This window comes from Pezoporus flaviventris, unplaced genomic scaffold (assembly GCF_033815535.1).
Source record: "Pezoporus flaviventris isolate CSIRO_AGI_PZ_B2104156 unplaced genomic scaffold, CSIRO_AGI_Pfla_v1 ptg000029l, whole genome shotgun sequence".
NCBI classification, from domain to species: domain Eukaryota; kingdom Metazoa; phylum Chordata; class Aves; order Psittaciformes; family Psittacidae; genus Pezoporus; species Pezoporus flaviventris.
In genome coordinates, this window is record NW_026892577.1 from 13,305,329 (window position 1) to 13,792,363 (window position 487,035).

At 38.6% G+C, this 487,035-nt stretch overlaps 8 protein-coding genes and 2 long non-coding RNA genes across 42 annotated transcripts; 7 read left to right on the plus strand and 3 right to left on the minus strand.

Moving 5' to 3' along the window:
• Nucleotides 1-13,086: 13,086 nt before the first annotated feature.
• Nucleotides 13,087-106,271, minus strand: CPEB3 (cytoplasmic polyadenylation element binding protein 3). Of its 12 annotated transcripts, none has more exons than XM_061459141.1 (11): nucleotides 106,138-106,271; nucleotides 97,330-98,237; nucleotides 74,010-74,169; nucleotides 61,955-62,011; nucleotides 51,015-51,038; nucleotides 46,305-46,472; nucleotides 44,395-44,484; nucleotides 25,862-25,980; nucleotides 24,447-24,561; nucleotides 21,572-21,753; nucleotides 13,087-18,842 (listed from the first exon to the last, which is right to left on the minus strand). In XM_061459141.1, the coding sequence occupies exons 2-11, from the start codon at nucleotides 98,224-98,226 to the stop codon at nucleotides 18,615-18,617; spliced, it is 2,040 nt and encodes a 679-aa protein (XP_061315125.1). In that variant the 5' UTR covers nucleotides 98,227-98,237; nucleotides 106,138-106,271; the 3' UTR covers nucleotides 13,087-18,614. The 12 variants fall into 12 exon arrangements, with proteins under 12 accessions (XP_061315125.1, XP_061315126.1, XP_061315124.1 ...); XM_061459142.1 differs by lacking the exon at nucleotides 106,138-106,271 and adding an exon at nucleotides 106,022-106,101; XM_061459140.1 differs by lacking the exon at nucleotides 106,138-106,271 and adding an exon at nucleotides 105,913-106,045.
• On the plus strand, nucleotides 98,933-100,920 carry LOC133272235 (uncharacterized). Its single transcript, XR_009744374.1, has 3 exons — nucleotides 98,933-99,064; nucleotides 100,433-100,597; nucleotides 100,779-100,920. It is a non-coding gene; the product is annotated as an uncharacterized LOC133272235 (long non-coding RNA).
• Nucleotides 106,129-137,016, plus strand: MARCHF5 (membrane associated ring-CH-type finger 5). The gene is made up of 6 exons (XM_061459159.1): nucleotides 106,129-106,456; nucleotides 124,852-125,054; nucleotides 129,619-129,749; nucleotides 132,765-132,948; nucleotides 133,367-133,533; nucleotides 134,712-137,016. Exons 1-6 carry the CDS (start codon nucleotides 106,413-106,415, stop codon nucleotides 134,826-134,828), a joined length of 846 nt encoding a protein of 281 aa, XP_061315143.1. The 5' UTR covers nucleotides 106,129-106,412; the 3' UTR covers nucleotides 134,829-137,016.
• LOC133272236 (uncharacterized) lies at nucleotides 126,091-472,673 on the minus strand. Of its 2 annotated transcripts, XR_009744376.1 has the most exons (3): nucleotides 472,664-472,673; nucleotides 127,881-128,358; nucleotides 126,091-126,401 (listed from the first exon to the last, which is right to left on the minus strand). It is a non-coding gene; the product is annotated as an uncharacterized LOC133272236 (long non-coding RNA). The 2 variants fall into 2 exon arrangements; XR_009744375.1 differs by lacking the exon at nucleotides 472,664-472,673 and having other exon boundaries at nucleotides 127,881-128,393.
• Nucleotides 150,424-230,947, minus strand: IDE (insulin degrading enzyme). 6 transcript variants are annotated; one of them, XM_061459134.1, is made up of 25 exons: nucleotides 230,837-230,947; nucleotides 214,348-214,532; nucleotides 212,755-212,962; nucleotides 211,446-211,615; nucleotides 208,010-208,132; nucleotides 203,070-203,182; nucleotides 202,495-202,657; nucleotides 201,817-201,909; nucleotides 201,192-201,283; nucleotides 199,557-199,637; nucleotides 195,177-195,280; nucleotides 185,257-185,359; nucleotides 184,165-184,287; nucleotides 181,684-181,766; nucleotides 177,434-177,578; nucleotides 174,597-174,707; nucleotides 172,444-172,564; nucleotides 170,054-170,145; nucleotides 167,707-167,818; nucleotides 166,467-166,634; nucleotides 163,851-164,123; nucleotides 161,803-161,864; nucleotides 160,129-160,201; nucleotides 158,167-158,234; nucleotides 150,424-157,069 (listed from the first exon to the last, which is right to left on the minus strand). In XM_061459134.1, exons 2-25 carry the CDS (start codon nucleotides 214,505-214,507, stop codon nucleotides 156,974-156,976), a joined length of 2,937 nt encoding a protein of 978 aa, XP_061315118.1. In that variant the 5' UTR covers nucleotides 214,508-214,532; nucleotides 230,837-230,947; the 3' UTR covers nucleotides 150,424-156,973. The 6 variants fall into 6 exon arrangements, with proteins under 6 accessions (XP_061315118.1, XP_061315115.1, XP_061315116.1 ...); XM_061459131.1 differs by lacking the exon at nucleotides 230,837-230,947 and adding an exon at nucleotides 225,032-225,232; XM_061459132.1 differs by lacking the exon at nucleotides 230,837-230,947 and adding an exon at nucleotides 224,557-224,580.
• On the plus strand, nucleotides 228,638-247,209 carry KIF11 (kinesin family member 11). 2 transcript variants are annotated; one of them, XM_061459127.1, is made up of 22 exons: nucleotides 228,638-229,136; nucleotides 234,056-234,188; nucleotides 234,316-234,413; nucleotides 234,500-234,578; nucleotides 234,915-235,100; nucleotides 235,193-235,317; nucleotides 236,527-236,617; nucleotides 236,904-237,146; nucleotides 237,262-237,357; nucleotides 237,995-238,083; nucleotides 238,612-238,699; nucleotides 239,438-239,626; nucleotides 240,730-240,937; nucleotides 241,188-241,360; nucleotides 241,678-241,800; nucleotides 242,447-242,605; nucleotides 242,994-243,133; nucleotides 243,771-244,050; nucleotides 245,093-245,315; nucleotides 245,564-245,715; nucleotides 246,019-246,135; nucleotides 246,878-247,209. In XM_061459127.1, the coding sequence occupies exons 2-22, from the start codon at nucleotides 234,186-234,188 to the stop codon at nucleotides 246,998-247,000; spliced, it is 2,985 nt and encodes a 994-aa protein (XP_061315111.1). In that variant the 5' UTR covers nucleotides 228,638-229,136; nucleotides 234,056-234,185; the 3' UTR covers nucleotides 247,001-247,209. The 2 variants fall into 2 exon arrangements, with proteins under 2 accessions (XP_061315111.1, XP_061315110.1); XM_061459126.1 differs by lacking the exon at nucleotides 228,638-229,136 and adding an exon at nucleotides 231,329-231,512.
• Nucleotides 267,729-273,175, plus strand: HHEX (hematopoietically expressed homeobox). Its single transcript, XM_061459096.1, has 4 exons — nucleotides 267,729-268,272; nucleotides 269,852-270,030; nucleotides 270,257-270,307; nucleotides 271,919-273,175. The coding sequence occupies exons 1-4, from the start codon at nucleotides 267,894-267,896 to the stop codon at nucleotides 272,150-272,152; spliced, it is 843 nt and encodes a 280-aa protein (XP_061315080.1). The 5' UTR covers nucleotides 267,729-267,893; the 3' UTR covers nucleotides 272,153-273,175.
• On the plus strand, nucleotides 323,019-415,863 carry EXOC6 (exocyst complex component 6). 15 transcript variants are annotated; one of them, XM_061459099.1, is made up of 25 exons: nucleotides 323,020-323,195; nucleotides 342,478-342,649; nucleotides 343,938-343,985; nucleotides 344,103-344,193; nucleotides 345,151-345,196; nucleotides 353,492-353,696; nucleotides 354,869-355,024; nucleotides 355,701-355,769; nucleotides 357,443-357,526; nucleotides 357,616-357,662; nucleotides 358,034-358,154; nucleotides 360,066-360,137; nucleotides 360,812-360,909; nucleotides 362,111-362,216; nucleotides 364,223-364,252; nucleotides 365,732-365,841; nucleotides 366,649-366,760; nucleotides 368,182-368,316; nucleotides 373,525-373,704; nucleotides 376,729-376,758; nucleotides 382,537-382,678; nucleotides 389,995-390,068; nucleotides 413,786-413,898; nucleotides 414,734-414,846; nucleotides 415,606-415,863. In XM_061459099.1, exons 1-25 carry the CDS (start codon nucleotides 323,074-323,076, stop codon nucleotides 415,620-415,622), a joined length of 2,493 nt encoding a protein of 830 aa, XP_061315083.1. In that variant the 5' UTR covers nucleotides 323,020-323,073; the 3' UTR covers nucleotides 415,623-415,863. The 15 variants fall into 15 exon arrangements, 14 of the variants coding, with proteins under 14 accessions (XP_061315083.1, XP_061315081.1, XP_061315082.1 ...); XM_061459097.1 differs by adding an exon at nucleotides 414,269-414,280 and having other exon boundaries at nucleotides 323,021-323,195; nucleotides 414,734-415,863; XM_061459108.1 differs by lacking the exon at nucleotides 323,020-323,195 and adding exons at nucleotides 325,029-325,272; nucleotides 414,269-414,280 and having other exon boundaries at nucleotides 414,734-415,863.
• LOC133272221 (cytochrome P450 26C1) lies at nucleotides 416,345-424,586 on the plus strand. The gene is made up of 6 exons (XM_061459112.1): nucleotides 416,345-416,854; nucleotides 416,929-417,153; nucleotides 417,283-417,558; nucleotides 419,213-419,368; nucleotides 421,157-421,663; nucleotides 421,945-424,586. The coding sequence occupies exons 1-6, from the start codon at nucleotides 416,663-416,665 to the stop codon at nucleotides 422,305-422,307; spliced, it is 1,719 nt and encodes a 572-aa protein (XP_061315096.1). The 5' UTR covers nucleotides 416,345-416,662; the 3' UTR covers nucleotides 422,308-424,586.
• LOC133272232 (cytochrome P450 26A1) lies at nucleotides 425,663-429,305 on the plus strand. Its single transcript, XM_061459156.1, has 7 exons — nucleotides 425,663-426,308; nucleotides 426,490-426,714; nucleotides 426,812-427,099; nucleotides 427,218-427,367; nucleotides 427,680-427,814; nucleotides 428,015-428,167; nucleotides 428,353-429,305. The coding sequence occupies exons 1-7, from the start codon at nucleotides 426,120-426,122 to the stop codon at nucleotides 428,692-428,694; spliced, it is 1,482 nt and encodes a 493-aa protein (XP_061315140.1). The 5' UTR covers nucleotides 425,663-426,119; the 3' UTR covers nucleotides 428,695-429,305.
• Nucleotides 472,674-487,035: the final 14,362 nt, after the last annotated feature.

Here is a 487,035-nt window from a genome sequence, read left to right on the forward strand (position 1 = left end):
AAATAATAATAGTAAAAAAACTTAGGAGTGGGACTTGGGGAGTTTGTTGGGAAGGTAGGTAACCAAGTTACTCAGTTCTAATTCAAAATACAGCTAGACAAAGTGTGATAGTGAGAAAAGACAGTCAGGAGCAGCAGTGTTGACCACTCACTCACAAGCCTGTATCTTGCCCTTTGGCTAGAGATGAGGGCAAAAGTCCAAAACCTGTAAGCTAACATCAGCTACGAAATGCTGGCAGAGGTCCCTCATTATGCCAACTTTGGTGTTTCTGAGCATCTAATTTCTGCTTTCTCATATGCCTGTAACTTTTCTGAGCAGTTCTGTTATTTTTGTCTTGCCTTAACCAAAGCTAGATTCAGAAATAAGTGCTCCTCCTCCTTGTTGCATAACAGGACACAAATACCTGGTAACAGCTGCTATTCTTCTCTTTTGAGACTGCAGCTGGAGCACCAGGGGGAAATAGCAGTGCTGGTCTCCCTATTTTTCTTTTTACTGACTTCAGTGCTTGTTCAGCAATGTTAACATAAAGGCAAGCAACTCACTAGTGTAAGAGTAGATCCATGTGGGATTCCTTTCTACGCTGGAACTCTGCCACAATGCAAAACAAATTCAAGTATCATAAGAGGCTGAGAGTGTGTAGGGATCTCAGACTGCTCTCTGTAGTCTGGCATTTTATGTGCTTCTCGGGGAGAGACTATAGTTGTGTCTCTGCATCATGGACTGTTCGGTTTCAGCACATTAAGCAAAGCTAAAAAAGTTCTGATTGTGCAACTGCTGCTTACCTGTAGTTACTTAAAAAATCTCCTGACTGTCTAGTGGATACAGAAACAAAACAAACATAAGGAAGTTTGTTTCCTCCAAAGTACATCACATCACTCAAATTTCTATTAAGCTTCTTTTCAGTGTAAATTAAGAATATTTCTATGTTTCAAAAAGATGATGGCATCGTACTCAGTGGGCCAAAGAAATTATAATGCCTCTTACAGCCATTTGGCCTGCAATGAGGAAATCAGTCTTGTTAACTCTCCTGCTAAGAATAAAGCAAGACAAAAAACACAGGGGGCAGAGTTACATCCTGTAGAATGTAATTCATCAAACATACTAATAAAAACACCACTTTGTTATCATGTTATCATATCGTTAATATACTGGTTGGATCAAAGAAGCTTGAAGAATAGGAACAATCTCACCATATTGACCCTAGGACTTGGCAAGATAAAGAGAAGCTGAGAGGTACTTAAACAGCCTTCATCGCTGAACTCGGCCTGCCCCACCATAAAACCTCTCATGAGCCGGAAGCTGAAGGTAGTCTCTTTGTGAGCACCACCAGCAGGGGGGATTGTCTCCTACAGCTCTAGCAGCAGTGCGGTGCAAGAGGCAGACAAAGGCAATACTATTATTCATGCTTTATTTGCTACAAACAATGCATTTTAATCTGCCCACCAGAAATCAAGCCAGACTGAGTCATAACTTGTGAAGCTGGATGCCTGAATTGTTCCTAATGTCTGAGCAAGCCTTTTTTCCTGCTTCTGCCAGTCTGATTTGCAATCCAAAGGGGTTCATAGTGTCAACGTAAGTACATTGAATAGGTTTTGACTAATTCAGTCTCAGTTGAAAATGAGCGTGTATGTAAGGGGATATTTCTGAGAAGAAGCCTGTGGTGGTGTTCTCTTCTGAGTACAAGGTTTGTTTGAATGCTGTCATAGTCTTTATTGGACATCATAGCTTTGTCTTTGAACCATTGTCCTAATAAAATCTAGTGCTGGGGGTTGCGAGCCAGTTAAATGTGAAACAAGCATAACCTCTTTACCCAACCCAAGTGATTATTACAAGTGAGACCAGCACATTCCTGACTTGCTGAATGATCTCAGACAAGTCATTTATTTTTGGTCCTTCAGTTCCTTCTGTGTGCTCTGTTTGTTTTGCCTTCTTAGACTGAAAACACTTAAGGACAGAATCTGACTCTCTGCTTTATGTGATGCCAGACCCAACAAAGCTCTGTTTTACTCTGAGGCCTTCAGACACTGATGAAATTTGAATACTTCGAAAGACAATTAGCTTTGAATGGGAAGTCATAGCTTGGCCTGAAAAGGAGGAAATTTTACTGCTCTTCCCTATCTGCTGATTAATACTGTCTTGGAAAGGAGGAGAATGGGAATTTTTCAAACATTGTAAAAGTTCAATATACTTATAAAGTTGTGGCAGACTCTGAAAAAGGGGGATTGTGAGTGGTTAGTTTGCATTTGGCTGAAAATCAAATTAGCTTCATTGATACCTGTATGCCTCAATAACAGAAAAAGCCCAGGAGCAGTTTAATAAAATTTAAAGAACCCTCTGCCCTAAACAGATGCTCAGGATTACTTGTAAAATTTAACCATCAAGTGCCTCAAGGGAGAGGAGTGGTAATACTTAGGCTGTAAACCAACTAATCAAATCAAAATAGGCTTTACTCATTCATTCCTTCCTTTATATTTTTGGTTTTGTTTGGTTTTTTTTCTTCACAATAGCACCTGAGAGTCCCAGTCAGCATAAAGGTCAAGGTACAACCCTGCCACAAAAAGACTGTTGTTCCTCCAAAAAGTAGTTGATCTCAGGGCACAGTGAGAGGGGCAAATTATGTGTTTTAGAGATGCCTGGCCTGACTACAGGTTCAAACCTTTTTGTCTCCCAAAGTTCTTGTTATCTCAGTTCTGCCAGTTGATCTACCTTTTTAATTTATTTATTTATTTTTAAACTTGACTCTTTTAAAAGAGTCAGGTGCCTTCTGTAGTAGTTAGATGAATAGCTGAGATGGGTGGAACTCGGGCAGAGATGTGGGGTTAAGTATCCAGGGAGTGGAAGCCTCTCAACGTGATCAGCAGCAGAAGACACAGCAAATGAACATGCACTGATTAAGTCAGCCATGATCTCACGGGCATGGAAAATAAATGCAGTCAAAAATTCCTTCTCACTGATTTGGTGCCAGGCTGTGATGAGGAGGAGCACCTGCAAAGATAGTCACTGTTGAGATTATGTTGGCCTTTAATTTCTTTTAAAAGCTAAAGGAAGTCCCACCAAAATTATTTTAATTAACAGAGTGACTGATGTAATCACAGAAGGGCACTTTTAAGTGCTTCATCCCACTTGTGGTGTACAAGGAGCTTTTAATGTAGGTGATGCCACTAATTATTCCACAGATGCAACACAAAAGTTGTGTGTGTGTTTTTGTTCAGAAGATTTGTGCCTGCCAAAATGTCCTCCATAAGCAGAAAATATTCCTGTCATGGGAGTGGTCCAGGTGTAGATAACCTGTTGGTATCATCATGGTGGATTGTTGTAATTCACCTTCTAGTTCGCTAACAGGTGTTCCTAGTAATTATAATTATTTCAGAAATAGTACCAGATCACTAGACCTCCTGATCTTCAAGGCAGGCTCGCTGTTCACTTGCCTAGAGTAGAGGACCTTTGAAGGTCACTTCCAACCCAAACTGTTCTATGATTCTGTGTAGATGAAGGTAATACCTCATAAATCCAGTAAGTTAGGTGGATGTTAAGTAGGCTGTTAGATACATGTTAGATAGTTGGAGAATCCTGAACCTGTACAGTGTCAAGGGCAGTTAGATGCTTTCATACTTTGCAATGCAGCTTCACTAGAGCTAACTAGCAAGTGGAGAGCACACTCCTGAGATCTTGCCCTTCTTTAGCCTGTGAGGGTATCACTTGGAATTCACACTTGTGTGTCCTTGCAATCATATATTTTTTTTTCTTTTTTCCTAAATACATCTATGTAACTGAAGCTTTTCTTACGAACTGTGAGAAGAGGCAGAAGGTGCAGCTTCTGGGTTGGTGGAGTGAAATGAAAGTGTGCAGAGGAGGTCTACAAAAGGACTTGCTCTTTGGATTTTGTTACTGTTAAAGCAGGTACTATATACTGACCTGCTCTGCTTTGCCAGGACAGGTAATTCTGGGTTTGTGCAGAGGCAGCTTTAGGAAACTTGGCTAGAGAGTGCAGACAGCTTCAAGGTTATGCAGCAGCTGAGTAGGAGTTTTCAAGAACAGTTTTGGACTTTAATTTTTAATTACATTCTTTTTTATTTTTTTTCAGTTTGGCCCTACAGTGAAATTTGATTAAGGCAGTATTAAAGGTTTTCCACACCAACAATTTCACCTTCAAAGGCATTTGCAGTTGTGACCTCAGACACTGTCTCTGTGTTTCACTTATTTTTCCTTTGCTGACGGAAGGAGGAATTCATGTTCGCTGTTCATAAATAGGATCATGCCAGAGAACATCCTGATTCTTTGTGCAGTCTCTCTACCTGCAGTCTGTCTGCTTGATCTGCCAACCCTGCATTTTCACCTACCCACATGATTTGATAAGGGGCAGGTTCTAGATTTCTTTCTGAAATTAACTACTGAATTAACAACTCTCTCTTTTAAGCACCACAAATGGAAATGAAGGGCTAATTCCCTGTGTTGTGGTGCTCAGACCTGATTTATGTGGCAGGCACTCTAAGTAATGTACATGATATTCTTAGAAACCATTTTGATGAGGTGCCACTGCATCAGCCAGGAGCAAATGCAGATGAAAAAGCTCAACAGATAACAAACTAGAATTCCCTTCAGTCTGAGGTTCATGTCCTTATTCAGGAGTTAGATTTGGAATTTGCTTGTCCTGGGTATCATCAGAGCATATTTTGAAAGCATGGACACAGCTGTCAAGAAAATCTGAAAGGATTGCTGGCCAGTGCCTATATCCAGGTCAACAAATGCCTAGTTTAATATTTAGCACTAGGTCCTTGATAGCCTCTCAGTCAGGGCCTTCAGTTGCATCTTAATGGTACAGGTCTTTGTGCAGGTTCAGTAGCAGAAACATTGGTACATAGTGGGGTAGGGACTCTTTCTGGCTCACCATGTCAGATATAGCCATTGGCCCCAGTTTGGCAATTACTTCAGTGTGCATGTAATTTTAAGCACATAAGTAATTCCAGTCAGTCAGCCTTGTGTTTAAAAGTTCATTGCTGACTGGGGAATCGCTGGCTCCTATTGCTCTTCAGATCTTGGCTCCCAGGAGTCTTCCTCCAGATGTAACAGCATTTCTGCTTTACTCTCTTGTGGTAGAAAACTGGTAGCCTGCTCCTCTGTCAGCACAGACAGTGAATCTGCTTTAGCTACCATCCTGTGAGGATCTATCATTCACGCATTGAACAGATAACTTGATGGGAATAAACACCCTATGGTTAATTTTGAGAGGCTAAGCAATATGTATTGCTAAAGCTGATGCGCTTTAGCTAGTGTGCTTGAAAGTGCACCTTAGCCAATTGGCAAAAATTTTACACAAGCATTTTTGGGAGCTTACTCTGCAAAGTTCAGAAGTTTACAGAACCTAAATAGGACAGTACAGAATGAGAACCAAGAGACATGTTAGAAATGGAATTCTCTTATGCTGAGCTTGGGAAAGAAATGTGTAAGCTCCTTTGAACTAGTTGAACCAGAACATGAAGCTACATCACCTCCATGCTATATATGACATAAATATTGTTTAAGGCTGTAAAGGAGAAGCTATAGCAGAAGATACAGCAGCTTAACTCTTTGGGGAGAGGAATGACTTTTGGGGGCATTTGTAGGGAAGGGACATTTATTTAAAGCTATCTTGCTATTCCTTGTCCTGATCAAAAATATAAATAAATAAAATAATGGATCATTCACTTTACCCTAACCTAGATGAATGAGGGAGTTTCTCCTTTCCTCTGGGCAGCGATGTGTCAATCTTTTTTTTTTGTACTCACTTGTACTAGGAAATGTCACCAGGCTTTCTGCCACTGGCAATTATCTGAGATGGGATGTGAAATAACGATGCTTATTGGCTGTACAGGCAGCTCCTAAGCTCCTGCAGTACTGCCTGTGCCTTTCAGTTGTTTGTAACTACAGAAGGCAACTTCACATTAGAGGTGGTCTGGCTAGATTGAGCACCAACCTCCCCACTAGGTTTTAGCTTCAGCTCTTCCTCCAGGCACTCGGAAACACCACAAGTAGCTGGGGAGTTGTGGCAGCTGTAGCTAGTGTCTTCTCTGCCAGAAAATCCAGACCTGTTCCCAGGTGGAGCCCAAATATCTCCAAGCAAAGCAGGAAGCAGTGGGGAGCAGTTTATGATAGTGTTTTCATGGCTTCTGGTTGGACTCGATGATCTTAAAGGTCTTTTCTAACCTAGTTGATTCTGTGATTGATTGCAAAATGAGAGCATGTAGCTCTAAGGGTTGCATCGTACTGGTATTGCTCTCTCGTTTCCTCAGCTGTGCAGTCCTGCAGTTGAGGCTTCTGTTCACATGTAAGAGTGAGGATGGTCTGAGGAGACATGTGTGCAAGGGTCTATAGCATAGCTGGGAATGCGCTCACAGGGAGAGAACTGACAGATGATTTTGATCACCTTCTGATGCCTCAGAAGGGATATCATGTTCTTCAGATCCAGAGAGAAGCGTAGTCTTCACTGATTGCCTTGTCCCACTGCCAGGATGAGGCTATAACAAGTAAATGGCTTGGTAACAGGAGGAGTTGAAGAAGGGCCCCAGGAGTCCAAGCAGGTGGTACAGCTGGTGATGACAGGCTTAGTCTGTGGGAACAGTATGTGTGCTTGTGCTGGAGATAGCCAAGGAGAGCTCATTTTAGCAGGAGCCAGGTAGACTGACAGTCACATGGGCCCTGGCTCAGCTGTACAGCCCAAGCCTTAGGAAGCTGAGAGGGCAAAGTTTTCAGAACTTGCATATTACAGCTGAGTGACTCTACAGCACACTGACTCCCTTTCCTATGGGGTCTGTGGTGTTCTTCTCACAGCCCTATTTCTGAAAGGATCAAAAAAAAGGAGGACAAAACCCACCAAAACTTATAATCTGACAGTGTATTTGTAATTGGTTCAGGAATTGGGCAATGATTCAGTTTGAGTATTTGATATGAAGTGTTCACTTCTGGCTAATGCTATTTCTGTTACATCCTTTCTTCAGAGCTTGATTTTGGAGGACTCTGATAGAAAGGCACTGGCACTTGCTGACTTTGCATTAGCTCCTCCAGGATTTTGAATGCAGCTTAATTCCCCTGTGAAAAGGACTGACACAAACAATCCCCATGAACTCTTCACGCTTCACAGAAACACAAGTGAAGAGATTGATCCATAATAATTAGGAAATTGGGATCAAAAGCAGCCAGGCTTAGCCCAAACTGGTTTGCTCAAAGGCGATACTGCAGCTTCTAATACACAACTTAATTACTAGAGAACATCATTTCTGCAAGTGAAGACAGTTTCCAGGGTGGAAAAGCTGCTATAAATACAATTCTAAATTCTACTCAAATTAGGTTAGCAGACCATGAGTTTGGATACTATTTAAAAGAGCGAAATGAGAATCTCATGTAATGATCTCCTATTTCAGGCATCACTCCTCTGTGGAAAGGCCATTGTGACCTTTCTGGCCTCATATGTCATTTAGAAACAAGAAATCAAGAACAAGACAGAAATGGTTTTCCTTAAACTCATTTCCCAAACAGAAATCATGGTGTTACCTTAGAGCAGTGGCAGGCATCTTCACCTCAGAGCTAAGGTTGCTCTGTCAAAGGCATGCTGAACTATGCTTTCTATAAACAGTTATTTTTATGCCTTAGATACTGTGTTAACAAAAGGCTAAACTGCAAGACAGATTCATCCTCTTCCACACTTTGCCACTTTTACTCTTCATACACTTAACCTACACTCTGTGTATTCTGTACAGGGGAGCTCAATCTCATAGGATGGATGTGACTTTAAGATTTAGGGGGTTTATATATTCTATGGGAATGGTCTGACAAATGCAGAGCATTCCATGTATCTTAGCATTTGTTTTCCTTTGTCTCTTACAGCCCCTTGCTTCACTGGGGATTAGCTATCAACAGCCATTACACAGCACTGAGTTAGATGGGTTAGAAGGGTTACTGAGTTATATAATGGTGTAAAGATTTGCAGACTCAGTAAGTCATATCTCCTCATGACTAGGGATTTTTTTTTTTTTTTTGGCCTTCTGGCTATATAGTCTATATTAAACTTTTTTTAGGGCAGTGATTGAAGTAGTATTGCTGAAGGAATTATTTTAGCACTGAAATTTCCTGGTACCTTAGAGAATTTTCCGGAACTAAACATTACCAAATTGCTGGCTGATCATTGGGAAAGTGTGTCCCAGAATCGCAACTGTGGGCTTTTACTTTGTTTTAACCAGAGAGAAAGAGACCATTACAGTTTGTCATGTTTATGTCCTGTGTGCTGGGGGGGGTAGTGCTTTCATTACATGGATGAAAAGTAATAGTAATTCTCTGCCTCTGAACTCTATTGGCAGAAAAGAACATTCTAGCTCTGGATTTGCCTTTTATTTCTTGTTCTTTTCAGGGTTGTGTGTGTGGTTTTCATTATCACTTGTTTCATATTTTACCTCATAGAATGCAAGTTCCTCAGCAGGTTGAGGCTTTACTGTCATTTTCCTCTGCATGGCAGGTATTTTTTCAGTGCTGCTTGGAGTATATTTTTTCTGCTGTGGTCAAGCATCAATACTTAGCATCTTTGACTAGAACAATATAAGCACCTCAATGGAGAAGAGAAAAAAAGGGTCAAGGTCACAAAGCCAAATCCACAGTTACATTGGTGGTGTGAATTTGAGCATCACTGGGTCTAATTGTTTAGTTTGTAGTGGCCAGAGCACTTGAGTTAGGCACTTGTACAGTGATTGTGATGTAGAGGTACCCCAGGTGCTTCAGCATCGGCTAATGAAGTTGCTTTTCAGGGTGCACTATCATGCAGAGCATTTCATGCTCATGACAGTAAAGCTAGCTTGTGTTATGCTGCCTGAAGCTGAAGGAAGGCTATTGCTTTCTGTTGTTCCACTTTGTATAGAACAAATCAAGACTCTCTGGGCTGAGGGTGAAGCAAAGGAATGGCTTGCTAATTGAAAGGCTTGAACACTCAGTTGGGAGGGAGGAGTTCCTTTCTACCCTAATTCTGAGTAGATGTCATCATGGGTATCATATACTTGTACTTATTTCTGCCTGAGTCACTGACTTCTTTCTAGGTAAAACATTAATTAAAGTACAGATAAAATTAACCGTTTAACCTTTCCCCATTCCCCTTCACCTCACTTTCGCTAGTGTGCACTTGCAGGTCAGCAGGTTCAGTTAAGTAAGTGATTTCTTAAGCTAGAACATGTTTAGATAGCCTGTAACACAAGAAACTGGCCAGAGTAACATTAATGTTTTGTCTAAAGCTGGAATCTAAGAGAACCAGGTGAAAGTTGAAACATCTTCTTGTGAAGTGGTATCCCACTGAAGTCTGTAAGACAGAATTCCATCTTCAAATGAATGGGAACAATATTCTATCCCTGATCTTATATGAATTCTTTTGGCCTTTGGTGTTGCATACCATTTTGATGAGCAACTGATTTCACATCAATGTGTTCGGCATATATAGGGATTTGTTATACATAGGTAACCTTGGTTGGATGTTGTCTAAAAGTATTTTTTGTAACATACAGCAAGTTCTTAGGGGAGGGAAATGCTTTTGGTTTTGTTCATTCATGGTTGATATTTTCCTTTTGTCATTGCAAGCAGCAGATGAAGGGATGTAAATGTACATGTTCAGAGGTGAAACTGTCCAGGTCTGAGCTGTGAAAAATAATGACAAAAGGTAGTGATCAGGGGGCACACTCCCTCCCCCCCAGCCAGCAACAATCCACAACCTAGAATATGCATCACGGTAGCACCATCTTTTAAATGAGAATTTAGTTGCCTTCTAGAGTAAGTTATAGCTATGCTGAATTTTATCCCTTATGAATGATTGCTTTAGGCAGAATACTCCCCTTTGTGCAACATTATCCTAACTAACATTCCAGTATTACTTTGGTGCTCTGTGGTAGGTTAAACCTTGAGGAAATGGCTCAAAAAAATGTTACTATTGCTTTTCATCCGTTCATAAACTGGTGACAATTGATGAAATTGGAGGAAAACCCAAACGACAGCATGCAATCTAGTCAGGAGTAAGAAAAGTAGAGGCAGAATGAGTAGCAGGATGTTTCTGGCATGTGTGTATGCTCTGATTTTGTGATGTGGGCTCTGACTACAATAATATGCACAAGGGACAGTCAGAGGGATTAGTTACATTATGAACGAGATTTTGCCCATCTATCTCTTAGAATTGCATGTATTTTTTATTTGATTCAAACTGTGCTGTGTAGTCTGACAATGAGATTAGAGATCTGTTTGTAACTTTGAAAGAAAACGTTGCAGGAAAGATGAGGTCATGAGTTGTATCTTTGCTGTAGTTTCTGTCAGTGTTTTGCAGAATTATTTTGCATATGAACTGTACCAACTCTCTCTTACAAACTTTTGTATTCAAGGAGCCTGTAGTACATGCTGAAGCTGGCAAGGAAGTCAAGAAGGTGTATCAGAGGGCACTATGTTCTTACATGTAATTGTATGAACTACTATTCTGATTATTTATCTTACTGGTGATACTTACGCTGTTGCAGAGACCAAAGTATGTGTCACAAAATAGTTAGAGTAGTTGCTGCAACAATGAAAAAGGTTTAGTCCTTGCTCCATAGTGCAGGAAATTTGGAAAAAGGAAATTGTAAAAATAAAAAAAAAACATCCTCAAGTGTTTTAACTACTCAGGCTATTGGATAGAGGAGAAATACACCTCTACACCTCTGATTCCTCTATGTGAAACCTGGCCCAACAAATATGTTTGCAAGTGCTTTCTGTGTTTAGGCTTGCAGGTGAAAAAAATTTGCAGGGAACTACCCAGAGAATCTTGGGTTAGCGAACAATTCAGAAGTGTTAAGACAAACAGTTTTGCATATTCCTGCTCACAAAACATAGGCCCAAGCAATGCTAAGCAGAAGCTCAAAGGGCATTTTAGGAAGTTGGTAGCAAATAAATATCACTCAGACACCTAAAAGTAGCAAATGGATGCCTGGGTTTACTGATTCAGCCCCAAGTGCCTACAGTGCCATAGTTGGCTTGGCCACACTGGGAAGTGCTACTGTGCCATGAGTGAGGCAGCAGGCGACATGCGTTCTGGCTTAACTAACTGTTGCCAAGGGTCTGCCATATGACTTTATACTTGCTGATAGTTCTATTTCTCCTTCCAAAACAGGAAAAGGGAGAAACTGGACTTTTATCATGTTTTCTTCTCAAATTACTCTAGGTACAGTTTGTTATCCCAAAGTAAACTTTGCGAAACCTTGCTTGCCACTGGGGAGAGAGAGAGAATTCATTTGAACAAGCGTAGTTTGTGTGTCTGGTGCATGGAACTTTGTCCTACATTTGTGATAGAACTGTGTGGCATAAGGGGTTTTTGCAAGTCACTAGTATTGTTTTTAGGAAAACAGATTAAATATGCTGCTTGTTTTAAACCTCATTCTCTTGTTGATTCCTAAGAGAGAATGAAGCATTTCTTCCCCTGTGCTCATGCCATTTAGCTTTTGCCAGACACAAGGAAAACAGACTGTGGCTTTTAAGAGCTAATCTTTGGCTTTTCTGCAGGTCTGTATGAGAGGTGACATGTTGTTTGTGTGCCTTGAGTACAAAACAGTTTAGCTTAGCAGCATAGAAGCCTAAATAGATTTAATACACAAGCTTCAGTAGTCATATAGGTAGGTATTTTCATTCATTTTAAGCCTAGCAAAAACTACACATACAAAGCAGAAGCAAAAGAGGTCATGCAGCTTTTTGTACTTAAGTGCATTGGTCTAAATTAAATTGGTGCAACCTTTTCTTTAATGCAAGCAATGGCTGAGTTAAATGCTGCTGTCAGCTGTAAAAGGCAAATTCTCAGTATCAGCATCCTACAAGTGGCATAGCTTACTTTATCCGTAATGTAGTAATGGAAGGATTTTGGATTAGCAGTTCCAGCTTCCTCGCACAATTGTTCTCTGGTACAGAGGATGTGGGTAAATCCGGACTGAACTTGTCCAGATGGACCTGAACCATTGTATGGCGAGAGGCTACAATAAGCAGTGTGACATTCATTAATGGAAGGTGTTTATAAGAAGTCCCTTCTCAAATTTAACTCTGAAGTAACCAGAAGCCTACAAGTTCTCATATAGAGATCCTTGTCTTGGAAAACCACTTATCCAGGAAGAACAGTCAGTGGACCATTCTCCTAAGAGTTACTGTTCTTCACTAGCAGTGGCATCAATCTTTCTTGCACAGGGTAATGTTAGGATAAAGTAGCATAACACAAGCCACAGGGCTCTTCTGCACACTAGGAAAGCATGCACACTACTTGGCACACAGCCTCATCAGCTTTTCATATTCTTTCCGAAGGGCATTTAATTTCTTCTAGCATAATACTGGGCAGTTCCTGTTTAAGTGAAACATGCACATTGAAGTCAGCCTGTAATTTCAAGTGCTGACAGTTCCAGCAGGGTCATTGAGCTGCATTTATGTAGCCACTGAAAGCAAGCAGCGATGTACAACATGCGCTGTTCCTGTGGTCTTCACTTGCCCTGACAGGGCAGAAGTCACATTTTTCAAGGAAGCATTCTGTAGAGTTCTGAACAGCTGTAACACTGAGCTTTGTCTCCTATTCTGAAACTAGGAACCATTAGAAACCAGTGCTGCAGTGCTTTTTTCTTTTTTAGCTGCTCAGTCTAATCTGTAGCCTGCAGCCATTGCTGAGCTGCTAATAAAAAAGTACAGCCTAAGTTAGACAGCAATTTTTCTTAAATTCAGAGAAAGTGATGTAACAGCTCCTTTTGTTCAAGGCACATGATGCTGCATTTGGTGGGGGAAACCACATTCTCAGAAATATTTCTACAGTATATATTTTTGTATTTGCCTTTGGCTTAGCATAATGAACTCTTCATTTTAGCATAATGAACGATTTGCATTTTAGAAAACTTAAGTGGCCCATATAGTTGTATTCTAAAATAACTAGAAAAGACAGGTAGTGTGCATGTAAGGTGTGCATTTGCTTAACCTAAATCTAGTGCAGACAGTTTTCCAGTAGGAGATATGGGGGGGGGGGTTGTAGTTTGTTTACATTCCCGTAAGGCATATCCCAAGATTTCCTTAGCATGTGCAAAGGATGACAAATATCAGTACTTCATACAACTATATTTAATAAGTTATTACAGAAAAAAATAAAGTCCAAACTACAAAGTTTAAGCAGTTGTAAGCAATAGCAGCATTGAGCTCCATGTTTAGTCACAGTACTGCAGTTCCATACAAGCATTAGTCCAAGCCAAAAAGGAAGAAGCCTTGTTAGAGTTACTAGCAAAAACAATCTAAGAGAACATGTAATAAAAGATACAGTACATTTAAAATTAGTTGAAAAACAAATACAGATATCTTAGCTGTGAATGCTCTAAAAGTTATGTCCATTATTTTGACAGTAAAATTACAAATATCTAATACTTTATACCCCAACAGAACTATGTCCAGGAAAAAAAGAAAATAAAACAAACAAAAAAAAAGCCCAAATTACCTCCTGTTAGCACCCTGGTTTTCTACTTACTGCTAAACGTTTGCTCCTGAAAATTTAAGTGTGCCAGAATTGTGTGACCAATGTGATTTCTGACCAGCTACCCATTTGGGGTATAGAGTAGTCACTAACATGAATATAAAATACTCTGTGGTATGATAGAACACTATAGCAGCAGAGATGAAGAAGTTTGTCTGGTTTAAAAAAAGAAAGGAAGGCAGGAAAAGAAAAAGGGGTTAGCTGACATCATACAAACTAGCATAAAAGCAACTACGTACAAGCCAGGTTAAACAAAAGAGACATTTCTACAAATCCGTGACTAATCTTTCACTCATACCTTGCAAGTAGAGATGTCACAATACTGAAATAGTAACATGGGAGCTTTTCCCACTTAAGCGCCTTTTTTTTTTCTTTTTTTCTTTTTTTTTTTTTTTTTAACTACTCTAACAGATAGTGAAATCAGCAAAGTTATTTGCTAACTGCAGAGTTGCAATACAATTTGTTTTAGCCCATGCCTTGCTAGCAGGCTATAAAATACAAGCATGTAGGCAGAAATATAAGCATAAACTTTGTACCACTTAGCAGGAATTTTTTATTCCCTTTTCATTCCTTAATCTCCTTTGTTTGCAATTTGTGTACATTCCAACCAGTAGTACCTAATTTGAGTCTAAATTTTACTTCACTATTTGATCTAGTCTATACATTACTTACAGAACTGAACACACAGAGGATACACAATAGACCAACTCTGGACACATTTCCGCAAGTTACAGATGAGCCACTCTAACACTCTAGCATATGTTGGTCTAAAAGGTCATCGATAACTTGTCCAAGTAATTGTTTTGTCTAGAGAAAGTCATTGTATGCCCTGTTTACGCAACACCAGTTTTAGTCTGGATTGTTCAAGGTGCCAGAACAGAGAGTTGCTGGCTTCAGGAAGGGGTTTCTGCTGGCTGCATAGGGAAACAAAGGTGATGTAAATGGAAGTGAAGTGAAAGGTGTTTCCATACTGGCATACTTGGTGTTGCCAGCACAAAAGAAAAATAAAGGACGAAGACACAAGAGAGGCAGAGAAGAACGGAGAAAGACAAAGAAGCTGAACAGATGTTCAGAAGTGGTGGCAATATGGGTTACTGCATTGCTACCAGGGAATGGCCATACTGTATTTTGCATTGAGTGGGCAGCTACCGACACGATGTGGTAACTTCCTTACAAAATGATGTGGGTACCTACAGCCTGCTCCATGCTGCCACCGATAAACATATGCAGGAACGAAGTTGTGCAGGAAAGGGTCAATTCAATAAATAACATGGTGGCAAAATACAATGAAGAATATATATTTTAGGAGGTTCAATCTAAGACTATTGAAAAGAGAGTCTATCAAGTTCATGACAAGAAAAGAAATGGAGCATTATGCTGAATGGGCAGGGTCAAAACCCCGTTGTTTCAATAGATTTAGTTCCTTATAACGGCAATAGTATTTCATCAACACTGGTGGTGTATAAATCTAGACAGCGAACTGGTACTGTGACATCCCTATTATCTCCTTAAATCATTTTGATAAAGGAAAAGGCTTTTCAAAATATCACGTTTTTTTCTGCTTCATTCTGTCATTTTATTGCCCAATTCTTTGTTACAATTTTCCAATCACTTTACATAACCAACCATTTTCATCATTGCCACACTATTGTAAACCACATCAGCAAGTTAATACATAAAGCTTTGCATTTCAAAAAACTAGACACTTTAGTAACAATATTACAAAGATTTTAGCTTCAAAAATAACTGAAAATGAAAAAAATAAACTTTTAAAGAATTAGCATCATAAAATTAATTTATTCCAAGTAAAAATACAAAATAATATTAATGACATTGACCAGATATGAAAGTCTCTCCCAGAAACAACTATATTAATGGTTGAGAAAGCACTCCTTAAAGAAAATACGAAATAAAAATGAAAAATATGTAAATATGTTTAATTTTTTTCTTAGCAAAAAATCTTTCTAAAAATAACAATGAAAATTTGTCTCAGTACAAAGGCTACATTACTATTGAAAAAATACCAGCATGAAGAAAAGGTACATATTTGACAGTAGAAAAATGATTTTAGTGAATCACAATGTCTAAAGTCTGCAATGAAAATAAATCTGCAATAAAGATTTATGCCATTTTTCTTTTCATTTTTCTTTTTTTTTTATACAAACAGTACAAACAGTATTGCACATAACAACAAATAGTCGAGGTTAGGTTAGCCTTCAAAAAAATCGACTAGTTCAAGTCTCACATCAGAAAAGGCCACAATAGGACCTGTTGTACCCAGGGGCTTCTTAGTCAAGTTGCAGTTCAGAACTCCATATTTTAAAAAATAACTTTTTTTTGAAGGACCCTCTTTTAATATAACATATTAACAACTTGGGGGCACATTCATTTACAAAAGAAAAGGGAGCATGTCATAATTTAATAAACTAAAAAAAGTTCTCTTTAAAAAAATACAAACAGAAGAACTCTCACAATTCTGGTCAGTCGTGCATAATCACACTTGATTATAAATATACAAATTAAGGGAAAATAGTTTTTCACCTTCTATTCACAACTTTCAGCACCAAATGGAGTTTGTGTTTACACCTGTTCTTTATGATGATTTTGTTTAGATTTAATCCAACATTATGGTATATTCTACATTTTCCAGCTTCTCTCTCTCTCTCTTTCTCTCTGGGGGTATTTTTCTACATGAAAGAGGGGAATTTCTTCAAAAAGGTTTAGTTCTTTCACATAATTAGGTAGATTTCTGTAGGTTAGCTATGATCTTTAATATTACAGTTATAAAGCTCTAACTTCTTCATTTTCAAAAAAACTCAAATAAGCATGAAAAAAATAAAGTTACCCATCTGTTAAATCATTTTTCTTGCAGAATTAAATTAATATATATTTTTCTGAATAAACTTACTTAGAAAATATCATTTTCTTTCCTATATTTCAAAATTGAGGTATTGCAAAAGATCATGTCAGTCAGAAAGCATGCCTTTTTCTTTAAAAAAAAAAATCATCAGCCGACTGTTGAAAACTGTCTAGATACAAAAAGTAGTGCATAACAAAATGTCTTGTACAGATGAAAAAAAAAACAACAGAAAAGACACCTGGGCTGGGAAAAGCAATATCACAAAACCGCCCAGAAGTAACTTCAAAAGGGATAATTATAATAAGCATTTTAAACCAGTAAAAAACTATTTTTTCTTTTTTTTTCCTTTTTTTTTTCCAAAAACAGAAAAAATCCTTTCAAAGCCAATACTCGCAACTAAACATTGGGAAAAACAAATTACTGAATTAGACACAAACAAGGACATCACAACAAACAAAACCCAGAACATATAAATCTACTATGCGGTGTCATATCCAGTCAGATTGTCCCCAGAACTGCAAAACCAAAGGAGGAAAAAGAAAGTAATAGTGTACACATTCTCACAATCATTAGTATATACCAAGTGTGTTTGTAGTTTTATGCTATCTGCAGCCCCATAGTTCATGCTAAAAAAATGTCCACTGTGTTAGCAGGTCTTAATTGTGTTCAAGCTTCACAGGATACATCCAGGGATTAGAGAGAGAACGCCACATCCACAGAGCAGACATCTCGTGTTACTTTTATATGCAGACATTTCTTTAGCACCACTTTGTTTCCTAACTTTCTTAAATGTGCCTAGTTTATTAGTTTGACAGACTATATAATCGGTAGTGTATGTACGCTAGCATGAGCTCTTTGGTTTTCTGGACAAGGTCTGCAGCTACGTAAATGATGCAAGCATTAGGACAGAGATTGTAACTAAGAGCTCATTTCTGTTTATGTACCTGTTATGAACTGTCAAAAACATGTTAATGTTGGATACAGAGGCTTTAACAGTTAAGTTTGATCACAGTACTAGACATAATCACTTTACTATATAAAATAAATTGCACGATATATAACAGAGCACCGCAAAGTACTTCATCTACCATCCACAAATTTGTTTTAAGAATATCCTACAGCTAGTTTTATATTGGTTGTAATATAGGTCATTCTGTAATGGGCTGATCCTAATTTCAGAAGCATTACATTTACTGAGGCATGCCTTCCTCCAGTCAGTAATCAATTCGTTTTGTTACTGAGCATTTTGTAGCCTACGTAAATTCATAATTTGTGCATTGTGGGCAAGTTTTACGTTAGACATATATAAAATTTATTGCATGCAGCAACCTGATTAAGTAAACATGCAGTCAAAAAATATTGACCTTCCTTGGAAGCTTTTCTGTATGCTATACTGATCTCCTTTCAGCAGCCATCACTATTTTAATCACATATTCATTTTTTAATTGATACCCTATAGCCTGAATAGAGTATTATGGTATTAGTAATACCATTTTAATAGCAGCAAAAGCTATTGCAGCATACATTTACATAACACTAAAAGACCTAACAAAAAAAAAAAACCAAAACAAAACCAAAACAAAAAACCCCCAACAAAACAAAAACAAACAAACAAAAAACCCTCAGCAAAACAAAAGAAAAAAGTCTGATCCAGCTTATGAGGTATCATCCTTACAAGTCAAAATGGAGAGCAACTAAAGGCTTATTTTCTTTAAGGGTTATTACTATTCTAAATGACCCAAACTAATGATTGCTGAATATCTGTTTAAGTTTTTGCTACATCTGCCACCTACTTGTGAATATTAACTTTGGTAAGTCATCTGCTAGGGGCAAGTCTAAATTTCTGAAAATAAGTGCATGCTCCAGTTTAAAAATAAAAATAATTATAATAAAAAAAAATCTTCATCATATACACATCAGCCCAGTGAAGGCTGATGAGAATGGCAGTCTACGTAATGTCACTAGTGACAAGTCTTGTGTAGGAAATTAAGGTACCAAGCAGATGTTTGTGTGAATCAAAGTGCAAAATCAGTACAGTTACACTCTGCCGGTTTGTATTATACTGGACACTGAGTTCAGTAATGTGACTGTAAATAATAATAATAGTAATAGTAATAAAAAGACCCATATCTTCATTAAAGTCGCGGACGAATGCACAGATTTCCAGAACACTAAGCCCTGAGGCAGCGCTCTCTTTTCACACAATTTTATCTACTCCAGTACTTGTTGCTGGGGGAGGCCTGGGGTTCAGCTCCAGCGGAACGGGACATGGCGGGGCCGGTCACCTCCCTCCTTTACCAGTGGTTTGTGGAACTCACGCCCAGCACGAGAGTGTATGCTTGCCCAGCAGTATTCACAGTAATACTGCAAACAGGTAACGTTGGCACAAAAGAACGGAGCAAATTTTCCACCACAGCGAGTGCCCTGGCATTCATCACACATCTGATCATCCAGCACGTATGGCTTCACTTCCACCTGCACCAGGAAGAAGAAGAGCTGTCAGAAGATTACAGAGTTTTGCCAAGCATGAAAAGAAGGAATGGTATTTTAATTCATTTGACTTTTTTGACATCAGTTGAAGGTTTTCAGCTGATGCTGGATTAACCCAAAGACTTTGGTTGTTAAATTTTCATACCACTTTACTTGTATGAAAACCTCAAGAAAGAAGGATGTGTTTTGGTAACCATTCAACATTTCTTGGAAAATTTAGGTATGCGAAAGTACTGAGATGGAAGTACAGTAAAAACAGCATCTCTAAAGATTTTGCTGCTGTCTAAGAAACCTCGAGGAATGTGAATACAGTTGTTACGGGGGCAGGGTGTGAGAGAGAAAATTTAAGAGAGAAAAATGATAAAGAACAAAATGACACTTATAAAGTTCAGCTGTCTGGTGAGTTTCAGAGGCTTTTTCCAGAGAGTGTTTAGGTGGCTTTTTCCTCCCTTTTTTTTCCTTCTTATGAACTGCACAATCTGGGACAAGACTAATAAATGAAGATTCAATTTAAACAAGGTTAAATGTACTTGTATTAAATACGCTGCCTTATGCTAACAAAAATCCACCTGTGGCATTGCCACCGATTATAAATAGACTGGAGAGCTGCTGACTTTTGTCCTACACTCAGTTGTAAACATCTTAGGACTGGAATTTTTCTTGTTTTTAAAGTGCTTGTGCCAAATCCAGAAGTAGTCTGATACTTGACTCGGCATTTGAAATAGTACTATTACAGAACTTGACAACATATGAGTTCTCTGCTATGTGCCTGCTCCTAAGAATCAAGCCTACACATACAAATTGAGCATTTATTCATTCTGGGGAAATCATTGGTTTATGCATGTGTAATTCTTATGCTATTAAGGAAAAACAGAATATTAAGTTGAAAAACAAGAAACATATTATACAAAAAAGGTTTATGCTGAATTTTACTTCATCATATCCTGACCACATTTCAGTAAATGTAACTCATTTGAAGTAAAGCTTATAGAGGGAATTCTATTTCTTGCCTGTGGAACAGCTAGAATCACTACTTCATTTTATATGTTACTTTACGTTATTTTATTTTAATTTTTGTTAAATTACACTATACCACTATTGCTGCTTGGAGCAAGTCTGAGTAATTGCCATTTTGCATATCAGATGCCATACCACTAAAATTAGAAGCATCACATAAAGTAAGACGGCACTGTCTCAAATGAAATTGGAAGAAAGCAGGTCCAACGTCCAGCACATCTCTGGATCTCCACCTACTCACATTTCCAAAGCATGAATTGTGAAGGTCTGAAATAGATTCTCTTTCTCACACTTTTTCTTGTTTTGGTTACTAGTGACACGATTTTAAGAAAGTATGCTGTACAGCTCAGGGTTTTCGATCTATTGGATTTAAAAATTAATATTTAAGGACTGATTAAGGGATTTCATGCTTCTTCAAACTCACAGATAAGCCTGTTTTCAATATAGATAAAAAGATAATGAAACAAATTATCAATCAGTAACTGGGAAAAGTACTGATGGATGGAAAAAACCTACCAGCTAGCATCATTTGTGGCTCTACCCCTAAAGCTTAGAAAAAGCCCTAAGTTTTTAAGCATGGCTGATATATAAATCTCAAAGGGTTCAACACCGTGATTAAGATTCCAAAATTAATCTTCTTAGTCTCTCTGTAAATTTTTTTTCAGAATCTAAAAGACGAGAAATACTTCAAAACAGCCTTGTCTTAGTTACAGTCATGATGTAGAGTAGCACCATGGAAAACAGTTTGAGGACTTAAAAGTCATGATTTTTAAAGAGAAAGTAAAAATAGCTCAGACTTTACAGCTGTGTGATTTTATCTGTACACTGCACATAACAGACACAGCCAATACCTGCCAATATTATTTTTAAGAGTTTTCTATCAGATTAAGCAGAAAACAAGCCACCTCTGTTGTAAAAATCCATAGCAGCAGTGCATGCTGTGTGTTCTTTGAATAATTCTAAATGCCGAGTCCCCCAAATCATAGGTGTTTTCTGTACAAGTAATTGAAAGATGAAGAAAGAAGGTCTAATGGAAAAAGTATCTTGGAAATTAAGGAGTGTTTTCTTCTAATGTCTTCAATTCGGATTTCAGTAAATTTCACTTGGTACTTGAAAAGCCCTTTAGAAACCAGGATTTCACACTGAACAATCCCTTCTTATTTCCTCCCCTTTTACCTATTAAGCATCTCTTGGCATTTGGGTTTGGTTAAATAATTCTCAAGACTTTTGAGGTCAGCATTACCTATTCTATGTATGATAAAGCTGTGATTTAGGCACCTCGAGTGTAGATGTACATTGTTGAGAAAAATGTTGCCTAATAACAGCAGAAGTGCCAGAAGCTATGTAAGTAGCCACTAAGTAAAAGCTGTTGATGTACAGTCAGCAAACATCCAAAGGAGGAGGAGAAAAAGCTGGGAAATTCTATGGCATTTCACCTTCAGAATTCAAAACAAAATGAGAATAAATGAGCTTACAACCAAATATTTTCCGGTTTTAGGGCTCAACGTTACTTCAGATGTTTAAGGTGCATTTTTTCACTCTGCTTTAGCTGCTTAAATAAGCTTCTAAGTAATTAGCAAATGTCATCTGAAGAACAGAGATCAGTGTTCTCCAACACAATATTAATGTAAAGATGTTTTTCATTTCTGTACAGTTTTGTGAGTAACAACCGTTCTGTTCCATGCTAGTTTACTTACCCGTTTATCAATGTCATTATGTTGGAGCTGGACAAAGCGAGCGCTGATAGCAGCAATATAGCTCTGCTGATTGGAGAAAGCCACTCTGCCAGCACCTTTTGGATACTTCAGCTCTGGGTCTGTATCAATGCCAGCATAGCAGACACCTCCATATAAACGGTCCATGATCATTGCCAATTCAACTGCAAGAAGTCAAGTGTTAAATAGTATAGATTTTAACATAAATAATAGTATTGCATTTGCTTTGTTGCATAAAAAAAAACCAAACAAACACTGTTTGCCTTAGCTACTTGTCTTCCAAAATGTAAAACAGTACATCCAAACCCTGGTTCTAACAGAATGAACCAATCCTACACAAGCTACAGTAAAATATAAAAGCAAAAAGCAGAATCTGTAAAAAGAAACTTGGTATGACTGAAGTGTGGGGAAAAAATGCAGAGTTACATTGTTAAAGTAAGTATCAGGTCAACTGTTTTAGAATTTATCATACTGTAAATTAAAACTCTGGTATCTGAGATTAGATATTCAGGATGTCCCCAAGCTTCAGCCAGGCTTGTTAATGCTAGTTTACATATAAGATCACTTAAAGATATTCCTCTATTTAGAACCTGGTACACTGCCCTAGCTACTAAGATTGAAAAGACATTAGGGAAGTGTTTTACATTTGCAACAAAAAGCAAGCCTACATTTTAGGTGCAACTTAGTGTTTTTTAGAACATTAATTTGATGGTGGATCTTTTAAAAGGGTTTGGTGCTTTTTCTGACACTTAAGAATAACTCCAAAGAAGTTATAATTCAGAAAATAAGACAGGCTGAATGCATGGCCGAGAGAACATACAGGAGGAAAGTTAAGGGAAAAAAAATGAAGGAAGTGGAGAAGAGGCAGGTAAACTATGCCAAGATGTGTGATCACCATACCAAGTTCTCTATAAAATTTGACAGGCAAACAAATTTGACAGATGGATGAGGGACGGACCCTCACAAAGCAAAGACCTGGCTGGGACCTGTACAGGCTCTGCCAAGTCAGCCTTATGCCAGTGTGTGAAAACATTCAGTAGCAAGTAAAAATTGAGCTATCTGAGATAAAATGAAAAGGATATACTAAAAATTTAAATCCCTGCAGTTCTCACAGAATTCTCACTAGTTCACTATATATAGAATAGAGACAATTTTTAAATAGAGTATGTATGTGTGTTTGTATAAATGTGTGTGTCACATTAAGGGAAGAACATATGCTCATTTGTCCATTTGCAACAAGCAAACAAATGTCTAACTCATCCTACCAAACTAGGTAATATTCTTGCTCTAACCAGGAAGGGAAAACTATCAGCATAATGTAGTGACTAGTAGATTCTTCTACTTTCTAATGAATTGAAGTCATACTTTAGGTAGCGATCTCAAAAAGTGACAGGAATAAATATCAGGAACATTTAAACACCTGGTAGTTCCGGTAAGTCACTCTTGCCAATAGACGAAGACTGTACATGATTCCAGGGCAAGGAAACCATGTAGTGTTCAGACATCTTAGGAAAAACTTGTGTGTCAGGTCTTTAAAGTTGCAAACAAGAAAAGCTGGAAACCATTTGTCTGATTTGGAGAACTAAAGACATCATTTATCAAATATGATGCATTTCAAATGTAATCTATGATGGGCCAAATGAAATACAGTTTTATAAAGACTATAATTAGAAATGAACTAATGTTTAATTGCTACTATTTACATAATTACTGTCTTATAATTATGCCTTATTTTAACATGGTGAAGAAAGTGGAGGCTGCCAAGAAACCTGGGCTGGGAGAAATCTTACTGACAGCAGTGGCTGGGGGACCCTGTGCACAGCTTTCCAAAAGGATCTGAATTAGGAGAAACATCAAGTGAGGAGCTGAAGTCCTAGTGGGGTGAAAAGTGGCTACCAAAGGAAAGAGAGCTACTGGCAAATCCAATCCAGAAGTCTTTCTTCCAGACAATGACTGAGGGGCCTTGTCTACTACAGCCCTGAAAAGATAGGATTAGATTTGAGAGGATGAAAAAGAGAAACCATGCGGCTGACTTGGAGTGAGGATGGAGAGGTACTACTAACAACTGTCGGCTGCTAAAGGATGGAGCTAGGAGATATGTTTCAACTTGCTCCATGATCTTGTCATTGGCTCACCAAGAATATAAAGGTTAGGAAGAAAGAGTGTTGGGAGCGGTACTGAAAAGGGGACTTCAAAACAAACTGGGGGCTGCCAGGACATCTGGACTGGGATAAATCTTTCCTCTGGCCAAAAGCTAACGGGTCTTGTCTCTGGCTCTGCAAAAGCAGAGTGAATAAAAAAACCTTAAGGGTGAAGAAAAAAAGATACAGAAAAAGAACTACATCTGGAGTGGGTCTGGAAAGTGGTCTTCAGAAGAGCGGGGCCACCAAGAGGCAGGGGCTGGGAGAAATTTTTCTCTGGAGAGTGGCTGAGAGGCCTTACTTGTAGCTCCAAGGGAAAATTAGGCTTAGGGTTGAATAAAAGGGAAAGAGAAATCATAGAACTGCCACTGAAATTGGACTGGAATGGGGCTAGGAGAAGTTTGTCTTGTATTCAAACAAAAGGGGGACTTGTCTGCATCTCAGCAAATCAATCAGATTTAGGATTAAGATGGTATATGTTACAAAACCACAGCCAAGTTCTCGGCTATTATGCAAACTCAGGAAACTGTATCTACTGGAAATCCTAATTAGTAACCTATCTTAAAGATAAAAATTGTTCACAGCTTGTATTTTGTAGACAGGAGACTTAGCAAATGATAAATATTTGGAAGAAACATACAGCATGTACCTTTTCTCATCTTTTCTGCTTAGCCTGGAACTCCCTGCTACATGCCCTATGTTTTCCTTCTACTCACCAGCTCGGAGGGGCCGTGGAACTCCTCCAACAAAGATAGTTTTTCTTGGATCCAAAGGCTGAGACCCATCCATCACAAAGTCACTGTCACTTAGGTTCCAAGGTCGAATTTGCACCTGTATTAAGGACTGGTTTTAGTAGAGGAATTTGGCAACTCCATTAAAATGAAAAAAACAACTGCCAAATCTTTCTATGGTTAAAGACAGAATTTTAAATTAGCAAAAGCAGTAAATCAGTGGTATAGGCACCAAATTAAATTTGAGAACATAGCATATCTGACGTGTTTGAAACAAAGTGACAATTCATTTATCACCTCTAGAGGCCAGACTTGAGTTAAATCTCATCACTACAAACTCCTACCTCATTAATTCCCTGCCCTTGATCGCCATTATAATAAGAGATCTGTGAAAGGACTTTCAGAACATTTTACTGTGTATGTGTAATTGCAGTTTGGGCTTCCGGCTTTCCTGACATCACATACAGTGATCCACAAATTTTAAAGTACTGACAGAAGTGGAGATAAAATTAATTTCTGTGCTTGGATACAAAAGGAGTTCTTATAATGTGTGAATGCTCACTTCTGTTAAGCAGCAACACAGTTGATAAGAAATGTTTAGATTACAGAGAAAAAATACGTTCGTAAGTTATTGAGATAAAGCTGTTCATCCATCCATTTTTTGATCCTAGAAATCATATAAGCATGCTCACTGTGCTATAATATTGGGTTGTTCATTTATCTGAACTAGCTTTGTAATAGTGTTTTTAAAAGGCAGCATTTTCTTATCTAATCATATTTCTCTGTAGTTTTCATCTAATCTGATGTATTCATAGCCACAAAAAAGACCAGCATTAAAGAGTGTTAGAGATGGTAATCTAGTGTTTCTACTGTTCCCATGTCTTCTATTCTGCTATAGCTGTCTGCATTACTTGTTTCTATGCTGCAGTTTATCTAAGGTAAATGAGACCTAAATTATAATTTGATTAGCTATTGCATGCAGCAAAAATACTAATTAAGAAAACTAAAGATGTACAGGGGTATTTGAAGCTAGCTGGATTTTAACTGGGGGAGCAGGGGAGTTCCTTAGTTTCACTGCATAAGGCTTTCTTTTCTTTCAAATAATATAGAGGAAAAAATGATAATCCAATTGTTTTACAGCTAATATTTTAAAAGGATGCATGTTCCTGTGAGATACCAGAAGTATCAAATATAAATGTTAATTGAATATGACATTTCTCAGAGAGTAGCAAATGTTAAAACCATGTTATGCTGATGTAGAAAGTCCAATGAATGTAACAGCAAGGACAGCAACAGGAAATGGACAAGTCAATTAACTGTAAGTATTTCTTTATTAACTGAGAAGACTAACAGCAAATGGGTTAGCAAGCAGCGTAAGTGCCATGGCATGAGCTACTTACGGGTTTATCCTTGATTGTGGGACTTGACACACACAGGTAAAGTTTCCCATCTTCTTCCAGGCAGGCATCTATCAGAGCTTGTACAGAGCTTTCTTCCTGGAACAGCAGAAAGGCATAACCTTGGAAAGGATAAAGGCACAAGAAAGAAAATAATTTAGCAAGCTTTTTTTTAAATAAAGAAAACCCCAAGAACTGAATAAGATACACAAATTACAAATGACTGGTAAGGCTGTTAGTTTGTTTTCATAAATTAAATGCAGTGAGTACCCACATACAGTATTGATTTCAGAATGGAGCCAAAAATGTTTGCAGCATTAAAGTGTGTTTATTTAATTAATTAAGGATTTTGAGCAGTGAGAATATAGGCTAGTGAATAAAGGGTTCTTATTATCCAGGAACTGCATCTGAGCTGCTTATCAGCAGTATCTGCTAGTATCAGTGATTATCATCTTACAATGGAGGCACCAAGTTTCTGGTCATTCTATACAATGAATAAATATTAAAAGAAAGTGGACAGGTAAACAGAAAAATAAACTTCTATGCTTACATACTTAATTATGAAAAAAATGTTTACCTAAAACAGTAAGCATGAGCAAAAAACAATGGCATGCATTGCGTTTTATTATGTGCTTTTTATTTAAAAATAAATAGCAACGTGCTGTTGCTATTTCTATTTAAATAAAGCAGTTCAAAAGGAAGAAAGTCCAGTAAAAATTACCCTTAGTGACTCAGAATTTTAGGACTTTAAATTAGTAAGATTGTATGTGGCATTCAGTGTTCTTTTGAATGCAGCTGGCAAAAAAGCTTGCTTCACTTTTACTTAATGTTGTTAAGTTTGAATGAAGATTTGACCCAAGCAGTCCATGCTTTTGCTACCTCAGAAATGAAACTAATACAGCACACTCTATATACTAAGCAGAGCCATCTAAAGACTGGCTGCTAGACTTGGATACAGCTGCAGAGTTAAGAGGGCTTTCTGTTGAGCATGCATTGATTGTTCTTTTGCCCCATAATCAGTACAACTCAGTTTTCTCACTGAATGTGAACATGTTGGCTTTGACCTTTATAATTTGGCATTTGGGTGTTTTACAGGCTACTTCTTTTCCGAAAACCTGCAGCAATTAGAGGCAGCTGGGTTTTGAGCAGGGACTGCTAGACTTCCTTTGCTTGATAGACTTTCTCTGCCTCAGACTCTTGACACAAACAGTGCCTACATGATGATACACGGTATTTAAATCATGACAAACTTTGATATAGCTTTACACAGTCTATTTGCTGTTATTATTGTAGTGACTTACCCTAATTTTTCAGAATATTGAGTGAATACTATTTTACATGTCCTTTTTAGATAAACACTACACAGCCATGATTTATGAAAAAAAAATTAAAATTAAGATAGACACTGAAAAAGCCATTTTCCTCTGTTTTTATCTACCAAATTACCCCTTCCCCTGCTATCTCTAGTCCTGTGTAACTTCTCAAAGAATATTAAATTCTATGCAGCTGTTTTCAGAGACAAGGAAAGGTTTCCGTTAACAACACAGGCATAGCCCAGAACACTTCTAGAAAGGCTTGCCCAAGAAAACAGAATAGTGTGATCATCACTCTTGCTAGCAAACAAGGAACCTGCATACCTAGAGCTGGAGTGAGTTAAAGACGTTAGTCCAAATAAAAAGTGACTTTTCAAGTAAAACCATTGGTTCCCCCTCTAGCAGATGTATCTTAAAACAGTCCCTAAAGATATAAACACACTTCAACATTTTAGTTTTAGATTTTACAAAGCTAACTACATTAATTGAGTATGAAAAGAATTAGCTCACAGTCACTATTACTTTTAGCGTTATTTTATTTTCCATCTAGGCACTTGTTACTCCTCACTCCGTACTGTCCCTTCTGATTACATTCAAGAACAAGAGCAAAAAACTTTACACGAATTAAAGTAGCTTAGCAGTTTTTTCAGCCTTATAAAATGCTTCCGTCTGAAAACTAGGTACTTGGAAAAGACTATCATGGCAACTACACCTCCAAAGCCAACCGATCACACTTCATGGTTCAGACCAATCCGTGCTTTGTATTTTATATAAAAATGCCTTGTAAGACATATTCCCAGAAGATGCAGTGCAGATGTATGAATAAGAGTATATGTACATTCATGAATACTTTCAAAGAATGTTTTACAATACATTTAAATGAATTTAAACATTTCAGATTTATCTTCTGACCAGACCATAAGATCTGAACTCTAAAAAACCTGAATTTTGTCTCTTTCAGACTTTTATAATCTTAAAACAGCAAAATACTGGAAATCTCTTTAGCAAAATGAAAATTGAAAAATGCTTATTGTGTCTTAATGACTTAGCAAAAATCTGGGCAACCGCTTGGGATGCTTGTTTCTTCTGTGAAGCTTTTTCATGTTTTTCTGGGTCATGCTAAGAGGTTACATCTGTGGAAACTGGAGTTGACAGTCATTTGAGGGTACAGTAAATGGTATGATTGTAATTTCCCAAACCAGTTAAAACTAACTGCTAGATTACAGGAGCAGTCCGTGTTAGTAAGAATTCAGTTTTCTAACCTGGAGCTAGTGCCTACCATGAAGTTTAATAAGTGAACACTTCCTCAATTCTCTAGACCTCAGTGGCTGTAATACGTTCTCCTCCCTGCTATGGAGTCTGGTGTGGCCCCTCCAAAGACACACGGGTAAGCAATTTACAGCAGCAGTCTTCAATTAATCTAGACAAGTAAGGAGGCTGGACTAGTACAACATGATGTCTAGCATTAATTCAAAACCTGGTGACTACACATCTCTCAGTTATTCAAGAACTTTTGATACTCAAGATTAATGAAGATTACACTGAAATAAAAAATAAGTAACAGAAGCTCTGATAATATAAGGATCATGTAGAAGCTGATATTGACATGAAAGATATCTGCCAAAGTTAAAGGCATCTTTACTCATCTTCTAGAAGCATACAGGGATGCAAAAACCTCAAATTCAGAAAGGTACTCTGAACTCAGATTCTAGTATAAAAAATGAAATTGGAAAATACCAAGGTCAGAACTGACACTGCATAAAGAATTACCTCACACTAGATACAATGTAATAATGAAATAACTTTTCTGCACAAAACCAAAACACTATTTTTAGTATCTTCAGCCACAAATTAAAGAAAAACCAGCACATTAATCTGTGAATTAACAGTAATTCATTTTATTTTTCTGTCGGTTATGTTTAAATGCTCTGTTTGGCTGTAACTTAATAAAGCTCTAAGAGTATTCCTTCTTGAAGAGATTCTCAAAAATGTCTACTTTAGTCATTATATCCTGTTCTAACTGGTATTTCTATTCCTATTTGTCCTACAATATGAGATGAGCCTAATTCCCCAATCTAATCCCCAAAGTTTTACCAAAACCAGTTCACTTCCACCATTCAGAATACTGGAGAATTATAAGGGCATCTAGGTTTGAAAGAAAGTTAATCCATGTTTAAAGACAGTAGGTGAGGTAGCATTAGTAAGATAATCAGTTTCCAAACAAAAAATGTATTAATTCAATTAAGTTCAATTATTTAGCAGAGAGTTGCTTCAAATTCCTCAGCACTGTATGCTTCAGCACATTGTCCTCTCTGTGCATCACAGGTATCATGTGACTTAAAACATGCTTTTCTTTCCAAGAAGTAAAGACAGTTTGACGAACTTTAAAGCTTTAATCCTCTGCAGCAGAGTCTTGGTAGCATGCAGTGGCAGTATGCTGCAGACAAACTTCAGCTGTGATCCCTTCTTACCTGACTAGGTATTTTAAAGATTGGAGGGCTCAAAAGACTGGTCCTGACTTAGATTCCACAAAGTAAAACAGGTGAGGTAATTAAAGCCCCAGAAAATAGCAAGGTACCTGACAACAGCTGACCATTCTATATACACACAAATACAGCCTCTTGGCAGAGCAAAGGCAATGCAGCTCCCTCTCGGCTGCTGGTACATCACAGTAGTGCTGACAATAAACACTGCACTTGTAATTTACTGGAAAATGGCAACAACTTACTTTGCTGTAAGAAAAGTCACCACATCTTTTTAAAAGGGAAAGTGAGAAGAAGATTAATCTCCCTGTATTCTGAAAGTGCAGGAGCTCCTCAACCTTGAGCTCAAGGATTCATTATTGGATGGAAAGCAGTACAAGAACTAAACTCCTTTGTACACATCTCATTTTGACATCTAAACAGTGACACAATTTCCATATGAAAGGATAATTTAGCCCGGTTAGTCTAACTTCACTTAATCTTGCTGAGAACAAACCAGGCATACAGACTGTGTCCCACGAGCTTCTAGCAAGGTTGTCACCTGAAATTCAAGATACACTCAGAACTACCATATAATGTTGCTATAATCTGGAAAGTACATTTTTGCCAGCCTAAACTGTCTGGAAGATCTCCAATCCAATTCAACATAGGCCTACCTTCCCTAAGGATGGGACCTTTCTGTATTACTGAAAGCCTATTTTGTAATAAGGCTTCAGTGACCTCTGAAAAAAAACATGCTAGATGGAAAGTTTATATAGGTACCTGTACTGCTTGTTATTACAATAGCAGAATCTTGATATTCATACTTTTGTTAAAACCTGGCATGTTAGTACAAATTACAGACAATCACAGAATAGTTAGGGTTGGAAAGGACCTTAAGACCATTTAGTTCTAACCCCCCTGCCATGGGCAGGGACATACTGGAGTTCTGGCCGTAAGTGCATCATGCATGTGTTCTACCCATTCTTCCTCAACATAATTAAAGCAAAAACTACTTGTGAACCTTTATTAGGGCAGAATGCGTATTAAGTCTATCAGGCAAGGGAGAAAATTAACTTATAGGCCTTGTAGACACCATTCAACTTAGCAAGACATACTGAGAGAATTTATAACAGAAGACTACCTCTTGTCTAGACCAAAATACTTCTCAAGAGTTAAAGATGACCCAACTTCATGCTTTTCATGGCTCACCAGCATTTCAGAGCATTCATGAATAAAAGATTGGGGGGCGGGGTTGGGGGATGAAGTAGGAGATTAAAAAAAGGTTTTATTCTGTTAAACCTGATAACACCTTCCTTGTACAGCTTCATTGTTAGGCACAAAGTTTGGGGGTGTGAAATATAATCATTGACTGTTCTGTAACCCATGGGAGAAGGTAGAAGTTTGATATACCAGAATTTTTGCACTACTTTCAGTTGAAGTGATTAATTACTGACCTTACAAATGCTAATGTTGTCTGAACAGTCTGTGGTACTCAGTGGTACAGGAGTATTTCAGAAAGGTGCTAATGGAGTAGCCGCACAGATCTCTCCCTTAATGAAGTCCAGAGTGGACTGAATTCAATCAGAAGTTTTTCTTAGAAGTTTCAGTTAACTGTGAATTAGTTCCATCTCTTTATAGTAACTGAAGTTAATGTTCATTTTATGCTCAACTGGTGAATACTAGAAGTAATTCATAAGATCTTGCATATGTACTGCTCTTCAGCAATACATAAACTGCTGTTGAAATACATCCATCATGAGCTGTACCTTCTGGTACAAAGCCAGCATTTTGGCATTCAAATGTTATATAATCAGTAGGGAAAGATTAACCTATTTCTGGCTCTTAGAAGAGCTACTTAGAGGGGCTACTTTTTAAATAAAGAAAAAAATGTAGTGAAGAATTATATACAAAATCTAAGCTTATTTGAATATTTATGTCAGAAGTCTGCATAGCATCTATTATTTCTTATGTAATTGACCTCAAATCCGTAATTCCAAAAATTCCCATAAACGTACTTACAAAACCAGATACAGGAATCATATTCTAAGGGTCATGTGTTTTCAGTCTGCAAGCACTGATGTTGGGTGGCAGAACTAGGAGAATGAAGAGGACTTTCTCTTCTCTTTACGTACTGCATAGCAGGTCAGAACAGTCTTTGAGTCATCGCACATACCCATTTCATATGCAAAATGGAAGAATTACTTGAAAAAATTTAAACTACCTTTGAAGCACATTTTCTTTCATTCTTTTTAAAGTTTAGACAGTGTCTTCTCTGATGTTTTTATAGGCTCAAAGGTTACAATAAAATCTACCATCCACCTAAGTTCTCCTGTGAAAATATTTCTCTCCCTCTCTCTATATATATATCTACTTCATATTATTATGTAACAAACAAGATGGAGTTAAACTGGCAAAGAAGATGAATGTTCTAATCTCATGTTATTGGGTTTATTGTTAGATGGCTGAGATCACTACCTCCAAAAAGTAGAGTTAAACAGACTTAATTTTTTCCATGAAATAGAAGTAGCGCTTCCCCCCCCCCCCCATTTTTAAAAATAGTTTTGTATTTAATTGTGGTTGTATTTACTAGAACTTTTAGAATAAATTTGTTTTAGAAGCACTCAACCAAAGGAACATTTAGAAACAGTGTGAACCAGATTTCTAAATCAGTTAATGTGATGACACAAGGTCATTGCTCACAGTTGCCCTTAGTAATCTTATTAGAAGATGCTTTGAATATGAATAAAACGCATTTATAAACCTGAAGATGAAACAACTATTAAAAATGAAACTCATTTTTGAAAAATAAAAAAAAAATCTGAAGTGTTAAAAAATGCAGACTTTCTTTTAAACACTGCAGTGACATGACTGGAGTCTCAAAAACATCAAAGGCTTTAAATACTTTAGAAACCTCAAAATAGAAAGGGCTGTAATCTCACTTAGCTACTGCAGAAGAGTGAAATTATGTATTAGTCAGGGCTGCAAAGATTAATTTCTTTTAGTCAGTCTAATTTTAAATAGCAGTGTATGCCCCTGTCAGCTGATTCCTTTCTCTAAAAATCAAAAGGTGTATAAAAAATTTGAACAGTTTCACATCTGCACTGAGACTCCTATTCATTTTTATGCGTTTTCTCACGAGTACCAGACTAAGTAGTCCAAAATGTAAGAAATTCTCCATATGCCACATTAAAGACTGGTTTGCTTTTAATTAAAGGTATGTACCATATATCCTCAGTCCCATTGAAAAATAATGGAGATCATATGGAAGAGTTGAATGAAAACTGAGGTTCTCAGGTTATCAGTAGCGTCTGTAAAATAAACTGCATGTCTTCATAATCTCCATTTTACCATTAAATAGCCCCCTCAATGAGAATACTAGAAGAATGGAAATTAACATTTAACTCTTACTACTAATGATCTTACCATATTACAAATAACAGAGAAGTCAAAAACTTCCTAACATTGTCATAAATATTACGAAGAATTTTCCCCCACATCTTCAATTTAAATGAAACAAACAAACTAAAAAAATCCACAACACAACTCCCCACCACAGAATGTCTGCTGCCTCCATGAGGATGCCTGCTCTACAACAACATGGCATTATTTCTGGGACATGGGAGAGGTGCCCCAGTGTTTCCTCTGCACTTCTCTGCTGCATAGAAAGGACAACATTTTGATAGTGCTGTCGTGAATACATACAGCTAAAGATTCATGAAGTTCTTTCGATTCCAAAACATGTCAAGAAGCAGAAAGGATTTGCTTGTCATCTCTACTTCACGTCTTTCTCTGCTTATGGGGAAAAACCAGTATACACACACCATCTCAGTCTGTCCTGTAGTAAAAATATTCCTACACACCTGTATTGAAAACATTGAAATGCTTTTCCCCCTCCCCACTAAAAGAATATTCAAAAAGTGTACAAAAGCTTCTCTTTTCTATCCAGCATTCTACTTCTACACTACTGTGAAACGCTGCAACAGTAAATTTATAGGGTTGTCTCCTCTTTCAAAGGTCACAGGAATTTAAAACTTAAGACTGCAACATGATCTATAGTAGCTATAAGCCAGAATTAAAGGGTATAAAAACATAAAAGAACGGCTGTAACATATAATTTGGTTTACTGTAGTTATAAGAGTAGTCACATGAATTAATCATATGACAAAGACTAAATTTCTGATGAGGCAAGAGCTATCTTTGTCTCTGGGTCAGCATGTGAATGAATGTTGTTATAAATGTGAATACACGTTTTTCATGTATTCACATTCATAACAAAAAAAACCAACTAAATTCAGAATTTATTTTTTCAATTCTTGTTTTCAAGGGCAATAGGAAATGGTGACTGCTCTGGGCAGAGCAGTCTGTCATCTGGAGGAGGTCAGGTCTGCTGCTGCTTTTTACATTGCAGATGGCTGAAAAGAGATCCATCTCCAAGTTTGAACAAAACCTGTTACTCTTCTTCACAAATAAGCCACTTGCCAATTCTACTCCAAGCATCCTAGAGAAATTCTAGGTAACTATAAATCTTCCACTTGATTCCAGCTTCTGTCATGCATAGTGTCAGCATAAGGTAAAATAAATTCAACACAAAGATTGGGAAAAAGCAAAGGTCCAAACATCAAGGCTACATTTTAGCTGAAATCAGTTAGTTTTAGTTAATAAAATTGGATTTGGGGGCTGCAATACCAATGGTTTTAATTTTAAATGATAACTTTTTAAAATTCTTTTTAAAGAAGAAAGGAAACAGCACTTACTAGAGCTGTGATGCACAAAACACTTGGGACTGTTGACAAGAGCTTCATTCAAAGGACTTCACTAAGAAAGAGAAGCTATCCAATGTCATTTACATAGACCAAGGCAGGAACTTATTTTCTTATTTTGTATGATTCTAACTATCCTATGAGCAGATAAATAATCTGCGCTTCACAGTGAGTGACCCATGCCCAGAGAGGAACTGTAGTTGCAAGACATTTTGTAAAACCAAATGCAGAGCTTCTGCACTAGGCTGTGACTTTCCTTTCAGTCAAGTAGTCAGTTTGTCAGTTGCTGCTGTGATGCATTTATGGTTAATAGCTTAATCACCAGGTTAAGTTTTCAGGTTCTAGTTGCTCATGTTTCTTTGTTGACTATATAGAAAAGATGTAGCGTGAAAAGCCTGCCTTAATAATGGGAGGGGTTTTCAAAGCTGGATTGTTCATAGCTACAGAACAAACTTCTCTGCCTCAAAACAAAAAGAAGTTTCTGGTTAGTGAGAGTATGCATTTTCCTGGGAGAGCAGAATTAAAAACATCACAACAACAAAAAACGAATTACTGGACTTATCAAATCCTCTAAGACATTATGGTTTTCACTTTTTACAATGAAAACAGCACAACCACCATTGGTATACAGCAGGCTACTGATAATACTCTATCAGTATAATCAGTGGTATAACCACACCAGTGGTACCAAAACTAGGTAGAATTTTTGCATGATATAATATAGATAAAAACTGCCAACCACAGAACCGAGACATCTGAGAGATACCAGTTCTTCACTGCTCCCAGGTTTTGGAATCGGAAAGAGGTATATACACTGCCTTGGGCAGAGGTATCCACAGCATCATGCTAGTACCCGATGCATTCCCACTGCCAGTCCTAACCTCTGATTTGAGAGAAGACAGATATAATTTGGGATATTGCATTCATTAAATTGCTGATTTATATATTCAGATGATTTCACACTGATTTTATATTACTGTATCATTATTTTAGGAGTAGAATTGTGTGATCACTGCAGTGATCCTAAGAATGGAATATTTTAAATTTGAAGAAGAATTTGGTGCTTCATTAGTTATTAGCATAACAAGACAGAGCACAAGCTATTAGCAAAGCACAAAATATTCTCAAGTCCTAGTTAGCACTATTGAAAGCACTGCTTTTATCCTGGAGCCTCACAGATCAATTCATACATTTCAATTCACAAAATGGAAGAAAATACAACATTTAATGAAGTTAGTATTTAGATGGGGGGAGGGGGGACAGACATAAACCACAGTAAAATCTCCTTGGCTTTAAAAGTGCTTCCATCTGACAGCAGTGGGCCGGATGCATCGTATAGGTAAGTGATGGAAAGCTTTTTCTGTACTTCAATATGTTCAAATTCCAGGTAATGCTTTCACTGCTGCCTTAAACCTCTTTTTTTTTTAGTTTCTTAGGCATTAGTGGGTTTTGAAAGAAAACTTAGCTAGATATTGTGAACTGACAGTCATTCAAATGAAAATTAGCAGCATTTTCTTAATTTGTGTACTATGAAGTGACAATAATAAAAGGACATATTTTCAGTGTGTTGAAGTCTTTTAGTCATCATCCAATACGAAATTCAGTATAAACGGTAGCTATATGGAATTATTTAATATACTTCCTTTTAGCTTAAATACCCATTCACTGTTTAAATGTATCATTAATAAGAGACTTCAATATCAGAATTTGTATTTTCTTCCCCATAGAAACATTTCAGAGTAGCTACAAATCCAACGGGAATCCATGCCAGACCATATTTTTACCTTCTGAGTAGGTCATGCAAGATGTATATTATAATGCTTATATCGAACTGTCGCACTGATTAGCTTCCACAAGTACGTTCAATTAGTATAGCATTTATCAGACTAATATATTTCTTTACCATCCACAGAAATGAGAGAGATGCACATCCCTAAAAATGCATGATTCAGTACTCTTATTTAGGAAATGTGATGAAGTCAGTCATCAAGCTCTATGAGCTTGTTTCACTAAGTATTTTGTGAAACTAAGCTTTCCTTAAAGCATCTGCATCTCCTGAAGAGCTAAAACAGTTAACAGTTTGAACGTGACCCTGTTCCTGATTTAGATAGCTGGTGATTTGCAAGATTCGTCTTCGATAAGATAAATTCATAGGGTTCCCCATTTCTCTTTGAGATCATCTTTAAGACCATTAAGATTTAAAACCTGTGATCACAACCAAGTCCAGCTTTATTAAAATTAATTGCCTAATAAATAAAAAATTCAATTTGATGTAAGTCAGTGTCAGTTACCTACATACTACAGAATACCCAAGATATACTCCTGAAATGCATCCTTTTATGAATTCAAAATATGATGTCCAAAAGAGGCATTGGTAAATTTATCTGACATGGGTTTGGGTTTTCTTTGGCCAGCATTAGTTCATCAGATGACTGCATCATTGAAGCAAACACTTGTATAGTTTCCATTTAAGCCAGAGGTATATTTAGGCTAAGTAAGTCAGAATTTCAGGAAGTTTTGCAGCTGCTAACAGCTGCACAACAATGAAGAAAAACCCATGGGCACTATACACAGGTAAGTCACAGTGACACATCCCAGTCAATTATTTCAGCATCTGCCCAAGCAAATTTACTGCAACAGGTAGTCCAGGAAGTGGATGCTTGGAACTGCTATTTAGACAGAACCTACTGAATTAGGCATTTGATAGAAAGCCTGCGATGATGAACAGTGATTAGCAGATGCATGAACCAGACTCTAATCAACTGTTTTTAGATTTTGGAAGCATTGAGAGAAGCCTTAAATATCAACTGTGACTTAACTCAATGTACCCTTAATAACATAGATAGTTTGTGTGAAATGTAAGAAATTCCACTGCAATCTTAATGCTTCCAGGCAATGAGAGAAACCAGCCTGCCTTGTTGGCATATAACCAACAGAAAAGCATATAGCTGATTTATGGAAACACTGTTCTGGAAAAAGAGTATTATGCAACTCCATCATGTGGCCTGCTGCCTAGAGTCAGGAGGCTTATAAAAAAAACCCCACCTATCAGCAGGTAGAGATGTAATGCATATAAGCTTCAAAACTGGCCTTTCTGGAAGCAATGGATGTTGCCCAAGTATCTCTCCTCATGTAACATACTACCTAGCACATCAGACCACACAAAACTGAGAGACATTAGATACAATTTAATAGAAAAGGGATACATAATACTGCAGGCCAGGATAGGGGCTCCCAAAGTGCACCTTCTTTAATTGCCACCAGACAGCCAATTGGGTCTTTTAGAAACCTGTATTTTTTATGTGGGAAATTCAAGGCCTTTTGCTGAGACTGCTGACTGAGTTATGAGACACCCCATCTTTTTCCAGTGATCACAGAGTCCAGCAGAAGAATCTAGAATGTAATAATGTAATATAGCAGAACAACCTTCTGTATTGACTTCTGGCTGCCTCTATCAAAAACTTCTGAACAGCCTCTGAACAGTTACAACTACAAAACTCTTCTAGCAATTCATTACTAATGCTGTAAAATGAAGATGCATGGTTAATTGCAGTCAACCCCCTGATTAGATAAAACACTTTCCAATACTGTCGGCTAAGAATGAGGTTCCCTGACAGACCCCAGACACATAAAGGCTGAATTTGAAAACATCACACAGGATTGTCTTCACAGTTTTTTTTCTGGAAACTCTGGGGACTAGCACATTAGTGAGGAATACTGTAAAAACAAGTTGTTTCTCTAGCAAATTGGAAGTGCAGCCATGAGAAACTAGACTTCCTCTTCAGATACCAAATACTCTTCATTTCATGTGGCTAACAAGCAAGTCTGACAGTAAAATTAATCATATAAGTAAACTTTATCATATTAGCACTGGTAAAGCTACTCTAGGACTATCACAAGCTGTGAACTCTCAACTTTTGAGCAACAGAACTTTTCCTACTTAATAATCTACTTGAGCAATACTGGAATGTAGGTGATGGAGAGCTACTGAAATTATTTCCTGTATGACACATCGGCCCCAAATGTGTATTACTTGTTCAAAAACCCAGACAAGTCAGTATTTTATTTATCGTACACATACAACATCATACAGTACACAGACATCGTATTATCCATTGCGATTTAACTGTTCATCCTAAAAATGTTATTCATCTGAACAACAGAACTACCAAAAATGGTGGGACGCTGGTGGATGAGTGTCCTGTAGACTAAAAGTCAACTTGAGGATAACTAAAAAAAACCCCACACTTAAGAGAGGGATAAGTTTCTTGATAGGACAGAGATCTAAATCTGGACAACAGCTGCCTTTTGTGTTGTAGCCAGAAAATAATTTGCTTTGGGCCTTACATAAAATCTCACAAGTGACTATTCCACTTAGGAGAATGTTTACCTCTAGAAAAAGAAATTGCATACAGCATAGTTTTAGGGACAAAGATTCTCTTACATGAAGCAACATAAGAAAATTCTATGCAAAACCAACCGGCCTTACGTTGCACAGCCACAGAAGAGCAGATCAGCATGTACTGCATTTTGCTACCGTAACCTTTCGTGAACTGCACTGATTTGAGATTGTACTACCCTACTGTGGGAACACACAGGGACTACAGATTAGAAACACAGCCCCAGATGTCAATGGGTGAAAGACTGATATTGCACACATGCGTGTTGGAAAATACGTAAACAAAGCTTAAAAACTATCTTGCATCACTATTTGCCACACAATTTATTTCTGGAAAAGGAATATCAGTTTCCACTCTTGCAAATGTTTTGTATGGTTTTTACCATACAAAAATTGGCTAAGCATTTTATGCTGGACTTTGGTGGTAAATTAAGTCAAAGCAGTTAGTTTCACTGCAATAGACTGCGGCGTTTGGACAAACCGCATGCCTTCTTGTTAACATGGCTGATGAAATTAGAATTACGACTCCATGCTCCTGTTGCCACTGCAGTGGCAATGGAATTAACAATGCAAATGGTCCTCATCCATGAAATCAACATCAGTCAGAAGACTACCAGCAATGGTGTTCCCATCTAGTGTTCCCTTACAGATCATCAAGAAGGCTCATGAAGTTTGTCCCACCAGCTGTTTTAAAGTATGAGAATCATTTCATAATGTTACTCTGTGAAACTCTGCATACACTATTCTCTTCTTGTGATTCTGTTCACCTTTACTGTCCCCTGGAGCAATAGGGACAGGAGTGCTTATTTTTATCAAATAGCAGGGTAACTAACCAGAGAACACAGGAAACACACAAGGATCAGACTGCTGCACCACACATCTAAATCAACTGCAAGGCCAAAGCATTCCTCCTGCTCCAAATCCATCCTATCTCCAAGCTCTGCCACGCTTCATTTTCTCACTCTAAATCTCATGTTTATCCAAACATCAGTCCTCCTAAATTCAAAGGAACAGTGAGAGACTTTTGCATAATTTTTGTCATTTTAAAATACATTGTGCAGCTTTTAGTGATTGCTAGAAAAATCAGTTACCACAAAGCAAAATCAGTAAAGACTTTTTTAAAGTCATTGTTAAAAAAAATTAAAAGAATGGTTTTGAAACAGTTGGCACCATTTGTTTAATAAAAAAGAGGAAAAAAATGACTGCAGTTAGCATAAGCATTGCTTAACTCAGACAAGCAAATAAGTAAAAACCCCATCAATTTCTGTTTCAGTAAAATATGGTTTTTCTGGATTTTGCCAGAGAGAAGTAAGACTGTGCCATGGTAATGTGTAACTCCATTTGATAACATTCTTTACTGCATATTTCATTATTTCTCAACATCTCATAGGTACTCAAAAAATACTTAGCCACAAACCACATTTAATTTCCAAGCCCGTATGTTGAAAGCCAAGTAAACACATCACAAACTGGGCACCTGCTTATCCAAGACCAACACATGGCATTTATAATTTTACCAGTTCCATTACTAACATATCCAAACAGATGCCAAAGGTAGTAATCCAAAGACTTTTCAGGCAATGGGAATGAACTGGCTTTTTCAGAATCAAAGCATTAAAATCACCGCATGGATGATACCAACAGAAAAACATAGTGCTAAACTTTACAATGCATTGCAGGGGGTGGGGGATACAGGAGTTGGGGGGTGGTAAATAATAAATGTTAAGGCAATAATACAGATGCTCAGAAACAGAAATAAGAACTCTTATACACATTGTCAGCTGTTATCAGCTGCTCTTGCCCAAGTGCATAATATACACTTTCAGTGACAAAACAGCTGGGTACCACCAGTCCTTCTTCTCCCAGCAACCTAAATACTGAACTCTCTGGCAACCAGTGCATCCTGTAAGGACTGCCTGATCTATCAGGTGATTTTGGTTTTGTTATTATAATAACCAAAACTCAACCACTGACCAAGCCAGAGCATTTTCCCAAACATGCTCACGGTGTCAGGCAAGATTCAATAAGGGTAACAAAAACCTAGAGTATCTGGGAAAACAGGAAAACATAATACAGACAGTACAGACATGTTTGAGGGATATGGTTTGGACACATCCATGTTGGTCTGTGAACCCCCAGGGTCCAAAATCATAATGCTGGCACTGCACTGAAATAAGCCTTGGTGTATCTCACCATGCCAGAGATTACAGTTCCATGTATTTCACACACAACTGTACGTCCTTCAGGTCAAGCACTAGATCTGAGGTAATGTGCCTAAACACAATCTCAGGTGACACCATCCTGCTCAGGATGTTAAACGGTAAATCCAGGAAAACCTTTGTTCAATCTCAACACTGCAGGAATGTTTCTGGACTCCAGCTAGTCCTGAAAACAGGTTACATGTGCTGCACCTAAGGAAATCAACCACACCAACTAATGAATTAGCTAAAGCAGCTTGCTAGAAATCACTACACATCTGTGGCCTAACTTACTGAACTAGATAAAGACCCTGGTGGGGTGACAGTGGTGGGGAAGGTCTCTAGACTGTAAGCAACATTTTAACCTTTCAGATTTCATTCTTGATCAGATTAGCCACAGCTAATAGCTCCTGCAGCTTTTTGTTCCTAGCCCTAAGAATATCAACAAAGTGCTCCTAATATAGGGTGACTATAAGGGAATTCAGATATTGCACCAACACAGTAAACATTCCACAAATACAATAAAATAAACCAGTAAGTGGAAACTGCAAGTCTGCATTAATGCACTCAGGACTGTGAGGGATGTCATCACCTGGACGTAACTATGAAAAGAGAAAGACATGATGTAAAATGGCTCCAGTGTAAAACTTAGCTGACTATGCTGACTCTTGGCAGCAGCTACTGATGCTGGCCTCTCCAAACCTCTTTCCGAATGCTTATCAAAGCAAACAAACAAGAAAATATTGAACTTTGCTGTAAGTGCAGACACTGTCCACTGGCTTGATCCTACAGACATGAAGGGGTAATGAAACAGGCTGTCCATCAAAAGGGCACAAGAAGTCTGTCTGGAGGTGATGGCATACTTTCAGAAAGAGCAGGGTTCACTTTTATTGCCAGTGAGCACATCCAAGTAAGTGCAAGAAGCCTTGAAGGCCAGGCTTTATTAATGTGTAAACAAAGATTAGCCTCCCCATAATCTTCCCTACATTCCAACAATCCATTTTTTCTCATTTTCCTTTGAGATTGCTAGCGCACAAAAAACAACTCATTCTGTCCTCTATAATTTGTCTTTTTTGGGGGGTCATATTTTCCACTTGAATCATATTCAAAATGTCAGCAAATTTACAGACTAGCAATGCAACATGGAAACAAAGGTATCTAGAAAAAGGTAGGGAGAAAACATTTGAATTCAAGAGTATTTGACAGCTGAATAAGTCATGTCACTGAATTTTGCACCAAGCATAATTTCAGGTATCTCTTTTCATTTCATTCTGTTTTTTTAATACATGCCTGATAATGTATCAAACCAGCTTAAAATAAAAAAGGTTGTTTTGTTTGGTTGGGTTTGCTTTTTTTTTTCCTAAAGACAATTTTAGTTCTAAAGTAACTTCTAATGAAAACCAGCAGTGGAGACATTTTATTGTGGTGCTTCTGTCAACGACTATGTAACAGCTTTGGAAAATAAGTGGTCCTTAAAAATAGAAAATAGACCAAAGTGCTGTGAAAAAAATATAACACATTCAAACTTTACTCTTTGACTGCTGGTCAAAGACATTGTCTTCTACAGAGATGCTGCCTCTTTGGGATCAGAGTAAATCAAGTACATTTGACCTCCCGAGCTTAACTCGACTGTAAGTGAATCTCAAAGACAGGAATGCAGGACGTATGATGCTGCAGCCCCGACTGATAACTAAGAAGTAAGTTATAAATAAATCTGGAACAGTTGGGATTGACTGATGTTTAGCACTTTCAGACAGACGTTCAGGACAACTGGCAGGGGCTTTGAAGGCTGTTTCCTATATTAGAATCATGACAAAAATAGATGTGAGGCTGCTTTCCCTTGTCTTCTGCTAAAATAGATCTTGCTCAAACACATTTTTACATGTTTGGAGAGGTATAACTAGTCTCCTGTCAGATACAGAACTAGATCATAACTGTAAGTCCCATGTTGACCTACCATGAATATTTAATTATTGAATTAATAAGAAAAAAAGTGGAGATTACTAGGAGATATTAGGGACAAGAAGAAGCTGGGTTTACTGTTTTGGTTAGGTTTTTTTAACTTTTAAGTGCAGGTACAATCCAAACTCATGAGTCAGGAAGACTCTAAAGACCTCTAAAATTAAAAGGGAAAATAATGTATTTTACCAATTTTACTTAGGATTATATGTGGTTTTTTTTGAAGTCTGGGGTGTTTTCTTGCTGGTTTGGGTTTCTTTTTGCTTCTTCTGTTTTTAAATTCAAGAAGAGATTATGCATAATAACTACTCTCAGCAAGGCTGAGCTGTGAGAACAGAACAGGAAAGAGGCAGCGTGGATGCGGTTTTGTTCTGGTTTTAAGTGCCTCAAATACTGTTTGTAGGGCAAGAGTTTGTCACAGTTATCTTGCCTCCAGCCCTCCAGTTTCCAGATAAATTAAGCTGGCTTTTGTGTGGTTTTTACAGTCAAAATACATCATTAAAATACTGTAGTATTAGCTAGTTCACTAACTGAACAGGCCACTGTTCTGCCAAAATAAGCAGTGTCCTTAATGAGCAATCTGGAGCTTTCAGGGTCAGAGAGAACAGAAAATATTAACATATATATCACAAATGCTGATTAACTTCATGTCACAGTTTCAGATCACAAGTGAACTCCCAAACTATATGCAAGAGGCATGTGTGACTGAGAATAGAACGTCTACAGTGTAATACAAAATCATACGAGAGACTAGGATACAGTAAGAACAATCTGATCTTGCATATATCATGATCTCCCAAACAGGTTTCCCATAAACTGTTCTTTCTCAACCAGAACAAGTCTGTATAGTGTTTTGCTGACGCATGCGAAATTGCCTCACCTGTACACACACTCTAAACCACCCTGAAACAAATCAGCTCCAACCTACAAACTCTGCAACTGTGGTGCACGATGCCATCTCTCTCAGCAGAGTTCCTTGCTGCAGTTCAGCTCTCTGTGAGCCCTGCTGCAGACTTTGTGATTCTGAGCAGCATCACAGCTTCTTGGGCTGGAGCACATACAAGGTGGATTCATACTTCTCTACAAAATACTGCATACCCAATTCACCAGTGACTTCCAGCTACTATGCCTATAGTTTCTACAGGATGCAACCTGCAACAGAATCTGCACTAAGAAATTTGTGCAACTTGCCTTCTAAAGTAAGCCTAATGTAAGTTAAGGCATGATTCAAAGACCGCAGGCTTGCTGAAAAGTACACACACAGGACCACATTTCACTGAATTGTGTTTTTTCCACCATTACAACTGCCGAAAACATGCTTACTGAAAGAGACAAAATTCGTCATGAAGAGTCAAACATTTTCTTCGTAATGGATTGCCACATTGCAGACATTGTTCCCTTTCACCAGAAGAGCCTGCATAAATGTATTTTAAACTAATTACCTTTAGGTGGAAAATATGACTTGCTTTCAGCTTTGTGAGGCCAGTCCACCACAAGAGGTCCAAACCTACGAAAGCTGGCAGTGATCTCATCTACAAAAAACAAATGAGGCACCTTAGAGAATCTGAAGACTGACAGTGGCAAGTAAAAATTCTTACTTTCAAAAATTCCCAAAACCAAACAAGCTATTTTCTACACCTATGAAGAAAAGTAAGAACTGCAGTAGTGCACACAGAGGATTACCTAAATATTCTTCCCTCTTCATGCTATACACAGCTGCTTAAAAAAAGTAATCTTACATTCCACTAATGCAAGTTTGCAACAGGATTAAATGCAAACATGATCTATCAGAAGTGAATATGCTTCAGCTGCAATCTATTTCTAATTATAGCCACAAAGCAGGGTCAGATGCAGCCACATGAGACTGACAGAGGAGCTACACGTCAGCATGGCCACTCCTTGCAGCATGCCCTAGAAAGCAGACTGTGTCAGGTCATGTGACTGTGTGGACTTCCCCTTTCTCATCCCCTCTGGAAATCTGCCTTGAATTACCAAGTTATTTCTTTGCTTTTTAAACATCAATTTAGTAACACTGAGGGACACACATCTCAAACTATCCTGTAGGGCAATTCTGTTCTACATGCAAATGCTTTAGAAACAAGTGTTTGATGTTCTTTTTTAAAAATCTTTTTTTTTTTCCATCAATGCATTTCTTTATGTACTTTAAAGAAAGAATTACTTTAAAACTGTCTCTAATGTGATGCTAGAGAGATCAGAGCAACAATCTGTCAGAAGAGTTTGAAGACTAAGGCAATGGTTTTCTAATTGTTTGCTTGCTGTTTGGGATGTGTTCAGTTTATCTCACCCCATGAGCTGTTCACCAGATTTTCCAAGTGATTACAGCCACAAAACACATATTGCGTAACGCAGGAGCTGAAGGAAAAAAGGTGTTATTGCTCCCAGGAGCCCATGTAACTTCCTCACAGGGTAGGCTGGGCATGTATTTTTATTCGGAGTGACCCAGCAACATTCACATCAATTGTACCTGTTGGCCTCCTGCTTCTTACAGCTGGGGATCCAGATTACCCAGCAGTCCCTGTATCAACAGTCCTGTAACTCACCATGTGACAGGGGAACTGTACTTGAGCTGTTTGTAAACCACTGACTGGCAACTCATATAATTTATTTATGAAAACTGCATGTCACTTAGGCCTCAATTTCATAGATCAGATTCAGAGATCCCTCTCTTCATTATAAGGCCTCCTCAAATTCCCTATATAAGCCAGTTGAAGCCAGATAATGGTGTACTCCAGCTGTATTATGAAAAATACAACAAAACCTGTCATTTTGGTCTGGGAGTCAGTGTGGGTGAGGGCACACATAAATAGAGCAGAAATTGACTGGGATGGAGAAAAAAACTGACCATACCTACTAAGCTCGTTATTATTTTGTAACCATATTAAGTGCATTACATTTGTCAACTGAACACTGCATATATGCTGGATATAAGAGCTGATTAAAACCTGGTTTATTTTGGTAAGGACTGTATTAACAAAGTCCTTAAAGTCAAACACATCTTTTTAAAAAAACTGGTAAACACTACAGAGTGACAGTAACCAAAAAGTTCCCTTTTTCAGCTTTCCCACTTTACATACATGGGAAAGCTTGCTGCTATTGCAGATTAAATGACCTGCTATGAAGGCATTTCTGTCCCCATCTCCTCTGATCTACAGCAGAAAAGAATGTCAGTTAAATTCTGAGGTGCTGCAGGTGGTGGCTTTAAATAATGCCAGGAGCACTACAAGCAACATACCTGTGAAAACACATTTCATTTTAGGAAAATTGGACCTTTTTAAAGTAACTGTATGAAAGCCAATTCCCACACCTCACCAATGTAACTTGTTCACAGTACCTTCATCAATGTCAGGAGGAAGACCTCCAACAAACACCTTTCTAGAATAGCGTTCCACTCTTTCACCATTCTGACATCGTGTTGGAGAGCTGAGACCCGATGATAAAGACTGATCACCATGACTGTCATCTAGGAAGCCATCTTCAAAAGGAAAGAGTGAAGACCGACCTGTAACAGATTTTGTAGTATCTATAGTTAACGCTGTTTCCTGGAGAATTAAATATTTCAGTAAAAATTGTTATTCTTTTACTTCTAACGTTTTGCTTTAACAGAATTTACATAAAGGGGCCCAGCTAAGTGGTCCAGTTATCCAAATGATGTTCGTTAGTTTTGCTTCTATTTTTCCAAGACCATATTATTCTTACAAGACAATAAACCTAATATAGCTTTAAAACAAACACTTGCAAATGACTAGCAGTGAAAACCAGCCAGTTATCTGATGTAATTGTGTGTCATAACTATGGAAACAACTTTTGTAAGATTTAAATTTAAAAATAGTTCTTATGGATTTAAATCTTCCATAAAAAATCTTGAAGGAATGATCTTTAAGTGCACGACAATTTCCTTCAGAGTGCTTTACAGGGTCCTAGCCGCAAGGGCTGCATCACTTCCCCCTTGAGTGAATAGAGGACCAGTCTGAGTAGGGGGGGAAATGGCAAAATAAACGTAGAAGAGCCTTGTGTTGTGGATATTAAACATGTAGGTGAAGCAAGATGGTTATCTAACAAGAAAAAAAAAAATCTTTAAAATCTTATTAAATAAATTGCACTTGAAGATGAAAGTTGTTATCTAGGGCAGCCTGTCAAGTGTTAAAACACCCTTTCAGTAATGAATTAATAAAAAGCAATTTAAATGGCTGCTATTCAGTTTGTTAATGAAAATTAATTTAATTTGTGATCATCTGATGCAATTAACTTGTTGCTTGCTACCAAAGTACACATACGTTACCTTAAGAACAGATTTATTAACCAGAAGATTAAGAAATATTCAAAGTTTCTATATAAGCAACACTAGAACATGCCAACTTCAGAATGCAATAATTCCTTATAGCAGAGTTGAAAATTAAATCCTGCAATGTACACAGATGTCTAAATGGGAACCCCATCTCAGCTCTGAGAATGCCAACTGTCCCCTCATGTCATGGAGGATTGCTCTCAGGGATGGAATTATAATTACTTGATACAAACAGTTTATAGGGGCACATAATTTAATTCAAAGGTAATGGATCACATGAAACTGACTTCCAGCAAGACCTAAGAAAGAACTAACGCCATACTCCTATCAACAGCAAGGGGCATGAAGAAAAATCAAAACATGCAAAGGGACACTATTCAGAAAAATTTATACATTGAAAATATCAGTAATAGTCTCCAGCAGCAAAGGACAGATTACAGAAAAGCAGCAGCAATCCACCATATGGAAAAGAAGCTAACAAACAAAAACAAGCAAAAATGTGATTGACACAAAACATCAGTCTGATTTTTTCTAAGCACCAAGCACTGGGAAAGTCCTGATTAGAAAGAGTATATAAAATGCACAACACTGAGAGAGATCCCGGATACAAAATTCCACTGAAACAAAAAAAAAACTACTGTGCCTTTAAGCACCGACATTAAAAAAAAGGTAAATGCCACAATCAGAGAAGGATCCACATTTTAAAGTCTAGTATAATTAGTTGTAAAAAATGGTGGGATTAGAGCATAAACCAGGAAAGACTATTTGATGAATATCCCATTAATGGACAAACAGGTCATGCACATTTATAAACATGAGCACTTCAGCTTAAAAGAGAACACATGCGTGAGAGAAATAATAATTAGGAAGGCTAAAACTGCATAAAAATATTGACTCAGAAAACACACTGAAAAATAAGAAATGAGAAAACATCCATAAAAGACTGACATTACTAAGAAGCTAAATAATCTTTTAATTCCCACACACCCCCCAACCTACTTTCTTGTAAAAAATAAAACAAACATGAGCCATTAGTGGAAGCTGACACATGAAATTAACAGATGCTAGAACAATGTGTTCAACTAAAACACAGGTGCACAGAGGAGGCTGAAGGAAATAATAAAAATGCACAGCAGCTTAAAAACCAAAATTTCTCCTCTTATGCCAAATGACTGACAGCCTGCAAGCACTGTACTTAAGTAAATGCAAAAGATGACCTAAAAACGTATAATAACATGTATGAAGTATATATTTAAAATAATGGAAAACATACAGACAAGGGAATAGAGAATAACTGTTCACTGTCTCTTCCAGTAAGTGGAAAACAAAGTGCAGTGGATACAATCAACACGTGGCAAGACTGAAAGCAAGTCAAGCTGTGGAACCCACTGCCACAGACTTCTTAGGATGCTGGAAAGTTTATGTAAGTTCAAAAAGTGAATGAGCAAGAACATTAGAAAAACCCATTCTGAAGCGATTAATATTGAGAAGAAATTTGCCTCAAGAAACCCTCAGAGGCAAATCTCTGGGAGAGTACTATGGGAAAACCACTAGATGCCTTATGTTTTAGTTGTGTGCCCTTGTCAGTGCAGCAGAATAGATTTTGCGTTGATTTCCCATAGCTGTGCTGATATCTATACCTGAGAAACTGGTTGTAAAAGTTAAAAACCAGGTACCTAAAGCAACATGACTCAACAGCTCTAACCACGATACCTACAAGGAAATGCTCACCTCTACTCAAAGAAAACTGGGGATCAAGCAAAGAACTGATAGATTATGGCAAGTCCCAAGAAATTTCTGACGAAACCTTCCCACTGAAGATGCTTAGTCACAGTGACATAATTAAATGCTAAATACAATATCCACATATAATAAACATGACTCCCTGCACAGATTTGCCTGAGTACTTTGCATATTGCAACAATGCAAATGGAAAAAAACAATAGTAGAGAGAGATATATGAGAATATTTGATATACAATGAATCATGTTTTTAATAGACTGTTGTAGAATTTCATGTTTCTTAACGTTAAGAAAGCTCAAAACAGCACTCTAAAATTCAAGGTAATGAAAAAGCATGAGTATCACAGACTTTCATATTGTACAAATAAGGCAAGTCACAAAACCCCTAACATTAATGACAAGACACACACACACACATAAATCTATTTATTGCTACAGAAAAGCCTGACTTTCACACAGGAAAATTATGGAGTGAAACATGCTTTTTGGTAGAGAAAAAAAAATAAATATCTGAAAGCCCAGCACATTCAGAACTTGTTTGCCCTGTTTTGTCATCACTGTAATTTCTATAAAACAGCCTACACTGTATTCATCACAGTTACTGCCACACCACTGTATTTCACTTCTACAAGTAAACATGTGCTGCAAGCAGGTAATAAATGTCCCACTGATTCCCACCTCCTTCCCTACTTTGGTGCCATTTGATTAACCTGGAAAAGCTTGCCAAACCTTAAAATCAAATTAAACTGCTTACATGCACAGGGAGTATACAATATTATATACTCCACTTACTTGCCAATTTGTTTCAGTACCATAAGAGCACTGAAAAAGTAGGAGTATTAGGATGCTTTCAACATCGAATCTGTTATCATCGACGTCAGCATCTGTTAACAATAGCCTGTTCTATTGAGGCAGGGAAAAACAGGAAGGTAAGTTTGTGGGGAAAAACTATTTCCTTTTTGTTTAGCTGTCAAACACTAAAACCAGCTTTGACCAAAACCACCTCAAATTCTATATTATTATCTGTGCTAGTGTAGCTTTTATAGCCTACTACCATCCATACAGATGTATGAACTAAAAGATACTCGTATGCTATTGGTTTGCTTGTACAGCTAGGTTTGTCTCTAGGTTTCTTCACAAACCTGGTGCAAATTGTACATTTTAAAAAGGCAGCAATGTCATACGCACAGCTATCACAGAATACACATGAAAAAAGACAATAAAATGAAGTTTAATGCCAAAGTACCCCAGACAGATGGCACTGCCCAACTCTGATTGTTAGAAGCTGCAATCTTCACTGCTATTTTCTCAATTAAAAACCTGCTTGTGTAACCAGTGGCACATAAATGTAAGCTACATTTGTAGCTTTCTTGGTAGTCAGCAAGTTTGCTATTGTCCATGTTCATTAATCTCTCAGAATAAACTTTTATGCAGCGCTGAACATTTGTAAATATTTTCAGTCTGCTTTTATTTTTTAAGGCTTATCTATGATAAAGTTAAAATGTGCTCAAATGTTGTGTCTTTTATTACCATCAGCATTAGTATTCACTCTTGAGGACAGTTATTAGTATTGGTATTCACAATGTTGTATCTAAGGCTGATTCTACCTCCAATATAATACTCAAGTGTGATATTCAGTGAAAGATGTTCCATCTAAAAAGTATTTTTGAAACGTTCAATGCACTAGTTAAACATTGCACTTACACCAAAAATACAAAGCTGAAAATAATCTTTTTGATTACTACGCATTTCAAGTCATAAATGTGTGTCATGAAAGAGTTTTTACATTCAGTCATCCTCCAGTTCACTAGTAATAGTAACACACTTGAAGTTATTAGCTCAAGATCACCATTGCTTTAAGCTGCTATTAAAAGGGAGATGTTTTGCAAATGAAAAACATAAGATTGATTTATACAACTGATCAAATAATGTTAAAATCAGTAACATCATAAGAGAACTAAATATTTATTTCTCCCACTATTCAGCAAACAAAACATTTAGTAAATACTTTTACCTCTTCTCCGCCCATAGCTCCTGGCTGCATGTAAACACAGAAGAAAATTGTCGGTACAGCTGTCATTAGATTTAGCTCCAAAAGCAAAGAAAATGTAGCTTCTACCTCTTCTCTTTTCCCCTCCCACCATAAAGAAGGAAAAGACATTCAAGAAGTGCAAGATGAAATTCAAACAACCCAAGACAAGAGAAAAAGTCTGAAGATGACACAGCCAGGGGGGAAGAAAAAAAAGAAAAAGGGAACATACCTGCTGGGCAAGTTTTCTACATAGCAAAGGTATTTAAAAAAATCAGGCATATCAGGCTTACAGTACTATAAAATAGTAATTTAGGATTATGGTTTTAAGAAGCAATAAACATAATAAACAGTAATCCTAATTAGAAAAATTCATTTTGCATTTTATTAATTAGTTGTGGAGAGTATATCTTTTGATTATGTTTCAATTTAATTAATTAACAATCTGTAAATATCAAAATCCTACCAAAGCAATATGAACTCAATAGTCACAGTGTTCAGACAAGTAAAAACAGATTGACAAAACATCTTTGTCACTACCAGAGTTAATACAGCATTTCAATGAAACATGCATTAATGGCAAAGTCCACAGTGTTGTCATAAGTGCAGAAGCTATTTTGTAGTTCCATGGGAAAAGAAAAAAAAAAGCATTTTTTATCTGAAATTTCAGAATACTAAAAAATAATCTGTAAAACTGTTGTCTTCTACACAAGGACCTTGATCTGTTACAAAAGGTATCTGTGGCCTTCCAAGGTAATCAAATGTGGAAGGTTAAGGATCAGGTAGAGTTTTTCAACAGAAAGTGGTCTGAGGCAATAAGTAACAACAGAGCCTTGGTTTCTTTCTTCCTCTTTTCACTGCAGTACTATTTGCGTGCTCCTCTTTCCCAACCCCATCTCTTACTTACAAAACTAACACCATGCCTTCTGGTCTTGCGCAGGTTTTAGGTGCGATTCCTTCAGCTCTCCCTATAATCCCCCTTAGTCCCCTTCATCTCATTCCTGCTCCCTCCTTCTATATCCTAAGTGTTCTTTACCATGAAACTTTCCATTTTTCTACATCCATCTTCAAAACCATGTCTTGTGGTGTCCCACCATACCCCTCCCCTCAGCTTTCCCTACCCACTCTTCTTTGGCAAGCAATTACATGATGGAGCAATTGGAGATAGTTGAGAACTACTCATTTGCTGACTGGAACCCTGGCTGTCACTGCTGAGTGGCCTCGGGGCGACCCAGAGCAAAGCTGACTCTCCTTCAGCACAAGCATTAGTAACCTCTCGTCCACCCAAGCAGCTTCATCTTCAAGCCCTGAAGAAACGAAATGCTGGCTCACATGCCATACACCTGCATCTTTTTATCCCACCACTGAAAGAGCAAATACATGAGTATCTCATTAAAAACTTTCAATGGCTATTGTGTTAAACATGATGCAGTAGAAGCTGTTCGTGTGAACAACTGTTCAGCCACACTGAAGTAGTTCGCAAGTCCTGAAACAGACTCTGACTCTTGCACAGCAAGCAGTAGGGAGAATTAGTACTAGAGTTGGCATTGCACCAAGAATAAAACAATCCTTCTCCTTTACAGTCACTGCTAAAGCCGTATTATTTATTATGATGGCAAAGAATCACTGTCAGGCATCATACAGCAAGTCCTTGTCTTGATGACTGCCCATACACCAAAACACAAGCACATATCAAGGTACAGCTATCAGCATGTTTTGAGAGTAATTTATTTGAAGGAGATCTCTCAAACAGAATGCTACCAATATAAAAATCAAATATAGACGCATTACTTCAGTATGAAGATGACTTCTGTGTTTCTGTTTAAGAAAAGGAAACTATATGCTGAATGTAAACATTCAGGTCTGAACAAGATAACAGTACATGATGGCAGAAATCTACCATGGCCTTCTGTAAATTTTAGAATAAACTGTTGCCATTGATGTATTATAACACCTCTATGTTATACTGCACTGCATAATATCACTTTTATCTTAGGCACTCACACACATAACCTTTATGTCCATAAAAAAAGTTTTACTGAAGGTATATTTACAAGTGCCTGTAAATTCTAGAGGGAAAATATTGCAATCCACTGAAGTAGGAAAACAGCCTAGTTGCAGCTTTTCCTGATTTAAAAAGACATCACATTTAAACACCAAAAGAAGGTGAGGTTTCACTACTGTTAATTAGAATTTTTACACATATATACCTATATACAGACACACACATATTTTGAACTCTATTTTACCTGGTGTTTACATTAAAATGTTATTTTTTCCAAAAGCTGACAGTTATTCAGCACAGCAACTGAAGAATGTCAACACACACTTATTATGTTGCTTACACAGGATGCAAAATAACAGTGTGTCATTTGGGGCAAGTTAATAAAAAAATATCCACTGTGCTCATAAGCCAAAGTTCAGAGCACAAGAGATTTAAGAGAAGGAATGGTTCCTCAGGTAAATTTCATAACTCCTCCATTTTATTTTAGAAAAATAAATAATTTAGCCATTATTCTTGAATTAAGACATTTGGGAGCCAATAAGAAAACTATTGCACATTACAAACAATGAAATTACCAGTGTTATTATATCTGAAGTTACCTTCTCTCTTGCGTAATTCCAACAGAAGACAAAAGAAAAGAGACTGAGAGGTCCCAAAATTATACTGCCTCAAATGACGCTACTCCCATATGCTGGCATTGGTGCTGAATATGAATGTGATTTTCACAGCAAACCGTCCCCTGAAATGTTTAGAAACCTAACATAAAAGTGATTCCTTCCTATACCTCACAGGGCACGATGGTATTAATGAAAACGAAGCTGCTGTAAGAAGCGATATGCACATTTTCCCATGTAAGCTGTGAAATTGCTGCTAGCAGGCACAGATCAGTTGTGCAACTCCCAGGAGGGTCACCACCCTGTTAGTGTTTCTCCACCCCTATGCAACTTTCTTCAACTGACAGGTAGAAAGTTACATAACCAATGTCCGAAATTGCATGTACTCAAATACAAAGGAACAATACATTCTTTTCTACCCTCTGATAACTCTCCCGGAACTATTAACTCATTTCATCCCAGAGACTGAGTTGACTTTTACGAACAAGCAAAAAAGCCGCCCCAAACCCCAAATCTTGCAACGCAATTAAGTAAATTTACTGCTAATGTTACTGGAATTCCCAAAAGCCTGCATCTATGATTACCCATTTTTTGCAGTAAATCAAAACGCACTCAACTGCAATGCTCACATTTTAACTGTGTCTCAAAGTTATGTGAAACTGATGAAATTTTTCCTTTTTTTAAATTGCCTTTTTTAATGCTTTATTATAATATGGGATTGGATTTGAACATTGTATATGAGTCAAATAGCATTTCAAGGAAAAATTAAATTTATTTCCATGTCATAGCTAAAAGTGAATCTGATCAGGGAATTTCAAATACAGAAATAAGGGACACCCCTTATTTGTATTATCACATTTTATGGAAGGCTTAATAGAAAGCATTTTGAGATTTTAAAAAACATTCTTTCTTCACTGATAGTACTTATCTTGTTCATGCAATAATGAGCCCACAATATAAAGTACACACATTTCAAGGAAATCTTAAAGACACATCTTAAATTGACTTAAAATAGCATTAGATTTGCAATTTTGGAGCTAGAATGGCTAAACAAAAGTTTGTTTGACAAGACTGAGAACCACCTTGATTTATGAGGTACCAGAATCTTATTTCTAACTTGGAAACGTCATTTGTAATCCCGAAGCAATCAACAGTTCAGAACAATACTTGCTTTAGGACACTGAGTTGTCCAATTATTTTCTAAGATCAAAAAGGAAAATATGTCAAGCTTTTTCTTTTGAATAGTGGGTCTCTGAAATTTTTAAGAGATCTGGAAGTTTACAAGTGAACTGCAATGCCAGTGAAAATGAATTAATGAACTGAAAGGTGATAAAATCAAATATAACTATGCAATGTATCTTTGCTGTAACAGTATTTCTGTAGCACACACTTTGAACTCACCAAAGAACTCTTTTGCTAAAGTAATGAATAGGGAATTACCAGAATAAACTAGGAACTCTTTTTATATCATTAAAGTACATTGACTGACACCAGGTATTCATGTGCATACAGCAAGAAACACAAACACAGTAACTGCACGCAACACGATGGGAATTTTTATCGACTGACTTGAAGATTTCCTTTGGGTCTTAACAAAATTTTGAGATGAGACATAGGAATATCGTATCTTTGTAAAGTACTTGATTGCTTTTAAACTCTGGGCCACATATTCAAAGTTCCTTTAGGAAACATTCTTTACTTTGTTCATTTCAGTCAACTCATCTGCTATAATGTACATAAAGTTTATTTACATCTTTATGATTTTATAAGTACCTACCATTCACCAAGTTGTCTCACAGTACCTATGTGGAAGAATTAGAATTGCAATTCCAGCAAAACAAATCAAAAGGTTTATCTTTGATCACACGGTCAGTCCACGCTACTCTGTCTAAATGGTCAAGGTTATCTGACAAACTGTCAAAACTTGGTGGAGGTGAGAAAAATCACTGAATAACAACTAGGTAAAGAAAATTCTCTTCAAAAAGTGGCTTTTCGTAGTTGGAGGTATATGAAAGGAAGTAGCTAAAGCAGAAGCAGTTTGAGTAACTGAATTTGTAGCAGTCAATGTAAAAATTATGTGCACATTACAATAAATCCAACATTTTTACTAATTAAATAAACTAAGAATTAAGCTTGACAATAACTGCTTGCATACAAACATGAGGCCAACGTTTGAACCAGCATGAATTTACTGCATATAAAATACTATTTATTGAATAACAATTTCTGGATTTATCTACATAAGAGGCAAACTGATAAATGAACATGATATGCTAAAACTCATTAATTCATGTGCACACAAGTATGGGGAAAATTAAGAACTATCTTTGGGAGAATAAAGAATTAAACTTGGTTCACTATGTTAACTTTTGGGTTCCTTGCCATGGTATGTATGTACTGAGATTTATGTGCACAGAAATCCATTTGCTTCTGAAGAAAGTTTTCTATATATTAATCAATTGTTTGCAGAATATTAACCCCCCTTTTTCAGGGTTTCAGCATATTTCAGCATTTGAGATTTGAGGGGCTATTTTTCATGATGAGCAGTGCAACAGAATAGCTTAAGAAAACGCTCTTTCTTCCCCATTTTCTGCAGCTAGAAAAGCTGTACACAAAGAACAAGACTTCTGTTCTCCAGTCTTTTTAAAGAGATCTTAGAAAGAAAACATATAATCTAATAATTTGGATTGGGATGAATTATTGCTCATCTAAGAGTGGCTGAAAAGGTGGTTCTCAATTTCCACTGATTGAAGGGCCCTGTGATAACTTGGTGATATTAGCCTCAACAGTCCTTTCTGGTTCACCTTTTTTTTCAATGTTAGCAATGCTTTACAACAATCTCCCTGATAACATATGCTGACATACATATACAAGTGAATCATCATCAGAAAAATCTACATGCAAGCTGTATGCAGTTAAGGCCTGGACTTAACCTCACTGGACCTCAAAACTCTTGATCAAACATGTGAATTGCATTCAATACTCAAAACTATTGTTTAAACACCTCAGGCCTTCCTTCCTTAGGCATACTGAGCACGCAAGCATCTGTGCAGGAGGAAAGGCTTATCTATTTTCATTTTTATGTTTTAGTCTAAAAAACAATTAAAGATAACAGATTTCTAACAGCCAGGTCGATAGGAACTACCTTCATATTGCTTCCCATCTACCAAACCTAATTCTGGATTGCTGCCTCATCTCTTCCAGCACCATATATAATGCTTGTGGAACAGCCTGGCAAATCTTGTTCTTAAAATTCTGCAGAAACAGATGGCACTCAGCCACAATAGAGAGCATCACATAAATGAAAGGAAAGCACATTCACTGGTGAGGTTATGAAGCAGAAAAAGTGGTGGCAAAAAAAAAAACATAAACAAAACCAACAAACAAGAAGGTAATACAAAGATTAAAAGGAAGACAATTTAAGAAATCTTGCTCTGTTAGAAAAAGACTTCACCAGTGACTGATAAGAGATACTGTTACTTAAGGTAACATTCAGATGTTACCTCAGAAAGTGCAGGCACTTGGATAAAAAAACTGAAGGGAGGAAAAAGCATGTTTTATTGCCCCTCTGCCTCCCTCCCCTCCCCTTTATTTTAATTAAACAGGTATAGAAGGGACTCTGTGATATCAGCTAGCCTGCTTCACAGTCCCCAAGGCAGCACCAATCCTAACTGCTTGTACAGCTGGCTCTGAAAAACTTAACAAGGTTATGTGTGAAGCGACAGTTCACACATGCCGAGACTCTCATGAACACAGCTGCCTTTGCTATGTCATGCTTTACATAATTTTTTCCCTCCAGTTAAATACTCTGATCTCTTCACAATTAAATGAGGTGTAGTTTTGCAAGCTTTATTAGCTCTCTCAGTGCCTTTTATTCCTTTCTGATACTCCTTATATATTAATAAGCTAGTAATACATTAGCCCAATTCCTAAATTGTTTTGTTAAAGAGCTCATCAAGTTTCTATAGGCAGGTACCAAATTATATGAAGATACTGATGCCTCTTTAAATTTAGCCACTCCTTTTCCCAGAATATTACCACTTTTATTGGCTTTTATTAGCTATTAAACTGCCAGCCCAAGATTTTGCAAGACAAAAATAATTTAATAAACCTTCTACTTGGAGCAGTTCATTTCAAGGTATAACAACAGCACTGGCAAAAATTTAACTATAAAATGCTACGTCAGCAGCTTCATTATATCTAAACACTGTATGTGTTTGAAAGCAATATATCAGAATACAGGAAGAGTCAAGTACAATCACTCATAAGAAGACAAGGCAATTTTAAGACAAACAGAAGCATGAAAATAAAAAATTAAATTGTTTGGCTGCAACTGCCTTTTCCATCATGGCATAATGACTTCCCCGCATAATTATTAACTCTATTACTAAAACAAAACCAAAATGTCTACACAAACATCTAACAAGGCGCCCCAAACCCTTGTCTTAATGTATTTTTCAAATTATTTTACCCAGAACAAACAGAACTGAATCAAAAGGAACGTGACCAGCAGGTTGAAGGAGGTCATCCTACCCATCTGCTCTCGCGAGACCTCACTTGGAGTATTGTGTGCAGTTCTGGTGTCCTCAACATCAAAAGGACATGGAACTGTTGGAACAAGTCCAGAGGAGGGCCATGAGGATGATCAGGGGACTGGAGCACCTCCCGTATGAAGACAGGCTGAGGAAGTTGGGGCTGTTCAGCCTGGAGAAGAGAAGGCTGCGTGGAGACCTCATAGCAGCCTTCCAGTATCTGAAGGGGGGCTATAAGGATGCTGGGGAAGGACTCTTCATTAGGGACTGTAGTGATAGGACAAGGGGTAATGGGTTAAAACTTAAACAGGGGAAGTTTAGATTGGACATAAGGAGGAAATTCTTTACTGTAAGGGTGGTGAGGCACTGGAATGGGTTGCCCAAGGAAGTTGTGAACGCTCCATCCCTGGTAGTGTTCAAGGCCAGGTTTGACAGAGCCTTGGGTGACAGTTTAGTGTGAGGTGTCCCTGCCCATGGCAGGGGGGGTGGAACTACATGATCTTAAGGTCCTTTCCAACCCTAACTATTCTATGATACTAACGAAAAGACAGATGGTGCGCAAATAGTACCAGACCTCACAGATGACACCATTTTCATGTGAGAAAAGAATGAGCATTGGAAGTAGATGGAACATTTGAAGCCAAACAGCAGTGCAAAGTCACGATACAGAGAAGCTTTAGGAAAAACAAAACTCCAGCATTTCACAAAGGGTTTTTTTTTTCCTCATTTGTTGGTTTAACTACCTTTAGACTAAAATATTTTTTTCACAAGTTTGTTTTACAATCCCAGCACTACGGTTCAGCACTTTCTTAGATCACACACCCTGGTTTATTCCCTATTTTTTCACCTGCTATAATTCTCTCCCACTGAAGTTTATAATTGATTTTCTGGAGTTCACAAGAAGCATTAACAATAACCCACAACCTAGCACATATGTCACTGTCTTCATTCTGATCATTTCATCCTCTTCATATAGCTAATTAAAAAGGAACACATATTAACTCAAGACAGCATCCAGTGTTCCTCAAACAGAAGCAACAGCTGTAAGAATATATGACTGCAAATACAAGTCAATACTAGTAAGACAAAACGATGGACACCTTTGCATTAATTTTGGCAAGCAAATTATTTTATTTTCAGGTTTTGCTTAGTATTGTGAATATAACTTCTAATTTGTACTGCAAACCTCTACTAAAAGCATCATCAATAAGCTGGCTTCTCTTTAAGTTCAGACCTGAATTTGCATAAACAAAATCAATAGTTCAATTTATGCCACATTTCCCTAGAAATTACAGTCTTGGTTGTATTTAGTAAGGTGCTGTAGATAAAAAATTATAAAATTCTTCTACTGTTTAGCTCAGTATGAACAGCATTATTAAAAAGTTAAAACTGATGTTGACAGAACATGCTATTTCAATTAGAGAAATTTCTATTAGAGGTAATACAGATAAAAGCTATAGATTTTGTCCTTTGCACAGTGTTTCAAATCTAAGTATTTGCATCTTCCTTCTGCTTAAATGCTCTTTAGGATTATGCTCAGATCTCTCTGAGTATTTTAATATTGCATTCCTCAGTAGAATGCCTAATTCTGACAGAGAACTTCAAATGCCTCTATAACAGAAACATGCTTATACACATGTGCAACAGTTTGCATATGCACACAAGCATAATGCCATTAATGGCAAGAAGAGGCTCATGATAATATGCATTTTAAAGTAATCTCAATGGATCACACAGGAATTATGTAGTTCTAAATTCCTCACTTTTAGGTATACAAAAGAGGATTTAAATCACAGAAAGTAATTTTTAAGCTTATGTACTTGAATACTTGCTTTAACTCTCAAATCTTCAAAGATTTAAGAGCAAAATCTAACAGGTTTCACAGTATAATAATTCTAGCTTCTGGGCTCTTAGTAATGGCCAAAAATGGTGTGGCTTCATCTAGTAAGCATGGGGGGAATAAGAGATGCAAGAAAGGGAAAATACATGGGAACTTATCTAAGGCTTTTGGTTTATGCTGAATTTCATTCAAAAGAAAAATAAGTACTATATTCTGCTTATGCCCCTCATAAAGCTATGCTAGTACTTTAGTCATGACCAGGACTATAAGTGCAAAGAATCATTATTTTTTCTTAACAACTGGATTACATAACTGTGCAAAAATTTTAAAGGAATTAGGAAGAAATATCTTCTGGGATTTTATTTCCATTAAAAAGGCAACTTTTTTTTTTTTCCTTAGGTTTATCTAGCAACGACAGCAATCAGAATAGAATATATTCCTCTATTTAGGACAAAAGTGAGTTGCCCCAACATGAAGCAACTCTGATTTGATATCGTGCGATATACATACGTAGCATTGCTTTTTGGATCACTTTTTGTCTTTCAAATATCTTGGTAAGACTTTGTAAGAAGTATTCCTGTATCTTCCACAGTAACTGTCAATTTTTAAAAATAACTCAAAATTCAATCATAATCTCCCACCTTCACAATCATATTACTATTACAATCAGCTTATTGAGCTCCCCAGTTTAGAACAATAAATACATTCAGAGAACAGAATTCATGTCAAACAGCAAGAGACTGTACTGTGTAGATCTTATTTACACACACGCACGCTCACATGAACACATAAAGTCTTTAACTGAAAGGAACACTTCTCCCAGTTGATTACATATTTCCCATAATCTCATGTACCCAATAAGAAAATGGGGTATATACGCTTTACTGTCACAACATACTCTGCAAAATATCTCCTCATTAAGTGTATAACTAAGAAAAAGAGCACAAGCAAAGTCTCATGGGTTCCAAAAGGGGGCATCTAAAGCCAAATGTTAAAACCCTTGCATCCTGCCTATTACAAGGTTTCAGTTCTTCATATTTATAAATTATCTTTTAATTCTGTTTGGTACTACACAAAGGAATGTAGTTTTCAACTACAGGCAGTATAATTTATATAGACGGTGCAAAGGCAAAAAATTGAGGTTAGACAATTAATCCTATCACCTCTAATACAACACTGCAAGCAAAACCAGACATTTCAAAATAGTTCGCATTTTTTAGGATTAGATGGACAAAAACTATGCTTTGATTTGCAGAGTTCACTTCTACATTATGCTGGTGATGCCTAACACCCACCCCTGCCCTCTACATGCTACAAGGCTGTCTCTAGACCTTTCAGAACCATTCTGTCAGGTTTTCTGAATCTGCATATTCATGGCTAGATTTTTCATTTATTTTCCAACACAAACAAAACCAATAATCTTTCAGTGAAATTCAGCCCCACACTTAATTTCTCGTTACTTAGATGTCTACACATTCTGCCCAGTGATGTCTACATAAAGTTTTAGGGAAACCAACAAAGTAAACTCCATCAGTCAGTGTAATTGTATGCAAAACTTGCAACAACTCATCCCATCAAGAAGAAATACCTCTGGAGAGATATAAAAAAATCAAAGTTACAGATTTAACATACATGCATGCCCACAAAAGAGAGAACAGAGACTGCTTTGCAATGTTATCTATAGCAGGCATTATGAAGCTTCCAGTGGAATGCAAAACTATTATAAAGTTGATATAAAGAATTACAAATGTGACGAATACAATCAGAGATTTTGATTTATGAAAATAATTTTGAGAGCGTACATAAACTTCTATGCAAATATTACTACATATTTATGTTGGCTGCATGGCTACATAATAAGTCTAAAATAATATTCAACATTACAATATTAGTCATCAGTTATTAATATTAGTCATTAGATATTAACTACTTACTATTAAGAGCCATGATATTGTCTGTTCCTGGATGATGGAAGTTTATTCCCATACGCCCTGCAATGTAAATAAAAGGTATTTTCAATGTTTTTCTTTCAAAATGGAAATCCAGCAATACAAAAAAATTGCTAAAGGGGATGAACAGTCAGGATAGCTCAATCTTCCATCTACTGAAGACAACTTTCCAAAAAATACACATTTACAATATTTAACATTGCAGTACCTTTATTATTATGTACTTAAGATATTGAAAATCACAAAATGAACTATGAAAATTATTATTTAATACAACCCTTTGCTTTGTATTAGGAAAGCATTACGCTTACCCTTTCAAAACAAGGCCTCAAAGTTCAGCCTTGCTGCAGTTATGCCATTTATAGTACGCTTCAAATAACAAAATACAGTATTTTAAAACATCCACTTAATTGGTAAAAATAAATCACTGTTTTCCATACTACCTGTGATACTAGGAGCTCCCAAGTTAATGGATCGATTGAGACAGAGTGCTTACACTGGTTTTGTATTATTTCCCTAAGAATGCGCTATGGCTTACTGTTTGAGGTAAGACACTGGGTTGGAGGGACCATTGTCACAGACTACATTCACATGTACTTTGAAAAATACTGATTCTTGACCCATAATATGGGACTATCATATACAGAAGGTCCACCATGACATCCAAATAAATTCTGCCTGTGCCAGTTTCCAGGAAGCTGGAGAGATGCAAAATAGCACTTATTTTCTCAAGTGAGATCTAACAATGGAAAAGATGGCTTAACAAGATCTCTGATGACTTCGGGAACTAGAAGTAGGAACAAATTCACACATGGTTACTTTGATTCAAAGAAGACAGTCCCCAGAAATCTACTTTTACCATCAAGCCAAGAAATGAGACAACTATATTAACTGTTCAGATTGGTTTTAGATAGTATTTAGCTGAGCTGAACTATTAAAAACTTTACCTAAAGAAACTTCATAACAGGACTCATAACACCCTCACCCCCCCACAAACCAATCTGAAATCTTTAACTGGTGTTAGTCCTTGTTTCAAAAAAGATACACAAGGATCATTATAGCCACATAAAAATGATTTCAATTAAGTAAAGTAAGTAACTTAAGTTACTTACAAATGTTGTAAGCCATTTCATATGCTGTCTGTATCTCTAGATTTGCGGCTAAGTTTCGGATCTAAGGAAGAAGGCAGTTTACATTGGCACTCAAATATAGGAGGTCAAGACCCCCAAACTATACTGAAGAACCAATATGTAAGTTAAGTTCCTGTACTTCTGCAAAACCCTGTTTTAGCAAAAAAGCTTCTGGAAAGCAGAACTAAAGCCAATCTTCTCAAATTAGTTCCTATCAATAAGTTAAAGCCTTCTATTTCCAGTCACAGAGACTGCTGTGCTGCAGTTAATATTCTTTCTGAACAGATTCAACATGAAGTTTCAGTACAATTGTGGAACTAAGTCACAAGCAGTTTAAGAAAAACATATGCATTTTCTTCACATTATAGTTTTCTCATTCTTTTAGAAAAAAGTGCCACCACAGTAAGACTATGAAGCAAACAGCACCTTCAGAAAGAAGTGGGGGCAGAACAAGGTAAATAAAACCTGGATTTTTACTTTCCAGTTCCTTGAGCAAAGCTTTTTAAAGACATCTTCATTAATTACTTCAGATTTCCTAATGATAGGCAAAATTCTCCTATACACGTTTTCACATTAATCTGGCAGAAACATTAAAGCTGCTATCATTTCAGTTTATATAAGCTTATGCTAAAATATCTCCAAAATCTTGCCAGATGGACATTAATTCCCTTTTCCTTAATAGCATATTAAAAAACATAAGGTTACAGGTATTACTTGTACAGAGAAAAGGTGTATATATAATAATCTATACTTGTAACTAATACTTGTAAAAGGAAAAAAGGAACTGCTATAAAAAAAAATAGAGCAAAATTTGAATGCCTAATGCTTGGATGGGCTCTTCTGTTTTCCTTTGCTGAAGCTGAAATTCTGCTGTTTGACCAGCTTCAGAAATAGAATCATATCTGTGACATCTGGGTTTGTTTTTTTCATCTCCCTCCAGGCTGTCACTGGACCAGGTGCTGCTTATGTGACATTTTGTCACCTGCCCTTGGCCTGCTATTTTTAAACAGTTCTTGTCAGCTCTCTTTTAAGAGGAGCAGAAAATACAGAGCAGCACAAGCAGAAGGACATGTTGCCACACTGAGCTAAGCAACAGTGTGGGATAATTCTGTGCATCTTCAGAGGTTCCCCAATGCAATTACATAGAAACAAATTAACGGAATGCTTTCAAAACACACCTGCATTAAAAGCATTCAAAACAGACTGGTAATGCACCAATCATATGACATTTAGTTACCAATAATTATATAGCCTTTCATATTAGCTACATTTTAATATCTTGGTGTTTGAAGCAAATTCTTCCATTGAAAAAGAGGCCATATGCAGATTACAGAAGTGCATAATTATCTAAGGAACAACAAGAGAGCACAAAAAGGAAATTATGAATTTATTAATTTAGAGTTGCAATGTAAAACTGTGAAATATAATTAAGAATATGAACTTTCAAGGACATATTTGGGCTAAAACCAGTAATTATTATCAGAAAACAATTTTAAGAAAAGCGCATGTATGTTACCTGGACCTTTACAAAGTCTATATAAGCACATATTTCTAATTACAGTTTTAAAATGGAATCTCTGCATAAAATTTCTGCTTTTTAAGAACCTTAAGACACAATAAGCAGAAACACAGAGAGAGCACGGAAGTTACGGACTCCAGCACTTCACTGAAGTCATAAATAGGAACTCTTCCAGTAACAACATCCCAGTACTTGTATTCAGTGTACATCTGCCATTTTCAGTTTGTTATCTTGGTTTCATAACTAACTACTGACTATATTTTCAATTATGTGCTTTGACAAGACACACTGATATTACTGCAGTTGGGCTGCAATAACAATCACTACCTTACTTTATGTCTTCTCAATTCCCAATTAAAAAAAATAATTAATCCAGTTCTATAATTCGTGATCTTTAAACGTTTCAGAATATAAATAAGAGCTTAACGATTCTTGTATAGACCAAGCTGCTCTTTTGCATATCTCATGTCATTAAATTCCTTAAATTCTCTCTCGTAGCAGCATTTGGAGAGACTTTTCTCACTGGGCTGCCTAAGTGCTCTGCTGCATGTCCAACATCATGCTTGCCATGGCTGAGAGCCCAGTTCTACTTCCTAGAGCACATGTCAAACATGTGCATCTTCTTCTCTGTATTATACTGGAAATACAATGATGTTAAATGGAATTTAACTTCACCTCATTCATTGCAGAAGAAAGTAATGATTTTGAAACAATTCTGAAAGCTTTCCAATAACTTTAGGACGTACACCCTTTCCACATAAGAATCTCTTTATTACATCTTTTACAAATAGATAACCTGATTTCTTCTAATTGCTTAGATAATTTCAAGTTCCATGAACACTTCTGAGAAAGAATGTTATTCCAGAAACAACAAACCTGGATATCAGCACACTTCTACCACTATTCAGTTTCTTAACAATATCTAGAGCTGGGCTTGTCTATAGTGGTCCCCCTAGTCGCTACTTTAAAATCCACTATTTTTAGCAGATCTTGACCCTTATGTGCACAATCTGTTTACACCTAAATATAAAACCTATCTTTGATTTCATCTTTCTATATGTATGCTGGTATTACCATTATTTTCCCATGTCTGAAACAAACACCAGTGATTAATCAGTTATATCTATAACTAGTGCTTTTGCTTTCAGAGATTTCTCAATTAATTTTCTCTTTTTATTAATTTTCTCAAATGCTCTACAGTTTGTTGAAATCAAACTTGTGAAACCCTAATCAGCTCCTGGACATGAACACTCAGTGAAGGATTTTTAAGATTACAGTTACCTATTCTCATCATTTTCATGTCACAATCAACATTCCAAGAAACAATGTTCCTTGGTTATATATTGAGTAAAACTTCTTGCACTGTTATACCTCATGCCTTTCTCAAAGACAAACCACTCACCAATTCAGCAACTGGTATTTGGCATGAGATTTGCTAGAAAATGTCCTGAACATAGTTGGAATGAGAACTTCCTCTCACATATTCCTTAAGATCATTGTTGGTATCAATTACAAGTTATGACTACAGACTCCAGTGGCAAGGTCAAATGAAACTGCTAACAGGACTAGATCTGCTATTCTTCCCTAGTAATAATATCTTATCATTCTTATCTAGCTAATTATTTCAAAATTGGTGCCAACAAAATGCATTACAAAACAGCGACAGTTATTTGGATGGATAGGTAGCAAGTGGGGTAGTGCAAAGACCAGACAACCAAAAATGTGCAAGTATCCAAGGAAGACCAATATTCCCTCAAATATCTGAAACAAGATGATTATTTTGACCCATATGTATTTGGGGGTCTAGTTCACAGCACAACCTAACAGCTCCCCACACATAAACCCATACCCCAAACCATGAGTCTTGGCTCCATGATTCACAAATGGCACAAGATTCAGAAGCATGAAGCATGTGTGTGTATATGCATGGATATGTGTATACACAAATTTTAACCACTTTTACATGACTAGACCTCAGACCATTCTCTCTCCTATCCTTTCAAAAATAGACAGCTGAAAGTGATGCTACATTAACTCAACATAAATACCCATACTTCTCAAAACATTTGAAAAGCAAGAACTGTGTAAGCAAGTGTCTGCATAAAGAATTATAGAAATAAAAGGTAACTCCCTGAAGAACCTTGTTAGTTCCCTCCCTCCCTGCTTATTTTTAAGTCTATCTGCTATATGATCATATCCATAATTTAAACACCTACTTGGGACTTAAATACCTTACCATACTCAGCAGAACAAACATACTATTGTTTGCCAGAAAGGAAATACAAAGCACTATTACTGTGTTTACACATACATATTTTTACTGTGCAAGCACATATTGCGACAATGCGAACTAAAGTGTATAATCATCAGCTAGAATAACAGCTGATAGTAATAAAGCTTGCTGATACTTCTTCCTATCAGTGACTAAACAAATATATGCCATCAGTAGAGAAAATAACCGATAAAACGTAACAACAAATACACTATGAAATGCACTCTTCATAATTACATTGCTCCAATAAAATACAAAGTTCTTGCATATATTTCAGTAGTGCAAACATTTCCAGCTTGAAAACAGTTACATTTCCAAAACATTAGTACTTTAAATGCAACACGTGATGAACATGAAAAGAAAATTGGCTTTACTTGTAAGGGGTAGACAACCATATGTACACATATTTCCATACTACAGATAGTTCTTAATCTTTATTCAAAAGTGGTATTCTTATTGGCCAGTTTGGGGGGAATAAACCAACCCAATATGATAGAGCCTTTCATTAGCAATCCGTTCTAAAACACACAAACCCTCAAACAGTAGAGAAGTGAGAAGGAAGAAGTATATAAATACATGGAAAAAAAAAAAAAAAAAAGAAAAAAAAACCCTGGAAATAAGGAGAAAGAAAACTTGATATCTGCTACCACCACTCCTTAAACTAAACAAAGCAAACACAAATCCCCCACCAATCTTGTCCAAACGAGATTCAGCAGGTCAAAGACAAGGACAAGCTGGGTGCCCGCAGCAAATTAGTAAGTATGATCATACTATGTGATCACAGAAGAAAGCACTTAATTTAAGAAATACGAACTATTTAATGGCCATTTTGTACTGAATCAAGAAAAAACAAAAAACATACACCACCAAAAACCCAAACAAACAAAAACCCCCCAAAAACTAAAGAGGATTTTCTTAAATAAGCCGTTTCAAATTGATAGAAAACAGAATACATTTCCTGTAAAAGGATTAGCTTGAGTGGCCTAATTTAGCACACAGAGATGTGCAGACACATCTGTCTGCTCATGCTGGTTTTCATGTGCATTTACAGAAAGGTGTCTGATGAGCACTGAGATCCTCAGAAATGCTGTCACAATGCACTTTTTCTAATGACAGTGTTGCAAAAAGCTCTGACTGGGGAGCACCATTTCTAGGACTGAGATGACAACATTTTTTCTATTTGCACGACCTTTGTGTTCAGCTGCTGACTGCAAATACAAATACAACCTGTTCACCTTCACTTTCCTCAGGTCATATCGCAAACCTACTGCTTTGCTTATGAATAGCTTATGAACAATTAGAGCTGAACAAAATCCGTTGGCATACACTGAAGTTAACTGAAGACAAAAAGTTCCATTCTATATGTATTATATGTATTGTATGTATCTATAGGTATTATAATATTGTCTAAACTGCATACAATCTTCAAACACTGCTGTCAAACCTCATAAACAATACAGTTAAGTTAAAGGTAAACAGGACATATTAAATTTTACTTAGTTTTCATATGACCTGATACAGTCTTTACGACAGTTAAAAAGTAGTAACCCCAGTAACCTCAGTTTCCTGCTGTGCAAATATATGGGTGTCCTTCATATTAAGTATTGAAAATTTAGATTAAAAAGTTTCCCCACAGATGCTGTTTCCACTGCCGAACTGCTGTATATTTATATTCAAAGTCTCCAACAATCTCAGAATAACAAATACTTATATAGTCATAGAGTATGTACTTTCTACTGAAATGACATAATTAACATATATTTTATGTATCCTTCTACAGTAAAACATCCATTAGTTTTAATAAAGCCTGCTTCTGAAATTCTTGTACCTGTGTTGTCTCCAAATATTCATACTTGAAGACCTGTCACATTGATACTTTCTGAAAACCTCAGATTTTATTGTTAGTTGGGGATTTGCACATTATGAAGTTTGTTTCGATTCCGATTTAGAATAAACCCCAAATATTTGTTACCTTCTGTAACAGTAAATTTAAAATAAATATTTCAAAGGGACATGATTTCTCTAGTCAATTTAATTTCAATTCAGTTTCATGACCTATCAGTAGCACATGTGCATAGCATATGATCTAACACAGCTGAAATATTTTATTTGATTATTTAAAAATAGAAGAAAGGCAGCTGCTAGTTACTACTGATAAAAATATTTTTTATAGATCAGAATGCCTCTGTTTGTGTTGTAATGCAATACTTTGACATGGATAAACATATTGCAACAGTGACATATTACACCATAGACAGGAGACACTTTGATGTAGGAAAGAAATGTTTTAGTCAGTAATAAGTAGCATCTACCCAAAGTTATCCTGATAATTCAGTTCTGCCCTACAGCATTAGGTAGAAGTAGTACATACACACAAACAAGTTACAAAAGACACCCTTTCCTTGCTAAAGCAAAACCCTCTCCCATGTTTTTGTAGCGTATGATATATATTACTGGCAACTCAGAAAATAAATAAAACAGTTCAGGAAAACATCTCAGAAGACACTGCACTGTTCTGTCACATAGGCCTGGTTATGTGACAGGGAACACAGGGAAGAATCGGATACCCTTCGCCACATACAGTAATTTGCCTTTAATGAGAAGTTTAACAATTCCCTTACTGCACTTTTTCCCTCCTTCTGAAAGGAGAAAGGGATTTATGAGTATAGCCTCAAGGAAAAGAAAGATGTTGAAGCTGGTCTTGATGGCAGAGAACGCAGGTAAAGAAGTCTGCCTAACTGTCTTGGGAGAAAAGAAAATGAGGCTTCCTTTTTAATGGGTTTACATTCTTTAGATCTCAAAGAATGAAAATGGCAAACAGTTTATAAAGTTACACAGTTCCCTGACTACAAGGACAGAAAGATGGAAACCTACAGCAGGGTACCCCTATCTTGCAGAAAAAGACGAGGGAAAAAAAAAACAGTTTTAGACAAACAAAATAAGAGCTGACACTGAACAGCTTCTCCCAAGATGGGACTCAAGATAAAATGCAACATGGATGGATAAGCTCGTAATTTATCATAGTCCAGAAGCCCCAGAGCTAGGTATCAAATCTCTCTTACTGCAAGAAACACCCAAAAAAACCTAGGTGACCCTAGCTTTCCTAGCTGGAGAGCACCACGCCAGCCTGCCAATCAGACTGAGTTAGCACTCACTCAATATAAGTAATTCAATATTGCAAGACGGAGGATCAGTTAGTTTCTGCTGCACTAACAATCCTTCAGCCTTTCTCTTGTTCCACACTTGAAAGTAACACCCCCAAAAAAGTTGCTTAATCACATGCCCTCTCAAGGCCAAGTGGATCATGCATTAAAAAAAGTGACCTACTCTGGTGACCTTGAAATAAACTGAATTTCCATAGCCTTCAGGACAAAGTCTGATCACACCTCAGATCCAGAGAAAGTGTGAAGCTTCAACTACTGTGAACAAGAGGATAGACTCTTCCTCACCCCGAGCTTCTTCACTACCTCCACTGAACAATGCAGAGCATGAGGAACTTATATCCCACAATCAGATGAAACACATCACAGAAACATTTTAATTTGGTCTTCACATTAGAATCTGTTACTGTTAACCCCCATCCACATTCTAATCTGAAGCCGTTGTTCTATATCCAAGATAGTTACTTTTTGTTTCAAATATCTGCCGAGATGTGAGTAGGCACATATGCCAAGAGGGACTATGTTCCAAGCAAAGTTTCAACCTTCAGATAAACCACCTGCAATATTTTACTAATGAATACATATATGCCAGTACTTCTAAAAATACTCATTTGCTGAAGACTTTGTTGCCAGCAGCAGGCTGAAATGATCCTGAAATAGCTCCACCGGCTTTGTAACATGCATGGGAGGATCCAAAACATGTATAGATTTTCTACAATTAAACCTTCCTGTGTTTTTAAGATCAGAGGTTTTTCATACTGATCTTTTAACCCCTTTTGCTTAAAAATCTGGAGAGTAAATACAAGGCCAACTGACATGCAAGTGTTGTTAGCTAAAATTGTTTGACAAAACAAGGCTTGTTTACCAAAAGGTGAACAATTTAAAAGGTCATTTGAAAGCCATCTCATTTTGTCTGATCACTTGTTAAACCAGGGCTTTTGTGGTTCTTTTACTTTCCATCTATGCAAGAAAAAGCTGCCCCTGAGAGACAGTCACAGATGTCAGCAGAAGGAAAGATTTAAAGGGAAAAAAACCCCATACCTAGTTTACTATGAAAGACAAAGAAGGTTAAATGAGGAGGAAGTGGCTCTGAGAGTTGGTTAAGTTAGTATGATTCCAGAAAGAAGAGCTGAAATTTTGCACAAGGTGCATCCACACAGGAATGTCTAGAAGGAACTGAAAAGCAAAAAATCAAGCTGAAGTACATAACAATGACTTAAGAAACAAGCAAAAGCAAGCAGGGCAATAACTTACTTTCACAAGGTGATTGCAAACTAAAATGTGCTACTACTCTAAGGAGGAGAGACAGAGGAGAGTGGGATAAGTAAGAAAAAAAGCAAGAGAGCTTAGAAGACAAGATTAAGTGAAATCTGAGGAAGGTACAGAGAAGGACAGTAGTTGAAAACCTTCTGCATCTTTAGCAGAGAAAATTGGAGCTACGGGTGAAGAGTCAAGACCAATTTTCATGGAAAACGCAATAATAAAATGCAAAAGGAAAACAATTGGACAAGTGTATCAATGTTTGCAGAAAAAATAGGTTTTTCTGAAAAGGATTCTTTTGAAATACTAATACTGTTTAATACAGAGGAAGACAACACATCTTGGAAGGGAGAATTAATATCCTGGAACAGTCACTGCTATGAACGTTAGCAGTCATGCTGCATAGTGTGAAAACAGGAGAGGAAAGTGCACAGTATGTCAAGGCAAAGCTGGAGGTTAGCAAAGTAAGCTGTCTAGTCAGAGAGGAGGAAAAGAAAGCAAGAGAGAGAATTAACTACATCAACAGGAAAAAATACAGCTGGGGCGAAACAGACAGAGGTAACTAACAGCAAACATTATTTCTCCAACAGTTACTGGACTGGAAGCTGAAGAAGAACTAAGTAACAAGGCCAGGCGGCCAAACAGGTGAGCAGCACTGAGTGAGAAAATGAGATAGTTTAAAAAAAAGCACATCCAGTAAGTGACAGAAATGTTTGTTAGAGCAAAAACAGAGCTAACAGTTCCACTGGCAAATGGAACAAGTAAACTCAAACTTTCAATTAATAGCCAACTCTTTGGTTTTACTTTCTGAGCACAGACAAACAGTTCCTACTGCTCTCAAATATCCATTTAAGGTAGACTGTTTCCTACATAAATTGTTAACCTAGTAGAGATGAAAATATTAAGTTTGCTTTGAAAAGTATACTTTTTTCAAAAAGTAAGAAAATACTTTATGAAACTAAGAATTTCATTTCTACCTCATGCAAAACACCAACATTAAATAGCATTATGACCCACAGGTGCAGCTGTGGAATATGCCACTTGCAACACTTACACAGGTTAGCTTAGCTGAGTACTGGAAAGTATTCTTGATAGAATGACCCAACAACATAGAAGAATTAAATATTTTCACGCACTATTATTTTATGTGCTAATATTTCTATTAAAAAAAATGAATTGTTTTAAGGAAACAAAATTGCACTTATATGATGTTAAAATCTTTTTCTAGAGTCCTACTTTTCTAACCCTATCCTTCTCATTTTCTTCCACATCCAGGTTCATATGGAAATTCATTCTTAAAAAAAAATAGTCTCTATTAGTATATTTAAATAAATACCAATTTAAAAACAACATGGGAGTTTTAGGTAGAATTAACAGGATACAATAAGTGCTTATATCTACTTACTAGAAATTGGGATTTATTCCTGTTTTTTTTGTTTGTTTTTTAAATACCAGCTATATGAAATATATCCAGCAGAAATCTCAGTTTTGGTTTTTGTATATTTCAGGTAAACATTATTTTGGAGAACTAAGGTCAGAATAGACATGAGACAGCATTTCTTGCCATTTTAGACATCTGAATAATGGCTAAAGACAGATGAAGCATACAGCACAGCAAATTTCAAGGTAACAGTGGAGAGCACCACCTTAAAAGAACTGAGAGCACAGAATCCAGTTTGGTATGGTTGTAGAAAAAACACCACAAAAAATCTGTATCCAGAAAGACAGTGAAAAAGGCACAAAACCTCAGACCAAGAAAAAGTGTTTTTCTATGTAATATGTAAATAGAGAGGGAAGCAAATGAGGCAATCATGACATTGGGAAAGTGTGTATATAAGTATTAGCATGGCCACACACAACTGGATTTCTTCTCTATCAATTCCAGTGTCCTGACTTCTCAGTGTTTCGTAATCATATTTCCTTTGTGTACAGCTTAGTATTAGCTACCATCTTCAAAGTGAGCAAGAATGCATGTAAGCAAGAATGTCTGCCTATTTTTAAACTTAACCAATGAAAGAATAAGAAGAGGAGTGTGCAGGTCAATCAGGAATATTTGTTCATTGAAATGTTGCCACCACCTTTCATTATTCAGTATCAGCTGAGTATTAGAAATGGTTTGTTTCATCTCCAATGCCACAGCTGGTAGAACAAACACAGTTTAGTAGCATAAATAATCAAAACTCTCCCGCCATTTAACAACATCCTAATAGCTTTTGGTTCCCCTAACAGTTTGAGATCCAAATTAAGATACTTAAAAAAAAAACAAACCCTAAAAAAAACCCCAACAAAACCTGAAACATCTGTAGAGTGATTGTTTTAGAACCCTGTATACTACCTGATGATCCCAAAATAAGTCACATTAACTTTGAATAAGATATTGAAGAAACAATTGGACTTCAGTTTCACTACACCTTTTCTGAACTGAGTGACTGCAGCAGGAGACACAACTGTGCTATTTGCTGTTACACAAAACCAACTTTCAGAAATGCCAGTTAGTTTTTACAACGCTTGTGCACTCACAAGAAATGTATGCAGATTTTACCTGATCTTCCTATAGTACAGATGATTATCTTAAGATGTGAAAACAGAAGCTTTTCATAACTGACAACTCATTCATTAGCAAAAAGTTTATAGCGAAACTGAAAAGCTGATTTTTGTTTAAACACCAAGCAAGCATGGACATATGAATATTCCTAACCTGTAAAATGATTCCTCCACATTATATCAGCGAAACTCATTGGTGGGCCACTGGGAGGGTAGTGTTTACCTTTCAGAGGCTCATGATCAGTCCTTATCATATCCATTAAGGAATTTTCCAAAGAGTGCAAGTTAAAAGTGTCATAGGGCCTATTCCGGTCCTAGAAGAGAAAGGAAAAAAAAGGAACAAAAAGAAAAGAAACTGTTTTAGAAAAAATCATTTTCTAACACAGGCTCATTTCTTATTTTAGAAAACTTCAGCATCCAATTCTACATTTCTTCTGGATAGAACTTTTTATATTACAAAAATAATTGATAAATACAAGCTTACAGTTGTTAAACTGATACCCTTTCATTTTGCAATTTTCACTAGTACAGCTATGCAGGAGGCTTTTTAATATCTTCAAAGTACACATACAAACATTAGTTAATTCTAAACATCATTTAAACAGGAACTTAGACATAAAGCAACAGTAATGTTTACATTTGAGAAGTTAAACTGTTTCAGAGTTCAGAGATTTTTGTTTTGCAGCTTCATCATCTGCATCACAGTGCTACCTCCACATCAGAGCAAAAGCAAGCAATGCTCAAGATGCCAGCAGGCACATTTATTCCAGAAAGTACCAAGCAATTTTTCAGACATCTAAAATGAATCTCACAGAGTTGAGGAAAGTACACCAGATGCAAAACAAAACAAAAAGCAACACTTTCATAAGGGCACTCAAAAACCTGAGCAAGATTTTTTTAAAATCTCTCATTTTAAATTCACTGTAGTTCTGTTTCTAGTTTTCAAGAAAAAGCAAAACAGAAAAAACAAAACACCCTAACAAAACACAACAGACAAACCCAAAACCCACCAACAAACAAACAAAAAGAAACAAACCACCGACCCACAACCAACCTTTAGCAGGCCTATGAAAATAACCAGTTTCAAAGGTCAGGAACAACGTTATAGAGGGAGTAATCTCTTCATGCCCATGTACCCACAGTACGGTACACAATGGGGGAGCATAAGAGAACAGCCCCTTGTAGTCAGACAGTTTCTAAAAAACATTAACTATCTTATTCTTATCACTACTACTAAAAAACAGTAAAGAACAAGTATCTAAAAGAGCAGTTTTCTTTGTACATTGTAGTAGGCTACAATTAATCAAGAGTGGTATAACATTCTAGTGTGCAAAATGAAACCTTCATTGTAAAATGCTCCCAAAATTATGGAAAAATGTTTTCCACATACTGGTTTCTTCAAGATAATCTTCCTGCTTTAAAGAATACAATTTAAAAATCCTCTGACAAAAAGCAGCAGCATCCACTGAAAGTGTAACAAAATTTTTCTCTTAGTATAATTTCTCTTGAACTCTCTTTCTTAGGTTGTCTTTAAATAAAACTAAAGAAGATAATAAGTTCACTGGTATAATTCAGCTTTCTTTTAATACTCCTGTTCTGGAATTCAAATAAATGCACATGTTATTAAGTTAGCTGCTACAGAAAGCTCCAAAATACAGATCATCTTACCGCAAAAATCTCATATTCCCACAGTCTGCCTACTTTAAACTGAAGATTCAGCTTCCCTTCTCCAACATGTCAATTTTCTATAAGTGAACTAGCACTGTACTCTTCACACATATCATCTATTATAGCATTTTTTTGGCAGTCAAATATGATGTACAAAGAATAATACTTGATTTCTGTTAGAAGCTATACTGAGCATTAAAGTTGAAATGAGTTCACCGATTCTCAATTTCATTGTTGACGATTTTTAAGTTTTCTTCAGCTGCTTAGAATGCCAGCATTTGGATGCTGTATTTAAAAGTGTACTTGTTCATCTATCCAAGTGCATCAATACATACCGAATATAAAGTCAAACTGATGCCCAGGAAATCTAAAACAGATATTGAGGAAAGAGCCCTCCAAAAGAAAACAAAGCAATGTGTAGTACAAGGGTTTATTTCATATTCACTTCCTTAACAAAAATGCAAGGGTAGATAGAAAAGAAAAAGTATAACTTAAATGTAAAAACATGCCATTCTTGTGCTATATTAGTGACTTGATCAAATAGGTTCTGTATTACTCCCTCAAAGCAAGAATTTGAGTTGTCTTTTTCTATTTGTTTTTTACAAATACATTTTATATACCTATACTGTGAATACAGGTCAGGTGTTACAGTACTGAAGTAGGGCACATTTCTGAAGAAAAAGCATGAAAGCAAATACACAGTTTATATCATAAATAGGGGTGGGGAAGTATTTTTCAGTTAGATCAGTCCCCTGATCTGGTTTACTATACAGCTGTAGCAGAGCTGAGCTGGCAAAACCAACACTTGCTGGAGAGCAAAAGGGCAGGATTGCTGCTTTTGCCACAATGATAGTTTGTTCCAGCGTCAAACATTCCAGAAATTACAGTCTTAGAGGTCAGAAGGAGTGAGTTCAGAAGAGGACACAGCCTGCAAATTGAATGTAACTGTCCTTTTATTAACATACATATGCTATATTTTAAGTATGCCACTATAGCAGCAAATGCCTGGGACATCCTACTTTGTTTTAAAGCTTCCAATAGAACTGTGCACATGGACATGTGAAAAAAGGGACAAAAAAAGCATAGCAATGAAGGCAAGGCTATACTGGATGGGTTTGCTAGAATGCAGGATCTTTCTAACCTTGTAAGAGTCATACAAACCTGCAACATTATTAAATTAGACCCACATTGGACACAGGAAGATCAACTGAATCAACCCCCTTTACTTAGGCAACTGGAACACTTCCCACTATAGTACTTGAGCAAATAAGTACATAAATTTAGTAAACGAAAAGAAATTTAATAAAAGAAACTCAGTAAACGAATTTAAACAAGAAATTTAGACACAACAGATTTTTACAAATTTGTTGTGGCACATGCAAGTATAATGCATGCTGACTACAGATTTTGTAGTGTGGATGACAAAATGAACAAGTCGGAACTAACATTCTAGCTCCTAAGTAAAAGGGCTACTACAATTAGTAGCTTTCATTTCAGTAGGAACTCATTTGTACTTGGCAGATTTCAAGCTTGTTTCCTAAATTCTGCAATTTCTTCCAAGAAGGTTGGTGCTTCAGCACACACATGCACAGGATGATGCTTCCTTATTTGTCCACATGAACAGGTTCTCCTGGTTTTGTGAACTGATACTGTTCCTTTTCCCAGATCTGCCTTTTGCATTGTTTCCACAGGTTACCGATATACTGCCAAACAATCCCAACAACAGAAACGATTCATAAGAGTCCTTAGTAGCACATGAGAACTTTGCAAGGAAGTTCTTCAACTAGGACCATGAATGAAAATAAAAATATAAAATAAAGGATGATAAAGCAGAACAAAAAACCTTGGGAAGAAGTTTCAAAATCCAGCAAGTCTGGAAAATCTGCTGGGATCATCTAGATAAGACCAAGATCCTAAGACCTACTTAGATAAACTACATTATGGATAAAAGACGTTTCCAGCTGCAAGGCACTGCCTTTGGCTACACAGCAATCACTAAATTAGCAAGAGATTAAGCCCAGTCCATCCATGTTGAACTGTGCATAGACAACAGCTCCTTCCTTGTTAGCTGCTAGTGTATATGGCAACATATTTTAGTTCTTATGATACTCTAGTCTTGAAAAACAGCTTAGTAATAATAACTCTTAGAGAATATACGGGTCCCAGAACTTTAAATCCCAGGCCTTTGGCTGTTACCTGTATGCTCATCCATGACACAGACTTCGTCAAAGTGCATAGCGCAAAGTTAAGCATAGCGAAAAATTGCAAATGCATATGCAGGATCAGATTTTTGAAGGATCACAAAACAAAATGGAGCTTTAGTTGAAGTTTATCTTTAAATACGTTACTTGTAAAAATGTCACAAAAGACAGTGTCTATAATCTGTCTTTTAACTTAAAAACTCCCAAACAGTAATTCTGCCAAAAAAGTTTAGAGTCAATATGCTAAAGTACAATGAGAAAATACAGCAATTTGCATTTTACACTTTTCTGCATATGTATTATGCAAGGCTTTAATTACACAACCATAATAATTTTTCAGAGGTCTTCAATCTCCATCCAATACACATAATGAAGCAGCTCCAGGAAGGAATCAAAACAGTGCTTTGAAGAGGCCTGTTTATCTCTAGGCTTATTCCAGGAGACAGCTGAGGTGTAATCAGTGTGTCAGCAAATCCCAGGAGGAGAAAAGACATTCTTAAAGTTATCTTACTTATGAAACAAAGATTACTTAGCAGTACCTTAAGTATGTAATTGACATGTATGTGTATCATCTGAAATCAAAAGAACTTTTTCCCTTTTTCATACCCTGTAATGTGGTGTGCTTTGTCCTGCCCCCTTTAGACTCATAGCATGAGCATGTAAGGGCAAGGCATACCTAGCATTACCTCAGTTGCCTCCCAGTAGATACCAGTAAAGACATGGTTTGTGTAAGAGAGACAGGTAAAGAATGAGAAAATAATATCACTACATTATGAATGACAAAGCCAAGACCAGATCTATAACTAGAGCCATAAAAGGTATTAAATGGACCTTAATACAGCCTGCATTCCTCACTACTTTTTTTTCAGCTTGAACAGGTAGCCCAAAGTAACTGGAGTTTATGAACTAAAACAGGAAATGACCAACATATCCCATAGCAGAGACATCAGAGAACATGCACCTTGTTCTAAAAACTGAAGCTGTGTATTTGTGTTTTGTCTCTGCAGAGGACTATGGCAGCAGAGACATCTGACCATTCATTAATTTAGCTACAGTTACGAAGTGAAAAGTCTTACTCTGAGAAGGCATGTCAGGAATCTAACACATGTTGCCCAAGCCTAGTTACTGCCCATATTCAAAATCCTTAACCACGTATTTTTGAAAGCACTGAATCTTTGTTAGCATGGTCATCTGCATCTGAAGCATAAAATAGACATTGAGCTGAGATACACCTGATCTACCTATTTTTCAGTGTGCATACTGACCCTTCCATAAGTTACATTTTCCTGTGTCTATGTATTTCAGTCCATCTGCTGACTTCCTATTAACTTTCCAAGCAACCTACATTCTTAACAATATCTCAGTTTCAGTAATTTATTCCAGTGCTCTAGATTTTCATGCTGCCCTACATTTAAGCTTCCTGCACCAGTGTGTGGCACAACACAACCCAACTCTGCGAAGCAACAAGATGGCCTCCACTCACTGAATATTAACTGTTTCCAGCAGGATAACAAAAACTCCAGTTAGGCTCACAGACACCTCAGGTGTTTTTTTTTTTTACTTACTAGGTTCTAGGATATTTTAAGTAGCATTTCAACCTGAAGGAAGAGATGACATCCTGGGGAACAGTTAAAATTCTTACGGCTTAAACAACTTTCCTATGACTGCAAACTTCTTCACTGTGGTCACTGCTGTTTTTCATTCTTCTGGGCCTCACATAAGCCTGGATTTAGCTGCACAGGACTGCTAAGCATTGCCAACTAAAGCTGAAGTCAACAGAAGCACAGCTTTGAATAAATAGAAGGTAAAATGCCAGCACTGTTTCAAACTGGGCTCACTCACTCTGTTCTAGCACCTGCAGCACGGGTCAGCACTAAGAACACAAGGAAAACCAGTTTGTCTTGCTCCAACACCCCAATCCAAAGCAGTAAAAACAGCAACTGCAAGAAAAGTATTATGGAAGTTCCACTTGGGACATGCTCAATCTGCCATGATGGTGCACATGAATGACTATACATAGCAAGCTCTAAATACTCCCTGAGCAGCCTTGAGCTCCTAGCACCTTTAGTAATCTCACTTGCGTTCTCAGTAAATTATGAAAAAAAATCTGTAAAAAAATAAGAAATCTGAGGAGTATGGTCACATGGTAAAGTAAAACTATTACTTTGCAAAAGAACTGAAAACCTGTAAATAGCAAGCATTACTTCCTTTGCAGCTTGGAGCTGGAATGCTGCCAACAGCAACATGACTGACAACACAGACACATGCAGAACTAGAATAACCAGAAATTTCAGTAATTTTTTCTTTGCATTGGACTTCATAAAAATATAAAATAAAATTACACGAATAAGAAGGCATAAAATGCAGATAGGAGAGAAAAAACAGTGAATTCGTCTATGCCCATGATAATGATTATCACAGCAGAGTTACTGTCTTAATGGAATTTTAATTCCACTTTCTTTTTTGATCTTTCCAGTTACTTTGGGATAGTATTAAAACTAAGCTGGATTTATTATGTTCCTTTACTGGAACAAAAAGGGGAATGTTTTCTCATGTTCTTATTGCTCTTGGAATGCCCACAGAAGAAATACATCAACTTTTCACAGATTTGTCCCTCCTCACTACTGACTGTAGCACATTTTACTTTCACAGGTGTTCGCAAGCTCACTGGGCAAAAAGGGAATTATTTTAACCTTGTCCAAAGAGAGCTCTTAAGAAAAACAAGGAAATCTAATATAAATATAAAACAATATCTGATTGTGTATGGAAGAGTACAGAAGCATTATAATTTGAAGAATAACATTTCAGAACTCTAGTTAACAATATTTAATAATCTTTTCTGTGCTAGAAGATCTTTTACAGCTAACATGCAAGAACTCAGATTGAATCCAAAAGCCTTGAAAATTACCTACTCAAGCAATTTTTTCCACAAAGAAAGGTAAAGGTTGAATTCAAACTTCACCTCCTTATGAACTCTGATTTCTAAAATGTTAAAGAAAACTAAAATCTTTCAGAGAAAAGTTTGCAATTTTTATTTCCAAATGAACTAAAAAGCATCGAAATAGGAAGAGAGACAACAGGCTTTGTAATTCTATATATTATTCAGTTTATGGTTGTTTTACTTTGCAATTAAAGATGAGATTCCCTTTTTGTACACACTTAATATACGCTCCAAATCTTAATATATGCTCCAAATCTAAAAATGCTAAGGATTTATAGCCTTAAGATTTGGCATCGTAACTGCTTAAACAGAATATCCTGACTAGTTACTGAATATTCAATATTTGATGGCAAACTGTGGCAAAGAAAGTAATAGAATTTGCATTGCCTCTTCCTAAATAAAGGAGGTAGCTACATGGCAGACTGAGCGGAAGACATTAACTTTTTCCCTGATATAGGCAATTCATGTTTCGGAGTTGCAGAGACCAAACCACAATATGGCCCTAATGGATATAAAATTAATGCAAAAAAAAAAAAAAAGAAGAAGAAATGTATATGAATTTCTGTATTATATTGTTCATTTCTTTCATGAGAGCCTTACTGAACAATATCCAACTTACTGTGTTCTTTGAAACACCCACAGCTGTTCTTCCAATACAGACTTTTGTAATATGCCAAGCATTCCCCTTACATGATCATTAGTGTTCTTTCTCCACTTCAGATTCAAAGAAGCACCTAGTCAAATGCTTAAACCTCCTAACCTAATGCTCAAATAGGGAATGCTGTTTATTACCAGCAAAGAAAAATATAATATTTCAAACATCTTCCTTATGCCATCAAAACAATTAGACAATGTGTTTAGAAAAACCCTCAACAAACAAAAACTCCACAACAACCAGAAAGTCAAAAGAAACTGCAAAACAGCTATTATTCTTGCACCTATTACACTACTGTAGGGAATGAACAGATGACATTACAACTGACTGAGCACTCAATGACAGGATTTATGTTTAGTCATATTTTGTACAATGTGATGCTCTAGATAAAAATCTGCTCATCAGTCCTGCTGCTGAATGCATCTCAAAAAGCTGATGTATCCACTTTCTATTATAGTTACTGATTCCAACAATAAATTATTCTAACACTTGTAAAATACAGGATTAAAGTAGTTACACCCAAGATGATCATCAATTCACAAAAACAAGCAAGTGGAAAAAAAAAATATGTCAGCAGCAGAATTTACAAGGCCATTCATTATACCCTTCAGCTATTACAATGACATAATTTAACTGGCTCATCGGCCTGCTGTGCAAGAGTTCAACACTGGTAAGTTACCTTTGGGCTTCTACCACTCTGTTCAGTAGAATGATGCCCATGTTCCATAGCAAGGAAAAACTGACATTGGCCTAAGAACACCTCACCAGCTAAATCAGCCTGAGTTAAGGGCAAACCTCAAATCACAAGATGAAAGCACTACAAAAATGCAAAGACTGCAGAGAGGAGAAGGGAGCATTGGGGACACTAGAGCACAAAAGGGTCTGAATGATTATGCTTTGCACTCTGAACGACATAATGTAAAAGACGGTAGAGACATACTGTATAAGGTAGCTACTGTCTCAGAAAGATTTACAATAGGAGCAGTCTGTCTCATAATATTACAGGACAATGAGACAAAATGGGAGATAGAAGAGAATACAACTAATAAGTGTCAAATAGATGCCTGAGCACCACTGTCTGCTGTCATTTACTATAGCCACCACAGTGAAGGAATCTCAAGGATTTATCTGAAACAGAAACAGCGATTTTGTGTACATCGGGATTTTACTGTACATCGGGGACACAGGATATATTGGTAAGCTTACAAAAAGTGTCACAGGAATGTTCAAGCCTTATGACAAACAAAATACTGTCCTGCTCCCAAACTCACTGTGCTTTCAAGAACAATGTGACCAAAATAATACCTAACTGGCATATTTCAAGTCAGGCTCCTGTTCCATTTCTGTTGGGCTCAGGAAATAGTGCCTTCTCAGAAAAAACAACTTGTAGGTGCCAGAAATCCAAATACATATTTCAACAGAAAAGGGGTAAAACATTTCATCTGTTAATACAGGAGCTTCACCTATTGGTTTGGAGAACTACCCTCAGAAAGGACAGTAATTTTGCCATTTCAATGCCAATACAACCCTTTACTTTTAAAAGGAAATCAAGATAATGTATAGTGGGAATAGTTGTTCAGTAAGGGGGGGAGGCAAGATGAAAAGTAGGGTCCTTTACCAGTATCTACATACATCCCTAAATCAGGCCACAAGCACTCAATGAAAAACAGCTCCCAGAGAAGACAAGGTAACCTTTTCAATGTAATGTCACTTGGCATCCAGCAGGATTTAAAGAAAATGTTTAACATATTAGCTGTCATATACTTTTAATTACTAAAATTACTAAGTTGTCCAAGTCATAACTTTACATTATTACAGAATTATTAATACGCATGACAAATTGTGGCACAAGAACTGTACCTTTAAAGAGGTACACATAAAATTGCACTCTGACACCTTCTTCCTAATGGGGATTGAGAACAGTTACGCAGCAAACGTTCTGCATCCTGAGACTTTACCAAGAACCTAATCTATCATAGAATCCCAAGCATTATAAGAGCTAAACTGATTAGCACAGAGCAAATTTAGTAAAGATTGCTCCAGACATGAAAAATGTCTGGAGAGAAAAGCCTGCCTAACTTGCAATAGAATTTTCCTCTTCTGCACAAGATAATAAATATATATAGGCACCTTAAGAAATGCTGCGAGAAGGAAAGAACCAGGATGATCAGCTGCTTAGAGTACATTCAGGAAAACCGTAAGAAGTCAGCACAAATATGTTCAACAATGAACGTCCAGGGAAAAGTCTATCACGTGGGATAAAAACAAACAAAAACATATTGGAAGCCAGGAAAAATAATGTAGCCTCCATAATCACTCTTCACACTGGGGAAAATCAGGTAAACAGGGGTAAATAGTAAAGACAGGCAAACAGTAAGAGACAAAGCAGTATCACCTATCCAATTCAATAATATCGGGTACATTTGAAGCCTGTAATCAAAAGCAGCCAGAGTCAGTAAGGCACAGTCAGTGGAACAACTAAAGCTAGTCCAAGAATGTCAGTACTGTGTATATCTGACCACCAAAACCAAAACAAAACTAGAACTGCAATAACTGAAGCAGGATATGGAACTACATATGACAAACACTGTTTCTAGTTTTTATTACTGAAATTCAGGGACTGCTTCTCTAAGAAATACATAGCTGAGATAATGCATCATTTATGATGCAATACACTGGATTTCTGGTTCTTGAAAGAATACGATACAGTTGCTTTAACAAGGACTTCAAATACAGCATTTCACAGTGCTACAAACAAACTACATAAATGGGTAAAAATGTTAATGAGTGCAACTCAGGTAAGGAAAACGACAAAAAGGGAAAGAACTGATAGCGCTAAATGAGAAATCTGCTGAAGAAAAATTACTAATGGAGTTTGCCTTTAGGCAAATCATAAGACCAACTTTATCAGTAAGGCTGGTTAATAAAGTAGGAACATTAATAATATTTACAACATACGTAACATCAATGCAGAGCAGATCAGCTCATCATACAGAAAGAACTGAATTAATCTGAAGAACTGCAGCAAAGCAGGATGATACTTAATAGCAATGACTACAAGGTCATGACCTCAAGGACTCAATTTTCACTACAAACTGGGACCTCATTAACCAGAAAGAAAAAAAAAAGGCAAAACACACAGAAAGAAGACAGACAAGAATTAGTTAATATCTGGAAAATTAATAAACCACAAGCATAAATGTTAGGTGTGAAAAAGTAAACAAAATTGCAGGTCGTGCGAAACCTGATACTTCTGTTTGGGGGACTTTAGCATCTATCTACATCCATATTCATTTTAAAAACAAACAAACACAACAACAACAAAAACCTCACACCAACTATTTTCATTATATTTATTCTTTTAAATTATTCTCCTTCCTCTACATGCCCAATAGAGCCAAGGACCGAGAGAGCTGTATTTTGAAACATTGGCCAGTTCAATTTTATATTCAAACAAGGTTGTTACGCAAGCAAAATAGCAAGAAAATTTCCCACTTTCTCTAGAAAGTGAAGCCTTCCAAACAAACTGTAAAATCTACTACAATCCACTTTCAAATCACAGGTACAGCTTCATTTATTACCACGCAAAAGTAACAGGAACCACCAAGCTGGGGACCCTTACTGCCAAAAAGTCAAACCCATCCTAAAGTTCACAAGATTTTATTTGCAGAAATTCTCATCCACAGAAAGTCAATGGGCATATTGTCATCTTCGATTGCCGCATATGAAAATGCCACAGCTTCATCCCACTTTTTCCTATCCCAGACTTTTTCCTCCACCCTCTCGTTCTGCTTTAGTCTTCCTACTGCTGCTACTTAGGGTTTTGTGTATTTTAGGAAAAGCCTTTGCAGTTACCGTGAGAGGTTTCACTGTTTGGGAGGATTTTGTTGTTTGGTAATTTCTGTTGCTGGTGGTTTTGGTTTCGTTTGTTTGTATTTTTTGTTTGGTTGGTTTGTCCGGTTTTGTTTCTTTCTTTGTTTTAAGTGTGGCAGGAAGAAATAATATGATCCCAGAAAGAATATGTGAGTAAGAGAATTATTGAGTGAGATGAAATATTAGGTCGGACTGTTATGGCAATCATAATTTAAAGCTAAAAGGTATCTTTATGAGTAGATGAAAGAAAATTTAAAACCCACAAAGTATGTTATAAACATTTGACAGACTTGGTTATTATACATCTTAATGGTTACTAAGCATATCAATAGATGGCACTAGATTTGGTTATAAGCCATCTGTTAATGTGCTGGACCCCAACAGTCAGTTTATACATTAATCATTTATTAACTCTTTACAAATGTATAGTTACTGTAAAGGTCACATAGTAAATGGTAGTAACAATAGCTACCTGCATGTGTAATTCATTAATGCTTTTAACAAATCTCCAAAAAAAGTAAAAATATGTATTAAGGATACACCTAAAAAAGCTCTAGTACTACTCTGGAAAACACTTCCTTGGGAGACCAGAGGGAACACGGGAATTTAGCAGATTTAAGGTTTCTGAAGTATGATAGGTTGTCTGCTGTAAGGTCATATAACATTTCATGACTGTCTGTCACATGCTGCTAACTCTCTACCTAGTTTCCAGCTGCTTAACACATGCTTAACCTGACAAGTTCAGATCTCTTTTAAATTCTAGGTATCTGCCTGAAAAACTAAGCAGATAAAAGCTCCCTTGGACCTCAATCAATGTGCTACCAGTAAATATATAAACAGGAATTGCTCAGAGCAATTCAAGAAGACCTTGTCACACCTCCATATGAGATTAAAAAACAAATATATTACACAACATGAGAAAAAATGTGTTACTCAAACTAAAGCACAAGTACTTTCTTATAAATAAGGGTTAAATTTTCCAGTAAAATTATCTTCATCTTAGCACTGCCTTTTTAATACTTAATTTTATGGTCTGAAAAGATTGATTTATATCTTTTTTTAGGTTAATAGGAAAGAAGTAGCAAAATTTGAAAGTTAGAAATAGAACAGAGAAAAAGAATGACTGGATAATCTTGGTCATGTCAGCCTTAAGGTGAGGCTTGAAAAACAGATTATCTAAAATTTCATGAAGCATCTTGCAAAAGCACTGTTCTTGGATACTCTAATTTAACAGAATGAATTTGTAAGCCAAACTAAATGTATTTTTTAATACTGTCCTAAATATCATCAGAAAAAGCAATTGTAAAATAGAGCATAAAGAAATAAAACTAAAATTCCATAAAACACCATCCTGGGGGAAAGTAAAAATATCTCTATAAAGGATAACACTCGGCATAGCTGAGCTGAGAAGATGGTCCAACAATACCTAGCACAAGCTCCAAAACTATTCACTCATTCCATGCCTTTTTTTTTTTTTGTTGTTGTTGTTTAACAGTCTAAATGCTTTCATGGTAAGAACTGTTTGATATATACAATGTCTGTGATGTAACTAAAATGGCATTTCACAGTTAGATACCAGTGAGGTTTTAATAAAAAATGATTACTGAATTTACCAGCAAAGCAAAAGAACTGTCAACTTGGGTTTAACTTTTTATTTATTATTATCTGGGGTTAGTTAAAGAGAGAAGCATGATAAGTTTAAGGCTGAAGAAACATCCAGGAGACCTTTTAGGAGGTTAAGACTTTGTAAGAAGTAAAAACCCTACAATTCACATTTTAACACATACCCACCATTGTATCAAGAACTTAGAACATACACAAAAATACATAAAAATTGCATTTTTTCACTATAACCATGTAAAAGAATAAGCATAAACACTAAGACCTTTGAAAATTAAAGAAATAACTGGGAGGAGAGACACACACTAATTTAAAAAATAATAAAAAATTGGAAGAAAATTAGTTTGGTGGTTCTACTTCCTGGTTGCTAAATTTAGTTTATCTACACATACAGTGTAAGCAAACTAGTCAGTAGTGATAATGTAGTACTACTGATGGTATAGTGATGCTTTAAACTTTATCCTTCAAAATCAAGCCAAAATCACTGGGTTGGCCTTTTTAAGATTTATCAGATAGGAATGACATAATTGTTCAAGAACATATGGCAAGTCCCTTTATTTTTTCCCTTGCTGATAACTACCAGACAAAAGCAGTAACAGCCTAAAACATTTCCACTGCTTCAAGCAGAATGAAGCAACTACTTCCAGCAAGAAATTATGACCTTTAATTTAATCCAAGTATTTTAGCATTAAATATATTTTCTTTAAATAAATGTTTGCTGTGTTTTATTTTTACCAAATTTCCTAAGAAGCTATAATTCCTTTAGAAAATAAACCTTACTCACAAAAAGAAAAAACAAACATTTGCCACTTGGAGAACAAAACAAGAATGCTTCAATGGGTGATTTTCTTTGTTTTGAAGAGGCATTCCTCTATATAGAAGAGATTAATTCCGAAATGTAATGCATTACAGATAGTATCACTTTCTCAGGTTGCCTGACATTTCTTATTAAAAGGTCAGCTTTAAGTTGCTTACAGTGCTGCCAAAAATAACTTTTTAGGGTGAATTTTTTTAAGATGAACACCCTCACAGTAATTCTTCCATGTAGGAATGATGAATTTCACTGGAACATCCACTTAACAATTATGACATAAAAGAAAATTACATATATGCAAAATGTCCACATTAATGACATAATGCTTTTCTCATGTTATGTCAGAAATGGTTTTCTGTCAACCCACGTGAAAATCCATCCCAAGTCATACATTTTGAAAGCAGGGTGTGGGGATGGGGAAAGAAAGTCGGTTCAGCATGTTCAGACTAAGTTATCACATGGTTAAAATTCCTAAATTTTAGAAATGTATAACTTCTAGATAATATTTCTGACAACTTCATTCTCCCTGAATTTATTTAAACCTACTTAAAACCCCTAATGCTCTTAAGTTTGCCCAGAAGTAATTCCCACAGAGTAAGTAAACACGATTCAGCTGATGACTACAGGGGTTTATTGGGCCTTCCCCTGTAACCTGAAGCTTTGGGACAGGAAGCAGAATAGGGAAGGCCAACTCAAATGGGAAGCCTCAGTAAAAAAGGGGATCGAGAAGCAGGAACAGAAAGAACTAGAAGGGAAGTTTGAAAGGAGTGGAACTGAACAGCTCAAGACTGGACAAAACAAACAAACAAAAGGAGCCATGCCCACAAAATAATGCTTCACCCACACCTGAAACCCATTGACAGTATGTGCTCTGTACATACTACTTTCATTAACTTTGTTAAATCAAGAACAATCTGTAGAGCTGATTAAAAGAATCCAACTTGGCTGATGAATCATGTGAAGGTCATCACCCTAACATGTAATAGAATCTGTGGTTTTGCTTAAGTATTTTCCTTAAGGTCTTTGAATTCATAAGAAAGCAACAATTCTTGCAAGCTTTGCAAAGCCATGCAGGAAAAGAAAAGTTAGGAAGTGCAGAAGTAAGACTGCCTGTGCAATTTAAATTCTACCATATGCTCGAGTGAATCCAGAGGAGAGCCATGAATATGACCATAGGACTGGAGCACTTCTCCAGAGAAATTGTGGATGCCTCATCCCCGGCAGGTTTCAAGATAAGAGCTTTTATGAGCAACCTGGTCTAGTGGAAAGTGTCCCTGCCCATAGCAGGAGGTCAGAACTGGATGCTGCTATTGAGACCAGCTGGAACTGGTCTCTCCAACCCAAACCATTCTATGATTCTACAAATATAACTATAGCTGTCTAAGTTTCAAACCCATTTTCCTGACAAAACCCTATCTCATCCAGTGCCTATCAGTGATGTTTTTGAACAATTAAGATGTTGTTTGTTACAGAAGTTCTACCTTGTTTCTTGCAGGATTTGGAAGATGTACACAGAACACCACAGTTGAAAGAAGTCTTGGTCTCAATTAAGGAAATAAAATATTTTGCTTATTTTACCTGATGAAAAGTTCTTAATTCCTGAATAATTGGCACATAACTTGAACTAAAACTTTTCACGAGTGAAAATTTGTTTTCTTCACTTTTTGGTGCCTAATTTGAGATCCACACAAACAGCAAACTTAAGAGACAGCCAATGGATGTTCTGTTTTCAAAGAGCTATCTATGAATGCTAAATATTTCATAAAAACCCCAACTTTTTAGTCTTCTCAGACTGAACATTGAGAAGAAAATGAATTCTTGAAGCTTCATGCCTCATTATTTACATTCATAGGATGGAGACCATAGCACCTTCTCCTAACACCGTTGTAACAAAGCAGATCAGTATCTACCACAATAAGCACAATGTTTCTCTTCTACATGATCTTAGAAAAATTGCCCATTTTATCTCTGAGATGAGTCTGAAAAGTAAAGAGACAAAGCCCCATTAAATGATGGAGAAAAGAAAGGTTTCAATTAGCTGTGTTTTATAAATGCTACTGGGAACTTGCAGGAAAAGACAATCATATAACTGAAACTTAAGAAAATGAAAATGTGGACCAAGTTTCTGTGACATTTCAGAACTTGTATTTTTAAAATTCTAAAATTTACAATAATAAAAAGATTACACAAGTGAAGACCTGTTTCTAGACGCAAAAATAGTACAGTTATCTGACTGCTGAGACACCTGCTTATTATTATCAGTATCTATAATATTCTAATAGTTGATTAAAAGCAGTGCTTTGGCATGTCTCAGATTTTCTAGTTAATGAAAGAAGGAAGAATTAAATAAAGAATAAAGACTGAAATAAAACATGGTACCCTAAATTTAGTTACAGTATGCATAAAATGTCACAATAGCATAAAAACTGTGAAGTCTAAACATACTGTTAGAAAAGGAGAATGGAAAACTATTAGATTTCAACTCACAGAGCTGCTGACAAAATAGGTTTAGCTGAAGTGTGGTAAAAAGGCAAATAATCTTAAATTATCTCAACAGCAGCCAAAGCTACTTTGTCAAGTTAGTTCTAAAGCAGGTGTTACAGTTAATTACAATTCTTTCCTGAAGAAAAACTGCTTATAGATATAGATTATAAATGTACATACCTAATTTGGCTTTATATTCAAAATGCTACTATTACTAGGAATGGATAATTTGCCTACAGTTTTGAAATATGCATAGTTTATTTCTCTCATACTACATGTTTTATTCCCTCTTGCTGCTGACTAGTGGAGGAAAAAAAAAAAAAATCTCTAAACACATCTGAACACTTAGGAAAAGTTAGCTGACCTTATACTGAGTAAACAGAAATTAGAAAACTTTGTTTCCTGCCCTTTCTGAAATTTTATTTCCACCTCACCATACCAAACAAGCAGGTTGAGATGAGAAATTGTAAGAACTACTTCACGCAGCATCTTGCTAAATTAAGCATTTAACTGGGTTTGCAACAGGTTAGAAGAGCACACCACCTCTGAGAGAAGGCAGTAACTTCCACCTACTTCTATTGTTCCTCCCATTTGAAGATCATACAGAATTTCTTTACCTACTTTTGAAACCTTCTGACAACAAAACATGATTTTCCTGAAAATATGGAATATGAGTAAACAGCCCTCATTTATACGTAAAGAATACAGTGTTCCATTTTCAGCAATTAATTGCAACCAACAATTATACACAAAAAGCTTTCAATATTGATTTCTGAAAGTTAAGAAAACAAAGTTGGGAGAAATAAGGAAAATAAAGAGAAAGGAGATACTTCTATCTAGAAATTCTGCTAACTGCCATTATGCTAATGGTCATGAACAGATCCTTGTCCTTAAATAACATGTTACTATGATAAAAAATATGATGGGAAAAACAGTGAAGTTTGTAAAGGCCTCTATTTCTTGTGTGAGTTTATGCAATAATATGGAATAATGTTTTGAGTAAATTTCTATAAGCATCTTTTATTTATTAATAATATATTCAAATTTACAACACTATCTCAAGTGATCAGTAGGAAAAAGTAAAACAAAGACCAGAGAGCCTTAGGGCCTCTCTTAAAGGTCATCACTGGATAGTTTTGGTATGATGTTTTGCTTTTCAGAATAATTTAGAAGGTTTTTAAAGCAGAGTCTTCTTAAAGACTCTACCCAGTCCAAGCAAAAATCAGATAAAACATACACATTTTAAGATCACTACATAACTTTAAATGAAGCAGTGCTATGTTTTATCTTCCCCTTGGTATGCTTCAGCCAGGAATCACTCATAAGTGATGTTAATGAAAGGAGAGCTATTTTATAAACTTCTAAGAAATGGAAATGTCCACCATCCATTCAGCAAATGCATATTTTCCACTTGAAAATCACCTGGAACAGGAAAACAACACTTTTCCAGGTCTCTCTTCCTCTTACATTTAGTAATGACCCTAGGCAAAAAAAAAAATTAAAAATGAGAAAGATGATCCAAGGAGGGAAATATTAAAATAAATTGCCATGCCCTTCATCTTCTCTTCATCCTTACCTCCCACAGGCAGATAATTACTTTACCAAATCTTTAAGAAAAATTAGTTTGTTGTTCTATATTAATACATTTAATGTTTTTAAGGAAGTTCTGCCTATATATGGCATTGCTCAGAATACCAACTGCATACTAAACTTACACCTTAGCTCTACCTTCACTGCTTTTGAGGGCTTATCTATGATTCAGTATAGTGGTAGGACAACGGGTAATGGCTTTACTCTGAGAAAAGGTAGATTTAGCTTAGCTATTAGCAAGAAGTCCATTACTGTGAGGGAGCTGAGACACTGGAGCAGGTTGCACAGAGAAGCTGTGGCTGCCCTGTGCCTGGAAGTGCTCAAGGGCAGGTTGGACAGGGCTTGGAGCAGTCAGGTATAGTGGAATGTGTTCCTGCCCATGACAAAGGGGTTGGAACTAGATGTTTTTTAAGGTCTCTTCCAACCCAAACCATTCTATGATTCTATGGTTACTTAAAATCAAGACAATAATCAATAAGTAACTGGTGCTCAAAGTACCATATTTTAAATATGAAAGTTGTATGCTTTTTCTTCTGTACTGTTACTGTATTTTCATTAATTTGAAAATACAAATATTTAGAAGTTCAAACACAAACTGTAAAATACTTCACAACCCCTAAGGCTAGAACATCATGTATTGCTTGTATCTGCTATACTGCATGACTACTGAGATACCATGACATGCATTCTCATGTTACTATTAACTATCACAATAAGTAGCAAGAGAAGCATGTAAGAAAGAATAAGGAAAATAAGCAGACTAAGAGCAGACTAAATTATTTCTGTAACAACCAGGTTCTTTTTTGTTGTTTTTGTTCATAAACTTGCAGGCTGCCAATACTTGTGTGTCACCATGTAAGAAAAATTAAGATTAAGCTACACATTATGAAACAATTTTCAAGATACCAGTAATGATACTAAGCATGGTCACCTGCTGAACTATTAAGAAGCCAGAGCCCAGAATGGCAAATTTAGACTGAGGAAATATAGTGCTTTAAAAAAAAATTAAAAAATTCAAAAAAATCTTCAAATATTTCATATAACTACTTCTGGTTGAAGAAAAAACAAAAATCTAAAATTAAACACAGGTTTTGAAATGACAGTCACCAGAGTGTATTAGCCAGTAAAACTCCTTTACTCATAAATCTAAAACCATATATTATGCTTGTGAATGTTCCAGTACTTGAACTCATTCTAATTCTGTCATCATTTTTAATAAACACATACATATATATGAGATACCCTAACATGCATTTCAGGTTACTGCAGTGTTAAGAAACAGGACTATGACAAATAAGCTCCAGCCAATTCATTGCCTATGAAGAAATGTATATATTCATCATTATGTGCATGGATGCACATAATATGAGTATCAATCTGTATTAGCATGGAGCAAGCTAAGTATGGACTAGTATCACAGGCCTGAAGAACTTCAAAGGTTTAAAGAAAGCAGCTTCTTAAGGTAAGAAGCTGTCTGTTAATCATCAACCAAAAGTCACACTGGAATTATAAATACAGTGGCCATTCCCTTGCCCTTCATTTCACTCAAAAAACAACACAGTGTGCTTAGTACAACACTTAGTACTTTGTGTCTGCTAATGTGTATCTATAGCTAAGTGCATAAATATATATTCGTACAAACATGTATTTATGCATATATACTTACACACAAACACACTGTGTTTTTGGGTTTGCATTTTGTTTATGGATGAAATATTGAAGTTACATATAATTTCTAAATTTAGCTTGTAATTTTACCTGGGCCCAGACTAATTCTATTGAAATCAATGAGAAAAAAAAACAACACCAAAACACCTCCCTGCAAATGACAGCATGTTAAAACTGTATTTATACACAATAAATACCATCTTATTTATTTCTGCTAAAGAATTATCAGTAAAGCTGCCAAGAATGACTTGATGTACGCCAGAATCTTCAGAGCACCAAAATGCTATTCTTTTTTAATAAAAAACTCGCAATTGTGCATTTTTTTCCCTGTTTCTAAGGAATGTTACTCAGAAAGCAGCAAAATTTCAAACAATTTCTGGGAAATTGTTATAGTGTTATTACTATTAAAAATCCTCAGGGTGGGCTTTCTTAATTAGCAAACTGGTATCCAAACATTTAATTCCTTTTTATCTTCTCCACCATTAAGAGAATTTCTCATCCATGCTTCCAAGTGTCTACTTCAGGCACTATGAATCCTCCTAACCCCAGTATCTTCACATGGCCAGAAGAAACACACTATATACCTGAGACAAGTGAAGGGGAAAGAATTCTGGGAGCACCTCAGAAGCACAAAATAATGGCTCTCTTCAAGCCCCACCACTCTGCTGTAAAAAAAGAGCTGAACCATTGCCCAGGTCCCAGGGACAACCAGGTTGTACCACTCAACCTCAAACGCCAGAAATGAGGATCACCTAGCATAATGGCATAGCACTACTGCTTGTCACATGACAGTCGCAACAGAGGACCTTCACCTGAACCACTCAGAAGCTGAAGAATGTTAAGAACAATGAACTGGCCACGCTTCTGTATTTCATATCTGGCCTTACTCCATATCTATTTCTGAGATCTTTTCTCCAGCTCTTACCTGTTACACTACATTTCATTCCAGGCTGATTGTTTCTTTTCTATTTCCTTTCAATCATCAGCTTTGTATCTTCATTTAGTGCTATTTTCCTAAGTATATGAAAAACGTCTCCTTCAAAGCATTTTTAGTTGCCTTTCAACACCAATCACAAGGCAGATGCCAACAGAATTTCCATCAATTTATATTTTAAATGTTCTGCTATGTTCTGCAGGACAGCTCCTTGGGAGAGCTGCCGAGTGGGCTTGACATGCAAGGTACACTAATGTATTACACAAATTCAGGGAAGAAGCCATGCAGCATACTGCTTTATGTGCATGCTCTAATATGAAACATTTTTCCAATTCAACATTCTTTCCTAGAACTAGATCTATCAGTAGGTGAGTATCAGCTGTCTTCAATTATTACTTACTCAGATAACAAATTTTGATTATACAATTTTTCTGCTTAAAATTTTTTATCACTGCAAAGACCTGAATTAAAAAAATCAGTATCGCTGATGTTAATTCAACCAGTGAACATACTAATATTTTATTTAGAACATCTTGAGCTTCCTATCTTCTTAATGAATTAATTAAATATAAAACAATTTTTTAAAGTCTTATAATCGCAACATAAAGGAATGGGTTAACACAAAGAATTCACTGATGACTTGCTAGCCAGTTTGAGAGGTATTTCTGAAGCAGATCAAAAATGCTCAGTTATGAAGGGTGGCAGATGTACACGGATAAACCTGCCAGAATTTCTTGATAGTGCTGACAAACAGAAGTTACTGTGTCAACATATTGCCCAATATCTGAAGGGAAAGGACTGGGGGGAGGAGGGGAAGGAGAGATTTAAAAAGAAGGAGAAAAAAAAAAAAAGGCAGCCAGAAGCCAGGCAGCACTAATGCCTGATATGAATTTGAATTTCATTTTTATCAATGTAACTAAACAATTGCCTCTTGATAGTAGAGTTTCAAGACTTCTTTGGCAATTTGTTAAGTATACAAGCAATCAACATCACCATATTATAACCCTGTGTGCAAAATTCAGCAGCTTACATTAAAAACAGCCTAATAGGAAAAAAATCACAAATTTTCAGAGTGGCTGAAAGCAGACTCTTATTCCAGCTGGTGCTGAGAGTAGTCTAAGTATTTGATTTCAGTTGAACAGGGAAATACCTGGTTAAATTCACAGAGAAGAAAACAAGTTTCTGGATGTACATGTTGGCTAATACCTTAGCTTTTCAAAACCTTAGTTTTAAACTCAAAAGAACTTTAAAAACATTTATCTATTATTTTTTCCCTAGTGATAAGTATCCACTAGTTGAATTTGCGACAATTTAGTCACAATAATAAAGTTGTGTATTCCTTAAAGATGCACCTCACCAAGCAAACCACAGAAGTAAGTCCATTTACTGTTGTTTTCCCTACTAATTCAATTCTATCAGAATTTGTAATGTCTTACATGTAGACAATTTAAATAAAAGAATAATTGTAAACTGAAACACATTTCCAACTCCTAAAAAATGACTGGGAGCTATATTAATTAGCTTTTGTGTTGCTATGCAGCATAGCAGCTTTACCAGGCATACTGTGTCTAAAGTATAATCTTTCTCCAGACTCCAGTGCTTCAGAGACATTGACCAGCAGTTCACCAGAAGCCACTCCGCCTTCATTTAAGGTAGCCAATAAAAAATCAGCAACTCTCCCTTTAACCAGAATGAAGCAGCAAAATGAAATTTCAAGGCTGACTATAAGGTGCCCTCTTTGAATGGGACTGGAAAGTGCACAGGAATGCATATATTTTATTTCAACAATCTCATAAAGTGAGGTGGGGGTGGTGTTTGATTTTTATTTTCTTTGCTTCTAATACTGTCAACCTAGATGCTGTTCTTAGCATATTGATAAGTTGAAAATGTTTGAGTTAATACTTTGTTGAGAAAGTGGTTACCTAAAGAGAAAGCATACAGAAATGATTTCACTACATTTCAAAACAGAAAATTTTGACCTGAGACTAAAAATACTAATCTAGAAGAAATTCGATATTCCCTTCACCTTGTATAGGTAGAACTGCAAGTGCATGCTCTGCTTATTTCAACTTAAAATGGATTTCACTCCATGACAGGTTTCATTCTGCATTAAAATTGCAAATCTTCTATGTGGCCCAGTTTCAGCTGCAATTGATCTGCTTTGTCGTCATAGATAAAAACAGCGAAGGACACTGCAGCTTTAAATATTTCAGAGCTATGTAGCTAGTAAATAGACTCCATTGCAATATGGCTCTGAAGGTCGTGTCCTATTGTCTCTTTTCTGTGCAAATATTTTGAACAGCATAAAATGCTTTATTTTATACAATACCTCCCTGCTGTTTCTAAATCATGTCAATTGTATTAGGCATTTCCTCACTGGAAAGGACAGATACGCCACTCTTTCCATACACACCCACGCTCCTTCTAGATGTATTCAAAACCTCCACTGTGAATATAACAGCAGAGTGTACATATCAGACATATACAGCTTTTCATATGTATACCTTATCCTACCAGACTCCCCATTAAATCCCACCACAACATAAGGACAACTAGTTTTTTCAATGGTGGTAAAATAATTAACTGGATTTCAGGTAAAGAAGCATCTTTAGTGAAAAATAACAGGTCTGTTAGAAAACCAAAGCTAGCAATTTTAGTATCTCCTGTTTCTCACCTATGGGAGAATATGAAAAAAAGAAAAAAAAAGGCACATAGCACCAAGAGAATGTAGTCTGCCAAACGCGGTTTTCACAAAGGAAGGCTACTACCAAACAAAAAGACACCCAAAAAAAACAAAAGCCCTGTCATATTTAAGTTACAAGAAAAACAAGACTAAACCTTAAGCCAGCATTTGGAATCTTTGTGCATCCACTCCCTAGGATCAAACCCACTTCCTTCATATAAGGTTATTATCTGATGCAAATATGAGTTATGGAGATGCCTCTCAGAACATGAAATACACCCCTGTAAAAAATACAACTTTGCGATAGCTGTCGCCATTGTAGAAGGTGCATGTGGTCATTTACCTGAAAGGGCAACAGATTGTTGCCATTGTCCGTCCTGAACGCGTTGTCTTCCATCCAGGATTTGGGGGTTAAGGGTGCAGCCCGTGGGAACTTCGGAGGGGCAATGACATTGCTGGAGAATGGTTTTTTAAGGGGTGAAATGGGATTGAGGGGAGAGGGTACACCGACCCCCACTCCCACGCCAACCCCCACTCCAACTGCCCTTCGAGGGTCCCTACCAGCCTGCAGCCCACCCCAAGGATTGGAAGGTGTACTCCAAGCCGCATTTTGATGGTTATTCCAGCTGGAGGAAGAAGAAGAGGAGACAGAGGAGGAAGACGGTTTGCTGGTCATGATGGGCTGATGGCTGTAAGCAGCATTTCTCTGGGCGAAAGGTGCCTGATTAGGGCTTACAGGTGACCTCCGCTGCTGCTGCTGCTGAGCTTGCTGCTGCTGCTGCTGATGTTGGTGGTGTTGAGTCTGAGCTAGGCCAATTTGAGGTGAGAAAGTGCCACCGAATACAGGGTTGACATGGTGTGGAAAATTCTGGAAAAGCATTGTCCCATTGACTGGAGTAATCCCTTGGAAAAAGCTATCATCCACCGTGTTTGTGGTCCCTGTAGACCAGGTGCTGCCGAAGGAGGGAGACAAGGAGGTGCCGGCTGCAGGTTCTTGTTGAGGCTGGTGAAAGCTTAAGCCAGGCAAAATGGGAGACTCCATCTGCATCTTCTCCTTGCTATTTTGTGAAGGAGCTGATGTGCCGATACTAGTCACTGAACTGCTGTCTTCTGGTTTCGGCGTCTCCGACGAGATGGGTGTAGAGGGGGCTTCTGCTGAGTTTGGATCTTGCTGCTGCTGCTGCCGCTGCTGCTGCTGGGGCTGGGCTTTGCTTTTGTCCATCAGTAAATCATCCTGCATGGTTTGCGCAGCTGAAACAGTAGGGGAAAAAACCACAAAGACAGATTATTAACGTTGTCATTCATACCACAAACCAGGCTGTCTTAATCATTTGCCAGCCAAAAATCTCGTCCTATTGCTAGCGCTATGCTACGGCAAATTACAAGGCAAACCCGTAATCTTCCCCCTCCCCCAATTAGGAATATGTAACCTTTGATGGTGCTAGATTGCCTTTAAAATATTTTTTAAGATGCTTCACCCTTTTTGATGCCTTGTTTCCCTTCAGTCTAAATGAGATGTGCTTATAGGGCAGAGATATACAGCAATTTCGCCACGTCTCTTTTCTCTTACACCGGAACTCAGAGCTCTCACCCTGCAATGAGAAACTGATTCTGGTTCCTGTTTTTCCAAGCACCCTCCTCCTCCTCCACCTCCTCCCCCTGGTTATTTGCATACGTCAATAAATACTGCTGCGTCCTTCAGCAAGGTTAAAAAGACACCAGTCTTCAGTCTTCTCCACCCCCTTTTCTATTAAGGGACCTTTAAAGGAGCCGGGTACCGATTTTCCCTAATTAACAAACAAGCTTTCAGTTACTGAAATTTATCAGAGAGAAAGCACACACGAAATCTCGCACTGATGCTGGAGCGGTTCTGAGCTGCACAATCGTTTTCCGGCCTATTTCTGCCGCACAGCTCGCTGCCTGCTTTAGGGCATGAGAAGCGATCACAACGGCGGGGAGGAGGTTGGGGGTGGGGGGAGAGACTCTTCATGTACAAAGCCACCGACGGGTGTTACATTTGCTTTCAGCGACCTTACGATCTTCCCATATAAAACATCAAAGCACTCCTTTGCTTAAAGGTATTTCTACTCGCTGTACTTCTACATATATTAAATTATTAGTGATTCGTTCATTGGAAAAAAAGAAAAGGTCCAAATGCACAGATATTGGAGGTATTATCATACTATCCTGTTTCTGATGCTTTCACAATGAAAAATAAAAATGGGGCAAATTGAAATACTTAAAATACAGACATGCCACATTTTAAAAGCCATCTTTATATGCACAAGACAAACACTAGTGATGCAAATTATTTGCTAAATCAATACATAAGTTTAAACTCTAAAAAAAATAAATGCATGTAGAATGGTTGAGTTGTATCTGCTAGAACAGGGGCTTCGTATGAAATAGAACATCATATTTGATTTTTGAAACACAGTGATACTAATGCATGCGTAGACAGCAGTGAACAATTGTATAAACTAGAATGGGAACCTCCACATTTTGAAAACTTTTAGTCAATTGAAGAGATCATTTTCAATCTCATAAGTATTCTAAATGAGACCAAAATTACTTCAATTAACTATGTCAAAAATAGTAATTGCTGCATACCTAATTGCATTTGAGTTAATCATATGACATGTACATTCCTAAGATTGCCTTATTTTAGGGTTGTTGTTTTACAAAGTAAAGCTAAATCAATTAACTGTTTAATAAAGGTGGCAAAGACTGAAATCATCAACCCTCTCCCTTCTCACATCAACAGTTTTCAGATGGTTCATGTGTACCTTTAACATTTTATTTTTTTTTCTTTTAAATCTCCTGAGCCCTATACACACTTTCTAGTTAAAATGAGTGTCAGGACAGGTTTCTGCTATTAATTAAGTTACTGCTCACTTTCCTTCTTATTTACCTGTTCAATATGTAAACTGAACAGCAAGGGATCATGAACAGACTACACAGTGAGACAACATGAAGGCAAGTTCCTATGCAGAATGGAGCAAACTATTGCATCTGTAACAAGAAGCTCTGCTGGTGCTGGGGGTGCAGAAAACCTTGCAAGGCAGTTTAAAGCAGTACTGCAGTAAGCCATAATATACCAAGCTCTGTGTAACTTTCCGTTAGCTTCATTTCTATCAAAATCACTATTACTCTTAAGGTTACATAAAATTACTGATGATTCCACATATGAGAGAGAGAAAAAGATTATATGTATCTGTTCCCTGGTTCTGAGCTATCAGTATAAAAATATATTTAGCAAGAAAAGCATAGCAGCTGGAATGAAAAAATCTGTTGTCAATAAAGTATATTTAAATCAGTTAGTCACCAGGTTATCTATAGTGGCTAGCACAGCACTAGTTTCAAACATGTACCTTGCCTTAACTAGCTGGTTCTGAACTTTATCCTAAGGATTGTAACCCACATTATTTTCATATTACCTCTTAAAGGTAAAAATCACTGCACAACTCAACCCTCTTGTCAAGGTCAAGACCTACCTTTAATGAATGAAGCCAGTCTGAATGGAAAAACACTGGATAATAAATGACTTTGAAAGACAGGCCAGCCAATGTCTAATGTTGGACTAACGCAGTACCTCCTGATTATTTGCTGGTGTAAGTATTTGTACAAATTTAAAACCCAGTACAGGAAATCCCTATCCCCATAACAATAGCAGCTCCGTTTGCATGCAGTAACCCATGCAGTCAACACAAAAATTTGTAAGGAATGTTTACCTTTGGATTTTCTGTACTTAAAGATCAACAAAATGACAGTATATTTATTTTCTTCTTTCAGGTTTGGTATATGACAAATAGTCGACCACACTGGCAAGAGCACTTTGACAACTGGAAGCTTTCAGCGCATGCTCTCCCAAGGAATCCTGGGGGTTGAAGTCTTAGCTATAGATGGCATTTCACTGCTGCCTATCCTGAAAGGAAGAGGGCTCTAAGGGGAAAAAAGTACGCAAACACTCTCTCTTTCCATGGAAAATTGCTGCAGTCTGAATCACCAGCTCCAAGAAAATAAATATCTGTCAGATTGAGCTGAACCCAAGCAACTAAATAAGAGCTTTTAACAGTTTAATTTATTAACCCTGATCAAATAGCTACCTATTTGGAAGAGCAATAGCTACACAAGAAATAGTAGTAGTATTTCCAAACTTCCAGTATAAGAAGTTAATTATAACCTCATACCAGAGATTGCATCATGTTGCTTAGCTGAAGAAAATATTAAACAATAACCTGCCGTAATACAATTCCTAACAATATTCTGAAACTCAAACATTAATAGGTAGAGCATGAAAATTTAAACCAAATCAAAATCAGCACACAGCCAAAATGTTGTATTATTTGAATAATTTCCAATTTCCAAATTACCACTTTTTCATTACTGAGTTACTGTTACCACACTGAAAACTCTACCAAAAAAAAAAAAAGTGGAAAAAAAAAAGGAAGGTGCAAATTTTACTATTTAACATTCCATCTGCTCTGTCCACTGTTCCACATTTCACCTACCTCCCCTCCAGTACCCACATATGTCCAACCTCCACATCAATACACAGCATGACAGGCATTCCTCTCGTATTAATATTTTGATGATTAATATAGGTCAGGTAAAGTTTTCAGAATTCCATTTACTGGCATTTGTGTTCTGTCTTGTACTGTTGCATGAATTATTTTGGATATTTATTATGGATAATTATTCATAATACTAATATGCAGGAGTAAATACTAATGCTTGTATAGAAATTATATAGTTGAAATCAGAAGTGTGAAAATATCAATATTTAATAAAAGTGCAAGCTGATTGTTTAAATGATGAAATACACTTAGCTTTATCGGTGAAAAGACATGACTAAAGCTAACAAAGGTACATTAGGGCAGTTGAAAATGGGCTGTTAAACACTTACACTTTACTTTCTAGCTTCTGTTTATGTTGGACTGTTATGGTCTACCTGCCCTAAGTCAATGCTGTAATTAAGCGTTTCTCAACACTTGCTCTAACCTGTTTGTGCTACTCTGAATCATTATGAGAAGGAAAACTGCTTTATTACAGCAGTTGAAAAAACCTCATTTGTTGAAATATCCCAGCTATCACAGAAGTAGCTCTAGGCATTCCATACCCCCCCTTTACATTCCTATTTACTTCTGGGTTATTGCTTTTCAGATGATTTGAAGATTCATGTGGAAGGGACCACACCCTTACTGTCAGTTTTCCCCAGGAGACAGCTTCACTTTATAGATCAATGGGTAAAATAAGGAAAGTACTTCTTACGATATTGACAAATGGAGCAGCGCTCCATAAGCGAAGAATATCAGAACATAAATACAGGTTTTGATCAATTGGCCACTAGAAGAAACTGTTTTTTGTTTCTACCAGGCAATTCTTTCATAACTGGAAGTTAAAAAATAGTAACAACAGCTGTATCAGAACACAGGAGCTTAATTCTATCTGCTATCTGCGTTACTTGACCTGGGCCAGTTCCAAAGAAACAACTGTAAAAAAGGCCCAAGTAAGCCTAGCTAACTCAGTTAACATTGCATTGAGTGTGTTTTTATTTTATCAAATTCATTATTAAGTAATTTAAGCCCACTCTAACAGACCATGATGGTGTTCTTGCCAGAAATTAATATTCCAACTAGCTTGAAGATTAAAATTAAGTATTATGTTACTGAAAAAAAAGAGTTTTATTGTAGAAACATTTTCCTCAGTTTAGACTTGTTTCATTTTAGTTTAATTGAGGGCTCCTTTTTTTTTTTTAAGGTGGAATCAGCTAGATAAAAAATGCCTAACCAATCTTGTAATTTAATTTTACACATTACTATCATAGCAGTTAAAAATGCAGTTTTGCCAAAATAGAATATCCATATTGCCAGGGTACTTAGCTTTATTGAAAACAGTGAATAATTCTTGTCAACTTCTTTCTTAAGTTTAAATCTCTATAAATTTGTTAGGAAATGATTTAGTATTTTCAATGTTGATATTTTGACATAAATCTGATAGCCAAATTTAGGACTCAATCTTAAACCTTAAATAGCTGATACTGGTTTTGGTGATTTTCATTAAGATCTATACTTGCCTCCAGACATGCAGTTTTATTCAATCCAAAATGTCTGCCACCTCCAGTTAGCATCAGTGAAGCTGAGCCTTGTCAAATCTCAATTAATAGCAACCCTTTTACCTCACTTTGCATTGGAAAAAGGGAGCATTCCCAGGAGAGTTCACTCCGGGCTCAAATGCAGCTACCATCAGGTGAAGGTAAGAGAGGACAGAGTAAGACAGTGCAATTAACATCATGGATACGGAAGGAACAAAGAAGGATCTATTAAGGGATGATATGGGAAACAATAGTTTTTTAAAAATGAAAAAACTGCCAGAAGCAACATGAAATTTATAGTGGAAATTGCCAATGCAAAAAAAGGAAGCATAAAGAACAGAAAGTGGAAAGAAAAAGAAAACACAAAGGGGATGAGGGAGAGTGAACTGAAGGAGGTGATTATTAGGGAGAATAAACCAGGTATTTGAATAAAGCAGCTGCATATCTGGTCTTGTTAAGGGGAAGAGATGAGGATGGAATGACAACTCATGCTCCGTCAGGGAATAAGGATTTTTTTTCCTTAGATTTAGAAATGGTTATATATGTATTTTAGGACTTTGATTCTGAGAAGAGCAAACAAATGGAGGACATACACACCAAGCTGTCCAACAGGCACAAATCAGTTTGTAGATTTCAGGATCTTTAAGCTTTTTATGGAATGATAAGAGGTTTGCCATTACAGGGTCACAGAATTACAGAATCTGTGGGTTGGAAGGGACTGTTAGAGGTCGTCTAAGTCCAAGCCCACTGCAATAAGCAGGGATATCTTCAACTAGATCGGGTTGCTCAGAACCCTGTCCACCCTGACCGTTAATATTTTCAGGGATGGCGCACCTACCACCTCTCTGGGCAACCTGTTCCAGGTTTTCATCACCCCCACAGTAAAAAATGTCTTCCTTATCCAGTTTAAATCCACCTTCTATTTGTTTAAAACCATTACCCCTTCTCATGTCACATAAACCTAAGGATAAAACCAGATTCCCTATTTCCATTTGTAACATTTTAGAACAAATATATAAAACCTAAGCATTTGGCCAGTCTAGCTGATCAGTGCTCTGGCCAATAGACAATGCACTTATTCCAGACCAAGATTAGGAGCCAGAAACTCTGGTATATAATATTGCTCTTACATTTTGCAAACAGCTGTAATTGGGACAGTGTGTATTAGGCTGTCTTCCAGGAAATCATGACCACATGGTTTACTCAAGCCACTGTACATCCAAGACTTCTTAGCAGTACAAGCAAAACTGAATTTTACAGTCCTAAGAATAAGAACTTAATAAGTTTTCTGGGACAGGATGTCAGCATGACACCTTCTTCCTACTTGCTTCTATACATACTTCTTGTATGGAGCATTTACATCACTGTAATTACTTTAGCATTCCTATTTATGATATTTGTAGCAACTAGAAAATAAAATAACACCCTCCCTACTCCATAGGTATAATATAGCCATTAAGACCAAGTCCTGATACTCACACACATTTTTACAATACATTTCTCTCAGTAAAGACTCTGAAAACCAGACTGATTTTTGCCTAAGGCAGCACAGCCAAAGAATCCAGTATATTCATTAAAGTCTCCTTTCTATTCTACCTGATCTCTATAGTCATGTATATCCACCATGCAAATACTACTTGTCCTAAGCAAGAACAGATGTAGGTTGATGCAGTTGCACAGTTGTGGGGTTGGCCCTGTAAATTACTACCTTGTACAGTAACTACAGCACAACAAAGTTGCAATTTACACGAGGTATCCAGGACTAGTCACATGCAACAAAAATTATTACAAGAACTATTAAAAAATACTTTTATGTATATCACATGAAAAGGAAAATTCAAAGTTGACCTTCATTAATCAGCCTTCCCAAGAATCTGGAATGTCACAAATACCTTTGAAAAGTAAGGTATCAGCCTTTGCTAGGGGAACGTGACATTATACAGAACCTTTACATGCAAGCATACACTCAGACTGAAAAGTAAGAGCAGGAGACAGACACCCAGAATGGAAATAAACAGAAAGGCAACTTCTCTCCAGGTCCTATCCACCTCTTCTATAAAGAATTTTCAGCTTCTAAATTTCCAAGACTCATGGACTGATGGGATGTTCTAACTTCAGAACGTACAGTAAATTTTAAAAGCACTTCAAAAGGATTTTTTTTCCATTAGGAAGCACGCCTACAAACCAAAGTGAGAGCAGCGTCATTACCACCAGCCGTCCCACGCCTCACCCCACTTGCGTACAGAAGCTAGTAGCCACCAGGCCTCCACCGAGCACGACGGGCCACTTACAAGGGCGCCGGGTGCTTGTGCCTGTCATTACCAGCAAGCCCACAAAACCGGATTAATTTCCCTGCCGAAGTGCCAGCCCCCGCCTCTCTCGGCAGCCAACTAGGGCAGGCACCTGGCAGAGTCACCTCTTCCCCCGGGCCTCTCCGCCCCAAGGACAGGTCCCGGGAGGCCGGCCGGCCAAGCAGGGGGCTGGAGCTGCCTGGCACCTGCTCGGGAGGCGAAGGAATGGCGAGGGTGCTGCTCCTGCCCCGTAAGCGTCCCCCGACGGCACAGAGGAGGCGGCGGCCCGGCCTTTCTCCACTTCCCTCCTCCCATGAGGCGGGACCCGTGCTGCGCCTCTCGCCTCACCCGCCGCCGAGGGCAACGGTCGCTGCGCGAGAAGGGCGATGGCCGCTCCCACTGCTCCGTCCCTTCAGGCCCCCAGAAGGGCCGGGGCGGCGGCGAGCACTGTGTGTTCGGGAGTGGCAGCCACCACAAGCGGGAGCGGGGCCAGGTGCTGACCTTCCACCGCGTACCCCCGCTACCCTGCCCCGTTCCCTACCTGCCCGCGCGCAGTGCCGGGCAGCGACTATACGGCAGCAGCAAAGAGAGACATAAGGCAGGGAGCGGTACCGCGGGAGGAAGAGAAAGCGGAGCGTGCCCACCCGCACCTTTAAACTCCCGGCGGCGGCAGAACTACACTTCCCGGCGTGTCGCGGGGCGGCCGCCCGTTCCCTGGCGCAGGCGTGTTGTGGTGGGTGGGCGGTGGTGACGGGCTGGCGCTTACCTCACAGAGGCTGCGCTGCATGTCTTGCCCCGCCAGCGCGGCGGCCTGGAACGCGCAGCTTCTGTGGACGGCCCCGTGCTGCCTCGGCGATCGGCTGTCCGCTTCGTCCCCGCCTGCGGAAGGAGGGGCAGCCCCGCAGGACGGTGGTTTCGCTGCCCTTCCTCTTGCTCCCCTTTCTCCACCTCCACGCGTGTGACGTGCGGCTTTGTCGTCGTCAGGGCCGCCTTTGTCAGGCTCCGGGCCTTCTGCTAGGCCCGCTCTTTCTCCCGGGAGCCATGTCCGAGCAGACAGGCTTGGCCCTGCCGCAGTCCATGGACAGGTACGGGGAGGGTTCAGCGGGAGGAACCTTCGGGGTAGGTGCGTGAGCCACTTGCGTCTCCTGGGCTGCGGGGGGCTTGGGGTGGGCCTCTTGGGCGCGGGGCTCCCGCAGCTGCCCTGGCGGGGGTCCGAGTCGTGATGGCAGCGGGACAGGGCCTGGGCCAGTGGCGCTTGTCCGGGTTCACTTTGTGTTCTTTGGGAAGTTTGGTGGTTGGGGGGAAGTCGTGCAAGCTCTTTCGTGAAGTGACGTAAGGTGCCGCGGTCTCCGGCGTGCTCTCCGCTGGGTATGCTCCCCGGGGTTTGTTCAGGAGGAGGTGTGTCTGGGCTGAAGTGGGTTCTGGGGAGAATGGTGGAGGTCTACAGAGGGCTGTCCTGTTTCTGTGGGCCTGGGAGATACTGCGGGTATGGAAAGCACAGACATGTACGTAAAATAAAGCAGCAAAAGACGACCAAAGCTTAACAGGCCCTGACTGTTTTGTTGCTGATCTTACGGTTAATGGGGAAAGGCTGTAATTGCTTTTTGGAGTGGTGTTAAAAAGTGCAACCTAAAAACTATTTTGACTGGAATGTAGGGGAGGAAAGACGACTGTTAACTCTTATTTTTATCTTTATGCGTTAGTTTGAATACGTAGCACTTTCACCCTGTTCTGCTGAGAGTTTAAAATACTTAGCTATAATTTTGAGTCATGCAGAAAGTCCTTAAGACCTGTCCCTATAAACAACAAAAACAGGTAGCCTGTTATTGCTGCATTTGTGATAGGTTGGTATCTCCGATGGTGCGTGGGCACCCAAACAGAATCAGGCTCCTGTTGATGAACCTGTCATGCTTTTATCATACAGAAGAAAAAACAAAAACCAACCAACCAACACCCCCCCCCCCCCGAACAAATCAACAACAAAAAAAAACACAAACCAGCAACAACAACCAAACAATCAACACCCACTCCTGAAACCCTGGTGGTTTTCTTTCCATGTCACCAGGAAAGAGGGTTTAGTGAAATACAGGCTGTCATCAGGGGCAGAGCTTGTGCAGCCTGGAAGGTGAGGATGAGAAAGTTAAGCTTGATGTAGAAAGAGGATAAAAGTGAGTTGGGGAAGGAATGAAATAAAGTTGTGTCTGTTTAAAAAAAAAACAACCTGAAGAAGTAAGAGATGACAAGGGCGTGATTTAGGTTATAATTTACAATGATGCCTGTCAAGGAGGCTAGCAGCCAGGAACCATTAGTGCATTTCCAAGAAGTAACAGGAAGGAGGTAGGCTTTTGGAAATACTATCAGGAAAGTAATTCAGTTTGATACGCTTCCTGTGAATGTAGGGAATAAAAGGGAAGAGTTAAGGAAGACAAAAGGAGTTGGGAGAAGGATGACAGGACTAATGAGGGGATGGAAAAGACCTGGAAGAGTGTTAAAGATTCAACTCTTCTGAAACTAAAAATAGAAAAAAAAAATCTGCATCATGACATTTGTAGTCCAGTAATATGTAATATTTTGTTTTGGAGTTCTAGGAAACCTTGATATTCAGAGCAAATTCTCCGCTCTCTGTGGCTGTTATAGCATGAAGTCCTAGTTCATCCTTTTTGGGAGATCGCTGTAAAGTTCTTTCTATAATCTGCGTTGTGAACAACTGTTAAATTAAACAGTTAATTAAAAAAAGGGAAATAACTACTGCTCAAACCAGTTTACTGTTCTGCAGTTGTTATGTGTAATGGATATGTGGGTTTGATGTACCCTTAATATTCTTATATCCTTGAAGCTTTGTGAAATTGTAATTTGTATCTCTGGCCCTTCTAAAAGACTTTTTTTTCAGTACCAGAGTTGATACAATTTAGACAATTGGAAAGTGTTCCTGACTTAGTTAATAACAAGGGATGGTGGGGGGGGAAGTTTTAAGTAGCTAGGTAGTGTAAAATGAGGTATGAAGAAAGACTGTGGCTTTTATGTAAGAATTTACAGGGCTTAATATAGGAAACTTTAGCAACAGTAGCGTGAGAAGTGGTGAATGGAGTGGTAAGAAGGAGCCAAGTATTTAGGATCTCAGTTTAATTCAGAGTGTAGTACAATACCAATAGAAGGATCCTGGGAGTAACTGAGCCCTCAGAACGCAGTCGGTGTAAATAATTTTTCTGTTACATATTAGGTTTACAGAGCAGTGTTACACTGGAAGGAATTAATTTTCATTCAGCTGGTATTTCTGAATCTTATACATAACTATTTTCATGTTGTATGTACTGATGATCAAAATAAACTTTCGCTGTTTCACCTTAAGGAACGCAACCCATGGATGAATCATCTGTAGAGATTCTGAGGGGTTGAAATGGCTCTTCTACCCTGTTATCTTTATTGCTAATGACAGATGGTTGTTTTCCTAGGTAAGAGGAAAAATACGCAAAGCATAAGAGTAGCTGTTAATACATTATAACTTAACAAAAAGCGCATACTTTGAAATCAAGTTTGGATTGTTTAGTGAAAGATGAGAATTGATTCTAATAGGTAAAAAGGGGGGAAAAATAGGGTTGTGTGTTTTGTTGGGGTTTTTTGTTTGTTTCTGATACCTAGATGGTCACACAGAGAGTGGTGGTGTAGTTGTTACTTGTTTCTACCAGGAGTAGAACCAGGTTCTGCCAGGTGCAGATCTGAATGTATGCACTGTTCTGTATACAAGAGTCAGAGCTCTTACAGAAAGTTCTTTAGTTTTGTATTTGTGAGAAAGAACAGTTGACTGCTTCTCTTGACTCTTGCATTCTACATCTTTATGGCTCACAGTTGTTGTTTTTTTTTTTATTTCCCTTAATAAAGCAATTTGGATTTCTCCAGTGTAAGGAGTGGCTTGATAGGACCTTGTCATCGTTGCTTGGGGTTAATATTTCTTTTGTACATTTTGAGCTTTATCATCCTTTATTTTCCCTGCATAATTTCAGACTGGAAGGTAACCATGCATTTGTAACAAAGAAGGTAAATAGCTGTTAAGGTATTTTAGAAGTTTGTAGTTTGATTTTTCTAGCTAAGGTTTTTATACTTGCCTGAAGGACTGGCTACAGCATAAAGAAGCATGAGAAGTAGCTGTGACCATGAAATGACACTACATTCTGGATTTCTCTTGTTGGCACCATTTAGGAAACTAATCCAGATTATTATAATGATCCTTTCTGGCCTCAAAACTGGAACTGAAATTGAAATTTGAATTTCCATCCCTCTTGTAATTTTTTTCTTCCAGCTCATGTTTAAATAACAGCCCTAGATAACAGTCATAAGGACTTTTCTGCATGCAGAATTCTTTGCAGTTTCTCGTAAAGGGCCATATTCCTGGACTAATGTCTGCATTTGAAGGCAGTGGTTAGTGGTCAAAGTAGTGAGGTTTTATTATTTTTAATCCCTTAATTTCTGTTGGCTTAATGTATAAGTGACGCAATGATAGGAATTTCCATTTTTAAAAAAATGAATTTTTTTTGTGTTTTTTTTAATTTACTGTTAATGAATGTAAACTAATTTTTCAGGATTTATTTAAATAAAATTGCCAAATTATGTGAAAATATTTTGAAATTATAGCAATTACAGTATTGAGTGCACAGGGCAAAATTTACTTGAAAGTCAATCCTAATGCATTTGTTGAATTTTAACAGGCAGAGGCCATTTGATATGCTATACATACTTTCAGTGTAAAAGCATTTTTTAAGGAAATACTCAGAAATATTCTGAATGGTATTAGGATGTTGAACCTTTACAGTGAAAGTCTTGTGCTTACTATGGCAGGACAGTGAACTGAGTCAGTCCTCCCTGTAATTTCAGGTATCATTTTGGAGATGCACAAAAACCCCTCAAGCCTTTTGTGGGCTTTCTTGTTTTCTATTCAATTAGGTCCTATAACTTTTCTGTCTCAGAGCTCTTTGACAATAGTACTTCCAATTGAACATGTTTCATCTAACTACCCTGTGTACCACCTGCTATGAAAGGTATTCTGGCCTCTTAAAAAAATTTTCAAACGTTTTCATTCTTCTGGGTAACTTTCATAGCATGTTTTGGGTCGGAAGGGATCATCTAGTTCCAACCCCACTGCCACAGGCAGGGACACCTTACACTAGAGCAGGTTGCTCCAAGCCCCATCCAGCCTGGCCTTAAACACTGCCAGGGGTGGGGCAGCCACAAGTACTTTGTGCAACCCGGGCTGGGTCTTCATCATAGTACAGATTTTTTTTCTCATATCTAAATCTACCCTCTGTCAGTTTAAAGCCATTCCCCCTTATCACTATATGTCCTTGTCGCTCTCCAGATTTCTCATAGACCCCCTTTAGGTACTGAAATGCTGCTCTAAGGTCTCTCTGGGGCCTACCATTACTCAGGCTGAACAAGCCCAGCTCTCCTGCTTCCATGGGAGAGGTTTGAGCTCTGCTAATTTTTGTGGCCTCCTCTGAACTTGTTCCTCCAGGTGTGTGTCCCTCTTGTGTTGGGGACCCCTGACCTGAGTACAGTACTCCAGGTGGGGACTGAGGATAGTAGAGTAAAGGGGGAGAATCACCTCCCTTGACCTGCTGGTTATGTCCCTTTTGATGCAGCCTATGTATAGTTACCTTCCTGGACTGCAAGCACACATTAGCGGGTCATGTTGAGCTTCTCATCAGCACCACCACCAAATCCTTCTCTAAAGGCTCTTCTTAATCCAGTTTCCACTCAGCCTGTATTTGTGCTTTGGATTGCCCCAGCCCAGGTGCAAGACCTTGCACTTGAACTTTCTAGCATTTCTTGGTGCTGTACTTGATAAAAAAATTAATCCTTTAAATACTGACTTTTTCTGGTGTCATTTGCTTGTCAAGTACAATTTGACTTCCATTTTTTTATAGTTATGTTTTTAAGCGAACTAATGTGTAAATTTAGTTTGGTTTTAAGTTATGTCTATAGGTATGTCTTACCAGTTTGCTATTTTATAAGTTTATGTAATAGCCTGTATGTTGTTGCCAAGACATCAGCTGGCTGTGATCCTGTACAACTAACCCTTCTTACAGAAAGAACACTTAAATGGGTCTTGCCAGAGTTGCTGTTAGAATACATATGAGAAAACAAAACTAGTAACTGTTTATTTTACTATGCAGTCTTTTTGCTGTGTTGCTTGAGCAGTTGCTTTCTGAAGTGGTAAGATTTTTGAAGAGTAGTTACAAGAGTACTTGCCATAGTGAAGTCAGTGGCAAGCCCATATTGATAGAAAACCCAGATAATGTAAATATTTGATTAAAAAAAATCTTCAGTGTGGTCAGTTTGAAGATATTTTATTTGTTTGTAAAGATAATCTGTTCAGTGTGCTGTTTTCAAATAAATGCTTAGCTACACACTAGCTTTTTGCTAGTTGTGTCACCTTAACGTGAGCTGGAAAATGTATTTGTATTTTTAAGCTATATTCTCTTGACTTTAGCTGGATTTTGTGCAGATTGCTCTTGCAATTGCTTATGCTAAGGCTTCAGAATGGTGGGTTTTGTTTTGTAGGGTTTTCTAAATGCATGTTCTGTGGTAGTAATCTGTGGTAATCCGTTTACTATCTAAATTAAAACCAACTCCTGCTCCTTCCATCCCATTTATTTGCCAGCTGACCAGACTGTGGTCACTTTTGCCTTCTGTTTTTTCAAGTATACAAAGATGCTAGTCAAGTCAGAATGTGATATATAATCTGATAAAGGCTTGTGCAGGTACATGCTGACGAACCAGTGTAGTGGCAGTTTTAGTATGGTTTAGGTTTTGAATTGGCATGTTTGGTTTTCTGAATGGATAGTAGTTGGTTCAACTGTGGTTGATATGCACCCCCCCTTGATAGAAACTAGAGGAATGTCATGTGACTGTTTTGTACCTTGCCATTCCTTATTTAAAGGAGACAATAGAGCTGAAATTGCAGGTAGACTTAAAAAGCAATTAGAAGATAAAATGCAGAATTGTATTTGTCTTAACAAATTACTTACTCCATCAAGAGTAGAATTTTCTTACAAAAAATACTCTCTTTGCCAGAGCACTGGTTTGTCAGAAAAATGGTAGCAGTTAAGGGTCAGAAGTTGCAAAATAGCAAATATGTAGGCTATTTCAATTTTCTGAACTGTCATCTAACTATTATCTGGTAATTTTCTTTTTTGTTTTTAAAGAAAAAAGCATATGCAGTGCTTTTGTACCTCATTTTTAGTTGTTATTTTCATTCCAGTTAGCATGTGTGGTGGTGTTTGTGTTGGTATGAATCTTTTCCCTCTTTGGAAGTGTGGGCACTGGTTTAGGTCTGTTCTCACAATTAACTGTTGCTACTTCAGTAACCAGACATCATTTCAGATTAAGACCTTACTGCTACAACCTGGACAACTCAATTAGTGCAGTGAGGTCCTTGATTAAAGACCTTTGTCCTGAACTACTTAAATTTGTGCTGGATATTGTGTGCTGTGAATAATCTCACTGACTAAAGTTGACACAAGTACGTCTTTGTAGGAGTGGAGTGAACTACTTAAAATATGCAGAGTAATAAACAACATAAAACACTTCACAGGATTTATGTAGTATTTTTACTTTTCACAAGCTGTTTACTATCTTTGCAGTTACTCACTCTGTTCTACTTGTGCTGATTAATTACACCTTTCTTCATTGCCATACCTGAAGGAATTGTTTTCTTTATTTCTTAAACACAGTTAAACTCTTTTGAAAGAGGACTTTCCCTGACCTGTGGTTGAAGTCGATAGGCAACTGGAAGTATCTGGCTTACTGTTGTTCCTCTAGAGTAGGATAAGCATTCTTAGAAGAGAGTATTAGAATAAAGAATAGGCTGTGATGACTTAAACTCTACTAGGAAGGAAAAAAGGTGTGTTCCCTGTTCTTCCCAACTGATTGGAAGCTGATGTTGATACAGGACAGAAAAAACAAAGTTACGTATATCTTGGACTGGGTTTTAAGAATAAAAGTTTGAAACAGGAGTAACTTTACAGGAGTAACTTTCTAATAGCTAGACTTTTTCATTATTGCTTCATCCCGGGTACATCCCTTGCTATTTTGGTTCTCTTTATGCTGAAGGACCTGCATAGATTTCTTCCTGTGTTTTATCAGTAGAAGTGATTAGTGGAGATTACTGCAGATCTACAGAATGCCCATTTGTAGTATAAAAGTGTCAGCATGTTATTTATAAACCTTTGACCATCATCTTCCGTGCACTGTATTTACATTTTTGACGCCTACTTTGATATGCTCAGGAACAAACATACATGCTTTAATTGCTGCTTAACTGTTAACGTCTGTCTGCAGACATGAGGCAGTTATTCCTCCTGCTTAAGTGTGGGGAAATTGCTGAGAGATATTTATCATTTTTACACTAAGTATCTTGTTATTCCATGTATTATCAAGGAATTCAAAGAATATTTTCAGCCATTGTATCTGTTTCATCTAAAAAAAAAACTATACAAAAACCTGTTCATTGATATCTGAAACATAAAAGTGCTCAGACCTCTGTAGTAGTGCTTAACTGTGATTGTTTCCTGTGGCATGGTGCCTCCAGTGCTTGCTGAAGTTAAAACTTCTGACAATTAACGCAAATGACTTGAAGAATTATATGCATAGTTTACAGAGCAAGATCAGTTAAAATGTTCAGGTGTTAATTTTGGAACATCTTTTTAAGTAATACTTCAAGTGGTAATGAACATGCCAGCTGTTTAGGATTTGTTTGCTTGGTGCTTCTGACAACCTGCTTTTGGACTTACTGTTCTGCAGAGTGGGTGGGAAGTTCTTTGTGTGAAAGTGTAAGAGATTTTTGATGCATCTTACTATCCTCTCAGTAACAAAATGACTTGGGTACTAGCTTGTTACAGGATGTAATGCCTATCTTTATCGAAAGTGTGCATGACTTGCTAATTTTTTAATGGTACATGTGGTTTACACGAGTAGCAAATCCAGTTTTAGTGCAGAAGAATAAGACCCAATCTGAAGTGGTTTGGTTAAATTCTTTAAAGCAAACTGCTTCTGGCTAATCTTTCTAAATGAAATTGATGTTATGGTTGCAGAGAGAAGATGGTCAAGGAGCTGGAGCCCATGACTTGCTAGGAAAAGTGAGATGGAACTGGGCCTGCTTAGCCTGAAGAGATGGCTTGGGGAAGACCTAATAACCTTCTAGTACCTACCAAGGAGGTTATTCAAAAGGCAGTCTGACTCTTTTTGGAGGTTGTTAGCAGGATGATGAGAAACAATAACTGTAAAAATGAACAGAAGGTTTCTGCATGTGGGGATGGAGAGCGATGTAATTAAGCTTTAGAACGTTTGCCCAGGGCAGCTGTGGACCTCTGTCCATGGGACTTTTCAACACCCAGCTGGAGAAAGCTCTGACAGTCTGGTCTGAATTCAGTGTTGCTTTCGCCTTGTTCAGGAGGTCTGACTAGAGATCTGTGGTCCCTTCCAACCCAAATAATTTTACGATACCAGGTCTAGATGCAATCCCAATTTAAATAGCACACTGGTAAGGATTTATTCACTGCATGATGAACATGCTGTGATGGAGGTGCCAGTACAGGAGGTATGGTCCATTAATATCTTCTGGCAAATCTGTACTTAGCCTTTTTTAGCATCAGTTCCAAAATCTGTACCTAAAAGTTAAGATGAATTCTTTTCAAGTTGGACTAGGATCTTATTTTTTCATTTTCTCAGAAATCTTTTTCTTTCCTGTTATATTAATGCTACTATTAGTGCTTTTTTTCAATAGCTTTCTGCTGTTCAGTGGAAGTGCTTAGGCTCAGGATTTTTGTGTCAGTGATTCTGGGGCAAGGATTATACACCTCCTGCCTAACACTAATACAGGATAAGAAAAATTCCAATCAAAAGCTCTACTTCTGAATGTTTGTGCTGAAGTTGTGTTATATCTGGGACTAGTTGTTCATTTGTTTGTAACTTTAAATCTTAATTATCTAACTATGATAAAAATAAAAAATTGGCCTGTTTATATGAGTTTCCTGATAATAAGCAAATTCCAATTGATTTAAGGGCCAACCATGGAATCTTTGCATATTTTTGGAAACAAACTTTTTGGTTAAGTGTAAGTTAGTGCTTCTAGTCTTTAAGGTGATTGTTGATGAGTGTTCTCAGTTTATGTATCTGTGCCTGTTTCTCCCTTTGGTGATGCGTCTTTTGAAGGTGTATGTATTAAAAGAAAGTATTACCACAGTGTGAAGATAGTGAGTAATAGTGATTGTAGACAAGAGGAGCTGGCATCCAGTAATTTATCTATTTTTAACAGCCATTTTATTATAGTAGACATTTCTTCACAGTCTTGCTAGAAAAATGGTTAGACCCTCTATTTTAAAGCTGCAGTGTTGTCTTTATATACTTTCCTGGTCTCCCCTCATTTGTTTCTCCTGTTATAAGTGTCTTCTCCTGGGATCTAAGTACTGCTGTTTAGATGTGGTTATTTTATATTGGACTAGAACATGCCTTCTGTGAAGGCTATAATTACAGCAGGCCATGTGCTGGGTGCTTGTGACTGTTCTGGTGAGTCATGCTGTCAGTTCTAGAGTGCTGAGGAGAGTTAATGTCATCAGACACCTTGGAGTTTTGTTTACATTCATTCAGAGTAAAGACATTTCCAAATCTGCAATGTCTGCCGCATTTGAGGGGTTGGTTTTTGTTGCTGAGGTATTAACGTCCCAAGAATGTATCTGCTTGGCACTTAATTTTTGGGGGGGGGGTAGTTTTTAGGGTTCAAATTGTTCCAGTTTTATTATGTATATTAGGAGGATACAAGATGACTGACTTCAGCAGAGCTTTTTGGTTTGCTCTCTTTATACTGTAAATTATCTGTTAAAAATAGAAGATATAAACTGAAAATAACTTGAGTAATAGTGTCTGTTATATAAACTCTTGAGTTCAAAGCAATTTGCTTGCTTTGGAGTCTTCCTGCCAATTTTTGCAGCTTTAGGATTACACTTTGTATTTTTCTTCTCTCTTGGAATAGCAACAAAAAAAATGCTTACCCTATATGGTCAGTTTAACTCTGAAACTCTCTATGCACACATACAAAAGTTGAACTTTTATTTCACAGTTACCTTGCCTGTTAATGGAATGTGAAGTAAGTAGCCATAACTTTGGTTTCTAACAGATTTAAGTCTATGTTAGCATACATACACTTTTGTGACTAAAGACATGGTGTCTAAAGATTAACTTGTATTTTTATATTACCTGGATATGATACTGGAAAATTGCTGCAGGAGATGGAGTGAATCTCTGTGAATGGAACATAATTTTGCATTTCTTTTATCTTTTGTTTGTCACAGTAACCATTTAATGTCAAGATAGTTACAGTTTTAGACAAGTCAAAGTTGGTCTATTCTATATGTATGTTGCTCCTGATATTTGTGACATCTGTCATCTACTCTCTACACATACCACAAATACCAGTACTGCTATTTTTCTGATGCAGTTCTCTTTGTATTTCCTCCAGTGCAAAATAACATTGTTTCATCTTCTTTTTGAGACTGGGTATTGTATTTCAACATTCCAGTTTAAAACGGCAGATTAGAAACATCTTGATACCAATCTTTGAAAACACAGATATGGTTAGTGTTTGATTAAGGAAGCTAGTAAGTACGTGTTAATCTTCTGCTATAGAAAAGTAAATCTTCCAGGAGATATGAAGGACTAATAGTGCTTGCTTTGGAACTCGAAGGATTTGAAGGTTAAAGCTGAATTCCTTTAAGTCAACCAAACACTTTCGCCTTGGTTGATAGAGGAAAAATGGATGTAGTTTTGCTCATCAAATGGCACAGCTAATTACAGAATTCCTGACAAAGCACTAAATCAGTTGTGCAGCAGTTCCTAATCTTGATCCATGGGCAGCATTTTCAAGCAGGCAGTATGCTGTAACCAGAATTGGTCTGATGTCAACGTTAGCCTCCATACTAGTATTTTTAAATTCTTAAATAATGTTGGGAAGTTGTTTTCTGAGAACATTGACTGAGGAATCTTTTGTATATGTAACTAAACTATCCCATACTTTGAGTCTCTTTTTACTAAGAAGCAACCTGCTGTTTTCTAGAGCTTTGGATCAATTTGCTGATGCCTGAATTGATACTTTTCACAACTCTTCTATCCTCTATGTAACTGTCATCATTTAACAATATGCTGGAGAGCCAAATAAATAATTTTCTGTGCACAGTTCTTGATTAAATGTTTTTGGTTTGTTGCTTTCTGGTTTATTTCCACCAGCATTTTGTATGCTTGGGTTTAATTTAAGTGTCCCTCTTAACTGGAGAGGGTATTGACAGAGCTACTAAAAAGTGCGCTTGCATCATTGTTCTTCTTTCCCAAAGGAGTAAAGTTCTGGTTGCAGTGACTGAGATCAAAGGTATAGTTGAAGACACTTTTTCCAGGAGGCCTCAAATGACTCAAGTTTTATACTTCTGTTGTCTGGCAAGTAAATCTGATGTATTAGAAACCATGGAGACACACAAACCCCAAAGTTTAGCACATGGTGAAATGTGTAATATCCCTAGGGAGTGAGGACTGCTGTAAGGATTTAATACAATAGATTGCAAATGAATTACAGCAAGAGGTTTGAAGCTGTCTTCCTTTGCTGAAGCTGGCAGTGTTGAGAGAACTAGGACAATTTTTTTAGCCTCAACTAATAATCCATTCTCCTTTACATTTTATTTGTGTATAAATCAGTTCAGTTTGTCAGTAGCTGGATGTCCTACGACTAGGTCGTGTTACCTCTTAGGGAAGGCTGTGTATGGTCTTCTTGCCATCTAGAGTTCTTGCAGATAGTTCAGTTTGTCAGTAGCTGAATGTCCTACAACTAGGTTGTGTTATCTCTTAGGGAAGGCTGTGTATGGTCTTCTCGCCAGCTAGAGTTCTTGTGCTATCTTGGAACATGCTAGCAGCTTTTCTTTCTTCAGCCAGTGTAAATATTAGTATATGAATTCTAACTAATTGAGCCGTAGTTATAACTTCAGTTATACCTTGACCTTATGCTCCTTTGCAATTGGATATTGAGAGAAGCTAAGCCTTAAAGGAATTTCTTCTTGTTTTCATCCTCCTCATCAGGAGGAACTTTCAGACACCCTGCTATATATACAATTTCATGAGTATTGTAAGCAATTAATATGTTTAACATGTGTAAAGAAACATTCAAGGAAGTAACTTTAAATAGCCTCTAAAATAAAATTTGCTAGTTGCTTTTTATCTGTTGCTTTCTATGTTTGTGATTATTGACAGCTTTGTCAAAAAATGTTTCCCCTGTACAGTATACTAGCTGCATTATAAAAAAAATTATGAAATCTTTAAGGCATTAACTTAATGCTATTAGAGTTCTTCAGTGTCTGTTTTGTATGTATATACTCGACTACTTGTTCAACTGTCCTTTTCAAATCATGTTGTTCAAGGTATAATTCTGTTTTGGAAGTAAACTGTGTGTGTATGGGGTTCTTGCTTCTGTTGTTTGTTTGGTTTTTCTTTTTCTGCTTGATTTTTAGTCACTTCTATTTTTTTCCTAAACATGATGGTAAGAATCGGTGGTAGTGCCCCCTAGGAGGCACTTGGTAGATGAAATGGTTACTTACAATTGTATGCCAGGCTGCTAATACAGAACAGCAGTTCAATTAGCAAAATGTGTCATGTTTTTACAACATGGTGCTTATTGTATGTGTAATCATTTTACCTGACTTGTCCTTTGCACATTTTTAGGAGGACTCTGTTTTCCCTCCCTTAAGAAACAAAACAGATGTTTGTAATAGCAGAGGGTTTTTTTATATTTGCAGGCTTACAGGAAGGCCACTGAGCCTTGGTGACTTTCAGATTCTCCTTTTGAAAAAGTGTGAGTATGGTAATATTAAACAAAGCCTTTAAGAGAACAAAATTTATAAGTCTTTTGCAAAAAGGATATTCCTGAATAACTGGTTGAAACAATTTAATTTGTGCAGAACGAAAGGCAGATCTGTAACTAGTTACAAATGAGAAAGCTAAACCCAGGGAAGGATTTCTTATTTTAAGTTGGATAGAGCAAAGGCCATGGCAGCCTTGTAAGGCACAACTCAGCACCACAATAGGTGGTGGCTGGCAGTCAAAGTTTTCATTTTATCCATAAGCTAGAAAGTTGCCAGCAGGATTCTGAGAACTGCCCTTTACTCATATGTCTGCCTCTATATAGTGTGGTTAACTCAAGTGTAAAGTATTTCTCCTTCATTGGAGCTATAACTGAGAATATATAAATAAATTTAAGTTTTAGTAATGGCTGGATCTTTCTGGTACACATTCTAATTCATTATGTTTTGTTTCAATTTATTTGCTAATTGGGTTTTAGTCATCCATGGGCTTTCATTGAAAGCTTTTTTAAACAGTTTGAACAATGCTGTCCTGTGGTTAGAGGAAGTCAGAACCTATGTATAGATAACGTGTGTGGCTGTATGGTCACACCAATTAAATTGATAATCCTTTTAACCTTTCCCTGTTGTTTTTAATAAAATCACTACTTCTCTAGTAAAGTCTAGTTACTCTTGTTTCTAGAGTCTCATTAACTTCTTGTCAGCATTGGACCCCATCCTTGATGACTGGGCAGAGCAGGATTGGGTATTAGGTTAGGTGACTTTCAGGACTTCCTTTGAATATTTTGGACTTTGAGGTGACAGCGTGTTTTCTAGTTGATCACTGCAGTCTGGCACAGGGCTGCTGTGCCATGCTGCCTTAAAAAGGATCTCCAGAAACCATGACGGGACATCTAAGAGTACCGTTTTGCACTGCTATCACTGTTCCTCACTCTGTGTCTATTTTTTTTCCCTTTAGGATAGTGTAAGGACTTTTTCAATTTGGTAGGCAGAGCTTGGGTTGAAGACAGAAGTATTTTCTGCTGTGTGTGATAGCCAGGAAAATACTGGGGGAGGAGTGGTGCTCCCTCTATATAATCCTGTTGCAGTCTTCCCCTGCTAACACACTTCCACCATTGTGGTAGATTGGTCTGTATGCATTCTGCTGTTGAAGTCTTTATGATGCTTTAGGCTTTGCTATTGCATTCACCTCTTCTAGTACTAAACCTCCTCTGTGAAGCATGACAGAAGCTAGCATTTCTTGGGTTATGTGGTATTTGCCTCTTTGTAACTTTTACCAGGGATATGTAGGCTGGGCTTGCCTTCTGTTGTGACCGGGTGGCGGCCCTCTAGCATGAGGATCTTATTTCTGCTGGTTCCTTCAGATTCAGGAAAAGGAAGTGCTTGGCAGTAGTATTTGCAGTGTGTGGCTTCTCATGCTTCTTGAGAGAACACATTGTTGTGCTCCTCTACTAAAATCCTAGCCAGCTCCAAAGCAGCCCACCTGTTGTATGCTGCTAGGTAACCCCCTTGACTTTCCCTACATCCTAGTCTTCCCACTTAAACATGATCTTACAGTATTTGAAGTGTAGTTGGCAGGTTTAATGGAAGCTTATTACAATTCTTTTTCAAAGATATTTTATCTGTCAGTATAGATTATGCATAAAAATGTTACAGAAGCTTATGAAAAATTGCCTCTTCCAGACAGCAGACTTGTGGGTCATCCTTTGGAACAGTGCCTTTTCACAGCCAGTTATTGGAGTGATTTCAGTCATTTCTTCCAAGACATGTTTTCACCCCTTGCTGCGTTGGCTCTCTGTGCTATTGTTGCTATCAGTTATGTGTCAGCCTTTTAACTGTTTCTTTTTGGATGTGAAATTCAATTGCAGTAAGCCACCTAGTTACTTACTGCCCAGCAGAACAAGGATGCTTTACTCAGATAGGAAGATGTCAGCAAATTCCTGCTGATTTGAGGGAAAGTGGTGTGCTGTGATATGGGAGAAATGCAGAAAAGTTTTCTTAAAAAGATTTTGCGGAAGGGAGTGATGGCTTTAGAGCATGTCATGCATGTTCAAATTTGCATTTACCATGGTAAGGGTTAGGTCCTGCTAAAAGCTAGCTGCTGGGGAACTGAATTGAGAAGGCATTTGTAACCCTATATTCAAAGCCGAAATAATGATACTGGTCTGGGTTTTGTGTATGTTTTGTTTGTTGGTTTGTTGTTTGTTTTTTTTTCCAGCCAAGGAAGTGTGGAAAAATACATTAGTGTTATTGATTTGGCTCTCTAGAAAGTCATCAAGGAAAAAGGTTTGAGTTTCTATCAGAAACAATGCTTTGTTCTACCTTGTCAGCCTTTTCTCTTTCAAGCTATCTGAGCAGCAGTCTGATTCAGTGGTAAGAATCAAGGTCATATTTTATTCAGTACAAGAAGATGGAAATTCTGGCAAGAGCCAAGATACTTGTTTTGAAATGGTTTTATTTAGCCCTTTCTGCTACAGCTGCTGTCAGTGGAAAGAGATAAAGCTGATGACAGACTACAAGGAATTTATTGTTCATTATTCATGACTTGATAAAGGTTTAAGTCTGAAAAGATTTTTGTTTATTTTTTTCATGGGTCTTTCAGGTTTTCAGATATGAATACCTGGCAAAAAATTGGATGAAGCAGTTAAAGAAAAGATGCGTGTTTTTCTTGACTTATTAACCTTAACAGAAAACTTGAACAGAATTTAATCCACGGAGATTACATGGGGAAAAAAACACTAATTAAAACTGCTGTGCAGCAAGATTATGCTTATGCTTAAATCAGTTGTTACTTGAATAAGCTTTAGACTTCTGTGGCGTGGTGGCATCTGACCTTACTGGCTCCCACAGGCCTAACTAGCTCTATTGTGAAGCCTTTACTTGAAAAATAAAAATCTAAGTCACAAAGCTAGAGCAGTTCTAGACCATGCAGGTAGTCAGGAATTGCTCTAAATTTGTAACTTGGACTTTTGTTTTCCAACTAAAGGCTTCACAATAGAGCTAGTTGGGATGTGGAATGACTGTTTACCTTTAATGCAGCAAAACAAATTATCAAAGAGAAACAATTATCAGTAGTGCCGTTTGTTCTTACAGTGAATTTGGGGTTTCTTGATGTGAATTATAAAATGGTTTGTGTTGGAAGGGACCTTAAAGATGATCTAGTTCCAACCTTCCTGCCATGGCAGAGATGCCTTTACTAGACCAGGTTGCTCAAAGCCCCATCCAGCCTCGCCTTGAATGCTTGAAAAAAGAGAATAGAATTTTAATAAACATTGCAAGAACTTGTGTTCCTTAAGAGCGCCTTGATACTAAGTGTGGTCAATCAAAATGTCTGCCATACTCTAATACTTTCAAATCTTTGTGGTGGTCTCAGCATTTTTATCTATATTCTACTAACTTGTGGCTTGGCTGTCTTTCCTCTTCCTCCTCCTGCTTAGGAAGGTTAATGTGTCCTTTCATTTAGGACTGCTACAGGTGCATAGCAGGAATATGAAGGTGATAAGAGGGATGGTGTTACAGGAATGCATAACATGACCATTCTGATTTGAACAGGTGTTGTGGGGAAGGACAGAAATAAGCAAAGTCTGACTTTGCTATTACCTTGCCTTTAAGGTAAATGGAAGAAACTGCAGTTCTTATTCAAGGTATCAGTCTTCTTAAGTGCAACTGATGCAGTTCTAGTTCTAGAGCACCAATGCTAAAAATTTTAGTGAGGCCTTTAAAGGAAGATGTGAGACAACAATAGTTTTCATTACTTCGAGCCTGAGCATGACAAAATTCAAGTTTCCCATGGTAGGTTTACCTCCCTTTTTCCTCATAAGGGGGTTTACAAACAAAACCAAACCAGACCCCCCAACCTGTTTGCAGGTGACATGCTAGGGAGAAAATACTGACCTTTTAAAGGAATAATTGTGGCTTTGCCGCCTTGAAAGCGGCTCTAGTAAGTTGGCCCTTGGTGTGCATATAATTCTCTTCTAAATTTTGCCTGATGAGCTTTCATTAGTTACAGCTGTTGGGGGGGGGGGGGGGTTGGTGGCTTTTCTTTTTTTTTGTGGGTTTGTTTTTGTGTTTGTTGTTTGTTTTTTGCGTTTGGTTTGGGTTTCTTTTTATGGATGCAAAGGAAAGATGTTCAGTATGTGTATGTTCAAGTATAAACTTGTCAAGATCTCTGACAGCTATTTAGTACTGATTTCCATAGGAGATTGAGGGGACTTCTAAACTGCAATTTCTCTGTTTGTCTGAGAGAGGGGAGATGAGGAGTAGTTGAGAAGCTAAAACAAGGAAAAACTTTGATTGAAGAGTATAAAAGGCAAGGAAGAAGGTGTTTTTTTTATGCAAACATCAGAAGCTAGAGGAGGGAGAGGAAAAGCGTTGTGAACCCCTGTAACATCCCCATGCAGAGACTGAAGTTGTGATTCTTGAATCTTAATGTTGTTTAGCAGTGCCAGAGCATTTCTTGGCTTTTTACTATCTCAGTTACTGTTGGTTACCTGTAAGAAGCCTTTTACTGTTTCATCTTAAAGTTGTTACTAAATTTAAGAGAACAGAATTTACGGATCAAAATAGTGCTGCTTAGTGTACAGTCTCTAATTCGGTTGTGTTTTGATAGGTAAATTACAGGGAGGCCGTTGCCATACACTCTTAAAAGTTTAACTATCACTGCAGTGTTTTGTAAAATATTTCTTAAAAAAAAATACATCAAACCAGGTTGTAGTTGCAGTAAGATCCTTATTTCGTTAGATTCTGGTTTATAAGCTAAACTTCAGTATCTTCATTATGGGAATTAGGAAATGGTTTCACAGCAAAGCCTAAATTAATGGGCCAACTGTATTTTAGTATCTCTTGCATGTTGTAAGGTGACCAAGGGGTCCGGCCTAATCATCAGATCCCAGATCCCATCATCTGGGAATTACAAGATGTGTGCTCTCTTCAGGTCAGGTCCTGTGGCCTGTTAGTCTTGTATTTTCTCCTTACAGAATTAATATTTGAATTTTATATATCCAGAAAATTCTTCAGTGCAGAAATTTCCTCCTCTGCTGTGGTACTTTGTAAAATCCACTGACCTGCATGAAGCACTTTCCCTTTTCAAAGAAAGGGAATGAGTTTAATTATTTACAGTTTGTTTTGTAATATGTTGTATTATTTGTGTTATTTTGTCATTTAAGTATGTTGGAGTTAGTTTCCCACGTAGCAGACTGCTGTATTGATCTTACATTCTTCATGTTAAAAACTTACAGCAATCTCTGCTGTAGGAGAGAGAACACGTTTAAAAATATATGGAGTTTTCACATGTTGAATTACTCAGAAGTTGAACTATAGCCTCAGTGATTTTTTTTTTTTTTGTAGTTCATAGATTATCTAAAAGTTAAATTAGTAATCAGAATGTGTTGAAGGCAGTTCTTTAGCTGTCTGTAGTATTACGTTAGTACCAGAACAACACTGTGATACAAACTACTTACATTTTTGATGATTAAGAATGAAGCAGCAAGCATCGTCTCCTCTAGGCACGTGTTTTCTGAAAGTAACACGTTTTCACATGGTTTATTTTTAAGCATGTAAAAGTAGCAAAAAATATCATCTTCTTGTCATTACAGAAGCTGCTGGGTTTGTTTTGCTACTGATGAAGATGATCGGACAGCAGAGTGGGTGAGACCTTGCAGGTGCAGGGGCTCCACGAAATGGGTTCATCAGACTTGTCTGCAGCGCTGGGTGGATGAAAAGCAAAGAGGAAACAGTACTGCTAGAGTTGCTTGTCCTCAGTGCAATGCAGAATATTTAATAGTATTTCCAAAGCTAGGTAAGATACATCATTTAAATTTTAAACACAATATAACGGATTGGTTTTTTTTATATTGTTTCCATTTCCTTTTCCATGCTTGGAGCATCAGTTCTGTTGAGAACTTGTCTATTCCCTTTTCCAGACGTTAAAAAATAGCTTTATATTCTGCTCGGATTTTATTTGGTGGCATAGTTAAATACCTTCTGATAATTTTGGATGTGTTCCACTTGGGTATATTGATAACTCTTATAAGTGATTAACCTGTAATTAATTCATGGTTAATGTGTTGTTTTGGTTTTTTTTTTCCAGTTGAGCAGAGGGTGACTTGTCTTGGCAATTGCCAGCTATCAGAACATAAACACATCCTTTATTTTTAACTCATCTTGCAGAGAAACTCATCAAAGGAAATTCAGAGAAAAGAACCTGAGTAACCTGTTGCGTTAGCTGAAAAATACATTTTTACTTTGTTTTGGAGCTATTCATGAATTAATATTGCCCTGTATTCAAAAGGCAGAATATCTGTGGCTGTAGGGCACTGCTGTAGTTCTAGTTGTCAAGGTGAAAGAAAAAAGTTGGAGATGGTCTTCCATAGTCTAGTCTAGAGTAGCTGAGTGGGACACTGCACAGTCTGTTGCACATATTTAAATTAGCAGTGGATGCTGTTATTCCATCCCTTATTTGCCTCTATGTTCTATGGGGTATATTAAGTAGGACAAGCAAATGAAATGTTGCCATGGAAACTTAAATTTTGTTTAAAGGTAAAACTGCTTGTTAAAAAAATGCTGATACAGCATGGGAGTACAGGAATTTGGAGCATCTTAAGATTTTTTTTTTTTAAGTATCTGATTTCTGTAATGAAACAGCTGAAAATAACATGCTGTCAGTTCTTTGGGACAGGACCTCTTTTCCATTAGTATAAGGGCTGACAAAATCAGGGTGTGAAGGGAATTTTATATAGGTGATGATGTATTTCCATGGTACTCCACTGAGTAGTGGGAAAGAAAATATGGACTAATGTATTGTTGATATTGGTAAAAAAACACAAACCAGCATGGAACTTACTACCAAGTTATTTATGTTATCAACCACAGTTCAGCTTTGCTATAAGGATAAAGTAGAAGGGAATCTTAATCTCCATTACAAGGAGGGCATCAAACTGTAACATTTAGCATTGGCTTTGCGAGAAGAAATTGGTTTGATATCTGGACACTTATAATGTGCCACAAAACTTAAAGCTTAAAATCATTACCTGTGTCTTGAATGATAAAATTGCAATGTGAGCTGCATTTGCATTTTATTTTGGCAATGGGGAAAAAGGGGAAGTAACTATAGTTTGGAGAAGATAACGCATATAAACAACAGGTACTTTCATTTGCTCCTGCAGTGTGTGGCACCTTTATTTGAAAGCTAAGATTCCTAAATTCCAACGTTCTTAGGTTCTGAAACTGGCCTAAAATTCTTGCATGAGATTGTTCAGCTCTTGCATGCAAGAATATTCTGATATATTTTCCCTCACATTACTATCTTTTTCTATTTTTAAGCATGAGAAGGGTATAAAAATTCAGAGTGAGTAAGAGTACACAAGAGCAGGGCAATGAATTTGGCTCCATCAAACACCAGTCATGAGCTTATAGTGCCTTAAACTAGTGAGACAGTCTTGCCCTTTTGTAGCTCTTGTTGTAGAACAGTTTTGGGTACTAGAAAAACTCAACTGTAAGTCAGTCAAGGGCACACCAAGCAGAGTGAGGACAGGAAGATGTTTTCAAGTAGTTTTGCCAGTAGCCCCATCATTGCTGCAGCAGCAGCTGTCTTTTGAAGACATTACTAGTCATACCATTCAAGAACTAAAATTACCTGAGCAGGGAAGAAATAGCAATTGTCATTTCCCTGAGGTATCACAGTTCAGAAACTGCTTTACATTAAAACTTCGCTAATGTACTGCTGGAAACTTTTTTTCTAAAACCAGACATCTGGGAAAGGGCATTCCCTACACAACTTTTTATTTAGTTATAGTTCTGAAGTAATATCAACTTGAGGAGATAATCAACAAATAGCTTTATAAGTAACAGAGGGGGTCTTTGAATATATTTGCCATCCAGAGCAGCCTCCCTAGTGATGTTTCTTCTTAAAATGATAACTCTACTTCAAATTTGACAGTGCATCTCAGTTTTAAATGATCACTAGTAACTATATTCTTACTAGTGTTTTTCTCTGAGGTTTTTTTTATTTTTACTAAATAGAAAAATATTATTACCACTTTGAAAGTAACTGAAATCTCTTTTAGGTTATTCCAGTTTAATGAATAGAAAATGGAGTTTAGCAGAAAAAGCTGTTAAAGCATGACAGCCTTTACAAAACGAAAACTATTTTGTTTCCCACTTTGTGTGTCAAACAGTTACATTTACTTCCTGAAGGTCTAATAAATAAAAAAAAACAAACCCAAACTGAAATTGTTTTTCTAGTCTTGTCTCGAGATTCTACACCTAATTCTGTAGCTTCCTTTTTGTAATGATTATTATTAGTAGATGCAATTTGCTAGTACATTGAGTGTTAGACTTCTGTTGTGGTATCACCTTGCCAAGATGTAGCAGGCAAGCTTCAGAGCTGTGTGTTGGCTTTAGGACTCACCAAATAGAACATTTTTTGAGTCTCTTGTCTTCACCTTCTTTGAACAAATGTAAGTTTTCAAAATGGTAGAACTGAACAACTTTTCCAGTGACTCTGGGGGAACAGTTAAGATATGTAAAGTACTGTGCATTTAGTACTTGCAGTTATGAATTTGTTGATATTTGCAGCACACTAATAAACATCCCAGCACTTTAAGTCTGTCCTGGAAAGTTAAACATAATACAGTTAAACTGCTTGTTCCAGTTTGTATTTGGAGTAGAGTGTTCCTTCTTCAGAAACCCTTTAATTCTGGTACCTAATCAATAATAGGATACTCAACTTGAGAATAAATTAACTCCATAGTTATGCTTTGTCAGTTACTTAGGCACTAGTATGTATCTGTTGGTGTATTTGAAGCAGGGTGCTGGTGAGGTGTTCACTCTCTTACAAGTTACATAGGAAGATATTTCCTGCTGTTAAAAGTAGAGCTCATTACTAAAACAGAGAATGCATGCTAGAAGATGCACACAAAGATGGCTAATTTGAAGTATGTGAGTAGTAGGTGAAGAACTAGATGCTCCAGCAGAGCTACTGTAGAGAGTACATTAAGCAATATTCTGCCCAAGTTGCTTAGGGCTGCCCACAAGTCTGATACATAACTTGGCAATATTTACAGTGACATCTGTTAAGGCTGCATATAAGCTAAGAGAGAATGCTAAGTGGAGAATTAATTACTTGACGAATGTGTGCAGAAATCATAGAATAGTTAGGGTTGGAAACGACCTTAAGATCATCCAGTTCCAACCCTGCTGCCATGGGCAGGGACACCTCACACTAGACCATGTCACCCAAGGTTCTGTCCAACCTGGCCTTGAACACTGCTAGGGATGGAGCATTCACAACGTCCTTGGGCAACCCATACTAGTGCCTCACCACCCTCACAGGAAAGAACTTCTTCCTTATATCTAACCTGAACTTCCCCTGTTTAAGTTTGAACATACTACTCCTAGTCCTATCACTACAGTCCCTAATGAAGAGTCCCTCTCCAGCATCCTTGTAGGCCCCCTTAACTTTAATATTTGCACTGATTTTGGTAGGAGAAAGTAGTAGGAAGCTAACAATAATATTCATGCATATGAGCTGCAGGAGGACAGTCTGTGTAGAATTTGTTGACAAATACAAAAGTAACCTTCAATCTGACCATGGTGATGACATTTTTCACTTCAGGACATGTATTTCGGACTTCAGCTTCTGGCTTTTGTTTTGCTGGTGCTCTTGCAGTATCACTAAGAAAAGATGCAAGCATGCCCTTGTTTACCTCATCAGAGCAGGGTGATGTCTTGCTCTGTGTAAGTCTGGAAAGTGCAGTTGTTCTTTGAACAATGAAACTATTAATGTATTGTTGCCAAAGGCACTAAATAGCCTGAGTAGGAGGGGGTTTTCCTCCAACATTAGAGAGGTAATTAATCTCTAATACTGAATGTATCTTTTTCCAGTGAGTGAAAAGAATTTTTCACACTGACTGTGCTACATTTTATTGTAGAGCAGGATAGTTTAGTGACAGAATCCTCAGGTGGAGCTATCAAAGGTAAGCACATAAAGTCCATTACAACTTTTCTTTTAAAAACTGATATATTTTAACAGATAAAAAAGTCACTAATCCTAAAATTCAGATCCAACGCAAATGAAGCTAGTCAACTTTAGTGGGTAAATTAGTCAGTGCTCTAACCAGTATATTAATCTCTCAGAAAGACATTGTCGTGAATGAAAAGGTAGATAGAAGTAAGCTACAAGCTTAGCTTGGGAGCTTTTTAATAGTATGTTCTCACTTAAATAGCATGTGTGGGATGACAGACATGTATTTTGCCAAGTTCTTTCCTTCTTATCAGTGATAGATGCTGACAGCTTTCTTCAGTATGCTTATATATATATATATATATATGTATCTTGAAACCTTACTTTTCCTTTATCATAGGTCCAGTTGTTTACGTTTTGGATCTTGCAGATCGACTGATCTCAAAGGCATGTCCATTTGCTGCAGCTGGAATAATGGTGGGCTCTATATACTGGACAGCTGTTACATATGGAGCTGTGACAGTGATGCAGGTACACATGTATTTCTTCCTCTTACCAGCTTTTGCAGCAAGTCTTTTAAAGAAAAAAAGTCAAGCAATTAAGACTCCTCTTTAGCTGGCTTAAAACATGCTTTTGCTGCTTTCAGCACTTCCAGGGTAGCTAACGAATGAATTCAAGATGGGTGGATAGAAAGGTTTTTCCTTTTAACTGATCATACTGCATAAACTCAAGTATGCTTGTTCAAACGTGATTCAGTCTGCAGCTAATAAAATTCCCTACTATGCTAGGTGGCTACCCTTTCTCTGGCAGGCTGGTGAACCCACTTCTGTTGTTACAGAAAAGGTACTACGACCACCTAACTACTAATAATAGATAGTCTAATTCTTCAGAAAAGACTTGAGACTTTTCTGAATCTCTTCTTTTACTTAGAGATAGATTTTGCTGGTAACATTCAGAGGGTTGAGGCACTGTGAATTTTTCAGTCCTACCACTTTTTATTGTATAAAGGAAAACGCATGCTCTGAATGGTGCAATTCATTCATAAACAAGTGCAGAACACTGCAAATTTATTGTATTTTTTTTTTAATTACTTCAGACTGTGTGGTTAATTGAAAGGGGGGAAAATACTTATTTTTCCTACTTCTGTTCTTGTAAGCTTGCTGTTTAAATACAGAAATACTGTTGACAGGTGGTAGACTTAACTGTGGAAAGAATTGTTCATTGCTGGGCAACTGAGACAAGAGTTTTCATAGAAAATTCAACTAGAAGAACCTCTGTTAATATTTGTTGTTGATTCCTGTATCAAGTCCATAACCTTTGTTTTGCTTGAAAGCATGAAGTATTTCTGATGCTAATTCAGTTCTAGACAGAATTAACAAATCTGTATGCTAGTAAGTATTCCTCCACAGTTGTTATATAAACATGCAGTCTAGTCCTTATCCATGTCAGGCATATGGCACTACTTTTTCTTCACTTGTGTGGTACTGCCTTCAGTTCTACAAGTCACACCAGCTCCTGTTCTAGTTCTGTTTGTACATGCGTGGAAATGTATGTGACAGCTGCTTGAAGTAAGGCGCACATGGGCAGATGCAGTCTCCCTGGTACCAGTATGGCCAGGGTGAAGTGGCTCCATAGGTGATGTGTAATGAGTTTCAATACCTCCTCCAGTCCAGTGGATAGTTCTGTTTATTACAGAATGTTACACTTGAGCATTTCTTTATCTGCTATTTTGTGTGGCCCTTACAGGAATGTTGCAACCTCGTGTAATACTATGACTAGACTTCATGAAATGTACCAGTCCTTAGCTCCTTGCTCACTGCTACACTGAGCCTTTTCCTGTAAGAACTTGTGTGCTTTTTAGCTTCTTTAGAACTACATAACCAAATGGAAAAATAAATGTTCCTTTCTGTAGTTGTTTCACTTTTGAAGTGAACCTATCTAAACATATAGTTTAGGCAGCTAGTCAAATCCTAGGTATGAAGAATTAGCTATTTTCCTCTCATTTAATGGGGGTTTTAATCATATGGATTGCATACTGGATAAGAGAATAATTATTTTTGCTTGTAATAGAGGTGATTAAACTGGGAGTGGATGGAAATGTTCCATTCCTTTTGCCACCCAGATTTGCTAGGTTTAATACAACTTGTTTCCTGTTGCATTTCAGACTCCTTCAGTTGAAAGGCCAGAGAAGCACAAAAGCTATTTTTAAAGGTTAAGCTTCAGATGGAGAAAAATAATACAGAATTGACATTGTGACTCTAGAGGTAGCTAAGTCAGTAACAAATCATGTAAGGTTACTGAAAACAGACAGAAACCATAATACAAAGCAGAAGACAAGATAGGCTTTTTTTAATGGACAGGGACTGTAAGGAAAAAAAGGATAGTATCAGACATCACAATTTGGGTGGAAGATAGTGAAGAAGCTGGAAGACAAATGCTGAATTATTTTTTTTTCAGGAATAATCTTTTGGTGACAACAATATTAGTTGTTTATTTTTTGAGGCTGTAGCATATAACATAACTTCCTGTTCTAGAAGAATAAAAGGGAATGGTTTTCAAAGCAAGGCTAAAAAGTACAATTTACTGTTGTGGTACATTAACACAGCTTCTTCCCTGTGTCCTACCTAGTCCAGAAGTACTGGGTTTTGTTGGTCTGTGTGTGTGTGTGTTGTGTTTTAATTTTGCTATGGCTGCATGTTCTTACCACTCAATTCTAAGGTTTGTGCAATTGAAAACTAGGTAGCTGTTGCATTTGTGGGGAAAACAAGAAGTCAGGGAAAACACATGAGAAAATCCAGTGCCTGACAAGCAAAATAACAGTGGTTTTAGTCTTCCTGGCTTGTTACGAACATCACAGACATTTTATAAACTGCAAAGTCTGATTGTTTTTTATGTGCCAGTAGAAAGATTTAGGCACATTAGTAATGACTGTCCTTTTACATCATAGCACTTGCCACATTTAAAAATAAGGTGCAATTGAAGAAATGCTATTTCCACTACAGTTGAAAATAATGCACCTCTTCCTGCATTGACTAGAGAAGCAATACTTCTTAATACTGTCATCTCTGTTGCATAAGGTATTCCTAAATAACAGAAAACTTTGATTAAAATATCCTGTGAGATACTTGCTATCAATTTATCCTTTAAAGAATAGTATCTAATCAGTTTCTGAATGTGGAATTAATGATGCTGAAGTTGTAAGTTCTATGCATTTTGAAAGCATGCTGTTTTGATGTTTCAGATGTTTAGGCTTTTACTTCCACAGAACCGTATGAAACTTTTCTTGAGATGGTAAGGAATTGTGTTACAGCTCTCTGCAGGATTTATGACTTGCAAAATAGGGCTGGTAGCTTGCCTGCATTACCCTTGATAAGCAATCAAGGATGCAAAGGGAAAACCAAGCATGTTAGGGTACAACAGTATTCTTTTTTCTCCTTTAATTTAAAATGTGTGGGCAGCCCCAGACAAACTAGACTTTTAAAAAGTTATATTCTGTGTTCAGTTGTGGCCTTTGCTATGTTTGCCAACTGTATACATATTTACCAGGTTGTGGGTCACAAAGAAGGTCTTGATGTCATGGAGAGAGCTGATCCTTTATTTCTTTTGATTGGACTTCCCACTATCCCAGTCATGCTAATACTGGGCAAGATGATTCGTTGGGAGGACTATGTGCTCAGACTGTGGCGCAAATACTCTAATAAGCTACAAATTTTGAACAGCATATTTCCAGGTAACGTGATAACATTTAAAAGGAGTTATCAAGCTTGAATTTGTGCCTGTAGGAGATGGGGATAGGCAAGTAGTTTTTGCCTTATTAAGTAAAGGTGGTTACTGTCTGTGTATTTTATGTTCCATCTATTTAGATTGTGTTTGTATAGTACGTGATAAGAACGGTGGGACAAGAGGAGCAGGAGCATGGTTTCAGTTAAGGCCTTGGTAACAGAACAATCATGGGTCTTATTTGCAAGTAAAAATGAATACAGTCATTTAATGGAAACAGAGTATTCACTGAGAAGGGAGTTCTCAAAAAAGTAGTTGGGTTATAGAATTGCAATGGAGTGGGGGTGGGCACTAATGACTGATGTGCTTTCTATGCTCCTTTTGAGCTAGTGGCTGTGTAACCTTTTCTTCCAACACTGTCCCTTCAGGCATTGGATGTCCTGTTCCTCGTATTCCAGCAGAGGCCAACCCTTTGGCAGATCATGTGTCTGCTACACGTATTCTATGTGGAGCTCTAGTTTTCCCTACTATTGCCACAATAGTCGGCAAGCTGATGTTCAGCAGCGTTAACTCAAATTTACAAAGGACAATCTTGGTAAGATTCAGTATTGCTTGTGTCATAAATGATCATAAAATGTGAATATGAAGTGCTGTGGGGGAGGGAAGGAAAGTAAAAAGAACATTAATTGATCTAGTCCTTGGGAGTGGCATTTGGTAAGGGAAAGGGTTTTTTTAAGGTTGCCTATCTTGGCAGTGCACAAGCATCAGGTGTGTGAGACATCCCTGTGACTGAAACTAACCTCAGTTCAAGGCAAGCCTGAACATTTTACAGTGATAGGCAGAGCTCAGCATTAATTAAGGGTGATAAAGATGATGAGGAACTAGCATCTTCTAAGAATGCTCTCTGTAAGGGAAGGATAGTGTTTATATTATGGGCCTTTTCATATTAGCTTCTGTTCTTTGAGATAATCCCTTTGTTACTTATTTTAATAAGGAGATAAAAATAAATTCTCCATAGAAGTTGAATGGAGGGGGGAGGGCAAAGTGAGGAGACATTTGTGAGTAACCTCTCTGGCTTGCAGCCTTTCAAGGGGAATCACACTGAGTTTAGTAGGATGGTGTCCCTAGTCATCTGTTACTTCAGCCCCTCTTTTCAATTCCAACATGTTTATGCATCCCTCTCTTCCATGTGCAGGAAACAGTGATATTGCAGCTGTTCACGCAGACTAAAGGCTTAGTGTCTCTTATTTGAATAAATTCTGAAGACTTGAGATAAACATATCGTAAAAGTTCTGAAAAGGAAAAAAATGTTGGTTTTACAAAACCCAAATTTTATTCCACCACTGTGAAAAAGTGGCCTTTCTCACAGCCTGATAATGCTAATGGCAACTGGCATTATTCCTTGGGCCATATATAGAGCATATTCAGAGAAGGGACGAAAGCAGATGCATATCTACATTTTGCTTTGTTCTTTAAATAAGATGTATTTTAATTTTATTAGAATATTTGTCAGACTTCCAAGCAAATAAAAGCTTTCAAAGGGTTTTACAGATCCAGTCTGTAATCTCTTTAAGTAACATTAACCCCTGTAATAGTGCATTGTGACAGAAAACCTTGAGATACTCATTTGGATTGTCCTAATTAGCTAAACTTCAAAAGAAAGTGCTGTGTAATTGGAAAAATATCTTCTTTGACCAGAAACTTTTAAAAAGAACATTTGCAATGCTGTGACACTGAACTGTGTGGGGCTTTCAAAATATCTTTTTATTTCAGGGTGGAATTGCCTTTGTTGCTATAAAAGGAGCTTTTAAGGTTTACTTCAAACAGCAGCAGTATCTGCGTCAAGCTCACCGCAAAATTTTGAATTACCCTGAGCAAGAAGGAGCATAAGGCTTGATCTCTGGAGCTTGGACAGTCTCACCAAACAGGTTTCCATGTTGTGTTGGTTCCATCTTACTGCACACTACTGGAGAATTGTGATAACTTGCTGCTCCTGGTTTGTTTTTTTTTCTTTAATAAAGCACTGTCTTGTGGCAGGGTAAATTCTTTCAGCAACCATTGAACCTAAGAATGTGACCTGGGTTTCATTATTTTGGGGTATTTCTGTTGGGCAACAGGCTTCTGAATTACTTTGAGCCAATATGCTGAATGGAAAAAGCATCAACTACAGAACAGTTTAAGTTGTGTAGTTAATGTAGTCTATTTTCAAATGCCTTTTCTCTACGTGTGTGCTCATACCCACGCTACCATCCAGTTCAGCATTTCACACAACAAAGGGATATTTTTTTATTTTTTTTTTTAGAAAGGAAATGTGAGTCATTACCAAGGAGAAGTAATTGAGGGACATCAGTCAATAAAGATTTCCTTGGGTTTTGCTGGTAGCAAACAAGGAGTGTAAAATGTTCAAATGACCGGTCAGAAAGCAGAAGACAGATCGCTCTCTCCAGGACTTGCGTGTCAGCTTTAGGCACTGGAGTAGTAGGTGTTGAAATCAGGATGGTTTCCAGGTGACTGCTTTATTACTGGTAATTTTTACTGTCCTGTTGTATCTTCTGCAGTGCCTAGTGTTACTTTCTTATGGCTCTTTTACTGTTTTGTGACTGGTGCCGGATAGCATTTTTTTTTTCCCTCCACAATAAACTAATTACATGGGGGGAAGTAAATTTCAGTTGCTTATTCTGTAGCTAAGTATTTGAGCACTTGTTTAGTTTTCATGTCCCTTTTGATTATGTAAATATCCATACAATACAAAGAGCAGAAGTGTGAGGAAACAACATTGGACACTAAAGCTACATTTAAACTGACAGATTAGAACATCCTTCTGAACTTCCAGACCTGGGTGTGTAACTCAGCTCTGTACTAGGACTGGGTTCTCTTCTGCCCACACTGGCCCCAGTGGAAGGACTGGCTGGAAGGGGTGACACTACACTTTGGGTACCTCATCTGAGCATGAGACACACCAGTGAGCTCGACACTCTCAAGACACCTTGGCTCTCATCTGTAAAGAACTAAAGGATAAATCTTCAATGTATAATAAACTAAGTTTATTTATAAAGTAAGCTTTATTGTTACAGTATGTTCCAAGTAGCCAGCTGAGGGAGACACTAGCACTTCAGTTATCTGATGTATTTATAAACTTAATTCCAACAGAAGTTTTGTGAAGTTATATTTCGACAAATGTAATACACCCAGTTAATATTCATACCAGACCTAACCTAGCTTTAGTGCTTGAAGATTTTTCTTAACAACAGTTTGTTTTTTTCAACGTTGGTTGTTGTTAAGGGTTTTTTCTTTTTTCCTTGCTCATATTAGTACATCAAATGCATGGAGAAAGGATTAAAAAAAATCATTTAGTGGAAGTATTCATAAGTAAATATTTCTTTTCATCACAAATGAAGTAAATACAGAATGAATTTTGTATTTGACTGCAATAACGTATGTAAGGGAAATTCAAAATATGGTACCTTTTCTATAGTATCTTTATCTTAATTACTGAGATGTAATATTTTAGAACTGTACAGACATGTATATATTGGCCAACTAGTACTCAAAAACTCTACAGGTATTGAAAAGTATACATTCAGTCAATACCAAATACTTTTGAGGTTCTTGCTGTAGCTAAAGAACTACTATAATCTTTTAAGTCTGCTGATTATATTTGAGTGGGCTCACTTTTATATAAAACTCTAAATAGAGTCACAACTTCTCATGGTTGCTGCTTTCTGTAAGATAGTCTGAAACAATGTAATATGTGTTTCTTACAGAATTCCTCCTTTCGAGAAAACAACTTTTCGGTGGTCTTCACTGTATATATTTCCAACCAATTTATTACTGTTTTTTAAAGTTTCATTAGTTGAATGATGCAAATTAGCGGATTTGAAACTTGTTCCATGGGAAAGCTCAATGTCTCCTTGGGAAGTTTAAGCTCTTGTAAAAATGCAATTATAAAAATGTTGTATGGACTATAAAATTATTTCACCTGAGTGCCAGAAGGTCGTTATTCTGTTGTAAATCTTGTTTTTAAGTTTTGCAGATTATAGTTACGTTGAATTAGGTTGAATAAATATTTTTTACAGTCCTTGGTGTATTTTGTCAGTTGAACTAAAGGCCTGTAGCAAAACTTCTGAGTGAAAAATGTTTTGTTTTCATGCCTATCTAAGGATTTTTAGATAAGAAATTTAGGGTGATAGCATAAAGAAATACCTTTGGGATGAAGGAGGAATTATTATAAGACTTTAAACTTATATTTACTTTCTCTGCCCCCCCTCAGTAGTGATCAATAAATGTAGGGGAATGCATTTCTCAAACACATAAAGTAAAGGAATTACTGCAACATGACCAGCTGCTGGTTACAGAATCGGGGTTGGGAATTACTGTGTATCTCTGGGGTTGGCTGATGTGCAGCCTTTATTTGGGGAATACACAGATCCGTTTTCATTGAGAAAGATAATACTAGCTGTAGGAAGTATTTTTTTCCCCATTAATGGCCAATTTACATCCCATTGCTTTCAGAACAAGAAATATGGAATATTATCTAGCATTTCTCAGCATACTTTCTTAATCAGCAACTTGGTTTCTCTTACCCTTCTGTTACACCAACAAAAAGGCTTAAATCTGAGCCCTGATTATGAAATACAAAGGACACACTTCTCCCATTCTTTCTCCCTGCCTATCTTAAAGATTTAGATGGAGCCCTACTACACTTTTCACTATTTTTTTTTTTTTTTCACTGAATGGTGGTTCGTTCTTCATCCTCTTTCCCCTGTAAAAGGTTTTGTTTGTAACAATTTACATGAGTTGCCTAGTTTGAAGTGTATTAACTCCCTCCTCACCTGGAGTTGTTTTTCAAAGGTTAGCCATCTCCTGTGGTTATCAGAGCAGGATCCAACCATGCTGCTATTTAAAGCCCCTCCAGCATTTAGAGCAGTTCTGTGCTTGTGAGAAAAAATATGCTTAGCTGTTGTGACTGCAGTCAGAATTACCTATTTTAACTGAGGCCACAATTTTTACTTCAATTTCAGCTGCAAAATGTTTATCGCGGCAGCTGTTAGGATTCCCCCTTTTTAAAGGCATACTCTGGAACTTGGACAAGTTTATGGAGTAGGTGTTTTGAGGGTTGTTTGGAGCAGCTTTCTTACTAGCTGCTTCTTGCAAAAGTTTCTAACCACTGACAAGTATGTCTGTTCGCATAGTGGTTTTTACTGATGGAGAGAACTGGGATAAGTTGAACTACGAAGGTCATGGACCCATTGCTGTTGCAGCAGTCATCTTGCTTGTGGAGCCCTCTATTTAATGTGCCACGTCTGTGAGTTTCTCTTTGTGTATGTTTTCTGTTCTCATAAGAAATGCTGTGCTAACAATTCCTGCTTCCCATTTTAAAGTGCAGATGCCAGTTTCACTAAGAAGTCTGCTTTTGGAATTCTTTTCTACTAGGCAGCTGCCTCTGAAACTTGTGTTGATCTGAGGTTTGGCTGTTGGTTTTGTTTTCGTGTTTGTTTTTTTTTGTTGTTTCCTTTGTGCTTTGGGTTTTTTTTTAAGCATGCTGGACTGGAGGTTGGTAGAAGGAAGCATGAGATAGGATCACATCTAGGAAATTCTGATAAACAGTCTCACCACTTGTCCTCTCGTTAACAGGCCCCTTCCTCTGCACCCTTGCAGAGTCAAAGGGTCAGCACTCTGTTGTACATGGTGCGAAATAGAACTCATGCCCCCCATACCTCAAGAAGGCTTGAAGATCTGTGGCCTCTTTGTCCATTCTTGCCTGTTGGTTACTTACATGCTCTGGATATCCAATTGATTTTGCACCTCTGCATTATTGCAAACATAAACCTGTTGTTTCTGGTTTACTGTACTAAGTGGTTCAGTAGACAAGTTCCATTCCAGCACCACTGAAAGCAAATAGCAGACATGACTCGAAACTGCCTCAACCTAAACAGCTGAGCAGCACCTGTCAAAACATATCATGCAGGCACCTCATTTAATGCTGGATGACTAAGCCATGGAAAAGCAGTTGCTGAAGCAGTGGGCCTCCATGGGAAGTCTTATGCTTATTTAAAAAAAAATTGTTCCAACTTCCTTCTACCTTCAGAGCACTCAGTGACACAGTATGCACAGCTTTGTAATGCTTTGTGTTTTACAATTGCTCCTCTACTCTTAACTACACCTCGGTAACACCTGGCTGGAGCTAGTGGGAGCTGATGAAGGAGCACACCGATCGGAGTATTTACTGCATGTCAAAGGACTATTTGGTGAGTCACTGTCGTTTCTCTGACATGAATCATTACAAGAAGCTAATGCTCTTACTAACTCTGGAAGAGCCTCTCTCTACCAATTGCCCCAGTACTTCCCATGCGCTAAAGATAGAATATGTAAGAGAGCACAGAATCGGAAAGTTTTTATTTAGATTAAAAGCAAGTGTGTGGTATGTTCTGCAGCAAAATGGTAGCTGGTTCAGAGGACTAGATAGAAGAAAGTCTCTACCACCTTATCTCCCCTGCATAGTTCTCGGTTAAGGTCCCATGTGTAGTTCTGAGTTTACCAGTCACAGTTTGCAGCATTACTCTGTTTCAAACAAGCCCCCCCAGTGCAGGAGGACAAAGAGGACAGTCCTTCTCCAGTACCCCTGTGTGCTAGTTTCAGGGATTTATTTTTTTTTAATTTTTAATCCAAGACAGCCGGTGGTGCAAGATACATAATGTTATTGTACCTCCCCTGGGTGAGAAGCACTGCAGAAGCTTTATGGAATTCAAGTTATGCAATGAAAGCTTTTTGGAAAGAGGGGATTGAAGGAATAAAAACTCTAATGAAAATCATTTCAGAGGTAGAAAAAAGTGCCATTATGACAGACTCAATCTGAGACTTGGACCAAATTCCCTCAGTACCAGGCTTGGAAAGGCTAGTGGGATTTCTCATAACCACCACAGTAGCAGTTCTTCTGACTGCTGGGAGGGGCACAGAAAATTGTTGCTAAGGTACACTGATAACTCGGCCTGAACTTTGTTAAACAAAAGTTTTTTCTCTTAAAATCTTTGGTACCTTTTAAATGCAAAGCGATGGGTTCTTTCGTTCTGCTGATGGTTTCTTTTGAAAAAGCAATGTTCTCTCTAACTGCAGGGTTCTCTACCCCAGTGTGGTTAAATTTCAAGGTACTGCAAGAATGAAAGTGCTTTTCACTTAGCATCAGTTAAATGTCCTGCAATGCAACTGACCTTCCCACAGTACCAAGCCCTGTGTCACAGACAGAATTGTGATATGTTTTTAAGTTGCATAGCACCTTACTGGGATCTAGGCTGCTTTTTCTATCTCATTTCAAGGATGAACAAAAATGAAAATTAACTTGGGGAGTAAGTTCACAAGTGATTTCATAAGTACAGGTGCTTACATTTCTTTGTTTGGTTCCAGCTGCTTGATAAACAGAGTTCTATTTATAAAGGGGCTCAAAAGTGAAAGCTCATTTGGTCAGTAGGTGGTAAGACTCCTTACATAAATTTACTATTTGAAATACTTTTATAACATTTACGTATAGCTACTTATATGCTTGATGTCAGAAAATCGGTGTCTGTTCCTGAGCCTTCGGGTCTTAAGCTCTTTTGGATAGAGTCAGGGTAGGTGATCACAGGCAGTCCATCATATTCTCTCAGCATCTCCTGCCCAAAGCATTTCAGTTCTTGCTGAGCTAAATTACATACACTGTGTATTGGAATCCCTGTATGTAACAATTTACAGAGTAGAGTCCTTAGCAGCCCACAGAAATGTTTTTACCTGATCTACAGATTAAGAACAAGAAAAACAAAAAACAGCTTTACTAGTGGCATCTGTGGAGACATTTTGGAGATGATTCCAGCAATACAACCATGGAAATTGTCCCAGGTGTCAGAGGTCATCTTGTCTCCTCAAAAATCTGAGCATCATGGGGCCTTTCTTGACCAAGCATGAATCCTGAGTACATTCTCTGCAAAGGTCAATACTATGTGGCTTATAGCACTGAGCTGTCTGTGCCTCAGCCGTTTTTTAACTAAGTACCAAGATGGGAAAAAAATCTCTGTATGGAAAACTGCAATTGCAGATAGTGTAATTATAGGGGGTTGTTAGAATAGAGAAACAATCCTGCCTGCACCTCCCAGAACTTCATGAGATTCATGTACTAACTTTACTAGCTTCTTACTGTCAAAAAGGTGGCCAAAGTCTGTCCTTAACTGCAGCTGGCATTCAGTTACGTAAGTTAACTATTTGCAAACCTGCAGCTGACCAGCAGAATGCATCTTCCATAGCTATTGTATTTGTCCTTGTTGCCACATTAATTAAATCCCATAAACCTCCCTCTCTTAATTGAGGAATGCAGCCACATATGAAGAGCTTAAAGAAAGTCAAAACAAATCATTCTGTATAATAAGCTGGACACCTTCAAAAGTCTGTTAGTCAGTTTTAGGAACCTCATTACAGGGTAATTAGCTGTGTCTGGATAGTCCTAAGAAGCAAATTAACAGTGTTTTAAAAAGCAGTGCACAAGACTCCAAGTCATCCCTTTTGGCAGCTGCATAATCACCATGTAAGATTGCCATAAAATCCTTTTCTTGCACCTTAAACATGTTCTCATGACTGGCAGCCACTGAGCCCATGTTAAAACATATCTGCATACATATGAACATGACTAAGAGAAACTTGAGTATTTATGCATCAGCCACCCCGTGCAGCAGTTTGTTTTGGTGCTATTCTGTTTTTAAAAGAACAAAGCTTGTGATAACTGTGCACCATGGGAAAGGCATAAAAGGCATAAGCAAGCCGAATTGAGCATGTGGCAGTTCTTCTCCTGTCTGAAAGCAAATAAATACACTGAAACGTAATTAGGGTAAATTAAATATGCACGATAATTACATGGCACATGGTAAGCAGGCTCCAAAAGTGAGTGTATTTTTACATCCTCACATTTCCTGTATTTTCAAAGCAGATTCTTTCCTTATTATTGCGTTTTTGAGATGTAATTAGATGGTCTCAAAATATCTTTTTTCTGTAACGACCCTTTTTTGAAAGTCAAGTCTCTGTCTTTACTAATTGACTTGCAGAGGAACTGCACAGTAACATCATCAAAAACCAGTCGGGACTTAATATTCCCTGTCTGATGGGTAAGGAAGCAGAAAGATGGGGAGAGTGTACCATGAAGTTAAATTCTGGTACTATTCACTACTACTATAACTTGGCGCTATGCCTGGAATAATACATTTTGTCTGTTAAAATATATTAGCATTAAAAAAGGAAACATCTAATCAGTTTATACCACCCCCTCATGCGCAGAAAACCAAATTTGCCTTTTTTGCTCAATACTGATGCCAAAACAAAAGTGAGATACTAGGGTGGCAGCCTATGGTTTTGGCCATCCTGTTCTCTTCATCCTGTGCTGGGGCCTCACCTGGCTGGAGATAGCACTGCATGCTGAAAAGCTAGAAGATACGAAGAATTACTTGATGAAACAAAACCACCCAATGACTGAAGTGTGATGGATGCTACAGGCAATGACCACAGGGTCATTTTTTATCTTCATGACCTGATTTTTCAGTTCCAGAAGTCCTGTGAAGAAATTCACTTTTCCATCTATAGAAACACAGCAACCACTTGACAACACAAGCTGTCAATCCCAATGGAGGACTGGGGTTTCTCAAGCATTATTTGACAAATCTGTCACAGCTGGATATTCTTGCAGATCAAACTTCAACGGGTTTAAGGTCCAGTTACACAGCTCAGGTACCTGCAGTCCACAGCAGATGCCCCTGTCCTGGCTCCGAGCAGCACTGGTATAAAGACTACTGGGAGAAAGATCAGAGCTGGGCTGAGACCCTCCTTCCCTTACTCTTATTTAATGATACATACAAAAAAGACCTGAGATGGTGCCAACTTACTGCATACCTGCACCCTGTGACCAAGACAAGGCTCTATCTTGGGACACAGAGCTTTTGGCTGACCTGAAAGGCATTACTTTGTTTTGGAGCCAGGCTGGCAGAATAGTACCTCTCTCTTCCTCTGGGAGGGAAGCCAAGCCCAGTTCTAGAACATGTGAAAGGCCCATGAGTCAAAGGCATAAAGGGCACTGTGTGCCTTGTGCCATCACTGTACAGTGAAGGCACAGCTAAATGAAGCCAGCTGAGTTAGCTGTTCCTTGCTTCAAGAAAGGATGGGGTTGAGATTACTCTGCTCTGCTGAACCAGATTCGTGCACTTTTTCCTCCCCAGCAGGTACAATATTTTTATTTAATAATCCTCTAGTGGTGCATTATAAGGCTCTGACACAAAAATGCAGACAGATCACAGTACAACAACTTTCCAGAGGCCAGGTCAGCCTCAGAGTCTGCAAAATAAGGTATTGTGGCAGGATTCGGGAACCACACCAACTGCTGGGAGAAGAGAGGTACAGATTTCCTGTCATGTCTAGAACAAGATCATCCCTCTTTACCGCTGCTGTAGTTGCAATATAAGCCTAGAGCAAATGCTGGAATTCTAAAATTGTGCATTATCTGAAAACAGATGTAGGCCCCGGCAGATAAAATACTGGGGCTTGACAGCACTTTGTTTTCTTCCTGCTTCTGCTGTTCCTACCAGTACATGCAGTGGTACTGAAAAATTTCTTTTACAGGTCACAGATAAAGATAGTTGTATTTGAGAAGATGATCAGATCTCATCTTCTGGTTTGGTCCTTTTATAGTTAATCTCCCCACTTTACAACTGTGTCAGAATTGTAGATTTTGGCTAATCTGTTTGTCTCTGGTGGTTGGAGCTTTTTCCATTGACAGCAGTTCATCAGTACAGCTAAACAGAATCACTGTGAACTGTCAAACAGATGAAAAATGAGAGCTTACAAAATAGAATACTCGCTGAACTGAGAGAAAACTTCCAGCACCAACAACGATGATGGCAGGGGAACAGAGACTATCTGGTTTTAATTGCCAATTTACACACAGCTGAGCCTCTACTTATCTGAATTAGTACTTCTGCTAAATTCATGATGGTTTTGTCCTGTGCTAAGCCTTGATGTTAGCAGACACAATGCAAATGCAGTGTTCCAGGGATAACTCCTCTCTCAAACACCAGCAGGTGGTGGTTAGTCTGAGGACTGACTCCTCAGGGAAGATTGCTTTTTCCCTCATGTGGGCAACTCCTGCTGCGCTGAGAATTTTTTGACCCTGCCTGCAATCATCAAGGTGATGAGCATGCAGTCATTTTTTCAGTAGATGTTTGTGATTATTCTCAATTCCAGGCTTCCTCTTTTTTTCTAAGCCCAAAATATAAATTAACTTTCCTTTTTATTGAAAGCTTGCTTCAATTGCTCTTGAAGTTCTGTCTAGATAACAGCTTATCTTTGTATTGTACCTCAGAAAACCAGCATTCCATTTTATCATGAAGTGGCTGCCACCAAACACTGGTGAATAACTGTCAATACATGCCTTATTCTGTCAAGGATAGGTGATTTGTGGGAGATAATTCCTGTTTAGCCTGTTGATTTGCTCTCTTATCAAAAGATGTTTCAAGTAAATGAACAGCATATAAAATGATATATAAAAATATGTGAGAACCATTTGTCTGAAATAAATTTTGTTCCAATGCAGTGAAATGCAGACAAGACTGCAGTAACAAATGCTCTTGCCCTTTTAAATGAAAACCAGTGTATCAGGGGGATTTATACACCACCAGTAACTCTCTCATAATCTAAAAATAATCACCAACTATAACATTAGGCATAGGCAGTCCAAGTAAAAAAAGAGCATGTTTAGTGTACCGATGGTCAAGGGCATGACTTTAACGGAGCCAATATAATGGCTCGTACTGCCCTTCCTGTTAGGAGTTGTTTCAGTTCCCTGCTCCCAGCTCCTGACAGGGGCCCAGCAGTGTAAGGTGGGTGGCTGTGAAGGAGGATGGAGATAGATAACATACCTGCTCCTTTCCAGCCAGCCATGAGACTGATGCGAACACCTCATAAAACTCACCTTCACACTCACCTCCACTTGACTACATGAATTCACCTTTTTCTTTGCTGCTAGATTTAGATTTATATTTATTACAGCACTACATATGTGAATCTGAGCTGATCTCCATGAATGACTGTAGCAGAGGGGGTCAGAAGAAGAGGGCTTAGCAAGGAAGCTCCAGCTTCCTCAGTCTTGCTCTTTAATGTGCAAGTAACATCACTTCAGACTTGCAACACAGTGGTTAGTAGGCATAAGTAGGTCTAAGGCCATTCAAGCTGACAAATCTGTGACTCATCTCTCCTCTGTATCGGCGTAATATGCTTTCTGCATTAGCTGAGGTCTTTGAAATAAAAAACTGACAATGGAAAGACAAAAGGAAACTTAACCAAATGTCATAATTAATTCAACAACATTTTAAATCACCAACTGCAATGTTATTAAATTTTGCTGAATGGGAAATTAAATAATTCAAACCATTTCAAATCTCACAGAGCAATTCTTCAATTGAAAGCTCAAAAGTTCAGATCAGTCTTCAGAGGGGTTAATTTCTAATGGACAGGACTTCTCTGAAGCCAAGAGCATGCATTATCTCTGCAATGTTCTTTTCAAGCTTACAGCTCTGCAGAGTACAATTTATTCATCTGTCAGACTTTATGCACTTCTTGCCAGGGAATCATTTATATATTATTTCTCCAAACCATAAAATGAAAATATTTTTTAGAAAGAGAACAACCAGAATAAAGCCTTTAAATAAAAATCAGCTGATTCAGAGTCCCTTCTCCATTTTCTGTCTCCTTCAACCACATTGCCTTGTTATTTACCCTTAAGTTAAATCAGTCGGATGAGCTTTTGCTCTCTGTGACATTATTACAGAAAACAGGATAAGCAGTTTATCCTTTCAATGTGCAAACCTGGCATCTCTTCCAAGCAGATGCATTAGCAAGCCACCACAGCAGGTGCAGCCCAGGGGTGCTCACACCCAGCAGTAAGCCTGACTCAGGGGGAAGGGAAGCTCCTGCTGTACAGCAAAGAACAGAGAAAAGGGCAGACAATTCCTGTATTGCTGTGTAATTATGGTCTTCATCCACTGTGCAAAGTATGCAGTTCATGAGTTACCTACTGCTGCCAAAGCAGTTTCTCTTGTTCTCTGTAACGAAGGCTCACGCTGCTCTTCTTTCCCCAGCACTCAGGTGCCTTCACATACCCCCACCTGAAAGTCTAGGGACAAGGGGAGACTATCAGAAGTCCTGGAAGGCTAATACGCATGATCCTCTCTGTTCAAGGATATGCCAGCCTTAAGTTACAAAGCTCTGCAAGGAAATGTTTCTTCCTCCTCCATTCCTACGTGACACAGGAAGGCTGCTACCGCCACCAGGTTGCCTGATACTTCAGTAAGACCGTGTTTCCAATTTCTAAGAACCTTATCAAGTTTTAAGCACCATGCTATGTTCACCACACTGAGTAACTATGGAAGATTTCTTCCGTGTTAAGTTCGGTCACTTAATGGGAAATTGCAACAAGTCTCCGACAGTCTCAAAGTTTGAAGCAGGGAACTGAAAATCAGATGGACCTCAGGTGGTTGAGGTGGTGGCTTTTATGATTCGTATAAAGAATCCTCATAAACACCTTGAAAATTTGAAGGTTGAAGCTGCTTAGTTGGGATTTGATTAAGCTGAACTGGAATTTCCCATAGGTTTTTTCATGCAAGGGCCATGTTAAGTGAAGAAATGGGTCTTGGCACCTCGTGGCTACCTGCAGTACTGTAAAACCAGGCCTAAAACCAGAAAGCCTGTCCTCCAGAGCTCTCAATTTCCATGCTTAGCCTATCCTGTTCAAAGGCAAAAAGGTAAAATGTGGATTCAGCGATAGGTGTAGTGAATGAAGGACAAGGAGGTTGGGGACTGAGTGGTCACTGAGAAAAATGGGTAAGAGACTGTGGCATTAATCTGTGACACACAGCGCAGGAGCTGCAGAAGGGCTGGGGGTGCAGGGGGCTGTGGGTCACAGATTGGGTGAAGGCATCAGGTGACAATGGGTGACGAGATGAGGACTGAGACTGGCCAGGGGAGAAGGATGTGGATCCAGAGACAGGAGGTCAGGAAGAAGGTCTGTCACCATCAGAGGCTAGAGCAGAGTGTGTGTCGGCTCCTTCCTAGCTCTCCAGCACCTGGAAATGCCAGTGATGGGGCTTATCGCACAGACACACATGTCCTCACTGCTAGTACATCGAACATGTGACAGATCTGGTGGCTCTACCGCACGAGATAATGCGTGCCCATGTCACTAAGGTGACACATACAGACAGCTGCCCTGCTCCCCTTGTTTTCCCTTGTGTTTGCATGCTTGTCCATTACACCCCAAGTCTGCGCTATCAGCACTTCACTGTCAAAGCCCTCCATTGTGTCAAATGCTAGAAATACCAGAACTACAGTGACCTATGCAACCTTATTTCTTCCCTCTTTTGTGAAAGGATCTGTCTGTGATGAGACCATTCACTCCCCGAGGCTCCTGCATGACACTTTCTCTGAACCTTGCTCCAAAGGCAAAATTGCCATTTTCCCGAGTTTCCCTGTGGTGCCTGTTGTTACAGCGCCAAGCACACCACAAGTACAGCCTTCCCCACGGCTGGGTGGGAAATGGGCAGCGCCAGGAGCCTACAGTGCTGATGGATTTAGATCACCTCACGCGTGATGCCTGTGACCTGATACGTGTAATCTTTTTCCTCAGAGTAAGAAGGAACGCATCAATCACAGGTGCCATGGACAGCTCGGTGCTGCTGCAGATTAACCCCGTTAATTCATGGACACGACCCCCTTAATAAAAACAAACAAACCCTCACAACAAACCAAACCAAAAGGGGCTGCTGTGAGGTAACGTGGAGCCTGCGGCGCCCACCGCCCGCAGGGGCCCTGCCAGAGGCCGCCCGGCTGCCCCGCCGCCATATTGCCTGGCTGTCCCCACCTCCACGGAAGCAGGGCAGGCGGCACTCCCGGCCGTGGCCCCCGTACGGGCCCCAGCAGCGGGATACAGGTTCCGACATTCGTTCTCATCTCCCTCCCTTCACCGAGCTCTCTCATCACTCTCCGCCGACCCGCTGCCTGTCCCCCCGCGGCACACGCCGGACCCCGCACGCCGCCTCACGGTGCCTCGGCTCGGCGGCACCTCCCCGCGGCCGTCGGCGCCGCGTTCACGGCCCCGGGGTAACCCTGGTCAGGAAAGCCTGGGAAAGCCGTCGGTTTTGGGACGCAGCCCACCTAACGATACCGAACTTGCAAAGACCGCATGCAGTCTTGTTCCTTATAAAACACACACCCAGGCCACTCCAGCGATCTAAAAGTCATTTATTTTCTCCGATTGAGCATTTAAAGTCTTCCTTATTATCTGTAGAATCGTACAGACACGATTTTCCTCAGAACTTAGAAAATCTTTTTCATGCATAAAGATGGGGTGCACAACTCTTCACATTGTTATAGGGAATACACAGCAAATGTTGTCTTATATAGCACCAAGAGGAACTTTAATTACAACGTGAAGGAAAGACACCACAAAAGCTGCTTTTTTTTTGTGGTGAATCGTTTTAAGCTGACATTTTTATTCTTAAGTAGATGGTGTTTTCCAAGCAATGAAAATTAAGTTTTACATTAAAAAATAAACTATACCTGTTTGTTTAAAAAAATTCACACTCCTACAACTTAAACTATGAAATTTATTTTCTTGCATAGCAAATTCTCTTTCAAACTTTGAAACAGATAAAAAACGAAACAAAAATGCAGTGCTTCCTTTCCTGGTCTTCCCTTACCTCAACCTGGTCAAACAGTAGGAAGTAATCACTGAATATGCATGACTACATCATGAACCTGAACATTCCTCTGCAAATTAAACGTACAGTCCTACTCTTAAATTTATTATGTAGAAATGGCACTAAAGAGTTGGCACTAAAGACTTCAATATTTATTGCAATTAAGTCACTTCTACTTGACTTTCCAGATAAGAAACTATTTTGGTAAGTGCCAGCTCTAAATACTCAACAAGGGACCCTAAATCACCATAAATATTCATTCCAAGATGAGGGACTAGATGTGATGGGTAATCTCAGATACATATGCATATCCATTAACTGGAGGCCCAGGTAAATGGTTGGAAACAGCACTGATTAGCATAGTATAAATACTACAAAAGAGGAGATGTAATCGAACTCCCTTTCTTACATGGAAAAGATGATAGTAACATTTAGTGTTAAAACCAAAGGAAAGATCAGTTGAGTAAGCAAATATGATTGATGTAGCTGCTTTCAAGAACAGAACTTCACTGTTTGCCCAAGGCATCCAAGAATTCAAGGGGCCAACAAAGACAGGACCACTCTCCTTTCCCAATGCTTTTTAGCCATGCTTTCAGGGCCCGGAAGAAACATTACAAATTCAGCTTTTAATATTGCCGAGCTGCTGCTGGTGTGTGGATACTGCAGTGCCATCCATTCTCACTGTATCCCTCAAATTGTGCAGTCTCTCTCCTCCACCACCAGCATACCACAACTGTGACGTTGTTGCCTATACATTTCTGGTTTACCTCAGTATGTTCAATGAGCCAGAAATTACCAACAGAATAAGTAAAAGAGTTTTTAACCTTACTAATTGCGCTATCCTGTATAGTCTTATTTAATCATACATACAAATTTAAGCTCAGTTTTGTTTTGCAGTCCATTTTCTGCACAACTGCCTCTTCCCAAGCTGCTGGACAACCACACATACTAAATCTTTCCACAGAGTTTTGAGAAGGTATACTCTTTACTTCAGATTTAAAAAAGTATCAGATTAATTACAATGCAAATGCATACTTTACAAATGCAGATATCCATTATCTTGGGGTTTATCTTTTTGCTTGCATGGTGTATGAGGACTTCAGGTAAACACTGAGGCAGCTCTTCCAGCACCTTTGTAACAGATCTCTCTCACAAAAGATCTCTGTAACACCATTGCTAAATTAAAGCTCAATCTAACCAGCTATGAAACTACAGGACTCTGTTTATTTCTATACAAGACTAAGACCCTATATCGATCTCAAATCAAAGACAAAACATGAATGTTACAAGACTTTCAAGGCCTATGAAGCTATTCCAATAGTATTTAAGATTATTTTAAATAACTAGTCAGAATTTATGCCAAAACCATTAAGATGTATGTTTTATAATCTGGGGCTATCAATAATTCTACAAGGCAACACATTTACTCCAGAAGTCAGGCCAGGTTAAGTATTTAGTTAATTATCTCAAATGCCTTTTTTTGTGTCCATTTAGTAAAGAACACAGAGGTAATAAAATTCATGAGACATTCTGCTACTTTATGATGTTGCTTTCAATACTCAAAGAAACCTAGACTGTTCAGACACTACAAGATGTCTGAAACTGAGGTCTTATATTCACTCTTTATTACTCACAATTCAACATTTAAAAAAGCCTAACATATTATTAGCTATACAGCACCACAGTTGTGCATTGGAAGTTTACAGACATAACACATCACCCTTTTTCACAGGAATTTATACACAATGACACAACAGATAGGACATGATTACCAGACAAGAAGTGCAAAATGACATATAACTAGTTGGTTTCAACTCATATGCATTATCTTCCACTTCCACATTATTGTTAAGTGGCTCATGAGCACCCCAGCTCACACTTACACTGAGCTTAATACAATCTTCTGTAGTTTCACATTCATAACATCTTTAAACTAATGATTACTGACATTTAAATTCAAGTGTAAAATCCAAACTACAAGCATTCTTTGTATACGCATTCTTCAAGTTACACAAAACCTACAAGCTATTCTGCTCTTACATATACCTACTTCCAGGAAAAAGCTGCGTAAGGTACATTTTTATTAGATTATTCACAGCAATAAAATCATATTGTGCATACAACAGCAGATCAGTCTCCTGCTGCAGTTCAGGAGCACCTGTTTTTAAATTATTTCTGAAATACTTCTACTTGCTTAAATCTCCCCCTGGGCTGAGCCTCAGCAGCAGTCCAGTGTGGCTGTCCAGACTTAGCCATACTGCAGATGCCATTTTGTTTAATTTTACGGATACAGCTCAGCATGATTAGAAGGTAAATTCTAATCACAAAAAAAAAATAAATCCTAGAACATCCAGTGCTAAAGGGACATCAGTGACACTTCTGGCTGATGTGACAATGGGAGCTACGTGGTCATCTCACTTTGGAAACAGAGACACAATGCAATGCGAGATGAACAGTGGGTGACTCTGCCCTTGAAGATGACATGTACCAGAACTAAACAATCAGCTTGTGGAGATGCCAGATCCAGTTATACATACAGATTCCTGCATTTCTAGAATACACTTTGATGCTGCAGAATCATCACAGTTTCTTTCTCTTCCTACAATTTGATCTGGAAATGAGGATTAATCAAATCTGTGAACAGAATTATCTTCGTATACCTTTTTTTCAGATTCCTGAAGCTTCATCCTTAACAGGTTTGTGCCAGTAAATGACACTGGTATCTTGCAGTCAAAACACAGAACTTCAGTTGCAGTAAATGGTCCTAAGAAACAATTCCGCTCCCTACCCAGCCACCCCCCCTTTCAGGGTACTGCAGAAGGTTTGGAATGCACAAGTATTAGCAGGCTAAAAGTTATGGTAATGACAGAGAAAGCGGGGAAATGTTGAACTGTTTGACAGCTTACTGACTTTACAGCACTGATGGGCACTAAGCTGTGAACTTCCCTGGCTTTTACACACATATGCAAATAATCATTTGGGTTGAAACCTGTCCTGCTAAACTTACTTCCTTCCAAAGCAAGCTGGAAAGTTTGAAAAATACCAACTGAACTCATTTTTGAGCACTACTGCTGTGAAGTGTTTATGTATTTCTGGTGGTTTAGACTAGCTCCAACACTGCCTTATCAAATGCACCACTTTTAATACTATTCAGCACATTTTTAAGACCCCTGTCCACTAAAATCATCACATCCAAGATCTAGATCATCAAAGTCTCAGCCTCAGCTTTCACTAACATTTGTACACACCCACATTTTCTACATACCATCTTTGTGCCTGCTCTGAAATGACTCAGCCTTAACCATGACGAATGCATTAATATTGATCTGCATCTCCCTGGAATTCACAAGCAGGTTGTTTTTTAGCTCTCCCATCACAGGAGTTCATCCTTCACAGCAGACTTCACATAAAAAGCGTGTTTTCCTATGCCACAACTCAGTGTTTAGTGCAAGTTATCAAAAAATCAGCTTCATTTCCATCTCCTCTTAGAATTCCTTTACCCTATTTTTCTCACTTACCAGGAGGTCTGTAACGTAGGTGGGGACCTCCCTGTTCCCTTCTGTTGAAGGTGTTCTTATTTTGTCGAATTTAAGCTTAAAATTCTGATTTTAAGCATTCACCACCAGAACACGTGCATGTATGAGCCCATATGTACCACGGGACAGGGTTGAGGAGGGTGGGAAGGGGGTCCCGAGTTCCAGCTGCTTTCCCATGGAAAATTTTCTAGTAACTGCCAAAGATATGTAAAGTACTACGATTCCTTACTCTCCTTCCCGAAATGGAAGCTGAGCAGGCAGTGAAAAGCTGTAATGGAATCTGAAGCAGAAGAAAGCACAACTAACCCAGAGTAAGGTGGAGGTAAATCCTTAGAAAAATGGAGGATTTAAACTTGGATGCCTCGCACTAGTTTCCTACTAGCTAAGCCTAGTCACTTCCTCGCTCAGTGCAACAGTAACCTGAAGTCCACTCAGAGCTGTGTAGCTTCTCTTATCCACTGCACAAACAGTCCAGAATTTAATCCAGAATTTTTCACTGCATCACTGAAAAGGGAGTCCTGAAAGTTAACAGCAGCAAAAGCTCAGCAGTGTCGTGTCCACATCTTTTAATGCTGCACTTAGAGTTAACAGCCTTAGGGTGGCTTTGAAATAATAATTTAAGAATCCATAAATATTTTCTATCTTAAATTCCCTTTAGATGCTAGAGTTCAAGTAAGTGGATTTAATTGTGACATCTCCCATTCTGCTGAGCCTTTGCCCTTACACACTTTCTTCCTTTGAACTGCAATTCAGATTTCACATACCATTAGCATTTATATTCTACCAACAGCACATACTGTAACTTATGGGTATATTCTTTGAATGGTAAATAGCAACTGAAATGTTTCAGATAGAAACCTCTCAGCAGAGTCTACATAGGCCAAGCTTCTTTTGATACTACGTGAAAGGTAAGAAAGGTGCCTGACTTTCTGATCTCTTCTGCTTTTAAAATAGCACAGAGGTGCCTTGTATTGTGCAGCATGAAGCAACAATATTAAAATCTCACTTGAAATTAAAGTATTTCAGAATTGGATTTGAGTATCAAATTAGGGATTAGCTCAAGAGAAGGGCCCAGGTGTCACTGCAAATGACCGTATCAGTTCAGTGGTCAGCTACTGAAAAAATACGGAAGAAAAAAAAACCTGCATGAAGAAAGGTATAGAAGATAACTGTTTTTCACTTTACAGCACACCTGTAGCAAAAGCATTCTAACCAGAAATGGCAGAGAGAAAACAAAGATTCTGCTGACCTTGTGTTAAAACAAGAGCTAGAAAATAATACATGAAGTTAAAAAGGTGTGTAATGCTTTCTCCACACATTACAATTACCCCGTGGAACACATTATGGGTAAGAGCTGTTCATGTCCAAGTGTCTAAATAATGTTCTGAAAAAAGCTCTAACAATAATAATTTTATTCAGAGAGCTTGATTTTTTTGATAAAAACCAATAAAGCCAGTTTATCAAGATTTACACCGATCCCTAATTATTGGGAGCGGAGAAAGAGAGCCCTGATGTTGGGGACAAATAATTTTCCAGGTGGGTTGCAGGCATTTTGTTTCTTTGCTCAGAGTACCAATCAGTGTTCACAATGCCAAGGACAAAACCTGTCTCTTCTAACACTGCTAACTGCCAGATAATTACTTCAAGGAGCAGAAGCCCCTGCTGACATATCTTTACACTGTCAGAGTTCAGAACTCACACTATTTACTGTTCTAACAATCAATCACACTTAATTCCTAACCTTTAGAAATGTAATCTTTTGGCGTGCATAAAACAAAGAAAATGGCCAAGGAAAGCAATTTCTCAGAAGCAACACTGTAAAGCTGCACTATGCATGATTCAGTCTGGCTGCAGTGATGCTTCTGAATTTACAGTTTCAGATTTGGTAATTAAAATTCTGTCTTGTGCAAGTATTCCTACCTTTCTATTATTTAGTTTTCGAGAGCAACAGGGGTGGATCTACCTATATTGGATACGACATGGGGAAATCCTGGGAAACTTGCCCAGAAGTGACTGGGAACACTTCTCCAGCAGCAATGCTATTCAGCCTAACTAGTCCAAGCAACTGGCTACCAGAAAAATCACAATCAACATATAATAAAACACATGCACAGACTGATAGATGTAACATTACCAGTATGCAAAAAAATTAAAATGAAACAAATTAAGAACTCCAAACATTAAATTCAGATTGTTTATTGTAAACAGAATAACTCTAGCACTCTGTCATACTGGCTGTGTCACATGCACCCATTTCCACATCAATTGCTTAAAATAGCACTTGCAAAAATTACAGTTATGTAATAATAATTTATGGTTTCTTACATAAACTAGTTAACAAGCACTAAAATTGAATTACAGTGTATTCTAGGTAGTTTTTTATTGCTTGTAGACACTGCAGCTTTGGATCCATTATAACGAACCCATTAGTATGCCTGAGTTTATCAAAATTTACTGCTATATCAAACTCAGAAACTGTAAAATGCTGGAGAACACTTAAAAGTAATTAAGAGTTGCTGGAGAACTACATGGGTTTCCACATCCAGTCACAGAACTTTGAAATTCTACATTTTTTCCCCTGGAAAGCATGATTTGTGAGCTAGTGTTAAATACACTGCTATTCCAATTTATGTATAGAATTTAAGAGTCAATAGTACTTCCATGAATATATATATATCTATTTATTTTTACACACAATAAAAGCCGTTTCATTTTATTCACTGTAAGAGTGGTATGTTTAAATATTAAATCCCAAAATATATATTTTATAATATGTTGTCAAAAATTTAATATATATATAATACAAATATTTTGACTAAAGAAAAACTATAAACAAAAGCAAAATGCAAGAGGGTTAGAAAGCCCATTTTATGTAATGGATCCATGAGATATGTGGTGAACACAGACACCTTAATTGGTTTTGCTTATGTTTAATATTTTTTTCTGAGACTACAAAAAAAAAAATGCTAGTGGCCTTCCCTGGCAACAGGTTACATCACAAGCTACAATCAAATTTATTAAAAAGGTGTTGACACGTACTGATAACCTTTATAATAACTTTTAAATACACTGTAATTATTCAGTTAAAAGAGACTCTCAGATAAACACAACTTAAGGCCCTTACCCTGTCAAGCATTCATATAATTTGGCTTCAAAGCCAGTGTAAGAAAAAAACATTACTTCAATTACAAAAACACTCCTATCAAATATACCTGGATTCTGACACGTGACAACACCCATGTCACATCAGGGCCTTAACTTCGGGTTCTTTTAAGAGGAACCAAATTCTCAGTAACACCCCTGATGAGCAGATTTTATATCTTCAGTGCTTTGCATACTCCATACTGTCTGAAAAATTGCAATCAATTTTATGCATTAAACAGGCAGAACTTAGTAGGATGCTCCCTTACCTCCTTCTGTCTTGGGGCTGTACCAAGCAAAAGACCACTCTGCAGAAGTCAGTATACGTGGTGAAGATTAGACACCATATATTATTGTTTTGCTGTTCTACTAAATTATGGAATATATATACATACATATGTATATATAATTTCAGCACAACTCTTCCTCCTTCTAGGTTCTGTGCAGCCTTCTTAAAGAAGTAGGAAGAAACATTTTGTGATGTAACCTGAACCACCCCCTGGTTCTATGCCAGTACTGCACTGTCCCAGATGCCTTTCTGAAGGAACAAGAAGGACCCCCACAGATGTATCAGAACTATAATGTGTCTGATTGGTTACAGGGCCCCTATCTGACATTCACCTGCTCTTGAGTCAAGAACTAACATGTGCTTAAAGTTAGTTGCACTATTAAGTGCTTTGCTGGACTGAGACCTAACATAACACATGAGGCAAAACAGACTGAGTTCTCCCTCAGTACATACGCAACTGAAAACAAAAAAATTACAGCAAATAACGTGTTTTATACGCCAAACGGAAACAATTCACAGTAACCCTAAAAAACTGAATGCAGTGTTGACAGTATCAACAGACTGGGACAACACTTTTGATAACAAAAATAAGATGCACTATTAAAGTGTTTCCAGCATTTTACTAGTTTTAATATAAAATGTCCCCCAATTTGTATAGAAAGATTAAAATCATGCCCATATCTTCAATTATTCTCATTAAGACAATTCTCACTTACTACCATGTTGTCAAATTTCCTTTTCTTCACCCCCCACTGGTCTTCATAAAACTTAAATAGAAAATATGTTGGTTGCGTTAAGGATCAATTTAAAAAGTATCATTCAACACATCCCTTCAAAAAAATGTGAAAGTCTCTATTTGTAAGAAAAATTGTTGCCCACATCCCAAAAAGGACCTTCTTTTCCTCACCCCCTCCAGTCTCCAATAAGGTAAATTATTGGGATACTAATGGTGGTTTTCAGGAGTAACAAGGATATTTCAAGCAATTTTGTCTGGAGGGTTATTTTATCAAAATGAAATTTTGGAGGGATATACTATTTTAAAAATATACTGCATCTACAAGTTTTTTATTATTATTGTTTCAGTTGATTTTGGTTTTCAACAGGTTGTCTGTAATATAAATGACACATGACCACAACTGATTTTTATATACTCTCTATCCCTAACACACAGCTAATGTCAAATGAACCAAGAAGGAATTCAGGACTTTCATAACGGACAGAACCATTTATCCTAATGATCTTTAATCATTTTGTTCATCATGAAGTCCCCTGAAACCATGTCAGTACTCATCATTTGCATTTCTTCACTGGGGTTCTTCACAGTTTTGCAGCCATGAAATTGATATGTGGTTTCACCAGTGGGAAGAGTGGCAGACTGCGCTTGAATTCTGTCATATTTTCTATCACACTCGGCTGCAAAGAAGCATATGCAAAAAACAGCCTGCTCAGCATCTTTAATCACAAAAGTGAGAAATTCCTCGCTTCTAACTTTTACTACAGCTACATATAAACACATCTTTCTCTTTTCTAAAATATCAGTGATTCACACTTCTTTATTACAGGATCCCCCAAAGTACAGTGTTATTTTTCGTGAAATAAATGGTTTCATGTTTCCTCTATATAATTTGAAACAGTAGCTATAATGCAGTAATTACGTTACTAATAATGGCAGAAACTTCAGTAAATGCAGAGCTTGTCTTTTCATTTACAAATTCTACTTCAGAACATCCCACCTATCCTTTCAATATCAGAGGTAAGATTATAAAAACAATAGCAATTCAATAAGTTACTACTTTTAGCAGCAGTAGCAAAGTACATTTTTAGTATTTCAGTCACAATGGCTAATACATCAACATATAATTCATACAGATGTTTCCACCATGGCGATTAGTTCACCTATAAGGGCTGAATAAGAACATAGATCTACTTCTGCACTATGAACAGTTACTTATCTACTGGGACAAACACTACCATCCTACTTCAAGAAAACTCATTTAAGGGCTAGCCCTGTGCTATGATACTTAACCACACAGTGAAATATGTAATACTTGTATGAAGGGAATTCAACAAATCGCATCCTCCACAGGTTACACTTTGATGGTAACGCTCATTGATATTTTAGGCTTTAAGATACTGACCAGATAGTTGGTTTTCTTTGGGTGTTTTTTCTGGGTTTTGTTTGTTTTAAACAAAGTTGATAAATTTGTCAATGCCTATTCATCTTTCTCTTGACACTTGATAAATCTGATCATATACAATCAGTACTTTCAGACAACTATAATCTGTATTGACTCCACAGTGCAGGTATTCAGTAAAAAGAAAACAAACAAGCAAAAAATAATCAGGAAAAATCCCTGTTGTTATTGAGGACGACAGGGCATGTAGAAGAGAGCTGAAATGTCAGCCCCACAACAGGATGAATTTCAGCAAGTTTGCTTCTCCCTATAAATTTATACTAGATTTCCATATTAAGAATACAGCCTGGATTTTTTTGTGTTGTTTCTTTTTACCTGTGGTAGGGGTGGTGCTGGTGCCAGGTTCACATCATTTTGGCATGGAAATTCTCCAACAACAGGGCCTATTTAACATCATCAAAATTAATTCAGGACCATAATTTAATCAGTAACTTTCACATAAGAAAACTGTTTTCTCTTAAAAGACAGGAACAAGTATCTATATGAAAAAGAGGTTATTAATTTTGAAGTAGCTCTAAATAAGATTTTTTGAACATTTGTCTTTAGAATTACAAAGAGCTTAATCCATTATTTAATATGAGAACATATGCTGAGGCAGTGGCTTTTATTCATTTTACTTACACATAAACAGAAGGTAGAAATAAGAAGTGCTAACCTTCTGGTCAATGAATACTTCAAACTGTTTTTCAATACAAATTATGAGAACAGTAGTACATGCCAGTGATACATACAATAAGAGCAGTGCAACACATTTCATCTTTTAGTAATGACATGCTTATGGAGGCGTGGGGGTTACTCCATGTACCAAAGTTCTGGATAGCAAATCTGCCTGTCCCCATCCATTCCCTACTCTAGTCCCCCCCAAAACTTTCTGCATCCAATCCTCTTGTCCATAAGAACTTCTTGTCTTAAAAACCTTAAACCTCCCTTCTACCTCCATACTTAAATTTCAACCTAACCTTCATGCTAGGAGTTCAAGTGCTTCACTCTCTGAAAATTCTTCTAAAATCTCTACTGCTTCTGATTCTTTTCCACTATCAGAGAAAATTATGTGACTCCAGGAGGATGGGTTCCCTCTGGGAACCTTTTTAGTCTTCCTGCACTTGGCAGAATGCTCATTTGGACTCATGGGAAATGCATTAAAGTCCCAATTTCTCCTTCATGGCAGAAGAGAGGCCACATGCCAGATCAAACTGTTTAGGAATGGAGTGTATGCAGAGATAATACCTTGCTATAATCTCTGTAAGAATAACCACTTGTGAAGTTGTCTCCCATGCTCACCTTTAAGATGATACCATTTCAAGCAAATAATAAACCACTCTGGCAATGTTACCGCACTTGAAAAAGTTTTCTCTTGATAAGAAGTATTAGAGCTGTTTCTATTTAGTAATGATTAGTCATGAAAACTGAAAAGATTCTTTGAAGCAAGTCTTCTTTACTCAGCTGCAGTTACAATTTCCACAGTACCATAAAAATCAATCATTCTGAGACTGGAAGGAATTTCATGACAGGCATACAGCTATCTGCTTCTTTCTGTTCTATAGAAAGCCTTTAATGTCCTTGATTTTGCAACCAGTTATATGCTGGAATTTAAGTCCATTATAAACTGGTGAGAAACCCACACAAAACACCACAAAAGTTTTTAATCTCAGTTTAGTTATATTAAGCAGAAACACTTTAGACCTTTTTCCCTCTTGAATTCTAAAAATGTAACAAAACAGTTTACAATGCACAGCTAATAACAATTTGAAAAAAAAACCTAAATGAACTTAGACTTTCTCAAGTTTAAGTATGTTTGACATTCCCAGAGGGTTGGGGCTTTTTGTTTGTCTGGTGGTTGTTTTGTTTTTTCCCCTTTGAGTGTGCTTGAATAAAACTGTGGACATTCATTGCCTGTCAGGTGAAAAAAACAGCCACCACATAGTACTGATAGCTGCAAATCTTAATTTCATTTTCCCTGTAGGGCTCTTACAAAGTTTTATGTTTGTTTTAAAATATCCCATTGGAAACATGACTGCTACTTTAAGATACGCTGTTTTAATATCAATATACTTCAAAATGGACGTGTACTTCACAATGAATTTTGTGACCAGAAGAACTTGGTTTGAAGCACGCATGTAAAGAAAACCTGTCAAAGCAGTTTCTCCTCTGAAAGGTATACAACCTCCAAAGCTGAGTTTTTCTTATAGTGCATTTATATCATATAACATGGTTATCTTTAACTATGACTTGCTTGAGCAGGAACTGATGAAGTACTATATTCAGCACAATACTTACAGGAATCCATTTCCCTTGCGAGGACATGTACTGATACCTTATGTCTTCTGGGAGCATCTATTGCCAACAGCACCTACAGTATAAAACATCGAGTCCTTCAGGTGTGGGAAGTGTCACTCACATTATAAAACAGTAAAAGAATGAAAGCATTTACATTTTAGTTTAAGCTTTATAATGAAGGATGAATTCTGGCATATCACCGAATCACTGAATGCTCTGGGTTGGAAGAAACCTTGAAGATCCTGTAGTTCCAGCTTCCCTGCCATGCGCAAGGACACCTCCCACTAGACCAGGTTGCTCAAAACCTGTCCAGCTCAGCCTTGAAAACTTCCAAGGATGGGGCAGCCACAACTTCTCTGGGCAACCTGTTGCACCACCCTCATAGTGAAGAATTTTTTCCTAATACCTAATCTAAATCTCCCCTCTGTAAGCTTAAAGCCCTTCAGATATTATTAGAGGTCATCCACACAGTATTTTGAATTATTTCACAATCAAGAAATTAATGCACTGTTTCAGACTTAGAAAATCTGGAAGTAATAGGAACTCGGCCATTAACTATCACAGTATCAGGAACCTAAATCTCTGCAGAATTTCTAATCCCTAGCAGCCTTCTGGAAGCAGATCACCCTGAACACAATTATTAAACTCAGCTGGGCTAGCTCACTCATCTAACCAATTATTTCTCCTTTGAAATACCAGATGATGATCAAAATAGTACAGATTCCTACATAAACAGAATGCGGATACTTGATCAAGTTATCATTTATTAAACAACAGCTACTGAAATTCCATTTACTACATTTGTACTTGCTGCATATCTTCACCCATGCATTAAAAAAAAACAAAGAGAAATAAAGAACACAGATACACACATATGCATGGTTCTTCATGGGCAGAACTTTTTCCATCCAATAGCAAGTCCCTAAGACACATCTTCATTACTTTTCAAAGTATTCCCATAGCTGTTAGCTGCTCCTTGAGTAATACAACACTGCATACACTTTGTAGTATAGCGAATTATCATTGCCTATGAAATTTGTTACAAACCAGAAGGAATGAAGCCAAGTTTATTGGGGGGAAGGGAGAGGACCCTTATTATTACAATTGCTTACATTAGATATCTAACAACTTCATGCTGATCTGCAATGTATAATTATTGCATCATTATACTGTTCCTTTGTTCTGCCTAACTATGAGAGAAGGAAAAAAGCACTGATTTACAGTGAATGAAGCTTTAAAAATATCCATTTCATTCACAATTCATACACACAAAATAAGCTAAATCATTTATTATAATTTATTAGTTGAAGAAAAAAAATAAAAGAATAAATTTGCAATTTTAGCCAAATTTGGTCATAGAGCAGCACATTTTTTTAATTCATAAAGGATGGATAAATGAGACAAGAGAAGTGTTAAGAGCTGGTAAGAACAGAAAAAAACAACCCACCAACCAAAAAAAACACACAAGAAAACCCAATCCTTTCCCGCAATTTTTACAGTGTGCTAGTTGCCATTAAACTAAGTAAGGTTCAGGAAACAGAATTAAGGTATCTGCATCAATCATATCATCTACCTAAAACAGGCATAAGTATATGCTTTCATATCTATCCAGATCACATCCAGTTTTAGCTACATCTCCTTCCACGTAACACTTCAACTACATGACTGACTTACCTTGTAGAACTGTATAATATCATCCTTGGTCAGAGTCTTTAGATAAGCCACTTCAATGTTATCTGCACAACAATAGTAAAAATTAGAACAAGTCTGCAAATCATAGCTCATTATTAGCACACTACTTATTCAAAGTACATTTCTTTCAAATTCAGATGCTATAATTGACTGCAAATGATATGCTTTTCATTGTTAACTTTCAAGCTAATACTTGCATGACTAAAAGTGTCATTGGAAGCTTGACAGAAAAATTATACTTCAGTAAGTCCATTTGATTGGACTTACTAAAAAAATGCATGTTTGAAGAATACTGATTGCACTTTATGTTATTCAGTAGCTGAAAAAGATATGCCTACTTCTGTATATTATCTTCAAATCAATGTTACACATTTCTAATGCAGACTGATTAACGATGGCTTTTATTCACAGTTAGGAAACAGGATGGTAGGATGTACTTTGGCAGGATGTACTTATATTAATAAATGTAAGGAACAGTGCCTACATCACACCTGTTAGGGAATAATTACCTTTAAGATATCTGGGGACAATGTGTCTTAGTAGCTACACTGCTTCATATAAATTTAATCATAAGGTAGTATCACTTCTGCATAAGCAGGAACATTTTTTGTTGTAGGCATGCTTGCTTTTCTTAGGGTTAGCAGGAAGAATAAAAAATAAATGCGTGCAAAAGAACGAATACACAGCTAAGAAGTCTGTGAGGCAGGCTGTAAGTAATTTATGTGAAGATATGAAGTTTGACACAGTTTGGAAAATTACAAGACATTTGGGAGAAAATTTTTAAGTGAAGTAAAATTATTATAATGATAAAAATGTAAAAACCTGAAAAAAACCTTTCACTTCTTAAGGCTAGAATATGAATTTCTGGTTTTGACAATTCTAGCCCTATTAGAATCATTCATGAAATAAGATTAACAGTGGGTAGAGGGGAATTAAAGATATAAATGTCAATGGAAATAATGAGTAGGATTCAGATGTTGAAGATATGGCTACAGCTAGCAGTAAGAAATTCCAGAGAGACAGTATAGATCCAAGTATGGTAAAAAAACAAAACACTGAAGGCAGAGAAAAATTAAACTGTTTCATCAAACACAAAAGAAGTACTTGAAGGGTAAGTTTCCTTGCAACTCCATATACTCAGGCATGAAACCTTGTCAATAGCTCTCATTCTCTCGAGACCAAGATAGATGACAACTCAAAACTCTTCATTATTGAAACAGTTCAGTTTCTGTCGACCAGAAAGCCTGTATTTGTTATTGTTACTCTGGAAAGCCAATATTGTGCATGTAAAGCAGGAAAGTCTCAGGACACAGACTTTTATGTAAGTGTCAGCCCATTTTCAATAATAACACTTGAACTTGGATCTTATTTGATCTTCTGCAAGTTTATATCTTCACAGTATTGTGGATGAATTAAAAATGAGCAGTGTTTCTTCAGGCCTACTCTGAGCTGAGACAGGTCACATGTTAGATGAGATACCTGCTATTGCCTCTGCCATTGCTCCCCCTAAAGAACTGTGCAACGGGAAAAGGAATCTGGTTCATATGAATGTGTGCACCATCAGGAATGTCAAATTGCATTTGAATGCATCTCAGTCAAGCATGAGGCACATATGTAATACAGACATCTGAATATCACAGAAAGAAATTTGAGCTTATGTGAGATTAATATTTGAATTCAAACCACTTCCAGTCTTTGACATACACTATGTCTCACTGAGCCTTAAGGGAAAGAACAGAAGGGCAAGGCATCATTCACCAACCCCCATCATCTGGGGAACATCACAGAACACATTTATCCTTGTATTACTAACAGCTCCCGCAACAGTGAGTGCGCAGGCTCCACAAATGAGTTGTTTTCTCAAGGCAGAAGGAAGAAATAGAACTTACAGAACACGATCACAAAAAATATATTAAATTATGCACAGGCTATGTGAAAGTTTAGGTTGTTTCCAAATGAATTTGACACAGCAATTACAAGTGCAGCCAAACAACAGCATTCAGTTTTAAAGGAACTGTAATTTCTCTTACCTCTGTCAAAGTTATACTGCTGGGAAATGATTTCACCCCAGTATTTAGCACATTCTGCAGACAGCTTCTTTGGTTTGTCTAGACGACGAATTGCTAAAGCTTGTATGTGTTTTTGGAAGGCCTCTTCTGTCATATCCTCTATGCATTTCTCCATAGTTTTTAAGAATGCTTCAACTCTGCTTTCTAAATAGTGTGGTGGCTTTTCAGATTGTATAATAAATCGCAGTCCTTGTATGCCATTTGCCCGACGTGGACCACTGAACACAATGTAACCTTGGCAAAACAAGAACAGTCAGAAATTAAAATTATTTAAAATTAAAATTATATCATTTATAATACAGAATTAAACTTAGCATAAAATTGCATTCCTGTCAAACATGACATGTTTGCTGTCAAACATCGTTAAGTTTAATTTGGTATTATAAATGAAATAATACATGTTTCCAAAATAGGCCACCGTTATTTTACAGATTTCTTGGATGCTCATGTTAAAAGTTCACACAGTATTTCAAAGTCCTTACATGAACAATACTATTGTGTGTGCATCTTGGAAGTTCCCATTATAAACGGCAAGTGTATCCCAGTGTTATACACAGCAGCATGATACTGATAATTTATGTTCTACTTCTGATCCACTGTAACCTGTAGATTGTTTTCTACACAAGTGTTACCTAGCCAGTTGCTTCCTAGCTTGTATCTGTGCCATTGATTATTCCTGCCAAACTGTTCCTACCAAACTGCATCTTACTCGTGTTTCTAAAATGTCAAATTTTGAATTCTAATTCTACCTTCCCACACACTTGCAGCCTCTCCCAGCTTCGTATTATCTGAAGATTTAGTAAGTATAGTCACTCTTCTATAATCCAGAGTTTTGATGAAAATACTAAATAACACTGGATCACAATAGAGCTCTGTAGAACACCACAAACAAACTATTCTTGTTTATTCCAGTCATGACTTTCCAAACAGTTTTGTGTAGCACTTCTACCTAGATGCTATTTAGCTTCTTTGAGAATATTATGCACCTTTCCTACTAGCAAGAGGAGACATACGACATCATCACTTCCATTCATACAGCCAACTCTATTTGCATAAAAAAGTTAGGTGTAGTTTGACCCGAGTTTGTCCAGTAATAGTTTCTGAGTTACTTTCTGTGAATTCGGAACTGGTTTGAGAAAACCTGTGTTTTACAGGATTAGAATTAAGCTGACTAATCTGTAGTTTCTCTGCTCCTCTTTTTCCTTTTTTAAGGAAACATTTACCTGCGTTTATTTTTCCAGTACCTCACCTATCATCCACAAATTCTTACTTATAAGACTTCTAATTCCAAGATTTCATAATATTTTTTTATGTAATGTACAGTTCATCATGCCTGAACTTTTTAAAAGCTTTTAATTTGCATGAACAACCTTTAATCTGTTATTTTCCAGTTCAAAGGTAAGGGTTGGACTTTAATCACTGGTATTTATTTTCAAAATCACCTGGTTACAGTTGACATTTTAAGTGAAACTAAACAAAGCCATCCAAAACTATTTTGACTTCTTTCTTCCACAACTAACTACTCTTCCTCTTTCTTATCCTGGTAAATCATTTATTGAATGAACTCCTGGTACTACTTTTACTGTTTAGCAAACTGCTCAACTTCTTTTCCCCCTTATCTTTCCAGGAATCTTACTAACAGTTCCATCAAGTTTACTGAATTTTGCTGGTATTTCTATTGTCTTACTTCCTAAGTCTTGTGAACTCTACCATTTGGCAGCTATGCAGTGCTGGACATGCTCACATAGTTCTTCTCACTGGTTCTCCCCCTCCTCTTTAATTGTTACCTCCAATCTATCAAAACCTGCCAAACCACATTCCAAAAACCTGCTAAATAAGCTGGGTCCTGCCTATTTTCAACAGCTATCTAGTTAAAAGCCCTATGATATGGCTGATTCTGCTAGTTGCTCACAAAACATCTAATCTTGCCTGATATCCCTGGTATTTCATAGTCATCACACTGAGATGTGTTGTGTGAGATGTGTTTGCTTGTCTCTCGCCTTTGGGAAATACTATCCTCCTCATCAGTACTTCAGTTATGCAAAGTCTTTGTCTATCCTTGTTATCCTGTTTGGAACAACCTTACCAGTTCTCAGTCTTACTGGTTCAGGTAACAAATACTGGTACTTATTGATACTTACCCATAGAGCAGTATTCTTAAAATAGGGCTTATGATTCAATCAAGTGCACCCGAAAGTAGGATCACAAGCAGGAAAGAACATACTACTGCTGATTCTTTAAAATGATCTAAAATTTAGGAAACTGATCTAATCTCCTTTTTGTAAAAATTCTAGATATGAAATTTTCTGTACAGTGATCAAACTGTATCTTAAGCCAGAGTTGGTTTCAGATATTTCAGACTTATCTTAAAAATCATGCTTGCTTCTTCTTAATTTAGAGTCCATGTATGGTAACACTCCTTTGAGTCACCAGCAGTTAAAATGATTTACATTTACCCAACGCCCTTTAAATGGCATTCACTAAGCAGAGAAAGAACACCTCATCATGTCTCATGTAAATGTGTGTGTATGCGTGCATGTGTGTACACAGACACATAATCACTATGGGGACACTTACCTAATTGTTCCTTGGTGCGCAGAGTATTGAAGCATGGTTCTGAGATTATTTGACAAAAGAGCTCCAGAAACATATTCTCAGAAGTGCTCTGCATGTCTGTCTGGTAATATATTTCAATGCCACAATTATTATGAACTTCATTTCTCTGTTGATATACAAACCAACCTCCTAAAAGACAAAGTTAAAACACTGATGTTCATAAAAATGTACATTCTTATTATCCACAATTAAAATGATAATGGTCAATCATTTGTGGAATGGAAATAGTAACAAATGGTTTAGGACTGTTAAAGCAGAATTTCCACTAACAGCATACTTTTCACAAAACAAGTAAAGAAAAGATTATTTTAACACATCGAAATGTCACAGCTTGAGCATTATCAGCAAGTAAATTGAAACTGGCTGCTTCTCCTCAAGCAATTATTTTTGGAACTGGAATGGAATTCTGCATTGCCTCTACTGTGTAAATAGCTTCTAAAGACAATTTGTCAGAAACATTTATGAACATTAAAAATAATCCAGCATTTAATATCAATAGCTTCTTTGGTATACGGTAGTTTCCACAGGCTGATTATCAGCTGTGGGTGACTTGCTTTACATCTATTGTCACTCCTGTACAACTCTCAGCAATTCCTTGAATCTCCTTTCTTACACATAATATGTATTTTGTTTTGCATAATAGAAGTAAAATCATATACAAACACCATGAGACCAAAAGAATTTGTAATGAGAAAAAAAGAAGTTACCTGCATAACAGCTTTTAGTTTTCTCAAAAAATAGGAGTCATTTAGGATAATCTGTCAATGAATGATCAATTAATTCTCAATAGTGCTCAAGAACAGTGCTTATTCAAATGTGCATATTAAGTGTTGTAAAGAGTGGGATAGGGCTCTTATTTCCACAAATCATATTGAGTGAATTAGCACTGGATCATTAAATGGTTTAGGTTGGAAGGGACCATTAAGATCTTCCACTTCCAATCCCCAAGAGGTCCAATTACATTCACAGATTAAAAATGAAACCAAATTCATTTTCAAGTATACCAGAAAGATGATTATTAGTGTATAACTGTATTAACAAAACCAGACCCTAATTTTATTTTAAATTTAAAGGTTAAAATAATTTGTAGTCTGATTTTGAAACAAACTCCTAGCAACAAAGTAGTTATAAAATGCCAGTAGCAAACAGAGAATCTCAATGTAATGTATGTTAAAAAACTGAAATCAATCATTTAACTTACTGTCAGGAAGTTGCACTTCTCTGTATCTCACTAGTTGACTGGGAAGGAGTGGCTTTGTATGAGCGTGCTCAATCAGAGTGTCCTCAACCATCTGCATAATTCCTAATGCAGCCTGGAAGAGGAAACGCAAGAGGATTTTTAACAATAATTGGTCATTCTGTACCTAACAGCAAAAATAAGACTTTTCAATTACTGATGGTGATGTGAGAGAAAAGAAAAATCAGGCATAAAAGTAGGGATACTGTAATTTAATAAAAAAACAGCAGAAGTTAAGCAGATCGGAGAAAGCGAGGGCTTCAGGAGCAAGGGTTTTGTGGGCATTTTCTATGTTTATCTTGTCTATATGTTCAACTACTACTGCTCCTCCCCAACACTTGTGAAATTGAAAGTTCAATGGCCTTCTATTTTTAACTTTACCACTTTGATGAACTCATCTTTCAAAGTTTGAAAACAAGATACCTACGATACATCTCAGCAGGTGGAATTTTAAGAAAACAAATTTAAATTCAAACATGCATTTCATTGATGTGCTGGCAGTATTAGGACTCATTGCCCAGATACTTTCTTTTATTTGACGGATTAAAATAATAATAATTTAAAAATCATAAATAGTGAAAAAAATCATTTGTTTCATTCAGGGACTTAATTTTAAAAGCTTTACCTGTTAAGGGTTATGTATTCTTGTAGCCTACATATTGGAAATTACAGCAACTTGCTACAAAGCAGTTTTGGCTGAAAGCCAGAATCTCTTAGTCTGCGCTGCCACAAACAAGTGATCTTATAAAAAGCATGGAAAGTGCTGAAAACTTAATAAACACACAGCCCTTCAAACACCCACACCCAACATCAAAGACAAAAAGACTGATGTCTAACAAAAGCCAGTTTGAAGGGATAGAGAAAAATACCACTACATAGTCTTCCAATCAAGTCACTATATTAAAACAAAATATTTACAAGACTGTTCAGACAGATGTTCTGAACAGGATTAGTTTATTATTCATCCACTTGCAGCAAACAAATAAAACAAACAGTAAAAAAGCAAATATCAAAATGAAATTAATTCCAGAAGAAATGGGAATTTTAAGCAGCTAGATAGGTCTAATTTTTCAAAAATCACAGACTTGCTAAAAAATTTTTCAGTATTGAAAAGTGTCATAAGATTATATACATTTTTATTTAATTTTAGTTGGAAAAAATTTAGATCCAGGTTAAAATTTCCGAGATTTGTCAGTGTTGACGACAGAAGCTTTCCTACCTGCATCTATTCAGAGAGGTTTGCAAATCATCTCTAAACATTATATTGCTATGGGCAAAACAGTACAACTTTTCCAATTCTGTGGCTGTAGGACTCTTCAATAGTCACCCATAATGCCAAACTAAAGAATGCATCTCAGTGCTATGACTGCATCAGCATGGAAATCTATAAACTCTGATCATTCAGTTTCACTTCAGAAGGAAATGACTTCCAGACACAGATGTGTAAGAAATACGGAAGGTTATGAAGTGAGCATATTTTTCACATTTCTCCAAATGAAAAATAGACTAAAAAATTATTGAAAGATGAACAAGAAAACTATGCTTCCAGTGTTACTGGCTCCTTCGTCTTTTTATTTTTCCCCTTCTTACTAATTAACTTTTTTCTCTATACATTAAGCAGTCACTAGCAGTGTTTAGAACATCCACTAATAAAGTATCACAGAGCTGGTATAACACAGAAATAATGCTATGCCAGCCCTACAAAAAAACAAAACAAAACAGAATGAAAACACGTACAAGAAAAGTATTACATTTTGTATTGTTCAAATATTCAAATATTTGGTTATGTTTCCTATGCAAATACAAACTGTTACTGTTTTAATGGAAGACAGAACAAATGCTTTCTGATTTTTATTCCCCAAACGACAGAACTGACACTTTTTTTTTATGGCCCGCCGGTCCTCTCTAGCTTTCTGCAAAGAGCTTCATTTGGAAGGATCTTGAATTCTTAAATCATTGCTAGTTAGCCTGAAGCTTTTAAATGCAAAAGCAGGATCTGCAGCATATCATTCCTTGAGCAGCTTGATCACATCACAGGAATGATATGCAACACAGATTTTAAAATATTTAGATCATAAGTTGTTTTTTATTAAATTTCCAAGAGCAATACAAGGGCATCACTTAGCCTAATAAATCTGAAGTAGAAAAAGTGACACCGTGATACTCCCATAAAGATAAAAATGTACGAAGTCAAATTATGAAATCACCTTTGGCAAAACTGCTTTAAGATCTGAAGAGATTAAACTAGTCTTCCATTTTTTATGCTGCTTTTAAATAATAATTGTTTTATTAAAGAAGGTATCACACCAACCTGTTTTGTTATATTGCCATGGAGAAGTGCTTCAATGTGTAACCGTGACAACAGTTGAGCTATAAAGGCCTTGAGGCGGGGAAGAGTGACATCTAGAATAGATATTTAGACAGTTAAATCACATGTATTTTTACATTAAGTACCACCTAATTCATCATTAGGTACTGTGCAATGCACAGGAGGAGAAACTCATCATCATGAAAAAGTGAATCTCCTTAAAAATGCAACATTGGCAAGTTCCCAGGTCTAAATAGCAGCACTCATCATATAGTTTATTTCACTTAGAATTCACATGCAGTCTGACCCAGATTCCAAAAAGAAGAAAAAAGCTTCCTTTCTAATCATGCTGAACAAACATTCATTCTCCAGAGAAAACAGCTGCAATCATTCAGGTGGTGTTCCAAGATAAAGCCATAGCTATTAACTAAACAAGCAGCATGTAGTTTATAATGCTCAAGAAACACACTGTGCATTTAACCATCTAGACTGAAAAAAGAACCTCAACTCAAATATGGTGTTTTGATAGTATCTTTGTAACAAACAATACACAAGAAAAATATTTTTGCAATATATCCCAGAATACACACACATATTCTATGCTAGCTTGTCTTAGCAAAGTAGTTTGCATATATAATGCAAAGTACAGTTTAGTATACTGAATCGACAGAATAGGAGGGAAAGAATGGCTGAATGGGTGGGGTGTTCATCCCAAAGTGAACATCTCCATTCTTAATTCCCTGACACTACCAAGAATACCCACACTATATCACCAAATCTATTAATTTCTCATTTTGTCACTTTCTCAACTAAAATAAAACCTAAAAATACTCATGTATTTCACAGAAGTTTTGAAAAGACAAATGCAATTAAGATTTTGAGGTCTCTCAGTTATTCAGTGGGGGACACACATATCTAAAAGATTTGTTAGCTGTATTAGAAAAACCAATACCATGCTTATCAGTCTTTCCCTCTCTTATGAGGGGTAACTGACCACCAGTAAAAAAGTTAATTTCCACATTTTTCTCTGATTCCAAATCAACTTTTCATTGTTGTATAATCCTAATTTAATTTTTACCTCTGGAACTGCTTTTTAATAGTGCAAAAGATTATGGTCACACTGAGTGTGAGAGAGGAAAACAAAAAAATTAAAATCATGCATAAACTCCCTGAATTTCAAGCAGATTTCCAGCAGTGCTAAGTAGACAGCATTCCTCGAGAGCATTCAATTTTCAGCCATTCTTATGCTGAATACAGTAGTATTAACCTTATAAAATACAACTTACACATGGAACCAAAAATCAGGAGTCATTCAAAAAGCAATGACCTACATAAAGCTGAACCCACTGACATGAACATCAGTGTTAATTTTGTCATTGACTTCACAGGCAGCATTAGCACCACTGCTAATCTCAGAGATACCTGCAATAATTCACGAAGCTACACAACTAAGCATTTATAATTCTACTCTGGAACAATCCTGCAGAAAAAACACACACCCTTGTGCAGCTGGGTCAGGGCATCTGTAGAGTGCGTCTTAATGAAGCAGTTTTCAACATTCCAACTTCAAACAATTCATTCTGAATCCACCCCCTCAAATATATACAAAAAACAGGTGTTCTTCTTGAAAATAATGTCTCAGTGTATTCTAAGAAGATATTACAAGATATTTTGCAAACTGTCCCAGTAACTACCTTTTGTTATAACACAGTCAGACAGAGGTAGGGAAGAAATCTTCAGATAATACTAAAATAAATTACAATCTCTTAATTTGAAATTTCTTCTTCCTGCAAGGCACTTGCTCTTTGTTAAGAGCCACAATGTTCTGGAACTGTAAAACTATTGTTATTGCCTACAAAATGTATATAAAATATATTACCTACAGAAACAGGAGTTAAGATTCCCTGATAATGGAAAAAACAAAATAGTGTGCACATTGGGAAGTACAATGCAGGAATATTCAATGCTCTGCAAGATGTCAACTAAAGCCAAATGATTTTAGCGGTGTTGGTTAAGCACTGGATTCATCATACCCAGAAAATTATTTTAGCAGCATTGGTTCAGCACTGGATTTGCCATACCCAGGCTCATAGCCATAAAGCCATGCAAGATTTGCTTCAAGTTTTACCTGCAAGTTTAGCCACTTAAGGCCTTTACCTGAACTACTACTACATAGAAACTGGAAGAAAAATGCAAAGGAATGGACATCCACCTGCATCAGCTCAGGTCTGACACTGCAGGGACTTCATTTGAATAACGGGCAAAGTTGAAAATAGGTACCTTCAGTGGTTTAGTAAAGAGATATTTTCCATAAGGAAAAAAGTGAAAAAAAAACCAAACCAAAACAAAACAAAAAAAAAAAAAGAAAAAGTTTAAAACTGGCAGAACATTACCATCTAGAGCTTCTTTTAATTCATCTTTGGTCCAAGCAACTTCTGTCATCAGGAGTCGGAGATAATACATTGCATGCTGGTGAGGCTGCTCAGCTCTGAAGTTGTTCAGTGATCTCATGTACTAAAACAAAATAATGAAGTTCCAGTTATAGAACTCCATTTCTAAACATAAAATATTAACCTTGTACTCAACAGATTAATGTACCATTGAACCAATATATTTCAAATGTTAAGAACATTCTCTTGCTTGTTAGACCTGTTAAAAAATTGTTTAATTACCTTAGTAATAATGTGGGCCTCTTAAGCCTACAGATTAAGAAGTAACCATTAAGATAGTTGAATGAGCATGAAATCAAACTTCTCAATAAAATTAACGACTGGAATTAATGACCTAAATAAATCTCTAGATCAAGTTGCTCTACCCAGGAAATACGCATTCTGTGACAACTGTCCAGGGATGGGGAAATATCGCTAACAGAAAATGTGTTTTTCTCCTAGTTGCTTCACTGTGCTAACTCGGTTAGAAAAATACACGAGAACCTGGGAAATTCTCTGCATTCTTTGCCTGGATAAAGCAAGTACAAGAGAAGAATCAGTGAGTTTCTCCAAAGAAATTCCTTTGTAGTCCAGCTGCACCTTTACAAAATAAGCAAAATCTTTTTCCTCTACCAGAGGAACTGGAAAGTACAAACTAATAGTTTTGTCAAGTTGGAATCACTTCCAGTACAGGAGAAGAGTAACTTATTTCAGGGCACGTGAGTGAGAAACAGCAAGCATGCTTTTTCTCACAATATGCAATCTTTTATCTGTTCCAAACAGAAGCTGGTATCTCCCTTATCAGTTAGGTATAGACATGAGGGGAGAAACTGCAGTCTCCCCATCCTATTTGACTTTTTTGTATTTTGCCAGTATTTTACGTACACAAAAGGCCTATGCAACAGAAGTCTGTAAAATTACAAAACATGCGTAATACTAAGTTCTTGCAAACCATAAAGACAACAGGGAAACATCTTAAACTAAAAGAGAATAATCCAAAATGAGTCATTCAGAGACCTGTGGGTTGGGGTTTTTTACCTTGACGTTTGTCACACCCAGATAAAACTTTCCAAACAATTAGTGTATGTCAGGTACACAGAGCCCTAAATAAAGTTCTGTCACAATAAATCTACCTTGTGTTTGATGTCCACCTGCTCAGATTTTCCTACTGAATACTAGCGAACTAAAGATGGCCCTAGCATCTGTCTAGACCAGTCACCTGTTCAAAAGTCACCAGCAGCAGAGGATTAAGTAAGGTTATAGAAAGCGTGGAGTGATATTCCCTGTAGCCCTCACTCTCTCATCTACTGCAGACTATTTGCAAGCTTTCTGGGACAAAAGTCAGCCTGTTCCCTAACATCAGTCTAACCCTTGTGCCCTCACTTATACCCCCCCAAAAAACTCATTGCTATGAGTGCCAATATCCAATTTCTTAATTTCCTTTGTCCAGCCTCTGTTGTGCTCTCAATAAAGGACCAGAACAATTATGTATTTTGTTTGGCTTAATAATTGTTCATAATTTACTTCAGGAGAAAAAAAATAAATAAATCCAATTAATCTAATGTACATTCCATATATTTAGATCAGTCATTAAATTTAGGAAGTGAGGCTTAAGAAGTCAGCATGTATTTAGCCAGCTGGGGTTACTTCTGCACAGAAAGATTTTGGCCCAGGAGCAAAGCTCCTCTTCCTATCTGTGAAGAAGAAATGTTGCAAATCTTCTCAACATTTCCTTTCCCCTTTCATCCATTTCACCCTTCTATTGCTAGATCCCACTGAGGCCTTTCCAAAATGTAAAACAGGATATAAAGTTAAGACTTCCACTCCTGTCCCCCTTTTTAGATTCCTACAACTATCAAAGCAAGCTGCAATCCCTTGATCAATCCTTAGAAAGACTGACTTACAGAACATTCCAGGGCCATTTATATTTAACCAAAGAATATAATATAAACACTCCAGGGAACTCGGGGCCACAAAAAAAGACGAAATAAAGAAAATTCTGCTGTCCCACTGAGGAACAATTTCACTCTCTGTTCCTATAGATAATCAGATTTCATTTCAAGACAATGCACTCAATTTTAAATTACTCCAAAATGCAAGTTTCTCACGTAGCTTACCGCTTCCTTGATAATCTCAAATCGTTTTTCATCGATCTCAAAAGTAGCCATTTTCTCAATGATCTTCTTGAGCAAGATATGTTGCTTGTCATTATAACCTTTTACAGAAAGCTATGGAAAAAGTGCATAATTTACTTTAAATGTGGAAGATAGAAAAATAAAAAAATTACCAAGCCTTGTATAATTCAAGGAACAATACACTCTTCAACACTTAGTCTGAATTCACCACTATTCAACATTAATTCATACTGAAAATAAAATCCGTTTACCCATCAAAAAATAACTCACAACAGAATACTGCATACTTTCCCAGGGGTTATGAAAGCAAAGAATTAATGTAATTTCACACTGATGTAAGCAAACTGTACTCAGAATACAGACTTTGAATGACTACAAGTATTAAATCTAGTCAGTAAACTGTACATTTGAAATACTGAAATGGTTTTACACTAGGGTTCTTCTCTTGGTAATGAAATCTAGATTAACAGCCTTCTTAAATATTCTCTCCAATTTACTTTTTACCTTGGTTTATGTTTATCTTGTTGCTCAAAAAAAAATTTTCTGTAAGTGAAAGTAAGCAGTATTGCAAAAAAGGGGTACTGTCAACAGCGAGACAATTCATAACCAGGATGGTGGTGGGCTGAAATATCTTCTAATGACTTTTTTCACTAGATGAAGTTTCCGTAGCTTGATGTAATCATACAGTAATTTTTAAGTTTCTATGTTGTGCTTTAGTGTTTTGTTTTTTTTTTTTTAATGACTGATTTCGTGTACACTTTCAAAAGAAAATGTGTATGATCAGGTCAATATCTCTGGAAAAAGGAATTAAATTGGACTTCTGCAGTTTAATTATTAAGGGTAAAACTAAATTTTAGGACACAAACCAACATTCAGGGGAATTCCTGCTTTCCAGTGGAAAGAATCTTTTTCTTCTATGGCTGCTGAAACATACCTGAACCACAAATTTGAAAGAAACAAAAGCCATCATAAATGGATTTATAACAAAGGCTGATATCCTAAATCAGCATAAGAACCCAAACTGTTCAAAAAACATCACGGGTGATTGTTTCCAGTGTGACATCTGTCCTTCCTTTAAGTATCGACATTGTATAGTTACACCTATTAGCTATAAAACTTCTCACAATATAGAAAAGAATATTAGGAGTTCTCAGACATCAAAACAGAGTAAACTGATTTTAATGCGTGAAAATTTACTGTGGAAGAATATAAAGACCCTATAAAAACCTTATATTTGAAATAACTTTATAGACTCTGACTAAAAATTAAGAAAACTACCCACACACTCCCCCCCCTCCTTTTTTTTTAAAAGGAATTAACTCTGACCATGGAAACACCAGCAAGCTTTGAAACTAAGAATAGATAACTATGTTTGCAGTAAGTTAAGTGAATGCTACCAGAAAATGAGATTTGCACTGGATTAGAAAAACCCAGAAACTGCAGCACTCACTCTCATATAGAAAACATAGACAATATGCATTATGTTCTCTTACTAAGATACTTTGGAAAGTAACGGTTCTACAAGAAATTTCAAAACACATTTCGGTACAAAATGATGGTTAATATAAGCTTTTAACAGAACTTCAAGAGAGACTATTAAAATCTACCATGAATCTCATAGGAAGCTGAGTAAGAAATATTTATGATAAATTGTTATCAAGCAAGTACTGCCAGCTCTTTAAAACAAATTATAAAACATATCACTACAGAAAAGCCATAAATATCCAGCACTGCATTCTAATAAACACATGCACAATCCATTTCCATAACTCACTACACCAGAATTAGGAAATTATAACGAAATCTCTAAAGTTGAGATTCATTCAACAAAGGTTAATTACATAGAAAAATCAGCAACAATACTCTCAAGATTACCATGCAAGTAAGTAAAAATGTGAACCAGAATGCAACAACTGCACTGCACACAATGCTTACAAGACACTGCAATCTAAACAGGTCACTCACTACTGATTAAAATACAGTTTTGCTTTGCCTTTAATTCATGAGATATGCAAGGGGAAAAAAAAGCATTAACTATCTCATTTGGAAATGCAGAAGTCAAATGTTTTCTCCAAGCTCAACAACTCCCAAGCTGTTTCATTTCCTCCTGCATTTTTTTCTTACTTACAAGTATTGCATTCATTCCTGATGCAATGCCATAGATCAAACCTGAGAGGCGTGCTGCATATGTATACTCTTTTAAATCATCCTTCAATAACCTGATAAACAGGTATGTCATGTTGCAATGGAGAGGATCAGCATAAATGTAGCGACTAACAAAAAGAAAAACAAAAGAAATGCTTTGATACCTCAAGCAGTGACAAAGTAATGGATGAAGAAATATGACTGAAGAGTATGTATATGCAGCCTCATGATCAGTAGTTCTTGAAAAGGGAAGTTGAAGCATACCATTGATTTAATAGCATGAAAAGGGGATCTTCTACCCCATCAGTCAGAAACTTTTTAGTAGCTATCTGACAAACTGAAATAAATATGTAAGCTTGGATTAAGGTTGCTTTTTTCTTTCTCTTGTTTTTTTTTTTAATGGAGGAACAAATTTTACAACTAATTAATTTCATGAATGATATAAAAATAAAAAAAAATTGTTTAATATGAATGGAAAGACTGTTGGAAGACTCTGAACAAAATTCAACTTAAAATTCAAATTAAAGAAAGGATGGTTAATAATCAAGATCAAAATGAGTAACAGCCTTAGATCCATTTTTTAAATGAAAGTCCTTCCATCAAATCAATATAAAAATGTTGATGAGTGGAAGTAGTTTTAAGGCTCTAAGCTCTTCCTTGATTTGGGTACTTACATACATCCCATAGATGGTATTTTGGAGATCATAGTTCAAGCCAGCTAGTTCTGCTGCATATGCATACTCGTTGAGGGAGTCTTTGAGTAGCTCAAGGTACAAATAGGCCATGTTACAATGCAAGGGATCCACGTAAGCAAATGGGCTGGAAGAAAATGTTGAAAGTAAAATATGCAGTTTAAAATGATTTTTCAGTTTCTTTTGGCCTTTTAAGTTTGACCTGAAGGAAGCAGTATTCTCTGTGAGTATGGTGATGGATCCCATTATGAAGGATTCCTATTTTGAAGCCAAGAATGAACATACCTGAAAATAATTATTTAGCTTGCTTATGGTTTAAGCAAGGCCTAAATATAGTGAAGATTCCAGAGATATTCTCTTAATTTGTCCTTCTAAATCAAGACACCTTATATTTACTTTGCTGAATAGTCAGAATTCACCAGGAATAATATAAACTAAACACAACCTGAATAACCAATATAATTTAATAGACTGAAATGAAAGCCCACATGCTGACCATTAATTTAATTAATACTTCTTTTTACTAATTTAATCAGAAAACAATGTAGTGTCTATTCTAAAAATTAAAAGATTAGCAATTTGTAATTTGAAAAATAAGCAGCAGATGCTAAGTTCAGCACAGGAAAGACGTCTGGCCTATCCATTACCATATCACCGTAATTTTTGTGTTATCTTTTCAATGCAAACGACTATCCAAGCTCTAGGTTTGCATTAGAAGCATCTGATCACATACAACAAGGTCACAAATTTCTCAAAGAGGAATGCAATTCAGACTCAAACTGTGTTTCAACTGCACTAATTGTTAAGTATCTGTGTGTTTTTAAGATTTGCAAAGTCAAGACAAGTTATCTGTCCTATGACTGAGGATTTATTCCCTGAAGTTCCTGAAATGATGTGAAGTCAGTATCAATTTTACAGAAATAATCAGCAGCATCTAAAACAATTTCCTGTCACGATACGGCTTACAATTCAAACCCACACCATTTTCATTTATTTTCCCTAAGCAGCAGCAATGGTCATATTCAGAGACACGTCAATATATATGTTTATGCCTACACAGGATGGTACTTCATAGTGTATACCAACATTAATGTAGTAGAACAAAGATCACATTGCCACAACACACACACTGGTAACATTAAAAAAGGTATTTTTAAGAAGGTTCCTAGGCCTTGACTTCTCCTTCCTTCTAGATAGGAAAGGAAGCATGGGAAGAGATTAAAAAAAAAATAAAATCTATTAGACAAGTAGAGCCTGCTATAGTCTGAAATCTTAGCCAAGGATATGCTTTTTTATTATCACTGGGATAATTAGGCTGGGGTCGGACTGTTCTATTTGCATTTCTCTCTACAATGAGAATTTCCCAAAACTGAGCGACTTCAATATGCCCAGTGATGCAAATCCAATTAATACTGAATTTTTTAATTAAGACTGAATTCAAAGCAAGATGTAGGTCAATCCTATGTTATCATAAACCTTCCTCCAAACTCATTATATTCTTTTCCACTTTGATACTAGAACAGAGACTTAATCAGTTTGAATGATTACTGTATTTGTATTGGTTATAAGTTCTCTATACTCATTATCTGGCAAATGCCAACAGGGAGTTTTGAAGACTACTACACCATTAATCCTCAAGTAAAAAATAACAGAAAACAATTATGATAACACTGTTCTGGGAGCTGCATTCTATTACTGGCAGCTTTGTAAATAAACGCTTGTTTCTAGTCTTCCTTTTTTTTCACTAGATTTGAAGAAGCAAAACAACTTGATCACTGACAGTGTATTTGAAAAAAATCTTAGAAGTCTAGCTTCTTCCCCTTTCAAACAGAGCTAGAAGTGACATAGTTGAAATCAACACTGAAGTCTTGATCCTGGGTTACCTTATGAACAACTCGTAACTCAAGTTGGTTGAAATATTTCTTAGACTGGAGGGTAACAAGTATCCAGTTAAAAATAATTAGCATTTTATCCTTAACACCCATCTCACTAAACCTTGGGAAACTTCAAGTTCAGCGTTTATAACCACCTTTAGATGATTTTCAAAAAAAACACATCATGTTGTTTTGCTTCCTTTTAAAAAATAGTATGTGTTGAGTTCTGAAGTCATAATTCATACAAAAGCAAAAGCTTAATCATCATCCTTTAGGCTGCATGATAAATCCTGTGTCAGAGGTTTTTACTGTGGGGTTTCTTTAATACATGTGCCATGTAAGAATTTTCAGGTTTGGAACAAGGGGACTCCAGAAGGTTCGCAGACCCAGATTGTTCCTACTGGATTTGTATGTTTGAGGGAGAAACCACCCTTATCAACTTCCTCTTAATTTATCAACACAGTAGTTGCTGCTATAACTTCTGGGTTAGGAATTCTTCTAATGATTTGTGATGATCAGGGCTACAGGCAGAAGAAATCCTCCTGTTTTTTTCTGTCTTTGAAAGTGGTCTGTAATGTGAACAAATTCTTGTAATCAAAGCAGCACAGTCATCACATTCCGATCTAGAATTGAGGCTAAAACTTTTTATGAAAACTCATGTTATTAAGAGGGCTTTTTTAACTTATTCACTCAGCCACAAGAGTTATGGGTAATTTCATCAAGTCTCTTGACTAAACACTGAACATTTCACTATTTCCTCCAATAAACATCAGCATGACCCATCTTGAAAGAGAGAGAGATTCAATAAGAATTTTTTTTAAATATCAAAACTAGACAAACCTGCTTACAACTTCTTTTGGAGATGAGGTACCCAATATTGTCAACGTCTCTTCACATCTGTTCATATACAATTAACTGTCGTCTTTTAAAATAAAAGGGAAGAACCCTCACACCCAATCCCAAGAAAAAAAGCCAGCATTCCCCCTGCAACTATCCCTAGGAGGAAACAGGCAAATCATTCCATCAGATTAGCTGGCAAAGCTCAAGTACTTCTGGCTTTTTAAAAGGGCTCACTGAGATGAATGTACAGATTTAACTGGGAAAGATTATCACCACATAACTAGTTCAAGATGTCCCTGCTCACTGCAGGAGGGTTGAACTACATGACATTTAATAGTCCCTTCCAACCCATTCCATGACATCATCCATATGTGCACAGAGTTATTATACTTTCGTGAGTTCTATATAAAATCAATTATTATCTTTTAATCATTCACAAACTGGTATCGAGATTGTATCACACACAGTTAATCTGGAATTGATTAAAAAACCAAAGCAAAACACGTAACTGTATGACAAACTCAGTATCCATCAATAAAATCCTATTTTGGCCAAACATAGTACAAGGGAAAGCCACCAGATGCATACAAAATATTGCAGTTGTTGTTTCTGAATAAGAGATTTCAATCTTCTACTTCCTGACATGTCAAAGCTGTAACAATTGTAATGTTTGCCCTGTGGTTTTAAAAAGCAAAAAGAAGAAATGCCCAGGCAACCTATTTTCCCCAGCTAGTACCAACATCAATACCAAGATCCAACACTATTAAAAAAACCTCCATCCAAAATTCTTCCAGGAAAAATTTCAAGTTGTCACTCAAAAGAAGGACTCAATGTACATTATGAAGTTACATCATTGTCATGCTCACTTAAAAAAAAACAGATAATTTTCCTGTGATTAAAATAATGCAAGACCAGAATTAACATTACAGCACTTTATCATGCATCCTGAGGTGAGAATTGCACATGCATTGATTATACAGACAATGTTCTTGTAAAATAAAAATAATCAGTTGTTGGTGTCAGTTAAATAAAACCCCACAATTTTAAGCACTTAGGATTTTATACTGGCTTGCATTATGCAAATTAAAACAGAACTTTAACCTAATATTATTATCAGAATACCATTTTATAAAGAAAACACTATCTAAAAATGGTCGCAATTTAATTATTAATTTAAAATAATACCCACTTTTAAAGAGGTGTTTTGCAATATACAGTAGGTATTATTGGCAGGCATATCTTAAGTACAGCAAATAAAACATAGAAGAAACCTGTTTTCAAAACATTTTTAGATTATTTTTTCCTGTTAACGTAGATGGAGCACTTCAAACTGCTTGCCACTCAACTACTGCATAACTTACATGAGTCTTCCTGCTATCTGTACCTTACTGCAGATTCCCAGGACAAAGGTTTTAAAGCCTCAAAACACACAAGAAAGTTTTTGCCATAGAAGTGCACATTCCAACAAACAAGAAATTTCTGGAGAGCAATTTCTGCAATATACTTAACACTGCATACCTGAAAAATTCAAAGTTGAGACAAGCTTTTGGCAAAAAAAATTTGTCATCTTGCTTGAACCACAGTTTGCTCATAGCAGTGTCCTGTGTCAAGAAAAGAGGTTTTGTTAAGTCACCTTTTAACTGTAATATGTTAATGCCATTTAAAAAGTCTCCACCGCTTCAAAACTCAGTTTAGTATTGTCTCCTTACATCCACAACCTTGTGACTGTGTGCATACCTGTCTATCCTTATGGAGACTCTCTTCTCACCATAGATCACCTTTAACAAGCAATTAAATAGCTGCAGCACTGTGAATGAGCTTATGATCAAAATGGGAACTACTTTTCTAGAGCAGGAGTGATCAAAGACAAATAATAGTTAGCTGCACAAAACACCCCGCTAAAGCTAACATTAAAAGATGTGCCATTATGCAGCACTACATCAGCATATAGTTACATTTTCAGACTAAGAATATAATTGCACATGTAATGCTTTTAGTAAAAAATATTAATGCACTGTACGTTGTTTTAAAGTAACATTGCAAACATGACACATTTAGAAAAAGTATTAAAACCAGTTGAAAATGAGTTCAAAGAACTGTCACCAAATTTTTCTAGAATAATCTCCTAGTATGAGAAGGATTCCAAACAACCTCCCATATTGCTTTTTCTCCTATGAAAACTGTGAAATAGATACTCTTTCTCTGTTCCAACTCTAGTTAACTTTATCCCAACATCTTTTCTTTGAATTGCTATAGATCAGAAGAGAGAACTTTTAGCTGTAAAATTATATCTCTTTCTCATGTTTTTGAGCAGAGGTTCTTTGCTTTTCAGGGATCTGGTGTGGCGCATGGTATTCTCTTCCTCCTCTTTACATAAAAGAAATAATTCTTTCTCTTACAGCACACCTTCCTTTACACAACATTTGACTCATACTAAAAAGCCTTTTTACAGCTTCTCTCCAAGACAACAAAATTTTTCTTCTGTTAAATTGCTACTATGCAGTTTAGAATACACCTTACACCAGGGACAGTGTGATAAACAGTAGAGGCTGTGTGTAGTACTGGAGACCCAGCCCGGTAGCTGGAGACTGCTAGCTGCAGTCCATAGCATACTGGCCCTCAAGCCAAAGCCTGTATCTTCATTGCCCTCTTTCCCAAGGGTTTTTCAGAGGAAGATGTGCCATTACAACAGAGGTGACACAGTAACATGCTGCCAGTGAAAATGGCCATTCTGTTCGTGTACTTATGTTCTGGTTTGTCCCTTTCTCCACAACACTGGTCCAGTCCACAGTAAGCTCATGCAGACATATAAAATGCAGAAAAAATTGTTTTGGTTTGGTTTTTTTTGTATAGGTAATCTTTGTTAACTTAGTTCTTGCAATGTTTTGCTGTGGACAAATGCCGGGGCCCACAAAAAGAAAAATGGCACAGGCATACAGATGGAGAGAAAATAAATGAGATACAGGCAAAACAGGTAATGTCTATTTCATCAAGTACAAAAGATTAAAAATATTTTCCCTCAGAAAACATATTTTAGGGGGAAAGGCAAAACTAAAACCAAATACATTTCTAAATCAGTGATGCATTAAAGCATAGCTTTTGTGTGGATCAATTGCCTAGTTGCTACAGACACTGAAAGACCATCAAGTTTCTGTAGTAAACCAATTAGTGTTACTTACTAGAGCTGTAATATGTGTCCCTGCTGAGGTTTACAATTTCAGTTCAGGATGAATATAAACCTGCTCAAAGTCCTCCTATGTTAATAATACTGCTTGAAGTACGTATCTAAAATGCCCTGTGCAAACAAGTATGTTTTTCTGATGGATGTCTTTGCACTGAAGTAGACATATTAATCTAGTGTGCAAAAAGTATTCCTGAATTGAGTATTCAATGTAAGTGCAGAAGACTCTTCCTATTTGTCTTCCACTAGGCCTAGAACAGAGATGAGCATTACCAAAGATAACGATGCTTTAGCAGTGAACAATACTTTTTAGTAAATTTTAGGTACTTGGAAAACTGAGATTTGCTAAATGCACTGAGATCATTAAATGGTGCTGCCAGAAGACTGGAGAATGATGTTTATTTACATGCTTTTATCTCTCTCCTTTTTTCCATGCAATCACAAGCTTTACCCATACACAGTTACAAAAGAATAGCCTTGTCTACACCCTTGATTTACTGAACACAGCTCAAAAAAATATGAGTAGCAGTCACCCTTCTGCTGAGTAAACAGCTTTAATACTATTTCTATCAACTCTTAACACACTTTCAAAAGGGAAAAAAGAGTTCAAGCTGTTTGTAGATTCTTTTTTGTGGGAACCCAGTCATAATCCAGAGTTCAGCAAGAATGAACTTTCTACTGTCTTTCTAGCAATATCTTTAAATTTTGTACACTTTTGTTATTATACTTTAGAATATGACAGATCTGTATTTAAAATAACACACAGGAATTAACTATGAACTTCCCAGAAGTTTAGCTAGCACACGGAAATGGCTTACCTTTACAAGGGCAGGGTACTGTGTCGCATCTTTTTCCAATGGCAAAATCTCAAAGTTAGTAGGAATGAATTCGTTCTTCATTGGAAGCTTGAATTTCCCATTCAGGTCAGCATTTTGCCATTTCTACACAAACAGGAGAAATAAGGAGGCTAAGGAGAATGTCTGCTTAATCAATGGTTATAGACTTATTTCTCTTATACTGTAACAAAAGTTTTAAAAATGTGTTCCACTAGCTTATGTGTAAAATACCATTAAGATAATAGGGAAATGAAGATAATAGGGAAAGAGAGAAGTATCTGGCAAAACAAGTTGGAGTAGGCTATGAGCAGCATGAAGTGCTCCAAGGAGGAAGACAAAAAGATAAAAACTAATTTTGAAAAGTTTACAGTAGAGTGGAAGCTCAATGTCTTACCTTTTCTGCTACTGTGAACTCTATAGGAAGGTATTAAACTAAATACATAAGCAAGAATTCTACTCAGGAACACAGGTAAGGATAAACTAAAGGAAATGAAGTGTTCCTGTGCAATGTCTTTCAAAGCATGCTCAGCAGGTCCAGTTTAACTCTAAGCCATCTCTTCTTAGAAGAATAGATCAATAACAAATTTCGATAAGTATTTGTCTATCTCCTTTGCTGTAGTTTTGATTTTTAGAAGCTCATGTAATTGGTAAAATATACTCATTTTCTAAATTGCAAATACCAGTTTCAGAAACAGTTACATATAGCACTTGTAAAAAGATTCCTTTCTTAAGAACAGATTAGTTCATTACCATTTAATAAAGACTTCAACTTTGAGAAGTTAATGCTTACATTTTTAAGGAGACATTGCATATTTTGGATCTGTTGCAGTAAAAATGGCATAACATTCCCTTCACTTAACCATTAAAATGTATCTGTCTGGTGTAATAAATATTTGAAATCTGAAGACTAAAATAAAATCTTCTCATAATATTCAACAGTCTCATTGTACAATTTTAATGCTATGTGCAGCAGCAAATTTAAGTTCTTCCTTCAATTAAATGGAAAATCTGACAGAGAATTTACCACTGTCTTTTGCTTGCAGAGATTAGGATATATTGTAAGTTTTAACATGCCTTAATAACTTCATCAGAAATTGCTTCTTGCTTGTACTGTGTTCCATACCAGTCTTCTGTTCGATCAGTTTTTCCTTCAAAAGACTTGGAAACTATTGCAACTCTGAAAACAAAGAGACAAAGCACTTTGGCATGAATGTGTCTGAGAAAAGATTGTGAGAAATTATTCACACTGTTCCATCACCAGAAAGCACTGATTTCTGGAAATGGTCCCTGAACAATTACAGAGTGTATCTGGACAGCAAGCATACATATATTGAACTACAGAATAAGGCTAACCACGAAATCAGATTATTGGCATCATTTAATTTTACCGATTTTCTAATGTGGTACAACCTAAAGTTACATGCAATCATTGTTGCACTCAATTTCGATTTTTTAGATTTTGTCATTGTTCCAGAAAACACAGAAAGCCACACTTGAGATCTTCTATGAAATTACTGAAGTGACTACATTTTTCATACAACCTATACCAGCACTGAGGTATGTGAAAATACTAACTACAGAAATTTTATTCCAGACCTAGTGTTTTAGATGATGTTATTGCAGTTTCACTCTCGCATTCATAATCTGATAGTAAAAGTTTCTTCATTTTGTATACATGGTCATTTCAGATTAATACCCGTTTCTTTCCCACCCCCTCCACCCCCACCCCTTATTTTTGTTGTTGTTGATTTGGGGCTTTTTGAGGAGAAGGCAAGAAAAGCAGGAAGATTAACATCTTTTACAGTCAATACAACAGAACTATAACCAATTAGAAACCTCAGTCATAGAATCACAGAATATCTTAAGTTGGAAAGGACCCATAAGGATCATCCAAGTTCAATTCCCTGCTTCTTGCAGGACTGCCTAAAACTAAACCATATAACTAAAAGCATCGTCAAGATGCTCCTGGAACTAAAGAATACAGCTAAATAAGAGGAAATCCAGAATAAAGAAAGTTACAAACGTCACAGTATTTTTTCAGTAGTCTTCATAATAGGTATCAAGAAAACTCCTTTAATTAGTTTTAACACCCAACAAGATGAAAGAGTATTCAATGGAAATAAGTAGCTAGCTCTACGAGTAAATAGATGTTTACAAGAATTTTGAAATGGTCAAAAAAGGTAGCACTATTACCTCCTGCATGTATTTAACAATCCCTGGATGCTGAATAGCACAGCAATGAACTCTGTCAAATCTTGTGCAGATGGCTAAAATGCACATTGAAACATCAAAATATATGCAATTTTTCTTTTTTAATACAATATCTTCAGGCCAGGAACATTCTGTTTTGTATTTCTAATGTGCATGGCAAAGTGGGGCTTTAATCAAAACAGCCATATGGACGTGCCTCAAACTATAGTCTTTTACTTTACAAATACTTTACTGGAGAATGTCCTTGGGATGAGTTTTTGAATATATTTTAAAAACACCAAAATTAAATAAGTGGACTATTAATATTTTAGATGCTGATGTCCTTATCCCTCCTTTTTCCTCTAATGTTTACACATAAATGACTAAATGATCCAAGAATGCTGAAAAAAAAACAGGATTCTGCTATACTCGGTTCTAGATTGTCCTATTATGAATATTTTCAAATTATTAATAATTTGATCTGTGCATTGTATTTCAAATAGCAGGAGAACAGTGGGGTGAACTGCTAGCATTAGATGCATTTAAACAAATTACAAGTGCATCTCAGTCACATCGGACTGTAAAGATACATTCTCAAGCATGATTTAAAAATTGAAGCAGGATTTGACCACACTTTGAGACAGTATTTTAAATCATACACACTAAAGAGGAGCAATCAAATCTCATGGTTGAGGGATGCAGACTTCCTCGGGGTTGTGGAAGAAATTTTTACTTCTCAGCCTTGAAAGAACCATGCGTAGCATGAACACACACATGCATGCACAAAACAACCCCCGCTCCACTGCAAAAGTTATGCAATATTCAAACCAGCATGAGAAGAGTAATCTTGAAGAGATACATTATTTCATCTCTCATTGCAAATGGCAATAGAAATGGTTAACATTTTTATTGTGACTCCTTATAAAATGGTTTCATGCCTGTTTGCCTGTTACATCTATTTAATTTTTTATATAGAAGAAACAACACTAAATAAATATTCAACAAAGAACTGAGCACTTTAATGCTAAAGAATATTTATTCTTGCAACACAGCAGACACTAGCTTGGTCAACAAGGTAAAATCTATTACAGACTGTTGTTTGCATTAAAATGAGTCATAGCAGTATTCTATTATGTTTTGCATTTTAACTCAAGACAGTTGATGAGCAAAAGCTTTATCATGTACAGATGAAGTTGCTAAGAGACTATAAAAAAACATAAAATTATTAGAATTTCAGTGCAAACTATCAGGCCTTTTCAAGCATTAAATAAAAAATAAAATAGAAAAAATGGAAAAAGAAGAAAAAAAAAGATGTCTTAAACAAAATTATTATCCTGATGAAATTCCAATAATCACGCAGTCTGAGAGCAAGAGAAAGGTGTTTTATAGTATAATATACAAATGTCTGTTATTTTCTGTTATTGGATATCCCTCCTTCTACCCTCTCCAATTCACCAATGCTCAAGCAGTATTGACAATCCAAGCACCCAAACAGTTGCTACAGGAGCATATCAAAATTAAATAGCTAAAAATAATTCTATCTGCTCAACATATACAAAATGAAATTGTGGAAAACAGCAATTCTTCAAGCAGTTTGCTTCAAGAGATCCTCCTGCCCGTTCTAAACTTAAAATCACCACTGGAATGGTAACTTACATTTAGAACTCCTGGAAACATACTCACAGCAACATGAAACAGACTACAAGACATTCATTCTGCCTGAGACTTACAACCTAAAACAAGATACAAGCACCAACAGCAATGAACACCAGGACAAGAAAAGAAGAGGGGAAAAGAAGCACCACAGGTAGAAATACAATGTTATGCAGTTACTTAAATGTATTGTGATGCATATTTAAAATTCCCAGTTACGTAATGTTGCTTCTGCTTTTCATTTCTGTGCTGTGCAGCACTATGAATATCCATATGGTTTAAGACAGAATTGAAATGCACTGGAAAAGTAAGACAGGCAATCAGGCAAATTATGATGATCTGCTTAAAACATATTTAAATTCAACCAATGCAGTTTGACTTCTGAGCCATTCATGAACACAGAATACAGCTGGAACTATAAATGCAATTTATTTCTATGTGTATATTCTTGTACATGCAAACTGTTTCAGCCCTCAGTTACGGTCAGTTTTCAAAAAAGAAACACAATTTCTGTGATGTGATACCTGTTTACTAGAGCCTATTTATTTATTTATTTAATATCTTCCTGAAATCTAAAACGAAGCTACAAGTCACAGATCCACAGAAGGGTGTTATTTGGGAAGATAACCTGTGCTTTAAAATCAATGTACTTCCAGGAAAGATAATCAACTATTATAGTCTACATTTACGTAACAAAACTCTAGCTTCAAAGGGTGAAGAAGTAATAGGCTTTGAGACCACAGTAGTTGTGATACTAGTAACAGACATGACAAAGCAAATTTGTTGCAAAAAAATTAAATTATACTTAAGAAGGAACAATTGCTGATTTTAACTAACTTAAACTTTGTCTTCCAAAACATGCTATTGTCAAACAAGTGAAAAAATTACACATATCTATTCAAATGAATAAAATGATCGAGACAGAACCAACAAAAGCCTAGCTTTATTTATAACTTCCACCAAAATGATCAGTAAAACTGATGCGAGGCAATATAGGCTGTATGAAGCCAGGTCCACACAACTGTTATTAGGAAATAGAGTAAGAGGGGAAACTACATGCAGAGAGATGTTGCTGGGGTTTAGCATTCCAATCATCCTTCAGAAGCACAAATTATTTCTTAGAGTTCAATCAAACTAAGTCTCTACAAACACAACAGTTTATGGGGGTGGAAAAATGTGAACAAATTGTGATTTTCAACATCTTTACTCAGATACAATGCAATTAAAAATAAATATATACATTCCAAAATTGTAACATGCTTAGCATCAGAGATGAGCATCAGCAGCTGCATTAACTGTTTGCTCATTATCTGTGAAATTCCAGCCTTCAGAAATTTCTGTATCAATGTTTCTGGCATTCATTTTATTTTTCTTCCTTCTAGGATAGTACTAGTGATACACTTCAGATACCAAGAGAGGAAAAAAGTCCATTTACTACCCAGGGGAAAATATTCCTTGGTTGCTTAATTTGATGAGTCACTAGCTTCTTAAATTTTAATAAGAGCATTTATTCTGCAGATGGGGGGGGGGGAACTATTGGAAATTACATTTTTCAGCTAAGACTGCAACACATGCCAAGTCCATTCCCTTGTCTTCACAGATGGTTGGCAAAACCCAGCACAGTTTGAACGAGTAAAAATGATACATCTTAAAAAGGTTTCTCTCTCAGGGAAATTAAGCCACTAAATGCAACAAGTAGTGTTTGGGGGTGGGATGGGGGAGAATAATATCAAAACTTCCTGTTATGGCTCGGTCAAATAGAAGCACATATGGATACTTGCTACCATCTGGGAATAAGTATATTTTTCCATACTTTCAATAAAGACAGTTTGTTAAGAAAATAACAGTTGAAAAGCTAAACTTTTTAAAAAGACACTGAACAAAAGCCTCTCACTGTGAATGCAGCTACCCCCATACAGATATATAAGCAATTACAAATAAAACCATTATACAAAGGAAAAATTCAAAATCATTGAATCATACTGTGGTTTGGCTTGGAAAGGACCTTAAAAATCATCTATTTTCAACTCTCCTGCCATGGGAAGGGAAACCCACCCCTAGACCAGGCTGCTCAAAGCCCCGTCCAACCTGGCCTTGAACACTTCCATGGATGGGGCATGGGGCCACTGTAAGAAACAAATTACACAAAGCATAAAAAGAAAAACAAAAGAAAAGGGACACCCCCCCCCCCCAACAAAACAGACAAATAACAACAGCAGAGTTGGAATGATGTGGCACATATGAACTCTTTCATTAAAAGGGATAATAGAAAAGTGAGTATGAACATAAATACCAGTAAATGGTGCGCAACCAGAACATATATAGATACTTAAAAGCACATGTCCACAGTATTTTATTAGTCTGTAGAATTCGCTCAAAGACAAAATAAGAAAACAACCTACTGGATTGCTAGATGCACATAGATACAGATGTAATAAAAAAAGTAAACCACAAGGGGATCTTTTTATTAGCATTTATAATCTCAACTCATTCTTTCAGGAGAGCCTTGAATCTTTGTATCATACCATGGAATCACAGAATCATAGAATAGTTAGGGTTGGAAAGGACCTTAAGATCTTCTAGTTCCAACCCCCCTGCCATGGGCAGGGACACCTCACAATAAACCATCTCACCCAAGGCTCTGTCCAACCTGGCCTTGAACACTGCCAGGGATGGAGCATTCACAGCTTCCTTAGGCAACCCACTCCAGTGCCTCACCACCCTCACAGTAAAGAATTTCCTTCTTATATCCAATCTAAACTTCCCCTGTTTAAGTTTTAACCTGTTACCCCTTGTCCTGTCACTACAGTCCCTAATGAAGAGTCCTTCCCCAGCATCCTTATAGGCCCCCTTCAGATACTGGAAGGCTGCTATCTGGAAGGCTGCTATGAGGTCTCCACGCAGCCTTCTCTTCTCCAGGCTGAACAGTCCCAACTTTCTCAGCCTGTCTTCATACGGGAGGCGCTCCAGCCTCCTGATCATCCTTGTGGATGATAACACTTTTAGTAATATTTAATATTGCCAGGGGTTTTGTTCCCCCAAGATATTTTACCTTGCCAGCAATTTAAAATAAAAGATACTCTAAAATTATATCTCATTATATTTTACTACACTCTGAAGTATTTTAAGATAAAAAAAATCCTAGTTCATTACATTCTACTTTTAATTCAAAGTACTTAAAATGTTTCTAGAAGTAATACAGTATTATATACTAGTATTTTGCTTTAGTCACATGAAAATAGAAAAGCCTGATTAGTTCAGATCTTTAAACACCTGATGCCCTGAATATAAACATTTAATTCCCACTAAAATGGAAAGAACTTAAGACTTTTATACCTGAGAAAAAACAGCTTGAATTATTATCATAGAAGCTACACAGAAGCACAACTTCTGAGTGTACACTGAAAAAATGTATCACTTAGAGAAATAGGAAAAAGCAACATGACACAATCTTAAATTTTGATTATTTGGGTTTATTTTGTTATAGTTTTGGAGAAGATAAATAGTCTGAACAAAAAGAGAACTAAGATGTAAATTTATAGCTGTTATGGCGATAGCAAACACTGGCGTGGTTTTAGTCTACACATTATAAACAATACATGTATCATTACTCTGACCATATACCATTCAAACTCAGAGTATGCCTGCTGCTACATCATTACAGGCCTCCTCCAGGCCTCATTCCATCCATGTTAGAATATCAGTGCTTTGTTGAATTCCACTGTTCAAACTGCATTTAATCAGTCTTTGGTTCCTCTCTAGTTTGCATGTATTTATACTTAAGCTTTAACAGGACAGCTGTAGGCATAGCTGTACCTATTTAAGCTTCAGAAAACTAACCTGCTCATACTTACTATCTTTAAGCCCTACTAAAATCTATGCAACAAAAAGAAGCTACAATTTCTTTAACAATACACTGAAGAGCCCATAAAACCAGATATATTCCAGTTTTGAAAGTCTCTTTATATCCCAATATTTAGCTTTCTTAATTCAAATGCTTACAACTACATAATCATTATAATCTATTTTTTATGCCAGGTAAAGTGAAGAGGCAATGTGGTTAGTCCTAAGGGAAGATTAAACACAATGTATTTCTTCCAGTAGCCAGAAAGAAAGCACAGTAACAGAAAGCTAGAAGAAAGCAGGGTGAGACCCAAGACATTTAAAGCCCAAGAATACATGGAAACCCACGTACACAGAAGTTACTAGATGATCATCCCTCTCTGATGATATGCTTTATCCAGTCACCAAACCACCATCACTCTTTTGAAGTTTTCCTGTATAGAAAAGCATACCTATTCTATCAAATTTAGCTTCCAAAACACCCCCACCACTATGCCTCTCCAGTCTAAACATACTACACTTCGCTACTTAAAAAGTCATATACAAATTTGAAAAGCTGAGATGAAAACACTATCTCCATTATCTGAAAGATCAATGCTTCCCAGTTCAAATACTAAAGCTGATCATCTTCAGTTGGCATTTGCTCTAGATGTGTCCCATCTTGAAAGGAATCCTTTTATTTAAAACTGAACCACAACTACCAAGCTTAAATATATTCCCAGCAAGTCACTTTGACAAATGAGAGAAAACTGATGTAACCCTACAAAATTACTAGAAATAAAGATAGTAAACAATTATTTTCTTTGGTTACTAATGTTTCAAGTAACAGCTAAATTCCATATATTTTTTTTCTCTCTCTCTCTGATAACATTCTTGCTCATCTTACTCTTCCCCCTCACCCCATTTTTTTTAAATCAAGGACAAAGAGGAATGCAAGATTGCAACTGCAAATGAAAATACGGGCTTATATTAACTAAAGAACATTATGAAACTACTACATATTTGAAAAAAAACACAGTGTGTAACATATTAAATTTTTCTAAAACATGTCACCACTATTCCTGTGCTTCTGACCACATTCTGTAGACCTGAATTTTCTCCCTCTGCCTGCATTCTCTACACTTTCCTTTGTCACATTAGTAACTTTTGAACAAGGTTAATTATGGCTACTTTATGCTCAAGTACTGCCAGCTGGAAGGGAGGGTGAAAAGGCTGGCAAAGCCAGAAACAGGAGTAACAGAAACCTGATGAGTGGTCTCTGACATCCAGCAGCTTCTGATAACCTTAAAGAGTGTATGAATGTATTGGCATATATTAATTTCCTCTAGCAATTTTTGAAAAGCAAGCAGATGCTTTGGAAGTTCTCTGGCTAATAACAAAGACCAAATTTAATTATGAAAGGTATTCTACCCTAAGTCAATATTGACTGTTTTCTTGCAAAGTTAAGAGCCACATTTTATGTGAAGCTGTAATAAACATCACATCTGATTAAGCACCTGTAGCTTGTTTACTAAATCAGTATTAAAATCAGGATTAAAACAATGGTTTACATATTTCTTGTGAGCAATTCTAAAACCAGTTACAAGCTCAAATTTATGTGGAATTTGGTTAGGCTTTCTTCAGAGAAGAAGTAATTATATATTCTCTCTTTAGTTACTAAAACCAGTCTTTGTGTTAAAGGTAAGCTCTTGTACCAAATTTCCAGGAAGTTGGGGAGTAGATCAACATGAAAATGCATTCAAAATAGACGTATTTAACACAAAAGGAAAGAGAATCTGGAAATTTTTTTAAAGTAGTGTTTGTTCAAAATATGGTCTGGAAATATTCAAGCTTCAGCTGCAGTATCCCACACACATTACACATGAGATGCACACCCACACACAAGGATATAGGCTCTTCTTTAAAGGGCATTAATTACTATGGAAACTACTGTGACTGACATAGGCAGGTTCACTTACTTTATCATTACTTGTATACCCACAGAAACACCAGAACCCCATGACATTTATAAATACAGTTCCACTTTTATCCACTTTATCCAGTATTGGAAATATACCATCTTTTGAAAATGAAGTTACACGCATCTTAAATTAAATGAATATACAAACAGATCTTGCCATGCAAACACAGTGAAGATTCGTGCCCAAACTTTTAAGTAATTCACAGTAATTTCAGAAGGCTGAAATATAAACTCCAGAAATACACGAATGCATGCCTCACTGTCTTTCTATAGCCGACGCTGACTGAATACTTCAGTTTGGAACACAGTCAGAAACACACACACACCACCAAATCATTATTTTTCTGTACCATATACCTGGCTTACAACACGCTGTCTTCAGATACAGCAAGACTGATACAGAATCACAAGCAAGAGCTTGTTTCTGTGTTTTCATCCATTTTAATAATCTCTCTATGCCACTGATTTAATATTACAATATACAAAAAAGATACATCAAAAGAACCAAGTGGCAGGAAAAAAAAAAAATCAGGCCAGAAAGTACTAGTAGAACTGTTACCCATGCAACATTCTAGTAATTGACTGTGCCACATTATATATGCAAATACATACATACACCAATTTACATACTGTTCTACTCAACCTCTGCCCGGTTCAGTGCACAGAACAATTAAGAAACACTTATTCAGTATTTTACATATTTAGTTGAGTGCATGACCTGACTTCTCTCTTCCAATATTCACCTCTTTTTCTAAATAAACAATTACTAAAATGTCTCTCACACAATACTCTGTGTTACAGGAACTAATTTCATATTTTAAAATATCCCAAGAGACATTATTTTCATAGCTAGGAAGGTAAACTTCCATTTCTTTGCCCTTTGTAGGCTTTACTGCATTTAAGCCTGCAGAAGTTTTGCTGCTTAGCTCCTTCAGGTTTGGTCCCATCAGTTCTGCTGCTGTCCTACCACAGGCTCTTTGACTCAAACCTCTTCTCTTTGTTTCTTCTGTTTGCCCCATTTCCATGATTCAGGACTCTCAATTGTATATCCTTGCTAAGCCTGACATAATCTTCCCTTCTTACCTCCAATCTGCCTCCTAGTCTGAGGAAGACATGGTGCATAGAAAGGACTGAAAGGACATTTCTGTCTGAACAGGAAGAGCTGCATGCACTCTTATTAGAGTGCTTATTTTCAATGTGGAGCAGAGACATTAACATAGAACAAGCTTTTTTTCAGCAACATTTACTTTGGAGTTGTAAGAAACACCTAAGGACTTGTGTTTCCATTAGTTCATCTGCTTTCTTATAATGTTTGGTTTAAAATACCAGTTATTGCAGTTTAACTTACCGAACATTTTCTGGTCTCAATTTATCCAGTACCATCTCTATTAAATCAGGTCTAAATTCTTCGAGCAAATATTCAGCAGCCAATACTTCTTCTATAGGGTAATACTAAAAAAAAAAAAAATATAAACAAGCCCAGAAGCATGTAGACAAATTAAACAAAAACTAAGCATGAAAGAAATACTGTTTTGTAAAGGAAATAAAAGCATATGTTTCTGGTCACAAGATCTGTATTAGCATTGTCATTTAAAGTTAGAAGTGTACAGATGTCTTAAAATCTTTCTCTTAAAACTAAACAAGATGAAGAAGTAGTGAAACTACGCAATCATTTCTCCTCCATTAGGTAATTTTATATACAACATATTACCATTCTCTTGAAAAATCTTATGTCCCAATACAAGAAGTCACCCACCTTTAAACACTGTTTTGAAATAACTGAAGTAAAAAGAACATAGCGAATGCTGACCCCTGGAGGATATTTTCAAAGATACCAAAACACAAAGTACTCATTAAAGTGCATTTCAGAAAAACGAAACATAACCAAAACAGAACAAACAAAACAATAAACCAAACTGCAAACAAAACAAACAAAACCCATCACCATTATAAAAAAACAAAACCCACCACAAAAACAAAACCAACAAACCACTAAGGGTTTTTTTAGCATTCTCTAAGAATTCAAAATTTTGTTTACAGTAATTGAAAGTATATTTCAGTTATCTGACAGCATAACACAAATTTAGACATACATAATTCCAGTGGGTTTTTTTAGGATCAAACTGCGAATCTCATGCAATAAGTCACAATTGAAGAAAAAAAAAAACAGTTCCTAGTTCCTCCAAAAATTCTTAGTACAATTGATAGGAAAACTTTATTAGATCAGTCAGTTTCACCTCTGTGCCTGGCAAAATCTTGGAGCAGATTCTCCTGGAAGGCATGCTAAGGCACATGAAAATCAACAAGGTGCTTGGTGACAGCCAGCATGGCTTCACTAAGGGGAAATCCTGCCTGACCAATTTCGTAGCCTTCTGTGATGGGGCTACGGAACTGATGGACAGGGGTAGAGCAGCTGATGTCATCTACCTGGACTTGTGCAAAGCGTTCTACACTGTCCCACACAACATCCTTGTCTCTAAATTGGAGAAACATCAATTTGATGGATGGACCATTCGGTGGATGAAGAACTGTCTGGATGGCCACACGCAGAGTTGTGGTCAATGGCTCAATGCCCAGCTGGAGACCAGTAACGAGTGGTGTCCATCAGGGATCGGTGTTGGGACTCGTCTTCAACATCTTCGTCGCTGACATGGGCAGTGGGATTGAGTGCGCCCTCAGCAAGTTTGCCGATGACCCCAATCTGTGTGATTCGGTTGATATGCTGGAGGGAAGGAATGCCATCCAGAGGGACCTTGACACGCTTGTGAGGTGGGCTGATGCCAACCTCATGAAGTTTAACCATGCCAAGTGCAAGGTCCTACACCTGAGTTGGAGCACAGTTACAGGTTGGGCAGAGAACAGATTCAGAGCTGCCCTGTGGAGAAGGACTTGGGGGTCCTGGTCGATGGGAAAATGAACATGAGCCGGCTTCAGTGTGTGCTTGCAGCCCAGAAAGCCAACTGTATCCTGGGCTGCATCAAAAGGAGCGTGACCAGCAGGTTGAAGGAGGTGATCCTGCCCCTCTATTCTGCTCTCATGAGACCTCACCTCGAGAACTGTGTGCAGTTCTGGTGTCCTCAACATAAAAAGGACATGGAACTGTTGGAACAAGGCCAGAGAAGGGCCATGAGGATGACCAGGGGAATGGAGCACCTCCCGTATGAAGACAGGCTGAGAAAGTTGGGGCTGTTCAGCCTGGAGAAGAGAAGGCTGCGTGGAGACCTCATGGCAGCCTTCCAGTATCTGAAGGGGGCCTATAGGGATGCTGGAGAGGGACTCTTCATTAGGGACTGTAGTGACAGGACAAGGGGTAATGGGTTAAAACTTAAACAGGAGAAGTTTAGATTGGATATAACGAGGAAATTCTTTCCTGTTAGGGTGGTGAGGCACTGGAATAGGTTGCCAAGGGAGGCTGTGAATGCTCCATCCCTGGCAGTGTTCAAGACCAGGTTGGACAAAGCCTTGGGTGATATGGTTTATTGTGAGGTGTCCCTGCCCATGGCAGGGGGGTTGGAACTAGATGATCTTAAGGTCCTTTCAAACCCTAACCATTCTATGATTCTATAAATGTTTAGCATGGAAAAACCACTAGATGACCTAAGCACTGAGTACCTGCAGTTTGCCATACAGTTGTACTTTTGACCAGAATTATTATAAAATGGCTTTCTGAATTACATACATTATACAAACAACTACAGTGGAATGACTTCCAGAACACAGTATAACACACAGAAAATTTTGGAAAAGAGAAAGGGCTGTGGGAAGGTGTGGAGACCAAGGGCAATGTACCAAACCTGTGTTACAAAAAATTCAAATGCGAATGCTAAAGATCCAGAATTTGAAAGGTCTATCCTAAAAGATTAATTGTACACTGATGAATTCTCATTTAACTACATTCTGCATAAACAGCTAAGCAGACTGAGCAATTTGAAGGGGAGATGTTAAATAATCTCTTCTAACACTCTTCTAATCTGAAATTATCAGGACAATAGAGATTTAGAGACCTGAAATCTACACTTTATTTCTTTTACAGACAAATGCCACTGTCTGCTCACCAAGTGGAATTGAACATAAATTTTCTTTGGTTACTTTATTTCTGCATTGCATGAGCAAGAGGATTGGACAAGATAACCTCCAGAGGCCCAGTCTCAACTATTCTATGATTACTTTTCAGCAAGGTCAGAGCATAATGTAAGTAAACCAAAACAGACTAAAACCATCTAGATATGACAATCAGATTGAAATAAATTTTTTAAAATTACACAACTAAGGAGACAAAACACAACAAAAGAAAGAGCACTGCAGACCAGGGAACAATTACCTGGAAAGCATCAAGCCTACACATGACAAATATGAAATATAATTTTGACAGCAAGACCTTTGTGGCGACTCCTTAGACCAGCACAAAAGTGCTTTAAAGATGAACTTCTGCTTTGTCGAGTAAAAAGGTTTTGTAAAGCTTTTTGGTAAATACGTAACAACCTATGACATTCCGTTTACTCATGCTAACTTACACAGATGTTCTTGTCCAAGTTATGAAAAAACAGTGAGTATTCATAAGCGCGGGAAATCACCAAACAATAATTCTAGCTCAATTAATTCTAAGTATAGACTTAGTATGATTTTGAGGCAATAAAGAGAACTAGAAAAGTTCTTTTTCCATTAGTGTTTAAGCAACTAACAGCAGAATCGGAATTACCATTCATACTGCAAAGCACAGCAAACAAAAGGCAGTGAAAAAAAACCCTCCTGAATCAATACCCTGCTCTTTAGAACACTGCTGGCAACTTCCTGGCCTCATTTTTGGAGACAACAATTGTAATCGCGAATGATCCAACAAATACAGACCACTGAAAGACTGTTTCAGAAGTCCATTTGTTAAAGAGATTTTATGTATTTCACAACAAAAGCAAGAGACAAATCAGAGCTCCTTTAAATACCCATTTAAATTATTACAGTTGTCTAATGCTTTTTAGTAAACAGCAAGACAATATCAAAGTTTAAGATCGTTATTTTAGACTTCACAAATCAAAGGTGTAGGAGCATTAACAAGAATTTTGGCCAGGAAAGCAAAAATGCCTCTGAGAAGATGTAGACATTAGCTGTGCAATGAAGAATGGCTGCAATGCACAGAAGTTGTAAGAATTTAACTAGACAAAAAGCCCTGCCTAAATCTTCCTTTAGTGCAAAATGAGGGAACTGAATTTTGCAAGAAGTACAAAAATTAAGTATAAGCTACGTGATTCTTTCCGTACCAGTACATGATCACATTAGTAAGAGTCAAACATTTCTAATTTCCTCTTAAAATGAATGTTTATGCTTACTGCAGTATTTCAACATTGTTAACTATAGAAACATTTAGAAACATAGTGCTTGTACTGATGATAAAATCTTAGTTTTCTAATATTTTCCTAGAGAATATTTAGCTATCAGGTAGACACAGAATGACATGGCACATATGTCTTAAGAAACACTGAAACAGATCAAATGGCAACTCCAGTCACTGTAAAATCAGTTCTACCAAGCACAGAAGTATAAAATAGTAGAGACTGAAAGGAAATCTCACTTATTGACTGCCAAAACTAAGATTTGTGCAGCATAATATTGACTTCCTAAGCTCCAGGAGTATATGGGACCTTTACAAACACCTGCATTTACTAAAAGTATAATCAAACATAGCACTAGATGATTATTGTATTGTAAACAAACACCAAAAACAATCACTTACATGCAACATTCCTCCAAGCTTTGATGTATAACCTCGTGGTCGCTCCTTATCTTTAAACCTGAATGCCACAGCATTTAGGTCCTAGGAAAAAATGTAGGAAATGGTTGAAAAGTGTATATTAAGGATGATTTTAAGAATAATTATTGGTACTTAATTGCTTTTTATAAAGTAAAAAAAAATAATGAGTTTTGTTGTAGCCACTTCATAGTAATCAGACAGGTATCTAACACAAAAGTTCTCACTAATATTCAAGTTGCACAATACTCAGAAACAATGTGAAGTGTTACACAAGTCCTGTACGTCCTGTTCATAGTAGAGATCTGTCTCAAAGCTCAGATATTTAAATTTCCCAATAATTTGAAAACACACCAACTTTGATACAACCAATGCATAGTGTTCCAGTGCAATTACTGTTGTTATGTTAATGAAGCCTTTCCCTCTTCCTTTTTTGTTCCTTTTGTCAGCCAACCAAAAGGTACATTTAGAGACAGAATTGTATTTCTTTATGCTGTCTTAGCCACAGAACACATCATTCTTAGAATTCAATGGCAAGAGTGAATTAAAGAGATCTAGGACTACAAAGCAAATGAAAAGGACAGTCCATCCTTCTCTGAAACCATGCTGTGAAACTCATTCAACAATTCAGCTGAAAATAAATTCAAAAGATTATTTTCTGACTGTTTTGCTAGCTCTTGCTGACTCACCTCACAGCCTCAGGAATATCTGGACTGTTACAAGAGGAGCAAGGGAAAAACACCGCGATGAGACAGGAGGATGAAACTGCCTCTTTAAAATCCTGTATTTGCTTACAATGGCAGTGAAAAAATTCCTTTGGGACTTTTAGCAGAGGGTAATGAGACTTCTTTTACAGGTATACAGTGTCAAAATGCAAGAAAAGTTAAGGCATCTGCAGAATTTCCTATGCTTGGAACATACTCAACAGTTTTCACCAAATAAAGCTAAAATGGATCAAGAACTCTTTAACCAAGTATTTGTAGTGAAATAACAAGTCTATACGTAAAAATGACACTTTCACACTGTCATTGAGGAGTGTAGTAACAGGATACTTTACATGTTTTGCTCTGCGCACACAGAACCACACAGACTCAAAAGAAACACGAACAGTTCTGCAAAGACTGAAGTGTACAGCCAAAGTACCCCATGAAAAGTTTTAATTCACCTCTCAAAAAGGTGAAAGAACAAAGAGCAGATCGATGTCCTACTGCCTTTACAGTCTCAACTATATGATTTGACATGTGGAAGAAGACAGGGGTAGAACAACAGAATTTCCAGTTCAGTGTTACCCTCCACAGCAAATGTTTCTCCCTCTCCACTTTCAGTGAAAACTAAGGAAGGTTATGTAGAGTCCCTGTGGACAGATTAAGATTTTTCTTTCTCTACCTCCACTATGCTATTTTAAAACATCAGCTCACAGCTCTGTAAGAGCATTCCACAACTACATTAAGACAGTATGTTCTGAATGTACTTGTCATTTGTGTCATGTTGCACCTCTAAAATTAATAAACTTTACCATGCAATTATTAAAGATTATTTCCACAGCCAAGGAATCTCTTAATACTTATAATCCAAAACTCTAAAAATACAAACACGTATTTCAAGTACCAATCACTCTACCTTGCACTCTTGGAAAACCCATTCCTGAGGTCCTTCTGTACGTAGCTTTTGAATGTACTGAAACATGTGCAAAATAATATCTTCAACATGCACTGGAAAGAAAAAGACTTGCTTAGTAATTCACTCAGCTCTGCACTAAGAAAGAATTCTGATGAACACAAACATGCAATCTTATATTTTTAATTACACCCCAACACATCAAGACACTCAAGTACATATGCAATCCCACTAGGCAAAGTTAAACACTTTTTCCTCAGACATGCACTTGTTCCCAGCTAATTCTGAAAACTGTAGTAAACATGTCTTACATTAAGATACTGATGTATAATACAATTTAACCCAGGTCTAATTAGCATGAATAAGTAGCACACACAGGTATTAACAGCTTTTACAACCCATTTACTTTAAAATACTTAATGAAATATTTTAATAGAACCTCAACTAAGTTGGTTTCTTATGTTAGATGAAGCGTGCTAGCATACTCAGAGATCTAAACACAGAGTAACAACAAGTTAATTAAAATGAACTGGCTTTCAAGCTATAAACACATTTAGTCTCTCTGGATACAAACACAAACCCATCAGATCAGGAATAACAAGGAATGCCGACATAGTGCTTCACTTACAAAGTCCTTCTTCTGTTAAGTCCACATTAATGATGAAAAACATGAAACCTCTCGCACCTTCCTTCTGTCCTCCAACAAGAGTATTTACCCATCCTACGAAATAAAGTAGAAAACATATTACATAAAGAAATCTGTAACAATATAGGCTACATTTTCTTCCTTTTTCTTTTTTACATTTTGACTACTTTACACGTTCTCCTCTTCCTTAACTCCTATAGCAATGATTCAAGTTAAACATCAGACCTGTCTGATTTTCTGCTCAGAGTGACATGAGAAACTCAAGATAACTTGATTACTGGCTAATTTATTGCTATTTGCAAACAGCAATATGAAGAAAACTAGGAAACACACACTCTTCTTTTCCAGACATTAAGGGACCTGACAGTATTCTCTAAGTCAGTGACAGAATAGGGCCAAGATCATTATGCCAAAGTTCATATAACCCTCTAGACAAGGGCAGATAAAGAGGAGTGCAAGAAATAATAGCTACAGTAGTCAGAGTGCCTGTTAGTTATTCTTACCCACAACAGAACAAAAATACAGCGCAAAACTACTTACAACCCAAACTACTCAAACAGTTGGAAGCTCTAACATAGGGAGGTCAATTTTAAGTGAACTGTAGCTTCAGAAAAATGTGTAATAAACTAATTTTTAATTTTTTACCTTCAAAGGCCTTACCTTTGGCTTTAAGCTCTGATAAAAGACTCCCCGGGCCTTCATGCCCAATCAGATGACCAAGGTAATGGCCAGGGTTTGATTTATAGTACTTCTGAAGGTCTGGTATAGGAAATGTGACATAAAGATTTCTAATGTCCTTAATGGGTACCACTTTGTAAAGTTGCTGAGGGGGAAATAAACAAGGAGATCCATAAACAAAAGGGAACTCTCATTATTTTATTCATCTCAGGAGCACATATGTTCCCTTCACACATGCACAGATACATTATTACAAACATATCAACAAAATCTGGAAAGTAAAACTTAGGGCAATACTTAAGTCATTCATGATGCAAACACAAAAAAAGAATTATCTCAGTTACTTACAGCTGCAACCAAATATACAACCTTTACTATAAACTACATAACACTGTACTCAGCATGGAAAGAAAGGTAGGTGGAAAATTAATAAATAAATATGGAACTTAACAGGGACATTGATATGAAAGTAATGAAGTGCACAGTGCACTACTGAAACATGAAAAACCATCATTTAAGATATACACTCCTGACAGAAGATATATCTCTGTACATACCCGGAGGTGTTCTTCTTGGAAAGGATGTTCAGGAAACTCTGGTATAGGAACATTTTTATTCTCTACTTCAGAAAATAACTTTACTACTAAGCAAGTCAGCTCATCCAAGGATTCTAGAATACAGAAACATTAGAAAAAGCATAATCATTATTTGAAGAGTCTGGCAAATTTGAATTTTGTATATTCTTTGGGGGAGACATGAATTCTATAGAAAACTAGTTTTAACGGTATGATGATTATTAATTTCAAAAAGGAAACCTATATTTAATACTTGAACTCTGAACTATAACATGCTTTAAGGACCGTGGTTATTAAAGGAAGGCTTCAACCCTGATTAAAATAAATCCAGTAACCAGAAAAAACATATCTAAATTTTACTGACGAAGCTAAGCTGAGACCAAAGAAAAGACACATCAGATATTGCACATTTACAAAATATAAATATTCCACAAAAAGGTTAACAGACATGGTATCACAGCTGCAAATTTTCCAGAGTGAAAGCACCTTTGCCAAAACTTGGATTTTCTTCAGCCACAGTTCACTTCCAGTACTTCACGTACCCTGTGAGCCAGGGTCATCTGTCCTCAGTGCCGTAAAATTTCACACACATCTGTGACCTGTTTAAGCACTTCAACTTTAAAATCCACTCTACTTCCAGTCCTACTCTCCAAAAAGAACGGGTAGTCCATTTGCAGACAGACAGAATTTGATGTTCTGCATGAATTCACCTAAATTGACCTGTACCATTTATGTTGAAACACTGCCTTCAAAATAGCTATCTGCTTAAATAAATGCATTTTGGAGCCCTTCTCAAAGTGAGAATAAAATAAGAAAGACACATTCGTCAAATTTTTTAGCACACGCCTTTCAAGGGTGGGCGTTTCTTGGATTGCTCAAAGTACCTTAATCCTTGAAAAATTTAAAAAAACAGTCACCTTGTTCGATTTAGAATCCCAGTTGGATTTAGAAGGCAGAATCTTTCCTACCCAACACATGTATGCTCCTGCACTTAGAGAACAGCTCAGAGAAAAAAAAAACCTAAGAAGTAAAACACAACCCCCAAAAAACAATGCAAACTGAGGTGAGTCACTGTGCAATAAAGCTTTCTGAATGGCATGTACATCTACTAAGAGACCATTATTCTTATCCACACCTGCAAAATACAGTGAGTTCGATACTGTCGCCCATGACATCCTTGTCTCTAAATTGGAGAGACATCAATTTGATAGGTGGACCACTCGGTGGATAAAGAACTGGCTGGATGGCCACACGCGAAGAGTTGTAGTCAATGGCTCAATGTCCAGCTGGAGACCAGTAACGAGCGGTGTCCATCAGGGACTGGTGTTGGGACTGGTCTTGTTCAACATCTTCATTGCTGACATGGACAGTGGGATTGAGTGCGCCCTCAGCAAGTCTGCCTATGACACCAAGCCGCATGGTTCAGTTGATAAGCTGGAGGGAAGGAATGCCATCCAGAGGAACCTTGATACACTTGTGAGGTGGGCTGATGGCAACCTTATGAAGTTTAACCATAACAAGTGCAAGGTCCTACACCTGTGTCGGAGCAATCCCAGGCACAGCTACAGGTTGGGCAGAGAAGAGATTCAGAGCACCCTGCAGGTTAGGACGTGGGGGTGTTGATCAATGAGAACAAGACCTGGCAGTGTGCGCTCGCAGCCCAGAAAGCCAACCATACCCTAGGCTGCATCAAAAGGAGCGTGATCAGCAGGTCAAAGGAGGTGACCCTGCCCCTCTACTCTGCTCTCCTGAGACCACACTTGGAGTATTGTGTGCAGTTCTGGTGTCCTCAGCATAAAAAGGACATGGAACTGTTGGAACAAGTCCAGAGGAAGGGCACAAGGATGATCAGGGGACTGGAGCACCTCCCTTATGAAGACAGGCTGAGAAAGTTGGGGCTGTTCAGCCTGGAGAAGAGAAGGCTGCGTGGAGACCTCATAGCAGCCTTCCAGTATCTGAAGGGGGCCTATAAGGATGCTGGGGAGGGACTCTTCATTAGGGACTGTAGTGATAGGACAAGGGGTAATGGGTTAAAACTTAAACAGGGGAAGTTTAGATTGGACATAAGGAAGTTCTTTAAGGGAGGTGAGGCACTGGAATGGGTTGCCCAAGGAAGTTGTGAATGCTCCGTTCCTGGTGGTGTTCAAAACCAGGCTGGACAGAGCCTCGGGTAACACGGTTTAGTGTGAGGTGTCCCTGACCGTGGCAGAGGGGCTGGAACTAGATGATCTTAAGGTCCTTTCCAGCCCTAACTATTTATGATTCTATGTTCATTTATGCTTTACAACAACAGTGAGGGTTCTCTTTAGGTCAGATTTCCAGTTGCCACGGTGCTTCTTACTGAAAAAGTTTCCACTTAGAATTCTGTATGTAAACTGCCATGCTAAAGCTGTTCTATGATTACTCAGTGAATTTTGCTTTTGATAGCTAAAAATAAGTAACTGAATTCCATTATTTAACTTTTAGCAAGCTTTTGAATATCTAATACTATTTGCTACAGAAATTGTATTTTGGTTCCCCCACCACTTTTTACTGACACTGGTATATTTTTATTTGTTTTACATTATATATATATAGTGCTGGGAAAACAAGAGAACTATATAGGCTGCGCACAACTTTAGACATCCATTTATTTCAGAATGCCCAGGAGTGAAGAGAGACAGATCATGGGGGACTTGCAGTGTGCAACTCAACCTATTTTTGTTACAGGACTTCTAACTATCTATGTATTAATCAGCAGTACCGCTACATTGATAGCGACATATTTCAGCAAAGAATTTATGGAATAATGCTAATGAGGTATGTTTTCTACAGTTTGCTTTCTGTGGGTGAAGCTCCCTGAAAATAATTTTTAAATACTTGTAAATTTTCAAATTTGATGCTAGAGGCAAGCCCTCAAATAGCCAAAGCAGTCACGAACATAAAGCCTTCCAGAAAGTAACTGCATAACTCTCTTGCTTGAACAAATAACAGTGTCTTCTCAGGGAAAATAACATGCAATTTTTGTCCAAATAGCACTTCACTATTACAGTAACAACCACCTAAATACAACAAATAAGGGCAGTTGTACAGCATTTTGTATATAGGCAGACAAACAACCCAAGTTACCTTTCAAAAAATTCTTTTATGAGATTGAGAGGAAAAGTCCCAAAGATTGTTTCAAAGGCTCTATTTTTTCTAAATATTAAACTATTTACAAGGACAACACAAACAGAATTTGACTGTGAAAAATGACTAGTAAAACCACTTAAATTCAAGAGTTTAATGATTTTTGTATTTTGCATTTAAAAAAAACATATGTGCAAACGGCAGAAATGTTTGAAAGGAACAGATTTTAAGACTATTTTTTATACTTTATTGACATTTGAAATGCAAATCTTGTCTGTCCTGGAATATTGCCTGTCCAGTAAACAACTAGTTGAAAAAAAGATGCCTTGAAACCTTCAAAACAGAACTGTTAAATGAGGAAGAGAATTTTAATTCAATTATTTTAAACTCTGATCACTATCTACTTACCTTCAATTAATAAATATTTTTATAGAAACTTTTTTTATTTTGCTCAGATAAAACAAACAAGAAAAACCTGAGAAGGGGGAAGCACTCTTTTAAATAGCAATAAAAATAAAATCACTATATTGAAAAATATTTACAAGCTATCTTCATCGGTATTACTGTGTTTACTTGAAGATTTCCACTACTACCAAAAGGTTTTTTAACACGACATACATTATGCCCTATTGGTATTGCCTGCATACCTACCAGTAACACGACTGATACCCCACCTTTAAAAAAAATAAAAAATACATATAGCACAACAGCTTGCAACATATAGCTTGCAACAGTGAAAAAAAACCTTCACCATAGTCAAATCAATGTGTGATGTTACAGCAGGTGAGATGTAATAATAAATAGATTTGAAAGGAATTAAGGAGCCTGGAACTGATCTGTAGTGAGTATATGCACAAAACTTGGATTCAGTTAACAAACAGAATGCTCACTGTGTCTGCACACCTCAAAAATCTACAATAAAAAACAATTCAGGTATATGCTATGATTGAAATTAAACAGGTACATTTTGTTAATCAACTTCATACCCAGCATTCTGTAAACAGAGAGTAGTAAAGGCAGATTTCACTTTGCTAATGAATTTTACTTCACTCACACTCATCATCCGAGCATTATTGTAAACCACCATGCAAATACTAGTCTGACAGCGTATTTTCAAAACGCAAACACTTTTCAACACTGTTATTAAGCTTCTGGCAAGCCTATGTAAAATATCAACTCAACTGTGGAAAATTTTAAGCAGCTGGAACCTCTGTTAAGTTAGTTCAGAAGCAGAATCAGAATGGCTTGGGTTGGAAAGGACCTTAGGATTATCTAGTTCCAACCCCCCTGCCATGGGCAGGTATGCCTCACACTAGACCATATTGCCCAAGGCCCTGTCCAACCTGGCCTTGAACACTGCCAGAGATGGAGCATTTACCACTTCTTTGGGCAACTGTAAAAAGTAAACTGAAGTAAAGCCTTTTTATCTGAACGTTAGGTCAGATTTATCCTTTGATAATACAGAAAATTTTGTAGTGGAAATATAAGTCTAAAATATGAAAACAGTATGGAAAGCCCTCTCAACATCAGAAACCAGACAGGTGCCAGTCTTCACAAGACAAACATACAAAGACAGGAACTGGTGACTCGATAATAGATTTAAAATTTTCAGTTCATGTTTCCTGCAGTACACTTACAAACATGAAAATTCATACATTGCAAGTTACTTCACTAAACATAAAATTACGTTTGGTCAGCCTGTACAAGTTTTACTTTCTTCCCTTCTGTAGGTTTTCCAACACTTACATTTGCTTATATTTTCTTCAAACATAAATACACGTAAAGTCTTACTCAACCAGCAGAATAAAACTCACCTCTTCCTAAGACACAAATAGCCATTAAATTTGATGAATAATAAGTAGAATGGAACTTCAATAGCTCTTGTCTTACATCTATTCCTTCTTTGGTTGGTCTAGTTTCCAGAGTGAGTTTGTTCCCTGTAATTTAAAAAGAAGTTAACTACATTTGATGTTTATGAATTTAAAAATGAAAAATATAAATTAGTAAGTCTGCTTTCCTACAGATGGATAGTAATTTGAAAAACAAACAACAACAAACCATGTATAATAAGTAAATTGGATCAGTGCTGTCTCAGCATATCAGAGACAATAAATACTTCCACTCTCAATCTGCACATTCCTAAAGAACCAAAGACGGTTTAGTCTCCCAAATTAATCGTTTTAATTTAAATGGGTTACTTAAAAGCATGTAAGGCCAGGCTCTACTTCAGAGGTTTTTAATTTAGTACATTTACAGCAGGTTTTTGCTCCAATATACATACTCCTATCACAGGAATCACTGTGTGAAATTACTTGTAGCATTGTGTGACACAAGTTATATTAAATATATATTTACTAATTTACAAATAGTAATTATAAATTCTGACTGTTCTGCTTCAAAAACAGCTAAGCTGTTGCTGCAGTAGGGGAATAGGACTAGAGAGGAAGAAAACTACAACTCTTCCTGAATAAGCCCAAAAGCAGGAGATACCAAACTTTCTCCATTAAATTATTCTCCTGTTATTTAGTGCAATTTTTACATCAAGATTTCAATGATTTATTCTAAGGACACACTCCACATTTATAATCAAAACAGAACTCATGTTTAGTAAAGGTTAAGAAGAAAATCAGAGTCTACACTGGATTTTAATTGACTCCACTTCTCACTACTACGTGGACACACAAAATGGTCAACAGAATCTACAGATCAGATGTGCAAATACTCTGTTAACTCTTGTGAACCCTTAAGCCACAATCAGACCAGGTACAGAAGAGAGCAAGGGATGCAGAAGAAAAATAAGGCAAGAAAGTGTAGCAGAAAAGTTGACTTTTGTACATACAGGAAAAAAACAGCAAGAGTGAGAAGACAAGAGAGCATGCCTGCCATGCATGTATGCCCTGTGCACAAATCCTACAATCACAATGTAAGTGAATACGAATCAATGAGGCAAAATGAGCTACATAAATAATATATGACAGGTATATTGTCCAGATGTTTGGTGATTAGATACAAGTCTAATTAGAATTGCAACAGTCAACAAATCATCATGAAGAGCAATACATTCCTTTAATTTTCAAAAATCACATATATGGTGAAAGCAAAGATTCTTAATTACACCTAAAAAGCATAATTAGGGTATTATGTTTAAAATATTTTTGTCTGTATTCCTCACTATCTGCAGACAAATGAAACGTAGGTTTTCTTACCCACAGGATCAACACATAGGTTGAAACAAAATACAAACAGAATAAAATACAACAAAAATAAGCCAAAGCTTTAGCTCAGAAACTGCACTGTTACAATACTGGAGTGCATTAAGAGGCAAGAGTCTTGTAGATGTAAAATGGACTCTAGACAATGCAAAATACCTAGGAAAGTACTTAACACTGGTGAAGGTACTGACAGAGAAGAATTACCATCATAGGCATCAACTCAGGGAGATGGATGAAGGGTATGTGGGACAAAATGCACATCCTAACAAGAAAACTGGAAGATTAAGCTGAATTTGTTTCTCTGGACAGACAAAGAGTAATAGAAGGTTTGCTGGAAAACAGGCTGCTACGAGGAGTGACCTGAAGCTTCAAAAGAAGTCATTCTCATATTCTGCTAGACTAACATTTCAACCAGACAAAAGGGAACAGTAAGAAGGATGCCACCCACACTTGTCATGAAAACCCTACCACAGCTGTCATCTCTAAGTAAATAAAAAACATCAAAGCTGGGCTCTACATCTGCAAAGTCAAATCTACAGGAAGGCTACACGCTATAATTTAATTTCAGAATCAGAGCCTAATGTAAGAAGAGGTGAGTATGACTACTGCTATTGAATTTGAGCACGTCAGGTATTCTCCCCGTGAAAACATTTCACTTGTATCAGCTATAAAACCTTTAATTGCAGAAAAACATTCTGCAACTTTCACTTCCATTTTCTGAGTGCTATAGAAAAATTAAATAATCTCTTCTGTAGCAGAGATTACAGAATGTACTTTAGATGTTTGCCTGCCCACATTTTCAAATTCACCTCTTTGGAGAATGTAGTTACAGTTTCCCCATTTCAGACAGCCTGTCTCTCTTGGTGAACAGAGCAAACACGCTCCTGCAGCAGCTGGCTACCAGCTCCTCAACTATGACCTACATCAACAGGTGCAAAAATACTCTTTCTTGAGACAGAGGAAGAAACTAACTAACTCTTTAAGCCCATTATCTGCCCTTTCATCATCCTACTGTACCAAATATTTTCATCAACTATTCATTCAGCAAACCAACCCAGCCACAAAATGCATTCATGCTCAAGGATCGAACAGTGCAGTGCATGAATTAATAGCCCTCTCACTTTGACAGCTTCAAAACCAAATTCATGTAGAAAATAACTTTGATTAAAAAAAAATAAAATTGAAACTTCTGCCAACACATCTAACTTTTGTGGTTTTGACCATAAATACAGCATCTTACTTTAATGCTTTATAAATCGAGGTTTTGGGGTGTTTAAATTGTTACTAAGCATTCTGTGAATAATAAAGCCAGAAAAAACCCTACAACCATAAGATCAGGATTTGTCCAAGACCTTTTTATCTGTCCATCTACTACTGTTGTGTTCTGTGCTTACGATTTTGAGTTTTATATTCTTACTTTGAGTTTTATATTCTTACTATAAAACTTGAGTTTTATATTCTTACTTTAAAACTTGAGTTTCATATTCTTACTATAAAACTTGAGTTTTATATTTACTATTCTTACATTTTGAGTTTTATATTCTTACTATAAGAATATAAATTTTCACATTAACTTGCTCATCTTTGAGCAAGTTAATATTTTCACATTAACTTGCTCATCTTTGCAACTTGACCTAGACACTGTCATGTGGTCCTAATGCAATACTAGCTAGCAAAACCAGCATGTGACTAACAACTATTTAAACACAGTTCATTCACTTTGTTATGCACAAAGACTTAACAGTACCAAATTATGACAAATCCAGTAAGAGGAAAACAGCATTCACTACAGTAATTATCAGAATGATAAAGGATGCTTCATCACTGTACTGCAAGTCTTGGATCACTCTGTTTCTTATGTTTTTGTCTAGCTCTGTTTGGTCTACGATGTGGAAAATATGATAAAGCACCATAATAAACTTGTATAGAAAGGGGGATGAAGGCAATTGTTTCAGTCTGCCTTTAACAATTTTATATAAACAATGCTACTGTGTGTTACACAGAACTCCAATGGATGGACAATTATATTCTGACAAACCTGTTCCAAATTTACTGAAGGGATGATTGGGATTCCCAGTAGCCTTCTCTAATTGGAACAACCTCCAGGCATCATTCATCAGGTTCTTCTCATGCTCAGAATCAACAGCATTCACTTCCCTGTCTTTGCAGCTTTCATCGAACAAAGGGCACAGGAAAAACTGGGCAAATCTAAACAGAAAAATTTAAATTAAAGGCAAAAGTACTGTACATAAACAGTAACAGAAAACTATGAAGTTTATGTACCTCCTGTAAGCACACTAATATATTATTTCTGTAATGCAAAAGTTATAAATTATGTAACAGTTCTGACACTGATTCACAAATTGTATTTCTCAGTTTCTTTATTTATAAATGCAGACAACAATATATTCATCATATAAGGTACTATGACGATCAAGGACCTTACATCATAATTAATACACTGAACATTTCTACTGTTTTGAAGTTTAGCTGCAAGAGACTCTTTTAATCTCACAAATCAAGTCAGTCTAGTCAGACATTAAGGGAAAATCCAAAGGGGAAAAAAAAAACCACTCTTTACCTCACTGACTACACATCTTTCAATTTCTGTCCCCTCCCGCAAAAGGCAGAGATTTCAGTGAGTTCCCTTTACTAAAGGCATCCTAATGTATTTCTAGACTTCATCCTTCTTTTGCTATCAATGAAATAAGAATCCTACAGGAAGCATAGTATTTGATTGTAAGTGGGAGGCCAGGCACGCACTCGGCAGTGCGGGGCAAGCCGCCCGTTGGTGAAATACCACTACTCTGATAGTTTTTTCACTTACCCGGTGAGGTGGGAGGGAGAGCCCCAAGAGGGGCTCTTGCTTCTGGCACCAAGCAGCCGGCGAGTGCTGGGCATGACCCTCCCCAGGGACAGCAGCAGGTGGGGAGTTTGACTGGGGCGGTACACCTGTCAAAGCGTAACAGGTGTCCTAAGGCGAGCTCAGGGAGGCTGGAAACCTCCCGTGGAGCAGAAGGGCAAAAGCTTGCTTGATCCTGATTATACAATCAGAGTATTTGCACAATGCAGAAGCCCATAATCATATTCTGTGTCCCATATGGACGGAAATATGAATATTTCCAGAAACATTCAGTGTAAACACAAACTTTGAACTTCAAAAATACTGCCTCAGCAAAGAACTCTGCTAGCTGAAAAAACCTGAGCAACTTTTGTACTGAAAAATACCTGGTATCAGTTTTAACAAAAGATGGCACCTTCAAACATTTAATATTATAACAAACAAAAAAAACCCACAAACTTTTACACAATTTCAAAGTGCACCCATATCACAAAAATCTATTTACCTGTCTAGTGCACCTTCCAGATGTTCATGTGATACATCAAAGTAATAGTTGGTATGTTCTCCACTTGTGAAAGCATTTGAGCTCCCGGCATGCTCACTAAGAAATTGGCTATACTCATTCTCTTTTGGATACTTCTTGGTTCCCAGAAACAACATATGCTCACAAAAGTGACTAAGCCCAGCAATGTTGGGGGGATCAGACAAAGATCCTGCAGGATGAAAAATTCCATGTAACCATTCAGAAAATAGTATTAAATTGTTAAGTCTTTTAAAGTGCTTTATATTACAGTGTGTTGCCTCAGGCAATTATACCAATTCTGTAAATGTAAGCAGACACTTGAGCAGCTACAGTCAACTAAATTCAATCTTAAAAATAAAATAAAGACTTAGTAACTGAACCAATTAGTGTCTCAAATTGCCTCTCCAAATCAGTCTGTACTGCCTTACAAAGGCAATTTTTTCGTTGAAGTCTATGACTCATATAATCGGTAAAGAGCTGGCAGATCAGTGTTCTGACTTCTATACCTTGACTTTAATAATTGCACTGTGTAAAGGGCAGCAATTGCCAACCACAATTAAGGAGGTATTTATCCTGTGGTTTATAGGATGACTGATAACCTGTAATTGCCTGAACGCAAGCAGCTACTGATGACCCACTAGTAATTATGAAGGCGGATGGATTAAGAGACAATAATGATGTGCAAGAATGGAAGCCAGAAATGTGGAAGTTAGAGTGACCTGCTTTGGAGTATGCAATGATGTGCAATGGGAGAAATGAAGGCAACAGATACATCTCCTTCAGTACATGTGCAGGAACTGGATGCTGCAGTTGGCTATTACTGTCACAGCACCTAACAAAATCACATTTGGCATCCTCTGAGTGAGATAATGACTTGTGACAGCTATTTCCATAATAAAAAAGGCCAGAAATTTTCAAAGCTGCTCTACTATTTCTGTCCAAACACCAACGGCCAGAATTCCCAACTACAAACACAGCAAGAGGATCCTTATGTAATGTGTGCGCCCATCATACTTTCCAAGCAACTGAGAAACTACACAAGCTTGAGAAATACCTCAGATCTAAGAAAGGCTTCCATTGTTCCAAGGAATCAAAGTAACTACCTTCCCTTCTATTTCCAGTGTTTCTATTTGCACACCTAAGCATCACTGGAGTTAGGGAGTGCCCTTCCAACTCTTCCAGCACTACAGCATTTTCTCACCTCTACACATCAACAACTTAACATGAAGGAAAAAAAAAAAGTCTGACATAACAGATGGAGATGTCTGAAATAATTGCACTCACACCCGCCCCTTTTCTGCTTACAAAAGATCTTTCATAACATGAAACTTAATGGTTAAAAGAAGTCTTTCTACTGACTGAGCTACACTTGAGTAAACAGAGAGTACAGTGAGAGTATTTAATTAACTCTAATAATTTTCAACTTTATGTGTCAAAGAATTAAACAAACTCTAAATGACAATAAAAGGTGAAGCTGCCAACTGGATACCATGCCTGCCAGTTTATTTCAATTAAGATACCAAAACTTGAAGCAATTTTATTAATGCCGTAATGAACACAACATGCATTAAATACCTATGTGTACATCAAGTGCTGCTGAAGATTTATCTGTGGTGGGGTCACTAATGAGAAGAGCTTTAATGCCATTTGCCAGTTCCAGTCCACGATACTCTCGTTTATCCTCAGGTGATTTGATAATTTCATTTGTTATTCGCTTTATAGCTGGATTGTTCATTTTGTTGTTTGTCTCTGTCTGAAACCTAGAAGAAAGCAGAAGAAATGTCACTTACTATTTTTACATAGGCCCTGATAATATTTTAATATTATGATAAAGAATTCTGGGCAATATTGACATCAAGAAATTGAGTTCTGAACAAAATTCATAGAACTGGACTAAAAGTTTAGTTCAGATCCTGAAAGATATTGCTGCTAGAACAAAAACACAAAACATCAAACCAAAAACCAAGCAACATTATACATCTGTAGACCATGCAATTGAATGTTTCAAGTTTCATACTAACAGTAATTTAAGAAAGAAATTTCATCCCCTTATTCAATTATGATAAAAACTGAATTAAATGAAGCATACACTGCTCTCTCAGGTGTACTTTCAGGCTTCAGAAAAGTATTTAATATGTCTGAATTGGTGGTTATGTTATAAATGTTGTAACTTTGTAACTGTCAGATAAACAAAATTTTAGTAAACCACTGGATTTGCACACTCCAGCATGAAAGGGTGACACCATTTACCATAAAAATACAAACACACTGTAATGTTGCCCTGAAAAGCAGGAACAGATTCACATGTTTGAACTTCTACTATTAGTTTAACAGACATACTATGAGACATGCTTCTTTAGTGGCATAATTTTGAAATTCTAAGAAACTAAGAGTGAATCTGAAATTATAAACTCTGGTTATTCTTTTTTTTTAAATGCCAAGTGAAAAGGTGAGCCATTCAGATTTGGATATTTGGGAAGCTCGAGTAGAACCATTTGGCTGCAAGTTAAAAATAAGCAAGCAAATAAAAACCACACCAACACACACAGAGGGGAAAACAAAACAAAACACAAAGACACACACACACAAAAATATAAGCAAATCCCAGAAACAAGAAATCAAAGAGCTATGCTCTAAACCAACCATGTGGTTTATTCCAGCATGTAAGAGCTACTGAATTCTAACCCTGTTTTCTCAGAAGGGTTTTAGAACAGGGCCTGTTATGTGGTACCAGCCAAACTCAAATCTCTTCTTGTGATGAAATGTTGCTTGCTATATTGCCAAGTAACTTACTACATAAGCTTCATTAGTCACTGGTGAACTAATTTCACTTACAAAGAAAACCTGATCTGAGTCTAATTGTACCACAACACAGACAGAGGCATGAGAAATTCTGCATGATCTTGTTGGTATCACATAGATAACAAGGAGTTGTACAGTATTTACTTTTCCATTTTCAGGTTGTACAGTTCAAGGAACTTTACCCAAGTTTTAAGACTACACACAAGCTTTAAGACCGCATGACATGTGGAACATGAAGGACTGCACAGACCACAATATATTTACTGTTTCAGATCTTCAGTCATAACATTTTTACTAACTCTCTAGCTAGCAAACCAACCACACACTCAGTGTTACCAGGTAACAAAAAACTTTGTTTGGAAAAGAAAAACTGTTTACATATTTTATTTACAGCTTAAAAGTAAAAATTAAAATGGGAGTCAGTTAATAAAATCTCCTTCCTAAAATTCTCTATCATTCTCAAAACGGGAAAGAGTCCTGAGAGGTCCTGTCCCTCTGTATTATCTCCTTTCCATTTATTCATGTGATTCTACAGTATAAAAACACCAGCCAACTTGAAGTCAGCAGATGCAGAATCATCAGTGTTGCTGTTATATATTACAAAGAGGCTAATAAAGAGCTCATTATTAAGAGCATGTTAAGGACAAAAAAGTTTATGAACATAATGTCTACAGCATAATCAGTGAAAAACAGTGTTTCGCATACAGAAAAATTAGATTTTATCCGTAGCAGAGTGAAAGTTTGTGTAAGACTGTATTTATGCTTGAGGAAGGAAATGCAAAGTGGAAAAGATATTATTGTGAAAAAAAAGCAGTAAAGTAAGCATTAGATCTCTGAATGCTTTTCAAAGAAGTAAAAAAAAAAAAAATTTACTTTGGAACTTTTAAATAAACTTTAGTTCTAACATGAAAGAAATAGTAAGAAAGCAGGCAAAATTACAAGCAGGAATTATAATCCAAATTAAAAAAAAAAAACAAAACAAAACACAGAAGTGCTGAACACAGCATCGATGAATAATCAGAATTTGAGTGTCTCTGAGCAAGTAACTTTAAAATGTGCAACTCAACACATTTCAGAAGGAACATGGTTCTCACACTCTGAACTACTTCAAAAACCAGTGCAATCAAACATAACCACTAAACAGTAACCAAAATGCTAAATTGCAATGTAAATATCTACACTCTCATTTAAACCTGTTATTTATCCACTAGTTTAACCCTGTACTTAGAATAAGCCTGCCTGGAGCACCTACAGACTTTCTTTCTTCCTATGCAGAAATGCAGAAACCATTCAAAACCAAAGGATACTCCAAGCACAGCAACATTCCCATTTCTCTGCATCAACAGCACTGATATAATCCATGCCTATGATTTAAAAAATGCCTCCTTGTTCAAAGTTAAATAGAAATACTCTACTAAACTTAAGATACTGTGTAAAATTTATTTAGAGAGACTAGATACCACTTTCCATAGATGAAAATCAGTAACTAAACTGTTCTTAACTGCATTTCACTTGCATACAATTCTACTGGATTGACCAATAAAAGCATGCAGGATACCAAGGAGGTCTCAACCTCCTGACTTCACTTAAGTAAGGAGCACCTCATTAAGACACTAGCTGCTTATCATAAGATGCATATATACTATAAAATTCTCAAGGCGTTGTTTTTTTTTTAAATGTTAAACAATTTCCTCATCCTCTCGTATCTCTTTGTTATTTCTACACCACATCATTAAGTCACAGAACTTTACTGTTTCTTCAGATGACTCATCTTTCCAATGTGATTCATCAAATTACGCAGCTTCTATGAAATCTTATGAGATTTCAATTGATGTCTTGTGAAGCTGTACACCTCCATTTTATTATCATTCCCTACCTCTGCCTCCTTTCTAGGCTACTTCCAGCTGGCAGTCAAATTTCAGTACAGGAAAAAACTATAATTTTCAAAAAGGTCAAAACTGGCAATTAAGCTTTCAAACCAAGGACTTAAACTTGTGTCTCTATCTTTGGTGTTATTTCAATGGGCATTGTGAATACAACCTTCTCTTCAACTTCAAATGGGTTTGCAAGGTTAACTCACAATTATTTCCCTTCTAAACTGCAGTACCAGACAACTCAAAGCAAAGCAAAAGCAGATCAACTATGAAATATTCCTGAAGGGCAATGTGTCAAAAGAACAAAACCAATACCTTCCTGCTCAAGTGCCATTCCTCCTGGTGCTACAATACAAAAGGTAGAGAAGAAAATTTCACTTATTTACAGAGTGATTTTTTCTTAAGGAGTAAATTGTAAGATACAATATTGTACAAATGACTGCTTTTACGTGCAACTTCTAAGCTGTCTATGTACAATTGCTTTATAACAATACTACATTCCATTCTTTCACAAGGATCCTAAAACCCCTACAAACCGCTTTTTGACAACAGACTGCTTTTGATCATAGCAAAAAAAAAAAAAAAGTAATGGAAAGAAAGAATTCTGTATTTCTTGTAGTTTCTTGAAAAAATAGCTTAATTCCTGAAGTCATGTTCAGATGCTGTCCTGAAATGTAAGAGCTCTATCTACTTGCTCTGTCATCACGATGAGTATTGGGTGCTGATGGTCAGTAGTAGTAAATTAATCCACAAACTAGATTCTATATTTATTGCAGAGCTAATATCCTAACAAAAAATGTCATGAGAAGAAATACTGTCCTACTACTTTCACAACACAGAAGCAACAGAGAAAGACCCAGTAAAACAAAGGAGGGAAGAACAAATACAAAGCATTACTGTGGCACTAGTAATTTTTCCACTGGCCAAAAATTACAGGTGGCAACATCATAGAGCTAGACAGAAACAGAGAAAAGAACAGGGATGTTGGAACTGAGAGCAGTGCCCCTATTCAATGACTACGAAATGTTAAGACAATCTTCCTCATCAAAATTACTTCACTTGTATGAGCAAAGTATCAACTAAAACAGATGCTGAATTATAAGCTACATCTACTTGAAATAAATTATATTCTACTCTTTGAGGCCACATTTTTTAATGATTTCCAATCAGGCAGTCTCTTCGAACCAGCAAGGTTTCACCTGCAAACGTATTACAGCGTGGGACTGTGATACATGATTCTGCCTAACTATTTTAATCTTTCAAAGTTATTTCAGGAAACTTACTTTAATTAAAAATTAGCCAGTGTAGTCAAAACTAAGTTCAATGTTTGAACAATTAAAGGACCATATTTGAAAACCAATTAACAGAAACTCCTGAGGGTTGCTTCAACGCAAAAATGTAACTAGCTAATAAAAATATGACCCCCAAAGCACAAATGCCAAAGTGCTTTCCTAGATTCTTTTGCCATGACAGACTCCATGTATTTAAGCCAAATGTGGGTACACAGGTCTGAGCCAGATGAATGGCTATAAACATCAGCTTGAAGTAACCAAGATGAATGGCAACAGTTACCATTTTGATCCTTGCTTTAAATTTTTATCAGTTGCCTTAAAATTGGGGTTTGCTTAAAGCTTTTATGCAACTGAACCCAAATTACTTCTCAGGGCATTACAATGTACTCACTTTAAGCTTACACTTCTGTACACTAGGATCTGAACTGCTCCTCATGTTTAGCAACTCATGTTTCATGTCTTTTGCATACACTTGGTTTGTTACACTACTGTAGTACAACTGTCAAAGCTCTAGCAGTGTCTTTGAAACTATACAAAGACCACAGTAATGTTGTTCAATCTCACATTTTGCACCTGTCCCAAGTTCTGTATTTTATTTATATCCATTTCCTTTTACTTCCTTCCCCATCCCACCCCCTCCACTTAATTGCCTACCATTTACCAGGGTGAAGTGAAACCTCTGTGGAGCCAAAACCCTTCCCTGCTCTGCCCTGCAACTGAACTACTACTGGTAACTGTGCTCACTGTATTATTTACTGATCTATCTTGGTTTACAGCTCTTAGTAACTCATGTAATGATTTCTTCAGCTGCAAATGCATGGAGTGAAAGAAGCGTTGTGTGCTTCGGCAGGAGGCCCAGTGCTGCGAAATCACCAGCCAGTTTCCTTACCTCTCTTACCAGGAAAACAGCACTGAATTGAGCCCTCTGGAAAAGTCCACGAACTTCTTCATTTGCAAGCTCGTGGCTTTGCAACAATAAAATAAGCCTCCATTTTTCTACAGATCTTCATTCCTCCTCTTCACCTCTTGCAACTGCCTCTCCTCACAACAGCAGTAGAATTCAATGGCATTGTGACATCCTTGTATGTGTAACAAGTGACGTCATCAGTAAGTCACCTCCTCTCGATTCAGTAGTATACCATAATTAAAAATTATTTTTTAGACTAAACTATATGCAGTACAAGTCAGAGGAATGTTTTTACTAAGTTCTGTTACCAAGAATGTAATAAAAAAATGGAGTAGAGAAAGAGTCATCTCAAAAAAAAAAACCCAAAATTAAATCAACTCCGGCGACCATTACCATAAAGGCTATTTCAGGAGACTATACATAACTTTTTCAGGTTACAGGTTCATCAGTAGACAAACCTAGCAATCTTTCTTTTACACATTTAGAGATTAAACAGTTCACATTATTCAATATCCATAAAGCATCAATCTTCTGTAAATCTACTTGTCACGAAGCTAGAGAATATGTAAGATCCCAACACATTCCTGATGCTGATCTAAATAAATCTGACTGCATACACAGACAGACAGACTGCATAAGTAGATAAACCGCTCAAAACGTTATCATGTTTTATCACTTTCAAACTCCTTATGAATTCAGCGTATTACTCCATACATAATAGCTCCAACTACAAAGGCCCACAATGATTTAATCAGGGCTACCAAGTTATTAAGAACAACTAATCATGCCAAATTAGGCAAGTTTGAAGATGATGAATATTTATAAGGTTTTGTTATGGAGTTTCTTTTGAAGAAATCCTGAAGCTTGCTACAATTAAAGCATTTTCAGAACCTCAGTGTGCTGCTTTTTGCCAAGTCTGTAACTGACTTGGAAAATTCCCTCTTAATGATGGTGGCCAGGGCAGAAGCCTGCCTTTCTCTCATTCCCAGAAGGGTCCAGCTTCTACAGCTTCTAGATCACAGCAGCAAAACTTGGTCTGTCACAGCTTCACTACCAACACGGCAGTAGAAATACTGGTGTTACATGCCAGTGTACAGGAATTATGAGTAGCATTAATGAGACAATACCATGTGTGAACTTGGCCCTGGCAGCTTCATATGTAAAATCAGCCCCCGGCTGAATAACTAGTAAAATAATGCGTGTGGCTCATGTTAGTCCAAAAAGATGGGATATACACTCAAGACACCAAAATGGCAATTTACTGCCCTGAAGCTACATTTCTTTACTTGACCATTCCACAGTTTCCAAAGCACTAGGTAAAATGTCAAATACAAAGGCAGGATTTTATACAGTCAGATTTCAGAAACAGCAATAAAGCATATACAGTTTTTAAAAATTTCTACATTATTTCAGCTTACTTTTCCTATTTCTTCAAAACTTGCCCCAAACAACTAATCAAAACACACCCTCCATGGTAAACAAGTTTTATCTAGGCTCATTAGAAATAGAAAACAATTAAAATTACTCTTTCCCTACTGCTTCTTCATTCTTTTTACAAGATTGCTGAAAATAGCAAAATTCCAAAAGGGTTTTGAAGCCTTTCATTACATGAAAGATTAGGTCTCTATTAAATATACATAAAATTATCTGGTTTTGATCTTTAGACAATATAGGATCTTCAGAATGACTTCACAAATCTGTCATAGTATTTTGGCTTGCATTATTTTCATCAGTCTGCTGCATGCTAAGAACAACACTGACAAGACTAGTTTGTAACACAACTAGCTGCTTGGAAGCGTATTTTACATATTTCCTTCAGAAATGTACTCATTAATCCAATTAACTGCTTTATGCATTGAAGACTCACAAGCCAGTGCTTCTTACTCTTCCTCCCTCCCTGACGTTTTTCCTCCACCACCCTAGAGCTGCAGGACTTTGTCCACAACCACAGTGCAGCAGTGGTGTCTAGCACATGGCCCTGCACACACTAGGAAACAAAACTGGATGTTACAGGGAAGACCTCTGTGGTTTATTCTACTGTATTTTGATGTGCATTTTAAACATTTTATCTCCAAGTAGCACATCAGATTGCCCAACACTCTTTGTAAAGCCAACTCACTTAACACTTTATGCTACCATCTGTTTCTTACCCTCAAAAAGAAAACTTGTGAGGTCTGAATTAAAAACTTTAGTTATACTGCATAACAACAAGAAATACACAGAAAGATGAGAGAACTGGCAAGAAAATCTGATCTACCAACAAACACAGAAAGAACTTTAGGATTCTGAATCATGACAACTGCTGTAATCCTACATTAAAAGCAATTGCTTATCTAATACTAGCACTTTAATCAACTGACCTATAACAAGCAGCAGTGATGTGTTGCAACAAAGGAAGTCCTGGCTATTTACCTCTTCTGTTTTCTAGTTATTATGATTTTGAACAATTCTATCTCTACTGTTAACACTGTAGGTAAACTCTCAGTTCTACAGCATTTTTTTTTTCATCTGAATTTCTCAGGCAAGCTATAGTTCTGACTCATTCCAAAAACAAGCTGCAGAAGGTGAGATCTAAACAGAAAGCTACAGTGAAGCAACTTTCAATCAAACTCCATCAAAAATCACCTTATTACATATACACAGTGCTATTTCATATTGTATCAACTTATGAACATCATGAAAGCTGAAAACATATTCACTGACACACCTGCATATACAAATGCATAACTGGACACAAATCCAATTAAATTCCTCCACAGACATTTATTACTACAAACTTTCTGATTCTTACCTTGTTAAAACTATTATGAAAGAATCTAATACAATAGAATTAATATATCTAAAATATCAACTTGTGATCTCTCAAATGGTCTGACAGTATTTTTAGTAAATGACTTCTACAATAACCTACAATGACCCCCAGCTAGGAGCCTAACACCTTCCAGTTCAGTGAAGCACTGGAGGTAAAGAACTTTTTTGTCCCTTCCCGCTTTCTTCTTCTAGATCTAACAGGGTAGGGAACTACTTCATGTGCAAAATAAGCTGTATCCTTCACACTCTGATCAAAGTCCCAAAGGTAGGGTTTCATCTAAGGGACTAAACCGCAGCCTTACAAGCGACTGAAGGCAGAAAGGGAGCAAAAAAACATGCAAACATGAACCTTGTAGGGACATCCTAACTAGAACAGGGGCGATAAGAAGTTCTGAGAAATTATCTGAGAAATATTATCTGAGAATATTATCCGAGAAATACTGGACATGCACATGAAGGTTAAAAATTCTATGAGAAGAAAAAGGTAAAGCTGAAAAAAGGTGAGGAATAAACAAAATTCAGAAACGGAAACAGGGCACATGTAATTAAAGAAAAGGTTATTCATTTTCACGTTTTCATCTTCAAAAATATGTGAAAGCACTACACCTGCTCTCATATCATTATTGTTTATGAAAATCCTAATTCACAATTAAACAGATGATTAAATCATGGCTGTAGGCAGTATGAAAACACAACAGGCCTACTCACACACAAAGTTAAGTCCAAATACTGCATATTTGCACAAGCTTAAAGACAAGTAATCTAGCAGGACAACCTAGAGCCCAAGAAAAGCATTAGCTCCAAACATACACTGTGGATCACCCTTACAATACCGGAGCATTCGCTGCAATTATGAACAATAACGGTACATCCAAATTTTGACACACAAGCATTGACAGCATGAATCATCGTACCCCCCCCCCCCCCGAAAGATGTTACTCTTGATATGTCTTGCTTTTGCAGTGTTAAATATAGGTTTTGCTATTAAAATAACAGATACGGTGCTAAAGAAAGAAAGAAAACAACTTTGCCTCTTTCCCCTACCCAGCTCCCTTCCTGGAAAAACTTTACCGAGTTGTTACGCAGATTAATTTGCCCCTAAAGCGAACCATGCCAAGCCTCCCGCCGCTCCTCCCTCCATCGAGGTTACTTAGTGTCTCCACTGGAACTAGTAACACACACACAAAAACAAGACACACACAGTGCCAGTACTGGACAGCTTGACACATACTGAAGAGACCAGTGCCATCAACCCTGGGTAACTCTCATAACAGTTTCTTTGCAAAGAACTTTTTTTTTTTTTTTTTTTACCATTTATGGCTCAGGAAGACATGGCAAGTTAAGCAACATGCAAATTCCGGGGTCTTTTTTTTGGGGGGGGGGGGGGGGGGGGGGAGGAGGACAAACATAACAAAGCGAGCACACCGGACAGCTAACGCCGCGCCATAGCCATGAGGCTGATGACCAAGCCTGCTTTGCCAGCCGAGGTGCTGCTAAAGACACACAGGACACCGGGCTCGGGCAGGGCAGCGCAGGACACAGGCCTCCTCGGCACACACGGGCCCGCCGCCCCAGCTCCCTCATCACTCCCGCCCGAGCCCCGCGTTTCCGCTGCCCTGGTTGCCCCCCTGCCCGCGCAAGGTGCCCCGGCCGCTCCGCCACCTCTTACACAACGCAGTGGGGGACAGGAAGGGGTCTCCGACCTCACAGTGCGGGGACCCGGGGGCCGGCCCCAACTCACCCGTCCCACCCCCCGCCAAACACGCACCGTACCCGAGAAAGCTGCGCCGCCGGCACTGAGGGAAAACCTGGGAGGCCGGGACGGCGCAGGGGCGCGCTAAGCCCAGGAGAGCCCGCCTCAGCACAGGAAGCAGCCGCTGCCGCATATCCCGGCCCCACCGTCAGCGCCCGGCCTCTCCCCGCCGCCCGCCCCGGCCCGGCTCCGCTCGCCTCAGCACGCGCCGCTCCTCGGCGCCATCTTCTCCGCCCGCCTCCCCTCGCAGCCTGGCCAATCCCTCCCCGGCGCCCTCGGGGTCCCGTCCGCCCTCCGCGCCCGGCGGGGCCGCCACCACCACGCCAGGCCTAGCGGGGCCTGTACCTGGGGGTGCTAGAGACTGTCCCTGCTGCCTGGAGGGCCGGGGCTGCTGCTGGGGAGGGGGCAGGGGGCCTATGGGAGGAGGCGGAGGGGGTGGAGGGGGTGGATGGCTGGGCGGAGAGCCGGGGCGACAGTAGTCGTGGCGGGGCAGGGGGGCGGTGGGAAGTAGCGTCCGGCGGAGGCGGACGGGGCTGCGGCGGGAAGGACAGCGGGGCGACCCCGTTGCTGCTGCTGCTGTCTTCGCGGGGCTGGGCTAGCGCCCGCGAAGAAACCGTGTTGCGGCCCGGCGCCGAGGGAGCGGCCCGTCCGCTTCCTGGCGGCCGGGCTCTGCGTTCCTGCCGGCGAAAGCCAAGACAAAAGGTAATTAGGCGCCTCGTAATTTGAGTACAGTGGGTGCGGTGCCGTCCTGAGTGGCAGAGATTTCAGATCTCCCCGTGCAGCGGGTGTCAGTCTTCCGTTCTCCGGGGAGAGAATTTACCTTGTGGGAGCTCTGCTTCGGGAGCCTTCTGTCTGCTGCTCCCCTGCTGCGGAAGGTCTGCGGAATCGCGGCTCACCCTGCTCCGAGCACGGGGCTCTCTATGCAGGATGGGCCGGAGAGATGGAAATGCTGGATACGGTTGAACTTCTGTTAGAACTCCATGTATTTGGTTTTCTGGGGAGCTTTTTTTTTTTTTTCTTTCTCGGTAGATTTCCCTGTGGGAAAGTTGTGGTTGTGGCAGCCTGCTTTAATTCCCTTCTTGAAAAAAAAAACCCAACCAACCAAAGCAAAAAAAACACTCCAGAAAACCCCACTGTTTGCAGTTCTAGTAATGTTTTCTTCAGATGTATGTATTTTCCTATTTCTTATTTATCAAAGAGAAAGAAAAAAATCTTCATGTGCTACATTTAATGCCTGATTTTAGCTTCCCCACTGCTTGCCTTTATTACAGGTGGTATCTCATAGCTAGAAGCTCCTCCTCCTGTTATAAAAAGGTAAAAAGATGTGGCCTGACGAGTTAACTAAGGTTAGTTCTGCATCCAGAGGTGGGACTGAAGATGTATTTGCCGTATTAAACTAGTCAGCTTTGGTCAAATAAGATGTTAGAGAAGTGGCAACACACTACTTCGTATGGTCAACAAAATCTGTCAGGGGATTTGGGTAGACATTCAGCTGCTGGTTTCTACTGAGGTCTGTGCTGCTATAGAGACGCTCTTACCAGTACCTGCGCTACCCAGTTTAAAACGTCTGTGTCTACATCAAGTACACCCACACTTCGGGCCTCAGTTTAGACACAGAATGGTCTCTCAAGTTACACTAATGGTTGGAGCAAGACGGTAGTTTTCACCTAAATTAACTGGATTTAGAACTGTGTGGGAGCCTAATTATAACACAATATGTTAACTCCTGTGAAAATTAAGGATATCTTTGGTCCTCATGGGATTCTAGTTTGAGGCAGTCTGGGTTTTTTTCCATTTGCTAGTGTATGCAGAAGTGAAGATGAGGCCACAGAGAAAGAGGACAGGAGAAATGGTGAAATCTTAAATCTGTCTGTTGCCATTGCATCAGAGAGGGTAATACCACTGTGGCAGAAAGCACACTGCCAGGTGAGTGCCTCTTCATGATCTGTCTCCTCCCTCTCTGGAGCAATTGGGGACAAGAAGGTGAATTAGAGTTGCTTTCTTAAATTGGATGTATAGTAGGAATGCTTCTGCCCTTACTGTTAACGCAAGTTGAAGTATGTTCTATCAGTTATTACGTAGGGGTGAAAGCTATAGAAGTATACAGAGTTTCAGGCAGTTTATTCCTTTTCAGGTTCTGACAGAGATTTTGCTAGCCTGATGTAGCCATACTTCCATATTCAGCCAATGCTGGCCTGATGTATGTTTAGCTGCTCTGGTAAATCCTGCCTTTCACTATAGATCTTGCCTAGGGCATACACAGGGGCAATCCTGGGAAAGCAGACTGCACCAGCAAAGCTGTGGTGGTCTGCTAATAGTAGCATCTGCAGCCAGCACTTCTGCTTCTGTACCTGTGGTGATGAAAGAGCACACCTCCTCATGCAGCTAACATAACTACTGCAGCAGATGTTACACCTACTGTACTTTATACCTATTCTATCCACAGTAAACTTATTTTGTGGGTATTCAATGGCACTGATTGTGTTCTTATAATCTAATCCCTCTCTTGTTTCAGTTTCTACTAGACAAAATTACACTCATCCACTATTTTGGATCTTTTCCATGTTTCAAAGATATTTTTACCTTTTGATGACACCATCAGCAAAAGTAAAGAGGACTTTCAGTAAAATTCCTTTCTCAATGTAGTCCAGCAACTAAGATTCCTTCCCTGCAAAATTTTAACTGTTCATAGACAACTGGTGCTTTCAGTTCTCCCTTCTTCATCTGTCCTAGTGTTTTTCTAGTGGAAAAGAGGTGCTGTCCAAAAGATCAAATGAACCTAAGTATGATCTAGCATAAGTGTGGAAATTATTCAGAAATTCCCATGAAGAAGCCCTATGGAGTAGCAGTGTGGAGACCCCTCTTCAGGTTATGTGACATAACAGTACAGTGCAGGGAAACAGATCCTCAAAGCAGGAAGATTACAAATAATTTAGAACAAAACTGATATCTTATATTCCTCTTGAAGGCTAAGAGGCAGCAAGTATAGAACTCTTAAGTCTTGATGTGCTTTTAATGGAAGCATATTTTTCCACCTAGCTCACATTCTGGATTAAATTCAAATTGTAATTGTATATAAAAGGGCTTTGTAGAAAACTGGCCTCAGGCTGAAAAAAAACACATATCTTATGGTTGTTTCCACTCCAAAATAAATAATGGCAATTTCATGACAAGGCATGTATGAAAAAATATTGTCTGTTGATTGCTCTCAGTTCAGAAATAGTGAATGAATTAAATTTTAAAATATTAAAGTCAAAATATAATGAGAAGCCAAGGAGACATTTCCTGTTGACTTCAGTTGGTATTGTCAAGTCTGTAAGTTTCTAATCTTCCCGTTCAGTGTTTCCTTTTATGTAAAGGATGCCATTTCCTTAACTGAAAACAGGTAAATGTGTAGAAAACTATAAGCTTGACTCTAACCTAATTACACAAATGCATATACCCCACTATGTGTGCTGTTAATTTTTTATTATGGTGAATAAAACTATAAATTAATAAAACTATGTAAAAGTTCTTATGTGTCTGTGTCAGTGATGTGGCATACATGCAGAAAAAGGAGATCCTTTATTCTGTGTAGTTTCCCTGGTTAGTTGAAACCGATACTGGTTTTAATCATTTTATACATGCATCAGTCCTTAATGTTTAACAAGAGTTATTGCATTGCATCTTTAACAGTGAAATAATTATCCTGTTACTTTGAAGGAGAACTCTGTCCTCAGCTGAGAAAATACCAGTACAGCATCTGTGTGTAAGTCCTGATTGTTTAACTTTCTGTATGTGGACAACATAGAGGTTACAGTATTACTGGCCAATCAGGCTGTTCAGAGGCTAGAAATTGCTTTATGTTTATCATAAAGCTGTAGGTAATCTCCCCTTTAATGTGAATATGCAATTTATCAGTAAATTTTTCCTATGTCACTGATAGCATTAAACTCTCCACTTGGTTCAGTACGGCTCATAACACTGTGTAGCACGTTGGCAATCAAAACAGGTGTTACTAAGCCTTGAAGAAGTCTCACTCAGACTTATAATTTGTATTAATTATCTTAAGTCTTTCCATTATTATAACCTTTCTTAATTCTTAGCTAATTGTGTTTAGGTGTTCAGTGTCAATAGTTTTATTACTGGTTAGGCCTCCATACCTATGATTACCCAGGTCATCTGATACGAATCCTAGGAAAACACTGATCTGTTTTTTTGTTTTGATACATGCATTGTCTATGTTGCTATAATACAGTGACTTCTTGGCAAGCTTTAGTGAAAAGTTGTCCTTTTTGATGAGTAAATGGGGATTAGTAACCTCTGCTGAAGTCATTTCACTGGAAATTGTGTGCATTATTATATAATTTTCTGTAATTTATTTCCTGTCTTTAAAAACAACACAAAACCCCCATATTTGTCACAGATGATGTACATGCCTTTTTAGAGGTCATTCTCCCCATCACTGTTAGGACTAGCCTAAGTATTTTTGTTTCTTTTGTTCTCATATTTATTGCTTGTGAAAAGCTAGCTCCCTATTACTCAGTTTTTGTTTATAGGGTAGTGGTATCGTTAGGCTCTACCTAGTCTAAGAAAATGTATGCTATAAATTGACCTTGTAAAACAGAGCTGCATCTATTAAACTGTATGCGTTCTTTAAGCTAACCTAATTACCAGAAATACATATTTTCCATTTACCACAGCTGTGGCAAAGGTAGCTATCAGCCAGATTGAACTCCCAATAATTAAATAGATTACTCTTGTTTAAATGCAGGTTTGAATGATCTCTTCTTCTGTGGTTGCGAGAGATATATTTTGAGCAAGATTCTGACTAATGCAAGTTAACGCTTTCATACTAGAAAAGAACAGGCAGAAATGGGAAGACTTCTTGTATTCCAGTGCTGCCTTCATTTGTATGATGCATATGAAGTAGTGTAGAGTAGAAGGTAACAATTCAGTATATTTGCATACATTTGACTTTTCAGTCTAACAGTAGCCTCTACACAATTGTCTGTATGAATTATTTTTGCTCTTAGCATGTATGGAATACAAAAAAGCAAGTAGAAATAAGGGCAGTTTTGATTTGTTTGCAATGGATATTGCTTTTTTCTTAATTTTCCCACTTGGTTAAATCTTGGCATAACTGAAAAAACGTTATTGTGATTCTTAGTGTTTCATTAGAGGGAAAAAAATTAGCATCCAATTAGCACCAAACTCCTTTTGGTTAGAAAGTTAAGCTCTAGGACCGTTCAAAAATACAGGTCCTTAGTTGTCTGCATATTAATTTTAAGTGTTTTGTTACAAACTTTTTCTGCAGAATCATTGCCTTTTTTTTGGGTTTGAGGCCAATTAAAAAATTATGTTGAAGGGCAATAATGCATCTGGCAGTTACTAACTTCTGAGTGTCTGTCCTTGAAAAGCAGTTTTCATATATTTATGTGCTATACTTTAACGTTGTATTGTTTTCAGTGGCATGCAAGCAGTAAAGTCTTACATGCTCAGAAAAACTGAAAATTAAAATTGTTACTAATCACTGTAAAGATTTCATGGCTCTTGTCCTATCTCATCATCAGTCAGTATTTAAAATGACAGACAAATTTGTTGAATGTTAATGTTTTCTGAATGGATTTCTGCTCTTAGCAGACCAGGAATCCAACACTTCATGTCATCTGTAAAAATAATGTGTGTATTTCTCAGATCCTGTTTTTCCTGCCTAGTATAAGATTGATTGGCTCTGACATTGTTCTAATTTTGGAGAGAAATGGTAGAGGACCATAATCTGATGCTGCTTCATGTCACTGTCAGAAAAATTACCACAAGCCTTGTGGGTTAGGATTCATTTGTTACTAACTCCAAGAACTCATGGAGGAGGCGTAAGTTTCAAAGTAGCCAATTAAGGGGGGGGGGGGGGGAAGAAGGGTATAAATGTGTAATCAAAATTTTAGCAACTGGGAAAGCCCTAGAACAACAGCAGCAAAACACTGTAGCACTGTAGACCATAACAGGCGGATGACAGTCTAGGAGCCAGAACAGATTTGTTGAAAACAAAGCACATCAGACCAGTTAAATCTTCTCTAACACCTGCTTCTTCCTGTCTGCCCACAAGACCTGTTACCCTGTCATAGATCTCCACCTAGCAAAGCTTTTAATACCCTCTCAAAGGAAGCTCTTGCAAGAAGTGACATGAACAGCTGGTGAGAGGATACAAACTTGTACTTCGCGTGGTTCACGTGATCTAGTTTCAAAATAAAAGACTGATGTGGTGCATGCACGGTGCTTTATTTTGAACCTTTAGCAATTTATTTTAATCCTAATGTAGGACTTTCCCACTTAACTGAGCAGGCAACATCAACCTGTAAACATGTTGAAAGGTGTTACGTGTAGAATTCATTGTGACATTGCTGAATTGCTCTGGAGACAAGCTCAGGGAGCCCTGCTGTGAATTGTGAACGCTGCGCCCCGATGGGTAAATAGAAAGGTAATCCTTTGTCAAAGCAGGCAAAGTAATGCTTCCACTCCACGAACACTGTCTCGGTGGTGGTTCCTGATTTTGAACGTGACGTTTAAAGGAAACGTGGCCTAACTGGAGAGCAGTGAGGACAGAAGGATGGATAGCCAGTGGGCTTGGCCTGTGAGGGAAAGTTACCTGGACGATGCGCATCTTGAAGAACGGTAACGCTGGTGAGAAATTTGGGTGCTCTTAAATCCACGGATGTGGAGCGGCAGCTGCCAAGGAGGCCGCGCGTTTCCCGGCTGCTCTCTCGTGAGCGCCCGCAGTAGCGGTGCCAAGAAATAGCTTCGAGGTGGACATCAGGTGAAACATCACGGCGGGGCGGGCTGCGAGCTCGGCAGCACCAGGACTTAAGGAGCCAGGTCAAATCCGCATTCCTCTGCCGTGAGCGGGGTGCCGCTCCCCACCCCGCTCGGTCACGTGGTGACAACGGACCGGGCACTACAGCTCCCAGCATGCAGCGCGCTCACGACGGGGCAAGCGCGTGCGTCACCACCAGGATTTAAAAATTGGTCCCATGGTGCCCCGCGCGCTCCCGCTGATTGGCTGGGCCGTGGGGCGGTGCGTGGTTCAAAGTAACCGGCAGAGCGCGCGCCCCAGCCGAAGTGCGGTAGCGGTTGAGGCGGGTGGTTGGCAGCATCCTCAACGGTCCCGGTGCATCGCCCTCAGCGCTTCGCATCGCTTTCCCCCCGCCACGCTTGGCGCCGAGGCCTGCCATGGCTTCTTTCGGCTTCCAGGGAGGCGGCAGCAGCAGCAGCAGCTCTAAGAAGGAGGAAAAGGGCAAGAACATCCAAGTGGTGGTGCGGTGCAGGTAGGCGCGGCGGCCCCCCGACCCGGGCGAGCGTTGAGGACCTGCCAGCAGCACGGGTAAACGGGCAGCCGGTGAGGCCCCTCCGGAACCTCGGCCTGGAGTGTACGCTGCACAGCCTCTCGGGGGACCCGCTGTGCTCGGCGGGCCGAGGCCGTCTTCCTGTGAGGGGCTGTAGAGGTGCCGCGCTGCCTGCGGCCCTGACTCCTGCTGCTCAGTGGCCCCTAAGAGAGAGCTGCGGGATGTAGTTTTGACGTGACTTGCTCACTGATACTGGCTCTTAAAGGTTCTTAAAGTATTGCTTGTTAAAAGTGTAATGCTGATAATTGCTTAAGAACAGTGCTCAAAATACTTCTGGAAGTTTTTCCTTTTTTTGTGTGGTTTGTTTAGGGTTGGGGGGGGATGGGGCGGGGAGTGGTAAAGGGTTTGTTTTCCTCTTTTTTGAGCCAGAGCTGCAGATGTTGGCTTATTGTTGTTAATGCCTTTTGCAATTATCTTCAAGCTTGGACTTTCTATTTTTACAGATACACAATGATAATAGAAATGAAAAGCGATTTTATCTTATTTTTGAAATACTACTAAAAAGCTGCTGAAACCAATGCTATCGAATGGGTGAAAGTGTTGATGTAAATCATTGCAGTTGCAAAAGAAGAATAACGTTATTGAAGCAACTGAGTGTGAAATGCTGTCAGGAGTGATCATTTTCTTTTTCATCTGATTAGTCAGTTCTTCTGGAATAGCCTCACTAAGTATCAGTGCATATTTGAACTAAATACAGTGTATTTTAATTAAATATAATGCTCAATATGTCAGTAGCATCAGGATTGTCCTTGGTATAGTGTTTTGCTTTTGTTGCAACTTGTAGACTGTGTCAACATTCAGTTCTTAACCCTTAAGAACTTTCTAACTCGCCTTTGCTCTTGCCTGTTGTACAGCTTTTCTTTTTTAATAGAGCTTCAATGTGTTTGCACTAGTACATGTTCCTCTCACTTTGCCTTTTTGGTTTCTTTCCTTCACCAGTCAGGTTCTCTTTACCTTACAAATTGGTAGATAGATGCAATTCTATTAATTTTATTTCAGATTTGCTTCTAAAACCTTATGTGTCAGAGCTTTTCAATAATACAATCATAGAATGGTTAGGTTTGGAAAGGATCTTGGGATCATAGAGTTCAAAGCCCCCTGCCGTGGGCAGGGACACCTCACACTAAACCATGTTGCCTAAGGCTCTGTCCAGCCCAGCTAGAACACTGCCAAGGATGAAGCATTCGCAGCTCCCTTGGGCAACCCCAGTGCCTCACAACACTCACAGTAAAGATCTTCTTAGAATCATAGAATAGTTAGGGTTGGAAAGGACCTTAAGATCATCTAGTTCCAACCCCCTGCCATGGGCAGGGACACCTTACACTAAATCATATCACCCAAGGCCTCGTCCAGCCTGTTCTTGAACACTGCCTTATAGCCCCCCTTCAGTTACTGGAAGGTTGCTATGAGGTCTCCATGCAGCCTTCTCTTCTCCAGGCTGAACAGCCCCAACTTTCTCAGCCTGTCTTCATAAGGGAGGTGCTCCAGTCCCTGATCATCCTGCTGGTCACGCTCCTTTTGATGCAGGTTGTGGTTTAGCATATCGTTAAGATGCCTGCATTTGTTTCACTGATGTATATAATTATAGAGCAGAATATATTCATTGTTCAGTCTCCTGTAAATTTAAAAGTCACAAAACCAAAGCTGTAACTTGGCTCTGTGAGTGTGTTTTTAGTGATCATCTGTTGCCACCAGTCTTGCAGTAAAGTGTCTAGTGGTAAGTCTAAAATCTAACGCTTTGGCCTCGGTGCTATGTTGGGGAAGAAATCTTAGCCACAAGAGTCAGGAAACTCGAGATGCTGTGCAATTGTGGTATTTTTTTTTTTTTAACATTATTATTTAAAGAAACAGCATCTGAAGTGCCTCTACTGTCAAAATATTTTAAAGGTTACTAAGGTACTAAGGTTCTGGTATTGCTTACTGTTCTACAATTAGCAGGCCCTATTGGTATTTCTGGTGCTTTGAAGTATTGTCATCAGTGTGAGATGCAGGCTTCTTGCTTGTGTAAATGAAAAAGGAAATTTAAAAATGTAATCAATTGAATTTGCTACTGCCTTAACTTTCATGTGCAACTTTTGCCTTTTTTGAAGGCTCTTGTTTATACAACTATTTGGTATGTTTGATCTTCTACCCCTCCTGCAATTGAACAACATTTTCTAGTGGAAGTTAGCTGTGTAGGCATGTAAATGATCTTAAAAGTATTTATGGACTTGTTGAAAAATATATATGTAAACAAACTAAAAGCTGTAGATTCTTGAGTTGTTCCACAGTGGGTGGAAGAGAAGCAAGGTCTGGAAACTGCCCAATTGCAGCAGTTTTTCCTTAATTATTAAACAAATTAAGTTAAAAGCTTTATGTCCCTTTTACTCAATTACACTATTCTGGATCTTTAAACTGGGTGGCATTACTGCTTTGTCAGTTTATGTTCTTGTTAGCAATCTATATTCTTAACTCCTGTCTTTTAGGCCTTTTAATGCTTCAGAACGTAAAGCAGGCTCCTATCCTGTTGTAGACTGTGATCAAGCAAGAAAGGAAGTTAGTGTCCGCACTGGAGGAGTGACAGATAAGACATCAAGAAAGACTTACACATTTGATATGGTAACTGTTTGTCAAGTTGGGGACTTGTAGAAACAAGTCAATACATTTCTCTGTTATGGTCTGATTACTGTGTGATGCTCTACATTACTGTAAAGATAAATGGGATGGGTTTTCTTTGTCTCAATAGATTTTTGGAGCTCAGGCAAAGCAAATTGATGTATACCGGAGTGTTGTGTGTCCCATTTTGGATGAAGTTATTATGGGCTACAACTGTACAGTGTTTGCGTAAGTAAGCCAATAATAATTATTATAAAGAAATTTTCTTTTAATTTTAGTTTATTGATTACACTTTAACTTTTTTATTCTCACAGTTATGGCCAAACTGGTACCGGTAAGACCTTCACAATGGAAGGGGAACGGTCACCCAATGAGGAATATACTTGGGAAGAGGTATATTTTTGTTCCTGAGACTTCTCTTGTTTATACATTAGTTCAAATATTAGAAACTATAGAAGGATAAGGAAAACCAGAAATTGATGCCTTGCAAATCCTGAAGTTGACTTTCCTGAAATATTTGTAAATTAATAAACGGTCTCATTCATTTATATGAGAATCAAACCTTTACATTTTTAATGCATGTACGCAAGTCTTGGTGATCTTTATATGGAAGATTATCTTTGTCCAAGGCATTTTTGCTTATAACAAATTGTGACTATTTAGCTGTAATTCCACCCCCACCCTCAAATCTCTCTCAGTAGATTTATGTATTAAATATTTAACTTACAGGATCCACTGGCAGGTATAATACCCCGTACATTGCATCAAATATTCGAAAAACTGACGGAGAATGGTTCTGAATTTTCTGTGAAAGTCTCTCTTTTGGAAATCTATAATGAGGAGCTTTTTGATCTTCTGAATCCTACTCCTGATGTCGGAGAAAGACTGCAGATGTTTGATGATCCTCGAAACAAGGTTAGTTCTGTCTTCCAAAATTTGTTATCGTAAAGCTTTCAGGATTGTTGAGTTTGAGAGATGTATAATAAGCTTGTATTATTTTCTGACAGCGGGGTGTAATTATTAAAGGCTTGGAAGAAATAACTGTACACAACAAAAATGAAGTCTACCAAATCCTGGAAAGGGGTGCAGCAAAAAGAACTACTGCAGCTACTTACATGAATGCATATTCCAGGTACAAATCCTCACAGTTTCAGAAACTTTTTGTTCTTGTTTTATTAAACAGGATCTTGCTGAAGGAGTAAATGATGTTGAAGCTAGTGCAAACCTGGCATGATCTTGAGATTCTGTATCACAGTTTAGATTGTCAAATGTGCATCAGAAAGCCATATTTACAACTCCCTTATCACATCCTGTAGGGCAATTCTAATAGGTGTGTGAAGGGGCATTATAAAATCTGAATGCTTCTCATCTTAAAAATAGGCAAGCTATTTCTCTCTGTGATTTTCTACACAAGCTTCCTCTTGTTCACAGTTTGCATGCTTTGTTACGAATATGTCCCATGTTAATATGCAGTAGGCAGTAGCCCTGGCATTCCACCTAACTCTAGCTGAGATATAAGTAGCAGAATGTTCTTAATCTGGCATCTAGAATATTGAAATTTAATTAAACCTCAAAGTTAACTCTTTCAAGGCTTTCTATGCCTATGGAAACAAAAAGAACTCTGACATACTTGTAAGTGATATACATTGTATGTTGTATCATGCAATTAATATTCTCTGCAGTAGATACTGTACATCTTCAAAAAGAATGCTGTAGTCCGCTCGAAGTTTGGAAGATATTTAGCTGGCATACCTGTATTGCAGAGATGGGTTGACTTTGTTTTAGCTGTTATAGGTGGCTGGGTTTGTTTGTGGGTTTTTTTTTTGCCAATCCTGTTTACTAAATAAAAACTTGTTGACAGCATTTGGGACTCTTGCACCACAATTCTGGAAGTTGGACATAAGATTGAAGAGGGTAATGTAGCAATGCAGGCTACTTAATATGATTGCAGTTCATTCAGAATCTAGTAGAGACATCTTGGTCAAAAATATCATCGTGTATTACTAATTTGTCATTCTTAAACTGCAGATGTGATAGCTATGTCACTGAGCAAATAGTCATCCAGTGTTGTAATAAGCAAGGAACACCCTGCCCAAGTCATCATTCTATTTTAAAATAAGCTGAGCACATCTGTGTACTAGTGCAGGGGAATGGGTATTTGGTTACCACAGATTAGAACACAGAACTAATTAAATCTGAAATTACAGGGAATTTAGATAACTTATTCTGCCTGAACTGGTTTTATGCATGGTCAAACTGGTATAATTTCATGTTTGTGTCTTTCTATATGTCAGCTTCTTATTGTAAAAGCATATTAAAGGAAAACTGAATTCTTTTATAGCCGTTCCCACTCTGTATTTTCTATTACCATCCACATGAAAGAAACAACAATAGATGGAGAAGAACTTGTTAAAATTGGAAAGCTAAACTTGGTAAGAATTTGAACTAAATGTTGTTGATGACATTCTTAAAATAATCAACTAGAATAATCTGACCTCATTCCCTTGATCTAAGGTGGGCTATGGTCTGTTTTCCAATAAGGGGGAGAAATCATTTTCTGTAATAAGATATGGACTAGTCACTTTGAAAAACATTAGTCCCATTTGACATCCTTCACAACTCATAAGCTGGTTTGTGTGTTGCATTCTGTAACACTGTGGGGTGAGCATTCTTCAGGGTCATTTGAGACAGAAGGATGTCCTTCCTCTTGTCTTTCAGGTTGATCTTGCAGGAAGTGAAAACATTGGTCGATCTGGGGCAGTTGACAAAAGAGCTCGTGAAGCTGGAAATATCAACCAGTCTCTCCTGACTCTAGGAAGAGTTATTACTGCTCTAGTAGAAAGAGCCCCACATATTCCATACAGGGAATCTAAACTCACAAGAATCCTCCAAGATTCTCTTGGAGGACGAACAAAAACATCAATAATTGCCACAGTTTCTCCTGCATCTGTAAATCTTGAGGTAAATATAAGCCTGAAAATCCATTTCTAAAATAGATATTATAGTTTGCTAATGATACAAAAATATTGGTGAACTCCTCATCTTGATATACTGTTACTACATCTGTTTATCACAGGAAACCCTGAGTACGCTAGAATATGCCCACAGAGCAAAGAATATAATGAACAAGCCTGAAGTTAATCAGAAGCTAACAAAAAAAGCTCTTATTAAGGTAAGCTACACATGTATTTCAATCTACAGGTTAGGTTTGATTCTGTTAACATAGATTTTGCTATGAAGGAATAATAGAATTGTGGAGAAGCTGTAACTAGTAGTGGTGCTTTTCTGAGGTAATTTTAATCACTGAACTCCTGTTTTCAAACTGGTATAGCATTAGTCACTTTGCATACACCGAAACTGTTGCAAAGAGTAAAACTGGATAGAGAGGGCTATTACTACTAGCCATGACTCTTGTGTATGGATTATCTATTTACAAGTCAGTGGAGAGCCAGTAAATGGCACTGGATGTTTATTTGTGGGCTTACTGTATTAGCAGCTTCATTCCCTACAGAATGCCTGAATTAAAGTGAAATTGTTAGTAAATATGAATATAAAGTAGTTGACTACTAAAGAAGCAAGGATTCTTATTGTAGGCTGTTATATGTGACCAAGTATGATTGAAGTGGGATGTTTCAATATCTAAATCTATCCAGTGTTATGAATTTAAATGGTGCTATACTGAACTTATTTGTAACAGAAGTGCTTATGCAAAACAGCTACACAGCATTCTTTGTAAAGTATCTTTTAAGATAAATCTTGAAAGCAAAGTAGGAATTCAGACATTTACAAGTGATTGTTCCTTTATGCAGGAATACACTGAAGAGATTGAGCGTCTGAGGCGAGACCTTGCTGCTGCACGAGAAAAAAATGGAGTCTATATTTCTCTTGAAAATTATGAGTATGTCCTTACAATTTCTATAAAGTCTCTAACAACAAATCTCGGATACTGGTACCTATTGTTACACAAATACGCTTTTGGATCTACTTTCACACCAGAAAATTGAAGATAGTAAGGAGAATTTAGCCAACTGGTTTCTTAGAAATTAGTTATTATACAGATAGAAGCCTAAAGAGTAGGCTTGCACTAAGGATTTTATTTGTTGCACATATTTTATATGTGTAACTTCCAGTAAGCATAGCTGTGATGCAGCTTTACCCCATGGAGCCATTCTTTCAGTGGAAGCTCATATAGAAGAGTAAACTAGACATAATTTACTTCACTTTGTAAGATGGCTAGCTCACACAGAAAATTTACAATGGAAAATCATTTCAAATCCTTTTTGCATTAGGTGAAAATTACCTGCTTTTCATACAGAAGTTAGCAATACATTTTGAAGTTGCTAAATATGTATTATAAAAACCAGTAGATAAACTTGAAATCAGCTTACTTGACTAATTTGTTTATTTGTTTTAATCCTTGCTTGAGAGCCCTTAATGGAAAGCTAACAGTTCAGGAAGAACAAATTGCAGAGTATATTGACAAAATCAGTGTCATGGAGGAAGAAGTGAAAAGAGTAAGTGACATTTCTCAACTGTGGATTAAATCTGTCAAAAAAGGAAAGAAACCTTTTGGGGAACGAAGGAAAAGGTTGGAGCAAAGAACTTCCTGAAAAGTTTTTGTTCTTAAAGTTCTCTAAATAATCAAGAGTGGAAGCTTCCTAATTCTTTATGTTGGGAAGTTGAAGTATCAAATGCTAGTCGCAGGATGCAATATTTTTATTAAAAAAAAAAACAATGCTCTTTTAATGTCTAGCACTTTAATTTGCTCGGTTGGGTTTTTGGCAAAATATCTGCCTGTAAAAATGGTGTCTCAATTGACGGGTATTTGCTTAAGAGCAAAGAATAAGGGAGAGAGGAGAAGGTGATGAGTTCCCACTAACAAATTACACAGAAAATGAGAGCTTTCTCTTTAAAAGAAATGCAGCTGTTAATTTGCTGAAATACATAACTACTCTGTGTAATCAGCTTTACTAACTCTCTTATTCTAAAGTTTGGTTAGTGGGATTTCTTTTTTTCTCTTACTGTGTTGTAACAACTGCTTGGTATTGTGTTTTGAGTGGGGAAGCAAGAGATTATTACAATGAATATGGTGTTGGTTTGTGCTATCTGTTGTCTAAGACCTCTGAGCCTTATAGCTGAAACTACATTGCTAGATGAAATTTGCCTTCTGGTATTTTGGTGTAATTTGAGAGATAGTTCTGTTGACCTTACAAAACGAGTGTTTCCCTATTGATTTTTGTCTTCTGCTTTAGATCACTGAATTATTCACAGTTAATAAAAATGAGCTCGAACAATGTAAAACAGATCTGCAAATCAAGGAGAAAGAACTGGAAGAAACCCAGAAAGATCTGCAAGAAACAAAGATTCATCTGGCTGAAGAAGAATATGTGGTTTCAGTTTTGGAAAACACTGAACAAAAACTTCATGGCACAGCTAGCAAGGTTGTCACAGTTTGCACCTAACTGTAACAGTAGCTTCCTATGTTTGGGAGATTCGTAGGCTGTTCAAGGAAATAATTTTTGCTAAATCATGATGAGAAAGTGACAAAACCTGAATTTAAGATAGGACAAGTAGGATTAGCTCTCTCTATAAATTATATTATGATGAAAATCTACTTTAGATTGCAGGACTTTGTGGTAATATTGACAGTTGACTGCTAAACACACTGGTTGGTCTGGAGCTAATCTTTCCTTCAGGCCAGGTTGTCATGAGAGTTCCAGTGCTTTGCACTATCTATGTCATGAGCTGTTTTGTGGAATAAGTAGCTTGCTTTACTAGGAACTTATGGCTGGCCCTACAAAAGAGTGAGTTATATATAATCGGGGTAGAAAAACAGCAAAAAGCTTTGCAGAGATGTGTGCAGTAATTTACACTCACTAAATAATGGAAACTGTTGTTTTGTTATGCCTGTATTTTAGGGTATCTACATTTTGATGTTTGTAGATTGCTTGTAATTATCAAAACAGACTTGATGTGGGGAGAGAATGTCCTGCTATTTAAACTGCAAAGTGATAAAACTTTGTATCTTTAGTCAACATGAAAATATCTTTCTACTCCGACTCCTGTAAGGATGGGAGGGGATGCATAGTGTTTTTCATGTGGGTTGTGAGTGTGTAAGAGAAATAGGTACAGAAGTCATTTATGCTGACTATAAAACCAAGAAGCCACTATGTGTTCAAATTCTCAATTATTTATCACAGAATAGTACTGGAAGCCTCTTGCTTGAGTACTATTAAGGAATATATTTACTGTCAAATCTTTCAGAAAAAGTTGAAGTGGTGAGGATTTTTTTTTTTTTTACTATTCTGGGATAAATGGTATCTTAAAGGACATACTTAGTATTTAAGAAGCTGTTAATGCTTTAATTTCAAAGAACAAATGGCCTTTACAGGTAACTTCCTTCTGTGTTCTAAGACTACGAATGACGTTAACACCAGGATTTAGAAAGGAAATACCTGTCTTTGTAGGGAAATAACTTCTTTAACTTTCTTATATAATATATACTTCTTGTTTAAAGACTGACCAAAATAACTTGAAATTGTAGTTACTTAGTACAGTTCAAGAAACTACAGAAGATGTATCTGGCCTCCATGCAAAACTGGACCGTAAGAAGGTTGTTGATCAACACAATGCTATCGTCCAAAATACATTTGCAGGACAAATGAATGATTTGTTCAACAAAATACAAGATTTAGTTACTGAAAACAGTTTGAAGCAGCAGCAGATGTTGACATCTTACACAAATTTTATAGGTAAGTGCAGTATCTGTATCACTGAGTTTTTGCAACAATAGTCCCAAAGACCATTTCCTAAAATAGATCTGTTTTAGTAAGTGGAAGAGGCTTTATTTTAAGCAATGTAATGATAACAGTTGCATTAGTAATGTAGATTAACAGCCTTTCTGTGCTGTAAGAGTCAATAAGGTGATGAGCAATAAAAGGAATTTGTCCGATGGTGGAGCTTATAAAAAATACTTGTAACACTTCTTGATTTCTTTTGTAGGTAACCTCCTGTCTACCAGTTCTTCAGCAGCTAATAGTCTTGCATCAGTTGTATCGGCATCTTTTGCCTCTGTTAAAGAATTGGTGTCTACTGAAGTTTCTCACGTGTCCAAAAAAATAATACAACATGAGAATCTGTCGCTTGATTGTAAAGCTGAACTGCTGAGATTAATTGTTAGTAAATATACATACTCATATATTACTTAAATAGATTAAACTGTTCTCAGTCAAAAGGGGTTCTGTAAATATTGTATAGGGGTTTTTTCTCATGTCCTCTGCCTGTCTCTGCTTCAGTTCTTGGCCATGATTATGTCCTTCCCCATTTCCCCTTGCATGTCACCCCCACAAGCTCCAATGTACTTGTACAGCAAATGCTGTCATAGCAGAGTACATGGATATGTATATGAATAGCTTCTTACAAATGTAGATGAAGGAACAGTCATATCATGCCATACTTTTTTTTTGTTTTTCCTTCCCCCTGCTGCTCCTAGGAGGAACATACATCTGGATTAGGAAGAGCATTAAATAGCTTGACACCAATGTTAGAATTTGTCTTGGGGCTAAACTGTCAGTTTCAGAATAACATGAAGAAATACTCTGTTGTGGTTGACAAGGTAATGTATATATGTTATCTCTTGTCCTCTTATTTTATTTAATTTGCAGATAACAGTGGTTTTTCTGCAGCGTGTCAGAGTGTTTCCAGTTCTGGTCTGGCTTTTGTCGTTTTATCCTGTCCCATGAGTCCTGCCTTTTACCTCTTTCTTTCAGGCTTCTTTTCCACTTCTACATGTGGTGTATTTGTTTATTACCTATATTGGCAGAACTGCTCATCTAAATGCCACGTAAGAATGGTAACATGGATGCCTAAAACTATATGTAACAAATACCTTTAATATAGTCTCTCCTGTGTTTTAGAAGTCTAAAATAACCAACTCAGAAAAGTTTTAACTCTTATAACCCAATCTCTTCAACAAATAGTGCATGGCTTACCAGCTCTTGCTTCTTGTTCTTGTCTTAACAAGTACCTTGTCTGCGTCTTCCTATTTTTTTTTCTATCTCACATGCCAAATTTTGTGTTTGGAAAAGCCCATACCAAGTTCCAGTATGTCACTTCAGATTGTTCTAAGTGTTACTTTCCACCTTTTATGCACAATATTTTATTAGTGCCTTTAACAATTTCTGTATAAACTATGCTAGGGAAAAGTATCCAGTTCCCACCAACAGACAAATATCTAACTTTAATAAAACCTTCTTTCAAAGATGGAGGGTCATAAAAAGGAAATTGATACCTTCTTTGAAGATCTTTCTCTCACTTTGAAAGAATTACGGGAAGAAACAGCCAGTGTTTTTCTTCAGCTTCAGAATGATTGTGAGAATTTAAAAGAAGAAGTGGAAATGACGAGGTTGGCACATACAAAGGTATCCTTGGAGTTAAAAGAAATTCTAACACCAAATGTGATTGCTTGTTTTGATTTTAAACTCGTTGTAGCAGTAAACTGTTGTACTTGTTTCAGGAGAACTGTTAGGATAGTAAGTTGATGATCTAACTCTTTTCAGCCTTTGATGGGCTGCTTTAAGAAGCTTGTATAGGAAGGTAACAAAAAAAAACATACCATTGCTCTAAGCATGTCCAGTGTATGTGTTTACATGTATTTCCAAAAGCAAAGTGTCTGTATCTTCTCTACAAAAATTGTAAAACAACAAAGCTTTTTATTTGCTGCATTTTTAATAAAGGCATTCAAGTACCTTTTAAGAATGTTGAAAAGTACAGAATAACAGTGAAATGTCTGACACTTTTTTTCATTAGAATGCAGCTCAGTTGATGCTCTTACTGCAAAGCCAGCTTGACGTTTTTGCTCAGGAGACTCAGAAGAACTTAACTAATGTACTTGCAAAAAATGGAAGCTTGAAGACCACCATCTCCATTGTACAAGAAAATGTTCACCTGTAAGGAGCAGATTACTTCTCATGTATACTGATGTGAGATAAAACTATGTATGAAGAGGACTGCAAAATTAGATGCTCTTCATACCTATATGTTTATAAACTCTTCCGGACAAGACCTCTATGTTAGACCTGAGTTCTGCCACAGAATATAGATCATAGTTCACCTTTCCCCAGAGTAAAAGGTAGCCCTACAAGGCTTTTCCTGAAACTTGTCTCTTGAGTATATTGCAGATAAGAGACCGTGGTTTGGGGAGCAATATGCTAATGAACTGCCCTTGGTATGGCTGGGATCCAGAACTCAGTACCATAAAGGGTTAGCTTGAAGTATAATAGTGTATCTATTACAGCATGCTTCATTCAGTTTCAGGCTGAGTAACTAAGGCCTTGCTGAAATTGTTTTTAGTTTGTGGTTGGGTTTTCTGGGTTTTTGGGTGGGCTTTTCTTAGGGGATTTAACAAACCTACTGCTCAAAGTGCTGCAATTTGTAAATCTGCTAAATAGAGCAACAACATTATAATTAACTGGTTTGATAGAGCTGTGCTACTTCACTGCTGCTGGTCTCAAATATTTCTAAATACAGAAAGTACTAAAATCCACCTTTCAAAATCTCTGAACTCTTACAAACATGTTGTTGCAGGAAAACTACAGACCTTGTCAGCAGTGCAACTTCCAATCACAGCAAATTTATTGCATCTCTGGATAATTTCTCTCAAGACCTCAGGACCATAAATGCTGAAAACAAGATGATGCTGGAAAAATCCACTGACTACTGTTGTCAGCTTCTCACCAATCTCAAAAATGTGTCTCAGGATACTGATAAATGGGGTGAATTTATGACTGCTCAGATAGTCGACCTTACCAATCGGCAGCTATTGCGCTTCAGTGATGAGAACCAGCAACTTGAGTGTTTACAAAAGGTACATATAGTCATTTGTAGCCTAATACAACATTCTGGGAAAAAACTTCTATAGTAGAATTTGTAGGGGGAATGTTTTCACTTATAGGCAGAAAGAAAATGGCAGTGGTGTTTTTTTGGTCACAGCAGATTTATGTTAATTGGTTTAAATAGAGAAATCAGAAGCTTAACTTAAGACTTTGAACTTAAAATGCAAGTAACTTCATAAAATGGTGTTTTGATTAATCCATGTAGCTAACTTCTGCTTGTAATTTGGGAGAGTTTTTACATCTTTTTGGTAGTGCACATCTCTCAATTCTAAAGCTTTATCTACCAATAGTGTCCCTGAAAGATTTGCACAGTTATCAAATACAGATTGTATTCTGGAGGATGCAAATGATTTTATTAGTCAGATGGATTAACATTATGGCAGAAAGCATTCCTTTTAAGTATTTACTAGTTCTGGCCTCTTATCTGAGAGTTTTTCTCTCTCCTTTTTTTATTTTTTAATTTCCATCACAAACTTCACTTACTCTACCTGATTGTTCTAATGGGTACTGAAATAGGCAAATCCAACTTTTTGCTAACTTTCAGAAAGAAAAGCTTGCTTGTTAAAAGTATTTGCAGTCTTAAGACACTCCTGTATCCGTTACACCTACAGAACACTTCAGGCATTTCATTCCAGTGGGAACAGCTGAAAATATGTTTTGCCTTACAAATGCATAAAGCTTCTAGTGCTTGTAGGATTTTCGGTTTCACTTGAATATCCTAATCCTGTGCAGGGTTGTACATAGAAGCATGAGAAATCTGATCTGAACCAAATGGCATCATCTTTATTCTTATGAGTAGCTCTCTAAAATGATCATACTTTCTAAGAAACTGAATCTCTTCTGAAGATAGTTCTCAAAATGAGTGTGTAAAACTAGCACTGAAACTTCTCAGTTTGAGGTCTCAGTTGTTTTCGTTTCAAGTCATGTCTTTAATCGTGTACCACATCTTAGAAAAGAGGCCATAACTTTACTGTTAACTTGGTATTACTAGTTGTGCTTTTGACTTGTTTGCAGAAAAATGAAGACAGCTGTGATACAGCCATAGCTGAAATTGACAACTGCATTGGTAGACAAAAAGCTGCTGACCAGAAGGTACTGAATGGCTTTCTGGAGCAGATAAAGGTTGACCAGGAAATATTTCTGAAGGAGAAGCTGGCACTTTATGAGGAAGCAGAGCGTGGACTGACTCAGGTTAATGATTTCCTGCAAGAGGATCTTAAAGTGGATGTTCCAACAGGTATTTAAAGTAGGTTGGGGACAGGATGGTCTTACAGAAAGCAATTTGAGTTGCAGAATTTGTAAGAGAAGGCCAATGGGAGCATACTATTGCTAGCAGCCTGACACCTTTTTTAAGGTGCATGCAAAGAATGATGACTGAACAAAGCATGACTTTGTTAAGTTAATGTAAAATTCAGGAGCTGTAATTAAAGCAGATGCTGAAAGTGTTTAATAGTACCTTTCATTAGTGTACAATCTTCATTAAAGGGGCAACTCCACAGAGAAAAGACTACATCTATCCAGTCACACTTGTGAGAACAGAACCCCGGGAACTTCTGCTGGAGCAATTAAGGCAAAGACAACTAAAGCTTGATGCTGTCCTGGACAGTGTGACAGAGGTGGAGGATAATGTAGATCAGGTATGTGTGTGAAGGGTAAATAAAGCTCTTCAGTGAGTATTTCACATCTTTAGGATTTTTTTCATGCTGTTGTGGAGAGTTGACTTTGAACCCCAGAGCTGTTGCAGCACTTGTATTTTGCAGGGTACTTGGAGCTACATGTGCTGAGCTTTTTGACAAAAGCAGCATCTTGAAAAATAAGGGGAAACATTAATAATTTAGAGACTTTCATTTCCGTTTTTCAAAAACGGAAGTGCCATGACTTTAATAGGTCTGATCATGCTTAGTACATTAAATACACTTTTCTGAAAACTTCTGCTTTAGGACCTGTTGGAAGAAGAGGAAGGGTTGCAAGAAGCAAGTGAAAGCCTTGCTAGTGACAAATCCTCAGTGGATGCAAACATGTGCTGCCAAGCAAATGGTGGCATTCCCTTTTTCCAGGTAACTTCTACAGATACTCCAAACAGCTGTATTTAAGAATGAAGGAAAATTATCGTTCCATAATAGTGTTGTAATCTAAAGTCACCTACTATAATTTAGTGTACACTAACAACGTCTCTAAATCCTGTAGAGTTTGCTTTGTTAAACTTGAGATGAAATAACAGATTCTGGTAACAGTTAACACCAGATAAAATAATGCAAGTTTCTGGCAAGCTGGACAGACAGTACTGAGCTGCTCAGCAGATAATCCTGCATGAAAAACACTGTCATAATTTACTAGATATAAACACGTGTGTTAATAGAAAAGTTGAAATTAGATGTGGAGCCTTTTCTTAAAGGCCAGACAGAAATGCTAGCTTTCTTGCTTCTTCTGGGTTTTGAGGGTGGTAGTGATTTTTTTTTTTGGGGTGGTAGTGTTTGTTTGGCAGGTTGTGGTTTTCTTTTGTTTTTACCTTCTTTCCTTTTTGAGCCTCTTACTTTACCATTGTAACTGTCTATAGCCCTTCTATGTTTGCTTGAGGTGTGTGTGGCGTATTTACTTGTCTTGGATCCCTTAAAAGAACCTGCTGAACTTCCAGATGTCTACAATACATCTCTTCAGTAAATCTAATATTAGGGATATTTTTCAGGAGTTTTACTAACTTGTTTTCTCAGAACACTATGTAATGCAGTGTACATGAATAAGTAGTCCTTAGGGTTTTCTTGTATTCTCTTAACATTGGACGTTTTGTTTAAATCCCAGCGCAAAAGGAGTCACAGAAAGGATAAAGAGAACAGATCTGCAGCTGCAGTGGAGAGCAAGGTAGAAGATACGACAGAACAGTTTCTTCCCAAATTTAAGCCTCCTTTAAGATCACTGAACTAAGATATACCCACTGCAGATCCCTCTTTTGAAATACTTCATTCTCTATTGAGCCATAACTTTGGTTATTCTCGGTCTCTGTATATAGTGATATATTGATGCAAAGTTGGATCAAAAGATTGACCTGTCAGATGTCCTGCTTTTGTCCCATTTTTATATGCTATAGCTTACAAAGTATTAACAGACTTTTTTTAAAAAACAGGGAAAAGAAATGTGGTGCTGTATGTTAAATAGACTTTTATGTTCTCAAGTAAGGTATCCTTTTCTCAGATTTGAAACAGTAGAAAGGGATGAGGTAAAATGCTTTGTCAGCATTACCAGCTACCATTTTATATTTTGATTAACTGTAAATAGTGTTTTGGTTTTGTACCTGCTTTCTAGTTTGATTCCTGTTTTTATGAAGTAGCTGATTTTGCCTGGGATACCTCAAATAAATCATTGATACATGGAAAACAAATGTCATAAGCGCCTTCCTCAGAATAAAACAAGCTTACATGACTTTCATTTTATATTACCATGTTTAATTTAGTGAAAACATTAGCATCTATGTCATACATCGTGCACTGTCAAACAAGGATGGTTCTTTCCTCTGTTTCATAATGGACAATAGCTCTGTTTCAGTGCTTTTTCAGTATATGGAAGTCTCACTGCTAGGTTTGGGGGGTTTTTATTTTCATTTATTTTGAACCCCACTGTTATTATTTTCATCTTAACCTGCAGCTGTGATGGTTGCCTTGCATATGATGTCAACCACAGCTTGTGTATTGTAAACTGGCAGGATTTCTTTTAAGAATTGGATGCTTACAAGAATACATGCAAACTTGGTTACAAATGCAGGTCCTATGTTGTGTAACAGTGAATTTCCAGTAATTGACAGTAACGTCTGACCAGCTGTTCTCATTCTGCTTACCTGAGGATTTGAAAAAGCTTCAAGCTACTGTGTACTAAAAAAAATGCAAATAGGATAATTATGGGAGTGGGGAGAGACACTGGATGGCAGACTTAATTTAAATTGAAGCACCATTCTTAGTTGCCAAATATGATTTAGGAGACTGTAAATTTTTCCATATCTAGCTTGCAGGCTTAGGTTGATGTTTCTTTATGTGGGTGGTCTGTGTGTCTATTTGAGCAGGTATGTCAACCAGCTAGACACTTTGGACACCATGCAGACAGAGCACTGCAGTCCTGTGCTGTCTGAATCTTGCAAATTTAAGAATCAGTTCAAGGGCATACTCCAAGGATCATTTAGAGTATGACCTTGTACTAATTCTCCAAACTGCAGCATGAGATAGACCATTCATCAGTCTGATGCACCCTCATACCTCCTACTATTGTTTCTTTTGCCTCTGTGGGTGAAGTTGATTGTTTTTTCTTAACAGCCTGATACAAGGAGGGGAAAGCATTCATTTCCTTTCAAACTAATAAGAAACACAGAATTTTGGGGGGGTTGGGTATGGTATCTTGGCAAGTAGTTTATATAATAAGTCCTTCTGTCATCGCAAGGGATGTGAAACACTGGAAGCTGTCTCCTTCAGAGATTGTTTGGTATATTGTAAAATTCTGGCACCAGAAATTTAACAGACCTAAGAACTCTCCAGGGCCTAGGATACATTTTCTTCACCACATACTTTTGAACACTAGCTATTACTATGATCTTCCAAGATGCTTCAAGAAATCATTTGGGTAACTAAAATTTAACCAGAAATGTTGATCCCACAGTTGTATTGAAGGGCCTAAGCCAAACAGGAGAGGCTTGTCATCCTTTTATCCTGCTACTCCATTTTCCCTATGGGCTTTCACAGAATCAGTATGAATAAACTGGAACAGCCAGTAACCAGGGAGAGTCATACCCATAAAATCGTGCCAGAATTTGTGCTTCCTAGCTTTAACATCTTTAAGACTGTCTCCTCTACCCTAGCTGTTTGGTTTCCTCTGGTACAGGCACAAGTTGTTTTCCTGATAACCTGGAGACTTAACACCTGTGTGAATTTAATGGCCTGCTTGCATACTTTCTCTTTTTTTCTAAATACCCCTCAGAGTCATGTTTTCTTTCTTTTGCAATACTGGCCAAAAAAAAAAAGGCAGATGGTTGTTTCACTGGTTATGGTGTCACACCAGCAGGAAGAATAGAATGAAAAATCCGGATGCAGAACTCGTCTCAGCTCTGTGTCTCTTCGCCCACTAGATGGCTCTAACACTAAAGCATTAGCCCACGGCTCAAGTACTGGCCTTTAATTGTGACTTGGAAATAAGCATTTTGCCAAGCTTTTTGTCAAGCACCTGTTAAAAGAGCGTGTTTCAAAAGCTAATATTGAATTTATGTTTCCACAAAGATAATTCCTTGTTCAAGCTTGGGCAAGGTATTGTTTTATGAAGAGCAACATTTAACAAAAAGATGATCGACCTACCTCTTGAGCTTTGCTGCAGTGCTAATAGAGGCTTTCAGTAACTAAACTGTTATCCTAATGTGTTCTCTAGGTTCCCCACTCTGTGGGCATTGCCCAGAGTAGAAAGCAATGCCTATTTGTTTTGATATACTGTATGGTGTATGACTGAGAAAAGAAGGTCAGAAAAAGCAAGAGCTATTTCTTGTATATAGCCACTGGATTCAGAGGTCTAATCCAGAGGGAAGAAATGGCATAGTTTGAATTTGTCTGGTTATAAGGCATCCTTTATAAGAGTAGGAAGCCATTTCCACAGAACAAATAACAAGGTTGTACCCTGACTGAATTAGCATAAGAGAGAGCTGTGGTGGCTGGGGCTGTAGTATGTGGGTGTGTTCTGATGAGTGTTTTCAGATTCTGGATTAGTGGCCAAGTTGGACAGCTCTTGATTTAACAAAAAGCCTGGCTAGGATGAATGTGATGTGGAGAAATGAAATGAGGAAGAACGGGAATTTAAATGTATGTAAAGGGGGAAATGCAAAGAGGGCAATAAAAGGGCCACAGTAAGCATGGATAAGCAAAGCCACCAGCTTGCTTTTCAAGTGATAAATGAGCAGTTAGGAGGAAATAAGGGAAAGGAAACTTCCTGCTTCCTCCTGGAAATCAGGTTGCTGTGACACTTGCTGTATCAGAGTGGCTGGGGGATGCAATGTTTATTTGACGAGAGAAGACTGGGCTGACTGTCTGCTGTTGATGACTGCTTTTATTTTGGGTATCAGAAGTAATTGTGTGGGACAAGGAGAAGGTGCATAGTTGCTAGGCTCCACATTTCTTTTTTCTGTTAGGTGTCAGTCACCATTGCACTCATCTGTTAAATGGGTAGAGGAAACGAAGCCTGTAACTCTTTGTGGTGATAAAAAAAGTATAAGGAACTGGACAAATAAAGGTTAACATTCCTTTTCCTTAAAAAAGAGGTTGAAGGAGGAAAAAAGAAAGTCTTAATGTTTCAGAGCATTAAAAACAGTAGAAAAATAAAATTTTAGATATACGATTGGTAAGTATATCCTTTTAAAACAAGTGTTTGCGACCATTTGACTACTCTTTTTTTCTTTCCCTATTAGAACTTACATTTTATGGGGGAGGGCAATGCTCTGTAAATTGCACGCCCACCCACACAGTTACTTTATAAAGTTAAATAATAATAAATCATGATAGGCTTTGCATTAGTAGGCTTTAAGTAATGTAGTATTATAGGTGAGATGTAGACCACCTAGTAGTGTAGGCTGTTCTTATAGGTTGAACACAAACTATCTACAGCAGTATTGCTATGCTCAACCTTGAAAATGTTAAAGGTATGAACAGTGAAGTGAATGTTTAAATCCCAGTGTTCAGAACACTTATAAAATAATTTTTGGTTCCTAGTAAAGGGTCTAGCTACCAGAAGGAGGGCACATTATAGCTACACAAGTACTCTTCAGGTAAAAAGTCTCTTGTCAGTGAAGAAGTTAGAAACAAGCTACCATTTTTATGAGTTCTGAAAATTGTTCCAGATTTCTCAGATTTTATGAGAAGATTATCAGTTTTCAGGTGGCACAAAGTTAGGGTTTGTAAAATACTGATAATTAATGGGATTTTTTCTTTTTTTTCTACAAAATATTAGATCTGTATAAGAGTTAACTTTCTTAATTATACTTCAAATGTTCTTGTGACTCTTGGTCTGTTCGTAACCTAAACATTGTAAATCAAATAATAAGACACAATGACTGAAACTTTGCATTTTCTTTATTAAAAAATAAAAAAGTAGAAAATAAACAGAAATTTTATGTAAAAGCATATTAGATTTTTCTGATCTTTCCAGATGTAATCATCTATAATTTTTTATTACGTATATATACGTATATATATATGAGGGTTTGACTCATTTTATTCTGGCAGTGTCCAGAGCACTGAAGCTAATAGGTGAAGATTTGTTTTCATGGGATAAGGAATTGTATTTTCATTGGAAGAAGTTAATTTTTAAAAATACCTCCTTTTTTTTTTCTTTTTCCCCTAATTAGCAGTTTTGCACAGTGACAAATAATTAGTGGGAAAGAAAATTTGCTTTTTTTAGCATTTATGACAAATGCTAAACCAAACAAATGAAATGCATAGTAAGATGCTTCTCCCTTGCTATTCAGGTAATAGTAATGAATGCTGGTTCTCAGAGCACAGATATCCTCACTACACAAGTCCTGTCTTACAAGGGGCTAATTCTCTCTCAGTCACTTTAGTATAAATCAAGTAATAAGGTGAAGGATCACATTTGCTGTTGAGTTGATAATGATGCTTAAAACCCAAAAAATAATGTAAGGCCCCATTTGGTCTCTGTGGCCAAAAGATTTCATGGCATTTAGAAGGGTTTGTCTAGGCAGGCCTGGAAGTTGTTTTCATCCCTAATTCTGTATGTTCTTTCACAGGTGCTTCAAGCACACCTACTTCCCCCACTTTGTAAAATGACTTTTGGGTGTTTTGGGATAGGTATGATGTTGTTCTGCTGTTAAAAGACTAGATCCTATGTCAGCTGAAGCTGGCACTGATTTCAGTGGCCGCTGTATGATGCCACTTTCCTGAAGCATAATGTTTATCATAGGAAGAGGAACCTTTTAAATCTCCCAAAGATGGCACAGATACCCCCTGCATTCTGGAACATAACTTCATGCTGTCTCTGAGCACCACTACTATTTGGAAATAGAAACTTATAAGCATGTTTCTGAGGGAGTAAATTCCTTGGTGTTTTGTGTGCTTTTTTTGTTGTTTTTTGTTTGATTGGTTGGTTGGTTTTGTTGGTTTGGGTTTGTTGGTTTTTTTTGGCAGAGCAGAGCTTAAGTAATCCCTGTCATATGTAAAGACTGGTTGGGGAAATTGTTTTTTCACATTTCAATTAGCTTCCCCTAACACTCAAACCTAAACATAAGCAGCATTATCATTATGTTCAGAAGGTAAAGGAAACAACAAAGTAAATCACTTATCACTTGTTGCAGCCACCATCTTGTATGGCTTAATTAAATATGACATTACTTTCAAAACCATTCAGCTATAGATATATATTTAAATGGTTATAACATAATAATGATAGGCACCAAAATCTTGCTCATTCACTGTAACAGTTTATTTTAGGAAGCTCAGTCTAGCAGCTTGAACCTTGGATATACAGATTAATGCAAGAAAGGAAATTTTATGATGTCTGTTAGTTAATACAGAAGCCAATCTTATTAATCAGGGATTTACAGAGGGCTGTTTTATTAGATGTTAACCATAGCTTATGTTGACAATTGATTTTCATTGTAGGACAACTAAATTTATTATTTGTAATAAGATAAAGATAATTAAATTGACTTTATGAAGGTTACTATCATAAATGTTAGTACCTGTGAATAGCAAACATAAACCTGCTTTAGCAGCAAAAAATGAGTTCAAGCGTAGGTGCTTTCTTTCCCTTACATTTAATAGTCCCTGGACATTTTTAGCCTGCATTTTATTTTCCAGAGTTTATACCCATTCCTGTGAAAAACTCTTTGGGTTGAAGCCTCGCTTTCAGGTTTGTTTTTTGTATTTTTTTCCAATAAAACAGAATTAAAACATTTTTAAAGTTATAAAAGTAAAAACAAAATAAAGCACTAAGTGCAAGTGCATTATCTGATGGAGTTTTGCCCTGTCATTTCTCAAATTTGTTATTAAATTATTAAGAATAATGTTAAATATATTGGATCTGTAATAAAAAGTGACTTTTGGGAGTGGTATTAAAAATAGTAATTATTGAGGAAGGTTAATTTGGACCTTGCAAAAATGAGAGTACTTGAAATTCATTTAGTCTTTTTTAATCATGTTGTTTTTATAATGTGTATCTCTCCATCCCTTAATACTATCCATCCATCTCAGTGTAAGTTTTTGAAAATATGAAGGAGTACTGCAAATGTTAGAGACCTTGGAAAGGCACCTGAAGTGTCAAACCTACTATGTTCCTGAGCTTTGACGATGGGGGAACTATCCAGTACAAAACTAATTCAATTAGAATAGGAAGTCGTTCTTGTGTGGACACTTCTGATGTTCTGACCCTAGAGCTCCTTGCTGCTTGCTCCGGGGGTAAGGACAGGTATTGCACTGCCAGCATTCAAGTATTACAGAGATATTTGTTATTTCTGTGGCATTCCTGCTCTGTGAACAGCCACAAAAATCTGGTCATAAGTACATGAAAACAAGACAGGTGCTAACACGTGGGTGCTGGAAATTCATGCTGCCATGTTTTGAGGGCTGACTACCACTACTGGTTATCTGCCATGCCAACAAAAGCTGATGTGTCAGAACACAGCCTGTGTATCTCTTCCTACACCACCACGGTATGGAGCTGCAGTTACTTCTGCTTGCATTTTCTGTGCAGAGGGGCCCAATCTCAAACCCAGCTGGAACTCGGTGTGGCAGGAGAAGGGATTTCAGTCCTCACCATCTTTTCAGCAGCTGTGGTTTATTTTGGTGGCGCTCAGAAGTCCAGGTGAAGCTTCAGTGGAGATTGTCATCTTATGCTCAAGCCACCTGTCCTGGTTTCAACTGCAACAGAGTTGATTTTTAACTAGTAGCTGGTGCAGTGCTGTGTTTTGGCTTTAGTCTGAGAATAATGTAGCCATGACACCACCTCTTGGCCCTAGGTTTTCCACCCAAAGCAAAGCATGGCCTGGATTCATCCTACCTATATTTGCTCAGGTGCCTAAATGGAGGTACCCAAGTGAGATGTTCTCACTGTCATACCATGCTCTCTCCAGAGTCAGGGAATAGAGATGGGAACCTCAGAGGATGATTCCTTGCTAGGTGCTCTGCTTGTTTCTCTCCCTCAAATACATGGGAACCTAAGGAGGTAATGATTCTAACTTGGATGCTACAAGTGTATAGATGAATCTGGGATAAGCATCTTCAGATTTCCTACTGTGTTTTTTTTTAATTTGCTGAAATATAAAATACACATGGTTTAGCAAAATTTTGACTCTTCACAACTACCTCACACCCCACCGTTAGCCACCTTCTGGTCACTATAAATAGCACTTTCTGACTGTCCCTATGTGCACTTGTAATGAAGGTGTTGAAGCCATAGCAAGAACCTGATATTGCCTGGTTTTAATACATTACTTAAACTACTCAGGACTAAGCTAAAGCAGACTCATTCTTCAAGCAGTTTCAATTTTTATGTAGTATTTACTTTAAATGAAAGGCCATGGTCCTGTTCAAAGACATGATTTCCCCCTCTCTCCCCTGCTGTCATTAGAGTCAGATAACAGGAAGAGACAGTAAGATAACTGCCACTTATTTGGATTTCACTGAAGCTTTCAAGCAGAAATGGGGACGCCAGCCAGAGCCAAATCAATTCATTTGAATGATTTGCTGATTATCTGTGTTAGTTATTCCCTGATTATCTTGCTTGGTGTCCAGGACTAGCTCTATGCTTTTGGGCTTGGGTTGGCTGTTTATTTTAACCTATTATTTCTAGGGAATATTCTGCATCATGAGCAGCACACCCCAGTCTGTAGAGACAAGAATATTTGGCACTGGAAAAAATGAGGACTGGTATGTTAATAACTGATTGACACAAAAAAGCTGGAGGCATCTTAGTGAAACAGGGCTAATAAAGTAGCCTTTGATAGCTTCTTTCAAGACTATAGCTTGAACATTTGGATCACTGCTTTTGTGTCATAATTAATATTTAAATTATGGATATTCCAAGAGCTCCCTGCCAAGATACACTGAACAGGACACTACTTGGATCATCCTGAAGAAGAATTTAGCCTAAAAGACCAGTCAGGGAGCAGGTAAACAGGCACAGGCAGGAGTGGATGCAGTGACCTGAGCTCCAGAAGCAGCATGCCAGGGCAAAGGCAGGTGTTCAGGTCCACAGTTTGTCCAGAGTCTCTGGGCCACTAGACCAGAGGTCTTCTCCTTCCCCTGGCTGGCAGCACAGTGCTACTGTAGTCACTGCTACATCCCTCACTGCAAGTTCATGTTCTCCATCCCAGCAGCACTCAGACAAAAGAAAACAAAGAATCACTGTTGCTGCTAATGCTGGAATTGAATGTAGGATTTCCTTCCATAGAGCCTACCATCATACAGGACAAGGAACTATAGCAACGTATAGGAAGTTTGGGTTAGTACTGAGATGCTAAAGTACTGTGTGATAGAGCTGGCATTGCAGACTGGCTAATTTGGTCAGACTGTGCAGTCCGACCTTCTCTTTCCTGCAACCAAAGGGTCTGAAAAATTCAAAATCAAAGGAAACATCCTGTACTTTGGGGCTTCTGGTGGCAAAGAGAAAATGAAGCCTCTGAATTTATCCTCCTTCCCAGTGAGGAAGGCCTTCAGCCAGCAGAGAGTTTTCTGGCTTTTAACATGTGCATTTTAGCAATGTAATGTAGATAAGCATTATACAGCTTTCTCCACAGTAGAAATAAATCACTTGATTCTATTCATTACCTTGCCTGAGTGAAATTGTCTGCAGTATTTAAGGGAGCTAGCACGTGGTCTGAGCTAACGCAGAAGTGGGGAAACAGAACTGTAACCAAAATGAGATTCTCCCATTCTGAATGATGCAGAAAGAAACCTCAATGACAAAGCAATACAGATGATATCAGCCTACATGTTTTCCAGCCAAACACCCAGAATAAGAAATGAGAACAACTCTTGATGCTATCAAAATTATGGGCCAGCTTTTCTTCCCTCCTGGACTGGAGCAACTGGTGCAGCCTGTGAGGTGAGGCTCCCTGGCCAGGTGAGAGCAAGAGCTGTGGCCACAGGGCCAGGGATGGCTCCCTGCCTCGCCAGTCTGCTGTTCTCCTCTTCCTCACTCTGCGTGTGCATGTAAGGCTCTGCTTGTTTTGCTCATCAGTCAAGACAAATTGAGAAGTCTGAGGAAAGACTGATAAACCAGCAATTATGGAGCAGAGTCAACAAGAAGAGATGGCACCATGTTGGCCAGTGGGAGCGTTTGTTCAGGGAGGGGAGAGTGCTCCAGGAACAGATACAACTATCACAGCAAGCTAACAGGTTTCCTCTTGACATCAGTCCCCAGTGAAGTCGATCCAACCTGTAATATCTGCAAAATCTAACTTTTGGCTGGGCTAACAAATCTAGCCATCCTGAAGCTTTACAATATCCCATTTCAATTGTATGTTGTGCTGTAAACTTCATGTATTAATGTCAGCTGAATCAGATCTAATGAAAATGTTCAAAGGGAAATTCAGAAGTGTCAGAGAGTCAATTTTCATTTTAAATATTTTTTTTTTTAAACTTAGAGGCATCTGTTGACCTCTGTGTCTCATAAAGAGAGAAACATTAGAGCTGCTCTACTAAGACGGCCCATTACCTCCAATGTCTTCTTCCTGCCAGTGACCAGAAGAGGCTTCTGAGGGGAACTGTGTGAGAAATGGTCACTGATAGAGAAATTCTTTCCTGCCTTCATCAAACAACAGCTTAAGGGCTTCCTGAGCCAAACAGTGTGAACAAGCTATGTTTAATGCTCATCAATGTACCCATCCTCTATTAATTTGTCTTCTCCTTTTCTAAACCCATTTGTACTTTTGGCATTCAGTGCTTCCCATGGCAATAAGTTCCACAGTTTAATTATGCGTTGTGTGAAAAAGTACTTCCTTTTGTTTGTTTTAAACCTACTAAAACAGAATTACAGGATGCACAACAGAATTGCATGGGCAGACTTAAATGGGAAGGTAATGTAGAACAACAATGGAAAATCAGTTTCAGCGCAGAGAACTGGAAACCGGCTTTGTTTTTGCTTTATTCTGACCACCAGTACATGGTTAGTTAGTACTTCCTATCGTTCCTCTCCCTGTCATAAATAAGCCAATTTACCCGATTAGTGCAAAGAGTTAGAAAACAATCTGAGCTCCATACAAAAATGGCAATGTTTGTCAGAAAGGCGAGGTCCACGGTCTTCCTTTTCTCTTAGGGAGGAAGAGATGTGCTGACAGGTGTGTAGGGCAAGGAGAGCCTCTGAGTTTGCATTTGAATCTGCTAGGTGGTGTGGCGGTTAAAAATGTCAGTGTGATTTGGGGCTTGTGGAAACACACCACAGGGAAAGGGCGAGCAAGCCTCTCTTCTTGGAACTGCCACGTGATGCATCTGGGAAAGGTGAGTGCAGTTCTCCACATCTCATTACCAGGAAGACAAGCTGGAGGAAGTTCAGAGAAGGAGAGCCAACTGTAGCTATGTGCTTGGAAAAACTGGCTGGTGAGACGCACAAAGAGCTGACAGCATGGAGTTCACTAACCAACACTTAGGGAGTAAGATGACATAATAACTGTTAACTAATGTTTTTTAAGTGTGAACCTGCAGGAATGAGAGGAACTAGGTTAGTGTGGGACAAGAGAGTACCGTAGTAATGACAGACTTAACAGAAAAAGAATGTAATAACAATACTTCATCATCCCTGGCCTTGCCACATGTCTGGGTTTGACCTGGACATTCCAGGTCTCAGTGTGTAACATTTAACAGGAGCACACAGGTTACGATGCTCTCACTCAGCAGGGAGAAGTGAGGGCACAAAGCTGTCAGCGCCATTGCTCACACTGTAAAGAGGGGCTTGAGCCACCTGCTCCTGGCCCAGCAGAAAGGCCCACCTGGTGCCATTGGAGTTGTTGCTCTTCATGTCCCAAAGCAGACAGAAGCACTGTTCATGTCCCATTTGCTCTCCTACCTGTGGAAATGCCAGCAGGACTTTGACCTTGGTTCAGGTATTCTCTGAGGAATGGGTCAAAGTTAGGGTATTAGGCAGATATGGAAAAATTAATCCTGTTTGGGCTTTATCCATAGGTCTATGTGCAGTCCTAAGAAGCTATTCATGTCGTGAAACCCATGGACAGGGAGACTGATGTGTCCTAAATATAAAGAAACTGTAGAAAATGCAACTGCAACATGGAATGAAAACACAACAGATTGCAACAGGCCTGGCCACCATGGCTTCCTTTCTGTGATTTTTATGGTTATCTGGAGCATCCTGACTCTTTAGGAATTCACTCTTCAGTGATAGAGACAGAAGCTTTGACAGGCTCTGATGCTCTCTCCCAAACAAACCTGTTTATCTGTAGAGCACACTTATCCTGGCTGACTTTAACATACGTTCTTACAGCTTAATATTTTACAGGTGTGCTATGAAGGCTACATAAAGTCTCCCAATAGATTCAGTCCTGAGGTGAAATGTAACATCATTTATCATTTCAAAAAGACAAAAACAATAGAAAAGCAGCTTCAGAAGCCACAGAAATAAAATGATGCAATAAGGGCTTGGTTTAGTCACATTGTAAAATTAAATTGTTTGTTTACCTTTAAAGGTAGGTGGTTCTGAACTGATTCTGTAATCATCGTCCAACTAAGCCTGCCTTTTTCAGGTTTTCAGTACATCTGAGACTGCAGAAGACCTCCTTTTTTCACAAACAAATCTCCTAGAAGGTAATAGAATGGCTGAAGTCAGGCAGGGTCCACCCAGTTCCTCCCAGGCTGTCAGATGTTCTTCACAGACTAAACGTGAGCTACCTCTTTCTTCAGTTTAAAATGGTTATGTCATGTTAATTCATCCTGAAACTTTAATTTGCATTACTTTTTTTTAAGAAATTTTAAGTACTTTTTTTTAAAAAAGTACTGAAATTGTATATATTTCCTAAAGTCAGATCACACAAATTTAAAACACACAGCTGCACAGAGGGCAGTGTAGAATCTGTTCTTCTAAAAGCAGTCTATTTCTAGTACATGTCAATAATATCACACGAGGAACTGTTTCCATCTATTCTGATTCTGCACTTGGTGGGTCTCTCCCACAACCTACTGTGTCTCTGAAGTCTCTGTCCTGGTGAGCAGACTGCTTTCTGCATCTCCTCCCCAGATGTTCTACATATCCAGTGAGTCTGAACAGGTTTTTAGAATCCCATCTCTGTTCACATGCTGATTATATCTATGGCTGTACCTTAACGTGTGAAGAACTGCATGGATTGGCTCGTGACCTATACATAACCTTTATCATGGTTTGAATGACCCCCACAAACTGCACTCCAAGTTCCTGCCTTGGAGTCCTTGGAAGTCAACATGTATTTGAATGGTGGGATTTGCTGGCTGTGCTGAGGAAGGGGAGCCCCAATGCGGTGTTCGTTCTCCAGGCATTTCCTGCATGTGCCTGCTCCAGCAGATGTAGGTGCAGAAGTTTGGGTTGTAGAGCTGCCTCTGAATTACTCTGCTAATTCAGCAGCCATGCTGAACAGTGTAAAAGCATATATGAGGATGCGGCACTAAGCTCTAAATTGAAGTTCAACTGCCTCTTCTCAGCAGCGACGCACTATCTGTCTGGCTGCTGAGGACATTATTCAGACACCTATTTACATCTTTTTATAGTAGTTTTGCCGTAGTGTTTTAAAGCAAGCATTTTAAAATAAAAAAGGTATGGTCAGAGACCAAGACTTGGATTAGCATCTGCATCAGGTTTGGTTCTGATGTCACGGTTTGTCTTCAAGGTTTGTCTTCACTAAAACTCGTATGTCTGCACCTACAATTTCAGGCCCCATTACTGGCATGAGGTAAGATTATGAGATGGTCAAACTAAGGAAGGACTGAGAAAGAGCAGCTGCTCTGAAAAGTTAGTCAAAACTAATCCTCAAAGTGCTAGGGAAGAACTGTAATATTTTGAACACAGATTTTATATTGGCATATTTATTTTCATGACAAGCATGATGTATTTTTGTTTGACTTTTACCAGAACTGTTATGCGTACATGTTGTGGATATTGCCATTCCAGCATGCACTGCTGTCCTGGTTTTCAGGAGAATTCAGAAGTAATTAAATTTGGTACAAAGCACCTTGCTATCAACCTGACCTCACGCCTACCAGGAGAGCTGTACTTTCAGCTGCACAAGCATTTCAGCAGCTTTCCATGACCAGCACTGCTGACACAGAGAAGCAAAGCACAGAAACGTGATAGCTCAACCAAGAAATGTTTCCCAACCAGGCTCCAAGGAAGAAAACTTAAAAAATCCTAAAAAGCTATGAAATAAACTCAAGGAGCATGGGAAAGCCTGCAGCTTTCCAAAAGCATTCCCCCTATTTTCAGAGTCTGAAGGGACTTGAACAGTGATTTGTCTGACTGGTGATTACTGCTGAAGAGGGTGAACGAAACCAGACATGGCAAACACCCACTCAGGATGCTCACCTTCACCTTCCTTTCAGCCAGCTTGAGCTCACATCATTTAGACAGCCAACAGTGAATACAGAGCTGAAGCAAGGCTCTGTCTATTAAATGATGCATGCTTTCAGAACAGTAAAAATAAAATAACTTTTCAGGTTGGATGTCAATTGCTTCTATATCCCACAGGTTGAATGGAAGCCTTTACCTTCCACTAGTGGAAAGAATCCTGGTTTTTCTTTATCTCCCAAATCTTGTGGGTTTCTTCTCTGCTACATGATAGTATCATCAGGGGCCAAACCAGAGCTGTTGGCAGAGCTGAATAATTCAGAAGTTGGTCCTTCCTGATTCTGCATGTGGGGTGGGCAAAATGTGTAAAAGCCAGCTAGCTGAGCTTCCAGAAGATGTGGCATCTTCCTGAGTCCCCATCACAAAGCAGAAACCCCTGTTGCTGGGTGCCAAATATTCTCTGTGTAGCTGAAAGTGCCACTGGTACTCTGGGATGCTGAGATTTTCCCACTATCTGGAAACTCTGTAGTGTCATCAGACATAGCAGTAACTCTCCTGCCACCTCTGGTGTGAACAAACAGAGTATAATTGGCACAATAAAGTCCTCTGTGCTCAGGGACTCAAGGCTGGGCACCATCTGCAAAATCAGTCAGTTCTGGGCTGTGCAGTTTTCAGTACAGGGAAACCTCAGCTGAGGGGCACGGCCTTATCTGCCTTAGGGAAAATGATTCTTCCTTTAATTTTTGCCATTTAATATTGTACTTTATAAGATATTGTACTTTATAAGATATTTCCATGTGCAACCATCAGGGCATATTCTGTCATTCTGTTATGAAAAAATACATGATTTGCCTATGAAAATCATCAGCTTCAGTGGACTCCAAATGCTTTACTCAAGTTCTGAATTTTCTCTAACGCAAGTCCTGCTTTAGCCTTTTAGTGCCAGATCTAGCCAAGTATTTTGGCCCCTACCCATAGAAATGAAGCCTTTGAAGAGTTTCTGCACCTGAGAGTCTAGCAATCTATTTTTCAGATGAGGACAGATTTCAGATCCATCCTTCTAACTCTGCCGTTAAACAGCCATTAATAGTTAGCTAGATTGTTATTGTAAGCTTATATATTTGACTATTAACAGCAACTGTGTGTGCGCATCAGCTCCAGATAAAACAAACCTACCTGGGGATTGATTTTGTGATGCCAAAATGATAAAGTTTGTTAAAAAATGTAGAGTGAATGTGTAAGCTCTGGAAAACATTAACAAAAATAACTAAGTAACACTCCCTATTCATACCTAATTCCTACTGACATCAAATTTAGCTATGTGTACTTTGGACCCATTGGAACTGTTACAGTGAAAAATCACACTGCCCAAGTCCTCTCTGAAATGTACAATACTTTGTATCCTGATTACTCTGTAGAAGAAATAGATGTTTTGTCATCACTGTAGTTTAGGCAGATTCTCCATTGTCTGCTATCTTGTTATAGTCATTTATATCAACACAGAGTGGGTGTATGGTAGCCAGCAGTCTGTGTTCACAGCATTTTATATTCAGTTTGCACTTACGTAAATGATTGTGCAAGATGTGAGAGACAATCTAGCCCCTGGGAATTATATGTGTTTCTGGGTGTAATCTTTCTGTATGCAGCCAACACATAAGAATATAGAGAAGTTTTAACATGTTACAGTTACCATCACCCCAAATAAATATAATTAACCAAGCAGCTTTCTGTTGCACTTATAGGCAGGATCCAAAAGAGCTCATGGTTTCTGGTGGCAGATATATAGGAAATATGAGCCTGTAAGGAATAATATATTGCTTTGTTTTTCATAGCATTGTTCACAACATTCTCATAATGGTCAGGTAAGAAATTTCAGGCCAAGGAAGGGTTAGGAAAGTGCGTTCCAAAAACCGTTAAAGCCTCCATAGTTTCATAGGATACCTCTTTGCAATTCAGAATAAAACTCTGGTGAATTATGTCACACTTCAGCTGTATTAAAATTCTGGTTTAGAGAAGCTGGTATCACAGTAATCAGTAGGACAGCCCAGTCCAGAAAGAAAGTATTAAGCTGCATTTATAACATGGGGCCATGTGTTCCTTCTTTTTACCAGAGAGCCATAAATGTTGCATATCCCACTTTGCAAGTCAAGGTGTCCCAGAAGAGATATTAACAATACTGGGGGCTAGAGGAAATGGAAGCACCTTACCAATGTGCTCCCCTGAGGGTCTGGCATGTGTTGGCTTGGAAATCCTTGACAAGACTCGAAAGTACCATTAAAGCATTTTTGTAGCCTTTCTTTTTTTCCCTCCTTCCTCAGAGCTGATGACAGCATATAGGCAAAAGGCACTTGCTGGTGGCAGCACATGTCACCCACAAATATTCAGTGCCAAGAAAGAAGAGCTCTTCAAGTCATCAGAGAGCCATGTGAGGCCATGGGTGGCGTAAACATTCCCAAAGTGTCCATGTCTCTCTGCAGAAGTTTGGGATCTTTATTTTGCCCAACTGTAAACCACAGTCCCAAGTGTAAGAGCAAAGGAAGAACTGAAGAGGCAGCCCTTGGCTGACTTTTTGCTGGACGCTTTCATCTCCTGAAGTTTCCCCTGTGGTGGGGCACCATAGGTTTTTGATACAAGGCAAGGATGTCTAAATGCCAGCGAAAAAATCTGCTTTCCTCAAACCCAGTGTTCGAAACAGCTGAACCAGTTTTGCTGAAAACTTAAACATACTCAGCATAAGGCAGATTCCCTCAGAATAGAATTTTTTCCACTTGGATGATTTAAATTTGGCAAAATCATAATCACATGAATATAAGGATGTAGGATGGAAAATTATAAGCTTCTGCCAGCTCTGCCTAGAATAATAGTTCATACGTTGTCCACCCCTTTTTAGACCAAGATTTGTCTTGTTCAGCTGCTTCTAATGAATGCCTTGAAGATTGACCTATCTTGATGTTTATTACAGTTGTAAGTCATTTAGTAAATCAAATCATGACGGTGAGGAGGAGGAAGATGTGAGAAGCAAATATCTAACAGATGAGTTATCTGGAAGACGGCAACACCAACTGACATCACCCCACAACAAGTAGTGCCTCTGTCTGGAGCAGTCTGGCTTCCATGCGCTAGGAAAATCAGAGAGGTGAACTGCCTTCTATTTCCTCCTTGGAATGTGTTCAAGGCTGTGGCCTCACCTCTCTTGAAAGAGGCATGAAATATTTTCACTAATGGGAACGGGTGGAATGGCTGCGGGCTGGATCCTCTTGGAAAGCGCCCTGTAGCATCAGGGGAGGACGCTGCTGGTAGCCTGCTCCGGCTGTTGAAAGATGGACTTTGCTGGATTGCTCACTAATTCTGTATAGCCAAACGCACTTATTGCAGCTAGGAATGATTCACCTCTGGTGTAACTCTCCCGAAGCCTGAAGTGTCATAGAGGTGCTACTATAGGAGAAACTCCCATTTTTTGAGGGCAGAAACCAGGCAGGTACACATTGGTGGCAGGAGAACCTGCGAGGCAAAGGAAGAGTTCCGACCTTCGAGACTCATTTCACTTATAAACCACGATCTAGTTTATGTATTCCTCAGAATAAGCTCCCTAGGAACCAGAAATCCTCCGTGGGGCATTTATCGCAGGTTATCAGGGGTGGGGTGGAAATGCCGCCTGGCATTTGCCACTGGTTTCGGAAGCGTTCATCACCTCATTTCCCGACATTGGGGGTGGGTGGTTTGATTTTTTAGGTTTAGTTTTATTTTAACGCCTTTTCCTGACAACAGACCGGCGCAGCCCCGCGCCCCTCCGCCGCTCCAGCCCCCCCCCCCCCGCCGTGCGCACCCGCGGTGCCGCCGTCCAGGTGTTTCACGTTATCGCCGCTCTGTAAATCCCGCTCACTAACACGGTAACACATAAACGCTAAATTAAGGCGGTGCTGCTCCCCCCGCCCCGGGGCTGGGGGCGAGAAGCACCCAGCCACCCGCAGCCGGGAGGCCGAGCCGGGCTCGGATGCCGCCTCCACGGCAGCACCAAGGGGAGAGGCAGCGGCAGCGGCGGAAGGCTCCACAGCCCCACCGCAGCCCGTGAGCTGCCTGCTTCCCCCTTCGACACCCGAGGCACCTGTGGGGCGCCGACTGTGGAGAGAAAGCTGCTCCGGGCTCCACGCAGCATGGGGTCTGGGAAAGGAGGGCTCAAGGCTGCTGAAGAGCGTGGTTGGTCCAGGCTTAGAGCACAGTCCGGGGGCACCGCATTGGCCACATCACTCTGGGAGCATTCTGCCGCTTCCCCTGGGGAGCTTGTCTACCCTCGTTCCCCACAGCTCCCTGTCCAGGGGACGGACGAAGCAGCTTGTTTGCACTGGGGTCAGCTGCTTGTCTGTCCGCCCCGCGGGGAGCACGTCCCGGGCGACTGCGGGGCAGGCGGGCGGCCTCCGTAGGGGCTGGCAGCGGGGCCGCCAGGAGCAAGTGGGGTCCCTGATTTGTATTAAAATTATTTCCCCTCCACTGAGCTCAGGACTCCTCGGAGGGGGGGATTTCACAGAAAGTGAAGGGGAGGACAAGGCCCCGAAGTTATTACACCAAATAATGAGTTCTCCAGCCGCTCCCTTCGGGCTGAGCCGGTGCCAGTGCGAGGATGCACACATCTCGCCCGCCACCCCCCCGAAATCCCCAGATTAGCACGAAAACTTGGGGGTGTTTCAAGCGCATTCCAATAAAATTAATGGGAAGGGTTTATTTTAATCGGGAAAGGAGTGTATTTTATCGCTCGCTCGGTCCCCCGAGGCTGTTCAGATAAATTGGAGTGCTTTCCAGAGGGCACCTGGAGAAGAAATAATAGAAATATTAAAGCACTGTCTTGGTCGCGCTGATCTCGTGGTATCTACAGCACCTTACTTCAAATGCCCGCTAGAATGTAAAATCCAGTCAAAACTGTATTCATGGCAGCGATAGTGGTAATACTGTATTTTACCCGAAGCTGCATTATCTCCCTCACAACAGAAACTACAAACAAAACGTAGGTTCCAAAAGAAAGGGAAAAGGTTTTATTTAATCCAGAAAATAATTAAAATCTCATGTATTTTTATTGGTTTTAGTATCCAGCAGAGTGAAAATATTGAAACTTCGAGACCCCTTGCATTAAAAAGTCACAACTGTTCTATTTTATTAGTTCTGACTGTGTGAAAAAAATTATAAGGACAACATTGAAAAAATCCGGGTTTTAGAGCCCCGAATGGCCGTAAAAACAATAAAATCGACTATAAAACCTGCACTAGTGATATTAAAAAATTATGTAGTTCAATAAATGTGACATTTCATGAATGCGGATTTAATAGCCTCCAACCCGTGGAAGGAGGAAGGCTGAGGTCTAACAATTGAATTTGAAAGGGGCGGTGCTGTAGAACTGCAAAATTAAGTGCTTCATTTTTCTTGTTAGGGATTATGCAGTGGTAGTGGAATGTAATAACTGCGCCATTAAAACTTCCTTTTAACAAGGCCTATTGCTTGTATAAAAGTCAGAAAAGAATAATCTCTTCCTCTATTTATTTGTTTTCCAATAATACAGCAAAACAGGTTGTGTTTTTTCTTTTTCTTTTTTTTTTTTCCCCCTATCACTTAAACTTGTTCTCAGGATTTTGAATCGACAGCTTTTAAAATATTTTGGGAGCCCTCCCTACTGCTGCCTCGTATCGTGCACGTCGTTATTCCAGAGGGCAACGGGTCATCGGTTTACCGTGCATTTATTAAGTAAATCAAGCTGCAAATCCAACACTTCCAGATGAAAACATTAGCTAAACCCCTTGGAAAGAGCAATGCCTTGGAGACCGAGCACACAGAGAAAAAATAATCAAAACTGTCAGCTCGCTTTACGTGTACCTGATATTTACAAGACACAAGACCACACTTTAAAGGTGAGTTTGGCATTTGCTAACAATGTAAAGAAAGGAAAAAAACCAGCCTCCCTATATTATTAAAAAAATATATATTTCCATTCCACCAAGACCCTTTCGTCTTGCTCTGAGCCTCTCAGTTATTAAGATCTTCATGGGTTTGAACTGGAGACCTTTCTCTTTCCTTTTTTTAAAGAAAGCTAAGCCAGCACCTGCTATTCCTTAACAGCTCTCCGTGCTCCTGTCAGCTTGGGGCGGCTGAGGGAAAAGGGGGATGGGCGCCCCAGCGGGTCCACAGACACGGGGGGGGCACCTGCAGCCTCCGTTCCCACGGAAGAGGGGGGAGAAGGCGACGCCACCCGCTGCCGTCGGGACAAGTCCCGAGTGGGTGACGGGGCGAGGGGAGAGCGGAGGTCTCAGTCCTGCGGGAGCGGAGCCGGACCATGGGCAGCCCCGTCGGGGCGCCGGGAGCGGGATCCGCCGGAGCCCGGACGGAGCCCGCGTCCCTCCCTCCCCGGGGCGGCGGGGCAGGAGGAAACACACGGCGGGTTTTTAAAATGAAGCCGGCGGTGCCCAGGTGGCGCTGCTCGGGCCTCCGGACCTTCTGTGTGCCTCCCAGTGCTGCCCGGCGGGCCAAGGAACGGGAACCAGCGCCGCGCTGCTCCGCACTCAGCCAGGCTGTCTGCCCGTCCTGGGAGAACGGGGAGGAATCTAAGCGGCCCCCGCTCCGCGGCCGCTCTCTCCCGTCCCTTTCCCGGTCCGCGCAGCCAGGCAGAGCGCCAGCGGCCCATTTTCCTAAGCCCGCAGAGCACTGAGAGCTCGGTGTGTGTGTGTGTGTGTGTGTGTGTGTGTGTGTGTGTGTGTGTGTGTGTGTGTTGCCCCTCCTCACTCAGTCCGGGGCCGAGCCACGCTACGGGGCATCACCGCTTTCCCCCGGGGGGAAGCCCGAAATCCGAGTGCTGCGGGTAGAGGAGAGGGAGCCGGTGTTGTCAACGCCGGGAACCATGCCCGGTGCTGTCCGATTCTCGCTCCGTACCTACGCTCCCCCTCGCGGTGCTGCCATGCCCACCCAAAGCTCGGTGCCGTCGGGGCCCGGTCGGGGGGGATCGCGCCCCACTGCCCGGGCACCCCTGGGCTCCGGCGGCCGTTGATTGGCGCCGCGGGGAGTTTACTCGGGGGAGGCGGGGGGAGTGTTCGCCGGCGGGGGGTGGTTTCCCCCTTCCCTGGCCGGGCTCATTGGCTAGACGGAGCCGTGGCAGGAAGGGGACAGAGACCACGCGGGCTCCGCCCCGCGCCAATAGAAGCCTATCGAAGGGTAACCCGAGCCCAGAGAAACCCGCGGCGGCGGTGCCAGCACCCGTTCGCCGCGGTCGGGGCCGGCTCTCCGCAGGGGCGGCCGGGGGCGCGGGGGGTGCGCGGGCGGCAGCCGGGTCATGCAGTACCAGCCGCCGGGCGCGGCGCCGGCGGCCCTGGGCGTCGGTGTCCCGCTGTACGCGCCCACGCCGCTGCTCCAGCCCGCGCACCCCACGCCCTTCTACATCGAGGACATTCTGGGCCGCGGCTCCGCCGCCGCCCCGGCCCCCCACTCCTTGCCAGCCCCGCCACCGCCGACGCTGCCGTCGCCCAACTCCTCCTTCACCAGCCTGGTGTCCCCGTACCGGACTCCCATCTACGAGCCGACCCCCATCCACCCGGCCTTTTCCCACCACCTCGCCGCCACCTACGGCACCGGCGCCTACGCCGGACCCCTCTACTCTTTCCCCCGCGCCGTCGGCGACTACGCGCACGCCCTGATCCGGCAGGACCCCCTAGGTAAGCCAAACCCTCCCCGCCCTCCCCTGCTGCCGCCGCTCCGCTCCCATCGCGCCCCGTTCCCGTCCCGCCGTCAGGGGCTGAGAGGGGAATGGGAAGTGAGTGAAAACTCCCCCTCCTCCCTCCTGCCCCGCCGGCTCTCTGCGCTCCCCTGGTCTCCCTCCGGCCCCCGGCTGATTTACAGTAAATTAAAGACGCGCCGCGCTCCGGCGCTGGCAGCGAGACCGCAGTGCGCGGCCGCGGTGACTCAGATTTGTTTTCCTTCAACCAAGTGACTCTGAGAGTGTCCTTAGTAATGTCGCGTGTGGTTTTGGTGGGGAGTTTTAATTGTGCTGAGAGATCGCATGGCAGATCTCAACCTTTTCCTGCGGATGACTTGAAAAACAGGCGGGAGGCCGGCTCCGCTCGCCGCGGCCCCCGCGGCTCCCCGACGGGCCGGATCGGTCGGGCCGGGCCGGGTGGGGAGGGCCGGGCCCTGGCGGCCGCTGTCGCTCCCGGCCGGGGAAAACGTCCCCGCTGCGGGGCTGAGTCCCGCGCTCGGGCTGCAGCACTTGTTCTTCGTGATTGCAAAACTGGACCTGAGTCACCGCATTTGTGCAGTGAAAGAGGCTGACCCTTTCCGTTCATACAGGAAACCTTGAGCTCTCGATAGGAGTAAATCTGGTTTCAGAAGCTGTTAAGTGTTTTCCTGGCCGCCTGAAGCAGGCTCTTCCCCGGGAGTCGTGCACATTGCTGATTACTTTATCGACATCCTCAATACAGACAAATTCAGGAAACACTCGACTTCTGATAGCTGGGATCCGTTTTTCTGATATTGTTCATTTCCTCTGTGTGGGATGTGACTTTATGACAGCTAAAATAACCAGTTGCTTCCTATTTTTTTTTTGAGCCTGTTTTGCACAAGAATTACTAAAGCCTGACGCAAGCAAAATCTTCAAAAACAATGCAGCAAATTTCAAAGGGTGCAGGCAGCAAGACTGAAAGACAAACAGAGTGACTCAGTGGCACTGGCCAGAGCCTCCGGCCGCGGCTGCCGCTCCGCACGGGGCTGGCTCACGGCATGTCGCTGCCTGCACCGCCTCGCCCCGCACCGCTGCCCCGGACACGGGCGAGCGAGCCCCGGGCCAGGGGTGCAGGGCCTGAGGTGGTTCTTGCCCGGAAATAGTGGGGGCCCCGTGCCCTCGGGTTGGCGCAACCCCCCCGCCCAGCCCCGCAGTGTCCCCCCGCTCTCCATGGGTGCAGCGAAAGGGAAACGGTTTCTTTGGGCCATCGCAGTGCAAGAGCAGAAGGAAGCAAAGGTCTTTTTTTTTTCTTTCTCTCTTTGCGAGATAGACCAACAGGAAACACATTGACGGAAATGTTGCCAAAGCCCGTAGAGTGGCTTACACTGGTCTCTCTGAGGTGAAAAATCAGAGGAGGCAAAAGATCAGGCTAGGATCTGGGGGAAGTCAAAGTAGGCGAAGGAAATCAGCGGGTCCTGGACCAGGCGCATCTCCAGGCCCGGGCTCAGGCCGGGACTCCCCGGGCACGCGTGTCCGCGGCCGGCTGTTGACACTCGGCACTGTTCCTCTCTTTGAAGGGAAACCGCTGCTGTGGAGCCCCTTCATCCAGCGGCCCCTGCACAAGAGGAAAGGGGGGCAGGTCCGCTTCTCCAACGACCAGACCATCGAGCTGGAGAAAAAGTTCGAGACGCAGAAATATCTGTCCCCGCCAGAGAGAAAACGCCTGGCCAAGATGCTGCAGCTCAGCGAGAGGCAGGTGAGGCCTTGCCCGCTCCCAGGGGAACGCCCCCTCATCCCCGGGCAGTCTCCGGCCCCACTCCAGCCCCTGCCGTGCCGCTGTCGGCTCCCGGGGACGCGGTCGGCCCGGCCCGTAGGGACAGGGGGACGGGCTGGCTCTCACTTTTTGTTTGTGGCTCGGTAAGGCTCCTGGCGCTTACTGGCTTCGAGACTACCCTGCGCCTTCTCTCGTTGTCATTGTTCAGGTCAAAACGTGGTTTCAGAATCGCAGAGCCAAATGGAGGCGTCTAAAGCAGGTACGGGGATGTTTCCGTTTCTATAGAAATAAGTATTTTAATTGTCTTATCTTACGCTGTGCTCGCCTATTCCAGGTTGTATGCAGAAGTCATCTGAAAGGCTGTTTAACCTCTTCACCTTGATTAAAAAGACAAATAGTCATGCTGGAAACCACGAGGGCTCGTTCAGGCAGCACTAACGTTAAAAGCTCCTAATGTAGTTCCTATATCAATTATACCCGGCTTTCACACACCACCTATTAAAACTCCACACTAATTGTTTTGTAAACCCATATGTTGTTTAACCAATTAACGTGGAGAAGATAAGTAATTGTCAGCAAATTACTCGGGCAGTTGTTTTGGAGAAGAATATTTACCGGTCTTTTAAATCGCCTTCTCTTAATAAACACAAGTCGATCTATTCTGCAAATGTAAGGAGAGGCAGGGACGCACGCCCTGTTTGTTTTGAGGAGCCGCATGGGAAATTGAGTAGCTTTTACTTTTCCCTTACAAATAGTTACAGTGTATGAGGCGGAGAGGTTGAAGCGGTTTCCCTTCCCGCAGAAATTGTGCTCACAGGCAGATAATTTTTTTTTAAGGGCCCGGAGGGCCCGATCCTGCCCGGCTCAGCCAGATCGAGGCCCCTGGGCTCAAAGACTTGTGAAAAATCCATTGTGGCCTGAGCCTGGCTCCAGTAAGTGTGACACACACGGCCGAGTTTTACCGGTAAAGCAGCCTTTAATATGAATAATAATAAAACTAATCACAGTGCTACGCTTTCGATGTATTTGTTCTGTGACCTTCCCTCGGGTTTAACCCGTGCTTTAGTTGAATTTTTAATCAAGTCCCTTTACTCTGGAGAGAGGCAGGCTGCATCCCCCGTGCCTCCTTGATGGACCCCGACCCGCGCCTCGGTGTCCGGAGAGGTAGCTTGGGATCTCGGCCATTTTAAGTCATTTCCTCCTTTTCATTCAGTCACATCCATTTCTCCGAGCCCATACAGTTATATCGTGGGTACATGTCTCTGCCTGCTATCCCTCAAGAGTATCATTTCATGCCCCCTTAGGGGTAGTGGGTTCCCCAGACAGCTGCCGACCCAAGGCTACTCCTGCCTCCAGAAACTGGATTTGGTTTTGGTTTGGTTTTAATTAAATACTGAGGTTTAGCTTAATTAGTAAATTTTTCCCATTTGTTTTAGGGCCAGTGATGGATTTGGCCTCCCTCCTTTTGCTGTTGGGTATAATTAAAGAAAGATCAGGGCAGGAGGAAGCTGTGTGTCGGTGTTTGTAGACTCATAATAAACATTTGCTTTGCTAAAGACAAAAGTTCAGAGGTTCCTGGGCTCCGGCAGCTCCTGACTCTTTTGAAGTGGCTGTGATAACCATCGCTGAGGAGCCTTATTCTCAGCAGAGGCCTCTCTGGCTGCTGGGGAGCGGGACCAGAGCTGAGGATCTCACCCAGCCCTGGCCCACTCAGGCAGGTTTATAGGCAGGAGGTCCAGTGAGTAGTGGGACACCTGCCTTTTCCTCCAAGAAACCCAAGGTGGTTTTCCCACCTAGCACAGCTGAAATTCCCAGGCCTCCTGGCTCTGTGGCCTGTTTTTCTGTGTAAAGCAGGCTCCTTTCATTGCAGGAGAACCCTCAGGCCACCAAAAAAGAAGAAGTGGAAGGTGCTGACAATCACAGTGACCAAAGGCCGGAGAACTGCCGGACCCCAGAGCAGAAGGGTAAGGAGGTGTCCCTGGATGGCTCACAGTACATCCCGTCGCCCGCCTCACAGGAAGACCTGGAGTCAGATGTCTCCGAGGATTCTGATCAAGAAGTGGACATTGAAGGCGATAAAAGCTATTACAATCCTAACCACTAATGGCCCCACACAGAAAGTGGACCCTAACTTGGCTTGCACTTTACCAGGGTCTGGTTTGGAAGAATATTATGCTAGAGGAGGAGAAAACTTTCGCCATTCCACTGAAAGCCAAAAAAACCCCACCCAACACCAAATAGACTCATTTTATAATAAGCAGAGAAAGAAAGATGTATTTTCAGCAAATGGTCATTTTTTTTCAGATCTCTAATTTGGTTAAAGGAACATGGTTTGTATTTAATTATTTGTAAGATATATTTGTACATTAATCAATGTTCTAACTGGAATATAATACTGCACCCTGTCCTTATTTGTGGAGGGTCTGAATCAACTACTGTGGGTGATCAGGCAAAACTCCTCTCTAACTAGTATGGAAGTGAGTATGGATTGCAGGCCTAAGCCCTTTCTATGTGTAAACAAATGTAGTTTAAATAGGTTAATTTAAACACCCTTTGCAAGCAGGGAAGCACATTCTGTGAAGTAGGGAGGGATTTGACCATCCCAACAAGTGCCTTTTGTTCACACCTTTTACCTGCCATGGTGCTCTCTACTGAGACATCCCTCTGTTCATCAGGTAGAGTCTTTGGACAGATTTTTCCTCTTGCATGAGATGAAATGTGCCTTCCAGATTTTCAAGGACTTTGCCTCCCGATCTGGATGTTTCCATTTGCAGGGAGACAAAAAAAAAAAAAAGCAAACATTTTTCTTCTTGAAAAATCTCTAGCACTGTTTTTACAGATTTCATTTTTGAGAAGAAAATGCGGGGAGTGATAGGGCCCTGTTGTGTGAGAGTAACTGGCATCAGCTGTGAGGATCAGTGAGGCACAAAGCCCTGGGAAGATAATGACCATTGTATACATATCTGCTTCTGTACATACTCGTTTTCTTTAAAAGTCTTGCGGTTTTATACCTCACGTTGTTCATATTTTGTACATATTTGTTCAGTGTCAAAAAAAAAAAAAAGGCAAGCCCTTGTATTTAATTTTTGATGGACTTGTTCGTGAAATAAAACTAAACTCTGCACCACCTGCCACGCTGGCAGTCCAGTTACTGACGGGAGAATTCCAAAACCTTCCCCTCCCCCCCCCCAGCAGTGCCTCAGGCATGTTGTAATCGGGCTTTTCCCTCCGGTCCCATTATTTAACGGTTTTGCTGTTTTCCAGCGGGCCACCCCGCGTCTCGGTTTCGCCCGTACCCGTGCGCGCATGGGAAAAAGGCTGCTCGGCGGGAGGAGGAGTAAAGCCAGCTCCGCGTGTCCCGGCTGGAAGCGCAGGTGTTTACCCCCGAGTCGCCCCGACCCTGGAGGGCCGGGAGGGTGCGGGCCGGAGGAGGAGCGGGACCTGCTCGGGGCCGGGCATCGACCCCATCCGGGGCAGCCGCTGACCGCATGAGTCAACAGTGGTTATTCATCGGCCTTTCTCCGAAACTGTGCCAGCCCGGGGAGGTGCGGAAGGAGCGTGGCACCCGGGGTGCGGGGAAAATGACCTCCCTAACCGGGCATCCCGGTGTGGGCACTCCGCGTTTCAGTCCGCACTGTCCGGGGCTTCGGACCCAACCCGGGCACGTCAGGGAGCAGCCGGGGACAGGGAGGTGCCCGGCCGGGGGCTTTTAGAGCCAGGAAAGGATTTTAGAGAGCACCAAGTCACTCTTCTGACTGGCAAGGGGAAGAAGGCAGGGCATCAGGGGTGTCGTGTTTGAGCGGGTAAATGCTTCAAGAAGTAGTTGAGTTTTCTGAATAATTGGCTTTAGCTTTAGTTTATTCTTTTTAAACTGCTTTCATGAATGGGGTCCGAAAGCATGAAAGTAAACCGGGAGGTTGCCGCTTGCTCGTGCACGCTGGGAAACGGCAGAAGCCCCTGGCCGACCCCTCTCACATGGCAGTCCCGGTGACCTGGGCACAAGGCCCATGGTGGTTTAAGGCCACCCGTGACAAAGGAACCCTCGGGATGCACCAGGCCCGTCCCTGGGAGTTTCTCCACCTTTGGGCAGATATCGAATCCCAGCGCGGTGCTTGCGAGGCGTGGAAATCGCCGTCGGGAGCAGAAAGCAGGCTCCACTGAGAAGGAAAACACTTTTCCTTGCTTCGCCTTTTCCCTCGCTAGGTGTTTCTGTCGCGGGTCTCAGCCCGGGTCCCGTAGGGGACGGGAACAGCCTGCCAACAGTCTCCCTTCGGGTCTGAGCTGCGGGGTGGGATGGAAGGAGCCGGGCCTCGGGAGGGCTCCGGTAAACCCTGTTGCTACTCGGAGCGATACCGGTACCCCCTTGTCGGGGCAAGCCGGCAGCCAGCCCCTTTTAAAGACTTGCAGGGCCCGATGCAATGGTAGGGGAGGTGGAGGAGAGACGGGGGTTGCCCTCTTTAGAGCCAAGCGCTTTCCAGGGCTGGCGTGGGATTCGGCGGCTCCCTGCAGGTGGGGAGCGCAAATGCATCGTCTGCAGCAGCCGGGCGGGGGATGTGGATTTCCAGGGTGTCGGGACAGGTGACAACAGCGCTGTCACCCAGGCTCGGCTGTGGAAATGCCCCTGCTGCTCCCTCCATTCCCGCGGAGGGGGCTCACCCAGGCGGAACACAGCGGAGGGGACTGTTGAGCTGCCGGCCAGAACTACCCTCAGTGACACCCAGATCCCCTTTCCACAGTGAGGAAGACCCGCGTGGGGATGCCCACGGCTCTCCCCGGGTAGTTTCTTCTTCTTGGCCGGACAAAAACAGACAAAACACTTTACACAGTTCGGTAAAACCTTCGAACCCGTTCCGTGCCACCCTGGTTTTCCCTATTTGTTTGCCTGTTGGCTATTTCATGCCGAACTAGCACGTATGACCTTTCCAGAACAACTCCCGTCTTGTTTTCGACTTTTTTATCAGCCGATTCAACTTGAAAATGGTTATCATTTAGCAGAAAAACAAACAGAAAAGCACATTTTTGTAAGCAAAACGTTAATGATTGGAAGAATTGCACCAATTTCAGCCTGACAGTGTGTGATTAATCCTCCGGGTCAGGTACTTATATTTTTAGTCATTAGGTTCGTCGGCCTTTGATATGCAGAGCTGTTTCTATCCTCGTAGGATATCGACCCGGCCACCTATGTACTTTGACTCCTTTACACAGCACCGGGCACGGCTGCCAGCCCGCAGGATGCACGGAGCCCCTGGGCGGGGGGATTCCGTTCCAAAGGCAGCGGTCAGAGTCACGCTGGGAAGCGGGCGGGGGTCCCCTTGTTCCGCGGAGGCCACCAGGAGAGAGCGGGGCAAGGCGAGTCCAGCCCCGCGGCCGGCTCACGCACGGTGCAGCTCGCCGAGGGCGCCTCGAGTGCTCCCGCCGTGTGTGCCCGGGGGGAGGAAAGTGGTTGTACCATGTTTGCAATCCTGGGCGCTTTAAACCTTCACACCGAAACGGCCAGTGCCTCTTGTGTAATAATAGAAAACAATAACTTAAGGTTCTTAATTGTTTGCTTTCACTGAAAAGCACTTTCCTTTGGTCATATCAGATAAATGGAGGGTTTACCACTCAGTTTAGTGGATAACAATAAATTGTGTTAGGCCGCGAAGAAATCTGCTCTTGGATGTTTTCTCAAAGGATGAAAGATCAAGACAGCCAAAAAAAAAAAACCAACCAAACCCTGTGCATGAGTATTGCTGTCTTTCAGCTATATAAATATGTATATATAAAGCTTAGATTTTAAAGGCACTCAGCGCATGAGAAAGTTTCAAGATAGACAGTGCTGAAAAGCTGAAGTAAGCATCAGCAGCAGGTCAGAGCATTCTAACGTTTCGGTTAAACTAACGTTTAATGGTGGTTTGGCCTTAGCAAGGACAGAAAGATTTTGTCCAGGTTTGTAGGTGACAGCAACTGCTTACCGAAGAGCCTTTGCTGACTGTCAAGTCTGTGTCTTATTCTGAATCATGGACTTCGTTGGCTGTAGGCCTCATGTGCGTAGGAGATTTGTTGTATTCCTATTTATTCAAAACAGGAAATCAATGTGTATTTCTAAAGTATTTCAGATGGTACTCAGCAAGGCCAAAAAACCTTGACAGGATCCTGAAAAAGCATGAACTCATGGTAACTTAAGTGTTGCCAGTTCACAGCTCCATTGTTTAAGAGCTATTGACAAATGACTACTAAATCCAGGGAATCTCAAGCAAGTCCAGACTGTGTTATCTTGGTCACTTGAAATAACACCAGCAAATTGTTATTTGGTGGATTCTTTCAATTGAACTGGTGACTTGTGAGTTTTCCTGTGAATGTCAGATACCCACCCATGTCATGGAGGGGTAATCTCTATTAGGATTAATTGAGGTGCAGGTTTTATTCCTGAGACTGATACCGACCTCTTCATAAAAAAAGGCCTGACATTAAATGGTCAGAGAGGCTGGGCTTATGCTTGTTCTTCAGTTGTGGTACTGATTTCCCTGCATACTCCCCTTTTTTCTTTCTTTCCTGAAAGTATTAAGATGTCAAAGATGCTAGTACAATTCTGGGAAACAGTTATTCTGAATTGTTTATTCTCCAATCAGCTTGGTAGAAGCAAACCCATGTAAGGGTATGTATTGATGACTTAAGAATTTATCTGCTGACTTTGTAGAAGACCATTATTACAATGAGTATATGAGCAGGCATGCGGGCTAGACATTTTCAAGTAGCTGTTTAAAGGGATAGATTAGATCAAGGGTTTTGAGTACATTTCAGTAAAAACGAAGTCAAAGTTAAAACGAATTGCTGTCTGGAGGCCTGTAGGAAATGAGCTGGTGCTCACAGTCAGCTAGAAATACTAATGCTAAAGACCGGATGAATTTTGTGTTTGGTTAGGCAAATGATTTGAGTTAAAAGATTGAATGGAAAATGAGCTGCCATCTCATCAGCCTTGGGGAAGGGGCAATTTCCAGAATACCTAATTTAATCAAGCTTATTTAAGGACTAAAAATCCCATCTGAGAAACACATAGATCTCAATACCTTTAACATGATTTTAGCTGTCTGAGTTAGACAGCCAGGAGCCCGGACTATGACCTGCTAAAACTGAGCAGAAGGTGATTTGAGTAGACTTTTAGTAGGGTTTGCATTTGGAAAAAAGAGGGCTTGATTGAAATAAATCTACTAAAAAAAAAAAAAAAAAATCTTTTCTCCTGTCTAGACAAGGCCTTCAGGTTTTCCCCATGTGACAATTTGTGCCATTGCTTTGAAGACCTATGTGGAGAAACTTCTTATTGTTTCCCATACTATAATTCTCCTTGGCTGTTGCAGTGGGACTTCCCATGAGTGTTTTAAAAAGTATTCTGTCATTGTCTAGGCAGGTAAAAAAAATGTATTTTTAGAATGACTTTGCAAACACTTTTTAACACCTTTTAGCATTTGACTTGTTCTATCTAGTCAAGGTTTCAGAACACGTTAAGCTGCATTAGACAATATCTCTAAAAACCAACTTTTATCCTAGCCTAGACATACTGAAAGAGAGTACTTGTCCTGGGGCACACACACATCGGGGTTCAGCATTTGAAAATGAGTCAGGACTGTCCACTACCATGCAATTGTACCTCAATGACTTACTACAGCTATCAGGGTAAAGATCACAGGTTAAAAGGGGAAGAAGCAACTTTGCTTTATACACATCCGTTCTTCCACTTCCTTCTCTATGTAAGAAGGAAACCTTTCACCCAGCCAAAAACCTAACCTAGCACAGAGTCAGTCAGAAAGCAGCTCAGACCTGTTGTACACCTAAGTTAGACCCAGTTCTGCAAAAGGCTGGGGCAGTGGCTGGGGTTACTCTCCAGTGATTTGTCCTCCTGGTTGTCACCAGACCCCTTTGGTTCTGCCTTTTCCAGACCTACATTGAATGAAAATAGCCAAAGTTAGTGCAAACGGTTTAAAGGATGGTAACACTCCAAAGAAAAAGCCTGCACTACATTGGTTCATTTTGGCTGAAGGGTGTCGGAGGTCTGCTGGCACATCGGAGAAAGTTTTGCTAATTGATGGATTTTAGTTGGTTGCTTTGGGGCTCCTTGCTAGTAGAGCACCGGATTAAGTTTGGCTCTGAGCATTCAGCGCTAGTTAGATGTGGACAGGAACTGTGAATGGCTTGTTCTGTGGTCTGAAAACAATCACAAAGCGGTATAATGGAGGGTGGGAACAGTGAAGGAGGAGCTGTCCTATGAGTATAAGAGGCCTCAGGGGCTCAGAGGCAAAAAAACAGGGCTGGATGATGGCTCTGAAGCCCTAACAACATCCTGGTGCAGGCAGGGGAGCAAACCAAGAATTTCTCCTGAAGTTTGTTAAATGACAAAGACAAATCTGCCAAATTATGATTTTGGGTAAAGTGCAGAGACTGCCCTGGCAGTCTGGCAAAGACCAGCCTGTAGCTTTTGGCAAGATTTGGGGATAATTTAGTGGTCAGCCCATCTGCCTAGGAGATGGGTGGTGTCTGCCCTGCCAAGCTAATCCCACTTCTTTGGCTTTGGCCCTGGGGGCTGACTCAGGCAGTTGGATCCGTCCGTGGTGTTGCACCTGGAACAATATTGTCTCCTTGGTGCGATAATCCGCCCCCCCCCCCCCCCCCCCCCAGCTTTATGAGCATCTTACCCCAAGTTAAGTGCCTGATTTTATTCAGGGAGGCAGCAGTGACAGTGGCAGCAGCAGAGATGGCCACTCTTGGCAGGTTCTGCCCCCTGGATCTCACCTCTGTGAGCAGGCAGGAGATGGGCAGCACTTCCCTCAAATCCCACCCCTTTACAATAACTCTTTTTGGGAAGCTGAAGATTGAACCCAATCAGATCATTAGTCGCTTCTTGAAAATCTTGGTCAGAACCGCATGCAGGTAGTCTTCATCTTGTTCACCGTTTCTCATGCTGTGATATGAGAAGACAATACTGACGCTGCAATAGCTGAACAGAAGACACCTATTTTCTGCCAGTGCTGCTCTCATAATGAATGTTGTTCATTTTTGTCACTGGTTTGCTTTGCCAGCTACCTCCCCTTGCCCCAGATCTTTGGGAGTGTCTAGGTAGTCAGGGCATACTTGCAGGAAGTGAAGGTGGTGAATATCAGTGTATCTTAGAATATATTTATGCCTTAAAAACCAAAACAAACAGAACACCTTACACTGGAAAGTCACTAATTTACCTATTAACATCTCCATATTGCACTGCAGTTTTTCTGTCTTTTTCAACAAATATTTTATTTTTATCTGTAACAAAATATATTCCCCCTGCAAATGGAAACAAACGATTCTACTAGAGGGAAGAATTATTCTATGGGTACCTGTGGGTGACAGGACACCAGAACTCCTCTGAATGTAATGTGTGGTGTCATACAACTGCTCAATTTCAGAGCATTTTGCAAGACAGAAGTTACCTCTGCTTCAAGTAATAAATATAATTCAGTCATAGTTGCAGTTTGGGAGGGCAGTTTATATTGATTCACCATCAATCACTCCAAAATGAGATTGCTGTGTTGTAATATAGCACTTGGAAGGGCTTTCCTGACACAATTATTTGACCTTCTTGTGCTTTTTTTTTTTTTCCCAGAGATGATACTTTTACCTTGTGATTGTCTCCTGAACTATTAATTGCATGGTTCATTAACACAACCTGTACAATCTTATTTCCTATATATAATCAATACATCTAACACTTCCAAGAAGCACTGCCTGAAGCGCACTGGATGGTGTTTTCAGATGGAGAGTACATGTTATTTGTTGGTTGCACTAGAACAAGCGTAGGATAAATAATGCCATTAAATAACAAATGAATTAAGGCCTTATTTTTCCTTAGCTGCTTATGGAATCTGCATTACTACATATTTTCCATTATTTGCAAATTACACCAGACTGACTGAATAAATGCTTTAAAATGGGTCCTGAACACTGGTTTAGAAGCACAGAGGAAGTGGTTTCTTAGACAACTGCTACCCCATATTGATTTGATAACAGAGAGGTGGAGGGAAGAAAATGATTGTGTTGATGTACGGAGCTGTTGATTGTTTAATTGAAGGTAAAATTTTTAGCTTCACTAGTCAATTACCTGATCTCATTAAGTTCTTAAAAATCACTAAAATACCATTCTGGCTGAACCAGTTGCACTTTGCTACTATATTGTCTAAAGCATTAGGAAAATAATTTGCTAATGGTGACTTACAAGTGTAAACATATGATATTTTTAGGATCTGAATAAGCTTTCTCCATGTGAGAGATCTTGAATGACTACCAGGCACCAGGTATGTAAAGACAAAGAAGGATATGTAATGTATTTTTATGTTTGCTCAAATGAACTGTATACTTCTAAGTATTTTAAGGCTTTGTCTGAATATTCAAACCTTGTCAATGGAGTGGACAATGGAAGAAGAAAATCATGATTTCTTGACATTAAAACCTTTTCAAATAGAAATGTAAGAAGTTGTTCAGTGCGTGCACAAAACAGAGGCTGTTTCAAGGATAAATGTAAGCTAAGACAGCATTTGGCATCTCTGCAGTGGATGAGAATAAGACAACATCATTTTATGTTTTTCAGACTGTGAAACTACTCAGGGTCTGGTTTTTGGTTGTTTTGTGGGTTTTTTTAGGCTGTGGGGAGGTGGATGTTTTAGTCCTGCACCTCTCTGCATTGACTGTAAAATTGGGCAGAAAGAGTAGGAGCTGTGTAGAGCTACTCTGTGACTCACTCATGCTGTCAAGCCAGCTGAATCTGTAATGCCAGTGTTACTGTGGTCAACCTGTCTTGTCCAAGATGGTACTGAAATGTTTCTCAGGTTCAAATAGCACAAACCCATTTTTGGAAGGAGTAGGGCCAGTATAACTTAGTTTACCATTGCAATTTCTGGAATGATAGCAAATTTGGCTGTGATTTGTTTGCAGGAACAATTAAGCCATTTTAAACACTGATTCAAAGGCATTTCTTGGTGATAGCTGCTATCAAGAGTGGGTTGACTTCCTTCTTGGTAAGCAGGCCAGGAGAGCCATCCTGGTGGAAATGGGCCCTGGGAGCTCTCCTCTGAGCAGAGCCCTGTACATAGGAAGCCCTGCAGTGAGAAGCTATGAGAATAGCCAAGCCTAGGAATGTGCACAGGGCCAAGTATTTGCAGAACTGCTCTGAACTATCATTCTGCTTAAGGTCTCTGTGGTTTTGAGATAAGAAACTGAGGAAACTGAATAAAAGCAACTACCCACCAAAAGAGTAAGTTGTATAAGAATATCACTTTCGTGTGCAATCTCCTCCCCTTACAGGCTCTGAAGGAGGTTGCCTCACTGCTGTTGTTAAACAACTTTTGCGGTGTTTGACTGGCATTAAAGTTCATGCATCTTCTTAAATGCCAAGTATCTCTTAACCTGCACCCTGAAGGACACATGCTGATACATGGCTACCCATTTACAAGACTCCTTTGCAGAACAGAATTCTGAAGAAGAACCAAGGTGTAATTTTCTTGAATATTTAAGTATTTAATTCTGAAGTCCATCTTTTTAAGGTCTCCTTAGTTTTTGTTTGTTTTTCTTTTGTGTTTATTTTCAGTGATATTCCCCTTTATTTTCAGAGTATGAAAAACTATTTATTTGATAGCATGAGCTATACCAAATCCCACAGTTTGCATTAAGTATTGTTTTATGTGGCAGACCTAGCTAGGAGTGTCAGTCCAGACAGTCCTTATTCCTAATCAATAAATAGGCATTTCCTAAAATGGTGTTAGGTGACCACTTATTTTGTGTCTTTCTTTCCTTTTTCATTTGAGTTGAGCTCATGCTCCCTTACACAGCACTGGATTGTATTTAAGCTTTCTAAAGCATGCTCTCTAGAAAAAGAACCATTACAGTGCAGTGCATTTTGAAACTACAGAGTCTGAAGTCATTGTATGTGACAATAAAACACATTTCTCAAACTACTGTCTTCCAAGAATCAGCTAAAGCATAATGCTGGGAATATAATGAATAATGAATAAAGATATTTCAGTGATTTGTGAGGATTTCTCTCATTCTGTTTCTAGATGAATAGGTAATTAGCTAACCTATAAATATATATACATTTAAAAGCAGAATTTCCTCATGCCCATTAAGATCAGTAACACAATACAAACAACTGTTTTATCTCAGCAATAATATTTTCTCTAATTAAGTACATCTTATTCCCAAGATAATAAACTTTCTGAAAAGCCTTTTCATATGATCACTCACAAATATTAAGGCTTTTAATTGTCCTATCATTCAAAGCTTATATTGCCTAGACAACGTTTACTGTGAATCTATTAATGTCCTGCTTTTAATTCCTAATGATACTAAAATTAAATTAGCTATGTGCTCTCTTAAAACGTCTGTCGCCAGATCTAGAAGACTGTTTATACAATCAATCAGGGAAGTTAGCTGTTCACTGGCAGGGCAAGTGTCTGCAAATAGTCTCTGCAATAACATATTAGCTACTGCAAATGGAGGAATATGAATTAAGCATATAGATTTTGCACTTGTTTCCCTTGCGCCTTCCCCCTTTCTTTGTCATGTTTACTAATACATTTGTAATGTCAGAAACAGCTTTGAATGCTGAGCATTAATTAGACATGGGAACTGGAGCATAAAATAACATCTACGTTTTATCCTTTTTAATCAAGAGGAAATGCTCTAATGTGGGATTTAGATTTAATGCAAAACTAAATATTTGACTCACTATATATTATGTCAGTAGATTAACTGATATTTATCACAGTTTTGAAAACTAGGGCTTTAATGCCTCATTTGACATGATTTTGTCAGCCCTGGCAGAAAGCTGATGAACTGTCTGTTTATGCTATTACAGCTGCCTCTTGTAACACTATGCTGCTATGGAGAGGGGTCAGTTGTCATTTCCTTAAAACCTTTGTTCTTGGTCATTTTATAACAGGTTGATCTTGTACTGTATTACAGTAGATAAGTTCCAGACTATAAATCAGGTTTTGATCATATAAAAATAGCAAATTGACTGTGTGGCCAAAAGTTATCTAAATACTGCACTCTTTTTGTCAAGGTAGCTGAAGGCGGACTTAAAACTACTGCTGGACTTCTTAATTTCAGTTTTTTCTCTGTAGGGAATTTTTTTCCCCCTTTCCTTGTATTTTTTTTTTTTTGTTGTTGTTTTTTTCTTTCTTTTTTTTTTTTTTTTGTGGACAAGCAAGAAAAAAGGTTTTCTGCACAAAGTGGCAAAGCTGAAATGAACTAAATTATATGGCATCTGCTGACCAGATAAGATGATTCCAGAAGGTCCTCTATCTTTAAAACCCTCTCCATGTGTGTGTGCTCTTGCCCAGACAGGGTTGTGGGAATGTTACCCTGCACCCCAGGTCTTACAGGCTATGTAGATATGCCAGTGCCAAGTACCCTAGTCTCAGAAGATCTGCATTGGGAATGTCATTAGTCCTACTGACTTCTATTGTATTACTTGCCTTTTCCCCTGGTAAGAGCTGATATACTCTATAGATGTGTTTATAGCCAACTATAGATGTGTTTGAGACAATGAAAGTCACCTATGTTGTCTGAGACGATGGAAGCCCAACTATGAAATGGCTTTAGCCATTCTTCTGGAACAGGGCAGATTCTCAAGTTATACAAATGCTGTACTACATTCCTCTTGTAAAGTCCAGATTACATCAAGTCTTGTTATAAACGCGGCAAAATCCTTCTAATTCATCTCCTTTCTTCTTCTTGATTTTAGAAGTACATACGGTACCACTGACCCACTGATGAGGCTGTGGTACTGCTAGGATAGCTGTGACAGCCTAAGGAGCTAAAAAATAGCTGGGGATTTCTGTTTCTCCTCTGATATCTTTCACTTCATCAGGCTCTGCTTACAGAAAGAGAGCTTTACTGGTTTTCTCAAAATCGATAAAATAGTAATAAAAAGACAAATGCAATACCAGCAAGAAGGGCTACTCAAGCATGCAATGCTTGGGCCCCTCACCCATGCTGGCAGATGAAGGGCTTCCTGCAGGACTGGCTGAAGCTCTGTTGGATAATTAGTGAGGTTAGTTGCACAACAGACGGTGTTCAGCGTAGTAACTCCATTTGAAATATGAAATGTGTGCCTATTTAGGAAGTTTGGCACATTTTTTGCAATTATCTAAATGAAATGAATTATAGAATTTCAAGTCGAACTTTGCCCTGTCTCCAGAAGGAAGATCAAGGAGCTGACTTGGAAAGAGCACAACTCATCCTGCCCTTTCCCCTTCCTTTTTTTTTTTCCTTATCGACATTGAAGCCAATGTCAGCATCTGCATGAGTAAAATGATCATTTACCTTTGGTGACTGGCTTTTGGTAGGGAAAGTATGTGAAAAATCAGCCCCTCAGAAGACTTAAAGCAATGCTTTTCATTTTGCAGACATAAAAAATAATTTCCCCCATGGAAACAGAAGGAAACATAGTTCCAGCACTGACAGCTTATATTCTGTGGAGATGTCCAAAACCTGAGGATGCAGTCTGTTTTAAGAACTTCAGTTGCCACTTATCTCTTTCCTGGCCAGTCCTGTCCTTGCTGATAGTGTTTAGCCATCACCAGCCCATGGGGTATGATAATCCTTCACTGCGACCAGTGGCGATTTCAGCAACAGGGCTTTAATTTCTCCCTCTGCTTTGGGGAGAGCAGAAGATGGGGAAATAAAACAATTTCCCCAGCAAGACCCATTGGAAGGTGGGAGGAAAATCATACATATTTGTGTGTACTTGCATTCCACCCACTGCTTCCTTCCCTGGGCCCACCCTTCCGCCCTCTCTGCTGTCCCTAGGGGCACAGAGGCTCTGCTGTAGCTGGATGTGGTGGCAGCAGTGGAGAGGTGGGGGTGGCAAAGAACTCTTCATCCCTGCAGGGCCTGGGAGGAGGAGAAAAGATGCTCGGGGGGCACTGAGCCGTCCTGTAGTCTTCCTCCAGCTAGGAAAAGGAGTTGTGTGTGCACCTAAAATCAATAGAGTTTTCCTCCTACCTACGCCAACTTGCGTGGTATGTGCTTGACAAGTCGAGGTAGCTGCCTTGTTCTTGTGCCCCAGATCTGCCAGCTGGAGCTACCAATTCACTAATATAACTCATGTTGCTGGGTTTTTATAAAAGCAAGATTACCTGTGTAGTGAGTTGAGGTTAGCACTTGTGCTAGAGATTAATGTTCTCATGGGAACCTGAAGAGATGGCTTTGGCCCCTGGGACCCCTGGAACAGCACCTTTAGTTTGCTGACCTGGTGTGAAGGCAGCTTTTCTGTGCTCAGCAGTGCCAGTCAGCGGAGGCCTCCAAGCTTGTGTTATCAGCACTTTATTCACATGAAAGACCTGACGCCTTTGATTCAGTACTTCTGTCTTTCCAGGATGATGACACCGAAGCAAAGGTCTGTGATCTCACTGTCTCAGCAGCTTTCATGTGTGAGGTTGGTTCACATAGAGTTGCCCCTCTGGCATCTATTTACTCAGTGGAAAGGGAGCAAAGAAGCACACACTTGCCCAGGGTCGCACCACGGAGGTGTTGCTGACTCTTCATAGTACACTCTTTACTGTGCCAGGTTTTAGAAGCAATTCTGAGCCAGGGTTCTTGCTGTTGTATGGTAATCTGAGCTCTCATTAAAAAAAATAAACAAATCCAAAGACCCTGTAAATGTGACATTGTCAAAGAAAAATTAGAAAATGTTCAGATAAGGGACTAAAAGAATCAGAATGAAAATAAGAACCTATGTGATGTGTAGAACAAGTTCAATTCTTCTCTCAATTTTATGACTTTTCTGGAGCGGGGGTACTCATAGCTTTAAAGTTGTTAATGGAGGTGCTGGAGTTTGTGCTTTGAAGCTCTCTAACTTGCTGAAGATGCTCTTGTTCACATGCACAATTCTCAGGGTTGCCCTGGCCACAGCTTTAATGGGACAATGGTGTGGGTGGAGGCTTGGTTAGAAAACCCTTAAACCAAGAGCAGGAAGAACTTTCCTAACTCATCAAATCTAGTCTTCTGTTCTCACAGGCATCACAGTCTCCTTATATAGATTACTGGAGGGGGTAAAAGGAACTGCACTGAAGTCACATAGCTTGTTTTTCCACTGCTTGTCCCCTTTCATTTCCCACACAGCCCCTGCTGCTGCTGGCATACTTATTAGATGATGGGCCAGCATGTTGGTTGGCTAGCGTACTACCTATGCAACTGCCATTTATATTGGGCAAATGCAGTACCAAAGCCCAAATCTCTATGTACTCAGTATGTACTCACCTAAAAAAATAACCAACACACCAAACAGGAGCATGAAACATCCTGGAGGAAGATGAAATACTGAGTAGGATAAGATTTTCGGAAGTATTTGCTGTTGACCTAACTGCATCCACTGAATTTCATAATAAAATCCCTCCCTGCCTCAGTGGTGGATAAAGCCATCATGGGCTGCTCCTGGAGATGTTATTTTCAGTGATGTCTCATCTCTGGCATAACACAAATCAGTCTTCCTATCAGAAAATGAAAGGAAGAGTCATTCTTACTTAAGATTTACATTAAAGTTATAAACCGACATTAAGGTTGTAATCCTAGGCATACTCAGAGTAAAGAAACAGATCTGTTCAAACTTTAAAGCAAATCTGTTTAGTGCAGAACAGTTATTTTTACTTTGCTTTTCTAATTAAACACTGAGAGACACTGCCTCACTCTTATAAATGTTTGCTGTTAATCCAGGCAGGTGGAAGGACTGAATAAGGACTGATACGATTATGTCCTTGACGTCTTAGGTTGAAATGAATGAAACAGCCAAAACACATTGGTTTTGTTATACGGTGAAGTCTAGTATGGTCCTCTGATATGGCATCAGCTACCTCAAAACACTTCAGATTGAAATCTGCAGGTCTAATTTCTGATGTATTTAATTTTTTAAATGATAGAATCATAGAATAGTTAGGGTTGGAAAGGACTTCAAGATCATCCAGGTCCAACCCCCCTGCCATGGACAGGCACACCTCACAATAAACCATCTCACCCAAGGCTCTGTCCAGTCTGGCCTTGAACACTGCCAGGGATGGAGCATTCACAGCTTTCTTGGGCAACCCATTCCGGTGCCTCACCACCCTTACAGTAAAGAACTTCTTCCTTATATCCAATCTAAACTTCCCCTGTTTAAGTTTTAACTGTTTACCTCTTATCCTGTCACTACAGTCCCTAATGAAGAGTCCCTCTCCAGCATCCTTATAGGCCCCCTTCAGATACTGGAAGGCTGCTATGAGGTCTCCACGCAGCCTTCTCTTCTCCAGGCTGAACAGCCCCAACTTTCTCAGCCTGTCTTCATATGGGAGGTGCTCCACTCCCCTGATCATCCTCGTGGCCCTTCTCTGGACTTGTTCCAACAGTTCCATGTCCTTTTTATGTTGAGGACACCAGAACTGCACACAGTACTCCAGGTGAGGTCTCACAAGAGCAGAGTAGAGGGGCAGGATCACCTCCTTCGATCTGCTGGTCATGCTCCTTTTGATGCAGCCCAGGATATGGTTGGCTTTCTGGGCTGCGAGCACACACTGCCGGCCCATGTTCATTTTCTCCTTGACCAACACCCCCAAGTTCTTCCCTGCAGGGCTGCTCTGAATCTCTTCTCTGCCCAGCCTGTAGCTGTGCCTGGGATTGCTCCGATCCAGGTGTAGGACCAGATGCTACTAATTCAGAACTAGAATCTGTGTGAATAATGAAGAGAGGTGTGCAGAGTGATGGGGATTAAGATCTTTGTACTTGAAATCTGTCATGTCTAATACAAGATGTCAAAGACTTTTAACCTTGTAAGCCAGAGCAGAAATAAATCTTCTACTACAGGGGAAAAAATAGGCTTAATTTTAAATACTACATATATACACAAAAATTCTAGCAAAGCAATGAGAATGTTTTTTTTCCATACAGTGTCAGGCTCAATCTTGTTCAGAAGTGCTGGATAATGACGTTAAGCACTGACGTGGGGAGAGGAAAAAGCTGTGGGGTTTTCCCACATTATGTAGTATCGCAACTGTCAACCTTGTATTGATTTAAAATTAGAGAAGTGCAATGATAGCACTTTGCATTATTATGTGCAAGGTCATAACCATGTAAGCTAGAAAGAAAAATTGCTAAAAGTACAGTGCAGGTGAAGTATGAAAATCTAATAATTGCTTCATATTCCAGCACAGAGAAAGGAAAAGCTTAGCTTAATTAAGTTACAAACCCCATGATTTCTTAGAAATCATGGTGTGAATTCTGCCTCAGGAAATGACAAGCCTACCTACCATGAACACAAATAAGAAACACCTGTTTCTTATTTGTATTTTTGTTCTTAGTTTACTTCCTGTGACTCAGTTGACTCCCTTGTCTGCCTTCTGGAGACCTGGAGCAGTGGTTAGACCCTTTCTATCCTTCAGTATTTCTGATGGAATAAAGAGGTAAGCATATACAGGTGTAAGAGGCTGTTTCAGCTTATTCTGGTTTTTATTTATTATTTTGTTCTTGCTCTCTTCCCTAATTATCCAGCACAGTAGGTAAGTGAAGGATACTCACTTACATGGACTTTTAGGCTGACCTAATACAGGCATTTTTATGCTCCCAAGTTATTAGTGTCTTACAAAAGTATGAAGTCTAATCACTTGGGGAAACTTCACTTGTATTTCTTGTCATCTTGCTGTGCCAGATATATTCCTCAGAAGCTTATCTTCTTTTTATGGTTGGGTCAAACAAATCATGTAGATCCTCTGTAATTTTAGGAGCAGGAAAATCAAAGCCCTTGTGTCTTCAGTCCTGTGACTGTTTCAGCTGATGGCACACTGGCTTTCTTTGAAAAAGCTGTTCAAGGTTATGCAATAAAAAGGTGAAAGTTCTGTCCACTCATCATCATCTTCTTTTTTTTTTTTTTTTTTTTTGATAATTCAACATTACATTTGGAATTACACACACTTCCTTTTAGGACACAACTGGCTTAAGAAAAATGGAGCTAGTATGTATCTGTTTGTCCCTTCTGTCTGGGAAAATCCACCTGATTTGCCTGCCTTTCATTTTTCAAAGCGAGCTTTCACGCATCATAGTGCACTCTTTACAATTATTTCAAAGTTACTATAATTGTGTAAAACTATGTACCCTCTAGGCACCAAGAACAAAAGCTTCTATATGCGCTAAATATTGTTTCATTCAGGAAGTTATTCTTATGTGTATGTTTCCACAACTATTATCAGTAGAATTGAAAGGCAGCAGCAATATCCACAAGTTGTCTGATTTCCTTCCCACACTACCAAAGTTTGAAACAACAAAGATGAAAATGTTGGGGGAAATGTCTGTGACTATGACATAAATTGCTTTCCAGAAAAGATTTAAGGAAGTTGCCTTTAAGATACTGTTTATGGTACAAAGGAGGCACTCCTGCCTGAGTTTGGTTGTGCTGGATCTTCTAAGCGTTCCCCAAGTCTGACCTCAGGATAATCTTCAGTGGGTTATATTCTGCTCTTGGTCACGGTCAGGGAAGCACAGAGCTCCTCCATTGTTTATTCAGAATTAGTGCTAATGCATCGAAACCAAGTGGTAGCAAATATATGTAAAAATTCCAGTTCAACCAACTGCAGAAAGTTCAGAGGATAAAATTACATAGGAAATTCATACTCTTACAGTGTTTATATTTCATAAGGTTCCATGATTAATACTTTAATTTTATTATTATTTTATTATTGTTACTTGTCTTGCAATGTTAGCTAGTGCCTGTGCCTGCAAGCATATGCAGTAGGAAGATTAAAGAATGGGAGCAGCTACTAAACCCTGTGGCACTGATGAGATGTTGGAGCCTACATTTCCAGCTCCTGTTCCTGTCTGGGAAAAGCCCTCTTAACACACGTCACTTCCAATGGAATCTGTGCCCAGTGAATGGTTTTAACATTGCTTAGCTCCCTTTTATGGCCTTATTTTGTCTAAATGTCATGGGTCAGTTTCATGCATGTCCTGGTATAGGAATGAAGAGGAAGCGCTTGGCATGGCAGCTGGTTGGGGAAGGCTGTCTAGCATTAAAATCAGACATCCAGATGCTTCCTTGATTACAATCTCCAGACTGGTATTCCCCTGGAGTCTGGGAAGCGGTGAAGCACTGAACTGGTGTCTGTCCAGGACACACATTACCCTTCTTCAAAAAAACTTCTCTCCCGTCCTTGCCACTACTCCCAGTCCAGGGCTTCTGCTGAGGCAGAGCAAGAACAACCACAGAGATGTGTGTTCACCGCAAGCCCCTGTGAATGCGCTGAAACTGCTTCAGCAGAGCCCACAGGTCTGTCATGCAGCAGTGCTCCTGTCCTCTGCAGCTGCTGGCATTACTGTTCTGCTGCCTCGTCCTTGCAGCCAAAATACCTCATTCTCATGAGTCTTTTAGTTTCCTGGCTCAATAAAACACCTCTTTTGTTGGTGTTTAGAAACGATTCCGGGGAGGTAAAAAGAGAAAGTATGCCCTTGTATAGCATCAGCTAGCCAGCTGGTGAGACCAGATACCTAAGATATGTTGAGGTGGTCACATTGAGGAAGGCCTGCCCACTCCTACGCCAGGAAAATTAACGCTGCCCCCAGTGTTAGGGGAAGGTGCTGGACTACACACTTTTAGATTTAGATGCCTCAGTTCTGCCCAAGTCTTTCTTGTACATGGTATTTTTCAAAAATGAAGTGTCCAAAGTCTCGCAGAATGAAACCTGGCTTAGTTGGAGCTTGCTGGAGGAAGAGTTTGGACCTTCATTAGAATTAAGGGTTTTTTTATAACAGGATCATCAGATGGATTTTTTTGAGAGGTGAAAACAGGATTTAGTACACTCTAGGTGAGGATGATTTTTCCAAACTCAACTGTAAGCACCATTATTAATACTTAAGAAAATTAGGTGAAAATGAGTCAGTGCACACCAAACCTTACTTGTTGAATCCTGCTGCTTTGTGCTCATCAGTTCTTACTATGTCTCTGATGCTACCTCAAAGGCCCATGTTAACCCTGCAATTTTCATGGTTTCAAGGGCAGAGGTATCTTTTCACTTGTTGTAGTGAAGGCCATAAAACCACAAGATAAAAATACTTAACAGCCAAGTAGCAACTGCCTTTTGAACAGGTGAGACCTGAATATCCATTACTTCACAGTGTGTGCCATCATTCATGTCAATACAAAGTGGTGTAAAAGAAATTCAGAAATGCAAAGTCAGAAGCTATGCTAAATTGGGTGTTAATCTGTTTTTTTACTACTTTATGCAGTGAAGTAAAGCTTTGCTTTTCCCATAAGGCTCAAAGGAGCACGAGTCTGAAATACATATTTTTGCATGGCTTCATACAGGTTCTGAAGTGACAACAAAATTTTTTCTACCCTTTTGTAATGTGCTTTTTAAAATGGAATAAAAGAAAATAACTCCTCCTTCGATAGCATTATAGCTGGGGTTGTTTTTTTTTGTTTGTTTTCCTAGCTGGGAGTGATATAACTTAACAACAGGCATACAGGGCTATGCACATTCTTGTTGATTTGTTAGGGATGACAAAACAGTGGTTCCTTCCTATATCTCATGACCAGGAAGATCCTGTGCAGGGTTGCAGAGCCCCACCAAGGACAGGCCAGAGTCAAGACCATCCAACACCTTGCACTTCAAGAACCTGCTGATGAAAGCTGAAACTTTTCTATCCACACCTAAATCCTACCTTGTGTTTGTTTCCTGGGTTGCCTACCCTTGTTTGCTGTCGCCAGACTTACAGGTCACCTTCTCTGGCAGATAGCACAGCCCCGTGGGTGCTGGTCTTGTGTGCTCTGCTGTTCTCTGCCTGTGCAGCCAAGCAAGTAGTGGTGTGGCTACACAGCTGCTCATTTGCCTAACATGCTAGCAAGTGCTCAGGGGGCATTTCTTAATGTTCTGCATGTTGGTCACAATTGATTCATTAATTAATGTAGTGGTGGGAATCAAAGATCAGTGGTTTTGTCTCCCACTGTCTTCCACTACCTTGCTTTTTGCTTCAGGCAAATGATCCAAGCCCTGTCCACATCCTCATTCCTGTAAAACAGGAGTGATAATACCTACCAAGGAGCTGTTTATGAGCCATGCTAAGCTCTTTAGCGTCCTCAGCAGAAGGCAGAAGCATACGGCCAGCATACTGTTTCAAAACAACCCAGTTTTAAATCGTTGTAAAAAACCTCTTGCTAGCTCCGTGGTAGCTCACAGTCCTGTCCTGGTGGTTCCACCACCGCTTTAAGGAGTTGCAACCAAAAAGGATTTTCTGGCCCTTCTCTCCCCAGTCACTGTTCCCATACACTTTGTGAAATCTCACGCTAGTGAAAACTAACCACTTTATTTGTATTTTTTCAGGTTAATTTTCAGCAGTTCTCTGACCTGACTGGTCACAGAGTTTTATGACTGCTCATGCTCAGAAAAGAGGTGCAGTAAGAACATGCATCTAAGTAGGGGCAGGGCTGCCTTTTTCAGTCACAGCATGCATTTAGATTACCTTAAATTTATTGGGAAACGCATGTTTTAGTAAGCTTCTCCAGGTAAGCTCAGCAAGCTCTTTGAGGCACGTAACCTCACAATGTTTCAGTTAACTGTGCCTTTTAACCTTTACCACAGATGACAATTTGGTGTTATGGGTTAGCTGAAATTCAGTGACACATTATTTTGAGGAAACAGTGATTTACAGAAATCATATAGTCATTCTTTTCCTGGCTCTCTGGCTAGAGGTAGTGGAAGGGAAGCACGTCTAGCTTGTGCTCTGACACAATCATCTTTGTACTCCTGCCTGAGCTGTGACCTTCCAGGGGAGCTGGTATCACAGCCATGTGCTCTGCATAAGCTCATTAAAAGCTACAACTCAGCTGAGATCTTCTGTAATCCCCAGGTGAAATGGAAGATAAATGGGATATATAAGTTTGTGAAAGCCACAGAGTTAAGGAACTTCTCTGGGATAGTGACAGACTTCACTTAACACCTTGGAGACATGGTAAAGTAAGTTAAACAGAGTATCAAGAATGTCTCACATACTTTTCTCTGCTGTTGTGGAACACACTCACAGATAACAGGGTAATATAAGCTAAGTACTTGTATCAGCATTCCTGGCTGCTAGACTGAAAATCTAGTAATAGTGCTCATTACAGGAAGTCATATTTCTGTCATAAAAGATGGGAAGAGCATTGTATAGTCTTTATTACTGAAGTATCTTATGCTTTCAGATTTTTTTAAAGTATATATCACAACAGCAATAGGCAATCTGCATCATAAAGTAATGCACCATTAAGCATATGTAAATGTGGAGAAAAAATGCAAATGCAAAGAGATTTCTGAAAATGAAATTGATATGATGTATATAATAAGAGTCCTAATCCAAATAAAATGTTAATGAACATTCTTTCGTAAAGTGAATGCTAAGAGGGTTTTTGTTCCATGTAAGCTGTGTATCATTTAGGTGTCTGTTTATGTGGTGCGTACTAGGTTTTGTTTTTTATTTAGCATACAGCTCTGAATACAGCTACCTACAATAATGAGAGCTGGAAAGAAACTGTTCCATACTGGATTCCACATCACTGCCGATGCTGTTCCTGCTAAAACAGTTCCTGGGTAGCCATGAATGTTTTTTTTTCATAGTTAAGTGTGCACATTACTGTGCATAAGGAACTGCTAAAAGCATTCAATTACATTGTTGAGGGACTAACCTCCTGTGATGTGACTAATGTGGTGCTTGACCAAGAATTGATTTACCTCAGGTTTTCTTTAGGCTTCAAAAAAAGAAGTAAAAAGTACTAGAAGATAACTCTTATAGCAACAGTTGGTAGCTTTTCACTGAACTTTAAAGAAATTACACTTGACTGATCAATGTCCAGAGAATCCCAGAACTTTTCAAGTACGCATTAGAAACAAACCCTGTTGCCACCTCTGGCTTTACCAGAGTAAGTCTGTAATAACGTTATGAAAGTAACTGCTTAGGAAGTGTAGACAAATTCATCAGTTTTGGAGTATGGTTTTCCACTGTGTTGAATAGTTCTCCAGGACCACTGGAATTACATGGTTCCAGATGTCTTGCTTACCTCAAGGAAAATGTTAAAAAATTGTCTTTTACTTTGTAGTTATCAGGAGATCCTGTTGTGTCTCCTGAAGTTACGTAAATCTGACTCAAACTTAAATTCATAATATTTTGTTCTGTTTTCTGTACATATCTGATGCGAATAAAGTGCACCAAGCTCAAAGGTCATCTTAAAATGACTTTTGACAAAGTGTAAGATGCTCTTGTTTCTTTGGTATGATATAATTAGGTTAGGTTTTAGTTCTGAATGAAGATAATGGAGAGCCAGGCTACAGCACAGTTGTTTGCATTATTCTTTTACTTTCTTGATGGCTTGCTTTCTTGATTAGGAAATAATGTCTCCCCTGGGAGCTGCAGACAGAAAGTGCTTTGATGGAAAAATACACTAAATTCTGTAGATGGTTGTTCTTTTGCACAGGTAAAAATGTGTGGAGAGTCGAATCACTAGAATAGCTTGTGATTTCTTATTTCATATTAACTCGTACAGAAGAGACAGGTTTTCTGCCTTTTTTTTTAAAGCAGCTTATTCAACTGTGAAGATTTGGGGTTGCTGTTTAATTAGCTGTTTAGAATTGTATACTTTGCATGATCACTATTTGACTGCACTCAGAAAAAAGGAAGTTCAGTCTATGTGTTACTCAACTAAAACAATCTAAAAGGCAAATCATACTTTCCAATTTCTCTTCATTGCGCTGATGTTTTGAGGTAACTACTTCTTCCAGGGAAGATGCTGTGACTTCTGCCTGATCAACTCTTAGTATTTCAGTCTTGTGAAGTCTTATCTTTAAAGTTGAATTGTATTTCCCATAGGTGGAAGTCAATATATTCCAAGATACTGGGACACAGATAGTTTGACTTGGGAGTGGTGGAAGCAGTAAGCTGCTCTGCAGTGTTAAATACAAAAAAACAAAATGCAAACTGATACGTAAGAATATATACAAGTTTTCATTTCCAAGATTTTCCTATGTGTGTAAATATATATACATAAACATACAAGTGTCTCTGTGTGTGTTTAAGTACATAAAAGCCTCTTAAAAACGGTTTGTACTGGTTAATTTTCACAGTGTAGTAGGATCTGAGCATGCTTGTCAAAGTTCTTATTCTATCGTACTAGAACAGAAAATGGAAAACATTTTTCCAGGAAGTTTTAAATACATACATCTATTTGGTAACTGATGGCATAACTAGCATTATGTTAGCATTTCTCCTGTATTCTCAGGGGCTCCAAAATGTTCAATCAAGATTAGTGAGAGAGATCTTGCAGTCCATTCTGAAATACTCTGTCAGATTTTATGTGAAGTATAAATGCTGACCAAAATGGTCTGTGCATAAGCCATGCATTTTTAAGACATATCCATACTCTCAGTCCTTCCACTTTCAGACTCATTCAGTGCCTCCTGCTCATCTCTTACCTCTTCCCAGATGGGCAGCAGTAGCAGGATTTGGGCCCGACTGCTCTCTGTTTTGCTCTCATTTAGGCTTCGTGTACTGGCACTTGCTGAAGACATGGACTGAGGGGGGACTTAGGAGCGATACTGGGGCACGAGCACTTCCAGGTGCTTGTAAAGTTAACATCAGTATTCCTGAATTCCTGTTTTGACTGTTGTCTGTAGATATTGATGAAAAGCTCCTTTCGTGACAAAGGCAGGAAGCTTTTAACATGAAAACGGTCAAACTGTTGTCACAATTCAAAGCAAATATGAGGCCTGGATAAAAACACAATATAAACATTCCCAGGAGAGCTTCTTGAGACTTGTTGTGCAGAATGAAGTTGGCACAGTGTCCCATTTGCAACGCTACAAATCAAATGTTTTTTTTCTTTTGTTTGTTATTTTTATAATATTTAAGTGACATTTCATTTGTTTCAAGACTCAGTTGCTGATGCACAGGACTTCTCTGTTCACTGATTCACATCAGATGAGCACTTTCTGTAATCACAAGTGTCTGCTTGGTAGACTTGTTTTTGCAATTGAAAAGTCAATAATTCATAGCCAAGATAAAGAAGTCAAGCCCATTACGAGATTAGTGCTTCTGTGAAGACTTTCAGTTGTACTCATACTAAAAGAGGAGGAGACTGAGAGTGTTTGCTACTTATAGTTTGGTCTACTACTTATTTTCATTTTTTCTAAGGTGCCTATCTCAGGGCTATCTTAGTAACAATAAACTAGTCACTCAAGTGTTATACTAAATATTGCTTTCAAGATAGCTTAGTATAATGAAAATGAAACTTGTTTTGACTATGATAAAAATGTTTGTTCAATAATTTCTACCATAACTCTCAAATTATGGCCCTTGAGTATGCCCTTGAGTTCATGAAGAAAATTAATTTCTTTAAATGTTATTCAATAACACCTTGCACTAGAAAAATACAAATCGCTAGCGGACTGATTATATTACTTCATCTGCAATGGGAATGCCTCTAGGGTAGGGAATGTACAAAAGCTCAGAATAAAATTAGCAAATGTGTAAGATTAAAAGGAAAGGAATCAGTTTTGAATTAGATTACAAATGAGCAAGTTTCTGTATTGACAATTTATTGCAGAAACAATAGAAATAGGGCAGAACTGACAAGCATTTGTGTATTTTATCGTTTGTTTTAAAACTTTTTACCTGTTGCAGCCACCATGGTAGTTACTGTCTCTTAAATCATAAGAAGCCTATAGACATCCACAGCATTTGGTTCTTTGTCAAGTATATGGCTAAGAGGCTATCAGAAAAATAATCGTTAGGCCCTGCTATGGTGAATATATTGAGTGGGTGAAAGACCACAGTTTTAGGCCTAGTATTTTCTGTCGCTTGTTACTGACTGCATTGTCATCAGCAATCACTGGGCTGTGTTTCAGTTCACAACTTTTTCAAAGTCAAATCTGATTCTCCTCCTTCCTGCCTGGCAGACAGATTATTGGTGAGGCTGTGCTTTAACGCAGCCTTCTGAAGTGATCCAATTAAAAAGGCTGATGAAAAGGTATTTTGGTTTTGGTTTTTTTTTTAATAAACAGATATTTCACAAGACTGAGAGCTCTTGGTACCTCCAGCTTAGTTTGCCTGGGTTCAGCACAGTTATGCTAATGCATTTTCAGCACTGCTCTGATCATAGATGGCTCAAGGAAAGGTTTTGGTCTAACCAGCAATGTGTGGGATCCAAAAGGGACTAGAAAAACACTGATCTTACGTCTCTCTATGTGTCAAGAAACACTGTACAGGGCAAATCTCTGGGAATATCACTACAGAAGTGTGATTAACTTAATCACTGTGTTTCCTCTATTACTTTACAAACCTGCAACACAAGCAGCAGCATTTTAAAACCCTTCCATGATAGGTAGCATTTGATTGTTTTTTAATGTACTTCAGTTGCTTCACTCCTGACTAATTACACAGTCTGAGCTTCTTAAAGAAAAAAACCCAAACCCAAAAACCCCACAAGACAAAGTATGAAAAGAAATATACATAAAGGCAAATATTAACAAAGACCCTTTCTATATGCCAGAACAGGTTGCAACGTTCTGAGTCCGGAGCCTTTCTGGTGTCTCAGAAGGATGACCTGATGCTGTGGCTGGTTCTAGAACGTCACCGTGTGAGGCTGGAGTAGGTATTTGCATACTAGGTGAGCTGTTATAGAAGTACCTGTGGAATTTCTTCCAGGTTTCAATAATTTTCCTGTGCTTTTGACAAAAAGTAAGTTTATTTTCCAAGTGTTACTCCCCCCATCTCCCCCCCCCGCCCCTAAACAGCCAGTGAATGGTTTATTATGAATTATTGATATTTTGCATTAGAAATTGCATGCACTTTGGATCTTTAGCTTCCATGGATGTTTATTTTGTGCTCCAGTAATTTTGTTTATGAAGAAATACCTCCATATTTCAAACATTTTTTAAAATCGTATAGGTGCATATTAAGTACTCACATTTGAAGCTCATTTCCCCCTCAATTTCCACTGTGAGGAAAACTTGGCTGCTCAAACATTAACAAAGTGAATTCAAAGTAGTTATAAATATATTAAATTTCTCGAGTTTGGGGTGATGTTAATGCAAAATTGAGAGGAAATTCCACGAGAAGGAATTAATCATGTTTCCTAAAGGATTTTTCCCATGCTGGAGACAATCTAGCCTTATTCTTTAAACAATCTCTCCTTATTCTTCCATTTAACTAAACTTTGTAGTTTAGCTTTCTTTAGAACTTTCTTTAAAATGTAAGTAAAAATATTAGCTGGGAGGCTTCCAAGTTGCAGGGCTCCAGCTGCAGCACAGGAGCTTTCAGGAGAGCACAGATCTGGAGCTAAGAATTAAGGGTAGTTCCTCAAAGAATCGTTTCAAAAACATGTGAGTAGAACCGCTTTGCAGCGTACCAGATCTTAGTCACTTGTGATTCGGCTTTTGCAATAGCCACGTGAAAAAGAAAGGGTTATTTATTAAGAGCAGAACAGTTCCCTTTTAGTTCTGTAGCAATCATGTCTCTTTTTTTCCAGTCCATGGAAAGTGTTATCTCAGGCAGCTTTGTGCAGGAAGTTCTGTTTATCACTTCCTCACAGTTGCAGTTTGTCTAGGACTTAAATATATGATATCAGATTGCATCAAAATGTGGGCCTTTGTGTGCTTAACTCATCAAAGGAGTGGACCCTCAGGACTTGATATCACTTCGCTGCATATGCAGTCATGTAGCAAAACAAAGTCTATCTAAACAGGACAGGACTATTTCTGTTGGTAGTGTAGCAAATCTAGCAGAATTGGTGTAGTTTCAGGTATCTGCGCTGTTTCACTTCTTGTTTTTAATTTTATCACTTTTTAAAAAGTGACATGGTTTGCCTGTTTTTACAATGTAAACTACAACCAAAAACCAAAATACTACTTGTACAGTCATAAAAACAGAAAAACAAACCCAGCTGGGATTTACTTGGGGTACACTGCTGTGGTGCCTGCTTACAGTACAAAAATACTTTTAAATTTCAAGTCGTTGATTAAAATTTTTGAATCCATGTGGTTTTGGCAGGTGATTGTTCCAGCAAATCTGAAATGGTAGATGATTATCTAGACAGCTGTGTGTCAAATAAGCTTAATGAGACTGTAACAAATAGCAGTTACGGTAGGAGGTTGGCTGTGGCTTATGAACCTGCTCTCCCACCTTTGTGGTTATGTTTCCCTTGATAAAGGAGTTCCCTCTTAAGCAGAGCAGGCTGCAGTGCCAGATGTTAGTTTTCTGGGCAGCCACAGGAAGCCTATTCAAACTGTGCAGCAATACTTCTGCTGTAAGTAACAGCTCCTCTACACTGGCTCTGGTTTTTAATACCACCCTCTCCCACGCCCCTTGCAGTATCTTACTTAACTGTATTGGCACTTTTACTCGACACAAGTTGGTTTCGTGATAGCTGATAAGTGTCCGGCCATAGCAAGTCTGATGCCCGCTTGCCAGTCTGGGGAAACTGCAGCTTTGGGTCCATTTCAGCTCCTTCTCGCATGCTTCTGGTGCGTGTTTTAACCACGTGGTAGATGCAAAACTGAGACTATGAAGTTAAGCTGGTATCCACCCTCAGATCCATGATGTAACGTGTTCTCTGTTTACTAAAATTTGCCAGTACTATGAAAAAAAAAAAAAGAAGTTTCAGTTACTCAGCAGTAAAAGACAAAGTAAAATTCTGCTGTACCTTGAGATCTCTTTTCTTTGTGAAAAAAAAAATAAATGTTACTAATAGAACATGGACTGAAACTGGTTGAGGTTTTGGCTTTGTTTTTGTTTTTAACCCCACTTCTTTTTCTCATTATCTGCTGTATGGGTTGATGAACACGATTACGAGATTACTCTAAATCCTGTCAGGCAACTGCTAGGGGAGGCAGTCATCAGTATGACCTGAGCAGAGCTACCCTACCTGAAGGAGGAGGCCCCAGAGCCCAAAACCCCTAGAGGTGACTTGAGCTTCTGGCAGACTCTTTTCTGTCAATTCTGTCAATCTGTCAAAACCAGGAGAGAGCTGGGAAATAATCCAGTTTTCTAATTCCACTGTTTTCCACTCTGCTTTTCTATGCCAAGGAAACCCTGAGAGGCACTTTATTGTATCTTCCTGCCTTCAATTGCTGCCTCCCACCACTTTTTCCACAGGACGGGTGGTGTGGGCTCTAGCAATCACTCAGTGGAGCTAAGGAAAGCTTTGACAAGTTTAGGACATGGTACTCTGTGCTGTAATTTTGAGCATTGTCAATCCTTTGAGGGGAAAGAACTCTCCCCGCTGGCTGGAAAACAGCAAAGTGCTTAAAAACAAGGATTTTTTTTTTTTAAAGATGAACTTTCCTCCTGATCTCTTTCAGTTTGATTATATAGCAAAAATGAAAGACAGGATCTCACCCCAAAAACTGTTCTGCTGCTCCAAAATAGTTTTACTTTAAAAATAACGACACTTCACAGGAAGCAAATGCATGCTGTTGCCTCGTGGTGAATGCTTCCATCTTCACTGTGGGGGGAAAACCCCTGCTTTTGTTAGTCAATATGGATAATCACTGCTGTGAATCAAATTTACAGGTACTAATCAGCCATATAGCTTTTTCACACACATGCATTTGCACAAGGAAAACTGAAAGTTTTGTGTAGCTCTGCTTTGTGGAACCTCACATCACCCTAAAACTGCACTCTACAACTCAACTGCTCTTTTTTGTTTTTGAGTGGAGTAGGAAGAAAGGAGGTTGACAATGAGGGGCTGGCAGTTACTGTCTTGATAATCTTGATCTCGTCTTGATGTTTGTAATTATAGATGCCGCTGTTGTCTATACTGATTAAGTCAATATTCTGTTTTTCCTGTATTTATAAAGTCTTAAACGTTCAGCTAGGTGATGGTACCCCACATGTCACTGAGGATGTCTAGAGGGTCCACCTTTCCTGACAGTGTACGATTTGTGGACTCCAATGGGCATGAAAGATCTAATCAACTGAATTCACTTTTGTAATGAAGGTGATGCTTTTAAATAGAAATCCTTCTGTTGGTTTTGTTTGTTTGCTTGATTGTTTTTTCTTCTTTGGTCCTGATTCAGGGCCCTTGTGTCTCTTCTCAGAAGAGCATGTAAGGTGGTGTCAACTTTAAAGTTCTGCTTAAATCCAACGGAGGTCAACCAGGATGAAGAAGCACTGGCTTAATGATGTCTTTGCTTGGGGCTGCTTCAGGACTCCCAGGGATGCTAATGCATGTTAATTTAAACTTCTTATCACTATACTAGCAAGAGCGTTCACACATTTTCCAGAGACACCACAGGATTTAGCTGTTCTCCTAATTGCTATTGTTTAGGCTGCCAGCTATTATATTTACCACAAGCTGTTTTCATCTTGTTGGGAACCTGGTGCTAAACTGAAAAAGCACCTATCTTAGCAATTTGTTGCCCTCTGGAAGCTGCAGCAATTACAGTGTACTATGCAGATGAGCTTCTATACTATGTATGTATATTTTTGGCTATGCTTTTGTTAGATGATAAACCTCAGTTGTGTTTGATTTGCACCAATCACTGTGTCAGAGATGGTTTTCTCTATCCCATAGAAATTTTAGGTGCTCAGAAGGCCACAGCATTTGCACAGTCATGGTGCAAATGGAAAAACCAGTCTGGAAAAACACTCAAGCAAGTAAGAGCAAAGGAGCGAAGCCCTTCTTCCTCTCAGTCCAAAAGCAATGGCTACCTTAATCTGTGACCAAATTTTCCTTACTCAACATGGTTTCTTGTTAGATTAGCTTTGCTGTGGCAGCTACCTGTTGCTGAAAAGCACAGTCCCACTTCTCTCCCTGTGTCATAGTTTTCTGCCCCTTGCACCAGGAACAATGGTTGTCTGACCTGGCAGTCAGGCAGTTAAGAGAGTGCAAACCCAGAAGAAAACTAATTCTATCAAGAAAATCAATTTGTTTTCTGCCATTCTCATTATTGGATCGAGGTTGTGGAAAGGTCAGCAAACTTGTATCCTGGGCAGCAGATCCAACCTGAAGAGGTATGTTTTCAGTAAGGTATTCATAAGACTATGCTCAACAGTGAGTTAAAATTGAACCTCAAATATCTGACTTTCTAAACTGCTTTATTTTCTCTTTCGTATTTTTAGCTACAGTTATTAACCTGCTTTAAAAAGCAAATTCAAATTACCAGAAATAGAATTTTATTTTGAGATTGATTTGCTTTGGAAAAAAAAAACCAAAAACCTAAGATTTGTCCTCAGCTTAAACCAAGTTTGAGGTTGCAAAGGAAATAATTGTTATGTTTGTATTTCTTTCATTCTTCACACTCTTCTTCACTTCTTTCTTTTGCTGAATACTTCCAGTCTCATCAGAACCTGGAAGTACCAGAAATAAGTCACATTATTTTGCAAAGCATGGGCTGTCTTGTGCGGAACATCCTGGGCTTGGATTTGGGAAATCTGGATTCAATTTTCTGCTTTGCCACTCGTTTGCAGTTTAAAGTTGGGTAAGTTATTTAGTAAAATCAGTCTGTACTTCAGACTGTGAAAGAGCTGATATCTTCATCCCTCAGAGGAGCACAGTAAGTTCATTTGTGTTTAGATGCTCCGATGCTGTGGCAATCGGAGCCACAGGAAAATGCTGTCACATTTAAATAAGCATAGGATTTATTTTTGTTTCCCAAATCATTAATTTAATCTTGTTTTAACCTGCTGGAGAACAAGCTGTTGTGTTTGTTTCTGGAGACATGTATTACCCCAGTCCTAAGCATCACTGCGTGTGTCTGTTGTGGCAGTAGCACTCCCATCCAGCTGACTTCTGATAGATGTGCTAGACATCTTCAGTGGGGCTCTTACAGGGAGTTATTGAGAGTTACCAAAGAAGTACTATTTTCAATAAGGTGTTAATCATTTTTTTATTTTCTTTTAAGACCTAAATGTTAGCAATTCTTGTGCAGCAAGCATATTCACTCTTATATTTAGGAGTACAACCTAATAGGATGTGCACGTATATATGTCTGGCTCCATATTTAAGCAGGGAAGAAAGTATTTGACCTTAAGCTTAGAGATCCTGGCTCTATAGATCAACTTAGCAACTCACATGCTCAGTTTCTGATGATCCACTCTGACTCTTCTGTGCATACAGAGCTGTATTCCCCGATATGCAAGACGATAGTGCATTTGGAAAGCAGGATATAAATTACTTTATCTGAAAGGTAACCAGAGGTCTAATCAACATTGGCTCCAGTTAATGATTTGTTAATGATCTGAAGACTACGCTTGTTAGGCTGTCGAATTGTGAATCAATTTACTTGCCAGTTCTAATAAAGAATTTTTGCTCTCTAGATCCTTTATTTACAAAACTGAATAGAGTAAGTGTAGCACAGAGACAGATGCTGACAAGGATTCTTCAGTACTACAAGAATCCACAGATACTACATTAAGTTTTATTATATGAAGTGTCACAGCCCTTCTTCAAAATGTTTTTCTTCAAAAACATTAGGAAGCAATGTTGTATCTTATCATATCATTATAGGAAGTAGGTATGAATAACAAATTACTAACACATTACCCCTCTTCATGACTTGAATATTCAACTTCACGTTGAATATACTGCAGGATTTCATGAGTCAAATTTCTGAAGGAGCTAAATAAGTGCAAAAATTAAAATACTTAATCCTGTATTTCGCACATGTGCCATTAGTTAGAAATGAAAACCATAGGAACAGAACTACTTGCAGCAATCTACTCTGCAAAATACATTGCAAAAAAAAAGCCTTAGAAGTAATTAGATTCCCAGGAAAACAATCATCACAGCTGCCTCAACAGCTGTCAGATGACAGTTCAAAAAAGGCAAGTATTAAAGTTTATTAAAACATTACTGAGTAATGATTTACATATTGGCTCTCCATTGTGCTTAACAGGAACCCACACTTTAAAAATTATTCTCAAGCAAATGACTAAGCTTTTTATAAAGTAGCTGCTGTACTCACTGAGAGATACTCATTTATCTTTGCCCTTACATGATGACTAAGCTGTCTTTTGAATCACAGCTATATACCCATGTAAATATGGTAACATGATACAGATACTATTTATTTTAATTTTTTCATAGTATTCTCTGCTTTTATATTCGAAGTGGTCTTTGAAGAGACTATCTACAATGAGAAAGAATATCTCTATGCACATATGAGTTTAGATAGAAAGCCTGAAATTGAACTCCAAGGCATTTTCATTGCGGTATGCTCTAATGATGAATAAAAGATTACTTTGAACTTAAAGTCAATTTGATATACAAAATGATTTGTGCAAACCTTGGAAATTTGAATTGCTGCTAGCTGCTTAAGAAGTACTAAGAAATCCAAAAGCTGAGTAAGTTAGAGTGAGAAGATGCAGCTTTCAGTGTTTGGTTGATTTATTGTTCATAGAATCATAGAATAGTTAGGGTTGGAAAGGACCTTAACATCATCTAGTTCCAACCCCCCTGCCATGGGCAGGGACACCTCACAATAAACCATCTCACCCAAGGCTCTGTCCAGCCTGGACCTGAACACTGCCAGGGATGGAGCATTCACAACTTCCTTGGGCAGCCCATTCCAGTGCCTCACCACCCTTACAGTAAAGAACTTCTTCCTTATATCCAATCTAAACTTCCCCTGCTTAAGTTTTAACCTGTTACCCCTTGTCCTGTCACTACAGTCCCTAATGAAGAGTCCCTCCCCAGCATCCCTATAGGCCCCCTTCAGATACTGGAAGGCTGCTATGAGGTCTCCACGCAGCCTTCTCTTCAGGCTGTACAGCCCCAACTTTCTCAGCCCGTCTTAATACGGGAGGTGCTCCAGTCCCCTGATCATCCTCATGGCCCTTCTCTGGACTTGTTCCAACAGTTCCATGTCCTTTTTATGTTGAGGACACCCGAACTGCACACAATACTCCAGGTGAGGTCTCATGAGAGCAGAGCAGAGTAGAGGGGCAGGATCACCTCCTTTGTTTGACCTGCTGGTCACGCTCCTTTTGATGCAGCCCAGGATATGGTTGGCTTTCTGGGTTGCGAGCACACACTGAAGCCAGCTCATATTCATTTTCTCATCAACCAACACCCCCAAGTCCTTCTCCACAGGGCTGCTCTGAATCTATTCTTTGCCCAACCTGTAGCTGTGCCTGGGATTGCTCTGACCCAGGTGTAGGACCTTGCACTTGGCCAGGTGTTCTAAGATGTTCTTAGATGAATGTTTGCCAAAGGCAGGTGTGGTTATTGATTACTGTGGTGTCATGACACAAGACTTTTGAAAAACACATGCAAGCTGGTTTGGGGCATGATTGGATATGTTATGTAGGCACAGTTTTCTGAAAAGTTGCATAGGATTAACAACATAGTAGATGAGATTCTAAGATTTAATTCAATATTGACTATAAACCACTTTTAAGGAGTTCCAAGTCAGTTGCACGGTTTTTGAGAGCTTGACAGTAGTCCTTACCTGATTAAGTCCTCATCTTTAAGTCCTTGCCTGGTGAACTGTGTATTTGTTTTAGATACGCCAGTTAACGTTTTAAAGGACTGATAGAAAGAAGGATACCTATGTCTATACGGTTGTACAGAATCTGGTTTATGAAAATATGGCGTTTATGTTAAATGAGAGTGCCTGTGGGTACCATACAAACATTATTCACACCAATCATTGTTTCAAAATCCTGTAAAGCTGATTTGGGAGACTGTGATGAGAGGTTCATTTGGTTTTTGAGAGTTCTTCTCACGTTGGAGTAGATCTCTCTACTTTCACTTTGTGAGTAGGATGCATCTGAATGTATAAAAGCCAGGATTCTGCTAAACATTCCCTTCTTTACAGACTATCTAAACCTCCAGAAATTGGGAGTGTCTAGTGACTTCTTAGCACTTTAACAACTGGTGGCTGAGTGTGTGTGTATAGGCTTTGGTTAACCACATAAATGCCATTGGAAAGACAACTCATGGTGCTCAACTCTGAATTCTTGGCATGAGTCAATGACTGATTGATTCCTAAATTAACCAGTACAATGAAGAGTATCTCACCAGATCTGCTGTACTCTGCCTTTAGCAGAAGGTAAATACAAGTGCAGCAGCCAGAATGACTATTTATCCTTTGCTATGCTTCATTATATTCAGTGTAGGACTTTCTTTTTTCCCTCCAGCTATGAGATACCAGCTGTGTTCCCTTACACAACTGTGCTCAAGCATGACATCAAAATAATCAAAATACAGTCTTGGGTTATCTGTAAGGAACTTGAACAGAGTGGAATAGTTCTGGCCATGTCTTAAAGGTGTCAGCTCCATGTACATACCCTAGCCTGTTTCCTAAGCTCCCCTGCATTCTAACCTGTACCGAGTTGAACATCATTATTTTTAATGACAGGTACTTAAATACATTTGAAATCATGTATAAACTCATTTTTGGAGTCTGTGATTCCATACACTGTGGTATATAGGGTAGGAAGAATTATGACTCCGTCTGCAGAAAGAATAATTTGATGAGTCCTGAAAAATAGGGGATGTGTTGGTATGATTTCATTGTTGCATAAATTTTTACAAGCGCATCACCAATGCAGGCACCATAATGCTAAGCACAACTAGTTTTTAAAAAGAATTGCTATACAAAAAATGTAGTTAAAATAAGTGAGAAATGGTATTTGATACCAGTTATTACTCATGCAATCTGAATGCTTTATCTTGAAATTACTTCTATATTTGCAAAATGGCCTGGATGAGCAATCATTCACTGGTTTTCAGAAAAGTCATTACATTGTTTTGTCAGAGAAGATAACAGTCTAATATAGTGGGAGTTCTCACAAAAGGGGATAGAGGGAGTGGAGATAAAAATATGACATTTCTACTTTCTTAACCAGGCTTTTCTGAATTTGACAAAATGCTTCTATGTTGCCATACTAACAAACTAAAAACCTAACATTAACAACATTAACAAGAATTAACTGAAACAGATCAGTGGCCTACAGATGTGAATTCCACTGTGTCAAAAGATTTAAGTTAAAGTAAGGGAGAAGTAGATAAACTAATTTTCCAAAAGAAGGGACAAATGATGAATACATTTTTTTGCCTTTTGGTCACTAACAACATTGATGAATTTGCACATTAACTTTTGGGAACATCAAACGTGAGAAGGCACATTTCCGCGGCACAGAAGTCATTTAGCAGCTTTCAGGCAGTCACACAAAATCAGAAGGCATACGTCATTGCTCCTCATGACAGAAATCAGAAGTGACCAAAAATTCTTTTTTTCAGTATGAAAAACTTGTACAAAGACTTGTACTACTGTAAAAAATAAAAACTTCTCTGAAGAGACCCAACAGGGAAGCACTTTGTCTATTGCCTATACCTGGAAAACCACACGATTCTCAAATCCAGCTCCACAGTATACCCTGCCCAGGCGGCAGCGATGTGTTTTGGGTGGCCGCCTTGGAGGTTTGCCTTTTCCACTGAGTGAGGAGGGGTTTGCACTTCTGCTGCAGCTTCCCTTTCCTGCCACTGCCTTTCAAATGTCTCTCACTGTTGGGTAGGGGGATTTTAAATACTGTTGGGCAAATCTTTCATTTATTTTTTTTATGTCTGAATTCTGCAATGTTTTTGATGGAGGGGGCCCAATTACTTTGTGCTGGGACACTGGGAAAGGTCTTGACCTTGTGGGATATTTAGGGCCAGGGGTTGTGAGGGTGCATCCTCAATGAATCCTTCCTGCTTCACCCTTTGGAAAATGGTGCCTGTTGGTGGATTTCTAAGCCTTTGAAAGTTTGTACTTGTGGAGGGATTGTGGTCACGCTACTATTCCAGCAGAAGTTGGTCTCAGGGTGGATCACAGAGCCTGTGGTCACATACCTGGCCACATCTGTATGGGTGAACCTCAGGCTAGGGCACATGTCTGTAATGTCTGCTTTGTTTTACTGGTGGCTGTCACCTGTAACAACCGTCTTTCCTCATTGCAATGCCTGGGCATATCTCAGGGCATGGCAGAAGCCACGACTTGGTTCCCAGTGGTCAGAAAGAATGGGACCATACAGTTATACAATGAGAGATTGTCCAGGCACCTGGATAGGACCTGTGCTGCGCCATTTGCCTACAGAACTACAGAAAAGGTCCCAACCTCAATTAGTTTCCTAGTGTAAGTGCAACCTTTGATGCCTTCCAGAAACAGAAGTCAGCTGTACAATGACAGCGAGGGAAGTCAAAGATTCAAAACCATGGTTCCATAATTCACTAGCCGAAGCCAGCAAATATTAAAACTGCACCAGATGTGTCTCCCCCTGTTAAATGTATATCTACCTAAATGGAAACTTTGTGCGGGGAATGCTCAGGTATGGTAAGTTCATCCTGCAAATGGTGCTGCAATGACCCCTGTAGCTAAGGAAGGAGAACTGAAAGGCTCAGTAGAAAACACTCCTGACACTATCTCAAAGATGCTGATAGCCTATGGCATGGGACTTTAAAAGATTCCAACAATAAGCAGTTCTGTCTTGTACTCGACTATTTAAAATTATATAAAATGCTTGCTATCTTGCAACCAGCAAGAATGAGGAAGTTACATGTGGGGAGCCTGCGTCTCCTATTTTTCTGGAAGTTTTGGAATTGTTTGGGCTCTGACAAAGCAAATTGTGAATCATGGGCATTCTTTTACCCTTCTTGAAAGGGCTCATCCTAAATCTGAGAGGTAGTCCTGTCTCTAGCTCTCTGCTAAGGTTTGCTGTGCTTCAGACCAGTGAAAAACAACCCAAAAACAAAACAAAAAGGAGTTTATCAGACTTCTTAGAAAAAAAACTAAATGTTCAAAAGACAATTTTAAACACTAAGATGGCTGGATTTGAACTAGTTACTTAGTGGCCAAGGTTTTGTTTTTTTTTTCTGTGTCATTTTTAATCCCATTTATGCCGAGTATTTTTAGTAGTACTGGTCTTACTTCTTATTAGAATATTAAGTAGTAATTTCTCTTCCTCTTCCCCCTCTTCACCTCATGCTTTGTATTTTCTGAGAACAGCAGGTAACAAGGCAAGCTTGGCATCTGACCAAAAAGGTTTTTTAGCTAAGGATTCATTAGTGTGTATAAAAATAACTAACCTTGTTTAAAGGCACTTCTTACACAACGAGAAAGGGGTTCAATTACCATATTTCATTTAAAGTGAAGATTAAACATCTTTACCAGGACAGTGCACTAATCCCATGAATCTTATTTATGTTGAAATGTAGTGCTATTGGCAATAAACAGCAATCTGAGAAGTCATAACCCAAGTAAAGAATTGTCAAGTGACTTTGGAGCTCCCTATAAATTTCCTCTTCATGACTTCAGCAGTAGTGTTCAACAACAGAGTTAAATATTTGTATTAGGTGATCCGGCCTTTAACAGAGTAATTAAAAGGATGGAATTCTTTGATTCTATCTCAAATCATTTTAGTTCTAATCTCTCTCAGGCAAAGTCAGCTCTATAAATTGAACTAAATGTATTTTTTCTTCTGAATAGAGACTTTACAGAAAGCAATAAATTCAACACTGGGAAAGTAAATGCAACTGAAGTACCCTTAATGATGCTATTGTGTAGTTGTTATGGTTATAATCCCATTACACAGACCTTTACCTTGAAGGCTATAAATTCTTTGAGAAATCATTCTAATGGGAAGGGACATTACTTAGAGCATTGTGCTTAAATATGATGAAAAAGGGCATGATTTAGGCTTGAAAAACCAACTCGAACAAACTGAAGTAGTAATAATAGAGGAATCAAATTTTTGCCTATCATGCAGACCTTCTAAATCTGTATTTCCTGAGAAACCACACACTGGAACCATCCGTCAGGGTGGTACTTCTTCTTTGCACCATGGGCATGCCATTAAGGATCAGGACGCCATTCTGCTCTATACCTGCAAACTTAAACCAGTGCCTGAATAAAGAATTGTCAGTCTAAAAACCTGACCCAAAGCCCAGTGAAGTCAATGGGCGACTTTCCATTGATTTTAATGATTTGTTTCAGGAGCTAAGTAAGTATTTCTAAGACAAAAATCAATAGTGTCCCACAGCGGTAATGTTTTCATATGCTTCTATTGATCCTTTTGTCATAGATTACAGGATACCTTGGCACTGTCAACACATGAGGTTTTAACAAACTGATTTAATTTATTAACACCGTTTGATTAACATCTGCAGTAGCAAGTATTTATCAAATGTGAGCAAACAAAAGTTCAGCAGAAGGATCACCACAAAACATGACTTGTTGCATAATGTGAGCTGAAGTTTAATAGGGACAGGCTTTCCTTAAAACCAATTTATGTCAGAGCCTTACATGATGTTCTCAGCATAAATTGGATATTGAGAAATATATATATATATTAACCAACTATACTGAAGTAAAGCTTTTACCTCTCCTGGAGTACCTTAAGTTACCTCCTTACATGATCATGGTGAAAAGAACATTGCCATGACAGTATGGGTATAAAAATGAAAAATTCTCAAATCAAATTGAACTTGTTTAATCTGTCAGTTATTCCTTATGATTTCATAATCTATCATTTTCTGAAGGATTGCAGTGGAATGCATTATTCTGTTTCAGAAATACTCTGCAGTGCCTTGTTGTGTTTATATCTGACTTACAAATGCAAGTCCCAGGACATCAGCAACAGGACTGCTTACGTTGGTAATATTTACAATGTGACTGTTCGGTTAACTGCCCTTTCATTTAGATTTGCCACTTTATAAACCAACTAAAAGCCTTCAGTCATTTCTTGAGAATGATTCTTTGAAGTCTGGGCCTCTAATTCAACTTGATTTTTGTATGGTTATTTGAGAAATAAAATAGTTCATGCAATTTAACAATTATATAGTAGTAGTCTAATGGTGTACAGCTTTTCTACTGCATTTCTATAATCTCCTCCATGTGGTATTGTTTCTCAGTTTACTAGGAGTCACTGGAAAAATTCCCAAGTTTAAAATAACATTTTCTTCTTTTGACAAGACCGTTTTCCCTGAAAGAGTATTTGAAACCTTGCAGAATTTTCCTGATCCAAACCCAAAACTACAAACTATATCTGACATAAACTGGGATGGGTTGCATTCATTCACATTTTCCAAACCAATGTAAAGCTTAATTTGTTAATCGAACTTGTAATCATTTATCACATAATGTTACAGTATGAATACCTCTAACAATTCAATCAATCATAACAAAAATGTGGATACTATGTAAATCTTATCAGGATCACAGAAATAATGGTGCTTTTGTTTACAAGGTGTCGATTGGTTTTAGAAGCTTTGATAATGACTCCAGACAGTCAATAAATACAGAGACTTTTGCATTGCCAGTAGGAGCCGAACTAAACTATCTAATCTTTTTAAAATGACAGACAACACAATGAACTCTGAACTTAATCCCCTCCAAACATTAAGGAGACAGTTTAGTGCTTAAAGTACTATTCAAACTCAACCCCTACATTTAGAGAAAAAAAAAGCACCCACCAACATTAAGCATCTGATTTACACAGGAGAATTCAGAGTTAGGGCTGGTTTTCCTTCCCATTGTGCCTAGGCAGTGGTCTGTGGTGGGCTCCAGGTCTGTCTGTAGCTTCTCTTGGGCAAGGAAAACACTTGTGTGCCTTTTGAAAGCAAGTCTGTAGTCAAAGCATTAAAAAAAAGCTGAAGCCCCAATTAATTTGTGTTTCTACTGATCAGATTTCCCCTAAGGCTTTCAAGACAATGTGGGGACAAAGTAATAACGCTACATTTTAGGTGACAGAATTTACACTGCCGGGCTCATAACCTCAGAAAATGACACATGGCCTTCAAGAGGAAAAGAGAAACATGAATGGAAAGCTTAAGTTAGACTGAAAGATGAGGGAGAAAGGTGGCAGGCAATGGCTGACCTGCAAGTTTTTTGTAGGACAGCATCTCCAGGTATAAGTAGTCACTGAGAAAATCATGGAAGGCACATATCTCCTTTACTCAAAATCTATGAAGCAAGGCATGAATTGTTTTATAAAGTGATACCCACCATAGTTAAACATCTCTGTAATTCCTGTTAATACAACGAAAAGATATATATACATTTGATAACTACCTAAAATTATAAATGTAATTATATAAAACTATGAGTATATAAATATCGCCCTTTATTGCAGCCTGATAATTTTTTAATAAACAATAGGACTATCTGACTGCAGGACTGTTTCTTCTACTAGTAATAAAGAGGAGAGAAAATAAAAATATACTTATCATTATAAATCCTTACAGAGAATTGCTTCCTTTTCAGCTTCTTTAGAATGGCTATGTGCATCACAAATCTAGATCCTTTCAATACTTGCGAAGGTTCAGTACTGCCCTGTTTTCCATGGATTGCATCTTGCATATCTCTTTAATAGGTTTGTCTTATAAATGTACCTCTCTGGTTAATGAATGGAAAAATTAAACCATTCTAACCTTTTCAGTGCATCCCTCTTCCTGTTTATTGTAAAGCCTGATGTGACAAATACTTTAGTTTCATTCTTAACATGACCCAGATATCTTTATTTTCTTTCCTGGGTAATTTGAGATAGGTTGTGTTAAATCTCTGTATTTGTCATTAATTCCACTGAATAGATAAAATTTCCTGAGATTTTATTGATGTCTCTCTATATTTCAGGTACATTGTTGTATGTAAAGGGGAAATAAAATTTAAATCATTGTTCGGACTTTAAATAGTAGATTTTTAGTTACCAAAATCTGTTTACATCGTTGAATTCAATTTGTTGACCTGCAGTTCGGTATCTGTTTTCCGTAAGGCATCCTCATTGTCTTGGTAAGTTATAACATTTGCACGTGAATGGATTCAATTATTTCACGTTATTAACAACTGATTCTCAAGTCAGGAATATCTGAGGTTCCCACTGTCTGTGTTTTGCCATGATTAATTATTTAAGCTTGTCTTTCCTGCAGTGCTGGTTGGGCAGCACTTGGTTGAGTTGTCACTCGATGAGCAACATTATCAGGACAACCTAAAGCTTGTAATGGATTGTTATTGAGAGATGTGATGCCTGTGTTCTCAGGATGAGATCAACATGAGAATGTAAGTATTTGTTCAGCACCAGTGTCTGGTATTTTAAACCATTTTCTGAAGTCTGTATTTACATTAACTGTACACAAGGGGTATCTTGATTTTGAATTCCAGCTAAGCATATTAGTTTTTCTGACTAATCACAACACTTCAAGATGCTATAATAAAAAAATCTCTAAATGCTTTCTTTAGAATCTTTTTTCAATAAGTTTGACTGACAGGATTGATTTTGACAATCACTACTTTCTCTGATTGTCTTTTGCGGTAAAATTAGTGGAATTTCACAGTACTTGATTTCATGGCACTTTTCCTCTGCAATAGTATTTTTCCATAGTTGCCTAATTAGTATTTTCTGAATCAGAGAAGAGCTATGTGTTTTATAATGAGGAAAGAAATACTGAAGCAAAACCTAGATAAGTGCAGTGCTGAACGAAAATCCACAACTGCTGATTTATTTGGATTATTTTTTTTTTTCCTTCTTAATTTATTTAAAACCTTTATTAGTCATTCTAATAGATTGCTTCCTAAATCTGTCCCTGTTAGTTACTACATGTTTAAGGGCAAGTACTGTAGAAAATCTTATAACAGGAAAATCTTGGTTGAAGAGCTACACAACTTTTCTCCACCACATGCTCCCAGATGCATTGTGTTTCAGGCAGTCCCATCACAGATCAAGTTATAACTAAGATTAGTTACAGGCATTTGTAATTATTTTGTCTGTTTGTACCATTTGTACAAATGGTAGAAATGAAAAAGTTTGAGAAAGTGAATGACCACTGCTGGCATTGTGGGCAAATCACCCCTAGCATGGGCCAGATGTCAGAGGGCTTGTGGGCTCACCATGTTCACCCACTGTGCAATATATATAATGCAACCCCATCAGCCCCTCCTCAACCTGAAAGAGTGGCAGGGACCTGCTAGTTTTGCTCGTTGTGTTCCTGTTGCAGCTGTCTTGCTCACAGAGCTAAGTTGACACTGTGCCTTGTTGTGTGCTCTGGGACTAGGCTGGTGGGCTTGGTGTCACCTGCCTCCTGGGGTGTTGGATCTCTCCTGTTGTGTTGGGTCTGCCAATGTGATTCAGTTTCAATTTCTGAAGCACTGAGCACCCCTATCATTTGTAACAGCTGTCCAGCATGAAGCTAGTCCCCAGTATCACTCAGCCTGGGACGTCCTGGTCTACTGAATGGAAACTAAGTACTGCTTTCTGGAGGAAATCCCAGCTGTGCCACCACCAGTGAACTTCCTACCAAGAAAGTAGATAAAGGCACAGACTTTTTTTCCTCCAAAAAGAATAGCAGTTACCATACCTGTAATTTGCAACTGGGCGGCAATTTCACAGGGAGTTCTTTCTAGCTTTCTGATTTTTTTAACTGATCAGACCCATCCCTTACTTTGCTAAACTGCATGTGTATTTATAGCCATGTAACACTAAACCACATCTGCCTTTGTTTTTGTGATTTATGTTTTTTTCTCTCAAACAGGAAAGCATTCATTATCAAATGTTGTGAGAACAATACAGTAACTGGAGGTTATTTTATATGAAAATATTGTTGATTGTTCCTCCCCTAGAAATCTCTCTTGGCAGCTCACTTCCTGCCAAATGAATCAGCAAAAGCTGCTCGTGAAAGTTGTTAATACATAATACAATCACCCAGCACCGCACTTGCCCCTTATCTATGAAGTTCTTTTGTGATCGATGATTCACATTGCCTTTTGATTATAGTCTCTGAGCACAGTTTCTTAATATAAATTAATGGCCTTGGAATTTCTAAATAAACATTCCCTTTTGTTTAGCATCATTTCCTATTTTCTTACAAAACCAGATTCTTATTGTAATTGTTCGGTTTTCACTGGAAAACGTGTTTGTGGACTGGAATGTTCTAAAAAAACCAAGTGGTTCCTTTCAGAGCTATTAGTGTTGATTTACAAGTTCTAACCTGCTATGTTAATTGAATGTCGCTAGGGAATATTACCAAAAAGCAGCTAGTAGAGTGTGAAACTGTGAGTAATGATTCCTGCATTCATTTACTGGAAAAAAAAATATTTTCTCTTTAAGTATAGTGCTATTTGGCTAATGGTTTGGGTGTGGTTTTTTTTTAATCTTTTACAGTAATAAACGCAGGTTATCTAAGTAGTCGATATTGTCAGGATACTTCCTCTAAATTTTCTTATTGCTATAACACTACTAAATAGTTAAGAACGGGCTCTTCGGCAAAACTAAAGATTTCCTCTGGTCAGGTCTGACTAGTAGGATAATTAAAATACCAACCATCATGCAGTGGTGAGCTAATGTTAATTATTCCCTCTCACAAGCTTCAGTGAAGCACAAGAGAAGAATGCAGCAGAAGCAGAAGCCTGACCTGCAGAGAACTGGTGCAAAAAGGTATTTGATAATATTCTTTTTTTTTTTTTTTTTTGTAGGACAGAGTTATTTCATTTGAGTGAATGAGGTGGAGTTCTAACTAAACTGAAATAAGAACCTGAGAGACTGAAGATGGTGATGGAGACATTTAGTTTAATTAATTGTTAGCTAAAGTGATCCAAGCTTATATCAAGGGATTTAGGTTTTGGGGTTTTTTTTTTAAGAATATGGGCCATGATAAAAATGATCAAACTTCTGAGTGGGTTGTTTGTGGTGACTTCATTTAAAGCATTTTGTTTTGCAGTGAGGACAGGCACAGAGCAGGCACAGTATCTGTCAGTCACTGGTCCACCAGACACTTTGCCCTGGTGTTCACCTATATGGACTCTCTTAATGTGGGGAGGAAGAAAGCCTTCCTGTCCCAGAAAAGTAATGTCCTCCAGAGGGATGTCTGTAATGCTGCTCTTCACTGCCTACAAGGAAGCAAAGCCCTCTGGCTCTTAGGGCACTCCTTGACTCAGGGTTTTAATTGACAATTGTTCCTTAACAGCACTAGTAAGCAGAGAGAAGGGTGGGGTTTTTTTATGTTCTGGAGAAGAGTAAAGAAGCTACTTTGTAAGCTCTTATCCAATATTATCAAGCAGTGTCTCCTTCAAATCTGAAAACCTAATGCTGTGTTGAAATATAGTGAGTGTATTTATTTAGTCTGAACTATTAATTCCTTCTTGCGTGTGCCCACAGCTGAGGCTGAGCACTATTTCATGGTCTGTATGTTGCAATGAAAATGAAATAGTACTCAATGGCACCAACTATTATATAAACATGTATGATGAGAGCGATTCTTCTCTCTCTGCTGCTGCTGTCAGACAGAAGTGCCTCTGTTCAGCCAGTAGTCTCGATGGCTTTATTGACTTTTACAAAGATAACATCAGCACCAGCTGAGGGTCTCTCCTGATATTTTTAGGCACTTGTAAGATGTCATTGAAATGTCAAAAGCAGTTAGTTACACGCTGCCCTCCTGATGGGAGAGATGCATGATGTTTTGAAAACTTTATTATAAAAATAATGTGTAGAATGTTATTTCATCAGTTTTTGGAGAAGATTGCTGTATACACTGTACAATCCTTAAATCCCATGTAATTAAACCAAAAAAGCAATGCATTTCAGATTTTGACTACAATTCAGGAAGCATAATTCACTTGAACACTTTGCAAAAACAATGTCATCTCCCTGCTGGTGCTGTGGAGTGACTGGGAAAGTCAGCAACCTTAGAACAATGTATTTTATCAGATGCTCACTAAAGAGATGTTTTAGTAGTAAGGCACTGTAGAGAGATTGCAGCAATTTAGTTCTGGAAAATTCAGATTTTTAGTCATGGCAGTGATTTGAGCACTAAACCAATTCCTAATATATTTCCCTTGGCTTACGGTGCATATGTGTGTATATAACACCTGACAGTAAATATTATTTTTAAATGCAAATAATAATTTTATATGCAATAACCTAAAATACAGTTTGTCCTGCAAACCCTTGTCATAATGAATTACATTTGGGACAATTAAAAAACATATTCATTTTCAGTAAATAGCTGTGAACTGTACACAGAACCCTTCCACCTCATCTGGGAAAGGTTATCTTATAGTTTCTAAAGGTTAGTATCAAATTTATTAATGTGTCCAAGGTGTATTTAACTGAAAAAAACTGTAGATTGTAAAGTTCAAAGCATTAGATGTAGGTAACCACTATATCTTTTATTATTATTGTTATTTTTTAGTTCCTATTGTTATTTTTTAGTTCCTATTTCAAACACAATTATATGGGTTTATCTCAAAAACCGAGATAAATAACTTTTTCTAATAAAGTCTAATAATAGACTTTTGGATTTGGAGAAGGCTGAGGTTCTTAATGACTTCCTTGCCTCAGTCTTCACTGGTAAATGCTCTGACCACACCACCTAAGTCTTGGAAGGCAGATGCAGGGACTGTGAGAATGAAGACCTTGGGCCCACTGTAGGAGAGGATCTGGTTCGAGACCATCTTAAGAACCTGAACGTACACAAGCCCATGGGACCTGATAAAATCCATCCGTGGGTCCTGAAGGAGCTGGCAAAAGAAGTTGCTAAGCCACTGGCCATCATATTTGAGAAATCATAGCAGTCAGGTAAAGTTCCTGACGACTGGAGAAAGAGAAATATAACCCCCATTTTCAAGAAGGGGAAAATGGATGACCCAGGGAATTACAGACCAGTCAGTCTCACCTCTGTGCCTGGCAAAATCTTGGAGCAGATTCTCCTGGAAGGCATGCTAAGGCACATGAAAAACAAGAAGATGCTTGGTGACAGCCAGCATGGCTTCACTAAGGGGAAATCCTGCCTGACCAATTTGGTGGCCTTCTATGATGGGGCTGTGGAACTGATGGACAGGGGTAGAGCAGTTGATGTCATCTACCTGGACTTGTGCAAAGTGTTTGACGCTGTCCTGCATAACATCCTTGTCTCTGAATTGGAGAGACATCAATTTGATGGATGGACCACTCAGTGGATAAAGAACTGGCTGGATGGCCGCACACAAAGAGTTGTGGTCAATGGCTCAATGTCCAGCTGGAGACCAGTAACGAGTGGTGTCCCTCAGGGACTGGTGTTGGGACCAGTCTTGTTCAAGATCTTTGTCAGTAACATGGACAGTGGGATTGAGTGCGCCCTCAGCAAGTTTGCTGAGATGACACCAAGCTGTGTGGTTCGGTTCATATGCTGGAGGGAAGGGATGCCATCCAGAGGGACCTGGACACGCTTGTGAGGTGGGCTGATGCCAACCTTATGATGTTTAACCATGCCAAGTGCAAGGTCCTACACCTGGGTCGGAGCAATCCTAGGCACAGCTACAGGTTGGGCAGAGAAGAGATTCAGAGCAGCCCTGCGGAGAAGGACTTGGGAGTGCTGGGTGATGAGAAAATGAACATGGGCTGGCTTCAGCGTGTGCTTGCAGTCCAGAAAGCCAACCATATCCTGGGCTGCATCAAAAGGAGCGTGACCAGCAGGATGATTGGGGACTGGAGCACCTCCCTTATGAAGACAGGCTGAGAAAGTTGGGGCTGTTCAGCCTGGAGAAGAGAAGGCTGCGTGGAGACCTCATAGCAGCCTTCCAGTATCTGAAGGGGGCCTATAGGGATGCTGGAGAGGGACTCTTCGTTAGGGACTGTAGTGATAGGACAAGGGGTAACGGGTTAAACCTTAAACAGGGGAAGTTTAGATTGGATATAATGAAGAAATTCTTTCCTGTTATGGTGGTGAGGCACTGGAATGGGTTGCTCAGGGAAACTGTGGATGCTTCATCTGTGGCGGTGTTCAAGACCAGGCTGGACAGAGCCTTGGGTGAGATGGTTTAGTGTGAGGTGTGCCTGTCCATGGCAGGGGGGTTGGAACTGGATGATGTTAAGGTCCTTTCCAACCCTAACTATTCTATGATTCTATAATGCTTTTTATGTATATAATAAATGAAGAGGCCTAAAAAGGTATCAGAAGTCCCTTTTTATAAATCAAAGATAGCTGTCTTTGGTGTGTTGCTGCCAGATCAAGCTGATACTCTCTAAGTACTCCATTTAGTTCAGCCTGTGTTGTACATAGGTTATTACTGCATAGGTTACACTGAGTTATCTGTTCCTGCATAACTACTCTTGCTATATGGGTAGCATAGCCTTGAGCATTGTATTAGTCTGAGCTTCCCATCCCAAACTTTCAATGTTATATTTGAGGAAAAATCATTTTGTTCTGATTATATGAGCCGGGCTGAGCTAGATGGACCTGTACTGTTGATGGTGAGGTACAGGTGAGTGCATGCTGATGATTAGTGATATTGGGGGGGGTGGGGTGGGGGTGATGTGTGTAGAGAAAGGAGTGAGAAACAAGTTAGTTTCCTTCTTCCTCCTGGTAAGTCCCTGATGGCAGCATGCATCACGAAGCTCAGGTGGCTATTCAGGTTACAGATGAAATAAGATTTCTCAAAGCACATCTGAACCAAAGCAGAAGACAGCGGGGGTAATTTCAGCAGCTCCCTATCTGCCTGTGCCTCCCAGGAACCATTTGACAGGGTTGTTGCCACCATGCTTCATCTGAGAGGCAGGCAGAAATGGGTCTGGCCACCAGAAAAGAAGCAGGCAGAAGAGGAATAAGAGCAGCTGGCACAGGTTATGTGGAGAATGAGCTGGTTTGCAAGGATCCAGTTTGGGGATGAGCCCAGGAAAGGAGGCAGCACCAGAGCAGGGAATGCCAGAGAAATGACTAATGCCATTGTTGTCTTTGTGGAGGGATGTAAAGAGGAGATATCTGGGCAATGGCCAGTGAAGTAATTTGTTATGGATGGCATTGCATGTGAAAATTATCTGTAGTAATTCCACTTGAGGGAGGACGTTTTCCCCCTTCCTTCTTTTCCATGAATCATTCAAAATGGATTCCAGTCCAACTGGGAAATAAAATTAAACAAACCTCTGATGATTTGATGCTGTTAATCTTGCATTGGTAATTTAAAAGAAAAAGTAATCTACGCTGGAAATACATACTCAGTAGGGACGAGTCTATACTACAGCACATGTTACTCTCTTTGTAATTGTCATGTGGGTAGAATGTGTCTTTAAAGCATTAACACTGGCAGGCTAGATTTAAACCAGCAGTTCTTGGCCTTCTGATATCCTGTTGACATGGGTGAAGAGTAGGAATTAGGGACAGAAAGGAAGAAAAGACATGGCAAAAGTGGTTTTGCTCTAGATAAACCTCTGCATCATGCTTCACAATCTTGTTGATATTTGCTTCGATTTCCCCTCTTGTCTATACAGAGTTGTGAATAGATTTTACACTTTCAGTAAAAAGTAGGTGCTTTGGCATATTTTTACAAAGGAAAATCTCAGGATGATTGGAAAGATGACAGCAGCTCTCTTTACAGCTCCTAGGCGTGGAGGTTTCTGCCTGTCCAGTCGATGGAATACCTCCTTCACAGAAACAGCAAGAATTTAATAAGCACAGAATGTTTCTTCCCTTTTTCTGTCAGGGACTTCTAGCAGATGAATAGTTTCTCAGGCTTCTTGACCTGAGAAACTAAATTCCATCTAGTACAAGTATGATGCCTCAGAAATTGATGATTCCTACTTTCCTTTTCAGCGTGGGGAATACCATAAATTAAAAAAAAAAAAATAAAATTAAACTTAACACTGTCTTTTCTGGTAGTCTACTTGCCAGAAACTGCAGAATGCATCGTCTTGTGTCATGTCACAATACTGAATTTGTCCTTTTGCCTTTTTGCAAAAAGGTTTTATTTCCTTGAACAAGGCTACTCCCTGAAGCCTTTTGGGAGAGGCCCTGAACTCAGTGGGAAAAGCTCAAGTATGACTGAAAGATTTAGACCTCTGGCATGTCCAATCTGCACCGGGATGGAAGAGGTGGGGTGGAGAAGACACAAATGGAGAGCAGGAGTTCAAATTGGACAGACAGCATGAGGGAGAAGCAGGATCATCTGCAGCAGAAAGGGCTTTTGGCAGGTGCTAACAGACTCCTGCTCACAGATCTGGGGTTCAGCTACAGATCCACCTCTATACGTTAGATCCTTCTCCACATGTCATGGTTTTACAGCAGGTTCAGTGTACTGTACATAACTCTAGAGAGCCAAGGAGTCAGGCCTGGTGTAATTTGGTCTAACCCTGAACATAGAACCAAGGTACCTCAACACCCACTTCCACAAATGAACAGACTGTAACACCTGCCTGTTTCTTGGCCATTTACTTTTGTGTTTGTTTGCTTCTTTTTACATTGTATTGCTTTGCTATTAAACATATTTATTTCCAGGTAGCTATGATATCTACAACAACATTTACACTACACATTAAGAGTACTGTTTATTTTGGTTCTTTTCTTCCTAAAGAAAGCTTCTGTGTGAGTTTCTGGGAAAGAAGGAAGAGGAAATTGTAACCAAAGTTTCTGTAAGTATCAAACTCATTTAGAATCACATAAAAAAATTCACAAACGCACTCTGTATAAAGCATCATGCTCCTATTGCTGAATCCTACTTTTCTTGCAAGCCACAGTGTTTGACAACTGGGTGTAGATGTCCAAGGTGTCTCCCATTTACCTGGCCTGCCTCTGCTCTGCCACAATGTCAGCAGATATACTTTCAGCTATCATATGAAAAAGCTTAAGTTACAGTTTATTCAGTGTAATAATTTTTTCAGTTTACTTGTATAGCGTCACCTCATAATTTATAAAATAGTACTGAATTAGGTGTCTGTAAAATTAGGATGAGTAGCTAAGATATCCTTTCGTCTGCATTTGTGTGACATCCAGTGGCTGGATGGGTCAATCACAGGCTCCCATTTCTTGTGAAAGGTGGAAAAAGGGCTCCCAATTCTGTCTAGAACAAGAAGGCTGGAAATGTGTTGAATATTAATGCTAGCAGAACAACTGCTAAATTTGATTTAGAAATAAACAGATGATTAAAGCAGCTTGTTCAAGGGAACATGTTACAAATTTGTACATACGTGTAACTCACCGTAGTCTTTAAGGCTCTTTCCCACCATGACTGATGTGAACTCATCTCCTCAGTGTTCCTGCTGGGTATGGAGAAGTGAAAAAACAATATATCACCCTGGTCAGAAATGACTAATTTCTCTTTTCCTGCATTTAACTGTTGACCACACCATGAGTGTCAAGAATCATCAATTTTGACAGAAGCAGTACTGAGATAGAAGCCAATTATTGATTAAAACCTTTGAAATATGCAAAATAACCAAATACAGTAAGTTTGACTATGACACATAATATTTAATTAGGCTTCTAAAAAGTTGTTTAAATCAAAAGATCTAGAACTCCAGTCTCTTCTTTCAAATGACTGCCTGAAATTAACTGGTGGCAGTTGTATGACTTATTTTCTTTGCCAACATGGTAATGACAATGACTCGATAGCCACACCACTCTTAGCATTTGTAGTTTACCCATTTTCTTTTTCTTCCAGATAGGTAATGAAGTAGTAACAGTTTTGCTTATTGCAAACTCACATAACCCCCACAGTTATCCCAGAACATTTTTTTGCACTTTGTTATTTTCAGCACCATCTACTAATTTTGAAAGGAAAAAGATGAGAACATAAAAGTTTCTCTCCTTTTCCAGTCTGCTTTAGAAGGTCCATAAACCTGCTTCATACACCAAGTTCATTTCTTGTGTGTGCAGGCTTTTTATACAGCAAAGGGAAAAATACAATATTTAAAACATTATTTTTAATCTCATAAAACTTAACAGAGAAATTGAGCATTGATGTCTAATGGTTGAAGTGACTTTAATGTGCTTTTAAGCTGACTGAAATTCAGGCTTAATATGTATTACTGATATTTCAAGGAGGTAAAAATATTACTTTGGCAGTAAATTTCCTGTTAACATAAATAAATTAGATGCATAGACAAAAAAGACTGTGCAGGCTGGGTACTGCATACGAGGCAAATGTTACCAGCAGTAAAAGGAAAACAGCAGCTGTGCACCATTCTTAGACACAAAGTCCTCAGGAGTCATGAGGTTAGATCAGGACCTGTTTTCTCATGCCTGGTTACAGAGTCATTTAGTGAATGATAATAATCACAATACAGTCCTCTCCTAAAGTTAGACTAGTTTTATGCTAAGCTATGGCAACAAAAAGCAGGTCAAATCTGTCAGAACTTTACCTAGAAGAAAACAAAGATCAGATATATGATAATGCCCTTGCTGAGATCCAGTCCTTTGAGCTGCCTCTTGGAACCACCCTCAGGTATGCATCTTTTAGATAATATTACAATGTTTGTGATGGATTTGTTCCATTCTATAGATGTTCTTTCAGTCAGTCCATTATATTAGAAACTTTGTTTTCCTGACCCTGAAATCTACAGGAAAGTTGAATTTAATTTCAGTATGCTTGACCCTAAATGGAAAAATACAAACCAAGGTCACCTACTGAGCTCTTTCTTTTCATTAGGACAAAGCTATCCGTTACTGAAGGCTGGCTGCAGCTTCTCTGTGAAGAAAGAAATTACTCTTAAACATGAAAACACAGGGAAATGTGCTTTTTTGTGTAGCAGTGTTCTTAGTTTGATGGTTTTATTATTTTAATTTTAATTAATATATTTATATTTAATATTATTTTTTTTAAATCACTAAAGATACAACAACTTAAGGTTTCATTGTTGATATTCCTAAATATCTGAATATTTAATATTTTTTTTCATTTGCAGTTTATGGAAGCTGTTTAATTGTGAAAGTGCAAATTAAAAAACGTTTCCTCCGTATACTCATCCCTACAAAAAAGTAAAAGATTATGATGTTGTATGTCCAAGCATATTGTCAGTGTCTGTAGAAGGGTTCTAAAAATAGCCTGCCTGGCACTGTAGGCATCAGGTTGCAGTGACTATCAGGCTAAAGAAAGAAAATTTAATTTACTCTGAAAAATAAATGTGTCAATCTATTACTTCAGTATTTGGTGAGGAGGAGAAAAAGGGAATGTGGGAAGATTGTTACTGCAGCTGAATGATTTCTTTAATGAAATACTATTGCACTGGTAGCCTGCAGGATTTTTCTTTCTGCAGCATGCACTTTGGAAAAGTCCTTGTTGATTTAATACAAGTCATCAATAAATTCATCTGAATCAACACTGAATATGATAAAGCCACAAGCACAGACAAGATGTGCACAGTCTTTGGTGCCATTTATTAACCAACGTCCAGGTGTAGCTGCACCAGGGCAGGAGAGAAGACAAGTTTGATTACAATAATTAGAAGGGTGCCAAACACAGTTGTAACTGGCCGGTATCTAGACTTTAATGCATTCACAGTTGTAAACTGCTGAGAGTTCCTCACTGGAAAAGTAGCCACATACCACCCTGAAGTTTTGCACTTCAGGCCTATTTCTTTTTGTTGGCTTCCCACTTGTACGCAGATAACTTTGCCCAGAAAGCAGGTGTATCCTGTCTCCTGAGCATGCAAAACCCAAGGACTAGCTCATCTTTGGCCACAAACCACAGAGTGTATAATTTAGATAGAAAATGGGCTACTCCTCCTTCATTGAAAAACAAAGCTTTGCTGTGCATACACTCGAGGGCACTAGGGAAAAATATGCCAGTTTCTAATGAAATACAGAAAGCTGATGAACAAAAAGGTGCACTTTTTGGCTGGTCTAGTTTTACTCTGACCTCAAATTTCTATCGCTTTCGCGGCAGGGGCCGGTGGCTAGAGGGGCCGCGGTGGAAGAGAGCAGGAGCAGCTAAAAGAAAAACAAAACAAAGTGAAAAACAAACAACCCACCCCAAGAAACAAACCAGAACTAGCCCAAAATAAAAGGCCGGTTTTGGCCCTAAAAGCCTTCAAGGCATCTCTGCAGCGCGGTGCGGAAAGGACATATGGTCCTTCCACAGCACATTAGGGAGCGGAGTCGGATTTTGGGTCTCTCTCTTCTGTCACAGGGCTCTCAGTGGCTCACCGCGGGTGGCTCCAGGCAGGGGTAGCTGCCCGCGGCCTCCACAAGACAGTAAGGCCCAGAGATGCCCAGGGGACAGAGGAGCTCTGCCGGGCTCCCGAATCAGCTCTCACCCTGACAAGGCTCGGTACGACCTGCTCCTCCTTGCCCGCTCCTTCCCCTCCCTCCTCACCCCCGCCCGAGCCGCCTCCTCGGCTGCTCCCGCTGCCCCCCGCCAGGCTCCGCGGTCGCCTCCGCCCTCGGTCCCTCCCCGCCGCTTCCAGCAGCGGCGCGGCCGCCGGGTCCCTCCCATCCAAGATGGCGGAGAGTCTCCCAGAGCATGATCGGATCCTGCAGGAGATCGAGAGCACTGACACAGCCTGCGTGGGACCCACCCTGAGGTGAGGGGCGGCGGGAGCCGTGGCTTTGACGGCGGGCGAGGGTTCTCCGACCCGTCCTGCCTGACCGACCGCCCGGGGAGCCCCGACCCGGCCCGGCCCGGCCGCGCTCTCTGACAGCTCGTCCCCAGAGACAGCACGGGGCCGCCCGCAGCGCCTCCGGCGGGAGCTACCCCGGAGGGGGCACGCAGCCCACGGGAGTGCTCCGCGGAAGCTCGACCGTCGTCTCCCGTCTCGGGTCCTTGGGTGGTGGAGGGAGAAGGGGCCACCGCGGTGCGGTACGGCCTCCTGTCACCCGCGGGCCGGCGGCGCTGACACGGAAAGACGGCCGAGAAGAGGCTGCAGCCGTGCTCTAGCCCGGGGTCGGTCTCGCTCTGTCATTGTCTGCCAGGGAAGCGGGGCGCTGCCTGGCTTCCGGCGGGGTGGGCGCGGCGGTGCAGGAGTGGGACTTCGGAACGGAGCACTAGGGCTGGGCCCCGCTGTAACCCGGTGCCGGCCTTTCCGTCGCCCGGGCAGGGAGGGCTCCTGCCCCGCACTTGTACACGGGGCGTCTCCCTCAGGTGTTCCGGTACCCCCAGGTCTAGGCTGAGGACGGGACCGAAACCGTATTGTGGGAGGGTGTTTGCATCAGTAACTGCAGGGCTGCTCTACGTATAGCCTTTCTAATGCAGTCTGAAATCTCCTGCCCTGGCCAGATTCCTTCTGGGAATGTGACAGTGTTCAGAGCATTTCTAAAATGCCATTACTTCAATGCTTCTATTCCCCCCCCCCCCCCCCAATTCTACATACTGCTTAGTTTTTCTTGTTGGAGAAAAATGTGTCAATGTCCTTCAGTTTAAGCTGTGGAGAGAAGGGCAGGGCATGGAGGGAGTGGATTGGGGTGTGGAGGAGGTGCAGAGGGAAAGGGGATCATCATTCTGGAATCCTGGAGCTGTGCTGATGCTTCCCTGATTAGACACGTCTGAAAGAAGTAAAAAAGCATGGATGTTAGCCAGACTGGAAGAGAGAACTGTGAATTCGCATGTTATCTCTTTGGGAAGACATGGAGAGCCTGTGCTCAGGGAACTGGAAAAGGCGGTTTGTGTGGCAGCATGCTGCAAGGCACTGCTGGCATTCCCTGGTTGCACTGTCTGGTACCCACTGGAGAGCATGAACAGGGCTGGGAAAGGATGAACATAGGGTACATGGGTGGAGAACCTGCTGTTGAGAACTGTCAGAAATGCTTGTTGCTCATGAAATGGTGCATTTTGCACTACGTAGAGAATGATTTTGTGCTGTGTCTGCAGTGGGCCCCCAGCACCAAGGCTGTGTAGAAGGTAGCAGTCTGGGCATTGTGCAAAGCTGGGGCTAAGCAGTCCTCAAGGAACCAAAATGGAGGCGTATGATAGGGTGGCCAGGCCCAGGCATCACACAGGGGCTGCATGTGGGGTCTTGGAGGTCAGCTCAGAGCAAACTGTGCTTTCATCTTCCCTTACAGTCCCTTAAACACAGCCAGTATGGGAATACAGTGTGGAGGTGCCAAAGCTGAGCATCACAAGGAGTGAGAGAGAAACCTGTGAGAGTTTGTGAGCTTTGGTTGAGAGAAAGTAGCTGACATGCTTTCAGACTTGAGCTGTCCCTGGAGACAGTTTAGCCATGTCTCAGCTAACAAGCCTAGGCAGGTTGGAGCTGAAGCCTGCAAAAAAGACACCAAAACAAACAAACAAAACATTAGCAAGAAAATATTAAATATAATTGAAGTTTTGCTACCATCTCCAGTGTAGAGCTTATACCAGAGGAACTTATGTAAAGGACATGCAGAGAATCAGTCTGCACAGTAGAAGGTGGTGGTTTTGAGAACCAGAGGAAAGGGACAATATGAATCGCTTATTCATATTAAGAATTTGAAATATGTCTAAATTTTTATAAATATGAACATTTCATTTCTTAATTTCTTGCATATTCCCGTCTTTTTCTATTTGTATCTCATCTGTCTTGCCTATCTTGTTATCTTGCTGACTTTTTAGAAGAGGAGTTTTGCATCACTAACTTTCAGAATCATTAGAAAAGAAGTGCAATGTTAGCCTGATTTAACCTCTAATGTTCATATACAAATAAAAAGCCCTGGCTAAATAATGGTTACATCTGCTGAGTCTTTGAAAGAAGTCCAGCCAGCCTTACAGAAATATGCTGCTAGCCTTACAGAAATACGCTGCTACTAAGAACAGCAATGTTTAAAATCAAAACTGTAGCTGTCTGTTCAGCTATGCCTGTTAAAATTTGTGAATTGCTGTGTGAAACTGAAGAGTGTAAAATCCCACATCTAATAATGATATCTATTTCAATGAACAAAAGTGTGAACATAAAATGGAACATTATTTTCTGCACAAGATCTAGGTTTCACTTGCTAAACAACATAAATCAAGGAAATGAGTTGTGCAATTCCATGTGCAGTTGCATAAGGCTGCAACGTAAAGTGATCCATCTTTGTCCAGTTGTGGAAGCCATTGATGCCAGTTGTCTCATGTAATGACTGAAATTCCATTAATTTCACTATGTGAAATTGAATGTTTTTGTAACCTATGGTCTGTAATGCTTGGAGAATGTTTATAGCATCATGACATGAGGTGAACTACCAATATTCCTTCTCAGGACAAAAGGGCATGAGGTGAGTGGTTTGGATAAGTAGTGTGAGGTAAGACTAAATGCTGAAGATCATAGGATATGCAAGATCTAACTTATCCTTAATTGTTCATATCAAGATCTGAATATCTTCCTAATGGATCCATTCTTCACATAGGAAGTGTAATTTTTTTTTGTGGGCTGTATGCAGATTCCATGGAAACATGTTTCTGCTCTTGGTTTTCTTCAGTGTATTGTTTGCTAGTTTAGTATAGCTATGTCTGCTAGGGTATTGTTTCCTACCCTGCTAGAAGAGTGGCAGCACTTGTGCATATGATATAAAAAAATGGTAGCATACATTAATATGTAATGTTTTGTGTAAAATTTATAGATAAGGAACAACATACAGACTGATCCTGCAGGTGATACTCTAGTGTGGAGATCCACCCATGTATAGGAATATGAAACACAGGTCCTTTATAGGAGGAATCAAGGTACAGCTAGTACAGTTGGGATTATTCACTATTTAGGAGAGCAATTTAGCTCCTAAAGATTGCTCTGCATCTTCAGAAATATGAAATGAAGAGACTGAGTTTGATTGATTAAATTCATTTATATTGTGTGTGATTAAATTAATTTTCTTTTTGAATTTTAAGTAGATGAGTTTATTGATTTAAAAATGATGGTATTTAACTTGCATCTCTAAATTTTGTGGCAAACACTATGTCATTATAAATGAGCCTTAAATTAACTGTATAACGTGCCTTTCATTAAATAGGCAGACTGTGTACAGCAGGCCAGGATTAATTTTTTTTTTCAGCAGACTCCATGAAACTTTTATCAACATCTTTCTAGCTTTAATGGCCAACTAAATGAGATTAATGACAGCACCTGTTAAAGGTTTGTCACTCTCACCTTCTTATATAATGTGTTAATATCTTATAATTCATGTCATATACATACTGTTGGGGTTTGCAAAAGCAGGGAGAGTTGTCAATGCATTTCTAATATTTATAAAGGAAAAGGACAAAAAGAAAGGCAATTCCCATATCACTCTCCAGAAAAAGAAACCAAACCCAACAACTTTCAGACTCTCACTGAACTCTGTATAAATACATATAAACAACATTTTTAGAGTCAATTTTTAAGAATGTCTTCACACTTCTTGAATACTCTGTTGGACATGCCAGGGTAATTAATAAGATAAATTCTATTCAGTAGAAAATAATTGACTTTATATGCTGGTTAGTTAGCTTTATTTGGTCAAAATACGTTGAAGTGGAGCTAAACAGAGTAGAAGATGTTTTTCTGCCAGTGTCCTGATATACTATACTTACAAGTCTCTTCAAAGTTGTGATAATGTGTGATATTTCAATGTTCTTAAAAAAACCCCAAAATATTTAACTCTTAAACTGTAGCTTGGTAATATATTGCATAAGTGTATGGTAGACTTTTTCTGAACACTTCTCATGAGTTTCACATCACTGAGTCTCCAGTGTTCTGTCATCCCCACACACAGCCTGTCAGAGGAGTACCTCCATGCCCACCCTCAGTTGACTAAACAACTAATACAAAAGTAAAATCAAATTTATAAATTATGGGGGAACTAATGATGACAATTTTGTAGCTAAGGTGCAGTTGATAAGAACATGCCTTGTCTGTTGATCTATCTGTAAGTGGAATGTGCTCCATGGCTTTGTCCCACAATTGCAGCTCAGAAGATGCTCCTTGAAAGTCAGTGTAAAAATGCTTTTAAGCAACTTCTCTGTTCCTCTACTCCTGAAATCTGTCATCACCAGGCTATTGCTTGGTATCTTCTAGGTTGCTGTAAGTTGTACTGGCCGTGAAATTTCTCTGCAGAGTTATTAGAGGGCCTCCTATGAAGACATTTAATTGGCATGTTGTCTTTGGCTACAGGAATCACACTGACAAGTGCCATTAGTTTGATGTGTTTCTGTCTGATGCCACAATATGCTGTGCTGACCTTCCACTGACCTAGCACTGTATTGCACTGGTAGATGCAGCACTGAGCCACCCACCTGCAAAGCAAAAATCACTTCTGCATGGTGCTGCTTTTTTTTCATTTAGGTTGAACAGAGTTTGGAGGTAGGATGTAGATTTGTTGTGAGTCTCAAATGTATAGGTAAAGTGTTAAGAAACGACTGATAACTCTTCATCCTGAACTTTTCTCCTTGTGTTGCAGAAAAGCTGAAGGTAAAGAGCACACTTCAGTTAGGCATCATTAGAGAAATAAACTGAGGAAGCAAAGGTAGAAATAGTGATCCAAAAAAGACTCTTTTGTCCTTTCCTGATCAAGGTTTCTAGGAAAATTCAGAGGGGGAAATATGGAATAAGAGTCTACCTGTGTTGCTTTTACTGAGCTGTGGCATACTTTGCATCTTCAGGTGCTTTGCCCAGGCTGGGGCTGTAATTGATATTTTGGAAATATTAATGTATCCACTGAGGGGGCCTGTCCAAACCCAAGTGAACAAAGAGCCCCAGATACCCTGTAGAGTATGACAGGGTGCCCTGAAGCCTCAATGTGACTTGTTTTATCAAAAGAATACACTATTATTACTAGCAGGCCTGATTTAGTCATATTATTCTCTATCTTTAGTGGGAAAATTGGTAAGGAGTAGCATATGCAGTGTGAATGACTTCTGTGTACATGGGAAGATAGTACAGCCCTGACAGTTGCAGGCTGGGAAATATTTTTTTCTGAGCACTTGCTTATGGGCTGTTGGGATTTGTGATGTGGTTATCCAGTGACAAAATGTGGTTGCCCTCATTTTTGTTCTGTGGTCTTACTTGTCAGGTATGATTGTCTAAAGGCTCTTTTCTGTGTTTTCATTATTTTGGTTTTGGAATATGAGCCAGCAATTCCCATTTTTGTCTATAGCTTAGCCTTGTTTTAAATATAGAGTAAATATAAGAGGACTCTGAGATCATAAATCAATGCTTTGAACCAAAATTGAAATGCTTGATTATGTATTTCAATTTGTAATAGCTTGATAATTTTTAAAATATCATGAGATGTTTTTATGGTTTGAAAAATCAGTAGTCTGTATCTTCATTAATGGTCTGTCTTCTAGCTCTGCTCAGTTTTCAAAATTATGTGTTTCATTCCTGGTTCCTTTTTAAATTGAAGTTACAAAGTAGCCTAAATAACTAGAATTCCGTATGTGTTAGCTGCAGTCTTGTTTGGGTCAGGTCACAGAGTATGCTTAGGTGTATGTTTATGTATCAGTTAATTATAATAGCTTATAATTATTTTGCAACTGAGTTGCCATAGAATAAGGGGAATGGCCTGCTCGCTGAGAACAGTGTATCCTGAAAAACTGGGGTTTGGCTTGCAGCGTTGGTTTCAAGTGTTGTTACTTGGTGCAGGATTTGATATTCTGAGTGCTTAAGGTGGAAGGCAGCCGTCAGATGAAGCGCCTATGAGAGCGGGTCTATCCTCAAGTGTATTTCTATGAAGGAGCAATACTTTTTTTTCATTGCTAGGCCATTACATACGGTCAGAACAGCATAAGAAGAGTGTGTGCTGTAGATTGATTAATTGAACACCGCAAGAAGAGTGTGTGCTGTACATTGATTAATCTGGCATTTTATATACTCAGCAGCAGAACTGCAGTTCTGATTTTTCTGTAGGCTAACCTGGTATTTCAGGCAGATTTGCCATTGGTTGCAAAAAATATTTTAGAAGAAGTTAAGGATTCACTTTCATTGCTGCAAGTTTCAACATCATACTTCTCTACGTTTTTACAAAGCCTGAAACTGCTTGTGGGTAGTCATATCTGCACTGCGTTTCTCTATTGTAGAAAAAATCCTTAGCTTTAATGCTGATTAAGTTTGTCATGAAATATGTCTGCAAATCAGGTTATCTTGATCTTTCTAAGTGTTCATTCATCAGCTTCTGACTCAGTTCTTGTGATGTTTTCCAAATGGGCAACTGCCAAATGAAGCTTTAACCTAACTGGTAACTTACACAAATAATACTTCTGAAATAGCTCTCTCCAATTTCACAAGTATTACCAAACAGTTTGAACTTGCTCCCATGTTTAGGAAGCATGTTTCAAAATACATTAAAGCTTTTAAAATAGGGATCATCTGCCAAGAGATCCAGAATAGTGGACTTTATAGGAGGTCCATTCAGTTTGTATTATTTATCATATGAACGGCTTGTTCACTGTTACATCCATTAAATTTAGGAAAACAAATTTTTATTCATGTCATTTCTTCATTGACTTATTCCTCAAGCTGATTTTAAATAGTGTCTGTTGACCCAGATTTTGGACGTGCCATATGCATAGGAAATGCATAATTTTACATCCTTCACAAATGCCAGTCTTGTGGGTACTTACTTTCTTGCAGGCTTTTTTTGGAGGAAGCCAACAGCATACACTGTGCTCTAGCTTTGTGTGCTGAACCATTGTTGTGAGACTTTGCAATTTCCTCAATACAGCTCTCTACCTGAGAAGCCTTAGCATAATTCAGTATAAGGCTGGTTTTGACATGTAAGTGCTAAAGTGTTGCACGTGAAAGGTTGAAATTGCAGGAACTCCAGCTCAGCAAGTTTTGTCATCTTGCATTTTATGTATTATGCTACTAAAATGGGCTCATAAAAATCTATGAGGATTGATATTTCTTAAATAGTGCTTCTAAGATAATGCCAGGAATGGGTTCGCAAATAGGAAACTATTTCTAAGTATATGGGTTGTAGTAAACGATTAAGTACTGGCTTGCTCAAAACCGTCAACCTAGCTTTACATCAGCATCAAGCAATCCCATTAGATTTTATCTTACTGAAGGACTTGCAATGGCTAGTTATAAAATCTAGCTGTTGCCAGTCTTTCTGGTGATGGTTGAAGTGCACAGACCTAATCCCTGCCACCACAGATCTGGGTATAACAATGCCATCATGTTCATTTTGATGTTGAGCTTTGAGTATGCTCAGCAACGCACCTCTCCCTCATTTTGTACATGTTTACTGAGCAATTATTTGTATGCCTGGCAAACTGTCCTGTGCAGGAAGGAGTTAACAGTCTCTCCTGGAGCCTGCCTGAAGCCCTTCCTGTACCTCAACCTTTGCCAGTAATACCAAACCAGTAGCAGACTTAATCACTGATGGAAGGTATTAAGAAGGAAATATGCAGGTTTTAGAGTGCATCAGCCTTTATGGCAAGACTTGGGGCTTGACAACAAGGGCCTAAAAGATGCCTTTGAACACTTTTGCACTAGGGACCAACGGAAAGTGCTGGGATTTTTTTATAGCATGAGAAAGGTGTTCAGCTCTAATATTGTGAATGGGATTTTCACTGTGTCTCAGAGAAAGTAATTTGCTTGCAAAACTGCAGTGAGTGTAACTGCAGTTCTCCCACGAATCAGAGTAATACAAAATTAATAATGCTTATACTGTAGCATGTACCTAGGGAGATAGTTTTGAGACATTTCAGCTTTAAAAAGAAGTGTTTAAAGTTTCAAGTATCATCTATGTCAATTTTAATATACTACTCTCATTTCTATTACAGGCATTCAGATATTTCTGTTGCTAGCAGCTCTCACTGGGACTTTTCGCAGTTTTCACACTTCCTTATGTGTAGAGTGACCTTCAGCAAGGCAACTTTTTCTTCCGAGTTTTGTTTTTAGTTAATTTCAACAAAAAAGTAACATAGTTGATATTGTTTCATACTATATATTTATTCTGTTTTGTTTCATAAACTTAGGAAACTGTAACAAAGTAGCCAATGTGTGATACCTCCCCTTGAAATGTGGACTTTCTATGTTCTGCCGGAGTGTCCCCTTTCCCTAAGGCATGAACAGAGTTTCTGCTGCTTAGTCTGTTTATCAACCAGGTAAAGGACTGGAGAAAGGTAACAAAGAGTAGTGGAAGTCAGTTGCTTCAACACTGTTATTTGCTTCCCAACAGAGAAACACTGTTAGTTTCAGTTGGGCTTTTAAGTTAAAATTAGACTTTTTTTTTTTTTTTTAAAGTCATCTTTCATTTTTTTTAGTGATCCTGGGAGATGTGCATATGCAAAGAATGTATAGAACAGGCTGTTAATTTGCATGAAGGCATGATGATTTTCTGTGTATTGTCTATGTGAGCTCATAGAGTTAACAAAAATTAATAATAAAAAAATATTGTAAAATATATGCTCTGGTTACATGTTTGCAGAGAAGTGTGACACATCAAAGAATTACCTGGTTTGATCTGTACTGAATGGAATATATTCTCAATCCTGTTGGTTTCAAAACTTTAATTATTGGATATTTAATTTTATCTTGAACTTCTTGATTTCTAAAATTACATATATTTACATCTGTGTAGTGTTGGTATTCAAAGCCTATTGAAGTAAGACCTAGATATTTGTGGCATTAAATATTCTGTTCTATTTCATGTCTTGTGAAGGCTCTACTGAAATGTTTGGTACATATTTATCTGGAAGAGTATGTCTAAAGTGCCCCAGACAAAGAAGACAGGTTATGTATAAGTTGTAAAAGATGGCTACTTACTTCTGGGACATGGGGGTAATGGAAATCTGTTCAATTCTTTAAAAAGAACTCAGAAGCTCACAATTTCATAGATGAATCCATTGCTTCTAAAATGGAACAATTTATATTTCAGTCTGTGGAAATATAAAGGGAAGATAAGAATATTGCTATGTGGACTTCAGTTTCTTAACATATTTTATATGAAATAATATGGGTTCCAACTATGTCCACTGTATCCATTTAGGTATATGAAACAGCTGGCCAAACTTGAAAGTTTATTACATGGTGATAGCTAGTGCCACAGTGAGTGAAACTGGCGCTTCTTTGCTTTTTTATCTGCTATTACAACACAAAATTAGAAAAAAAAAAAAGTACTGCAGCACTTGTTTTTCAGTTTCTTGCTTCATACATCAGTAAGTCGCACAAAGGCTTGGCAGGAAGAGGCATCTCCTTGGTCAGCAGTGTAAAAACAGGAAGGAGGAAGTCTATTGCAAATCTGGGTTTACTGATTATCAGTTCATGTTTCGCTGCAGAGGATGTCCATTAACAGCCATCAGCGTGATCCATTGCTTATCCAGCATGAACAATGACTGCTGTAGTGCTGCTGCTACAGAATATGGACCCTGCTTATAGGAAGTAATGTTAACTAACAAACTGTACTCGGCCCTTTCCTGCGCATAGAAACAGGATACTATTAGTGAGAACAATTCACAGAAATTGCACATCCAGGAAAACCAGGCAAGCAAAGCATAACAGCTAAATGAAGATTAATAAAATCTTTTCTCAGATTAGGCCTATGTTGAGTTCTGCATTGTTCTGGCAGGTAATGTGATCTTTTAAATACAGCAGTGAGGTGTAACTATGAAAAAGGATGGCAGAACTGGACCCTAGGTAGCGCCTGGCATAGAAAGGCTGTTTAGGTTTTAAGAAATGTGCTTATTACCATAACTCCAGTTGAATTGCAGGAAACACCTGGACAATATTTTATAAAGCCTTTTAGGGTGTATGCAGCAACCTATATGAAATTACTCCATGGAAAAATCCCTACAAAGTTTGGAGTTTGTGTAAACAGAAAATATCTTTGTATATTGTAGGGCAAAGGAAGTTTCTGCAGTATTTCCTGTGAAATTGCAGCTTAAATGGAGTTTGTGATACGGTATCATGGTTATAGTCACAATGACAGGTCTGTTTTATTGGGCAGAATCTTAATTTGCATGGTCAGTGTTGTTAGCTTGCATTGAGCCCACTGAAATTGTTATGCAAATTTGAATTGTAAACATTATTTTATTTCATAACTGTTTGGTGTGTTGTTTTTTTTTTTTATCAAATGAGAAATGGAGGGAGAGGACAAACATCTACTGGTCACTTCCTGCAATTTGTTTATGGGAGCTAATTGAGAGCATCTCTAGCCTCAGTACAAAATTGGTTTTGATAGCAAGATATTAATTCTAAAAACATGATTTTCCACAAGTAGTTTCTTCATTTGAGAATTGATTTGTTTATATGTGCTTTGTTTTAAGTATTACTTTGAAAAATGGAATAAAAATTGTATGTCCAAGCTGGTGGTTTTTTGTTGTTTTTTTTTTTTTTTGGTGACTTGGATCAAAATTATCAGTTAAAAATTAACTTTTCCCTCACAATTCTAAATCTGAATCTCTACAAATAAATCTTTTTTCTCTTGCATCCTTTGTAGTTCATAAACTGCATGGTCAGGCATATCAAACTTCTTCCATAACAAACTTGTACAACTGTTGTGCCAGATACGTGCAATTCTCATCATCATCACGGCATTCATGGAGATGTAACTGATTTGCGCTTACTAAGTGGTTATCAGTAGTCTGAGAGGAATGTGTGTATACAGTTTTTAATTGCTTCATATGTCTTGTGTAATCAGGAAATGAAAGACTTTGTGGCAATATAGGCAGGGGTGGGGAACCTGCAATTCGCCTTAGAAATGGGACAAACCAGGATGGTTTGGGGGTGTGTGAAAATGGTGAAAGGTAACAACTCATTAGTGAGGAGCTGCTTAGTCCTGTAAAGAGATCAGTATTTTTCCTTTATTTTCAGATTTTTTTTTTGTATTTTTTAAATAGCTGACCTGTTTTAAAATCTTTGCTGCTGTAGAGCTTAGTATGAATTATTACTAAGAAGAGAGGTGTTCATTCTAAAAATTTACAGTAATGCTCCATAAGCTCAGAGATGTTTCTCCTGAATATGTATTGCAGTGAAAAATCAAACCATTGCCCATTTAAAAAAATGACCATACACTAAAAAAAAAAAAAGCCCAAAGCCTTCATCAACTAATAGCTTTTTTTTAGAACCCAGAAGGGCTTTGTTATATATTATTCTTTTTCTTTATCTAATAGACCATTTTAGTAATGTTTTTTAATTGACATTTATCACCAACTACCAATTCATGTTATCTTCTGAATCATTATTTTGTTATGAAAATATGCAGCTTTTATTTGTAATAAAATAAACTCTTCAAGTTAATTTTTGTCTGAAGCCTGAGTACCTAAGCAGTTCTGCTTACCATTCAAAATTGTAGCTACTGCCATAGATAAAAGGGACGAAATTTCTTTAGTTCTTAATCTGGTTAGTCTTGCAATTCCCCCCCCCCCCTTTTTTTTTTTTTTGTGCAAAACTCCCACCAAGTACATTACAGTGGAAGTTATGTTCAGGTTTCTGATTATTCTGATTTTCTACTGGGGTATTTGCTGCACTCTCAAAATATTTTTAGGCACCTCTCCTTTTACACTTACTTGCACGCAGGCATTTAATGATACGTATGTATGGAGCTGTCATTACGGACTGGACCAGATGATTTGAGGAATATTGATTTCTTTTTTAATTATTATTAGTATTATTGGTTTTTGAAGGGTCGGGTGGAATTGATGGCAAGTTAGATTTTACCATTCTTGGCTGAATTTTAGCTCTCTGGAGATGAGCCTTTTTACTCTTAGCGGCTTGTATTTTTGTGTGTGGAATGGTGCCCTCTGGTGCTTCAGCAGATTTTTGCATGTGAACACGAGAATTGTCAGTCAAACCTATGAAATACGTATTTTTCATATTGTGTTTCAGTTTTGAAAATAAAAAAATTAAGGAGGTTCTTTATAGTATTAAAGTAAATTTGTTTTATTTTCTATTGGAAAATGGTTGCATATCTGAAAATTCTCTTTCATTTTTCATTGAGACCTGAATTGAGATCTGTTTATGCTTGTCTTTCTCCCTTCAGCCCAGGTGGAAGAAAAGATCAAGGTGAAAATATCCCTGTTGCAATAAAATTGAACCAGTGACTGAGATATCTTTCTCCTTTAGGTTAAGCTGTCTCTGACTATTTCGAATTAATTATTTTTCCTCTTTCAAGTGCTTTCTTCACTATCTTGTGTTTACCTAGGCTGATATTAATATGACTCATATTGTCCAGTTGTTGGGCTGAGTCAGAAAAAAAAAGTCTCTCTATATATACAGAGTCCTGGGAAATGTAGATAAGTAACCTTGCTACACATTACCTGAAAAATCCTTCGGCTCTGCTTGTGCTCTTCATGGGTGCCCTGCTTGCCACATCAATTAGGAACGGAAATAGTACCTGCCCTGTCACTAATATGCAGTGGTGATGTCTAACTAGTCACTCAAGTTAATGTTCTCTCATTCCAGATTGAAAATTAAAGTGGTATGTTATGTTTGGGTTTGTTTTGTTTGTTTGTTTTGTTGTTTGTTTTTTTTTTTTGATTGCCAAAACCAAATACAAACGTCTGTCTCCAACATCAGTGATCATCTCCTTTATTTTTTTCCAGTTTGAAGACTCATACTGAGAAAAAACTTGCTCTTAAAATTTTCATGGTATAAATCAACATCTAGTTGTCTATAGGTTCCTATATAGATAGATCACAGGTTGAAAGCAGTCTGTTCATGCCTTTCAGTTTGGCTCAGCTCAGGTTTGTGTTGTATTTCAGACCACCAGCGTCTACTTCAGGAGCCCATAAAGCTGAAGAGGATCCTTGGGGTTCTATATTCAGAAGTGTATGAGTGTAAACAGAAATTGAAAGAAGTAAATATTACACATGTAAAATTTCTCTTGATAGCCTAGGCATGTTTGCCTCTTTGTATGACACTTCCCACTGATGTATGTGAAGCAACTTAAAGTGAGACAGATTTTTGAGGGTAAATATATATATAAATGCATGTAATACTCATCTCCTGAAGAAATGCGTCTGGAAGGGTTATCACTTCCTCACTCTCTTCCCAACAGAATCCTCTGTGTGTGTGTTTGTGCATTGTAAGGTTTGTTATTTTTGTCTTGTAATTTAAAAGAATTAGATATAGGATGCCTTCAGGATATTGTGTCTCTCTCCAAGATACTACAGTATGATGATTTGTTTGCCTGATAGTTTAACACTGAAAAGTGCAGAATTGCTAGGAGCATTGCTTGCAGTGCCGTAATCTGTTGAAATGTACACCTTCAGATAATTGTTCAACACTAGCAATTTACTTTATTTAGTAAATAAATAAAATATTTAGTATAGGTAAACTTTGAAATATATGGGTGGAAAATAAGCTTCAGCATCAAAAATAAATCGTAGTCTACTATGTGTGGTGTTCTATAATAAGTAAATCAGGTATGCATCACCTCAGTTGTGTTTGCAATTTTGAGAAAAAGCCCAGTTTCTGTCCTTGGCCTGAGACGGCATGGCTCTCTTGAGTACACTTAAAGGCCAGTGCTTTAGGTCAGACTGCCTTCTGAAGCCTCTGAAATAGCATACCTTAAGGGCACAGCATCTTAAGGAAGTTGGTAAACTTGTTTAATTTATCATCTTACTTCTCATCTATATCAGAGTTGTCATACAAAGTGTGAATTTATTTTGCATAGTGTGATGGTTTATTTCTTTAAAAGTGAGCAGTTCTGTCTCAGGATTTTTTTCACTAGTGTGAAAATCACTTGTGTGAAATCGCTAGTGTGATTTGTTATTGCTCCCACAAGATGGAGCTGTCTACATATGAATGTTAAGGAGGTCTGTCAAAATACTGGTTTAGATCACAGATCACCATTTTATTAGTACATTCTCTGCAGAAAACAGTACAATGCAGAACATAAAATGGTAACTATTATCTTAATAAGGTGGGGTAATATTGTGGTTAAGGCAGCCTGTTGGGATGTACACAGTATTGATTTCTTCCCCCCAGTTTTAAACATTTATTCCCTGTATGATTTTGAATTTAATATTGTGAAAATACCCCTGATAGTTATCAGTCTGTATGGTTTTTATTATCATTAAACTGAAGTGTGAGTAGCTTTAATATTAAGAAAAAAATAAATATTGTGTTTTTTATAACAGTGAGTAATGTATTGCCTGTGCTACATAGTATGTGGGTCTGTAATTTCTGGCTATGTTGTCTGGAATTGTTTGATAACATTTTAAAGTGAAATCTCCTGATCACAAATTATTTCCTTCTGTCAGTATTTAACAGCATGTCTGCCAGTGTTGGCAGATCTGAAATCAATAAAAAGGTATAAAGACAATTATGCTGAACTGCAGCTACTGGATATCCTAAAATCATCAGTCAATGACTAAGTCCAAAAGGGCAATGCATTGCTACCACCAAAGAAAGTTTGGTCATACAAACTCAAGTGTGGAGTTCCTCTTGCACCATCTTTTTACATTCTTGTTCTCATTTGAGGTATATTTGGTCTACTGTGGTTTATTACTGTTTTTGCTTACGGTTATGTTACACAACTTACAGCAATAGATGGAAGTCTTCTATACTCTTAACTTTGTTATAGTGATACTTCTTTCTTACTTCCCTTTCAGAACATTGGAAGGAGAACTAAACATGAAGACTCCTTCTACCCTTAAATAAAAGGCTCAAGGAAGCAGTAATTTTTTTCTGGTTTTTACTTCAGTATTCAGTGCAGTATAGCTGGTAAGACCAGCCCATTCAGAGGAAGCTCATGCGTGCCTGATATCTGTGAATGCACTATCTGATGCCTCTGGTCCTCCTAATCCTTTTATTTCTTCTCAAGGAACTCTGGAGACAGGTGGATGGTGCTCTATGCTCACTCAGTGAGCTGACTATGTGTCCTGAACCCTTCTTTCCTCACAAGCCAGGTTGCTGTTTCTCCCTCCAGCCAGCACCATATTCTGGGTGCAGGTGTTTCCCACTGGCAGGTGTGGGACACTCATGGTCTTCCACCCCGGCCCTTTAAACTGCAGGAGGAGATACACATTTGTTCCTTCTAGCTTTCATTTCAAACTGCAGTGTTGAAAGGGGTGAGGGGTATTTTTCCCTTTGTGAACCACTTCATGGGTCAACAATCTTGTATTCTTCCCCTGTAGCAATTTGGAGGAAAGAGACTGCCTTTCAGTACCATAGCCTTATTTTCTTATCATAAGCAAAGTGGGGATAATCTAGGAATATTGTATTGAATATATTTTTACCTGAGAAAAGTATCTATAGCAAGCAGGCTATGAGGAATTGGCCTTCTTCCTTTGGCATGTATGACAGCTTATTACCTTTCTCATTTCTCTTAACTTCAGTTGCTTCTTTGAGTATATTGTTGAAGGTCTAAAGGAACTCAAGAAGGATGAAGAGTCTAGTTACAAGACTCTTTTTCAATCTTTTCCTAATGCTTTTCTTTTTGAAAGATCAAGTTCTTGTCAGACACTCAGCTATAGGTTTGTTGAATGGGTTATGATGACCCCAGGTCATAGCAGAACCCAGATGTCTGGTTAGAAAAGAGGATCTTGAAGAATATGGGAACTCATGCTTCTTGAAAAAGACTGGGAGGGAAGTACTTTCTCTCTACGAAGAGTTTTGGAGGCTTTGACTTAACTGTTGCCTGGGTCTTGAACTTAAGACTACTTGTACAAGCAACACTGAGATCACTGGGACTTCAGCTTTTTAGCCTTTCAGTTTTTCCCCTTATCAAGTTTTTTTTTGTTTGTTTGTTCTTTTTTGTTTTTTTTTTTTAATAAGCAGCTTCTATTTATGATTTCTGGGGAAAAGCTTGTAATTATGAAAGGAAATTAGAGACTAAAAAAAGTAAATTTTTTGATGTCCTGATTCTTTTGAATGCTTGCGGTTTGCAGTATAAACATGTTTGTGCATATATTACTATATCATCCTTATATTGCCTTTCTCAATCTATCCAAAAAGCTGCTTCAAAAATTACCTTAGTTGTTGTTGCTCTATCAAGTTATTAATCAAATTTTGGAACTGCTTGTGCCTTACCTTTCTTGAAAGATTTTATACCTTTGTTTTCCAGTACAGTTCTCTGTGATACCACTTTTCTTGCTTTCTTTACTAAAGTCTAAAGCTTTTAAGTGCTCCCTGTCTCCTTTGCTCACTCTCATTCTTGAGCATTTTTCCACACAACTTTCTATTTCTGATGCAGCTCAATAAGCTACATTGGTAATTTCCCCAGATGTCCTGTTTCTTGCATGAGGTTTGTAAGTGTACTATTCAAACAATTAGTAAAATAAACCAAAACATCTGATTTTAGCCATTCCTGAAAGTTAGATCCACTGAGGTAGCAGCCTTAGGCATGTGTGTGTTGTGGTTTTGCTCTGGGAGATGTTGAACATGGGCAGCTGGAGGCAGGGAGCAGCAGGGATTGCCTTCTGCCAGGAGCCCGGTTGCTGCTGCCATGCTCTGGTCATTCTGGCTGGAAGCATCCAACCCTGATTTAGTTGGGTAACTCTGGTGTTAGGAATACCAGAAAAGCAAATTTGTATGTTTGCACTTCTTTATATTTAGCAAAGAGTGGAATTTGATGGAAAAGCGATCCATGTTATTTGAGGTGGTTGGAGAAACTGATTCTTTTGTACACGTATTTGAGCATTAGGGCATAAATAACAGACCAGTGAGGCTCAGGTCATGCATGATGTAACTGGTTAAGCACCTGGATTAATGCCATAAGGGTTCAGTTCTCATTTTTGTGTTATCTCTTTTAATGCTGATTTTGGTGGAGTGGATCACGAACGATGCCACACTAACATCCAGTTTGTGTGCTTTTACTTTCTTTTTAAGAGAGAGATTTCAATAAAGATCCTTGCATGTTAGGTTTAACTGGGAGGGAAAGTAAACATTGATTTTCTTATTTGTATTTAACAGATCTGTATATGATGACCAACCAAATGCACATCAGAGGTTTATGGAAAAACTTGATGCCTGCATACGTAACCATGACAGGGAGATAGAAAAGATGTGCAATTTTCACCATCAGGGCTTTGTGGATGCCATTACAGAACTTCTTAAAGTTAGGGCTGATGCAGAAAAATTAAAGGTAAGAAACTAGTTATTCAGAGTTTCATATATTATTGTCTTTGAAAGAAGAAACTTGACTCTTCTACTGAAGATTAAGAATTTAGTGATTATCACATACACTCTTATGTTTGCAATAATTTTTTAAAGGTGGTATGTTTAGGATTTGTGATTAGAGCTATGTTGCCTGATCTACTAACTTTACAAAGCTGAATATTCTATTAGGTCTAATTCTGATATCTTATGTATATATATATATACATTTTCAGAAAATGTTACTAGAATTATTTTGCCCTTTTTAAAGGCTTTCTCAGAAGAAAAAGAACAACAAATGGTAAAACTGATATTTCTTACATAGGTATTTTTCTAATCCTGCATTTAGATGTCAGACCTTAGAAACATTTAAAATCTTGATTAGAAAAATAAAAATGCTGCAATTATGCATGAAGATTATATTTTCTTTACTTTGTAATGAGTAGAAGAGTAAGTGAAGTTAGTAGTTTTCATTAGAAATGAGAACTAAGATTTACTACCAAATCAGAATGCAAAATAGTGAATTATGAGATCCGTCCCTTTTAGCTCTCTTTACACATTTGAGAGCAAAATATGCACACCAGACAGAATGAGCATAGTTCATCAGAGGTTATGATTAGAAGAGCATTATATAAAGGATATTCAGATAACAAGAGACCAAATACAGCGTCAATGAGGTCATTGAGCATCTTTGTTCAGAAATTAATGAGATTTTTAATAAACTAGAATGTGCTTCCTTATTATGATGACCTAATGAGTCACTTACTATGTGGGAAAATCTGAGGTTGAGCTTCGCCTGCACCTGCAGCATTAAAATGTTGCTGTGGTTTGGAGATTTCCACGTTTGATGTTAATCAACCACCCAGTGTTTGCATTCAGCAAAGTATGAATGTTTAATTACCATAAAATGCAATCACCATTTCTTACAGACAATGAATGGCCCATAGAGCTCATTGAGGTTATCAAAAAGGGACCAGTGGTCAATTGGGTCAATGATTTGAATTGTTTGACAGACCTACAGAAACAAGGAAAGTTCAAAAATCCCAAGTAAATTTGAGAAGTTTGCCACAGAATCTGTTAGAAAGAACTGTCATAAGTAATTGAAGTTAAGAAAAGCCCTTTGCGATCAAAAGTTCAAGTTCAAGCTGTAGAGTTAATTTGAATTTGCATTTCTTTGTTCTAAATTTCTCATGAAGCATGATCTGATTACAAGGGTGAGCAGTCACATCAGGGCAATATATGCATATTTGTCTAACAAAGGTGAAATTATTTTTAAGGTCCAAGTTACTGATACCAACCGAAAGCTTCAGGATGCTGGGAAAGAGGTGAGAAAATGGTGCTTCCTATATGGGCATTGTGAATATTTGTAGCAAGTTAAATTTATTTGCATAATTTAATTCTTTTTTTTTTTTTTTTTTTTTTTTTTACTTTTAATCTCTAAGGTGATAGCCCAAACAGAGGAGATCATCCGATGTAGAGTTCAGCAAAGGAATATTACAACAGTTGTGGAAAAACTGCAGTTGTGTCTTCCAGGTGAATGACCCTTAGTTAAATATTGAATAAATTTACAACAATCAAAATGGAAAATAATTTTATTTTTTAAGTTATCAATCACTTTTAAGTTTGTTAAACTGGAACATCCAGTTTAACAAAAAACTGAATGGGTTTTAAAAAGATGTCAGCGTGCAGGTCCCATGTATTTTTACAATATTTGACATAGAGCAATTATGACACTTTGTGAAAAGAGAGGTATAGTCTATATATATAGTCAGACATATATGCAGTGAGACAGATATAAATGATGCAAACAGTGTAGCCACATACAGCTTTAAATGAAGTAATATTTTTAAGCATTATAAACTATAAATTTGCTGCTTAAGAGGGTGTTTTTTACTGTTTGAATTCTAGGGAAGATACTAATGATTCTACTTCAACTTCTAGCTTTGTGTCATTACAACAGTTCAGGAGTTTTTATACAGAACATAAGGGCTCTAAATGATGTTTTAGAGAGGTAATATTTTATGCCTGCATACAGCTCTATAAGGATTTTATCCTGTTTGTAATATTGGCATAGAACAGATTGGAGATTTTTTTCTTTGTAAAGCCTTGTTGACTTGTTATGAGTACAGTAGGTGGTACTGTTGCCATTTAATGAAGACAGGGCATAGACTGATAATGCAGCTAAGGTTATGGTATGTAGTAAGTAAATTAATATACTTGGTGTATATAGTGTCTACTGTTTTGTTTAATCTTATATCTTTTTCACTAAAGAGCTGCTAAGAATTCAGTTCTTTTGGCTTTCTTAGCTGCATTCTACACTTTTTTTTTTTTACTAGTTTAATTGCATTTATGTTACAGTAGGAATTAAATAAGGTAAATTTAGGATAGCCTTTTCTATGGTTCATTTTGTCCTTTACTGTATATATTTTTCTCTTTTATTAACTAAAGCCACAGTAAGATACATGGGTTAATCTGCTTGTTTTTATGCAGTGCTGGAAATGTACAGCAAACTAAAAGAACAGATGAATGTAAAAAGGTGAGTGAACTTAGTTCTATGAGTAAAATGTGACATTTGTAAGTGAACTGATCGAATATTTACTTTTTTACATTAGTGTTTGCTGTTCTAAGTCCTGTAGCTTGGTTTGTGTAGTCTTCTTTTCATAATACCTTGTCTGTGTTTCAAGAATGTCACTACAAGTGAACAAATGCTATATTAAATATAAAGACTTCTAGGAACTTAGTGATTGCTGTGAAAAATAATGTTTACTTAAGTAAGCATCACATGCAGTGAAATTATGGTTATAAAATTTGAAGTGTATTATTTTTTAATACTTAAAACAGTTTAAGAAGCAAGAATAGTAAAATCTTTAAGGATTAAAGATCTTTCAGAGTGTATTAAAACCTGATTATCATGATGTCTTTAAATCAAATTCATAATCCAAGAAAAAAGGACATTCCTCTCCATATACCTTTCTTTAGACCTATCAAGTAGTTCTATGCTAATGTGCATGGGGCTATGAGAATAAACTGCAGAAAATGTATTGCTGTTTGGGGTTTTTTGCCTCTGTGACAAATTGACTTCTTGAGAAATAATTACAACTGTAATTAAAAATAAATTTCTAGAATAATGGTTTCTAACTGGTATGTGACTAGTTGATCTTTCCTCTGTTGTATCTTTACTTCTTGAAGAGCCACTCAGTGCTGCTGTAACCCAAGTATCTCCAGTTCTGTCTCCGTAGCAGCCTGGTTGCCCCTACCCCCTGTAGCTTCCGTCCTGTCCTGCTGGGGCTGCTGCTGCCTCGCACCTCATGCACACCCACCCTGGGAATACCACTGCTGCTATTTTCTTCATCCTGATTTCTACAGCATCATTGCCATGTTTATCCCTGCCTGCTTTTTGTACAGTCTCAGTCACACCGGTTGCTCTGTGTCTTCCTTTGCTGAATTTATGACCATTGTTGTTGCCTCTTTGTGAACCTGGCACTACTGCAGTGAGCTCCTGCTAAGAAGTCTGTCTGGACCTAACTGCTTCCATTTGGAGCTAGCTGTGCCTAGTCATGTGTTTACAGGGCTACAGTGTAATCTAGATTTACTTTTGGACTGTTTGTCTGGATTTCTGTTGTCTGGATAGGCAACACCTCCTGCATACTGCTGGACATCTGAAAATTCTCAGCGATGGCCACTGTGTATGAGTAAATTGGTTCTAAAGCCTGCATGTAGACCTGTCCAAAATGCATCTAATCAACTGTACACATCGTATCAATCAGCACTGCAGCCAATCTGATATATCTTTGACAGTGGTATATGTGCTATGTTGGACGAAGCCTTGGTTGAGATGGTTTAGCGTGAGGTGTCCCTGCCCATAGGTGATCTTAAGGTCCTTTCCAACCCTAATTATTCTATGATTCTATGATTCTGAAGAAATGTGGGAGCTTTAAGAATAACCTAATAGCTATGGCACTATACTGCCTTTTATTACAATAAAAACTTGTTAGATGTAAACCGGTGTGATAGATCTTACCAGCTTGACTATTACACGCTGTTTCCTCTGAAAACACTGGTTTGTTGCAGTGCTCTCGGAGCAGCTCAGCAGAAATATGTAAACAGCCCAGTGCCGTTGCTACTAATGGTCAGAGAACAGGCTGCAGGGTGTGCTGTCCGACTCGCTGCTTCTTTCTGCAGGGTGGTCTGTAGAGTGTGCTACGTTTAGCTTGTTAACAATATGGAAACACTGGGATCAGAGCCTGCATTCTGTTGTTCTCTCGCTCTGTCAGACAAGTACCATCCCAGTTTTAGAATTGCAAGGGAAGTTATAGTTCCTAATATTGTACTGGAAAGATCACTTAAGAGAGATAAAATTGCAGATGGCTTTTAGCATTCTGACTCCATGTTCACTGGTGGTTTTGTAGAGTCCACTGATGGTTGATGTGCTTTCTGAGAAATTTTTAATCTAAATGTAAATTTCTATTATTTAAGAGATTCACGTCTGATAATTTTCCTGTGGTAGGAGTTACCAGGCAGGAAGTCTTAAAAGTCAAAGGATGATATACTGAGTTGAGGGGTTTGGACATGTCATTGTCATACCATAAAAAGATCTAAGGGAGAGGGGAGATGCCATAGCTTTGATGTACCATACCTTGAAATCACATGGAGAGCAGAAGGTTTAGACTCTGCTGCAGGCTACTGCTCCAGCTCATCTTTCATTAGCTACACTACAGTTACTACTTTCCTGTGACTTACAATTCCCTGTAGTACAGCCTAGAGGTGGCTATCCTGCGGAACTTGCAGGTAATTGAAATGGTAATTTCCTTGTGGCTTAGCAGGCAAGAAATCTAAAGAGTGAGTATATCCTGGCCTTTATCACTATGTGACTGAGCAATAGCAAGGACATCCATGCATCAGTGCAAAGACCTGATTGCTGATGTGTGCAGATACAAGGAATTTCAAACCTAACCTTTCGAAGTTTTGCTGTGAAGCTTTCCTGGAAGACTCAGAGGGAGGAGCATTCACAATCCCTATAGTAACAAAACCATAATGAATGTTTATTTTAGGCAAAAATATTTTTCCTCATAAACATTCACTGGGGTTTGTTAATGCAGCAAAGCTTTCATTGTCTTTTTAAAAAAGATCTCTTTTCTTTTGACTTTGTCTGCTTGCAGCCTTTTAGAACACATTTTCATTAATCTGTTGTCTTACGGTTTTGCTCTGTGAATAAAGCTGGAATTTCTAATGTTTAAAGGAAGGGAAGACAGAAGTGTGGATATTCTGTATTTGAGAGGGACAGTTGTTTTAAAATGAAGATTGGAATTCCATTTCCTTTTCGCTATGATGGACACCTTTTAAGATAATGCCGGATTTTGGCTCTGAAATACATACTGGTTTATGCAGATGGAATGAAGGTTTACTAAGGAGACCAGAAAGCCATCTATTGATAGCAACTTTTGGTCCCTACCAACATGGGCTACATTTGAACTGATGACCTGGAGGTGAAAGGCTCTGTATACTATTTATCTGTCTCCTGAGCCGTGGATAACAGAAGTTGACAAGAACTATAGTTGTGAGAGGAAGTAACTGCGGAAATCTGTTCTAAACAGACACAATTGGCTGGACAGAGTTATGGAAGGTTTAAAGTCTTAGCTGAGGAAGCATGAGGGAGGGGTGTGGTTTCTCTACTGCTCACCAAAACACCTACTGGGGGCTATGCATTTAGACTGGACTATTTCAGTCTTTAATTTTTGGTCGGAGATAAGGCTATCACACGTTTTATAGAGCTCTGTTACCATGGCCTGTGCATTGGAGAAAGTTCCCAGTTGCTTCAAGTGATTGTGGTCTAATTGGGAATTGTTAGAACCAATGTTTTTGCAAGTCTCTTCCACAATAAATATTACAAGAACACCCAAACCCACCATGCAATGAAAATAAAAAATCCACCTGCTAAGGTTGTTGCTGAATCTTCTTGAATCTACTCTGAGAAAGACTCAAGAAAGAGTATGGTGCTTCAGAGGGAGCTTTTTGTCCTGAAAGCCTTGAATTTGTTTTCTGACCTTACTGTAAAATTTCTTCTGAACTGTGGGAAAGACAGAGTTGATTAGTTATTTAGGTTACTAAGTCTCACTGAGACAGTCATGCAGCCTTTCTCTCCATGAACCTTCCAAGCATTCAAATAAACCTGAAAACATACAGGATGCAAATAGGAAAATCAGTGATTTTTATAATTTGGTTCCACCTGTGTCTGTATGGAATGATTTCAGAACAGATAAAACCAATGGTGTTTTGGTCTTCTGCATTGTTCTGGAACTATGTCAAAATGAAGCATCAGCTGTAAAACAATACTTCCCAAAGATACCATGACTCTGGCAAAAAACCACATCAAAACATATATTTGATACTGAACTGTCAGTTGCTTGATCTCTTGCCACACTCACAACCCCATTCATTCAGTAACTGCTGTTTTTAAAAATTCCACAAATCTTGTGTGTTTGTGTTTTTTTTTTTTTGTGGGTTTCTTTTTTGTTTTGGTTTTGGTTGTTTTGTGGTTTTTTTTTTTTTTCCACACAGCAACTCTTTAATCTGATTTTCAGAAATATTGAGCTTTTGACTCACTTCACAGAAGTTTCAGAGTTAATAGTGCCTTGTTCTAAGGTCGTGGTGCTTTTGGGTAGCTAATAAACTTGTTATGCTGGGGAAGTTTTAAAAATTACACTTAGAATTGTTAAAGCAACTAGATTTAAAAACAAAATAAATAAATAGTTCTTCCTGCAGTGAAAGATTTTTAACTGCATTTTCAGTATATCATCTTCACCATCTATGAATGTGAATTTCCTGCAGTATTATTGAAAAATTCCAATGAACTCCCTTAAATTTGTTTGGGGTACAGAGTTTTTCAGTATAAAATGGTTTTTATATTTACTCAACAGAAATGTAGTAAGCAGGAGTATACAGCATTTTCCTCTGAGGGAAGCACAAAAGTTGGAGAACACTACTATTTTTTCTCTGTAAATTAAGTTTGTTTCTTTAATTAAAATGAGGATTTTCATTTTATCATCTCTCCTCTTGTTTTTTTCAGCAGGACATTTTGGGACATGACTATATGTTTCTTTACTCAGAAGGCTTATGTACAAATATGTTATTCTCAGTAAAATTTACAGCCTTTTAGTTAATCTTGCTCCTGTCCTGTGTAGCTTCTCGACTGCTCTAGTTTAAATTGATGGGGCTTTTTAGTAAGTTATGGTATTTCTCTTAATTGCCTCCAAATAACACTCTACTGATAAAAAAACTTGAAAGTTCTCTCTGTCATTTAAAATATAACAATATTTCATGTGCACTAAAGTAGCAGTCACTTTCTTTTGCTTTTGGATTTTTTGTGTTGATGTTTCAAATTCTGATTCAGACCTAACTATTATTGGGACTTAGACATTTTGTAGAACGACAGCTCAATTTTAGGATAAGATGATTAAAGCACTAATATTAATTTCTGGGGTTTGTTGGTTTTGTTTGGGTGGTGTGGTATGTGTTTTTCTCCTTTTAATATTTTTATTTCCCCCTCCCCGCCTCCAGTCCTGCTTGCTAGTTTTTAAAGTTTCCACTGTTATAGTTTGGAGATGTTAGTAAAATCCATCTATCCATCTTACAGTTTTCTGGTTCTGATGACAAAATAGTTCAGTTCTGGATAGTCTTATCGTATGACCTCAACTGATGTTTCAAACTTGCGTCTTTAATTTCAAAGCCTACATTGTAAATTTTGCATTGAGGCATATATTCTTACCAGATGATTAACTCAGAAGAAGTGATAGAGGACTCCTATATTTCTGTGGAGAAATAACACTGAAAATATATTTTTAACTCATTTGTAGTCAAGTGGGCAAATTTCACCTATATAATTGATACTATATGATAGGAACTAATAATATTATTGTCAAAATCTTCAGCATTGAGTTAAATCTGTGGAATGTTTTAAAAGCATAATATACCAATACATAATTCCATTAAATGATATGCAAAACTTTTTAGTTTAAATCATGACCTGCAGATGACCTTCAAATTAATAAGACCTCAGTGCTTAATCAGAACAGATGTTAAAAGGGCAAGGTCCTGAGATCCATATATATATAATTAGTAAGGGACTCTAGAATGGATTTTAAATGGATTATGTTAATTCTGATCTTAGAGACAGCAGTCAAAAACCTTCCAGATGAACTAACAGTGTTCTGATAAGCTGATCCTTATAATTTAAATAAAACCCTTTTATACTATTTTGATGCTATTATTCTGGGTTTTATTCCCCAGAAGTCTCACCATGTGGCACTCCTGATCATTTACTATTTAAAAAAACAAAACCCACACAAATAAAACCTCCAGACCCCCTCTTATCTCCAACATTCCGGATGCCTTATGTATATTTTATATAAAGCAAGTATATAATAAACAAAAGCTCCTAATTTACACTTGAAAACTCTATTTGCAGTCTCCTGAAAGCAGTTGTGTTCTGGAATAAAAGAGATTTCCCTCCACCTCCACCCGCTTTCCCCCCCATCCTCCAGCTTTGAAATGTCTTTATTGAGAAAATTCAAAAGAATATGTTGATTTCAGAGTGGAACAAAAAGTCACAACTGTAGTATTAATAATTTATTAATTCTTGTGTAAGGAAGGGGAGCCAGCAACTTGAATTTTATTTCACTTCGAAAATATTTACTCACCATATCAACAAAGTAATATTCAGAAGCAGAACTGCAAAGGACACTTTTCCAGATTTTCTTGAACATTTGAAGGGACTTTGCTCATATTCAGCTTTTTCCTTTCAGAATAATTTGGTTATTTTCCAGTACTGATTGTGTAGGACTTTCAGGAAGAAAAAGGAACTAAAATTATACCATAAAAAGCTAAATAATGGGCTAAGGATATTACTCTGTATTTGTGAAAAGAAAGGCTTGAAACTATCAGAAAGTTAATTCAGTCTGATCTCAGGTTTTCTACTTCATTCAAGACAAGCTAGAAGACATCACTTCTCCTTATTCTGTTCTAATAAGCAAAACTAAATACATTTTTCCAAACGCCACCTGGGCTGAGTGGCTGGTAAGAATGCCACGTAAAGGAAAATTGTTGTCACATCCACAACTAACTGCTGTCCTATTCATGTTTTAACCTGTTTCCTGTACCTCTCTTTAAAATGTAGTTGACGGCATTCCTGTACCTCTCTTTAAAATGTTGTTGACAGCAAAGATTTGTTGATCATAGTATTTCTGTTTATTGCCTTCTTAGCTTAGCTGTCTTTCTCAGAATTGGCTCACTTTTATTTTGCTTCATCTTTTCAATAACGTAAAAAGTTTCTCAAGCATTATTCCTTAAGAGCCTGTGTGACATTTGAAAATGAAATAGAGAAAGATATTGGCTTCAAGAACAGGCATATAAGAGTTTGATTCAGCTCTGAACCATCTCCATGTGCTGTTCATCTCTCTATAAGAGGAAGCTTAGAAAACCAATTTCCCTCAGTCAAAATTTCTTTCTTTCAGTGTTTCTCTACATCAACTGAAAACATAAAAATTTTGGTTATATGCTACAGGCCTGAAGCTGGTAAATGGTTTTAGCAAGTAAGTCTTGGCCTCACAATCCCTGTAATCTGTGAGAGTACTGAAAGTGAAGACAGGTAAATAACTGTATTTGGTAGCTTTCTGATGTCAGAACTGAGTCTTTTTGTTTGTTTGTTTATTGCAGTTAAATTGCTTTTTACGCTTAGTTCTGAGTATTTAAACTCATTGTCCTTTGCATGAAATTTCACAACATAGTTATAGCTGTACAACATCTGTATAGTGTATGGACATGGGAGGTACCATTTCTTGGTGTTTTATTTTCCCCCCTGTCAGACCGTATCTTCCGTATTTCTGCTATATATAAGTCTGTAGGCTGACAGAACATGAAAGAATAAAGAAAATTATGGAGTCTTTGTTGTTTTGTTGTTTTTTCTTCTTAAAAAAAAAACAACCCAAAACCACAAACCTGTTTTTTTTTTTCAAAAGAAAAAAAACCTGTCCTTAACGCTTGTTCAGAGTAGTCATTTTCTTGGTAGGATATGCTGTATTTTGTCAGAAAAGTAAAGATTCGTGATTTACAGCAAAGTATGCACTGTTGGAAAAAATACTGTGTGAGCTAAGTGTATACATGTCTTTTCCAGCTAAGGATGGTGGAAAGAAGGTGGGTGTAGATGTGTGTTACATGTTCACATGTAATCTGCCTAAAGAAGGCACATACGTGCAGACACACTTTAGGAAATTTTTCTCATTGTTTGGTGCATGTACTGCAGTGTTGGGTGACTGGCAATTTGTGTTTCAGAAAAAAGAACTAATAAAATATCCAAATAAATTCAAGCTAGAAGGGGAGGAAATTGTTATGACTTCAGTGCCTCTATCTTGCAGGATGCTTCATGTGGTATTAGGACTCAAGGCCTGATTTGGTGGGACCATGAGCAACCTGGTCTAGTGGAAAGTGTCCCTGCCCATGGTACCAGGGTTGGAAATAGATCATCTTTAAGGTCCCTTCCAGCCCAAGCCGTTCTATGTTTCCATAATTCTGTGACTCTATTGATCAGAACAACTAATACCATAGGAACCTACTTAAAATTTTGACTTGACTGAGCCACTCTGACAGTTCAGTTTTTTTCCCAAATGAAAGCGTTCTATGAATCACTTATTTTTTTTTATTTTTCTAAGAACATACTGATTTCAATAGATGTATCTTGATCGCATGCCTGTTATTGGTATCCTATATTTGATAAATATTTTATTAAATTTTTTGTAAGAAGCTACATAATTTGATTTTGTAATCGATCTCTTTATAGATACTATTCCGCTTTAAAAACAATGGAACAGCTAGAAAATCTGTATCTTCCTAGAGTTAGCCAGTACCGGTTTTGCCAGATAATGATAGAAAATCTTCCAAAACTGCGTGAAGAAATAAAAGAAATATCAATGTCAGATCTAAAGGATTTCTTAGAGAGTATTCGAAAGCATTCTGACAGAATTGGGGAAACTGCCATGAAGCAGGTAAGATGATCTAACAGGATCACTTCAGTTCTATTATCTACTGAAAATATCAGTGTTGGTAGTCTTGGGTTAGCCCAAACATTTATCTAAGGATTATCATCATCATCACATACACCTTTGAGTAAAGATGAACTGTGAAATGCTTTACTAACATCTTGGATAACATCTTCTAGACATGAAGTTGTCAATTCTAGCATTCCCTAGCTGACACAGGAAGCAGCGATGTGACGCCTCAGTATCATCAAACTTTCTTTCCAAATTTGTATCTGTGTCCTAGACAAGAAGTAGTTTCCTCCCTGGAAAAGGAAGGAGAAATGCTGTATATCTCAAGTTACAAAAAATAGTGAAATACTTCAAGTAGTCAACTCCTAGACTCAGCAGCTACTACACCAAAACAAAGAGCAGCCTGTCTGGCCAGCTGGCAAAGATGAGAAAGACTAAAAGAAGTGTTGAGATAACTACCTAGTTCTTTCTAAAGTACCACTAATGCAGAGGACTGAGGTGAGAGCCAGGAGGATACTGGGACAGCTGGAGCCCTTGCCTGTTCCATCACAAAATAATCTGACACTGGGTGAGCTTTAAAGAAGTTAATGCTTTTTAAATGTATTTGGAGAGCAAGTGAAGTTTTTTTGTTTTTTTTTTTTTTGGTAGATTGCAGGTTAGGTTGCCACTTTATCATCTGAGGTTCTTGTAAAGAGAAGTATTGATTATTATAAATGAAACTTGATTGCAAGATTATACTATGCTATCTTGCATTTGTTTCAGTAATAGGACAGCATAGTGCGTTTGGCTTCTGCAGCTGGCTGTTCACTAAGGCTTAACAGAAGACAACAAACAAATAGCTGAAAAATCATGATAACTACTTCATTGAAATATTGTTTCTCTGCACTTTAGGATCAGGAAAATTACAGATTACTTTTTTATTTTTTCTACTGTTAAAATTGTATTTTGGGGATTAGGGAAAAATTATGCAGAAATATGGTATTGGACTCATTTATCATTCCAAAATGATTAAAGACAAAATAATTGGTGTAGGCTAAGGACACGCATATGTCTTGCAGTTATATTGATGTGTGTTCAGTAGCACTACCTGTTTTTCATGTCATAGCATATACTCATCAGTGATAAAATTTGCATTACATCCCTCTTTATTGGTACTACTCTTAAAACAGGCTCAGCAGCAGAAAACCTTTAATACCTCTCTTCAGAAGCAGAATAATGTAAATTATGGTCGGAATATGCATTTAGGTAGAAGCAGAATTCTGGAATCCAAGAATGAAATTACATTGAAGCGAACGTTTGAAGAAGATGATGAACACGAAGAAGAGGTAACTTTATACTGAATCATTATGTCTCATTTGAAGTGAATTTTGTAGGCTTATTGAACAGAATTTGCAGTGTGCTGCCTGTAGATGGTCACCATTAGTCAGGAAGAGCCAGAGGACACCTTCAAGTGGCACCAGTCTAGATTAGCATTTTAAGGGGAAAAAATACTGCCAAAATATTAGTTGTATTAATGCTAGCTTTAGCATTATGTCTGGGGATATTAGACTGGATAGAATTTATATTATTAGGGAGTTGAGTTATAATTTACATTACACATTACCTGCCCACTGTAAATGGTATGTGGCCCATTGAATTATTCTGCTGTTGCTAAAGCCAGCATTCCTATGTTGAAGACTTCAGCTTGTGTTAGATCTCTTTCAGCTACCAAATATTTAGTATTCATAAATTGAATAACACAGTGAATATTTAGACCTTTACATCTGGTACTTTGAAAACAGTGAAAAGATTCCAGTCTTATAACACAAATAAAATCTAGTACTGTAGTACAAAAGGGAGGGGAGAGTCAAGCAATTAATTTGCAAGCAATTAATTTTGTGATAGAACCTATCTATCTTGGGGTCCTTATTAATTGGACAAGTTCTGTTGGTAATGTATCACATTTTGAGATTGTATGCTTTTTATGCTTTATTTACTTTTATTTTTCCTTTACTTCTTTAGGTGTTAACTGCCCAAGATCTTGTAGACTTTTCTCCAGTCTATAGGTGTTTGCACATCTACTCTGTTTTGGTATGTATTAAGGTGACCTCAAAAAGATATTTTACTTTTTGAAGTTGTTCACTTCCGTATTTTTAAATTGTAATAGTTTGCAAGCAAGCATATTGCTTCTAGTAGTAGTAATTCTGGGTGAACCAGCTGAGATGGGTAAAGTATGGATACTCAGGGCATGACTGCATGTTTTATTTTGTATGCCTAATAAGGGACACACAAGATGTTAATTACTCAGTTGTTCTTAAACGTATACGTAAAATATGCATGTCTGCCCGAATAGTGCTATTACTGCTTTTGCAGTTCCCCCAAGTGTTCCATGTTACCCAAATGTTTGGGGGGATGTGATCAATATTACAAAATGTGGGAATATTCAGTCTAAATCTTTTGGAAATTGGAATAGTAGAGCAAAACAGCAAGCAAAAACTGGAGATTGTGACAGGTTGTGTCATATTTTACATCTCCATTTTTGGTGTGGATTTGAGATCAAATACACTTTTTCACTTATGTCAGGACTGAGTAGAGATCTGGCATTAGAATTAGAATTTAGTAATAGCTTTACACATCTGAAAACTGCATTGACTATTTAGGCTGGAGGTGGATGGTTAGTATGTTTGATCAGTATATGTTAGTAGCACACTGTGTAAAGTTGTGCTGCAACTGAAAGTGTTCTAGTAAATTTGCATATCAGTTTCAAGTGGGTTTTTTTTTTGGTTTTAAGCAAAGACTCTTTTTCACTTTTAGATTTTGTTAGGTTAGCAGTATTTCTAAATACGATGAAATCGTCATTATAAACTTAAAAACTTTCCTCTTTATATCTTATAAAGGAGTTAGGTAAGTAACAATCTTTGTAATAATTTGATTTGAAGATTTTTTTTATAAGTCCAAGTAATGGAATTCTAAATACCACTGGCCTAATAATAGGCTCATGAAGTTAAAATAAACCTTTCAAAAAATGCTAAGCTGCTTTATTCTGCTTGCATACAAATTACATTGCATTCGTAGGTAGATGAGTCAATGAAATCAACTGATTTCAAATGAACAGATGGTTTCTATTGAATGGTCATCTTAATGAGATGAGTAGGATGTTACATGAATTCCTCACAATGTAATCATTAGGCAGAGAGGGTATTGTATTTTAAGGACCATGATAGGAGAAAAATCCAAATCCACACTTATTATGTTTATCAATTCCAAAGAGAATAAGAAAATATTAAATCTCATGTGTTTTTTTCCTCAGGCAAAACTAATGCGGGCAGTGTTCAGACATATCATATATTCATAAAAATGTTTTGGTGACTTAACTTTACAATACAACTTTACATTTAGTTTCTTCAATAATGCAGAGAAACATTTTAGGAGGCAGTGGTTTTCAGTTACAGAGTAACAGGTAATATGCCTTTAATATAAAGACATAAATATTGTTTAAAATCCATAATACTGTTTGACAAAATGTAGCCACATGAGCAAAATTCTCATTTACAGTACATCCTGTAGGCTACTTTAAAAAATAAAAAGGTGATTTCTGCATATTTCATGCACACAAAACTTCACTGATGTCAGCTGGAGGTCCTGTGTGTGGAATAAATGCAAAATATGTGGCTTAGTTTAAGAGAATTCTACCCTTAATTTAAGAAGTGCCTTTTTCATACTGAAACAATGTTCTTGTTTTAACTACTTTTGTCTTCATTTAGGGTGATGGAGAAATATTTGAAAATTACTACAGAAAGCAAAGGAGAAAACAAGCAAGATTAGTTCTGCAACCGCAGTCAAGCATGGTAACCAATACTTTTGGTTTTGCATTGACTTGGGTTGTAGCTGATTATGGTATTTTTATTCCTCAACTTGTTTTCTTTTTCACTGCAAGCATGAAACAGTAGAAGGCTATAGAAGATACTTCAGCCAAATTGTAGGGTAAGTTTTCTAAATGAAGATTTATTTCAGTTTTACTTAATTCACCCCTGTTCTCCTGTGGTCCAAAAACTTTCTTCTGCAAGATTCAATTTCTGCACAGATCGTGTGGGTGGTTGTTGCTGGGACTGAATGGGGAAGAGCACCCAGATCCTGAGAGTATAATGCCCCACAAGGACACTCCAGCAGTCTGGGCTCCAGCTGACATGAAATAAACTTTCCACGTTTTGACTTCATGCTGGGCAAAGCAGAACACCAGACCTATCAAAGTGTAACTGCTCAAATGGGGAAGGATTTGACTACGTGTGTGAAAGAGCAGAATTTGCTCTAATATTAGAAAGCAACTTAATAATTTAAGCATTATTTTGGTTTAGTTTCTTTGTAGTAGAAGACCACATTTTACATGTAACCCAAGGATTGGTAACAAGAACATATACTGATGAACTCTGGAACATGGCCCTTTCCAAGATCATTGCTGTTCTTAGAACACATTCAGTAAGTGAGAAGTTTTATCAGTGTTGCAGTTTAAATCCTCTTCAGAGTTCTGTATATTTAAAGCTGGAATAGTAACAAAGTGAAAAATTATACCCCTCTCATGTCTTCTTTTCCTTGTGATTAAAAATTGCTCAGATTTGGGAGGGAGCCTGCCAAGCTTTTGTTTTTCCCAACAGTATCAGGCTGTGATCCGCAGCCATGGGTTATTTGCATAATCCTTCACTGATTTACAACTCACTGGGTCTTCCAAACCTTCTCTTAGTCCAGCAGTTTAGAATATGCGGAGTTAATCTGCTGTTATTATTGCAATCCGTCCTCATTAGTCTCAACTGACCTCTTCATTAGATCAGATTGAATAGTTCAGCACTGAAAGCACCACCAGGAAATAGTTCCTAATTATCATTTCAAATGCAGTGTTTCCAAAATAAACTTCACCAGCAAAAAAACCCCTTGGAGCTATCTCCTCAATGCTATAGTAGTAATATGTTTATGTTGAAATAAAGATATTAGAAAAAATCTCTATCAACTGAGTATTTCAGTGCATTCAAAGTGTCTCCTAAAGTTACGTTTATGCCTTAGTTCCAATGATGCTGAATAGCTGCATGCTGTTTCTTATTCCTCTGTGAAAACTGATGTATACCATTGTCACTCTGACTGATAGTAAATTGCTTCAGAGTTTACTATTGGTATAATTTTTACTATCAGAAAAGTAGAAGAGTTTTATCTTTCCCTTTTTAATATTTGCTAGTAGCAGTTCATTTATGGAGGGTTATTTTCATTTTTATTACAGTTGATCTTTGATTCGAGGAATATTTTACATTTCATATATACTGAGGAAAAATGGGGACAAAGTTCACATAATTTTATCATAGGACCTTTACTGATCAGTGGTACACAAGATGTTTTCATAGTTTTTAATTCATTTGAGGGGATATAGTCAGCATTTTTTTAAGCTAAATATTTTTCAAGTTAATTGTCTATGTATGGATTTATACAGTGAAGTAAGAATATGGTAATTTAAGGAGTAAAAGTAATGTAATCTCTAAAGAATTCTTCAAAATCTTCTCATGTAGTTGATCACTAATTCTTCTCAAAATGTATAACTCTCATCAAAATTAGTTCTGTCATAATCTCATCCTAACATAATCCTAGTGCAGACTAAGTTTTAGGTAATTGTATGTTGTCTTATGGGGTATTATAAACAGAACCCTTACTTTAATAAAGTATTCTAAAAGCAAAAATTAAAGAAAGGTGGATAGACTCCAACCAATACTGTATTCTTATGCTGCTTTAGATTATTCTAATACAAAAGTTTTTTCATTATCCAGTATTGCAAATAGCGAAGCTAAGGTGAAATCCTGAGTTGTATGGGTCTACACCTCTGAAAATCAAATATAAGTTATTTAGTAAATTACTTAGTCTTGACTTTTCACCATCAAATTTGTAATTTGAACTTATTTAGAAGCTTCTAGTGTTTTACCCATACAGCTGGGAGACTGTCTGAGGTGGCACAGTTAGCACTAGCTAGATCCAGGCTCAGTGTTCAAAAGTGTTTCCTGTGGAAAACTCTTGATGTTGACTTAGCAAAGCATTTTGATGTATGCTTTCATTCCACTAAAATAGATGTAATTTGCTGGTTTTGAATCTCAGTACAACATACTGATATTTATTAAATCTCGTATTTTAGTTTACATTTTCTGAGCTTTTATAGTACTGATAGTTCATACAGAAATCTAACGACTACTTTTATGCAGCTAGCCTAAATGAAGATAAGTGAGTCTAAGTTGGTTTTTACTGAGCCAGTTGGTCAGGTAAAGAGATAAGAGTTTAACTTTCTGTGCTAATATTCTTTGAAAACATATGTCCCTTACTTTAAATCCTTTTAACTAAACCAGAATTTCTCAATTTCAGTCCTACTGCAGTGATCCTGACCTTGTTCTGGAACTGAAGAATCTCATTGTAGTATTTGCTGATACTTTGCAGGTACATACTATAGTAGTAATTTAACAAAAATTCTTAGAATTAGATTCTTTCTTTCTTACCTTTAGGTAAGCGCAATGCTTTGGCTTTTCCTGAATCATATATATGAATCAAGAAGAAAAGTATGCAATAGCATTTTAAAAATATATGTATTACTTGCTGTGATAATACTGAAAAGGAGGAACTGAGTTAATGTATACATTCTGGGCTATCCAGCTAGCATCCAGTTATTCATAACGGTGCACAATTAATGTTAGCTTTATAATCTGCCTACATTTTGTCTTTTATAAATGCTTTACTTTTGATCTTAAGCAAGAATAACATTCCAGTTACCATTAACTCTTTAACCAAAAGAGAAAATTAACAACATTGGCAAGTATTCTTACAATGTTTAACAGACTGACAAAAAAGATTGGTTATGTGCATAAATAGTAAGTTAAAATGTTGAAGAGAAATAGGACAAATTTTTTCTTGAAAACTGAAAGCAAAGTATTAGGTAAAAATTTAATATATAATCTTCTAATTATACTGTTGTGTTTGAAGCACTGTAATTGCTTTATAGAACTGACAAGATTGAATGAGAAGTCTCGTCTTCATCTCAGAGCCATGAAGTCATGTGATAGGAATTGAGTGTATTAGTTATTGAACTATCTACTCTTTTCATTTTTATACTATAGGGCTATGGTTTTCCTGTGAACCGACTGTTTGATCTTTTATTTGAGATAAGAGACCAATACAACGAAACACTTCTTAAAAAGTGGTCGGTATTGTTCAGGTTGGTATTTCAAAATAATTGTGCCTTTTGTATTGCATCTATTGTTTTTCTCTGACTTTTATTTTTACAGTGTTGTAATTCTGGAAGAATTGATTAACTCAGTATTGTGTATGAATTTCAGGTTGGACAGGACTAAGATATTCATTACATGTAACTACTATCTAGAAGAGCCACTGGGTACTGCTTCTGTAGTTACTGGAGAGAAGGAAGGTCTCCAAAGGGACATTACTGGAGAAACATGCAGGACAAAGTTATCTGTTTTTCTTTGTTAGGAACCTAATAACACTAGGTTATTGCAATAGGGCATTAGGGTCCTGATATAGGTTATCTTAGTGTTTACAGCTAGCTGATACATATACCTCCCTGACAGACTACTGACATTGCCAATATGACTTCGTGTTTGGGTTTTTTTTTGTTTTTTTTTTTTGTTTGTTTGTTTTTTGTTTTTTTTTTTTATAAATGCAGATTGGTTGCTGCATATTCCTTGGAATTATTTGATAGAGTAAATTGTAAATCCAGGAATACAGCAGCCTGGGGTTGTACACCAAAGCCTGTTTGCAGATAGGGTGGGATGACTAAATGTGCAGAAATTGCTTACCATAAAATATGTTACATTGTAATACAGAAAACCTTAAAATTAAATTAAGCACTTCAGATTCTCAAGCTCTCTAGAATCTTAGTCTAGAATACAAATGACTAACACGGTCATTTGACTAATAGAAGAGTCCAGAGGGTACTTAACGCTCTGGCCACATGCCTAGTTAAAGTTCTCTAATTTATCTCCATGGGGCTATATGTACCTCTGCTACCGAAGTGAGGCACGCTGAATATCTGCTTTATTGTAGGCAAAGTGTAGGCTACCACAGTTAATAAGTATCTCATTATGGTTTGCCCTGGGATAGACAAGTTGATCTCAAGTTCCTTTCCTGTATTATGCTTTGAGTCATACACATCAAAATGCTTTCAGCTACTTTTATGTGATTAGGCACAACATGAAGAGTATATACAAGGTGCTTTCAAATTCATCTAAAAATAGTTTGGTTGTCTAAAATTATGACAAGTATAGCTCTTGAGTTTTTGAAGCTGCACACCTAAGCATAGTAATAAAATGTATATTAATTTACATGTTTTAACACTGGAAAATACTGTAAATAAAGTTACATGTCTGTTTGTTTTTTTTCCACTTTAACTAATTCACCAGGGATATTTTTGAAGCAGACAACTACAGCCCTATTCCTGTGGCAAATGAAGAAGAATACAAAATAGTTATAAGCAAATTTCCTTTTCAAGATCCAGAACTTGATAAGGTAAGGAAAAGTTTTATGTTATTGAAGTTTGCTGAAATCCAGCTAAGGGTATTTAGGGCAGTAATGATTTTTATAATTAAAAAGCAATTAAAATTTGAGAAGATTAAGAAGCTAAATTACCTTCTTTGTGTGTAATTATCTAGTCATAAGTAAATATGCAAATTAAAGCTTAGTAATTTGCTCTGATGTTTGAGTGAATAATGAAGCCCATTGGTTTGTAAACAAATTAATAATACATTTTAATTGATACAGTCTTTATGTAATTATAATACAGACTGTCTTTAGATAAATTTTAGTTGCAGCTCATTTGGTTTAATAACTCATGTGCTGTAGTCTTGCAAAAATACATGTAAAACAGGGATCAGTTAGAGACAGCAACTTTCATATTTCACTTTTTAAATTGATTATTTGTATTTGTGCATGTGGGGCAAAATAAATGTGAACAGACTGATAATACTTCTGATGTGCTAGGGTTCCAATAGGATCATTTTTCAGAGCCTCAGCCATTCTTTCACTGGTGATTTTCTACTATTCAAATATGGTTCTGATAATACCAGTGAAGGAAACAGTCTCATGATGGAGCCTGTAGAGGGGAACTAAATCCAAGAACCACATGATAGTGGAAGTAAATATTGCAAAAGGAAGCTAATTAGAGTTGCTACAAATACCTGCAAAAGCAAAAAGATATTCTAATTCTATGATTCAGTGGATATCTAACAAGCAAATGTAGCATGCATATTATTAATCCAGTATTTCAAGGAAGGTGAAAAATTAAAGGTGAGGTTTATGCCAGTTATTGAATAAGGCTCCAAAGTGCTTTCTGGATGCTTTCCACTATCAGGTTAATTTACCTGGCCATTATAATACTAAAATAAGATAAACAGAATGGAAATCCCTTACAATATTGGAATTATGCCACAGCCCTGGTATTATTTACCATGACGTATTTTGCTAATAAATTGCAGAGATTTTAAACTTGCACTAAATAATTCTATCTGCTAGCTCCTCTCATTCTGATGTATTAGCATGTGTGCATGGCCATAGTGTGCAAGAGTATGTGTAGTTACACATATGTATGATTAATACAAAGCTTTAGCTCTTATTTCACGAAAAGGAAAACGTGTTCTCTGTACCCAACAATTTTAATTTTGGTTTATGACACAGAGAGAGGTTTCTAAGTTGTAGTGAGCAGCACTTTTTGTAGGTATTTTGTGTGCAGAATTTCACTGAGGTTTAATTTTTAGACTGATGAACTTGAGAGTAAAGCTGTGAATCAGGCTGGATTCTGTTCCAAACTTTATCGTTGACCAGCTGTATGGCGCTGTGAAGTCATTTCACATTTCTCTGTGCCGGTTCATTCATCTGTAAAGCACAGAAAACATTTGTTTTATGTATCTCTGAAAAGAGCTTTGAAACCTGTATGTGAAGCAGAAAGGCATCATTAGAAATCAGGCAGTGAGGTTTTTTTCTTGTGTCCTAGCAATTTTTGTAGCAGTTTAGTTGACTTCAGCCAAATTCAGCGAAGGGGCAGATGTCTCAAAGATAATTGAGTTCCTAAAAGTTTTATCAACTAGGCAGTGAAATAGAAGAGGAAGAATCATTAAGTATCCTTGTTGAAAGAAAGACTGCAGTGTTACCTTATGTGTTATTAGATAGCAGGGAATCCACAAGGAAGGGAAACTTTATGAATGCTTCAACATCATTTCTACTGGTTGCTGTTTATAATCCTATCCATTTCAGTTCTCTGTTGTTGCCGCAGGCTATAAGGCACTGGGAGGTCCTATTGGATGGGTTAATTTAAACTACATTTTGATGTTTAAAGAAAAAAGGTGTAGTTTTGGGCTAGTTCACAGAAAGAAATAGACACCCCAGAGGCCTAATTCCATTTGATGCATCTTTGATGCATTTTACAGATTAAGAGGAATTTCACTTTTGAAAATGTCTGTTTCTCTACATTTAGTATAAAAAGAGATGGATGTGAGTGAGTGTCTCATTTTTAACTGTAGGTTAAGATGAATCACGCTCAGATTTTACAGGTAAGTTTATCATGGGAATTGCTTGCAGTACATTAGGAAGAACTATGACCTACTAGATATTTAACATAGCAAATCCAATCTGAGTGGACAAACCAGTCTCGTCCTCACTGTGCTGTTTAGACTGAATGTGCTGAACTATCATGGGTGGATTATATAATCTAATTTTATTCCTTTTCTGTATTTAGAAGTGAGACAATTGGTTGTAGCTTTTTATTGTTTTGGTTTGTGTTTTTTTTTTTTTTCTTTTTTGCTGCCTCCTTGCATAATCAGCCAGAAAGTGTTTGTCCTCCTGCATTGGCCAGACACTGCAGAAAATAAAGAATTACTTCTCCTAGATCATTGAATACACGAAGGCTGAAACTCAAGCCCTGCTGACAAAATACTGTAATAATCCGAAATAGTTGTATGTAATAGCACTTGTTCTAGCTGTAAAAATTAATTGCTTAAATCAGATGAACACATATTTGAAGTAAATTTTCTTGTAAAATAATGTTTGCTGTTGTTGAATGGCATGAAAGCCTGGCACTTACACCACATACTTGTCACACCACCTAATCTTAAATGAAGAGGTATAAATAGAAGAATGTCAAGGTAATCTGTTTTGTCTTGTTTTTTTGTGTTTTTTTTTGGCTTGTTTTGTTTTTTGTTTTTTTTTTTTATAATACATAAGCATTGAGCTGCTGTTGGTTAATGTTTTTTTATTTTTTTATGGTGTAATTCTTCAGGGATGATACCAGTTCTTAATTATTTTTCTTATGCCTTAGCCCTAAACAGAAAATAAATTGTTTTGCAGATTTAAAAATTGCATATTCAGTGCAGAAATACCTATTTGGTATGTGTAGATTTAATTGAGTTTCTTTCTTTTTGTCCTCCCAAATACAGTATCAGCTCTCAGCTTTAAAATTGAAGTAGAACACTATAATTTACCACATGTTAATCCCATTAATCCCAGTTGTTGAAAATAGTTCAAACTGCTTTAGGTTTGTGAACCATGACGAGAAAGTAAATATATGATCATAAATATACATACCTAAATATTCGCAAGTTACTTTGAAAACCTCAGATGTATTGAACTTCTCAAATGCTGCTTTTTTTTTCACTGCTTTCCTAGGAAAAAACATTTGTATTTTTTAATCTCTCATCCCACTTACATCTATTTTATCTATTTAGATTAAAAGCAATTTCAGACATTTTTTAATGTGTGCTTGTAAATTGCTTTCTATAGGGTCTTAAATGACATAAAATCTCCAATCTTTATCGTAATTTAAATAAGTGATAAAATTCTGTGTCATGTATAAACTATTTAAACAGATACAGAATCAGCTCAATGCATACCACTCATTTGATGAAAATGAGAAAAGCTTAAACTAGATTAAAATACTGATAGTGTTAAATGGCTTTCTAATTGTTGCATTTAACATCAAGCTCTCCTTAGAATCAGTTTCAAGTGTAAGATAGTATTATCTTTTATTTTCACAGCAATCTTTTCCAAAGAAGCTTCCAATGTCTCAGTCAGTGCCTCAGATTTATATCCAGGTTAAGGAATTTATTTATGCAAGCCTTAAATTTTCAGAATCACTTCACCGCAGGTAAGCTTAAAGTATCAGGAATGCAACCATAGGTAAATATGTAGTATGTACCTATAAATTCCAGGTGACCTAGAAATTATGTATTAAAATGAAAATATGTTTTGTACAACAAAGCATGTGAGATTGGAAAAATATACTTCGATACTAACCATTTCAGAAATAATTGAGTAGCATCCCTGATTACTTCAGTCTTTCCCTTCTCAGTGCTTGAAGTTTCCTTAGCAATTATTTCTCCTGCAACAAAATATGCTGTCTGCATGCTCATTCCCTCTTCTATCCCACCTTTTTCTGATGGAAAACATCACAGTTCTCCCATTTCATTTCTTTTTGTGGCCTTCAAAATCTTAGATTTAATTGCATAAAATAACATTCATAGATCGGAAGTCTGGAAGGTATTTGTAGCCAGTCACCCACTTATGCACTGTTAAAGATGTAAATGACTTGCTTTCAGACATTCTTAATTGATACTGTTTATAATTTACACGTACTAATGAGCACATGTTGACCTTCTTAGTAACTCATTAAAACCCACCAATTACTTTTTCCAAACTGCTTTGTCAATAAACATGTTCAGAATCTAAAAATAATAGATTTTACTTGTGTTGAAATTTAGTTAATTTTGGAAGTGAAAGAGGCATAGTGTGTGTTAGATCACAGAAGACTTAAAGCAACCAGAAATGCACATAGGGATTCTTAACACGAAAAGTTCCCTTTGCAGGGAAAAAAAAAAAAAAATTAAATAGTAAGGATTACTGTCAAAGTATTGTCATGTACAGCAGAATTATAAAAATAGATATTTTTTTTCAGTTCAACAGAAATAGATGATATGCTCAGAAAATCTACAAATTTGCTGCTTACAAGAACTCTGAGTAGTTGTTTACAGAACCTAATTAAAAAACCTCATATAGGTTTAACAGAGGTAAGTTTTAAAACTTACTCAAAACTGTGCTTTTTAAGACAATTAGTGCTAAAACTGTTCTAGAAAATGTAGATATACTGTGGTATTAAGATTTGTGTAATAAAACCAAGTAGTGTATCCTCTATGATAAACAGAGATTTGCCATAAGGCAAAGACTGTTACTTTGGTTGCATGGTTTGTGTGTTCAGCTCCTGTATAACAATTAGTACCATGTTGTTGAGTTTCTTTTCTTCCTACAAAAAAAGAATGGGGGAGGGGAGAAGAACATATGTAGAGAGCATAAACTGTAAGGTTTCAGATTAAACCTACTAGATAAATCTAAAATCTCAAGTTTGATGTAACACACAAAACGTTTTCTATAGCAGTTGCAATTAGAATACTTTTGTAGGTTTGTGCATGGTTTGGGGTGTTTTTTTTGTCAGGACTCTTGGTTTAATTTGTTTATTCAACAGAATAAGACAGGGTGAGGCCGTGAGTCACTCTGAACATTCACTGCAGGTACATGCAACATCAGGAGACAGCAGACACCTACTCAAACATGCTGAGAAGGACTTAAGACTATTGCTGTTAGAGGAGCATTAAGTTGTATTGAACGTCATTTTTAAACTGCAAGAACTTCTTGTATAGATGAAATCAAGATGATGATGATGAGAAAAAAGCCCTGTAAATCATATATTCCTGTGTTAGTAAGACAAGCCATACAATTTTTCTGAGATGTAGCTTTTTTTATGTCCTTGAAGACAGTACAGGAATATTTTCAAGGACATGAAAATAATTTCACTAGTATTTTTTGAGGTGTTTTGTTATCAAATCAATATGTTTAATAAGAAAAATGTTAACAAGAGAAAACTATATTTACCAAACATTACATTAGTGTTCAGTAAGACAGAGAGTATGCAGTGAGAATTTGCTGGTACCTCAGTTACAATGCATTATGTACATTGTCTAATTTGTAAACCAAATGTGCTTATAAAGACATTTTTACCTTTAGAGACAGGTTGTTACCATTGCTGGGGGAGAAGGAGCTGACAACTTTATTTTTTAAATTCCCTAACTTCAGAATGTGTCATTCTGCTGACAATATTATGAAATACTTTTTTTTTTAGTAGCAGTATTTTTTTAAAAATATGTTTTTAGGGTACAAATCAATGATTTGATTTTGGCAATATATTTTCCTTTTTTTAACTCTAATACATCAGTTGGATTTATTTCAGATAGTTGTCTGCAGTGTTCATTTTTAAAATGACAGCATTTGTATGTAAACTATAGTTTTACTCTTTTGCGGTATTTGAAAGCAAACTTGAGAGCTAACAGATAATATGTGGTATCCTAAAATACTGTAATTATTTTCTGAAAATTTACAAAATCAAATGACAGTGGGTGATAAACGGATTTTTACAAGAATTTTTTGTCTCTTGTAGCTTGTTCAAATCATCATAAACACAACACATCTGGAACAAGCCTGTAAATACCTTGAGGATTTTATATCCAACATTACAAATATTTCACAAGTGACGGTTCACACTGCAAGACTTTATGGGCTTTCTACATTTAAGGTAGGATATACGTCTACTGTTTTATGACTATGTCTGAAAAGTTACATTAAAATCATCGTAAATGAAGCATTTTAAAACAAAAGGGGGTGAGGGCAAAGCTGCATGCTTTCTCAGTTTTTACTCTAAAATAATTCTGAACTGTTCAGAATTCATTTGTAACATGGAGCAGGTGAACACTATTTTTTGTGTTTTCAGTATGATCCGAAATATGTCAGTATGTAAGAAGCATCAATGTTCATTTTCAGATGCATCTTTAAGTTATAAAATTACAAGTTAAGCTTAACTGCACCAGAAACTTTGAATAGATTAAGCTCCAGTTTGTGTAACGTCCCCCCTTTCTGAATGGAATCAAGCAAACCACCTAGTTTAATCTAAAATATTTGTATTGTTCATTTTTATTTTACAATAAAATTTTTTTTAATTTTCAAATTGTGTAATTTAGTACTATAAAAGCAGTAGCATAAAAGCAGTATTAAGTCTGTGCTACAAGCCATAAATTATTCAATTATCTTTTATAGAATTCCTTTTTATTTACATGTCCTATCTATACACAATAATTCTTATTAAAATGATCATCTGAACTTGCCGTTTCTAATAATAGCAGCTGCTTATCTATACAAGCTGTTTTTTCTCTGATATATTCAGAAATGGCAAAACTACTTAAGCTTATATCTCAAAAAATTAAAGCAAATAATAGGTGATGGATACTCAGCATAGCTAATTGTAATTTCAACAGTTAGCATGGCAGCATTTGTAAGCCAAGTATAAAATAATCCTAAAATAAAAAAAGTTGGAGTTTTCTTTCTATATATATAGCTTCTCATTCCATTAGTAGGTGAAGTTCTCCTAGTTGTTCTTGCATTTGTCTGTATAAAAATTCTGACGGATTTTGAAAAGAGGAAATTAAAGCAAAAATATCAATTACCTGTATAGTCATATCTGATGTCCTTGCAGAGCAAAAACCATACCCTTGTCTGTGAAGTCTCTCTCCCCAGCATTATTCAAAAGGCCTTAGCCTTGTTCGGTTGCAAGGCAGGCACATGTTGTTAATGAGAAACCTGCACATACAAATTAAATTGCTGAAGAAAACTTATACACATAATGTCAGGTAACTTAAGATGACTGAGACTTATCTCTAAGATAAATTAATCAAAATTTTGATCCTTGCTCAGACAGGTTTATGTCATAATGAACTTAGTAAGCTCTAACCCAAGATCCCAATAGCTGGACTAGCTATGCTGAGTGCAAAGGTGGTTTGATCTCAGGCCACTGAATGGCCCTACACCACAAACCCTCCTGTGCTGTAGCACTGGGGACAGGTGTAGATACGCTTAGAGATCCTTCATGTTCTGGTGGTGGTTGTGCACCAGGTACTTCTTTCAAGCATCAGGTGATTCTGTACATCAAAGGACCAAGTTTTGGCATTTATATGCATAAAATGTGGTAGAAATTATTTAATTTACCGAGTCTGGCTAAGTAGTTTTTATTTTGGTTAGAATTTAAACAAATTGTGTGTGCTTGGGGGCTTGTTTGGGGTTTTCTTTCTGAAGAAAACTTTCTCAAAGAAGAATCATTTTGTATAGGCTACCTTGTGCCATTAATTCAGCCAATGCATTGCCTTCTTTGTTGCTTGAGGTTTCTATACAGAAAGTTTTTTTAAGAGAAACAAAACAAAAAGTCATCAGGGATTCCAAAGCAGCTGCAATTTAAACTTAAGGTATTTGGTGTTTTTTTTCTCACTGTACACTGAAACAAAGGAGGGTGATTTCTTGTATTTATGGGATAAGGAGGACTAATCCTATGAGAGTAGTTCTGTTTTCTGTACTTCATTTTTTTTCTCTTGTTGCAATATGTAGCATATCCTATTATAATATCCCCTTTGGCATAGATGTTAAAAGGTGGGTGAGGTTAAATAAGACATCATCATTGAAAGTAACTTGATGTTTCCAGTTGATTGCCAACAATTTTCCCATTAACTGCCATTTGTTTTGCTAAGGATTTAATGAATAAGGCAAGACAGAAAGGTTCTGGCCTAGCAACTGTAGTTACGTTACTGTTGCCCTAACAGTAAATTTGCTAATTTTGCCCTGTCCTTAAGTTCCAAGCTGCCTAGTTTGCTTGTTGTGTACTGATAGTCATGTGTATCTTTGAATTTACATATCTATAAGTATTTTTGTGTAAGGCCATTCCATAATCTTTTTAACATTCAGACAAACACTTAATGCAGCCATAGTCTTTGATTTCATTAAGAGGTAAGATGTTCTTTATTTTTGAATTTTATTTAAGAAATGAAGTTGAAATTTTGCATTACATTTTGTGCTGATTGTTCGTGCTTTGTAAGTTATGTTTAACTATTCTGTAAACTAAGTTCTATTGGAGGGAATCACAGTATATAGTACTTATGTTAAGAGAGCTTGGTATCTATGCATTTTGTTAAAATACAGAATGAAAGCTGTCAAACGCATAAGAATTTTTTTATGGTGTCTCTCCCATCTCTTTCCATGGAGAACTTGTTAATACAATGTTCTCCACTTATAGTAGAAAATTCTTTTCTCGTTAATCCCTCTTCCCTCCCCACCCCCCCATATTGATGAAAAACTGCTTGCAGTTCCCCAACTGGGCCCTCACAGAGTTTGGTATGTTCTACTGTTATTAAATTCATCTCCTGGTGGCAAATCATGTCTCCTCCATTCTTTCTGAGTGGTCAGAAAAATCTCCTTTTATTAGCAGCATTGATCACATTTACATTCCATTAGGTGATCTTAGAAGTACATCTACACTGTATTTTTTTAATAGAAGCCTTCAGATCTATTTCATGGCCACTATTTTAGAGGGCTGCTTTACTCATTTTATTTTTGTATGTAAAATCTCATTTTAAGGTGTCCTTCAAACTCTCCAAGCATTGTTTCACATGGGTGGAAATTAAAAAAAAACAAAAAGAAAACCCCAAACAACCCAAAAAAGTCCACCAAAACTTGTTTCATTTTATCGTATTAAAAAATTCTGTTGCTTTTAGTATTTATAGCCACGTTTCCCATCTTTGGATGGCTATTGTTTTCCTTTGTTTAAATCAACAGCCATGCTAAGAATAAATGGATGTATTTGCAGATCTAATTGATAGACATTTTGGGGGCCCAGGGTCTCAGCATTAAGCTGTCTAATGGCTGTTGGAGAGCCAGATACAGCACATTAAATCCTGCGCAAGGCTTCAGGACATCTGAGAGAAAAGCCATTTAACAAAACCATATAATTTGCCCTTTTCATTTTATAATGGGGGGAAATCTGGTGAGCTTTGTAAAGGCTTTGATGCAATTCCATCACCATTTTATAAAAGAAGAGCTGGAGTTGATTCATCTGCCTCTATGAGCCATCCCAAATCTGAATACTGCTAACTCATTCTTGACTTAAGCATGGGATTCACAGTACTACTTCTCAGAAGTAACTTCTGGGTTTGAAATCCAAATGCTCATCTGTTTATGGTTTTCTCAGGGAACAGAGCAATGTGCCTTGATTAAAGTACAGGCAGCAGCACACTGCTGAAATTGTGAACCAATAACCAAAGCAAAATACAAGGTAGCCAAAGACAGGCTTCCAAAACAAAACCTGAAAGATTAGTCTTACCATCACCAGTAACTCACCCTAACTGGTAAAGATGGTACAACTGCTCCATAAATGCTTTAGTTTTTAAACAAAAAAACAAACCAAACCAAAATAACAAACCAAACAACCCAGACCCAAGCAAACAAAAAGTCCAAGCAATTGCACTAAAGCCAAGCATATATATTTGCAAGTCCCATCATTACAGATTGTAAGTTCAAACTGAGCTCCCGTTGTTAATTAGAAAATTTAAATATAGACTAGACTTTAATTGAAGCATTTATAGTCATAGCCATCTACAAAATAGTGGATGTTAGCATATTCCTTTATTTGACATGTTAACAGGTTGACAGATTCTTGTGTGTTGGATTGGGAGGGTGGTTCAGTGGAGCTTTTACAGGTTGGTTTGGAAGTAAAAAACTACTTTTGGGAAATTGTCCTTTGATATTTATACATGGTAGGGCCATATTCTTTCTTGCTTCCTCTTGAAGTGCCTCATGACCTAGGGCCTGACTAAAGAGTGAATTTGACGCACTCATTGTAATGTCATCTTTAAGATCAGATAATTTTTTTTTTTTTTTCTGATTTTTCTTTTGGCCTTTCTTATTTACACCTTTCTGAAGTGCCATCCTTTTGGACTGCTTTCTCCCAGAGGAAATGAGAAATGAGAATCTTGTCTACTTGTATGTTGCTCCAGTATATCCAGCCTACTTTTATTCTCTAAAAGCCTTCGGCAACTGACCAGTTCACTTTAAATCAAATATTTTACATGAATTGTTTCTCAAGACCAGTGAAGAAAGCATCATCTTGAGACCAAATTAGAACATATAATTTATTGAGTACCTTTTAAAACTCAGGCTGGCAAAAGTATGTCTTTCCAGCAAGATGCACCTCATCAGCAGCTGTACACAGATTCTATTGCATCTATGAGGATGTTCCCATAACAAATGAGGCAGATAGGTAGCATCGTAAACTCACTTCACAGTAAATGCTAGACTTTACCTCTTTCGTGTTCCAAAAAGTAGAATCTATGTGGTGGCAGGAAAAAAAGGTAGGGATGGAAGGCAAGTACGGGAGTGCTCTGAATCGTGGTGTGTGATGGCCAGGATAATTTAAAGGAGGACGAAAAACTATGGGTGTTCCTCAGATGTGAAGCTTGAAGACATTAATTACATAAAAATCATATGACTGCTGGACCTCTAGCCATAATAGATAAAATAATTAGGTTATTTTATTATTTTCTTTGTAAAAAAGGGCAAATAAACTCGATGTCAAGGTTGATAGATTTGTAAGGCTGAATTAAAGGTGATTGTTGTGAAGAGTGTGAAGTGACTACTTTGTTTCCAAATTCAAATTAATTTAATTTGTCTCTGAGAGTTTAGCTTATTCTGTAGATATATTCTGTTATAAACACTCTTATACATTATGAGAGTATTTTAAAACCCACAACCTCAGACTTGCTGTAAAGCAGAAGTTAAAATAGTGATTTCAGTAAAACATCTTTTGATTCTAAGAAAAACACAAGACTTCATTTTCATCGATGAGGATAATTTTATCTGCATTCTAATAATATTTAGAATTCTGAATTACATGATTTTATTTTTTTTTCAGGATGCAAGGCATGCTGCAGAAGGAGAAATATACACAAAACTTAACCAAAAAATAGATGAATTTATTCAGATTGCTGATTATGATTGGACAATGTCTGAGTCAGATGGAAGAGCCAGTGGGTACTTAATGGACCTTATTAACTTTTTAAGAAGCACATTTCAAGTTTTTACTCATTTACCTGTAAGTGTTCAAAATTAAGTTTAATTTCAAACTATTAGAGCATTATTTTATTTTACTTTAAAGTACTAAGATTTTGAAGATAGATGTGATTTTTTTAATTGTGCGCATGCTGGCAGATGTATTTTAAATTCTTTTTCAGAACAAATGTATTTTCAGATGTGTTTCAGTATGTTGATGATGCTTAACCATGGTAATACTTAGGAAATATTTTCAAATACTTTAGTAATATTGTTAACAACAGCTAATTTACAAATAGCGTAAGAACTCATGTAGTTTTGTAAGGCATCAGATAGCCTTTTTAATTAACCCTGTTGGTTCTCTGTGCACAGGCATTGATCCAAGCAATGCAGAATTGGTGCAAATCTTGCATTTGTGCAGAAGATTATGGAGGTCTTGTATTCTCCAAGATTTGGGGGTTTTTAGCTGAATAGTTTTGGTCATTAAAAGTAATTTGATTCTAGTTAACTGAGCTTCATTGAAGTGAATCCTGGTTCATATTCGAATATATCCTGAATTATTTTGTCCCAGCTAAAAGTGTATTTTCTGGTTTCCACTTGCTTTAAGACAAAAAAAACTATTTCTAGTTTGATTTAGTATCATAATAGTTTATAGCTTTATATGTCCAGAGTAAGTTCAGTAAGTCTTTCAAGCTACATCTGCTTTTCATCAGTCCTTAGTTGCTACTTTCACACTGATGTCTGAATGCTTTATCCATATGCAATGCCTATAATAATAATTCCTCAATGCATAGAATGTTTTGAGTCTTCAGACTGAAGTAAAAGATTATTTATGTGCATAGCAAGGTGTTAAAGCTGCTGGCAGTGTAGGCTTATCTGGTCTTCTAAATCACAAGTGAAGAGGCTGTGATTCTTCTGTCTCTTTTTTTTTTTTACTGACTCAAAGACATAAACCACTCACAATGTATCACATAATATTGATGTGAATGTGACATGTAAGACATGTACTTCTGCGGCAAATCAGTTGAGTTTTTTTTGGTAAAGAATAGCAAGTTTGTTAGATAGTTTTAAATTCATTCTAAATTGACATATGAAGCAGTGTGAACAAATGACACTGCTCCTCAATGGTCATATACATATAGCAGTTAAGGAGTGTGCAACTTCTACAGGAATATGTACAATAGTCTGTCATGAATGGAGGCTGTGGTACAGGTGTTCAGAAATAACGGATGGAAAGGGATGGAAAGAACCAGATGTTGCATTAGGAGTTCAAAAGTGTGAAAGGAATAGAAATTTCTGCCTGGGGGCACAAGTCAGCCTTTGGAGAAAGCTAGTTCCCATGAAGAGGTTATTTTGTAATTTCATACTCTGGTCAGGTAACAGGCAGATGTAGAGCTATATGGACAACTAGTCTGGACTGGCAAGAGAGTTCTGGTAATTTTTTACTTACCCTGTGTATTGCTCTCTGTTCTGGCCTGGTGAGTTGCAGAAACATACAGTCCTATGAATGCTATTGTGCGTGAGCTGTGGAGGTTTTATGAAAATGTGTATACAGCTTCATTATGGTGATTCTGGTTAGATTTGTATTAGTAAGTTATTTTCATTAAGAAAAAAAATCATAGTAAAAGCATTTTCAAAGATAAGACCAGAGCTAGGTTCCATAACTCATTAAAATAGCAGGCACTTTGAAGTGCTAAACTAAGGTAGATTGTCATCTGCTATAGTTGGGATTTGGAATAGTTTAAGTATTCTTTTTCATTAATGGATTATGCCATTAATGTCACGGTTTCATTTCTGTAGTAATTTTTGTGTGGCTGGAAGAAACATCTCACTGCTCAAAGAGTATCTTAGAACCTTTGCCATAATTAGAAATCAAAGAACAGAATTCCTAGCCATTCACCATAGTTTTAGTAAGGAAAAGAGGAGAACAAGTGGAAGCTCAGCTCTTCCTGCCTTAGCATATCTGATCATGTTAGAGGGCATTGTGCTACGGCTAGTGGCACTAGTTTGGTTGTACTAGTTTTCTGTAGTCTTGTTCAAGGGTCACTGAATTTCTCTTTGATAAGTCTTCCTGTAGAAGTGCTATGATATATGCTTTAACGTGTTTTATTTTTTTTCTTGTGGACATTGTGTTCCTGTTATTAGAGTCTTGCTGAATTTTACATGTATGTGCAAGCTGCATAAATGCACAGGGATGTGTCTCCTTTTGTGCTTCTGTGTGGGGCTAAACTGAAGTATTTCTGTACCAATGTAGACATAACTTTTAAAAAATATATTTTGTGTTACATATCTGTTTCGTACAACTTGCATTATGTTTATTGGAACATTAGCGGTCTTAATCATGTAGGCTGTGACCTCAGTGTTACTGAACCTGCACACTGTGTCACAGCTTAGTTGGGGTCTGATATCTCTACTGACTCACTGAAAATGTCTTCTGTCTCTAAAGCTTTTTGTTTTTTATTCTTAAGTTTTACATCTTAGTTTTCTCCTGTGCTTGTTTACTGCACTTAAGAAGCAGTTGGGGAAAAGAAAATAGCTTTATTCCACCCTGCAGTTATATTACCATTAGATTTATGTTAAAATTGATTGGGTTGTATTACATTTAGATTCTTACTGTCCAGACCCATTCTAAGAATTGAAAAAAGTATGTTAATGACATACAGATAGCCTCTGTAAGCCAAGATAGTGAACATGGCATTTTTTAACCTAAGTATTTTGGAATACGTGATTTCTTACTATGAAAACTTTCTGTAAAGGCATATCAACAGACACTGTAATTTATGATGTTTTAGCATACTGTCCTTTATTACAGAAAAACATTTTATTACCAAATTAGTATTTTTAAAATTCTAATATTTTTGTTATGCCTCAACAAAATACTGTATAATTTCACAGTTTAAAAAAAAATAATAATTTAAGGAATTATGTACCTGTAATTGTTCTTTTTTGAAGTTTTTTATTATCTTTTATTGCTACCAGTTTTTTATTCTTTTTTTTTTTTTTTTTTTGATGTTGACAGTACATCTTAATTTTTTTGTTTTGATTGCCTTACTGGTTTCCTTCTCAGAATAACAACAATGACCATGCAGCTATGTCGGTAAGTAGATGCAAGATGAAGAAAAAGCATGTGAACTGAAAAACTATGAACTGCCTGCAGGCTTATTGCTTCAATTTTTAATCATTTAATAAAAAGATCCTTCTCTTTTGCTGATGACATACTGCATACTTTGTGTGGTTGCATGCAGGGATCAAGTTAAGGACTAACATTGGGGTTTCATACACTGGGACTGCAGGGGCCCTAAAAACCTTGCAGAAGGTTGGTGTGGTGTGCCTTGCATCCCAAATGAAATAATTTAGAAAAGAGTAGGAGGCCTTTTGGAAGAAAGGTCAGGTATCAAAATGCAGCCATGAGACATGCATACAGAATAAGGGTAAAGTGATAGAATAAAGAATCAGTGAAAGTTCCATCATTTCTCTGCTACATCTGTCTGGGGCTAAGGGAATGTGTGTACTCAATTTTTATAATTTTTTCTAAGATGATGAATTGCATTTAAGAATTCTTTCATGCCCTGATTATTTTCAGGTCATCAGTTTTTGTATGATGAGTTTATTTTGATTTGGTGTAAACGTTTCCATGATAATGGAAGTCTTGAAATTAATATTATTCTGTTAAGAGTGCTTCTGAATACTGAATTTCTGAACTTTTGATATTTTTTCCTAATTATATGGTAGAATCTTAATCAGTGTACAGCAACAAACGTATACTGTGATGTTCACTGTTTAAGTGAACAAATTGTACATCATTTAAAGTACACAGTATGTGAAAAACCCTGTTCATTGTTGTAATCTGAAAAACGACTGAGTAGTAGCTCTGTGAATCTGGAAAGAGTATCTACAGTGGGCTGGAGCACGAGTTACACAGCGAAGGTTTAGGGAGGTGGATTATTTAGTCTGTTAAAGAGAAAACTGGGGAGAGGGAGATCCAGTGGCAGCCTACAACCTCTTAAAGAACAGATACAAAGGTGATGGAGCCAAACTCTTGCTGGTAGGATAGACAAATCCACATGTGACTGTGATCACAGGTAGAAGCTTGTGAAGTGAGGCTTTGGCATTAAGAAAAAAGTTTGCAAAAAGAGACTACTGTGATGTTGGAGAAGATTACCCAGTGAGGCTATTGAATTCGCCTTGGTTGTTTTGGGGGCTCAGCTAGAATAAAGGGCAACAGACCTGAACTCGTGTTGGTAACAGTCCCACTTGGGTGGGAGGTTAGACTAGATGACATTGATGTTTACTCCAGTGAACATTTCTATGATTTGAATACTCAGCCTGATGTTGAGCTGTCAGGCTAATAGGTGTTTTGAACACTATGAATATTGATTAATTTGTGTAGAAATACTTCCTGTTAATGTAGAATAGGTATCAGTGTGCTGGTTATGCTAGCAAGCGCTAGCAGAATTTCACCAATGCAGAGCACAGAGGCTACATTCCTTTTGGAAGGATATAGTTTGAGAGTCATGCAGTTATTAATGGTTCTCTTTTCTAAAAAGTCACAAGAATTTAGTCTTTAAGATTATTTCTGTTTTCAGGTTTTTTTACATCCCATTTTAATTTCATATTGCGGTTTATAGTTCCATTAGATATTTTGACTCAAAAAGCAAATTGAAATTTCATTATACAACCATTAATCTCATAAAATCAATTGGATGATCAAATTTGTTATTAAAGACCTGCATTTTTTAGCTTTTATTTGGAACAGTTAAAGAAAAAGTTTGCCTTTTATTTTCAGATCAGTTAAATTGAAATTATAAAGGGTGTGTATATAAGTGTTTTTAATCCAAGTTTAGAATTAACTGAAATTTTACTCTTGGCATACTTTGTCAATATAAAGTTAGTATTGAACAAATTACTTTCAAGTAGGTGTTCTTTATTATTTCAGTAGAACTTGGGGCAGAGCCTGGAAGTAGAATTGATTCTTAAAAATGCCATTAGTGTTTTTTACTATACTTGTATATTAACAATGGTTCAAAAGTTGGATTTTAGTCTTGATGTTAAGTAATGTAATGCTTTAGTTACTCTGACTAATAAAATCTGTATGTTTAGTTTCTTTGAATTTTTGGAAATCTTTTCATTAAGTCATTTCATATTGTTTAATGAATTCCTCAGATTCTTAGATTTAGCATAAGTTTTGCTATTTCCTTTTATGCTGAGGATGGCAGTTTGTGTTATTTTATTGTTTCTGTGATTGGCAGCAAAACCCTAATTTCACAGCTTGCAGTGAGGGTGAAGGGGTGGTGGTTTTCTGCAGCTATATTTAAAAACTGTCAATCAACGGCCTCCACGGGCTACTTAAAGAATGGGTTTTCTTACTGATTTCTCCAAATGCCGCTTCATGCTGTCCTTGATTGGCACAACCTGGCAGGGAGGATGGATGAATCTGTCACTGGCCGGTTAATTGTGTTGCTGGTCTCAGCCTGACATCAGGTCTTTGACTCCTAAGTGGCTCAATACAAAACAAATTAGCAGATTGTAGTCATATTTCTCATTCTATATGCTTTGACTTTGTTGAATGCAGTCCATAAATCATATTGACTGACACCACAGTGAATGATGAAAGCTGCTTTTGAGACAGCTAGCATGGGTCTTAGAAACGAGTATTGCAAAGGTGCCGTGGAAGGATGCATATGGCTGACCCTTTGGGAATTTCCTAGGAGCCAAATGTCTCTTTACTGCAATTGTTCTTAGGAGAAAAGCTTTTGGGTCCTATAAAAAAGGATTTAATATGTCAGCAGATTCTCTTTACAAGCTCCTTTGAAATATAAGAAGTTTGTCTAAGGGTTTTCTCTTTTTACAAACTTGTATTTCAGCAAAATGTGAAGGCTGGGTGAAAAAACAGTTGCCTTTAACACTGTTAGCAGGTGTTTTTGCTTATAGAATAGGGTCCTTGTTTCCTAAACTTTACATTGGTTGAGTGGAAGAATAGGTTTTGTAGATAGCAGCAATTAGCATAGGCAAAGCGGAGATAATAGTGAGTGTCTCCAAATGGGAGGCAACTGGAGCGAATGCAAGAAGCCTGCTGAATATTTGCGTGCTATTGAATATAAGTATTTATTTGCTAGATACAATAACCACAGCCACCTTATTAGAAAAGAATAACTTAAAAAGGAAAACAACAAACACCCAAACCTGACAAATAATAAACATTAAGAATGTTTGAAAAATAACAGAGATTTGTTAAATTCTGGAAAAAAAGTTTTCCTGCTAAGTTCATGAATCCTTAAATTTCCTCTTCAAAATGTTTTATGAAAAAATAGCAAGGAATTGATTAATTTGTGGATGGTGGAATTTTGGGGATAGATTTTTAATTATATCTCACTTGTCAAACATAAATTTGATTTTAATTTATTTCTGAATATTGCACATCAAATGTATTTTGAACTGGGAAGCACTGTATTTTGAAGAGGATTACAGTAAAGTTCACATTTCTCTCAGTTAAAATTCAGCATTTTGATTGATATATGTAGCTTTGTTTTTTCTCTAGTTTTAAGAGAACTGAGTTTATTGACCAAGTATAAACTGTGTATAGTAAACTCCTATAATTTTTTGATATGTCATGTGAACAATAAGCCTGTAGTTCAAGTTACATAGTTGGGAATAATTTAAATGTTAGGATGTTTCCATTTTATAAATTTTAAAAATAAACATTAAACACACATGTAGTGATACTTAAAAGTCCAAGTGGCTTTTACCATGTCATTTCTGCATTGTAACCATTATCATGTGCTCCAGTACTATTGATATTTGCCAGACTGCAACAATTAACTACAGGTGCTTGTTAGAAATATAAAATTATGTCTTTTATTTAAAGTTGCATAGGAGTACACATTATTTGCATGTAAAATAAATTAAATGTTAAAATTTTTCTTGACAGCCTATTAATCTGGTTGTACTTTTATTACATTATAGTGGCAGCGTAAATAGGACATGGAGCTGATTTGATGGAGCAGTACATTAAACAGAGATGCACTAGTTGTTCCATTAAATCAAAATGTCATTTCCATTAAGTATTTCAAACCTACTACACTGTAATTAAATGAAGTGTGGCCCGTTGATTCCCCTTCTCACCTCCTTTTTTCCTTCCTTTCCCCCCTTTTTTTCCTCTTTTTTTTTTTTCCTATTCATATTGATATTGTTCTGCTTGGGGAATAGAGCTGCGTGTCTCCCAGTGTAATTACCATTGGGTTTGGGAGACTTTTAAGCATGCTGTTCTTGCATTGTTTCTTACATTCCTCGTTGTCAGTTCATCTGTTTAGGTAAAAAATGTTATTTGCTTTTCTGAGATTTTCAATTAAGAAACTGACATGTCATTTTAGATATAAAGCTCCTAACTGTTGAAGGTGTCCTAATGCTGAAGGGGTATTAGCAAAAGCCATTTAATGTTTCAGTGTGACATGTGAGGAGAGTGAACGCTTTCCATTGTGTTGTCTACATTTTAATTATGTTGTAACAAAGAATGGATTTTTAAAGTTAAAAATATTTAGGCCCAAATTTGCTTTCAGTTATATGTATACATGAAGATTCAAATGACATGAGCAAATTGTCTTATTAAGGACAAGATCTGGCTCTACAGATGTCGGAGCAGAAATTTCCAAACTCTTGGGAACAGTGAACTGGATAGATCAAAGCGGTCTATCCTTACCATTTTTCATTGCTTATATGTGTTTCTGTGAGTCAACAGTGAATTGATCAACCTAACTTTTCAGAAAACAGCTGGGGAACCATTGCTTTAGAGAAATGGGTGTCTTTGCTTTACTGACAGATATAAGTAAAACAATAGTGGCGTGTGCCCTAGTAGATTTATTACATAATTATGATTTCTTTTGTGTAAGCATGTTAATAGTTGTTTTTGGTATAATATATATTGTAACATAGATATTGGTTGAAAAACATAGTTTCAGTACATTAAGCTACAAAGATTCGTATAATTCACATTTGAAAGCCAAGATCACTCTGCTCTAAAAGATTTCAGAGCTGTGGTGAATAGATCGGGTATCTGGTCTTAATGATATTCTTAATTTTAATTTAGGATTTCCATATCTTTCACTTTTTCTTTTATTTTTTAATATTTTACTAAATTAAAGTCTGATTTTATGTTCTGCTTTTTGGTCTCATATTTGGAAAATGATTTGTCTCAATTACATATGCATCTTAAAGAGAAATGTTAGTAATTAGGCTATGTTTGGAAAATGATTTCTACTTTGTACAGCAGAGGGCTACATTTCATTTTGCTAGTAGTTGATTACTGGCAGCGCTGACTTATTAAGCACCTGAAAAGATGATGGATAACCATGAATATTTGTAAAAATTTAGCAAGAAGCTTTGAGATGGAATTCAAGCAGTTAAAGTGCCAATAATTAGCACATGCTATTATGAAAAATGGCCTAACTGAAAGCAGTGAATTTGATTTATAGAAAGTTTGGGTTTATTTTACTGACTATTGTTAAAGATATGCAGCATGTTTGCATTACAGTCTTGCTTTCATTGTTTGGGTGAAAAAATTAAAATAAATCCACAAAACTGTTCATATGCTTCAGCAATTTATATTGTTATTATTTTTAAAATGTCCATGTATTCATGAAGACAGTTGGATTTCTGGAAGAAATATCAATTGTTGCTATACCATATATATAATTTAAATCTCTGATTGATTTAATATAAACAAAGCAAACAGGTCAAAGAAATAATAGCAAGTATGATCCTTCTAATCTAAGCCCTACACTATTAACTCTTCAGTGTATATTAAAATCAAACCAGGTAAGCAGTTCTTTAGTGACGTATTATTTATTTTTATCTTAAAATTTGTTGCTCTTTCTACTAGGGAAAAGTGGCCCAGACAGCTTGCATGTCAGCTTGCCAGCATCTTTCAACATCCCTAATGCAGATGCTACTGGACAATGAATTAAAACAAATAAGCATGGGAGCAATTCAGCAGTTTAATTTAGATGTGATACAGTGTGAATGTAAGTAGATGTTCCAGAATTTCTATTTATATCTGTCTTAACATTGCAAAAAAGTTATTTAATGTAAATCACATACAGATCTTTTTTCCATAATCTGCTAAAGCTTTGCCCTTAAAAGAAAAAACAACAACAACAAAAAAAACCATATTCTTGTAAATGTATTTCTGAGTAAGTATGTTAACATTTCTGGGAATTTTTTTATGAAACCTTCTTTAACTCAAGTATCTGATTGAGACATGCATCTGTTGTTACTGTTAATGGGATCATAATTGCTATATCCATTAAAAAGACAATAGTACAAAATTGTCCAAAAGCACCACATAAATATTCAAATGTCTGTGAAATTTTAATTTTGCTTCTTGAGTTTATTTATGATGACACAAATTTTAAATGTGCTGTTACATAGGTTTTCCGCCCTCCTAGAACTACTACTGCTTTACTCACTCTCCAGAATAATAATACTGATTTAATAAATGTCAGATGTTCTTTTATTCTTACTGTTCAATATATGGCATCAGAATTATTTTATAAAACTGGTTTAATCCAGCACTGAAGGCAGGATTACTCTTTCCTCAGTGTTTTGTGTCTAGGTCACTGCCGAGGATGAGCTGTTAATTTGTATGAAGGAAGTTACTTCCATAACATCATTATGTTATAAATAGGTTTTAGGTCTGGTTTTATAGTTGATGACTGAGATATAATGAAAAGACTCACTAGCATTTTTTTCAATGCATGTTTTTTTTTGATACTTATGCTCTCTTTTTCAAAGTATCCTCTTATGTGTTTGAAGCATGGTTCTCAATGGTTTTGGTAACAGCTGTAAAATGGGAGAGTTCTGCAAGTCACGTCCTGAGGTTTTTAGTTAGGACACATGAAAAAATTGGCTACTTAAATAGCAGCCACCTATGGGAAATTAAATTTGATTTTAAACAATTTGTTTGGTATCACAAAAGGTTCTTGTGGGAGTCCAGGGACAGAGTTAAGGGGCATTTTTCACATTTTAACCATATGCTTCTCTCTCCTTCTCCTGCCTCAGTTGTTACATTCCAGCTAAACTGTAACATCGTTCTGGCAGCTCTTCGTTACACAGCCTTAAGGCCTTTCTGTGTGTGAAATAAATCGATGGGATTATCAGGGTCCAATTGAAAAAATATGCGATCATGACATTAAAGTTTGTGTTGTGATTGCAGAAATTGGACAAACAGATAATGGTTTGATTTTTTTAATTTTTTTTTTTTTTTTTTTTTTTTACTTTTAGTACACTTGATGTTGCAAATTCAGTAGTGTTCTTTTCAGGTAGGTGGGTAGGGGTAGAGGTGTGTGCGTTTGTGCAGTTTTCTAGATGTAAAAAAGATCCTAGTTGTGAAAACAGAAATTCCATAGTATTAGTAGTACTGACACCATAATCATTCATCTAGACAAGTGGAATTGGTGCACCCACTAAACAGTCTTATGAATAAATAGTGTAGCAGTGAAAAAAGATTGCCCACTATCATGTTATTCTGTTACTAGTATTTAAAATATCATCTGTGAACAATGCAGTACTTCACTACGCTGTATAGATTAAGCAGTTCACGGTTTCACTTGGGGATTTCTAGCAGTACAGGGGACAAAACGTATGCCTTGCAGGTGACTTTCACAGTATGAACACAGCAAAGTAATGAGAAGTCCCAACAAGTCTGTCTGTTGTCTGGTCTCTGAGTTGCTTTCACACCTTTTTCTTTTCAGCTTTTGCCCTGTAGTGTACCATTCTCATATCTATTACGGCTCTTTCTACCATCTTTTGTTGCTGCACAGTGGAAACTTCAATCAGTGAAGAAATCTTAGGAGAGTTTTAGCTAATCTAACATGATAATGTTTCATTGTTTGAAGATTTAAACATAACCTTGAGACAGTATGTTTTGTTATATGTAGCAGTTATATTGAGCATATTGAGGACATGGAAAACCTTCAGCCAAAATGAGAAAGTTTCAAAAAGCTAGTGTTCTTTCCACCATGGCAAAACATCTGGTGTGGGTTGTATAGATGCAAATAGAATAAACTTTAATTCTTCATTTCTGCAAAGCTTTTAAAGCATGCTAGAAAAAAAATATTTTTTTTTGCACAGAAACCCTTTGAGTAGCTTAAAGACAATTATGGAAGCTTGTCATAATAGTATGTTGCAACAAATAACATCTTACAATCTGTGGAATAAGGGACCAATGCAGGATTTTGCTCAGATTTCTTTGCTATTGTAGTTTCATTCATAAGGTCCATCACAGGCACATTTCAGGCCTCACTGTGTGCTTGTTATTTATGTTCTTGTTCATCACCCTCCCCTAGCTTTATTCTTTGACACTTTGAGATTAATGGATATGACAGTGACATTTCAATTAGTGCTTAGGGTGTGCGAATAATTCTCAACTGCTGGGTAGTTTCCTACTGTATTGTATACATGGATTTGGAATTTTACTTATAGACACAGTGGAGTATACTCAGCTGCGTTTTGAACTAAGAATTTACGTGAGATATGTGTAAAATATGTTACAATATGTCAGATATGTGTAAAAGGTTGCTAGTATCTGAAGATACTTTCTAAAAAAAAAAACCTTGGCAATATTCTAGGTATTTATTCTGATCTTTAACATTGTACTTTTATTCTTTGTAATATAAACTGAAGGAGATCTAAGTGAAAGCAGGAAAATGTGATTACTTGTCAGCTTTTTTTTTTATTCTCCATTAAAAAATAATCAGCAGTCCAGCCAATAACCCAACAATTTGTTAATGAGCAGTGATATGTCAAAATCGACAATTGCTGAAATTCATAAGTGGACTTCCGAGAAAGTAAGGTGGAGGGGAAGGGGATGATCTTGTCTTGAATGCTGGGATTTCATCCTGCACTGCGTTTCTCTGCAAAGCAGAGCAGAAAATCTGGAAGCAGCTACTTTTTCTTTGCTTTTGCTCAAGATCAGTAATAGTATGAAGTGGTCTTCTCTGATGATTTATTAATGAAAAACCAACCCAAACAACAAAACAAACCAAGTTACTGTCTTTTTCCTCTGCTTCTATAAGTTGGTTTTTTTTCCTTCCAAAAAGTCCAAAAGCTTTCAGTTTGATTTCAGTTTGTCCTCTTCTAATTGAAGTATTTCTCTACTTTTTCTACTTATTTTGTAATTTATACCATCCAAATCTAGATACCTTTTATCAGCTTTTTATCAAGGAATTAGAACTTGTCAGAAATTCTTAATTGATGGGAGAGTTACAAGTAATATTCATCATTTGTGTTTTAACATAGCTGAATTGTGAAACAGGATTAATTGGCAGAAGGAGGTATGGTTGAGTGGGCATCCTTCTTCACCCAGACATGAATATGTGCAGGGATGAAGAGGTTTTGGGTCCTGCCTATTAGTGAGCATGGGATAGGAGATAATTAGCGCAAAGTATGATGCAATGTACCTTGCTAAATAGCTCTAGTAGGGCTTCCTGCCAGCCCTTGCTTTTTCACCCACTGTGTGGAGAGCTGTAGTATCCAACAGCAAGAGAGGTCTTGACCCAAATGCTCTCTGTTGAGCATACGGAAAGGTGATCTCCAGGTGGGCATGCCAGAATCTGAGGAACCCAAATCCTATTTTTCCTTGGAAAGGCACTATACTCTTCTCTGGAGGCCACTCTAGCTGCTTCTTCTCCCATCTGGGAAGCCAGGTTAACTTAACTCAGTTGAGACCATCCTTCGTCTGTCAGTCACATATGGCAGCACGGGAGGGAGGGGAAGCAGTGAGACCTCGCTGGGGGCAGGGCTGGGGGCTGCTGCCTGGCCAGCTGGCAGCTCCCTCAGGGAGGCTCCCCTCCAGGCATATTTGAACAGCTGGAGCATCCAACAGGGCTGCAAAGTGGCTGAGGGCTGCTGAGATTGCCACATGATTCTCCACTCTTCCTTTAAAAATACGTTTGTAGCTTTGCTGCCCTGCCTGTGAATCACTGCTATGAGGATGAAGTAAAACTGTCCTAATTTAGATTTTTATCCAAAGTCAGGACTCTGAGCAGCAAAACTATTTATCAGGGATCAGGTACTGAATTCCCAGACAATAGAGAGGCACAACCAGAGGATGGCTAAAAGGTGGGGTTTTGAGAGAATAAAATGAAGAGGCCTGTTAATAAATCTAGAAGTGCATAGAAATTGAGTACAATTTACAGTTACAGATGTCTTAAATTCTATTTTGGCAGACACAGCTTTTTTCTTAAGATATCCATTAATACACATATACATCAATTCACATATGCCCTGTATACAAAATGTAATGAAAAGAGCAAAGCAAAGTATTCAAAAGAAAATAGATTTAAGTAATCTTTACAATATTTAAATATACCATTCTCATATATGTGTTACCTCCCAGGCTGGTTTTGTATTATTACATACTTTATTCATTAGATCCTACCTCCTGTAAATTCCCAAACTGCCTGTTGTAGGAAGTACGTTGAGATTATATATATAGTGGACACACATTGTGCCAAAGATCCTGTTCTATATACACAGAAAAGGTCTACACAGTATAGCAAAGTGCAGAGAAAGAAGGTGTTAACAAAACCCTTGTGAATAACAGATTGATGTAATGCGTATTTTCAGCTTATTTTCCTGAAAAACATTGAAGTTCCTGATTCCGACTGCAAGCAGGCAGTTGTTTGCTCCTGTATGTGACAGTTTAATGGTGATCTTTGCATTTCATTCTCCTATATTATAAAATGCCTGAATGCTCTTATGCACATTAAAACAACCAACTAACCAGCCCCCTACTCCTCCAAATCCTCTTTAAGCCTAGAATGAATGTAGAGGGTGAATATTTTAAAAGATGTATATATGACAATGTTTCATTACTATTTGGAAAAGGACCCTTAGGACAAAGACATCAAGAATGTTAATCCTGTTCTTAATATCTTCCTGAAATGCTGTGCAGTAGAAAATATTTAATTAGCTTTGTAAAATTGTTAGCAAAACTTAAAAGCCCTGAGCTGAGGGCGAAGGAGGAATTGTCTGACTCTTACCATAAGGAGATTATCTTTTTGCCCTTTGAACTCATGAAATTGTAATAATGAAACAAATTCTACCGTAGTCACCTGTCAAAAATGACCCAAATGTGAGAATAAATGCTTGTCCTGTAATGGGTGTCCCTGGTGTTGTAAATGCATTCATAATATAAAATTGTAGTTAAAAAGAACAAAACTGATGCGATAAAGTTTGGTTCTGTCGTGGCTGCATACTTCTTGTTCTATAGTTGCAGTAGTGGTAGGTACTATATAGACAAACTAAATCCTATGCATTATTAGGATAAATTCCAAATTCAGATCTTAATGAGCTGCAGAAAGGATGCAAATATTTGTCCTGTGGCAAGTAAAAGTATTCCACTATAGGAAAGTACCTACCAAAGTATAACGTGGCAGCAGCTAACTGAAACATTTTGATGGAGGTCACACTTTTCAGTTATATTAGCTTTTCAGTACTAAAGCCATTCCTTTGCTGTAGAGCTTCCTTCTCCCAGTGCTACCATGGCGGAGCTGGAGGAGCTCATATTCTAGTGGGAGAAGCAGGTCTCAGTGTATACAGTTATACAGGATCAGATACAGATAAGCCTTATCTTTCAAGAATAGTATAGGTTCTCCTTCCTCATTTAGGGGATGTAGAATAAAAAACCTTCCGACCATCATGCTTATCCTCCTTACTGGTGTGCTGCACAGCTTGCAACCCATGCATCTCTTTTTAGCTGTTTGGTATGGGGCATTGCTAAGAATTCCATGCTCTAGTATGGTGTTCCTATTTTAAATACCATGTTTGACTGACCAAGGGGGCCACCATCGCCTGTCTGTCTATGAAGAAAGGGTGATCACAGTGGCCGTGAAATACCTGCAGAAGAGAGCCATGAAGACACCCAACCGTGTAGCCTAGGGCATTCAGAATGGTGCTTTTATAGGCCTGTAGATCTTTTATTCTTCTGCAGGCTGGTAGTTGTACAGACTGTTTTCTCTTTTGCATTACCACAATACGAGTAAGAAATTCCGCCTCTACTGGTATAACTGCTACTCTGATATTATATTCATCTATTACTAAGCTATCATAGATATTCTGAGATGGTATTAGTAACTTCTTCTACCACTTAAATAAGAATCTTTATTTTCATTTAGAGTTGCATTCCATATAATAATTTTTAGACTCATGGGTAGTCTATTTGAATTCATTAGTTTCCTTTAAGTTGAAAACATACATTTAGAAGTAAATGACTACGCCCATTATTTTACTGTCATGTTAGCTCAGACACTAATATCTTTCTGGGTGTTACTTCCACTTGACAATCCAAATTTTCTAACTAGCCATAAAAAAATCAAAACAAACAAAAAAAAAAAAAAAAGAAGAAAAAAAACAAAGCCAACAAAAAAACCCAAAACCAAAAAATCAAAACAAAACTATTAAGAATTTCATGTTACTTTTGAATATGAGTAGGAGTCCTTGTGGCACAGTAGAGTTGAGCACTGGATCTATGGGGATGTGAGGCAGTGGGTGTTTCTGCAAGTGTCTTTGTTATTAATATGTGACTTGGAGAAGAAAAAAAAAGCTGTATTTTTTTTTTTTAAGTTTGACTATTATTAATAATTTCCTAATTTAAATGAACAGCTATCCTTTTTCATTACCATGAGTGTTACCATTTTTTGCATTTTTAGTATAGTATTGCCTTCCAATTTTTCAGGATATTTTTGGGTTCAAGAAGAACAGAAGTTCATTATTAATAAGCTGGCTAAAAGGCATGAACAGACATTTCAGCTCTGCTCTGACTTTGGCATGTAGAACTTTCTACCTGTTGTCTACACAATAAACAAACTCCCACCTTAGTGTTTGTCTTTTATTGCTGTCTGGCCAGAGGTGGGGTTTTTATAGTACGGGTGTTGTAACAGAAGCAGATGCTTGAAAATATGTTGACAGCCATGGAATTGGTATTATTTTGAAATTCTTCAGTAATCATTCACCCCAGGCCAAAAAAAAAAAAAATTTTGGTTTGTTTGGTTGTAGCAATGCTACTGAGTTAGAACTGTAAGCAAAATTCTCAATAATACTCCTAAACCTATTATTCTTCAGGATTATTGGACAAATGATGGAAAAATTGTACGTTGGTTTGGCTGGGTTTAATCACTGTGAGTTATTAGTTTAAGCTATGTTTCTATTATTCTAATCTGCTTCTATCAAGCTAATTTTTTTTTAATGCTTGTTAGCATTTATGTTGCATAGAGCTTGATTTTCTGTTAGATTTTTTTTTTTAATCTGCCTCTGTAATATTTTTAACCTTTCTTTGCAGTGTTTGCTAGTTCTGAGCCCGTGCCCGGATTCCAGGGAGACACCCTGCAGTTAGCTTTCATCGACCTCAGACAAGTAAGACACTAGTTGTTGTTTTTTATTCTGCTAATTTCCCCTTTTGACCAATGCTGAAGTTATTAAATTCAAAAACCTTTCATGATTTTGCATTCCCGTGTAATTAGTTTTGAGATGTGGTCATTTGAAGTGTTGTTAGTGGCACTATTCCCTGTAATTTAGCATATAACTCTTTCTCCAGTGTGTTGTTAGGGGGCACTGTGCTACTGGTGGTAATTACTTACATGTATATAAGATAAAATTTTGGCCTTGACAATTTTGTAAAGATCTTGTGAGGCCTTTTGCGTGAGTGTACATGTTACTCTGGTGTGTGCTGGCCTGATTCCACTCTGAGCAATTGCTTCTACTCCCTGGAGAGCAAAATCAGGCATGGTATTATTTAGCGTTTCCTTTTCTTAATTTGTTACATAGAATTCTTCTAAACTATTAGAAAACAGCATTATTCCAGCTGGCTGATCTTTATATCAAATTTAATTTTAAATTCCTTAATACTGGAAGCACTTTTCCACAGTACTTACCAAAAGGAAGATTTTTCCAGACTAAAATCTATTTATCTTGATTTCACATAGTTATTTCTATTCCCTGCTCTCTAAATTATGACACAATATCCACACATAAAAATTCATTTTCAAACCCTTTCATATTTGAAATAAGCTTTTAGAAAGGATTTATTATCTCACAAGGTTGCGAGCATAAGTGTCATTTAAATAGTGAAATGAATCCTAAACTAAACATAGAATCATAGAATCGTTAGGGTTGGAAAGGACCTTAAGATCATCTAGTTCCAGCCCCCCTGCCGTGGGCAGGGACACCTTACGCTAAATCATATCACCCAAGGCTTCGTCCAACCTGGCCTTGAACACTGCCAGGGATGGAGCATTCACAACATGGAGGGTCTTTAGCTTTCTGCAGATGTTCATGATATTTTTCAGCACCATTATGAGCCTGTCAAAGTCATCAGAAGAGAAATGTAGAAATAATTCCATACCAAATTATCTATATAATAAGAATATTTTTGCTTTTAATAACTTAGTAGGTTTTTCACAGCAAGATTATGAAAAGGCATTTCAGAAGGGAAAATTCCTGAGGCAAAAGCATTCCAGTTCCTCCTAATAGTTAGACAGGACTTCATTAAAGTGTCTTTTTAAATGAAAATGTTAGAAGATGGAGTTGTCTGTTATATTCTCACAGTAATACAGTGATGAACAATATCCACAATGGGATAAGTGTGGGCTATGCAAGGAGGATATAGGATTGTGGCCATAGGATTTGTTCATGTGGTACTTGTATGTTAGAGTTCTAGAATTCAACATGTAAAGATGTACTCTGCCAGACTTCAAATACCACATGTCTTGCCTTGACTAGCAGCCTTCCTCTTCTGGATTCTTTTTTGTTCCTCTTTTATTATCAATGTTAGAAGAGACTAAACATCTTCCAATTTGTACTAAGTCAGTTTAGTTGAGGGGAAAGGATGTTGTGAGATTTTGGCACCATTTCTGTCATCCGCATAAGTGGTATAAATCCTTGCATAGCCTATGTTTGTTTCAAGGAAAAATGTGATTTCCAGCTATGCAGGAGGACAGGCTGTGTATCTGCTTGCTACAGGAAATAGATTTTTTTTATGTTTTAAGTACCAACTATCAAGTATGTCACATAAATAGGGGTTATGTTGCTTATGATAGCTTTCAGTTTATGTTAGCGACTTATATTTAGAATTTTCTTGATGCAAGTAACGCTTTATAGAAGATGCTCTGTACACTGTGGGAATCTAATCAATTTCAGATACTTTATAAACAGTGAAAGTCTGGGCAACTGTCTTTATTGGGTTCCAATTGGAGCTTATAGATACAGAACATTTCTAGTACATTTGTTTTGGTTTTTACTATATTTTTGAGTGCCTCACCAAAAGGTATTGCGAGCACACATTTAAAAAAATTACAATTTAGTAAGGATTTGCAGTGTTTTCCCTCTCTTCCTTATTTGTGATCCATTTCTATCTCAATAGGGTGGATGACAGTTCTTTTCAAGAATACTTAGAAAGGCAACAGAGCCTTTTTCAGAAAGTTCTTATAAAAGGTCATGCTTCTGTTTTTTAGTTTGAATTTGATACTTCTTCATGAATTGCAGGATATGAAAGATAAGGAAGTAGGTCTAGTGGTCAGGTTTTACCTGCCCACCCGGACTGTGCCCTGAGGTCAAACTCCTGATATTGCCTGTTTGGCACAGAGAAGCTGATGACAGGTAGGGGCTGATACAAGGGGAAAGCTTGAACCATATCAAAGCTAAAAGGCAGGAGATTTGGGACTTAGTGAGAGACTGTAGCTAAAAGATGGATCAGCAGGATTGCCCTCTTCTTAAAAAGCAGCTGACCTGCAAGGGAAAAGACTTTATCGTCCTGCCAATCACATGGTTGCTAATGGAAGCCAGTTATCTCAACAACAGCTTACTCTCTGTTGTATTAGGGCAATGCGTAAGATTAATGAGGATTGGGTAGTAGAATATTGTAGCACATTTTACTAAAGAAGTAAAGTCACTTACAAGGAGCCAGCTTGGAAAACAGAGAGGGAAGAGCTACACTTGGATGATTACCATGGGGGGAGGAGCAGCTTTGAAAAGAATTGCCATAGGTATTTTCATCCTAACAGTTCCTGATCCTGTCTTTCTTTGAAGACAATGTATGAACAGCGTGTTGTCCCCAGCAAACCCACTTCTATCCTTCTTCCTTCCACAGACATAGAAGAGCAAACAGAAAGAGAAACAGCTGGCATGAGAAAGACTTGCTTCTAAGAAAAGTAGTTAGGAGTAGGAAGCTCTAAGAGGCCAGGAATCATGAAGTCACATGTACTTACCAATGTCTCCTTTAACAAGCCACCTCTTTCTCATTATACTATTCCCTCTTAAGCTCTGATCATACTTATTATGCTTCTTAAAGATCTTAGGAATCTCTAGGAACTCTAGCCAATAAAGATTTCTGTGCTATTCCCATAACCATAGTATCTCAGTATCTTACAGTGGTGACTTGGTGTAGTGGCCTAATCACATATAATGTATACTGATAGAGAATCACATGGCCTTGATCATCTAGAAACTTGCAGTTCCAAATGGCTTAGCAGCTTCTAAAGCAGCAAGCAGCTGTAAAGAAAATTGGAATAGATTCATGGTTCTGTACAGCTGCAATAATTGTGTCATGCCTCATGCCTCTTGTCTTAGTGTATGACCTGAGGTCATACCTGTGTGCACCCTTTCACCCTGCTTAAAGTCGCTGAGGGGCAGGCCACCTCAGCAAGGTGATTATCAAAGTGTCACGTGCTGCTCTAAAGAGACTGGTTTCTGGCATCTTGTGAAGATGACCCAGCTCTCCTGCGACTTGAATCACTCTCTGAAGATAAGTTTTTGTTACTGTCCATATAGGGAGCCTGGGTAAATTGTGCAGTTGCCAAAAATGAGGTGGAATAAACTGGAGATTTTTCCACCAATTCAGATCCTAGGTTGATTGAAATTTACCTTCAAAAGTAAACAGGTCTTAGTTTGTCCTACAAAAATTAGTCTCTAAGGAAGCTCAGCCTACAACATGAATAAGTTTTGTCCTGGTTGTGATCTGTTCTTTACTGCCTAAAGACTAGGGTTACAGTTCTGGAATGTGAGGCAGTTTCTTGGATGTACTGGACAGTTAAATACTGTGAGGAAAAGGCCTGAATCTTACAATTTATGCCTTACTCTTTGGAGAGACAGTGTAGTACATTGCAGTCAGGAACAATAACCTTGTGGTAGCCTGAGAGGTCAACAGTTGCTGTCCTAGAGCAAATTACTTGATTCTTAACCAAATGGATGGTAACAAATGCCTTTTCTTGAAATGAAAATTGTCTGCAGAGTTATAACCTAAGCTGCAAATGCAGCATGGCTTTTTTCACTTCACAGGTTTTTTTCTAGTGTTTCTCTCTGCCATGAGCACTGCTTCAGATTCAAACAGGTCATCTTCCTCTACTGTCTGATCTCAGCTAGCTTGACAGTTGTGGGATTGCCTTATTTAACCACGGGTGAGGAGAACTATGTCTCATCTGTGGTGTTTTGGCACTTAACTACATGTTGTTAATATCCTCCAGTTGCTGTCAGTGTTGGTCCTGCAACAGGCACAGGTGTCTCAAGTGAACATAATCATATACTGTTGGTAACCCAAGCAACCACTGTAACAGTATCTCCACCACATGGTAACACAGAGCTTACAAGTTGATAATAGTGGCCCCCAGTTTGGGAGACCAAGGGCTGTGAATGACAAGGTCCCTAAATTCTGAGTAGGTATGGGAGAAAATTCTTCATGATTTCAGTGGTTTCTGTTAACATTTTGCTGACGTTAGGGATGAATTAGACATAAAGTCATAATGTGATCGGTGTGATTAATAATGTACCATGGAAACATTAAAAAATACATTTTTGTCAGACTTTTGTTTATGATGTCTGTAAATAAGCATGTAGATAAGCACTTCTATGAGCTCAAGTTATTGGTAATACACAATAGTTATTTCTGCCAAATATTGATACCTGATATGTAAGAGTATAATACATTTTTGTCTGATTCCAAAGCATAATGGAGATTATACTGATAGTTTCTTGGGTTGCTTGTCCATTTACTTTCTAATACATTTTTCTGGCTTATTGTTGGTGAGAAATATTGCTAACTTTCTGTGCTCTAGTGCTGCATAAAATGGGTGTAAGTTTATTTGAAGGGGAAAATTCATACTAGTACATAATATACTCCATCTCTTTCTTCTTTGCTTCTCTTTCATCACCAAGAGTTGATACTGTCCTGGTAAACTCAGAAGTGACTTGTAGGTAGGAACTGTGTAACAGATCACGGAGCTTCAATCCCAGCCATGAGATTGTCTGCCACTAAAGGCAGGCTGACTGCTCAGTCTTCCCCACTGTTTTGTTTGCAGTGTTTAATTTGAATTCATTTCCTGTGGTAATAAATGTGTTTCAGCTCTGGCTTGTCTCCGATTCCCCCAATATGCAGCCTGCTGAAGCTCTCACCACCTGTGTTTTCTGCGGAGAATGCTTTTGAGCCCTTCAATAGACCTCAGAGAATAAGTTGCAGGCTGTTGCTGAACCTATCCACCATTATTCTTGGAGATGTAAGGCTCTGAACGCGTGCTGTGGCTTCCTTCACAGGCTGCCAGCCCACACAGTGCCTAAGCTTTGAAATTAGGAAGATACACCCACCCCGGCCTCTACTCCAGAGAAGAATCTTAGGTTGAAAAAATATGAGGATTTTCCAAGATGGAAAAATCCCTGACAGTTTATTTAGGAGTAAGTCTTAAAAACTTCAGCGTTTCAAGATAAAAGTAAGCCTCTCTTTCATAAGGCAACAGTTTGAATTTTTAATTAGCAAGTAGTATAGAATATTTCATCTTTTGCTTCCTGAGGGAAATGGTTGTTGAGACTTTCATCTTCACAGAGGCTCTTTCACAATGCTTACTGATCCCTTTCCCCTCTCCATGCACTCCCCAGCTTCTCTGAACAAGCAGAGGGGCATGTTACGTCTGTAACATGAAGCCCAGCCTCAGGGTGCTATGTAATGGGATTTGTGCTTCTCTAGTTTTCAGTGCAATGCTGCTTATTCAGCTAAAGAAAAGGAGCTCAGATTTCAGACAGCAGCAAAACACGAGTTGCACCCGTCTGGATTTCAGACCATGGATTCTCACTTTGCTGGGGGAGGAAGGCAATACTCTTTATAGCCTTTCTCTTCTCCACAAATTGACTCTGCTCTAAAGCAGAAGGGCGAAGGGCTTGAGGTACACTGTGAGCAGAACAGAGACACTTCAAGGCTAGATATCATATATTTGCATTGTATTGGGGTAACATGCATATGCATACGTGTGTGCAAAATGGCAAAGTTATTCGAGTATGACTGCATGCTAAATGTGTGTTATCTGGCTAGCAGGGGACACACAATGTCGTTCCAGAGTATTATGTTCTTAGAAGTAAATGAAAATTCTTCACACAAACGTGACAATTTATTTCTAAGTACTTATATTCCCCAAAGGAATCTCTTACTTTTGATTTCTCCTTTTCAACTAGATTCTGTGAAGCCTGTAGATAATCTTAGTAGTCTCGGATCACAGGTTGTGTGTATGGATATTTGTGAGGAAGATCTCAATCAGTGCTCTGTACACAGAAACAAGCCATCTTATTACTGGGATGGGATTTATACCTGCCAGCTGGTAAGAATTAGGAAGCTTTGGAAACAAATGCACAGAAATTATCAGTGAGGAGTCAAAAACAAGCATGGCTTTGGATACGCTATCTTAATAAAGATTTGCAGAATCAAAGCAGGATGGCAAGTCAGTGATTTCATGGCAGTGGGTTTTTCTACCCTGTTACTGCCAGGAACTAAGAGCACATGCCAGGTATTAGATGTATGTGGGTTCTCTGGAACATTGAATCACTCATCAAATTCAGTGCAAAACAGATTATATCCAGTTCAACATCTGAATGCACCTTTTTCAGTAGAGAAGTGCAAATAACATGCTGATAGCGTACTACGTTTTCCTCTAGATATTCACTTCCTGACAATAAGGGAGCATACCTGAAAACAGGTTTGAAGAACTCAGTCTACAAATGCTGTTACTTCCCTTCAGTAGCCCTATCAATATCTTACTTAACTTAAACTATATACATATAGCTGTTTAACTACAAGACACACTACTCCATCTATGGCAAAAAAACTGTACCATAGAAACTGTACTGTTTCTCCAGAGGAAAGTATAGTAGATTGTGCACAAAAGACTGTGTGGTGAAAGGTGTAATGTTTAAACTGAATGCCATCTTCTAATTGACAGTAAAGAATGCTGTATGTACCTAAACCGTGGAAGTTATCGAAAATAAGGAATAATTTTCTTCTTGTTTGTTTAAGCTAGTTCATTTAAGGGAGAAAATTCCCTTAGTTATCCACTTACTGAACCAGGTATACATAAGAATTAGATGAGCTGACAAGAAATCTATACTAGGTATTTAGGAAATTACAGAACTCATGAAACGCTGGCTCATTTTGACTTAGACCTTCAGATAACAGCCTTTGCATAAGAACATATGCCTTATTTGAACAAAAGGGTGTGTTTTTTTTGTGGTTGTTAGGTGAATTTATAATTTTTTGAACTGAGATGGGAAATGGTATTTATTGATCTCATTTGTCATGTGCAGGTGAAACATTTGACTTCTTAAGAGCAGTGCAGGGGAATTCTAGCTTCTAAATGCTACAATCATAAAAATTGCTAAAAGTTTCACTGGAGGAGTTGATCAAATCAGGTACTACAAAAAAATCCGTAAAAACCAAACTCAAACATAAAAGTAAGCAAAATTTACTGTCAAGACTATTTAGATGAACATATCTGAGTCCCTATCTGAATACTACCAACTGTGACATTTAATCAGCTTTCAGCTCTTCTTAGTCATCAGTACTTTCACAAAAAATACTTAATCTAATTCAAACCCTGTTGACCTGTTGTTACAATGGAAACTTTGTATCTCCGGAAAGCCTTTCTGTTCAAGAAAGCTCATCCCGTAGTTACAGAGGAAATTCCTGTAAGATCATGACCTAAATGGCACTAAAATTATATCCTTAGTAGCTGAAGTGCCTATCTCAATTATACCCTGTCCATAATGCCAGAACCCAAAGGCTTTAGTTTTCTTGGGCTAGACACTAAATTTCTTCAGTAATTGGCATGGTATGTATATGGAAGATTATTCATGAAGCAGTCATTTCCAAGGATGTTATGAGTGAAGGCACTGGTGAAGGTTTTATTCTTTTGCTGAAGGACCTTTTGGTAGAAAAGTTTCAGAAGGTTCACTTTCAGATAATTTCTCAATTCACAGGTCTCTTGCTTGAGTTAGAAAAAACTGATCCATGTGCCTACCATATTTGCAAACTCCTGCTCATGATTTCTTTGGATCACTTATATGCATCCCATTCAGTGGAAGTTACTTAGTGGTATGAAGTTCCTCTATAGTTTTCTTCTGCTAGCAGTTTTGCTTTCTATGTGATCCTCGCCTTTATCTTTGTCACGTCAGAAATGATGTAAATACAAGGAAGGAAGATTTGGGTGCCTGACTTTCCTGAAGTTTGTGAATACATTCTATCAAGCTGTTCTCTTCCTGCTGATAGCCAGTTGCTGCAGGATCTCTACCATTGTGTCTGGGCCCTTCTGTAGCCCTGAGCTGATGGATGGAGTTCAGTTTTGGAGCCCCCAGCTCCACAGGACTTCCTCTGAATCCTGTGAGTGGTGTGTGGTTCCTATTGAAAAACACAAAAGAAGAAATTATTGTTTTCCTTCAAGTTACTTGTTATTTATATGCTCTTAACATCTATGAGTCCTAGTCTCCCCATCAGGGAGCCATGGGACTGGTAACTGCATTAGCATATTCAATAATTTCTGCCCCAAAATTGCTTGTAACCTCCAGCCTTAGCTAAACTGGTAGTATTACTGGTATGTAGTATGTATCAGGCAACACTTCTAGCCCCTTGACTCTACAGATTTGCCTTCATTATTTTTTCAGTTGTATCAATCAAGATTTCTTCTGTAAATTAGCTGTCCATCATAGGCAGCAGGCAGAATATCCCATTTTTTTTCATTTTGCTAGTTTTTCCTGTGGAAAAGAAAGGTAGTCCATCTCTTTTTTGGAAGTCACGACAGGACAATTGTAAAATCCAGTAAAATCCAAGGAATAATTTACAAGAAAACAGGAATTGTTCTTTGCTTCAGAGCAATAACAACGTAAAGAAGGAATTTAATATAACAAGCAGTTTAGTATAACAAGCAGTTGAGTGAGTGAAATGTAGTTAATGAATTTTTATCCATTTAGATCATAGAATCTTAAAAAAAAAAAAAGAACATATCTTCAAAAGTGTTTGTACAATATGTACCATAATGTGACACTGATCTTCAGCTGGGTGTTTTAGCATTGCAGAAATACAAATAAAAGCTATTTTCCAGACTGACTACTTCAGGTCAGTCAGTCAAATCTGGGAGATGGAACCTTCAAATTTTCTTTCTGTTAGTACAAAGATACTAACAGCTGGCAAAAGAAATAATTGTTTCATACTGTTATGTAAATAATTGTTTTCTGAATGAACTAATAGTACAATGAGCAATATGACTGAACTAGCATCTTCTTAGGCACAGTTTTATATTATACTGGCTTATACCATGCTAATGTATATGGGAGTGTCAGTTTTGGAGCAATTTGTCATCTTACAAGTTGCACTGTTTAAAAGAATATTGAAATAACAAGTAAAGTTTACATAGAAGATTCACGCATAGGTTATGTTTTAGAACCTAAAGGAAAACTCCTGGAAAAGACTTTCCCTAGTGCATTAGTAGCAAAGAAGCTGTGCAACTTAGAAGACCTTTCAATCATAGAAAGAGTGGTGGTGGTAAAAAAATGAATGAATAAGAACAGGAATGCAAAGAAATGTGGGGAAAAAAAGTAAAAATATGAGTAGATGGAAGAAATAGATTATGGGAAGAAAAGAAGAACTTGAAGATACGGGACGAAAGACATAAAAAAGTTCCGTTCCTATCTGTAAACGTACTTCGTTGTTCTAATCCTTCTGTTTCTACATTTATAATTTCCCATGGTTTATGGTAAGAGTAATTAAGAACATTCCTTTTTTAAGCAGTAGAAATTTTAAGAGATGCTTTTACCCAAAGAGAAGAAAGGACAGTTAATGGTGTATGAAGTCCCTGAAACAACTGGGTTGCCTTATTCCCAGGAGAGCACAAGCTTTCCTGGTTTTCACAGTGTGCCTCCAGGAAATCGTTCCAGGAGGACACACAATTAGCCAACACTCTTCCAAAGTGCACAGTGTAACATGATGCAGTTAAACCAGAGGACAGTTTTCCTCTTTTGACCCTGTGTCAAGCATGTCAGTTGAGTAGCTTACCTGAGATCTGCAAGAGAACTTTGGCCATCAGGTATTTTCCCATAGAAAGGAATATGCAGTAGTAGATACACAAAAAATGCAATTTTAAAACCTGATTTATTTTTGAGAACTAACAGAAAAAGTGCTGAGCCAGCCTTTGCAAGTGGGACAGCTCAGTGCATTCAGATTCTCCTTTCTTTTTGCCAGACTAAAGTTTAAATAAAAATCTTTGCCCTTGCTTAGGATGTATGAGAAGGATATTAAAATTGGCTCTTTCATTTTGAGCACTAGCAACATATTGAGCCCTGTGGAAGGATAGATTTCATAATATCATTGAAATGCACATTCAAATGGTAGCTTTGGGAATGGTAATATGTTCAGTATAGAGACTAAGTCTTGTGTCCGTAGACACAGAGGATAGTTTTGAAAGTTCACAGCAAAACAGAAAAATACTGAATAATTCCTAGACAGAAACACACAGGTAATTGGGGGAACACGGGGAACCTGTGTAACTGGTAGATTAGAAAGGCAGAAGCTGAAAACTCAAATGACAGTGTAAAACAGTCCCTGTAACTTAATTAAATAAAACCAATAATGCGATTTAAACTTCTTTGAGTTAAAATTACTTTAATAAGGGTGTTAATTACTAGAGGATTAACACTGCTTACATGTGATAATAGATGTGGTCAGTCAATAAAGGGTGAGAATAATGTTCGTTTAAGAAGCAAAAGAATCTAGCACGGGATTACTCACCAGAGAGGGATAACATTTCAAAGTGGCAAGTAAAATCAGAGGAAGAGGTTTTCAAATTGCAGGAGGCATTAGAGACTGAATTGTGCTGTCGTTACTCAGCAGAAGTTTGACATATATTGGGATCTGTTGGAGCTAAAACTTGAAGAGCAGTGATTACAAATGACATATTACTAGTTCGGAATTATTCTGTTTTGCAGAGCACTGTAACAAATAATGTTTCAGATAAAACATTTTCGGAAAATACTGTCACTTGAGAAGTGAGGAGAAAAAGCATGTTCTAAAGGAAAAAGATCGACTTCTAAGGAGAATAATTTCTTGAAGACATGTTTATTAGAAAAGACGTTAAGGAGAAAGGGCTTTCCTTAATATGTCTGCAAACATAGCAGCAGGCAAAGAAAGAAGTTTTGCAGAAAGCCAACAAAAAACAAATTCTGGGTTATCTGTGTTTCTTGTTAGTGCAACTTAATGGGCTCAGAAGCCTCTGTTAAACCAAATTGTCTAGACAAGAAAAACAAGAACAAGTCTAAGAATTTTGTATGGGCTGAAGTATTTGATAAAACGTTTTTAGAGTCATGTGATAGAATAAATGTGGAAGTAAACGTCTTCTAGTAGCTGAAGAAAAAAAGTGAATGTTGTCTGGGAAAGAATACAAAACTTTGTTTAGTGATTTTGGCTTTGCTTTTAACTTGTCTATATTTACATTCCTGAGCTACCAGTTGTGGAATTCCTTGTCCAGTGGTTCCCAGGTCTAGCATAGCTTTCCCTAAGAGATATTACTTCATCTGCTATGAAGGGTGGTTATGCAGCCATACCCTGAATGCACTACTTTGGAAGAAATAACTATCTGTTTACAGTAAACTCATGATGGGCACATCTGTAAGTGTCTGTGCCTTATGGATTGCATTGGATTTTTGTTTCTGGATGCAAACAAAATGATGCTGTTTTCTGGCCTGTTATGTGTTTGATTTCAGTGGCTTTCCACGTATCCTAACTTGCCACCTAAGATCAGCTGAGATACTTTATTGAGCAGTTACTGTATTTGTGTCTGCTTCCAGCAGAGGCTTTTCGGAGAGATGCCTTGTGAATAAAATACTGAGGCCTTTGATGACCACCTAAGAGAAGAATCAGGAGCACCAAGATGCTGCTTTTTATATTTTAGATCTGCAGCTTTTTTTGAGAAGCACTCAAATCTTAAAACTAAACCAAAGAAACCAGTCACAGATTGAAAAACAATTAGATTGTTGTGTTGAATCAGACTGTTCAGTTGTGTTGAATCAAACTCTTTTCCCTTACCTGTAGAGCTCCAGGTTACCTCAGTGGAGATGACGTGTTTCATAGTGCATCATGGACCTCTGTGGAAACCAAATGCTGCAGATTCAAGAGGCACTTAGAAATCTTATAGACCTGATGCATATCCTCCTGTTAGATTGGAAGCTTCAATCTCTGTAACAATGTAATTTTAGTATATTTCTTAGATATAGTTTCCTCAGGTGTTTGGTCTAAGTAAGAATATGACAAGAAATAACTGGAAAGCTAGAAGAAGAAAATACCTTGTTCTACCACTGAATTGCTAGTTCCCAGTCACGAGGTTGGCAGCTTCTTGGGTTAGTTCTGTGAGCTGCAGATTCACACAAAGAGCTGAAGTCTTTGCCTCTTCTGTGAGCACAAGGCTGATGCTGTGGAGCTCTGCCATATTTGCTTGTCTTCCCATAGGCATCGATTTACATTTGCATGCCAGGGCCGTGTATCTAAACCTCCTTCCTTCAATCCTAGATGTAATCAGACTGAAATTTAAACTTCGCGTTGTAGTTGTGCTTGGGCAGACCACTACAGATGTTTAATTCTAGGGTACGGCAGCCTGACTTTATAGATTAGATATGCACGTATACAGGGACAGTTTGGATTAATGAGTTCAAACTAGCATTTGTCAAATAATGACTTTTCATGGTATCACCTCTGGTGAGACCGCATGCATCTAGAATTACTCACCTGGATACTGCTAAATACAAGTGGGACAAGAGTGTTCGATTCCAAAGCACAGTATGGAAGTTGAAGTGGACATGTTTTGTTTAAATTTTACTCCATTAGATGATTTGTAACTAGTCCCACCTTCTCTAAACCAGAGAAGGTGGCTAAAGTCTAATTTTAACATTAGATTTTGAAATTTTTTGAAATTTTTGCATGTGTCTGTTTAGTGAAACACTTCAAATGGATTTTTAAAGAAAGGATTGAGATAAATAATACAGTTCTAATCTCCAAGAAACTTATTTTAAGGTACTGGACATATCAAGTGCTATTTATAGCATTATTTCATAGATGAACAAACAGTTTAAAGCAAGCCAGTTATAACTCTCATGCAGCTGAAAGACCTGCTTATAGAGAATTTATGTTTAAATAAACTACACTGTAAAAATTGCCTCTTCAGTTAATAATGGTTTGGGTAAATGTCAGTGTTTAAGGACTACTGGCAAACCTGTGCCTAAAAAAACAAACCAAAACAAAAACAGAAGTCAAATGAAAAGGACAAATTTAACTATACTATCTTAAATGCTTCATAATCTTAACAGCTGAAAATTGTATTTTCAAAGTCTCATTCAGGTTAGAGGCAGATGCCCTGTTTTGGGGGGCTGCACTTGTCACCCCTGCATGCCGTTTGAGCATGTATGCCTTCGCATCAGAACCTCAAAGCCAGGAAAAAAGAGGTGAATGGCCTGGCCATTGCATAATACGCAATTTTTAATCCACACAAGTTTTACCATTGACATAGTTTTATGCTTTGTCTAAAGGGACTTTGTGTACAGGCTAACGGGCTTGACAGGAACAACTTGGCCGGAGCCCGTGCCCTCTGAAGCCTGACTGTCTGCCAGGCTCCAGCTTTTCAAACTCTTCCCTGTTTCTAGACTCAAAAGACAGTTCTTTTGCTGCTAGTCCAACTTATTCTTTAATGATGAAGAGCAACACACTTTATTATAAATATTTGCACTGTAATTAAATCTTCTTTGAAGAGGAATTACTTATTGCTATATTGTGTATTGCACAGGGTCTAGCTATTTATGTTTTGCTTCAGTGACTATTGTTCAGTGACTTTCTTAGATGTTACATCTTGAGCTGCTTGAAGTGTTAATGGTATTTGTAAAAATTATATGTTGGGAGTGGTTTTCTGGTTATGGTAACAGCAACAAGCTTGCTCATGTGACTTCAACAACAAGCATTTTAGTTGTAGGCAGGCCTAAGTTTATTTGAAGTGCAAAGAATAATAATAGAAAATGTATTTGGGCTTGTTTATGAATATAACAAGACGAGGCATCTCTCAGAGTGTACCTCAAGGTCTGGATTTTAGGAACGAAGTCTGCCTTTTGGAAGAATTTAGGTTATAAAGGATTTATTTGAATACAAATAACTTGTTTTTTCTTAGCATAACAATTCCCAGTGGTTCAGCTGTCATAACCTTTGAGTTTACACATTGTACTTTTATGAATGTGTTAAAGATTGTATCCCGATGTTCAAGATAGTGGCAGATACGGTTTTCACTTATAAATTTGAAACAGATGGAAGCATCTACATATAAAACTGTTTCATTCCTGTGAGCATGTAAATGTCCCAAATTTAGGCACAATTTCTAAATGCATAGCGACTTAAAAAAAAAAAAAAAAAAAAGCATGTTTTAATGCAGTGGCTTAAAAACTGAAGGACACTGCCTTTCTAACACAAACTATCCTTCCTTTGAAAATCCAGAGCTCAGTTTTCAAAGCATTGCCTAGGAATAGGAATTTAGCCTGCGACCCCCATTGACACTAGTGGGAATTGCATAGCTAAGTCTCCGTAACATCACTTTGAAAACGCATTTGTTATACCAATCCAAAAAAAGGGTAGCATAAACTATAGGGAGACATTCACAGATCAAGAGATCAATTTACACTTTGAAATACAAGACCAGTGTGTGTTATTCCAGTCATGTGATCAGTAGGGGGGATTTTAAAATTCACCACATTCACAAAATAAATCACCAGGAGTAAATAAAACAAAATATTTTGGCAAGTGGCAGGCAGACTTGCTAACCAGGCTAACAAGATATTTGTCAGCAGTGACAAACACCTACTGATTAAGTGATAATTGCATTTGGTTGGTAGGGTGTTATTCTACAGTCAGAGCAAATGACTTCTTTTTTTTTTCCTTGTAAGCTAGGCTTGCATATCTATATTTTAAATACTGCTGTTACTCTGGGACCAGGAAATGTTTAGAGTGAACAAGACTCGTCTTTGTCCAGTTCTGATTCTGGTCCTTCTCGTTTTAGTTCCAATCTAGTCAGTGCTTTCATAAAGTGAGCTCGCTTTAATAAATAGGGAGATAATGTAACGTTTGGTGAACTCATGGGAGTGTTAACTTCATGTTAATGCCGGGGGTGGGTGGGGGGGGGGGGGTGTTAATTCGTTGGAAGTAGTGTATACCTGTGCAATGTATATTCATGCGTACTTGTGCATGAAACGTAAGCAGAGACTAAAAAGAAAGTGGGTAAAAAGAAAGTGTTGTCGTTGTGTAGCTGTGTTACTGCAGTGCTTACAAGTCCCAGTTGTGGACTATGGACCCATTATGTTGGGCAGGGTATAAATAAGTGTTTTAACAAAAGGAAGACAGTGCTGCCTCAAATTTCACAAACCGATGAAATTATAGCTCCATTGAAAGGTTAACATTATGTCAGGAATTATGAAACGACAGTGATTCTGGTTGACAAGGCTTCCTCTTGGGTCATCAAACCCATTTGTTGTTCTGAATATGAGGTGTGGTGTATAGGTACAGTGTGCGCTCCTTGGGCCGGGAAATGCTGAAGAGTTGAAGATTGTGAGTGGCTTATGTGAGTTTACTCACATAAGTATCTAACAAACACTGTTTAAAATTAAAAAGTCCCTTCCATCTTTGGAGATTTTCACTGCAGAAACACCAATAAAAATAGCAATAATTGAAATAGGAATGTATTTGCTATTCTTTTATCTTAATTACTTAACTGATACATAGCTAACAACAGTCACAGGCACTTTTTTCTAGGTCAAAAGCCACGCATCCTCAAGGGAAAAATTGTTATGTTCTGCACTCTCCTAAGAAAAGATTGGTGTAGCTTGCAGTTGTATATGCTTGGCACTGTTCATTCCCCAGAAGAGTTCACCAGTATTCTAAGCTTTGGGATTTTTTTAATTAAAGAGGTCAAAATCCATTATATCAAAATTTCAAAGAATTTACCAATTAGCTGTAGTCTGTGATGCCCAGCAGGTGGCTTTTATACTATTAAAGGGAGATTGTTTCCATGTCTGATCAAAGCAAAAGCAAAACAAAGAAAAATATAGAATATTTTGGCATACACAGTGCAAGCCACACGCTGTGTAAGTTGTAGGTGAAAATTGTACGTGGGAGACTGTCATACCACTTCAATAAAAAACGGTATGTATTTTTGCACTGTTCCTCATGAGGATTTTGATAATTTCTCAATCTGTTTAGATTACTGATTATCTGAGATTAGACAGTTTGCTATTTCCTAAAATGAAGATTTTAGCATTTTCTTATTTGAAAATAAAAATAAAAATGCACAATTAAGTAGATTAATGAATTTGCTAGAAGTGGAATTAGAAAAAGCTGAGTGTGCTGGAATGTTGCAAGATGGAAAGAAGTTCCAATTTGCACTTTTCAATGAATCTAAACTTCCCTGATTTTTGCCTACTTAAAAGAATGTTTGTGACCTTTTGACCCTTTTGTTATCCCTTACTCAGAAAGGCCTTTATTCTGTAAGGCTTAGGTATAAAAAAATAAAAAGAGCGTTAATGGCATAACAGTCCTTTCTGATCACTCTGTGTAAGATGTTTATGCAAAGTGTCAATAGAAGCAATTGGCCTAACAGTGTGACAACCTGCTTTGCTTGGAAATGGGCTAATCTCCTGTTTGGGTTATCCAGAGGTCAGGTAAGGATTTCTTTTTTTGCACTCCCTGTAGTGCATGGGTACATAACCTGCAAACACTACAGGGCGGAAATCAGATGCAACTGAGCCCAAGAATGCCTCAAAACTTTTTTTTTTTCTTTTTTTTAAATTTTTTTTTTATTTTATTCTTTCCCTTTTTGCTTTTCTTGATTATTTTTTTTTCCTCTGCTTTATTTTAATTTTTTGCTTCCTGGTCTCATCCCAGAGATTCTACTTGAGCATATAACACATAACGGTGGCAGGGGCTCTACCAATTTCAATATCTGCTGCTTCACTTTGGTGGTTGTTTTGTTTTGTTCTTTCCAAGCGGACATCATCCCACTCTTTTTTGAAGTTCAAGTAGAAACCTACTTTAAATCTCAGTTTTTGAGGGCTGCCCCTGTTGCCCTATCACAGCAGGCTGGAACTCAATAAGCGCTCAGGCAAGCATAGCGGACCAGGCAATGGGCTTTGGCGGGCTGCATGCTGTGAACTCCTGCCTTACTGAATCAGCTTCTGTGTGTTTTTATAACTGTCTTTTTTTTTCCCTGTTAATTATGCCTCAAGGCTGTGGAAAGACAGCATTTATCTGTTTCAACAGACTAAGCAGCAAGTGTTCTGACATGTTTATCAGGCAAATTGTACCTGACAAAAGGTAATTACACATGCAATCAAGTCCAGAAGTAACTGGGTGATTAGGGGTTAATAAACTGGTTAGCATCAGAAATATTCAGCTTGTGAGTAAGGAGAGTGGGCCAGAAGGACATAACCAACAGCCATACGTTAAAAGAGTTACCTTCCTTTTGATGGCATATTTAACTTTGCAGAAAGGTAAGCAGGATATCAAGTGTACAAATCCTGGTTTTTAGCTCCAGCTTCTGAATCACTGGTGCCTATTGTACAACCAAAGCTATTTGCTGACACTCTTGCTACTTCGGAAGAGATAACGGCACCATTCCAATTTGCACTAAGCTACCTTGATAATTTACAATTAGCTTTTTTGTAGTATAACCAACAGAATTGGTATTGTCTAATGGACTCTGCCCCCATTTCCATCTGCAAAGCCCTCATCTCCTCCTTCTGTCTCTGCTGCTGTTGACTCTGTGCATAGCTAATTCCCAAAGTTCTGTTCTCTTCCAAGATTATTCCTGACAGTTGCCCAAAAGTAGAAAGGAAGAGGCATCTGTATGATATTTGAGGATGTGACAAGAGGCTCAAACAGTATTGACAGGGCCGGATGGTCTATTCCAGCAGTTCCCAGTGCACAAAATTCTCACGTAATTACAAGATGGCCTAAATACATCCAGACTACGGCTGAGCTGCTCAGGATTTAGGTAATGTAACACAAAGCTTTACTGAGCAATGACTATCAGTACTTTCTACCCAACCATGGCTGTATTGCCTATATACTGGGAAAAAGCAAGAATACTGATGTTGAAGAATAGGTGCAAGTGTCCTATTTGAAACTAAAATTTGGTTCCTAAAATCTTAAGAACTTTTTCCTCCCTGTAGCATCAATATTGTAATGTTTTGGGTTATCCAAAGCTGTTAGCTATTAAGGTCTTAAAGTAGGTCCTTTTAACCAAAAAATAACGCAGTATATTTTACAATAAATTCATTGTATTTAAAATTAAAGTATCCTAATTAAAAATAGCAGTTATCTGCATAATGTAAGAGATTACTATAGCCTTTTATGTAAATATATATAAAACCTTTTTTTTTTTTCAGGTGGTGGGTTTTTTAGTAGAAAGAGCTAATGTTAGACATAAAAGGCATTTAGAAAACACATGGAATTGAACAAAAAGTTAGAAAATCAAAGTATTGTAGGGCGCAATTCAAAATACAAGTGCAGAACAGCAACTAGTAACTTGTTATCTATAATGTTACACGTATGTCTGTGACTAATAATGTGATGGTTTGAAAAGGCAACAGTATTTCATATACAGTAAAAGGAATCTGCAGTGCTCTGATCATCAGCACTGGTGGTTCCAAGATGTTGGATAAAAGTTCCCCTTCTATCACACCTTTAAAAGAGGAAAATCCTCTAAATAAAGCAGAAGTGTCTATCCTGTCTACCCTCTCTCTCCTGTAATTGTAAGTGGGCAGTCTACTGGACTCTCTATCTGGTGTACTAGAGAGAATAAAGCTTATTCCTTTTTTTTGGTGGTTTATTTTGGTTTGGTTTGGTTTGGTTTGGTTTTTTTGTAATGACTCATACCAGGTACACACACTTCGCTGCGAATTATTCCTGGTCAGAAAGGTTACCCTTGCTCCTAGGAAAGCATTTTATGCTTCATTATAAAATTCTCAGGTATAGCATTGCCTGTCTTTACTTATTCTTACTTTTCATGGTTGTTATGGGATAAAGAGAGTACAACAGTGCCATTGTTCTTGCACAGTAGAGTACATATCTACTTTATTAGGTGTTTCACAGTATTTTAGCTGCATGATAAGCTGGTTCTGACAGAGCACACTCAGATGGCTCCTTAGGTGGGGCTGAGTGGCTGACTAAGAGTCTGCACTGCCTCCAGACTCTGAGAGTAGCAGGAGAAATTGCCTTTCTGGCTGGTTTGAGGTATTTTCCCATACATGTTAACTTTGGAAAGATGTATGTGCAAAAGAAATTTTTCTTATTGTAATTTCAAGGCAAACAATGCACATTCTAACCTCGATGAATTCACAGCCTGCAGTTCCAGCATGAGGGCTACACTTAATGGATTTTGTCTGATTTTACAGGCAGGAAAATATTTATTGCCAGGACCTGCTCTGTGCATTCATTTCTCTTGCTACAGTGCATGTTAGTGTGGACCATTCCTTGTTAGACAATGCACCTCATTCTCAGTTACTGTTTTGATAATAGCAATAGTCTTAGTGGATACAATAGTAGTATGGAAATGTTACTTTAATTTGGCCTTTCATAAGTTGATTTTAGTTGCCACAACATGAACTGCTGTCACAGAACCAGCAAATTCTCCTGTACTTCATGCTTCACAACTGAGAAGCTGTGGGGCAAGCTCACCTAAACTTACATCTCCTAAATATTTTTTGTTTGGTTGGGTTTTTTTTTAATTGTATCTGATAGTTTTTTTTTTTTTTGCAAAATGAATGCGTTTATGACTAGGCTTGCCCTTGGTACAATTTCTCTTTTTCCATGTTAGTAGTAATCATGGTATTTAAAACTGCAGAGATTTACAACCTTCTTTTATTTCAGTGGAACTTACATTGCTGTAGTATGAGTCACCTCAGCATGTCAAGCCAAATCCACGAAGTATTTTCATTATATCTTCACCTTGAGTACCGTGTAACATTACCAAAGGCTGTACTCTCTCCTTGTGGTTTTGCACACACCTAGTCTCTGTCACATTATAAGATCATTTTAATATGCATCTTTCTTTGAATTAAAATACAGCAAAAATATAAGGAAAATGTTTTATTTTTGTTTTCTTCTCTATTAAAGAGCTGGCCAAGTTTTCATTATGAAGTTCATATAGCTATCTTTTTCCATTAATTAGAAATCCAGACATTTTGCATCTTCATGTTCTTCTCTTTTTTCAATATCTTTATAGATAAATTTCAGGATAACTTTATCCTTTACTAAAAAGCATTTACTAAATGATTAGGTAGGCCAGTGCTTCATTATCAGCTTTGTCTTTCCAACAGTATGTTCAAATCACATGAAGTAGCCCAAATATTTTTCTGCATCTTTGAATGGATAGGGGCTCTCTTCCTGACTATATGACTATGGCCAGGACACTTTAATAGAGTTCTTTTATATAAGGAAGAGAAATTCAAGTGCTTCATTTCAGTAAGGCACACCTGTTTGTAGCAAAAATCAGAAAGAAATGGAATAGCAGCAGTCAAAGCAGACTGCAGATCAATGAAGGTGAATTTGGGGTTGTGCTCCCAGGAAGCTTTGTATGGGTAAATGGAGGTTATTTCCCACATATGTGTGATGGTCCTTGGACCAGTAGATCATTTCTGCTAGGCTGTCCTTGCTGCTGCTGACTGCTCGCCATCCTGCTCACCTTGCAAAGTGCCTGCATTGACTGTACATCTGCCAAGTGCCAAGTCAGATGCAGGTGGTATGAATGGCCAGGACACAGATCCGAAGAGCTGCACACTGGGCAGCTCTTGTCCACCCACAGCATACAGTACATGCTGTCAAAGCCCATTACATGCAGCAGTATGCGACAGTGCAGACCTGCAGCTGTGAGGAGGACAAAACACAGAATGTGTAATTCTGCACAGCAGCAGTCCAGTCTCCAGCAGTGTTTGCTGCTCCTTGTCCCATTTGCTGCAGCAGCAGGGCACGTTTGTCACACTGCAGCTCCTGAACATGTGTGCAGAAAGAGGGAAGGCAGCTATAATTGAATGGCATGTGTCATTTGATTGCATGTCTCTTGTCCTTTGTTTTACCTGCAGCATGTCATGACGGCTGCTGTAACTTAGATTTATTGCATGAGGCTGGTTGTTTGTAGCTCTTTGACCAAGTGTGGAGCAGGGAAGAGTCTCTGGGTACAACGTGCTTGCCAGTAATGTCCCTCAGGGTGCTCACTTTTCAGAGCCAGGATTGTATTGGAATGCACAGAATATACTTCATGTTCTCTTGGGACATTGTGTTGAAGAGCGAGAGTCCATGGTCTGTTTAGAGCCCTACATAACTACCTGTGCTTGGTCAGGTGACAAATGAGATGTAATCTTCCACCCCAGCCACCACTGTCATTGAGATGTCCCAGAGCCATGACACAATCAGATGGTTGATTCAAGCATTGGAAGTATGGTTTGAAAATTCCTCATATGATATTGGCAAGAAAGTTCCTTTAAACTTGTCAGCGCTGTAATTGTATCAGACATCAACGGCTTGGGGCTGCATGTTGTTAACAGGGTACAGAGCTTTGGGGTTGCTTAGGATTTACCCAGAATCCTCAATTTCAGTGTTACAATAGGGATAAGAAATAAAATCTTTTGCCTTTGTTTCGCTGAGGACAGCTGCTGCAGGAGTATTGGCATGGTCCTTGCTTAAGTGCCGTCTTCCACATGGAGCCCATGACAAGTGATGTTGTAATTAGTAGTAATTTATGAATACATTCTATTTGCTTCTCTGTAAGACAGAGGGAGCATGAAATCTCTAGATTATATAGTCTGGATTCACTTTGTGTTGTGCATCTGCCTGGCCTATCTTCCCACTCTTTTGATCACGCTTTTGAATGTATCATACAGCCTCTATGAGGACTGGGCACTACCCACTGTTGTAACACAGGTAATAAGAAGTGATGGTAACATACAGCAGCAACTAAGGCTGTGGGTTTCACAGATGCCACTAATTCCTGAGTTATCAGAGCCTTCTCAAGTCTGTTTGCTTAGTGACTAAATGCATGTAGTCTTTAGCCTAGCAGGAGAATTGATGGTGCCCATCCTGAGAAAATGCTTTGTGAGAAGGAATCATTTGCATTTGACCTTGATGGCTATCATGAATATGTAGTCAGTAGAAAGTGCAATAGCCTTGTTGCTTTTTATAAACCTTCTGCCCATACGAGATAGTTAAATATAAAATCTAGATGTCACTGAGGTTTGTAATGGTCCCTGGGGACTTTGGAATGCCAGCAGTAACTCTCAGAGGTCTGTTAGGTCTGTTATAAAGCCAGGAAATGTTACTGTGTGTTAATAAAAGGCTATACTACAAATATGGAAGGTGTAATTAATTAGAAAATAATTTATTTAAATTAGACACTTTATTTGAAAATAAGAAAAGGGTTAGGAAATGGAAAAATTGAAGGAGAGGCATATAAATTTGAAGCTGTGAAGATCAGATATATACTTGTATTTTGTAATTAAGTTGGTGTTACAATTTTGGGGGTGAGCATTACTGGAGAGCTGTGACCTTTTCCCAGACTGAGGAGCCTGAGTAAGGCGAGGCTCTCAGAGATTCAGTCCTTTTCTTAGCGTAGCCTGAGAAGTCAGAGGAGTGGGTGCCTGCTGCAGCTATGCTTACCAGAGCAGGGGCTGCTCCTGTTGTGTCCTGGCTGTAACAGCTGTGCGCTGGCTTAGCAGAAGCAAATGTTTGAAGTGGACAGGATTCCTTATTTAAACAGAAAAATGGTACAACTTGCATCAGTCTGTTATCTTCCTTAAAGTAGTTTTGTTATGGAAAATCCTGTTCCAGCCCACTTTTCCAAGCGATGTAGCATTACTGATGTAGCCTCTGGGCAAGCAGGGGCTTTGGATTACGCTGAGGACCCAGCTCAGCAGAGCAGCCAGGGACGCTGTGAGCCATGGCAAAGTGTTGCTAATGGTTCCACATGCTTACCTTAACAGTATGTCTGGCTAACACAGCGCAGCCTGAGAACAAGCCCACTTTAGCCCTCAGCAGCAGGACAAGGCCAGGCATCAGATGGGAGGGAAGCTGGGACACCCGCCATTAACGTTAATAGGAGTTGGCCCTGCCAGCCTGGGCTCCCACCAAGCAGAGCTGCCTGTATGTGCCCCAGGCAACCTGAGCACGGTGCCCAGTGGTGCCTGGCCTGCACCCTGTGATGGCAAGGGGGAATTAGACATTGAGGGCTGTGAGGGTGCTGGCTGCTGGAGGTTAGGTATCACATCCACTTATACAAGCAGACTGTTCAATAGAACAGCAGCTCTGAGAGGGTGAGTTAAAGGCCTGATTCAAAACTGCAGCACTGTGATTGGAGGCTTTTTGTTTCCCCATTTAAGCATTTGGGGTTGGTTTGTGCCAGGTGTGCCAGGATCTTGGTCTGAGTCATGGGGATCAGTCACCATGGAGAGTGCAGCAGGAGCTGTTTAATTCACTTAGCTGAGACTACCTGCACCTCTGGTTTAAATTACTGTGAGCAGCAATAGGCACGAGTATCCCCTTCTTGCTCCCCACGGTAAAGCAAGCTTCTAAAACACTCAAGCCTGAAGCCATTAGCATCCCTGCCTAGGGCCGGACCTGCACAACCGCCTCCCAGCGCACGGAGGGAGGCGGGAGGGCGTTAAAGAAGAAAACGGGCAGGTGAAGGGGCTGTCGACCGGGCCCGGACTAGGCGGGAGCCTCCTTCCCGCAGAGCCACTTGGCGGTCCCTCACCCGCTTCTCCCCACGCAGCTCCTGGACCTCTTCATGGTGTGGGACTGGTCCACCTACCTGGCTGACTACGGGCAGGCCACCTCCAAATACCTGCGGGTCAACCCCAGCACGGCCCTCACGCTCTTGGAGAAGTAAGTGCCTGGCCTGGGTACGAGTGTCGGCGCGGCGGGCGCGGGGCCGGGGCAGCCTGCCCGCCTTCAGGGAGCTGCGGCCAGAGCCCGGCGGCAGCGCGTCGCTGTCCGGTGCCGGGGCTCCGGTAGCAGGTCGCGGCTGCCCGAGTTGCCGCTTCGGGGAACGGAAGTGCGGGAGGTTCGCGGTGGTAAAAAGCCGGTGCGAGCTTTTTCGGCTGGCTCGGGTCGGGGGGCAGGGTGTGGGAGGTGCGTTGCAGCCGGCCGAGTGTCAACCTGCCTTTAAAACCTGCATCCAGATATGGAGTGGTTTAAAGGCATTTTCTAACGGTGTTTTCTCTTCTCTCCTGCCTGCGGTGAATGTGTTTTTCAGAGTTCACAGAGGGTACGTATCGCCTATCCTGTTACACAAATATTGTTGCTTCAGTTTATTCTGTTTCCCGAATTTCGTTTTAAAATTCATTGGTGCGGGAGATCAGCAACACCGATAATCGGGTAATTTGTTGGCGAACAAAACATGCCGTTTGCTGAGTCTGAACTTACCGTGGAATCAGATGAGACTCAAGGGTTTGCTTTTCTCTGAACGCAGTTGGTAGGGTCGGTTTCCTGCCGAAGTTGTATTTGCTTAATATTTGTGAAGTAATATTTGTTAATACGAGTTCCGCATTGCGGAAGTTTAATTTAAGAACACACAGATAACAGGTTTTGTAATCTTTTTGTTCGTATTAGCAGAAAGATCAAAAGAGGAACAAAAATAAATCTATTTAAGTAGCTGGATTTTTCCTTTTCAAATTATGTTTCCAACGTCTCTGTGTCGTTTGCTTTTTTATTTCTGCAGAATGAAAGACTCCAGCAAAAAGAACAATATTTTTGCTCAGTTCAGGAAGAACGACCGTGACAAGCAGAAGCTAATAGAGACTGTAGTAAAGCAACTTAGGAGTTTAGTGAACGGTATGTCCCAGCACACATAGGCCTATTACATCGACTGTTTCTCATCATGCCAAGACATATTTCTTAGCCACTGTTTCTACCAAACAATTAACTATATCAGTTGATATACCTTAGTTTGACCAAGCAAAAGAAAAATGCAGTCAATGGCTTGTACATGGAGTCTTCAGCAAACAATCTTTGTACGTATTTTTAATGGATTGAATACTATTTTGTATATTGTAAACAAATGGTGAAAAATGAGACTGTACAATAAACCCCAGCTCAATTGTATTGTACATGGAACAGCTGAACTGTAAATACATTATTTAAATATCCACAGCCATGGTGTCCAAAATTTTGCTTTGAGTAGAAATTATTTGAGAAACGATCTCTTAGTTGCTGTTTTCTGGATGAATCCTAATTTAATGTTTTTCAAGGACTGAGATACTTGCATTTCAGATGCTGCCTATGGTTTCCCTGCATTAAATGTATATTAGCCTTAAAGTGATTGAACATAATTTTGTATACCAGGTTTTGTAGTCTGGAGGTATGAAAAAATCATCTGATTTTTAGTACCTTTGAAAACTACCTGAGAACTAAACTTAATATTTATTTAGCATTAGGGTTTATAGGCTTTGTTCTCCAAAAGGGTTTAATCTTAAGGTTGTGAATGTAAATAACCATTTGAGTTCTTTATTATGTGACATTTTGGTTTGGGTTTGTTCCTCAGGGTTACTATTTCTAACTGTACTTTTGTAAGATCCAGGGTTATTTCCCAAGGTTGCAGTAAGGAATAGGTTTGCCACTGCTGGTTTCGTGCTGCATCTGTTTATCAGTACATGCTTTCTACCGCCAGACCCATCCCAGTGATCAGCATTTCGTCCCACTGCCGGTCTCTTTGCACTGTCCCCTCCTGGCTATTTTAGACAACAAGAGAATGTCTGACAAATACAAACCAAATGGAACATGTAAAAATAATGTACATTTTCGCTGTATTTTTAAGTTATTGACGGTCTAAATACAGTAATATAAACCTCACCCGTACTCCTGTTTAATTTCTGGAACGCACCTCAGAGCCGATTTCGTTGGAACCTGTACAGGTCCCGACTCTTTGGTGATGTACCCCCGGGGCAGGAGGGCGAGGCAGCCCTGACAGGGGGGTGTGGGCCGGGGGAGAACGGGCTGCAGGATTCCCGGCCGGGGGAGAACGGGCTGCCGGGGAGGGGCGGCGACGGCGCCCGTGGAGCGGGGCTGGGACGCTCCCCGGTCGCGGGAGCCCGGAACGGGGCTCGGTGCCTCCGCCGGGCGGCGGGAGGGGCCGGCCCGAGTGGGCTCCCCAGGGGACGCGGGGCGGAGGGGAAACCCTGCACCGAGGGCGCTCCGTCCTGCCGTGAGGCTGGCGCTGGCTGGGCCGGGGAGAGCAGTGGCCGCTAGCTCCGTGGCGTCGGGGGGGCACCAGGCCCCCCGCCCCAAGGAGAAGGGGGGCTGCCTCGATCGGCCCCGCTCTCCCTGTGCCCCTCAGTCTCTCTCCCCGGTTCTCCCGCTCCAATCATCGCACTTGGCCGCGCTGCTTAAATATGCAGTGAATACGTCATCTCCGAAGGTGGATCGGGCGTAAGTGGCCAATATCTATATAAATGTGGCCGAGGGGCGAACCGGCAGCAGGAGGCAAGCGGGACCGGGAGGGCAGCATCCAGCAGGGGCAGCCGCGGAGCTCACGTCGCCGTCACCGGAGTTTGACAGCCGCCGGGGCCGCTCACCCGGGCCGCCCGTGCCCTCGGGGCGGGGACCCGCCGCCGCCCCGCGCCCGCCCCGTCTGCTGCCGCCCTCGAGGAGGATGCCGGTGGGGCTCTCCTGGCCCGAGGCGGCGGCGCTGGCGCTGCTGGCCCTGGCGCTAATGGTCATTCTGTGCCGGTACCTGTGGGCGCTGCGCTGGAGCCTCAGCCGGGACCGCGGCAGCGCCCTGCCTCTGCCCAGGGGCTCCATGGGCTGGCCCTTCTTCGGAGAGACCCTGCACTGGCTGCTCCAGGTAAGGCGCAGCGGGACGGGGCTGGATGGGAAGGGGCTGGCGGGAGCCCTGGGCTGACCGCAGCTTGCCCCCAGGGCTCCCACTTCCACAGCTCCCGGAGGGAGAAGTACGGGAACGTCTTCAAGACCCACCTCCTGGGCCGGCCGGTGGTGCGGGTGACTGGTGCTGAGAACATCCGCAAGATCCTGTTGGGTGAGCACACGCTGGTCAGCACACAGTGGCCTCAGAGCACCCAGATCATCCTGGGCTCCCACACCCTGCTCGGCTCCATTGGTGACCTGCACCGCCAGCGCCGCAAGGTGAGCCTCACAGCTGCCCCGACAGCACACACAGCCCAGGCAGCACCTCCTGCCCAGGCCTGAACCTCGGTGGCACATGGGACCCCTCACTTTAACCACTTGCCTCTGTTCCATCCCTTCTCCTCCTAGATCCTGGCCAGAGTGTTCAGCCACGCTGCCCTGGAATGCTATCTGCCACGGATCCAGAAGGTTGTGAGCTGGGAGCTGCGGGGCTGGTGCATGGAGCCGGGCTCCATCGCAGTTTATTCCTCCGCTAAAACCTTAACTTTCCGCATTGCAGCTCGGATTCTGCTGGGGCTCCGCCTGGAGGAAAAGCAGTTCAAGGAGCTGGCCAAAACTTTTGAACAGCTGGTGGAGAACCTCTTCTCCCTGCCCCTCAACATACCCTTCAGTGGGCTGCGCAAGGTACTGCCGCCTGCCCTCATCCCTCTGCCGGGGGGCAGAGGCCTGAAACCCGGCGGCACAGACCCTCTGTCCCCAGGCCCAGCAAGGGGCACTTCTGATGGATCAGGACATCTGCAGCATGTTCTGGGTCTGAGAGCCTGGTGTCTTGCCCATCCCAGCTCTCTCCCCTTCTCTTTGTGCTTCTCACTTGCTCCTGGTTGGCTTTCAGCACCTCTGGGCACTGGCTCCAGCGCATTGTAGAGCACAGGGCTCCTCTTCTCGCTCACCCCATGTGTTGCCTCTGTTGGCTCTGGTTAGTTTGTTATGTCTGATCCTGTCCCATCTCATCCTGCCTGGACTCATGTCAGCCCATGGCAAAGGATTCTGGGAGCATGGGCACAAAGGCAGGTGGGCACAGTGCACCTCAGTTTAGTGCTCCCTGTCCACGTAGAGCAGGCTGAGGACTTGCGGCCCTCTTATGGTCCTTGGTTCCTTGTCCCCTAGCAACAAAGAGACAGCGATAGGGTCCTGGAGGGAATCATGGCAGAGGAACAGTCTCCTGTGCCTCTTTCAACCTGCAGTTTCTCCTCTTCTGCCCTGCTCCTCCTTGCCTGCCTCCCCACAATCCTGCTCTAGGTATCAGTCCTGTGTCCCAACCCCCCTCCCATTTCGGTCTACATTCCTTCCTCTGGCTTTGGGTTCTCCACCCTTGCCGCAGCTTAAGACTCCTGTCCCTTTTAGCCAGATCTTGCTCAATGTCCCATTTTCCACTGTGAGCTCTGCCACATCAGCTCACCTTACTGAGCCAGTCCCAGTTCTCCCCAGCCTCCTTGCTGCTCTTCTCCACCAGTTCAAAGCTCGTTTCCTCTGTCCAGTTTCCCTTTGCACGTTGTCATCAGTGTGAGCTTTCATCCCCCATCCCTCCCTGTCCTCTCTCAGGGCAGCCACAGCTTGCCTGGCCCTAGACCAACTGCTTGAACTTGCATTTAGGTCCCCTTGTCTTTCCCCTTGCTCCCCTCCCTGTTTCCTTTGTCCAGTCCTTCCAACCTCAATTCTCAGCCTTTGTATCTTATTCTCAGCATCTGGTCTGGCCATTTTTCATTCCAAATCTTTGGTCCTTCTGTCTTTTTCAGAAGGCATCTTGATACAGAGCCAGACACTCTGACTCCATCCATCCCACTGTGCAAAGAGATTGCCCACCTCTTGATTTGCTGAGAGTGCAATGCAACCAGAGATGAGCTGGGTGTGACTGGTGTGTCTTTATCTACTATACCTTGGTAAAGCAGCTCATTTGCTCCCGTCTCAGATGTGCCTTTCTACTTGGACTGTTTTATTAAGTTGCCTCTTCTTGTCCCTTTTGATGAACTTCTTTTGGGCCTTATACAACCGTAGGTTTGTTCAGCACAGATGCCTCTGGACTCAGTACCATGGGTTTACTGCTGCCTTTTCTTCTCAGAGTTTTCCTGGGACTTGTATTTGATTCACAACAGCAAGGCAACAGAATCTACAGCAATTCTCCCTAAACTGCTGCCTCTTGCAAGGCACTGGGGCTGATTAAACAGTTCTTGCTGTTACAGATCCGGGGATTAAAGATTGCCATTCTTGGGGTCCTCCTGTCTCTTGGTAGAGGGGACTGGTTCCTAAGGCTCTACTGAACTATGTGTGCTTCCCACAGGGAATTAAAGCACGGAATATGCTACATGAGTTTATGGAGAAGGCTATACAGGAAAAACTGCAGAGAAACAACCCAGAAGATCACAGTGATGCCCTGGATTTCATAATAAACAGTGCCAAGGAGCATGGCAAAGAATTCACCATACAGGAGCTAAAGGTGAGGAGATCCCCACTTTGCAGTGTCCCTTCTGACTTGGTGGCTGTTTGAGAGACCTGGGCTGAGGGGCAGGAGTGGGATTGTTGGGAATCCAACATCAGCTGCTGGCTCCTGCCATTCTCTTACCATCTCTGAGGACACCATCTCCAGTGCAACCTAGAAAGCCTGGACTTGCAGGCCCGTATGTTCTGGTGGGGTTGTGCCTCTGCATTAGAAGACAGATGGTATTTTAAAAAAGAATTAATGCCTCTTCTACCTTTCCTCCTCATGGCCACCAGGCTTCAGCCTGCCTTAGGATGCTGGTAGGGTTATGTGGCATGTGGCAGCTCCAAGGCTCTGTATGTCAGTGTGTACTTGGTAACCACCAAAATACTGTGCTGGAAATCTTTAGAGCTAGTTGTGTGCTCTTCGGACATCTCCCAGCATCTGGCACAGTGCAGCATGTAGTTCATGTCACTGTATTCTTTGGGGCTGCAAGCCCAGAAATTTCTGAGGTGATGTACCAAAATGGGTCCAGGGATGGAATGATGGATTCCGGGACATACCTTATTACTTTGTCATTAATTAGATCATCTAGCTTGTGGATTGCTATGATGCAACATGACATATCACTGTGGTTTAGGGATGAACCAAGTAGTCCTTACTGAGCCAAAACTACCAACTGAATATGAATAGTATTTTGCCAAAGACACTCGGAGAAAATTGTACTGTATCATTCACAGCTCCATGTCACTTGGTGTCAGTGGGTGACACACTGCATTTATATAACAAGGTCTGAAACAATTTTGCATGGGTACAGCAGCTGAATATAGTTTAAAAGTAGTTTTACCATTTATTTAGGTATCTAAGGAAAACTCTCTAAAGACTAATATTTTATAAATGTTTTGTAAAAGTGTAACCTCTAATTTGAAAATATTTGAAATACTTTACAGTGGTTCTTAGCTACAATTAGAACCAGTGTATATTCTTGAAGTAATTCTAATTATTTAGTATATTATTTATTCTTATAGAATGGTTTTGTTATAATTATTTTTAAAAAATAATTGCCAGATTCAAAATGTGATTAAGATTGATTAATTTCTGTTAGTATTCACATGGATATTACACATGAATAATCACATGATCTCTCATCATGTCACAGCTTATGTAGCCACACTGTCGGAGGCTGATGCAGGGAGGCATACAGGCTGTTATTTCAAATCACAGAGCCTGCCCTAAATTTATTTCATGTTACTGAAATGTCTTGGGTTTTAATTGCAAGTGGTAGAACTGAGAGATTTCTTTTCATCTGGGTCTGCTACCTTGTGAATGTAAAAATTCCTGCTAACGCCTGCAGGAGGTGTGATAGGAGTCTACGGGGATCTGTTATTTCAGAGGTTTTATTTTAGCTGAAAGATGCCCTTGAGAGTTGCACCTCGGCAAAAGCCTGTAGTCCAGCCAGTATATAGTGCTGGGGACCATAGAAAAGGGCAATCCTTGTTACATTACCCCTGACCTTACCGATCTGGGAGGAAAACTCAGAAGAGCTGAATTAAGGTGATGTGTACTCATCTCAGCCGTGTTTCTGCTTCACTCACTTGGCAAATATATGTCCAGTTTGTGCAGAAATGGAAGAAAGGTGTCTTGTTTTGGTCTCTGCCAACCCAGGGTGGGTGCAGGTTTGTGGAGAGCCAAGGGGAGGCTGAAGCCCCCTGCACAGGGACAAAACCTGCAAAAGGTGAGAAGAGTCTGGATCACAACCAGTTTAAAATGGCGTTCAAACTTGTCAAAACATTCTTTCCTCTCCAGGAGTCAGCAATTGAGCTCATATTTGCTGCTTTTTTCACTACGGCTAGTGCCAGCACCTCTCTGATCCTCCTGCTACTGAAGCATCCCTCAGTGATTGAAAAAATAAGGCAGGAGCTGCTGTCCAATGAGATGTACCAGCAGTGTGAGAGCTGCCCTGTGGAACACTGCCTGGACACCCTGACCACCCAGAGCAGAGACAGCAAGAGGCCACTTACCTGCCCCATGGCCAGAGATGCTCATGAGGACCAGAGCCAGCCACTGGGCTCAGCAGAGGCAGGTTCCCATCAGCCCAATGCCCTTCCAGAGCCTGCCTTCCCCCAGAGCAGTCCCTGCACTGGTCCGCAGCTCCAGTCATCATCAAGGCAGAGCTGTCACTGCCCCTCAGATATCAGCCTGGAGAAGCTGAGCCGCCTGCGCTACCTGGACTGTGTGATCAAGGAGGTGCTGCGGGTGCTGCCCCCAGTCTCCGGAGGCTACCGAACGGCACTGCAGACTTTCGAGCTAGATGTAAGTGCCTCGCACGCCAGCAGGCTGCTGGGGAGCTGCTGCCTGCCACTGCCTGCAAGCTCCCTGTATCCGGCACAGTGGTGGTGCTTGGCAGTGTAACACAGCAGAAGGTGGCACTCGGCAACCTCTGGGAGTCCCAGCTGGGCTGGGGAGAAAAGGAGCTGTGGGTCAGATGGGTAATGTGGTGGGGCTGTTCCCCAGCACCCTGTGCTCACTCTTCACTAGCACAGCTGGCTGCACAAGTATGTAATGCTCCTCTCCTACCCTATTTATTTCAACAGGGCTACCAGATCCCGAAAGGCTGGAGCGTCATGTACAGCATCCGTGACACGCACGAGACAGCTGCCGTCTACCTGAGCCCCCCTGGTGGCTTTGACCCAGACCGCTTCAGTGCCACCCAGACAGAGGCTGCGGGCCGCTTCCACTACATCCCCTTTGGGGGCGGGGTGCGTAGCTGCATCGGCAAGGAGCTGGCACAGGCCATTCTTAAGCTGCTGGCCATTGAGCTGGTCAGCACAGCCCGCTGGGAGCTGGCCACCCCCAGCTACCCTGCCATGCAGACTGTGCCCATTGTGCACCCTGTTGATGATGGGCTGCAGCTCTACTTCCACCTCTTGCAGCCTGGCCAGGGCAGAGAGGGGTGAGCCAGGGGTATGCCGCCCCTCTCAGCCCTGGTGTTGATGTCCCTCCATGGCTGCCAGGGGCAGTCTCTGCTGTCCCCGTGGCACGGGGTCACTGCAGAGCAAAACCCCAAAGGTCTGATTTTTCGCATCCTGGTGTGCAAGCCAGTAGGGAAGGCCCTGCAGAGTCCTGCCTCTGAGTATCAGGTGGGGACTCAGCCCCATCCCAGGGGCAAGACCCAATGAAGGTGCTGGCAGGGAGCATCTGTCATAGGTGCTCAGCCAACCCTTTCCTCATGCACGTCTCCAGGCATTGGGGTGAGGGTGCAAAATTCCCAGCCCTACAGCCAAGGCTCACAGAGCTTTTCTATCATGTGGTTATCTCCTGGGTATGTTATAGTAGAGGCAGGACCAACATCCTGCACAGTGTAGCTTTTTGGGTGTAAATGGAGGGAAGATGAGGAGGCTTTGCGGAAAAACTCAAGCCAGGGCTGCCCAATCCTCAGCACCAGCTCTAGCTAGAATAATAGGGTGAAAAGTGTATTTTACTGTAAATATATAATCTCATTCCTGCACTCCCCACTAGAGCTGGCACAAAGAGTACATGTCTCATTCACCCAGTAGTGGTAGCCATGTATGTTGTGCATCAGCGCCGTGCTGCTGCTAGGGCTCTGCTATGAAGCCCCCTTCTGGGCTCCCTGCAGGATGGGATCCCCAGCTGCAGCCTGACTGTGGGATTGGCCTGAAGCAGGGGATGGGACTTTGGGGAATAAACACTTGGAAAAGGGATGTTTCTGAATGTGTCTGATTTGTGGCAGAAAGTCCTCTGTTCCTGATGGTGGTGTTCACACTGCAGAGGGGGCATCTGGAAAGTGACATAGGCCCCATGCTGCCTTGCTGGCCAGACTGACCGTGTCACCTCCTGCAGCCTGCCCCTGCCGGGGAAAGTGCCAAGACAGCAGCTCTGTGGGTCCATCCAGGGGTAGTACCTGGGGCTAAGCCTGGATGCTGAAGGAACCTTTTTAAGTGGCTTTTGAGTACCACCTGCTTTGCTGAGACAGGAGGTATTTCTCTCCCATGTAAAATGAAGTGAGTCCTGTTGCTTGCACTGAGAACAGAGCTGGGCTCAGGTCCTTGCTACACTGCAATGTGTTAATAAGCTCCTTTCAGCTTCACCTCTGCTCCCTACTGTCACACATCCTGCATGGGAGCAGCGGAGGAAAACATCCACCTTGTCCTTACTGTGTGTTTTGGGCTCGGTGGCACAGTGTGCGTTGTGTGAAAAACCAGCCGCAGCTCAACCTGTTAGGGCAGAAAACTGGCATGTTGACAGGATCCCTCTGGAAATGCTCTGGAGAGCTGCCCTGTTATTGTCCTGCTTCAATATCAGGCTACAAATGATCTTGCCCTGGCCAGTCCCCCTTGCACCTCCATGCTGGAGCTCTGCAGCGGGGCATGTGCTGCCGTTAGCCGTCAGAGGGCTGCGCAGCCAGCACAACGCTACCTGAGGCAGAAATGTGGCTCCCAAATGTGACAGGTCAAATCTGGAAGAGGTTGAACTGCAGGGCTGAGTTAAGTGCTGTTGGCAGGTCGACCCCGTAGTGAACCAAAGCCTCTGCCCCTCCTGACCTTGTCCTGAAAGGTGAATCTTTCTGGCTATCAGAGGTGAAATCAGTAGATGGTGGCTGCAAGTGGCAATGACTAACTTTAATTAGCAGGAGCTGCTGGCGTGGCTGTGACCCGCGGGCGACGCAGGCTCCCACCGCGGGCAGGGCTGCGGGGCAGAGCAGGGCCTGCAGCGCCCAGCACCGGCCAAGGGAGGGCTTAACAATTACCCCGAGCGCTAACGAGCCCCGCAGCCGCCCGCTGGAAAACGTAACACGGATCTAGTTAAAAAAAAAAAAAAAAAAAGGACTTGAAACTGATTTTGTTTGCAGATAAACAAGAGCATTTACAAACGACGTGTAATGATTGTTACTTGTAATCCAAGTTTGTTCATATTAGGCTGTTAATTTCTTGACCCCCTTCCAAGATGTTTTTAATTATCCCTTTCACTCTTTACCATTTGATTCTTTTCGAGCCGATGGCTGGGGAATACACAGCTGGGGAGATAATAAAGCCTTCCTGTGGCAATTATCGGTGCTCAGGCCACCGTATCTCGTTATTTTGATAGACAGTGAACTTGGCGCGGTTGCCGACCGGGTTCACGCAGATGTCACGGTCCGTGTTGTAGGTCACAAGCAGGTCAGCCCCCGGCAAGGGGAGAGCGCCGGGTCAGGGCCCGGCCGTCGCTCCCGACCAGCGCCAGCCGGGCCTCCCGGAGCCGCACGGGACCCCGAGGGGCTGCGCGCCGCCAGGAGCGAGGATGTACCCCAGTCTTGGGCAAGGGGGGACGGAGGCGCGCAGACCCTCTTGTGCAAGGCATCGAAAGAGGAGGTAGGGTCCCGAGTGATGCGTTGATTGTCAGGAAAATAATAATTAAAAGTGACATCTCCCCCTCCCCTGCACAAACGCGCACACAGCTTGCAGCTTTTATTTAGCTTGTCTGGGAGCAAGAAAACAAAAGTAACAGGGAGGCAAAAGAAGAAAAATGGAAATTGAGGAAAAAAACAAACCAAACAAAATGTCCCCAACAACAAACCGAGCACGACAGTTTACTGGTAACAACAGTGCCCGGCAGAACGCCCCGCGGCCCCGTCCTTCCCCTCCGGGGCCCTGCAGCTGTGGTCAGCGCCAGGCGCTCCTTTCCTAGCGACCGCGTCTCCCGGACGGCGCCTCTTGCGCACGGACGCAGCGGCAGCCCCATCGAAAGCAGCCTGCCAGCAGACGCTACTCCTCTCCGGAGAGCAGCCACCAGTGCCTGCGCGCCGGCTCCAGGAGGGAGTCTCTCCGCGATGAGGCAGCCGGCACCCTGCCTGTCCGGTGCTGAGCGCCTCTTCCCGGACGCTGCAGCCCCGACGGTCCCGGAACGCCGGCGAGACCCAGAAAAGGGCGGGCAGCAGGTCCCGGGGAGAAGAGCCGGGCACGGAGGGCTTGGTGTTTCCTTTCCTCACTCACCTCCCTTTCCCTCAGTGACCCGCGCTTGAACCTGCCTCGGGAGGCTGACACGGACTGCAGCCCGCGGCTCCTTCCTCCGCGGCAGACAGAAATACAAGCCGGGCTTTTCGAGGTGAACGAGAGGACAGCGGAGCTTCCTCCACCGATATGGCGGCACATCTGCGGCTCCGTCCGGTGGCCCGCCGGGCTCTCCCAGCATGGGGGACTGCGCGCTCCGTCCGGCCCCCAGCTCTGGACCGCTGCTCGGGCCGCTGACTCGCCGTTCCCAGCCGGCGACAAGAGAGGGTGGGCGAAGGAACTCCGTAGCTTGCGGAGCGCAGCGGAGCGTCCCCGGAGGTAGGTATCCCCGGACAGCAAGGTCCCCGGGTGCTGGAGCAGGACATTGCTCGGTGCAACCTGCTCGTCCCTAGCGAGCATCTGCAATAAATCCGAGGAGGTGGCCGGTCCCCAGCTGTCGGCGGCATCCGCTGCCAGCTCGCTGAGAGCGGTGCTGCGGGAACGAGTGCGCAGCGGCGGCTGCCGCCGCGCCCGGCAGCACCTTTACTCCCCCGGCGGCTGTCTGCGGCGGGCGGGATGCGCCGCGCAAAGCAAATAGTTAAAGATTTCGGGGGGAGGAGCCAGGCCACAATCCGCAATTAAAGATGAACTTTGGGTGAACTAATATATCGACCAAGGTAGGGTGGGCAGCAACCTGGGAAGGGTATAAAAGGCGGCCAGCGGCGAGCCCGGCCCGCGCACTCCGAGCTCCCGGGGGGCCAGACTGGACTCGCTCCCTAGCCATGGGCTTCTCCGCCCTGGTTGCCAGCGTCCTGTGCACCTTCCTGCTGCCCCTGCTGCTCTTTCTGGCCGCTGTCAAGCTCTGGGACCTGTACTGCGTGAGCGGCCGCGACCCCAGCTGCCCGCTGCCGCTGCCCCCGGGCACCATGGGGCTCCCCTTCTTCGGGGAGACGCTACAGATGGTGCTTCAGGTAAGCCTAGGGGATGCCGCGGGGAACGAAGTCGTCCTCGGTTCCTCCTCTGACTGCAAGGGAGGGGGAAGACCAGCAGCTTTGCCGGGCTCCCGTGCCCAGGTGGGAGAGGTGCTTTTCATGCTCCTTTCTTTTCTTCGTTTAACATTTATTTTGTTATTCCCTCCCTTCTCCCGGACAGAGGCGTAAATTTCTGCAGATGAAGCGCAGGAAATACGGCTTCATCTACAAGACTCACCTATTCGGGCGGCCCACTGTGCGAGTGATGGGAGCCGAGAACGTGCGGCATATCTTGCTGGGCGAACACCGGCTCGTGTCCGTGCAGTGGCCCTCATCGGTGCGCACCATCCTGGGCTCGGGCTGCCTCTCCAATCTCCACAACGGGCAGCACAAGCACCGCAAAAAGGTACGGCCCCGACGGCGGGCGGGGAGCGGGTGCAGCCACCCCGGGTGCAGCGGCTGAGCCTGTGTCCCCTTCTTCTCCTCCTCGTCCCGCCGGGCAGGTAATCATGCAGGCCTTCTCCCGGGAAGCCCTGCAGCACTACGTGCCCGTCATCCAGGAGGAGGTGAGTGCCTGCCTGGCGCGGTGGCTGGGTGCCACCGGGCCCTGCCTGCTAGTGTACCCCGAGGTGAAGCGCCTCATGTTTCGCATCGCTATGAGGATCCTGCTGGGCTTCCAGCCCTCTCAGGCCAGCCCTGACGGCGAGCAGCAGCTTGTGGCTGCCTTTGAGGAGATGATCCGCAACCTCTTTTCCCTCCCCATAGATGTGCCTTTCAGCGGGCTCTACCGGGTAAGGCTTGGGGGGTGGGGAGAAGAGTGGTGAAACTGCAACCAGGGCAGCTGAGAATGGCCGGGAGGGATGGCAGGACAGCTCAAGTCCCATGTTGCTCTCCCTGCTGCTTGGCCAGGGCTTGCGGGCACGCAACATCATCCATGCCAAGATAGAGGAGAATATCCGTGCCAAGATGGCCCGCAAGGAGCCTGAGAGTGGCTACAAGGATGCGCTGCAGCTGCTTATGGAGCACACACAAGGCAATGGGGGGCAGCTCAACATGCAGGTGAGGTTCTGCGGGGCCAGGTCTGTTCCTTTCCTCCAGCCCTTCTGTCAGCATTACACTTACCTTTTGGGGCCAAAACGAGAGGGCAGGAGGTGCTCCCTTTCCTAGCTTGCGTAGTGCACTGGTGTGCAGAGGCTGCAACCAAATTGCTGGATAAGGAGCCATATCCACAGGGAGCATAAGCATCACCCCCATCCTGACCCCTGGGTGTCTGCTTCAGTCTGGGAATGATTCACAGTGTTGTACAAGTGGTAGAATGGGCCTGGTAGATATACTATGTTCAAGCCCTGTTTTACTCCTCCTCTGTGTCAGGAGCTGAAGGAGTCTGCTACAGAGCTGCTGTTTGGGGGCCATGAAACCACTGCTAGTGCTGCTACGTCACTGATTGCCTTCCTGGGGCTCCACCACGATGTCCTGCAGAAAGTGAGGAAAGAGCTGCAGGTGAAGGTGTGTGCCTCTCTCAGAGCCATTTCGCAGGAGGGGGGCAGTGGGAAGGTACCTCCAGGAAAGGTGTCCCAGACTGGGCTCCTTCTGACCCAGCTGGTGCCCTGCTTTTGGGGGGAGACAGGTAAATACCATTTTCTGAGGGGTGCCAGGAGCCCTACCTGCCTGCTCCATAAATGTCATGGCAGCATCTTCCTTTCTAGGGGTTACTGTGCAGTCCCAACCAAGAGAAGCAGCTGGATATGGAGGTCTTGGAGCAGCTGAAGTACACAGGCTGTGTCATCAAAGAGACCCTCCGGCTGAGCCCACCTGTTCCTGGAGGATTTCGAATTGCACTCAAGACCCTTGAGCTAAATGTAAGTGGGGTTTGGGCTTAACTCCTCAGAGTGAAGTACTAGTGCATTACATGTAGCCCATCCAACTTTGGATGACCTGCAGGAAGCTAGGAGGAGAGGTAGGGTGCACCAACGTGTCCTGTACTGGCACTTCACCTTACCTAACACAGTATGCACTTCATGTCTCCTTTCCCTTCTTTTGATAGGGTTACCAGATCCCTAAAGGTTGGAATGTTATTTACAGTATCTGCGATACCCATGATGTGGCAGATCTCTTTACCAACAAGGAGGAATTTAACCCGGATCGCTTCATGTCTCCATCTCCAGAGGATTCCTCTAGGTTCAGTTTCATTCCTTTTGGTGGCGGCTTGAGGAGCTGCGTGGGCAAAGAGTTTGCAAAAGTCCTTCTGAAAATATTTACAGTGGAGTTGGCACGGAGCTGTGACTGGCAGCTGCTGAATGGACCTCCTACAATGAAAACTGGCCCCATAGTGTACCCTGTTGACAACCTGCCTACCAAATTCATAGGTTTCAGTGGCCAAATCTGAGAGCTCAACACTTGCCTCTGGCTGGATTTCTCCATAGCATCTAATGTGTACAAAGTAACTTTTTATAGTAACTATTTAAATTTGTAAATGTACAATAGCTATTTATGACTTCAAATATTTCAAAAGGCTATGATATTTTTTTCCCCAAGCACTACAATTATGGGTCTCTGATTCATAATTAGATAATGTTATTTCTATAGAAATAAGTTTTCCCCTATTTAAGTCTTATTGAAAGCTGGCCAGCTAAGCATTTGAAGATGTTTCACAACGGTGTATGTATTAAATATTCTTAAAGACATCTGAAACAATGGTAACTGGCTACTCATCTGAATTATCTAAAATGGTTACTGTTTCAGAACTATTTCAGTATTATTTGTGTCTAGATCTTATGTTTAATGTGTGAATTTTGAGTTTGATAATAAAGTTTATTTTTGATGATCCTCTGTATAAAGATCTGTGTGTATGCTAAATAGTAGCTTAATCAGTGGGTCTAAAGGGTTTGGTTGTAAAGTCAGATCTGCTTTTGTGAATGAGCTATTTGCTATTTCTGTGCTCGTAACTCTCCCCTGCTTCCCACTCCCAGTATGGTTCTCACTTCTGAATAGTAAATCGTTTGAAGTTTTAGCCTGTAAGTAGCAAGAGCAGTGCAAAAACATACGCATGCTTACTGAAGAGAGTATGGAGTGATAAAAAGTGCTACAGGTCTCCTTATCGAGTACATAATCTTGAGCCATGGTAAATACGAAAGTAAAGAGAAGCAGAAGACTAATGTATTACAGGAGTCTTTGTAACTACAGAAAATAGGTTGAGGGGAAAAAAAACCATAAATGTCCTCTCATCCCATATTACTGCTGACCTCTGTAAACAGACCACCAGATCTCGTTCTGTGTTGAGTCTGCTGGCTATGAATCTTTACTTAGGAAGGTGTCTCTTATCAGTTGGTAGAGCAAATAAAATCTGCTGATTTCTTCTTGAAATGCAACAGCTCTGACTAGGTCACAGATAGAGCATGCATTTGGTTTAAGAACTTCTTTCCTGGAATTCAGCAAAGTGAAAACTAAAAGGGAGGCACTAATGTGAATTGATTAACAGGGAATCAACTGTTGAGATGCAATTCCCCGGGGGTGTGTAAGCAGGACAGATAAAATGCCCTAGGCATGACCTCTGTTTTGGCTTAACCATAAGGTCTCCCCCCCCCCTTACTACACCTATTAGTCTTCCCTTAAAAGTCAAACAGCATGGGCTAGTTTTATAAACATCTACAAAGTAAACCAATGTAATTCAGTGTCATGAGTACTTATAGCACCGCATAGACTAATTTAATTTTCTGTTTGCTTCTGGAAAATAGTACCTTTTTCATTATGCTCTCCCAAGGTCAAAATTAAGGATGGAGTTAAGTTGCTCAGAATCACTGCAGGTGTTTAATAGCATATATAAGGTTTTGGATATTTTTTTTTTTTTAAGGAATGTTTTTAGAATATACTTGATATGTTTCCAGCTAACATTTAAAAAACATAAGCTTTTAATGTAAGACCTTAGGTACAGCCTATGTATGAGCATGACTATCAAGACATTTTCATATTCAATTTTTGTAGTCTTAAAATACAAAAGGCATTTTTAAATCATGCTTGAGTCTTCTTGGCAGTGTTTAAAATCTTAAATAATTTTTTACTATGCAGACTTCTTGTACCATTATGTTTTCCAGGGATTTGATAAGTGATCTCAGTTTAAGATGCCTTATTACAAATATAGTAACATAAAACTGCAAACCTTGTTCCTGATTTGGAGGTGACCTGAAGTCTAGAGCCCAGCAAGACTCTTGTCTTGGTATCCTTCGTTAACATTTTATGCCTTAACATTCTACAAATGTAGAATTCTACCATTCTACAAATGCAAATAGATGCTGGTATTCTTTATACTAAATTGTTTTTTATTATTTTTAATTGAAGTCTTATATGTGGGAACTTTTTTAGTTTACATTTTGTTTTTATAAAGAATGGGTATCTAAGTGCTGTCCAGATAATATGGAGAGTATGAACACTCTTTCATGGTGTAAGTCTAAGGTCATACATGCATTTATCTGTTTCCCTCTTTTATTTTTGAATCAACTTTGTAAGTCTTTTGTTTAGAGAAAAAAATCATATATTTAATTTTATATTGTCTGGGCATCTGGGGGCACATCCTCAGCTGTTGTAAATCATGACAATGTAACTGATGTTAGGCACTGCCCCTATATAATTTGTAGTTAAATGGTCTGTCACTGCTGTGTAATTTAGGCATCTTGGAGCTAGCTTTAAACAAGCCATCCCAATAAATGGTAGCAGTGTAGCTGCAGTAATATGGAGCTCAGTGTGGGTTAATTGCTAAAATATTTGCCCAACTTCTTGAGCAGGTTTTACAACCCCTGCTAATCTCCTCTATGCAGCTGTTATTTTGACAGCTTAGATGCTGGCTGCAGACCAGTTTCAGGTGAGCTCTGGTATGATTATGTAGCTTTGCCCGCTCAGCAGCAGCTGGTGTGGGCACATACTGAGACTGTGGCTGCTATTTAGGGTCTGCCTAGCTCTTGCACCTTTGGCTTCTACCCCTTTAGTTATGATGGATCCATGAGCTTATCTTGCTGAAAAATTATCTACCAAAAGATAGTTGCTTTTTGGGCAGACCAGGTCATCCATCGCTCCAGCTCTCTGCATGAATGTTATTTATTAGTGCTGGGGTGCTGCAGCAGAGATGAAAGAGGCCAGCCTGCTCCACTGCTAACAGGTAGCTCCTAGAGCCATGCTCTAGCTCTCCTTTTGCAAGCGTTACCATGTGCTGCTGAAAGCCACTTGTGCTCGAAGGCTCACAAGCTGAAACACATTAAAGGGCCAGATCGGGTGAGGAGCGCTCACTCCTTTTAATTGGGCCTTTTTGGGGTATTTCATATTTCTCCTCATAGTTAACCTGTAATTTAAAATAAAAGTATTTGACAAATTCTCTCTCTGGAAAAATGCACACAGTTCAGTAGGTGCTATCCTTTAGTCCTGGAGTAAACCCTGATTATTTATATGCAGCATGCTGTTTTTAATCTGAGAGTAAGGTGGGTTACTGGAACCCACACTTCTCTTACACCCACGTGAATGTATGTAAATGTGTGGTTCTTAACAACATACATTCATTCTTGAATTAAAATAACATTAAAGAATTACATTGGTATAAGTTGACATTGAGGAATGCTACTTGATAAATCAATTCCTGGTTGAAAAGGAATAGTATTAATATGTAAGGTCAGAAGAGGTAATAGTGAATTTTGGTAATGGTTATATGAGTAAGAAAAAATGTTCAAATGAATGCTAAAAACTCCTTGGAAAAAAGTAATTGATTGATCGAAGATAATTTGATCAGTTTTATTTATTTTGTCCTAGTGAAATGAGAGAATGTTACTTTCATGTTGCTTTCAGGAGTTGCGCTAGGAAAGGACTGGATTTTTGCTTTCGATTCTTGAAAGCACTTATTGAAGGGCCAGTATAATTTGAAGCCTTGCATGCTTAAGGTTTTGCACTCACTTTTCTGACGTTTTCTTTTTTACGTGAGTCTCTTCCTGGACCTTGCAAAATGAGAGGCTGACAAAAAGGTTGTCCTTCTTTCTACCCCATTACAATCTACCATGTTCTTTTATTTTATTTTGGTCAGTGATTTAGAATAACCTTTGGAGAGGTACCAGGAAAAATACTTAGTAATATATGTACAGTATTTAATTTTGGGCTTTCAAGTGGTACTTTCCTAAGCGCTATAGGAAGTTTTTAGAGCTGTTTTTACAAATCTGCATCTAGTAATCTTTGAGAACAGAAGACGGTTGTGTTTTTTTAATTCTACACATTGGCAGAAGTGTTCAGGGTGGATGCTGATAAAAGGATATGCCCTGGTCATTTGAAATGAATGTGTGTAAAGTTAGACCCCGAGATCTCTTTTTGTTTTAAGCCTTGGAATTTATTTTTATGAGGTATAAATTCTCAAAATTTTCTGTCTGTCTCAAATGGAGCTTCACTGCTTAGGCTCCCTGAAAATCCAGCTACTTGGACTTAGTCCCAAGTACAGATTAAATAGCCCAAGTGAGAGCAACCCATGGCAGATTTTTTTTCCCTTAAAATTACTACACACCATCTTTCCTCTAACAGTCCAACAGGATCCCATGCAGGACTATAGGATCCCATGGAAGTCTGTGTCTCTGCTGAACATTCACATAAACCAAACTTCAATCTATGGACTTTTTGGTAATGTTTTTGAACCTATGAAAGGCAGTCGCAAATTTTGCGTTTGAGACATACTGCTCAGTAGGGTATGTTCCAGACCCAAAGTAGTTACTTTATTTATGGTTTAAAGGTACTATGTTACATGTAGTTTTCTTCTCTGTTATAGCAAAAAGAGTGGGTAGGTTTGTTAAGCATTTGTTAATCTGGATAATTTTGTTTGCCAGGTGTTTTGTATTGTAAATTCTCTGCCAAGTTATACATCCAGAATACAATGCAAAACATATACAGATTAGCAGCAAAGATTTAAAAGTTTGTTAGTTGCAACCGTTAGAGTGATAGATTAGGAGAAAGGAAACATAACTGGCAGTAAGTTTAGAGAAGACTCATTACTAGACTGGCTTGCTTCACTTGTTTAATAATGTCTTACGAAAAATGTTACATGAGAAGCTCAATGAATAATGCAGCCTTCATTAAGTTATGTAAATGAATGTAACTTTGTGGGTGGGTTAGAAATAAAATATTTAACAAATTTGTTTACATCCAGAAAGTAAGAACAGTAGAGACAGCTTTTAAAGAATCTCAGATTAAAATATTTAAAAGGTGACAATGAGAATTTTGGTAGTAGGACAAAATAGTGCTGTTTTAGTAGGTGTTTACAGCTTACCTTTCAGTTGCAACATAGACAGGGCAACATATTAAGTATTCTCAGTTAATTAAAGTGTTATTTGTGCCTTTGTCAGCAGTCCCAACAACACTGTCTTACTTGTGTATGCTGTTAGTGCCCCCGAGACACATGCAGAACTTGTGTGATTTGCAAGGCTAGAAGGATCATTTTAGCAAATGACTTATGATGTACTTGTTTGCTAGGTCATTTTGTTCACAAACACACAAACATTTGTACACTGGATGATTTCAATGCATTTTTTTTTTCTCCCAATTTATGACCATTTAGAAAAGCTGAAGTCTCTATGGGTTGAGTTTGCAGGATAACTGCCACGACACGAGAAAATCATAAACCAAAGACTAAATCATCTATTGACAACATGCTTTCCTACCACACCCACAAATGCCAACTTTTCTTATGCCTCTCCCAGAAAAAAATCCTTGGATTTGGGCCTCACAGCTTACCCAGAAGGTCAAAGATTGTTGAAGGCTGTTTTTGAGCAAAGGGGGAATAAATTCCAGAGCTGAGGGCCCCTCAAAGGATCTCTCCAGAGATAAAACTAACCAAAAGGCAGTCCCATTTGCACTCTTTCAGGTAGGAGGCAGGTCAGTAACTTTGAGGTGGTTGAAAGCTGTAACTTTCAGTGTCAATCTGAAGATCTGGGTCCTGAGCCATGGTCTAAGTACAGCTGAGATGGTTTAAGGAAGAGATGTGCCCAGGCACATATTTACCAAGGCTGTGTTAAGTCATATTAGTTAATGCTGCTCTAAATGAAACAGCTTCTGACAGGAATTACTATTTTTGAGGGAAGAGCACCAAATTAGTGTTTTTTTGGTTGTGTTTGGGTTTGTTTGTTGTTTTTTTTTTTCTTCTTGTTTAGGTGTTATACATTTTAAATTTAAACATTAATTTAATGTATCTATATCTTTCTCAGAAATATACTGCTTTTCTGAGTAAAATGTCAACAGAACAAGCATCTTTTCAGGATTAGATCCAAATCTGCAGTGGAATGATGGTTAGAGCTTGGGTTTCTTGGCTTGCTGACTTAATTGACTGAAAGAAGCAATGGACTGTGTTATGCTTTACCTAATAGCCTTTATTTTATATCTAGGCTCCTCTGAATTAGCAACCTGCTTGTATCGTATGGGAAAAGAAGGAGGGGACTGGATAGTGCCCTGCTAGCTATAGTAGTGCCAGCCTTCATGAATTGGGTTTTTTTCCACTGACTTACAAGTTTACATCATACACTTATAAAACACCCAGATTCTCCCTGAGGCTTCCCTTGGAAGTCTAGGGACCACAGAGTAATCGGAAACTGCTCCCTGACCTGGCAATAGCCTCCTCTTTTGTGAATTGTCCTTAACTTTGACAAGAATAGGAGGTAGGGCGGGAACAAAGGGGAACCACCAACAAGGCAAACAGCCCCACTGCTCTGGGGCTGCGCCACAGCCCTGGCTGCATAACACACAGGTGATTTTCAACGTAGTGTCATCCTTCTTGTCCCGACTTCTCTTGCTCTTTGTGTCATTATATTAAATATACATTATTGATGTTAATAATGCTGCCTATAGCACTGCAGCAAGTTAACACATGTATTATAAATCTAGCAGTTAAAGAGAAAAGTTCATCAATCTTATCAACAGATTGCTTGAAGTAATGGCATGTCATGACCTTTTTGCTCATTGTATGAAATGGCTCAGATTTGTGACATTTCCGAGGGACTCTTTCCTCTAACTGGGACTGAAGCACACTGGTCACTGAAATGCACTTATTGTCTGTCAGAATTTCTAGAAAAAAATCACAGATTTAACTGTGGTGATGTACACATAAAAGTATATTTTATGGAGACAAGTTGCATGCCTGCAAAGTGGAAACATCTACTTCTTAAGGAATAGTCCTGTAGTTCTCTTATTTTCATACTGTTAGTACTTTTTTCTTTTTTTTTAGTCAATAGTTTACAGTTGTATTTATTGTTGAAGTATTTAGAAAGAAAGGGGGGCGACAGGCTGAGCAAGCTGGTGAGGAAAACTGGGAATCCTAAAGCAGTCAAAGGTACTACTTGTTTGTTTTGGTGGCTCCTTGGTGATTGTTCTTTTCACCTTTTATTAACCTGCAAATGGATTAGTCCTCCTGAACTAAAGAGGAGAGACCAGTGCACAACCCACTGCCCTAGAGATAAGGTCACAAAGAGGGGACGTGTCCCGAGTACAACCTCGGGGAAGAAATAGAAGTCTGAAGGCATTTACACTAGGCTGCCATTGCGCTTTACTAGCCCTACTGTGATTTACCGTATCAGTTCAACTGCTGACACCTTTATGTCCCTCCCTCCTATCCCAGCAGGCCACAGAGACAGAGTCCATGATAGATGCTGGTGAACTTTTCCTCTGATCACCTTCTGAAGAACTTTCCCATAATCTATTGTTTTCTATCACAGTGGAAAACAAAACAAGGGTTTTTTTTGACTTTCAGTTACCAGCTATTTTGCCCTAACTTTAAAGCAATGTACTGAATTTATTACATCAGTGTGAAAGAAGTTTTAAACTCTTGTCTCTTTATCCTACTCCCTGAACTTAACATGGTCCAGAGTAAATCAACGTAATTGCTGTTAGACCTACATTGTTGCAGGAATGTTTTATATTCCATGTTGTCAGTTATTTAGAACAGTTAATTGAAATTGCAAACATAAAAAGAGGAAAGCTACAGTTAAGAAATTAACTTTGTGTGTGTGTGCCTGTGGCTACTGTATGAATTATATAAAGACCTAACAGTAACTTTAATGCAAGACCAAAAGTGTCTGGAATATCTTGAAAAAAACCCCAGAGTTGTGTATTCAAGGCAAGTATTTGCTTAAATTGATCACATAAAAATATGATAACTCAATAGGGATTGAGAGAAACAGCTGACCTAGCACTCTTCTCCATAACTCCAAAATACTTACTGAAATGTTGCATTTGCTTTTAAGTAAATAAATGCCATGAGCTGCACCTGGGTTTGTCTCATCAAAATTCAGCACATATTACACCGTGAATGGGAAAAGAAAATCACAGCTATGTTAAGAAGGAGCTTGTCGAAGAGAGAGTGTACTTGGAAGTGAAAAGGGGGAAACTGAGCTGCAAACTCTCCTGTAAGTGTTCCTGTGAGTACACCCTCAGCTAACTTCCTTGCTCTTGCAGCCTGCAGAAAGGATGGGCAGAGTTGCGTGTACAAGCAAGCTTGTCCTGCGTACAGAAGCATCAGTACATGTGTAACAGGGAGCTCAGGAGTGCCTGGATTGGGAAGGAGCTATCAGGAGATGTCTGAGTCAGTGCCTGCCAGTAGTGTTCTGACTGCAGTGTTGATCAGCTTCGTCCTTTCAGCAGAGAATTATCTTTGAGGAGGTCTTAACATCAAAATGTTCCCAAATATGCTTTCATTGTCATTCCCAAGGCTCTCTGCCTACTTTAGGTTGTGACAATATGGTGCTGCATTAATCTTCTAGTTCCTGAATATTGATTGCAATGAGCAGTTTCTGATAAAACAGGATTTTTGTTGCAGTGGCTCATGAGGCCATGCTTTCAGCATCAGGCTATCTGTCACACCAAAAGATCCTACTCTGTAGTTTGACTGTGAATGCAGGACAGTGTTAAGTTTAGGAAAAGCACAAATAGGGAAAAGATTGGTGTGAAAGATTTGGGCAGGATGCAACATTACGGCTCATCTTCTGCAAAACAGGGCAGACCTCACAATAGGTGTTACTAAACCAGAGCCCTTCTCAGAACATGCCAGACTGCCACTACGTGTCCTAGCCCTGCCCTCTGGATGGCTAGAGGTGCCATCACTGCAGTGTTCTCACTGACAGCTGCTTCCCAGAGAACCTCCCCCTGCCTTAAAAAAGAGCCTGAAGATGAGTCTCCTTTGCAGAACTCACCCCTAACACAGCTCTGCCAGCCAAGCAAGTAGCCGTGCAGTATGGGAGGAGTTTCTCTCCTCATCTCATGTCACTTGGAGTGTTTCAAGAAAGGTGCAACCTCAGACTTTACAGAGAGGTTTGTTTCTCACTCCCACGAAGAAGACTGAGCCTGTGCAGGCACCAGGGCCACCTCCCTGTCAGTCTCCTCCTTCCCCATCCTCCTTTAATCTCCTGCATGTTGTGATCCTTAACATCTGCCCCTGTCGCTTCCTTTCCCTCCTGCAGATACCTGCACAGAGGGTAAATTGTGGTTTCATGTCCCCTCATGCTCCCCACACCGAGCTTTCCTACTGGTGGGCTCTCCCTTTCCCCTCATCTCCCATAGCAGCGCTCAGGATTGCTCAATCTCCCCACGTCTATCAGTAGGCTCCCATCTGAATTCCCTTCCCCAGTCTCCTACCCCTAGTGAAGCAGTCTCTCCGGTCTTTATTTGCCTGGGAAATAGCTCATTTAACTGGGACAGGGAGGATGGGCAGAGATGAGAAGGAGCTATTGTTATGCTGAAAGCAGTTAATGGGTGCTACCAGACACACTTCTACAGGCTGCAAAATTCCCTTAAACTGTGATGGTACTGCCCAGGGCACTAGGGTTTCCCACTTCTCCTTTCCAAGTTTTCTGGTTTTCCTCCAGCTGAAGAAGGGTCTGGTACAGGTCTACACCATTCCTTAGCATTTTCTAACAGATTTGATGAAGTAGTCAAAACATGCCATGCAACGACCTTATATGTCATTAAAGACCTGAGTCTTTGGCTTTTTGGAGAGGAGTTTGGAGAGCTGGGCAGGACCTGTCCTGCGTGAGAAGGACTGACAGCTGAAGTTGCAGACAGGGCTCCACATCTTCTTGGATTTGGTGACTGTGGAGGAGGGTGGGATTTGGTGACCTGGGGCCCTCACTTCCTCTTGAACGTTTAAATGTGCCATGAGAGTTAAAACAAAAAAAGAAATTCACACTTTTCTAAGAGAAAATGCTTTTTCTTACAGGCAGATGCTGGGCCTTCAGCAGATTTCTCAGCTGCATGGTTTTAGTGTCCCCATTTGATTAAGGAAGTCTTCCTTTCAGATCCTGTAGAAATTTGCCTTAACTTTTGATTGGACTGGAGTTGTTATGGCTAATTGGCAAAACCCACTATCAAATAATTTAAAAGTGTAAATAATTCAGGCTTTTAAACCAAAGACCATTCACTGTGATATTTCTTCCACTTTCCAGGGGGCTGCCTGTTGGAAGCAATGTGCATTGTTGTTCACTTTTTCAGTTCTGCTGCCCAAAGACTTGAAAATTAATTAAATTTTTACCTTTTCTAATTATTTTTTTTCTTTCTCTTTCACCCTCTGACTGGATCACAAGTGCTGACTTTAATATTTAATGTTCTCCAAGCAGTAAGTCTCTCAGAGTTTTCCTTGTGACCAAAATGTGGAAGATGAGTAAGACTTTGCTGGTCAGAAATTGAGTGTTACTGATTCATTGAACAAACCCAAGTGGCTGGTGGGATGTCTGTAAATACACTGTAATGCATCACTAGTGACCTCTAAGGGGAAGATAATGTGTCAGAGATTGCCTACAGGTACACCTTTTAGATTGGTATGGAAGATGGCTGTTTCCATATTCCCTGAGAGGTATAGGGAAGGTACTTGAAACAAATCTTGTAAGAAACAGGGTGGCTGGCATGTGGTGTCATTCACCTATAAGTCACATCCAGCCCAACTCAGCAGTGGCTGAAGTTGTTAGCCTATCACTGTCCTTTAACAGTCTATGAAAATGAACTTTTGATCCCAGTCCTGTTTTAAGTAGACAGATGACCCCATCAGGCAACACCATCCCATTTGGGAGCTCAGCAGAGGCTGAAGCTAGCAGTAAAAGATCTGTGGTTTACAGACATTGCTAGTGAGCTGTGAACTTTTGTCCAGGGGATGGTGGTGGTGAAAGGACACAGGAGGAAGTAGAAGGAGTGACACTTGGGAATTACTAATTCCTGGTGGATTTTTTTTTATTATTATTTTTATTTTAACTGTAGCTCCTTGTTGCAGAAGGAATTTTGAAAATTTTTATCCGTGAATAAACTCAGGAGGTAGAAAAAGTTAGTAACCCTCTCTGTCTTCCCTAGAGACTGCCCGTGCGGTGGTAGGAGAGAGTTCACGTATGGTTCAACTGTCCTCTCTGCTGAGGCGGCTGTAGTGGCAGCCCATCACTGCTGCTTTTAGTTTGAGTGATGCTGAAGAATGACAGCACACGTGCAAGCTTTGGCCCTGTTGATCTGAACTTGGTGATAAAGTGAGTAAGTGTTTCTACCAGAACCAGCATGCAGATTGAACTCTCCCATTTCAGTGCTAGAAACCAATAATTTATTGCAAGGTGCTTAAGGGACACTGCAGGCCACTTCAAGTTTTTCCTTTAAAATGTTTGTTCATGAACAAGAAAACCGTCTATAAATTTTTGTTTTGTTTTGTTTTTGTTTTTTGAGATTGCAATCTTTGCTAAGCCCAAGTCATTAGTTTAAAGTTAAGGTCTGCCTCATACCGTAAAGCTGGATAACCTTTTTTTTTTGCTGGGGGGGAGGGAAGGGAGCAGCACGGCCTTTCACCTTCCAGCTTTACAAGCAAAGCCAAACTTTTGGGCAATCACTGTGCAAAACGCTTTTTCCCTCCCCCTCTTCCAGTGATGGCTGCAAACAAAGGTCTTTAGGGCTGGCTACTCCGGACTTCAGGACTTTTAAGGGTCTTTACTTGACTGGAGATCAAAGGTTTCTCCTTAAAGAGTTTATCACTCAGACAAATACTCTGCAGTTAGCATTTCAAGCTGGGTTTACAAGTCAAATAATTTAGCAATTTCTTCTAACCATGTGGCCTTATGCGAAGGCTGCTGGATGCCAATTATAACACCACTTTGACATGGAGTGCAGCACTACCTATTGACAAATGTGTGCGCCCTTTTCACCGCTCTTTACGGCAGAGAAAAGAGATTTCCACGTATTCTGAGTAGGTCCCAGACTGCTCAGATGGGGCTTGAGTTGCTGTCCTGACATTGCTGATTCCTTACTTGTCACCTTTACTATGTCTTTTTGTCTCTCTCTGCCCCTGCAGGAAGAGTTCTGTATCTTTGAACCTTGTTTTTTTTATCATAAGAGCTATAAAGACACATAACTGGATGGTGGACGCTATCATCATTGGTGTATAATGAAGTAATGTGACCAAAAAGTTGTCTTAAACATTGTTCAGATGCCCCTGACCACTCTATTCAAAGTTATTACCAGAATGTCCTGGCACTAGGAAGAGGAGATTGCTTGTCACACTGCTGCGTACAGGCCAAGCTAGTGCCCAAAATACTGTTGTAGGTAAACCTCTTCAAACAACTCTTTCATGTTAGCTGCTTGAGTCCAAAGCTCTGTTTATTTTCTGTGCTAGATTTTCATCTGTTATGTTCTGTGTAAGTTCTCTTGCTGTGCTTGTTACTTTGAGCGTCTTCCAGAAATGCACTGAGCAATGATACTAGCATCCATCATGGATTAATGTAGTTTTTCATCTCATCAGGCAGAGAAATGGAGACATTGAGTTGTTTTGGAGAAGGTGAAATTTTTGCTTCTGTTAGTCTTTTAAATGCATATTCACAAGAAAAAAAAAGAAGAGTCACAAACCAGAACTCTGTTTACACATATTTTAATTTGCATGTAAAATTATAGTATCAATATCAGCTGTCCATTAAACTGTGAGAAGAATAAAAGGTAGGATTCATTGAAGGGATAGTTCCTAGGCTTGCACAAACTGTCAGCTTGTTGTAAGGGGAGCTGTGTAAGAATTATTACGTATCCCTTCTTTCCACCCCATGGAGAAGGGCTCTGCTCTGCCTGCTGGCTGTGGAGGCACAGGATCTGACTTTAGCTCGTAATTCCAGAACAGAGGCATTTTATGGTAGCAGGAAGTGATTGGTGGGTCAGGTGTTTCAGAGAAAAGGCCGAATGTTCTCACAGCCTTTGCGCAGCCAGTAAGATACACAGTATTGGGCCAACATTATTAATAGTTTAGCTGGTAAATTGTTTTCAATTGAAAGTGCAAATGAAGTAAGGAAAATGTCAGCATGTAATGGGTAATTGTTGGCATATATTTTTTCCAGATGAACATTCTGGTTAGTGTGTACCAGTTATGATGTAGACTGATATGTTCAGGATTATGGGTGACTAAGCACTTGATAGAAGAATTTCATGTTCATATTAAACAAATGGTGCATTCTACCTGGACCTGTAGGTATCTGAGAGTGATTAAGGATTATTTTTAATTCAGGACTTTTTTTTCTTTGGGGGATATTAGGCACTAAACACACCCCCTAGTTTTATATGACTATGGTATCTGCTTAGCATCCTGATAACAGTGCTAAATTCATAGAAAGCATTTTTGATCATCAAACCCTTTCCCTCAGAGAGGATGGTTATTTTCCAAGTTCTTGCGAAGCATATAGCTTCTATTCCCCAGCTGGCAGTTTCTGTAAGAAGCCAAGGTCATTCATCCAAACACATTGGCTCTGTGAGAACTGCAGGCTGAGGAATAGAGATGATGTTACATCTTTCTCCTGACCATCTTCTGCACATTAGCTTGTCCTTGCCCATTGTCTCCACCATGCAGAAGGCTTTCGCAGAACAAGTTGAAGCTAAGGAGCTAACCATGTCACTTCAAAAGCAGAGAAGTATATTTCTGGACAGTTTTCACATCCAGTATACTTTTAGGAGCAGCTTCTGGAGATCATAATGAGATCAAAAGCTTGCCTAGTTCTACTGATGAAAAACTGGTACCCAGTTGTCTCAGTTCTGAATCCTTCAGAAATAGGTAACATTCAGGTGAAGGCAGTAACAGCTACTGTGTTGACACCATCTAATGTGCTGCAACTGAAAGTTATGGTACCCTATCCAACTGCTTATATGAAAAAAAGTTGGAACACAGAAATATTACAGACTCTAGATTCTTATATATTAAGGTGCTGGCTCAATTATCAAAAAGATCATAGAATCATAGAATCGTTAGGGTTGGAAAGGACCTTAAGATCATCTAGTTCCAACCCCCCTGCTATGGGCAGGGACACCTTACGCTAAACCATATCACCCAAGGCTTCGTCCAACCTGGTCTTGAACACTGCCAGGGATGGAGCATTCACAACCTCCCTGGGCAACCCATTCCAGTGCCTCACCACCCTAACAGGAAAGAATTTCCTTCTTATATCCGATCTAAACTTCCCCTGTTTAAGTTTTAACCCATTACCCCTTGTCCTATCACTACAGTCTCTAAGATTAAAGATGTATGTTAGTATATAGAAGACAGTGTAAGAAAAATTTGATTTCTGATGGGCTGCATCAGGTGGAGATTCAGAAGTGAATCTAAACTGGGCTCTTTTCAGCATATGTAGGCTGATGCATTTTTTTACTTTTTTGCTGAATTAACCAACTCTTACAAAACGACAAACCAACACAATTCCTGTTATGTGTTTTACTGTAAACTGATGACATGATCAGAAATTGCTAAAACAGTCAAATCAAATTAATTGATAATTAATAATAATATGATGTCAGGATGGCATTGTCTAACACAAGGGCCATGTGATCTTATGTACAAAAGTAAGGTATAATATGTAGAGCACCTCATTTGAGTTGATAATAAAACTCCACCTGAATCTGAAAAGCCAGGCTATATAAAGCCAGAATTTCTTGTGAGACTTCTCTGACAACCTTGTCTTTGCCCAGGCATCTTATAATGAGACTACCCTGGTTTATTTTGTTACTGTTTAAAATTTTGTCATAGCATTTAGGAATCTGAAGCATGGACTTGCAGTCTAAAAGGGTTTTATCTTCCCCATCTTTGTTCTCAATAAGCTACAGGTCTTCAGGGACCTAGCTACATTGCTTTTATTCCAGATATGTTCAGATATCACGTGAAAAAGGGAAAACAGCAATGCTGTCTCCTTTTCATCTAATTGCCTACTAATGAAAGTTGCCATCCAAGACTTAGGAAACATAAGTCAAACCTTAGCTGGGTGGCATGCTTTTCCCCTTGCTGGGAAAGCATTTCTAACCACAGTCTCCAGCGGTATGGTGGAGTGCTCAACTCCAGGGGAGAAATTTGACTTTGTCTGGAACAATTGTGCCAGAGCAAGATTATAAGCATTCACTGGTCTGGCCAGGAAGTAGGGTTTTAACACAGGAGTTTGGGTGCTTATCTGAAACTGGTGCTTATCTTTTGTGAAGTTGTATGTCTTTTGAAGAAAGCTTCATTTGGCTGAGGGTGAGTTTGTGTTGTCATTTTGGTTACCCCGGTGGTGAGATGGCTAGATGAGTGTGGAGTTGATGTGTTCAGCTCTGTCTGCTTTTCACATTGCCATCTGTGGCCAAAACACTGGATAAGAAACACTCAACCTTTTTAATGATGACTGAGTTTGATTTTTGAAAGGCAAATACTTCAAAGGACGAAAACTAAGCTCCTGGGGACCCTAAGCGTGAAGTCTCAAGTCTTACCCTCTGTAATTTACTTCAGTTGTTTCCTGTGATGACAGTATAGACCAAGGCCCCAGAGAATGTATTTGCTAATTGTGATCCTGGCGATAGTAGTTAAAACTGGCAAGAGTGAGGCAAGAAGCAGCAACACTGGCTTACTGCAGAAATGCTCAGATTTCCTAACAGGCTATCAATATTTCTGTGCCTGAATGTGAACATTGTCCACTTTATTATCTCTATCCGGAAAGAGGATTTGAACAAAAGATATTCATAAACCTGAACCTTTCTGAGTGATTTATCAAGTAGTAGGAAAATTTGGAGTATGGGGGTTAAATCTGGAAAACAGCTGTGTTACAGACTGAATCAATGCAAAATATAAATTCCTTGTTCTCTCATATACCCTCTATGGTTTGTTCATGTTATTTCAATGTAGTAAATGGGGATTCAATTTTTCATTCCTTACTCAAATGCACAATTAATGTAAAAGAATTGACTTGTTTGAAAAGGAGTTATGATAGGTCTGAGTTAAACCAGCAGGACTGGGCAGTAAGTCATACACTACATACTAATAATTCCTTACCATAAACTAATAATTCCTCACCACAAAAACTAGAAACTAAAGTATTCACTCTGACTGTAAAAGATCTTTCTACACTTTACCACATCCTAAGGTATGTTTTCTTTTGGAAGTAACCATATACCAAACTTTCAATGTAACAGGTCAACATTTTTTTATAATACAGTCCTACCATTACTATTGCTTGGTGAAGTGGTTCTTGCCAAGTTTACTATCTGCTAATGCAAGAGGTGGGAGGAAAGAGGGAAAGAAAGAACTGTTGTTTCCAGATTTTGATTTTGGGAGAAAATATATTAATAAATCAATACCTTGGAGGAATTATTTTACATATTTCTATTCTTAAGAGAAAGCTCTTGTTTCTAATAGTTATAGCTTCCTTCGAAATCCAGAAAAAAATTGCTTGGAGCTAGATTATATCTATTTATTCTTGCACTGATTTGGTTTTAAAATTAAATAAGATTTTTCCAATTTTTAGAATTTATTTTATTTATAAAGAACTACCCTAGCAGACTTCAGTCTATTGTATCACATGGTACTTTTCATTCTCTTTTCCAGGATCTTATCAATGCAGCAATCTTCTCTTTGGTCATTCAATTTTGAACAAAGACTTATTTAAAATGTGGACTAATGTGAACAGTATTTCAGATGAGGCTTGAACAACACCTCCACTGTTACGAATATTTGACTATTGCCACTGGAAATACCTTGTGTTATATTCCAGGATGCCTTTTCGCTTTTCACAGGTAATGTCTCTTGAAATTTCTTTTTTTTTTTTTCTGTTGTTTCCAGCTGATGAGATCCTTTGTCTATTATTATTAATTGTTAAATACATAGTTGTACTTTATCTATTACTTTTCATTTTACTTTTGCTACTGTAGTTTTCAAGAGCATGTTTCTCTGATGTGCTGTTCTGATCACTCTCTTCTGGACACCATCACTCTCTGCCTTTTTGATATCTTATGAAATGAGATGGTCATAAAACTGGTTATTGAGAAATTACAGTAGTAATTTCTCCTTTAAACACCTCTGACCAAATAGTCCTCTTTTTGGCACCTCCCCTCCAGCAAAATTATCATGCATCTCACAATTCTTTCAACTCGTTCTTCCCTACCTTAACTAACAACCACCAATGAAGCATAGCATCAAGTGCTTCACTTCATCAGTCTTCTGTGCTCATAAATTCTGTTATTTTCTCAAAATGAGCCATCATAAAATGTCTCAGCCACTTTAATATATATGTGCTATGAATTCTCCCTGGTAGAGCTGAGCTTCATATGTTACATCTGTAAAATTTCCTATGAACCAACCATTAACCTGTCTGTGAAAATTCAAAATACATGCATTTCAAACATGGATGGTGGCGTTGTTAACAGGTGCAGCTTTGTGGTACATCATTCCAGTACTCAATAGCTAATTCTTATAACAGAGGGATAAAATGCAGTAGCAGGATAATTTTTTTATATGCTCGTCTGACTTGTGTTTTTTGTCTGTTTTTTTCTCCACTCAGAATCAAAATGATGAAATTCTTTCATAGCCCATTAAAAAATTCTCATGATGACAGTTGTGCAAAATAACTTTATTTATTGACTTATGAAAACTTTGTAACGGGGACCTGGCACAGTTGATCTATCCTAATAGAAACACATGCTTCAAGAAATAATAGTGGTGATGTATATTCTAATGTGGTGATGTATATTCTAATGTCTTCATGTATAGAGGAATATACATCATCTAGAGGTGATGTATATTCTAATGTCTTCATGTATACACTAATGCCTTTATTTCTGTATAATTTTATTATTCTATGTTCTACTGGGATCTAGATATTTGTAAGCACAACAGAATTGAGGAAGGAAAAGAGGAATTTTCTCTTTTTCTGCTATGGGCAGACTCAAGCAGATACAATTACTTATAGAATCATAGAATCACAGAGTTTGGGTTGGAAAGGACCTTAAGATCATGTAGTTCCAACCCCCCTGCAATGGGCAGGGACACCTCACACTAAACCATGTCACCCAAGGCTCTGTCCAACCTGGCCTTGAACACTGCCAGGGATGGAGCATTCACAGCTTCCCTGGGCAACCCATTCCAGTGCCTCACCACCCTTACAGTAAAGAACTTCTTCCCTATATCCAATCTAAACTTCCCCTGTTTAAGTTTTAACCCATTACCCCTTGTCCTATCACTACAGTCCTTAATGAAGAGACCCTCCACAGCATCCTTATAAGCCCCCTTCAGATACTGGAAGGCTTGCTATGTTAACTTCTTTTCTTTCAGCTAGTAAAGGAAGTGGCAAAGAACTACCATAGGTTGAAATGACCAAAGGGGAAAAAACATCTGCTGTGAGAACTGAACAGTCAAGAATGGCTAAGTAATTACAACTGGACAATTGTAACTGGGTGTGACGGCCATGTGATTATAGGGCATCCCACTTCACAAAACTGTGTACACTCTTTACCCAGGTACTGAGATTACTTTCTACTGGAATGCTCTCCTTGTCAGCAGTGTAGTGGTACCTCTGAATTCTAACATGCCTATGAGTCAGTCTTCACATGGATTTAGAACTCCACTCTATCCAACCATTTTTAGCTATCTGTGTACTACTGAAATAAAAAATAGAAAAATAGAGAAGCTTCAAAACATTTTCACCCTTGGGCTGTTTTGTAAAATAACTTCTGTAATTTGTATATTAGCCATTCTTTTAATAGTGGAAAAGGTGGATTATAATTCTTCAAATACAGACTCCTAGTACTTGTTTGTTCCTATCTGTTTTTTAATCAATGACCTATTAATGGTTTTCTGGAAAAGGGAGCATGTAGTTTGAATTCATATTTGGTCAGATGACAAGTGTGTCTTGTAAGGCACAAAAATCTTTACAAAATGGAGAGAAGCCATGATAAATAGGTTTTTCTTCCTCAAAGAAAAATAACTGCATTTTTATAACTTCTGAAATGCAGCTAAAAATTATAAGATGGTAAACATTTCTGCAGATGACTTCAGACACCTGGTTTTGAACTACAGAACCACCTGTGCCGTGTTAAACATGAGAGGAAGGAAGTACAGTATACATGGTAAAAAGTACAGGGTGAGGCAATGTGATGTATCCCTTAGGTCAAACAAGAGGCTGTTTGTAAATGACCCTTCTGAGGCAGGCATATGACTTCCCAAGACTGGAGCATTCTACAAAGGGTTGCATAAATAGCAGTTGTTCACAGCAAGGGTTATACTATATGGCTATTAGAGTGAATAGAAACAACTCACTTCTTGCCAATGACAGGAAATAAGGTCAAGCAAAGATAACAGGTCTTTGAATTAGAGGTTTTCAAAATATTAGTCTTATGCCTTCAGTACGGAGTTGAATGAGTGGTTCTCTTTAGAATGTCCTGCTTTTAAAACTCTGGGACATTTAAAACCGAGCGTATGAAACAGCAATCATTAGGTTTTATGCCTGCCTTGCTCAACTGCACTTGCTGTAGAAGGCAGTACAATTAATAACGCAGCCAATCTGAATGTAAATAATTTTAAAACGCATCTAAGGGCTTTTGGAGATGTTTTGTTTAATCTGGATATTTTCTCTCAAATGAGGGAGACGAAATTCTGAAGTACGCTGATGCTGTAATAGCACTGCTAAACAACTGACTGACTTGAGAAAATAAGTATTTGTGTATCAGCATATTGTTTACTACTAATCTTTAATATCTGTATTCCTGAGGTCCTGCAATAGTTCTCCTTTTCCATATTTCCTTAATGGATTAACTACATAATCCATTTCCAGAGTGAGTGGAAAGCCTCGGCTTTCTTCTTTGGCATTTGACAAAGGAAAATTGATGTTTTCCTGTTACATGTTGCTGAATGTGCCTTATAAGTCATCATTCACAACCAGTCATCACCATGTTTTAGAATTCAAGAATTTAATATCAAAATTTGTTAGGAAAATAATTTTATAGGGATTCCTAGAAGTTCAGTCTGAACTACTTTCCTCTTATCTCATGTCTTCAATCTTACAAGGTATTTTTCCCTGTAATTGATTTCAAAGTGTAAAGCAATTGGATCTGTGATAGGTATATGAAATTAAATCAGAGGCATAAACCTGGGATAATTAAACTCTTACATATACATACCATGTGCACTAATCACACAATAAGGGAACCTATATAAACTCATTCCATACTAGGGTAAATTCAATAGAATTAATTCAAAATTAGAGGATTTTCAGTGATAGTGAGGATACATGCAAAACGTGAAAAAATACCCCACCTTTTTTGAATAGACCCCCTAGTAAACTAGCATATTCCATTCTACAAAATATTAATTTTGTATTAATATTTTGTAGTAAAAATCAGAAATGAAAAAAATAATTAAATGCCAAATTATTTCTTAAAACAGATATACAGCAGTAAGAATTTTTACCTCTATTATGTACACATTTCATGTTTAGAAGGTGTGTAATTTAATTTTGCACATTATTTCAGTAAAATTCAAATCACTGCTAGCTAAATATTTTCTAACTAGTTAGTAATTTCATGTAGCATGAACAGATAAACTATGCATTTTTTCTAGTGTTTGTGTATGCGTTTGTGTTTCAAGTCAAATGCATGAGGAACAATGGATAAGGTAATTTTTTTTAGAAGGCAGTAGAAAGTCTTGTCTTTCATTTAACAAGAAAGGGTAAAAAATCTTGATGGTCATTAACATGTGTTAGGTGAGCTAGAAAAAAAAGATTCAACATCCTTTCACATTATCCCTTAATCATAGGCAATTTCCTTGATGCAGGAGTTTCATACCTTTCAGAGAGATGTCAAAATGACCCAGCTAAGTAGATCAGCTGCAAGACAAGGGAAGAAAAAAGTTCACACGTTTGTGTTCCTTTTGTAATGCTGCAGCTCTTTCTTTAAAATGGCAAAAAGCATATTTCCACTTGGGGTTTTGCATTTAAGTGAAAAAAATTTCTCCTTTTATATTTTATGCTTTGTTCAGTAATAAAATGCCAGTGATGTTAATTAGAGAAATATTTTTATTACACGAGCAAAGTATTTGATTCTGGTAAAAATGTGGGGTTTAGACAGAAGACATACTAAATATTAAAATACAGTTATGAAAAAGGTGTCTACATGATGTATTCTTCAGTCTACAGAGTGGTATACATTCTATAATGAGATCTGTAATAAGGAATAAATGCCAGAAATAATTCAATTCAATTCCAGCTACATTTTAAAGATTGTTGTTTTGAAACCATGATAAGACAAGGCAATGTAGTTAAAAACATTTCCTTTGCTATCATACATCTCTTTAAATGGTGGGAAACAAAGGAAGGTAGTAGCTCTCATCAGCTATATCACATCAAAAATCTAATTCAAATCTGAATTGTAGACTGGCTACACAGGAAGGGACAGACTGACTTCCTAAAACATAGAAACTATTCCAAGCTCATAGCTCTAATTGCTTCACAAAACTGAAGATAAAACCTGCCTGCTGTCAAAATTTCTTCCAATTAATTTTTTACATATTCTAGTACATGGTTTTGGGAAGGTAGAATTGAGGGGGGGAAGAGACGGGAGGGAGGGGAAAAGGAGTTTGTTATATACTTTGAATCCTGTCAAATCTAACCAGATTACAGTTCAGCTTTGATTGCTCTATGCTCTTCATTTTAGCCATGTTAGTGACAGGACGCTTTTTGAAGACTACAGAAAGGCAGTGGTGTGTTGAACGTGGTCTTCTGAGCAGCATAGCAAAAAAATCTGCTTCTCATCCATTTCCAACAATGAACAGTTCATTCACAAGTGAAAAGGAGAAAGACTGGTGTTAACCAGTAAGTCCAAGAGAAAAAGAAGAAAACAACTCATGGTCATCTCCCCCCCCTTGAAAAGTTTGAGCTGGTTGGTCTCATATCATTTCTGAAGAGCTTCTCTATCCCATATAAGCCTAAAGTACATTTAACAGTACATTCATGTCAGTCTAGGTGTGCTGGAGGAGGAAACCTATTCCTTTTCTGTAATTTCTCAAAGTTGCCTCTAAAGTTTTGAAACCACTCATGCAGCAGCTGCTATTCAACACTCAAGTTATGTTCAGATATCACCAGGGAGAGTTATCAACTTTCCACAAGGCACACATGCATCCAAACATGCAGTAGCAATCACAACAGGCTACGCTGCTTCTCCTTCTGCGCTGGGAAGGTGTTTCTTAGCCCTATTTCCTCACAGAAATCTCCAGGTCTCCAATTTCTTTTGGCCTACTGAGAAAGTGGGAGAGGGAAAGAAATAATTTCTTTTTGCACAATGATTAGTTATTGTTTATTTTTGACAGTCCTTGTGTTGTTTAGAACAATGCTGTAAATGATGTGTGTTCTCCCCATTCTAATTTTGAATGGAAAGTTTTTCTGCGTTTTCCTTTAAACAGTGTTGATAGTATGTGCTAGTTCTTTGTGGTTTTATATTTATGAAAAATTATCTGTCTCACTGGTCTTTTCTTCTACTCTTCATTAACTTAAACGATTGTGTTTTTCTATCATATATTCTGAGTTCCCTGAAGTAAATCTCTAAGTGGTAATTGATCTTCCTTCTTTCTTGGATCTTTAACTTTAATTTAAATAAATTAAGGAATGGTGCCATGTTTCCTTTTATCTGTTCTCTTGTTACTCCTTATTTTTTTAAAAGATTTTACCCAGAGCTCACCGATCCTGTTAACTCTTTTATTTGTGTCATTCTGGCACAAAGGGTGGCTTTTCTCCAGGGTTTGGATAATTTTTTTGGTACCTGTCTAAAGTTAAATATTTTTATAGGTTCTTGAGAGATTTGCAGCTCCTCAATGTTTGCCATCTGTACCCAGAGGAGATGTATTAATTCAGTGAGCATGGCTGTGCTTCTGTACTATGACTTTGTAGAACTCAATAATTCTTTTGCAATTTTCATTTGCAAACTACTAAGAAGGTTCCTGAGCAGCACCATTTGAGATGTATTTTAAAATTGATCTGTCCTGTGTGTAGTCACTGTGAATGTAATACCTGAATACTGCAGTCTGAATGCATTTTCTTTGCATTTTGGTGAGAAAAATGTTACTAATCCCATTTCATGTATGGTTCAGCATACTTCACTTTGTAAAAACCACAGTCTTCTGACATACTTCAGCACAGATTTTCAACTGCTCATGTTCTAAGTACTAGATTTTTAGTGTGGTTACTAGGCTTTATGATTGGTTTCAAACTCAGCCTTTTAAAGGAAAACTCTTTAAAGACATAGGATTCTACACAGTCTGAAATTCCTGAGGTTTTGGATGAAAAATGCTCATGAATTGTTGTACAAATTTGAGTCCTTTTGCTTTGTGGTATTTTCTATCATCTACGCAGGTGCAGGGCTTTACACGTACGGACTTTGTCTATTGTAGTGACATGCAAAAATATTAATATTGTATCTGAGGTGCCTGCTGAGCATTTCCGACACTTACCCTGGGAGGGGCACACATGTTAGTAATGATATCTCCAGCTGCTGCTAAATAAATCATAATGCCATCTTAAAAACATTGACAAAATAGAACCAGATTCCATGCTGAAAGCTGGCCAGTCTTTCATATGAATGTCTTTCACAGAAATTCCTGGGCACCTGTTATAAGACTTACTCTTCACTTTTAATTAAAAGATATCCATAAGTATTTTTATTAAATACCAAAGCATACGTGGTCATCTCTTTTTATCTTTTGTTCCTTTTCCATAGAGTGTAAAATCATCTGCCATGCATTGTACTCTGTGCAAGGCTTGTGGTTTTGAAGGTCATGCTGAAATGGGGAACCTGCAGGATGAAAAATCAATGTACATCTCTAAAACTATGTGTTTCGTATTGGAATACGAAAATTTGCTGCTATCAAGCGCAGGCACTTTTATTTTATTTTGAGCTGTTCTCTAAAAATTAAAACAATCCTGGTATCATTTTCTGCTGGAGAAGCGTATTAGTTTTTATATTATATACTCATTATATTATAATTACATTATAATGAGTATATCGGTATATTATTATATACTGATTTATTATATATATAATACATATTATATATTATTATAATATAGTATAATATAATATATATTATAATTATATTATAATTAGTATATCAGAGAAAAAGTATTACACATGTTTTAATAGTAAGGAATGAAAACATACATGGGATAGGACTTTTAAGTAACTGAATGGTACTTCCATATTTTTCTCCTAAAGGTTCTCAACTGAAACCAAATTCCTCAAATTTGAAGGTTGCTCTATTGTTTTTCTGGTTTCCTGTTCTATGATGAATAGATAGGCTTCTACCTTCCTATGTAGGTTGGTCTTGTAATGTTTTTGCACTTTGTGATCTTTTCATCTGTATTACCAGAGTTTTGTTTTCTCTGAGGCAAACTGCACAGTTCCAAATTTACCACCAGCCTAGAGCATTCAGATTTACTGGTAACTCTTCATAAAGCCTTCTCCATGTTCCTTCAGTACTTTGCTTTCATGGGGGCTAAGAAAACCCGAAAACCTTTTTAATAGTCTCTTTCAGAATGACTTTGGGACAATTTTCTCCTGTGTATATGTAAGCCCTGCAGACCACAATCTACTTCCAACACAGGTTTTCAAGTAGTTATGTCTTTTGCTCCTGTTATATGGTGTCCTTTGGAAAGGTATTTTCATATTGTTTTAGACTAATACTGTAATACCAGAGTAATCATAGTTGTCTAAGGTACGTGAAATGAGTGAGAATCTTAGGGCATGAAGACTATGTATGCCAAACTTTTTAAAACTTTAAACTGAAGTGTCCTTTAGAGAGAGAATTAGGAAGCTGAAAGCTAAGAGTAAATTTTAAATGCCAGCTAAACAAGCTTCATAGCCTTCACATGCAACAAAATGTTTGTATTACATGTATGCTTAAACCATTGGCTATTCTGCACAGTAGGGTGTATGTTCAGAGGCAGCCAATGCTTTTAGTATTAACCTACTATTTTCAGTGCATAACACTACTGTCATGCTGAAATTGTGTCATGTGAGAGCTATTAAAAGGTGGAATGTAAATTAGGGAAGCAATGCAGCACAATTGAATGTTGACCTCTTCTCCTTCCTGAAGGTAGCTGATTTGCAAAAGGCATTCATTTACCCATCAGGAGTTCATAAGGAACAGAGTACACTCGACCAGACAACATACTCTGGTGGAAATTAGCACATGCTTATATACATTTTGGTATCAGTCACCAGCCAGCTGTGACTAGTATGAGCGCTAGTATGAAATAATTCCAAAATATAACATCAGCTGTGTGCACAAGCAAGAAATACCCCAGAAAATCTTACATCTGTTAATTTAAGCTCTGCAAAAAACATTGCCAAACCACGAGGCCCTGCGTGCCTTTTGTTGAACTTGCTGTATTTATTGCCTAACACCTTGAAAAAACTGTTAAAACACTGTTTATGTTTATGCAGAGAGAATCCCTGAAATTGTGCCAAGTTCAATGTTAGCATGGTTTATAGACCATTCCCATGCCTTCAGGGCTAGAAAGTCTGCCCAAGGGCATAGGAAGGGTGTAATGTAGTTTGGAATGGCTTAGTATGATGAAGGATGAAATGTAATCACTGGATACTAGAAAATAATGAAGAATTTGGGATTAAAGACAGAATTTACAGAGTTTTTTCCTCTAGTTTAAATATAAGTAAAAGAATGACAACTTTTTCTTTTAAAGTTCTAAGGTTGTTCCTCTAACCTCGTACTTTAAGCCATTTTGCTTTTTGAATATTGCATCGGTAACCATCCATATTTTAGAAGTGTATTCTCTTCATCATCATTTTTTCTTTCAGTAAAGTACTCAACAGCCAACAGTTTAATTGGGAGCTCATTTAAAACACATTGATAGTGTAAAATAAAATGACTCTAGAGTTAAAATTTAATGGATAAACCACTGAGTCTATTAAAGCTGTTTCATATGATAAATACAAAAGGGGAGTAAAAACTGTCTGGGGTATTGTCATATACAAAGTACGCAAAACATCTCATCTGCTTTCTGGCATTAACCCAGCTGAGACTTAGCTACCATGTAAAAAACAGATTAAACTAACATCCATCAAGGTGAAAGATAATTATTGCTTGTGTCAGACAACACCTGTTTTTGCAGCATTCCTCAACTGAGTTAAACTAGAGACATGCTGAAACTTTCGACTGAATTTTACATTTGACAGTTGCCTGAAGCAATTGTGTCTGTGAAACACGTTCACCTCTTCCTTTGTTTACTTTTTGGGTAGACGAAAAATGTTAAATACTAAACAGAAAATTTTAAAATGAAGCAGAAAATCCAGCAGCAAAATATGTAGAGTCAATGATGGATGTCTATTGAAAAAATGTCAGTCTTTTGTGAAGTCTGCTTACAGATTTGTTGAAAACATTAATTTGAGAATGAATTCTGCTTATGTTACTCAAGTGAGTAATCCCATGTACTTCACTAGAAGTTTTTAAGGGTGAAAGTCATAGTCTCTAGCTAATGCCATAATGCACTCCTACTATCTTTAAGCAATGCTGCAGAGGTTGTAAGGCAAGATGTTCATGCTACTGCATAATCTGTATCCCTGGCACAAATTTCACAACAAAGTCCTGCTTCAGCAGTGCCACGATAGCTTAGAGCCCATGGATCAAATTGCATTCTGTTACATGAAAAGCAATGTTACATATGCATGCTATAGCTTTCATAGGTCTGTTCACAAAATGCTTTGGATTTTTTTCTGTTTTGTTTTGCAGGTAGAAAGGTACCATCCTAACAGTACCCCCTAGATCAGTTTGATTGAAGGAGATGTTGATTTAAAAGAGAGAAGGAAGTGCATGCAAGGTTTGGTGGACTACAAACTGCACATTGAGCCCAGAGGGAAGAAAATTGGGAAGGGATGCAAGTAATGGAGTACCAATCATCTCATTAAAGCAAAACTGCCAGCACATGGTAAACTATGGTAAACTGTGTTGAAAAAGTAAAACAAAAACCAAGAACCCTCTGCAAAAAATGTGCTTCCCAAGAGAAAAACACAGAGGTCTATAGAAGAGAATGAGCTGAGGTCACAGATGTGGTGTTTATTGGGGCAATAGATCCAGAGGCAGCACAGCATGCCTCATTGCAAAAGGAGGCAGCAGTTAACAGTGATTGGTACTGGCTGGTTTTAATGAGACACAACTTCTAAAGACTGCACACAGATTTGAAAACAAACATGATCAGATGGAGAGATGTGAAACAGATAAAATGGATAAGCTAAAGGCCTTAAATGAAAACGTAGTGCCACAAACAAATTAAGAGAATCAGTTGTACCAGTACAGATACAAGATGTAAGATCATATTGTGGGAATTCTTTGCAGAATGAATGACTGGACAGAGGAACTACTGGGGGTACCTCATCGATTCTTAAGTTTTATCTGAGAGCATATCAGGGCGGTATGGTCACAGCAAGGTCAGTGCTGACATCACCCACATAGAGGGTTTGAAGGGACTTCAATGCTACCTTTGGACAGCAGACCTTAGTCAGCAGAGTTATGTGCATAAATAAGTAACTGTACTCCTGGGAGAATTAAGAGAGTAGCAACAGGAACAAAACCAGTAGAGGGGACCACAATTTTGCTAAATTCAACAGGCATCTCACTAACAACTTAGTGGCCTGTATAGATCCCTGAGTTTTTGTTAAGATTGCAATACAAGAGCAGTATTCCTCTGTCTTGACAGAGGAATGACAGTCACAAAACAAGCATGAACATTAAATAAAAAGGATGCTCTGCAAAAATTATGATCTTACAATAGATGACAGAATGACCAAGAAAACATTTAATACTACTTTAGCAATATCACCTTGTTAATTTCCAGAAACTTCAGAGCAATGGATGGACAAAGAACCAAGTGTAATCTGACTTGTAAAGTAACCAGAGGCAGGAGTTAAGAGTGTGCAAACAGTAAGAGTGTGTCTGTGGAAAGTGTTTTAGAGATGATACCTCAACAGAGGATGAGGTCAGTGGAGAAAGTTGTCAATTATTTGAGCTGGAAATCTACATTGCTGGGAGCTGTATTAACAATACAGCTGGTACCAATTACATAAAAGCAGTACAGGAAATACCAGAAAGTGAAGATAAAAAAATGTCCTTTGGTTTAAATGTATGAAAAATACATCTTTGTAGTTACAGTGATAACCATCCTAGTGCATTTCTTTACATCTCCCCTGATGTACTTATCCTGTGCTTTAGAATAATGGGCTTAGAGCATGACTAAGTTACATCTAACCTAACTAAGTAAAAGGTGTAATTGGTGATTAGAGAAATGCAATGAAATCAGTGGGAGGAGCCAAATAGCTGCTATCTGATGTTTTTCAGAGTTTTATTTTTCAGGCAAATCTGAGTACAGACCTAACATACATTCTTTCAAATTCTAGCCCTAAAAAACATTGCTATGGTTATTAAACATAATAGTCTTTGCCCTGGAGTTTATAGCCTAGAATCGTTTGAGTGCCAAGTCTATATTTCTACCTGTGTTAACACTTTAACCTTTCATATTGTCCAAAAATGGTTCAAAACCAGTAGAGAAAAAACAAATGCCCAGGGCAATATCCAATCTGAAGAACAAATCATTGTGATAAGCTACCAAAGAGATGATCACAGCTGGAGTCTGGTTCAAGGAACTGGTACACAGGCTGTGTATATCAGTTAATTCCCATATAACAGACCCTCACCCATCCGACTGCATGACACCACATACTTGGGTTGGTATCAGTGTTGACCATGGCACTATATCTTGCAGATTCTTCCTCATCCATGACCTCCAGATACCTATACAGCTAAAGCCTTTTTATGAAACTCTTACTCACTTATATTTCTGTTTCTAACACATCTTTTGGCCCAGTTTTCACAAATGCAGTTCATCTCCGTTCATTTCTGTTCAGAAAGATAGCTAAAAAAATTGTTTTCCTAGATGGTTATTTCACTTACCTCTGTCTTACATTTATTCTCTCCACAGTCCAAGTCAACAGAAGTAATTTGTCTTTTAAGGAGTTTCATAGCCTATATGAGTTTCTCATTCAGCATCTAAAGGTCGACTCCTATTTTTAATCTGATAATGATGCCGGTGTCTATTTTCCACTTGTTACATTTTCAAAAGAGCACCATAGTGCTTTCATCCATATATTTGGCAGAAGCTCCATTAAGAACTTCTAAAGAAGTGCAACCTATTTGTCTTCATTGCCCTTAGATACAATGCCTACAAAAAAATTGCCAAGAGCAAGCTGCTGGGGTCCTGAGATGCCTGCTCCTGAAGCTGCTGAGTATTGTTCTGGTGTTCTGTTGTAAAGCTCTGCTGTAATTTGTTCTCTTTTATTTGATAGCAGAGCTCTTTGGGGACTTTTTCTGCTCTGCGTTTATGCAACATTGCTAGGACCTGTAGTGATGGCAACAGAACAATTAATAACACTGTGTAAAAATTATGTCTTCCAGAGGCTGGAGTTATTTGCTGCTACCCTGTGGCTTATGAAATAGCTACATGCAACAGCCCATAAATGGAAGACTTCACTTTTGCATGACCACTGGCTGGCTATCTTGAATTGTCCTGTACACCTGACCTTCCTTCAGCACCAAGGGATATTCTGTGTGATTAAAGATTTCGTATCTAAACACAGACTTTTCAAAAGCACATGGCATTTGCTGCAGAGTTCCAAACACTGTACTCTGCACAGTATGTATTTACTACACTGCTTCTGCTTACTCCAGAATCAATAAAACTGGCCACAGCCAATTTCAGCGGCACTGCTTGCTTCTAAACTTCCTCCCTTCAAATCTCTTAAAAATGCATGCATCAGTATAACAGTCTAACAAGCCATTTAGGAGCTGATTTGATTGATGCTTCTGTAATAGGTTGCCAGTACAAGTCTTACAACAAATTAGAAAGAAATGGGAGAGCAGGGGCAGACACAGAGGCACACACAGGGTCTACAGAGCAAGGGTCAGCTTCCAAAGTCTCCAGGTTCAGTGTTTCAGTTGGATGATGGGTTTGATATACTGTTCTGAACCTCCTAGAAGAAAGCCAGGGGGATCTGAAGGATTAAACATATATTGGTCATCCGCACCTGTCATTGTAAGGTAACAGCAGCCTCGGGGGTGCTGGCAGCAGAATCTTTCCTATCCATTATTCCAGACGCCAGAGATACCTTTCTTCCTGGATCACAAAATGGGTGCCAACAGCTACTCCTCTAGTGGAAGTGTTCAAGGTCAGGTTGTATGGGACTTTGAGGCAGCCTGGTCTAGTGGAAGGTGTCCCTGCCTGTGGCAGGGAGGTTGTAACTTGATGAGCTTTGAGGTCCCTTCCAGCCCAAACCATCCTGTGATTCTATGATCTCTTAAAAAGTTCAGAGGTTTCATTCATAGCGCATCTAGGATGTGACTTTAGATTCTTCATGAAGAATATACAGAACTAATCAAGCAATGATTGAGGTGATTATTTTTCAGATCTCTGATAACTCCAGTAGTGGATACAGACTGTTACTGTTTTAGATCAGGTCCTTACACGGATTTCAGGAGGGTGTTGCCCTTCAGATGGTGAGCCAGAGACTCACTGTCAGCTAGCTCCCCTATTTTAGGACTCTGCAGAACACGGGTCCTGAATTGCAAATAAGTATATTTAAAGCCAGCCTCAGCCATCACCCTGGCTAAGGCAGAGGGATGGATCGAAACTGCAGGTGCCGCAAGCTTTTCCGGGCAGCGCTGCTGCACACCCCGCGGAGCCGGCTGCCTGCCTCGGGGACCGGCGCTTCCGAGCAGCCCCTCAGAGGCGGCGCCTCGCCTGTGAGACGCCGGTTCGGGTAGGGGGTCCCGTTCTCCGGCTGCCAAGGCGGCTGTGCTGTCTTCTCCCCGCTCGGTCCTGGGCTGCCTTCCCTTTCCCTGTGGGCAGCCGGCCGCCCCGGCTGCCGGCGCAGTCGATGCCTGACTGCGCGACGGACCTGAGATGGGTGCCCTCTCGTGTGAAAGCCTCGCGGGTCTGGTGCCTTTTTGCAACTGATGTAATAAGAAACCGGGACTGTTAACGGCAGGTACAAGGCGTCCCTTTGTCCAGCTGGTTGAAATCAAGTGGGTCTGCAGCTGGCGCTAGGTGCCAGCTGAAGGTCTTCCCCAATGTCATTTGCGTCTGTATAACCTGTTAATTGCGTGATCAGAAGCTGAGTGAGACGCCCCAGAGGGTACAGCTTACTTAATTTGCTGTGAAGAAGCCTCTGGTAGGTGCCACATGCTGATACCTGGGTTGCGCACATCTGACGGGCAAATCGCGCCTCCCAAACCGCAGCGTGAGCGAGCCGGCCGCGTGGGGGAGAGGCTCAGACGCCAGCCGGTCCATCCACGTCTGGCCAAGGGTGCTGGCTGTGAGGCCAGGGGCTATTCCTCTTCCCCTTCCCTCCCCCCCCCCTTTATTTAAATGCAGCAGGATAGATATTTCCTTTTCTTGTTCCTGCAAAATGCTCTCCTCTTGGGTGAACAGAAAGCAGGGCAGGTATCCTGGAAGTAAAGCTTGCCAAGAAACGGACCGGAAGAGTTAGGAATAGAGCTATGTCAGTAGGCTTTAGAGTTAAATGGTAAATTTGGAAGAGTCAGTTGGGAAATAAAATAATCCCAACTGTCTGTTAAATTGCTTTAGGTTTTTTTTAATCCTCGAATCTTCCTGTCATAGTTCAGTTGAATAAAAACATATCTATGACTTAGTAAGCTGCATCAGAGAGGTGATACTAACTGTAATATTGTTCATTGTTATTACAGATGCTCTCTGTAGGCAATCACTGGCTTGTTATTTATTTTTTTTTTTTCCTCTGTTTTGGATAGAAGGACTAGTAGTGAGTGACTCCAGTCTTACAGGCTGCTGAAATATGGGTTCTTGTGCGGTCCAATTATTGCCACAGGGAATTTAGGGGACTGAACAGTTGAAGGGTTTTATCACCCATTTGTTGATACTGCAAGGCTCATTTGAACTTTATGTAGTATGCGGGCAGCACTTCTAATGTGGTCAGAAATTATTGTTCATATATGCTGGCGAGTTATTAAACTGATTGTGAACTTGAAGTACAGGACATACTGCAGGGTTTTAAAATTTATTTTAAAAGCCTCAAAATATTTCCCTAATTTTGTTTGATTGATAGATCTAAAATTGATAATGCATGAATCGAGACTGCTGTGGAATTCTTGGTGATATTAAGAAGGGATCACAGAAATCACATGCAAGCAAGCTGAGATTTAGGGTCTGTGAAGAGCATCAGCCTATGAATCGCAAATGCACCGTGTTTTCCGATTTATTTAAGAACTTTTTCTGGTATATGTCAGGAATGCAGGTGACAAACTTTTTCCTTTTGGAAAAGAAAAAAAAGATTTAAACTTCTCCATAATAAAGAGAACCCAGCCTAAACATAAAAATGAAAAAGCAGTGCAGGGAGCCAAGTGAATTCATGTGTGCAGGGCACTTTTTTTTTTAAACTAACTTTATCTGTGAACTCCCAGCCCTGGAGCCTATTTGAAATAAGATAGGAAGCTGCAGTCTTGTCACAAATGCAGCTACAACTTGTCCTGGGGAAGCCTTCGTAATGGGGTCAGGTAAAGTTCAATGAACTACCAAACCAGCACTATTTCAGAAATGCTAAGGTGATCTTTCCACTGATCTCTCCACTCTCTCTGCCTGTTATTAAACTGGTAGTTTTTACAACATCAATAAAGAACTTTCCTACCCAACTGCCCCAGACAAAAGCCTGAAAGCTAGGTTTAAACTATGAAAACTTTGTGTTAGGTTCATTTAGATTGTTTTGCTGTGTCAAATACTCACTTGAGTTCAAAAGTTCAGATGAACCATGAACTTTGTCATTTCACAGCAGGCAGTTCTACAAATATAATCCGAAAGCGAAAAAACATGCGATATTTAAGGTACGTTTGTTGTGCTGTGTGAAATATGCGTGGAGTTTTGTGCTTGTAAAGTTTCGCTTGATTTAAAGAAACTTTAAACTATTTAAAAGGTGAAAAAAAACCTAAACACAATTAAGTCAAATAATTCCTTGATCCCTGACCTTTTAGGCTTTCAAACCAACACATATTCAGTGACTAATCATTACTGCACAAACTAAACCCAGCTAATCTTCTTAATAAATTGTGAAGTCTTCTATGTCTCATGGTTTCAGTGATGGCTTTTCTCCCCTTCTGGAACATTGCAGAATATCAAAACAAATGGGTCATGGCTTTATGTATTTGTTTAAAGTTGGAATCTATGTAATCTCATGATATAGTTTTGAGCTGAGCAGGTTTTAAAAGCCTATGGGAAGTGTAAGACTTAATGAAAAATCAGTACAATTTTCACCTACTTATTAGATAATAAAAAATGTTTGAGCAAAACCAGTTTCTGCAATACTATTTTTTTAAATGTAGAAACTGAAGAGCCTGTAATAAATTCAGCTTCTTTTCCATGAAAATGAATTCCTTATGCCTCTTCTCTCCTTCCTCCTAGTAGATCTGGAGACTTGATCTATCAGGAAGAAGCAGCATTTCTTTTTCAGACTTAAATTTGAAATTGGAATCAACAACTCATTTAAGGTTGTTGTCTCTGGCTGTTTATAAATTGTAATTCAGGGCTCCCCAGAATTGCTGCATCTGTTTAAAAAACAAACAACAAACCCAACATGACATTATCTGAAATGTATTTTTTAGTGTCACATATAGTTTCTGGTTTTAAATTAGAAAGGGTTGAATTTTTGAACTTTTCCTTATGTTGTGTAAGAGCTGGGACCTTGGTTTGGGGTCTCATGTAATTACAACACTCTTGGAACTTCTCATTTAAAGGAAACATAAAATATTGTTTTTTGTTAAAATAGCTGTATTTTGTCTCTGTATGAGGCATGTGCTCTTTGCAGAAGGAGTCATTTAATTGTTTGAAATAATTAACTGTTAATCTTGCACTACTTGGCAAAGAACAGATAGGGAAGGAATTAGCAACCCTATTCTTTGTGACCAGCAAAGAGATGAGAATGAAGAAACGTCAGATTTGGTGGACATTTGCAGCAGGTCAAAATCTGTGCTGCTCAGCCCATAGTTGCAATTGAGATTGTGATAGAGCTTGTGATGTGAGTTGTGATGTTATTAGGATCACTGTCCTAACTCTTCCTTCTTTCTGAAGGCTTGAGTCAGCTAGATGGAAAAAATACACATTGTAAGAAAGAGTGCATTGTATGTCTTGTCTGAGTGTTGCAAGTGTTCCTTATCTTGTGCAGTCCTGCCCAAGTATCTTAACCAAATTAATGTATTCTAGGAGTTGGTGGTACTTAACTCATGAGACTACCTCTGCTGCAGCAAGCATGAGCTTTCTTCCTGCTTTTACACTACTGTGGGAAGAAGCTAGGAAAGCAAAAGTAGAATTTCCAGAATATGAGCAGTGTATTTCAGTGACAATAGCTTCCTATTAGTGCTGGCTGAAAGTGTTATATACCATATCAGTAGTCTGCAGCACGATCTATAGACCTTCTCTGACGATTTGGTTATAACCTAGTTTACCCAGGTACACGTAAGTGTTTTCTTACTCCTTTATGCTGCGTAAAAATCCCAGAGCAGTAAAAGAAGCTTTCAGAATTTTAGGTCTAGGTGAGGAAGGCTGTCTTCTGAGACCTCTCCTGTCTTCTCTTCCAGCACTTCTGGAAATAGGTTGGTGGTAGAAGAGTTACTCGAGATTAAAGCCATAGGCTACATCACGTCTGGAAAGCCTTCCATAAAGTCAGCAAGTGACCCTGGACACTGTGATGTAGCTTAGATTCAGAGATGGCTTTAAGCCAATTGGGCATTTTGTCCCTTTTCTGGGAGCTCTTTGTGAATCCATGTAGAGGTACAGCATATGTACAGTCTTCCTAAAGCACTGTATAACCTGTGAGCTGAAGAGAATTTCAGGGGTGGTGATTGGTTGTGGTTGGTTGGTTTGTTCTTGCAAGGCACAGTTTAGGCCAGAGTCCCCTGTAAATTTCAAACTTTAGATAGAGTTAACTAATGCTGAAGCGGCCCTTCATTGCTTCCAGTTGGTGAGGCTGGTCTAGCAGATGAAAATGTAGGAAGGACAGGTTGGTTTTCTCCTATTTTGAACTTGGCCAGTGGTTTTAAACATTATTTTCTCCTTCCTTTTGGGAGCATGCATTTTACTAAAGCATATTCTACTGAAACCAGGCTGCAGCACTATTAACGTTCATACACTACTTTTTGTTGCCTGTGTTAATCAACTTCACTGAGAAAAGAGAAGAGCATTATTTCTCTTCTTACAGATATCTGTTGCATAAATAGATGTTAGGGGTCTAATTCATTGTGGCAGGTCCTAACAGGTGAAAACTTCTAAATAGGTCTCTTGTTTTTAATCATCAGTTCTCCCAAAAGTACAGTGATTGCTATGAAGTGCATTTGATGTATTTTTGTTGTAATGGGAAAATCAAAATATTAATAAAAAAACAAGTGCAACTCATTTTAAAATTTTTGTTAGATGTTTCTTCCTACAGGTCATCTCAATTCTTTGTAGGTACAAATAGCAAAAAATGATAGGCACTGAGAGTCATTACTAAAGCTATGTTAAAAAGGTAAAACTCACCCAGTACCAAATCGTAAATTAGACTATATTAATCTCTTGTATTGACTGAAATTGAATAACACTGGTGATAAAAACAGTCCGTCCTTCTGTTCAGGCTGCTGTTCATTGGAGTGATCTAGTATGGAAGAAAGAAAGGCATAGGCTTTGTGTTGCTTGTGAATGTTTGAATTACTAGGTTTTTCTAAGTATTTATTACAATTTCTTGTTTGTTATAACTTTAACAAATACAACAAATCTGCTACATTTGTTATTTATTTATGATAATTGTATACATAATTCTACTTATGTTGATGTACTGACAATGTGTCAGCATAGAAAGCACATTGTCAGCTTCAAAAATGCTGGGTTTTATTGATTTAAGCACCAAAAATAGTGTCAGGTTTTCCAAAGCTTCTCGAGACTTCAGATGCTGACTGGGAAACCTGAAACAAAAAGTTGGTGTCTGCTATTAACCATTTGCACGTGTTTGGAGAAGAGAATTTTCAGTGGCATTTTTGCCTTTTGCAAGGTATGTAAGATCAAAAAATCATTGAGGTGATTTCAGAAATGTTCTTTTTAAACTAGACATAAAAAAGTTCAAAATATTTTTTAGATGACAATGGTGGAAAATTTGTCTGGTTTTCCCAAAGTGATTGAGCCATTACTAACTTAGTGCTTCTTGATCTTACCCATACAATGCAGTAGTGGCTTTGAACTTCTTTTTTGAATAGTATCCTTTAAGATTAAGTATTACAGAGTGACATTTTGACTACATAAATGTGTCATTAATTTGGTTAATTATTAGATTCACCAGTCTTCTGGGGGCTGACACGGTTTTTAAAATAAAGTCACTTAAAAGAAGGGCTGAACAGCAGAAAAGCTGCGACTGGCACTGACACCACAGAGAGACGGCTTGTGCACTAGTGCATGTGTTTACTGTGTTAACATAAAGCCCACCGAAGAGTGTAAGAACCTGATCCTCTGACTGCTCAGAAGTATGAAAATAATTCATTATTATTAGTGTATTCCCAGAAGGGAACAGGGAAGTGGTAAACTGCAGTCCCAGCTCTAAGTCAATGTTGTCAAGCCATGTACTAGTTTGGGGAAAAAAAGATGGTAGCTGCTATAGTTTCAGTTTTGCCACTGACTGACAGGACCAGTGAGATGTTTCTTCTAGTGACTTACCTAAGTCTTTCTGTCTTTAATTGCCTCTAAAAGGAGTGCTTAAATATATAGCAGCTTACTGTGAATGGCAAAGAAGCAGATGATGTTTGCCAATAGAAAGAGAATAAATGAGGATGTTCAGTTCTAATAGTTCCAACAAGAAGTTTGTCTTGGTTTTTTGTCTGGGATTGGGATTCTCAGGTGTTTGACATCCAGCTAAGGATACTGTCAAGAAAGAGCTTTGCTTTGAGCTCACAGAAAATTCCCATTTTCCTGTCAAAGGTGAGTCACTGACAGCAGGCTAACTATAAGTTAGCATCATTCCATGTTTCATATCCTCCTCCTTATATCAGTTACTTGGCCAAGTTGTAGTTCGCAAGTCTAATTCTTTGTATTGTTTGCTGCCTGCAAGAGCGTAGGATGCTTAGGTTCTCTGCACTGCCTTCTTTAGCCTTCAGCCAGCTATTCAGCTGCTACCCTCTTTTTCTCTATTCTTTTTTAAAATTGCTTTCACTATAACTGTTAAAAGTGTTTTATTTTAACATCAACTTTTTCTTGGCTACATTAAAGTGACAAATTGTCAGTACTGACTTCACAGCACATAAAAGTCTCTGTGCTACTGATAGGTTTCACCACAGTATTTTGGAAGTTTTACTACTGTAGGAAGCTGCCAGAGTGCATTTTGTACCCAGTGGACCTGTCTGATGCTACATGGTAAAGTGATGTTCCTTGCTGGTTTGTGCATATGCCACAGCTGCGTTGGCTTGTCCTGTGCCCTAGGAGGTTATCCCACCCACTAAAAACTCCAGAGGGTTAACTAATTCACTGTAATGACGATGCTGGTGCACCGTCAGGGCATCCACTGCTGCAGCTTTCTGATGGCTGGTTCTTTAAACTGAAGTCCTGCACGTGTTTCCTTTCTAATGTTTGAAGAAGCTTTACCAATGTCCTCAGGAGCTGCTTCTTTGGTCAGTTATATCAATGGACTTCCTGGTGGCGTGTTTCCAACTTGAACTGGACAGTGGCATTCACGCCACATTTTTGTAATTTGTTTTGGCGCTGTAAAGTCAGTCAAGAAAATAAGTTTCTTTGTTTAAACAGTTCACTGTGCAATCTGTCAATGGCTGTCTCAGATGCTAGCTCTTTCACTTGGTTCACAGTTCCTTACTGTCACTGACTGTTCAGCTTATGTTTTGCTTCAAGGAAATCTGACCTTTTCCAATTTTTTGTTTTTTTCTAAAATCATGAGTTCTTAGCTGGTGAATCTGAAAGTTTGTAGACATGTGATGACCTTAAAGGTCTTTTTCAATCTAAATGATTCTATGATTCTATGCTGGAGATCAGTATCTCTTCCAAATTCAAATGATGCTGTACATGCTTCTTTTGCAGTTTGGATTCTGTGTGCATCTAGAAGGTATTAATTCTTTAAAACTCATGTTTTGCTAGCAGTCTCATCTATTCACCTTCATATGAGCTTCACGTAAATATCAGTAAAGAGTGATTCTGTTACTTCATCTGTTCTGTTTGTATAGGAAATATACTTATTTTTCAAAACCACTGTATTTGAATGGAACGACTTTCTGTCATAAAACCATGTAGGAAGCACAGCTCAGGAGAGGCAGAACAGAGTAAATGTCATCTTTATTCTGACTTCAGGAGCTGGTTAGCTTCTCACAAATACACTTGGAGCAATCTTGCTTGAATGCTGGTGGGCTAGTGCATAGTCTAGGACAAGTGAAGTATCTGGGCTCAAGGCTCATCTTCTATATGGAAAGAAAGCACAGAGCTTTCTATCTCAGGCTTTCATAATGATGTTTTTATGGCAGCAGAAAAAGGACTTGCTGAGTTTTTTTTTCCTGATCTTTTATTGTATGAACAGCGTTTGGATCTGGAAAACATGCAACTTGGAGACCTGGCAGCACTGCTTCCTAGGAAATCTCATCTCTTTGTGCTGGTACTTCTGTGATGTGAGGGTTTTAGCAGATTTGTGAAGGATCATGATTCTTCAGATGGTCCAGTATTTAGAGCAGTGCAGTATTATTAAAGTTAGGATTATCCTATTGAAATTTAGTGAAAAGACTGGATTCCTGGGCAGGATAGAAACTGAGGGAAACAGGGATGACTGGTTAGAAAAGTGCAAGAGAAGAGAAGGGAAAGGTAAAATCAAGAGCTGTGAAATTGTTTGGCCTGAGAGGATGGATTCATCATATCTGTCAGTGTCATTTTCAAATAACAGTTCCCCTTTTAGATCATGCATCTGTGATCTCTGCTCTGAAAAATCTCCACTTGCATTCTTTCATCTTACAGCTGGAATATTGAATAAGTGACCTTTTCTGACTCAGAAACATTGTTGTCTCTGACCTCCTCAAATCATGGTTTCACCTTTGTTGCTGCCAGATGCCTGACTACCTTCTGTCTACCATGTCACTGTACCTCAATAACTGGCCTTCATTCCAAGCTGAGTCTTTCCTGTTGGTCTGTCACAGAGCTGCTTTTCTCACTACTTGCCTCTGAGATTGTTATAATTGACAGGCTTTTACCTTTTATTCCACTTTAGAAAAGCAGCTTCCATATGGAAAACACATTTTATTTGATGTTTGATTTATCCAGGAGCTGATCTTAGTCATAATAGCTGTTTCTCGTTCAGGGTTGCTGCTTTTCTTTCGTATTTTCCAGCTGGACTGTTTGAGGCATAGGAGTTTAAGTGACGTCCCAGACTATGAGTCAGTGCTGTGAATTTGGACTAGGACCCAGCATTGTAAAGACTTACAGTCTTCTCTGACCATCACTAGATCATGCAGCATCTCTGAAAGCCTTGGCTGTATGGAAAAATACCAGTTAGGAACATTGAGTTTGAATCTTTAATTCCCAGAATGTAGTTATTGAGCCTCGTTCAGATCACAATGAAAATATGTTTTTTTAAGTAAATAAACCATGTAACAGCTTTTTGGGTTTTGGCTTTGTCTCTTTCTATGCCCAGATAAGTAATGGCAAAAGGTTTTTTGTCAGCAACTAATGCTTGAAGCAAAACATGAAGGGGAAGAAATCTAGAAATGTTTGGCCTAACTGCGGCTATGATTTTGGACAGACTGACTCCTTTTGTACTTGCATGCACTTGCAGTTGGGTGCCTCTTCCATTTAATTTGAGTATACTGCTGTTTATAATCTGAGGTTCAAAACACCCTCTTTATTTTTCTCAAGGATGCCTTCTGGAGCAGTTAGGCCTCAGAGATCTTAGTTAAGACATTTTGTTTTTACAGCAGATCCATGGGGTAGTAGGGGCCCCCCGTTTTATAAAGTATGATAAAAGTTCAGGGAAGTTGGTGCAGGAGTTTAAGTTTGGGGCTCTGAGTCTGAGGTATTTAGACCTGATTTATCAGGGAAAAGAAATTATGTTGCTTATGCTTTAACGGATTGTGGCTATTACTTGCTGGTTTTTTCTTTTAAAGAAAGCTGAATACAGCAATCACTTTTTTGTGAGCAATATCTGTATTTCCATCAGACACAATTTCAAAGTTGATCCCACAGACACTTCTGTCACAGGTTTGGACTGATGGCATCTGTAGCTTGTTGTCTACTCAGCGAGGAAGTAATTAGGCTGCAGACATAAATTCTTTTGTTGAGGTCTGATCAAACCTCTTTCTGTTGTCTTTCCCCATCCACTGGCACCTCATAGTAGCCTCCAATCTGATTTTATACAAATGTGAAATAGTGGTTTCCCAGCCAAGTCTTAAATCCTTGTTCTTGAGAATTACAGCGCTAGGTATTATCATCTGAATGTATTGATGGGGCGAAGTTATTCTTATTCTCATTTTGTGGAGCAGTGGTACAGTTGCACTGAAGTTCTCCACATGAGTGTCCTAGCACAGATAAGAGGAATAGGAATGTTCAGATGAACGGTTGGAGAGTTGCAAAATTTTATAGGTTTTATATATTTTTTATATTATTTATATATTTTATATATATAATCATAAAACTTTATAATTTTTATAAGAAAATTATAAGCAGTTGAAAAGAAACTTTTATAATGCAAAATATTGGATAACCTTAGCTTTTGCTGAATCAGCTCTGAATAGAACAAAGCTGACAACACCTTCTTAGTTTGGCAAGAGCCACTGTTACATTATCAATATGGCCATCAGGCTGAATTCTGACGAAAACAAAACAAGACTCACAGGCTGCACTAATTTTGCTAGGTACCTGTGCTCTGACTTTATATTTCCTATTTTCTTTTGAATAACATACAGGCTGCTGGCTGATGCCTCCTCCTTTGTCACCTTATAGGTGATTAGGGCTAAATTAATTTTTAATCCTAGAATACTTAAATCTCTCATCAGCGCTTTGACTTACATATTTGTATTTACTATAAATCAAAGATAACAGCACTCCTGCTGATACACTGTGTAGTACTTTGCCAGATATTTAAAATACAGAAGCTCATCTAGCTTTGAAAGTACCTAAGTGTGATGGTGTCACACTGCTCTTCATCAGCTAAGCAGATTACTGGAGGTGAAACTATGTCAAATGATCTTCAGTATTTATAGCTTAGTACCAATGTTAATTTCCCTTCAGATTCTCTCTCCTAGGTAAATACAGCTGTAGCAGATCTGAGATGCTTCCACCACACACGCAACTTAACCAGCTGGTTAGGTTTTAATTTAAATTTGAATTTAAAATTCAAATAGTTTTGTAAGCCTCAATACAGGGGGCAATACAGATGTCACTCTCACTGGTGCTTCCTTAAGCATATTGGGTAAATAGGTTTAGGTCCAGTGCAGTATAAGGTTGCATTGAAAAAATGGGCACAGATGAAAAGGCATCCACATGCCATAAGATTCCAAGATAAATATTTCAAGGTTAGCAATTCTTATAAGATGTCTCTTCTTTGAAATTCAACCCTCCTGGAAATTCCTATTCTCATGAAAATTTCAACCAACTTCTAACAGGCTAGAACTGGAGCAGATCTGTCTGGCTTTGATTTTTAACTAGTGTCAAAGCTGTTGGTTCAGTATTGGACAGCTTCAAGGAGACACAGTTGCATAGCTGAAGTTAATTTTCTGCTGACAGGTGAATCGGGGCATTGCAGTTGAGATTCTAACTCCTCTTTAACAGATACAATCATGTACATACACAACTTTAAACTCATTTTGTTTATCAGTATATACTTATATACACAGAGTGAGGAAGAATTGCATGCTGTGGAGGTTGGGGGATGTTGGTTCAGTTTGGTTTTGTTTTGTTTAAGCTTGAATTTGAGCTCTGGAGCTAGGATTTTCCAAGAGGATATTGATCTTTGAGACATAGACACTTGTGAAATGGGGAACATCTGGTTAACATTGTCAATCTCCATTTGGAGAGTGCCAGGTAGTCAGACTTCATAGTGAAAAGAAAATATTTTGTTTTCAACATTGTCTGTTGTTTTTTTGCTTTTGAAACTTTCCTGCTATAGTGGAACAGGAACAATGTGCATTTTGTAAATATAACGAATGTGTTATGTAAGCAATGGTGTTTTGTTTTGATGTTTGGTTTTTGTTTGTTTGGGTTATTTTAGCTCTGCAACTGTGAAGTGGTTAGTTTTAATGCTAGCTCAGTCTGGAAAGTTGAGCTATGCTAAACAGCAAATTACAGTTCTGCTTACTTTATTGTGGAGCTACAGTATGCAAACTTGCAGTGTAAACTGTTGCATTCAAATGAGAGTAAATGAGGGCTAGGGAGGCTTGCCTGGTTTTTCACCTGCTGCAGTGAACTTCTGACTTCACAGAATTTGTATAAAGTCTAGAAAAGCGTTAAAGTTTAACAGCTACCGGTCTTTCATCAAATCATTTGTAACAACCAGTGCTTGGAATACCAGTTGCTCCCTTGGGTTTCATATATGGAACACAAGAATGTAATTTTACTTTTACTCTTTCCCGTTTTGCTTTCACTCCTATTTAATAAAAATTACCAAACGCTTTGTAACGTCTGCTTTGCAATGTACTTTGCCAGCCTCCCATAACTGTAGCCAGGCAAGAGAATGGAAATATTTACTTTTTTTCTTTCTTTTCATTTTTTTTTTTCCCTGCTTGGAACAGCCGTTTATATTGCCAATAGCACTTTACATTGACATTTCTTCTTTCTTCCACAGTACTTTAAAAATTGGGGAAATGGATCATTTTGCTCTTGATACAGAAATTAAAGTACATTTCAGTAAAAAACCCACTAAATGTTGCTATTGCCTTTGAATTTCCACTGTCCTATCTTTTCCTTCCAGAAACTCTGCTCTTGAGGCAAGTTGCTGAACACGGGAACAGGTATTTTGCACCAAAGGTGCTGTCTCATTATTGCAAGCAGTTAGTAATGTGAAAAAGAAAGGAAAAGCCCTTATCCTCACTTTTTTAGTAGTAGGTTTGTTTTTTACTGCAGTCATCATTCACCTTTTTTGTGTAAGGAAAATCCTTTGGAGGATTTCAGTAAAAACAAACTGCTTCCACAAATTTTGCTACTTGCAATAACTGGAAAGCTAAATTCAGCAAGTTTTGGTAGTTTTTTTCTTGGGGGAAGGGTAGCATACCTATATGTATAAGATCCCCTCTGAAGTGGGGGAAAGAAATCTGTGGGAAATCTGTTTTATCTTTATTGAATTTTCTTTTTACTCAGTTATGACATGGTGCACCAAGAATGGCTATTTCCCTCTTCCCACCCACCCCCCCAAATGAATTCTTCAACAAGTAGCAAATTATTTAAGATAAATGCCTACCGCTGTAGACAGCTGCCAGAATAGAAGTGAAAATAAACTGGTGAAAGGAAACTGCCCAGTTCATGGAAAGGGCAGCAACGATATAGTGCAGCAAGTCCATGACACTTCTGGATACACATGCTGAAAGACTTACCCTGGCTGGCCTGCTACAAATCTCCCACTAATTCATTAAGGGGAAACGCTCCTTGCAACATTTCACTCCTATTTTAACACCCTTTGTCTTTACCTTCCATACTCAGTGGGTTCATTCCTATGTCAAGTGAGCCTCAGTGAAACCAGTTTTTCATTCCTGATAGAGCATACTGTTTTGCTCCAGTAGAAAGATTAGATGGATGCTTTTACTGTAAGTATTTTAACAGTCTTTGGTATTTTTTCTAAGGTTTAGGGTCAAAAGAAGGATGTGATCATTGTGATCCAGTAAATAATGTAGAATAAAATAGTGTGAGTAGTGACAGAAACAGGGGGTGAATGTCGTCATGTTTTGCTGTAACTTTGAGAAAGTGCCCTGAAGAAACTATCATCCTCTAAATATAATGCAATTGGCAGTTTATTAAGATGGAAATAGAAAAACTGTATCCTGCTTGTTCTAATCCGGTTCAAATCTTTGAAATTACAGAATTAATTTATTTTCATTATCACAAGGGCCAATTTGCTGTAACTGTCTAGGGCGGAATCCCATTAACTTCACTCTGATTTTTTCTGACTGCTGACCATGGGATTTGACCCGTTTAAACAAAGACACTTGCCATTTATTTCAGCTAGTATTAAGTTACATCAAGTGTCTCTATTCCTCCTTATGTAATTTGACAACCCAAAAGAAAGTTGTAGCTGAGTCCTGGTTTAGTAATTTTGTATTTCTAAAACAGATCAGAGTGGTGGGCAAATGCTTGAATTTACACAATAGTTACTGAAATATGTTGGCAAAGAGCTGGGTTTAGGTAGCCTGAGTGTATCCCCAGAAGTTCAACTGTCATCTTTTGCTCATAATTCACAGTTTTATGAGCTTGGGCAGGTTGGGAGGGCAAAGTATGGTAACACCAGTCCTTCTAGTAATTTTCTTTTTCTTTTTTTTTTTTTTTTCTGAAGTGTAATAGCTGCATAAGGCACACTGGCAGTTGCTGCTACAACTAGAGCTGATTTGATTTTTCTAAACAGCAGTGCCTATCCCTGAGCATAGTTTGTGAGGAATGGTTCTGCTGTGGTTCTATCAAGAGAACGTTTCAGACTGGTTCTCTCAAGTGTGCAATTCAAGCAGCAGTCTGTTTTACATTACTGTGTCTCTGGCTACAGATTCCATTTCTTTTTTTTTCTTTCTTAAGTCTTCTTATTATTTCCCAGTCTATAAAATGGCTCATCATTGATGGCATTCTGTGGGGCCTCTGGATTTCATTCATAAACCTTTACAGTCTGATGGGATTTCCATGGCTGAGATGCATTCCATTATGCATATGCACACATACATACATGTGCACGCTGCAGTCTTATCTGTGTAAAAAGGAAACTCCTCTTTAGTGGAGGCATATAAATGAAATGTCATCTGACTGAAGAATGTTTGTACTGGGCCAAAGTGGGGCTGGATTTTCACATTGGTCCATAAGAAAGCTAATCTCTATGATATTTTGAAGTTTTGTTGCCTGTGTCTTGCTTATTTGTTTTTAAATTGCTTTTTAATAGTAATAATCAATGTGATGGAAGGTACCAGAACCAGAGAACCAGAGCTTCTGGAAGTCTATTTAACTCTCCTGTGGATTTCAACTTGGAAATTCAGTGATATGCTGTTCCTTTGGCTTAACACAAGTGGTGGTTGAATTTGCTTGTTTTAACCAGGATGGAAACATTCAATGTTATAAAGCAAAGAAAGTAAACCCTGTGCACAACAGTTACTTTTCCACTTACTGCACTGAGACTTTAGCATCTATTTCTTCAAGTCTCCACCTTTGTGATTAAAACATTCTGATGTTTGTATGTGGATGTATGTTTGCTGTTCAGTTCTTTAAAATCCTGAGGAATCTGTGTTTGACATGATATGGAAGTACCATGCTTGAGACTTTCTTGTTATGCCCATAGAACATTACGGAAGTTTCCTTTTCACGCTTACATTTTTAGCATTGCTGTTTTTCCATCATGATTGTTTTTGGTATCTAAATATTTGACGTTCTATGGTTAGTTTAAAAAACTACCCCTTCTTTGTCAGATACATGGATCTCCTGCTTGATATTTTATCATGTGCTATGTGCTTTGAGAGCAGAATACAGCAAAGCTGTCTGAATTCTAGCATCAGAGTTCACAGTGTCCCTTTGCAGTGTTTTGGAACCTGAAATTTCTCTGGTGTGTTTTCCTCTAGTTACTTGCAACAGTCTTCTGTCACTTTTTATTACTAGCATACCCACAGTACTCCCTGGTTTTGGTCAACTTGCATTCTCTTTTCTTCAGGCTTACTTGCACAATTCCTAATCCCTGAATGTAAATTGCATCCTTGCATCCTCAAAATAACAGGTATCTACCTCAGCACTATCTTAAAAAAAACCCAGACCTTCAGAGGAATGCTGAATCAAAGTACTATTAATGTGAAAAGCAAATGGTAATGGAAGTAGAAGAACTCAAGGCAATAATAAGCTTAGTAGCTGAAAAAGAAAAATGAGTGATGAATCTCAATACTGTTTTGAGTTAATGTGATTGATATGATTTTAGATAATGACTTGCTACTACTTCTCAAACAATATAAACATCTCAATGAAACAAATAGAATGCCACCTGGTAAAGCAGTAGATTCACTTTTATAACTCTATAAAATAGTTCTGTTAAGTGGTGAACTGTGATTAATAACTACTTGCAGAGGTGTTTTAGCAGGAATTGTTACAAACATATAAAGGTTTAATCTAGCTCAAAAATGTGGACTGATTCAAGGTAGAAATACACCAGGTCACTACACTGTGCTTTGGATACAAAGGAGACATTTGTCTGGTTTTGTGGTGTTGTTTTTTGTTTTTTTTTTAGAATTGTAGAATAGTTAGAGCTGGAAAAGACCTTAAGGCCATCTGGTTCCAACCTCCCTGCCATGGGCAGGGACACCTCACACTAAACCATCTCACCCAAGGCTCTGTCCAACCTGGCCTTGAGCACCACTAGGGATGGAGCATTCGTGACTTCCTTGGGCAGCCCATTCCAGTGCCTCACCACCCTCACAGGAAAGAATTTCCTCCTTATATCCAATCTAAACTTCCCCTGTTTAAGTTTTAACCCATTACCCCTTGTTCTGTCACTACAGTCCCTGATGAAGAGTCCCTCCCCAGCATCCCTATAGGCTCCCTTCAGATACTGGAAGGCTGCTATGAGGTCTCCACGCAGCCTTCTCTTCTCCAACTTTCTCAGCCTGTCTTCATATGGGAGGTGCTGGAGTCCCCTGATCGTCCTCATGGGCCTCCTCTGGACTTGTTCCAACAGTTCCATGTCCTTTTTATGTTAAGGACACCACCTTAGTGGTGTCACTCCAAGTGAGGTCTCACGAGATGCCTTGTAGTATGCTGTTTATAATTGACTTTGTGAAACAGTCCTTTTATTAGTTAGAACGTTATATGTACTTGATAGGTAGATCTCACCTGTGCTTGCTGTATTTCCCAGTTTCAGAATATTATTAGAATCTGACTGCTACATCTGAACTGAACTTCTAAGGTGTGGTTTTGCTGCCTATAAGCAATGATCTCATAAAATACAGGTTGCATGTTAAAAGGAAGCAGCAAAACATCAAATTTGATTTCTTTTTCAGAATTCCTACAGGATCGGGGGCTGTGACAACCAGTAGCTTCACCTTTGTCTTGATTTAACTTTTGATGGGAACACAGTAACACAAGGTTTGCGTTACTGCTGGAGATGTGATGAAGTGATTTGTCAACCAAGTTGTGAGGGAGACTGTCAAAGGCTTAAGAAATACATGTATCTAAATCTTACCAAACCTCTCAAAGAATCTGGCACCTCGTGCCTTTGCCATTTTGAAACTCTAAAAATGGAGGCTGCTTTGTTGCACACTGCAAAGTAGGCTGGTTTTGTTAGTAACTTTAGTTGGTGCTTACTTCCCTCTTACTTGGTTTAAAATTGTTTATGAATGACTTCTTTAGGTGCTGACCAGCTATGTAGGGTTCAGTAGAGTGGTTAATAACATCCATTAAATAAATAAATACATGTTTGTTGGCAGTCAGCATCTTACTTCTTCTTTAGGTCTCCATTTTATTATGAGCAGTATTGCTTTGCTGGTCATGCTTCTGTTTCAGGAAGTCATCCTTTGCTTTAGAAGAATCAAAAATAGAAAAATGAGAGGCTAAGAAGAATAATAATGGAAACAAATCTAATTGAGCATGAAAAGAAGCAATGGTGTGAGTTAGAAATATCAAGATTCTTGAGGCTTTTTCTCCACTGAAAATGAAAGAATAAAAAAGGTTTCAAATATGGGATTTGCATTAATCCAGTGGCCACAAGCATGTGCTACAAGGATTGGCAAAAATTGTTCCTAGGATTAAGAGACCTGGAGAGATCGTTTTCATGGTGCTATTTATTCTTTGTAGTGTGTTGTGCCGTTGAATGTGTGGCAGGAAGTGTTCCTGCCATTCTTATGTGATGTTTTACAAATGGCCGATCCAGCAAAGACCTTGAGGTTAGTGTACCCTGACCAATTAGTTACTTTTTCATCTAGTAAAGAGGTGAATTACAGCAAGTGTTAGGGAGGAAGCAGGGCATGTGGAGATCAGCAGGTTTCAGAAACGTAAGTTTCCAAGTGTTCCAAAGCCTTAGAAATACATAGACATGAATAAAATAACTTTGCAGAGCAGGGTATGCTGTAGTGGAATAGCTACATATTTTCTGAATTAGGTCATGTAAAATGCTGAATTAGCCTCAGTCACTTCAGAAAGGAGCCAACAGCCTGTTTGAGTTATCAGATAAGTAACAGCTCAGCCATGGGAGAGGACTAAAGGCGCAGCCTGATAGCCATGTACCCTTTTGTATGTTGTAATGTTGTCATTCCATTCCTCCTGTCCTCTAAATTGTGGCCATTGGCCTATTTAAAATAGGGTTTGTGTTTTAGAATTCTTTGTGACGGTCATCCTTCAGGTGAGTTGAAAGTTAACATAGCTTTGTCTCCTAGCTAAAATAAAACTCTCAGACACTTGGATTTGGATTTGCCTTGCTATCACCATGCTAAAAAAAAATTGTGCAAAGAAACCAACTGCAGCACCACTATGTTTTAGCAAGCCATTAGTAACCTGTGAAATCAGTGCTAGCAACATTCATACCTGATGATGGCTATTTGATAAAGAAAGAAGAGAAATAAGCAGAAGTTCAAGTGTCTTGCAATGCAATTGGATACCTTTAAATGAATGCCTCTAAGTGGAAGAGCCTGGTGTGAGTGAGTGTGCTGGTATTGGCTAGTAAAATTTAAAGGAATTGGTGGAAATCAAGACATGCAGTAAGTTAACACTGGGAAAAAGTGTGCATATGGCTGAGTAATGAAATGAGACAAGTAAAGTAAAGCATCAGGTTCTGTTCACCTTTTCAGTTGCTACAAAAAAGAAGCAGGTCCACTGAACAGTTGCACACGTATGAAATAGCTTGGAGAAATCTAAGCTGAATCAAAGTCACAGTGGCAGTAGCAGGCAGGCTAAAGTCTTCAGTAAAGGTCAGGAAGGAGAACTGGAAGTTCTCTTCAGGACAGCTGTGAGTGGGGGCAATGGCTTAATCCTGTGTCTGCCAGCAGAGTGTTTTCTTAGTTGGACAAATGAGCAAAAGAGAACAAATGTAAAATTTCTCATTAATCTTCTTCTGTGTGGTTTTGTAATTAATCGAAAGTATTACTGCTTATCCAGAAGAATATTTGCAAATTAGAGGGTGAAAAAAAAACCCGTCATAAAAACCCAACCAAAACCCCGACCCTTTTTATTTCTGTTGAGGTATTGGTTGACTGAGAAATTTTATGTCCCAATGACTTTAGTAATGTCTTGTTTTTTTGGATGTTTTCCCCTTTGGTTTGCTGTCATTTCCTGACATTTCTGGTCCTGTTTTCAGAGAGCATACCTGATTTACTATGTCCCTGTTAACTTGAGTTACAAAGTTTTAGAAGCTCAATAATAGCTTTTCTTGCTATGAAAAATGAAGTTCTCAATGAAAAAGGCTTTTATGTGATGATTGATAGGTCTACTGTATTTCTAGTTTTAAAATTCACTTTGTTCATTTTTTTGTAAAGCAGAGTAGTGTCAATATTACATTCTATTCAGACAAGTCCACTATAGGCACTCAGATGTCAAAATGTTTCGAAACCATATAAAAAATAAAGAAATGAATAGAAGCTTCCTTGTTCCTTAAATTATTACTGTGTTACCCTGAACTGTAAGTGAACCCTTTTTGCTTATAAAAGAAGCAGCTGTTCATGCGATTGAAACCATGGTTCATTACAAGCTGACCTCAAATTCAGGAGTAAAACTTCCTCTATTTTACTACAACTATTCAGACGTGGACTAGAGATAAACAATAATCAAAATCAGGATGAAACTTGACTGGGAAACCCTCTATACTCTTTGGCAGAATTATAGCAGCTCTTGGATCACCAAGAGTGATATAATGTTAAATGACCCTAAAACATTCCCTTCTCAAATGCAGCAGGTCTCTGCTGCCAACTCTGTAGCAAACAAAGGCTGATTGTAATGACTCCTTAAACATTAGAGTATAGAAACGTTAATTATCACTTTTTTTTCACATTAAACATTTACAGATAGTCAAGATGAAAATGAACCTGTTTATGTTGATTTTATACTTGTTTTTGGAAATTGTGTCATTAAACCAGATTTTCCTTGTCTGTATCCTATTTGAGTTTCCTATCTTTCCTGGTTTTGCTTTTTAGCTATTTTTGGAATTATATTGGATGCAACACTAACAAAAGTAAGCTAATGTGCCACTAGTCTGTTTCACTGAAGATATATATCTAGAATGTCATACCATTAAAAAAAACATAAACCAGATTAATGCTCATTATTAGCCGATTCTTTTATAAATGAAGTAAGGCAGTGACATAGTGCCTTGGATGTATGTTTCTCTCTTTTGGTCTATCGTGTTTGTTATCCCTCTTCTGAAGCTCCCCTGTTTTTTGTTGTCCAATTTTGAGACGCAGCAATCCTTTCTAATATTATTGATGACCCATATAATGAGACTTACAGATAAGATCTTTCACTATTTACTGGAGTGCTATACACAGTCCCTCAGATTTCAGGATCAAGTACAAATAGAAGATTTTTTTATGAATGTGTATGTTTGTCACGATATGTTTAATTACACTGATCTGAGCCAAACAGCTTTGAGAGTGAAATACAATATTCATTAAGTAGTGGCAATATTAATGATACTTGTTCAGGAAACTGGAATTCTTCCTCATATTATACCTGTGTTCAAACAATTTTTTAGCATTTTGACTTAATGCTCTTGTGGGAATGATTACAAACTTGGTAATGGGAATGTATATCTGGGCTTTTTATATGTCATATGGAAATGCCTTAAGAAATTGCTGGGGAAGAAGGAAAACAGTGGGGAAAAAAAAAAAACAAGCTGTTTTCCTGTGCTTAGAAATCTGCTCGCTGGAGATGTACTGGATTGATTTGAGATTAAGCTGATACTATCTTCTACTGATAGTTTTCTTATGTTGTGTTCTCGCATTGAAGCACTTGTGTTTGAGTCACATTATTAATCTGCAAAAAATGTGTTGATTTCCCTTAGCCACAGATTTTTAGAGGTGCTTTTACCAAAGATGAGGTTTGTTTAACTGTCTAATCTTTGCATTTTAGGAAAGCAAAAAGCACTTCTGTTGAAGTGTCATGTTGAGGGAAGGTCATTTGTGCGCATTGCATGCAGTGTCTTTCCTATTCAGTAGAATTCCATTTCATCTTTCTCCAGGTCTGTTCCCTGTCCTTCTTGTAAAGAAGCCAGAAGGAGACCACCTAACTTTCAGTTTTAATAATTCCATGGTTTGGTTTGATCCCATCATCTTGTGGCTACATATTACCTGTGCCTGCTTGCCAGAGGATCAGGGAGCCTTACTTGGAGTCACACATAGAAGAGGTCAGAACCCAACTAAACTAGACTTTTTTTCTTTTAACTCTTCCTTTTTCTTCTTAAGCTATTGCCCTACTGCTGCAAAGTCAGCCAGAGTGTAAGCAGAGGAGAAAGAGGAAGGGAGGGAGGGAGACCCTTGGCATGTTTTCATCTAGCTGCTGGACTCTCATTCCATATAGTTGTGTGGAACGACAACACATAAAAGCCTTTCTTCTTTCTTGTGTTATAGGTCTTTATTACTATGGGCCTTTCTTCTCTGCTTTCAAGAAAGATTCTCTGGTTTTGTTTCCTGTCTGGTCACAGTGCTGCTCATTGCATATTTTTTTAAAGAGTGATAATATTTCAGGTTTCATCTTTTAATTATTAGTAAGTGGTATTATGGTCATAGAATCATAGAATAGTTAGGGTTGGAAAGGACCTTAAGATCATCTAGTTCCAACCCCCCTGCCATGGGCAGGGACACCTCACACTAAACCATCTCACCCAAGGCTCTGTCCAACCTGGCCTTGAACACCGCCAGGGATGGAGCATTCACAACTTCCCTGGGCAACCCATTCCAGTGTCTCACCACCCTAACAGGAAAGAACTTCCTCCTTATATCCAATCTAAACTTCCCCTGTTTAAGTTTTAACCCATTACCCCTTGTCCTGTCACTACAGTCCCTAATGAAGAGTCCCTCTCCAGCATCCTTATAGGCCCCCTTCAGATGCTAGAAGGCTGCTATGAGGTGTCCACGCAGCCTTCTCTTCTCCAGGCTGAACAGTCCCAACTTTCTCAGCTAACTGGTCATTAGCTAGCTATGTCTATCTTGAGTGTTATACAGGATCCTATATATAATGCCTGATATTAGAACCCAGCTGTGATCTTTCTGAAGTGATACAAGTGTGTACTTTCACACTGCAAGTGTGGAGTGCTTTTGCTCCTAATACTGACCAGTTTTTTGTGTTCATGTGGAAAGTGTGTGTTTATGCTCAGCTATTGCTCATGCTCAGTGCAGGTGGAGTATGCCTAGTGCTATTTCACTTCTCTTAGGTGCCCGGGGGATAAAACATTCTGATGAAAAACTGCCATGTAGAGAAATCATGAAGATTTTGGTCCTACTGTTGTTTGCTGCTGTTTTATCCTCAGTCTTCAGCCCATGTAAATGCCTGCTGGGGACAAAAACCCAAACGCGCAAAACCTGGGGAATATCTTTGGCTGTCAATCTTAGCTTGCAGCAATAATCTGTTTAAGTCATCTTAGTTCATTTTTGGTGAAGGTAAGTCCAAATGCTCTGCTTTCAGGGTAGATGCACTTCTGACCCAGAATGGCACTTGCTGCTTCTCAGGTGTGCTGAGTTCTGTGGGTCTAAGCAGCATCATATCATGGTTCTTGGCTAGAGGGGGCACTGTTTAACTCTGACCATACCTCTCAATGACCAAGCTCCTCTGGCCACCAATGTGAACAAGCTATGGATACTCTCAATTTCATCCCCATGCCTCTTTATTCATTCCCACAATAATGTGTCCATTGGATCCACTGCAGCTGCTTAATATCACCCATGTGTCTGTAATCATATCGATATCTGCATGAGGAAGTCCTACAGAAGGAAAAGAGCAAAAGCAGATGAAGACTTAGTGATCTCTGTCTTCCACTTAAGGAGAAAGCTGAGCTCACTCATAACCTTTTGGATATTTCTTCATGGTCTATTAACGGTTAAGGGAGCACTTCCACTTAATGAAGTTTTATGGTTCCAGGCAATATATTGTGGTTTATTACATGCTTTTGTCACCTGTCTATGAAATGAGGCAGCAAAGTGTATCAGCTTTCCATGGGGAAACCGGATTCTTTTCTGGGTATCTGTTCAGCTAGAACTGTCTAAGCAAACTTATTGTTAAGATAGGGACCCAAATTGCTAAGATGCTTTTGGTATGTGAGCATCTCTCTCACCTGGTGGGAGTAGTACCACCTGCTGAAGCCCTGTTTCCAGTGCTTACAGTATCCTGGATTGTCCTGTGTTCTCTTGCCTGTACAGCTTGACAGTAAACTATGTAGGTGACTGTGTGATGGCGCAACTTGCAGACAGTCTATCGCCTTCCATCTCGCTCTTCAGTGTCCCAGATGAATTTCGTAGATGAAAAGATCTTTGTCCTTTATTCAGTGGTTTGAGTTAAAGATGGTGTGTCAGATGCAACTTTTAATTTCCTGCCTATTTCATTTTAGGGCAGGTCTTTTGGTCTTATTTAATCAGCATGATATTTTAAAGCAGCTATTGACATGTGACTTTAGCTCTGGCATATTTTAGAAATAAACAAAGTGTCTGCAGTTTAAAAAGCAAGTTTTACAAAACTGAGAAGTACAAGGAACAAAGTAGACATATTTTTTTCTCCTCAGTCTTAAAAATCAACATAGCCTACAATGGACTTTAAAAAAAAATTACAAAGATCATCTCTGTTTGGAAGCTGCTGTTTAGATACGGCTCATGCAGATGAGAAAATGGTTTACAACATGAGGGACAGTATTAATGTAGTAATTTTAGGGACTTTGTAATACGTTGAGACTTTATAAACAGGTAAATGCAAAAAGTTATTCACAACCATTCGTTACTGTTGAAAAATCAAATAAAATCTGTACCAAAGCCTAGTGTAGCTGCTTTCAAAGCTAGCAGTGAAGTATGCTGTTTGATGTCATTCATGGCCTTTCATTTAGGGAACTTAGATTTCCCTGTGGTCATATTGAATTGACTCAGGAAAACATAGAAAGGTCTAAACATCTCGGAGGGAGGTCTTCTGTTGCCCGATGCAGAAGCTGCTCGTGTAGTAATGTAGATTATATTCTTTTTCAAAGAAAGTCAGAACAAAACCAGTCCTCCATGACCAAAACCAAAATGTAAGATACCTTAAATGTATTAGCCTTTCAGTGCCTTCTTTGTTCTGATACGGCACCATCTGCCGCATGCTACACTGTGATTCTCTTGATGTATTTATTTATTTCTATAGTGCCTGAAAGTTTGTGCTATAGGTGTTAGAAACATATAAGAAGGTAGCACTGTGCCTAAAGATCTCACAAGTTAAACAAATAGGATACAAAGGGAGGAAGGACATTTTTACTTATTTCTGCTTGCCCTTTTTTATTACTTTGTTTCCCCCATTTTGCTGTTTTATGTAGCTACTCTATTTTCTAGCTGCTTTCTGTAGCTACTGGGTATCTTCTTTAATTGCACACATGTGCCTTGTCTCTTGTGTAAGCCTTTCTTAATCTATTATACAACTTTTATGAGGTTTTTCTGTTTCCTTTTAGCTTTCCTTCTGTTTTCACACTTGTGTGCAAACATTTTTCAGCTGTAAAACACAATTAGTTTGTATTCTGCTTCAACTCTTTGGTTGTCCCAGGTCTTCGGGAGCATTTAGGTTCTTGTTAAAAATGCCGATTTGTCTGCTTGTGATCTTGCTATGCCAGAGGCACTGGGCATCTTGTCTCTAAGAAGGAAAGTGCAGTGACCTTCTCTCTCCTCTGTGGTCACAGAGATCTAAAGAGGAATGCAGACACTAGTTCTTGCAATTCACCCATTTTAACCAGGCAGATTATTTGCAGAGGAGGAGAACATAACTCATTCTGTTCTTGTTATTTTAGCTGCCATTTGTTTCTTTAACTAATCTAACTTGAAAAAAATGATGCGTTATATGAAGAAATATTGATAATTGGACCCAAAGATAACAGCCACCGCAGTGTTCTTCAGTTGATACCCATTCATTTTATAATCTCACTGATGGAAATCATTTTTTTCATTGTCCCCACTTCACAAAATTGCATTATTCTGAAAATTATCAAACTTTATTGTTCTGAAGTTATTCTGTCATTTACTAAACCAAAGAGCTAGGCTGGGAAAGTTGTATTTCACCTCTAAGTTCGAGATCTGTGAACTGGTTTGAATCTACAGGCTTTGACCTAGCTTCTGCTACTGCACTTCTGCTGCCTTTTTTGGTTTTGTGTGTATGGTTGGTTTGGTTTGTTCTGTGTTTTTTTTCTTTTATTTATTTTTCATTTTTCATTTCTTATTCTCTGTGTGAAAAACCAGACTATGGGGTGGAGGGAGCGGTGTGAGTGGAAATTGCATGCAAAAGGTTTGCAAAAAGTAGCTCAGGAGTCCTTAAAAAAAATCCAACCTAAACAACATCCCCCCCCCCCCCCCAAAAAAAAACCACCAAACCAAAACCAAAAACCCAACCTTCTTGAAAAGATTTTAAATCAAAGAAGAGACTTAACAGCTATTCTGCTTCACCAGCTGTAGGACAAATTTGATATGAGTCAAGACTTCTGGACGGAAGCTCAGAATGGCAGGTTTACAGCTACCTAAAGGTTTTGCCTTGTTACTGATCCTTGACAAAAACCATAGTGTAACACCCCTCCCCATACACTTTCCTTGAGACATCAGGTGATGATGCTGGCTCTCCTCCAGCTGAGGCAATATTCCATGGAAAGATAACACAGTTAAGCCAGTCAGCTGTTTAAAAATGACTGAGTTAGAAAGGAAGAAAGGTTGAGAATAGAGAATGTTGTCTCACATAAAAATAAAATTTGTTATTTTAATACAGTTTTTTTTAATAGATTTATTCTGACTTCCCCCAAGAAATTGCCTCTACAGCTTTTCCATTGGAACCCAAACTTATTATCCTTCCACTGGAGGAGATTGGTTTGAAGAAAATTTGGATTAAAAAAAAAAAGAAAAAAGTTAAAAACCCCAAACCAAACAACCCCAAACCCCCCAAAACACCAAACCAATAAATCCAAACCAAACTCAAAACACCCACACTAAAAATTAAGCAAAAAATATTAAATCAATGAATATCATAAAAATTTTATTCAATCTGAAACACCTTTGCTCCAAAGCTGAGATGGGAGAATATAACACCGGTTAGTTTACAGATTGGCTATTTAGAGACATTTGAAATTCAACATCATTTAGCACTGATTGTGAAATAACTGTTATGTTAAACCAGAAGATCAGATGAAAGAATATGAAATTATATAATAGGCGGCTGAACTCAAAATCTCACAGGAAGTGTCACCTGTTTTTCTGCCGTGTGCCTCCCTGAGCTAGTAACTTCCACACAGCTGAAGCATTGTCCCCTATGGCTTCACTGCAGTTTGTGAGTGTCTTTTCCTATTCCACATAGAAATGTCCTTTCCAAGGAATGACAGCAGTTTGTAGGATCACAATGATGGTTTTAACTGTTTTTCTTCCCTAATATAGCTCTATATTTCTAATGACTTGACACTATCTATTGGTGTAGGTACTTTTGTTTTCAGATTTATTTTCATAAAATTTCAGTAAGTCCAGTACTTTTTAGTGCACTTCTGGAATTAAGAATACAAATGAATTAAATCTTGCTCTAATGAAGGACCTCCAGAGACATTGTATTCAGCTGTAGTTCTCTGCTTTGTTAAGATTAACAAATTTCAATGCTCAAAAGACCAAGTCTGTGTTCACCACAAGCAGGAAACCCAGAGGTGGATGCCTTTGTCAGACAGGTTAACAGAGTCTATTGAAAATAACTTTGATATGTGTGGTGGCCAGTTCAGATGTAGTATGTTGTAGTAAAGCTTGATTGGATAAGTGAGAGGTGTAATGTCCTTGTATAAAGGTGCTTTTCCAGGCACTTTCTACATCGCTGGTTTATACAAAAGTCCACTGCTGTAGTCATACAGGGACTACTTTCCCCTACCGTCTTCCCCAACTCCCACATCACATTAGGTGTTTTTGGGGGGTGTGAGGTTGAATATGTGGAAAGACTTTGATGCTGTGTTGGTGACATTTGAGACCAATTTCTTTTCTTTGGTGTTTTTATTTGTTTGGGTTTTTTTGGCATTTCTCTTTGGATGTTTAACTCTGAAATGACTTGAAAAAGGTTTAGCTTCTGAAACATTTTGTTTCTCCTGGCACATCCTAAAAATCATCAGCCTTTGGCGGGGGTGGCGGGGTGGGGAAGTAAATTCCAACCAGAACTGAAGGTTCCTCCATAAGCTGATGGCAGAATCTGGAAACGTGTTGTTTGTGTACCTTATGGTAACAGTAGTGGCAAATAGTTAATACTGTTGCAAATACAATCTAGTTGCTACCAGGATTTAAAAATAGATCCAGGATTTAAAAATAAGACAAAATATTTAGAAAAAAATCATTACAGCAGCACCTTTATACAAGATAATCATTGGGTAAAACAAACAACAGTCCTTGAGGGCTGAAATTCTGTGTTGAGTGGGCTAAGCATCAGTCTTGATGTCTTTCCATATCCACAGGAGAGGCTTCATGTCTATGAAGAAAGCTAAGCCTTGCAGAGGGTGAATTTCAGACACGCTCCGAATGCTTCCCTATTGGTCAGGTGTAGGCTGTTCCATGTGCCAGTCACTTGGGCTTTGATTTTGTGTCATCTGCTTTACTCTGTAAACTTCACAGGGTTTAGAGGCGTCTCATACTAAGAGCTGCCAGATGTCCAACATCAAAGCGCTTACACCTTTTATTGGATCCATCCTAAATTTTCTTATATGCTGCTAGTCATCTAGAAGCCTTGTGTGTGTGAGATGGAACCTGCCAGCAGGTCCAAGCCTTATTAGAAAAGGACCAATGCGAGAGGGGTGGGCAAACAATATGGTAACATAAGCCTTCTTTTCCCAGGAAATGAAGCTAAACCCCTGAATTGCCCACTGTTTTAACATGTGCTCAAACCTGTACCTTAGAAGGGATCTGAAAACATTATTACTTTCCAGGTTTGTTTTTTCTTGCTGTATTTGTCTTTTTTTTTTTTTTTTTGATGCTGCCTGAGGTTGGTTAGTACAGAAGAACTGTTAGTTAGTACAGACGAGTTTGAGGTACCTTGCAAGCCACTCAATCCATCTTTTCAACTGGTGGGTACAGAAAAAT

Coding starts and splice junctions, on each gene's coding strand:
- IDE (XM_061459129.1), bottom strand. CDS start 224,344: ATGCGGCAGCGGCTGCTTCCTGTGCTGAGGCGGGCTCTCCTGGGCTTA. Junction 201,910..202,494: donor ATCAGAGCTTAAAGCCAAAG/GTAAGGCCTTTG, acceptor TTTATTTCGTAG/GATGGGTAAATACTCTTGTT. Junction 166,635..167,706: donor AGAAGTGCAACTTCCTGACA/GTAAGTTAAATG, acceptor TTTGTCTTTTAG/GAGGTTGGTTTGTATATCAA.
- HHEX (XM_061459096.1), top strand. CDS start 267,894: ATGCAGTACCAGCCGCCGGGCGCGGCGCCGGCGGCCCTGGGCGTCGGT. Junction 270,031..270,256: donor TGCAGCTCAGCGAGAGGCAG/GTGAGGCCTTGC, acceptor GTCATTGTTCAG/GTCAAAACGTGGTTTCAGAA. Junction 270,308..271,918: donor AATGGAGGCGTCTAAAGCAG/GTACGGGGATGT, acceptor CTTTCATTGCAG/GAGAACCCTCAGGCCACCAA.
- EXOC6 (XM_061459097.1), top strand. CDS start 323,074: ATGGCAACAAAAAGCAGGTCAAATCTGTCAGAACTTTACCTAGAAGAA. Junction 357,663..358,033: donor TACTTCAGCCAAATTGTAGG/GTAAGTTTTCTA, acceptor ATTTTGGTTTAG/TTTCTTTGTAGTAGAAGACC. Junction 360,910..362,110: donor AAGTGGTCGGTATTGTTCAG/GTTGGTATTTCA, acceptor CTAATTCACCAG/GGATATTTTTGAAGCAGACA.
- LOC133272232 (XM_061459156.1), top strand. CDS start 426,120: ATGGGCTTCTCCGCCCTGGTTGCCAGCGTCCTGTGCACCTTCCTGCTG. Junction 426,715..426,811: donor AGCACAAGCACCGCAAAAAG/GTACGGCCCCGA, acceptor CCCGCCGGGCAG/GTAATCATGCAGGCCTTCTC. Junction 427,100..427,217: donor CTTTCAGCGGGCTCTACCGG/GTAAGGCTTGGG, acceptor CTGCTTGGCCAG/GGCTTGCGGGCACGCAACAT.
- MARCHF5 (XM_061459159.1), top strand. CDS start 106,413: ATGTCCGAGCAGACAGGCTTGGCCCTGCCGCAGTCCATGGACAG. Junction 125,055..129,618: donor AATAGTATTTCCAAAGCTAG/GTAAGATACATC, acceptor CCTTTATCATAG/GTCCAGTTGTTTACGTTTTG. Junction 129,750..132,764: donor GAGCTGTGACAGTGATGCAG/GTACACATGTAT, acceptor CATATTTACCAG/GTTGTGGGTCACAAAGAAGG.
- LOC133272221 (XM_061459112.1), top strand. CDS start 416,663: ATGCCGGTGGGGCTCTCCTGGCCCGAGGCGGCGGCGCTGGCGCTGCTG. Junction 416,855..416,928: donor CCCTGCACTGGCTGCTCCAG/GTAAGGCGCAGC, acceptor GCTTGCCCCCAG/GGCTCCCACTTCCACAGCTC. Junction 417,154..417,282: donor TGCACCGCCAGCGCCGCAAG/GTGAGCCTCACA, acceptor TTCTCCTCCTAG/ATCCTGGCCAGAGTGTTCAG.
- KIF11 (XM_061459126.1), top strand. CDS start 231,418: ATGGCTTCTTTCGGCTTCCAGGGAGGCGGCAGCAGCAGCAGCAGCTCT. Junction 237,358..237,994: donor CAAAAAAAGCTCTTATTAAG/GTAAGCTACACA, acceptor TCCTTTATGCAG/GAATACACTGAAGAGATTGA. Junction 241,361..241,677: donor CTGAACTGCTGAGATTAATT/GTTAGTAAATAT, acceptor TGCTGCTCCTAG/GAGGAACATACATCTGGATT.
- CPEB3 (XM_061459135.1), bottom strand. CDS start 98,659: ATGCAAATAACCAGGGGGAGGAGGTGGAGGAGGAGGAGGGTGCTTGGA. Junction 46,473..51,014: donor GAGCTATGGGCGGAGAAGAG/GTAAAAGTATTT, acceptor AATCTGTTACAG/GTCGGTCTTCACTCTTTCCT. Junction 21,754..24,446: donor TCCACGGCCCCTCCGAGCTG/GTGAGTAGAAGG, acceptor GACTTCTTGCAG/TTGAATTGGCAATGATCATG.